This window comes from Microtus pennsylvanicus, chromosome X (assembly GCF_037038515.1).
Source record: "Microtus pennsylvanicus isolate mMicPen1 chromosome X, mMicPen1.hap1, whole genome shotgun sequence".
NCBI classification, from domain to species: domain Eukaryota; kingdom Metazoa; phylum Chordata; class Mammalia; order Rodentia; family Cricetidae; genus Microtus; species Microtus pennsylvanicus.
This window is the reverse complement of record NC_134601.1, coordinates 138146956-138637268: the sequence shown is the minus strand read 5'-3', so window position 1 is coordinate 138637268 and position 490313 is coordinate 138146956. Positions and strand designations below refer to the sequence as shown.

The 490313-nt window shown below is 40.4% G+C and overlaps 4 protein-coding genes, 1 long non-coding RNA gene and 1 other non-coding gene across 32 annotated transcripts; 3 read left to right on the top strand and 3 right to left on the bottom strand.

Moving 5' to 3' along the window:
- Positions 1-7691: 7691 nt before the first annotated feature.
- Trnaq-uug (transfer RNA glutamine (anticodon UUG)) lies at positions 7692-7763 on the top strand. The gene has a single exon. It is a non-coding gene; the product is annotated as a tRNA-Gln (tRNA).
- Positions 7764-24647: 16884 nt separating this feature from the next.
- Positions 24648-362372, top strand: Cask (calcium/calmodulin dependent serine protein kinase). 22 transcript variants are annotated; one of them, XM_075958454.1, is made up of 28 exons: positions 24726-24920; positions 91811-91923; positions 155600-155705; positions 195610-195687; positions 201181-201253; positions 252354-252456; positions 258263-258438; positions 263889-264011; positions 269822-269905; positions 276830-276929; positions 281202-281219; positions 290464-290585; positions 309461-309538; positions 311928-312008; positions 318594-318782; positions 326744-326822; positions 328655-328740; positions 331237-331305; positions 333796-333864; positions 335230-335265; positions 336793-336989; positions 340380-340495; positions 347467-347547; positions 347650-347730; positions 349701-349903; positions 351272-351391; positions 357195-357278; positions 361007-361322. In XM_075958454.1, exons 1-28 carry the CDS (start codon positions 24862-24864, stop codon positions 361181-361183), a joined length of 2901 nt encoding a protein of 966 aa, XP_075814569.1. In that variant the 5' UTR covers positions 24726-24861; the 3' UTR covers positions 361184-361322. The 22 variants fall into 22 exon arrangements, with proteins under 22 accessions (XP_075814573.1, XP_075814581.1, XP_075814586.1 ...); XM_075958453.1 differs by having other exon boundaries at positions 91811-91941; positions 347482-347547; XM_075958452.1 differs by having other exon boundaries at positions 91811-91941.
- On the bottom strand, positions 210343-216746 carry Gpr82 (G protein-coupled receptor 82). Its single transcript, XM_075957545.1, has 4 exons — positions 216659-216746; positions 215615-215743; positions 213092-213163; positions 210343-212956 (listed from the first exon to the last, which is right to left on the bottom strand). The coding sequence occupies exon 4, from the start codon at positions 212919-212921 to the stop codon at positions 211938-211940; it is 984 nt and encodes a 327-aa protein (XP_075813660.1). The 5' UTR covers positions 212922-212956; positions 213092-213163; positions 215615-215743; positions 216659-216746; the 3' UTR covers positions 210343-211937.
- On the bottom strand, positions 235226-278080 carry Gpr34 (G protein-coupled receptor 34). Of its 4 annotated transcripts, XR_012909082.1 has the most exons (5): positions 278034-278080; positions 255933-256073; positions 242794-242984; positions 242103-242171; positions 236815-236901 (listed from the first exon to the last, which is right to left on the bottom strand). XR_012909082.1 is itself a non-coding variant. In XM_075958475.1 (4 exons), exon 4 carries the CDS (start codon positions 236804-236806, stop codon positions 235688-235690), a length of 1119 nt encoding a protein of 372 aa, XP_075814590.1. In that variant the 5' UTR covers positions 236807-236901; positions 242103-242171; positions 242794-242984; positions 243448-243562; the 3' UTR covers positions 235226-235687. The 4 variants fall into 4 exon arrangements, 3 of the variants coding, with proteins under 3 accessions (XP_075814590.1, XP_075814591.1, XP_075814592.1); XM_075958475.1 differs by lacking the exons at positions 255933-256073; positions 278034-278080 and adding an exon at positions 243448-243562 and having other exon boundaries at positions 235226-236901; XM_075958477.1 differs by lacking the exon at positions 242103-242171 and having other exon boundaries at positions 236808-236901.
- A 38500-nt stretch (positions 362373-400872) lies between the features above and the next one.
- On the bottom strand, positions 400873-428383 carry Nyx (nyctalopin). 3 transcript variants are annotated; one of them, XM_075958187.1, is made up of 3 exons: positions 428098-428383; positions 425679-425756; positions 400873-402949 (listed from the first exon to the last, which is right to left on the bottom strand). In XM_075958187.1, the coding sequence occupies exons 2-3, from the start codon at positions 425698-425700 to the stop codon at positions 401547-401549; spliced, it is 1425 nt and encodes a 474-aa protein (XP_075814302.1). In that variant the 5' UTR covers positions 425701-425756; positions 428098-428383; the 3' UTR covers positions 400873-401546. The 3 variants fall into 3 exon arrangements, with proteins under 3 accessions (XP_075814302.1, XP_075814303.1, XP_075814301.1); XM_075958188.1 differs by lacking the exon at positions 428098-428383 and adding an exon at positions 426035-426334; XM_075958186.1 differs by lacking the exon at positions 428098-428383 and adding an exon at positions 404604-404699 and having other exon boundaries at positions 425679-425757.
- A 7262-nt stretch (positions 428384-435645) lies between these two features.
- On the top strand, positions 435646-439074 carry LOC142841095 (uncharacterized). The gene is made up of 3 exons (XR_012909015.1): positions 435646-435724; positions 436908-437004; positions 437796-439074. It is a non-coding gene; the product is annotated as an uncharacterized LOC142841095 (long non-coding RNA).
- Positions 439075-490313: the final 51239 nt, after the last annotated feature.

Below are 490313 nucleotides of genomic sequence, written 5' to 3'. Positions count from 1 at the left end.
TGTCCAATGATGTTTTAAATTATTTCTTCCAGAATATTTGGAGGATTTTAGATATTAATAACTTTTGATGTTTGTGGATTTCAAACTTGGGGATTATTATTGTCCAGGATTTGTCTTTTAGTATTATGGCCCTTTATATATGTTCTTTCTTTTTTGTGTGTGCTTCCCAACATCTAACCCAACCCTTGAGCTAACCCATACCACCTCTAGGGAAGCCTTATCTGGCTTCCCATTATCACATTTAAGTCTAGGTTAAGCCTGCATTTTCCTCAGGATGGGTGGTGTCATTCTGAGATATCTTAGTTGGGAATTCTGTGTCCACTGGATATGATCCTTTGATGAACTCAGTTCCTCGTACCTAGGCACCAAAATGATGAAAATAAAATCTTAACAAATTACTCGGAGCCGGGCGGTGGTGGCACACACCTTTAATCCCAGCATTTGGGAAGCAGAGGCAGGCGGATCTCTGTGAGTTCGAGACCAGCCTGGTCTACAAGAGCTAGCTAGTTCCAGGACAGGCTCCAAACCACAGAGAAACCCTGTCTCGAAAAACCAAAAAAAAAGAAAAAGAAAGAAACAAGTTACTCGGAGATTGAGCTTATTTCTCTTAATTAATTCAGGAGCTAAAGTGGATGTGGGAAAGAAAATTAGCTTTAAAACCAACTTCTATAGGAATCAGATAAAGAAAGCAATCTTTTCCTTGCAGAAACGTTGTAAATGTCTTCTTTCTGAGAACAGTGTTGCTTTCTATCATTCTCCTACAAACTCTTGCTCCAGCACGGCGTCAGTGCCAAATCTTTCAAAGGAGGACTTCCTTCAAGCTCCTCATAGGGGACACTAAGACTGTCTCGTGTTCTAGACACAAAAGGTGACTTAAGTGGGTGCCACTCCGTACTTGCTCCTGAACTTTTGTCCTGCCTCTTGGGTCAGGAAGGGCAGGATTCTGACTCAGACCATTTCAGCTTCTAGGCTAGCATTGCTTATTCCTCAGCCTTTGAAATCTGATCTCAGCCAGTGATGCTGGTGTACACCTATAACTCCAGTGTGGCACAGACTAAGGTAGGAAGATCACAAATTATATGAGGAGACCTTGTCTTTAAAATAAAAATGTCTGGATCTGGAGAGATGGCTCAGTGGTTAAGAGCACTGACTACTTTTCTGAAAGACCCAAGTTCAGTTCCCAGCACCCACATCAGATGACCTATAAATGCTTGTAACTTCAGCTCGAAAGGTTCTGAGATTCTCTTCTGGCACACTCACACATGACATTCACACACACACACACACACACACACACACACACACACAATTCTGAAACAGACAGTTATTAAAGAGATGTAGCAGCACTTAGGAGGTGGATCAAATCAGGAATCCAGTGACATCCTCCATTACATGAGACACTGTCTCAGAACACAAAAGCAAATAAGAGACCACAGTATTGAGTGATATTGTTATTTGTGTGAATGTATGATTTTGGTGGGTTCTGAAGTTTTATCTCAAAGGGTTGCTAGGGAACTTACCTGAGATCCTGATATGTATTAAATAGAAGTATAGCTAATGAGGCAAAGCCTAAGTCACAAGGGTTGCAGGGGAGATTAAGTTGTTTTTACTGTAGACAGAGTTTAGAGTATTATTTACGAGACTCACAGAAAATTTCAGATTTAAATGTAGTAAAGAAGAAATAAAAAAAAAGAAGAAATGCCACACTTAATCTCATGCATTTCAGGCCTTAAATATATATTTTTTTTATTTTTTGAGACAGGGTTTCCTCTGTAGCTTTGGGGCCTGTCCTAGAACTAGCTCTTGTAGACTAGGCTGGCCTTGAACTCATAGAGATCTGCCTGCCTCTGCCTCCTGAGTGCTGGGATTAAGAGTGCTCCACCACCTCCCGGCTAATATATTTCTGTTTTTTAAATTCATCTACTTATTTCGCATCCCAACCACAGCCTCCCCCTCATCCTACCCTCCCAGTCCCTCCCTCCCTCCCTCCCTTTCTCCCTCCCATTCCCACCTCCTCCAATCCCCTCCTCTTCTGTCTCCATCCAGGAAAGGGCCTGTCTCCCATGAATATCAACAAAACATGGCATATCAAATTGCAGTAAGACTAAACAGCTCCCCATGTGTTAAGGCTGGGCAAGCCCATCCAGTATGAGGAGTAGGGTCTCAAAAGCCTGTAAAAGAGTCAGTCAGAGACAGCCCCTGTTCGCACTGTTAGGAGTCCCACAAGAGGACCAAGCTACACAGCTGTAACATATATGCGGTCGCATGCAGGCTCCCTGGTTTTCGGTTCAGTCTCTGTGAGCCCCTAGAAGCCCACGTTAGTTGATTGTGTGAGCCTCACGTGGTGTCCTTGACCCCTCTGGCTTCTACTTTCCTTTCTCCCCCCCCCCAGAAGAAACAGTGGGATGGGTTTCTGCCGCACAGCCGCCTGGCTAGCTTATGCCCCGAAAGACCGTCTCACCTTTAGGCAAGTTCAGCAGTACTCTTTCTGCGGGTTCTTTGTGTCCAGTTTATGCAACAGTCCAGGCAAGAGCAGTTTCTTGCCCAAATGACTATCAAACTCCATAAGGATCCTCTTCGATGCCCATCTTCTTCCTGAAGTAGATTGGTGCTGCCAGGAGCAGACGTGTCATGAAAAGCCCTAAGTTATTAAAACATTTAAAAATGTCGTATTCTGTAGTCTTTGAAAGATATGAAGAATGCCTATTTAACTGAAATATATTTCTACATGTCTAGAAAATCTAACATGACTACAAGCTTGACTATTATAGATAATTATCCATTAGCAACCTATATTTCCTAATTATACCTTACATTTTTAAATGAACTACATAATCTGAATACCTTAATCAAGAGCAAAAACACATATACATATAACAAAATTGACCTTAAAATCCATGCCAATGCAAATTATTTATATCTATATCATATCCCCCTTTAAATGTAAAAGAACATTTATAAACAATATTTGGGAATATGGGTGGAGTTATTTCTCTCCAAACTGTTTCATGCTGAATGGGGGCACTGTTATTCAGGTCTTTCATGGTATAACTTGTCTCCTAGGTTCATCTCAGTCAGCAGTTGAGCAAAGTAATTTTTTGAGGGTGTTCACAGCAACCTTTCAGGAGGGTGTGGTCTATCATACCATAGGGTCTCATCCTCTGTGAAAACAAAAGGACTTTTCCAAAGCATCATAACCTTAGATCCAAATTTTGAAGTTTCAAAATATCTATCTTGGGTTAGTTCAGCAGCATTTATAAACAAATATCTTTTAGCAGCTGTTGCCCCTTCCTCAGCATTCAAACAATTCAAAGAGAGCATAATAGCATAGCATATAGTATCAAGATTCTCCGTGTATTTTCCATCTTTGTGTGGCTTTATTTTAACCTCTATTTCATTTATTTTTACTTTTTGAGACAGATTCTTTGTACATCTTTGTCCTGGAATAACTCTGTAGACTAGGCTGTCCTTGAACTCACAGAGGTCCCTGGTCTCTGCCTCCTCAGTGCTAGGATTAAAGGTGTGTCCTACCACACCTGAACTCACAGAGATCTGTCTGTCTCTGCCTCGCAGGCATTAAGATTAAAGGCGTGTGCTACCACACCTTGAAGTCACAGAAATCAATCTACCTCTGCCTCCCAAGTGTTGGGATTAAAGGTGTGTACCACCACATCCAAACTACTCTCTTTCTTTAAGAACTTTTTTTTCAAGCCTGCATATATTTTTAAACACACTGTAAACCATTTAGAGGTTTATTTTTCTCTTTGAATCTCTCTTTACTGTATATCTCTCTTTTCTAACTACATGAGTCTAAGGAGAGGATTAAAGCCATGGCTTTGATGGCTGGATCCAGCCCATTCCTTAGCTTTCCAGCCTCATGGCAGAGGTACCCGCAGGAGCCATGTTTATTGCCACAACTCTATGGCGTTTCAAGGTCCTTGCCAGCAAGCAAGCTGCAACATTTTGCTCATAGACCACACTCAGTCGGACTGCCTGCCTGAAAGAGTCAGAGTTTGCCCTGGCAGGACGGCCCAGAAAGCCGGCTTTTTAAAATGGTGCAACTTTTTTCCTGCTAAGGCTGAAACCGATAAGGATGCATTCAGCTTTTCATCAACACCATTTAAGTGTTTCGTGGCAGGACCTCTTAAAGGAGCTCCAAGGTTTTGCAGCTAAAACTGAGTCAGGAAGACTCTCTTAAATGAGAGTGTTTGCTTGCCTCTAGCAAGCAAAGCATACCCAATAAATCATTGCTACCAAGAAAACATGCTTTACTCTATTCTTTCCCAAGCTTTCTCAGGCTTTCTGTGGATTCAGTTATCCATGTCTGGGGGCCACCCTCCTCTGCAGGATTCCCGAACTCAGCCTAATGTTTAGCTGTGGGTCTGCATCTGTTTCCACTAAAAGCCCTGGATAAATCCAGGTCCCCCCCCCAGCAGGAAGAGAAGAATCAGGAATCTAGGATTAGCTGGTTCAGTGACTGTGTTTCAGGAACTAGCTGAAGATAAAGTTAGATTGTAATCTTGAGAAACAGGGAGTTTCCCCCTTGTGATTAACGTTCTACTGTGTTTTAGGAACTAGCTGATTATGACCTTGGGAGTGGTCCTGAGAGGCGGGGAGTTGCCCCCTTGTGACCATCACTGGATTTTCGGAATTTTCTATGACCCTTTTGGATTACTGGGCTGAGGTTTCTTCCCTTAAAAACTCCTTCTCCCAGTTACTCGGGGTCAAACTCTTCACCTGTGTGGGCTACGAGTCTCGGCCCCAGTGCACTGGTTCCCGACTCATCCATTAAAGCCTCATGTGATTGCAGCAAGGACGGTCTCTGGTGAGTTACTGGGGGGGGAGGGGGTGTCATGTTATCCCGAGACTTGAGTGAGAGTCTCCCCAGAACTTGGGGGTCTTTCACCACCAGTTACTGAATGATACCTCTCTGATGACTACTGGGCCAGGCACCAACCTGGTTACAGGAGATGGCCAGTTCTGGCTACTTCTTTGCTGTTGCTGGGAGTCTAAACTCAAGTCCTCCCCAAAGACTCCTGGGAGATTTCCCCGAGCCAGGCTTCTGCCCTTTGCCTAGCTGTCCCCTTCAGCACTCTCCCTCTCAGTGCCCTCCCCCTCCCTGATCACTCCGGTTCCCATCCTCACCTGCACTCAGTCCACTCACAAAATCTCTTCTATTTCCCCTTCCCAGGGAGATTGGGTATTCCCCAATGAACCGTCCTTGTTCCCTAGTCTCTCTGGGTCTGTGGATTGTAGCACAGTTATCCTTTATTTTACGGCTAATATTCACCTTAAGTATATTTCATTGCTCTTTTAACATTCTTATGTGACATGTTTCTCTGTGAAGGAATTTTGAGAGTTGGAGTTGTAGCTCAGTGGTAGAGTACTTGCCTGAGTTCAGTCATACCAGGTTCAGTCTCCGGTATGGAAAAGGGAAATATTGTCTCTAGAGAAGCAACTTTCCCAGCAAATATCAATTGTTCTGAAATTCTTTACTCACAGCTTAGATGAGACTTCAAGAAGACTCCTTTCTTATCCTGTACCTCTTTAATTTTCCTTGTCTTTCTATCCCTCCTCAATTCCAGAAAAAGGAATTATAGAGTTGGGCATTGTTGTACATAGCAGCGATACTAGTACTTGGGAAGATGAGGTAGAATGGTGAATTCAAGGCCTGTCTTGGCTGCAAAGTGGGGCTCTATTAAAAAGGAGAAAAGAGAGGCTGCCAGAGGTGACTTCGTAGTTAAAAGCACTGGCTGCTCATTCAGAGGATCCTAGCTCCATTTCCAGCACCGGCGTGATAGCTAACAACTGTGTGCTGCTCCACTTCCAGGGCATCCAATGTTCTCTTCTGGCTTCTGTGGACAGCAGACATGTACATGGTGCACAGAGAGAAATATAGACAAAATATACATGCACATAAAATAAAAATAAGGGGAAAGGGCAATTATAAGGAATATATTTTAGAGGATAAGGGGATAGATCATTTGCCTAGTCTTTGGTCTTTTGTTTTCTTTTGAGACAGGGTTTCTCTGTGTAACAGTCCTGGCTATCCTGGAACTCACTTTGTAGACCAGGTGAGCTTCTAACTTACAAAGATCTGTCTGCCTCCCAAGTACTGGGATTAAAGGCATGTGCCCCCATGCCTGGCTTAGTTTTTGATGTTATTTTTAAAACAATACATCAAGTTGGGCAGTGGTGGTGCACACCCTTAATTCCTGCACTTGGATGGCAGAGGCAGGTGAATCTCTGAGTTCAAGGTCAGTCTGATTTATAGGAATGAGTTCCACGACAGCCAGGGCTACAGAGAGAAACCCTGTCTCAAAAAAAAAAGAAGAAAAGAAAGAAAGAAAGAAAGAAAGAAAGAAAGAAGATAAAGAAGTTGTATTATCAAAATCTTGCTAACAAATACATTCACCATGCACATGCAATACTCAGAGGTCAAAGGAGAAGAGATCCCCCAGAACTGTTCTTACACACAATTATAAACTGCCCCATGTGTTTTGGGAACTGAATCAGGGTCCTCTGCGGCTACAACTACTCCTAACCACTGAACAATCTCTCTCAACTCCTCTAGCCACTTCTATATTCTCAAATTCGAGGCCCAGAAGAATTTCTATAGAACCAGACCACCTTCTGGTAATGAAAACATAATCTGCTTGTGCAACCCTAAGTTATATCTATCCCCTCAGAGCCAAGGTTGGATGACAGGGTTACATTCCTTCCAAGGTTCTATCAAGACTACCATTGCCCTGTCCTTGCCTATCTTTCTGAAATTCTCTTTTGTCCTTAAGTACAGTCCTTGTTGAGCCACTGCATGTACGTGGCTTTCTTTAGTGTCATAGTAGCTTTAGTAACTTCGTCACTCTGAAATATCTCAGCAAGCTCCAGCATGTTATAACACCACCAACATCCCCCATGTTGGTGCAGTCGGGCATATGCCTGTTTTCTTCCCTGAGAAAACTGCTTTCCAGCTCACATCCACCAGCTACCATATTTAGGAACCCAAATATGTTCCTCTGACAGGTTTCTAAGGCAGTTGCTCTACTAAAAAAAATTCTAGGCTCTACCTCCACTTTGGTTTAGGGTGTTATCGTCACTGCAGAAGGAAAAGAAAGCTTTAAGAGTTGAAATGAAAGAGAGTAAACTGCTATCCTAATTCCACATTTAGATGCATTTCTCCTTGTCTAGAATGGGGATGGATGTGAAGAGAAGCTGGAAAAATTACAGGAGACAGGCAACCTAGACAGCCACTGATATGCACACTTCATTCTAAATCTAGTGATTTGGGATTTCTCATACCGTGGTCACCAAACATCAAGAGGTGAGGTGGTTTTCCTCTTTCTTCCGTTTTTTTTTTTTTCTGGTTTTTCGAGACAGGGTTTCTCTGTGGCTTTGTAGCCTGTCCCGGAACTAGCTCTGTAGACCAGGCTGGCCTCAAACTCCCAGACACCCGCCTGCCTCTGCCTCCCGAGTGCTGGGATTAAAGGCGTGCGCCACCACCGCCTGGCCTTCCGTTTTATTTTAATTTTTAGATCTGGCTATTTGAGCTGAGTGACAGTGTAAACTATAAACCTAAAGGTCAGGAAATGTAATCAAATTCCATCCACACCCATGAATTAGGCATGTAAATTGGCCTTTCAGAAGCTAGACATGTCCATAAAAGCACGATAATAGACAGTGCTCAGTGTGGCGGTCTCGTGGTGTAATGGTTAGCACTCTGGACTTTGAATCCAGCGACCCGAGTTCGACTCTCGGTGGGACCAGCTGTAATGTTTTGGCTAGGAATGCCTCAATTTTTATGTAAAATGACTGATGAAAACCTTTTTTAAAGGTTTATTTGGTTTTTATATTTTATATATGTGTATGTCCGTGTGTCTGTGTGCATTTGTCCGTGAAAGAGGGTGCATGTGCTTATGGCGGCCAGCAGGAGCACTTGATCTTCTGAAGCTGGAGTTAACCGGCAGTTGAGAGTTACTATACTTGGTGCCGAGAACTGAATCCGGTCCTATGAAAGAGCTGAACCATCTCCCCAACGCCAAGAGCTTTGTATGTGGTACGTGTGAGAGGGTATGTGTACCAGTGAATTTTGCTTGTAGAAGTGTGGGGTGTGGGATTCCCCGGAGCTGGAGTTACGGGAGACCTTGAGAAACTTGATGTGGATGCTGGAAATCAAACTTGGGTCATCTGGAAGAGCAATACAGGCTCTTCATTATTGAGCTCCAGGCCCCTTTTTGAACATTTTAAATTGACCTGTTTTGTGGTTGGGTTGATTTATAAATATTTTCTCCCCTTCCATAAGTTACCTTTTTATGGGACTTGCTACAACGTAGCCCAAAGTGGCTTAAAATTGGGAGTCCTCAGTCTCTGGAATTACAGGTCTAAGCCTTCGCAGCCTTTTACCTTTCAGTTCCAAGAGTGTTTCATTTCGTTTCTAATCATTCACTTAACCCCCACCCACCACAAAGTTTCTAATAGCAAATTGAGAACGAAGGAGAGGAACAGCTATCACGAGACGTTCTGACTCGCCACAGAAAGAGATGTTAGCAGAGACTGCTCGCAATCAGGGAGCATGTAAAACCGAAAAAGAGGTTCAAGTACGGGTTAGCATGGCAGATCCGGGACAAAGAACGCAGGCAGAGAGGCCTTACTGATTCCGAGGAACCTGAAGGCAGCATGCACTGGGGCTAACCCGTGTTAAATGAACATAACAACCATGTCAGTAAGAAAAGGTGGGGTTTTTTTTCCTTTTTTTCCCCTGAAACAGGGTTTCTCTGTGTATCTCAGGCTGTCCTGTCTGTGTGACTCCCTCTGTAAGTCAGGCCGACCTGGAACTCACAGAGATCCGCCTGCCTCTGCCTCTGAGTGCTGGGACTAAAGGCGTGCGCCACCACCGAGCAGCTAAGAAAAATTTGTTTATGAAAGGAAAACAACATATTTTAGCCAGGATAGCTTAGGACAAACAAGTGGGATTGCTTAGAATAACTAAGCCGTGATTATCCATTAGAGGCCCGCCCTGACCCCCACCCCCGGGGTCATTTCCTCTTGTGTAGTAAGAACACCAAGGGGCACTCCAGACAGACTGTTCTCCTAGTTCTTCCTTCCCCTCTCTTCGCTTGTGCTGTGCCCAGGGAAATCTTAAACCTTTTGCATCCTTGGAATTTTTTTTGTTCTTTCATTTTTTTTTCATCATCACACCCAACATTTGATTGTACTTTTTCTTCATTTTTTTTTTTTTTTTTTAGTTTTTCAAGACAGGGTTTCTCTGTAGCATTGGTGTTTTTTCTTCATTTTTAAAACAACCTTTTCTCAGGGTTATTGTATGTTCAGTGCACAAAAATTTAAAGTCTTGATATGGCCTAATTTACCTATTTTTACTTTTGTTGTTTTTGTATTTAATATCATATGTAAGAAATTATTGCCATATCCAATGTCATAAAGCTTTTACTATTTGTTCTACTCCAGAATTTTGTGGTTTTAGGTCATACACTAGGTGATTGATTCCTTTTCAGTTATGTTTCAATATGGTAATAGAAAGAATCCATTATAGATATCCAATTTCCCCATCATCATTAATTGAAATGATTCTTTCCCTATTGAGTTGTCTTTGCACTCTTCTTCTTTTAAGATTTATTTTTATTTATGTGTTTGTGTGAATGTATGCCAACTTGTGCACAGATACCCTTGAAGCCAGAAGTGGGCATTGGATCCCCTGGAACTGGAGCTCCCGGTCCATCTCCTACATGCTGGAATTACAGGCACGCAGCACCATGCCCGCTCATCCCCTGCTAGAGATCAAACCAGGGCCTGTACTTACCAGGCAAGCACTCTGCCCACTAAGCTACACTCCCAGGCCTGATCCTTGCACTACTATCGAAATAATCATAAATTTATTACTGTGACGGATTACATCGCTTCCCTCAGTAACTAATAAGCTACGAGAAGGCAAGAATCAGGTTGAGGCAGTTGTCTGCCTACTTCTCTGAATTCTAACTTAAAAATATAATTTTTGAGGACTAGCAAGATGGTGAGCAGGTAAAGGAGCTTTCTGAAGAATCCTGATACCCTGATTTCAATCCCAGGGCCCCACGTGGTGGATGAAGAGAATTCATTCACACAGTTTTCCTGTGACTTACACATGAGGCCAGAGTACACAGGCATATGCACACACGCACACATACAAACACCACACAAATAAATGAACAACCAGCCAGGTGTGATGACACACAAATACAATAAATAAATGTATGCTTTTGAATGCTTAAAAATGTAAATGTCAAGTAAATAAATTAGATCATTTAAACTCTTACCATTTCCTTTTCCCCTTTCTATCTCTTCTTTGGATACCAACCGAGATCCTAAGCTTGCTTGAGCCTCACTCGGAGCTCTCATTGTGTCTATGAATTCCCGCTTCCTGCTCTCTTCACACAGCTGCTTGCAAACCTCTGTGGCTGACCTTGATTCAAAAGGCACGCTTTCTCTTTTCTGCTTCTCCAGCTCCCTCCTCTTGGCAGCTGCTGAGATTTCCAGCTTGCCTGTTTTGTGGTTTTTCTCTCAAACTCTAATAATGGAGCAGTCCTCAAACTTGAGGTGTGTGGGGGAGAGGATCTGATTTAACTGACTAAAGTTTTATTCAATGAACAAATAAGTGTTTGGAAATAGACACTGCTGTTCTTGGCACTTTAAAAAAAGTCTTCAAGAAGCAGAAACTGCAGCCATTGTTATTCAACCCATTGTATCATTTGCTCAAGGCAAACCGCTTAACCTGAGAAGGCAGACCTACCGCTGCCTCAGAGAAAGCCAATGGCAGGGTGCAGAATGGTTCAGGCTTTGAGACTTGCAGAGCTGTTCCCCACATTGGTCCCATCTCTTTCTAGTCATATGGTCCTTGGCACATTACTAAACCTTTCTTCAAGACTCAGTTTCCTCATCTGTAAAAGGAAGGTGATGATACTTCCCTCATACGGTTGTGGCATAGATGAATGAAATATGTGTAATGTCTTCTCCAACTGCCTATTTATAATGAGCCCTCAACAACTGGTCCTTCAGTTATTTCTTTACACATCATTAGAATCTCTCTTTCCCCCTTAGTTCATTTACAAGGTTACTTTTCTAGTTATTGTCCCTATTTACAAGACAATTTAAAAGCCATAACCATGGTAAACGGGTTTGAGTGGGAGGTATTTTATTAATACCCAGAAAGGAAAATATCACTGGAAAAATTCCTGTCAGACGTGAGAACTATGGCACAGTCTGTGTTTTTCCCCCTCTTGACCAAAATGGAAAATACTGTGTGAATATAGAGCCGGCATTATAGATCATTTCTGTGAGAATAAGGATTTTTCGGAAGAGAGCTCATTTATTTTAGGAAAAAGTAAGATAAGAAGGAAATCCCTGCCTGAAAGGCCTGTAGAGTCTCAGTGCCACAAAAGACCCCCAGTGCCACAAAAAACCACAGTACCACAAAAGACCACAGTACCACAAAAGACCCCAGTGCCACAAAAGACCCCAGTGCCACAAAAGACCCCAGTGCCACAAAAAGACCCCAAAGATCCAAAAGACCCCAGTGCCACAAAAAACCACAGTACCACAAAAGACCACAGTACCACAAAAGACCCCCAGTGCCACAAAAGACCCCCAGTGCCACAAAAGACCCCCAGTGCCAGAAAAGACCCCCAGTGCCACAAAAGACCCCCAGTGCCACAAAAGACCACAGTACCACAAAAGACCCCCAGTGCCACAAAAGACCCCCAGTGCCACAAAAGACCCCCAGTGCCACAAAAAACCACAGTACCACAAAAGACCCCCAGTGCCACAAAAGACCCCCAGTGCCACAAAAGACCCCCAGTGCCACAAAAGACCCCCCAGCGCCACAAAAGACCCCCAGTGCCACAAAAGACCCCCCAGTGCCACAAAAGACCCCAGTGCCACAAAAAGACCCCAATGCTCCAAAAGACCCCAGTACCACAAAAGACCCCCCAGTGCCACAAAAGACCACAGTACCACAAAAGACCCCAGTGCCACAAAAGACCCCCAGTGCCACAAAAGACCCCCAGTGCCACAAAAGACCACAGTACCACAAAAGACCCCAGTGCCACAAAAGACCCCCAGTGCCACAAAAGACCCCCAGTGCCACAAAAGACCACAGTACCACAAAAAGACCCCCAGTGCCACAAAAGACCCCCAGTGCCACAAAAGACCACAGTACCACAAAAGACCACAGTACCACAAAAGACCCCAGTGCCACAAAAGACCCCCAGTGCCACAAAAGACCCCAGTACCACAAAAGACCCCCAGTGCCACAAAAGACCCCCAGTGCCACAAAAGACCACAGTACCACAAAAGACCCCCAGTGCCACAAAAGACCCCCAGTGCCACAAAAGACCCCCAATGCCACAAAAGACCCCCCAGTGCCACAAAAGACCCCCCAGTGCCACAAAAGACCCCCAGTGCCACAAAAGACCCCCAGTGCCACAAAAGACCCCCAGTGCCACAAAAGACCACAGTACCACAAAAGACCCCAGTGCCACAAAAGACCCCAGTGCCACAAAAGACCCCAGTGCCACAAAAGACCCCAGTGCCACAAAAGACCCCCAGTGCCACAAAAGACCCCCAGTGCCACAAAAGACCACAGTACCACAAAAGACCCCAGTGCCACAAAAGACCCCCAGTGCCACAAAAGACCACAGTACCACAAAAAGACCCCCAGTGCCACAAAAGACCCCCAGTGCCACAAAAGACCACAGTACCACAAAAGACCACAGTACCACAAAAGACCCCAGTGCCACAAAAGACCCCCAGTGCCACAAAAGACCCCAGTACCACAAAAGACCCCCAGTGCCACAAAAGACCCCCAGTGCCACAAAAGACCACAGTACCACAAAAGACCCCCAGTGCCACAAAAGACCCCCAGTGCCACAAAAGACCCCCAATGCCACAAAAGACCCCCCAGTGCCACAAAAGACCCCCCAGTGCCACAAAAGACCCCCAGTGCCACAAAAGACCCCCAGTGCCACGAAAGACCCCCAGTGCCACAAAAACCACAGTACCACAAAAGACCCCAGTGCCACAAAAGACCCCCAGTGCCACAAAAGACCCCCAGTGCCACAAAAGACCACAGTACCACAAAAGACCCCAGTGCCACAAAAGACCCCCAGTGCCACAAAAGACCCCCAGTGCCACAAAAGACCACAGTACCACAAAAAGACCCCCAGTGCCACAAAAGACCCCCAGTGCCACAAAAGACCACAGTACCACAAAAGACCACAGTACCACAAAAGACCCCAGTGCCACAAAAGACCCCCAGTGCCACAAAAGACCCCAGTACCACAAAAGACCCCCAGTGCCACAAAAGACCCCCAGTGCCACAAAAGACCACAGTACCACAAAAGACCCCCAGTGCCACAAAAGACCCCCAGTGCCACAAAAGACCCCCAATGCCACAAAAGACCCCCCAGTGCCACAAAAGACCCCCCAGTGCCACAAAAGACCCCCAGTGCCACAAAAGACCCCCAGTGCCACAAAAGACCCCCAGTGCCACAAAAGACCACAGTACCACAAAAGACCCCCAGTGCCACAAAAGACCCCCAGTGCCACAAAAGACCCCAGTACCACAAAAGACCCCCAGTGCCACAAAAGACCCCCAATGCCACAAAAGACCCCCCAGTGCCACAAAAGACCACAGTACCACAAAAAGACCCCCAGTGCCACAAAAGACCCCAGTGCCACAAAAGACCCCCAGTGCCACAAAAGACCCCCAGTGCCACAAAAGACCCCCAATGCCACAAAAGACCCCCCAGTGCCACAAAAGACCCCCCAGTGCCACAAAAGACCCCCAGTGCCACAAAAGACCCCCAGTGCCACAAAAGACCCCCAGTGCCACAAAAGACCACAGTACCACAAAAGACCCCAGTGCCACAAAAGACCCCAGTGCCACAAAAGACCCCAGTGCCACAAAAGACCCCAGTGCCACAAAAGACCCCCAGTGCCACAAAAGACCCCCAGTGCCACAAAAGACCACAGTACCACAAAAGACCCCAGTGCCACAAAAGACCCCCAGTGCCACAAAAGACCACAGTACCACAAAAAGACCCCCAGTGCCACAAAAGACCCCCAGTGCCACAAAAGACCACAGTACCACAAAAGACCACAGTACCACAAAAGACCCCAGTGCCACAAAAGACCCCCAGTGCCACAAAAGACCCCAGTACCACAAAAGACCCCCAGTGCCACAAAAGACCCCCAGTGCCACAAAAGACCACAGTACCACAAAAGACCCCCAGTGCCACAAAAGACCCCCAGTGCCACAAAAGACCCCCAATGCCACAAAAGACCCCCCAGTGCCACAAAAGACCCCCCAGTGCCACAAAAGACCCCCAGTGCCACAAAAGACCCCCAGTGCCACGAAAGACCCCCAGTGCCACAAAAACCACAGTACCACAAAAGACCCCAGTGCCACAAAAGACCCCCAGTGCCACAAAAGACCCCCAGTGCCACAAAAGACCACAGTACCACAAAAGACCCCAGTGCCACAAAAGACCCCCAGTGCCACAAAAGACCCCCAGTGCCACAAAAGACCACAGTACCACAAAAAGACCCCCAGTGCCACAAAAGACCCCCAGTGCCACAAAAGACCACAGTACCACAAAAGACCACAGTACCACAAAAGACCCCAGTGCCACAAAAGACCCCCAGTGCCACAAAAGACCCCAGTACCACAAAAGACCCCCAGTGCCACAAAAGACCCCCAGTGCCACAAAAGACCACAGTACCACAAAAGACCCCCAGTGCCACAAAAGACCCCCAGTGCCACAAAAGACCCCCAATGCCACAAAAGACCCCCCAGTGCCACAAAAGACCCCCCAGTGCCACAAAAGACCCCCAGTGCCACAAAAGACCCCCAGTGCCACAAAAGACCCCCAGTGCCACAAAAGACCACAGTACCACAAAAGACCCCCAGTGCCACAAAAGACCCCCAGTGCCACAAAAGACCCCAGTACCACAAAAGACCCCCAGTGCCACAAAAGACCCCCAATGCCACAAAAGACCCCCCAGTGCCACAAAAGACCACAGTACCACAAAAAGACCCCCAGTGCCACAAAAGACCCCAGTGCCACAAAAGACCCCCAGTGCCACAAAAGACCCCCAATGCCACAAAAGACCCCCCAGTGCCACAAAAGACCCCCCAGTGCCACAAAAGACCCCCAGTGCCACAAAAGACCCCCAGTGCCACAAAAGACCCCCAGTGCCACAAAAGACCACAGTACCACAAAAGACCCCCAGTGCCACAAAAGACCCCCAGTGCCACAAAAGACCCCCAGTGCCACAAAAGGCCCCCAGTGCCACAAAAGACCCCCAATGCCACAAAAGACCCCCCAGTGCCACAAAAGACCCCCAATGCCACAAAAGACCACAGTACCACAAAAGACCCCCAGTGCCACAAAAGACCACAGTACCACAAAAGACCCCCAGTGCCACAAAAGACCCCAGTGCCACAAAAGACCCCCAATGCCACAAAAGACCCCCAGCAAGAATCTGCTTCCCCCGAGCCCACAGAGGGTAAATGATTAAACTTCCCACTGTTGATAGGCTTGTATTTCATATCGGTGACTTATTAATCACTTGACCTTTTCTACAGTGCACTTAGCATAGTAAATTATACTCCTTTCTAGAGAAGCCTGGGTGACTTAACATGACTCTTTGTAATGTAGCCAGGCCCAGGCTCAATATAAGTCATGCATTGAACATATTGTAGCTCATCTCATGTTTTTCCGTGTGTGACATTTTAATGCCAGCCTGGAAAGAATGAACTAGGAAATCCAGACAAAAGAAATTAAGGAGGGGATTTAATTCCCCATGTTTACCTTTGAAAGCTCTTACAGTTAAGCAGGAGGAAAAACTCCAATGCCGTATGAGATTTTAATTTGCTTCCCCAGACAAAAGGTGACTAATAAAACTTTTTCAATTAGTAGAAATAAATTCAATGGCCTTTATGTCTGCCACTGTTCCTCTTGACAGCCTTTCAGTTAGGTTGGTGCTGACCATCTCCTCCACAGAAATCTTGATCTTTCCGTGACACATATTTCCATGTTTAAGAATTCAATCATTTTATTTCATTAGGTTTCAAACTCTAGTTCTAAGTATAAAATGAGTCTATAACTTGGTTGAAGAAACACACGAAATAGTCCTTCATAGTGTCACATCCCTGTAATCTCAGCTCTCTGGAGGTAGCCTGGGCTATATATAGTGAGACTTAACACTGTCTCAAAGACAGAAGTGAAGAACTGAGCTGAGAGTGTTGTTAAGTGGTAGACAACTTACCTACAATTCTCTCTCTTTCTCTCTCTCTCTCTCTCTCTCTCTCTCTCTCTCTCTCTCTCTCTCACACACACACACACACACACACACGATTTTCTTCTTATGATGAGATGATGTGCCTATAAACCCATCATAATCTTAAAATACCCTAGATATAAATGCATTTAATATACTATGTCCCACTCATCCCATCTTAGTCACGCAACACACTGGGGAGCATTGCTGATTTCCTTTATGATCATGAGGCTGACTGGGAGCTGCCATTGCTGCTGCTGCTGCTGCTATGATCACTAGAGAATATAAGCCCTCATACAGCTATCCTGGATAACTATCCAAGTTCAAAACCCAATGTATGGTTTCTACTGAATGCATGTCGCTTTTTGACAAAAGCAAAGTTAGATAATCATAAGGTGAACCATTATAAATCAGGGACTGTCTGCAGTCCTTCACTTATTTAACAAATGCACATGGAAGACCTAGTATGCTCCATACATTTTCGAGGTGGAAGGCATGAAGAAACAAGACTATAAGCAAAAGTCAATAAAAGAGACTCTCAGCAATTAATGAGAACTGTAAAGCTATTCACTCATTCAACATTTGGCAAAACACCTTCAGAATGTTCACCACACACCAGAAACAATTCTTAATGTTGAGATTTCTCTTTCTTGAACACAAACTGGATATCCCAGACCCTGTCCAGTGAACAGGGACAGGACAAGTGTCAGGAGCTATTTTCCCAAAGATTATAGCAGGGCAGGAGCCATTTTCCCAAAGATTATAGCAGGGACTATCGTCCTAAGGATGTTTGTGGGGAGCCCCACACCCAACTATCTTGAGAACTATTTGTTAGCGGAACCTGCCCCACATTCCAACTATCTAGAGAATTGTTTGTGGTTGGAATCACAAAAGGAACGATTCCCTTTGCACTGAGAACTCTAGGTGTGTCAACTTGTGACCATTGCTGCCCCGGCAAGGTCCCTTCTTGCCCTTGCCATGCCCCTGCCCCCATCCCAAGCCAAGTTCCTCATTCAAGGGCTGTGTAAGCCACAACCATTTCACTAATAAAGTGAGACCTTGACAACAGAACTTTGCTTGGTCTCCCTTCCCCCTCCCGCCCAGGTTTTTTTCAGATAGCACCTCTTCGGGACCTTGAAATAACTGACACGCAGGTCGGGGTACAGACAAGTAGTTGGGGGTAGTAGTCCAATGAGAAGACTGGGGAACAGGTAAGTGTAAGCTGATAGGACAGTAGATTTGGAGCAGAGACTGGAAAAATGGAGAAGGGGGGAATTTAGATGAAATTTTGAAAGAAAAGTTGACAGGATGCAGTAACTAGGTGAACTGGAGAACAAGGCAGATCGCTAAGGCACAGCCAAGGCCAGCATTGGTGACTAGAACTGGGGTTTTGGGGCCAACATTGCGCAAAGACACAGCCAATGCTAGCTTTTGGTGACTAGAACTGGGGGGCTTCTGGTTTTTTCATGATTTTCCTTTGTATAAGGGTGGGCCCTGATTGATGAAATGAGTTCAAGACTCTTGTCTCCTGCCTACAGTGATTGGTCCCAGCATAGTTAGGAGCCTCACTGTCAGGCCAATGAGAAAGAAGGAATCTTTGAGCAGGGATAGGATCTCATAGACAAGACCCTTTTTCTCTTGTGTATAAGTTGAAGTCAGAAACTCTGAAAAACATTTTGATAGTTCAAGGCAAGCACCTAGAGACCCAGTAACTGTCTTATGGCATCGAAAGATAAAGCCAATACAGAGGCAGAGGCAGGCAAATCTCTGTTAGTTCCAGGCCAGTTTGGTCTACATAGTGAGTTCTAGGCCAGCCAAGGCTACCAGAGCCTGGCTCAAAAAAAAAAAAATCAACCAACCAACCAACCAGTCAAACAAACAAAGATAAAGCCACTATCACATAGTAAAATAAATAATAAAAATTTATAGCATAATAAAAATTGGGGAAAGAGGCTCATCAATGACTTTTCTTGAGTCCTGAGTCAAATCTCACTGGATGTTAATTTAAGCCCCAATTTTTCAGTTCTGTGAGTCAATGGATTCTCAGGATTTTTAAGGATGATTTGGATTGTGTGCTACTTTCTGTCTACTGCAGTCTCACCAGCATGCAGTACACTGGAGGTTCTGGAAGTCCGATGAACTTGTGATCATAAGTGGCTAAAAGAACTGATGTATTTTGGCTAATTCTTAAATGATAATATTCAGTATATGCTGATGTTGTGCTGTTTCCAAAGGCAATATTGTTTTTATTGTTAAAAAAAGCTGCCAGTGACTTGTTCAGGGCTATTAAAGGAAGAAAGGCAAAATGGATCTTTAGAGGGAAGTTTACAGGACTGGAACTTGAAGAAACTGGGTAGCAAACACATTTCTATTCAGGCCCTTTCCTGCTCCCTAGAGCACTCTGGTACATTTTCAATGGATTTCCCATAGTAGTGGAGTCCTATGGATTCTGTAGTAGTGATGTCAACCTTTTTTTTCCTCAAGATCGTTCTCCAGGCAAGTGTTAGAGCAGGTATTATTCAATTTTAGGTGTATAGGATTCACATGGTGGGAGCATATAAAAATATAGATTGCTGGGGCTGGAGGATGGCTCTTCCATTATGAGTATGTACTTCTCTTGCAGGGGACTCTAATTCAAGTTCAGTTCCCAGCACCAACATTGGGTAGCACACAGCTGCCTGTAACTCCAGATCCAAGGGGCTCTGGAGCCTCTAGTCCCTTGGGTGCTGGCTTTATGGATACACACACACACACACACACACACACACACACACACACACACAGAGAGAGAGAGAGAGAGAGAGAGAGAGAGAGAGAGAGAGAGAGAGAGACATTCACACATAAAATTAAAACTTTTAAAATCTCTTTTAAAAAGATTCTAATATACATTCCAGAGACATCTCCAATGGAGTCAGATTTGTTAGGTTTGGGGTAAGGCTTGGGAACCTACATTAAGAAACAAAACAAAAACGTTTTAGAAACTCCCAGATGATTTTGGTGAAATAGCTACTTTAAGAAACACCACTGGTTTAGATAGGGTTCCCCAAAAGTTAATCTTGATAACAGAACCATAAACAAGTGAGTCATTAAGGTAATAATACTCCAAGACAAAACAGGAAAAGAGAGAAGTGGGGAACCGAAGGGAAAGGAGCCAAGCCGGGGTCTGATTTTAGGTAACGGCCTGCAAAGCGTATATACCTGGAGTTCAGTTCTACAGGGAAGCTATGTAATGGAATGCTCCCTCTTTCCCAGCCGAGGGAATTGGACCTCCACATTCTTGCGCAATCAGTGATTGGCTAATAGCTAACAGTCAGATGCAGGAGATCTAAGCTTCCTCATTGCAAAACAGTTCCAGCAGCTTGTGGGAAATCCTGTAAGTCACAAGAATAGTCTTTGTGTGCAAAACTACCCCGAAGCTGGATTGGGGCACTCAGAAATACTAAATGGGATCAGAGAGGATTGAAATAATGTATTAGAGGAGTTTCTACATTTTAAAAAGTATTGGTGGGAGAAGAGAGTGTGCATCAAGTACAAAAGAAAGAACTACTTAAAAGCATAATTCCGGGTTGGAGAGATGGCTCAACAGTTAAGAGCATTTGTTGTTCTTCCAGAGGCCTTGAGATAAGTTCCCAGCACACACACACACATGCACACACAGCAACAGACACAAATACATTAATACAAAATCATTGAAATGTAGCACTCCATTCATACACAGGGCCAGGGGACCAAAGCTGACATAGAAGAGTCAGTATCACTGAAATCAAGCATTTTAGTAGGTACACTTTTAAACTTGGCATTTAATATCTTCTACTATCTGGCCCCTGTTTATTTCTTAACATATTATGGCCACTTTCTTCCTACACTGTATGATCCAGAATTCCAAAAGAACATTGTCTTTTTTTCAGAGAGTATATTCTTGCTTGCCTCCATGAATCCATAAATGTTATTCTCTCTGCTGATTCCCAACAGGCCCCAATCCTTCAAGTGGCTAATTTCTATATTTTTTCAGTCTTGGTGTAAACATTTCTTCAGTTTAGTCTTCTTCAACCAACATATATGTTCACATTAATAACATATATATATATATAATATTGATATATATATATATAATATTGATAGATAATTGTGGGATGAATGGATCGATGGATGGATGTGGTATGTGTGAGTGTGTGTGCAGGTGTGTTCTATCATCTTGCACATGGGTAGGTCAGAGGCTGAAATCCGGTGTCTTCCTCTAACCGTCTAACTTATCTCTTGAGATAGGGTCTTTAGCTAAGTTCAAATCTCACTGCTTCAACTAGATTGGCTTCTGGGATCTGAATCTAGGTCCTCATGCCTGCACAGCAAACATTTCATCCATAAAGTTATCTCTCCAGTACCATAGGCCTTCTTCAGATTTGCTCCCTCAAACTTCCTAAACTCTAATGACCATTACTTCTCATTGTAATTATTTGTCTGATCCTTTTTTAGGGTACAGCTGTCTTATTTGTTACAAGCCCTGGTAGCTTGTTTAAACATTCTCAATGCCTAACCAACAGAGAACCACAAAGTATTGAAGAATAAGTGTAATCTATATGTTTTTTACTAGAACTATGGGTAGTGTCTTCCATTTGAGCTTAGAAACTCTGCTTATGCCACGAGGCAATAAATTTATTCCAGTTGAGAACAGTGTCCATCTTAGTTTTATTCACTAATTCAGTGATAATTTATACGATTAAACAATCATACTGCAGAATGAGACTGATTTCTAAATTGTAAAAATTAGGCTTACGCTGCACTGCCCTTTATGTGGCCCTCATCCTAATATTTCCTTGGGGTGTGTTTCCCCCTTCTATATCTGTATAATCTTAAAATTACATGGGAGCTGGGCAACCTGCAAATGTGTATCCCAATTCTGAGAAATTCAAACAAACACTCAAAATCATTTGAGATTTGTAATGATGTCTAAGAATCAAATTTATGTAGCATCTATAACATCCATGGGGCTTTCAGAGAGTTCCAAAAATTCAGGCCTATCAGTTATATATTGGTGGTATATCCACATTATGATGATAATAAATGGTTATTTTCCCATGCTAGACAGATTGCTGATCGATAACTGGAGTCTGTTCCCTACCTGCTTTTTTCCCCATCCATCTCCAAAGAGAAGGCAAAAACAACTATGACCTTAGCATCCTTTGCAAGTGAGGTTGCCTGCTAGGTGACTCTGGTATGGACAAATGAGATGAGAACATGTATTTTATTTCTTTAATAGAGACGAGACAGGGAGTAAAAAGACCTCCCCTGCCCTTCCTGCCTTCCTGCTCCACATTGCTAATGTTTGAAACAGTGGCATTCATCTTGAGATGACAAAAACGGCTAAAGGAAAAGAGGCGAACTATCATGGATGGCAGAGTGGGAAGAACAAACTAGGTCACTGATGGAACTGTGGAGTAGTGGATCCAATGTCAGCAACCACACAGCTCCAGATGCCATATTAACCAGAACGTCACCACCCTCATTTGTTTAAATGACTGTTATTTGAAGATTCAGTTATTAGCAAAATCAAATGTAGTTTTAACTTATGCAACTAGTTACTTGAACATTCCCTTTAATTAGCTAAAAGAGAATTAAATTATTAACACCTCACCACTTACATTTGGGGGAAAGTATTGGATTTTTGGAAGAAAACTTGGGAAAAAAAAGTTCATTTGGAAGGTTTGGTTATTTTCATCCTGGAAGCAGAGAGGAGCTTTTGCTTGCTGTCAGCCGTGCTACAAACTCTTGGAGCTGTGGACTACTGGACCCTGTGGGTGACTAAATCCTCCCTAGGAGCTCGGAAGTAGACATTCTAGTTGGAGGAAAACTTTTGAACTTTGTGCTGATTGGGAGATGTGGAACCATTCAAGCAAGGACTGACCAGGAAGTGTCAAGTGTAGATAAGATTAGGCCACCCACTGTGTGTGTGGAGTGCTGCGTTGATTAACTTAATGAATCTACCTCTACTTCTCCAACAAAGATTGAGTATAATTGCACATCAAACCTAGAACTGCTATTGAATAGTGGAGGCATGGGGTAGTTCTTGGTCGAGCAACCGACCTATAAACCCTCCACTCCTGGAGATAAGGGAGTCGGAGTTGGACCCCTTAGCCGGAAACTCTTTTCAGATCTAAACCAGCTGTCTTCGAGCAGAGAGCCTGCCTATGCGCGCAGTCCTTTTTATTTTTCTACCCGCACTTCCTTTTCTGCTTTGTAGTTGTCCATTTCTACTTCTGAGAGGAATTCTCCGTGAAAGATAAACTCCAAAGTAAAGCGGGCAAGCCTTAGCATAGCTCTTATTTGTGCTGGAGAAAGGAAGCTAAGGCGGCAAGTTGACTTGTGAGGATTTCTGTGTGCTTCAGAGCAGAATGAAGGGTGCCTTTCTCATTAGGTGGCAGGTAGCATGATAGGTTGGGGTAAGTGACTTGTAACTGTCGGACCTCCACAGAAGACAGTTTCTTGGACTCTGAAACTCATTCTTTAGAGAAAACACAACATCTCGGGGATAGGAGAAAAACCTCATCTAATTATATTTTCCCATGATTTGCTTTTTAAAAAGAAAGACAGAAAAGAAAAAGAAAGGGGTTTAGCGCCCAAATATTTAACACGCAAATCTCCCAGTCTCTTGAGGGGGCAATCAAGGGTTTGTGCAGATCGTTTCTGGAAGGAAAATAAGCCCAGTCTTCACCCTGTTCCCTGCACTTTGGTAAGTACTATTTTAAAAATACCGCGCTGAGAATTTTAACAGATGATTTCTGGAAAGCCGACTTATAAACTAATTGGACACTTCTGCTGTGTGGAGGAACAAAGACTTCCTTTTTATTGGTCTTCAACTAAGGCATATACCTGTCTCACGGCGTTGGCTCATTCTGCACATGCTCAGTTGAACAGAAATCTTCATATGCCATACAACCCGGCACAGTGGCAACACCCACAGTCTTACTCCGTACCTGACCCTGTGCCTCCGTTCGTTCTAGTTGCATTTTTATGCTGAGAGCTCCAACATCTGTAGGAAGTACACTAAACAAAGTAGATGCTGGGGCTGGCGAGCAATATACAATGGTTTTAAAGTCTCCTTATGTCACTATCTTCCTGACCCGTCTCTGTATTTTGTCTAGCAGGAACAGATACTGCATAGATATTTGGGGAGTTTGGGGCAGGCGGCAGGAGAAGCTGTTTCTCTAGTTCACTGTTCGTTGTTGCACACCTTTCTCTGCAGTAGTTTTTGTTTGATCCTTTCCCTGGACAATTCTCCCCCTCCCCCCCAGTCCTCATTTTCATTAAGGAACGACAGAGCGGCACTAAAAGCGTCCGCCGCCAAGTGCGGTCTTGAGTGACAATCTCCACCTCCTCTCTGGCTTTTCCATTCATTAGAACCCTTTCCCTGCGTTTTTCCCAGCCAAAAACTGGGACCGGCTTCCTGAGGTTACGAAAGAAGGGGAAAGCTGCCAGAGTACTGAGCACGCCGTCCCTCCCAAAAAAAAAACGTGCAAACTGCTGTGAACCTTTTGTCCCCAGCCCCTTTTCTCCACTTGGTCGCAGCTTGGGAATAGAAGCGACGACCTCCACCAGCCCCACCTCAGCAGCTGCAACCCGCGAAGCTCCGCCAGCCGACCCCCAGCGCCCTCTAGATTCCCCGCGCCCGCCGGTTCTCCGTGACGTTGCGAGCTTTGCGCGCAGGCGCCACTGGGAGCGCTCGCCTCTCCCCCGCCCCCCCTCCCAAGTCCCCCGCCTTCTTCCGCGGTCCCCGCCTCCCAAAGGGCTGGAGTGGGCGGGGCCTTCGGGTCTAGCAGCCGGCGGGCTGAAAGGGAGGAGGGTTAGCGTGCGCGAGGCGGGAGCTCCAGGCTTGGGAGCCGGGCGGCAGCTGAAGCTAAGGGGTGGAGTTGAAGGCAGCGGTCGCGGCTCCCGCCCGCACTGAACACTCATCCCGTGAAGCCCCCTCCCACACTCGGGCGGGCGGCGGCGGCGGCGGGAGGAGGAGAAGGAGGAGGGAACGTCTCTGCCGCCGCCTCCTGGTCCCCAGCGCCGAGCAGCCGCCACCACCTCCCTTCGCGACGATCCTCCCTCCGTGGTGCTGTCGCGGCCCCCCCTGTAGCCCGAGCTGCCCCGCGCCGCGCCGGAGCCGGTCTCGGGCAGAGGGAGCGGTCGCGGTCTCGCGGCCCGCGCGGGCTGACGAGCGGAGAGTGCAGCGGTGCCTCGCGGATCCCCGAGGGTCCGCACGCTCGGCAGCGCTAGCGACAGCGCCAAGAGCAGCGGGCGGGCGGGCGGCGCCGGGCCCGGGCCGCCCTCGCTCCCACGCCCCGGCCCCGCCGCCCGCGCCGGGACGGCAGCCGGCAGAGGAGAGGCGCTGCAGTCTCCGGGCCTCGCGGCCCCAGTTGAGCTTCCTCGGCACTCAGGGCTTGAGAGTCCTGTGGAGAGGACGCGATCCCGGAGCCCGGGCACTGAGCTCTTGGGCGCCCCCAACCCAGGTTTCAGAACCCTCCACGCTGCGGCCACTGTCCCCTCCGGACCATGGCCGACGACGACGTGCTGTTCGAGGATGTGTACGAGCTGTGCGAGGTGATCGGCAAGTGAGTCTCCACGCGAGGGAGCGGGAGTGTGGAAAAATGCATTTCAGCGATGCCCGGGGCCTCCCGCACCCGCTCCGGGCCTGCCCCCTGCCCTCTCTCCCTCTCCTTTGCCTTCCTTGTCCTCTTCACCCTGTAGTATTTATAGACGTGTACCTGGATCTCCTGCCAAGAGAGGGTCTGAGGGCTCTCAGCGACCCGTAGAGACCAGCGAGCCCGGGTCCGCCACCCCATAAGGCGTGGGGCGGGCTCCCTGCATTTTATCTGACGGTTACACAGGGACGTGGCAGGACCGATTTTATAGTTGCTTACTGGGAACAGTTGGGGTTATTGTTACCTTTCCTGTACCTTAGACCTTTTACAAAAAGAGCAGCCTGCATTTCGTGTGCTTGTGTGGAGAGAGCGAGTCAGTGCGTCCAGGGTTTTTAATTGTGGGGTGTGTGTCTATTGTGCCAGGATATTAGACAGATGCCTTTGTGTTCACCCCGTGCCCGGATTTAAGAGGGTCATTGAAGACGGGTGCGTCCAGTTTCAGCAATTTCTTCACCTGCCTTAGACGAACGTAGAAAGAGTTAGGGGCACCCAAATTTTTAATGCCTCGTTATGCAATGACTGTACAATCAGTGCTCGAGGCTCCCTTCCACTGTTGTTGGGATGGTGGTTAGCGTGGTAGAGCCGTCTGCTTTGAGTCACCGGGCTGGTCTAGAATATAGAACTGACAGTCCAAATGCTCATCCTTTCATCTGGGTTGTATAATTACACCAGGGAAAAGCAGGGAATCAGATTAATCACAGTACTGATTGAGAATTAAATCTGCAGTTCCTCATCTAATTGTCCAGTCCTGAAATCTGTTTTGAATTGTTTCCTTTTCATTCTTGTCAAACAGTATTCCAAGTGCACAATCCTGCTAATTTGCTTGTGAGGGAAATGCTGGCAATCTGAAGTTGATTTCCCAGCTCAGCGTGTATTCTGTGGCTTTGGAAGTTGAGATAAGATTTAAGAGCAATTTTTGCTTATTTAATAGTGCTCGTTAGATAGCTAGTATCGGAATATTTTACCTCTTTTTGGAAGCGGTGCTTTATTGTCTATTTTAAGGTCCACAGTTAGGAAATGAAACCAAGACAGAGCAGTTGGCTCTACCTCTTTTAAGTTGTCTGCAGTATACTCAGTTTCAATTTTTTGAGTGCTGATAACTCATTTTTTCCTCTATATTGAGGTATTACATTGCTACTCACACGGTGAAATTGTGGATGGAGCTTGCTACCCTCTTTCCTTAGATCCATATGCTTCGAGGACGCATTCCTCCTTGCCCCATTGTTCAGTGACCAGCCTGTCTGTCAGGAGGAAGAAGTCCAAATGTGTCTGTCTGCTAGAGCCGTGGATGTGCCCGAGAGCAGCAGCGCTGCCCAAAGCTATTTAATGAGAGCCACGTGTCATTTATAATTTTCAAGTAACCGCATTAGAAAGATTTCAAACAAAAAGGTGCAATTAATTTTAGCAATGCTTATTTAATACATTACCTCTAAATTAGTGATTTCAGCATGAATTTTTTTTGCAATACTGTGCATCTTTTCATACTAAGTCTTTGAAATCCAATGTGTGTTTTATACTAACAGCACATCTCAATTTTGACGCTAAGCTAAATTTTTCACCAGAAGTACTTGATCTGTATTTAGGTCTCATAAAATTTGCATGTACAAAAGTAGATTCACATACTTAAATTGTTCCAAACATACATAAAAGTTTTCCAGTAACTGAATTAACTATTTCTAAATTTTAATCAATTAAGCAGAATGCAAAAATTTATTGCCTCGGTTGGATTAGCCACATTTCAAGTGCTTAATAGCCACATCAACTACCGCATCTCTAGAGAAAAAATATCAGAAATCGCCTTCATTTCTTCAGTGTTAGAGCACACAAAGAAGCTAAATGAGATGTTTCTCAAAAACACCCAGATGACCATGTGTGAGTGAGTGATATTGATTGTATCTTAGTTATGGCTGTTGTGAGTCTGCAGTTGATCACTGGAAAATGTGGAATTAAGATGCTTACATATATTATGATCTTGGAAAATAGCCGTCATTAAATCAATTTTGGTGACTGGTTTTCATTCCTTCAGGTCTGAAAGGATGACAGTGTGATCCCTTTGGATTTTGAAAAGTGGTCACCTTCATGTTAGCTGAAGTGAAATTGATCACAATATTTTAGAAGACGCCCTGGCAGAATTCTGTTTTGAGATGCTAGGTAGTCAGTGGCTGCCTGCATGTCTGTGAACTGTGAAATTTTATTCCTATTCTACAAAATCTGACTTGGTTGGTGTCATTTATAAAATGTCATTTCTTGAAATAATGAATCCTAGGCAGCCTCAGTGGTAAAGAATGTAATGATGGTGGTCCTCACCCTGGCAAAGGTTGAAGGTTTCTCCAGTAAATTTGTGTCACTATATATTGATCCTGAATTTGAAATTCATTTCAGATTTTTTTTTTGGCCGGGGCCTTGACAGCATACATTTAAACTAAGAATTTGTTCAATTATGAGCTTAAACAGAAAGGCCTTGCAGATCATCATTCATCCTGAAAATTCTTTTAATTTCTACCCAGACTCCACTGAATTTTGATTCTCTTTCATAGCAAATTAGTACCACAAATTGTGTTTACACCACAATGTCTTAATAGTTTTTAAATTTCACTGAGGCTATTTAAAATAGATTTGGTTTTCAAGACATATTGGCCACCCACTCACTCCTCTGCTTACCCATCCACCCACTCATCCATCCTTTATGAGCTAGGCATTATTGGTGCTGTGAAGGAAGTTTCCAGTTTATTTATTTGTTTGTTTGTTTGTTTATTGAGATAGCTCTGGCTGGCTTGGAGCTTGTTACGTAGTTCGAACTGATCTTAAACTCACAGAGAGATCTTCGGAGTGCTGGGATTAAAGGTGTGGGTTGCCACTCCTGGCATTAATTCCGATGTAATTTAGACCCCCTTAGGTGTCTTTTTCTTGGTTAAGGAGGTTTGAAAGGAGATGCTATTTGAAATAAATTTTCTTTGTAGTTGTTGCAACCTTTACTCTTGCTAAAGCTATCTTTGAAAGAATCTTATCATCAAGGTGCCATTTCTTTTTAAAAAATTAAAAACCCCTCCTTTTTGAAAATTGCAGAAACTCTTCAGTGCCTCTTATTTCCATAACATTTTTCATATAGCATCTTTGAAGTTATTGAAGTAAATTCAGTTATAGTCCCAAACTTCCTTTTTTTGTTTGGTTTGTTTTTGAGACAGGGTCTTACAGTGTCTAGCCCAGGCTGGCTTGGAACTTGATTTGTAGATCAGGCTGGTCTCAAACTCATAGGTATCTACCTGCCTCTGCGTCCTACATGCTGGGATTAATTGTCCAGTACCACCACACCCATCTAGACCCCAAACCTCTTGTCCTAACAAATGTAGCAATTACTGGAAAGAAAAGGTATTATGCAAATACAAGTTAATGACTAATTTATGTCATAACTACTAACTGTCCCTTTTGTAGATTTATAGTTTTATAGGTAAATGTAAAATCAGTATTAGTATGTGAAAGAAGTTTTAAAACAGTTCATTTAAATTAAAACATAAAAAACACACCATCTTTCTGTCACAAGTAGTATCTTTGAAAGAGGATCACACAGTGTACAATTTTTAGCTTGTGTAGGATGAATATTTGTCCTGAATTTTAGGATTTGGGTAACCTGTAACTTGTGACTCTCCTGCTCTGCTAAGACATAGACTAAAATTGGAATGATGCAGCATGACCCTTGCTCGAGGATGACATGCCAGTTTGCCAGGCATGCTGTATTTGCTTTCACCCCAAGAGCACTTATCATATTTAATTACAGTTACTTATTTATGGTCTCTCTACCTAGCTAATAGGTAGCTTCTTGAAGGCAGGGAAATATATAACATGCATCTTTCTCCATTGCTAAACACACTGCCTGCAATGTAATAGTCACTCATTAGCTGTGGAATAAATCGAGTAGTTTTAATAAAATCTCATTAAAAGACAAAAAGTGTATTTATCAGCCTTGGAGAAATTGCCCCAAAAGGCTGAATTAGATTAAAGTGTACTATCAGGGGAGCTGTGAAAACGGTCATTGCCAGGTCCTGTGACAGAGCCGTGCAAGGCGCAATCTCGGGGACATCTTAGGTATTTTTTAAACTACGTAAATCTTGTGTGAAGAGTCACTGTTTTAAAAATTAGCTGACAAATGTAGTTTTCTGGGACTAACTTTTCAGAGAATTAAAACTTTTACAAAGAAGAGTAAATATGTTTTGTAATGCATTTCAGCTATCAGGCCAAAACATGGATTTTTATGTTCTATGCATTCATGTCTCTGAGGCTGTTGTGGAAGAATTTAGTTTCAGCCTGTGTTTGGCTTTGGTTTCATGGGCCTTTTAAGATTCACATTGATTTATGACACTCATCTAACACTAACATGGTGATTGTCTGATGTTTAGAACAACACAGAACAAGGATTGCTTCAATAACCATAGATGATAGTTTTCTACTACAATGGCTTAATTTAATAAGAAATTCATTAGGTTCGTATGGATTGTTTGCACACACATTTGGTTAAAAGAGAATGGTTAAGTTACATACATACTTTAAGTTCTGTACCTGTGACTACAATAATGTAATTTGCCAGAGAATTGAGTTAAATGCAGTCTTATGTAAATAGTGGTATATATATATATATATATATATATATATATATATATATACACACACACACACACACACACACACATACACATACATACAGGGAAAAATCACCTTTACTGATTTGTCCTAATCACTCTGGATTCTCATTTATTGATTTTTCTCAGTGTTTTGGAATTCTAGTACCTCAGAGGGAATTTTACATCATGCAGAAGAATCTTCCTGAAAATTTAAGTGGACACTGTACATAAACTAGTTTTAAATGTTAGGAAAAGGTCACGTGTAAGTCTGAATGATTTTAAAAACTTTCCAAAGCAAGCAGTGTTACATGAAAAAAGAACATGATCACAGCAATACCCTTGTAGTAAGGCAAATGAAACCCACAGTCAATCACCAGCTACATTTCTAAGAATCTAGATAATTCCCACACTTGGGATTCAGCCGCCCTCCTGCAGAAGACAGCTTACAGAATTTTGGAACAAGGTCTGTTCCTGAGCAGTGGGTTCTGGGGCCTTCTGGGAAGAAGTGAGCTCTTTAGTTACTTGTCTGTGTACATATCTCTTTAGTAGGTTTTTACCAATTGCTTTTGGAGTTGTTATTTGTTTCATGTGGACTCCCTTAACTTCCATGATGGTGACGATACTTGGTGTACAGTTTGACATGTGCAGTTCACCTTCCATTTTCCTCTTGTATATATAAGCTTTATTCAATGGGCTGTATTTCTAAATTCCCTTAAATTGTGTTCTTAGATATTTCCTTTATATTGAAAGTTTCCGCATCTCTATTTATAGCTATGATCAATAAACTATAAAATAGGTATACCAACATTGCTTTGAGATGGTGCTTGAATGGGTGTCTTTTTGTAAATGTTTCATGCTTTAACTGTGTTTAAAGGAACCTTGACACAGTAAGTTTTAAAAAAAAAAAAATGTTTTATAACCTAATGGCTACTTGGCAAAGGACATTGACTCACCTTTCTAATAGTAGGCTTTTTATATGTATCATCTCATTTAATTTTAACCCTTCTACAGAGAAGATTGAGCACGAGGTGGTGTGGAGTGATCTGGCCAAGATCACATGGGATTCTCTCTGCTTCTAAAGATTGTTCCTTTTGACCACATTCTACTGGTGATTCTGGTTGTGATTAAGACGCATTGGACTTCTTTCAAATAAGGCTAATTTTCATTTTTAAAATTTACTACTATAAAAGATGATCTCTTTCTTTCCAGTTACGTTTCTCATCTCTTTGGTGACATATACTACTCCTTTCTTGCTTCTTTTTTCTCTTGCTCTGTGACAGTGCTTCTCAACCCATGGTCATGACCCCTTTGGGGGGTTGAATGACCTTTCATAGGGGTTGCATATTAGCTATCCTGCATTCAGATACTTGCATTATGATTCATACAGTAGCAAAATTATAATTATGAAGTATCAATGAAAATAATTTATGGTTAGGGGTCACCATAACATGAGGAACTGTATTAAAGGGTTACAGCATTAGGAAGTTTGAGAACCACTGCTCTATGATGAAATAATATCATTTACCAAACTAACTGATAAATCTATGTATTACTTTGTAGTAATAAGGAGCGGCAGGGCTGCATCCCCAACACCCCAGCCGCCTGCTCGGCTCGCTTATGCCCCGAAATAATTACACAGACACTGTATTCTTTTAATCACTGCTTGGCCAATTAGCTCTAGCCCTTACTGGCTAATTCTGATATCCTGATCAACCCATTTCTAATAAACTGTAGCACCGGTCTTACTGGGAAGATTCTAGCCTAAGTCCATCCTGGGTCGGAGCTGGGGCATGGCGTCTCTCTGAGGCATCTCCTCCGGAGAGGAGAGCTGTGGAGTCTGACCTCACTTCCTCTTCCTCCCAGCGTTCTGTTCTGTTTACTCCTCCCACCTATCTCCTAACCAATGAGAGCCAAGCAGTTTCTTTTATTTTAACCAATGACCTTCCTCCATCTTTACTTAGCAGAGGAAGTAAGGAATCTTGACCATCTTTCTTAAAATATAATTGGTTTTGAAGTGTTTTACATCCCTTTTACTTAACTTCAAGTGCTTTTCTTCCAGACTAATTACTCTACATTTCTTTTTTTAAGATTTATTTATTTATTTTTAATTTATTTATTTATTAAAGATTTCTGCTTCCTCCCCGCCACCGCCTCCCATTTCCCTCCCCCTCCCCCGATCAAGTCCCCCTCCCTCATCAGCCGGAAGAGCAATCAGGGTTCCCTGACCTGTGGGAAGTCCAAGGACCACCACCTCCATCCAGGTCTAGTAAGGTGAGCATCCAAACTGCCTAGGCTCCCCCAAAGCCAGTACGTGCAGTAGTATCAAAAACCCATTGCCAGCTGGGCGGTGGTGGCGCACGTCTGTAATCCCAGCACTTGGGAGGCAGAGACTGGCGGATCTCTGTGAGTTCGAGGCCAGCCTGGTCTACCAAGGGAGTTCCAGGACAGGCTCCAAAGCTACAGAGAAACCCTGTCTCGAAAAACCAAAAAAAAAAAAAAAACCCATTGCCATTGTTCTTGAGTTCTCAGTAGTCCTCATTGTCCGCTATGTTCAGCAAGTCCGGTTTTATCCCATGCTTTTTCAGACCCAGGCCAGCTGGCCTTGGTGAGTTCCCGATAGAACATCCCCATTGTCTCAGTGTGTGGGTGCACCCCTCGAGGTCCTGAGTTCCTTGCTTGTGCTCTCTCACCTTCTGCTCCTGATTTGGACCTTGAGATTTCTGTCCGGTGCTCCAATGTGGGTCTCTGTCTCTGTCTCCTTTCATCGCCTGATGAAGGTTAATATTCAGGAGGATGCTTATATGTTTTTCTTTGGGTTCACCTTCTTATTTAGCTTCTCTAGGATGGCGAATTATAGGCTCAATGTCCTTTATTTATGGCTAGAAATCAAATATGAGTGAGTACATCCCATGTTCCTCTTTTTGGGTCTGGCTTGCCTCACTCAGGATAGTGTTTTCTATTTCCATTCATTTGTATGCAAAATTCAAGAAGTTCTTGATTTTTACTGCTGAGTAGTACTCTAATATGTATATATTCCATACTTTATTCATCCATTCTTCCATTGAAGGGCATCTAGGTTGTTTCCAGGTTCTGGCTATTACAAACAATGCTGCTATGAACATAGTTGAGCATATACTTTTGTTGTATGATAGGGCCTCTCTTGGGTATATTCCCAAGAGTGGTATTGCTGGGTCCAGGGGTAGGTTGATCCCGAATTTCCTGATTACTCTACATTTCTAAGTTAGAAGTAGTGAGGTTTGTGGAGAGAGGTATTTATTGGAGGGTAGGGTGGGGTGAATTCTTATGTCCTGTGATAAAAACTGAATTGTATTTTCATTTTGAAAACCATGTCCTAAACTGTAGCTTCTCAGCTGGTTACCAACATTGTTCAATTAAGTAGTCAAAAGGCTAGTTTTGTCCAGGTACCACTGTAGAGAAAGTACCTGTTACCAGCTACCAAGCTGATAAGATGTTCTGCTTTCCCATTTGGGGACTTAAATTTTTAGTTGTAAATTTATAATACAGATTTCTTTTTCACCATATTTCTGTTTTACAGATTTTTGATTACTGGCTTTTAATTAAAATAATTTGATTTTCCAAAAATGATAATATTTCCATTCTCTTGCTTGTATATAACCATGAATTATAATGAAATCTTTCATTGCGTGACAGAATAAATATTTGATCCTTTAAATTTTATCTTAATTTCTTGGTATTTATCACACCAATGTTGCTTTCTTAAATTATTCCACTATAGAGATCTTAATTCTTTCTAGTGTCAAGGGTTCTTGACCGTGGATAGTGCTAGTGTACTGTTCCTCCTCTCCTGTTGTCATCCTCTTTCCCTCACCTTTCAAATTTGTTCATTAGCTCTTTTAATTGTCCATTTATTCACAATAGAAAATGGTTATTTAATTGTACTTAAATCAATATATGTTTTTTTTATCTAAGGATACATTTAATTTCAGCTTCTTGTGTTCTGTTATTGGTTTCCTGTACATCTTTTTAAAAACCAAATTTTAAATTTCTTTTAGTGTATTTTTTGGCTTTATATCATTATTGTGACTATTTTAATTATGTACAGTGAATAATTTATATCTATCCTCCTTCCCTCCATTCTTTTTCTCTCTCCCCTGTGGTTTATTCTCCAAAAAACTATATTGCTAGGCATGGGGAGGCACACCTATAATTCTAGCACTTGAGAAATAGAGAGAGGAAGAATAGGAGTTCAAGGCTACATAATGAATTTGAGGTCAACCTGGACTACATGTTTCAAAATAAGCAATAATCGCTCTCACACACACAATGATGAATATGTATTTTGGTGTATGTCAGCCTAAGATGGGATTGTTGTCATTTATGCTGGTTAGTTTTTGTCACCATGACACCAACTAGAGTTATCTGGAAAGAGGGAACATCAACTAATGAATGCCTTCATTAGAGTGGCCTGTAGGACTCTTTAGGGTACTTTCTTGATTAATGATTGATGTAGGAAGGCTTTGTCCAAGTGGGTGGTGCTCTTCCTAGCAGGTGGCCTTGGGTTGTATAAGAAACCAGGCTGAGCAAGCCAGTAAGCAGCTAGAAGACACTAAATGCTCTTGAATATACTCTTTAAAACTTTCTAAGTTATTTGAGTTCCTCTACTCCTAGGAAGGGTACTCTTTGCGTCTACAGATTTTCATAATTAATTTGTAAATCTGTCTAGGCTGTAGTTTTACACTGCTGTTAAAAGCTCCAAAGATGGGGGAGGGGGAGGGAAATGGGAGGCGGTGGCGGGGAGGAGGCAGAAATCCTTAATAAATAAATAAATTAAAAAAAAAAGCTCCAAAGATTTTTATTAAAAGGGAGTTTTGTATCACACTTTTGCATTTGGATATTTGGTAAAATTAATTAATTAACTGTTCATAATGTGAGATTTCATGCTGAAGAAAAGGAACATCTAGGACCCATGGTGAGATGACTCAGAGGGTAAAGGGACTTGCTACTAAGCCTGACTTTGTGACTTTGCTTCCTGTTGGGACTCACGTGGTAGAAGGAGAGAACCAATTCCTGCAAGTTGTTCTCTGGTGTGTGTACACATATACATACAATACAAATTATGGTACATTTTTAAAATAAAAGAAAATCCTAGAATAAATATTTTAAAAATAGTTGTATACAACAAGATTTGTTAAACTTATAATGTAATAGTTTCCCAAATTTTGTTTTGGCAGCAATTTCCATATCTTAACTGAGGACAAATGAGACAGAAAGACCTGAAAATTGTAGTCTGTGAAAGATTGGGCAATGACTGTAGATTACCTAAATGCATACACTGTGAGAATGATCTTCATGCTGGAAGAGGGTGGTCTACTTAGATCATGACTATGGACATAGGCTGGCTTCAGAGGTCACTTAAAGGTATCTTTTCCATGATCTTGCTTGGACCAGTGTTATTTTTATTGCATCGTTTAGGTTAGAAGTTTTTCTGACTTTCCCTTTCTCCTTTAACTCATTAGTTTAAAAGGAGAATTGTCTGACTTTATTTGTATATGAATAACTTCCTGTATTCTACTTAGGCTTAATATCATCTTAATTAGGCCTTAGTTCTATCAGTATGACATTAAATTTGAGATTTTTTTTTTTTGAAACAGGATCTCAACTACGTAGACCAGACTGACCTCACTCACCAATATCTATATACCTCTGCTTCCTTACTTTTATGAGTAGCCAGGTGAGTGCTGGGAACCGAACCAGGGTCCTCTGGAGGATTAGCATGCATCATTAACTACCTGGCCATCACACCGGCATGATTATCTTTTAATATTTTCTTTTAAGTTAAATTAGGTGTTTGTAAAACAAGCAAAAACTTTTTTTCACTGAGAACATTCTTAAGTATATTTCACATGAATTTGAAAAAAATAATACTATTCAGATAACAGGTCAGATTGAGAATATATTTAGCTCACATTCTAATCAGTGTATTTTAAAGGCATGCTAAGATGTTGGGAAAAAACTTTATTAATCATACATGTTGTAAGCTGTACTTTCTTTTTCTTAAAAAGATTTCTCACAATGGCTTCATCTACAAAACACAAACCTGAGACTGAGGGAACATTGAAGAAGGGGTGAAAAGATTCTAAGAGCCAGAGATAAGTGAAATTGTGTCTCCTAGTAATATCAGAAGCCATACTCATAAGTCTCACCAAAATGACTGCCCAAATGTTAGTTAACAAGGATGACACCAGTAAGCATGCCAGACTGGATGGAGAGAGGCCCAAGAGGCCTCAACCCTACACAAAGAGCTACAGACAGTTGAGAAAAGCTAGGAGTGAGAGAGGTAGACCTCCCCAGGGAAGATCACACCAATTGGTTGTCCTATGCCAAACAGCCCCCAAAACACACATACTGATAGCATTATACAAACTGAACAGGTTACATTTAGAAATATGTCTATGTATATGTTTTATATATATATGTATATACATATGCTTTATGTATATACATATATAGAAATGTATGGTATATAAATAATACACACACACATATATATATATATATACATGCATACAATAATAATTAGTGAAAAAAGAGGCCATGAATTTGAAGGAGAGTGGGGAGAAGTATATGGGAGGTTTTAAAGGGAGGAAATAGAATGGAGAAATGTCGTAATTATAGTCTCAAACATTTTTTAAGGAGATTTCTCTCATGGCAATTAAACTGATCTGTGTAAACATCTATTCATGTGAAAATGCTTTGTTATCATCATTGCAGAAAAAGCCTGGAAATCTGAAGAGGGAGCATTCAAGGCTTGCTGCTACACCTTTTAGATTCTTAACAATATTTCTTCCATGGTTGAGTGTTCCCATTATACTGCTGGATCATGCTTCATATTCTGTGACGTGTAAGCAAGCTCAGTGGGCTTTAGTTGACATCTGGAATCTCAGGCTTCTTGGTTAGACTTACCCTAGTAGCTTTAGTATGAGGTTTACAAATATGAATGTGGACTTGATGGTCTCATTAGCACATCCCCTTCATTTCCAGATTCATTTCTAGACATAGAGAACTGTAAGTTGGATTTTTAAGAAGTGCAGTTTAGTAATTTTCAGTCCAGGCGTGATGACTCATTCCTGCAATTCCAGCATTTGGGAGGCTGAGACAAGAGGATTATTGTAAATTCAAGGCCAGACTGGGTTACAGAGTGAGAACTCTTTTAAAATACACCCTCCAAAAGAGACCAAGAGAAGTAAGTATTCTAAACAAACTTTATTTCTAGAATTGTTTGTTTGTTTGTTTGGCAGAGTCTCCATGACTGGCCTGGAGCTCATATGTAGACCAGGCAGGCCTCAGGCTCACAGAGATTCTTCTCCCTCAGCTTCCTGTGCACTGAAAAGGCATAAGCCACCCTGCCTGTTGGAAAATTATTAAAAAATAGTTCAGAGAGACATCAGTATTTGAATTATTTTCTATTTCTTCATCTCATAAAAGAAGAATGGGGAGCTGGAGTGATGACTCAGCAGTGAAGAGAGCTTGCTGCTCTTGCAGAGAGAGGACCCAGATTCTGTTCCCAGCACCCATGTTGGGTGTCTCACAAGTGCCTCTAACTCCAGCTCCAGGGGATCCAGTGCTATCGTTTGGTGTCTGTGAATAACTGCATGCACATGGCATACATGTGTACACACACACACACAAACACACACACACATGCTCATAAAATAAAACAAAAGCAAATCCACCCTTTTAAAAAGGGGTGGTAATGTCTGGCATTGCTTGTTTTATGAGATTTGGGGGGGCAGGGGTGAGATAAGGTTTCTCTGTAGCTTTGGAGCCTGTCCTGGAACTCACTCTGTAGACCAGGCTGGCAGAGGACAACTTGAATGATTTTGTTTTTTCCATCCATCTTGTTGGTGTCAGAGATCCAACCCAAATTGTAAGGCTTGTGTAGTGAGTGCCTTTCCAACATCTTGCTGGGCCCTGCCTTCGCCTTTAAACTGGTTTAGTGTTATTTTTATGAGTCTTACTTAATATGCTTTGCCTCTTAGGTAGGACTTAGAACACATTAGGTCAAAATGTTGACTGTCTGAAGGTGAAGTATATTTATTTTACTGATGGAGCAATAATAAGTTTACACTGAAGTCAAAGGAAAGAAAAATAATCTGAATTAGCATGTTGCCCCCCTTTCCCTTAAATTGTAAAATTTTAGTTGAACTTTCAAATTTGGAAGTTCACATAAGAAACATTTGTGTCCAATCAGATATGAACTTAGACTCTTCAACATCTGGTTAGCCTGTAAGGAACAATTTAAGCATTCTAGGAATATGTTGGAAATGCAGATTTAGGGCCTCCCCTTGACCCTTTGATCAGAAGTTAGGGGAATAGAATACCACTATCCCTGTTTTAACAAACCCTCCAAGAATTCTGATTCACACCAAATTTTGAGAACTATCCCCTTAGAATTCTGGATTAGTAAGTGATGGCCTATATCCTAAATTGGTTCACTACCTATTTAATGTCTACAGATGCTTTTTGTGCTCTAGGCATAGTTGAGTAGTTATGCAGAACCAGTTGTGTGGAACCTCAACTATTTGTTACTTGGCCCTATAAATAAAAAAGCTCATTGATCCCTGCTTGAGGTGAAGTCTTATAATTGTTTTCTTGTAAGTAGTTATTATTAGGTAAATATCCATTTCTGCCTTTACACATGACCTTCATTTTTCTACAGGCCCATTCCTCTCTCTAATATCAACTTATTAACTCAGTTACTAATGTTCTACATTGCCCTTTTTGTGCTCAGTAATAGTACTAACTGTTTAATAATACTATGACCCTTTCTCACTGATTCCATGCTCGTGTGTCCTCAGTATATTCTAGTGTAATCTAACTTAATCATCTATTGTAATCTTCATTTCTCTCTATTCTTATTGCCTTATTTATTTGCTCAGGACAAATGCTACTTTGTGACCACTATGTTTAGGAATATGTGTGAACGGATCGCTGTGCCTGGAGTACTGTTACCCTTGTCCTGCAGTGCTGTAATTGCTTGCGCTTTACCAGAACAATTTGAACATAGAGTTATCAGGTGTCTGGGTAATCTTTGAGTATTTCCTGGGAGAGTTATGGTTAGCATTTACACCTCCAACCAAGGATAGCTGCTCATGTTCATTGTTGGGGTGCCATTCAAAACTCCTGATGTTTCTTTTGTACTTGCTCTAAGTTGTTAAGGTGAGTGGTGGTCAGCCTTACATAAAATGCACTACTGTTTGGACTGGGCTACTTGTGGCTCCTCACATCACTGAAGGAAAACCAATGGTTTTCTTTTGGAAAAAAAAAAGAGGCCATTCCATAGTCTCCTGCTTTCTAGTATCAAAAAACAGAAAAAGTGGTTTTGTTGCAGATGTGATTCCATGCTTGTATTTCTTTTGCTTCTGTGACTGATGTTTTAAGTTGGAAAATAGATCTTAACTAAGTGATTCTGAACTACCTTACTTGTGAGTTTGTTTTGGTTCATGATTTATCCCAGACATGGAAAGAAGTCAATGAATTTCAGACTGCACATGCCTGAATTAGCCTTTTCCAACCAACTTAATTCATATCCTTTGCCCTGCTTACTCATCCCAGTGGTGAGATACAAAGACACAGACAAAGGCAAGTACACAAAATGTGGTCATTCCGGTCTATTGCCCAGGGCAGCCTGACTGTCAGATAATTTGAGTTTTGCAGTTTCCTCAAAATAGTGTTGGAAATGAAGAATTTTTAAAGTTATTTATGGTGATGACTAAAATGTGAACTCTTTAAAAGAAGATAGTGTTATATTCCCAGACAGTATAATCCACCCACAGGAGTCATCTCAACAACCCCATCCTTTCTGTTTTAGCTGCGTGAAATAGAGGTCAGGAGTGGGCGATGATGGAAGTTTCGTAAATCACACAATAGTTTAGGTAAGAGGAATGATCTGGTGGTTTGTGCTCTGTTGTCTTGTCCTTGCGTGCAGAGGTGTTTGGGACAGCCCCACAGATTTGGAGGTAAGCTTCAATAATTTTCCTCACTTCCTTGGCAGCCAGTTAGGCTTGGGAGCTGAGTGTTCCATTCGGAGAAGCAACTGCTGTAGATAAATTCTGCCGAATGTGGAGTTTGAACCATTTTCAAGGCTATAATGATCAGGTTCAAAATTTCTTAGTAAGCAGAAAATGTTATTTAAGAATGATTATGCTTCAGTATCAGATTCAGCTTCTTCTGAATAGACAGTGCACCCAAGTCTCCAGGTAACAAGGCTGTTTGCTTTTAGTACTAATTTAGTACTAATGCTTTCTTGTTTCAAAAGCAGAAATTTGAAGTCTCACAGTGCCTCTTTGAACACATTAGTAAGCGTAGAATTATATTGGAGATATTGAACATAATGGTATAATCTTATTTAGTACTAATAGCTAATTAGTTTCCCTAGTCTTTTTAAAGCATCAAACTTTATACTAGGCACAACCTTTTTCAAGATTTTGCATTGATTCACCTTCTCTCCTTGCTGGATTATTAATTGTTCCACTAGTAGCAGCATGTACAGTGCTTCTCAACCTTCCTAATGCTGCGACCCTTTAATATAGTTACTGCATGTTGTGGTGACCCCACCATAAAATTATTTTCATTGCTACTTCATAACTGTAATTTTGCTACTTTTATGTATTATATTGTAAATATCTGTGTTTTCCGTTGGTCTTAGGCGACCCCTGTGAAAGGGCCCTTTGGCCCCCAAAGGGGTTGCAATCCACAGATTGAGAACCGCTGACCTAGTGCACTCCATGAGGATAGAACTGACTTTCAGTCAACTAGCTAACCCGACCTGATCTTGAGCAAAGGTAGGTAATATGGTAGCTGCTAGGATGCAGCTATTTCAGGTTAGTCATTATTAAATAACACTCACTAACCCGCACTTCCTCCAGAACAGTTTTCTAAATTGTCAGTGAACTTATGAAAAAGTGTACAACATTAATTAATTTCAGAGCATTGAAAAATGCAAATAAGAAACAAGAGTGACAAACACTTTACACTTAGAACTAAAAGGGTGGGTGACTGTGCTTCCACAGGTGGCCCTAGTTAAACTAAATGGTTCAGAAAACCAAAAGTCGTGAATCTGGGAAAAGGGCTTAGAGGAAACGAGACAGGTTCACATGAATGGGAGGAAGGTAAAAGAGAGTGGGAGGAAAAAGTAACCAGAATGCCTTATATACATATGAAATTACCAAAGACCTTGCTTAATTGCTTGCAAAAGATGAATGATAGCAAGATTGTAGATTAGTGAGAATATAAAATAGTACAGCCACTGTGGAAAATATGCTGTTAGTTCTTTAAAAAGTTACAGTTGCATGTGACCCTGCAAATCCACTACTAGGTATCTAGCCAAGAGAATTAAAAACTTATATTTACATGAAACTCATAAATAAATTATAAATATAAAATATTAATACTGCCGGGCGATGGTGGCGCATGCCTTTAATCCCAGCACTCAGGAGGCAGAGGCAGGCGGATCTCTGTGAGTTCAAGACCAGCCTGGTCTACAGAGCTAGTCAGGACAGGCTCCAAAGCCACAGAGAAACCCTGTCCCGAAAAACAAAAACAAAACAAAACAAAAAAATATTAATACTGACATTATTCAAAATGGTCAAGTTGTACAAACAATCTGAGTGTTCATTGGTGAGTGAACAGTTAAGAAAATGGGGTAATTGCACACTGAAATATTATTTGACCATAAAAGGAGTGAAGCATGTGTATAATTTTCAACATAGATTCCCTCTAAAACTTATGCTAAGTGAAAGAAACCAGGGATAAAATATCACATGATATAATTTTCATTTCTGTGAAATGTCCAGGATAAATAAGACTTTTGAGAGAGACTTTAAATTAGTGGTTGTCAGGAGTTGTGGGGAGGGCAGGATGAAGAATAACTATAACGGCATGGGATCTCTTCTGTGATCTCTAGAATAGTACTTGCTCATCAGGGCACAACTGAATATACTAAAGCCCATCAAATTGTATACTTTAGAAGAGTAAATTTTAGGATTTATGAATATCTCAATAAAATATGTTTCTTAAAAAATTTAGCTCCTTAGTCACATCAGCCACATTTCACATGCTCACTGACTTTATGTTGCTAGTGGCTACATGTTAGCACAGATTTAGAACATTTTTGTTGTCACCCAAAGTTTTGTTAGCTAGCACTGATCTAGAGGAACTGAGATTCATAATTTGGAACCACACACACACACACACACACACACACACACACACAAACACACACAAAAGCAAAAGAAAAGACACTGTGTGTAAATCACCAAGAACCTTGGAGAGATTTGAGAAATGTTGTTGTAGGATACGTTTAATTGGGGCTTGCTTACAGCTTCAGACGTTTAGTCCATGATGATATGTTGGTGGAGAAGTACCTGAGAGTTACATCTAGCTGGAAGAAAGAATGATACTGGGCCTGGCTTGGGCTTCTGAACCTCAAAGCCCACCACCAGTGACAGACTCACTCCAGCAAGGCCACATTTCCTCTAACCCTTCCCTAGTACTGCCGCTCCTTGATAACTAAGTATTCAAATCTATGAACCTATGGGGGCCATTCTTATTCAAATCCCACTGATGAACTTGGTGCTTGTCTAAGTCAACAGCTCTACTCTCTCCACTTACTAGGTTATCATAGATGAGGGTGGTCTTAGGACACCACTTGTAAAGCAGTATAGTACTAATGTCTATTGCACCTCTTAGTAGCAGTATCTTCCTTGAGCATAGTGGTGAGTTACAAATGAAGCCTAATCTTGAGTGCGTTCAAGCCAGCCACTTCTCTGGGTAATTTGGAGGTAACAGGGAAAGGGCACAAAGATAATTTCTGGCATCACAATTTCTGTATGATTCTATCTCCTTATTATTTTCTATCTGATGAGTCATGATCCTTTGTTTTATGTTTTTAGATAAAGTTTCTTTTAATTATATGAGCATATTTACAATACCTAATTTAAAATCTCCTAAACCCTGGCTGGTGAGATGGTTGAGTGGATAAAGTACATGCTGGCAAGCTTGATGACTTACAGATTCAATCCCTGGGACCCACATGGTGGAAGGAGATAACTAACTTCCTGGCGGACAAGAGGGCTCAGTGGGTAAAGGTGCTTGCTATCAAGTATAATGACCTGATTTGAAGAACACACTCTCACAAGTCGTCTTCTGCATATGCGCATGTGCATGCACACACACAAATATAAAAATATTAAAAAGAGAACCGAGTCCTCCAGTTGTTGTCTCACCTCCACATACCTACTGTGGTATGTTCTTATGTACTTATATGCACATACTTGTAAAAAAATTTAGTGAAAATTAAAACATAAATTCTACTAAATTCAACAGTTGGGTCCCTTCGGGACCGATTTCTGTTGGCTACTATTTTCCTTCAGCACTTTTTCTCAATATGTTGCTACTTTGAATAATATATTGTAACAATTCTGTTATAAGCTTCCAAAGGTAGTAGTTATTCTTGTTTTCATTTGGTTCAGTGATTGCCTGGACTAGTTATATAGTCTTCCTCTTTAGTAGTATGTAGTTACTGAAGTCTATGCTACAGATTTTTTTTGTTGTTGTTGTGTTAATTGGTTGAGTTCTGTTTTCTTAGAAAGTTTTGGCTTTATTTTAGACAGGATCTCTGTGGTCTGAGTTATCTTTACTGTGTAGCTGAGACTGAGCTCAAACTCAAAGTAGCACTCCTGTCTTAGCCTCCTGAATGCTAGGATTAAAGGCATATGGCATCCTGCCTAGATGAGTATTTTCTTTTGTTTTCTTTAAATCCTTTGTTTGTTTTTAAAATCTGTATTTCTAAGATTTTCCATTGGGTCAGGATAACTTAATGGGTAGTCAATTATTGGCCAGGTTTCCTTAAACATTTTGAGCCAGTAAGCCTCACATCTTTTCTTAGGGAGAAATTGTATGTGGAGTGGAGCATACATTTCACGTTCAGATAGTTTGAAAGTCTTTTTAGGGCCCGAAGAGATGAATCAGCTGTCAGGAGCTTGTACTTCTCTTACAGAGAACCTAAATTCAGTTCTCAGTATCCATGTCTGGCAGTGGTAGCACACAACCACCTGAAACTCCAGCTCCACAGTATCCAAACCCTATTCTGGACTCCTTAGGTGCTTGCACTAGTTTGCACATAAACACACATATACATGAATTAAATGAAATCTTTAAACATCTCTTTGACTTGTAAACCAATGAGCCTAGTAGAATGCCCAGAGACAAAGCATACAACACCAGACGCCGTAGTTTTTACAAAGGCATCAAACATGAATTGGAAAAAAGCCTATACAATAAATGGTGCTGGCGGAAGAGTGAAATTAGATTCATATCTCTCTTGCATAGAAATCCAGTCAAACTGAATCAGAGATACTAATTTAAAACAGGAAACACTGTAGCTGCTGAAGGAAAACAAAGGGGGAACACTTCAGAATGTAGGTACAGCAACGGATTTCTAAGTCTAACATCAATAACACAGGAAACAACTGTGTAATTACCAAATGGAATTTCATGAAAATTAAGCTGCTGTGCAGTAAAAGAAACTAACAACAGCTTTAACCATTAGAGAAATACAAAGTGAAACTACTGTCAGCTTCCATTCCACCTCATTGAGAATGGCAACCCTCAAGCAAATGAATGAAAACAAAGTCAGGTTAGGGTGTAGGAAAGGAACCCTTCTATGTGATGGGAAGTGTAGGCTAATGCACCACTATAGAAATCAAGTAACCCAGCTATACCACTCCTGGGTAGATACCCCAAACATGCCAAATCCTACTACAGAGATACTTGCATATCCTTGTTTAGTAGTTCCTTTCACAATAGCAAAGAAATCAAATCAGCCTGGATATCCATCAACAGAAGATGGCATTATGAGCGAGAGAGAGAGAGAGAGAGAGAGAGAGAGAGAGAGAGAAATGGAGTTTTTATTCCATGGTAAAGAAAAATATACTTGGGAGGAACTGGAAGATACTAAGTGAGGTAATGAAAGCTCAGAAAAACAAATGTGAATGTCCTCTGCCATATACAGATTCTAGTCTCTAACTGTAAAATATGCATATCTAGGTGGGAGGGAGCATGGGCAAAGGCCAGGAAACTAGAAATGGGCATATGACTGGAAAGAAAGAGGCTCTCCCAGTGAGCACTAGTGGACACAATTGAAGTGGAAGGGACAAATACCGGGAGAAAGTATGGTGAGAAAGGCAGACTGACAAGGGATGGTGGATGAGCCAGCCAAAACCAAACATGCATGAAAACCCATTACTTTGTCAACTAATTAAAAAAAGAAAAGGAAAATTACACACACTCACACACACACACACACACACACACACGCCTACCTTTACTTCACTCAGAGTTTGTGCAGAGCCTCACAACCAGACAGCAGACATAGGTATTTGGGACCCTCTCCAGTGCCTCTTGGACATGCACATAGCTCTGCACATATGCAGTCTTCCTGGACCTCTAGAATCCATCAGTGTTTAATAAACCCTCTATTGTGTCATTGTGAAGATCTTCCATTTCCATGCTTGGCTGTGTATCATTTGCCTCAAAGAAATAGTGCAGGGTTGAGCAGCTGTGGTTTTTGATTTTCACTAATGATTACTATTCTTTTCAGCAGTGTCCCAACAATGGTGTTCTAAATTAGGTCAACTTCCTTCAGTGGCAGTGTCCACAAAGCTAGGAGACTGGTATGGGATGGAAACAGCCCCATGTCTAATGCCACAGACCTGCTGATCTTACCTATCATCAGCAGGCAGAAGTCTCGTGCCATTTTTTATCTCGCCCTTCCCCATAGGTTTACTCTGTATTTGTAATTTGATAGCTTTTCATTTAATACAAGTATTTTCTCATGTTCTTGATAATTCATTATAAATAATTTCTGATGACTGTGTCATCTCATCATTTATTTGAATGCCTCACAATTTACTTGGTGATTCCCCTATTATTGTACTTTAGATAATTACTTGTTTAATTTGATTGACTTTCCCAATAGGCTCTAACCTCGGAAAGCCTGGAATTGTTTTACTATTTCACCCTCAGCGTCTAACATAGTAATTTTTGTTTCCCCACTTTTTAAAATGTTACAGTTACTACTTTTAGAAAGTATGTCTTGCTGCCAAAACTTTATCGTGTGTGTGTGTGTTCGTGTGTGTATTACCAAGAATGGAGCTGAAATGGAACTGCCTAGTCAAATGACAGAGACATTAAATTATTATTGGCTTGTGTGTTAGATGACAACTTGGTGGAGTCGATTATCTCCTTTCACTTTCATACAGATTCCAGGGATTGAACTCAGGTTGCTGGGCTTGCAAAGCAAATAGCTCTGCCCACTGATCTATTTTACCAGTCTTGACATTTCTAAAGCTCCAGGTTTAGAAGGATTATCAGTGTAAATTTTAGGAAACTTACAACAAAATGTTTGATTTTAGTGGTAAATTTATTGTATTGTGCATTTGGCAATGTCGATTGTGCTTATTGCTTGAAAACGTTTGTTTTGCTTTGTTTTGAGACAGGGTCTCACTATGCAGCCCTGGCTGGCCTGGAATTCACTGTATATACAAGCCTGGCCTCAGACTCACAGAGATCTGCCTGCCTCTGCCTCCCAAGTGCTATAACTAGAGTTGTGTACCACCATGCCTTACTTATTGCTTACATTTTATTGATCTAATAGGCAAAAAGTGGTAACACATAGAACTATATCTTATCTTTCTGTTAAGCAATGAAAGTCTTAATTTTCATGTTCAATTTTTAAAATATTTCTTTTACAAATTGCCAGTTTGTTTTATCTGTTTTCCCCTCATTGCCCAGTACTTTTCTTTTAGAAGTCGATTTTTATAGAATATATTTGATTATTGTTTTCCCTCCCCCAACACCCCCAGATCCTTCCCACTTCTCTACCCATCCAAATCCACACCCTTTCTTTCCCTCTCTCTCATTTATATAAATTCCGTATAACAAAGATACTAATCTGCTATTACCTTTTAAATATATTTCAAATTTAATTTAAAATTTTTTCTAATGAGTTTGGATGTTGAAAAACTAAAAATCATTTAGAAAGAGCCTCTATTTGATGTGATTGAATCTCATTGCTGGTTTATTAAAGAGAGAAGGGATTATTTCCAATTTTAAACATGGCTATAGCCTTCGCAGCTTCTAGCTTAATGTGAGCAGATCTTTTAAAATATGTATTACAAATTTTAATTGACAGAATTGTACATATTTATTAGTAATCATGATATTTCAATAATATATACTATGTGTAACAATTACATCAGCGTGAGTGATATGGTCATCATTTCAAACATTGGTCATTTCTTTGTGTTGAGAAAATTCAAGGTTTTGTTTTTGTTTGTTTGTTTGGTTTGGTTTGAGTTTTTGAGACAAGGTCTCACTACGTAGCTCTGACTGGCCTGGAACTCACTATATGGACCAGGCTGGCCTCAAACTCTCAGAGATCTGCCTGCCTCTGCCTTCTAAGTGCCAGGAAAGGCATGCACTACCGTGCCCAGCCCAAGATCCTCTTTGTTCTATTTTGTTATAGATAGTTTTTGTCAACCATGTTAACTATGCTTTCTCCATCTACCCACGTTCTTCCCTTCTGCTATCCTTACCAGCCTCTGGGTACTACAGTGTTTTTAGCTTCCACATGTAAGTGAGAACATGTAGTATTTGCCTTTCTGTGGATGACTGATTTCACTAATGTCTTCTAGTTCTGAGTTTATACATCTTTAAAGTGGAGTAATAATAAGGTGTAATCTGACTATTGGACCCTTTCGTGTCTCTTACAGTCCCCCCAAATGTTTTGCAGATCCAGATAGGATCACCTTTATCTGGTTTTGGCAGCAACCTATAATTAAGAATTCCAGAAACACCTACAAAACTAGCATAAAGAGAAACACATTTGCGAACAAACAAATGACCCTTGGTTCGTAGACATTTTAGTTTGTGGAACTCTTGAGCAGGTGCACTTGCCAGTAGCCAATCTGCATTGAGCAGTCAGTATGCTGTGGGCATTCATTAGATTTCATCCTGGGAAGTTTGTTAAGTGGAGGTTGGCTAAAAACACCTCTCCCATAGTTATAATCTAGCAGTCTCTTTATTTCTTTAGTTGTTCTGATGTTTCCTGAGCACCATGTGGAAATTCACCTACATTTCTTCCTTTGTTTTGATTTCTTACTGTCTTTGGTTAATCTGACATTTATTTAGTTTTTGAATGGATAATAAAGATATTAGGCCTAGTGAAGTAGATTTTTTTCTACTCTCATTCTGTGGCAGGAACCCTCCTCCCTACCCCCACCCCCATATAGCAAATGCTTTCTTCAAAGAGAGAGATCAAAGACATCATTTCTATTTTCTCATAATTAGAACAGTGGTCAACAGAAGAGAATAAGGCTTATCCTTGGAGTGCAAAGTCACTTTTACTCCTTTGGGGTTAGGGCAGGTGGGGCATGGAGTTAAGAGCAGAGAAAGAGGGAGGAATAAGGGTAGAGGAAAGCACAATGTTATGAATACACTGTGAGAAACATAGATGGACATATTTATGGTTTTCCACAATGCCAGAATTTATTAAATAATAATAAATGTGCTGGCTATATTAGTTTCCTTGACTGCAACTTGTCAAGTAGTCCCGACTCCGTTGATAGCTGGTAAACTCGGTTCTTTTATTCTAATCTTAATTATTAAAATTTAAACTCTTAGATCTCCCTCACGTGCATGCCTGTGCATTATATATCTCACAGTAATTTTATCTCTATTATTTACCTAATTACTTAGGTTACAAAATGACCATAAAAGCTAGGCAGAGGCAGAGAACTTAGGGAAATGTAGAGTCATTTCAGTGTTTAGATATAATACACTGAATTGGAAAGCTGTTGAAGATACAAAGCTGAGCTGTAGGTGTTTCAGGTCCACAGGGTTGAGCTGGTGGGCCTTAGAGTTGAGTATAGCTGCAGAGACTAGTTATAGGACTGTAGAGTCTGTAAGAGGTGAGGTTCAGGACCGCTGCACCATGGGGGTGAAATGTAGGGTCAAGTCCTGGTTGGAAAAAAGAGGATAGACTGTTGGGTGGCCATTCACTGTGCCAGCAGTGAAAACGGAACTGAATCCTGTCAATTCCTTTTTGCTCTGGACTTGGGTCAGATTATAGGGCAGTCAGGGCCAGCACCTTTACTTTGTTAGGTGTTCTCCTCTTTATGGGGTCCAGTTGAGGGCATTGCACCATTCTTGGATCTGCTATGTTTGATGAGTTCTTGGGCCTGGTTTTTCTGATATGGTTTTAATATACTTACGTGTCGATACATACCAGTCTATTTTGCTCATTCTTATAGGGTGGTACCTTTTTTAGGACTAATCAGTCTCATAAGTCTCATAAGCAATGATGAATATAGATAGTGATATTCATGTGTACAGTAAAGTACAGAGTCATCCTGCTTGAGCATTGCATGAAGCCAAATGCTGTTTATAGAATGGAGTCACCCAGAGCACAGTACCACCTCAAAACCACTGTTTTACACAATTTGGAGTAGCTTAGAGCAGGGCACACATAGCAGTTTCATCCCAGTAGAGAGGAACTGGGACAGAGAAAGAAAAACAAGGACTGAAAACTTGGGCAGGAACAGCGCTATTTAGAAGTAGGTATTTCTCAAGGTGCCCTTTATAGTACCTGGACTCTTCCACAAATGGACATTTGAAGGGGTAGCTAATCTCTGTTTAGATAATAGTGGATAAAGTAGTTTGTTTCCTAAGCATTTTAATAAGCATAGTTATAGTGTAGTTCATTAATAAAGACTGTACTAACATAGAAGTAATTAAAGAATGTTCTATAAAACTGTCCAACTTGAAACCATGATTTGCTCTCTGAGTTTTGTGAGTTTCTTCTGGAAAATACTTCATCTTTTAAATATGATATTTTTCATTTAAGTTTCCCTTTGGTGCAACTATTTTGTCCTGGGTCATGTCTTTAGATCAGCTAGTAAACATTGACTGTATGCTGTTTAAGACTATGAATGACCTCTTAGTATTATGTGGAAACAATACTAAGGAACTGCTGGGAGGCAAAAGTTCTTAGTAGAAAATGTTATTACATTATAGTCCTAGCTTTTTAAATGCTTTAAATGACTAGTTTTTCATTTTAACTTCAAAATGTTTGGTGTTGATAGATTCTGTTTAGTCTTCCTACCATATATTGACATCATAAGTAGTTTTAGAGTGATTCATCAGCTTTGCATTAAAGCACACAGATAAGAACCAACCAACAGCGAGATTGGTGTCTACTGCAGAGTGTCAGTGTCTTAAAGTAGTTTCCTTTCCTTCCCCTGGAATGCACTCATTTCAAGACCTATATTTTTCCTCTCCCAGGTTTAAGTCATGGATGTTCTTGCTCGAAAGTACAACCAAAGCACATGGAGCCAGTGCCCCAAGTTTTTCATACCATCTGGAACTACCTGTGGCTGCTTTATAGTCTAAAACTTCAGATGGTTTTATGATCTGTTGACAGATGGCTAAATTAGGAGATCCTTGTGTCAGGCTTTTCATTTATCTTTTTTTTTGTTCTAAAATAGAAGTGGAAATGAAATGGAGAAAGGATATATTGAAAGTTGTGCTTTGTTGACGCCCATGGGAGGCCTGCCCTTTTCTGAATGGAGATAGAGAAGTGGATAGGGGGCTAGAGGAGAGGCAGGGGGGACGGGAAGAGAAGAGGGAGGGAAAATTTTGATGGGATGTAAAATAAATGAAAGTAATTAATAAAGAAAAGAAAGTTGTGATATTTTCTGTGAACTGATAAATACTGATACTTCTCAAAATATGTAGATAGGTGATAGCATCGCTGCTTTGGATTGGCTATCATTTTTGTTTTTTCTTCTTTCAGATCCACTTTTTTTTTTACCTTGAATTAGCTAAGGCAAATTGGCATTTATAAGAGTTTATGGTATAATATATATCCATCCCTTCCTCCTTTCCTCCCTCTCTTCCTCTATCCCTCCCTCCCTTCCTTCTTTCCTCCTTCTTTTTATAGTCCTGGCTGGTCTAGAACTTGCTATATAGACCAGGCTGGGTTCATACAGAGATCACATCCTTTTGCCTCCCTAACTAGTGCTGGGAAAGGCATGAACCATCATATCCAGCTTCCATAGATATGATTTATTGCCAGTGTCTTCATCAATGAAGCTTAAACTAATTAGAAAAGTGTCATTACTTTGTAAAGGTTTCAAAAAGAGTGTTTGTATTTGTTTACCTGATGTGTCTGACACATTAAAATAAAAATAAAATAAAAGGCTAAAATAGCTTTAAACAAACACTGTATTCTGACTGCCCCATTTAATTGAATTCAAGGTGATTTCCTCAATTTAATGTGTTAAGTTTTAATGTTTCACTCTATGTATGTATAAAACTTAATGTGTTAAGTTTTAATGTTTTACTTATCTGGCCTCAAACTCACAGAGAACCACCAGCCTCTCTGCCTCGCTGAGTGCTGGGATTACAGGCATGCTCCACAACTGCCTGGTTCATGTTTACATCTTGATGCATCTTTTAAATTTTGATCATATTCCTCAGAAGTTTTTACTTCTATTTTTCAAAATCTAATACCACTTAAGTAATTATATATAAATAAATTTGTATAGGTGAATATGAAACATATTTAAACCTTTTGGGTTTTTTTTTTACTTGTATTACTCTCTAAGTCAGCCCAGATGGTGGCTATTATGGATAGTAATAGCAAGGAAGAAAGCCTTTAATACCATAGGTCTAGCATATGTCTCCTAATTATGAGTTTGTGAACTAGTGTCTCAAAGGTGTGCTGCAGCATGTATATTATGTGAAGTAGCTTTTAGAAAGTTTCTGAAGCTTTTCATCTACATCAGCCAAGTACATAGATTAGCTATCAGATTTATCTTTTGTTTTTATCTCTAGCAGGTGACTGTATTTTTTTTTTGTTTTGTTTTGTTTTTTGAGACAGGGTTTCTCTGTGGTTTTGGAGCCTGTCCTGGAACTAGCTCTTGTAGACCAGGCTGGTCTCGAACTCACAGAGATCCGCCTGCCTCTGCCTCCCGAGTGCTGGGATTAAAGGCGTGCGCCACCACCGCCCGGCCTGGTAACTGTATTTTTGAAGGAAACCTGTGACCTTCTTATTTAGCCAGATTTTCACTTGGAACTTTCTTACTTGCTTGATCTTAATTGTTACTTTTTAAAAACTTAGGTCCTGGGGCTACATGTATAGTTTCAGTGGTAGACAGCTTGATTAACATATATAGGGCCCTGGGTTAAATAAAGCTCAAACACCACCAAAAAGCCCCCAGAAACAAATGCTAAGGTTCTTTTAGCATTTAGATACATTAACTTATAACTTCCAGTAGAGCAGGCAATTCATTTGTGCTCTCTGCATATATGCCCTTTCCCCCTGTAGTTGGGATTTGTGCTATATTTTTTTTTTTGCTTTATTCAAGACAGGGTTTCTCTGTGGTTTTGGAGCCTGTCCTGGAACTAGCTCGTGTAGACCAGGTTGGTCTCGAACTCACAGAGATCCGCCTGCCTCTGCCTCCCAAGTGCTGGGATTAAAGGCGTGCGCCACCACCGCCCGGCTGTGCTATATTTTTTATATTCAATGTATAAGGTATTCCAAAAGTGATCTAAACAACCTAACCTTAATGATGTCTTTGTAACTTGTTCTACATTGCTGTTGTTTCCTTTATAGTCTTTTAAAGGTAACATTTCTAGACTTTTCAAGTGTTTTCCTGTGTGCTGACAAGGACATTGAAAAATGTTAATGGGGGCTAGGACTGACTAAGTGGTTAGAGCACTTGTGTAGCCTGCACAGAGCCCTAGTTTCCACCATCAGCATGGGAGAAAAAGTTCATGGACTTCAGAGGGAAATGCGGAATAGCACCTGTTTTAAAGACATGGGGAATGGCTTTTAATATTACTGACATTTCAGGTATATTTTTATCTTGGGCTGCTTCATTGTTCTGCTTGAGATCAGAGGGAACTATGATATTATCATAACAACAGATGATTATGTTTAGTCAGCAGTCAACTGTGTGCTGTCTGGTGAGACCAAAGCAATAGAGACAATTGGAATATGCCCTTTGATCGTTTTATGCACTCTCTATTTTTTCTTTGGTATTAACCCAGAACAGTGAATATAGTTCTATGTGGGACAGTATAGCTGTGCCCTTTAAATGAACTGAAAACCTAAAAAAGGTGTTGGATGCAGCTAAGGGGTAGTAAATTATTATATTAGAGGTGGAGAATAGAGTACATATTATAGATTCAATTAATAATTTGTGTAATCACAGTATATTAGGGTTTGGGGTTTTATTTTTTTATTGTATGTATGCTTATGATATGTTCGTGCAGGAATTCATGTCATGGTTTGTGTGTGGAGGTCAGAGGACAGCTTTTGGGCCTTGGTTATCTTCTTCCACTTTTGTGTCGTTTCTGAGGATTGAACTCAGTTTGTCATGCCTCATTGGCAATCCCTCTACCTTCTGAGCCACTGCATGAGCTCTCCATGTTCAGAGTCTTTTTTTAACACTTATTTTGTATATGTCCTTCATGCCAGTTATGTGAGATAAATCAGTTTTTCTAATTTTCTTATCTCTGGGTGAATAAAGAAATGTGATCCGAAGTTGAAGAGTTAGATGATTTAATTAGATCACAGTTATTTAATAAGTAGAGAAATCTTAACACATCTTCTTCATTCTTAGGTCTAGAATTTGTCTTTGAATCTCTGAGATCTAGAGTTGAGAAGAAACTGAAGTTTATACAGATAGAAAATAAGTTCTAAAATATTTAGTGATAAGTCAATAGCAACTGTAGCTTTGGAGACCTTTGAGGGGAATATTCCCATTTTATTGACAGAGAATGTCATGGTCAGTTGCCCATGCCTGAAGTGAAGATATGTTAAGATGAGAATGATAAATTTGTAGTAATCTGACCAAACCCCTTACAACTTTTAAAAAGTACTTCATAGAGCTTTTCTTACAGATTCTGTTTCATCAGGTATGTTAGGAAAAAGTATAGCCAATATCATAGTAAGTTACAAGATTTTGTATACATCATTAGGAGTTAAATTTTCCTGTCTAGTACAGAAAATCTAAACAATAGTCTAAGTAAATTTGTCCATTTTTTTTCTCACAAAATGAGAATTCCAAAGTATATTCCATGGCTAGCATGGTGTGTCTAAGGTGTTATTTGGGACCTGGCACCTTCTAGACTTCCTCTCAACTATTTTTATTATGTATATATCATTACAAAATAGTTCCTGAGTCTCTAGTCATTGTGTTTATGTTCCAGCCATGTTGGAAGGCAGGACAAGATGGTGCCTGCCAGCTGAATGAACCCTCTTGAATGAGCTTCCACATAATCCTGAAAATCAAGTGAAATATGCTTTTATCTTACTAACTGAATTATATCATGTAACTATCTCATCTGCTACAAAACTGGGCAATGTATTTTACTTGAACATTAGAGCCCAACAGCATTGGACTTCTGATAAAAGGGGAAGAATAAATATTGAACAGATGATTAATAATCTTTGCTACAGAATAACTTTCTAGCTATCTATCTGATCCTTATATTACTATCTTTTTGTACAGATAACTGGCCACATTTTCCTTGGTAGAAACATCTGCACTTTAAGCCCTCAATATTTTGATAATGTCCAGCTTTCTCCATTAGGGTGAGGAAAAGAGTTTTGGCTCAGATTCAGAGGCTTCAGCCTACAGTCCTTGGCTTTACTGCTTCTGGCTCTGTGGTGGTGGAAGCCTGTGGCAGAGGTGACTTTCTTCATAGAATATCAGGAAACAGGGGCAGGGCAGAAGAAAATACAGCTCTCAAGGACCAGCTGGCAGTAAGCCTACTTCCTCTAATTACATTCTACATCTCGAAGTTTCTGGAACCACTCTTATGTAACATTGCCAGTTAGGGACCAAACTTTTTATGGGAAGGCTTCATACTTAAACCAAACCTACCAGCAGAAGAACATGGCAGAGGTAGATTTTCATCACAGCAACCTGGAAACAGAGCCCACCATCTGGAACCAGGGATGAGCATAACCTTCAAGGCCTTTACTAGCCTTTCTCCAGATAGACCTTGTGCCCTAAGGAGATCCACAGTCCAAAAGAGTGCCACAACGAAACTTCTGATCCAAGTTGAGAGCAACACTAGTTTATGGGTATAAATATAAATCCTTAGAAGGCCATTAGACTATCTTTCAATAGCAAAACATCAGCAGTAGATTCTTCCCCTCAGCCACAGTGAAAGAAGAAAATGGATGCCTGAAAGTTGTCTTGTGGACTCCACACATGTGATGGAGTACACATTCTCTCTTATTCTCTCATCTTTAAGCGCACATACACATACACTAATAAGTACGAATAAAATTGTCAAAGGAAAAAATAGTGCTGCAAACTGGGGACTAAGCATTCAAAACATGAGCTGGTGAAGGAAACTTTAAATGACAAAATAGGAACTATTATATAATCACTTCCTTCTTGAAATGAAAACAATTCTTTTGCTCTGCTTTCTATAGTACTTACCTTGCATACTCTTTTAAAATGTTTTTATTTATTCTCTGATAATTTCATACATTTATACAGTGTATATTGATCATATTTACCCCTCCAGGTTTCCCCTCCCACTCCCTTTGAACCCCCTCAACACACACCCCTCTACCACTTACGTGTACCTTTTTCGTGTGTAACTCAGTTTATTTAATGCTGCCTGAATGGGGCCATTCATGGGCAACCTACCAGCAGCTATATACTCCTAGCAAAACTTGACTCTCCTTTCCTAATAGCCATCAATTGTCAATAACTTGTCAGCTAGGGATGAGGTCTTGTGAGTCCCTCCTTTATCCATGCTGGAATGTTGACTGGCTCGATGTTTTGTGGATCTTAAGTGGGTACCCATAGCTGCCGTGAATTCATGATTGCAATATCCATGTTCTGTCTAGAAGACAGCATCTCACAGCACACACACCTATCCTACTTTCTTTCTGCTCCGTCTAATACGATGTTCCATGAGCCTTGGGTTAGAAGGAGGTTGTTGATACAGATGTTCCATTGATATAGATGCCTATTACCTTACATATTTTTAGGTTTACATTTATGAAAATATGCCCAGTTTTAGGAAACCTTAAAAACACTTCTTTTTAATAGTGTGTTAGACTAAGCTAACCTGAAAGACAAGTTTTAGCTTTCATGCTATTTAACTTGAAATATTTTAGTTTTATAATTTTCTACTTTGCTAGTTTTCCTTAACCATATCTCTCAAAAATGGTGGTTAAAGAGGAGACTAAATAGCATATGGTCTTTACTAGAATCTCATTTTCTAAAACAGCCAAATACTTTGACACTTTTTAAGACATTAAGAGAAGAATTATCAAAAAGTATATTTGTGCACCAGTTGTCAGGTGTTTTAAACATATTTTACTAACATATATTAATTGTATAAAATAATGAGTTTAATTTGCTTAAATGCAGAATGTATTTAGATTATCCACAATAATGTGTTCAGATCATACACACACACACACACACACACACACACACACACACACACACACCCTATTACCTTCTTTTGTCCCTCTCCCAGTTTCTCTGATTCTTTGATTTTCTTCTTTGCCACTTTCATGTCTTTCTTGGTGGTCCATTAAGTGTCATTAGAGTTGATTACAGGACAATTTTTTCAGGATCACGTGTACCTTTCAAGTGGCTATACCTCTGAGGAAAAATGTCTCTCCCCCGTTAACCATTAAATGTGTCTCAGTCCTCAGGGAGGACTTGGAGCCCCACAAATCCCTGCCCTCTCCACAACACGTTGTTTATGGACGCAGTGTTGTGCAGGTGCCCACAGCTGGTGTTTGTTAAAGAGTGTGATATACACTGTATGTTTAGAAGTCAGTGTTTATACAAGTACTCCTCTCTTCACTTTCCTCCAGCTCTTACATTTTTCCTTCCCCTTCTGTGATTTTCTCTTAGCCTAATAAGGGTTCCACTTGTAGCTGAGCATTCAAAAGGCACCTACTTTGAACAGTTATAAGTCTCTACAGTTACCACTGACCCCCATAAAAAGAAGCTTCCCAACCAAAGCAGTTGTTAGTTATTATATTAGACGTCAGGGCTTAATAATGCTAAATAATAGTTGTTTTGTTGGGTATTTCTTAAATACCAGGCATAATAGTAAATATTACTATTTATAATAGTAGAATAATATAGAATAAAGAAAAATAAAGAATATAGAATAATCCCTAAAGATAGATAATATCCTGTATTAGTTGTCTGGCATAATAACACATACTTGAGATAAGAGGCTTGTAATGAGAAACAATATATTTGCCTCATAGATTTTGGAGCATGATCAATTGTACCTATTGTTTTGTATGTGTGACAAGGCAGCACATCATGACTGTGGAGGTAAACTGCTTACCTCATGACTGGGTAACAAGAGAAAGATGTTTGGGGCCCTACTGGGACACACCTGCATTGATCTTAAGATTGGCCATTATGCCCAGTTCTTAAAGGTTACACAGCCTCCCAAAGTGCAGTGCTAAGGAAGAAGATTTATCCCATGGATCTTCCCGCACCCTGTGTGTGTAAGCCAGAGGTTGACACCATTTATCATCATTAATCACACTCCACCTTATGTTGTGAGACAGAGTTTCCCACTGAACCCATAGCTCTCATGCATTTAACTAGACTATATGTCCAGAAACCTCCGACCTTCTCGTTGCCTCCTTCTCAGCACTAGGTTTACAGGAACATGCCTCCTGGTTCTTTTATGTGGGTGTTGGGCATCTAAACTCAGGTCATCTAAACATGGCAAGTACTTTATCAACTGAGCCATTTCCCTAGCCCAGCACATGAGGGAGATTTAAGATCTAAAGCATTTCCTTTCTTTCTAGAGATTTGTAAACTGAGGCTCGGAGAGATGTAAGCCATAAAGTTGAAAGCCTAAGTTAATTCGAGTCTAAAGTCTGAACTTTTCAGTGACAATTATGTGGGGGAAGTAAACAGAGCAAATTGAATTATTTCATGTTCTTAGTTTAGATGTAGTTGTTATGTTCCTTTGCAGTGTCTAAAAACTATATACGCAAAAGATCTTTGGAATGCTTAGTGAAGTAAAATGATATATCAACCCCAAATAGGATGAAACTTTTGGGAAATATTCAGCAAAACTGGTTGAGAAGTTATGTTCTGGGATCTTTTTGACCTTGAGGATACAGTGCTGAGTATTGCATAGGATTCTGTTTCTGTAATAGACATTGCAATTCAGAGAGAGATAACTCCATAAACTATTGTTTAAATTCCATTGATGCTGATTACTATGAAGGAAAGTCACAGAATTTCTATGATGGAAATTAAAAATGCAATCAAACCTACTTCAAAAGTGACAATTAATGGGATAGTCCATTTCTGAGTAGAGGTCTCTCAGTTTCCATAACCTAATATTTTATCACTGAGTTTTGTGACTCTTAATTCATTTTTCTTTCTGCAAGTATACTGCAGACCTGCACTTTGTGTCACTGGAGAAGACTGAGCTTTACTTGATCTGAAGGAAATGAAAGGCAGTTCTTAGCTACTTGAGCTAAGTCTCGATGGATTGTAGGTAGGTGTTCTAAAAGAGGGGTATTTTGTTTTATTTATGTTTTTAGTTTATTTATTTTTAAAAATTTTCACCTCCTCCCATCCTCCCATTTCCCTCCCCCTCCCTTTTCAGTCCTAAGAGAAGTCAGGGTGTCCTGCCCTGTGGGAAGTCCAAGGCCCTCCGCCTTCCATCCAGGTCTAGGAAGGTGAGCATCCAAACAGCCTAGGCTCCCACAAAGCCAGTACATGCAGTAGGATCAAAACCCAGTGCCATTGTCCTTGGCTTCTCAGTCAGTACTCATTGTCCGCCACGTTCAGAGAGTCTGGTTTGATCGCATGCTCCATCAGTCCCAGTCCAGCTGGCCTTGGTGAGCTCCCAATAGATCAGCCCCACTGTCTCAGTGGGTGAGTGCACCACTCGTGGTCCTGACTTCCTTGCTCATGTTCTCCCTCCTTCTCCTCTTCATCTGGACCTTGGGAGCAAAGAAGGGTATTTTAGACTGAGGAAAAGTTTATGTAAAGTTTACCCAAAAGCACTGGGAAAAAGAAGCTAACCATAGGAAGATGATTGTGACTGGTGTAGTTAAATGTGATACAGGCCTAGATTGTGTTGAGAAATGAGTCAGGAAAGGTAGACAGAAGATAGAAATATTTATGTAATCAAATATGAAAATCAAATTTTTAGAATATAATTTGATTAACCTTTCTCCCATCACCTCAGTGAATCTAAGAAATGTTAAATTTTATTTTTTCTATTTTCTAATTGCTAACATTTTAAAAAGCAAACTATATGAGCCAGATAGTGGTGGCACCACACCCTTAATTCCAGCACTTGTGAGGCAGAGGCAGGTGAAAGGTGAATCTATGTGAGATCAAGGCCAACCTGGTCTACAGAGTGAATTCCATGACAGGCTCCAGAGCTACACAGAGAAACCCTGCCTTGAAAGCCAAAAAAAAAAAGAGTATATCAATATTGACTAAAGTAGTTTGGATAATGAGATGTCTTATAGTTCTAAAAACATACATGATGCAGTAATAATGGTTAAAGTAACATTGCCAAAGTGTAGTGATTTGAATGAGAATATCTCCCAAGGCTCAGATACTTGAACATTTACTGTCCAGTCGTTGGAGCTGTTTGGGGAAAGTTTAGAAGGTAGAGTCTATCTGGAGTAAATAGATCACTGGGGGCCAACTGTGGTAGTTCAAGATGTAAGCTCTCAGCCTCCTCCTGCCACTACTGTATCTGCCTGTTGCCATGCTTGCCTGCCGTGGTGAACTTTTATCTCTCTCGAACTGTAAGATAAGATAAACTTTTTTTTCTATAAGTTGCTTTGATCATGCTTTGTTGTCACAGCAGCAAAAAAGTAACTAATGCAAAAAGCCAAGGGTATTAATTAGTAAAATGCACGAGGGGCTGAGGCTTAGATAGTAAAACATTATGGAGTTAGCTTTCCATGTCTGAGTCCCACATCTGTGGGTGTAAGCAAACACATTAAAATATTGAATCTCTACTCACACTGTGCGTGTTTTCCTATATATATAATCCAGTATGGAAGCTACTTATAGCATTTACATTATATTTGGTATTTTGAGTAATAGAGAATTTAAAGAATGTAGGTGGATCTGCCTTAGTTCTGTGTAAAAATATCCCATTTAATATAGGGAGCTAGAGTAGGAACCATTACACATAGATAAGGGGACTGTATTATCATTTGTGTAAGATCAAGTCAGATTGAAACGAAAGGTGGTGTTCATCTCTCACCCTCTTCATCTTCCTTTTCCCTCTCTCCCCATCCCCCGTCTCGTGTGTGTGTGTGTGTGTGTGTGTGTGTGTGTGTGTGTGTGTGTAATGGGGATGGGGCTCAGACACTTGCCCATGCTGAGCAAGTGCTCTCTACCACTGAGCTACAAACCCAGTCCCAAGAATCCGCATTGTTTTATTTTGTAAGTACTAGGGTGTGAACTTAAGGCCTTATGCATGCCAGGACAAGTACTCTACCACAGACTTTGAATCATAGCCCCTGAAAAGGAAGTTGGAATTATATATTATGTATTTGATTTTATGTATGTCTATGCTTGAGTGTATGTGTATTTACCATGTACATGCAGGCATCATGGGGGCCGAAAGAGGGTATCAGATCCCTGGAACTGGATTTTACAGACAAGGTTGTGAGCTTAGTGAGGTGGGTACTGGGAACTGAACCTGATCAACAAGTGCTTTTTTTAAAAAAAAATTATTATGTATACAATATTCTGTTGATGTGTATGCCTGCAGGCCAGAACAGGGCACCAGACCCCATTACTGATGGTTGTGAGCCACCACGTGGTTGCTGAGAATTGAACTCAGGACCTTTGGAAGAGCAAGCAGCACTCTTAACCACTGAGCCATCTCTCCAGCCCCCTCAACAAGTGCTTTTAACCACTGGACTATCTCTCCACATTTGCAAAGATTTTTTTTTAACCATGGTGTTCCAGATATTTTCTGTTGATGGAGCAGAGTGTTTTATTAGTGATCATAGGACAAAATAAGAGATTAACTAAGAGGAAATAAACAGTGAACGCAGCACAGGGTTTGCTAGAGAGTATTGAGAACTACCTGTGAATGGTGTGCATTGAAGCTGGAAACTACTAATCTTTAGCCCTGACTATTGAGCGTTCCGGAGTGTGAATCAGTATTTTACTTTTCAAAGCTTCCTCTTGGTATATACCGTGACATATAGTACAGCAGAAAATCAAAAGTTCCTGTAAACTAGCACCCAAGTAAAGAAATTAGAACATCAACAAAAGCCCTGTTTTTTATTACCTTTAGTTCTATCATTTTATCTGAAAATGGGGAAAATGGTCTTTTTCACTTTTTAGGAGTATCAAGAGGCAACAGAAACAAAGTAAAAAGAAAGCAAACAAACACCCCCCCCCCCAAGATTATGAAGACATTGGATCAGGTTACCCAAAAGAGCTAATTTGCAGCATTACGAATAAACGTCTTAAATTTGAAGTGATTGAGGGAATAACTTGGAAAACTGCAAAACTAAGGATGGAATAGTTATTTGTCTAAAAGTAAGCATATGAGGATGAGCAACATGGTTCAGTGGATAGCCACTTGCCGGGAAGTCTGATGGCCACCTGAATGCTCCTAGGGACCCTACACAATGGACAAGAGCTGATTCCCTTAAGTATTCCCTGGCCTCCATGTACATACCTCCCTTCATACACACCCAGGAAAACACGTAAATGTGGTAGGTTTTTAAATCATATTTCTGTGGGCACAGTATGTGCCTTACATGGTTTCTATTACCCCTTTTTTCTAAATAGAACATGTGTGGTTTTACACAGCCAACAAATGTGTAATCGTTCTTACTGTCTGATACTGTCTAAGAAATTGTGTAGCTCCCTGAAATGAAAGTGTGTTGAAAATGGACACAAGTCTTGAATTCATTGGATACTTTTGGATTTCAAGAGGTTTGATGTTGAGTCATTACAGAGAAACAAGTTAGAAGACAGAATGCAGGTTAGTGGTTAGAGAAAGTGTCTTAAATATGAACACAACATAAGGTAATTTAAATTCAAGCCCATTTCGGAAGACACTTGTAATTGTCTCATGTATTTGAATTTCTTCCAGCTGTTTAGGCAGAAGGGAGTGGTTGCCCCATTCACCTGTACATAAAGGTAAAGCCCTCCTCACTGGAAAATTACTTTCCCAATACTATATTGGAGTGTTTTTCAGGGAACAAAAGCTTATTACTAAAACAAATCTTATTGAGTAAAGGGGAAGAACTTGTTCCTGCCATCTATTAGGCAATTGATAAAAGTTTAAAAACATTTATAACTTATATCCGATAGTTTGCTGTTTTTGTTGATACAACTAGAAGAAACATTTCAAGTTACATGGGATGTATGTAATTATATTTTATATAAAATTTCAGTAGACAAAGACTGCTCTTTTGTTTCCCAACTGCTCAGAACTGAATAATTACACAGAAACTATATTAATTATAATACTATTTGGCCAGTGGCTTAGGTATATTCCTATCTATCTCTTATAACTTAAATTCATTTCTATTAATCTGTGTATTGCCACTAGGTTGTAGTCTACCGGTAAGGTTCTAGGTGGGTGTCGTTTTCCTTTCGCAGCTACATGGCATCTCCTTGACTCCACCTACTCTCTCTATCCCCGTTAGGATTTCCCTCCTGGCTATACTCTGCTAAACCATTGGCCAAAACAGTTTCTTTATTAACCAATGGTAATAAAACATATTCATAGCATGCAGACGGGAATTCCACATCAAATTTCCAAAATTCAATGCTCATAGAATTTAACTAAATGCTGTTCTGATTGTTTAGAATAGTCTCAACCATCTCTCCTACCTTCAGGTTAGCAGGAAATACTCAAAGTCTCTTCACGTTGCCATCAAATCTTAATAATCACTTCAAAAGAAAGAATACTCCCCAAGCCATGAGCAAGAATATCAATTTTCAAAATACTTGTTTTTTGGAGTAGAAGTAGCATGTATTTTGTCTGCATCTAATGTGTCAAATCTTGTCCTTAGAAAAAAGTTTGTGTCCATGTAATAAAGACATTCAACATCAGAATGTATTTTGATTTTTATAGTAAATGATCAAAGAAAAATAATTGATCAGAAATTAGGCTTTTATTTTGGAGTATCTATATATTGTGATACATTTTTTTCTTCCCTAAGAATTAGATATGTAGTTAGTTGATAGCAATTCTTTTTACTAGTATTTATTTGATCTGTTTTTAATGAGCTAAAAATAAAAATGTTTAAAATATTAACTATTTTAAAACAGCATATGGATCATAAATATGCACAACTTTATGTCAGTAAAATGAAATAAAATTTAAAAACATTACATGTAGCAGAATTCTCAGGACACTTCCTACTCAAATCTCCAATGGAAAATAATATTGGTAAATGTTCTTGGGGTTGCCAAGGTGTTAAAGATTACATTTAAAATCACAATTTCTTAATTTATGTTTTTATAGAAAAAAATACAGTACATCCCAACCACAGTTCCCCTCCCTCTGCTTCTCTCAGTCCCTCTCCACCAGATCAATTCTTCCTCTGTTGCCCTAAAAGGACAATTTAAATAATATAAAAATCACACAAAAATTGTGCTGGTGAGATGGCTCAGCAGTTAAAGGCACTTGTGTCCAAGGCCTGACGACCTGAGTTTGCTCCCCAGGACACACGAAATGTAAAGAGAGAACTAATTCTTACAAGTTTTCTTCTGACCTCCATATGCTGTGGTATACACTCACATACATGTGCACACACATACATACAGCTAAGTGTAATAACTTTTCATTACATAAAAAGTTAAACTTGAATTTTAATGTTTGTTTACCAATATGCCAACAAGACAGAGTCATGCTGCATTTTAATAATTATATTGCAAGGGTGAAAATAGTGGCGTTAATATTTTGGCAGTAACCAATAGCTTTCTAATTGAACTTAAGGGCTACTCAGCAGAAGGGAATTCATGCCTAGCCAATTACCCATGGCAAGTGAGGCTTTCCCTCTTTTCCTAAAGTCATGGTGTTTCACATGAATCTTCACTCTTGAGTCAGTGTGGACATTTAGAAGGAAAAGAAGTAGAGAATAGTATGATGTAAATAAAAATGTTAATCCTTTTAGCTCTATCTCTGTCCCTAGTGCCTGTGTGTCCATGCATGGGTTCATTTGAGCTGTGTGAAAGCTAGTGATCATCTCTTGTGTTTTACAGGCATAGAGTCGTCAACAAAACAAGGGGCTAGGTCTACTGATGCCTTGGAATCAACTCTATGCCTGACTTTATCTTATTCGAAATATAGCTCTTGTTATATGCAGCTCTCATTCTTAGGTATCCCAGACCCCAGAATCATGGCCAAATAAATGTTTGTTATAAATTACCCAGTCTGTGATAATGTTATCCTAGCACAAAATGGTATAAGATATTGTAATTAATTAGATATTAAATACCTACTACATGCCAGTCACTCACTTAATTCTTACAAAAATTCTGAACCAATTATAGTCAGTAGTGGTTTCTTTAGCCCCATTTTACAGATGAGCAGACTGAGGTAAGAGAGGTTAAATAACTTGACAACAGCCCCCAAATTTGTAACTAGTTCAATCAGATTTCACATTTTAAAATTCTGTATGTAATGTCAATAATTTTCTTAATCACTATGCTATTCTTGTTTTGTAGCTATATTAGGCTCTCACTGAAATTATATAATCTTTATCTCCTTTATTAGAGGTAAACTCATCTGTTACATGTATCAGAGAATTCTGGCCACCAGAGTATATCCCTAGCAGTGGCCTGAGGTGCTATATCATCAATGTTCGACAGCAGCCAGCAGGTGCACAGCAGAAAGCCAATATAACCTTTGAAAAGAAGCATTATTATGCCTTTATGGTTGTCATGCTTCATTTAAAATAATTCTTGTTTCCCTTCCAGTCATTTCTATCAACCTCCTTCCACTGTGATATTGTTAATACCCTATCTTCTAACATCCCATTGACTTTAGAGTCTGAGAGCTTCGGCAGGTGCAGATGTTAGCACAGAGGATGAGGGTCAGGTGTCCCTGTAGCAATGCTTCCGATGGTTAGAAGAGTAGCATGCATGTCTTAGCTAAGCTGTTCTGTATCAGAATTCAGAGGTGGAAAAAGGCCATAGGCCTTACAATTACAATAAAGAAACGAAGTCACAGGACCTTCAGCTGAGAAAGAAGGCCACAATGTTTAATTTGGCAGTAAAGAAAACTTTACAGAAGCTTGAATGGGACCAACCTAGGCTTTCTGTATGTGTGTGACAATCATGTAGCGTAATTAATCTCTTAGTAAGGCTTCTGACAGTGAGAGCAGAACCTCTCCCTGGCACTTAGCTGGCTTTTGGTAACATGTCTGTCCCCCCGCTACCCCCTGTACTAGATTGCCTGGCCCCTCCTTGACATAAGGGGAGGAACTCAGTCCTGCCTCAACTTGATGGGCCATGCTTTGCTCAAGCCCATGCGTGGGAGGCCTGCTCCTTTCTGAATGGAGATGGAGGAGGAGTGGATGGGGGAGGGGATGTCAAGACAGGAGTGAGGGGAAACTGAGATGTAAAATAAAAAAAATGTTATTTAAATAAAAGAAGACTCACAGAAACTTAAAGTAGTATGGTGCTTTTCAGATCAGTTCCACTCCCATCAAAGATACAAACAGAATCTCACTTTATAAAGAACACATTATTGAGACTACTCTTTTGTAAAATAATGACTTTGATTCAGGATAGAGCTCTCTCCCAAGATTTTAGATAAAGCAATGAAGACAGATTTTCTCTAATGGCTTTAGCATTATGTGCTGTTGTTAATAGTTTATTTAATTTTTAGATCATTGTACATTCAAATCAAGTAGTAATTAGTAAGCATCTGTTACTATTCTGTCTTGTCGTGTTCTGTGGCAAACAGTATTATGGCAAGGCTTAAGAGTATAGAGAGGTGCACCTCTCGCAGTCCTGACTTCCTTGCTCATGTTCTCCCTCCTTCTGTTCCTCATTTGGACCATGGAAGCGCATTCCGGTGCTCCAATGTGGGTCTCTGTCTCTATCTCCTTCGATCCCCAGATGAAGGTTCTATGATGATATGCAAGATATTCGTCAGTATGACTATAGGGTAGGGCCATTTCATGCTCCCTCTCCTCAACTGTCCAAGAAACTAGCCAGGGACATCTCCCTGGACACCTGGGAACCCCTCTAGGGTCAAGTCTCTTGCCAACTCTAAAGTTGGCTCCCTTAATTAAGATATATACGTCCCTGCTCCCCTATCTACCCTTCCTTTATCCCAACCATCCCATTCCCCCAAGTTCTTCCCATCCTCCCTTTCTCACTTTTCTCTCCCCATCTCCCCTTTCCCCCACCCCACCCCACCCCCAGTTCCCAGTTCTTGCCTGGCAATCTTGTCTACTTACAATATCCAGGAGGATAACTAAATGTTTTTCTTTGGAACTCACCAAGGCCAGCTGGACTGGGTCTAAAAAAGCATGGGATAAAACTGGACTCTCTGAATATGGTGGACAATGAGAGCTGCTGAGAAGCCAAGAACAGTGGCACTGGGTTTTGATCCTACTGCACGTACTGGCTTTGTGGGAGCCTAGTCTGTTTGGATGCTCACCGTCCTAGACCTGGATGGAGGTGGGAGGACCTTGGACTTCCTATAGGGCAGGGAACCCTGACTGCTCTTCGGGCTGGAAAGAGAGGGGGAGAGGAGCGGGGGAGGGAGAGGGAAATGGGAGGCGGCGGGGAGGAGGCAGAAATTTTTAATAATAATAATAAAAAGAAATAAGTGGGGGAGGGGAGAGGAGTGGGGGGAGGGGGAGGGAATTGGGAGGCGGGGAGGAGGCGGAAATATTTTCAATAAAATAAATTTTTTAAAGTATAGACAGCTGTGTTCGAAATAGCCTTTGCTAATGCAGCATGCTGATCACAATCATAGTTTCTGTTTACCATGAGAAATTTTATTATGACAGTTAAGGTTTAAACTGAATGATGTCTTGAAAATGACTAAGTTTTATCAATAGTATATTACCCGTATATGAGATTTTTACTATAATTTGATTTGCTTACCTAGTATCAAAATCCATTTTATCTGTATAATAAATGGAAGCAGCAGATGCGTAGTACTTTGGCTTATTTGTGGAAAACCAGAGGCATAAAAGAAGCTTTCAAAATGCACTCTGTTATATGGAAGTTACAAACTACATTCTCATTAAGGATAGTAACTCTGAATTTGTGCACTGTGCAAGTACAAGGATTTTTGTAAGTGAAACGGTAATGGCTTTTTTGATGTGTTCCCCGGAAAGAATTCATGTCATAATTTTGCCAATTGATAAATTCTGTGTTATTTAGTGCTTCTGATATTTTTCCTAATAATATTACAACCAAAATAGAGTAAGTCTGTGCAGTAGAGTTCATTTCTTCTGTTATAGCTGGCGTTCTGAAAAAGATTTGAGTAAACCCTAATTGTTTACAGCCTGCAGTGAATTACACAGCAGATGCACTTGTAAAGTTTTGGTTCTCGGCTTGCGTTTTTTACGTTTTGCTTCCGCATTTGCCTTTTGTTTGGAGCACTTAATGTTAAGTGGTATAAATGTGTCCTAGAAGACATAATTGGATTCTCAAATTTTTCCCCAAAGTAGGAAAGCAAGATCAGCATTGACTTTGCCTCTCCTTCTCAGGGTGTTCTTTGAATGCAATTGAGGTTGGTTAGGTCAAATCAAAAGTACTCATTTCTTTTTGGCCCAAATTTAATATTAATAATATAATCACTAAATATTTTGGATAAAAAGCCTTTGTGAAAATATGTCTTTCAGGTAGTATTCAAGTGATCTTTTCCATCTTCTTAATTATTGTGCCAAAAAACACTTTTCTGTAAGCTTTTCATTTATTGTACTTTTTAATCACGAAGTAGGTGGTCATAATGTGGACACTGAAAAAAATTGGGAACAACTGCATGGTTCTCAACCATCCTAATACTGCGACTCTTTAACACAGTGCCTCATTGTGGAGACCCCAACCATAACATTATTTTTGTTGCTACTTCATAGCTATAATTTTGCTACTGTTGTGAATCGTACTGTAAATATCTGTTTTCCAATGTCTTAGGTGATGCCTGTAAAAGGGTTGTTTGATCCCCAAAGGGTCACAGCCCACAAGTTGAGAAATGGTGCTTTTAGAGTATCTTCACTCTTGCCAGGATAGTTACATTCTTACTGGTCGTTGCGCTACTAGAGATTATGCCCTTCTCCCCAGAGACACCCCCCCCCAAAAAAAAAGACAGATTGAAGAAATTTGGGGAAAGTAGTCTATTCAGTACTTATCTCCTTATAGGTCTTGTTGGTACTTCTGATATGGTGACAGGAAGATCTCTGATTGTAGTGTGGCCGGCTTAACAGAATAAAATATTAGATAGGAATTTCTTTAAAACACCTGAAAATGTTAATTTAGTTTTTCTTTCTTTTTTTTTGGATTTGAAGTTTTCCTTATTTGGGAGAAATCACCCAACATGTAATTTAAGAAGCAGGATCATAACATTTCAGGCTAGACAAAGGTAATAGGACAGGGAAACACGGTGTTGTCTAGAGATTAAGAGCAGCTAAGAATTTGTGAACATTTTGATGATAAAATCAAAGAGAACCATTCGAAGTCAAAGCAAGTAAGGATGACTAGCAATGAGGTATGGCATGGAGCTATTGAAAATAGCTCATTGGTTGGTTTCTACTCTAGTCTGAAAACTCAGTTCTTTGTGCATTATTTAAAATAATACATAGTTTTCTTCTTTGTATTTTCCATCCAGCCAATTGCTCAATGAGCATCCTTAATGACCAAAAGCATCTATGAACCTTTCTTTTTTGGGGTGGGTAGCAGAGAAATACTCATCCTAAATTTACTTTTCCTTTTTTTTTTGCCATAGTGGTTGGCACCAGATGTAGTACAGATCGTGAAAATCTCTAAGATCTTATAGCTATGTAGAGTTTATGTTAAAACTCTAGCTTTGCAGTGCGGAGCATTGTGCAACATTTTAAAATTAACAAAGTCTTCATGGTTTTTTCTTTTGTAAGTATTGAGAACACTGCATAAGACCTTTTGCAACACACTTACTAGATCACCTAGCAGTCAGCAAATATCCAAAAATGGTAGCAATATTTCTATTGTCATCCTCTGGACACGTCCAAGCTAGTTATGAAACTTTGGAGCACCAACAAAATGGAGGGATTCACAAATATGGGAAGGATAAAATATATTAAAAACATTGGCCACAGACATCTACCTGCCACTCGTGTGCTGAGATGAAAAGTATGTGCCCAGTGCTGATCTACGCCGCTTTCTTAAAGAGACTTCCCCCTGGCTGTCCCATGAAATGCTAAAATCTATCCCAACACCACTTTAGAACTTCAACTCCCTTACCATATTCTGCTTTTTCCCCTGTAGACTCTCTCATTCCCCTTATTGCACTTTATATTTTGTTTTGTTTATTGTTTGTATATTTCTTCCTGTTTGCATAATGGCAGTAATAAATTTAAGTCTCTGCATATCCTGTTTTATTCTTTATTTTCATTTTATTTTATGTTATTTTTCTGAAATCACTCCCCAATCTATCACCTTTAAAAAATCTTCTCCCCTCCCTAGTTTGAAAGATAGACACCTCTTTTAACCTTTTTAGTGATTAGCCTTAACACATACTGTCCAGTTGTCCAAGTAATACTAACCAGTCTCATTTTCTTTATCTCAAACACAATGCAAGGATATTCAGACATTTAATTCAATCCTCCTTAACATATAATATCTATCATATTTTAATCTTTTCTATATTTGAAAATCCCACAAGAATTGGTTGTTTTTTACAGATGATTTTTGTTTAGATTTACCCATGTGTGTACATCTTGTTTTCCCCTCCATTTTTACTGCATCTCTGAAGTATCTTTGAGAAGTTTGTTGAGTTTTCAGAAATTTGTTGAGAAATTTGTCTGCTGTGACAAACTCTATCAGTCTCTGTTTATCTTTAGTTTGCTTCCATCACCAAGTAATTTTTCTTGGTACAGAAATGGTTGAATGACACTTCATTTCAACACATAAAATGCATCATTATTTAATTGTCTTCTGATTTCTATTATTGGCTCTCATACTATCTTTAAAAATAATTTTTTTTAAACTCAGAGTAATATTTTTTTCCATTTCATTATTTTTTTACTCTGTGCCTAGGTACAGTTGTTTTTATTTTTATTGAAAAAAAATTTATTTTAAATACCAACCACAGTTCCCCCTTTCTCCTTTCCTCCCGCTCCCCCACCATCCCCCCCATCCATTCCTCAAAAGGTAAGGAATCAACAAAGTCTGGCATATCATTTGAGGCAGGACCAAGGCCCTCCCCCTTGTATCACAGCTGAACAAGGTATCCCTCCATAGGAAATGGGCTCCTAAAAGCCACTTCATGCACTGGGAATAAATCCTGGTCCCACTACCAGTGGGTCCACAGACTGCCCAAGCCACAGAACAATCACCCACATTCTGAGGGCCTGGTTCTATCCTATGCAGGTTCCCCAACTATCAGTCCAGCTGATAGTGAGCTCCCACTAGCTTGGGTCAGCTGTCTCTGTGGGTTTCCCCATCATTGTCTTGACCCCTTTGCTCATATGATCTCTACTCCCTCTCTTTGACTGGACTCCAGGAGCTCACCCCAGTGCTTAGATGTGGATCTCTGCATCTGTTTATATCAGTTGCTAGATAAAGGTTCTATGATGACATTTAAGATAGTCATCGATTTGACTACAGGGTAAGGCCAATTCAGGCACCCTCTCTACTATTGCTTAGGGTTTTAGTTGGGGTCATCCTGTGGATCCCTGGGAGTTTCTCTAGTACCAAATTTCTCCCAAACCCCATAATGACTTCATCTATCAAGATATCTTTTTCCTTGCTCTCGCTCTCTCTGTTACTTGCCCAACTCAACCACCCCATTCCTTCATATTCTCCCCCTCCCTGTACTCCCAATTTACTCAGGAGATCTATTTCCCACAGGGGCATCCATGAATGCCTCTCTTAGGGTCTTCCTTGTTACCTAGTTCTCAGGTGTTGTGGCCTGGTTATCCTTTTCTTTATGTCTAATATCCACTCGTGAGTGAATGCATACTGTTTGTCTTTCTGTGTTTGGGTTACCTCACTCAGGATGGTTTTTTCTAGTTACATCCATTTGCCTGCAAATTTGGAGATGCCAATTTTTTGTTGTTTGTTTATTTATTTATTTTACCACCGAGTAATGCTCCACTGTGTAAATGCACCACATTTTCTTCATTCATTCATTCTTCTTCTTCTTCTTCTTCTTCTTCTTCTTCTTCTTCTTCTTCTTCTTCTTCTTCTTCTTCTTCTTCTTCTTCTTCTTCTTCTTCTTCTTCTTCTCCTCCTCCTTTTTTTTTTTTTGGATTTTCAAGACAGGGTTTCTCCGTAGCTTTTTGGTTCCTGTCCTGGCACTAGCTCTTGTAGACCAGGCTGGCCTCAAACTCACAGAGATTCGCCTGCCTCTGCCTCCCAAGTTCTGGGATTAAAGGCGTGTGCCACCACCGCCCGGCTAGCCATTCTTCTGATGAGGGGCATCTAGGTTGTTTCTAGGTTCTGGCTATTAAAAATAATGCTGCTGTGAACATATTTGAGCAAGTGTCCTTGTGGTATGAAAGTGCAGCATTTGAGTATATGCCCAAGAGTGGTATTGCTGTGTCTTGAAGTAGATTGATTCCTAATTTTCTGAGAAACCACTATATTGATTTCCAAAGTGGCTATACAAGTTTGCACTTGCAACATCAGTGGAATAGTGTTCCCCTTACTCCACATCCTCTCCAGCATAAGCTATCATTAGTGTTTTTGATCTTAGTTATTTTGACAGGTGTGAGATGGTATCTCAGAGTTATTTTGATTTGTGTTTCTCTGATGGCTTAAGGAATTGCTGAACTTAATGAGTTTCTTCCTGTTGAGAATTATCTGTACCCTATTTTAAAAATTTTGGTGTCTAGTTTCTTGAGCTCTTTATATATTTTGGAGATCAGTCCTCTGTCTGTGGAGTTGGTGAAGATCTTTTCAGTAGGCTGCCTTTTTGTCTTATGACTGTGTCCTTTGCTTCACAGAAGCTTCTCAGTTTCAGGAGGTCCCATTTATTAATTGTTGCTCTCAGTGTCTGTGCTGCTGGGGTTATATTTAGGACATGGTCTCCTGTGCCCATGCATTCAAGGCTACTTCCTACTTTCTCTTCTGTCAGGTTCAGTGTAGCTGAATTTATGTTGAGGTCTTTGATCCATTTGGACTGAGTTTTGTGCATGGGGACAGCTAGGAATCTATTTTCATTCTTCTGCTTGTTGACATCCAGCACCATTTATTTGTTCAAGATGTTTTCTTTTTTCATTGTACAATTTTGGCTTATTTGTCAAAAAAAAAAAAAACAGGTGTTCTTTGGTATGTGGATTAATGTCAGGGTCTTCAGTTGATTCTCTTGATCATCCTGTCTGTTTTTATGCCAGTAGAAAGTTGTTTTTATTACTATAGCTCTATAGTAGAGTTTGAAGTCAGGGATTGTGATGCCTCCGGAAGTTCCTTTATTGTACAATAGTTCTTGTCATATAGGTCTTTCATTTGTTTGATTAAAGTTACCCTTAGGGTACTTTATTTCTGGCTATTATAAAGGGTGATTCTTCTCTGATTTCTTTCTCAACCCTGTTATCATTTGTATACAGGAGGGCTACTGATTTTCTTGAGTTGATCTTGTATCCTGCCATATTACTAAAGGTGTTATCAACTGTAGGAGTTCCCTGGTAGTATTTTTGGGGTCATTTATGTATACTATCATTATCATCTGCAAATAGTGAAAGTTTGACTTTTTCCCTTCCAATTTGCATCCACTTGATCTCCCTTTGTTGTCTTATTACTTTAGCTAGAACTTTAAATACAATATTGAATAAATATGGAGAGAGTGTACAGCTTTGTCTTGTTCCTGATTTTGGTGGAATCACTTTGAGTTTCTCTCCCTTTAGTTTGATGTTGGCTATTGGCTTGCTGTATATTGCCTTTATTATGTTTAGGTATGTTCCTTGCATCCCTGCTCTCTCCAAGACCTTTATCATGAAGGGGTGTTGGATTTTGTCAAAGGCTTTTTCAGCATCGAATGAAATGATCATTTTTTTTTATTCTTTCACCTTATTTATATGGTAGATTACATTGACAGATTTTCCTGTGTTGAATCATCCCTGCACCTCCGAGATGAAGCGTACTTGATCATGGTGGGTGATTTTTTTAAATGTGTTCTTGGATTCGGTTTGCTGTTATTTTATTGAGTATTTTTGCAATGTTCATATAGAAGATTGGTTTGTAATTCTCTTTCTTTGTTGTGTCTTTGTGTGGTTTGGGTATCAGGGTAATTGGCCTTGTAAAAAGGGTTTGGCAATGTTTTTTTTTTCTATTTCTATTATGTGGAACAATTTGAGGAGTATGAGTATTAGCTCTTCTTTGAAATTCTGGTACAATTCTGCACTGGAACCATCTTGCCCTAGGTTTGTTTGTTTGCTTGTTTGTTTATTTATTTATTTATTTTGGTTGTGAGACTTTTTATGGCTGCTTCTGTTTCTTTGGGGGTTATAGGTCTATTTAAATTGTATCTCTGTTCTTGATTTAATTTTGGTATTGGTACCTATCCAAAACTGTTCATTTATTTTACATTTTCTAATTTTGTGGAGTATAGGTTTTCAAAATATGACCTAGTGATTCTCTGGATTTCCTCAGTGTCTGTTGTTATGTTCCCCTTTTCATTTCTGATTTTGATAATCTGAATGTTATCTCTCAGACTTTTGGTTAGTTTGGATAAGGGTTTGTCTATCTGGTTGATTTTCTTGAAAAACCAACTTTGTTTCATTGATTCTTTGTATTTTCTTTGTTTCTATTTATTGATTTCAGCCCTCAATACGATTACCTACTGTTGTATACTCCTCCTGGATGAGTTTTCTTCTTTTTGTTATAGACCCTTCAGGTGTGCTGTTAACTCGCTAGTGTGACCTTTCTCCATGATCTTTGTGTGGGCACTTAGTGCTATGAAATTTCCTCTTAGCAAGGCTTTCATAATGTCCCATAAGTTTGGGTATGTTGTGCATTCATTTTCATTGAATTCTAGGAAGTTTTTAATTACTGTATTTTTTCCTTGACCCAGTGATGATTTAATTGAGGATTGTTCAATTTCCATGAGTTTGTGTGCTTTTTGTAATTAATTTTGTTGTTGAATTCTAGCTTTAAGACAGATGGTGATCCGATAAGATAGAGGGGGTTAATTCCAGATTTTTTGTATCTGTTGAGATTTGCTTAGTTAAGGAGTATGTGGTCAGTTTTAGAGAAGGTTCTGTGAGGTGCTGAGAAGAAGGTATATTCTTTCGTGTTTGGGTAGAATGTTCTCTAGATGTCTGTTAAGTCCATTTGGGTCATAGCATCTGTTAGTTCCCTTATTTCTCTGCTAAGTTTCTGTTTGGCAGACCTGCCTAGCGGTGAGAGTGGGGTGCTGAAGTCTCCCACTCTTAGTGTGTGGGGCTTTAACAAATGTCCGTGATGTTGTATTTGGAGCATAAATTTTCAGAATTGAGACTTCATCTTGATGGATTTTTCTTGTGACTAATATGAAATGTCCTTCATCTCTTTCGATTAATTTTAGTTTGAACTCTATTTTATTAGATATTATGATAGCTATACCTGCTTGTTTCTTAGGTCCATTTGATTTGAAAATCTTTTCCCAACCCTTTACTCTGAGGTAATGTCTGTTTTTGAGGTTGAGGTGTGTTCCTTGTATGCAGCTGAAGGATGGGTCCTGTTTATATATCCATTTTGTTAGCCAGTGTCTTTTTATAGGCAAATTGAGTCTATTAATATTAAGAGATATTAATGATGAGTGGTTGTTAATTCCTGTTACATTTGGTTTTGGTGGTGGTAGTGTTTGTGTGTTTCCCTTCTTTGAGGTTTGCTGTTGTGAATTTGTCTGTTGCCTGTGTTTTTTGTGGGTATAGCCAACTTCCTTGAGTTGAAGTTTTCCTTCTGGTACTTTCTATAGGGCTGTATTTGTGTCTAGGTATTGTTTAAATATGATTTTGTTAATGGAATATCTTGTTTTTTCCCTCTATGGTGATTGAAAGGTTTGTTGGGCATAGTAGTCTTGTTTGGCATTCATGGTCTCTTAGTGTCTATCCAGGATCTTCTGGCTTTCAGATTTTCCATTTAGAAGTCTGGTTTAATTCTGGCCGTTATATGTTACTTGGCCTTTTTCCTTTGCAGCTCTTAATATTCTTTCTTTATTCTGTATGCTTAGTGTTTTGATTATTATATGGTAAGGGGACTTTTTTTGGTCCAGTCTATTTGGGTTCTGTAAGCTTCTTGTACCTTCATAGGAACATCCTTTTTTAGGTTGGGAAAGTTTTCTTCTGGAATTCTGTCCCTGTTATTCTTAGATTTGGTCTTTTCATGGTGTCTCAGATTTCCTGAGTGTTTTTTGTTAAGAATTTGTTGGATTTAACATTTTCTTTGACCAATGACTCTATTCCTCTATTCTATCTTCAGCACCTGAGATTCTCTCTTCTCTCTCTTGCATTCTGTTGGTTATGCTTGCATCTGTAGTTCCTGTTCATTTACCCAGATTTTTCATTTCTAGAGTTCTTTTGGTTTGTGGTTTTTTTCTTTTTTGACTCTATTTCAATTTTCAAATCTTGGACTGTTCCCCTCACTTGTTTGATTGTTTTTTCGTAGTCGTCTTGGCTTTCTTTAAGGGATTTATTCATTTCTTCCAATTTTTTTGTTTTTCCTTTCCTCCATTTCTTTAACGGAATTTTTCAGTTCCTCTTTGAGGGTCTAACCTCAGTGCTATTGGGGAGAGACATGAGAGAATCATTGGTACTTGCTGACTTCCAATCTAGTCAAAATGGTAAGCTCTAGATTTAGTGAGAGATCATGCCTCCAGTAAGTAAGGTGCAGCATGATAAAGCCAGACACCTGATTCCATATGTATCCACATAACACACATGCACACACACACTCATGCATATATCACATCCAAAAGAAACCTTACATTTAAAACATATTCTTTGCTATGATTAATCAATTTGTTTTGTGTCTATACTAGATATCTGTCATGTATTATTCTATATTTTTTCCTATTAGTTGATAGGAAAGAAAAGATTTGGCTCAAGGCTAATGCATGATAATTGTATATGTGTTAGTTTTAAAATGAACTGATGAATTGTTATTGGCTAAACTGTGTTGGAGATTTTGTGTGGGGGTTGTTTGGTTTTGTTTGCCTGTCCCATGTCTGTCTACCAATTTAAACTTATGCTCAGCATTAATTTGGAACCATGACTTTTTAAAGTCTTTGTCTACCTGAAAAAAAAATAGTGATTATATGGATAAAGAGTTTCTTCCCACTTAGGATATCTTGTTGTAGATAAGCTGTTAGAATTGCTGATACTCATTTAATCAAACAAACTGAACTGTTTTTAATGAACTATAGAGTCATGTAACACATTGCTGTCATAAATCTTTTATAAAACTTAAGGATGGAAAACTTTCTAAGCTTTAGAAGAGCTATGTTTGGTTCTCTGCCATTATAAAGCACTATTTTAGCAAACATCTGAAGTTTACAAGGCATGTTTTCAGTCATTAGAATAATAAAGTATTTAATCACAGACTGCCCCAAGTGACCTTCCTCAAATGAGGTTCCTTTTCATAAACTGAGATTTCCACAACTTCCCAAAGTATCACTAGCATCTGAAGAACAACTGTTCAAAACATGAACCAATAGGGAACATTTCAGATCTAAGCCACAGCATTTCTTCCTTATAAATACAGCTCACTGTCCTCAAAATGAGGTCATGGAAAAACAGAAAAAAAGCTTCCTGGGGGCTGGAGAGATGGCTCAGAGGTTAAGAGCACTGACTGCTCTTCCAGAGGTCCCGAGTTCAATTCCCAGCAACCACATGGTGGCTTACAGCCATCTATAATGAGACCTGGCGCCCCCTTCTGGCTTGCAGGCACACGTGGAAGGAATGCTATACACATAATATAATAAATAAATAAATATTAAAAAAAAGCTCCCTGAAGTTTGGTATTAAAAAATAGAGAGAGCTGTTAGGAACCTTAGAATTTTAATAAAAATAGCAAGCATTAATTAGCTCACTAGATTTTCTTTTTACCTTCTATTTGCTCCTAGACTGAACACAAGAGAGATCTATAATACATATTATCAATGGACACAGAAGACAAAAATCCCCAAAGCTTACTTTCTCTGACAAAAGGACCAGGAAGTAGGAAGCCCAACAGAGACCTAATCAGATGTACTCATCCCTGCTGCTCCACACTGGACCCCTCTGGGCAGCCATTGGAGCTGAAATATGCAGTCTTTCTAAGCCATTGTGATCTGTTGATCTGACAACAACTACAATACCTGGTCATTTCATCCTCTGTGCCATAACGCTGGTCCTTGTGGTCTGAAATGACAGCTGCAAAATTTACGTTATACCTATTTCTACTCCTTCTGCCCCCGACAAGGGGTGTGTTTCCTAGGTTGCACTCATGTGTGCACCTATCCTTTAGCATGTGTCTCAAGGACATCAAAACCCAATAGCTTCTGAGCTCTCTCCCTCAGAACTGGCCAATGATAAATAACATGTGGCCCTGGGAATTACCTTTTATCCCTACAGATGATATATCCGTAGAGGTTGAATTGGGGCCTGTCTTAGTTTCTTTTCCTGTTGCTTTGACAAAATTTGCTGACACAAGTAACATCAGAGAGGAAGGATTTGTTCTGGCTTGGAGTGTAAGGGTATTATAGTGAGGGGTTCAAGGTAGCAGAAGCTAGAAGGAGCTGGTCACATCACGTATAGTCGGAGGTCAGAGAACAAGCTGGGCTTGCTATTGTTCAGCTCCCTTTCTCCACCTACAAAGTCCAGGATCTGAGCCAGCAAATGCTACCATTCACAGAAGGTAGGCCTTCCAACCTGAAATAGTTCAAGACAGTTTCTGTAGACCTGTCCAGATTCTCATCTTTAAGGTGAGTCTAGACTCTGTCAAATTGACAATGAATACTAGCTATCATAGAACCCCAGAAGAATAAGCCAGAATAGCCTTGTGATTACTGAGAAAATTAAACTTCCATTGGAACTAAAGCCTATGAAAGTACTCTATGATCTATACACTCAACCTGAACATGATAGCTGCCTGCCAAAATAAAACATTCCATAATCCCCAGTCCCTGAATAATATACACACTATACCATATACTATCAGCACAAGTACCAGGTAAAAACAGTTTAAATGAGAATAAGTATTCAACTGACTTAAAGACTGAGTCTTTAATGATCTGGAATGATTTGGAATGATCTGATGAAGAAGATTGTTCAAGTTCTAAAGTTGCCCCAACAATCAGCTGAATGAAAAGATTTGCCAAGTGCACGCAGGGCATTACCCAATTCATTAAAATTAGAATGTGGAAGAAAGTGGTTAAGAATGGTACCATAGTTTTTGGCTAAGCTATTAGGAGTCCATTGCAAAAGGGGGAGGAAAGAAGAAGACACTCAAGAAAGAGTTCACTTTCACTTTTCCTGTTCTCCATGTTCTGCTGTGTGTCTTATTTACTAATAGGAAGTCATTTAAGTACTGAGAAGTTGTTCTGTTCTTTGGACTGGTTACAATTGATCATTACTAACCAGCATATTCTATTGTTACATTGAGGGACTCTGGTTTCTTACCTAACTTAATTTTTTTCCCTAAATGTTTTGATATTTTACTATCTTGCTTAAACAATTACATTCACTGTATTCTTATTTTTAGTTTTCTTTCCCCAAAGCAATTATTTTCCAGATCATCTACATACTTCTCTAGACCTAGAAACTGATTACTACAATTATAATTCAAAACCCATTTTCTGCTGCCCTGCACTGGGCTGGGTAATTGAGTGTAAATGGTTATTTCCTTTGCATGCTTTGCCATTGTGTTAAGTGTATTTTGGTTAAAAGACTAGAGGTTGACTGCTGAATGTGCTTATATTAACAATTGTAAAAGAAAGTAAATTACTTTGGGGAGTATTAATGAATAGACATTTAAATTACATAGCTAAATCTTTTCCATCCTTTATTAAGCAAACAATTGGATTAACAGCCTCCAAGTTATTTAATCAACAGTTTACATGCCATATTTGGGTGTTACAGAAAAAAATGATATTTGAATGGCTCCTAAGATATTACAACATCATAATTCATGTTGTTATTCTAAACATTAAGCTTTATATATACACACACATATATATATATTATTTTGTAAAAGAACAAATTTAATTTTTAAGAGAAAGATTCATATCACTGTAACATCAGTTTTTTCCAGAGAACACCAATGACTAGTAGTTTCTACATGGTGGTAGGGGTACAGCACAGCAAGGGAAGGATGCTTGCTCCCAACCACAAGACTGGGTCTTTAACATGTCACAGGAAATATGAGGGAGACATAAGGTAGGTCTTCCTGTGATATTTTCCAACCTCACTTTACATAGAAGATTTTATTCTTTAAAGAACTGCATGTATAGGCAGGCGGTGGTGCCACACACCTTTTATCCCAGCACCTGGGAGGCAGAGGCAGGCAGATCTCTGAGTTCAAGGACATCCTGGTCTACAGAGTGAGTTCCAGGACAGCCAGGGCTACACAGAGAAACTTTGTCTCAAAAAACAAATGACAAACAAAACAACAACAACAAAAAAGAACTCCACAGTATACCAATTCAGAAAACCTCAGTTCCAACTGTTAGCAAATTAAATTTTGTTTCTTTTATTATAATGTCAATATTGTATAATGTTAAGCAACTAAATGAGTATTAGAGGAAAGAAGGAATATTGCTGGCCTCAAGGTTTTTTTTTACTAACTTAAATTAGATACATTAATTTTATGTAATTTACTAGTATGTTTAACTAGTGCTTTTTAAAGCATGGTTCTGAACAAGAAGAGATTAATAATATTCCACATAGATATCACTGAAAAGCCGACAGTTAAAGGTAGCTTCTAAGCCTAAGCATTAATTCCACCTCACTCTTGGTTGCAGTTATAATAATGGCTTCCAACAATACTATTATATGATAATGTGCTGTCTTGAAAACAATCTGTGTTAGTGACATACCAACAAAACACATCACTTTGATGATGTGATGCGGTTTACAATGTAATTTCACACTCTCAGACTTCAATAATTGTTAGTTTCAATTTATAAGAATTGGATTATACACAGATAATTTGACAATTGTGATAATGCTGGCACTAATTATAAGTAATTTTGTTTATGAGCACTAGTAGAAAATTAGTAAAAAGGAGAAAAAGTGAAGACTTGATTTCAAAAATGTTGTCTCTCCGGTGGGCCAGTTCCCCTGTGATACTGTGTAGGTCAGACTTCGTTAGGGCCTTGGTGTTTCATTTCTGCAAGATGCTGAGATCTAAGAGCTTGTCTTTTGGCATGGTGACACTCACCTTTAATCCCAGCATTCAGAGGCAGGTGGGTCTCTGAATTCAAGACTAACCTGGTCTACAAAGTCAGTTCCAGAACAATCATGGCTATATAGAGATCCTCTGTGTCAGAAAAGTTTTTTATACAATGTATTTTGATCATGTTCCTTCTCCATTCCCAACTCCTCTCAGGTCCGGGTCCCTCTACCTCCCCAACTTTATATTCTCTTTCCCTCTTATAAAAACCAAAACCAAATAAAACCCACAAAAACAAAAATCAAAATAAACAAGCAACAAGACAAGAATGCTAACACACACATACACACAAACATACAAATACAAATAAAAACTATGGAAAGTATGGGATTTGTTTTGTGGTGACCAACTACTCCCAGGTATGGGACTTGCCCTGCAGTGTGGTTGATATACCCAGTGACACTCCATTGTAGAAACTGACTTTCTCCTTGCCAGGGCCTATCAATTGCAAATAGCTTTTTGCTTAGGGATGGGAGCTCAGGTCCACTTAACTTTCTCAGTGCTGGGACACTATCTGGCTTGAACCTGTGCAGGTTTTATATGTGCTGCCACAATCTCTTTGAGTTCATCTGTGCATCAGTCCTGCTATATCTGGAAGCTAGTTTCCTTGGAGTCATCCATCACCTCTGGCTCTTAACATTCTTTCTTTCTTCTCTTCCACATAGATCCCTGAGCTTCAAGGGGAGAGCTTTGATGAAGACATCCCATTTAGGGCTGAGTGCTCCACAGTCTCTTACTCTCTGCACACTGTCTAGTTGTGGGTCTCTGTTAATTCCCATCTGCTGTAGGTGAAAGCTTCTATGATGTGGTCGAGGGATACACTGATCTATATGGGTATAGCAATATGTCATTAGGAGTCATTTTAATGCTATGTACCTTTAGCAAGATACTACTAGTATTAGGTTTTCTCCTAGACCCATGAGCTGTTGAGTCTCAGGTTCTTAGCAGTATTTGTTGTAGGTTCCATCTCATGGAGTGGACTTTAAACCAAAAGTAGTTGGCTACTCACTTGCAAGCCTGTCATTGTTGTAGGCGGCAGGGTTTATAGTTGTGTGATATTGATGATTACCTTTCTCTTCTAGTAGTGTATAGAGTACCTACCTCCCTCATTATGAAAGCTAGTCAGTAGGAGTGGAACTTTTAGTAAGGTAACAGCTCAACTTCTCTGTATTTGATGACATATGTAGTGTTGTCTTCCGCATAAAGTTTTATCATTAGTAGTGGAGAACAACCAGTAGTCTTGGCATTTGGCTGTCATGTTTGGGCATGGGGATGCGGCTTCATGGGACTCCTTTGATCAACGACTCAACAAGGTATAACCCTTAACTGATACTGGAGGTTTTACTTGGTAGCATAATATATTTAGTTGGTGCATTGCCTCCCCTATTATTTAGATTACTTTCACAATAGTATAAATAGTATAAAATAGGAGCAAGTATTGTATTATGGGTGATGATAAATAATAAGAGAATCTTTGAAAAGTCCTAGCAGCATGGCACTCTGGTATGTTATAAATAGTAGTTTTTAATGTCCTAATTTCCATATCCATGCTGACCCTTATTCCTCCTTTTTGTATGTGTATGAGCTCATGTGGAGTAGGTACATATGCATGTGTGCATATCCTGTGTGGAAACCAGCAATCTATGTTGTATTTTCCTCAGCTGATCTTCATCTTAGTTTTTGACTCAGGGACTCTCACTGAACATGGAGATCACAGATTTGGCTAGACTGGCTATCCAGCAAACTCCAGTAATCCTTGTCTGTGCCTCCCTGGCATAGATTATAGATGTATACCACCCTGGTCTTTTGCTTGGGTATAGGAGATCCAAATTCAAGACCACATACTTGTATAGCATGCATTTTGCCAACTGAACCATCTACCCAGCCTCCTTACTTCTTCCTTAAAATCTCAGACTTTTACCTTTCTGCTCTAAGTCTGTACCTGGGTGTCCTATGGAAATAACTCTTACTAAATAAACTAAACTTCTAAATATGTTCTCTTATTTTCTGAGTAGTATCCCAGTTCTTTTTCCTATGATGCCTCTCTCATTTAGCTATACCATTATTTACTCAATAATTATTGCCAGAAATCTATCAGTATTCTCTCAGTTCACTCTCACTGTCCCTCAAGGTTGTTTGTCAATTTATATACTAAAATGTCTCTCATTTGTCCCAAATGAGTTAGTTCAGGTCTTTACCTCTTTCTTGGGCTAATGTAATAACTTCTATCCTGGCTCCCACATACTACATTCTCCCTTTCCAGCCACTTTATACCCTCCAACTTTTCCTGCCACCATTATTAAATAGTTTAGAGTACCTAGCACACATTGTGTATTTTATGTCACTCTAGGCTCCTGCACATGTTTTTGTCTACCCTTTGAATTTTCTATCTCCTCTTGTTTTGTAAATCTGTTGACCATTACTTGGCCCTTGCAAACTTCCCTGTCTCATAGAAGACTTCTCTGGGCACTTTCCTCTACATAGATAATAAGCTTATAGCATCGTGTTGTTTCAGTACTGAGTTCTTAGACTTATACTGACATTGTTTATATATACCAATAGCAGTGTCATCTAGTGGGAGTTCTTTAGAAATAGGAATTACTTTCTTTTTTTTTGTATTTTTCCATTGTAGACAATGATGTGAATAAACAAAATGTGAAAATGTCAATTGAATTCTTAAAATGTCAGTTCTTCAATATCTATTTCTGAACGTTCTTTACATATTAAGCTAAGAGGATCTATATACATGTATAATGAAGTCAAAGTAATTTGTGCTATTTCTCTTAGAAACTTTCAGTTTTTTTTTTACATATTTCTTTTTGCCGATGTATAATCTCTTTTCTGTTTCTTACATTTATAAAAATTTTTCCTCTCTTAGTGGTTTTTCTTGAGCTTCTTTTTCTTGAGTTTTTCTTCATCCTGCATGAGTTGACGAAGTCCTTTACATTAGTTCTAACCCAAGCCCAACTCTTCAGACATACTTCACCACTACCACATATTCTAGATTACTTGATTTGAGCAGAATTAGCTATGTATCTCCTCTAGTCCTCATAAAAGAAAAGACAAGTATACCAGTTTATGTAGTGCTAGGCTGGATGATAGCATGGCACATGAGAACTAAAGTAAGGCCTGCTAAAATTTTCATTGTACTCTTAAGATTTGACAGTGGTACTGATTATATCAGTTTAAGTACTGAGTTAGTAAATGTTACCTGTTAACTCCCTGAAGATACAGGTGGACCTAGTTTGTGCTGTAGGTTATTGGAGATCTATTGCCAATTTTTCAAAGTAAGCTTTTATTTTGTGTTTTCAAAGTATTTTGTCAATCTCTAGCTGTTAACATTTAGCAGCAGTTCCTGAGACTTCCTCTCTTAGCAGCTAACAGTTGCCAATAGCTTCTTGGCTAGGATGGATCTTTGTGCCCACCTCCCCTCTTCATGCTGGGATTTGGTCTGGATTGGGTGTGCACCGGTCTTGTACATGCTGTCACACCTGCTGTGAGTTCATATGTGCAACTTCCCTGCTGTGTGTAGAAGACACTGCTTCCTTGTGTTCATTCACTACTTGTGGCTCTTACTCTTCCACCCCCTCTACTGCAATGATCTCTGAGCCTTTAGAGGAGGGGTACAGCATATATGTTTCATTTAAGGCTGAACATTTTGCATTCTTGTATTCTCTGCACCTTAGCTAGTTGTGGTTTGCTGTGTTGATCATGTACAGCAATAAGAAGGTTCTCTTAATAAGGACTGGGGGGGGGTAGTATTGGGTATCCTGATAAGTCATGAAGAGTTTATTTAATAGTTGTGTCCATTTAGCAGAATATAGTAGTAGCTGCTCTCCTCGGGTCTATGATCTGTCTAACCATGGGTTCTTGACTTGATGCCAGGGATGAGCTTCATCTTGTGGAGGGATCTTCCTGACAAATCTGTTCAGGAAGTGGTTGGTTAATTCCACATTTGTGCCGCTATTGTACCACTACTGAGCATGTTTGGGCAGCCACTCATTATTGTAGCTCCCCAGGTTATTAACTGCTGCGTAAGACTGATGCGTACTTTTAGTCTCTGGTCGTTCATGCAGCTTCCATGAAAGCTAGCCAGTACGGATGAAGTTTCCAGTCCAGTACTAGCTCCATGTTCTGTGACTCAAGTGGATGGCATCTTCAGCGATAAGGTCTTACTGTCAAGTTCTGGAGGGTAGCAAAGAACATTATTAATGACTTACAATATTTGGGGATCTTTGGGACTTCATCAGTAACCAATTCCTGAGACTATGCCTTTTATTTGTTAGCCTCAGGTGTCTGGTAGGGGCATTTTAGCTCCATTTTAACTTTTTATGTTTATGTATAGATGTATTTTAGGAAGCTTCTACAGTAGTACATTTCCATATGACTTTTTTTTTTTTGAAACTCTTTAGTATGATTTATCTCTTTCAGCTCCCCTCTTTTACCCTGTCTGCCCCTACCCCAACCCAGTTTATCCCTTCCTTATCAGAAGTCCCCTATAACCTTTTATAACAGTGCATTCTAACTCCTCTACCTCAAAAACCCCTCCATTTAGTTTGATGTTGGTTGTTGGCTTGCCGTATATTGCCTTTATTATGTTTAGGTATGTTCTTGTATCCCTGTTCTCTCCAAGACCTTTATCGGGGATGTTGTATTTTGTTGAAAGCTTTTTGGTCATCTAATGAGTTGATTGTGTGGTTTTTATTTTTCAGTTTGATTATACACTCTTGTGAACAAATACACTCTATAATAAGTTTTCTATAATGTATGCATATTAAGTAAGTTATTGGTTTTCTAGTATCTAAGAATACTTTAATAGTTTTTGATGCTCTGACTGGATACAGAATAAAAGGTTAAAAGTCATTTTCCTTCATTCCGAAGGTTTTCCTCTACTGTGTTCTTGTTCTAGTTTGCCATTGAGTAATCTGCCTGGAGCACTATGAAGTGTGGTCATCTTTTGCTTTCTGTGAACTCTTACCTCCATATCTGGAAATATGAAAATTTTACTTTACAGTAGTGTGTGTATAGACTTGAGTTATTTATTTTCTTGAATGTTTATTATTTTTGCTTGTCTTATGGGAGATTTTCTCAGTACTGCCTGGCAACCTTTATGTGAATTTTAGGGTTATTTGTCGTTTATTATTTAAGAGTCTTTTGTTTTCTAAAATGTCTGGTTTGTTTCATAGTTATTAAATCTTACTAAGAATATTAATGCTAATTTTAGTGCTTCTCTTGTTTGGACTGTTTCCTCTAAATTATTCTTTATGTTTGTGTTTGCTCCTGTTTTCTTAATTAGACTCTTCTTTAGAAGTCTTAAGAGCCATGGTTGTCTGGACATGATTATAAATCAAGCATTGCTTTCAACTGGAGGCTGGCTGTAGTGCTACCTCCACTCAGGCAACACTTGGAGACATTTTGGGTTATTAAACTCTAGGGGTTTACTACTAATATTCAATGTATTTATATTTATATTCCTGACAAGAAAACAAAACAAAAAATTTAGCTCAAAATGGCAATAGTGTTAACTTAAGAAATCCCACAGCTGATTCAGAAGTTTCTCTGGAAGGTGTTCTAATTAATTCAGGGCATCTTAAACTTTTTCTAATTATGACTCCTTTTCACCTGAGAAATCTTTATGCAGCTTCGGGTAAAATATGTATACAGATCAAATACTTACTATATAAGTCATAAAGAAATTTATATTAAAACAGTTCCTTTGTGTGTGTATAGTTTTACCATTTGTTAAGGATGAAAGCAAATTTGCACACTAATTAAATGGATGTGCTTATTTTTACATGAATTAAATTTTGCCTGAATGTTTGAAATCAAAGAGCTTAGAGCATATTAAATATTTTTCAGAGTTGATTGATACTGATTTTACGATTGTCAATGCTGAGATCATTGTTTACATAAATACAACGATAGAAATCTTTTAGGGCCATTTTAGAAATTGTTAAAAATTCTGTTCTGATATCAAACAAAATGCATTGAACTTTTTTTAAAAATGAAACTAAAGTCAGAAGCTCAAATAGCAATTTTGAAAGTCAGTCATTGTAACCCAATCCAATCCAAAGGCATACTAATTTATTACATGCTCAGGAATCATAGCGGTAAAATATTAAAAGTTTGTTTTTCATAGTCAAAATGTTATGTTTCTGTAATAACAGAAAACATTCTATGTCCGTTAAACACACTGTAGTTCCTGACATCAGTCTCAAATCTGAGCTAAGGTGTTTTAGGAAGCATGCATTGGTGGTTAGTGGGGTGGTGACGTGTGCAGTGCAAAATGAGCATGCTGTGTTTGCAAAGCCAAAGCTGTGCCACAAGACCAGTGACTGCTGCCAAAAACACCTCACATTCATTACACATTTGGTTTTGAATTAATCTTTTGGAGGGTTTTTGGGCGCAAGAAACCTTTCACCATAATTTTTTTGTGTGTCTGCTGTGTCTGTGACACATTCCGCTTTGTGGTTTCATAGGGTCACATCCCACATTGTAAGAAGCAGAGATATAGTTCAGTGATGTTGGGAACTTCATGTTATCTTTTCATCTTTTCCACTGGACTTGTCAGATATTCAATAGGAAGAAATTTTAATCTCTTAGGGTAAAGATCCAACTTTCAATATTCTCTTTGTTAGGGAAAAGGACTGCGACGGTCCATAAATATATGGTGTATTGACAGTTGAGACCTAACAGCTTCTCTGACATATTTCTTCTAGTTCCAGCTTCATGAGATTCTTGATTATTCTGTAATGTGAAGGGGTTTGTTTTCAAATAGCCTTCCTTGTTTTCTCCAAATCAGCTCTCCCAAGTGTTTTGCATCCGTTAGCATCACTTCATCATTGTGTATTCTTTTTTTTTAATTTTTTTTATTGATAAAAGGAGAATAAAGAAAAGAAAGAAAAAGAAAAAAAAACAAATTTCCACCTCCTCCCAGCCTCCCATTTCCCTCTCCCTCCTCCCATTCTTCTCCCCCTCCTCCCACCCCTCTCCCTTTCCCCCCACTTTTCTCCCCCTGCCTCTCCAGTCCAAAGAGCAGTCAGGGTTCCCTGCCCTGTGGTAAGTCCTAGGTCCTTCCCACTCCGTCCATATCTAGGAAGGTGAACATCCAAACTGGCTAGGCTCCCACCAAGCCAGTACATTGCGTTGGATCACCTGGACTGTTATCATTGTGTATTCTTATCCCTCAAATTTATTTATTACTATTTCACCTCTCTTGTCCTCCCAATCCTTCCAGTAGATTTGGGAAATAAATTAGATTCACTGTACTCAGTTTATCTTGGTATTCTGGGAAGCAACATACTATCATAATTTGTAGCATAGTTTCATGTAACTCTAGTCTCTTTTTTCAAATATATTTAGCTTTTTATTAGAATTATTTATTGCTTACATTTAACATTTCTTATAAATGAAAAGGGAAGATAATTCAGTGTCTACATAGGGCAGTTATAATCTTTCCAGAACTCCATCAGACATACACTATATTCTAGTTTAATTAATCTTTTACCTAACAGGTTTTGTTTTGTTTTTTTTTGGATCTGGCTTTGGTATCAGGGTAATACAGGATTCATAAAAAAATTGGAAATGCTCCTTTTCTTATTTTGCATAATAATCTATGTATTATCAAGTAAGAATTGTTCTTTGAAGATCTAGTAGAATTCTGCAGTGACTCTACCTGCTTCTGAGATGGCTTTAGTAGGGAGACTTTTTATAGTAATAAATTCTTGTGTGTGTGTACACACACTTAAATTTTCATTTCATCTTGGTTTAATTATGGTAGGTCATATGATCTGAAAATTCATCTGCTTCTTTTAGATTTTCCAAGTTAGTAAAATATAGATTTAAGGTATGTCCTCAGTATACTCTGTATTTCTTTGGTATCTGTTGTAACATCTCACTTTTTATATCTAAGTTTATTGATTTTGGTCTTCATTGTCTTTTCTTTTGGTGAAATTGGCAAAGAGTTTAGCAGTCTTGCTCATCTTTCCAGAAAAAAAACTCCTTGTTTTATTGATTCTTTGTGTTATATTTGTTTCTCTGTTTGTGTTTAGTTCATTAATTTCTGCTCTATAATTTTTTTGAGACAAGGTCTCACTGTGTAAACTTAGTTGGCCTGGAACTTTCTATATAGAGAGAGCATTTTGGCCTCAAACTCACAGAAACCTGACTACTCTGTGCCCAGCCCTGATCTTATTTCTTACTGTCTAGTGTTTCCGGCTTGATTTGTTGTTGCTTTTCCGAGACTTGAGATGCATCATTCAGTTATTTATTTGGGATCTTTCAAATGGAAGTGAACCTGTGTGACTAGATAATGATATTCCTAGAAGCAAAATTTCCAGTCCCAGGTATGAGATATCTCCATAGGAGTTCACCAGGGAAGCCCCAGACATCTGCAACACAACCTAGGTTCTGTCAGTACTTTTAGTTATCTACCATTAGAGTCTACGACCTTTTTGCTAAAGACACTGCATATACTGGTTGCAAGATAGAGAGAAAGCAAGCTGAAACTGAGTCAGAAATTTCCTCCTTGCTGGCTGCTCTCACAGTCCTAGAAGGTGCTACTCTGCAGGTTTCTGGGAGAGAAAAGGTATCATTGGTCTTACCCATCTGTGTACCCTACAAAGAGAAAAAACCCTGCCCAGCAAGATGTGCCTACCTGAACAATAGTGGCATAACTTTGGGGATAACCAACTTCCATCTCATAAGATTTGAGGCCTGTTACAAGAGGGGAACTCACAGCTAGTACAGTAAGCCCACTTAACAGCCTATGCCTGAGGAGGTTGTAGGCCCAACTGGGGTAACGAAATTGATCCAACATCAAACTGCCTTCTAAATATGTGTGCTTATATTTATTGGCAAAGGTTACTCTCCACTGTAGTGAGAAAAGCCTCTCTTTACAATGAATAGCAGTGAATGTAGAAACTAATCTCATAGATCTCTAATCTTCTGAGTATTCTCAGAATAGGTGATGGTTGAAGGCTCAGTCCTAAACAAGACATTTACACTCCTCCCTCTAAGACTCAGAAGACTGTGGAAGAGGGGTGTAAGAAGTATGGAAAAGCCAGAAGATATGGTGAAAGCCTGTGAGAGGCAATGTTCTGGACTCTACAACTGTCACAACCAACGAACTCAGCAACTGCAGTTACCCTCCCTGGGCCACATGAGACAGATCATGTTAATAGTCATGGAAATGGAAGGGACTCATGCATCTTACTGTTCTACTATTGGCTATTGAGTTTCTGGGAATGGGGAAATAATTGTCTCTAGTTGTCTATCCACTGCTGACCCACCAGGTTCCAACTGATAGCTCCAAACCCACAGTCACTTGCACAGCCCCGGTTAAACACAGTGGGTCAAAGAAAAACAAATATACATGAATGTGAGAAAGTTGTGGGAAAGAGGGGTGTATGTATATAGGAGTAATAGAGAGATGCGTGAGGATATGATTAAGAGTGGTTAGTATGCATTATTTACATATATTAAGTTGTCAAATAGTAAATTTAATTTTAAAAATTAAAAACTCAGAATTATGTGAGTAGCTATCTGCCTCAGTAAGAACTTTGTCAATTTCAGCCAATATTTGTTATTTATAAAGAGTTGAATGGAAAGCGTGTGTGTGTGTGTGTACAGATATTTGTTTTGTCTTAGTATGTTTTTCTTTATTTTTGAGAATCTAATATATGTACATAATGAAATATGATCCTATTTACTCATAACTTCCCTCTGTGGTCCCCTGAATATCTCTAACACAGCCCCTTCCAACTTCATGCCATTTTTATTTAATGACTCATTAAGTTCTGTTAATATTGCCCGTATGTGCATGGGTACAAGGCTGTCACTGGAGTACGGGAAACCCACCAGTCACTGGAGCATGGGGAACCCACCAGTGGCTACATCATCCAAGATAGATAGATAGATAGGTAGATGGATAGATAGATAGATAGATAGATAGATAGATAGATAGATAGATAGATAGATAGATAGATGACTCTCCCCCAGCAATATTTAATCAAATCGGAAATAGCATCAGTTACCATTCTGTTTTGACCAATATCCTAGTAGAAAAAGATAATGACTTATTTTCTTCCATATCAATACTCAAGAATTGACTATGCAGTACATTTTTTTAAATTTATTTATTTAACATTTCCTGCAGTACATTTTTAAAAACTAAGGTAAAAATGTCAAGTGTCAAGAAAGGGTACAAGCCAAGCTGTTCTTCTTGAAATTTTGTTGTTCCCTAAACTGTCAACCAAATATAAATATAATATGGTTATATCTTAGCACTGTTTTTTACCCTTTTCATTTTCATAAAAAAGCAACTCTAATTATATCTTTTATTGGTATCTGCTGCATTTCAAGTTGTGAATGAAATCACAAGCAATCTCAGAGTACGGTTTGATGTCCTTTAAGGTTATTAAATTTGACTCAGCTCACCTTTGTTAGCTTCCTGCATGTCATTAAGGAAGAACCTTTAGCATGCTTTACTTATGACTTGAAAAATTCATAAATACAGTCATTATTCAATCTCATTAAATTAGCTTAGTGAATTAGTGAATTTAATTTGACTTTTATTCAGATTTTTAAAAATATTTTGAGATTATAATTACATGGTTTCTCCCTTCCCGTTCTTCCCTCTAAGTCCTCCTTTATGTACTACCCTCTTTTTTCTTTAATTGTTGTTGTTTTGTGAGTATGTGCGTGTTCCTAATTTGAAGATGTGGTTTGTTGTCTCATTGTCTTTTCTCTCCTTTTTCCTTACCTATGTTAATTTTATATTTTACAAAAGGGTAGCAGGAGAAGCTCAAGCTTTCTTCCTTACCTTTATTCAAACAGAAAAAGGGTTTTAAAAATTGACTCTATTGGCCACAGACAATTCTCCAAACAGAATCAGAAATTTCCCAGAATGATGCATTGAGTTGAATCACACTACACAGATGCATATATAACCCAGAGAGGTTTTGTTTGGACAAGACCTGGAATATTTCCTGAAATTGCATGCTATTGTCAGACCAAATACTCACAAGAAAGATGTCCTGGTTAAAAATGGAAACATCTGTTGTGTTGTGCTTTGTTGTGCTGTCACAGAGGATTATTTTCTAATGGTTGTGAGTGATTAGTTAGAGTTGGGATCTGAAAGTTAACATTATTAACCCTTCCTTCCCTTCTGTGTGAGCTTTGCTTCTACAAACTTCCCTATGTATAAGATGTTGGTAATTATATGTAATTACTACAGTTATTGTTTGCCTTGAATATAAGGATACTATTTAGATTTTTTTAAATTATCTTGAATTAAAAACCTAATTATTTGGCTGCCTTTTGTTTTAACTAGTGAATTAGATAATAATGTTTTAAATTACATTAGTTAAGTTTTATTGTGAAGCTCTATATGAAGATTAAAATATGGTAGGTCACTGGTTATATAGTTTGACTGTGGTAAATAAGAAAATGCAGTAAATTGTTGATCGAAAAGAGGGACATAATGTCAGTGAAGTTAAACTGACTTTTTGTTTTCTAGGGGTCCCTTCAGTGTTGTACGACGATGTATCAACAGAGAAACTGGGCAACAATTTGCTGTAAAAATTGTTGATGTAGCCAAGTTCACATCAAGTCCCGGGTTAAGTACAGAAGGTAAGAGATGGATTTCAAGTAAGTTATTTGATGTCTGGCTTTATTTCATCTCCAAAATCCATTTATCAACCTATCCTCATCTGGGGGTGGGGAAGCAGAGGGTGTGATATAGTGGGTAGTGGGTGGAGACAGTTTGAACTCCAGTTGAAACAGTTGCTCAGAAATCTAAAAGATAGCTTTGGAATATGGAAGGGTTGTAGTCATCTGGGATCTTTATGAGCTGTTTTTTTAACTAGAGAATGAAATATTTACATAAGTTTTTTAGGGTCTAATTTGAGTTCTATTGTGTGAGATACAGTATAGAAAGGGAAGTAATTGCATGGATGATAACTGAAGATTTAGAAGCAGCCAAGATCCTTCTAAATGTAATTTGCTGCTTTTAGGATTATTATCTAGTATAACTAGAAGATCGATGTTTGATTCACATTTGGCTTAATCACAGTATGTGTGAAAGTTGAAAGGTCAGTAGTATTAGAATTTGTAGAACTTAGAATTATGTTTTAAGATATTGTTACATATATGTGCATTTGAAGTTACTTATTTTTTAAATAGGTGCCATGATTCACACTAAAGGTAACAAAACTGATTATTCTATTGACTTTTCTAATTAGTCTATCTACTAACTTTAGATTTCCACAGCCTAGTAAATGATGTATCCTTCTTTAGTCTTTTGTTTTTTAATATTAAGGCAGTGCAATTGAGAACTTAGGTTAGAAAATTCAAGGTAAAGTATCCCATTTGTGTTTCACCCAATTATCTTCTTTTGGAAAGTAGAATCTCACACACTGAGCACCAACTTAATCTATTTCTATAGATTTTTAGTCAGGTTGATTACTTTTAAATATTTTGTGACTCTTTAAATTATTATTATCAATATAATGTTTTAGAAGATTCTTAAAAAGGCTAGAGAAGTAGCTCAGTGATTAAGAGCACTAACTGCTCTTCCAGAGGACTTGGGCTTGATTCCCAGCACTCACATGAGGTCTCACAAACCATCTGACACTCCAGTCCCAGGGGATCCAATGCCCTTTTTGGCCCCCGTCAATACTAGCCATGCACTTGGTACACAGACATGCAAGCAGGTAAAACCCCCATACAAATAAAATAAAAATAAACAAATCTTTAAAAAAAACCTGTTTTCGTTAAGTCACTACTACTAAAGAATCCTGTAATGATTTGTTTACAGGTCAAAGGGTATGCATACATTCATTGAATAAACATGAACACTCTTTTTTGGGAAAACTTGTAGTAAAATTTAAATGTTTCATAGTTCATAACTTCATTATCAGAATTAGTCATTAACGTTTTAAATACAGGTTATTTTATATGCTTAATGATATTAAAAATTGCCTTTCAATGAAATTTACAGTTAATTTTTTTTCTTTGAACTATTTTGTTTTATGTTTGGTTGTGTTGTTTGCAAACCCAGGGCCTCAGGCAAGCTAAGCAAGTACTGTTTCTCTTAACTTAATTTGTTTTGAGTTTAAAGTTCCTACGCCTCAGTATAGGAACTGAGCACTGAGATAATTTTGTACAAACATGATTATTAAACAAGTAGGTGTTTTTAAAGCTTTAAAAATGTTCTGATATTGTCTATAAATTCAGTAAGGTTCTAATTTAAAATTATTAATGTTAAATAATTTCCTTAATTACCTATATTAAGTTACAGTAACAGAGGTGAGATCCTCTTATATAATATTATAAATGATTAAATACTCGTAACTTATTTCTTAGCCCCGAATTTTTAATATCAAACATTTTGTTTGTCTTATCAGTATACCTCATTCACTGTCTTTCCAGTCTAAAGACATTTTTAAAGGAGACAGCCTCTTGCTCATTTGTTTATGGTGGATTATTGACATATTTCTTTAGCCAGGTCTCTGGAACTCTGGAGCCAGGATATGAGGGTAAATCTCTATTACCACTTAGTTAGAACGGGGCATGGTAATTTATAGCTTTAATCCTAGAATTTAGGAGGCAGAGACAGATGATTACAAGGACATCCAGATTTCCATAAAGAATTCCAGGCCAGCCAAGACTATATCTTAACCCTATCTTTAAAAAAAGCCCCAAACAAACAAACACCAAACTGTAAAAAAGGAAGGCAAGTAGTACATATAATTTATTTATATCCCTGGTTTGAAGTTGTCTCTACTTAATATGAAATTATCAGTGAAGTTGTAACTCACACCTTCATCGCTTTGGTGATTTAAAAAAAAAAAATAGTCAAGTTTTGTCCTGAAAGCAAGACCAAGCAATTCAATTGATCCTTTATGTCTCTTCGAACCAATTGGAATTTTGTTCTGTTTTTATATCAGTATTATCTACCTACAGATTTTAAATAATACCCATTTGAATTTTTCCTATTACGATGACTTTATCTGGTTTGGGTCAGAATTTAGTGGTATTCTAGTGAAACTACTATTGTCGTATTCATGGTATTACTATTTCATTTTTCCTGTCTTTTTCAGCACAGTAAGTTAACCAAGAAAAGAATCAAATTTCATGTCTAGTACTCTCTCACTTCTTGTAATGGAATTCCCATACTCTCTATTGCTCTTATTCACACTAGCTTACTTTATTATAACTTAGCCACATTTAATAAGATGTATAATAGAAGAAGTAAATAGTAAGTTGGTGTATAAAATTTTTGAATAATGATCCCTTCATGACCTTTCTGCCTAACTTCTTTTTATCCCTTTTATAGTCACTATAAGCAACAATGTCTGATTCTTTCTTTTCTGTTACATTTATAAATTGTTAGGGTTCAAAAATAGCCTGTTGCATGGCAAAGCATGTAAGAATACTGTATGAAGAAGAAACAATTTTTGAAGTGAAGTGTAGCACAGTAAAGCAGAATCCATAAGTGCAAGTAAGACTATCTAGAAATATCTTTGATTTTCAGATTTCATCAGCAACAAATCATTTGCAACTCCATCCTATCACTTAATGCTTGCCTTACTCATAGTTTTCCTCCATTTGGCTTGTGGTTTATTTGATCCTTGTCATTGCCCATTTTTTTCTTGCTACCATATCTGTTTTCAAAATATATTATGAACTAAATGTGGTTGAGCAGGACTATAATCCAAAAATTAGGTGGAGTCTGGAAGATCAGAAGTTGAAGGTCATCCTTAGCTACTTAGTAAGTCTGAAGTCAGCCTGTGCTACATGAAACCCTGTCTCCAGAAAGAAACTGATAACAAATATGAGTACATATGTCTCCTGAGGCCCACCTGGGAGTTTTGTTTATCATATGATTTTATTAGAAAAACACAAAGTAAATTATATATAAATAACATACAAATTTAGTTTTGAAATAAAATATTTATTAATTGAAGATCATTATATAATTTTAAATTTGTATTGCTGTACTGAAGAGTCCATATTATAATTTGAACATTTATTCTTTATTTTTTTTGCCATCAATATTCTAATGTTTTATTCAATGAGATTTTTCATATTGCACAAATTTTAGTAGTCCCTTGAAAATAAAAACAGATTGTTATGTATGTGTTCATTTTTCTGTATATATATATATATATATATATATATATAAAATTTCCACCTTCTCCCATCCTTCCATTTCCCTCCTCCTCCCCCCACTTCCCTTCGCCCTTCCTCTCCAGCCCTAAGAGAAGTCAGGGTGCCCTGCCCTGTGGGAAGTCCAAGGCCCTTCCCCCTCCATCCACGTCTAGGAAGGTATGCATCCAAACAGACTGGGCTTCCAAAAAGCCAGTACATGCAGTAGAATCAAAACCTGGTGTCATTATCATTGGCTTCTCAGTCAGCCCTCATTATCAGCCACATTCAGAGGGTCTGGTTTGATCACATGCTCGTTCAGCCCCAGACCAGCTGGCCTTGGTGAGCTCCCACTAGATCAGTCCCACCGTCTCAGTGGGTGGAAGCACCCCTCGCGGTCATGACTTACTTGCTCATGTTCTCCTTCCTTTTGCTCTTCATCTGGGCCTTGGGAGCTCAGTCCAGTGCTCCAATGTGGGTCTCTGTCTCTATCTCCATCCATCGCCAGATAAAGGTTCTATGGTGATATGCAAGATATTCATCAGTGTGGCTATGGGGTAAGGCCAGTTCAGGCACCCTCTCCTCAACTGCCCAAGGAACAAGCTGGGGACATCCCTTTGGATACCTGGGAACCCCTCTAGAGCCAAGTCTCTTGCCAACCCTAAGATGGCTCCCTTAGTTAAGATATCTTCTTCCCTGCTCCCATATCCACCCTTCCTCCATCTCAACCATCCCATTCCCCCAAGCTCTCCCCAATCCTCCCCTTCTCCCTTCTCTTTCCCCATCTCCTCTTCCCCCCACCCCACCCCCACCCCCGTGCTCCCAACTTTTGCCCGGCGATCTTGTCTAGACTTCGATATAAATCTGACCACACTGTAAGTTTTTAGGAGATTCTGAGACCTATCACTCCTAAATGGTTTAGCATTTCTTCCTTTATATGTATAAAGATGTAAAATTGCTTAATGAAAGCTAAGTGAATTTATATTAAGGTATTTCTGTTTGGGGACCAGTGAGATAGCTAAGCAGGTAAAGACACTTGCCTCTAAGCATGACAACTTGGGGTTGACCTAGGAACCAACATGGTAAGTGTACTTCAATCTAACCCTGTATGAAATTTATACAAAGTGGCTCACAGATTTAAGTGTAAAATTTAAAGCTATATCACTTATACAGTACACCAGAAAATCATTGTGTCTATAAAACCTGATGAAGAATTGTTAGACAGGATAGCAAAGTGCACGATTCGGACATTAAAAAACCAACGTACAAAAATCTATCGATGTAATCCACCATATAAACGAACTGAAAGAAAAAAAAACACATGATCATTGACCCTTTAACAAACACCCATTCATGATAAAAGTCGTGGAGAGAGAAGGGATACAAGGAATATGCCTAAGCATAATAAAGGCAGTATACAGCAAGCCAACAACCAACATCAAACTAAATGGAGAGAAACTCCCAGCTATCATCCCACTGAAATCAGGAACAAGACAAGGTTGTCCACTCTCTCCTTATCTGCTCAATATAGTTCTTAAGGTTCTGGCTAGAGCAATAAGGCAACAAAAGGAGATCAAGGAAATACAAATCAGAAAAGAAGAAGTCAAATTCTCACTATTGGCCGATGATATGATAGTTTACATAAGTGACCCCAAAAATTCTACCAAGGAACTCCTACAGCTCATAAACACTTTCAGTAATGTAGCAGGATACAAGATTAACTAAAAAAAAAAAAATCAGGAGCCCTCCTTTACACAGATGATAAATGGGCTGAGAAAGAAATCAGAGAAACACCACCTTTCAAAATAGCCACAAATAGCATAAAATAGCTCAGAGTAACTCTAACCAAACAAGACCTGTATGACAAGAACTTTAAATCTTTGAAGAAAAACATTGAAGACACCAGAAAGTGGAAAGATCTCCCATGCTCTTGGGTAGGTAGAATTAACATAGTAAAAATGGCAGTCTTACCAAAAGCAATCTACAGATTCAACGCAATGCCTATCAAAATCCCAGAAAAATTCTTCACAGACCTCAAAAGAATAGTACTCAACTTTATATGGAAAAGCAAAAAAAAAAAAAAATCAGGATAGCCTGTACAATAAAAGAATTTCTGGAGGTATCACAATCCCTAACTTCAAACTCTGCTACAGAGCTACAGTACTGACAACAGCCTGGTATTGGCATAAGAACAGATAGGAGGACACATGGAACCAAATCGAAGACACACACACCTTTGAACACTTGATTTCTGACAAAGAAGCCAAAAATATCAAATGGAAAAAAGAAAGCATAGTTAACAAATGGTGCTAGCTAGCATAGCTAGATATCAACATGCAGAAGAATGAAAATAGACCCATATCTATCACCATGTACAAAACTCAAATCCAAATATATCAAAGACTTCAACATAAAGCCAGCCACTCTGAACCTTATAGAAGAGAAAGTGGGAAGCACACTTGAACGCTTGGCACAGGAGACCACTTCCTAATTATAACCCCAGCAGCACAGACACTGAGAGAAAGAATTAATAAATGGGACCTCCTGAAACTGAAAAGCTTCTGTAAAGCAAAGGACACGGCCAACAAGACAAAACGGCAGCCTACAGAATGGGAAAAGATCTTCACCAACCCCACATCAGACAGGTCTGATCTCCAAAATATACAAAGAACTCAAGAAATTGGTCATCAAAAGAACAAAAAATCCAATAAAAAAATGGAGTACAGACCTAAACAGAGAACTCTGAACAGAGGAATCTAAAATGGCTAAAAGACACTGAAGGAGCTGCTCAGCATCCTTAGTCATCAGAGAAATGCAAATCAAAAGACCGCTGAGATTCTGTCTTACACCTGTAAGAATGGCCAAGATCAAAAACACTGATGACAACTTATGCTGGAGAGGTTGTGGGGTAAAGGGAACACCCCTGCATTGCTGGTGGGAATGCAAGCTGGTACAGTCCCTTTGGATATCAGTATGGCAATTTCTTGGTAAATTAGGAAACAGCCTTCCTCAAGACCCAGAAATAATACTTTTGGTTATATATCCAAAAGATGCTCAATTGTGCCACAAGGACATGTGCTCAACTATGTTCATAGCAGGACTGTTTGTCGTAGCCATAACCTGGAAACAACCTAAATGCCCCTCAACCGAAGAATGGATAAGGAAAATGTGGTACATTTACACAATGGAGTACTAAACAGCAGAAAAAATAATAACATCTTGAATTTTGCAGGCAAACGGATAGAGCTAGAAAACATCATATTGAGTGAGGTAACCCAGACCCAGAAAAATAATTATCATATGTACTCACTCATAAGTGATTTTTAAACAATCAGTATACAAATCACAATCCCAGAGAACCTAAACAACAATGAGAACCCTAAGAGAGACATATGTGGATCTAATCTACATGGGAAGTAGAAAAAGAGAAGATCTCCTGGGACTATGGGAGAGTGTTGAAGTGGAGGGGAGAAGAGAAAAATGTATATCTCGATAAAATCAATTTTAAAAAAAGAAAAGAATTCTATTGCAGGTTAAGAAAGAATATAGGTCCTACCAAGTGTACAGTATTATGTTTAATGTTCCCTAATTATTCGTTAGGGAAATCAAAGCCAAAATGACATACTACTAAATACTTTCTAGTAAGTATAGAATTAAAAATAATGATACTTTTTTCTGGCAACAATGTAGAGAAAATGGCTCTTTCATACATTGCTACTGGGACTATAAAGTGGTGTTGTAACTCTGGGAAATAAAAAGTTAAAAATTCCAAGCAAACCCTTTCTGTACAACCCAGTCATTATATTAAAAGAAAACATACATCCCAGAGAAATAATTTATGCTCATGGCAAGATCATAATCAAATTTTCATTGTGGTTCTGTTCGTACTAGGTCAAATTTGGAAAGTACTGAAATACTTTACAACGGGTTAATAGTTAAATAAAATGTGGTATATCTGTGTTGTGGAATACTACCCCATTAAAAAAAAGAAAGAAAAATAGTCATGCATTGAACAGTTTAATGGATCCCAAGGAATTGTGTTTCATTTAAAATCTACCTGTAAATAGCATTGTACTCTACAGACTTCTTTTTACAAGTTTCAAACTGATAAAAGTTTTGAACTTTAGGACAGAGTACTAATTTTCTCGTCTGTGGCACTGCAATATTAGGATAAAAATCATGAAATGTGATCAGTGTGCTTTTAAAGGAATAGATTCAATGTAATCCATCATATAAATAAACTGAAAGAAAAAACCATATGATCATTTCATTAGATGCTGAAAAAGCATTTGACAAAATTCAACAACCCTTTATGATAAAGGTCTTGGAGAGATTAGGGATACAAGGTTCATTTCTAAATAAAATAAAAGCTATTTACAGCAAGCCGACAGCTAACATTAAATTAAATGGAGAGAAACTCAAAGCCATCCCACTAAAATCAGGAACACGACAGGGTGTCCACTCTCTCCATACTTCTTCAATATAGTGCTTGAAGTTCTAGCAATAGCAATAAGACAACATAAGGAAATCAGGGGGATTCGAATTGGAAAGGAAGAAGTCAAACTTTCATTATTTGCAGATGATATGATAGTGTACATAAGCGACCCCAAAAACTCCACCAAAGAACTCCTACAGCTGATAAACACCTTTAGTAATGTGGCAGGATACAAGATCAACTCCAAAAAATCAGTTGCCCTCTTATACACAAAGAACAAAGAAGCAGAGAGGGAAATCAGAGAAGCTTCTCCATTCACGATAGCCACAAACAGCATAAAATATCTTGGGGTAACTCTAACCAAGGAAGTGAAAGATCTATTTGACAAGAACTTTAAGTCTTTGAAGAAAGAAATTGAAGAGGATACCAGAAAATGGAAGGATCTCCCATGCTCTTGGATTGGGAGGATCAACATAGTAAAAATGGGCTCTTTGTGGAACACAGCTGATTTTCATTTTGTTGGTGACAAGAATTTACACATAATGGTAAAATTGAATAATTCTACATATAATGCATTAATGTATGTAAACCTGTGAAAGCAAAATGTGGCCTATTGTTTGTATCAGTGTCAGTCTCCTGCATTTGATATTGTACTATGATTGTGTAAGCTGTTACCAAGGGAAGGAAGGACTAGGCTAATGATATACAAAGCTTCTTTGTATTATTTTTGCACATTTCTGTTAATGTATAATTATTCTAGAATAAAAGATGTTCTTTAAAACTTTCTTTGTGGTTTGTATAGTCTTCTACAAGAGTAATAATTATCTACCAAATATTCAAGAATATAGGAAAACTCATTTTAACTAAAGGTTGGGTTCTAATAATAAGGTTTGGGTTCATATTGGTACATACATGCATATCGTGATTGATATAACTGAGAACATCATCAAACATTGTTACTTGCTTTCCCTAGGACACATGAATATTCAATAATTCTAATTTATATATTGTACTTCCTCATTTTGTGGGATAATTCCTGGTTTAGCTCATTAATCTCTGTCCCTACTTCAGCATGCATAAAGCATGTGAAAACCTTTTGTATACAGTAGTATTCCTTAGTGTTAGCCTTTCTTCTCCTGTGGCATGTATAGAATCAACCCAGCAAATATGTATCAAGATATTAGCCTTTACACTTTAATTTTATCATGTTACATGCTAGAGAGTGCAGTTCCTCATCAGTTTCATCATGCATTCTGAAGTCCTGGTCACAGATTTAAGGAATCAAATTGTAATTTGTGAATTAGTACTCTAAATGAAAATACGCATTCTTTTAAAATGTTATTGAATTATCCTATATGTGCCTCATTCTATGTGTGTGAAGCATAAAATCATATTGTTGTGGAGTTATCACATAATCATCTTTAGCATTGATATTATTAAATATGGATTCCTGAGAATCACGAGATAATTAGCTGTGACTAATATTTTAATCACTTTATTTTTTATAGTAATCCTATGGAGAAAAGAGAAAGGAATTTGTATTAAATGAAATATTTGAGCAAAACTGGTTAAAGACCAGCTCACAGTTGTATAATTTTCTCCAGAATGTCTATTTTCACCATTTCTTATCATAGTTCCCATTTAATTACTGCATGGGTCACACTGACTAGTAGGATCTAAAAGAGGGTTTTCCCATACTGTTGAAGCATATATTAAAAAGAATTCACATATTTTTGTATTTCATGCATCCTAGGTAATAGAATTAGTGCTTTTAGCAAATTACATTGATGGTACGTCTTGGGGGGGAGAGAGAGAGAGAGAGAGAGAGAGAGAGAGAGAGAGAGAGAGAGAGAGAGAGAGAGAGAGAGAGAGAGAGAGAGAGGAAAGTGTGTGTATGTTTCTGTTTGCCTGCCTGCCTGTCTATATTGAACCCTGGTTTAGCTAAAAAGTCAACTTTGAAAGAAATGCATCCATTTCTTAATGATTACTTGTGGTGCTGTGGCAATTATTTCTGGATAACTACATTTCAAATAAGATGCACATTTTCCAGTTGTGAAGTTTCTGGTTGTCTTACTAACCATATCCTGCAACTAGTTCCGTCAGAAATTGCTAATGTGTCTTGGAAGTGGAACAATTTACAATGACTGTTCTTGAGACCAGCCATGGGGAAAAGAAAGCTCTGATTTGTTACATATTTTTTACTCTTTAAGAATGTGACGATAGTTTAGTCGAGATTAAGTGCTTCTACAGGTATATGGTTGTTTATTATCTAAAATGATTCGGACTCACTAGGTATAATTCTTGATGTAAACATTTAATTTGTTGATTATAATTCCTGATATCAATATTATAAATGTCTCTTAATCTGGATTTTCTATTTTATATACTAGATGTGTTGATCAAGAGGCTGTCATGTTTAAATGTTTATATACTAGTGCTCGCAAAGCCTTTTGGTTTTTATATTAAATTTCATCTTAATGTCACATTAAGGATATATAACAGTATGAAAAACTGTAAAATGAGCACTCTGTTCAATATTTATTCAGAAATAAAATAGTATTGTAGGTTATCTCACCTCTACCATATGTGGATTTTTTTTAACATTTCCTTGTTTCCCTTTTTATGCAAATAGCTACCTGTTCTCTCAAATCTTCATTTCATTATCCTTTATATTATGTGATTTAGAGAATTTCTCTGGAAGCCATAAAGATAGGCAATGATGACTAGTGGATGCATAAACCCTGCTAGGTGAAGATGGGAAAGATTCTATAAAATAAGTATGAGAATTTTGCAGTGTAGTTGATGATTATATTTAAGTCTAAAGTAGCTGAGGGGTAATTCTTATATGTTTGCGTTGGTGTTGTTATGGCTAAATGGATTGGCATTTGAAATAACCTAAGAAATCATCTTTTGTTATTAAGGTGGTTGTTCTACAGAGTTTTACATTATGTAATTGAATGTGTATTTGCAAAAAAACCAAATTATAACTTAGTAAGGAGCGCATCTATTCAAAAGGGTTATTGCACAAAAGAGAAAGGGACTATTGAAATATCTTATGGATGAGAGTTTTTATTAGTCCCACCCAGAATCTTATTATGGTCCACTGAAATATGTATAGACATCTTCAGGATGTTAAGCAAAGGGTGTGGGATCTGTTTTATAGCAGGGAAATCTGCGTTCAAGGAAGATCTACATACTTCTGAACGATCAGGCAAACAGCAATTTTTAATATTGTTTTTGTTGAGTAAGAGTTGAGCTCATCAATTATAAGGTAAAGAATGGTAGTTTAGAGTGTCTATGTTTGTTTGGCCTTATCATAGTTAAGTGAAGGAGCACCATGAATCTTATCTGAGTCATAAAGGAAAGGTCTCTTCATTGTAAGCTGTCCAAAACATAAAAGTTGGTAAATTTATTAACTTTTGCTATTTTTCAAGGGTTAAGGGGTTTAAATAAAATTTAACAAGTCTTCAACTGTAAAGACTTTGAAAGATTATTAATATTCATTACATTATTTTTATATTTTTAATTTATACAAGAATATATTATTAGTCCTATTTTTCTTTGGAAAGGACTAGACTTTATTGTCAACATTTTTTTATGTATACAGTCCTGCCTCATTATTCATAGGCTCCAGATCACTAGATTCATCCAAACACAGATTGAAAATATTTTGGGGAAAAATGAATCAGTACCAAATAATTACAGACTTTTATCTTGTCATGAATCTCTAAACAGTATAATTGAAAAATGACTTGGAGTTTGAAAATAACCTGGAGATGCTTTAAAATACTGGATACCGTTTAACATTGTGCTACTCTCAGAATTTGATGTCCATTCAAAGAAACATAAGCAGTCTGTCCCCTTGAAATTCGAAACATTTGTGGAGAGTATGGAAGTTACAAATTTTAAGTGGTAACATGCATTACTTGTCAATAAATAAAGAATTCAGTTTGATGGGGAAAAAAGAATTTAGAGAATTGATGCTTGAATTCTCACTCTGTAGCAGGCATTCTTCAGAATGGGGGTTACATCTAAGTGTTAATGAAGACTTCCACACAGCATCATAGACATAGGTACTTGGAAAGGAACACATTTCTGAATTCATCTTATTATTTTTATAAAGTTGATATGCTTAAGAAAATGCTTATGATAGATATACAGTTTTTTCTCTCCCATATTACCTTCTATAATATTTTATGTCTCACATTACATCAAGTCTTCTCTCCCAACTAAAATATTGTAGTGTGTTGGAATATCTGTAAAAAGCCTCTCGAGTGCCAGGAAAAGGGACATGTTGAAAATTGGCATCACGGTTGAAGAAAGGAATTAGTTAGTTTTATTCTCTGTTTACTTTCAGTAAAATTCATGGAACACAATCAGCTTCCTAGCTGGTGAATCACTAAAACTAATTATTTATTAAGTCATTATGGAATTCACGGTATATAAACCAGAAAGAGATTTCTCTTACAAAGCACCAGCCACTTACAGCTACTTATTTTTTTAAAAAAAAATAATAGAGTAGAATTAATAGAGAAGAAACAACATATAGAATAGAAGAAATATTTGCCAACTATATATCTGGGAAAGGATTAATGCCCAATTACATATGCAACCTAAAATACATACCCTCAATAAACCCAATTTTAAAAGTGGGCAAACAGCCATATAGGGGCCATACCTGGTTCAGCAGGTAAAGGTTCTTACCTGATGACCTGAGTTTGATACTGTGAACACATATTGTGGAGGAGAAGAATGCACTTTTGCCAGTTGCACACATGCATTGTGGCAAATGCATACTCACACACTTATGTGCAGGCATGTATGGGCACATTGTAGAGTTATAAAGAAGAATCAGATCTTGTCATCAGTAGCAAACTGGTTGGGATCAAGGAAATTTTGTTTAATGAAATAAGTTATCCAGAGAAACACAAAGACTGTATATCGTCTCTTTAAAACAAACAAGTATAACTGAAAACAGTAGTGTGACTGAAGTTAGGGAAGGATGACCTACAGGTTTCGGGGAGTGAAAAGCAGGGAGATAAAAGGAGGCTGTATTTGATCAGTTTGTGATATTGCATGTGTTGAAATACCATACTAGGCCTCATTAATAAGCACAATTAATACAGGTTAATAAATAATAAAATACTAAAATGTCTTATTCAGATGTAATTTATGCACAATAAAATACAGTTTGTATTTTTAGTGGTTTTCACTGGTGCAACTCTTATTTCTAGAACATTTCATCAAACTCCCAAAGAAACTTTTTGCCTTTTGTAGACCCATGATCCCTTTCCCACCACCCTCCACCACCTGGCAACCTTGAATATACTTTGTCTTTAATGGATTTATACATTTTGGACATTAATGAAGTCATACCTTAATAGGAGACCTTTGTTTTCAATGGGAGGCCTTTATGGCTGCTTTATTTCACTTAATATGTTTCAAAAATACATTTTACACATTACAGTAATCTGGTTGCTTTTTTGTCTATTGTATGGATATACCATATTTTATATATCAACTCATTAATTGAAGGTTAGTATTTGACCACTTTATTAGCTGTCATGTGTAATGCTGCTGTTAACATTAATATATATATATATATATATATATATATATATATATATATATATACACACATACACACTCTTGGTCTTCATTCATGGTTTTTGTACTTTATGTATTCATCTATTCAGCAATATTTCTTTGTAATTCTCAAACTAATAATACTTGTGGCACTTTTGTGGTCACCCACAGACCTACAAAGCAGTGAAATTTTTGAATTGCTCAACACTTGGGTTCCTAGTTGAGGTTAAACACTGCAGCTCTTTTCTTCTTGTTTTGGCTCTCATTCTGTAGGTGAGTGTCCTTTTCAAGGTCTATTTAGTTCCACACTTCACATTTTTGCGCTTTTTGTTGTTGACTTGGCTGCTTTAAAGTGACCACCAAGTATAGTGCCAACGTGTTGCCTAGCATTCCTTAAATGTAAGACTGCTATTATGTGCTTTTACAAAGAAAATGCTTTTGTCAGATATAACTTACAAAGCTGTTGGCCATGATTTCAGTTAACAAATCAGCAATATATATGACAGAAGTGTATCTTTACACAAACATATACAGGATATGGATTGATCAGTTCACCAAAAAATGTGTGACCAGAAATCCACAGGATCCTAGCCCTCCATTTCTTCTGAAAAACAATGGTTCAGTATTTATCCCATGCATGGGCTAACTTAGTAAACACAAGTAGTATGAATAATGAATGAAAACTCAGTTGTATGTGGTTTTTGTGACTATATATGTTGAAGTTCTCTTGAGTATATATTTGTGTGTGTGTGTGTGTGTGTGTTTAAGAGTAGCATTGTTGTAGTATGGGGATGTAACTCAGTTATAGATGTTTTAACTAGCATCTGTATGATTCTAGGTTCCATTCTCCCTACAACCAAAGTAGAAATAAAAGGGTAGCATTGCTAGGCTGTACAATAGCATCTTGTTTTAGTGAACAAGTTTCCACAACCTTTATACATATAAAGATGACAATAGGATTCAAATTTAATTTGAACATTGTAGTATTCTACCAGATACAAGGAAATAGTTTCATTGTTGGGCAGGTATGGGAATTGCCCTTAGATACACACCCGTAACACATATGGTGATTATCTTTTGTGATACTTAAATATGCATAGCTTTCGAGTTCCCCTAAAGAGAAATGCCCAATTTCAAGGAACATTTACAATTTTCCTGAAGTGGATTCTTTGCTTTGTTCTTTGTATCAACTTTTTGCCACCTGTCTCACTTCCATATTGTCCAGTTCCCTCATGGCCAGTTTATAGCATTGCATCTAGAGTGCTTAAGCCTTATGTATGAACTTGTTAAGCCTAGAAAGGGGTTAAGATGGCTTTTTTTTTTCAATTGACAATTTTACACAAACCCAACCCTTCTAGTAGCATGAAAAATTGATTATATAATGAAAACATTTAAATAACAAGTATCAAAAAGATTGTATCCATACTCAAATGAATAAGCATGTTCTACTTTTTAAAGAGCTGTCATGCACTGCCATTTGCTGTTTGAAACTCCGGGCATGTTGGTAGGTGCTGTTTATATATATTGTTGTATTTTATCTTCTGAAAAAATACATTTTACAGTTGTGGTTTAGAGAGATTTAAGAACGTTCTACTGATGCAGGGGAAATGATAGAGCCAGATGAATCTAAGTTGATCTATGTTTTGGACCCCAAGCATATATTTTAACTACATTTTAGACTGCCCAACTTAATTTACCCTTACTATCTAGAATTGCACATAGTAGACACTTGGTGAATATTTACTCAGTGAATAAAGAAATACCATAAATTTTCCTAATGTATTGAGTATTCTAGGGATACTACAGTAAAGCATTGGTGTGGTATTAATAGTGCATGAACATTTTTATTTGTTGGTAACCTGTAAAAGTTTAAATGGTTAAATGGTTATGGTCAGTCCTCCAAAGTTCAATTATAAAAATACATAATTCTAATACTGTTTATCTCCTTTAACCTGGCCAACTCTCTATCCAAACCATGTTGTTGTGTAAACTTATTCTGTAGCTGCCATATAATCATTATGGGAGTAGCTGATGACTCTTCTCATACTATAAGAAATCCAGCCTAGGTGTCCTAAAGGAAACCCTGCCAAGATCCCAGAGAAAGATCAAGAATGGTCAAAAACTTACAATATTTCTGGGTTAAAAAAAATTTACTCACATGATCAGTAAATGGTACCCAACTTAGTCATCAGAAAAACCGAGGTTAAATCACAAATTAATTTAACTAAATCAACCAAATTGATCACTACATTACTGACAGAATGGCTAACAGTGAAAACAATAATCCCAGTGTCAGTGAGGGTGCAAACTGATCAGAACTCTTCTAATGAAAGCATAAATTTTTAGATTGGAAGTATCTACCAAAGCTAACATACATACCTAGTGACTTTGTGATTAGTATTTCCGTTCCTTAGGTGTGCACCCAATAGAAATACTTTAACATAAATGTGTACAAATGTGGTTTTAGTTTAATTCCTTGTGATAGTCTAAATTAGAAGTACCCCATATTCCAAAAAGAATAACACAGTAAATTATAGTGTATTCATATAGTGAAGCTGTAAAAAGAAAATAGATGTATCTTTGTTACACAAAAAACATAGATGACTCCTACAAGCATGATATTTAAAAGAAGCCAGGCATCCACACCCAGGTGTTGGACTGAGCTCTGGGAATCTTGTTGAAGAGAGGGAAGAAGGATTGCACAAGTCAGGGGTAGTCAAGGTCATCACAAGGAAACCCACAGAAATAATTATCCTCATAGGAGTTCAATGACATCTAGGGAGCCTGCATGGGACTGACATAGTTAGTCCCTCTACATATGTGTAACAGTTATGTAGCTTGCTCTATTTGTGGGACTCCTAGCAGTGGGAGCAGGGCCTGTCCCTAATGCTTGAGCTGGCTTTTGGGAACCTAATCCTCCCTCATACTGGGTTGCCTTGCCCAGCCTTAATACAAAGGGAGGAGCTTAGTCCTACTTCAATTTGTTGATACAGGGTCTCCCTTGTTTCTGCTACTGTGCTGTATACACCAGGCTAGCTGGCACCTGAACTTCGAGGCACCTACCCTGCCTCAGCCTCCCATCCTATATATGGTAGTGCTTTGTTGACATGCAGGGGGAGCCTGCCCCTTTCTGAATGGAAACAGAGGAGGAGTAAATGTGGAGGAATGGAACAAGAGGAGAGAAGGGAAGTGAAACTGTGGTTGGGATGTAAAATAAATGAAAAATAATAATAAAAGAAAAAATAAGATAAAGCCAGGCATAAATAATTACTCACACTGGGCTGGGGAGATGGCTTAGCAGGCAAAAGTGACAGCTGTACAAGCGTGATGACCTGAGTCAATCACCTGAACTCATAAAAGCAGGTGTATCAAGCTTCTGTAATCCCAATATACTACTGTATGTAGGATGGGAGGCTGAGGCAGGGTAGGTGCCTGGAAGTTCAGGTGCCAGCTAGCCTGGAGTATACAGCACAGTAGCAAAAACAAGGGAGACCCTGTATCAACAAGATGTAAAGGCCCCCAAAAGTTCTCTGGCTTCCACATGCATGCTGTTGCATGTCCTGCCCTCAACATACACATTAATACATATAAAATAAAAGACTACCTACTATATGACACCATTTATTTAAAATACAAAAGTACTATAAGTAATCTTATATTTGAGTCCAAATTAGTAGTTACCTCTGGAAGAAGATAGTGGCTATTGGGGGACAGAAGGGCTACTAAGCTGCTGGTTTGATAGAGGAAGGTCATTGGCTAATAAAGGAACTGCCTTGGCCCATTTCATTGGTTAGAAGATAGGTGGGAGGAGTAGACAGAACAAAACGCTGGGAGGAAGAGGAAGTGAGCGCAGACTCGACAGCTCTCCTCTCCGGAGCAGACGCCTCAGGAGAGACGCCATGCCCCACTCCCGGGCAGACATACGCGATGAAGCTCCGACCTAGAATCTTCCCGGTAAGACCGGTGCTCACAGATTATTAGAGATGGGTTGATCGGGATATCAAAATTAGCCAGTAAGGGCTATAGCTAAAGGGCCAAGCAGTGATTAAAAGAATACAGTGTCCGTGTAATTATTTTGGGGCATAAGCTAGCCGAGCAGGCGGCTAGGGTGTTGGGGACGCAGCCCCGCCGCCGCGCCCATATTACTACACTGGTTGTACTTTTGCTTCTTGATTGTTATTTTTAAAGAGTTCATTGAACATTCAGCAAGCCACACACATAATTTAAAAACAATGAATAGGTATGTGTGATGGTTTGAAAGAAAATGCCCCCACAAAGGGAGCAACACTATTAGGAGGTATGGCTTTGACGGAAGTAGGTATGGCCTTGTTGGAGAAAGTGTATCATTGTGGGGGTGTGCTTTGAGGTCTCCTATGCTCAAGCTACTCCCAGTGACACAGTTCACTTCCTGTTGCCTGTGGATCAAAATGTATAACTCTCAGCTCCCTCTCCAGCAATATGTCTGCCTGCACACTGCCATGTCCCACCATGATGACAATGGACTAAACCTCTGAAACTGTAAGCCAGCCCCAATTAAATGTTTTCCTTCATAAGAGTTGCCATGGTCATGGTGTATCTTCACAGCATTAGAAAGACAGTTGCACTGTCCCAAGGACAAAATGCTGGAATAGTTTTAGTAAGTTATTTTATCCATTCATGTAGTAAAAATGAGCTAGTTAAATATTTACATTTTAAGTAAATGAGTTTTGTTTGTTCTCAAAAGCTTTATTTCAATTTTATGCTAGGGGAAAGCTTATTAGGCAGAATACTAATGACTTGGGTGTGTACAAATAGGTATACAGCATAGATAACTATAGGTCTGCTAGTCCAGGTAGAAGATTGTCATCTCAGTAGCAAATATTACAAAAAAAATACTCAGGACACTTGTAAATCTGATAATTCTGATTTGTAATCCTCATTGGATACATAGAAAATGAAGACAAGTCATCTGGCTCAAAATGATTTAAAAACTATCTAAAATTATGATGTAGTGCCATTTCTGAAATGTTTAGGAAAGAATTTTTCTAGTCTGTTTGACTTGGCCTTGTATTTTCTATGCTTTAACCTTTATCTTGGCTTGCCTAAATTTCTTTCCCATCAGTGTAGTAAATTGTATCTATTCTGTGTTATACTCCAGAAATAACTGCCAGCAGATTTAACACTACTATTTGAGGAATGATTGCCAAATTACTCATTATTGAGTGTAAAGTTAGTAAGCAGTGTTGGCTTTCTGAGAAGCTTGGCCAGTTTGTCTCTATAATGTGTGCATATTTTGAACACTTTCAATATGTGAATGAAAGCATTGCAGAGGATCTTTGCTATCTCTACTGTAATTTGTTTGCCTCTTCAGTTCTGTTGTTTAACTAAGCTTTAGAAACTAATTTTTAGCTCAACTTCCTTAGCGATCAGGGAGGGGGAGGGAAATGGGAGGCGGTGGCGGGGAGGAGGCAGAAATCCTTAAATAAATAAATAAATTTAATAAAAAAAAAGAAACTAATTTTTACTGTTTTTAAAAATATTTTTCAGCTTTTATTTATTTATTTCTTTTGTTTATTTTTTTTAGTTGATTTTATGCCTGAGTACTTGTGCTCACATCATTTTTACCCTACCTTCTCCCCCCTCTAACTCTAGTGTTCCCCCCACTTCTCAAGTTCATGATCTCTCTCTCTGTGTGTGTATGTGTGCACGCACACTCGCACATATACATCTTTATACATAAATAGAGCCTCCTACTGAGTTCATTTAGTTTTAATGTGATTATTTTGGCTCCTGATATTTAAAAATGTGTCTGTTATTTATGGAGATTAAGTAAATGACATTTCTATCCTGTTGAATTCTTATTAAATCCAAGGAAAGTTTAAGGTTGTTAAGTTCTAAGTGGATTATAGCTTAAAAAAAGGCTTTAGGTTTTTCTTCTAGATCTACCAAAGCAGGAAAAGCCTAGGAAGAGCTGAAGTCAGACATGCAAGACATTCCAAATTGTCTGTACATCATACCCTCTGCTTTCATGAGGACAATGATACTGTCCTCAAAGGGCTTGCAGTAGATTAAGCGTAAGGATGTTTGAAGTTCTTTAACTTACAGTGTACCATATTATAGGTAGTGTGTAATTTCCCTATCCTTTGTTGTGACAATGTATCTTCAATTAATTCTGGAGTTACCTTAATCTTAGCAATCTCATGCCTACAATTTCTTTTTGCTTATTTTAATTGTTCTATTTTATTTATTCCCAAATAAAACTACCAGAGGTAGCTTTTCTAAGATATGAGAAAAGAAAAATTGTTCTAATACTGTTAGAAAATATCCAAAAATATTTAAATAAAAAATTCAAACATGCTCATGGATATTACTGTTTGCTTTCAAATTCTCTGTCAACAGAGTGGCTAATAAAAATAATTTTCTACTTTACAAGACTGACATATTAAAGACTTAGGAGAAGTGGCTTGAATCTACTACCATGTGAATTCTTGTGTTTTTCCCCAAATTCATAGTTGAATCCTATTCTCCAAGGATTAGGAGATAGGGCTTTGGGAGGTGATTAAATTACAGAGACAAAATCCCCACGAACAGGTTTAGTATCCAGTATCCTTTTAAGGAGACCTCAAACTCAGTTTCTTCACTTGACAAGTTAAGATAATATAAGAATGTGATTGTATGGAATAATTAGGATATGACATATAGTTATATAAGATAATGACATTAGTAAGAAGGCATATTGCACACTAAATACCAAACACTTTACTAAGATATTGCTTTATCATTATCTCTTTAGTTCTCACAGCAACCCAGTTTGTTGTGCCCAACTGAGACAGAGGAAAATGGAGTTTCAAAATGAAAACAACTTACCTAGCTGGCATTATAACAAAGCCAGAGTTGGGACACAGTTTAATGTAAGATATCACTCTAAAAAATCTCTAGTTTTAAGTCATTATCATTAGAATACAAAATTAGGAGAGTAATGGCAAAAAAACCAAATATTCAAATAATTATAATAATGGACTTTCAGTTAGGCAATACAAATTTAAAATGCATTGAATCATATACCGATCTTAGTTAATAAGTAAAATTGCTTATGAGCATGAGATGAGTAAAAGGTTTCTACTAAATGAAAACTAAGTGAGTTAATATTAAGATATTTCTGATATGGGACCAGTGAAACAGTGAGTAAGGCATTCATTACCAACCACAGTGATTAATACTTTAAATTATTTAGTGATAATGCTACTATTATTTAGAAAAGTGTCAGTAATGTATTTTAACGTAAAGACTTATTTTGAGTGAATTTGGCAATTATTAGACTACCCATACAAAAAATGTGGGTATAGTTGAACATATTAAAATCTGTCAATGTAATTCACCATAGAAACAAACTGAAAGAAACATGCCACACATCTCATTAGATGCTGAAAAAAAGTTAACAAAATTCAACACCTGTGCATGATAAAGGTCTTGGAGATATCAGGGTTACAAGGAACATACCTAAACATAATAAAACATCAAATAGCCAACATCAAACTAAACAGAGAGAAACTCAAAGTGATCTCACTGAAATCAGGAACAAGACAAGGTTGTCCACTTTTTCCTTAACTATTCAATGTAGTACTGGAAGTTCTAGCTTGAGCAATAAGACAACAAAAGGAGATCAAGGGGATAAAAAGTTGAAGAAATCAAACTCTCTCTATTTGCTGATGATATGATAGTTTACATAAGTTACCCCAAAAATTCTAACAGGGAACTCCTAAAACTCGTAAACACCTTCAGTAATATAGCAGGATACAAGATTAACTAAAAAGAAAATCAGTAGCCTTCCTTTATACAGATGATAAACTTACTGAGGAAGAAATTAGAGAAGTATTGCCCTTCACAATAGCCAAAAATAAGAAAATATCTTGTGGAGTAACTCTGACCAAACAAGACCTGTATGACAAGAACTTTTAAATCTTTGAAGAAAAACATTGAAGAAGACACCAGAACATTGAGAGATGTCCCATGCTCTTGGGTAGGTAGAATTAACATAGTAAAAATGGCAATCTTACCAAAAGCAATCTACAGATTTAATGCAATGCCCATCAAACTCCCAGCAAAATTCTTCACAGACCTCGAAAGAACAAAATTCACCTTCATTTGGAAAGCAGAAAACCCAGGATAGCCAAAACAATCCTGTACAATAAAAGAACTTCTGGAGGTATCACAATCCCTGACTTCAAACTCTACTACAGAGCTACAGTACTGAAAACAGCCTGGTATTGGCATAAAAACAGACAGGAGGACCAATGGAACCGAATAGAAGACCCAGATATCAATCCACATACCTACAAACACCTGATTTCTGACAAAGAAGCCAAAAATTTAAAATGGAAAAAAGAAAGCATATTCAATAAATGGTGCTGGCATAACTGGATATCTGCATGTAGAAGAATGAAAATAGAACCATATCATTCGCCGTGCTGCAGGCTCCAGTGCACCCAGGCCAGAGGGAATTTCTGTGGTTCCGTGTGCTTTACTGTGACCTGCAGCCGTGAGCCATGGGAAGACCGGGGAGAGCTCAGAACCTGCCACGTCTGAGGATTCAGCAAGATGGTTTACAGAATGGTCTGGTTCAATGCATACAGCAGAGAAATGCCCTGATGACATATGAGTCACACTGATAACTCCATAGAAGAAGCAGAAAGAGGTTTATGATTCATGATCCCAACTTCCTTAACCACCATGCTGCAGAATGAGGATTGGGGTATCTGAACAAATGTTCCTGTCCCACAACATCATGCTGCACTCACTCTGAGAAGGGAAAGAAGATTGTGGTGACGACTGTTGATTCCTAGTTATTTTTTTTTCCCATAGACTTGCTGTGCAACCTTTCAGACCTAGTAAGTTCTGTTTACCTTGGAGCCAGATCAGAAATACTTGGAGCCAGATCAAAAATGACTGTTTTACTCTTTGGGACACAGAACTCAGATTGCCAGTGAGGTAGGTATTCAGTCTGCTGTTGAAATGTTTAGAGAACCTGAGAACTGAGACTTCAATTTTCCCCTCAGGGAAAAAAAAAAGATTTGTTACAAGGAGTGACTTGAAGCCCCTCTTCAGGTATGAGGAGGGTAGCTTAATTGTTCTTGCTGCTGCTCAGAGGCTGGGACAATTGCTTTAAAACAGCATTGCATTTAGAATCTCACCCATTACAAAAACCTTTTCTTGTCTTTTGGTTAGAATGGATTTAAGAGAATTATGATTTGACAAATTATGTTATGGTATTGCCCTACTAATGCTTTACTTCACTATAAATATGTTAATGATTAGAAAAAGATTAGAACTTGTCTAAGAAAAGTTTAACATTACCAATAAATTCTTCAATTGTCATGTTTGATAAGCAAATTTAGATTTTGATACAGCTAAAAATTGTTAAGAAACACTTTAGACCAATTCAAAGTGGGCATTCCCAACCCTGGTGATTATCCACTCCTTTAATTAGGCAATACTATAGCCATAGAAGTATGCGTAGTACAAAGTATTGCCTGCTTGATTACCATTAGCTAATTGCTGATGAACTCTCTTGATAGAAACTTGGCTCAGAGACATGGAGCACAGAGGTCCTTTCTCCCTTAACCCTTTGATTACAGAGGTTGGCAGTCAGTGACAGGTTTGATCCTTTCCCCCAGGTGCCTAAGACATAGACATGCATCGTTGGAATGCATGTATGGAAGATATAGGTAAATCTGGGAAACGGAAAAGTGTTCACCTAAGGCAGACTTTGTGTTGTTGCAGAAGCATGGGCTTTATTAAAGTTACTAAAAAGGGAGGGATTTTAGAGACCCAAAAATATAAGCGTATTTCCACATTGAGCAAAGGTCAGAGAGTTGGAACTTACCTCTATTCCTTCAAGATTAGTATCTGTTTTTACCTCAAAGGTCTCTCCTAGATTCAGACCACAGAGTTCTGCTCTCTCAAGATTATTGTCAACAGGTGTGGCTTATAGCCAGACCTTGTATTTCAGGAATAGAGAAGTAGACGTGTTTCTACCCCAAATAAAAGTCTAAGGATCCAACTAAATTCCAGTTGCTTTAACCACCCAGGGAGTGATTTGCCTCAGAATGTTTTGGTCTAGGGTGTGAGTGTGACTTGTTTTGTTCTAGCAACAGAATGTTTAACTATGGGCTTAGCCCACAACCTTCAATTGGTTTGTTCATTTTCTTGTGTCATGTTAATGAAGTTTTTTGTCTTCCTTCTATCTTTTGGAGTCAGGGGTATTTTAAGAAATTGGAAATTAAATGCAGGCAATTTTCAGTATTCACAGTAACTTCCTCCTGATACTATTCTACATTTTCTGTCTTATTATTTTCACGTCTTTGTATTCTTCTGTACTAATATTTCTAAATCCCATTGTCCCTAAAAAAACAAAGAAAAAAGAAAATAGATCCATATCTATCGCCATGTACAAAACTCAAGTTTTTTGGATCAAAGACCTCAACATAAAGCCAGCCACACTGAACCTCATAGAAGAGAAAGTGGGAAGTACACTTGAATGTATTGGCACAGGAGACCACTTCCTAAATATAACCCCAGTAGCACAGACATTGAGAGCAACAATTATTAAATGGGACCTCCCGAAACTGAAAAGCTTCTGTAAAGCAAAGGACATGGTCAACAAGACAAAACGACAGCCTACAGAATGAGAAAAGATCTTCATCAACCCCACATCAGACAGGTCTGATCTCCAAAATATACAAAGAACTCAAGAAATTGGTCATCAAAAGAACAAATAATCCAATAAAATAATGCAGTACAGGCCTAAACAGAGAACTCTCAACAGAGGAATCTAAAATGGCTGAAAGACACTTAAGGAAATGCTCAACATCCTTAGTCATCAGATAAATGCAAATCCAAACATTTCTGAGATTCCATCTTACACCTGTAAGAATGGCCAAGATCATAAAAACTGATGACAGTTTATGCTGGAGAGGTTGTGGGGTAAGGAGAATACTTCTCCATTGCTGGTGGGAGTGCAAACTTGTACAACCGCCTTGGAAAGCAGTATGGCTATTTCTAAGAAAATAAACAATCTGTCTACCTCAAGACCCAGCAATACCACTTTTGGATATGTGCCCAAAGAAGCTCATTCATACCACAAGGACATGTGTTCCACTATGTCCATAGCAGCATTATTTGTAATAGCTAGAACCTGGAAACAACCTAGATGCCCCTCAACTGAAGAATGGATAAAAAAAATGGTACATTTACAAAATGGAGTACTACTCAGCAGTAAAAAAAAATGGCATCTTGAAATTTGCAGGGAAATGAATGGAACTAGAAAAAACCATATTGAGTGAGGTAACTTGGACTCAGAAAGACAAATATAATATGTGGCTTTTAGACATAAAGCAAAGAAAAATCAGCCTATAGTCTACAATCCCAGAGAACCCTAAGAGAGACATACATGGTTCTAAATAAGAAGGAGAAAAAGACAAGATCTCCTTAGTAAATTGGCGATACGGGGGTCACAGGAAAGGGTACAAGGAGAGAGGGGAGGAAGGGAAGGGCGGGGAGAAAAATGTATAGCACAATAAAAAATTGAAAAAAATGAAAAAAAATCTCACACAAATTCAAGTGGTATGGTGACTGGGCTACCTAGATAATAAGGAAAATGGTCAACAGGCAATTTCTTTCCTACTCTTCTTTATTGGTTTGAAAAGTCACAACTTTTTGGTGTTGAAAAAGCAAGGATATAGATCCTATCTCTAGATGGAAAAGGAAGAAATCTCTGGCTGTCTTTACTCTGCTATACCAAATACATTTTAAAACTCAGACTGATACCTTAAATGTTTGAGTGATGATATAGTTGGTTTTGTTCCTTAATCCAGTCTAAACCAGTACGCAGATGTCTTCAATTGAAGATAAAAATGACAACGGTGAATAATTTGTCTCTAAATCAAAGACTAAAATAAGGCTATATTGTTTTCTACAATTACATACTAAAATTTATTCTAGTGCTATTCATTAAAACTGAATTTTTAATAGTTTTATGATCAAAGGATAAATTATTTTAGGCAGATTGTTTTTATATTCTTTCTCGCATGGTTCTCAAGAATATAAGGAAATGGATAACAATTGCCTTTTGAACTGTAAAATAGTTCTTATTTTACTAAATGCTTTAGGTCTACAAAAACAAAGCAAAACCAAAAAATTTGTAAGGACATACCATCAGTGGTAGAATATCCTGGAAAACAGCATGAAATTCTTTTGTATGAAACTGCTTAGATATGAGCAGAAAATTAGTTTGGTGTGCTCATACTAGACAGATACAGGTGGTTTAATTGGAAACAAAATCATGAAAGAAGTGTACTTGCTGTTGTTGCTTTTATGGTGTATTTTTAAATGTTTGATCCTGAAATAAGGAAAAAAAATCCAAGGCTGTTGTCTTTGATTCTGTTCATAACCAGTTTAAATTCTATAGTTTTGAGAATTCAAAGGGTTTGTTGAATAGTTTTATCATTTTACATACTCTGGTTGTACCTAAGGTGTGTCATTCACAGTTCCTTCCAGAAATGGAAGCCAAACAGCAATTATTTGAACAAGCAAAGCTTAGTATAGTGAATTATTGCCACCTGGGGTATGGGCTAGTAAGAATTATAGACTCTTATAAATAATTATAGAACTAGCAGGCATAAGGAATTGCCACTTCTCCAAGGCCTGAAGTGAAACACTTGGGCAGGATTTTGGACACTCTCCAAAAGATTGAAGCCTTGTTGAAGAGAGCATGTAGTCATTAATTGGACCACAGGTTTGCTGAGACATCATGCTTGTGGGAAACAATGGAATCTGCCTTCTAGGGTCCACTGGAAGCCATTCCTACGTATAGGCTTTACCTCTGCATGTGGAGAAAGCTGACTAAAGATGTGCCTGAGGACGCTGGGCACAGAGAGTACTCTCCCAGCAGCACTCAGCTGAAAAGCCACCTGACAGGATTCTGAGAGAAGCTGCCCAAGGACAGGTGCCACATGCTGAGCATACACTTCCAAGCCTTATGCTGGCACCAGAGAGCAAAATACTCCTCTGGTGTCCACTCAGTGCCCTTAATGTTGTGCTAGCCGGAAAAAAACATCGAATCCTACTTCAGTAGTACAAAGCAGTCAATGAAAGTAGGAAATGCTGAGACTGTAAATTAATAAGTAATGTAGGGGCATGGAGCTTTTTTATTTAACAATTATATAATGTAGACTTTTTGTATTTTTTTTTGAGACAGTTTCATCAATCTACAGTTCAGGCTAGCCTTAAACTTCCACCTTGCCCTCCAGAGTGCTGGGATTACAAGCATATGCCACCATACTTAACTGAATATAGTGTAGTTTGTTGTTTTAGCTTTTAAGTTAGTTTAGCTTTTAAGTTAAATTACTGAGTTTCATTATGATATTTTCATGTATACTTTGTTATTCATTTCCCTCCTTGCTGCCCTTCCCTGTACACTTGTCGTCCTCTTGATGGTCCCCTCTCCCAGTAGACCTCTTCTCTTCTTTTGTGTCAATTTTATGCCATTACCTCCCTTTTTCTGTTTTTACTTCCCTCTTAAGATTTTTTTCCCTTGTAAGACTCCCTTTATAGTTTTATGACCAGTACCCACACAAATGGGATAACGTGATGCCATATTGTATCTAGCTACTCCATCTTGTAATACTTCATAGTGTTTTCAATTTATTTTGCTTTCTTTTCCTTATTTCTCTTAAATGGTCAATGGCTAAATACCATAGCATATCCACAGCAGAATTGTTAGTATTGATTCTGGAAGAATTCCGTTTTTAAAATCATACATCTGTACACATTCATCTCTTTGAGCTATATACATTCCATCTTTTCCCAATACATACGTCCCCTCTGGCCGGAGACAACCCTTTTCATTTGTAATGGTTAGCACTCTGGACTCTGAATCCAGCGATCCGAGTTCATATCTCAGTGAGACCTCCAATTGCTGCGCACCGCGCCCCCGTGTCTGCGCTCTGTGTGCTGGCACCCAGTTCGCTAGCTTCGGGCAAGGGGGCTGGAGGTTAAAATACACAGACACACACAGACAGACAGCGACACGGGTCATCCTTGTATTCCCCAAGAATACCCCCTTTATTGTGTCCAGGGGCAGATTATATAGAGATAGCCACGCCCCAGCCAAACCCACCAGAAACCACTCTCCAGAACTCCTGAAGGTCTCGTGCTCAGAGCAGCTGTAGGCACTCAGATCAGGGGATTACAAAAAAGTCAGGATCTGGGGTCTCACTGCTCCCAGCATCAGAATATCTGTCCAAAGTGATTCCAAAGTTTTATACCTAATTTGTTCTCTATCATAACTAAGAAAAACAATAACTCTGTTTAGTCTTTAACTCCATCAAAGACCCCAGAAGGATGTAATATTAACTAATAACAGAAATGTCTGGCTGCCTGAACCCAAAGTTTCTCTGCAATGTTGGCGTGTCCATCTTCAGCCTATAGCCCTAGAATATCTGGCAGACTGATGTGGGATGTCCTTCTGTATATGTGTTGCTTTTAGTTGTTAATGAATGAAGCTGTTTCAGCCAATGGCTTAGCAGAGTAAAGCCAGGCCAGAAATCTAAACAGCAATATAGAAAGAGAGTAGGAGGAGTCAAGGATATGCCATGTAGTTGCTGAAGGAGAGAGACACCCAGAACCTTTACCAGTAGGCCACAGTCTTATGGCAATACACAGACTAATAAAAATGGGTTAATTCAAGGTGTAAGAGCTAGCTAGAAATACACTTGAAGATAGCGTGAACTTTTTTTTTTCCACATACTCTTCTTACGACAGAATTTCTTTTTGTTTCTTAGTTTGTTTTTCCAGACAGGATTTCTCCTTGTAACATCTTGGCTGTCCCGGAACTCTCTCTGTAGACCAGGCTGGCCTCAAACTTACAGAGATCCACCTGCCTTTTCCTCCCCAGTGCTGGGATTCAAGACCAATTGATAGAATAACTGTGATGTCAGTGGAATTTGTCAGTATGGAAATCAGTGGGAGCTTTGGCCAGAGCTTCTTCAGTACTGTTCTAAAGCCAGAAGCCAGGTTGCGGTAGGCTGAGGGAGGAATTTGAGAAAGGAAGTAAATACAGGATACTTTTTGAGTGAAAAAACTGCTGTGGAGAAATTCCAGACATTTTCTAGAGTGGGAAGGAAAGAGACATGTATAACACAGGTGTTCCACTAGATCCTGGCTTCTTAAACTGTGGGTGGTAACCCCATATGACATCATATAACAGAATATGGGGACTGTGAAAATTTGGCAACAGAAAACAGTTTCTGAACATGGAACAACGAAAACTTGATTCAGAAGCGAATGCATACTGAATTTGAAATATTTCCAGCAGCAATCACCCATGTTACATTATATGACTTCCCTGAAGCCTTGCTTCTGAACACACAGTGCACATACTTTACACCTTACATCCAGTCACATCATGTAATACCAACAAACGCCTCAGCTCAGAATCGAGACTATTATGTGTTACAACTTAGTGTTTTTCTTGTACATAAAAAATTTTGGGTTTTATAGAAACATAATAATAGTTTAATTATAGAAAGAAGGCAGTATTACCCTAAATAAGTTGAATTGTGTTTAAATATTTGATTTTTTAAATTACTGTTTGAGTTACTGGCTTTCATTTCATTTTTTAAAAATCATTAAATAAATTTGGCTTTCAATTAGGAAAGAATTTCCAGCAATTTCTGAAATAGTCCTAATTATATTTCTGCCATTTTATACTACAGATTTATGCAAAGAGGCAATCTCAGCATTGACAATCATAAAATCAAAATATTGATCAACTCTGATAAACAAAGCTGCTCTCTGTCCTGCAGTATCCAATATCCAGCCAAAATTTAATTATTTGCAAATAAATAAAGCACATCTATCTCATTAGTATGCAAATTTGCTTTCATCTTTAATCAATAGTAAAATTATATATATGTCAAATAATTGTTTTAAAGCTTCTTCATGATTTGTTATCAGTAAATTGTTACAAGGAGAGGGGCCCTTTGTTTGTCCCGGCTGCCCTGCTAGCATACACCCGAAATAACCACACAGAAACTGTATTCATTAAATCACTGCTTGGCCATTAGCTCTAACTTCTTATTGCCTAACTCTTACATCTTAGTTTAACCCATTTCTATTCATCTGTGTATCATGACACGACTGTGACTTACCAGCAAGATTCTAACCAGCGTTTGTCTCAGGCAGAAGATCCATGGCGTCTCTCACTCTGCCCTTCTTCCCAGTTCCGCCTACCTAAGTTCTGCCCTATCAGGCCCAAAGCAGTTTCTTTATTCATTACCCAAAGAGAGCAACACATGAACAGAAGAACCTCCTACACCAGTAAATGTTTGATTTTTATATACCCGAGGTCAGGTACAATTTTTTTTTTTTTGAGGAAAAAGGGATTGCAAGTAGAAAAGATTTGGAAGCCCTAGAAACAGGAATAGGGGTGGAGATTAAGGGGGGCAGGGAGGTTCAGCATCAGTGTTGCTGGAAAGTAAAAGCTAGTAGGAAAGAAAAAGGAAGCATGACTGATGGAAGGGATTTTTGATAGGAAACAGCTGGGGGAGGCATTCCTTGACATAAACGAGAAGCTGTCCTTGTTAGTCTGAATTGTCAGTTTGATATAGCCTAGATAAATGGTTCTTAACCATAATTTTATGCTCTCTCTGACTCTTTAATACAGTTCCTCATATTATGGTGACTCCAAACCATAAAATTATTTTCACTGCTACTTCATAACTGTAAGTTTGCTACTGTTATGAATGGTAATGCAAATATCGGATATGTGGGATATCTGATAATGCGACCCCCAAAGGGGTCATAACCCACAGGTTGAGAACTGCTCCCCTAGAGTAACCTGAGAAGGGCACTTCAGTTGAGAGATTATCTGATCAGATTGTCTCATCAGATTGCTAATTGATGTAAAAGGGACCATCCATTGATTCCATTGTCTTGGTAGGTAGTCCTGGGTTTTATAAGAAAGCTACCTGTTGCTCGTTGTGGTGGCACATGCCGGTAGGATTTGCTGAAGGAGGCAGAGGCAGGAGGATCACGAGTTCGAGGCTAGCTTGCGCTACACATTAAAAGAAGAAGAGGAAGAGGAAGAAAGAAAGAAAGAAAGAAAGAAAGAAAGAAAGAAAGAAAGAAAGAAAGAAAGAAAGAAAGAAAGAAAACCAGCTGCACATGCACCTGAGGAAGTCAGAAAGCAGCTTTCCTCTGTGGCTTCTGCTTTAAGTCTCTGCGTAGTTCCTGCCTTCGCTTCCATCAATGGTGGGCTATAACCTATAAACTGAATAAACCTCCTCTTAGCTGCTATTGGTCATGGTGTTTATCACAGTAACAGAAAAGAAACTAGAAGAGAAGCCGAACGCAGGAGGAGCCAAGTGATTTTGTTGGTAAAGTGGGAAGCATAGTGGCAGTAGAAATTGAAAGGTTCATAATAGCACCTTAGGAAAATGGAAGGGAAGTAAGAGGTGAGATTGCTGGGTCTCCTCACAGGGAGAAATACTACAGACCTATTGCATTTTGGTTATTAAGAAACTACCAGATTATTTCCCATGATTGTTGTACTGTTTTTACTTTGCTACCAGTGATAATACCAATAACATGTTAGAGTTACAGCTACATCATTGCCAGTGCTTGGGATTATCATCTTTTTCATTTTAGCCATTCTAGAGGATGTGTTATAGTAGTTCATGTAGCTTGAATATGTATTAACTTAATGACTACATACGTTTGTGCTTAAGGGCCATTGTGTGCCATTAACAACAGCAATAGTAGTAGAAGAAGAATAGTAGTACTAGTAGTGTGTGTGTAAGAGAGAGACAGAGACAGAGTGGGGATAGAGAGAGGAGTATATCTTCATTATATTAAGTTGCACTGACATATATCTATATCTATATAGACTACTTGTTCTTTATCAAGTATATTTATTGCAACTTTTTTCTCACAATTTGTGACATTTCATTTTATATACTTAATGAAATCTTTAAAAACTGAATATTTCTAATTTGGGGAAAATTCAGTTTGATTTATTTTATGGTTTCTATATTTTAAGAAAACTTTGTCAGCATCAGGTTTGTGAATTTTTTTATTGCATATTCTAGTGTAATTGTACTTTTAGCCATTCCTCTAGATTTATGAAACCCTTTGATAGTTCTTTATTTTTCAGTGGGAGATTAGAGTTGAAACTCATGAAAAACTACTTGTTCTGTTAATATTTATTGGAAAAACTACCTTTGGCTCTCAGAGTAATTTGGCACTTTTATCAAAAATAATATATTGTTCTGTCTCTGTAATTTCTATTCTGACCTATTAATGTCAAACCCATGCAGTCGGGTTTACTCTGTAATTAACTCTTAAGTTATAGTAACTTAAATTCTGTCATTACTCCTAAAATGTTTGGTCTATTCTAAGTTCTTTATATTATTGTTAAAAAGTTTTAGAGATAATTCTTTTTTAAAAAAAAAAGCATCAGGTTTTCATTGTGATTGATTTTTTAATCTACGTACAAATTGGAGAAGAATAAGTTATCTTAAATTAACTGTGTTAAGTCCTTCAAGACATGAACACTCTTTCTATTTATGTATGTCAACTTTTTGTGAGTAAATATTTTTGTATTCTGAAGAGCAGAGAGCACATACATATTTAATTCATTTTTAGGATTTTCTGTGATTTCTCAAGTTTAGACAAATTTTGTCTTTCTAAAGTAAATTTTCTTGTGTTCCATTTTTTTCCAACATCCTGCCAATGTTTGTTGGAATTTTTTGTTTCTTTCTTAATGATAGCCATTCTAAGTGGATTGAGAAATAATCTCAATATAGTTTTTGCATTTTCCAGCATTTTCGTTATTACTAAAGATGCTGAAATAATTTTTAATGTATTATTGGCTATTCTTGTTTCTTTTTGAAAATTGTCTTTTCTGTTCATTTATTGATGTGATTATTTGATATTTTGATGTTTAATTCTTTGAGCTTATATATATTCTGGAGAAACACTGCTTCCTCTAATTCTGTAAGCTATCTTTTCTCTGTGCTGATTGTGTAATTTCATGCAATCCCATTTGTTAGTTTTTGCTATTATTTAATAAGCCATCAGAGTTCTATTTAGAAAGTCATTGGCTATGCCTGAATTTTTTCACTTTTTATTTATTCTTTGTGTCTTTCACATCATGTACCTTAATCCCATTCCTTTCCCTATCCCTTCATATCTGCCCTATGCTCTTGCAAACCCCCCCCCCACACAAATAAAATAAAATTTTAAGAGGAAAAAGCAAAGGAAAAGGAAAAATCTCATCATAGATGCTGTAGTGTGACACAGTGAGTCATGCAGTAAACCCTTTTGTCCATATAATATATCTTCACTTGCAAATGCTTGTTGCAAAGAGTAATTGATCTGGTTCAAGGCCTCTGGTTTCTGCTATACTATCAGTGCTGGGCTCTCATTTAGACTCCTTGGTTATCCTGTTGTTGCCCTGTGTTGTGGAGATCCTGCAGCTTTCGGTTTACAGGACTGGTCCCTTCTACATGCTTCCACAGATCACAGGTGGGGTGGATATTGGTGCAGGCCAACTCATAACTCTGGTTCTGGGGGTGGGTAGTTGCAGCCTTGGTCAACCTGCCAGCTCTTCCTTGTCCTCCCCACCAGGTGAGCTCTCCAACATTGCCCCATTGCCACAGCTAGTTCATCTCTTGCATCAATGATCAAGGGGCAGGACCAGCTCTCCTGCTTTCATGCCCTCAGCACCAGCTCTCCTATACCTTGACCATCAGGGCCAGCTCTGTGCTGCCCAGGTGAGGTGCAGGGTCCACTCTCGCAAGTGCCACAACTGATAAGGGAAAGGTCAGCTACCTCACCCACCACAGGTGGCATGGGCAATGCCTGGATCTTTTTTATAAAGTTTTTTTTTTATTTTTGAGATTATAATATAATTACATCATTTCTCCCTTCCCTTTCCTCCATCAAGTAAGTGCTCCCATGTACACCTCCTTGTTCTCTTTCCAGTTTGTGACCTCTTTTCATTTATTGGTGTTACACACATATATGTATGTGTATAGATACGTATATTCCTAAATATAAACTACTCAGTCTGTATAATGTTGCTTGTATCCATGTTTTCAGGGTTATTTGGTATTTGACAACCAATTGCTGTGCTCCTCCCTAGTGAAGACTACTTCGCCCACCACCAGCATTTCTTAGTTGCCTGCAGTTCTTGTGTAGAAGGTTGAGGCCTTGTGCTCCTTCCCCCATATACTTTGGCATGTCTTTTGGTAGCATCCTTGTTCAGCTCATGTTTAGGCAGTCATGTTGGTGAGTCTGTGGGTATAGATAGCTTCTGACATCACTGGAAGACACAACCTCACAGCAAACATATTGATCTTCTGCCTCTTATAATCTTTTCGTCCCTCTTATGCAATGTTCCCTGAGCCTTAGGTCCAGGAACATTTTATAGGTATCCATTAGTTCTGCATTTTAATTGGCTGCAGTTTTCTGTAGTGGTCTCTGTGTTTTGCAAAGAGAAGTTTCCTTGATGAGAGATGAGAGCTACACTTATCTGTAGGCATAAGGACAAATATTTAGAGTGTAGTTATGCTGGTTTAGTAAATCAGCAGTTGTAGGTTCTCCTCCAAGATCCAACATTTCACTAGCCCTGTTGAAGAGGCTCTTTTTCTACAGAATATGCTTTTGTTACCTTTGCTAAAAATCAGAACTGTAGCTACATGGACTTGTTTGTGAATCTTCCACCCTATTCCATTGCTCTTCATGTTGTGTGTGTGTGTGTGTGTGTGTGTGTGTGTGTGTGTGTGTGTGTGTGTGTGTGTATTACTTTAATAGGGTCATATTGTGGGGGTTTTGCGTGTTGCTTGTTTGTATGTATGTAGTATAGTTTGAAGTAAGATATTGTAATACTTTTAGCATTTTTCTTTTGACTACAGATTGCTTTGGCTATTTAGGGTCTTTTATGTTTCCACATGGAATTTGTTTAGAGACAGGGTCTCTCTATGTAGCTCTCGCTATGCCTTTCTAGTGCTGGGATCAAAATCCCACACCTGACTTCCGTGTGGGATTTTAAGATAGCCCTTTTAAGTTCTCTGTAGGTCTCTTATGAGGATTTCATTGCATCTTAACAGTATTAATCAAATCCATAAACATGTCTTCAATTTCTTTAGTGTTTTAAAGTTTTTATTTTAGAAGTTATTAATAATCTTTGGTTAAATTTTTGAATAAGCAGTTTTAAGTTATTGTGAATGATGTCTCCTTGAGTTCTTTTTCAGTGAGCTCATTGCTGTTGTGTAGATAATCTACTGAATTTTGTATCTTGCTACTTTTGAAAAGATTATTCTAAGATCTACTAGTCTTATAGTGTAGTCTTTTGGGTCTTTGAAATTTAGGGCTTTATTGTCTGCAAAGAGGGATAATTTTACTTCTTTTTGTGTTTGTATTCTTTTTTGTTAGTCTCCTGCTTTATTGCTTTGACTAAGATTTCAAGGATTGTGAATAAGAATGGAAATACCGGACATCTTTGTCATGCTAATTTTAGAGGAAATGATTTTAGTTTTTCTCTGTACCTAATATATTTAATGGTAATAAGTGATTTCTTATTGATGATTGTTGAAAGTTTATAGAAAGTCTTCTAACTCATCAGCTCAAACTCTCTTTTAGTTGTTTTAATAGGTCTAAACAGTATTTTAAATTATTGCAAATCTTTTCATACCATTTTTAAACTTTCTTAAATTTGATTCTATTATATTTTTAGTCTTAGTATCCAGTTTTTTTATATTAGGATACATGCATACAACTGATTTTTGATTTGTTAGTTTTTTGTATTATGCAGTCTTGCTAAATTCAGTACTTTTGGAATTTTGTCATAGATTTCCTTTGATTTTTCTCCATGGGAGATTGCTTATGTGTTCACTGTGCATCTCAAATACACATCTTCTTTTCTAATATGATTTTCTTGCTGTACTGCACCAGCTAGAACTCTTCTCCAGTATAAAATTATAACTGGTGCTGAGAACAAATGTGTCATCTTTCTGATATAAAGCATTTGGCCTTTTATCATTATGCATGATGTCAGCTGCAGGGATTTTTTTGTAAATGACATTTTTCAGATCAAAGGAATTCCTTTCTATTCCTACCTTACTCAGTTTTGTTGTTGTTGTTTTTAGGAATAAATTGTATTTTGTCAAATGCTATTTTTTCATTTATTAAAATAATTTTGTATTTTACTTTTAAGTTATTATCAATCAGCTATGTTGATTTCTGTAGTGATAAACCACTTCTGAAAAATTCAGATCAGTCTGTAGTTTTTTTCTGTAATGTCCCCAGCTGGTTTTAATAACAAGGTTATGCTGGTCTTATATACCAAGTTGAGACATATTCCTTTTCGTTTTGAGGATGAAGATTTGTGTAGAATTGACATTATTATATGTTTAATAGAATTAATCACTGGTGCCATGTAGTTCTGCAGTTTTCGTTGAGGGATGGTTTTAATTTCTTTTTTTAAAAAATGGTACTTTTGTAGGATTTTTATTAGTCCAGAGCACTTTTCCTCCAGCACCTGCTCTCCACACTTAGCTTTATGATGTTTCAAGCTGTGCCTACCCAAATTACTACTAAGGTGTGGTACCACAGTGTTCCTTGTGCAGATTTTTGAAGCTTTTTCTGCGTCTTGCTCTTTCTTCTAGTACTGCACCCAGAATATTCCCTCTCCTTCATACTTCTCAAACAGTAATCTGTCTTCTCAACCCAAAGACGCTATTGTGCTCTGCTTTGTCTCCTCTCCCAATGTTGGAAGTGGGCACCGCTTCTGGAAAGAATGAGTTCAGTATCTGAAAAATATTTATTCTGTACATTTGTTTAGCTTTCTAGTTCAGTGGAAAAAGAAAGTTCTCATCCAATTAAACTTTTGTGCCTCAAAAAAGTCTTCATCATTATTTTTTATGTGATTTCAAAGAATCTTAATTCTAATGACTTACTGAAAGGGAGATACTGTTATTGAATTCTGTCAAATATGATCCAGCTTATTTTATTTCCACTGATGCTGTAGTTGGAAAATTATCACCATACTTCCAATGTGGATAAAAATAGAAATCTGTTAGAATGAAATAGGATGAATATGATCTTACAGAGATGAGAATTAAAATTACAAAAATATGCCAGCAACAGGTAACATTTACTTAGCATTTTAGTTGTGTAAAATGCCTTGCTAAAAGGTGTCTCATTTTCCTCATTACAGTTCTATTATATGGTTTCAAAATTATGCCAACTTTGCAGGCGAAAGAACTGAAGCTTGACAGAGGTTAAGTGGTTTGTTCAGACTCAGAAAACAATCAAGTAAGTGGCCTAGATTCTAACTCAATATTGTCAAAGTCTAGGTCAGCATTGTCAGTCTCCAGGGTCTTGTTCATAATCACAACATTGTACTGTCTTTAAGTGGATAGGCTGCTCTGACAGCTAACAAATCACCTTGGGGGGCAGCATTTCCAGGTTTCCTACAGCAGTCTTCTTCAGTCACCTTTTCAGTACCTTTTCTACTTTAACAGATCAAATTATCCATATTTTAAGCACAACTTACATGAAGATTTTGATGACATCTTCCTTTTATCTACATATAATTGGAAACCTTGTTATTGGCTATCATTTTTATTGTAATTGTGTGAGGACAATTGTTTTAGTAATAAGAAAATGACATGGAAACAGAGGACACTACTGGAAACAGGGTAACTGTATTCTAGTAATTTTCTACAGCTGAAATTATTTCAAAGTAAAAAGGGTTTTAGATACAAAGTTTACTTGAAATAACTATTCCCTTTTGTTGTTGTTGTTTGTTTTGTTTTTCGAGACAAGTTTTCTCTGTAGCTTTGGAGCCTGTCCTGGAACTAGCTCTTGTAGACCAGGCTGGCCTTGAACTCACAGAAGTCTGTCCGCCTCTGCCTCCCTAAGGCTGGGATTAAAGGCGTGCACCACCACCGCCCACCTTAAAATAACTATTCTTTGGTTTAGCCACTGACTGTCTATATTATTAACTGGTTTCACTCTAGCTTTATTTCAAACTATTTTTAATTTCTATTTAATATTTTTAAATTATAAAAAACAATTTGGTTCTAAATGTGAACTGTGAAATAAGATGCACTGACATAAATGTTTTCTAGTCATGTTCCCTTCGTATTTAATCATTTTCAGTAGCTTTAATTCTTTGTGTTTCAGATTATATAGTTTTGTTTCAGTAGTGTAAATATTGTATTGTAAGCACACACAAATATATCCCTCTTTCTTGATTGAAAAGAGACATGTTTCATGTACTACTTTGTATCTTCCTTTTTGAAGAAAAAAATAGTTATTCTGTGATTTGTTCCATAGCAGGATATATAGACTGGCCTTAATCCATTTGTAACTCTAGTTGGACATTCCTCAAAATCTCATTTGGTAATCATGTACTATCTGCTATGTGTACCATTTATCTGATAGGTTCTATCAGATGTAGTGTGTGGTCTTAGTATATTCTCACCTGCATTCAACTTACAGAGTTGAAAAATATTTTTAAACATTTTTCTTTTTCCAATATACAGTAGCTGGCTCCTTAGTGTTTATTTTTACCAGTCTCATTTTTACTGAAGACTTCCTAGAACAGTTTATGGCACTTGTTTCTGCTATGTTTAATGTTGCTCACATATTATTTGTAAACCTAATAATTTAGAGTATATCCCAATCTTTAGAATATTTAAATAGTTGTTTATAAAATATAAGCAAGAACTATGACAACAGGGCCAGCAAATTGCCTGACAGGTTAAATCGCCTGTCATGTAATCCTGAGAGCTTGAGTTTGAAACCCAGAATCTACATAAAGGTGAAAAGAAAGAATCAGCTCCACAAAGTTGTCCTCGGATACAACCTGCACACACACACACACACACACACACACACACACACACACACACAGAGAGAGAGAGAGAGAGAGAGAGAGAGAGAGAGAGACTGTTTTAAAGATGCTTGCCAATGAATGTATGCTATTTCAAAATACTTTTCTATCCATGTAAATTCAGAACGTTTCATATAGTCTGACTTTCGTATGTACACTGTCTTTTTGAGAGTTCAGCATCCATTTATTGACTGTATTCCTCCTATTATTTTCTAGTTGCTTATTTGGTCTTTGAATTTTGAGACACGGTCTCACTGTATCTTGGGCTGGCCTTGGAACTCATGATCCTTCAGCTTTAGCCTCCCAGGATTAAAAGTGTTTGCTACCATACCAGACAATCTTTTTTATATATGGTTATCTTTTTTCTTTTTTATTGATTTTTATTGAGTTCTACATTTTTCTTTGCTACCCTCCCTGTCTCTCCCCTCCTCTTCAACCTTCTCCTATGGTCCCCATGATCTCAATTTACTCAGAAGATCTTGTCTTTTTCTACTTTCCATGCAGATTAGGTCCATGTATGTCTCTCTTAGTGTCCTCTTTGTTGTCTAAGTTCTCTGGGATCGTGAATTGTAGGTTGGTTTTCTTTGCTTTATGTCTAAAAGCCACTTATGACTGAGACATATCATATCTGTCTTTCTGGGTCTGGGTTACCCCACTCAATACGATTTTTTTTCTAGTTCCGTCCATTTGTCTTCAAATTTCAAGATGTCAATATTTTTTTCTGCTGTCTAGTACTCCATTGTGTAAATGTACCACATCCACATTTTCTTTATCCATTCTACAGTCGAGGGGTATTTAGGTTGTTTCCAGGTTCTGGCTATGACAGAAGCAATCTACAGGTTCAATGCAATGCCCGTCAAAATTCCAGAAAAATTCTTCATAGAACTTGAAAGAACAGTACTCAACTTCATATGGAAAAGCAAAAAACCCAGGATAGCCATACTTAACAATCTTATAATTGTCTTTGTATTTGTTTGTTTTCTATTCTGAATATTACCTCTTTATTATTTCTTTGTTATGTCTTTTTTTTAATAAAAACACAAACTTTCCCTCAAAGCCATAGGCAATAGATCTGTGGGAATATAGTACAGAATGATGAATAACTATAACCCTTTGTCAGACAACTGGACAAATGCGATAGACATTGTCCTTCAGTTTCTATGTTAGGTGTGAGGACAGCATCTTCACACTACTTCTGGATACTAACTCTGATTTTTCATCCTTAAGTTTGGTGCCTCTCCTTTATCTTGCTGAAACCTTGGTTTTCCTTTTCTTTGTTCTCCAGTTTTGGCTCTAAAGCCTATCTGAGGCCTTATTTGCGCATTCTGGCTCTCCTGTCCATTACCTGCTATACTAATCACTCTTGAACTCTGCATATGATTCCCTCTTTCCCTTCTGCCTCTACCTTTCTTCATATGCCTTCTTGGTTTCATGCTCTCTTTTCATTCAAGAGTAACCTTGGCCACAAAATTCCAAAATATAAAGCTAGAGAGTATACAGTCTTCCTAGAGACAGACATTTAATAAGGTCTGTTTATACTGCTTCATACGTCATAATTTACAACGTAGCTAGAAACAAAAAGAGGAACACAATTCAAGACTATGTACATTGCAGAAATGAGATTTGGCAACCCAGCACCTATCACACTACTCAAAGCATTTCCTACAGAGAAAGCTTCTAAGAAAATAAATACTATACAATAAGTAGCTTCACAAAGCTCTTTTTTTTATTTCAGGAAATTGATTCCATGTGCATGAAGTCAGCGTTTTCTCTCAGCAGGCACTGCAACTAATGACATTAATGAGACCCGTGCCATATTAAAAAGAGAGAAAGAGAATAAAACAGGCAAAACTGATAATTTTAAAAGGAAATTATTTCCAGTGGTCTGTTTGAACATTGTAATTAACCAAGAAATAAAATGAGAAAAGGACCTTTTTAATTGTGGTTTTTAGCACTCCATTAAGAGTGGATCAAACTCTATGTGAATTAGGACAGTATAAAATGAGTACTTAGGTTTAAGTGGGAGAGCCATCCATATTTAGTACAGAGATATGGATTTATTTCAGAATATCTTATACTTAAGTGAGTATTGCTATCATTTTGATTATAATGCTTTTCAAATTTCTACTATTTTAACAGGAGGTTTTTAAAAATGTTATATAGGAGAACAAACACTAAAATTGGCTAATAAGTTTTATACAATAAATGAAATAGCTAAAAAAATACCTTTTTGTTGGTATTGTTGTTATACTCTTGTAGCCCCAGTATAGTATATCAAACCGGATTCTCTGAATGTGGCTGACAATGAGGGCTGACTGAGAAGCCAATGATAATGGCACTGGGTTTTGATTCTACTGCATGTACTGGCTTTGTGGGAGCCTAGTCTGTTTGGATGCTCACCTTCCTAGACATGGATGGAGGGAGGAGGACCTTGGACTTCCCACAGGGCAGGGAACCCTGACTGCTCTTAGGACTGGAGAGGGAGGGGGAGGGAAATGGGAGGAGGGGAGGACGTGAAAATATTTAATAAATTAAAAGAAAAGACCATAATAGAAAATACCCGTGGCTGTTGGTATGTTAAACAAATGAATATATTCAATTAATTAAAATTTAAAAGAAAATTTCCATAGCAATTTTGGCATCTAATGAAATGATGATGTATTATTATTTTCTTTGTTTGTATATATGGTGAATTATACTGACTCATTTTTTTCACATATTGAATCATCCCTTCATCTTCAGAAAGAATTCTAGTTGTTCATATGGTCAGATATTTTTTTTATGTGTTCTTGGATTTGGTTTTCAAGTATTTCATTGAGTATTTTTGGAATCATGTTCAAAAGGGGAATTGGTATCAATTCTTTGTTGAATCTATGTATGGTTTGTGTAAAAGCATAAATAAGGCATCATAAAATGAATTTGGCAGTTTAAAAAAAGAACAATGTCTGGCCCTGTTTCTCTCTTTTGAATTTGTTTCAGTAACCCCTGAAACTTCTCGGTGATAGGCTTTACTGTGGGCTCTTATAAAAACCATTATGCTTAGGAATCTTTATATCTAGAAACTCATTGTTTTTTGGTTCAGAGGGAAAAAAATTCTTAGTTAACTAGATCCCTCCGTTTTCTCAGTTCTTCCTTTCAATAGTTGCTGTTATTTAAATAACATGGCATATAGCCACCATCGCTAACCTTTTCTTTCCTTCTTCTGTCTCTTGTTTCTTTGTCCTAGCTTTAGTTTTTCAACTTGATCTTCTAATCCACCTATTTGAATCTCCTATCTTTGCTCTAGTTTATTATTTCCAATGACATTATTGACTATTTCACTTTTAAATTGTCGGTATTGTACACTTTCATATAATTCTTACCTACTCTGTTAGTTTTTTTTCACTGCTCCAACAAAGTATCTGAGCAAAAAAAAAAAAATCTTTAAGGCAGGAAGATTTATTTGGGCACACTGTGCCAGAGGTTTTAGCTCATCGTGGCAGGGAGGGCATAAGCAACTTACATTATGGTTGCCAGGAAACAAACACAGAAGAGTGCTTATACTAGAGGGCTTTCTTCCCCTTCACCTTTGTTTAACCTAGGAGTCTAGCCTATGGGAAAAAGATCGTTTTCCATAGTTAATTTCTAGAAATACCTTCAGAGGAACAACCAGAAACATGCTTTATTAATCTAAATGTTTCTCAGTCTAGTCAAGCTAACAAACAAGATCAGCAATCACAAGTCCACTCTTGTCAACTTGACACTCAAATATGTCACCTTAAATTGTAATATTTTACCCATTCCCCTCCCTCCTAAAAATCACATATCTAGTCATATCTAGCTCATATTGAAAAGCATATTCATTCTGTCTTCAAGAGTTTTCTTAGTCTTAACAGAAAAAGAAGTTTTTAAAAGCCCAATTTCAAAATCTGAGACTCAATGTAAACTCTTAGCTGTGAGCCTCTATACAGTCAAGAAGACTTCAGATATTTCCAAACTACAGTGGCACAGAGTATATATTTGCACTACAAAGGGCAAACCAGAGAGTAGCAAAAAAGAATGGGACAGAGATACTGCTGAAAACCCCCAGGGTAAGCAATAAACCTTGTAAAGCCTTAGGTAGCTTCCAGAATAAAAGGTGGTATCATAGGAGCCCCAGGGGGCTTGGGCAGCCCTGCCCCAATAACATTAGCAGTTGCAGCCTGCTTATCCACTGTCGTGGCCTGGCTCTGTTCATTGCTTGTAGCTTTCCTCAGCAGATATTCTGTGTTCCAGATATCTAACTTCTAAGGTCTCCATTGCATCTTCGGCTTTACTCTTACAGCTTCCTACGTTTCCATCTCAAGAGCTGCCTACAGAAACCTAACTCTGTCACACATTGCCTGGCTGTTGAATGCCATTGCATTCAATTTGATGCCTTCACATTTGATGCCTCCAGGACCCCAACCCTCATATTCTGCATGTCTGCAAAACCAGAATCCCATGGACTGTGCCAAAGTCTACAACAGTTCTAATAAGAGCTAGGACCCTTTGGGCCATGGCTGCAGTGGTCTGTGAGTGTTTGAATTGCTGAGTAGTGGGAAATGAATTCTTAGGCCACTCTGTGTAAGCAGAGAGGTCTGGCTTTTTAAAATTACTTGTTATTTCAAAAAAGAAAAAAAGAAACTTAATACTCTTGAGGCTCCAATGGTGGGGTCTGAGTAATTCTTGAGATTCTTTCAAGGTATCTTTCCTGGTGTCCCAAGGCAAAGTATTTGGCTTCCTTTTAATGACTTTCATCTTTTCAGCACTCACACATTCCTTGGCCCCAACTTCACACATTTCTTTTCTGAGAAAATTGCAAATTTTTCAGACATTGTTTCTCTTTTTCCTCATTATTTCATTATGAATTTGGCTAAAAGCCATCAGCAATACCCACTCTTGAGCTTGAATGCTGGGCTGCCCTGAGACTTCTTCCCTCGCATTAGTTTCCCACTTTTTGGTTTTTCTACACAACATTTCTCTGTAGCTTTGGAGCCCTCCTGGAACTCTCTTTGTAGACCAGGCTGGCCTCGAATTCACAGAGATCCGCCTGTCTCTGCCTCCCGAGTGATGGGATAAAAGGCGTGCAGCACTGCCCAGCTTACTTTCTTCTTGATAATGGCTCCCTTCACTGCAAACAGGAGCTAAGACTCTACGTAAATTGCATTACCTGGTTTAAATAGCTCAACAGGATCCCATAAAGACTTCTCTGTCCATTTTTTCTTGACCATTTACATCTTCCCAAATGATTAATTCCCTTCATAGCAATTATGCACACGTGTTTTCATTCTCATACAGTTTGTCTTTTCTAAATGTTGCTGTCCTTAAGAATTCATTTCCCTAGTCCGAATTTCTGTTTTTGAGTGTAAGAAGTAAACGTACATTAAACTGCCTATTACCATCTAGAATGCACCTATATCAAAGAAAATGAAAGACTTAAAAGAAAACCAGTCTAAAAACTGATTCGAGGGGCTAGAAAAAAATAGCTTAGTGGGTAAAAGAGCTTACAGAGATTGAATTTACAGAGACTCGCCTGCCTACCTGCTGAGTGCTGGGATTAAAGGTGTGGGCCGCTGCTGCCCGGCAGGTTTCAAAGGTTGTATCCATTGTGGTGAGGAGACTGTGACATAGTTCACATTATGGCAGCCAAAAAACAATGTATGTGGTCAATGGCCACTTTGATTTTCATCCTTAATTCCATCTAGGTCCCCAACCTATAGGATTGTGTGGGTGGTATTCAGAAACAGTCTCCCTTTCCTAGTTAATCCTGTTTGGAAACACCACACAGACACGTTCACAGACAAACTCAGAAGTGTACTTTATTAATCCTCTAGAGAAGTGGTTCTTAACCTTCCTAGTGCTGAGACCCTTTAATACAGTTTCTTGTGTTGTGGTGACCCCCAAACATAAAATTATTTTCATTGCTATTTTATAACTGTCATTTTGCTACCGTTATGAGTAGTAATGTAAGTATCTGATATACAGGATATCTGATATGCAACCCCTGTGAAGGGGTCGTTTGACAAATTCCAGGGGATCAGGACCCACAGGTTGAGAACCACTGCTCTAGATGCTTCTCAGTCCAATCAAGCTAGTCAAGCTAACCATTATATTTGTCATATTGTATTTGATGTTCCCTTTGTTTTGCTTTTGTGAGAAATGACTTCCTCAGAAAGAATTTTTTTTTAGACTTTTGTTTTAGAGACTTTTCTCTTTTATTTGATGACCCTTAGCCTTTTTCTCTCTCTTTCTCTCTCCCTCCCTCCCTCTCTCCCTCCCTCCCTCCTTCCCTCCTTCCTTCCTTCCCTCCCTCCCTCCCCCCCTTCTCTCTCCCCTTCAGTAGTTTTATAAGCATAGCCAGCTTGTTTCTCACAGGCTTCCCTTGTTACAACCTCTATATGTCAGTTCAGGTTCTATAAAGAAGCAGTTGTCAGGAAATACTTAGACACTTCAGACATTTGTTTATCAGGAAGTGACCAGTGAGTGCAGCTGAGAAGGCTAAGAGAGCACTTACAGGTTTGTATGTCTGACTCTTTGGATACATGAAAGAAGAAATAAAGGAAGAACAGAATGGGAAATTTCCAGTCAGTTTCAAGGGTGCTTTGAACCCTGTAGCATACTACTTGGAGTCCTTATGCCAAAGTTGGCCATTGCAGTCCCATATCTCAGAAGGATAAACTTGCTTTTGTGTTCTCTTGTCCCTTTGTCAGTAGCTGTTTGTAGCATTGTAAGCATAGTCTTAGTGAGAATGCAATGATGGATTCTGTTGCATGACTTTTACTGGGGAAACAAACAAACCACCCACTATTCCTTCTCTCTAGGGCACTGACAATAGGTCACAGAAACCATTCCACTCAAGTCTAGCTTAAGGAGCAATGAGTCTATAGGAATGTGGATGAAGTGCTACTTAGAGGAGCATGAGTCACTTAAAGGCATCACTGAATAGCCACCCACAGCATCGGTGGGAACTAGTGGAAGCTGTCCCTGGAGCCCTTGCAGGTAGCAGGGCTGATCAAACAGTGCCCTCTTCCAAGAGTTGTTACTGCTCCTTGCAAAGGAGCTTATAAATCTTAGGGCTTTCAGAAGCTTCTTAGCTTTTTAAGTTTTAGTTTACTTCCTGGGTTGTATGTTTCCTTTACTTCTTGATCTTATATGAGCCTCCCTCCTCTCCAGAACAGAGTGTTTCTGTTGAGAAGTAGTGTATAATAAATTCACTGTGCTATACCTTGCCAGCCCTTTACACTCCCTACTGTCATAGATTGAGGGGCACATCATAATGGTAACCACATTTGAAGTTCAGCTTTCTTTGATCCGCTAACTGACCACTTACTTTCTCCTACCTGAAATTTGTTTTACTTATCCAGTATACTACTGCCTCCTAACTTGTTCTATTAAGCTATTAACTTGTAATTCATTTATTGAAATATTAGCTTGCTTTCAAGGAGTAGTAGAGATTGGCAGGAACTGAGGGGTAGGTTTTATCAGAATATCTTAAATGCATATCTGAAATTCTCATACAATAAAGCAAGTCTATAAAGAATTTTCAGAAAGAAGTACTAGAGAAATATGTGTTTGAACCAGTTTAAATGGAAATACTAGTTCACTTATTCATAAAGTTAAAATATAAGTTATTGAACAATATACATTCTATTTTGTTGTGTTATATGGCTCTCTATTTACCTTTTCCTATAAAGCAATCCTTTGTGGGCTTGCTGATGACTAACCTTAGTTATTTTGAATCATGGCAAGGTATAGGGAACTTACACCTCATTGGCCATTCCATGCAGAATCTTATTGCTAGGAGCAGGGGCTTTGTTTTGTAAGGGAGTGTATGGAATACCTTGATGCTCTCCTGGCTCTATGTGAAGTGGTAGAGATATCCTGGCCTAAAGCCAGGGAGCATGAAATCTGCCAGCATTCACCAGATACTGAATGTACTTGAATAGACCTTTTACCCCAAGAAACTGAAGAAGATGGGAGTTGTAAGTCAGCTACCAAGCCCATCTCTGCAGCTCTCTCACAACTCAGAGCTTATCCTAAATCCTCTGAGTTTAGCTGCAGGTGAAGGGAGAGAAAACAGTTTAGCTGTTTTGACCTGTGCACTATAGGCTTCCCACACTATGATAGCTACTGGTCACCTACTCCACCCTGAATAGCACCTTTACCTTGAGGTAATCTGAACTCCAGCTGCTGAGCCCCCTAACAGTTCTTTTTGCAAGACACACTGGGGAAGTAAGTGTGCTCCCTGTGCATTCTCTCCATGGTGGAGGCCTCCCATTGTTCTTAGCCAGTTTCTGTAGATTGTATTGAATAATGCCTCTCAATTTGTTGTTAGCCTTTTGATCTGTCTCCAGAGATTTTAAGTGATTGTATTTGTTGGTTCCAACCAGCTAAATGCAGTAAGACCCCTGTACCTGCAGGGTATGCATCCAGGGACTCGGCCAACCTTGAACTGAAAATATTTGGGCAGAATTGTGTGTTTACTGAGCAAGTATAGACTTTTATTCTTTGCCATTATTCCCTAATAATACATTATAACAACTACATACACAGCATTTCCATTGCATTAGTATCATAAGCAATCTAGAGAGGACTTAAGTATAAATTACATGCAAATACTACATTGTTTTACATATTGTACTTGAACAGCCCCAGATTCTGGTGTGGGTGTAGGGTCCTCGAATCCATCGACAGCTGCCCAAGAATCCCACCTCGTCATTGTGCTTTAATGATTCTGAATCTTAATTAAAGGTAATTTTCTAAATTCTAATCAGGTGATGAACTGAGAAAACAGATTTTTCAAAAGATATTGGAATTTAATTATTAAACTTTGAACAAGCTTAGTTTTAGTGAAGTCTGGGGTTTGGCTTTTAAAATAATACAAAGAAATAGTTGACCTGTAAGTTTCCTATTCAGAGTTGATCAGTTCTAGATTTGAGAAGCATAATGTCAGGGAATTAAGAACATAGATCCAGGAGTGGGAAGAGAGCTCAGTAGGTAAAGTGCTTGTTGTGTAAACATGAGGACCTGAGTTTGGATCCCCAAGCCCCACTTAAAAGTCAGCTTATGGAATACATTGGTAACCAAAGCACTTACAGGGAAGGGGCAGAGCACTGGGTCTCCCTGCCTAGCCAGTCTAGCAGAACAGTGAGCTCTAGGCGCACTGAGAGACCCTCTCAAAAACTAAGATGGAAAGGCAATTGAGGAAGACTTTCCAAGGTCATTTTCTCAACTCCACATGTCCTTACATATGTGGTGCACCTGTGCATAATGTGCATGGAACATACACCCTACACGCACAGAGAGAGAGAGACAGAGACAGATTCCCTGGGTTCAAATGTTTCTCTACTGAATTGTTCTTTGCCTTTGTCTTATATAAGTATTGTCTTAAAGTTGTGAGGATTAAGTGGGTCAACTCATTTAAAATAGAGCCTGACTCATAGTAACATATCCAGTAAAAGTTAGCTGGTGTTTATTGTTGTAACAGACAAGTTAAAGGCAAATCATCATCTCATTTGTGTATTATATCATCAAGACCAATAATGATAGGAATAAGAGGGGGTCCCCATGCTCAACCCTGAGGGCAATGAATTACTGGTAGTAGACTGCCAATTGACAGCCCCTTGTTGTCACCATCCAAACTGTCAGTGAAGCAGCAGGAGGGAACACAGCAGAGAACCTTGGCTGAAGGAAAGATGACAGGAAGAGCCCCTGAGAGGATCAAAGTGAGAAATAGACTGCAGTCCTAACACTGTTCTCCCGACAGCAATGAGATGGACTTGGAAGAGAGCACAGGCATAGCCCTGGGCGTGAAGGTGATGTGTCAAAATACAACTTTTGATAGCTGAGTGTACTTATCTCTGTAGTGGTGGGAAGCAGAGTTGGCAACCTGATTGGCTACTATTGGTGCATCAGTGTTTCCCTCCCACGCCAGGCTGGACAGCTGTTCTCTAATTGGTGCCATTTTTCACCTTATTTTTATACACACACATTCAGCTAGTCAGGGCCCAAGTGGTTCAGTGTAACTGAGTGGGATGAACATTAAAGAAACAGTCTTGTTGAAGGACTCTTCTGAGGAAAGAGAAAATGAAGACTACCTTCAAGACTTACCAGAAGCAGACTGAAAACAGAGAGAACTCAGTGAGGCAACCTACAGAACTGAATCCACACCTTCAGCGGGGCTCATTTATGCCTCAGTTTTCAATACTTTGGCAGCTGACAGGAACTCATTTCTTTGGCTGTTTCTAGCTTTCAAGACTCACTGCTTCAGAGACCCATGACCCCAGACTTTGAGATCTATTGCTCCAAGACCTGCAAGAGTCATAATACTTTTCATAGCTATAACACTCTTCGCTAATATCCCAAGCTACCAAGAGTTCAGATCTATTCTGTTCTTATCAGCTTCACAGAAACCTGTTTTTCCAGTTTAAAGTTGTTCAAATTAATCCTGTGATTTAGAAAAAGTACATCTCCTTTGTACACTTTTTGTTGTGTTTGTCAGACTACCTCATTCTTGGAAAGGACAAGATAAGAACCCAGTCAGTGACAAGAAAGTTTCCACTGACCACCTCAAAACTGTCTGAATACATAGATCTTAGTGATATTTTCCTTCCTTGCTAAGTGTAGATGATTTTTAGTTCCCTCTAGTGGAGGAAAATCAGATATACTCTCTTTTAAAACCCGTTTCTTTCAGAATTGTGATCTTAATCTAATTGCTCCTGAATGGTTAACCAGTAGTGGACAGATACACATATACAAATGCCTTAATTGTTTAATTTTTCATGAAACATTTGATCCTTATAAGAAAAGCCTTACAGCCATATGATAATATTAAATAATGTAGTACATAACTACACAGTGGCATAGAAATGCAGGTATACACTACTTCGCCTAAAGTTGGTGCTGTCTGTGATGGTAGTGCCTGTAAGTTTTCTATTTGCAGTCATGGTAACAAATTTTCAGGGTAATATTCATACCCTTTTGTTTCATATAAATTGTATGTCTTAACTATTCTCTGAAAAGTCTAATCAATGTGACTATGACACTGAGAAGAGATTGCCTCAAAATTTGGATGGTTTTTAGCATTATCTTCCTTAGAAAGTATGGAATAACAAGAGTGCTGGATTGGGAATCAAAACCTGTACTCATCCTTCACTTGGGTTATAAATTAGCCATGTGAATTTGAGCATGGCACCTGCCTATCAGAGCCTCATTTTCTTTCTGAGTAAAATATGAACATAAAAAGGAGTGTTATGATGATGGCTTACCGTTACATTCATTTTTAACATTCTGTATACTTTGATGACGTGTACACTTCTGTGTGATAAAGATATGTAAGAGACATATGTTGAATGGGTTCCCTGTGCTTGGTGCTATCTTCCAGCAAGATCAGTAGAAAATAAATGAGCAGCAGCAGGCTACGTGGGTAATGCTGAGATTTTGAGGCATGGGCATGCAGCGAGGAGGGGTGACTGCGTGTCATCACAGCAGCATATGCCTACCTCTGCTGAAGACTGTTAAGGACAACTGTCAGGCAAAGTGGGTATGGTATTTTGGTGAACGAGTGGCTTTCACCAAGCTAAGAAGCATGTGAAGTATTAAATGGGGAAGGAACACTTATTGCAATGCATTTCATAAAGATATTTTTATCCAAGTGCACCATGCACTTTGATCATATTCACCCTCCTCTACCTTTCAGCTTCCCCACAAGTCCTTCCCACTAGTCCCCTTCCTTTTCTATGGGAATCAGTGTGGAAGTTCAAAAAAAGTGCATTTTAAAACACGTAAGCATAGCTCAGAGAAGCTGGAGGGAAAGCAGCTGAAATAGAATGTTGTATGTGGAAATTTTTTAGAGAGAAGAAGAAAGCCTTTAGATTCCAATTTTATTGCTAAATGGGTTTGTGGACTCTAGTTAAGACGTTGGAGGTAAAATCAAAGCCACCCTGAAGCATTATGATATTTTAATGCATGGAACAGAACACAATGAGGGGTTTGGAGTAATATGATAATATCTGCTTTAAACTCTGATAACACTTCAGTGAGTAGAATAAAATAAGAAACTGAAGGCAAAGGAGCCCATTAGATGATCCTTGCTGTGACCCAGACAAGAGCTGGTGAATACTGCAACTGAGTAACTAGCAGTTTTGACAAGTGATGAAGAAATAAAATGGACAGGTTTTGGCAGCTGTGACTACAAAGTAGAAGAGAAGCAGTGGTTTGTGTAAGGATGACTCCAAGAAGGGCCTAGATGAACGACTGCACAAAAAGTCGTAGATAAAAAATACAGTGTCAAGCTATATAACAGCGTGGCTTAGTAATGGGTCATCTTTTTGTCTTCAGGCTTGGTTCAAATGATTTTGGCAAAGTTGAGAAGGAATTGATTTCCACCAAAATGGTCAAAGAAAAAGAAACACATTCCATGTCATGTGTTGTGCAAAATGCTTTCCCATGCTTTATGGGCTATCTGGGCCTCTCCCTTATCCTGGGGGAAGTTGTCTTACTCTTCCCATTCTACAGATGAGGAAAGTGAGGCTTTAAGGGCGAGCAGCTACCAGGTGTTGGAGACAGGATTTGAAAATGGACCTTTTGACTTTAAGTCTGTTATCCTATCATAGCATAACCACCTTCCTGCAAAGGGTTAGTGCTTGAAAGGACACGTGCCAGATCTGTGGAATAGGGTGACCAGCCTGGTTTGCTGTAACTATGGGTAACTTCTCAAGACACGGGCCTTTCAGTTCTATAGCCAGGAAAGTCCTAAGCAGATCAAAGAGGCTGGTATGAAATTTTATAAGAAATGAAATCATTATCTAGAATGGCCTAAACAATGTGTTCATTGTAATTGTTTACCATAATACTACATCATGTGTTAGGCCTTTTGTTACAATGGAGTGACCACTGACTCTTAAAATGAAGAGGCATTGAGGTCAGCCTGTCTGCCTTCCATTTGTCTGTTCTCACTAGCACAGAGCATACTGCCTTGCTGTGCTTCCACTCAGCTACATGTGAATCAGATGTAAGAAGCCTCGCTCTGCCCCCAGACTCGATTGTTAAGGAAACTGGCTTTATTCATTCCCAGTTAGATGAACTGGCAAAAGAGCTATTCAAAGGGGGGAAAAAAACAAAGATTAAAGATTGATTATAAATGTACGTTTTTTACAGAGTAAGAAAATGCACATTCTGGCATTCTGCCTACAAAAAACCATAGAGAAGAGCTTTAGTGTCATTATTTGGCAGACACTCTAAAATATATTTATTTCATTTTTGTAAACATTTATATGCTAATTAGTACATAATTTATATTATTTTGATGTGAAGAATGGAAACAGCAAGTTGGACTGCATAGGATGTCCCCAAGGGAACTTCTTACAATTTTTCAAAGAACGAGAAATACAGTTAATCTTAGTTTTTTGCATCTCACGTAGCACAGTGCTGGGTTTGGCATCAAACAGCTGAAATGATATGAGTTGTGCTTTTTAAATCCTAAAGACTTCTTCTCAGAACTGATCATTGCTGGAGTACAAAACAGCCTGAGTTTCCAGGTTCACATATTGCTCACAGAACAGCCAGGAGGTGGTTAAACGATTACCTTCCTGACCTTGACCTGACTCATTGTAGCTTCTGTGCTTCCCTTAAATGTCACTGCAGACTGTTTGGGGACAGAGCTTTGGGGGCAGAACACCTACTACTTCACCAGACTTTCTAAATGATTTTTCACTCCAAATAAATTTTAAATTATGTATCTAATTTGCTACTGCATTTTGAGTACTAAACAAGATACTTCCTTATTTTTAGAAAAGATAAAATGAAAGATTCGTTACAAGATCAGGACAGTATAATACATACCTAAAATTTATCAAAACACTGGGAAAATAGAGAACTTTCAGAAGGCTCTTTCCTTACACCAGAGTTTCACTATGTATAAAACATCTTTTTGCCACTTTCTGGCAACTGTTGGGTGATTCTACTTTGAACTAAAAATTTTCTAATGTTTTTCAAAGCTTTGTGACTGTTTTAAAAAGTTGAAACTAAATGGTTAGTGGTGTGGGATGCCCTACTATATATGTGTTGCTTTTATTGGTTGATAAATAAAGCTGTTTTGGCCAATGGCTTAGCAGAGTAAAGCCAGGTGGGAAGTCCAAACAGATATGAGTCTCTTTTTCTGTCTCTCTCTGTCAAAGAAGCAGCTTTCGGGGAGAGAGAGAGAGAGAGAGAGAGAGAGAGAGAGAGAGAGAGAGAGAGAGAGAGAGAGAGAGAGAGAGAGAGGGCAGAGTTGAAGAGACACTATGTAGCTGCTGAAGGAGAAAGATGCCAGAACATTACTGGTAAGCCACATCCTCGTAGTGATACACAGATGAATAAAAATGGGTTAATTTAAGATGTACGAGCTAGCCAGGAATATGCCTAAGACATTGGCCAGTGTTGTAATCAATATAGTTTGTGTGATTATTTGGGTCTGGGTGGACAGGAAACAAAAGCACAGTTTCTGTTTACAGGTTAGATAATTTCCTACACATACTTGTTAGCAATCTTCTATTGATAATATACTTTGTGTTTTGTCAGTAGACTAACAAAATGAAACATCTAAATAATTTGATGGCTGTATGTATAAATCTATAAGTATTATCTCTGTCCCTGATTTTAAAGTATTTATTAAAACAACTATTTTATTCTTTTCATTGGTTAGACTTTGGGTATGTTTGATATAAATTTATTTCATACTTCTTTTATTAATTTATTAGATTTAAAAAAAATACTAATCCAAGTTTCCACTCCCTCCCCTCCTCCTAATTCCCTCCACATACCCTCCCACCCCACCCTCGTCCAGTCCTCAGAGAGGGTAAGGCACATTGCTTTGTGGAAGGTCCAAGGCCCTCCCTACTATATCTAGGCTGAGCAAGGTATTCATCCAAAGATAATAGGATCCCAAAAAGCCAGTACATGCAGTAGGAATAAATCCTGATGCCACTGCAATAGGAATAAATCCTGATACCACTGTAAGTGGCCCCTCAACCTGCCCCAGCAATTCAACTATCAACCTCATTCAGAGGGACTAGTTTCGTCCTATCCTTGTTCCTTCCCAGTCTGGCTGGAGTTGGTGAGCTCATATTAGCTCAGGTAAACTGTTTCAGTGGGTGAACCCATCATGGTCTTGACCTCTTTGCTCATATTCTCATTCCTCTCACTCTTCAACTGAATTTTGGGAGCTCAGTCCAGTGTTCCGATGTAGGTCCCTGCCTCTGTTTCCACCAGTTGCTGGATGAAGGTTCTATGATGATATTTAAGATATTCATCAGTCTCACTACAGGGCAAGTCAAGATCAGGCCCCCTCTCCTCTATTGCTTAGGTCTTAGCCGAGGTCTTCCTTGTGGATTCCTGGGAATTTCTCTAGAGCCAGGTTTCTGCTAACCCTATAATGGCTTCCTCAATCCTGATATCTCTTTCCTTGCTCTCATCTTTGTCCTTCCTCCATCTCTACTATCCCATTCGTTCAAGTTCTTCTCAACCCTCCCCTTCTCCCCTCCTCTTTCCCTTCTACCCTTCCTTCTTTCCCCACCCCCATGCTCTCAGTTTTATCAGGCGATCTTGTCTGTTTCCAATTTCCAGGTGGATCTATATATGTTTTTCTTTGGGCTCACTATATTTCTTACCTCCACTGTGGGACAAATTCCCCGGCCCCTCCCCCAACTCCCTAGACTCTTCTAGCCAGCCAGCAGGGAGGTTCCTGTGGGCAGGCTTCCCCAAAACCCAAACCCATCCACTGGACCCCCAAGCTACTAGCTACACCCCACTTAAGAGCTGAGAGCTTGCTATAATACTGAGAGGACCAAGAGTTTGCTACAACACTGAGGGGATTAAGAGAGAGCACCAAGAGAGCAAACCAGCAGAAAAGATCAAGAGAGCAGGCATATAGAGACCTCAGAGGCTTTCTGAGACAGACATTGACAGTACAGAGCAGACCAAGAAAAACTGCCAAACACACAGCCACTGCAAGGATTGGACCAAGACGCAAAGACACTGCTGGCCTCATTTGAAGGAAGAGATGGGTAGGCGCCAATGCAAGAATTCCTCCAACAACCTAAAAAGCAAAACAAAAGATACAGAATAAAATAAGAATATTAGGAGCTGCAAAGGAAAAAGGTCAAGTAACATATAAAGGAAAACCTATCAGAATTACACCCGACTTCTCAGTGGAAATCATGAAAGCCAGAAGGTCCTGGATAGATGTTTTGCAGACACTAAGAAACCGTGGATGCAAGCCCAGACTACTGTACCCAGCAAAGCTTTTAAACACCATCAATGGAAAATACAAGATATTCCATGACAAAAAAAATAGATTTAAACAATACGTATCCACAAACCCAGCCCCACAGAAAGTACTAGAAGGAAAACCCCAACCCACGGAAGCTAACTACACCCACAAAAACACAGGCATCTGATAACCCTCCCCCCACCAGCATAACCCAAAGAAGGGAAACACACAAATGCTACTACCAAAAAAATAACTGGAATTGGAATTAACAACCACTGGTCATTAATATTGCTTAATATCAGTGGATTCAATTCACCTATAGAAAGACACAGGCTAAAATAATGGATATGAAAACAGGTTCCAGCCTTCTGGTGTATACAAGAAACACACCTCAACCTCAAATACAGACACTACCTCAGAGTAAATGGTTGTGGAAAGATTTTCCCGTCAAATGGACCTAAGAAACAAGTGGGTGTGTCTATCCTAATATCTAACAAAATTGATTTCAAACTAAAATCAGTCAGAAGAGATGGAGAGGGACACTTTATACTCTTAACTGGAACAATTCATCAAGATAAAGTCTCAATCCTGAACATCTATGCCCCTAATACAAGAGCACCCACGTATGTAAAAGAAACATTATTAAAACTTAAATCGCACTTTAAACTCCACACACTAATAGGAGATTTCATACTTCTTTCTGAGACAGTCTCATTCTGTAGCACATGCCTAGCAGTCCTTCTGCCTCACACTCAAAACTGCTGGGATTCCAGGTGCAAACAGATTCTGTACAACTCTTATTCTATGAGAATTTTTATGACTAGATGTAGAAACCTATGTAATTAAAAGCCTCGGTAATTATTTCACTGTACCATAGAGATTTCTGATCTTAGTTATTTGCTTATTTAAATACTAAAATCAGTTACAACTTGTTTTCTGTGGAAATTGTTGCCCTTACTGACAGTATTTCTTGCAGTGGCTCCATGAGGAAGAAAGGCTTGGTAGAGAGAAGTCACAATGAAATCTGTCTTGGTATGTGTTCTTTGGAAGATCCCCAGCGATAGCTAAATAAATAAAATAAATATATGAGGTAAATCTGCATAACATAATCAGGAAATAGTGTGCACTAGGTATGTACATAATGTTTATTACTTTGACAATTTAGTTGAACTATTTTATTGTAATGTTTTTTCCTTTGCTGTTTAAACTTTATCGGAGATTTTATATACAATATAATAAACCCTAGTAATAAGTTTGTAGATCACTGAACTTTAACAAATGCATATATTTTATCATTTTACAAAGCACCCTCATTCCCCAATATGTATGATACTTTTTAAGACTTGAATATTGAAAACTAATTGAAGCATAACTAGGGTTTCTCCAGTTTCCTTTTACAAAGTAAAGAATGCCATGTTGAAATAGGTGCCTGGTTTAGAAATGTCCTGATCTTTCCCTCTTTGGTTTTTACCTCCGAAAAGAAAAGCAAGCAAAAAACTGTATCTATTAAAGACATTAGGAACATTGTATTTACTTATTATACATAAAATATACTCTTCAATAGTTGTTCATATATTTGAGAAAATAAAACACTGAAACTTGATTTGCTTTGGATTTCCATTCCCTTTGCCTTCCCTTGTTAGCTGTCTGGTTAACATTTGTTTTCTTCATTGCATCTCCAAACAGACTTCCACCATATTCATGCTTGAGTAACTCCTTACATAAAAGATGGAGAACTATATTTTCTGAGACAAATAATTTGGCTTCTTTTTAATCTAGTTTTGATTCTTAACCACAGATGACTTTTTAAGCAAATGCTTCTCTTTAAAGACACTTTAATATCTCTAGAAATTAATATTAATAAGGAACTTTTTGTGGTTTTTCGAGACAGGGTTTCTCTGTAGTTTTAGAGCCTGTCCTGGAACTCACTCTGTAGACAAGGCTGGGCTCGAACTCACAGAGATCATCCTGCCTCTGCCACCGGAGTGCTGGGATTAAAGGCGTGTGCCACCACTGCCCTGCTAATAAGGAACTTTTCATTTGTCACCTGGAACAATTTTTAATATCTAGCTAGTAAGATCAATGATTTTTAATACTTAAATATGGATTAGGAATGACCCGACATTTTTATAACTTAAATCCAAAGTAAATAAGTGATATTTTAGGCAGTTATTTATCAACTCATCCTAATGAAGAAGAGAAGTAGTTGTCACAGTAATTGGCTTTATAGCTGATTGGTATTTGTGCATATATTATGGACTTTAGTTTAAATTTAATATTAAACAGGGCCTGTTTTAATGTGTTAGTTTAATGTACCAGAACCAAAACTTGAAATATATTACCAAAGTCTCATTAATTTTGAAACATCCACTGCAGTTAATATTAATTTCTGATTAATGCACATTTGTCAAGTTAAGAAATAAAACAAACCCTGTTAGTCCAGCATTTCCAATTCTCTTTCTTCATTCAAAGAACAAAAAATTTAACTTCTGAGATTAAAAGGTTGACAAGAACACAAAAAAATTAGAAAATGCACAGAACTCTACAAGTGTGTGAAAATCATAAAATTTCTAGAGAAAATAATAAAAATGAGTAAAAGATCAGAGAAATGATGAGTTTGCAGTTAACCAAAATGTTTGTGCAAATCTGTCTGAGCCTCTGGTCATCACTGTTTGAGAGGGTCTTTCTTAGACGGGCGTTGGTGGTGCACACCTTTAATCCCAGCACTCGGAGGGCAGGGACAGGTGGATTTCTGTGAGTATGAGGCCAGCCTGGTTTACAGAGCAAGTTCCAGGACAGCCAGGGCTACAGAGAAACCTTGCCTCGAAATAACAAAAGCAAATATGAAAAAGAATGAAAGAAAAAGGTCTTTTTTGGTTTACAGAAAAATAGCCTTATTAAAACAAACCTGACCTGTACATTAGCCTTCAAAAATGGTTATTATATAAAGGTGGAACTCAGCAGCAGAAAATGACTTTATTACTATAACTTCTCCAAGGTTTTGCTTATATTCCTTTCTTCAAATATATGGTGATTAGTTTTATGATAGCAAGGAGATATGTTATCAATACTGATTTTCATTTACTATTTGTTTTAACATTTGTTCAAATAAACACACTACTACTGACCTCAATTATTTCTAGGACAACATCAGGATATTCTGTTTGAGTTTGGAGCTTGAATTAGTGAATTTTGATTGTTGAGTTTATGATGCAACCTAGAAGTGCATCATATTATGTAGAAGTGGATGAGGACAATTCTGTGTTCTGTCAGGAAGTCTGGATCTGACTTCTGACCATCTGTGGCGACGCTGCAGCAGGAAGAAGCTGGATGTGTAACAGCCTTGCTAGCTGCCCAACCAAGCCTGTGCCACCATACTAGCACTGGTTTTCAGTTGGGTCTTGGTTCATATGTAAACTACACAGTCCTGGGAGCCATTATGATGTAATATCAAGAACACTGGGCTTTTGTCATTATTCTTGTCCTCTATATACTAGTTATATGATTTTTCAGGACCTCATTGAACTCAGGACCTCCATTTTTCCTCTGTAAAATGAGGACACACACACGAGTGGTCACAATTATTCACTAAGTACTTGAAGAGGGAGTGCTTGAAAATCACAAATGATACTTAGTAAATCCTCAGATGTTTTATTGCATAGTCTAGTTTTAGGATCTATAAAGCCATTCTATACAAACTATGTACAGTGATGTAACTATTCTTGTTTGGTAAATTAAGCAAAATAAAAATAATTCTAAATGACAGAACAAATAAAAGATTAGATTAACAATAGTGGGAAAACCAGATTTAGTTATTCATTGGTAAAATGTGGTTATTAAGATGAGTTATAGAGTTTCCTTTTATAGATGTAGTCTTGAGTTACACAATTGAATTTAGGTTCTTTTTTAATGACTGGCTACAAATGTATGTGTGAGAATTGCAAAAAGGAGGTTGGGGAATGTAGCTTATGGGTAGAATGCTCACCTGGCAGTGCGTAGTCATTAGTTTGATGGGGGAAAGGATCACTGAAAAGGGTAAGAATTCAAGCAAATCAAGCTGGTGAGATGAAGATTCAGCGGGTCAAGTCACTTGCCATCAAATCTGATGACCGAAGAACATTTCTGGAACCCACAGCAGAGGAAGAGAACTGACTTCTACACATTATGCTCTGACCTCCACATGTGACTTTGTCACACATGTGCACATGAACACACAGATAAATAAATAAATGGAATAAAGAAGAAAGCAAATGAATTTATCTAGAGCTGTTCCATTCTAATTTGTAGCCGCTAATCATATGTTGCTGTTAAATAATTAAACTATAGCAAAATTTTATATAGACTGTAAGCCTAAGATTCATAGCGGATCTCAAAGAACACAAACCTATCATTTTATTAATTTTAAGTATGTGTTAAAATAATACTTTTCACTGGGTGGTGGTGGTGCATGCCTTTAATCCCAGCACTTGGGAGGCAGAGGCAGGTGGATCTCCGTGAGTTGGAGCCCAGCCTGGTCTACAGTAAGAGCTAGTTCCAGGACAGGCACCAAAAACTACAGAGAAACCCTGTCTCAAAAATCCAAAAAGAAAAAGAAAAGAAATAATACTTTTTATATACTGGATTGAATATGATATTATTAAAATAGCTGATCTAATCTTCACTGAATGTTCCTGGGCAAACTGACTTTTAAATGTAGAATTTTTTAGTTCATAAACTGAGATTCAGATTGCTTTTTCAAGGTTAAACGTTTTTGAAATTGCTCTTTCTTCAACCATGTTTATAAATACCAAACCTATTTTTTACCCATTGTCAAATGAGCTTGCTGCAGAATTGTAGCACTAAGTGGTACCCAATTTTTATGAAAGAACTCTACTAAGTGGAAGTAAAATGAATAATAAGGATATTTTCAGGAAAATTGTTTTTAAACTTATTACTGAAACAGCTTCCCTAGCTACTCCTTATTTAAGAGATTGATAAGGCAGTCCTAGTTCCATTGACAGCCCAAACTTCTGAGGAAATTAATAGTAGTTTTAAGCTTGTACAGCATGTTGATTTAATTTAAATATGTTACTTATTTGAGGCATAAAATTCAATATCATTAGTGCCTCTTTTAAAGGGAAGATTAAGTGAATGGGATGGAGATGCATGATGTGAAAGACACAAGGAATAATTAAAAAGGAGGGAAAAGGGAAATGAATTGGTTAAGTATAGTTACATAGTTAAATGTCAGGGCACTAAATATAGAAATAGAGGATTGAAAGTATCTTTCAAATTTTTCCTAAGAAATCATAAACTAGAGTATGATGGGAAGAGAACGGGAAGGGAGGTTGACAGTCACTAGTCAGTAGACAAGCAGTCACTCCAGGCAGAGGTGGCACCGCTAAGCCATGTTCCTCACAGGTATGTTTCATGCTAGTATCTGTGAGCAGTCAGACAGTCATACATCAAAGTATTACTATCTGCTTTCCAATCCTTCCTTCCTCTGCCTCATGAAACAATATGTAGGCAGCAATAGTTTTTATCCACTATGATGTCATAGACTTAACAGCAGTCAACAGGTATATGTTTTCTTAGGTCATATTCACATTTTAAAATGACCATTTTGAGCTTCCTATTTTGGGAGTCTATAGTTAAAATGTACATAGAATGTATCTGTGTTTTTTTGAGTTATTTAATTTAAATTTTTATTTTTATATTTGTTCTTTAAAGTATGCTTTTCTACTTGTATTATTTACTTGATATTTGAATTATGGAAAATAATTGTGTATCTGGCTGTCCCTATCATTGCAAATTTATTTTTATATTGTCATTCTTGTGCTATCCTATCAGCATTCTGATTTTAGGCTCCAAAATGTCAGATCCAGTAACATTCATACCACTTTGTTACTGGAAATCAGGGGCCCCAGAAATTCTGTCTTTGGTTTGAGTGGAATTAAGACTGGACCAAGAGCTTGTTCAGCCGTTCGCCATGCCAAGCCCAGGGTCTTCAGCAGATTTGTTTCTACTGAAAGCTCTCAGTGTAGCAAAGGTGTCATGGAGTAGAGGGTGAGTGGGAATTGGAGTGTGTTGTAGTTACATGAAAGGGGCAAAGTAGAAAATGACCCGAGGAACAGGAGCAAGAACAGTCTTTACTATGGCAGACACTAAGCATGTTTGCTTTATGACTCCAGTGTGAGCACGGAGTTAAAATTGCCTTTCATCATAACAAACTGATAGGAAGCAGTCACTAATGTGGAAAACAGGTCTGAAGGGTGACTTCTGATACAGTGAGGAGCTAGGGAAAACATAAAAAGAAGTCGTAAAACTCTCAAGCTTTCCCTGGAGTTTGAAAGCAGAACATTCTTGAGAGGAGGGAGCCATGCAAACATCTGAATTGATGTTGTGGGGCTCATTTTGGCCCTCCAACACCCGTAAGGACCCCTTATGGTGAGCACCTCCCTGTGCAAGCCCTGCAGCTGCTTCATTCTTGCCTCTGATGGGGCCTTCCCAACTGCTTTAAAGCACAAAGGCCTTTTTTTCTGGGCCTCCAGTCTTTATTTTGTGGTGAGCACTGCACACACACACACACACACACACACACACACACACACACACACACACACACCCTTTAATGCCTTCCCCCACATGCTGTGCTCTACATGATCCTTTCCCATGTGGCTTCTTGAAGCAATCTTAGCACTGCCCTTTGAAGCCAATTAGTAGCTTCTGAAGGTACAGCATCACCTGTCACCATTCTCATTTTGGAAGCTGTTTATAGAAGTTGGTACTTGATATGCAGGTGGCAGGGACAAAGGCCATCACACCCAGTTTCTGACTCCCGATTCTGTGGACTTTTTATCAGTGCAGTGGCAAAACCTGCTTTGTCCCAGCCATTTCTTCTTCTTCTTTTTTTTTCCCCAAAATTCTTCTAAACTGTGGTCACAGTCACACCCATAACACAGCTTAATGGAAAGATTGCTGACTTTGGAATCAGGGTTCAAGGCTCACTAAGCTGTATAGCTGTGTGATCATGAACATGTTTCCAAGCCTGAGTGAGCTTACTCATCAGTAATGTACCTACCTCACAGAATTGTTGGAGTGCTCAGCTCAGTGAGAGAAATAATTTTAATCTAACATTAAGTAATCGTCTCTCGTATACTAAGTTCAGCCCTGACCTGCCACATCCTTCCATAGTTTGGGTTTCAGGACCCTGCCTAGGGGATGGATACAAGGGAATGAATGGTAGACACAAGGAAAGATGAGATAGGTGGATATGTCTTGGGTGGAGAAGCTGCAATACTCCCCCACCCCCAAGCTTGGCATGATTATTAAATATAGATAAATCAAAGAGGCAGGGCTTATGGTATACAGCTGAATCAAGGAGGCACATTTAGTAAATCATAGCAGAAGCTGTCTCTGAACAGTCACCAAGCTGTAGGGAAAGAAAGCTACATTTTCTGCATACACTGTCACATTCACACTTTGACCAGAAGGGAAAGCTTTGCCGTTTCCCTATGCCTAAGCCAGGATGAGTGGTGCCATTTCCCATGGGTCTTAAGACATTGGGATCCTTGACATGCTGTGCCGTGTCAGTAGCGTACATTCACTTGAAGACTTCACTAGTTCCATATACTAAATGACCTCTCTTTGGAATTTTACCAGCTCAGAATGTTCATGGCCTTTTCTCAGATTCCAACCTCCTTCTCCTATATGGACTCTTATTTCCTCTATACCGCTGACTTTCTTAATGTTTTATTGATCCCTCCTTTTCTGATGGTGTCTATTCTGTACTGCCTTTCATTTATTTTGCCTGTAAATGAGTAGGTTTTATAAAATTCTACCTGCAACCATTACTCTAGTTGATAGGACTAAGTTGAATTAAATAACCAGAAACGAGATCATGTTATCTATCGCATTGTACAATCTGTCTTTGGTTCTTACTTTCTTGTCTCCCTTCTACATTCAATTATAAAAATACCACATTGTATTTTATACATCAGCAAACAGGTATAGCACTATTAGTAGTGGAATGCCCCTGCCCAAACTTAGTGTGAGGATGTTGAAATTAATTTTGTTTTCCAAATAGGGCCTGTTTGTTGTTGTTATTGTTGTTGCTATGAAATATTGTCTCATGTAGCCCAGACTGACCTCAAACTCACCATCTAACAGTGGATAGCCTTGAACTCTTGATTCTGCTACCTCCACTTCCCAAGTGATAGAATTACAGGCATATGCCACCATGCCTAGCAGTTACTACCTGCGTTATCTGTTTGTTCTTCAGAATAACATTGCAAAGTACTTAAAAGATCCTGTATTATTCAGCATATTTTATAGATGGTATTAAAAAAGTTTCCCAGGCTAGGGGTATAATTCAGCATCAGAGTACCTACTTATAGAAGACTCTGAATTCCAATCCCATCATTGCAAACACTAATTAATTCTAACTTTGGCTCTGGGAATCGTGCCTTTTCTGTGTAAACCATACTATTTCTTTTTGTATTTCACAAAACTTCTATGATATGTCTATAAATATTGCATTTTATTCTTATCTGAGTTAAGGAAAACTAAGACAAAGGTAAAATTCAAAACAGTAAATTTGAGTTACTTAGCAGATCAAGGAAAAGTTCTAAATTTGTAGGTAGAAAAGTGACTTATAAGAGTTTGTGGGAAATATACATGTACTTATTTTACTTTGGTACAGGTATTTCTTTGAACTAAGAAATGAAAACGCCTGTTAGTAAGAGCTTCCTCACATATATAGATGGAAGCTGAGAAAAAGTATAAAAGGTTGTATTGGTGCAGTCTTGAAAGGGTAAGAAGCCAGGATTAATTTAAAAAGGGGAATTTCATCTCCTTAGTCAGAGAAGTCTTCACGTTACCATAGATCACATCCATCCATTCATTCATCCTTCACTCTAATTGTCTTTTGTTCCTACCTAATGAAGTATGTTGTATGTTTATTTTGCAGATCTAAAGCGGGAAGCCAGTATCTGTCATATGCTGAAGCATCCACACATTGTAGAGTTGTTGGAGACATATAGTTCAGATGGAATGCTTTACATGGTTTTTGAATTGTGAGTGTATATTTTCTTGCTTGAGTAACGTTTTAAGTGATGCTGATTGTAACAAAGCTAACCTTTCTCTTCAAGTTTAGCAATAATCGTGGACTCGTCTGTTTCAAGAGACCTAAAGTCACAGGTGAAAAATGACTTTCTTGTTTAAGGTTTCAGTGGCAAAGGAAACAAAGGCTAGGCACATCAGCTAGTCATTTTTCAGCACATTTCAGAGAAGAGGCTCCGAAATGAAGAATTTAAAGGGATAACACACCCAAAGTGTTCAGTTTGCATCTTAGTGAAGAAGAGGGAGGATGAGAATGGAGAATTCCATGTAGGAGTCTCCCTGGCAATTCAAAATGTGTAATAACATACTTAAGTTTCTTTTGATGTAATCATATTCCTATATAAAAGGAAACTTCACAAGTAACAGTTTCTTGATTTTAATATACTAACTGCCTCACTTGTTTCTCACATAATTTTACTTAAAATGGAGCAGTGTGAGCCAAGTACAACTAAATAGTCTGTAGATGCCTAAATAAATGCTCAAAGAGATTATAGAAAGCTTTAAGGGATGGCATTATACAATATTTTGTCTTTAACCTTACTCTGTTCAAAATTAACCCATGACTTTGATTAGGAAAATAGAAAAAGGACGATATACTAGCTTCAATTGTCAAGACACCAAAATCAGATTATGCATTGCTTCATAACACATTACTCCAAAATTTAGTGGCTCTTAAGCAACACCCTTGAATTAACCTCACTCTGTGCATCAGGAATGAGGCCAAACTTAGCCAAATCCTCTGGCTCTAGATCTCTCACAAGATGGCTCTGGACCTTGCCGATACCCTGGATGTTAGCAATCATGTACTGAGGGACTCATTTCCTAAGAGCTATTGGCCTGAGGCATCCCTTGGTCCCATGTCACATGGACCTCTTCGTAGACTAGCATGGCTACTGACTTTGACAGAGCAAGCAACAAGGGTAGAGATCGGTCTTACAACTTGATCTCAAATGTTGTGCATCATCTCTTCTGCCATAATTTATAAGCTAGAAATGATTCATTAGATCCAGCTCACATACCAGGACCTACATAGCAAGAAATAGGAGTTTCTGGGAGTCATTTCACAAGTTGCCCCCCACAGAAAGCTAACTAATTCATTGCCTATCTAGATAGAAATTTGTATCCAAAGAACTAAACAAAGAAAGTAAAATTGAAGACAAGTTCAGCTACATAAGTGCAAGATCGGTGTGAATTTAATTGTGACTATTTACTTGGAAAAGATATAAATGTTTTGATTAATTGTTTGCAACAGCTTAGAAATCCTAAGTGGAATCTTAGGCTACGTTAATTAGAAAGTATATAGAATTCAAACAAAGCCATACTCCTACCTTACACACTCTTCTTTCTTCCTAGAGTGTCCATAGTAAAGACACTGGCTGGGAGATGTGCTGGAATTGAGAGCTAGGCCTGCTATAAGTTGATATATAAAAACAAGCAAGAGACGTGGCTCAGAGGTTAAGAGCACTGACTGCTTTTGGAGAGAACCTGGGTTAGATTCCCAGCACCCACATGATAGCTCACAATCATGCAACTCCAGTTGCAGAAGATCCATTGCCCTTTTCTGACCTCTGTATGCACCAGACATGTACATGGTATACAGACATACATGCAAGCAAAGCACCATACACATAAAAATGAAATTTTAAAGTATTTTATTTTAAGAATATTACTTTCAGCACCTCTAATATTCTTTTAAATATATTTCCTTCACAACAGTATAGCTACACTTTAGGAAATGTCTACTCTATGACCTACGCAGCAAAATAGATCCTTTCTGTCAAATTACAGAGCCCAGTCAGACTTGCTTTCTGACAAAGAAAAAAATCTGACTTATTTTTTTTTATAAAAGTAAAATAAGCATCCTGATGAGATTCATGTAACTATTGATTTCAAATTCTAAATTGATGAAGCTGTCCCGTGAACTCATTTTCTAGATAAAAGGTGGCGCCTCCTTTCCTTCTCTGAGGCCTCAGAGGAGGTGCACCTTCATCTGCAGGAGCATTGCATTTCCCAACTACCTTTGAAGGTAGACAGGCTTTTGGGGCTAGGGGATCAGTTGCTCTTTTGAGATGGCTGATTGTAGATCCCAAGATATGAAAGGGAAACTAACAGATCATAGCATTTGTTTTCAAGCAGACCGGGTGATAGTAAATGAGGAGATGGAAACTGATAGCTTTAAAACATCCCATGTCTGGAGCCCAGCAGTATGGCTCCAACAGATAACAGCTCTTGCTGGATTGCGTAGGCCTGATCAGCTGAGTTAAATTCCCCAAACAGAATAGGCCGGAGTACACAGTGCAGCAGAAACAAGGGAAAGCCTGCCCTCACATAGTGGAAGGTGAGAAGCAGCTCTTGAAAGCTGGCCTCTGACTTCTGCATGCACACTGTAGTGCTCACGAATGATAATAAGTCTATTTCACGTGTTCCTTGGAAAGATTTTGAGCATTTCTAGACATATGTGAATCCAACATGAAGTGCCCTGGAATGAAAGAGCTCTTAAAGACATTGGAGTCATAGCTATCCAAGAATATATTGATTTTCTTATTCTAAGAGTCCACCATAGGGAGAACACGATCAGTCTCTTCAGTTCTTTGAGAGTATGTGCTTCTTCACTGTGGCCCTACAGGCCACCACTAGAATCTACAAATGACAGATTTGACGTTAAGTAAGGAAGAGTCTCTAATGATAAGATTTAGTCCAGGAATAAAGCTGCTGTCTTACAGGGCACACTTACCTCCTCATACTCAAGGAGCTGGATCCATCCAAGAAGCCTGAAGGTAGGGTTTTACTTTGAGACTACAGAGGGCCTCTGACATCCCATTCAATTTTTAAGATTATAATTCTTTTTAAATCACTTTTCTGGTTCAATTTTGTTCTTCACTCAAGAACTCTGTCTCTGCCCATATTTTATTTTGAGAAAACTAAAAGCAGTTTTAATCGTGTACTATAATGTAACAAGCACAGAAAGCAAAATATTAAAAAAAGATCTAACTTTTGGCAGTCATGCTGCTTGTCTGAAGGGGTCCTGACATAATGGTGTAGTCGAGAGAAGATGCTTTTTGTTGCTGGAAAATCTGGATTTTGGCATCTTAGTGTTGAGGTGATCCTTATGAGATTTCTGTTCTGATTAAAATAATTCAGTGGCAGTGACTGAAAATTAACATTCGCCACTGGCCGAATCCTGATGTTAGCCTAAATTAACATTCGCCACTGGCCGAATCCTGATGTTAGCCTAAATTAACATTCGCCACTGGCCTAATCCTGATGTTAGCCTAAATTAACATTCGCCACTGGCCTAATCCTGATGTTAGCCTAAATTCATAGAGCATGGTTATTTTCTTTTTTCACCTTTTATTTTGGAAAATTCCAAATAAAAAGGGAGAGTAATATTGTGAAGGGCGTCACTGAGCTTCAACCATTTGTTGCTCCCTAGACAGGCTATCCTTTCCTGTTATCATTGGCCCCTGGAGATTGCTAAAGCAGTGCCATTTCCCCTAGAAAAACTCCTGTTTTAAATGATAATACAATTATCATGCCTGACAAAATCACCAATAATTACTTAATATCATATCATATTCACTTGACTTTCAGTTGTTTCTAATTGAACATGAATCTTAAATGACAGCTATCTAAATTTAGAACTTTTTTATGAGCTCTAGGGATCTGAAAGTAGATTATAAATTCATAGCTAAAATAACAGTGATTCCTTTAAAAGGCCAGAGCCAAAATGGAAATATAAAACTCTTCTTTTCTATCATTATTTTATAAATGAACCTTCACAGCGATCTCTGCCCGAGTTTTGTACCTCTTGATCTCTTGGTTTCAAACCAAAAAAACAGAAACAGATTGTGGTCCTATGTCTCAAAGACTAATGCCAGTACATTTGTGTGTGCCGCCACCTACTGGCAAAAAGAGAGAATGCATCTCCAGCTGCAGTGTGGATTAAGCTACTCTAGAATTTGTTCCATATTCCCGGCAATAAATGTAATTTCCCCTGGTATTCAAAGGCTCATTGCTTAAGTTATGAGGGATCTGGATCATTTTCACAGTTTTATAATGTTACGTCTAGACAGGGAAGGGGGAAACAAATGAAATTAGGCCAATTGGTTTTCTTGTTTCATGGCTTCTTGGAAGCTCTTATGAGGGAGGTAAGGCTGGACTGAACAACATATTTGGATTACCAGCACATTTTTAAATTGGGTATCCGTATCTGCCTTTGGTGCAGTCTGTGTGTCACCAATACTCTTTTTCTTAATTGCTCTTATGAAATCATATGGCATAACTATGTTGCCCGAGTATTAGAAAATCCTAGGAAATAGGTATACACATAATTACAAATAGTTTCTAAATATAAAGCATACTTAAATACAGATTCACAGAACCAGAGTTGAATTGGCAAAGATTTAAAGCATTAGATTTCAAAACATAGAAAATCCTTTGCATCCCACCTTTAATCCCAGCACTCAAGAGGTCGAGAGGCAGAGGCAGAGGCAGGCCAATCTATGAGTTGGTATCCAGCCTGGAATACAGAGTGAGTTCCAGGGCACCCAAGGATACACAGAATAACCCTGTCTTGTTGATGGAGACTGCTCATTTGTTTCTAGCCCCCCACACCCAAAATAATCACACAGAAACTATATTATTTGCAGTGCTCTTTGGCCAATAGTTTAAGCATAGTTTTAGCTAGCTCTTACATCTTAAATTAACCCATTTCTATTTTATATTTTACCACAAGGCTCATGGTTTACTGGCAAAGTTCTGGCATGTCAGTCTTCTGTGGCAGCTACATGGCATCTCTCTGATGCCTCTTCTTTTCTCCCAGCATTTACTCTAGCTTTCCCACCTACCACTATTCTGCCCTATCACAGGCCAAAGCAGCTTTTTTACTCATTAACCAATAAAAGCAATACATATACAAAAGGACTTCCCACACCATTTCCCCTTTTCTGTTCAAATAAAAAGGAAGGTTTTAACTTTAACACAGTAAAATTATATATAACAAAACGTGTGACAAGCAAGAATTGCATTTACAATATTTATGTCTACTTTATCTTTTATCATAACTAAGGAAAACTATAGTTATAACTATCTTTTCTTTAAGTCCATCAAAGACCCCAGAAGGATATAATATTGCCTGAGTTAACAGGAAGTACATTGTAAGCAACTTTCAAAACTCTAGAATTTGACAGAGACATCTCACTGCCTAGACAGCCACCCAAAGTTCTTCTTTAACACTGGAGCATCCAATTTTTAGCCTACAGGTCTATAGTATCTGGCAGACTTTTCCATGAATCACTGTCTATCTAAAATATATCTCTGTACATCTAAAAAAACCTAACATGACTACACTTGATTGTTATAGATGACTATCTATTAGCCTGTATTTTTAATTATACATTACAATTTTAAATGAGCTGCACAAGCACAGTACCTTAATCAAGAGCAGAAATGTGTGTGTGTATAACAAAATTGACCTTAAAATTTGTATCAATAAACAAAGATTCATATCAATGCAAAGTAAACAATATTTGGGAATTTGGACATAGTTTTCTCCAAACTGCTTCTTGCTTTTTGTTGGACAAAGTAATTTTAGAGGTTTATGGAGACCTTTGAGGGGGTGGTCTTGTTCCATTGAACTACATTAGTCTTGAAGGAATCTACAGGTTCTCATCCTCTGTGGAAACAAGAGCAGAACCTCTTTTCTAAAGCAAGGAAGGGCAGGAGGGGAGAGAGATAGAGAATTAGAATAGATAAATCCTGAAAGAGGAGAGGAAGAGAGAGAGAGAGAGAGAGAGAATTCTCCACTGTGAATATGTTTTATTACCATTGGTTAATCAGGGCATAATATAGTCAGGCAAGAAATCCATACAGAGATATAGAGAGAAAGAAGGCAGAGCCCAGGAGATGCCTTGTAGCCACCAAGAAGCAAGAGGTAACAAACCACAAGCCTTGTGGTAAAATATGAAATATTAAACTAAAGCCAGAGTTTACAAGAGAAAATCCTATTCAGAATATCTTAGTGAAGCACATATCCAGGTCCATCCTTGGAGTCAGTTTGAACAGATGCAGATCTTTATGGAACCAGGTGAGCAGAGTGGCCTTTAAAGCAAGCCTAATGCTTAGTGATTATATTATCATCTTGCCACCACCAGCAGTCAGACTGTTAGACAAGTGTATAGTGCCATTGCTTTGGGATTATTCTTCAATTTGAACCTGGCTGCAGTAATTTGCCAAACCTGTTTTAAAATATAGATTTAGTTTTGAAGATAAGGCTGAGTTGTGTTTCCCCTCCAAAAAAATTAAATATTTGTTTCTCAGTAGTACATTCAAGATTGTTTTTAGTAGTGTCTGGTACTTGAGTTAAGCTGTAAATCCTAAATTGGCTGGCTAAGGAATTTTAATTACCTTATTATAGAATGATTACATATACCACAGGGAGAATTTCACAGTAATTAAATATGGATTTAAAACACATCTGACATGAAAACAATAGTTTTTTATCTTTTAAAATAACATTCTCAGTTTGTATTTTTGAAGCTTATAAAGGAGATAATAGGTTGGAACTGCTTTTTTTACTTTAATTTTTGTCTGATATGGATGCATGGGGAAGGGAGTATTTGTGAAATTCGTTAAACTAAGTGGAACTAATTATTACTTGCCAGCAAAGTTGTGACAAGCATTTTAAGCTCAAAATGCCTCTGTCTCCTATCTCACAACAAAAATCTGGCCTGTAGTGTCTTAATTTATTTCAAAAATCTATTTGTATTTTAAATAGCCTTCTCTACTATATCAGACTTTTATTCTTATGTATGAGGATACAAATTACTATCCGTGCAACACACTAACGTTTTTCAAGCTCACTACATCAAAATGTTCAGTCGATCTTAGTTCTAAATACTAGCTCATGGTCCCCAAGACTATTCTCAAGTTGATGGTTTACTTAAAAGACTCAAAGGGTACAGTGTGTGATGACATCCACAGCTATGAGTTGTTGCAGCAGGAGGAAATGGTGCATAGGGCCCAGCTTCCAATGGTCTTCTCCAGCAATCTATTATGAAATGCTGCAAGCTAGTGAATCTCATTAGAGACTTAGTGCCCAGAGGTTTTATTGAGGGCTGGCTGCATAGCTGTCTTATGCCTGGCACTGCTAGCTTCCAGGCCCCAGAACTGAAGGAGATTTTCAGCATTAACTGATGTTTGCACAGTTTAGATGCAGGGAGCCGCTCTTTTCAGTTAATGGGATAAGGACTTACTGGGGTTCAAGACCTTGGATGCCTGCCATCAGAGCCAACACTGGAAACAGGCCTGTCAGACCTTTCTCAGGATCTGCCGTGCTAATCCTGAGCAAACTAAAACAGAGAGAACTAGATGGTAGATTTCTGAGTTGATTAACTCGCTCCACAAACCAAATGTAATTGCTTATGAAGATAATTATAAGCTTTAGGTTTGAGATTGTTTTTAACTTTTAAGTGTAATTATGGTATCATTTTAATATGTGGCAGAAAAAATTTTAGGTGGCTAAATTTTTGAAACAAATTGTTGATTGAGATTTTATGGTGTAGTATAAATTTTAAGCTTTGAAGTTGTACTTGAAAGTAAATTATATTCTGATAACAGAGAAACATATCTGAAGTTGTCACTCTAGTAATTTTTACACAGCATATTAAATCTGATCTTCAATTCCAATAAAATAATTTTAATTAATTATATGCCTATACAATAAATCAATTCAATTTTTCTGGTATTTAAAAGTACAATAAATTTTTTTAATTATAAATAACTTAACATATAATATATTTATAATATACCTACTCTGTTGCAATTGACAAATGATTGGAAATTATAATGCCACAAATAGTGCTACTCACAAAACTTAATCAGCAGAGATTTTGGAACATTTCCTTTTATATACCTAATTGTGTTTCCTGGGGGTTTTTTTCTAGTTAATGGTCTTAAGCATTTCTTTTTGACATTGTTTTTTTTTAAAATAGTGTCTTAGGACTGCAATAAGGTACCTAGATGAGTGCATGTGCATAATCTAATTTGATAATGCCCATATCTATTAGAACTAATGCTGTATCTAATATACCTTTTAGTATAATATTTTATTATTATTTTATTGTTGTATATGCATCAGTGTTTGCCCTGAGTGAGTGTCTGGTGCCTGTGGAGGCCATCAGATAGATCCCCTGGAACTGGAGTTCCAGATAGTTGTGAGCTGCCTTGTCAGTTCTGGGACTCAAACCCCAGTCCTCCAGAATTGCTCTTAACTGCTGAGCCATTTCCAGTTTCTAAGAAATATGTTTATTAAATCCTTGAGCACTTCAGTAACCCATTGAGTCCAGATTGTGCTGTCTATATATTCAGAATGTGAGGCAATCCACTGCAGCACGGTCAACCTATCAGGGGCCCTACTCTTAAAGAAAATTGAGTGTCCCCCTCTCAGCAGCCTTCAACTGTCAGTAACTGTTCCTCAGCTAGGAATAGGTGCTTATAAGTTCCTTCCGCCTCCTTGCCGAATGTTGACTGACTTGATCCTAAACAAATCGTATGCAGGCAGCCACAGCTGCTGTAAGTTCATGAGTCTTACCATGTCCAGAAGACACTGTTTAGCCCCAGTCCTCCCTGACCTTTGGCTCTTACAATCTTTTTGTCCCCTTTTCCACTATGGTTTTTAAGTCTTGCAGGTGGATGTATGATATAGATGTTCCATTTATGGCTAAGCACACCACAGGCACTTAACAATAAATATTCTTGTATACAATTACCTAAACGGAATTACTATATAAACAGTATATGAGTTTTAACAAAATAATATCCATAGATTTAAGTTAATGCATGCATAATATTTAGAATAATGCATATGCGTAAACACACACTCTAAGGTTACTGTAAAGGAACATTCACAAAAATACAACACAAGTTGAGAAATAAAAATAGTTACTAGCACTTTCATAGCCTTTAATATGTTTGTAATTTTGTGCTCCTATAGCTATATCTCCAAATAAGTGTCCTTGAATAATATAACTCAGTATGAATTATTTTTATGAGTCACATATATTTTAGATCTATAAGACCCATCCCGGTTGCTTTGTGCATCTATTCCTTTTTATCACTATGTAGTATTGTAATGAACAAATTTTCACTATTCATTTTAAAGTTAATGAGTATTTGGGGCTTTCTAGATTTATTTATTTTGAAGAGTGTTTTCTAAACAGTCTTATACATGCACTATGATGCACTTAAGTACACATTACTGAAGGTGTTTGTTTATGAGTTGTAGAAGTTCCTTGGTAGAATTTTTGGAGTCATTTATGTAATCTATCATATCATCAGCAAGTAGTGAGAGTTTGACTTCTTCTTTTCCAATTTGTATCTCCTTGATCTCCTTCTGGTGTCTTATTGCTCTAGCTAGGACCTCAAGAACTATTTCGAGTAGATATGGAGAGAGTGGACAACCTTGTTCATATATACATTTTTTAGAGTAGCATTGTTCAACTTCAGTTTTTCTAGAAAATAGCAATCCATTTTCTAAAGTGTATGTATAAACTCATCGCCCATCAGTGGATCCGGGGTCTCTAGGGTGATCTTTCCTGGAACTGCCTTCATTTCAGCCTGTTGTCGGTCCTTACTAAGCAGCGCTCCCTTTTTATCCTCAGTTATCTATTCCTGTCTGTATATTCCTTCTGATACTTAGTGCTGCCAGAATTTTTTTTGTCAATTGGTATGTATTAGGATTCCATAGTAGTTTTTCTTCATTGTTCTTTATAATTGCCACTTGGAGTCCTCTCCCTTTTTTAATGTTCTTTTTAATGAAAAGGAAGTTAGTAGTTTTTTTTTCAGGTTTTTCTAAAAAGTAGTTTAATTTATGGATTATATTTTGCTTTCTCCCTCATTATTTTATTTTATTTTCTAATTAATTTATTTATTTGTTAAAGATTTCTGCCTCCTCCCCGCCAAAAAATACATATAGTCATCCTCCTGAATATTAACCTTCATCAGGCGATGAAAGGAGACAGAGACAGAGACCCATATTGGAGCACTGGACAGAAATCTCAAGGTCCAAATCAGGAGCAGAAGGAGAGAGAGCACGAGCAAGGAACTCAGGACCACGAGGGGTGCATCCACACACTGAGACAATGGGGATGTTCTATCGGGAACTCACCAAGGCCAGCTGGCCTGGGTCTGAAAAAGCATGGGATAAAACCGGACTCTCTGAACATAGCAGACAATGAGGACTACTGAGAACTCAAGAACAATAGCACTGGGTTCTGATCCTACTGCACGTACTGGCTTTGTGGGAGCCTAGGCAGTCTGGAAGTTAGTAGTTTTAATATAATGTAATATTAGCATTTTGTGCCTTAAGTTTAAGAACCATTTACCAATCCTGAGAAAATATTTTCTCCTATATTTTATCATCAATCTGGAATTGGTTTGAGATATGAAGTAAAATAGCAGCCCAATTTCATGTCTTTCAATATGGAGATTCAGTTGTCGCAGCACAGTTATTAAAGAGCCAGCTATGCAGTACAGCCTTTACTATAAATCAAGCATCTGCATATGAGTGATTTTTTTTCCGGGCTCAGTTTATATCCCTTGGCTTGCTTGCCTGACATTGTGCCAGGAGTGTGTTCTGGAAACTTGTGGAGCAGGTCCTTCTACCTGTGTTCCTCTTCAGGCATGTTTGGAAGACACAATTGTCTATGCATTTTCCAAAAACATTTTAGAATGCAGCTATCATTGTGCACCAGGAAAAAACGTAGAAGGAGTTTTGACATTAATGTTTATATTCGATCTTTATAACAATTTGAGAATAATTCACCTGATAACAATATTAATATTTAATCTTCTAATTCATTAATATCGTATGTAGCTTCCCACTTAGCTCTTTGAAAGTTTCAGTGAACTTTGATGCTTTTCTAGGGAGACCATATGCATCTGTGTTAGATGTATTATTTTAAATCTAACACATGTTAGATTACATCTGTATAATTAATTATAATTAATATAGATGTTATCTATATTAATTAATTTTTGTTGGATTTGTTCATATCTATTTGCTTTTAAGGGTGGGTGAGCCTTTCTCATTGTCCCCTCTTTCCCTTCTTCCTCATACTAACTATCTCCATTTCCATTCAGCAGACTTTCATTGCAGTCATTAATTAATAGAATCATTTGGACTTTCTTAATATATGATTTGTTTTATTCCATTCTAATTCTGTTTTTAAAATTACACTTATTTGTTTGTTTACTGGGGGCACACATGAAGGTCAGTGGACAACTTTTTGCAGTTGGTTCTCTTCACTGTATGGGTTTCAGGGATCAAACTCAATTTGTCAGGCTCTTTGACAGGTGTGTTTACTCACTGAGCCATCTTGCCAGCCAATAATTATTTTTTTGCCTTTATTGTGATAGAAAAACACTGACTATAATAAGTTTAAATGGAAAATGAATTTCATCAAATGATTTTGTCTTAGTTAGGGTTTTTATTGCTATGAAGAGACACCATGACCACAGCAACTCTTTTTTTATTAAATATTTATTTATTTATTATGTATACAATATTCTGTCTGTGCGTATGCCTGCAGGCCAGAAGAGGGCATCAGACCTCATTCCAGATGGTTGTGAGCCACCATGTGGTTGCCGGGAATTGAACTCAGGACCTTTGGAAGAGCAGGCAATGCTCTTAACCACTGAGCCATCTCTCCAGCCCCCCACAGCAACTCTTATAAAAATACATTTAATTAGGGTGGCTCGCCTACAGTTTCAGAAGTTCAGTCCATTATCATCATGATGGGGAGCTTGGCAGAGTGCAGGCAGAGGTAATGCTAGAGTAGTTGTGAATCCTACATCTTGCAGGCAACAGGAAGTCAACTGAGACTAGGAAACTGACCATAGGAAACCTCAAAGCCCACCCCCGCAGTGACACACTTCCTCCAACAAGGCCACATGCACTCCAACAAAGCCATACCTCCTAATAGTGCCACTCTTTATGAGATTATGGAGCCAAATTACATTCAAACTAACACATTCTGCTCACTGACCCCCTTAGCTTATAACAATATCATAATAAACAATGTATTTAATCCAACTTTAAAAGTCTCCATAGTCTGTCAATCTTGACAATGTTTAAGTCGCCGGGCGATGGTGGTGCATGCCTTTAATCCCAGCACTCGGGAGGCAGAGGCAGGCGGATCTCTGTGAGTTCGAGACCAGCCTGGTCTACAGAGCTAGTTCCAGGACAGGCTCCAAAGCCACAGAGAAACCCTGTCTCGAAAAACCAAAATAAATAAATAATAAATAAATAAAAGTCCAAAATCTCTCCCGAGATTCATGCAATCTCTTAGATGTAGTCCCCTATAAAAAAAAAAAACAAAAAACAGAAAAACAGAACACATACTTCCAACATATAATGGCACTAGATATACATTACTATTCCAAAATGTAGGGAAGGTTGAATAGTGTGGAAATACTGGACCAAAGCAAGACCTGAAACCAGCTAGGCAAACTCCAAACTGCATCTCCATGTGTGCTATCAAAACACTATTCAGGTCTCCAACTCCCTTCAGCCTTGTTGACTGCAATATACTTATTTCTTTTGGGCTGGTTCCACTACCTGTTAGCAGCTTTCCTTGGCAGTTATCTCATGTCTCTGGCATCTCTATCATCTTAGGTTCTCCAAGGCAATCCAGTCTTCAGTTTCACAGCTTCACACAATGGCCTCGCTATACTTCTAGGCAGGGACACTCCTGACACACGCCTGACCTCAGTGACTTTCTTTAGGTATGGAGGCAAATTCCATAACCCATTTCTTCTATCCCTAAGTGTAAAGCCAGAACCTCATGGCAGAAGCTGCCAATTTCTGCTACTTACTAGGGCTAGAACATGACCCCCTCATTCAATTCCATCTTCGCCAGCTTTCTGTCCTTCACTGCCTAAGCTTGGCTGTCCTGAAACTTGCTCTATAAACCAGGCTGACCTCAAGCTCAAGAGATTCACCAGCCTCTGCCTTCCCAGTGCTGGCATAAAAGTTGTGCCCCACGACAGCTGACTTTAATTCCTTTTCACAAATTGGAAGCTTAGCTGGGTAGGATCTTGCCCTGAGGTCAGCACTCCTATATTCCATTTCTTAATCCGTTTATCTCTTTGAACACAGGACTTAGCTCCATTTCACTTCCTGTTGCTCTTTTTTTCCCTCAAAATTTATGTTTTGTAATTTACTCTGTCAGCTTACTCCTTTTCATTATAAATCTTCATTAGAACTACCACTAATAACCACAGGACAGAGTCTATACTAGGCTGTTTTGAGATTTCTTGCTGCCAACAGAATTAATCTAAAACTCTTCACTTTAATCTCAGGCAGACTCTTTAGACAAGGGCAAAAGCCAGCCACCTTCTTCACCAAAATATCATAAGAACTATCTGTAGGCAACATACTAAAATTTTTCTCCTCTGAAACCTTTTGATCCCCACAGTTCATCAAATCACATTCAGCACCACTGTCTTCCATGTTCCTACTAGCATGGCCCATTAAAACAGTACTTAAAGCATTTTACTTCTTTCCTAACCCAAGCTCCCAAAGTCCATATTACTCCAAACAAAACCTTGGTCAATTAATCACAATACCCCAGTCCCTGGTACCATCTTCTGTCTTAGGGTTTTATTGCTGTGAAGAGATACCACAACCATGGCAACTCTTATAAAGAAAACATTTAATTGGGGTGACTGGCTTAGATTTTTCAGAGGTTCAGTCCATTATCATCATGGTGTGACATGGTGGCATATAGGCAGACATGGTGCTGGAATAGTAGCTGAGAGTCCTACATCTAGCAGGCAACAGGAAGTCTACTGAAACAGTGGGAAGTATCCTGAGCACAGGAAAGCTCAAAGCCTGCCCCCATGGTGACACACTTCCTCCAACAAGGCCATACACATTTCAACAAATCCACACCTTCTAATAGTGTTACTCCCTATATGAGGTTATGGGGGCGAATTGCATTCAAACGACCACAGCTTTGTTCCTAGTATTTTGAAACAGTCACTTACTATCAGCCTTTAGTCTGTTTATGTACTCAATTGCATTGATTCTTGGGTTGATGCAGCATAATTGTGATGTATAAATAATCTTTATAATCATTTTATGTTGCTTGATTTTGTTTAAACTTTCTATCTTTATGGGACAATTTTCTTGTAATTTTCTTGTACTATCTACACCAGGTTTTTATGTCTATATTACAGCAGTTTTATAAAATAATTGAAGGCTCCTCTCTTTATCTGGCTTTTCTCTTCTATATATGATTCATAAAACTCATCTGAACAAGTTTCTTATGAGAAGAGTTTCTGTTTCTGGTTCAATTCTTTAAATAGTTTCTGGAATATTCAGAAGTTCTGGATATCAGTATGACATGTTTAGCAATGGATCCTAAACAAGTTTTGGCATGAAGCTTTTTATGGTATTTCTTTGGGCTCTGTAGCCATATCTTTTTCATTTTCAAACCCAGGTCATCAGGGTTGGCAGCAAGTGCCTTAGACATCTTGCCTTCCTATTTCATACCTTTTGATTTACATGTGTGGCCTTCTTGTGTGCTTTCTTTTGTTGCTGTTTGGTTTTTTTCTTTTAATTTATTTCTTTTAATTTATTTTTATTATATCTTTTCTTTTTGAGGTTATAGTCTACTCTACTCTTGCTATTTGTTGACATGTTTTTTCTCCTTTTTATTTATTTAGATCATTTTAATATCTTTCATCTTTACATTTTCTTTCTATTAATTACGGAGTTTGAACACTCTCCTGTTACTTTATTGTGTAACCTAGAAATTACAATATATATATTCCCTAACCCATCACATTCAAACATTTGTAAGCAATTAGAGTTCTGAAAAGTACAAGTTCCGTAGAATCCATTAATTTTATTTAATATCTCCTTTGACTTATGTTCCATATTTCATTTATCTATTTACATAGATAAAATATGAGTTATATACATTCACATCATTCCTAGCTTATTTTTGTCATTTAGGTTTACCCCTACACTTGCCTATCTTTGTTCTTTATTCTTTGAGCACAGCTATGTTTTTATTTGGGGTTGTTCTCCTCGTGTCAGCCTCCTAAGTACAAACTTCTATTTTTATTAGTTTCAGAATTTTCTTATATTCCCTTTAGTCTTGTGGCTGTTTGCTGTGTAGAGAATTCTGGGCTGGCATTTTCTGTCTGTTATACATCATTCACTCTTTTTCAGCTTCCACTGATGCTGACGTTCCTCTAAAGGTAGTAGTAGTTGTTTCTCAGGCTATTAAATTTCCCCTCATCTTTTGCTTTCTTGTGATATATGTTAAGAATTGTGTCTCTGTGTTTTAACCTTGCCTTGAGTTCTGTGTCTTAAATCATTGTGTTGATATTCATGACTATGAAAACATCTCTGCAATTATATCTTCAAGTACTGTCTCTGTCCCTTTCACTCATCACTTTTACAACCCAGTTAAGTATACTTAGAGATAAATCTTATGATAGTCTGTATGTATCCTGAATTCGTTCTTATATTTTATATTATTCTTTGTTTTATAAATTTATTTATTTATTTTATATCCCTCCCAGTCCCTCCCTCCCCCTCTGGTCCCACTATCTAATCCACTCCTCCTCCATTTCTGTTTAGAAAAGGACAAGTCTCCCATGAGTATCAACAAAACATGGCATACCAAATTGCATAAGACTAAGTACCTTTTTATCTATTAAGGTTGGGCAAGGTCGCCCAGTATGAAGAGTAAGGTTCCAAAAGCCAATAAAAGAATCAGAGACTCTGTTCCCATAGTTGGGAGTCCCACAAGAAAACTAAGCTACACAACTGTCACATATATGCCAAGGGCGTAGCTCAGTCCCATGCTGGCTCCCTGGTTGTTAGTTCAGTCTCTGTGAGCCCCTATGAGCTCAGCTTAGTTGATTCTGTGGGTTTTCTTGTGGTGTCCTTGACCCCTCTAGCTCCTAAATCCTTTCTCCCCCTCTTCTGCAGGATTCCCTAAGCTTCATTTAATGTTTTACCTGTGGGTCTACATTTGTTTCCATCAGTTGGTAGGTGAAGCCTCTTTTGGGAGAGTCCCTTATGCCATGTTTTTACCTGATCCCAAATTGTGCCCCCACTTTAGTTCTTCAGTGTGCTCCCCCTCCGTCCCATCCTTTGTTTTTTTCGGAACTCTCTTCCAGATCTGTTTCTTTCTTCAGTACTGCTGAATTGCTGTCAATCTACCGTCTAGATTTTTAATTACACTTTTAGTTTTGAGTTTTATAGTTTTTCTATCTTTTTAAGTATCTACTATATTGCTTTTTATTGTTTTACATTTTTGCAAAAAATTCAAGATGGATTTTTGTATTCTAGAAACATAGTAAGCTTCCTTACTTAATAATCTGTGTTCAAGGACTCCATGGTTTTGTTTTTGTCTGTTCTCTTTCCTGCTCTTTGTCAAATATCTGATTCATTTTTATTTTCTGCTGTAAATTATATTGAAACTTATTAGCCTAAAATGATGCTTTTCTTCCTCAAAAGAGAATTTTTCCCCTTCTTCTAGATACCTTCAGGCTCTATCAGTTTGAAACTGTCTTAAAGTTCAAGATTTAGATGTTTGGGGATACCTAGATATAAAGTCAGGGTTCGGATCTGTGGATTGGATAGTTACTTACAACACACAGCTAGATCTTTAAGTAGTTTCACATTACTTTCTGTAGATATTTATTTTTATATTCATACCATTGGGATATGAGCAGATTCATATTTATGTTGTGTGTTTATGTTCAAGTGTGTGTGAGTGTGTATGGAGGCCAGAGGTCAATGGTCACAGTTTCTCTACCTTATTTTTTGAGACTGAGCTTTCACTGTGCGTGGATCTTGCTGATTGACTAGACTGGCTGGCCTATAAACCCTAAGGATTTGCCTATCTCTGTCCTGCCAGTTCTAGGATTACAGACACACAGTACTGTGCCTGGGTTTTAAGTAGGTGCTAGAGAAACAAACTCAAGTTCTAATGCTTATGCAAGAAGTACTTTGTGAACAGAGCTATCTCAGCCCCGGATTTTACATTTTGATAGGTCAAAATGATGTTTTGGGTTAACTGGCATTTATTTTGTCATTAGTTCTATAAAATGCTTTAAAGCATGTTCAATAGTTTTTTCTCTTCCATTCACTTTTTTTGTTTTGAAATTTTGTATTAGATTTACTCATTTTATTTTATGTGTGAATGCTTTCCCTCTATGTGTGTATGGATGCCATGTACATGCTTGATGCCTTTGAAGATCAGAAGGTGGCACCTAGAGCTGGGGTTACTGTTGGTTGTGAGATAACATATGGATGCTGGGAATTGAACCCAGGTCCTCTGCAAGAACAATAGGTGCTCTTAACCACTAAGCAGTCTTTCTAACCCTAAAGAATTCTTTATTTGCTAAGCATTTTTGTTCTTTTCATGTGTCTCCAAATGCTTCTCCAAAAAATGCTTAATTTTATTGTAGTGTTTGATTATTTTGCTTGTTAATTTAAAAAGTCAGAAGGCTGAAATTCTGTCAAGGAAGAAGTTACAAACAAGCAAGAGGATGGGCTAGAGTGAACTCTATATTACTGTTTAGAGGTAATTTATTTATTATATATACATACCCTCCCAAGCCTTCATTTCTAAATATGCTTCTGTAATAGGAGCTAGGGCTTCTTGAAAAAATGTTTATTAATTCTACAGCTAAGTCAGATAAATGCAAACTAAGTCTAAAGCATCTTAGAATGTCTGAAGGTACTGACATGTTCCAAAAGATACATGCATGTCAAAGAGACACAGAAACCAACCTGAAAGCATCCCAAGTAGCCAAACCTAGAGCAATTGGAGCAGCAAACTAACGTAGTATTGTATACACCACAAAGTGTGTCAGAATGTGTGAGTACATAGAGCTTACAAAGAAGTAGACAAGAAAGGAAAAAGCAGCAGCAAAACTCTCAGGAATGCTGGGTACTCTGTGGGGACTGTCCTATTCTCTTGAGCACCTTCTAATATTTGGTAAGAAAGGTGTTTCACCTCTGATACTTTTCTCTCCACCCCTCAAGAAAAGCACAGTCCTAATCTAGGGAAGAAGAAATGATCAGACAGTACCCAGTTGAGGGACATTATAAAATCCTTGGCCAGTCTTTTTTTTATTGTCTAGGTCATTAAAAGCAAGGAAAAACTAAGAAACTGTAACCTAAGGTGTTAATCCTGAGAGAAATTGCTGATAGGTGAGCATGATTTCTCTGTATTTACAACTTACATGTAAATATAAAACAAAAAATGATTTTTTTTTATGGTGCTCCTTGAAGGAAGACTGTCGCTTAATTTGTATACATCCCCAGCCCTGAGTGCACAGCACTTTGTAGCATATTTTTTTAAAGTTATCTTTAATGGAAACCTAACATATAAAATAAACCATGAGTTTATACAATAATGTCCTGATTAAGTTAGCAATTAAGATTTTCATTCATTAGATAATATAGTTATTATATCACTTGTTTTTATGAGTCACATATATTTTAGATCTATATGAGCCATCCCGGTTGCTTTCTGCATCTATTCCTTTTTATCACTATGTAGTATTGTAATGAACAAACTTTCACTATTCTAAAGTTAATGAGTATTTGGGGCTTTCTAGATTTGGCTATTTTGAACAATGTTTTCTAAACAGTCTTATACATGCACTACGGTGCACTTAAGTACACATTCATATATACAGTTTTTATTGTTTTTATTGAGCTGTATATTTTTTTCTTCATTCCCCCCTCCTCCCCTCCCCTTCTACCCTCTCTCATGGTCCCATGCTTCCAATTTACTCAGGAGATCTTGTCTTTTTCTACTTCCCATGCAGATTAGATCCATGTATGTGTCTCTTAGGGTCCTCGTTGTTTAGGTTCTCTGGGATTGTGAATTGTAGGCTGATTTTTCTTTGCTTATTGTCTAAAAACCACTTATGAGTAAGTGAGTACATATTATATTTTCTTTCTGGGTCTGGGTTACCTCACTCAATATGATGTTTTCTAGATCTATCCATTTGCCCGCAAATTTCAAGATGTCCTTTTTTTCACTCTGTAGTACTCCATTGTGTAAATGTACCACATTTTCCTTATCCATTCTTCGGTCAAGGGGCATTTAGGTTGTTTCCAGGTTCTGGCTATGAGAAGTTTTATACCTATTGTTCCTGGGATCCAAAGTAACAGTAAGAAAGAAAGCCTCAAGAGACTCAAGCAGCAGGGAAAATAGAATTAGCTAGGTCAGTGACTGGATCCTCCTTCAAGACCTATGGGAATGTGGCTCCACTTAGGGCCCCAACACAAGATTATATGTAAAAGAAAATTAGCTCATGTGTTACATTTTACAGAAGTTTCATATTTTTAACATTTGAAATTTTCTATAGTTGTGGTTTTTAGTAAAAAAGAACAGATTTTTTTTTAACTTTTAAAACTATCTCTAAATCATATCTTAAAGAAATTTTCGTTTCTTACCATTTTAACACATTTACTTGCTTCATCCCACTAGTTTAAATATATAATATATGTATGTCTACTAAAAACAGGTTGGTATTTCATTGCACTTATTTTTTTTACTCTGGTTGTAGCCTTATACAGGCACACAAAATGTCAAGGTTTAAAGTGATTTGGAATATCTCCTTTTTGTGGTTATGCCACAAACTTGGTATGGATAAGATTAGATTTATTTGGATTTTTGTTTCTTGTGGGAAATGGTTTTTTTTTGAGACAAGGTCTCACTATGTAACTCTGGTTGACTTAGAACTCTATGTAGACCAGGCTGACCTTAAACTCACAGAGATCTGCCTGCCTCTGCCTCCCAAGTGCTGGGATTTAGGGCATGTGCCCCAATGCCCAGCCAGTTGTTTGATTAAATTTTTTATTGAGATAATTATAGATTCACACATAGGTGTAAGAAATAAAACAGATTCTGCCAGGTGTGGTGTTTACGCCTTTAATCCCATTACTGGGGAAGCAGAGGCAAGCGTGACTCTGAGTTCAAGGCCAGGCTGGTTTGCGTACAACAGAGTTTCAGGAAAGCTAGGGCTATTACACAGTAAACTCTGTTTCAGAAAAAAAGGAAGAAAGAAGACAGATCCTTGTAGATTGTCCTAGTTTCATCAAAACTTAGGATTCTACAAAATTAGTATAAGTCACAGTAAGACGACTGACATTGATGCAACCTAGCAGAATCTCTTGTTTGTATGCACATCTGTTGTCAACAACTTTGAAAGAACAAAAATAAGCTTAAACATCCGGTTAAAGTGGAACAGGCTCACATCTGTGGGCCCTCACAGAAACCCTATATTGAAAAACTAAAAAAAAAAAAAAAAGAAGAAGAAAGAAAAGAAAAAGAATCTCTTACTTTAAGGGTCTCTTGCTTCACATTCCAAATACAGAGGGAAAATACTAATAGCTTTATCTGATTGCCTCGCTTCCCACCTGCTTTTCTAGCATCTAGTGCCCTAAGTTATTTACCTGGTCCACTATAGATAGACTTCCTTTGAAACCAGGATAAATCAAAATTCACTCTTGTTTCCATGGCAGGCAGGTTGGATAAATTTACTAGACTGTCAGGAGCAGATTGACTACATTCATGTAAAAAGAAATAGGCATTACAGCCAGGAAAGCAAACATGTAGATTGACCAGAAATGGGATTCAGAGTGTGTGCTTGGGGCATTTCTAATAATGGTAGAGCTAACTTTGAATTAAAGTATAAAACAAGAACATGGCTGGAGATAAGTCTGAACATGTAATAATAAAATCATCACCAATGTGTACAACATCATACTGCACATTATATTTTTATTGTCTTTTAAGTCTTCTTGATAGCCAACTGGATTGAATTGCAATATCTGTTTTGCAGATAAGAAAATAAAACTTACAAAGTTATGGCTTGTTCAAGTTCACAAAACTATGTGCTGCAGCCAGGATTCTAACTTAGGCAGTTTGATTCTAGGGTTCCACTCATAATTACTATGCTACATCTATGTCTTTTGATTCCATGTTACCATGGTTTTTAATCCATATAATCAAATACTTATAGAATGCCTGCAGTGTGCCAGGTACTCTTCTAAGCACTACAGATTTAACAGTGAGCAACTCTAAGTCCATAAATACATGGACGTAATATTCTAATGGAAAAGATTAATGAGTATGTAATGCTAAAAGTGAATGGTGGATGTGTCATTAGGAGTGGAACCAGGTGAGAGGTAGAGAATGCTGAGCATTAAAGAGTACTACTTGCTTCAGATAGGATATTCATGAAAGCCCTGTCTCAGGAAGTGACCTTTAATCAAATGTAAAGCTTGACTGTATAGGCGATAGAGCACATTAGAATAATTTTCCAAAGTAGCAATATGATCAGATTTGTACATGAAAGAGACCTCTGAATTCAGTGTGAAAAACAGTAGCAGACAGTTGAAACAAAAGTCAGTGAAAATTCCATGCAAAATACTATTTGGGGTTCAACTTCTTTATTGTAAGTGGGATCAAAAGCTCCTTCGGGGAAGTTGGAATAGGAACCATGCCCATGAGTGAAGTCAAGAGATGAATGGAGATTCTGATCCTGCTGTAATGAGTGAAAAAGACTGTGACCAGTAGATATGAAGAAGGCTTCAGAAGAAAAAGAAATCTTCACTTAAGATTAGTATTCATGCTAAAAAAAAAAATACAAGGCAAAGCTAACATCACAAAACTCTCAAGATGGAAAATTTGTACTCAGGAAAATGTAGATAATAGAAAAAGGAATTTTGAAGTTTCCAATAATTTGAGCTCAAGAAAATGTAGATAATATAAAAGGGGACTCTGTTGGAGAGAGACTGCTTGTTTGTTCCCAGCTGCTCAGCCCCACAATAATCACACAGAAACTGTATTAATTAAATTACTGTGTGGTTCATTAGCTCTAATTTCTTATTGGCTAACTCTTACATATTAATTTAACCCATCTCTATTAATCTGTATATTGACACATGGCTGTGGCTTACCTGCTAAACTTCCAGGGCATCTGTCTCCAGCAGGGCTACATGGCTTCTCCCTGACTCTGCCTTCTTCCTCCTAGCATTCAGTTTAGTTTTCCCAACCTAGCTAAGTTCTGCCCTGCTATAGGTCCAAAGCAGTTTCTGTATTCATTAATGGTAATCACAGCACACAAAGGGAAATCCCACATCACCTCCCCTCTTCTGTTTAAACAAAAAGGAAGGCTTTAACTTCAACATAGTAAAATTACATATAACAAAACAGGTATCAAGAAAGAACTACAGTTACAATATTTATATTTATTTTATCTTTTATCATGACTAAGGAAAACTATAAGTTCTTCAACTCCATCAAAGACTCCAGAAGGATATAATATTACCTAAATAAACAGGAAGTGCATTGTAAGCAACTTTTAAAATTCTAGAATTGACAGGGACATCTCTCTGCCTGGACAGTCACCCAAAGTTCTTCTGTATCTTGAGGCATCCATCCATCTTCAACGTATAGGCCCATAGTATCCAACAGACTTTCCACAAAGCAGGAAATTTCAATGACAGTTCTGCCTATATTAGCAGTTTGTCAGTCACTTTTTTCTGTGTCCTGCAGAATGCTTTGCAGACTCTTTCATGAAGCAGTAATCCTGAAGGATCGTCTCACTTTTAGGCAAGTTCAGCAGTCACTTCTCTGTAGGTCCTACATGTCCAGTTCATCAAGTAGTCCAGGCAAGAGCAGTTTCTTGTCCAAATGGCTAACCAATGGCATAATGAGCCTCTTCGATGCCTATCTTCCTCTTGAAGTAATTGGTGCTGCCGGGAGCAGATTTGTCTGACTGTCATGAAAAAGTCCTAATTTCTTAAAACATTTAAATGCCATATTCTGAAGGTCTCTGAAAGATTTGAAGAATACCTAACTAAAATATATCTCTTTGTATTTAGAAAACCTAACTAACATGACTACAAGCTTGACTGTTATAGATAACTATCTATTAACCTATATATCTTAATTATACATTACATTTTTAAATGAACTACACAATCACAATACCTTAATCAAGAGCAGAAATATACATATGGCAAGATTGAGCTTAAATTTGCATCAGTAAACAAAAATTAATACCAATGCAAATTGCTATAGCATATGTCCCTTTAAATGTAAAGAAGGATTTATAAACAATATTTGGGAATATGGGTGTAGTTTCTCCAAACTGTTTCCTGCTGTTTATTGGGCAAAGTAATTTTTGAGGGGTGTCAAGGCGAACATTCAGGGGGTCTTTGTCCATCAAATCACGTTAGTCTGGGAGGATTCCACAGTTTCTCATCCTCTGTGGAAACAAAAGAAGAACCTCTTTTCCAAAGCAACATATCCTTAGACCCAAATTCTGAAGTCAAGATACCTTTATAATATACATGCTGGTTTAGCTTAGCAGGCCATACAATGAAATGATTCTTTGTAATCTATAACTGTCTGTACTGTCTCTTCAAAGACTTTATCATTTTTAATACCATTTACTTATTTTTATAACTGTCTATATTCTTTTTCCTCTCTCTCACAAGCCTATGTACATTTTAAAAACACACTGCATCTAATTTAGAGGTCTTTTTCATCTGAATTTGTCTTATTGTGTATTTGTAATTCTTTACTGTCCAGGAGCCCTTCTTAAAATGCTAAGTGCTTCTTTAAAACTTACGCTGTGCCATTACTAGGGTATATACAGTACTATCTGTTTGCTCCACACAGTCCAGCATGGCGGAGTTGTTTTCTGCCTCTGAGAACCATGCCCACAGCCCCATTCTCAGGCACACAGCCAGTCCATGCCACCATTAAGCAAGTTGCAGCAGTCTGCTCACAAACCCCTCTCAAATGCTCTGTACCTGGACCTCCTGCCTAAAAGAGTCAAGAGTTCCTGCTGGCAGCATGGCCCAAAAAGCTTCATTTCAAAACAGTGCAGTTTATTTTCTGCTATCACTGAATCAGGAAAACCTCTCTTAAAGGAGCTGCAACAAGCTGCCAGCTAAAAAAAATGCAGCTAAACTTTGTGGGGTTTTTGTGTGTGTAGAGTTCCTTCCCAAGTCCTCTCGGGTTTTACATGGATTTAGTTCACCACGTTGGCATGCCAATTTGTAGTAGGGAGGCTGCTTGTTTGTTCCCGGCTGCTCAGCTCTGAAATAATCACACAGAAACTATATTAATTAAATCACTGTGTGGCCCATTAGCTCTAGCTTCTTATTGGCTAACTCTTACATATTAATTTAACCCATCTCCATTAATCTGTATAGCCACATGGCTGTGGCTTACTGGCTAAAGTTCCAGCATTTGTCTCCCTCAGGGCTACATGGCATCTCTCTGACCCCGCCCTTCTTTCTCCCAGCATTCAGTTTAGTTCTTCCCACCTAGCTAAGTTCTGCCCTGCTATAGGTCCAAAGCAGTTTCTTTATTCATTAACGCCAATCACAGCATACAGAGGGAAATCCCACATCAGGACTCTTTGAAGGAATAGCAACCATATAAAAAAAAAGGCTGTTGTATTTGGTAAATGTTGAAAAAGCCGTAGGAGAGTGTATGTTATATGTGCGTGCAAAGTTTATATATCTTTGTCAGTGTGTTTCTGTCTTTGGAACTGATATGGGCCAGTTGAAAGGCAGCACTGAAGAAACAATAGAGAACAAAGAACAGTATAAAAGGGAAACTGAGAACCATGAAAGCCATTTAGAGAACTTCCAACATACCTTAGGAATAGGAATTCTACAAGTACAGTGTAGAGGGAATGATGAAAAAAATGGTCTTATGACTAAAGAAACAATTGCCAGCCAGGTGGTAGTGGCTCATGCCTTTAATACCAGCACTTGGGAGGCAGAGGCAGGAGGATCTCTGTAAGTTTGAGGCCAACCGGTCTACAAGAGCTAGTTGTAGGAGAACCAGGACTGTTACATAGAGAAATCTTGTCTCAAAGGAAGGGAGGAAGGAAGGAAGGAAGGAAGGAAGGAAGGAAGGAAGGAAGGAAGGAAGGAAGGAAGGAAGGAAGGAAGGAAACAAAATAACCAAAAGTGGTCCCAGGTTGAAGAAACACTAGCTTTTCAGAAGTGAGCTTTGGGAATAGGTAGGTATTGCTCATCAACTCAGGCTGTTTGCATTTATGCTGATTAAAAAAAATGCATACATAGGAGTCACTACCATTGACACATTGTACAAGGGTGTACAATACTAGATCAGACCTAAGAAACTTGAAAAGAAATGCGCTTAAACTAGATGAGCTGATACACACTAGGTGAAGAGTTGCATGTAAGGTATATTTCCATGATTATGTTTTAGAACTAATGATGGTTTTTTTTTTAAAAAAAAAAAAGCAGTTTAGGAAGAGAGGGTTGGGTAGAAAAGAAAGACCCGAGGACATTGGACTTTAGACTACCATGTGCGAGTGTAATCAAACCACTTAGTGTTGTAGTTGAAATCTATAGATAGCTGGAAATAATGGTCTCTTTGGACCATGACTTACCTAATGAGTTCCAGGCCATGCTGGGCTGAAGAGTGAGACCTTGTCTCAAAAAAAAAATTCTGTGATGTGACTATTGTTGGGGAGATAGGTTTTCAGCTGTGGGGATTCGTGAAAACACTGAGCACACAGTTGTGTTGCTATTTGATACAAGAACTATGGTTCCCATCTACCACCTTTTTTGACTAGGAAGTTCACAGAACTTTAGGGAGGTTTGGGACCATGAACAGCTAATACTCCAGAAGACTGTTGCTGCTACTATTTTAAGATGCTCTGTGGTCCCTTGAAGCAATTTTGATTTGGTTTTGGTTTTTTTTTTTCATCCACTAGGAGGCACCATTATCAAACATAGTTCTAGTGAGGATTTGTAAGGAACAAAAGAACTACAAGTACTTTTAAAAATCTGTTTGCAATTTGTCAAGGCACCTAAAACACGTTTAATGGCATTCTTTTTTTTTCTTTAAGACAGTGTTGCACTATGTGGCCCTGGCCAGGCTGATCTTAAACTCAGAGACCCATTTGTCTCCTGAGTTCTGGGATTAGACTTTTACACTACCACACTCAGCCTTGTAGAACATGTTTAGCAATTTGTAAGTTTGATGGACAAGTAAATATTCCTGATCCAAAAATCCAGAATACCTCCAAATCCTAAATTTTTTGAGTGGCAAAATAAAGGCATAAGTGGAAAATTCTGTAACTCACCTCATGTGACAGATGACAGTAAAAACATGGGAGTTTGAAAATTTTGATAGAATTACCTTCAGGATATATATATATATATATATATATATATATATATATATATATATATTTCCACTCAGGGGGGTCTTTTTAGGTTCTACCAAACATTCAGAACCATAAAGCTATGAGAGGCCACATTGGACAGTAGATGTACCAGAGCTCCAGGTGTGCAGTATTGGTGTTCCCTTTCTATAGTAGTCCATTGAACAGTACATGTGATAAAGTTCAGAAAATTGAAAGGAATTTGTAATAGTGCAGAGAAAACTATCAGTTTAGAAATCCCACCCTACCCCTAATCACAAATAGGAATACTACAGACAAAATTGAGTTTGTATAATGTTGGCTAATCAGGAAAAGCCAACAAAAAATAGAATATTGGTTACCAGATCTTTGGTTAGCTTTTAAAACTTCAAAGGATTAAGGTTCACAAAGGAAAACATCAATAGATTTTTTAAACTGAAAAAAATTAATTTGATTCAGTATTAATATGAAAGAGTTATATTCAATTGAGCATAGCATTCACGCCAATAAAACACACTGGGGAAAAAAACAACTTAAAGAAAGGGAAGATATAAAGCTTCACATACAAGTAAGTGAGGACAAAAATAGATGATTCTCACCAGAATAAATAGAACTGGGAAATAGACTCTTGGGGCTATATTCAAATTATTTTAATGTTCTTGACAGTATATCATAATTGCTTTATTAAGCCATTGAATTCCCATCCCAGTGAGTGAGTCCTTTCTCCAATGACATACATGATGATGGTGTTTTTTCATTGACAATCCTAAATACTTCACTGGTTCCTGCCTAGGTTCCCACTGAAAGAATATCATTATGGCCTCTTTGCAGTATCCATAGAAATGGAGAACTTATCTCAGATTATAGCCTCACACATTTCCTTATCAAACCACAAACCTACCGCACTTGCTGACTCACTTGCTGGGACTCCATCCAGGCTTGATTTTTGCTTGTTTAGCAGAAGAAATTCCTTGAGACACTGACCTTCCTCTAAACTATGTTCTTGCACTATTTTGGTTTTTTTTTCCATCTTTTTCCTACCTCTTTTCTTCAGAACCCATCTCAGAGGCTGCCTCCTTCATAGAAACTTTCAGAATTCTTCCAACATTGAGCATCTCCCTCCATCAGAACTTTTAAGATGCACTCATCTTTTGTTTTGTTTTGCTTTCATTTTTTCTTTATCTCCTTTTCTGTGATGTAGGCTCTTAAAAGATCAGCTATTCATGAAATAGCTGGTCTTTCTATTCTCGACTTGTAGTAAGTGCTCACTAATTGTACTTGAATAAGGCTAACTCCCCTTGCCAGTTGTAGAATATGGTATAGATGTAAGAAGAGTGACAAAGGCTTCTGTGTGTGTGTTTTCTGTCTTTCAGAAATGAACTCATTCCCCATAAAGGCTCATAAATAATCACCATTATATGTGGTTTTATATTGACGATCAAAGAGCTGCTTTGCCCTCAAAGTTGCCTACAGTCGAATTATATAGACCAGTCAGGCCTATAAAATAAATAGTAACTGTCAGTACAGGTCCAAATCGTCTTAGGCCCAGATTCTTAAAGCTCAAATGTTCAGTAGAGAGAAGAGTTGGGAGCTGTGATAGACAGGAAGGTTCATAGGAAGCTGGTGAAGAGTGTCAGTGCAGACACGTATAAATAGAGGATATTCTAGACAGAGGCATAGCAAGGGCCAAAGAATAAGGAAGAAATACCAGTTATGTAGCATTTGTGAAGATATCAAATCAATCCCACAAACAAAGCTGTAAATTTGAGGAAAGTTAAACAAAATTAAGATTCTTTTTAGTCAAAAAATTAGTTTGTATATGCAAGGATTACAGGACTTATCATCAAGAGTACTAGACAAGCATGGTGGCATATACCTGTGATCTTAGACAAGCATGGTGGTATATACCTGTGATCTTAGACAAGCATGGTGGCATATGCCTGTGATCTTAGACAAGCATGGTGGCATATACCTGTGATCTTAGACAAGCATGGTGCATATACCTGTGATCTTAGACAAGCATGGTGGCATATACCTGTGATCTTAGACAAGCATGGTGGTATATACCTGTGATCTTAGACAAGCATGGTGGCATATACCTGTGATCTTAGACAAGCATGGTGGCATATACCTGTGATCTTAGACAAGCATGGTGGTATATACCTGTGATCTTAGACAAGCATGGTGGTATATACCTGTGATCTTAGACAAGCATGGTGGCATATACCTGTGATCTTAGACAAGCATGGTGCATATACCTGTGATCTTAGACAAGCATGGTGGCATATACCTGTGATCTTAGACAAGCATGGTGCATATACCTGTGATCTTAGACAAGCATGGTGCATATACCTGTGATCTTAGACAAGCATGGTGGCATATACCTGTGATCTTAGACAAGCATGGTGGTATATACCTGTGATCTTAGACAAGCATGGTGCATATACCTGTGATCTTAGACAAGCATGGTGGCATATACCTGTGATCTTAGACAAGCATGGTGGTATATACCTGTGATCTTAGACAAGCATGGTGGTATATACCTGTGATCTTAGACAAGCATGGTGGCATATACCTGTGATCTTAGACAAGCATGGTGGTATATACCTGTGATCTTAGACAAGCATGGTGGTATATACCTGTGATCTTGGACAAGCATGGTGGCATATGCCTGTGATCTTAGCACCTTAAAAACTGAAGTCAGAGGGAGCCCTCTGAGTTCTAGGCCAGCCTGAACTACAGAGTAAGATCTTGGTCTTAAAAGATCAACTAGGTGGTTAGAGGACTCATTTAAACGACAGCAACAATAATAGCATCTACATATATTATTTAGAGTGAGGATGGGAAGCTCTGCATTCTGAAGACACACACTCTTGAGTACAGTGATCTAGACCATGGGACCCCCGTAGTTGGCATGAAAATGAATGATGCACAAAATTAGGATGTTTTACTCTTTGAAACCTAACCAGTTTCAGGGGTAGTACATGAACCTCAAAGTCAGACTTCCAGAGTTTGAATCCTGACCTTATCAGAGGTCAGAGCCAGCCAGGGCTATGTAGTAAGATATTGCCTTGAAAAGTTAAAGAGAAAAAAGCATCATGTGACCTTTCACTTATCCTGTGCTGTTTCTCAGTTTTCTGCTAAATAAAATGGGGAATCTTGTACTACCTTACCTAATAGACTTCTTTTTTTTTAATTTATTTATTTATTAAGGATTTCTGCCTCCTCCCCGCAACCGCCTCCCATTTCCCTCCCCCTCCCCCGATCAAGTCTCTCTCCCTCCTCAGCCCTAAGAGCAGTCAGGGTTCCCTGCCCTGTGGGAAGTCCAAGGACCACCCACCTCCATCCAGGTCTAGTAAGGTGAGCATCCAAACTGCCTAGGCTCCCCCAAAGGCAGTAAGTGCAGTAGGATCAAAAACCCACTGCGATTGTTCTAGAGTTCTCAGTAGTCCTCATTGTCCGCTATGTTCAGCAAGTCCGGATTTATCTCATGCTTTTTTCAGACCCAGGCCAGCTGACCTTGGTGAGTTCCCCACAGAACATGCCCATTGTCTCAGTGTGTGGGTGCACCCCTCGCGGTCCTGAGTTCCTTGCTCGTGCTCTCTCTCCTTCTGCTCCTGATTTGGACCTTGAGATTTCTGTCCAGTGCTCCAATGTGGGTATCTGTCTCTGTCTCCTTTCATCGTCTGATGAAGGTTAATATTCATGAGGATGCCTATGTGTTTGTCTTTGGATTCACCTTCGTATTTAGCTTCTCTAGGAACATGAATTATAAGCTCAATGTCCTTTATTTATGGCTAGAAACCAAATATGAGTGAGTAGATCCCATGTTCCTCCTTTTGGGTCTGGCTTACCTCACTCAGGATAGTGTTTTCTATTTCCATCCATTTGTATGCAAAATTCAAGAAGTCCTTGTTTTTTACTGCTGAGTAGTACTCTAATATGTATATATTCCATACTTTCTTCATCCATTCTTCCGTTGAAGGGCATCTAGGTTGTTTCCAGGTTCTGGCTATTACAAACAACGCTGCCGTGAACATAGTTGAGCATATACTTTTGTTGTATAATAGGGCCTCTCTTGGGTATATTCCCAAGAGTGGTATTGCTGGATCCAGGGGTAGGTTGATCCCGAATTTCCTGAGAAACCGAAACACTGATTTCCAAAGTGGTTGCACAAGTTTGCATTCCCACCAGCAATGGATGAGTGTACCCCTTTCTCCACAACCTCTCCAGCAAATGCTATCATTGGTGTTTTTTATTTTAGCCATTCTGACAGGTGTAAGATGGTATCTTAAAGTTGTCTTGATTTGCATTTCCCTGATCGCTAAGGAAGTTGAGCATGACCTTGAGTGTCTTTTGGCCATTTGAAGTTCTTCTGTTGAGAATTCTCTGTTCAGCTCAGTGCCCCATTTTATAATTGGGTTGATTAGCCTTTTACGGTCTAGTTTTTTGATTTCTTTATATATTTTGGAGATCAGACCTTTGTCAGTTGCGGGGTTGGTAAAAATCTTCTCCCAGTAAGTGGGTTGCCTTTTTGTCTTAGTGACAGTGTCCTTTGCTTTACAGAAGCTTCTCAGTCTCAGGAGGTCCCATTTATTCAATGATGCCCTTAGTGTCTGTGCTGCTGGGGTTATACGTAGGAAGTGGTCTCCTGTGCCCATGTGTTGTAGAGTACTTCCCACTTTCTCTTCTATCAGGTTCAGTGTGTTCGGACTGATATTGAGGTCTTTAATCCATTTGGACTTGAGTTTTGTGCATGGTGATAGATATGGATCTATTTTCATTTTTCTACAGATTGACATCCAGTTTTGCCAGCACAATTTGTTGAAGATGCTCTCTTTTTTCCATTGTATACTTTTAGCTTCTTTATCGAAAATCAGGTGTTCATAGGTTTGTGGGTTAAAGTCAGGGTCTTCTATTCGATTCCATTGGTCAACTTCTCTGTTTTTATGCCAATACCAAGCTGTTTCTAATACTGTAGCTCTGTAATAGAGTTTGAAGTCAGGGATGGTAATGCCTCCAGACAATCCTTTATTGTATAAGATTGTTTTGGCTATCCTGGGTTTTTTGTTTTTCCATATAAAGTTGATTATTGTCTTCTCCATATCTGTGAAGAATTTTGATGGGATTTTGATGGGGATTGCATTGAATCTATAGATTGCTTTTGGTAGAATTGCCATTTTTACTATGTTGATCCTCCCAATCCAAGAGCAAGGGAGGTCCTTCCATTTTCTGGTGTCTTCTTCCATTTCTTTCTTCAAAGACTTATAGTTCTTGTCAAATAGATCTTTCACTTCCTTGGTCAGAGTTACCCCAAGATATTTTATGCTATTTGTGGCTATCGTGAAAGGCGATGCTTCTCTGATTTCCCTCTCTGCTTCCTTATCCTTAGTGTATAGGAAGGCAACTGATTTTTTGGAGTTGATCTTGTATCCTGCCACATTACTAAAGGTGTTTATCAGCTGTAGGAGTTCTTTGGTAGAATTTTTGGGGTCACATGTATACTATCATATCATCTGCAAATAACGAAAGCTTAACTTCTTCCTTTCCAATACGAATCCCCTTGATCTCCTTATGTTGTCTTATTGCTATTGCTAGAACTTCAAGCACTATATTGAAGAGGTATGGAGAGAGTGGACATCCTTGTCCTGTTCCTGATTTTAGTGGGATGGCTTTGAGTTTTTCTCTGTTTAATTTAATGTTAGCTGTTGGCTTGCTGTAAATAGCTTTTATTATATTTAGGTAGGACCCTTGTATCCCTATTCTCTCCAAGACCTTTATCATAAAGGGTTGTTGAATTTTGTCGAATGCTTTTTCAGCATCTAATGAAATGATCATATGGTTTTTTTCTTTCAGTTTATTTATATGGTGGATTACATTGATAGATTTTCGTATGTTGAACCAGCCCTGCATCTCTGGGATGAAGCCTACTTGATCATAATGGATAATTTTTCTTATGTGTTCTTGGATTCGGTTTGCCAGTATTTTATTGAGAATTTTTGCGTCAATATTCATGAGTGAGATAGGTCTGTAATTCTCTTTCTTGGTTGGGTCTTTGTGTGGTTTTGGTATCAGGGTAACTGTAGCTTCATAAAAGGAATTTGGCAATGACTCTTCTGTTTCTATATTGTGAAATACATTAAGGAGTATAGGTATTAGTTCTTCTTGGAAGTTCTGGTAGAATTCTGCATTGAAACCATCTTGTCCTGGGCTTTTTTTCGAAGGGAGATTTTTGATAACCTCTTCTAATTCTTCACGAGTAACCGGTCTATTTAGATCATTCACCTGGTCTTGGTTTAGCTTTGGTATATGGTACTTATTTAAAAAAAATGTTCATTTCTTTTGTATTTTCCAGTTTTGTGGCATACAGGCTTTTGTAGTAAGATCTAATGATTCTCTGAATTTCCTCTGTGTCTGTGGTTATGTCCCCCTTTTCATTTCTGATCTTATTTATTTGCGTGTTCTCTCTCTGTCGTTTAATTAGTTTGGATAGGGGTTTGTCGATCTTGTTGATTTTCTCCAAGAACCAGCTTTTTGTTTCATTGGTTCTTTGAACTGTTTTCTGTGTTTCTATTTTGTTGATTTCAGCCCTCAGTTTTATTATTTCCAGTCTTCTACTTCTCCTGGGCGCGTCTGCTTCTTTTTTTTCTAGAGCTTTCAGGTGTGTTGTTAAGTCCCCAATATATGCATTCTCCGTTTTCTTTAAGTGGGCACTTAGTGCTATGAACTTTCCTCTTAGCACTGCTTTCATTGTGTCCCATAGGTTTGAGTATGTTGTCTCTTTATTTTCATTAAATTCAAGGAAGACTTTAATTTCTTTCTTAATTTCTTCCTTGACCCAGCTGTGGTCCAGTAGTTGACTGTTCGGTTTCCATGAGTTTGTCGGCTTTCTGTGGGTAGCATTGTTGTTCCCTTCTAACTTTAATCCGTGGTGATCAGATAGGACACAGGTGGACACTGATATTTTTTTGTATCTGTGGAGGTTTCCTTTGTTTCCAAGTATGTGGTCAATTTTTGAGAAGGTTCCATGACCTGCAGAGAAGAAGGTATATTCTTTCCTATTTGGGTGGAATGTTCTATAGATGTCTGTTAAGTCCATTTGCTTCATTACCTCCAATAATTCTCTTAATTCTCTCCTAATAGACTTCTTGTAGCCAGTGAATAAACTAGTGAATGTAAAACACCAAGAAAAAGCCAGGCGGTGGTGGCGCACGCCTTTAATCCCAGCACTTGGGAGGCAGAGGCAGGCGGATCTCTGTGAGTTCGAGACCAGCCTGGTCTACAAGAGCTAGTTCCATGACAGGCTCCAAAACCACAGAGAAACCCTGTCTCGAAAAACCAAAAAAAAAAAAACAAAAAACACCAAGAAAATGCCCATAACATAACTATGTACTAAATACAAACTAATTGTTTTATTACAGCAAGACAAAATCATTGTCACAAATTAATGGATTCAAACCATTTTGCAAGGCCTACTTTAGTGTTGTTCTGAAGGAACCTTTTCACATTTTAGAAAGGTTAGAAGTGATCTCATGTGAAAAATGCCTGTTTGCTTATAAAAAAGTAAAAGGAAGCAACGTGTTTAAAGTGTCATTCTAGCCACTCTCTAGTACTCCGTTACTATTCTACAGCTTAGACACCTGTACACACACACACACACACACACACACACACACACACACACATATATCTGCCTATGTGTCTTACTATGTTATGAACATCTTTATGTCAATAATATAGAACATCATTTAATGTGATGTGAGCTTGCAAGTTTATATAGACATTCTTCTAGTACTGCAATTTCAATTGTTTCCAATTTCCTCTTATTAATAACTATGATAAACCATTCTCATTAAAACTGGGAGATATCCCTAAGTCTTCCCTTTAGAATAAAATTAACTGAGTCAAGGAACACATGTATATTTTAAAGAATTTGACAAGCACTATAAAGTTCTTTCTCAGAAAGGTTAATATTGATTATTGATATATTTTCCATGAACAATAAATTTGCTGACTAAACAAAAGTTTCTCCAAGGCCAAGTTCTCTCTCTCTCTCTCTCTCTCTCTCTCTCTCTCTCTCTCTCTGTGTGTGTGTGTGTGTGTGTGTGTGTGTGTGTGTGTGTTACATGGATTGCTTTCTTACAGTGGAAGATTAGAACTATTCCCCAACTTACTAAATTGTAGTGCTGGAACTCAACTATATATACCACGTTGGCCTAGGACTAACAGTAATCCTGTCTGCCTCTGCTTCTAGAATATTGGGATTAACGGTGTACACTAACACACCTAGGCCAATACCTCAATCTTACATAAGTTTTGACCCCTACTATTTTTTATCAATGTTAGAATTTTTTCTAATTATCATTATGAGTTTTTCCTTGATTAATGAGTTACTGCACATACTTTCTTCAACTAACAAGTTTTTAGGGGAATTTTATTGTTGTTTTATCAATTTACTTCAGTCATAACTGCATTATTACCAGGAAACATACCCTGAATGCTTACTTTTGCTGAAATCTCTAAGCTTAACTTTTACCTACCTAGTAACTAATAATAAACATTTAGGGGTTTCTATGCTACCAGTATGTCACAGTAGAATGCACTCTATATCACAGTTTTCAAAACGCAGCTGTTTAGCCTATTGCAGACTCTTCAGACATCTGCCACACAAGAATTGACTCTCCCCACTTAGAGCATCCAGGTGCAGAAGCATCAGAACCCTATCACTTCATAGTTCCCCAAAAGTCTTCTCCTACATCTGCCTCCTTTGTATGACTCACTTTCTGCAAGCCACCACCACCACTGCCCAGAACACAAGCAGCTCTTCTTGCTCATGTCTTTGAGCTCTAATATTTCTCTGTTTTCAACTCGCTGTGCTCCTCTTTGAAGATGTAAATTTTTTTTCTAATTTCATCTAGGTTTTCTGGTTGTTTTGTCATCTTCAGGGAAAATGCTAGTCAGAGAAATTTGTCTGTCCTTTATAACAGTGTTCCTCAAAGAGTCATTTGCATACAAATGCCAATCTGTCATCTCTTACAAGTTGGTGTGCTTTGGAGACCAGTATAGAAACTGACTGGAAATGTGTACAAATTACTGTAACAATTTGGCATGACTCTGAAATCATAATGTATGATGCCATGCTTTCAGCTCAAAATCATCCTTAGACCACAGTGGCAGAATTGGGAGTAGCATATTCTCATCCTTTTCAATACACATGCAATCATACCTTGTGACCTATTTTGTTTGATACATTGACTTTGGATCATTTTCTTAATATATGAATAATTCTTGATTCATATAGACAGAAAGAATGAGCAGTTAAAGTCGTTTATTCATAATTCCACCACTTTTCATGATTTATAGCAAACTTCCCTAGTTTCTCTCCGTGTGCAGTACAGAAGCCCTCCCCATCCTTTTCCAAACAGAATTTCTTCTCCCTTTCATTTCACTCTCATAGGAGACACCTAGGAAAATGTAAAACATGCCCTTTGAAGATTCGTGAACTGCTGAATAAGTACGCCAAGAAGGGAAACCAAAGAGAAAAGCAGTAAAAGAAGCTTTCTCACTATTTTGGAAGTATTATACTTTCAAATAATGTATCAAAGGAAACAAATCATCAGTTTTGTCTAAAACGTTCAAGGTTATTATTATCAGGATTGTAAACTATGAATATGTATAGATTAAATTTATGGTGAATAAAATTTGCGTAAATAACAATATTTTTAGTTTTTACTTCTGTATCTCATGAAGCTTAAAATTAGCACATTGCTTTTACTTAATATCAGTTACTGTTATAAATAATCAGATATCTTTCCAAACAATCCTTCCTAAAACATGTTTGTATATTTAAAAGTTATGCCTGTGATTTTGTTCAGTGCTCCTGATTATGAATCTCTGAATAAAAAACAATATAATGTTAAAAAGATCTCATTTATTATTAACTAAAGTACCAGAGCTAGGGACATAGCTCAGTATTGGAGTGCTTGACTAGCTTGTGTGAGGCTTTGCATTCTATCCTCAGTACTACAGTAAAGAAGAAAAGGAGGGAGGAAAAAGCGAGAACTCGCTATATATAAATATAATACCTATAAATTTTTTTTTGATTTTTCGAGACAGGGTTTCTCTGTAGCTTTTGGTTCCTGTCCTGGAACTAGCTCTTGTAGACCAGGCTGGCCTCGAACTCACAGAGATCCGCCTGCCTCTGCCTCCCGAGTGCTGGGATTAAAGGCGTGTGCCACCACCGCCCGGCTTATAATACCTATAGAAGAAACTAATAATCACTATTTGGGATCAATATTTAAAAAGCTTAAAACTTTATTTATTTATTTATTTATTTATTTATTTATTTATTTATTTATTTATTTATTATGTTTACAATATTCTGTCTACATGTATGCCTGCAGGCCAGAAGAGGGCACCAGACTTCATTGTAGATGGTTGTGAGCCACCATGTGGTTGCTGGGAATTGAACTCAAGACCTTTGGAAGAGCAGGCAATATTCTTAACCGCTGAGCCATCTCTCCAGCCCCAAAACTTTAACTTAATGATATGAAAAAAAGTAGGCGATTCATCATTCAGAGCTAAAAATATTAGAAAATATTAAATTCTGGAAGTTAATATATAAATTCCATCTTAGCTAAAATATAAAGCTATGTTACAGTTTCAAAAAATGTTTTAATGTTTAACTGGGAGGAAAAGTTCATAAAGATAAAAATGCCTATGTGTGTATGTGCATGTATGAAGATTGCCATTGGAGGCAGTAGTATTTTAGATATGACCAGAAACAGGTTGATCAGTGCTGTTAGCCATAGCCCTGGTCAGTAAGTAACTCCTAGTTGTTTCTTTTAGATCTCAGGACAGGTTCAGTTGTTTAGTACTGTACTATGTCATCCATTTGGCTTTCTCCTTTACCTAACTTCTTGAATGGCACTTATCCTTGAATTTCCATGAAAAGGAAAAGTGCCTAAATAAGAGAAATTCTTCACTATGAGATTTCATTTTTTTTAGTTCTCATAGATCAACTAACCAACTTAAACTGCAGCCATTTTTCACCCCACAATGAAAAGAAATAAAGAAAATGCTCAGCTTTTCTGGTAATCAAGGAAATGTGAATTAAAGCAAGCATAAAGAGCTTGCTTCCTCCTCTCTGGCAAAGATGAGAAAGAGTAGTCATTGTGGCACAGGAAAGGGTATTCAGATTCTCCAGTACCTGTGTGAATTTTTAAAATGTGTCTGGCAATATGGATAGCCAAAGCATTGTCGCAAATACCTTGACGTAGCAACTCCCACCTAGGAATTCTCTCCTAGCACTTAATCAGAGTTGTTTTCAAGCCTTAAGTACATGGGGGAATTAAAAAAAACACAATTTTATTTTGTAATAAACTTTTTGAAGAATCTGACTTGACATTTAAGTATGACATGTAAACACCTTATATAAATATGGTAATGTTTCATTTGCATAAAACACCACTAAGATCCTAATGACAAAATCAAATGTTCATTAAAGTTCTGTGTGCTCAGTCATCTACCAAGTATTAGATTGAAATGTGTTGAAAGTATAAACTGGTTTTTAGGACTTTATACTCTTGGGGCTATGTAGGGTGTGATGGTGTACATTTGTTCTTTGCATACCCAATAGGTGTAGCTGTAGTCATTGGGGAAAGCAGTGGACACAACCAGACTGATTTGAGTCCTGTCCCCGTCACTCTATCCAATAACTAGATTTACTTGAGAACCAAAATACCAACTTAAAGTATGAAAGGAGATCTGATAGACTGCTTTCCATGAAATCTCATAATACTACTGTGTGGGTACCTTGACTTTGCATTCCAGGAATTTCTGTTTCTCAATATTTTACCTGCAATAATTGTATTAAAACTTGACCTAGAGAATTTTAAAATACTTTAGAAGCATTATGAAATTATTAGCTGTTAATATTTGAGTAATTTTCAGCAAGTCCAGTGTTTTATCCCATGCTTTTTCAGACCCAGGCCAGCTGGCCTTAGTGGGTTCCTGATAGAACATCCCCATTGTCTCAGTGTGTGGGTGCACCCCTCGCGGTCCTGAGTTCCTTGCTCGTGCTCTCTCTCCTTCTGCTCCTGATTTGGACCTTGAGATTTCTGTCCGGTGCTCCAATGTGGGTCTCTGTCTCTGTCTCCTTTCATCGTCTGATGAAGGTTAATATTCAGGAGGATGCCTATATGTTTGTCTTTGGATTCACCTTCTTATTTAGCTTCTCTAGGATGGCGAATTATAGGCTCAATGTCCTTTATTTATGGCTAGAAACCAAATATGAGTGAGTACATCCCATGTTCCTCTTTTTGGGTCTGACTTACCTCACTCAGGATAGTGTTTTCTATTTCCATCCATTTGTATGCAAAATTCAAGAAGTCCTTGTTTTTTACTGCTGAGTAATACTCTAATATGTATATAGTCCATACTTTCTTCATCCATTTGAGAACTCAAGAACAATGGCAATGGGTTTTTGATACTACTGCACGTACTGGCTTTGGGGGAGCCTAGGCAGTTTGGATGCTCACCTTACTAGACCTGGATTGAGGTGGGTGGTCCTTGGACTTCCCACACGTCAGGGAACCCTGATTGCTCTTCGAGCTGATGAGGGAGGGAGACTTGATCGGGGGAGGGGGAGGGAAATGGGAGGCGGTGGCGGGGAGGAGGCAGAAATCTTTAATAAATAAATTAATTAATTAAAAAATATTTGAGTAATTTTAATACAAGTAATCTTGCATGAGTTTCATATATGTATCTGTATGTTGGTATGTGCATAGGTTGCATAAAGCCTTAAATTTATGATGCAGACTGTAGTTTACTAGCAATTAAAAGCTGGCAGTCATGAGGGAGATTTCTTTGTAGAAGGGAATGGAATGGAAATTTGAATTAAGGTATGTTTTAGATATGAAAAACAGTATTACAAGAGTATATACCAGGAAGAGAAAATGGCATGTTAAGATCCGCCTATGTACAGTTTGATTTCCTTAAAATGTCAATGGGCAGATTAGATCAAAGTATTCTTACTTACAGGGTGAGAAATTGAGAATTATTAAGATGAGAAATTGAGAATTAATTTTAGGGCAAGGTAGTAACAGGATATTACCATCACATCAGTGTGTTAGAATGTGTCTGTAGTAATTGGTTTGGATAATGGAAGGTATAATAAATTTTGTACTGGCTTATTTTTTCCTTTCACAGAATGTAATTTAAATTTCCCATTATTGATGATAACTATTAAAAATATTGTTTAAAAAACCTTTGTATTCTTAAAACACTACATTACTTAACATAGAAAATTTGGTAATTTAATTCAAAAATTATACCCACCACCTCTAGAGTTGCTCTCTTCTGAGACTTATTACTACAATATTGTGTTGTTTGATATTTCTGTTAGCTTAATCTCCCTAAAAGTTCCTTTTTCTGTAGATTTTCAACAGGTGGTTATAATTGTGTGTGCTTTTCATGGAAAGAGTGGAAGATTTAAATAATTCACAATCATCAGTAGTCAGTCAACACCCAACAATGATGTGTTCACTTAGAATGCTGTCTTGGAAATTTATCTTTTCTAATTTTCTTTTTCACATTTCTCTGCAGTATGGATGGAGCAGATCTGTGTTTTGAAATCGTAAAGCGAGCTGATGCTGGTTTTGTGTACAGTGAAGCTGTAGCCAGGTATGTAATCTGCATATACTTCCCAGAAGTAAAGTGGAAGGAAGAGACAGAATTTATCATGAAATTATAAGAAGTAACCAGCTCTCCTGTCTGCAAGCACATTGCTGGGGCCTCTGCAGATAACTTAGCTGCTTCAGTATGTATGTATGGTAGAAGCTCACAGTATCTGGAAATATGAAATGAATGCCAAACCCTGTATCTGCTAGCATGGCTTTGCTTTTGCACACAAATGCTTTTTTTTATTTTACCCATTCCTGGTGTCTTTCTACAAAGAGTGGTTTGGTAGCCCAGGAACCACGTAGAATTATGCTTGAAGGTTTTTCAAATTGTACCTCTTTGGCTCTGCATTTTCCTTTTCCTTTTAAGTGATTTTCAGATTATTATGTGGCCAGTTAATATAAGGAGAGCACAGAAGAACAAGAGGAGCAAAAATAAAAGCACCATTTTTCTGCTGAATCTGTTGCTTCAGGTCTCTCAACCAAAGCAATGACTGTTACACTAAGTGGAGCAGTAGTCATAAAAACCTAATGACTCAAAAGAGAAGTAAATATGAAAAATGATAGTAGCTATGCATGCACTGCACCACTAGCTTATAGACTTAAAGCAATACAGCTTTCTGCTTTGGTTGCATTCAGTCCCAGCATATTATGCACTGGCAGGTTACTGATTTGATACATGACCTAGAGAATACCTCCTCAGTCGCTGGCCACATTATGGTGAAGGGTTAAGACTCACAAACCTACAAGGATTTAGTAAACTGTTTTATCATTTGAAAAACAGTTACATTGAGTGATTATAACTTTCCTATCATTCGTTTTCTAACTATAGCATCCTAGAAGGGCATAGTTAGAAACAGCTGTATAACTACCTTAATACAACTTGTAGCCCTGTATGGATTGGCTGAGGAGCAAGAGGCCCCAGTGTAGAGGATGAAGTGAATGTGAACAAGAATATGCGCAGTGTGGCATAGTTGCTGCTTTTGTGCTCCTGGAGCTGGGAAAAAGAAGCAAGAGAAGACTTACTATGTTAGCTATACTATTTGCTTGTATCACTGACATATGATAGAATGAAAACTAAATATCCTCCTGTGTATCATGCTCTCTAAAGCATGTTCTAGTTGTTTTCAAATCCCTCTCTTCTATTTTTGAGCTTATATTACAATTTTTAAATTGTCATCATTGGTTGTGCTTCCAAAAAGTGTAACTCCAGTGTTATCTTGATTTTTCTTGTGCCATTGTTGTCAAATACCTTATTAAGGTAAATGGAACTATCAGAGTTTTGTGTATACACACACACACACACACCTTTCTTTTTTTATTTATTTATTATGTATACAATATTCTGTCTGTGTGTATGTCTGCAGGCCAGAAGAGGGCACCAGACCCCATTACAGATGGTTGTGAGCCACCATGTGGTTGCTGGGAATTGAACTCAGGACCTTTGGAAGAGCAGGCAATGCTCTTAACCGCTGAGCCATCTCTCCAGCCCCCCCCCCCCACATTTCTTAAAGAATTCAAAGAAATTTTTATATTTTTTAATCACTCAGCATTGACCTGGACCTAGGACCTCTTGCATGCTGGTCAAGTGCTCTACCCATACCCTCTAGTGGCCTTTGTACAGTTATTAAAAACAACATAAAGTAAGAAAAATCAAAATTTTCATTCTTTGAACTCCCTCAGTAAAGATGATTTTTTTTTCCTTTTTGAAGTACAGTAACACTGGAGCACCCGGCATACATGGTGGCCACTACTTTTCCTCTCATCTCTAGATTTTGGTAACTCTTTGGTTTTCTTTTAACTTCAATCCTGGCTTTACAGTTGGTCTGTGTCTTGATATAGACATGTGGAGGTGATGTCATGCAATTAAGTGACTTCTGGGCTCTCTCAATCTTGAGACTTATAGAAAAAGTAGATGTTTGTGTATATGTCAAGATAAAAGCTTATTGATTTTTTTAAAACCCACTTATATTTGCTGTTAAATGGTGGTTTATGAAAGGATCTCTTCAGAATGGAGCAGAAAAGAACAGCAGTGGGACCAGTAAGTGACATCGCTCAGAAATGTTTGGGCACAACTTATTAAAGTCTCTTCTTCTCTAACAAGGAAAAGGGAAGCAGGGAGACTCAGGTGGCATCATTAGCTGTGTTCCCTCTTATGCCAGATGTAGAAAGTCTTCTCATGGTGTGTAGTGTTTTGCCAAGTGACTTTTCACTTTCCTTTCTTCTCTCTAGTTCTGTGATTTACTATTAGAAAATTCAGCTGTATGGGTATTCTAGTGAGTACCTGCAAGACTTAAAGACTCAAATAATCAAATGGCTAAAGCTATTTTTCTGTAACTGGCTGAATTTCAAGAAGAGTAGCACGATATGGCGCAGAGCACACATCTGTGTAGTGCTTATTTAGTACAGTATAACACAGCCCAGTTAGTGACTGTCTCTATCCTTTCGGTGCTAATGAGTTGTAGAATAGGCTAACATCGGGCTACCGACTCCAACTCTTAAAATCACAGCTATTTCTTTCCTAGTGCCAAGCTTTGCTAACTGATTTGAAGGATGAAGACAATCAAAACCCCATCTGAAGCAGGGAGAGACCTGGATTATCAAGGGCTCCCCACATCACTTCTTCCCACGTTAGCTAACAATGCACCTCTGGTCTAGAATAAATTCTCTTTTCAGGGCTAGTGGATTCCACACGCTTCAGAGAGCATTTCATTATGAAACATCTTTGTTTTATACCTGAGAATGTTAGTTGGCTTATATTACCTTGTCTGTGAAGCTGTCCACACCTCAAATATTCCTGGTTCTGTTTACCATAGATAATCTTTAGCTAGGAACATATCAGAGGTCAGATCTCTTCTGCCCGGCAGATATTTAGACTTTTAAACCCAATGTTGACCACAGGAGTAAGCTGAGTCATCTCTTGTTACCCGCCATCTTTACCCTCAGAATATCTCCTCCTAGATCAGTGGTTCTCAACCTTCAGAATGCTGCAACCCATTAATATAGCTCCCCCCAACCATAAAATTAATTTCATTGCTACTTCATAATTTTGCAGCTGTTATGAATCATATTGTAAATATTTTGTGAAGATAGAGGTTTACCAAAGGGGTCACAACCCACAGATTGAGAACCATTTTTTTTGTGGTTGTTTTTCGAGTCAGGGTTTCTCTGTGGCTTTGGAGCCTGTCCTGAAACTAGCTCTTGTAGACCAGGCTGGCCTCGAACTCACAGAGATCCGCCTGCCTCTGCCTCCCGAGTGCTGGGACTAAAAGCGTGCGCCACCACAGCCCAGCTGAGAACCATTGTTTTAGAGGAAGTAAATGAGCTGTTGGACAGTTCTTTTTTGTATAGAGTTATCATTTTTTCTCATTCTTCAGGAAGGTTAGGGAAAATATATGTATTTCTAAGGTTTTCTAAAAATATGGACTGTGGTAATGCATGAAGTAAAGGTTTTTTGGTTGAAACTTGGGTCAGCAACTCTCTGCCATGTGCAGCCTTAGATGACCCTGACTAAGAGGTTGAAGGTTATTAGTTTAGATGTGCAACCATTTGTAGAGGAAAAAAATCTTCCTCTCCCCTTATATGACCTAGAGATTCTGCTATATATACAGATTTGGATCAAATGATAAGTTATCCTCTTTTCTAGCAGCTGAGCATTAAATCCAGAACTCTGTACATGTTAAGCAAACCCTCTGCTACTGAGCTTCATCTAGCCAAATAATGAAGTGTGGTGACAATCACATTTTAAAATGCTCATTCGTTGAGTTTCCTTTGGCTTTTTAAAGCTAGAAGATAAGAATTTTATTTAGGCTGAAAATAATTTAGGTGGCTATCTTAGTACTATGTATCTAAAATAATCGGCTCTTGTGAGTACATGTCCACCCTGCCTAATTTAAATCCTCCACTTTGACATCTGGATTGGCATTTAAGACTGACTAAATAATAACTATAATAATAGTGACTTTGCTGCAAGTTTCAAGCCACTTTGACATTTGTTGTTAGGCACAGCTCCTCCAAGGTCTGCTTTGAATGAGTAAAAGTCCCCAGTGGTAGGTTAAGTCACCCTGACTTAAACCAAACTTAATTGTAGGCTACACTGGCCTGGACAAAGCCCTTTATGTCTCTTCTCACAGTAAGAACTGCTTAGGACCCAGGTATTGAGAGACGATCCGTACAGGACAGACGATCCGTACTGGTTTACTTTTAAGTTTGGATTGTTTTCTCCTCTACTCTTATTTTTTAAAGGGAAACTTGTAATCTATTATAATACATAAAATAACCCGTATGTTTACTAGAGGGATATTTGTATGAGCATGTTAGACCGTAGTGTATCAAAGGAAACTTGATAGAAATCTTTCAGTTATAAAGCAGGAAAACTTTTTGTTTTAATGTTACACATACCTGTAAGGTCTTTTGTGAGTACTCTAATTTAAATTGTTTAGTTTTATTTTATTTAGTTTATTTTGTGAAAACACAATCAAGTTTAATAAACACTGTATGATAAAGTGTTGAAATCGAGTACTTCTGTACAGTGCCTGCTTGAGATGCAAAGGGAGGGCATCTCTGTCTTGCCTTAGTTTGACTTCCCCATTCTGTACTTTATGGTGCTATAAAATGGATGTGTAGTCGGTAGAAACTACACTTCCGGTTTTCCTGGTTTAGTGATATGCAGTGTGATATAGCTAATGCTAATGTTTTGAGTATACTTAAGGCAAGCTAAGCTTAGATTCTAATGGTTGGTAATAAGTTAGGGTGCATTTTCAGCTTCAGATGATCTCATCCAGATATAAACCCATAACTACAGGAACTTGTCTTACTCTGTTACTAGTTGACCGTGTTAAAACTTTTTTAAAAACATTAATTCTTCCTCTGTTCTTCACCTGTACCCAGTGGAAGCCCCTGCAGACCCCAGCTGTTTAGAAATAGCTTTGCTTTGTTCAAGAGTACCCTCAGCTAAAGCCTGATTACGTTACAAAGAGAAATCCCATATAGAGCTTCTGTAGCGTCTCCTTATGGCTAAATAGACACAAGGCCAAGGCCGAGAGCTGCTTTGAGTGGCTGACTGAAGGCCATGACCCCTTTAGTCGGAATCATTCTGATAGCTACAAGCAGTTTTCTTCATAGCAATCCAGTTGGGCTAAAGAGAGTTAACCAAGATATTGGAGGGTTTATATATACGTGTGTGTGTGTGTGTGTGTGTGTGTGTGTGTGTGTGTGTGTGTGTGTGTGTGTGTATTATTTTAGGCTTGCCTCTTTAGTGTGTTTATTGCTGTTTATTGATTATGTGGCATTCTTTTGACTTAGCTCAGAAGAACATTCTGTTTCTTGAAGGACATAGTTTGTCAACTTTTTTATTAAGTCTCACTGTCTTATTCAGTCAAATGAAAGATGTTTGTGACTAGCTGATATAAAGATGGGGATTATAAAGTAGAGACATTATATATGAACTTTTACACTGCAAGATTTTACAGTTTGGGATTTCTCTTGTTTTTTCCAGCCATTACATGAGACAGATACTGGAAGCTCTGCGCTACTGTCATGATAATAACATAATTCACAGGGATGTGAAGGTAAGTCAGTAAGTAAGGGAAGAGAAAACCATTTTCGAAAAATTAACCATATGCTTAAACTTATCATTTATTTTTCTATAACTTTTCTACAACCATATTTCTGTCTTTCAAGTAAAGCTGAAGTATTGTAAACTGAGAAAACAATAATAGGAGACAAGAATAGTGCCAAAGTAGCAGATACCCCAAACCAAAAGCTATTTATTAGATTAGAGCCAAGGGAGAAAGTTGCTTGGAATCAGAATCATCTTCATGGTCTTTGCCAACTTCACCACCCTTACTTTGCAGCATCATTGTTATTTGTGAGGTAGTAAAAATCAATTTCAAAAAAGAAAGGAATGCTGAAATAAGCCAATTCATTGCCTTCTGACTTCTTAGAAGCATACCTATCAGCACAAAATAATTAAAAACAGTACCTAAGGCTAGAAGAGACTTAGGGTAGGTTATGAATCATATCAAAGAAGATAGAACTAGTGGGCTGAAAAAACCTCTCACTAGAAGTCTGTATTAACATGATAAAATATTAAAATAAAAATAGAATCAAAACTCCAATAGTATTATTAACTAGCCTGAGTATCTTGATGAACAGGGGGACTGGGTCAACTGTCACTGTGGATATCATTTTATTTTAACATTCCATGTTAAAGTGGCACATGGATGTAAGCTGAATAAAGGACAACTACTGGATTTTGATAGGACCCAAGTAGCTACCATATATCCTAAAAATAAAACATAGTTTACTTCGTAACTATTGGCATATGTGGGGACTCTGTAATCCAGCCCTGTGGTGGTTCGCATGGCATTTTCAAATGTCATGCTATAAAGCTTTGACCCTACAGTTTTCACAGCACTCTAATAGCCATCCAGTATGTACCTTATTCTTTGAGCACCAAGTTACTAGAGCACAAGGAGTCTAAGATACGTAAAATATCCTTGAATTACAATGATATCAAAATAGGCAGTGTTGTTCTGGTTAGGTCTTTGTTTGAAATGCGTTGTAAAGTCTAAATAGAGGGTTACCTCTAGTCAGAATGTTCCTATGCCCTTCGAAAATTCTCCCATTAATCATAATGCTGATGTCACAAGTATCTTTCTTTCTCTGTTCATCTAGTTGCAGAAGAAATTGGCAATAGTAAGAGTTCTCATTTGGCTTACTATTAAAAATCATAGAAGCCTTTTCTTGTTGTCATTTCTGACTCATGATATTTCTGATGTTGGTTTCATGGAGTCTGCTCAGTAGACACATAGTGCCTCAGGAGCAAAAGTTTCTTATAATTGCAGGTCCCTCATGAAAGCTCCCCATGTCCTATTTGGGGAAGATCATGCTTCTTTATCCTCAGATGTCTTAAATGCCAGCAGTAAAACAGAAGGCTGCAATACTACAGCCAAGGATAGTCTTTGAGCCAGGACTGAGAAGAACCCTGCAGCTTAGGGACTTGGGCCCAGGGAGCAAGGGAATGATCAAGGAAGTGCTGAACATGGCTGCAGCCCACTGCTCTTTCCTTTCCACCTCCTGCTGCTGCTCAGGCTCACCCCTTCTCTTCTGTTTGGTGCTGTCAGGCAGCTAGTTTTGAAACACAGCAGGAAGTCACAGTTCTAGATAGAATGCACTTTGTACTCTTAGAATATCAGTGAGGTTGTTATTTTTTCTTCCTGTTCCATCTTTGTATTGAGTTAATGAGAAGTCTCAGTCTCTGTCATCACTGTCACAAAACACAGAATCAGGCCATAAAGGAGCTTGGTGGGTTTTCTCACTCATTCCTGGTACCTTCTAACACTTTTAACTACCAGAAAGTCTCTGAGATCTCTCTAGCCCTAGGCTATGCTTTCATGCTTAGCTGTGTTGGCCCTGGCCTATCTAACCTTCAGCATGCACAGAGGTGATTCCTTCCTTCTGGGCATATTTTTAAACGCCTTAATCTTTGGTATATTTTAAATGGTTAAAGAAATTAGATAGAAGTTACTAGTGGAAATTCTTGTTGCTAAAAGTTGAGTACCCTCATGAGCAATTCCAAAACCATCTAATTCAATGTAAGAACAACAAATGAAAACCAATGTAAAATGTACAAAATACCCATTAGTGCAAATTAGTTGTGCAATATCTTTTTGTTCATTCTTTTCAAATGTGGAGATCTGACATCAATACTGTCATTATGAAAATTTGACACTAAACAACCCAATAGATACATACATAATACTTTTATTTTTTAGTCTTCAGTTATGCAAAGAGTAAGAATTGTAGAAAATTGTCTATTGCTGTGATAAAACACCATAACCAAGGCAACTCTTAAAGGAAGCATTTAATTAGGAGCTTGCTTACAGTTTCAGAGGGTCAGTCCATAATCATCATGGCAGGAAGTAGACAGGCATGGTGCTGGAACAGTAGCTAAGCTTTAGATCCTGATGCATAGGCAGCAAGCAGAGAGAGAAAAACTGGGCCTGGCATGGGCTTTAAAATCCTCAAAGCCCACCCCCAATGACACACCTCCTCCAACAAGGCCACACCACTTAATCTTTCTCAAATCATTCACCAACTAGGGACCAAGCATTCAAACGTGAGCCTGTTGGGGGCAGGGCAGGTTCTAATTCAAACCACCACAAAATTAAGCAGGAAAAATTGTCAATAGAGTGTTGCAGTATGCGGTTCTTTTACATTTAATGAATACAAAAAAGTGAATATATACAGAGTAAAATTTTTCTTGTTATATATACACATATAAGACAAATATTTTACTCTCTAAAATACATACAAGAAAAATAGTCTGGAAACTTAAAATTTGTAAAACACAGCGTTAGTTATGTAACAACATTGTGTGTGAAACTGTTTGCTCAACAATTTTATTTTGTGTGAATTCTGTCTTTGACAGAATAAATTTTTGTAAATATTATATTACAAGTTATGATTATGTGTAATACTTCTAATAATATAATCAGATTTTGATGGGTCATGGTAATTGATATAATGGGAACTAAACCAAACAAAGCATGAAAGTAGTTATATTTGACTTCATTTTCTAGTTTAGCATCTGTTTACATATTCCATAAATATCTGATTCACATGAAATGCAAGCCCTGAAAGTATGACGGTGTCAGAGAAGAGACTAAGGGACACATCTTATTACATACTGCTGGAGTCCGACCACATGTCAACACTAAGTGACTTTGAACAACAGCTGACATCATTTCTCCCTGTACAGTTTGGTTAGAGATAGACTGGAACTGCTCACCTCTGTCACCCAGACTTGGCCAAGGTCATGGGGCCAGCGCACAGAGGCCTCAGTCAGTCTGCTGACATCTCAGCTCAGGTAACCAGAACTAGAGAGCTGACTAGGTCTTCTTCCTTCTCTCATAGCCAACACTTCCTGCACTCTTTTCATGTGGCCCTATCTCCAGAAGGACAGTTCCTCGCTTCTTCAAAGGAATGGAAGTTGCCAGGCCTGTAGATGCCTAGATCCCAATTCCGTCTCCTGTGTTGCACCTTTAGCATTTGATTGAATTATAAAAAAAGTTCATGGAATTAGTATGAGTTCCAGGGAAAGAAATATAATTGTCTTTAGTGGGGTCTGTTTTGTTTGTTTGTCTTGGTTTCTTTGGTTTGGTTTGGTTAGGTTTTGGGTTTTAGAGACAGGGTCTAATAATTGCTCTAACTGGTCTTGAACTTGCTGTGTAGTTGAGGTTGGCTTCCTGACTACTACCTTAAGTGCTGATATTACAGAAATGTAATCCCATCATGTCTAGTTTAGCCACATCTTTTTTATTTTTTGAAGTATACAAGAGTAAAAGAAGTTTTGGTGTGTGATCTTTATAGACAGGCAAACCAATTTTTAGAGAGGTGATAAGTATCATTAAGAGACAGCATCAGATGGTTTCCTGAAGGCAGTCTTGAATGAAAGGGTAGTTGTATGAGGACAAGGGAATATTTCACAGAGAAGGAACAGTGTGTGCAAAGGCCTGAAAGTAGTTTTATACTGGGTTATATTAAATTAGTTTCTTTTTCTGAGGAACATGCCATGTAATTTTTAGGAAGCACTTAAAAACCTACTAAAGAAGGAAATAGAGAAGTAATTCTCAGACTGCAAATTAAGAAATCACTAGACGAAAGCCCCATATTTCAGATGTCAGGGAGACTCAGCAGAGGACTTGCAGTGTGTTGGCCTCTATACTCAGGTACCATTATGTTGATGGTGCCTGAAATATGGGCATTTTGTATGAGTGAATGAATAGTCAGTTTACTTCTTTGACATTGTTGAATTGGGTATATTTTCTTAAGATATTCATCCAAGGGATACTTTTCAAGCACCTACTGTCCTAGAACCTGGCGCTACACCAGTGTACAAGACAGTCAAAGCCCTCGTGGGACTGCTATTATAATACAGAGAGATAACAAGTCATTGTGCTGAAAGAAGTAAACTGGCAGTTCAGAAACTGAGAGGCACTCAGGAGACAGAAGCAGGCAGATCCCTTTGAGTTTGAAGCCAGCCAGATCTATAGAGTGAGTTCCAGGACAGCCAGGGCTATGCAGACAAACCCTGTCTCAGAGAAGGAGAGGGAAAGAGAGAGAGAGAGAGAGAGACAGAGACAGAGACAGACAGAGACAGACAGAGAGACAGAGACAGACAGAGAGACAGAGACAGAGAGAGACAGAGAGACAGAGAGGGAGGGGATAAGAGGAAGAGGGGGATGCAGGAGAAGGAGCTACAGGCTTAAATAAAGTTGTCAAAGCAGACACGTTGAGATGTCATGGCACCCAAGCAGAGACTTGAAGAAACTAGAGGAAGTATGCTGAGCCGATACCTAAGAGTAAAGACATGAACACAAGTGTCCTGCTTGGACAAGCAGCATGGAAGTCACTAAGGCTCAGGCAGAGTGATCAAAAATCAGAAGAGACTGGATTTGATTGTGCTCGGCTCAGAGCAGAGTAGGAGCATTGCAAGTGGCCAAAAAGAAAAGAAAATACAAAGAGCACTTAGATTGCAGCTGTGCTTTGAAGGTTGTATCAAGAGAATTTCCTAATACTTTAGTAACTTACCTAAACTTAGTGAGATTCAAGTGCTTGTTCTAGTGAGTGATCCTGGTTGCTTGTCTTTGTTAGATCTCAGGACATCCATATAGCCAGAAAGCCTTCAGCTGTGCCCTCTCGCATGCAATGCCAATATATTTCACACAACTAATGATTTCAATTTCCACTTGGTTTATTATGTTATTATTTTATTATTTTTACCACTAAAGGAGCCTATCCAGAATTTTTTTGCATCCAAGTCAGTGGTGTGTGTGTGTGTGTGTGTGTGTGTGTGTGTGTGTGTAGGTGTATATTTTGATTTCTACAGTTAAAATGTTTTGTTTGTTTACATCCTTTTTAGTTAATGAAGCCAATAAAGACCACGGCAATACTTTATTTACATGAGAGAACTTTAGACCCACTCTTTCTCCCTCCCTCCCTTCCTCCCTCCCTCCCTCCCTCTCTCCCTCCCCTCTCCTCCTCCCCTCCCTCCCCCTTTCCTTTCTCCTTCCTCATCCCTGCCTTATCTGATTATCTAAAAGTGGTAGATTTTATATTGATTAATCATACTTTTTCCTCTCCTTAGTGAGTGTTTCCTTTGGAAATCATAATTAAGTTGAAAAGAAGTGTTTTGGTTAGATTTGAGTATATAGTACCACATAACCGTAGTGGAAGCTGCTTGCTTTGGAGAAGCAGTTTCTCAAGAAGTTGTATTTTTAATTTTTTTTTATAAATTTAAGAAGCCATGTCATGATAATGAAGGATATCCCAGCAGTCATACTAGTAAGACTGGGAATTTCACACTTAGTGTGGGAAGCTGTCTAGGATATTGTAGTATGCTTAAGCAGTACTCTGGCCTTTGTTCATTAAAGACCAGTAACATCTCCAGCCCTCCAGGATGCGGCAACCAGAAATGTCTCCTGAGGAATAAAACTGCCCCCTGTTAAGACCCATTGTTGTAATATTACATTGCTTGTGGTTTGCCTCCTTGTGGGCACTGAAGCTTGCATGTTCTGTTTTTTTCTCTTGCCATCTTCTTCCCTTTAATTCTTTATCTTGTGAAAGGTCAGGGAAATTTCCATTGTGATTCAGTGATATTGCGCCCCCCCCCCTTAGTCTTCTTATCCCTAAATTCAAAATACTTTGGAGGAAAATCAGACCATTGTCAAGGTCAGTGCAGTTCCTGGCTCCTTGGTTGACTCTGGGAGAGCTGGCCCGCTTCTCTCAGCTCCCCTGAATCCCAAAGCATTGCCTGGGTTTGCAGAGACATGGCACTTTTCAGCCCTCTGTGTCTCTCACTCAGGTGCAGCTTTAGGAATTGAAGTCGAAGAAAAGCAGCTGTCGAGCATGCAGACTGCTTGCCAAGCACAACCACTCTCCATTCTGAGCAGGGCCTGGCCCAGGAGGTTTGGGAGCTCGGTTTTTAGTTCTCAAAACTGCTAGCCTCAGTTGCACATACACTCAGCCTAAGGCCTCCTGCCTCAGTCTTTCTGCCTGTGCTTCCTCGGTGGTTTCCTTTGCAGCCTGTGTCAGCACGTCTGACTGCTCTTTGGTCCCCTTCTGTTCTCAGTTCTCCTTTCACCTGCTGAGTGCCTGACTTTATTAGAAATGTACGTTCTTCACATTTACAATAACCAGGACTTGCCATAGCAGTGCTGACTTCTTGAAATATCCCTTCCTCTTGTGCTCACTCGCTAACATTTCCTTTACATCAGCTACCACAACTCCAAAAGCCCCCGTGTTGTATTCTCTTTTAAAGAATCGATTTTTATTCAAACCAGTTTACTTTTTTTAATTGAATATAGATTTTTTTCATACAATATAATCTGATTACAGTTTCCCCTCTCCCAACTCCTCCCAGTTCCTCCCCACCTCCCCTCCCATAACATCCACTCCCTTTCTGTCTTTATTGTAAGAAGCATACTGATAATTAGTACTTGAGCATTACTCTTTTTTCATTTTTTTATTGATTTTTAGTGAGCTCTACATTTTTCTCTGCTCTCCTTCCTGCCTCTTCCCTCCCCTTCAATCCCCCCCCCGCAAGGTCCCCGTGATGAGCATTAGTCTTATAAGGTCCTTGGGCATCTTGTACACATTTCATTGGATTATAAGCTCCTAATCATTGGGATTTGAAAAAAGTCCCACAGGTCTTTAAAGTATGAATATTTCTTTTGCTTATTAGAAGTAGCTTCTTCCATTACTCCTTACCTGAGCCCAGGGAGTCATGTGTCATATAGCCAGTCAGGTTTTAACACTAATTATAAAACTTTTCTATCTGCAGTAACTTTTTGAAATGGTATCAGTGGGGTAGGGGTATCACATGGCAATCCCAGCTTTAGGCTATATGACCGAAATGCTCAGCAAATTACCAGTGTTCCCTCTGTGGTTTGCCAGCAAACTTTCCTTTCACCCACTTATCCAGCTTAGCTCCCATCCTGACAGACTGTAAGATCAGGAAGTCCTCACCAAATCAGAACCATGTTCCATCTTCCTCTCCTACCCAGAAAGGACTGACTTGTTTCAGATTAAATAGTGCATCCTGAATTCTGTTTGTCCAGACTTAATGCTTTGAATTGCTGCTTTATAATTTCACAGTTGCCTTAAGGGAACTGTATGAGGAGGGAAGGAGAGGGAAATTGAGCCTGCTTTCTATAGTTAAAATATTGGTTAAGATTTCTAAAGTACAAATGTTAAAATTAGGGTAGATTTAGAAAGTGATACTTTATATAAAATATTTTTCTATGCTATTAAATAACCAATTCTTCAGTTTCTGAGAAAAAAATCAGCACAATAGTTACCTGTTTAGGAAATCATGTAAAGACTAATGTGTGGAGAATAAACTCAACATTTAATTTAATACAGCTTCCATTTTCTATCAAAATGAGCAATTTGACGAGAAACCACGTACCTCTTAGCATGTCAGTTTTAAATATAAGTAATTCTACTTTGGTAATATCATTTATTTTTAACATAGTGCATAGAGCTGTAAAGCGACTTTTTAAAAAAACAAGGTCTCACTATATAGCCGTAGATGGTCTGAAACTCACAGAGATCTGCCCTGTCTCTGCCTCCCAAGTGCTGGGATTAAAGCACCATCATACTTGGCCTATAAAGTGATTTTTTCAAATTATTTTATGCATTTGGGTGTCTTGCCTGCATTTATGTCTGTGTACCATGTAAATTTGGTGTCCTTGGAGGGCATTGGGTTTCCTGGAACTAGAGTTATAGTCATGAGCCACAGTGTGTGTGCTGGGAATCAAACTTGGGTCCTCTGGAAGAGTAGCCAGTACTCTTAACAGATGAGTCATTTCTCCAGCCCTGGGAAGTGATTTTTAAATAATGACTTTTTAAAGTTTTATATATGTTTTAAACTCTTACTGCAGTGAGTTAATAATGTGATATAGTTTCCATAAAAATTATGATCATTTCAGTTGCTCTTAGTCTAATGAGTTTGGGGTTTAAAACTCATGTAAGGATAATGTGTTGTGCCTGTGGAGACATCTGAGCATCTCAGGCAGTCTCCCAATGAATTTTGAGTTACTCTGTGATTTGCATATCTACTACATGAGATACCTCAGTTTTCAACCTGCACACACGGAAGTCACCAGGAATTTCCAATTCTTCTTTGTCTCTGCAAGTTACTGAACCAAAAATTCGATCAGTACTATGAAAGAATGGGTACACAGGCTGGGGAGATAAGTCAGTTGGTGAAGTGCTTGCCACACAAGCATAAGGCTTTGAGTTCAGTCCCCAGAACCCAAATAAAAAGATAGCTTTAATGACACATAATTCCAGTGTTGGGGAAACAGGCACATCCCTGGCACTTGCTGGCCAGCCAGCCTCAGGTAATCTGCAAGCCCCAGGTCCCAGCGAGAGACCCTCTCTCAAAATTAACATGGCTGACTACTTCTGAGGAATAAGACCTGAAGTTAACAGTTGCCACACCCAAGCACATGCCCCAAAGCACACACACAAACACATACACAGACTAGATATACACTGTTAATACCTGATGCCAGAATGTGTTAGAACTTTGGATATTTTCATCTCCCAGTTAAAGAATGAAATAAAAACAACAGGAACTTACTGGGTATATTTCTGTATTGGGTTTTGATAAAAATTACACAAAATGTCTAGTAATTTGAGCACATAGCTCTTAGAAAATCTGCCCTACACTTCTAGTTCAGGAACAAAACCTGCCTTGAAATTAAAGATTTGTAGTATCACATGAACTTAATGTAAACTTATGTTAACACCGAAGTGATTCCCATGTGGATGAGAGGAAAATGAGTCTTTAAGCAGTGTCTAACAGGGGTAAGATTTTACTCAACTCTTTTCTTTGGTTTCTTTGTGAGAAAAGAATGGAAGTAGAAAAAGAAGATAGATTATAGCTCCAGTGGAGCTTAGGATAATTTGGGGAACACAGTTTTTATTTTTGCTTTTTAATCATAATGTATATAATACAGAATATAATTACTATTTTTCTTACTGGCTGATTACATGGAAGAAATGGTCACTAAGAAATAATTACTTCTTAAATATACTTATATACTGGAGAAATTGAGATGACCTCTTAACTACGCATCTGGATTTTCTCATCAGTAGTACATTAACATGCTTATTATCGTAATTATTAAAATTCTACTCATGAAGCATATACACAGAGGACCTAACATACAGCAAGTACTGACTAGCTGCTAGCTCACAATAGTAACAATATCTAATTTAATAGTAATGATATGAATCAGATCATATTTTCTGTTCCACAATTAAAGAAATTAACATGTAAAGAGAGTAAGTCATTTGCCAAAGATTGTCCAGCTAAATAAGAGATGGGGCCAGTACTGAACCCAGATAATTTAAATCCTCAGGCTAATCTTTTATATGACAAGATTACACTTCTTTACCATTCATTCATTTAGTTTACAAAAATTAATTGAACATAACTATATGGCAGCTACTGTCATTAATAATAACATTATTTATATTGGAAATATATGAAAATAGCATGAAGATTGGCATATAATTATATATTATATTGCTTTTTATTTTGACAAGGTATAATTCAAATGCTTAAGCATATTTGTAAGTGAAATCTGTTTATTAAATATTGGAATCATTGAATGTTGGCTTTCACAGTAAAACAAGCCAGGTAATACTAAATTGACTTTGCAATGCACTATTCATACAGTTAGATAGAATGTAAATGAAGATATTTTTTACTGGTTGACTTTTTCAGTGCTTCCGTTTCTAATTCTCTTTTTAAAGTTATCAACAAAATAAAATTTAACCATAGATGGGTTAATGTGTTAGCTTAGAAAGGAGGCAAACCCATAAACCTTTTGCTTCTTTATCCTTCAAATCATAAAATATTGCGTATTGGACAGAAGATCCACAGTTGACTGAAAACAGGAAAAAGTTTGTTTGATTTCATATACAGTAGAATCTTTTTGATGTACTCAACTTGCTCTGAAAGTCTCTGCCATCTCAACTTTCAGTATAAGTAGAACTCTAAGTCCAATTTTATGCCTATATTTGTTTATAAAACTAAAAAAAAATTCCTTGGTGCCCATTGTCAGCCAAGCTGTGACATGTTCATCATTTAATTTAATGTCACTAAATAGAGTCACATAAATACTTTTCTCTTTTGTGGTGGTTTCCATGCAAAAGTCAACCATATGCGATGAATTAAGATTTTGTAAAAACGTTATATAGTGTCTTCTTGAATGTTTTATCTAATAAAAGAAATATAATGGGATCTGTACTACTTCTGGCTGATGCAAGACAAGTGAGGATATTTTTTGCTTCTATTAAATAATTCAGCTGCTGACAGTCTCCTCTCTTGTGCAGAACATAAAAAATGGGTTTAAAAATACTATATGGAAGAAAGCAAACAACTAAGAGGACTTGAATGATCAAAAGATGTTTTTTCACAGATCTGTAGGTCAAATCTCTCTCTGTAATGGAGGTACAGGTCCTTACTCTTCTCAGGTGGCTGACAAAAGAATAATATGATGTCACTACTACTAAAAATGAGAATCCAATAAATGTGGTTCCAATGAGACCCGCAGTCTGAGAGATGCTGGCTCCCAGTTCCATCTGCCGATTGTAGCACTGTCCTTCTCCTTCTTCTGTAGCCTCTACAACTGAGTAGTATAGGATAATGGGAATGATTATGACCAGCACAACTCCCCATATGTAAGTACACATTTTTCTGGCAAAGTTGGGCTGGCGAAATCTTTTTAGTAAGTGACCATAGAACATTCTCTCGTAGCATGAGGTGGCCTCTTGCAAGGATTCCTTTTTCATTAAGGTGGCATAGCGGCTTATGGCAATCCAGCTTAAAATTAAGAGGCTGACAAACATGCTTACATGCATAGATAGGGTTCCCAAAAAATTGACCAGTCTGCATTGTACAGATTGATATTTCCAATAGAAACCCTTCAAGAAATAGGTACCCATGAAAGGCATGGCTGTGCACACAAGTAAGTTTGCAGTCACAAGGTTTGTCAGGTAGACATGTGTTGATGTTTTCTTACCTATTTTTGTTAAAAATACCCATTGAGCAAGTGAGTTTCCAAAGAGACCAACAACACACAAAAACATGTAAGTGATGGGTAAAGCTGTGGTAGAAACCATGGAGGGCTGGATGCATGTCGAGTTGTTACTCATTTATACCAGATTGTCTTGAATTTTTGTCACAGGAGCTAGAACAGAATTACATATACTTAATATTAAAACTCTATATGGTATTTAAGTTATGTCTCTGTTTTTAAGCTTTTGGGTAAAAACAGCAAAATGTATTGGATGGAGCTAGAAAATGCAGATGGTTGGTATTTTACCTTTTCTAGTTGTCACAGTGGGCCAGTTGAAATAAAAGCAACAGTATTTAAAGTGATGGGTAATGCCTTCGTCTAAAAACAAAAAACAAATTTTGATACAAATAGTTAAAAATGCCTGAGATTTATCGTTTCTAGGTTAGAGGAATTTAGTCCTTAGATTATAAAGCAATATGTAAATCATGATAGGTTTTGCATAGAAATCGAAATGCACATATAATAATTGTTGATCAAAGGGCAGTGCTAGAAATGTAGTCACATTAGCAGACATGTAAAACTTATCACTTTATATGATAACTTAAAAATTAATAAGTAGTTTTTATGTTATAGCTTGTATTTTTCAAAGTAAATAAAAGCTAGTTTTTAATTACAACATTGATTATATGTAGTTTCCGAGTATATTTATGGCTAGATTAAAACACTTTTCTATAGTACTATTAGAAGGGTCATTTTCATAATTCAGAAGTAAACCCAAAATTCCAAATGAACAAAACTCAGACAAGGTCCTGAATTAAACAGCAAGAAAACATTAAGACCAAGGTCTCCAGAACCCGTGGTCATTACGAGGTCATCAGTAATCTCTCATGCCAAATAGTGCTAAATTCTTATATTTCAGTAAATTAAATTCTGTGTCAAAACTATACTTGGTATGCTTGGTAGCTAGATACCCTAATGTGTCCTCCTCTGTAATCTAGTATCTGTGTTTCGTAGAATTTGTTTGTTTATTTAGAGGATATAGTGTTTTTAATCCAGTGTAAATGCATCTGTGGTTTTTACTTTTTAAAAACGTTTATTTTATATGCATGGGTGTTTTACGTGCATGTATGTTCATGCACCAGGTGTATGCAATGCCTGCAGAGGCCCAAAAAGAATGTGGGCTCCCCTGGGGCTGGAGTTATAGTAAATATGGTTGTGAACTACTGTGGCTACTGAGACTCACTCGAACTTGGGTTCTCTGGAAGAGCAACTAGTGCTCTTGTTACTAAGTCATCTCTCCAGCCCTGGTTTTTACTTTTTTGTTTTGTTTTTCAAGGCAGAGTTTTTCTGTGTAACCTTGACTGTCTCAGAACAACTGTGGACCAGGTTGACCTTGAATTTATAAAGATCCACCTGCCTCTGCCTCCCTAGTTCTGGGATTAAAGGTGTGCACCACTACCACAGACCAGTTGGTTTTTACTTTTTTATATCTTATTTTTAAATCTTTCTTGCTGCAGAGGTATATGAGAGAAACTGAGGGATCATATATAAACTTATTTATTTTTTTCTTTAATTTTTTCAGGTGAGAGTAACAGAAAAGTTACTGGGTTCTAGTCAAATAAGAATCATGATTTCTGTCTCCTAAAGTTGCAATTATCAAAGCGGTTTTTCCTTTTAAGGAATGTGCTTTCTCTTTAGAATGAGCCATTTCTCTGTCTTCACCGTTAACTTGTGGTCGCCGTACTCTGCTCTTTAGAACATACAGCAAGATCTCTTTTTTTTAATCCCCTTCACTCTTTTGATGATAAACATGAAAAGATTTTCTCATCCTCTGACCTCTGCCTCTTGGTATTATTGTATTCTCTATCCCTCTTCAGAATCGTGGTCTTATTATTTTCTATATCTTAGATTACTTTAGAATTCTATGCCAGATTTTATAAAAATGAGGATTATTTCCTAATACATTATCATTCTTGAAAGACTTAAAGACTGTGCAGTTTGTCTGCATTCAAATTCTGAGACCCTGAATTAAGGTGTATCACTGTCTTCATTTTATTTTTTTACAGTTTTTACTTAGAAATTGCCTTTGCAGCTGTTGAACTGCAATGTGCCGCAGTTAGAGTCTTCAGATGCAACCCTAATCTGTAACATTGCTGATTTCAAAATCAGACAAATAGAGATTTAAGTGAACCAGTTCATTTAGTAAGTAAAATCCTTCTGTTCAAAGGATAATTTGATTGTTCAGAAGGCCCAAAGCTTCTTTTAAGGGATGAAGCGTCTTATATGAAAAGCAGTAGCTCCTCCTGCAGAGACAATGCACTGCATGCTAAAAAGCAGCAGAGGGAATGGCGCCATCATGAATATCCTTAGCAAATATTCCCTAACGAAAGGAGGGCAAGAGACTATCAAGAAGGATCAATGATGTTGAGTCTCTACAGAAACAAATAACACTTCTTCACTTTCCCAAATATGTGTCCCCTTGAATAATAGCCTTGGATTCTAAACCTACTGGAAAAAACAGTTTGTAAAATTTGTAAAATACCACTAAACTTGAGAAGTCAAATAAAAGTGAGCACTTACAGAATTGCTTCCAAGAAAATGTCTGCAAGTGTGCATCCCTCGACAGAGTGTCTGTCTACACGCTGGCTCTCTGCTAATGTGACAAGTAGATGATGTCTACATCTCTAGCAGGTATACTCATGGCTAGCTAGACACTTACTCTGCTGAATACCTCACTTAATGATAAGAGTTCACAGTTCAAACAGCTGACTCCTTTCAGACAGTTATAGTTAATCGTTAAGCTAAAACTGAACAGAGACCCGCCCTTACCTTATAAGAAGCTTATGCTGACTAATATTGTCCTGTTCGGGCTAGTGATCCAAATTTCAGACTCACAATTCTCCGATCTTCACTCTTCCAGTATCCTTAACCAGTATGAATAGTCTTGCATGACAGCAACTACAATGGGGAGAAAAAGGAAATTAGGGTATTGAAGAAATTCAATAGTTATGGAAAATGTAGCAACTACCTCTTCCCTCAAAAAAACAAAACAAAAAAAAACATTGCTTATTTCTCTATTTCTTTAGCGGGAGGAAGTTAGTGGGCAATCCACCTATAAACATATTTAGTGTACTTCCTTATGCTTATTTTCTGAAGTAGTTAGCTTTACTATTGTGATTGGCTAAACTTACATTCAAAGATTAATCCCACATAGCTAATTATTTTTCTGTGAGCATGACAGAAGGAACTGCTCTCCAGTAACTCAATAAAATACCGATATAAATTTGTCTTTAAGCTTAATTCCAAAATTGTCTGCGGATTGCTTCTTTACAATCCATCTTTTCCAAGAGTAGAGGAAAACAAAACGTCAAGTTTTCTTAGTTTTGACAGCTCAATCAAATCAAGCATCACTCTGCTGGATTAAAACCTCATGGTCATCAATGATCTTGAGGCCGTTTTGAGGTTGAAAAGGCTGATGCCCAGAGATGCTCACTGTGTACACAGACTATACCCAGGAACAGGAACCCAGTTTGGTTCTTAAAACCAACACTTTCTCCACTTCAAATTGGAATGTGCTACCTTCATTTGGAGTTGAAGTAGTAGTGAGTACATCAGTTAGAGCATTTGATGATGGATTTGGGGATCCTTGGAAGTAGCAAATGTGTTTCAGAACAAGTTAATAGTCATAACAAACTATGAAATTAAGCTTACACATATGGTTGTTTAGTCAATATGTGAGCGGCCCACTAAGTGAAGGGTAAATGCACATAGCAGAGCTATGTACATTCAGCACTGCACCACTGAGCTACCTACATCCCTAGCCCAGTTTTGCCGCTTCTTGTTTCCAGACCCAGTTCCACCCCATCTGCTTACCATTCATCCAGTATGCAGAAGTTGAAAAAATCAGGTTTATTCCAAGATTGATCTGAGAAGCTGGAGAGGGCTATCATTAGCAATGCTCTACATTAGAGAACTGAGTTACAAGAAAGGGCTTTTATAGGGAGGGAAAGTCTGGTTTGTGTAGTGGTACAATGGGCAGGAAGCTCTGTGCCCGTTTCCCTTCCCCTTCTGGCAAACTTAACCTTCTAGGGCTAGTTACAAACATACTAGTTTTCTACAAGTTAACCTTCACAGTGATTTGTATGCTTTATGTTGATTGATGCAGAGAATTAAAAGAACAAGGAGGGCTACACATTCTGATGTTATCTGAAAGTCACCAGAAGTTCAGGATCTATAAATCTATAAATTGCTTGGCAATTACCATCTTCATCATTTTGCTATACTTTGTTTCAGCATTTAGAGTAAGAAAAGGCAGAAGAGGCAAAGGTAACTGCCAGCAAGGGAAGGAGGGATGAGCACATAGCTTTCTCCTCATTGTCCCACTGCAAAGCCAGCCCCTCCCTGCCTTTATAAAAGCTGTTTCTCTTTTGGCAGTAATGGGGATGGAACTCAGGGACTTTTGCATACCCAGCAAAGCCCCTTGAATTCCCCAAGATGGAGAACACTTAAAAAGTGGCCATTGTTACATTCTTGACTGCTTTGTATTCTAGTGGTCTGTATTTTTCTTCAACAGTGCGGTTCACGCAGATATTTATTGGAGTTTCTGCCACGGTTCTAGTGACATGTGGAGGTCAAGGAAATAGAATGGCTAACCACAAACTGGAGATTCTTAAAATTCAGTGAAGATGTGCTGTGTTATACAGACTTCACATGCTCTGTGAAGTAGAAAATGGAAGAAACAGTAAATCAAAATGGTTCCAGAAAAACCTTGTGAAAGTAACTGAAAGGGGAGAACAGAGAGTATGAGGGGTAGTGGTGGGGACCAGGCTCAGAGGAGCAGCGGGCACCTAACGTGAGACTACTAGTAAAGGAGAGAAGAGAGAGTGTGTGAGGGGTAGTGGTGGGGACCAGGCTCAGAGGAGCAGCGGGCACCTAACGTGATACTACTAGTAAAGGAGAGAAGAGAGAGTGTGAGGGGTAGTGGTGGGGACCAGGCTCAGAGGAGCAGCGGGCACCTAACGTGATACTACTAGTAAAGGAGAGAAGAGAGAGTGTGTGAGGGGTAGTGGTGGGGACCAGGCTCAGAGGAGCAGCGGGCACCTAACGTGATACTACTAGTAAAGGAGAGAAGAGAGAGTGTGAGGGGTAGTGGTGGGGACCAGGCTCAGAGGAGCAGCGGGCACCTAACTTGATACTACTAGTAAAGGAGAGAAGAGAGAGTGTGTGAGGGGTAGTGGTGGGGACCAGGCTCAGAGGAGCAGCGGGCACCTAACGTGAGACTACTAGTAAAGGAGAGAAGAGAGAGTGTGAGGGGTAGTGGTGGGGACCAGGCTCAGAGGAGCAGCGGGCACCTAACTTGATACTACTAGTAAAGGAGAGAAGAGAGTGTGTGAGGGGTAGTGGTGGGGACCAGGCTCAGAGGAGCAGCGGGCACCTAACGTGAGACTACTAGTAAAGGAGAGAAGAGAGAGTGTGAGGGGTAGTGGTGGGGACCAGGCTCAGAGGAGCAGCGGGCACCTAACGTGAGACTACTAGTAAAGGAGAGAAGAGAGAGTGTGAGGGGTAGTGGTGGGGACCAGGCTCAGAGGAGCAGCGGGCACCTAACGTGAGACTACTAGTAAAGGAGAGAAGAGAGAGTGTGAGGGGTAGTGGTGGGGACCAGGCTCAGAGGAGCAGCGGGCACCTAACGTGACATACTAGTAAAGGAGAGAAGAGTTCTGCTTTATTTGTCCACATGTAAATGTTCTTATGTGATTACTGCTTCTAGCATCTGACCAAACAAAGTGTTCTGCTCTCATCCTTATGATCTGCCTCTTGGAAATGTTATCTTCCCCAAGTTTAAGTTCTACCTTGAGCTAAATTTTCTTGATGCATGTATCAGGTGCAGTTTTTAAATCTGGCTTCAGAATTCCTTTGGAGTACTTCAGTAAGAGTGGTCCAGAAAGTGGCCATGTTCTCATTCATTTTGCAACCCATGGTGAGCTGTGACTATATGATTGGGGAGCAGGAGGGTGCTCAAGGTCACACGTACCAGTATCCATCAAAGGCAAAAGCCAGAGGACGTGAGATAACTTAGTCATACTTGAACTTAGGTGTTTCAAATGGGAAGTTATTTTTGCCTCTTCTTGTTAGTATCTAATCTGGCTGTAACTGGCCTTTTAAATTGTCCATCTGACCAATCAGAAGCTCAGGGCATTAAGAGGGAAACTGATATACAAGACAAGAACACGTCTTATTTCATGCACATTTAGAACATTACATACTAAAGATCATGAGTTCTCTCAAAGAAGGCCGTGCTAGTAAGCATTGTTCTGTTCAGTGCTTACCCAAGGCAGTTAGCTCTAGAAGTGAAGTGCAATCCTGTTACTCAAAGATGTGGTTTGTTCAAGCTCACTCAACCTTCTGTTCTCTTCAGGATGTGGTGTCTGGCCACAGCCCTGTTTCCAGTTCTACTGCTCTCAGGCCTTCATGTCTATTACAAGAAGCAGTAATCATGGGAGACACGTCTGTACCTAGAGTTCAAGCCCCTTCTCCCATAGCTCTAACAGAGTAGACTACCCATCCTAATATGCCAATTCAAGAAACAAATGAAAAATTAATAAGAGCAGGAAAAGGAGAGTTAATCACATGCACACATCGAAAATAGAAACAGATAAGTGTCTAGTGGCCCCAGGGCCCTCTGCAGGTTATTTACATCAGCTATGGGTTTTATTTTATTTTTTTGGTTTTTTCAAGACAGGGTTTCTCTGTAGCTTTGGAGCCTGTCCTGGAACTAGCTCTGTAGACCAGGCTGTCTCAAACTCACAGAGATCCACCTTCCTCTGCCTCCCGAGTGCTGGGATTAAAGGCATGCGCCACCACCTCCGGGACAGCTATGGGTTTTAAATAGAGGACAAATTGAGGCAAGAAGTCAAGAGCTATGCATAATTGTCAGCTTTGTCAAGGTGTAGCCAGTACTTTGTGTGAATCACCTTGTGACCAACAAATTGTTGACTCAGTTCTGGTTCAGCAAGGTGGGCTGTAGAAGTTGGAGGGGACAGGGTGGTTCTCAGGAGATGGTTGCTCATACTGTAATCCTTGTTGTGGAGAATTGTCCTAATCTGGGGGGTAGACTCCAATGGACTGCTGGTTTAGGATAATGACTACAGAACTTTAGGCACCTTTTAGGTGTCTGGAGCAGGAAATGGTAAAAAAAAAAAAAAAAAAAAAAACAAACACGATACCAAGAGGCCTCCTTTAGTCTTGTCTTTGTGTCCTTGGCCTTGAAGGGCAATGGAATAAGTTAATTATTGTGGGTTTTTTCATAAGCATTCCTTGGGTGATTAAAACATAACAAGTAACGGAAGGCAGAAGGGATAGATGTAAAATGAAGGCAGAGGTGCCAGACTTATATGGAGGCCTAAATGAGAAGGTAATGATTTTTAGGAAGATCAGGACTTTTTTCTTTTTTCCATGTATAGGTGTATGCACATGTTCCAGTGTATGCACGTGCATGTATACATGTGAAAGGCAAAGGACATATGCAGATTCTAGCCTCAGAAACACCATCCACCTCCATTGAGGACAGGATCTCTCATTGACCAATGAGGCTAGACTGGCTGGCCACAAGGATCCTGACTCTGCCTTCCCAGCACAGGATTAAAAGCACTCCACCATACCCGGACTTTTTTTTTGGAGGAGGGGTTCTGGATATCAAACTCATGTCCTTATGTTTGCATCAAGCAATTTTAACCACCTGAGCCTTCTCCCCGGCCTTCTAGCAAAAGCAGTTTCTAAGTGTCTGTTAAACATTGTTTATTAGTGCCCCAAAAGGGTGCTCTTCTTACTTTTCAGAGCTGCTTTCTTACCAAGCAGCATGAGTATTTGTCTCAGTAACTACTAAAAAACAGTAGAAAATTCTAATCAAAATTTAGCCATTTCTAAATATCACAGATGCCCTTGGTTTCAATCCCAGCACCACAAGCAACAGCTAAACATTACCTTTCAGAAATGCACTGCACAGATACATTATAGCATCCTCCTTAGCACTCGCCACACAATTGGAGTCACCTCAGAGGTGGCAGCTGGGATGCAAACACGTAATTAGCAGGTTTAGGGGAGGGCAGAAATCTTAGTAATGGAATAAACTCTTGAGGGAAAGAGTTTGAACTTTTGGCTTCTTTAAATCAGCCAAATGTGAGTCATGTTTCAGAAGCAACCATTCTTTTCTGTGGGTTCTTGGACAGCCAAAGGTAAAGATGGAAATGGACCTGCAACTCTGTTACTGCCATGCCTGTGCTATCTTGTAGTGTTCACAGAAACTTGCTTTCCTGAGAAACAGGCATTTTTGAAAATGAAGCGTATGACAAGGTTCTAAAGGTAATGTGACCTATTGCATTGCCACACAGAAACACACGCACACATTACACCACAAAACAGCAGCTGGGAATGCAGAGAAATGAAGGTAATTAGTCATGTATCAGCGGCCAGAGTTCTCCACTGCTTCTTTCCAAGAATATGGTTTCTCGGCCATTTTATTACTCGCTACTTCTTTTGGATTTCTAGATAAAACTGTTTTGAGATCAAGGCTGTGTTCCATGTCACTTCCTGTCTTTTATTCAAGGAAAGCAGGGAGGGGCTTCAAGGGAAGATGAGGGAGAATTAGTTATGAGGTCTTCCTTCCTATACCTGTTAGTGTCTGTATTTAGTTTCTCACACTGAAAGCCCCAAATATTGAAGTAATATGTTTTACATAAACTGCTCTTAGAAAAATTGTTTATAGCCAGGCATGGTGGCACAGGTCTTTAATCCCAGCACTCAGGAGACAGAAGCAAGTGGATCTCTGTGACTTCGAGGCCAACTGGTTTTACATAGAAAGTTCCAGGTCAAACAATGGTATATAATGAGACACTGTCCTGGGAGTGAGGGTCAGAAAAGGAGAATTTGATAATAAATAACAATCCCTTAACTACATTTTTATAATTATGCATATACATACATAAAAGTTTTAGGATATTGTGGAGATGAATGCCATTATTTCTTCTACTTTCTATATGGTAGATACAGGCTCATAGAGGACAAACTTATTATCTATGGTAACCCAACTAATATAAGGTCTTAATTTGACCTCAAGTATTAAATGCTACTTTATCCTGACTCACATCAAATAGGATAGCACTCACAGAATCTGCATTGGTCTTATTTATTTATTTAAAAGACATTTCATACCATATATTTTTATCATATTTTCCCCTCCCCTAAATTCTTCCTATCCACCCAACTTTATGTTCTCCCTCTCTTTGTGTCTGTCTGTCTGTCTCTCTCTCTCTCTCTCTCTCTCTCTCTCTCTCTCTCTCTCTCTCTCTCAAAAAGTCAAAACCAAAACAATGGTGGGTATGTGTGCATATGTGAGAAATAACAAAACAAAAAGCACAGACGCACAACATGGAGTCTGCTTTGTGGTTATTGCTTTTGATAAGGTCGTCAACTAGGTATCTCCTTTGACCAAAACCAGTTCTTACTTATGTACCCATTGCCAACTTTCCATGTAATCTGAGGGTCGTGCTTTGAGATTCTGAATTTAATGCTACCCCTTTACCCAGTGGGTGTTAGCAATCATTGATGATTCCTGTTAAACTAGGGGTCTCTTCTGTTGGCACTTGCATTGTGGTAACTTTTGACATGTGGAAATAGGTTAGAGTTGAAATAATAATTTCAAGTCATCATTCCAAGCAAGTCTTTTTTTCTAAATCTTTTAAACAGCTCTATTCATGGCACTGTTTCTAATATTTTCTTCTTGCCTTTTCTTTCAGGGAAAAGCAACTTGAAATGTAATGCTTTCATAAAACTAAAGCATCGATGCTTGGAAATAATAAATGTTCTTCATTTCCGCATCTCCAGAAATAAATACCTAGTAGAAAACAATTGAAGAGAAAAACTGCATTAAATTTTAAACAGGGCAGCTCTCTAAGCTGCGTGCTTCTTTAAAGTTTGGCCGCCAGAGGGCAGTGTATCACCAGTGTCAAACCCTCCGCTAGCGCAAGCTGAACCTGCTTACATTGCAGTTATTTCCAGCTGGAAACTAAGCAAATAGAAAAATGTGGGGTTCGTCCTTTTAAGCCCTAACAAATCTTTAAATGTCATTATTCTAGTGGATTAAAACCACTTTAAATTTGATAAAATCAAAATAATTTTAAAACAATCCTTTCTGTCCTTATGATGAAAGCCATGAATAGGATTCATGAAAAGGATTCTTTGGTTTGCTTTTGTTTTTTCTTGCTCTAATGACTATCATAAGAGTTGCCTCTGTGAAATATTCAGACTCTAATTATCCTGGAGGCTAAAGTCTGACAGGGTGGTGTGATGGCACAAGCACCCAGGAGGCAGAGCTTGATGGATCTCTGTGAGTCCAGGCTGTCAGCTACAAATGAGACCTCCCTTCCCCAAAGGAAAGGAAAAGAAAATCTAACATTTATTATGGGACGGTTTTGTGGCCATCTTCTGGTATTTGACTTTTAAAATAAAATGATGGCAACTGATGGATATAGTTTGAAAAGTCAGATAATACTAAAATTCTTATAATGAAAATAATTAGTAAGTATATTTTAAAGTAGATTTTACTTTCTGAAGAAAGTATTAGAAGAGATGCCCTTTATCCTCAACTGGCCTCACTTCCTCCTCTAGCCTATCAGCTGGCCTGATCCTTCCTCACCATTCATTTCTCTGCATCAGGGGCACACATGTTGTTTTAGCCCTGAGAAAAAGTGATTTGCCACCAAATCTTCAGTTTTCCTGCCACTTCCCACCCTGCCTGGGGCTATCACATAACTACACTATTCCCTCCACCCACCTGACAGACTAAAGAACTGGCAAGTAAAATCACTCCAAGAACTCAGTTTTTCCTACAGAAATATACCCATTATCACCTTTTTAGAAATTGGTTTTGATACATTCTTTTCATTCTCATCTACCACATTCCTCTTAATATCTTTCAGATTTGATGTGCTCACTAGACTTTTATGTTTTTTCCTCTACGTAGAGTAAGCTAGCTCCTTCCTTAGGGATTAATAAGGTGTGTGTACCTTCGAGTCCACTGTTTCCTCGGCAACATTCCTCAGAGCGAAGAAGATTGTGCTTCATGAAGGACCTGCCATGTCCCAGGCAGGTCTTGGAGCTGTCGCACTGCTTTGGTTCTTCCTCATATTGAAAGCTACATTAAATGTGCCATGGATCTGGGCCATTTCCTTTGTAATTTTTATCCAGTATTAATAGCCTTCCCTTTCTTTTTCTTCCAGAACATTAATCTGGCTTTGCAGTAAAACTAGAAGAAAAGCCTATTCCTGCTAGCTTCTAGTAGTTTGTTCAACCCTGGGAGTGTGGGTAAATCGATGGAAAGACAATCATTCCAGAAGGGTGGAGGAGCTTCCACCGTACTAAGCTGTCCTTGTCACCGTCACTCAAGGTTTCACTGCTTTGAGGATTATAAATCTCAAATCATTGGACCAGGATACTCACATATGTTTTACTCAGTCTTTGCTCCCTAATTGCCACAGCTACTTGGAACCTTGTAATCGTTACCCACAAGAGCTGACCCCATGTGTCCTGTGTTTTTCAAGCCTCACTGGCCACAAAGGGGAACTGAATATGAGCATGCATGCAAACCTGTCAGTTCCCTTTGCAGCCAGCTGAATGTGTTTGTTTAAAGGATATAGAGGAAACGGTGTTTTTCTTCTGAGTACAGACTGAATTTCCCCATCCAGATGAGCATTTCTGCTTCTGGCAGATGGAGAGGGGGTGTGGAAAAGAAGAGGGCATGCAATTATGAGAAAAGAGGCTTAAAAGAGAAAGTAGAGACACAGAGACAAAACTGAACTGAGGAAGAGAAAGAGGTGCTCTCAGTACAGGAAAGGAAAACAGCAGAAGGGAGTGTCCCGCTGCTAAGAAAGTCTCCATTCATAGGGCACCAGAAAGGGCAGGAAGGAAACAGAGGAAGGAACTGGCGCAGAGGAACTGTCTGTAACACCTATGCCAACAGTATCAGCCAAAGGCCTAAAGAACTTTTGATCTAGAAATTTACTGTTGGGCAATGTTTGAAAATAGAGCACAGACTGGCCATGGTGATGTGTGCTTGTAGTCCCTGAACTTGGAAGACTCGGTCAGTAGAGTAGTGTGTTGGAGGCCAGTCTGGGCTACATGGAGAGACCCTGCCTCCAAAAGAATAAAACAAGTAACAGCAGGGGGATTAGGATTGCTACTCTCACTGGAGTTCCTGTCATTGAGGCAGAGTTTTAAAGAAGGTGCCTTGTCACCATTTTCCATTGCAGCGTGCTGACTAGTTCAGCCACCCAGATTCCACAGATATATACTAATGTGTCCTCTGGCACCTTTCCAGATGCCCTCACGTTCTTTGTCTGCTTGCTGAGTTTCAGAGTATGGTCTGGCTAGAATAACGCAGAATAGATCTGCTTTCCTATCCCAGTCACCGCTGTTAGGAATGTAAGCTACAATTCGGTTCCTTTTGTCGGTTTCTTCCAGAGTTGGCCCAGAGCAGCTTTCATTGTATACTTCTCTAGATCTCGTGTTTACCCTCAGCTCTTGGTCATTGCTCTTTGTGTATTTCTGCCTTTTCCCTAGCATTTGGCTATTTGGGTAACATACGTATTAGTTTCTGCTTCCTGGGTACACTTATTAACTCATTCAACCTTCTTAACAACTCTCTAAGTGAGGTACCACCATTACTCATGTTTTGTTTTTCTCTGGAGGAGGAAGAGCTTGTCCAAGGCAATTCGTGAATGGTGGAGCAAACATTTGAACTCAGGCACTCTTTAGCCTGTCTACTATGCAGCCTCTCTGTTCAATATTTACTGTAATGTTATTAAGCTCTAAGTTGGATTCCTCCTCCCCAAGATTCTCCCCATGGTCATATCAATGAGGTCATAGATCTGACTCCATATGCATTGGCCAACACTAATACCCTGGACTGTGGAAATAGGAAATAGGCACAACTGACTTTCCCCAGCACATCTTCCCCTTCATCTTCTTTCATTCCTTAGCGAAGTACTAATTCTTTTCTTTAATTAACGTGTGACATATTAATATATTTAATCAGAAGACCTGATCTAAGAGAGTATTTCTTAAATGTGTTCTTACATACGTGAGCATTTGGGTTTTGTAGTTTTAACACTCAGAAAACATTTCTATTTTTATGTCCTCAGGGTCCCCTCGTTTGACACCTCTGTACTATTTATAAGTAAACGACTTATATCAAAAATATGGTTTCACCTACAAAGTGTAGAACCCTTGAGACATGATATTAAAAGACTAGTGACTACCTAGATTTATTGATGAGTTGGCTTTTTCCTTGCTACAATTGCCTGACAGAAGAAGTAATTGACCTAAGTATAAGCACATGCATGTAGAAGTTATTTGTAACCATTTAAACAAGAAAAGATTAGTATTCAGAATATATAAAGAACTACTTCAACAATTTTTATTATCAATTAATCAGTTTATCCCAGCCCGATCACAGTTTCCCTTCCTCCTCTTTTCCCAGTTCTTCCCCACAATCTCACCTCCACTCTTTCTCCATTCTCTTCAGAAAAGGACAGGCCTCCTAGCCATGGCTTATCAAGTTGCAGTAAGGCTAGGCACCTCCTCTCCTATTAAGGCTGAAGTAGGCAACCCCGTAGGACGAAAGGGTCCTGAGAGCAGGTAACAGGTCAGAGACAGTCTCCCTCTGTGAGGAGTCCTGCAAGAAGACAGTTACACAACTGTAACATATGTGCAAGGAGCCTAGGTCAGTCCCATGCAAGTTCTCTGGTTGTTGGTTCAGTCTTGTGAGTCCCCATGAGCTCAAGTTAGTTGATTAGGTGGGTTTTCTTATGATGTCCTTGGCTCCTCTGACTCCCATAGTTCTTCCTCCCTATCTTCCACAGGATTTCCTAAGGTCTGCCTGATGTTTGTCTGTGGGTCTCAACATCTATTTCCATCAGTTGCTGGATGAAAGCTTCTCTGATAATAATTGAGCTAGGAAGTTAAGCAACTAGGGAGGAGGGGGAGGTACGACTATGAGCAGACCATTTACTCGAGAAAGCCTACATGTGGGAAGTGTTATGGAAGATGATGCTCCATTGCCCTAGTGATCAGGAAAGTGTGCACTGAAGCCACAAGGAGATACCATCTTATACCTATCTGATTGACAAACAGTAGGTGATGAAATCAAGTGTTAGCAAGGATGTGGGCATCTAGGAGCTCATTTCCTCCCACTTGTGAGATTTAGTGTACAAGTAGTAAAATTGCTTTGGAAAATTAATTATCAGAACTGGGACATGCTGAAGACCTGTATAGTCTTACAGCCAAGCGTTGCTGCTTGTAGATGTCAGCTCTAAGGAACCTCCATGCAAGGACCCTGGGTGAACAGAAAGCTCCTCTTCACTTCACCATGGCTCCTACTGACAGAAAAACTGGAAACCACCTAAGTGCCCATTGGTAGGGGAAATGTATCCTAAAACACTTCATCTGTGTTAAACTCATAGATAGTCATAACCATAGTGGGGGAAAGTTATAAAATGATAAAAAAGGGGGGGGGGCTAGAGAGATGGATCAGTAGTTAAGAACACTGGCTGCTCTTCCAGAGGACCCAGGTTCAATTGCCAGAGCCCACATGACAGCTCATACCTGTCTGTAACTCCAGTTCCAGAGAATCTGACACCCTCACGCAGACATACATGCAAGTAAAACACCAATGCACATAAAATAATAATAATAATAAAGAAACTATAGATTTTAAAATAATAAAATGGTAAAATAGTATTTATAACACATGTAAACTTTTAAAACAAAAAGTGTATCTTATGCATGTGTTATAAAAATATACATTGAAAAGATATATATTAACTTTAGAAAGACTTTGAGGGATGCTGTGAGGTAAGCTTTAATATATCTAACTTTGAATTTTGTGTATAGGCATTAGAGAATTATTATTATTATTATCACTACCTTCTATATTTAGACAAGGTCTCATTGCATCACCCCAGCTGGCCCTGAACTCACTGTAAAGCCTAAGCTGACCCTGAATTTGCAGTCTCTTGCCTCAATATGCTAAATGGCTGGGACTACAGGCATACACCAACATGCCCAGTGAGAATTTTAAGACCAAAACATTAGCATCTGTTAATTTTGAGTCATAAGTACTTAACTGTCTCTTGAAGTATGGATATCCCCCCTTTAAAATATGTTTCTGTTTTTTAAAAAATACTTAGTCAGGTATAACAATACATACCTGTAAAATTCTGACCTGACTAAACAGTAAGATTACAAGTTCAAGGCCAGCCTCTACTAAATATTGAAGCTGAATGCATAAAAGAGGGGTGACATGAGTCAAATATTCCCAAACTGACTCCAAAATGCTGTGTTCTAAGGATTTTCTTTATTAATGGGGAAAACTCACGGAACAGGAACGGGGGTCCAACCTCAAGGTGTAGAGCGTAGGAAGAAGAGAGAGAATTGGGCGGGCCAGCGGCTTTTTGGGAACCCAAAAGTCACGCCCCAACCTGGTCCAGCCTCCCAAAGGTCATTAGGTGAAGGAGATTCCCCATCATCTCCCACTTTTGTCTAAATAAGAGAATTCCAAACCCAATACAAAACTATATACAATAAGAACAGATATCAACTATAAAATTAGAATTACAGCCAGCATAAACAATTTTAAGCAAGGATTTTATGTAAAATGTTTTAATAATCATTCTATGCTAAAGAGTCTAAGTCTTGTGTTAGAAATGGTTTGGCTAGATCATAAGAGGAAGGTAACTATGACTATCTAATCTTCAACCCCATCGAAGGCCTGAAAAGGGAGATAATATTACTTGAGTAGGCAGGAAGTGCAATCAAGCAGTTTCCAAAATGTTCAGCAGTTGACAGAGACAACTGGCTACCTGGGCAATCACCCAAAGTCTCATTTGCAATGTTGAAGCAACCAACTTTGTCTAGGGCCTAGAGTAACTAACAGACCCTTTTTAGGGGCAGGAAAATTTTTTAAAACCATCTTACCCTGTCTTGGCAAGGTTTGGCAGTCTTTCTTCTTGTATCCTGCTTGCCCAGTCCAGACATCATGCACTTTGTCAGTGGTCAGGGCATGGGCAGTTCCTTGCCCAAAGGCCAGTTGTTCCAAGAAGAAAACAAGCTCCCGGTGGAATGTCTTTGGTGCTTAACATTCTCTCAGTAATAGATCGGTGCTGCCAGGAGCAATTGTGTCTCACATCAATAGAACCCTAAGTCATTTTAAAATGCCATGTTCTACAATTCTTTGAAGTGGTTGAAGATTACCTATCTATGCAGAATACAGTTTCTATGTATCTAAAGAACGTAATTAGTCTAACTATGAGAAGCATGAATGACTATTGGCCTATAATATTTAATATCTATATAACTTAATGACTAAGACTTTATATCAGAATATCAAACAGTCTTTAATGACCTCAAAGTGTAAACAGTGTATAAGTATCTTGATCAGAGGTAGAAATATATAATGCAATATGATGAATATATCCTAAAAGTATATCAACATACACAATGTCTTAAAGAGAGGTAGAGACATACATGCATACAATCTGACAAAATAACTTTGTATAGGTGTACAAATATTGTAAAAAGAAATAGGAGCATATTCAATATAACTAACTTGTATCAATATATAAGAATCTATACCAATGTAAATTGTAAATAATAGCTCACAAGTACTCACGCTATTAATATTATTATTATTAGTGTGAGTAAGTTCACAGGAATCTACCTATTATCCCATTCAATTTTCCCTCTTTTTTTTTGAAAGGAGATCTCTGGGCCTACATAATTTTGACCCCCCAATCCCTGCACACATGCAACACACAAATATATAAAGACTTGGCGATTACCATGGTACTTAGGTAGAGTGAAATGACAAGAAAAAACATTGTCTTAGCAAAGACAGTGTCTGGGGAATGAAAGCTGATGAGTTTGCATTCCCTCAGGTAAATATAGCTGCCACTTACACACCACAATACAGTGCTATGGTGCACGATGAAAGGCACAGGAACACAGTTTTATATGGAGTTCCATTCAGTTGCTTGTAAACATGAAGGAAATAAGAGACAAAGTGGGAATTTAGGACAAATCTCATATCTTGTTTCCGGATCTGTGCCTATTGTTCCCACCACCTAAGCAGCTCACCAAGTCTTCATCTGCAAACCCAGACAGAGCTCAGTGGCACTGCAGTGGCCACTCAGCCAGGCTATGACATGGACATTTCTCTATAGAGATTTCTTTTTTTTTCTATAGAGATTTCTATCATTATTAATTAATTAATCATCCACAGATGATCTAGTCATCTATGCTTTTTAATATTTAATCATCTCTTTATTTACAACTAACTTTGTATTCCACTTATAATTGCTTTAGCATGATACAAAGTAAGGCCATAAATTGGCTTTTTATTTTAAATTTGCACACACTATTTATTAAGCCATTTCTTCCTTCTAGAAGCTTTTTGTGTTGGGGGCTTTTATTCGCAGTGATCATCTCTCAGAAAGGGATGTGTGACAATCACCTTGGAAGCTTTTTAAAACATGACAGTCACCTTGGAAGCTTTTCAAAACCATGCACACCTTAGCTAACAAAGCTTTGGGTCTCCCTCAGATAAGTTCCTGCCCTATTCTGAGAACCATTCACACGTCATGAACTCCCCTCATATCATCAACGTTGCTTTCTGTGTCTCCTCCCTTGCTTTTCCTAGTGAGGAAAAGAACATATTCAGTATCAGCTAAGTAAGTTTCTGTTATCAGATTAGGTATCCCTTATCTGAAATGTTTAGGGCCATAAGTGTTTTAGAGCTTGGGGTTTTCTGATCTGGGAATATCTGCATAGACTTTACTAGTTGATCATCCCTACCCTACAATCCCAGTACCTGAAACTTGAAAACATTTCAGATTTTGGAGCATTTCAACTTTAAGAATTTTAAAATTACGTATGTTCAGTGTTTTTAGATACCTAAAAAATAATTGTGCAGCATCCGTATTGTCTGTTGAGGAAATTCTGTTTCATGTTTTATGAGTAATTTTTCAGTAGGCTTTGGTTGAAATTATTGTAATTTGATTAGTTCTATTTTTGTATGCACAGGTTTAATCTGTTTTTTAAGTTAAAAATCAAGGTTCGTGTATAATTGTCTTTTCCTAAGATTGTAGAAATAGATACCATCAAATAGCCTGGTTCTGTGCAGGACTTTCTCAAAACTAGCAGCAGTTGAGGTGTCACTCAAGGGCCAGGTAGTTCGTGTTGTCCTTATATGGCATTGCCCATGTGAGATATTATTTAGAAGCTTGTTCTGGTTGCAGATCTTTTGCAAGGTGAAGAAATGCATATACTTCTGAATTTCCTTTTTCTGTGTGTATTTAGAACTAACCCTTGTGTTGACAGATAAGACGGTATTTCCTACATACATACATACACCAATGCTCAGAAAGAAAAATAGATTATATATAATAAATAACCCTAAATTTAGCATATTTTTAAAAACTCTAGAACTATTCTCAAGATTCAGGTTATTTTAAGGAGTGTTTATAGATGAAATATCTATCAGTAAATAGCCCATTATGATATTGTAGGTGGATAGACTTTAATCAAATTTTACTTTATTGAAAATAACATAAGTTAATTCAGTAAACTTTTACAAATAGTTTAGAAAGATTGTGTCACTTAATATAAATAATGAGATAGTTTCCAGAACTCTGGGTATTTTATTTGAATGGTCCTTAGAGTAACAGGTAGTATAGTGTGTGTAGTATAATGTGTGTGCTGGCATGCATGTATGTGTGTATGACGGATATAGTTGTGCATGCATATGTGTTCTGGTATGTGCACTGCTCTGCAGAAGCCAGAAGAGGACATTAGATGTCTGCTTTATCTATCTTCAGGCCAGCTGGCCATCAAGCTCCCAGGATCTGCCTGCCTCTGCACCTATACCCCCCTAGGTACTCAGGTTACAGCTCTTACCCTCTGTCTTAATGTTGGTTATCATTGCTGTGATGACATACCATGACCAAAGCAACTTAGGGAGGAAAGGGTTTGTTTGGCTTATGCCCATATCACTGTTCATCATTAAAGGAAGTCAGGGCAGGAACTTAGAGGAGGGAGCCAAAATAGAGGCCATGGAGGGGTATCTGCCTATTGGCTTTTTCCTAATGGCTTACTCAGCCTGCTTTTTAATAGACCCCAGGACCACTTGCCCAAGAGTGGCACCACCCACAATGGGCTGGGTCCTCCCCCATCAATCACTATTTAAAAAAATGTTCTACAAGTTTGTCCACAGCCCCATTTTCTTAGACATTTTCTCAATTGAGGCTCCCTTCTCTCTGATGACTCTAACTTATATCAAGTTGACATAAACTAGCCAATATACCCATTGAGCCACATCTCCAACTCTTGATAGTGTTTAAACTGTGTTTGTTAATAGAACATTAGAAGGTATGGAATGCTTACTATTGATAGGATCCAATTTTTCATTATGTAAAATTATACAAACAAATAGTAAATTTCATTTAGATAGTATTTGATACCATTGTCAGGACAACAATTAAAATTGCGTTAACGCTTTTTCTAAGCCTCTAATTGTAGTGAAAACTTCAGTTTCTATCCTCAGATGTTACTTGTATTTTCAAATATACTTTTAATTAACCTGTTCTTTATTCAAGCTGTTAGTGCACTTTCTGAACTATCATGCTCACTAAAACTGAGTGCTAACTATATACAAGCAAATCTATTTAAAATAAAATTCAGCTCAATCAAAAATCCTCATGCTTTTTTCTCATTCAAGTAATTTTTATTTCTTGCGGTTTCTTAAAATGTTATCATTTCTCCTTTCCTCTAACCCTTCTCATATCTCTACTTCGCTCCCTTCTATTCATTTAATTATTTTTGTTACATATATGTATAAGTGTATAAATACAACATACTGTGTCTGTTTAGTGTTGTTTATATGTATATGAATTCAGGCTCAATCACTTGGTATTAGATAACCAATTAGAGGCACCTCCCTGAGGAAGACTAGTTAGCCACTCTTGGCAGTCATTAGCTGTCTGTACTTCATCTGGGGGTTTGGCCCCATGACATTTCCCTCATCCATGTTGTCAAGTCTACTGGTATTGTCATTATTCAAGTCTTGCTAAAGCAACCATATTGTTGAGCTTTCTTAGGTATAACATCTGTGTCCTATCTAGAAGATAATATTTTGCAGCAGATCCTGGTCCTGTGGTTCTTAAAATATTTCACTTCCCTCTTCCACAATGTTCCCTGAGCCTTAAGGTATGGGGATTGTACTTTAGATGTACTGGTTGGGGCTGGGTGGCCCATGATCAATTAATTGAGCTCTGCATTTTGACAAGATGATGCTTTTTGTAATGGTCTCTCTCTGCTGCAAAAAAAAAGCTTCTTATCTGTGGGTATAAGAGTTATTTAGAATCCCGCTGGATCTTACCTGGAAGCTTTCTCTATGAGGACTAGCTCTTAGAGTACTAGAAAGTACTTTACAAGCTGCCAAGAGAGGGATGTAACCAATATCTTACCCAGCTGATACCTATGAGCCACAATAATGACCGACATGGCAAGATACCTCTATGGGTGCAATAATAACACATATTTTGGTAGTAACTCTCTAATTTAACTTAAGGCCTGATCGACAGGAGGGAAATAATTTCTGGTACTGTAACCCTAGCCAATTCCCAAGGCTAGTGAGATCACATGTTTTAGAGGAGAGACTACAACTGCCACTTTACTTAAACCAGTGTAACTCCTAACTGCATTCTAATAAATGCTTTTTGACATTGATTTCCCAGCCAGTGGCCTAACTTGAGTCTTAAGAAGTATTCTAGGCTTACGATGTTGGCACACACCTTTAATACCAGCACTCAGGAGGCAGAGACAGGAGGATCTCTGTGAGTTCAGGGCCAGTTTTGTCTACAGAGCGAGTTCAGGACAGCCAGGGCTACATAGTAAATCTTTGTCTCAAGAAAGTAGCAGTGATAATACTAGTAGTCATTGTTGTCATCATCAAGGTGCCAAAATAGCTGTGTTGGGAATGTCTTAGACTGCAGAAGCATTCTGACTTTAAAAAAAAAATTCACATTCCGTGATATATGAATTCACATATCATAGATTCTTGGGCTTTGTCACGACAGCCTTGTACATTTTCAGACAATGGCATTTGGGTTCTGTGTATAGCAAAAAAAAAAATGTACACACACTAGCCAAATTTTTCAGTTTCCCTAAGGATACCTCCTCTCTAGATTGCAATATCCAATTATCCTTCTGCTCTATTCAGAATGACTGGGAAAAGGCTGATCATGCCCATTTTTAAAAGCAACTTTTCTTCCCCCATCTTATTTGACCATCTATCTTTATTTCCTTTGTTCATTCAACTACTTGGAAAATATTTATTGATTTCTAACTTGCCAAGCTACACTGACCTAGGAGTCAGTGTTAAGTCCCTTCTCCTTAGAGCTTACTATTTGTTCTTGAACATACATGAAGTTTTCAGTTTGCTCCTTCCAATTTTAACATGCAGATACACAAAGTATTTCACTCAGAAATTTTTCAAAGTGACACTTAGGCACCTAGGTTTAATACACTTTAAACTCTTACCATGTTTGTGTCAGACTCTTCACGTGTGACCATTAAGTTTAAATTGGTATGTATGTTGTACACTATCATGCGTGCTTTGAATTTTTATAGTGTGTACATAAAGAAAATGATAGTATTTTAGTATTTTACATAAGTGATTTACTCTTATGTGTGGTTTTCTTTCTCACTAAATACTATTTTTTCACTCGGTGCTATTTTTCTATGTGTGTGTCTGTTTTGCATGCATGTATGTCTTTGCACCACATTTGTACATTGTCCCAGGAGGCCAGGAGAGGGTGTTAGATCCCTGGAAACTGGAGTTCCAGGTGCTTGTGAGCTACCATGTGGGTACTGGGAATCAAGGCAAGGTCTTCTGGAAGAGGAGCCAGTATTCTTACATTTCTACAGCCCACTCAATACTAGTTTTGAAATGTTCCCATTTGATGCATGTGTGTGTACTTTATTGCATTGAAATGTTAAAGGTACTTCATGTGGTAAATAAACCACAGTTTACTTCTTCATGCTTTTCCTGATACATCCTTAATTGTTCCCAGGTATGACAACTGATTATCTTTGTACATATGTTTTATATATGTATTTGCATGCTTCTGTAAGAGCTGTACCTTGCAGTGGACTTGCTGGGCCATATCATCGCTTGAGCACCCTCTTCCGCTATCAGAATGTGAGGTGGATGAATCACCTATGAATCTGCTTTAAGTCAGTCCCTTTGGCAGGCTATCAAATTCTTAGCTTATATATTTAGTATTTAAATTCTTCCCATTTTTATAGAAGCACTGATAGTGATAGTGGGTAGTGTCACTTTTATTATAATTTTATTAATTCATTTGTTAGCAGAGTTTTAGGCATAAATGAATACAACAGCAAGTGATATACACTTTTGAAGTAACAAACATGTTTTCTGCTTTGTTTTTAAACATACTTAAAATTAGTATCAAGTGCCTAATTTTAGTAACTCTTTAGTGACTTGAAAAACAATGGTGCTTCATTCATTTTGTTGTTAAATCCATGAATTTCCCTTAACTTTATAACCATTGTTAAAGTGTTAGCTTAACAGTAAATTCTGAGAAGATTCTACATATATCTATAAGATCTAAGGATAAATGTAAGCTTTTGCCTTGAACTAGTTTATCATTAAGCAAGTAAAAGATCACTTCTAAAGATCAAGGTTCTGGACATGCTAGAGAGTTTTTCAACAATTTTACCAATCTCACGGATTGAAGAAGCTGTCTTATACCATTTCATTTTAGCACATTTGCCTCAGTTACCCTTAGTACTGTACTGCGTTTTGGCTGCCGCAGATAGATCGTGCAGGGAATATCCTGGCTTAAATTCGGAAGTGCTTTCACTTCTGCTTGCTTCACTTTGAAATCGTCTAAAAAGAAGTTGGCACATGATTTTGCGAATATTGCTGGACATCAGGAAATACATGACTGGGTCTAAGCAGCTGTTGAAAGATGAAAGCACCAGCATGATCTCATTGGTTTTGTGAACGATTTCCTTCCAGTAGCAAGAAGACACATGGAGCTGTGAAGAAATGTAGACAAATCGAAAGGCGTGATAAGGCACAAAGCATATGGTAAAAATGAGCAGTACAATGAAGGAGTTCCGGGCCGTTGTAGCATATTTGCCAGAATTCGGAAATTTTGACCTCCTTTTAGAAATTCTCAGTAGATTCTTGCCAATCTTAATATATGAGAGGATTATCAGTAGGAAAATAAGCCAGAACATTACCACAAGAACATAGTTAAAAATTGCTTCTCCCTTTGCATTGTGTCTGTCTCTGTAATGGAAACACATTGTGGAATTGTGCCCTCCCTTCTTCAGCGTCAAAATGATCATAGTTAAAAATCCGGCAAGAGCAACTGTCCATACTATACAGCAAACATAAATACTTTGCTTGGTGGTTATTGCCCTTCTTTGTTGTATAGACCGATTAATTTTTACATAGCGATCCAAACTGATAAACCCAAGCAAAATAATGCTAATGTACATGTTCATGTAAAATAGTGTCCCCACAACTTTGCAAAGGATCACACCTAGTGTCCACTTATTTTGGTTGATGTGGTACAGTATGCGGAAAGGGAGGCAGAAGATGAGTAGAAGGTCGGCAATGGCCACGTTAAGTAGATAAATTTGAATGGAATTTCTTTTGCGGTGGATGCCCAGAAATACATAGAGGGCAATGATGTTCCCAACCAGTCCCACGATGAAAATGACAGAGTAGAACGTTGTTAACACCGTAGATAGTAATTTTTCATCCATCGGACAGCTAGTAACATTTGGCACTCTTGAGAAATTTTGTGAGGCTTGGTCGCTGTAATTAGCTATAAAGTACATTCCATAGGAGGAGCAAGGCCAACTGTCAGTAGTCGTCATTGTTACAACGTGACTTCTCAGTGTCTTCTGTGGCTATCAAACCAGAGTACTAAGTGGCATGCTCTTTGTGTGTACTTCTTTATTTCTTCAGTTTCCTATAACAGAATGTCAAACATTGAGTCATTTGCTGTGATAATAGCCTCTACTGTAACACAAAGCATAAATAAGGGTTCCATTTCAGACCTTCTTTGGGACCATTGGCTATCTACATAATGTGTGTAGTAGCATTATTGTATCACAAAACAGCAGTAAATACGGTAGGATCTCTCTAACCTTTTCTGTTGCTACAGCACACAGAGAATTCATTTCATTTATTATATTAAAATAAAGAATTGAACCATATGAGCATCATTTCTTAGCCATATTGTTATGGGAATATAGACAGTAAAAAACAGCAGCTCATATTTTTCAAGGATGAATATCAATATCCCCTAAAGGTGTTTATTGCCGTGGGTGAGCTGGATCCCCTGCTGTCCCTGCCCAGCTTCAGAAATGCTTCCTGGCCTGCCCCTTCCCTCATAATTGGCATCCATTCATTTTGACATTCATTGCCATATGATGTATATTGAATATGCTGTAGTGATCTCTCTTTCCACAGTGAGAATAGAAAAAAAAGGACACAAAATTTCTTCCTTCACCTAAGACCAAGATAAGAGTATTAAAAATTACTTATCTATAGAAATGTGCAGTTACCAAAACAGACCAAGTCTGATACCTGCCTCCTTTCATAGACTGTTATAGTCTTTCACAGGACAATACAGTGGTCATATAAAACCAGATCAGATAGCATCAAGTAAACCACTCCCATTCTTGAAGCGTAGAGCAGTAATATAGATGGGAAGGAGTTCGTGGAATCCAAGATTATGAAAGGTTAACTAAAGTTTAATTATGCCTTGAATTATATCCTTTGAGATTGTCACCAGAACTTTCTAGGTATGTCAGTTCTACTTTGTCCCAGCGCTGCTTGCTATTGGACAATTCTCAGGCATGTAACTATTGGGAGCAATTATATATGTAAGGAAAAATCAAGCAGGTCTCCTCACATTCTTTTCTTATAGTAACTTCCCTGTTATTTTGTAAAATCCCTTTCATGGGCATAACATAAAGACTTTGGGGACAGATGAGATGGCTCAGTAGGGTAAAGGCATGTTCTGCCAAGCCTATTTACCTGAACCTGACCTATGGTACCTACATGGTAGAAGGAGAAAACTGATTCCACAACTGATTCTCTGACATCTAGATGTATGCAGTGGCACATTCATGTCACACATACATAAATACGTAATGCATGCATACACACAAATGAATAGATGTAGTGAAATTTTTGAAAAGCAGGGCTTTCAAACTCATATCTAACTTCATAATCAATGGCAAATGATCTTTTCTAAGCTTCTTTGCTCATTTGTAAAAATACAAAGCTTTTATGTGAAACTCTTAACCCTGCTACATAATCACTGTTGAAAATCGTTTGCTTTGAGCCTGGCTCGCCTACCTCAGTGATAGAACACTTGTCTAGTATGTGTGCATCCCTGGTCCAGTTCCCAGCACTGAAAAACAAGCGATCTTTAAAAAACTAGGTACCTTGCCAGATGATGATGGCGCACGCCTTTAATCCCAGCACTCAGGAAGCAGAGGCAGTCATAACTCTGTGAGTTTGAGACCAGCCTGGTCTACAAAGCTAGTTCCAGGACAACCATGGGCTACACAGACAAACCCTGTCTCAAAAAAAAAAATCAAAACAAAAAAACTAGGGACCTACTATGATCAGTCTAAACATCTCACATTCATGTAAAAGTACTGCTTGTATATTAAGACCAGTATTAGCATCTTGGATATTAACAATATTGAGACAGAGACTCTGCTCTCAGTAAGCATATTTGTAGGGGTGCATGTTCAAACCCTAAGTGCAGTAATAAAGAGTAGTTTGGTGGGTTTGTTTTGTTTTGTTGGTTTTTGTTGTGGTGGGTTTGTTTTGTTTTTTGAGACAAGATTTCTCTTTGTAACCCTGGCTGTCCTGGAACTCACTCTGTAGACCATGCTGGCCTTGAACTCAAAGATCTGCCTTCCTCTGCCTCTGCCTCTGCCTCCTGAGTGTTGGAATAAAACATATGTAGAACCACTGCCCGGCTAGAAAGAATAGATCTTAATTATGATAATTAATCTCTCCTTGTTGTCATTGTCTTATGATATTATGTATTAAACCTAGAACTTTTTACAAGTAGGCAAATATTCTACCACTGAGCCACATCACACCACAATCATTTTCTTCAGTTTTGCTTCTTTTTTAAATTAAGCATTTTAGTTAGTAAGTATACAAAATGTATTTCACTAAATATAACATTTTATATGCCATGTACTTTGCTCATATTCACCCCCACCGCTTTCCCTTCCCTTCCTTCCTTTCCCCCTGCTTCCCTCCCTTAATAGTACCCCTCTGCTTTAATGTCATATGGATTGATAATTGAATAGACAGACAGATATTTAACTCTGTAATCTACATGAAAGATAATATACAGTCCTGTTTTTCTTCACCTCATTATTCCTTGTTCCCCCTCCCTTAGACCCATTCTTCTCCCATATTATCCTCCTCCTGATTTTATGTCTTCTACATACTATATTTTTAAATCTAGATTCTTTATATTAGAATAAACATGCAACATTTGTCTTTGCATAATAAATTTCTTGATTTGATGTTATATATAGAGAGAAAAATATTTGGAAGAATGTAGCCTCTCTTAAAACTGTATTTGGTTAAGTACAGGCTTTTAATAGAAATTGGCATTCAGCTTTAAATTTTGACAGAGCAAAGGAGTTGGTTCCAAGGAAGAGGAAGTGGCTGGTGAGGAGGAAGTTCTGTTAAGCCATCTTGAGAACTGTCTCCACAATTTAGGACCATGGAGGGAGAACAAAGAAAAAAAGGAGTGGGAGGAAGGAGTGAAGGAAGAACTGGGGCTTGGCGGCTGTGCCTCAGATGCACAAGACAGATTTCACAATGTTTGTAGAAACATACAGGCCTGATCTGACATCTCAGAATGAAGGGACAATCTAGGAAGGGTAGCGGGCTTCTGATAGTGCAGTATGCCTTGCCAGTTAGAGAGCTGTTGTGTTGTGTGGTTATACAGGAAACTCTCAGAGGCTCAGGTGGAAACATCCTATCTGTACGCAAAAGGATGCTGAGACTCGGCTGGTATGACTGACAGCTCAGGAAGCTGAAGTGACTTGGAATAGCCATCATAAGTAGTTTTTCTTTCTGATGTATTTTGAGCCCCATTAGGATTAAGAACCAAGTCCGTTTTGTTTGCCTCTGTGTCCAGGTGCTTAGCACAATAAATATTCCTGAATGAAAGGAGGAATTTGGGAGAAGTAGATATAAAGTGTTCAAAGTACAAGTACTGAAGCTTGAACTGCATTCATGGAAACACAATTCCCTGTGCTATATCAGCAATATAATACAGCCTCCCCCAAAACTAACCCCATCTTTGAAACTCATACTTCTATAGGGTTTTACGTAAAAATTATTTACATATTTTTATTACATGGATTCTGTCCCAGGCTGAAAGTCTGTCCTGTAATAACCATTTTTAAATCAGCCTCAGTGGTATACTTAAGAAATAGAGAGAAGTGGGATTCAAATTATGTCATAGAGATAAGTTGATGGAAATAGGCACATTAACCTATAGATCAGAATGTTTTGCAAGGCAGTGGAGAAGAGGATCTTTTCTTATTCATGTCTGCAGAGAGCAAAGCAAGGACCAGCAATAGAAAGTTCAGAGGCAGATACTGCCTCCTTATGAGTAAATGCTTTTGTAGAATGAAGCAGTCTAGCCTGGAAGGTACTACCAATCTTAGCACTAGGAATTCAAAGCTTCAAGACTCTAAGGAGGGATTCTTAGTGGTACTGAAATATGTTGATGAACATCCCTGTGAAGGCTTTTTAAAGATACCCATGTCTTCTTCCTGGATACCCTGTATAGTTTATCTGAAATGGGCTTTGTACACTGGTTTCTTTTAAAAGTTCCTGGGAGGTATCCAAAGTGTAGAGTCAAAAATGATTGAGCTAAATGGTCAAATGATTAACTAATCATTATTTATCACTTGCCATGATCCAGATACTGTTTGAACGCATGATAAAATGTCTTTTATATAGTCTTTCTGATAGTACATGAGGTTAAAAAAAAAAGGAGTCATAGGTAGGCTCTTTACCCATGACCTCAAAGCTTTTAAGTGGAAATGCCCAAAGGACTCAGCTCTGACTCTGAAAACCCCTGAACCTCCTCAGGAAACTTCACTCCTATCATAGCTGATCACCATTTCCTTATTAATGCTGAATTCTATACGTTGGTAGTAGTTTGACATGATCAAACTTTGCCACCATCTACTTTGGTTGTTTTAGGAAGAGATTGTACCACCTTGCTGTGCTCCTTTGGAAGAGTTACTAATCTTTCCATTTGTTTGGTCTATAACAGTATGCAAATAAATCCAGGCTTCACAGAATAAAATCATTGATCTGAATTTTCAGATTTATTTCTAGGCCAAAGAACAATAATCAAGTTGTTTCTAGGAAGAGAGTAGCACAATGAACACATCCCTGAAATCGTCTCCTCAGCTCTAATATGCAAATATAATTAATTAATTAGTTAGTTAGTTGGTTAACTATTTAGTAATGGTTGGACAAAAACACTAATAAGTCTTTTGAACTGTGTTAGTGTCAAGTTGAAGAAGAATAAAGCAAAAGCAATGTGTTCAATAGCCACAGGAACATGTTATACCATACCAGATAGCAGGTAGCCCAGCAGTCAGTGATTATCAACCATTTCAAAAATTATATCCTGTCTCAAACTTGGTAACTAACTTCTGTTGCCTTTAAAGTTGAGAACTGGGCTTAATGGCTCATGCATGTCTGTAATCACAGCTCCTTGGGAGTATGAGGCAGGAGAATCACAAGTTCACAGTAATGCTCAAGGCATGAGCCACCACACCCAGAATTAGTTATAATTAATTAAGAATTAAAAATGTTTATTTATATTTCAAAGACTCCTTGTTTGATGTATTAAGAATTTGCCAGAGAAGACAAGAAAAAAAAATGAATGTGCTCTGTTCACATAGTGGACCTGACTTGTAACTCAATCAGTAGTCATTCATTTTTTCTGTTTGCAACCCTGTGTGAGCACTCGTACCCCCCACTACCTCCATGCCATCTCTCCCAGTTTTTCTTCGGTGGCTGCAACCAAGAAAATAGCTTTTAAAACATAATTTGGGCATTGTTTCTAACAATATCACATGTTGAAATACATACCTATCCGCTAATGGACTGATACAAATGACTGAATCTATTCAGGCCATGCTTCAGAAGTTGCAGTAGTTGCTGCATACAGAACAACAGTTGAAAGCATGTTATTTGGGAAATAATGATGTTAGTAACATATTTCATTTTGTTATAAACTTAACTGTCCACTTTTAATTTTAGTTGTTTGAATTAATTCTTTTTTAAAGTACATTGTGCTTTCTTTTTCTTTTCTTGAGTATTCCCTTTATTGAGTTCCCAAAACACAAAACTTAAATTTTAATTGGTCTGATAAGTTCCATAAAATAGTAATAATATAAAAAGTATTTAAGATGGGAAGACAATATAGCTTAGTGAAGTAAAGAGATTAGGTAGACAGTGCATAGTGCATTACAATTAAGATTACAATGTCTGAAAATGACTTACAGTTGATTCAAGTAGAGCTGCAAATCATTATGACACTATACAATGTCATATAAATTATGCAACTGCATTGTTATTAAATATCCTATCTAAAAAGACAGAACCTCGTTTGAAAACCAAGCAGAGGTGTTATCCAAGCAGTTTAATGTTGGAAAGTTTTGCAAATATCAAAATAACATTATCAGCATACATTGAGCTTCACTTTGAATGTTCAGATAATCAATATTTAACTGAAACAAAGGCTTATGTATGCAGTTTAAAAATATCAGAGAATACTTACAGTTGAGGCTTTCCTGGAGTAAACAGAGTAAACCCAAAGCTCCCTAGACAGGTTGTGACAGCTGGGCTCTTCCATCCGGTGATGGTGCAATTGGCTAGAGTTCTCTTCTTTTTTATATTCGCATGTGGTGCAGTTGTTTTTCCGCTTTTCTTTCTTTTTTCAGTGTAACAGCCCTCGGGCTTCTTTTGAATCTATGAAAAGACCCCACTCTAAGCAACAGCTTCAAGCTGAACTTTAGGAAATTACATCTTCTGTATACGTCCCTTCTAGCTTAAACTAGGGAGTGCTTCAGCCATCCTATAAAATGCCGACAAGCCATAAAATACAAGCAGATCCCCTTTCCAAAGAAATGATGAGGGATTTGCTATATGGATTTTAGAATACAACCCCTGAACTTCTGTTTCTTATGGATTCATTTTAGAAGTTGCATGTCATGAAATGGTCTTTCTGCCCTGAATTATACTAACATTGGTGAGAGATTTTTTTTTTTTACTCTTCAGTTTTGCTGAAGTTTTATTTGGTCTCTACATTATTTTAGTATACTTTTGTATCTTCTTTTAAGACCCTGGATTTATTTCCTAAAAAAAACTCAAAAACTGAGGACTAGGTGTGATTTGTAGTGCTATTCTCTCTTCATGACAGCAATAAACTTACCTAAGTAAACTGGAGCGGTCTCTCCTATTTCAAGGAAAATATGACAAGGCTCTGCAGCTTCCATTCTGGTCCCAGTCTACTATTTAACCACCACCAATTCATTTGTGTAACTGCTGCCCTGCACTTGAGTGTCATTTCCCCTTTTGGTTGTTGTTAAAGCATAATTGTCAGTCTGCAGCTTTGTTTAAATATTATTTAACTCATTGGGATTCGTCTAACATTTTAAGTATTTCTAGACATATTCTTCTGAATATCATAATCTCAAGAGATTGTTAAGAATCTAATACACAAGACAGTAATTTTACATTGCTAGTTTAAAAATATTTTATAACTCTTACTTCCCCTTGTGAATCTCTGAGAAAGCAGATGCTCACTGCTTTTGTCTGGCAGTATTTTTTTTTTCTTGCTGTGGTAAGCGAGACATACCACTGAATTTACCACGTAACCAGTTTTGAGTTTATCATTCAGTGGAGCTAAGTGTACTTATATCATCATGCAACAGATCACTGTAACATTTTCATGTTGCAAAATTAAAACTCTAAACCACTATACACTCATTTTCTCTACCCCTAGTCTCAACATTAGCAACCTTGATTCTGGGATGTTGAGTAGAATCATACGTAAACCTTTTGTGACTGGTTTATTTTAGTTAGCCTATTATCCTTGAGGTTCATCTGTGCTGTAGCATGTAACATAATACTTACGGCTGTATATTCCATTTTTAGCTATATTTTATTTTCTTTATTCATTTATCTTTCAGTGGGCATTAGGTTGTCTCCACTTATTGGCAATTCTGAATACTGCTGCAACAAATGTATATATGCAAATATCTCTTCAAAATTCCTGGCAGAATTTTTCATGACTAAATGAGTCATAAAGTGCTTTTTATCTCCTAAAATATAATATAAATACTATTTATGTATTGTACTATTTTCCACGCCTAAGCCTTCCCATTTCAAAATAGTGCTCTTAAACTTTCGTGTTCTCATACTGTAGCCACATTTTCTTCCCAATGTGAATCATCAGGGTTGTCATCAGATTTGACTGTTATCTTCTAGTTCTTTCTATGAGCCTGTCCTGTTCATTCTGAACTTTTTGTCACCATGCCCTCTTTATGTGAAACCCAACCCTAGTGAAGTTGAGCTCACTACCTCCTACAGTGAAGATGAAGACTGCTGGGTACAAGGACACAATCCTACACAGTGGCCTGGCTTCAGATTAGCTGTGAGAAACCTTAAGTGGCCCCCTGGGCTGCCAGCAGTCCTTAATGTGAATCCTAATGTCCTTAATCCAGGAATTCTCAAATTCACTCCCAGACCAGTGACATCAACAGTTCAGAGGCTTGTAACAGATGTACACTCTAAACCTCATCCAGACCCAAGTGCCAGGAAATCAGGGATGAAGTCCAACAACCTGTGTGATGCTGGTGCTAAAATTGGAGAGCCACTGCCCTAGTTCATCCTCCTTCAAAAATAGTGTTTCACACCTCCAACCTTCTCAAAGTGCCAGCAACCCTGTTTCCTTCCCCCACCCTCACCTGGTAGTTGCTTTTCATTGCCCAGAGAAAATAGAAGCAGCTCAAAAGGAACCTCCTCTATATATACAGGGTGCATTACAGGAAATGTATGTATTTTAATATGTATTTTATTCCTTATTTTTGTACTCTTCCAACGAGGAGGGAGATATTGAGGAGTAGTAAAAGAAGATAAAAAAACTAGACCTCTCTGGGTGTTATTTGTTTTGCAGTTATGAGTTTGGAAGTACAGGCATATTTGTGTAATTAAAACACCAGACTGTACAAATCTAATTAAACTAAATGAGCCTCGTTACATGACCAAATGAAAGTATAACCACATGGAGAAGTTATTGTAGGTGCATTTAAAATAGGATGGGTGGTTCAGCACATAATTTTAGACTTAACAAAAAAAAGCTTTATTTGTGCAGTACAGTAATCAAAATCAGGAAGTTTACATTAAAAGAATACCATTATGTATTTGACAGTCCTTCTTATAAATTTCATCAGTTGCCCTAATAGTAGTATTCTTTAGAGCAAAAATAAGAACAAAATCACATTTATTTGTGATATTTCTTTAGTTTCACTGAACCCTTGAATCCAGAGCCATTTTTGAAGAACATAAACCTGCTAATTTCTAGAATGTCTCTTGGGCTTTTCTCCATGGTTAGATTTAATTGCACTCTTTGCCAAGAATACCATAAAAGTGTCACTGGCTTCTCAATGCGTCATATCAGAGACCATGCATTATTGTCTAGTCCCAGTATTAGCAATGTTCTCTGTGCTAGTTTTCTTTTAATATAACTATTCCCCTTTTGTAATTAGTAAGTATGCTGTAGGGAGGTACTTTGAGAATATATAAATATCCTGTCACTCTTCAAACTTTGCCCAACTAGTTAGCATCCTTGGAGTTTCTAACCTGGATAAATTATGTTCATGAAAATCACAAATGGGGATTTTCTGATTCCAACATTATATTTTATTTACTTACTTACTTAAGAAAAGGCATTTCTGCCCGGCGTAGTGGTGCATGCTTTTAGTCCCAGGACTAGGGAGGCAGAAACAGGCGGATCTCTGAGTTCCATGCCATTGTAAAGTATCTCCTCTCCTTCCCATGTATTTGTTTCCTGATTTATTTGTATCAATACAGACTTACAGCTTCTTACTTTGTTCAGTAGTGACTGAACTTATCTAATATAATTTAATGATAAAAAGAATCACAAAGAAATCATACATAGTTATTAATCTTGCTGCTACTGCTATATAGGTATTATTATTTTAAAATCTGTATGTGTAGACCAGTGGTTCTCAACCTTCCTAATGCTGAAACACTTTAATACAGTTCCTCATTGTGGTGGCCCCAACAATAAAATTAGCTGTTGCTACTTCGTAACTGTAACTTTGCTACTGTTATGAATTGTGATGTAAATATCTGACGTGCAGGATACCTGATAGACTATCCCCCCATAGGAGTCATGAGCCACAGGTTGAGAATCTCTGGTACAGACAGAGCAAGTGAATAATTGTGTCACTGTCATTACGCTCCAAAATTACTTGCTAAATCAAAGAAGTCAAAACCTTACAGTCGAAAAAGAGTGAATTTGTAATTCTTCCCCTTTTATAAAGTACACATTTTAAACTTCATCTACTAGAAACAATAATAACTGTATACTTAGGAGCCTCATGTAAATTTAAAATACCTTTTCCCACTAAAAGGAAATGGGGCTCCTTAGAAAAATGACTGGTTTCTGATCTGGGGCTAGAGTAAGACAAGCTTAGGACGACCTCTTGTGCCTGAAAGCAATGAAATTCACAGACTCCTGTAATCATAGGGAAGGGTTTAAGAGGTGACTTAGAGGGGTTCCCACTAGCCAAAAGTGGGGCAAGTTAATCATCAAAATGAAAAAATACAGCAACTGGTTGAAACGTATCAAATGTAGTAAAGTCTATAAATCTATAATAAAAAATTCTTCCAAGTCACCTTCGGAAGTTGCCTAGATATCAACTGTATATTCTGGAAATGGTTCATACACCTTTATTCATAAGAAATGTCAACAAAACAAGAGGGGTGGAGAGATGGCTCCGTGGCTAAGAGCACTTGTTCAGATACCAGCACCCATAAAGGCTGGCCATGGCCTTCCAAGCCTGTAACTTCAGTGATAAGTGGCAGGGTGGAGTCAGGAGGATCCCTAGGCTTTGCTGGGGTCCATTGTAGCTCCAGGTTTAGTGAGCAACTTGGTCTCAAAGGTGTAAGGTGAAAAGTGATAGAGCATGACACCCGATACTTCCTCTGGCCTCCATGTCTACAGGCATGTGTACTTGCACACACATGTGCATGTACCATGCAAACACACATGCACAGAGAGAGACACACACACACGAAGAAAAACAGGAAGCAGTCAAAATGTCTATCCATAGGAGAGTGGAAAAATATGGAATATAGTAATAAAAAGAAAGGATTTCCTGATCACAAGAAAATGGCTCAATCTTGGAAATATGCTGAAAGGGACCTTGCACAAAATAGCGCGTTTTATGCTTTCATGTATACGAAGTCCTAACACTGGCAAAGCAAGCCCCTGCTGGAAAACTCACAGAACTGTGTGCAATGGCAGCAGAGAGTGAATGGGAAATGGATAAGGAAGTTTCTGGACTGGTGGGACTGCCCTGATAGGTCTCTGGGTTCCAAAGATGTCCTTCATCCAAACTCTCTGGGAGTATCTTTTGATGTGTACATTCTATGCTATGTAAATTTTCCTTTAGTATTTTTACAGACACTAAGTTTTTAGGACCTAAAAGTATGAATCTATGGAATGAGGCTGTTAACATCTGTAATTGGAGACACCTTTAAATGAACAGTTGATAGTAAATCTCATGATGGGTCAGGCAAATAACACCTGAACCTACAGCTGAATCCTGTAACTAAGGCAGGGCAACCAGACATGCTCTTACTGATGAGATATAGCAATCAAACCACATGAAGTATCCGTACATAAAACTGAAATTGAACCTGACTCTAATCCAGATTCTAGATCTAACTATGAATCTCCATGAAATGCAGCAAAGTACAAAGCATAATAGATTATAAACCCGTGGGCACAACTAGCCAAATCTAGACTGGAGGGGATTTTTGTGGTGGAAATTACTGAGTATCTTAAATAAATACCATGAAAATTGGAGAAGGGAGGAATATAATAGAAGGGGAAATTGGAGAAGGGGAAAGTATATAATAGAAGGTCATGTATCTCATTTAATTTGGGTGTTTGTTTTTTTTGAGATAGAATCTTCTGGAGCTGTTAATATACAGCTGGAGCCACCCTTGAACTCCTGATCTTCCTTTCTTTACCTCCAAAATACTAGCGTTTGGGTTTTATTTTAAACTAAAGCACAACTAAAAAGCATTGTTTTGATAGTCAAGAAAATTTGAATGTAATGCGACTGTTAGAGGGACTAAAGAAATGGCTCAGCAGTGAAGAGGACTTCCTGCTCTTCCGGAGGACCAGGCTTCACTTCCCAACACCCAAGTCAATGGCTCACAACTTCCTGCAACTCCAGCACCAGAGAGTCAGATGCCCTCTCAGCCTCTACAGACACTGCACTCATATGCACGCACGCATGCGCGCGCACACACACACACATACACACACATGTAAAAATAAAATCTTTTTTCAAAGAAAGATAATTGCAGTTGTCGCTTTTTTGATGTGGTAATGATTTATATAAAATGATTACATAAATTTTTTATATTTTAAATGCAATTATTTTTAGGTCTTCTTTTAGAAACACTGAACTTGGTAAATAGATGAAGTTATATGATTGGTCTTAAGGTTGAAGTGTGGGGGTGGGACTTCTTCAGTTCCATGTTTGTCTGTGTCCCGTCTCAAATCCTAGCATAGAAAACTTTGGAACCTATCTATACATACTGTATCCACATCATCTCTTCCCATTCTCTGCAGACCTAGTTCAATGGACATTTTAATCCCCATTGTACCACCAAAACCACTCTCATCATGGGTACCAGTGGCTTCCAAACTGCCAGATCTAATCATCTGTTCTCAGTTCTCAATTTAAAATGGCCTCAGTAGCATTAGTCACTGACTACTAAGCATTTCTTCTTGAAAAAAGGTTCCTTCCTCACTTGGCTTCTAAGATGCAAACTCTGATGTTCATCTTGTTTCACTGTCTGGCCATTCTGTTTTCTTTTGCCAGATTCGCCTCCTGTTTCTGCCTTCCATTTACCCACGAAGACCCAACTCTCCACCCTCTTCTCTAATAGTAGTCACTCCCTGAGAAACATCATTATCTTTGCTGTAAATACTATTAGCATGCTGTTGATCCCCAAATTTGCATATCTAATCCCAGCCCCTGCCCCACACTATTCTTCTTTCAAATTCTTCACCTAGAATTCCCCATTTCAGTATATGGTCTTTATCTTTCACTCCAAGAATCTGCTTGTCAAGCTTGACCCGCCTCTTTCTCTTACACATCTATCCATCAACAATTCCTCTCAGCTTTACCTTTAGAACATGAGCTATGTTTGATCGGGTCTTGTCATCTTCTGTCCATATCACCATCATTTCATGCCTGGTCATCTGTAGTCGCCTCTTTTCGCTCATTCTTGTATTCCTATAATCACTGGTCTTCAGAGCAGTCAGAGGGATCCTTTCTGAACCCCAAGGTGATTATAGTGTGCCACGTTCAGAATTCCCATGTAGTTTTTCCATCATTATCAGTGTAAAATCTAGTGTTGACCATGGTTTTAAGGATGTTGTAATCAAAGTTTCTAGCACTCTACCTTTGCTCATTCTTCCCAAATATCCTTCTTTTCACTATTCATACATAAAACCCTCCCCATATCGCTGGACCTTTGTGTTTATTGAATGTTTTCTCTGCCCATAGCTTGCTTCTATGTGGCTTGCTTTTTCTTTAACTTCACTCTAGTCTCTGTTCAGATTTTGCTCCAATAAAAAAAAACACCCAAATGAAATAACAGTTCCCAAATCCTCACCAGCTTAATTTTATATTATATGCTTTCTGCTTTATAATTATTGATTTGTATCTGTTGATTTATTGCATTCTTACCAGGAGTACAAATTTTATGACTCTTCACACATGATTGATTGAAAATGTCTGAATCCACAGTGATGAGAAGTACATAGATTACAATATAACATTAACTTCAGAATTAATATAGTCAACTGACTATGAGAAATGTACCATACATGGCTTCTGGCTGAGGCTTATACTCCTCCCTAAGAAAGTGATAAAATGCTTCCACAGGCATGACCAAGAGACCCTGTTTGAATCTAAGCTGTATCTTCTTCTCCTGTCCATCCTTTCTCAAACTTGCATGTGCTGGACAAGTGCTCTCCACTGAGCTATGTCCCCAGCTCCCATAGGCTCTTCTCACTGTTTTGTCATGCCAGTTTGTTCACTATTGATTTGTATACCTGCTTTCTCTTCCGCTCTCTTTCTTTCTGCTGTTCTCATATACTTATGTACACTTCTATTTGAGGATTCATCTTTCTTTATGATGCACTCAGTGTAAAGGCCTTTAAAATGTTCTAACAGTAAGAATAACTTCCAGAGTAGATGCGCTCTCTCTCTTTCTCTCTCTCTCTCTCTCTCTCTCTCTCTCTCTCTCTCTCTCTCTCTCTCTCTCTCCCTCCCTCCCTCTCCCTCTCCCTCTCCCTCTCCCTCTCCCTCTCCCTCTCCCTCTCCCTCTCCCTCTCCCTCTCCCTCTCTCTGCTTTTTGAGACAAGGTTTCCTTGTGTATCTCTAGCTGTCCTGGAATTCACTCCTTAGACCAGGCTAGCCTCGAACTCACAGAGCTCCACCTGCCTCTGCCTCCCGAGTGCTGGGATTAAAGGCATACACCATGACCACCCAGCATCCAGCATTTCTGATGCTCTTATTAGAAAGAAGGATCACTCCCATTTCTGCTTATCACTGTCAAACATCTGTATGGGTATACTAGCTCAGTTTTATTGTGCAGGGTGGTAGGGCCTTTTTTCAAGCCAACTATCTTGTGAGCTAAACATACTTAAAATGATATCAGTTCCTAGCACACACACATACACACACACACACACACACACACACACACACACACACACACACACACTAGGTGGCTTATAGCCATTTGTAAGTCCATCATATAAGAGAAAATAAAAAGTGCTTTAGCTCAAAAGGCTTGTCTTTTCATATTAGGCCATGTTTTAAGAATCATCTGAATGTATGGTAGGTATAACAGAGAATATAGTAATTGAGCAGAGTCATTACAATTACCTTCTTTTCTGATACCACCTCCAACCAACTTCCAAGAGCAAACAGAAGAAGATGAGATCCTACAAGGAAACCAGGAAAGAAGAATAGATTCACAGGCAAGACATGCCCAGGGAGAAATCCCTAGGAACACAGCTCAGTTCAAGTTATTAAAACCCAACATCCACACTTTTAATCCCAGCACTTGGGAGGAAAGGGAAGACAGATCTCTGTGAATTGGAGATCAGCCTGGTCTACAAAACAAATTCCAGGGCAGCCAAAGCTGTTACACAGAGGAACCCTGTCTCAAACAACAACAATAAAATAGTCATTTTTGATTCCTCTTACTCAGAGGTAAAAAAAAAATACATAGAAAGATGATGGGGAGGGTGAACAAAGAAAAGGCCATTAGCATCCCCTAAGGGTCAAACTATGGTGACTCTAAGCAAAATCACATTGTAACAGGAAGACATATACCATGTATTTTTGCTAAAAAAAAATATAAATTGTCAAATGTAGAGATTATTGCTCAGAAAAAGAAAATATATCTGCACTTCTTGAACATCCATGCTTTATGAATGATAACTTAATAAAGGAAACAATTCCTAAGTCTTTAGAGAAAGCATTCAGAAGTGAGAAGAGAATAAAGAATTCAAGCATATAAAATAATTCAGAAGCTTTTATTTATTTGTTTGTTTATTTGAGACAGGGTTTCTCTGTGGACGTATGGCTGTCCTGTAACTCACTCTAAAGACCAAGCTAGCCTCAAACTCAGAGATCCACCTGCCTGAGTGTTGGGATTAAAGGCATGTGCCACTACTGCCCAGCTTCAGAAGTTTGTTTTTTAAACTGAAATTTGTTTTTTAATAATAGGTTTTTAATTTTTAACACATGTGATTGTTATTGGGGGGAGGTAAGGGGCCCAGAAGACAATTTTTAGGAGTTGTTTCTTTCTACCTTGTGAGTCCCAAGTTGTCGACCGGGCAAGTACCTTTACCTTCCGAGTCATCCTGCAGATCCAATTCCAACATTCTTTTAAGTATGACTATATTGTATTATTTAGTTTTGTGTAATTTGAATTATTTTCAATTAATTCTTATCTTTAGGTTTGATTGTTGATTTTTCTTTTCAGCCCCACTGTGTTCTCCTCGCTTCAAAAGAAAACTCGGCACCTGTTAAGCTTGGGGGCTTTGGGGTAGCTATTCAGTTAGGAGAATCTGGACTTGTCGCTGGAGGTAAGACCATTTTAACATATTTGTTTTCCCCCTTCAAAACCTGATTACTTTTAAATTGGTGTAAAATTTAAAACTAGATAGTAGTCCAGCCTGTGTGTTTCACACCCCGTTCTACCCAGCACCATCAGATAGTGTTCATCTCAGGAACTCTGCTGTCATAACTGTTTTACTCCCTTAAAAACAGACTCTGGCTGGGAGGTGGTGGCGCACACCTTTAATCCTAGCACTCAAGAGGCAGAGGCAAGCAGATCTCCAAGTTCGTGGTCAGTCTGGTCTACAAAATGAGTTCCGGGATTGCTAGGGCTACACAGAGAAACCCTGTCTCAAAAAACAAACAAAAAGCAAAAACAAAAACCTCTGGGCTTGTAGGTGTAGTTTTGTGGCAGAGCACTCGTCTAGCATGTATGAGGCACTGGGTTCCATCTCCAGCACTGTCGAAAGTGCTGTGTAGCTTTCTGTATCGTGTCCCTAGCAGTTCACAGAGAAGAAGCCCCAAGGAAGCCCAATACAAGAACAGTGTACAAAGTGGTTAACGTTTGGAGCATAGAAGCTTTGGAAGGTGAACAGGACAAATAAAGTCACTTCGAGTATGTATAGGCTTACCTTCTAGTGTCACAGCAGTCTAAGTTTAATTTTGTACCATTTTCCTTTTTCTATATATCAAAGAATCCTGAAGTCACTAGCCTGTGTGTTCCTGAAGAGCAAATAGATAAGAATACAGGCTGATTGTCTTATTGACCAAATCAAAACATGATTTTAAAATTCCTATGCCATAATAGAAAACAAGAAAGTAAAAGTAGGAACTTTCTTCACTGCTGTATAGAAGTGGATGTTAATTAAGATCCCAGGATTGTGAGGTCTTTATTTATTCTTTTCAACAGAGACCAGCCCACAATGCTGCCCAGAGTTTACCTCTAGTTTTTACTTTTGCAAATTGTATAGTTCTCCATTCAATACTGCCAGTGTAGTCAGTGCTTTCTCTTTTCCACCTCCAAGTACTAAGAGCTTCACGAAGAATAACAACATGAAACGTATCCTTTAACACCAAGTCTTCCAGTCAACTGGCCACCCTTCAGAATACTTCTGTTAAGCAGGTGTGGTGATGGACACATGATATCCCAGCACTATAGAGGCTAAGGTTGCTTTGAGACCAGCCTAGGCAACACAGCAAGACACTCTTTTATTTAAAAAAAAAAAAGCAAATGCTTATGTTAAATGTAAATGCTTTCCAAACCATACCTGTCAAAATAGCTGTCTGTTACAGAAGATATTTCATTCGATTTGATTATGACTAGAGCATCAAGCAGTGACAATATGGACTATCTTCTGAAAAAATGAACATAAATTATAGTTGTAGTTTAAAAAATCACTCTCTGGGGACTGGAGAGATGGCTAAGAGCTCTGGCTACTCTTCCAGAAGTCCTAAGGCACATTCCCAGCACCCACATAGTGGCTCACAATCATTCATAGTGAGATCTGCTGTCCTCTTCTGGTGTGCAGGCATACGTGAAAACAGAACACTACATACATAATAAATAAATAAATATAAAAATTTAATAAATAACAATAACTCTCTAGCACACTGATTTCTGATATTAAACTCTGTTAAGTTCTTCTGACCTTGCATACTTTTCCAGCTAAACTCTTTCAATAACATGACAATGAGAGAGAATGAGCCAAATTCCTTTTCTGTGTTACATACTGAGTGACTTTGTGTCTGTTACTCTGCATTCTCTATTCATTGTGGCATGGACTCTATTTTATTTCACAAATCTTGATTGGGAAGAGTAGATTTATTAAGATTGTATCCATGTTCAGTCATTTTTGTAAAGTCCATGAACCCTTTTCCAAATTTTTATTTTTCAACTACTTTTGAGCTCACAGCAGATCCATTATTCAAAAATTACTATTTTTTATGCTGTAGAATTAGAATTCTTTTTTAAACTTTCTTTTCAGACAGGATTTCACGTGACCCAGGCTGGTCTTCAACTTGATAAGGAATTGAGGAAGACCTTAAACATGTGATCTTCCTGACTGCACCTCCTGAGCACTAGGATTGCAGATGTGCACCAGCCATCACACCGAATTTTAATATGGTGCTGGGGGTGGAGCTCAGGACTTGTACATGTTAGGCAGGCACCTGCTTAGCTACATCTCCAGTCCTAAAATGCTTTCTAATAGTCAAAATACTGTCATTCCTTAATAAACCATTCTATATATTCTTGAAGTAACTTTTTAAATATTGTGATGCCTTTAAAAACACAATGTGACTAGATAAAGGGATACATGATTTTCCTTAGAAAAAAGCTTTCCTGATGTTTATTTTTGAAATTTTGTTAATGTTTATCAGCTTTGGAACAGAAAGCTTTTTCCCTGTAGATTGGAATCTTTGATTAGCTGGGCCTCCAAATCGAAAGGATTATCTCTACATGTTCTACATACTAATAGCACTTAACTCCACTTACATTCCCCATCTATCACTCGACTCTTTAGAGACCCCACTTACCCTGAATACAACCTAGAAAATAATTGCAATGTAGTAAAACCATTTATCCTTTTTTTCTTATTTATAAATGTCCAGCCTTAGCTTGGCTTGATTCTTGCCTGCATTTCTTTCTTTTAAATATTTATTTTTTAAACAATCTTTTCTCATTTTACATATCAATCCTAGTTCCCACTCCCTCCCCTCTTTTTGTTCCCAACTTTCCCCTACCCACCCCCATCCACTCAGAGAGAGTAAGTCTTCCCAAAAGCCATCAGTAGTCCTCTCTGTTAAGAACTAAATGCACTGATTGCTTTTCGGGCTGGGGGGAGACTTAATTGGGGGAGGGGGAGGGAAATGGGAGGCGGTGGCAGGGAAGAGACAGAAATCTTTAATAAATAAATAAATTTAAAAAATAAAAAAAAGAACTAAATGCATATACAGTAGGAGGACCTCTTCCTGGTTTTCATCAAATTGTGTAGATTTGTGTCCCCTCATAATTTGCACTGCTAGTCCATCTGTTTAGAATGCCTTTTGTCATTTTATGTTAGGCTTAGCCTTTCACTTGAAGACTAAGCTAACAATTATTATCTTTTAAAAACAAGCATATTATAACTGTCATCCCTCCCCTTCATCTAAGCAGATGAACTAACTATCTAGGTTACCTACCTCCTTCCAAAATCTGCTCAAGGACATGTAATAAGAGCAGACAAGAGCTGTGTAAGGGCTTGAAGAGCCATGGCTCACCCTCTACACATGTGCACACCTACCACCATGGTGAGGACCTGACGAGCACTTTGGAAATGTTTGAATGAAAGACTCTGGTGGCTAGACATTTCCCAGTCAGGAGCAGATAATAAGCTGCAAGTTAAGAGTTGCCAACACTGCAGAAAGCATGGGGACGGGGAAGAAAATGAAAGGCTGATGACAGAAAATGTAGTAACGGTGACAGCAAGGCAAGGACAGCGTACTACAGAGATCCAGCCTTCCATACCTGTGAGGCTCCTGGGAGTGCAGTCTGTTCTGTAGTGAAGGCTCCTGTGTTGATAGCCAGGATGATAACTGCAAGTCGCCACAAAAAGGCTGAATAATGTGCAACATCGAATGCAAAACTCGGCAGGAAATTGTAAACCGCCTAGAAAAAGGATAAGGTAAAAAAGGCTATATGTATGAAGATTCAAATCCTAAAGTAGTAAAAGCATAACCACTCAGAACAAGTCCTTCCCTGAAGTTTGAGGGAGGGTTTTATAACGGCATTTAAGTTAGCATTTAAATATTTATGTAAATATCTGAGGTTCCATGTCTGGTTTGGTAATTGGTTTCCTGTTCTTAGAATTTTGTGATCAAAGTCATAGAAGTCAAGTGGTCGCAAAAAATAAAGTTGCAAAAAATTGGTAGCAAAAGCAAGGAGTTAGGTAAAGTTTTTCACATTACAGATGTACTTAACATTTTAAAGTATATCTGTCATCTCTGAGCAAATTCTTGAGCTGAGAGTATACATCCTCCCTAAGAAAGAGCACTCATTTCTTCAGTCCAGATAGATGGCTGGGCCTGGACTGTGGTGGTTTGGATTATTCCCACACACACACACACACAATGAGTCACTCATACCTGAGTAGGAAGTCGTAGGAGTTGAGTGTCAAAGTACCAAGTGAACTTTTCAGCAGGTATCCATGGGTCCTGGGAGCAGTGTTTCAAATGATGCCCTGAGCTCTTAGACCTACTTTTCCCGACTTCTGCCAGCTCCTGCCCTGTCCATTAGAACAATGGTTATTATCCTGGGACCTTGCCTTATGGAAGTTGCCAATGAACTGGAAGGTTCAGCTTCCAACACTGCAGCTCCTTTATGCTGCTTGAGGAAGCAAAATTAGGCAATCCAGAAATAAAAACTATTTCTCTCATCAGGTCCTTGTAGCCAGTACTGAGTTTTCATTGTACATTTTAAGTGAGGGTATTTTTCCTGTTGGAACCCTGAAGTTAATCTCTTCCATTCTGAGGAATGAAAAGGAAACGAGAAGAATCTGCAGCAGAGATCATTAGCCCTCTCCATCCCAGCTGAGTTTGATAACCAACAGGCCTTTGCAACATAGTCTCTGTAGATGGACTAAAAGATTTCTTAGGTTGTTTTTAAACTTTGAACCACAGTGAGATAAAGTATTTTGCAACCTTCAAAGTAAAGATGATCTTGGATTCAGCGTAAGAAGAGACAGGCAGATGAACAAACAGACAAAGGAAGGCAGGGCTGGGCCTACAAAATGTAAAAGAGCTGCCAAGTCTGGTAGTCAATGGCCCATCCCAAAGTCCTTTCCCTAGAGTTTAAGCCTTTTATTCCTCCATAGAGGAAAAGACTATCTTTTGGTACTCAGTTAAAACGGTTATGATGTACAAGCAGATAGTGCTAGAGAGAGAGAAAAGAAAATCCTTTATAGAAAATGAGAGTGAAAAAGTCAGATGATACTTGGGCACTCAACTCCTATGAGCCAGCTAGGCATGATGGTGCACGCCTTTAATCCCAGCACTACAGCACTTGGGAGGCAGAGGCAGGTGGATCTCTGTGGGTTTGAGGCCAGCCTGGTCTGCACAGTGAATTCAAGGAGAGCCAGGGCTGTTACACAGAGAAATCCTGTCTCAAAAAAAAGAGGGTGCATGGGAGGGAGTTCCTCATTTTGTTTACTCTCATTCTCTTCAAGTGTTAGCTCTAGGGGGGAGCTAATGGTTATCCCCAGTGGCCTTTGAGAATTGCTGCAACCAACCTAATAGGAACTTGGCAATTAAAAGTAATTGTTTTACCATCAAAATGTCGCTCACTTATGCCCTCTCCCTGCCCTTGCCCCACCTCTACCCAAAGCAGGCTTCCACCTCTTCCAGGCTCGGTCAACCCACTCTTCCCTGCCCCACTCTAAATTACAACATTTAAACTTCTTGAAGATACAAGAAATAAAAGCCTATTATAGAACATGCAGAATTCAGAGATAGATACCAGGTCCTGTTCTAGACCCAGTGTTTTTTAAAGGTGATCAGATAAACTATTTTTCCTTCCATGAACTCCTTTTATAAAGAGAAGTGTTTGAAGAACATTCAAACTGATAATGCTTTTTGGGGGGCGGTTTCGAGACAGGGTTTCTCTGTTCTGGAACTTGCTCTGTAGACCAAGCTGGCCTGGAACTCACAGAGATCTGCCTGCCTCTGCCTCCAGAGTGCTGGGATTAAAGGCCTGCGCCACCACCACCCAGCTGATATTGCTTTTTTTTATTTTCAGATTTCAAATAGGAAAAAAAAAGCATTTCATAAAACCAGTTTTCCTTACTGTTGTTTTAAATACAGGACGCGTTGGAACACCTCACTTTATGGCCCCAGAAGTAGTCAAGAGAGAGCCTTATGGAAAGCCTGTTGATGTCTGGGGCTGTGGTGTGATCCTTTTCATCCTGCTCAGCGGTTGCTTGCCTTTCTATGGAACCAAGGAAAGACTGTTTGAAGGCATTATTAAAGGAAAATATAAGGTAATGGATAATGACTTTTTCTTTTCCATTCAGATTAAAAGATCCCAAAAGATGTTTTAAAGTTACTCTGTCTTTGCCCACCAACTGACTGTCAGCTAGGTACTCGCCCCACCATAGCAAAGGTCCCAGTAGTCTTGTGAAGCACAGTGGAGTCCGGATAAAGTGTGAGTCACCATGAGCTCAACTCAATGAGAAGCAGACTTCTGTGGGTCTTTTTTAAATAGTAATGCAAAGGCCTTTATTTTTAAAGCTTTTTTTCCTAATTTATAACATTCCAATGGAAATTTCACTCAGGTACTTTAAGTTGTTTCTTATCCTAATTTTAAATTTCGACCAATACAGCAGAAAAATGTCTTTATATTACAGAGTAAACTGACATGTGAGCATCACAACCATGCTTCATGATAACAATTCAGAGGTATTGTCTCGAAAGAATTTGTTTTCTTATTTTAATTTTAAATACATTGTCTGCACGTGAATGTAGGTTCTTGCAGAGGCCAGAGGTGTTGGATCCCCTGGAAGTAGAGTTCCACCCAATGTGGATGCTAGGACCCAAACTTGGATCCTCCAGAGGGGCTAAGCCATCTCTTCAGCCCCAATTAATATGACTTAAAATTCATATTTTGTGCAATGAAAACCTCAACTATTATTATCTCCTTGTAATCGAAAGATTACTGCTTTCATTATTTAAAAAAAATATTTTAAAAAATAATGCTATTACTGACATTGTGGAGGGCTATATCAAAAAAGACCTAAAGAGGCTCAGAAATAAGTAAGCTGAAAGCCTGTTCACAGTCCCAATTATTCTTACATTTTTAACCATACTCTAACACATGTAGCTGGTAAGGTCTGAAACCATGAGAGTGTGTGTCTTTGTCTCTGGTCAAGGCACTTAATGTTGAGGATTTTTTTCCCATTATCACTGAAACTCATGTTTTCTATTCAACTGAATCATTGCTTCATTTTGCTGTGCCTGGTAACATAAGACCAAATACAAATACAAGTTTATGTAACACTAGACTCCCAAACTAAGACCACTAACATTTTCTTTTAGTTTTGTCAGTGATGTTATACTTTTGAAAGATTTGATTTTTAATTATGTATATGCATATGTTTGTGTGTGGATATGTGCACCAGAGAGCAAGTGCCAGTGGAGACCAGATCTCCCTGGAGCCTCCTGTGGGAACTGGGAGTTGAGCACATGCTCTGGGCAACAGCAATACTCACTCTTGTAGCTAAGCCATCTTTCTAGCCCGTAATGTGGGAAGGTAGTTTCAGAGTTGCAGCCTCATCCTTTCAAACTGTAATTAAAACACATGGGGGTGGAGATGGTCAATGATTTAGTATGTTTGCCTTGTGCACTGTCAGAAGTTATAAGTATAGCTTTTTCTGCTTCTCTTAGAGTCAGTTGACGACTAATAAATAAAAGTACTACTTTCAATGTAACTAAATACTATAGGAGGTTGCATCTTAAGTAGTCGTTGCCCTCCTGTCCTTGGAGATTGTGAGTGGTTATCAGAAATACATAGACTGGGCTTTCTAGTTGAATGTCACCAAATTGAATGAAATTACAGGTACTAATGTACTGAAGGAAACTCAGGTAAAAATGAGCCAAGGGCCAGGCATAGTGATGACACCTTTAACCCCAGCACTTGGGAGACTGAGGCAAGAGGATTTGTTTAAACTTGAGGCTAGCCTAGTCTACATAGAAAGATCCAGACTAGCCAAGGCTACATAGTGAAGCTGTCTCAAAAACACCAAAAAGAAAGAAAGAAACAAAGACAAGTACCAGGTTAATACAAATAAAGAATTCTAGCATCTGCGACAGAGCACTTCATATGCACCTGAAACTGCACTGAGCACTGCACGAGATCTCCTCAGCAGCTGATGGCGTAGTTACCATATAATAAAATCTCCCACCTGCCTTTTTGAGTTATAAGCATTTGCTAATAATAGAAGTCTTCCTTTGTGTTTGTTCAGTTGTTGCTAACTTCCTGGTTTCCAAGGCAATGTGCTTCATTCCAACAGCGTCTGGTATTTGATTTTGTCTATTTTTAAAGCATTGAATACTTATTTTTATGCCTTAGTAAGAAATTTGGACTATTTGTAATGTCCAAAATTATTTTAAAATTTCCTATTCCTAGCAAATGGTGGTAATATTATAGGAAGTGATAAGGTAGCAACTATACCGTAATTTCTGTACCAAGGCATAAAAATAAGTATTCAATGCTTTAAATACTTGAAACTTTGCGCCTTATAACTTATTTCCCATTTTATTTGGCTAATCTCACTTCTTGTTTGCCTTCAATGCCTCATTTACAAAAGGCCCAGGTTTTCATCAGCAGTTTAAAGTATAGGTCCACTTCTGTTACCTCTGTGAACTTCATGGGCCTTGTTTTTTTTAAAAAAAATACTGTGATGATTCTATCAATATGTGTTGCTGCTTCTTTATTATGGAAAGCATCAATAACACAAGAATAGGGCAGAGTCCTCAGCTTCAAGAGCTAGTATATTGCAATCTTATTCTGAATTTCACAGACTTTCAGGTTATTGCAAAACATCTCAAAAACAAAAAAAAATTGGACACCCTGATGGTACTTATCATTTGTAAGAAAAGCTCAGTGACACCTTCTAAGTGTACTATAGCTCAGTTGGAAGCTGCTCCTGCTCTTAAGTGGTTAGACATGATTCTTATTTGCTGACTTGCTTGGTCCTTTTTTTTTCATTTTCTTATTAAATTTTTGCCAGCATACAAAATAGTGGGTTTTCTTGTGGTATTTTGTATACACACACACACACACACACACACATTTGTTTACATTTGTTCCTCCATTACCCAGCCTTGTTCTTCCTCCTCCCTCCCTCTGGTTCCCTTCCTTCAAATAGACCCCCTTCTGCTTTCATTTGTGTAAATGTTTTAAATCTAGATTCTATGTAGGAAAGACAACACTTGCTATTGGTCCTTCTCCCTACATGTCATCACTCTTCCCATACTTGCTCTTTTAAGGTAGATGTCAGAAAATACTATTTAACTGGAATACATGCTAATATTTCAAATAAATGCTGTTCAAATGAGTAACTATTTTCTCACTCGGGTTTTTTTGCCCCTGATAACTCAATGTTATCTAGTTTTTCCAGCTGAAGGACTGCGTTGTGTCAGACATTCTCATAAAAAGAGCAGGGAATTACCATTCGAATCCTTTCTTCAAACTTCATAACCACCACTTACAGATCTTTTCATTTGCCAAGAAAAAGAAAATCGGATTTTGAAGATCACATGAGCCCAAGGATAGGGAAGAAGAGTGTCTTAGTTAGGTTTCTACTGCTGTGATGAAATACCATGACCAACAGCAAATTGTGGGGGTAAGGGTTTATTTGGGTACAGGTTACAGTCCATCAATGGGAGTGAAACCAACACAGGAACGTGGAGGCAAGAGAGTGAAGCAAAGACCATGGAGGAATGTTGCTTATGGTTTGTGGCCCTTTGCTTGCTTGGTCTGCTTTTTTATACCATTCAAAATCACTGCTTGTGGCCTGGGCCCTCCCCTCCCACATCAATCATTAATCAAGAAAATCCCCACAGACTTATCTACAGACCGATCTGATGGAGGCATTTTCGCAATTGAGCTTTTCCTTCCCATATAAGTCTAGCTGTGTCAAGTTGGCAAAGGAAGGAAGGAAGGAAGGAAGGAAGGAAGGAAGGAAGGAAGGAAGGAAGGAAGGAAGGAAGGAAAAAAATAAAGATAAGGGAGTATAGCTGTCTAGGCCCTGCCTAATTAGTCACTACTCTCAAACAGGTCCATCGACCACATTCCAATAGGAAATAGAATGCCAATATTGAAGTAGTCTCATACCGGTTATCTCACAAAATTCAACAAGCGAAAGTGGTTGCTTTTGTAATTTTACCTCTAAAAAAAGGAAGATAGAACATCCTCCAATTGTAAGAGCTCTCCCTAGCGTGGAGCTGCTTTTCCCTCCATATCTGCAAGTTCAAAGCCTCGCTTCAGCCAAAGCTCAGTATCTGTTGCTAGCCCTTGGTCAAGCTGGAATGATTCTTTTATGCTGTGATGCAATTACTGTGATTTCTTTTAGCTTTAAATTGCATTCATTCTCCATCATTTTCTCTTAAGAGGTAACAGATCCCTACTGGTTATGGCCAGCACACTGAGCCAGACATGTAGCTTCTTAGCAGAGCATTTGACCTTGCATATGTGACAACCAGGGTTTCGTCTCCAACACTAAAAAACAACAGCAACCGTTACAAAAGTTGTGATACTATATGAAGTTCCTAGCATCAGGCAGCTCACATATGGTCAGTTATTCAATCAATTCCTGGTGTTGAACAGGGAATGAGATTCACCTCCGTCACTACATCCAGTTCCCACTTCCCTTCCCAACTCCCAAACTCTGAGTACTTTTTTTTAATGTTTTTCTCATTTCTGGGCTTGGACATATCCCCTTCCAAGCGCCTTCCACTCTTTGCCTCAAAGATCCACAGCCATTATCAGAAGACTTTTGGAAAACTTGGAATTCATACTGTTTAGTTCTATTCAATTTTACCACATAAATTGGTTGTCTTGTCTCTAAAAGAAAGAAGTGACTTTACCGAGTACACTATACAAGTGGAACTGGCTATTGTATAGGCTTGTGATGATAGTATAGTTTTCCTCAGATTTTGAACGCTCTGATCAGAATATCCAGTTAATTAATTTTATAGCTTTACAATTAATGTTGCTCCCAATTTTATTTTTTGTTTTAGAGCTTGTGTGCATCTTTCTTTCTTCCTTCCTCCCTCCCTCCCCTCCCTTCCTTCCTCCTTTTCTTTCTTTCATTCTTTCAGAATTTCTATCCAACCTAGACTGAACTCAAACTCACAATTCCCTTGCCTTAGCATCCCAGTTGCTAAGATTATAGTGATGCACAGCACACTCAGCACATAATCCCAGTATTTGAAGGTATCACTTTTAAAACTTTATTTAGCCGGGTATAGTGGGACAAATCTATAATGCTAGCACTCAAGACGCTAAGGCAGAAGCAACTGGAAGCAGTCTGGCTATAGAGTGAGTACTAGTCCATCCTGGGAAACCTTGTCTCCAAAATAGAATCTTTAATTTTTTTCATCTCAAATTTATTCTAGTACTTTGTAGATCAATTTATTCTACCCTTTTTAGATGAGAATCCAAATCTAGAAACCAGAATTATGGGCATTCTACCTTTTAAGTATTGAAATAGTGCAATCTAATACCACCAATAGAATAACTGCTGGTACAATATGAGGAAAAAATCACAAAGCATTGCATGTGTTCTTTTCCTCAGGAAACAGGCCTTCCAATCTCTGTTATTTGCTCTGAGAATGTTGTGCTGAAATAGTATAGATTATAGAATGTTAAATAATTGTAGGTGTTGACTTCTTGAAGATAACCATGGAACTTTCCTTGTTGCCTCCTCAGATGAATCCAAGGCAGTGGAGCCATATCTCTGAAAGTGCCAAAGACCTAGTACGCCGCATGCTGATGCTGGATCCTGCTGAAAGGATCACCGTTTATGAAGCACTGAATCACCCATGGCTTAAGGTACCTGCGCTCATCTCTCACCATCCACACAGACTGAAAGGCTAGTGGCAGCAGTGCATCACCCTAGAAGATCAACCTTTCACTCTGTGCTTGTTTCTCACCCCTTCCATCGGTCTTGTCCATCGTGCTTGCTGTCTTGCACCTTGTCGGAGACATGTATGATAGTCGGCTGGTGGAAAGGCACAAAAGCAGATTACGACAGAATCTACAAGGGAAGACAAGCTGTTGTCTGGCAACACATGTACCAAAGATGAAAAGGAACAGCTGGCGTAGCCATGTTATCTTCATTATCTTTATTTTGGGGGTGACTCTATACTCTGTAGTACTTCACTGGTTTTCAATAGGCATGGTATAGATTTTCTGTTTTAGGGAAAAGACACATTTCAGAAGTTTTTGTATACCATTTTTCTAGATGAAGGGGAAATCATATCTTGAGACATCAGGAAATAATATTGTTTCATTAAAATGTTGTGCTATAATTACAGAAAATTCTTGCTTTATAAGGAAGAATACATCCTTGGAGATGTTCCTAAAATTTTGCCCCAAGTCACAGAAGTTATCACTGATAGAACCAAGATTTTAGATCATCCTCCCATGACTTATCATTTATGTCCTATATTCTGTCCCCTTCACTAGCTAGATGACATTGCTCCAGCCATTTCCTTCTTTGCCAAATTATCAGTTTTCTGGATCTTTTGGGTCTAATGTGTTGTGATTTGTTTTTTTTGCTTAAGTTCACATGCAAGCATGCACATCTGTCTTCTCTTGCTCCTACAAACTCTTCCAGCTTCTGCCCCCAATCCTTGCTTCCCTCAACTGCAAAACTGAACAGAATTTTATGTACCCATTTTCCCAATTTCTGCCATTCCTTTCTCTTGAACTCATACTAGTCAGGATCTCAATCCTACCAACCCCATTGGCTATGGGTATGCCTCAGTAGAGTACTTGCCTAGCATATGCAAAGCCCTTAGTTTCAACCCCAGAATCTCAAAAACTCGAAAGAAAAACAGCTCTTTTCTAGTCATTACTGACCTTCATGCTGCTAAGTCTAGTGGTCAAATCCCAGGGCCAGACATTCTTGGTCTGTTGACAAAGTTCCATGTCCTGCATCCCTGCCTCAACCCTCCCTTTGCCTAGAATATTCTTCCTCTAGGACACTGAGGTTTGTACCCTCACCGTCTTCATATCCTTATTTACATACATACCAGTTTCTTGGTAAAGTCTTCCCTGGCTACTGTTATACCATGTTGCTCCCTCCAAGGTTGTGCAAGACACTAAGATATGTGTAAAAGTATTGATTAATGATGTATTCCTGGTGGTAAAGACATGGAATAATATACAGAAATTTTGGCAGTTTGGTAAATCTTGATTCTCCTTGAAAATATTACTTCTTGGGTTGAGAGATATTATTCAATAATAGAACACTTTCCTAGTGTAGTAATAGGTGCGGCGGGGCTGTGTTCGCAGCACCCTGACTGCCTGGCTAGCTTATGCCCCAAAATAACAACACACAAATTGTATTCATTTAAGCACTGCTTGGCCCTTTAGCTCTAGCCCTTACTGGCTAATTCTGATATCCCGATCAACCCATCTCTAATAATGTGTGAGCACCGGTCTTACCGGGAAGATTCTAGCCTATGTCCATTCTGGGTCGGAGCTTCATCACGTGTGTCTGCCCGGGAGTGGGGCATGGTGTCTCTGCTCCAGCGAGCAGAGCTGTCGAGTCTGAGCTCACTTCATCTTCCTCCCAGCATTCTGTTCTGTTTACTCCTCCCACCTATGTTTTAACCTATGAGGGCCAGCCAAGCAGTTTCTTTATTTTTTTAACCAATGACCTTCCTCCATCATCCTAGCATGCATAAAAAACACAAGTATAGTCCCCCAGTAGCGTTAAAAAAGAATATTACTTTTTAAATATGCATTCAACCTTTTGATACTTTAATACTAATATTTCTGATTTTCCCAGCAAAGATTCTTCAACAGTTTTTACTTTATTGTTAGTATTTTTTCTTCCTGATATGAAATGAACAGCTTAGAAGATTCCTGTTCTTTCTTTGCTTCTCTGAGTTTTTTGCAATAAAGCTCTTTTGTCATTTAAAAGTTACTTTTACTGCCAAATAAGGACAATAGCAGCTGTTTAAGTCATTTTTAAGAACCTTTAAAAGATGTCTTAGGATTATACAGTTACAGGGGCTTTCATTATCAAAGCTTATCTTGGCTAATAGCATATTTCTTTCTGGAAATTCTTGTGTCTACCAATGATTATAGTTCTCGTCTTAAGTAGTCTGAGTTCCATACAGAATAGATTTCTGGCACCAAAATGTTTTTAAAATGTCAGTAGCATAAAAGGAAAGGTCTGAAAAGCTGAACTCAGAGTCACTTTCATGTGTGAATTACTGGTTATTCTTACTGCTTGCGTGTCATCTGGAGATAAGGAAGTCAGTGAGGAGCTTATCTAACTGGAAGGAGCAACTTTCTTACTTTTAGCTCTTGTTCATGTATATATGTATCTCATTACAGTGGATACAAGTTATGTTGATTTAGAATGGCTAAAATGTAAGCCAATGAAAATGTCCTCAATAACTACAAAGTAAAAAAATAGAATCATGAAAATTCTTGTAATAAAGGGTGTACAAAATCAAAAGTATCATTGTTTTGAGTCAAAAATAAGAGCAAACGAATTATTTCTTCAGTTAAATAAAATAGGTCTTTCTCATTTATTCTGTGTTGAAAATAATCTGAGTATTGAACTGAGTAATATATGAATGCCTTTATATAGTTGTTGACTGCATCTGTTTAACATCCTTTGTCTATCTGAATTAATCATACTTGCCAGGATAGGCATCCCAACAATAGCAGGATTAAGTACAGGCAGAGTCCAGGGTCACAGTTGTAGTAAACTTCCTAGTCTAAAAGACAGAGCCAGGCTGTGAAATGGCCACAAGGTTCTATCCTCATCGACATCCTCTTCTCCGTGGACTTTTCTCAGGGCTCATTTGGTCCTTTGACTTTCCGGGCTGCAGCCTTATACCTAAGCTAGGATATATCAGGAATCAAAACTAAAGTAAAATAGATAAAGGAAATAGCAGCAATGTCAGCCTAAGTGTTCTCCTGAAAGCCTGGGGTCCCTGAAATGTCTCCCTTCCTTTCTCCAGCTTTCAGTCTTCTAGCCATTCCATCAGGTAAGCTCCCTAGGATCTTATTGAGCAGAAGCATGTGATGAAATGTGCCTTCTCTGTCTCATCACTCAGCGCCAGGCAGTCACTTCAGTACTTCACTTCTCAACTGATTTCCTTATTGTCAGTACCTAACACTTTGGGGAATATATTTATGCTATTAGGTAGGAAGTGTTTTAAAAATCAACTGGAAACCCCATTTGTTGCCATGCATCTTCCAAACTGCTTGCCCTAGTCTTCCCAATACAGTTGGAATTAGACTTCAGTTACTCATACCCAAAATTCTTGAACTACCCATGTTCAATCTGTCAGAACATCCTGTTCTACCTGCAAAATACATGCAGAACTAAAAGCTTCTATTATTTGAGAGATACTTTTAAAAGAATGAAAAACAAACTGTAAATTGAGAATAAATCCTTGCAAATTATGTATCTGATAAAGGTCTAATCATCTAAAGAATGTAAAGAATTCCCAAAATTCCATAAGAAAACAAAATCTAATCTAAAATGTAAAAATGTTAAGCAGATTTCTTTCAAAGATACACAGGTAGCTGGTAAGCACAGGCAAAGCTGTTCAACATTATTAGTCACTAGGGAAATCCAAATAATGCCACAGTGAGCTCCCTGTATACTTGTGTTATTATGGCTAAAATAAAAATTACTGGGACTAGATAGATAGGTCAACAGTTAAGAGCACTGGCTGCTGTTCCAGAGGGCTCAGATTCGATTTCCAGCACTCACATGGTGGCTCACAATGATCTGTAACTCCAGTTCCAGAGAATCAGATGCCATCTTCTGGCCTCTGCAGACACTATGCACACATGATGCATATACATACATGTAGGCAAAACACTCATGTGTTAAATAAATGTAAACAAAAAATTAATAAATGACTGACCACACCTAGTGTTGACAAAGATATAGAACAACTGGAACTCATGCTTTTACTAGGAATGTAAAAGGATACATCCAATTTGTAAAACAGTTTGACCTCTTAAAAAGATAAACAGACCAGTCACATGACCCAGCCATTCTATCTTTTCCTTAGAGAAATTAAGTGTATATTCATATGAAGACTGAGTTTTATGTGAATGTTCATAAGAAGCTTTTTTACATTTGTTTACTTATTTGTTTAGGTGATATGCCATGACACACATTGGAGGGAGGGGTCAGAGGATAGCTTGTGGGGTTGCTTCTCTCTTTCATGTAGGTTCTGAGCATCAAACTCAAGTCATGAGGCTTGGCAGCAGGCACCTTTATCTCTGCCCTCTCATAATAAAGCCAGCCTAGCCTGCCCCATCCTTATCATCTCTCCCATCTGATCTGTCTTCACTGTCCCATCTCTGCATTCTCTCCACATGTATTAATCTACTATCTTTATCAGAATTTCCACACATTCTTGCTCCTTTAAACTTTGTGGTAGATACTTGCTTTATTTTGACCGTTCAGGAAATAGTACCCCAACATGTGCTAATTGTTTACTTAACAGTTGCCTTTCTGGCTAGTTCTGACTTGAATTTCTCAAATGGCTAGTGAAGTTGAGAACTTTTTCATATTATTTATTGACCATATTTATTTCTTCTTTGGGGATCTGTCTGTTCATTTCATTAGCTCATTTGTTGAGTTGGTTGTTTCTTAATTCTTATTAGTCCTTTATATAATTCAAATACTACTTCTCTGCCAAATGTCTGGCCAGCAAAGATTTTTCTCCGATTCTATAGGCTGCCTTTACGTTAATTGACAGTTTCGTTTGCCTTTTTAATACCATGAGGCCCTATTTGTTGATTGTTGATCTCATTTCCTAAGTGACCCGAGTCTTATTGAAAAAAACCTTTCCTATACCTCTATTTTCAAGTGTTTTCCCTATTTTTTCCTCAAATGGTTTCAGAATTTCAGGTCTTATGGTAAGGTCTTTGATCCATTTGGAGTTGACTTTTGTGCAGGGTGAAAGCTGGGAATCTAGTTTCATTTTTTAAAAATAAAATTCTAAGTTGCTCTTTTGGAATTCTAAAGGGCTGATACAGAGGGAACAGTTTCTTTCTGGACAAGGACTGAAGCAGACCCTGCATGGAGGAAGTAGCTGAATTAGATGCCCTTGAAAAGTCTGTCCTAGTTGGAAGACTTGCTAATTTTTATAGTCCAGTTATTCCTGACAGTGCAGAATGCTGAGTCAGTATAGACTTCATTTTTAAGTGCTCATTTTACCTGACAGCTCATGATGAAGACAACCTCAGTACAATTTATTTATATATATATAATATTTTATATATTACTTATATATCATGTTATTTATATATATGATATATGTATCATAATAAAATCTGTTATTTTGCATGCTAGCTAAAAAATTAAGTAGAAAAAGATAACTTCATATTTTCACAGCCATTGTAACTTTAGCCACATATCAAAAATTAGATAGCTTATTACTTTAGTTCTTTATTATTGCTAGAAATACTATTTAGCCATCAATTTTACTGTTTATATCCCTTGTCTCAGAATATGTATCAGTATATAAAATAACCAATTTCTTAAAATTAAATATAAACTTCACATTTAAGGACTTGACCTTCATAATTTATATTAAGCTTCTTCACTTTTTTCAGTGATTATGTATCATTATGATCTTCTTTTATAGGAGCGGGATCGTTATGCCTACAAAATTCACCTTCCAGAAACAGTAGAACAACTGAGGAAATTCAATGCCAGGAGGAAACTAAAGGTAAATTTTAGAAACCAGCAAAAAGCTGCTAGCTGGAGTAGGTGATCATGCTTTTATTCTGCTTCCATTCCTACGGACACATTCTATGTCAGCCATCATTTTTGCTACAACTAAGTAATTTTAAAAATTGTTGCCATTTCAGTAAACTTTTGATCTTTAAGATCATTTTAAGTTAATATTTCAGCAGGAATTAAAACAATTTAGCAACTGGAATACACATGTTTTCGATTTGTTTTGTCTTTAAAATTCATAGCAGAGATATGGTTACGTTATGATTCTAAGCTTTGTTTTCTCAAACATAATATTGACAGAAAAATATAGCATGATCTATAATCCCACCACTGAAGAAAACTGAGGGAGGAGATTTATTAGATTCAGGCCAGCTTGTGCTACAAAGACACTACTTCAAAATGTTAAACTAACAATGATAATAAGACTTTAATTTTTAAGTGTGCTTTTGGTTCACTGCAAACTGCTACTGGGTTAACATGGGATCTACAGTTAAACAGCCATCATAAAGTAATAAATGAAAGCCCCACTACCATAATCTGTAAGAAAATATTTGAAGATCGCCTGCCATCCTTTATTCTTCCAAGTTAATTTTCTTGCCTACTCTTCTTATCCTCTGCCTCAAAAAGTGAAAAGGCACTGTGATAATACCCTCACGGGAAGCCATTGTAGTTCAGAACTTTCTGAACACCGACCGCAGAGATGCAGAGGAAATGATTGATGCTTACTTGAGCTGTGGTGCTGAATGTGTTAAGTCTGTTCTGGAAGTGGCTGACTAGATAGATAATGGTCTCTAGTCACATGACTCCTACAAGCTCAAAACTTATTTTCAGATGTCCTAAATTACACTATTAATTTATTATTCTTTACCTCTTGAAGATTATGAATGATATTTATACAGCTGTAGATTTTATGTAAATGTTGGGGGAACCTCTCACATTTTAATAGTACCATGGAAAGCTGATAGCCACATGTACCTATGTGAATTTAAGTTACTTAAAATTTAAGAATCCAAGTGCCTGTTCCCCATTCATACCATCATGTTTCAAGTGCTCAGCAGACTCGTAGCTATGATATTGAACAGCATAGATACAAAACATCCCCACCCTTGGAGAAGATTCTATTGGATGTTGAATGCTGATGAACAGAAAAGGAACTTTTCACATATCATTATTAATGTTGAGCTTTCCTATTTAAGCTTTTCTCCTAATTTTTTTGTTGTCCGGAGTTCAAACTGGCTCTCCTCTGTCTGCTTTTATAAGATCCTTGGCAAAAAAATAGTTATTAATGACATGCCATCACTGACCTAGTACCCAAAGATACTAGGGTTTCTCTGCGTACGCCCTGGCTGTTCTGGACCTCACTATGTAGACCAGAATGACCTCAAACACAGAGATCCACTGGCCTCTGCCTCCTGCGTGTACCACCACCACCTGGCCAAAGGTGGTTTCTTAAGGTTTGACATCTTTACCTTGACATGTACCTAAACTGGTATAGACATCATGTGAGAAAAAAAATCAAATCATTCAGAGTAAAATTTGGTCAGCTCATTTGCAGTTGTTTCCTGTCCAACTGTTCAAAGAAACTATGGGCTTCTTTTTTAACTCTTCTCTAAAGGTTTTTAATCTTTCGTCCTCTTTTGTCTTCACATAACATATGCTATGTAAGGTTGAACCTTCCATTGCCCAAAACCAGATCTTTCACTCGGGCTTGGGCTCGCCCGTCACAGGAGACATGTTCTTCCCCTGGTGCCACAGAAGCAGACTTAGACCAAAAATAGCCAAACTGGTGACTAAGATTCATTTGAACAGGGCCAAACTATCACAACAAATAGGGGTCATGTGGATTTACCACATCCCTTTGCAGGCTATTTAAAGTCTCAAGACCAGCCAAGCAACATAGAATTAGGAACGTCAGCCTAATCATTACAGGCTTGTTTTTGGCTTCTGGCAAGGCTGCATTCCTGAGAATTGTCGGCCACCAGGTTAACACATGCCATGCCTGCCCTCCTCAAGAAATTCATACTCCTCCCTATGCCTCTGCAATGAACTTCTAGAACAAAGACTGTAACTTCTCTGCTTTACAACACCTACTACCCCACAGCTGATTTCCCCAAATGAACAGCTAGGTGCCCACTTATTTTTATCCCAGACAGTGATTTGAAGTTAGTTCCCCAAATGGGGCAGCATCCTAATTTTTAAGACTACCTTAGAAATGATTAAAAACAAATTTCACTGAGAGCCAGTTACTAATTTTTGATTATGGGTAGCAGAAGAAGTAAGAAGTACACAGCAATACATAGGAGCTACTCTTGAGCTAATAATGGGTGGCTGAACCCCAATTCTGACTCTCCCTCATTGGAAGCCTTGAGCAAATTATCTAAAGTCTCTGTGTCTTAGTGTAGTCAAGGGTGAGTTACCCATGTTCCAGTGGACAGTTCCATACCTGTATCCATGCAGGCAACTCTTGTTCCACCCAGTGAGGTCACAAAGTAAAAACAGACCCAAAACAAAAGGACGGAAAAGTAGGGTACAAGCAGTGGAGGATGTAGGGAGCTGGGTGTGACCAGAATATATTAAATACATGTAGAAATTGTCAAATAAGAAATTATTTTAAAAAGGAAAAGAACATAGCAAGGGAGATTTCTGACAACTCTCTATGGCTTTCCTTTATTGGTTTTGCAAATTGCAAAAGTATGCCTTGCCTGCTTCTCTGCCTGCCGATCAGTCTTCTCTAAGATGAGGCAGTTTAGGAATGGCCCTTTAGTACTTTAAAAGCAGAAATTTGCGATCTTATCATGATTTTTCTTAACAGATTCTGAATAGTCTTAACTTAAAATTATGTTTCATCCTTAAAACATGCTAAAGTATACCTAGTAAATTTGAAGAGCAAGCTTCTTTGTCAGGGTTGAATAAACCAGAAAATTGGAGAACTGCTTATATAAGATACCGTTTTTATTGCTGTGCCCAACAGGCTGTTCACTAGCCATAGTTTACTGGAGGAGTTGGCCAACAGTGGCCTGAGGGTCCAGTTCAGCCTTTGAGGGGTGTAAAGTTTTATTGAAAATCAGTGTTGTATATCATTTATATTTGTGTGCTTTGATGGCAGAGTTGAGTAGTATCAAAAGAAATCATGTAGCCTTCGAAGCCTAAAATATTTGTGATCTGTCCCTTTACAGGGTAAAAAAAATGTTAACTTCTGGGAGAGTAGAAACATTTAAATTAGGAAGAATGGTCAGTGGATCTCAGTTCTGACCACTGTTGATAACACCTTTAATCATAACAGGTTGCTAGGCCTATCTGGACCTCAATTTTCTCAACTATGAAATGAATCTTTTAGAATTGCCCATCACTGAGATTTACTCTCAATACATAATAAAATTCTGTGAGCCTGAGCTATTTTGAAACTGTTTTCCTATTTCACATAATTGACTTGCATTGCATAGTGGAACCGTGTATGGTCACTGAGCTGAGAAAACTAAATAGACCAAACTGCCAGCCATAGGCCAGAGAAATCAGGAACTAGCTGCTTCAGAGCAGTATTTTCTGACTCTGTTAAGTACTGGTATAAATGTTTAGAAGATCTTCAACTACAGAAGTAGTTGGAAAAAGCCTTAAAACCTAACACTAACATACAAAGAAACTCAGCTGAACTTAACTTGGAAATAAAACAAAACATCTCTAAATTTTGATTTGGGTATGTGGGAAATATGAGTTGACGCCTAAAAATTCCATTCTGCCCAGCTTTTAGGGAGCATGTATAATATGCAAGGTGAAGTGAGACTCTTGTGGCTGTGAGAGTGGGAGAGCTGGCCATACTCCCCTCGTCTACCATGTTGTGGCGAGGGTGAGGGAAAGATGGCTGACACCTGTGCTGGGCAGGGGAGATGACCCTCCCCCTTATCAGCTACAGAACTCAGAAAAGCGGACCCTGTACCTTACCTGGATGATACCGTAGTACCCTGTTGGCAGAGGTGTGGGAGAGCTGTCCCCATTATGCATATGTCGTGTGGTGGCATGGGAGGGGGAGAGAGGCCCACCGTAGCCATCCACACCTGAGGCACGTAGGAAAACTGGCCCTGAGGTCATAAGAACAGGAGCGCTGCCCTGCCGGTCATCTGCAGCACTCAGGAGAGTCGCCCCTGCACCTCCCCTGGGCAGCACAGTGGAACTGGCCCTGAAGGTGTAGTTGTGGGAGATCACACTGTAAGGATGAGAAAGCAGGAGAACAGGCCCTTACTCATCTCTGCTGCAAGGAGGTGAACTGGCCAGGGCAATGCTGTGGAACTCACCCTGGTGGCAAAGACAGGGGAAAGCTGGCAGGCCAAGCAACCCTGCAACTACCCAGGTCTAGAACCAGGGTTATGTGTTGTTGGCCTACCCCAACATCCACCCCATTTGTGATCTCCTGGACAGCAGGGGAGGGGGTCCTTTGGACAGAGAGCTGCAGGATCTCCAATAGGGAAGCAACAAGATGCCCAAGAAGAGTCCCAGGGAGGACCCAGTGTCAATGGTGTAGACTAGGGGCCTCAAACCGGACCAATGATTCTTTTCAGTGAACGCCTGCATGTAAACATATATGGAAAAGGGGTTTACTGCGTGACTCATTGTGTCACAGTACACCTTCCATAACAAGATTTTCCCTTTCTTCCCCTCCCCCCTTTGTCACTTAAATTTATTTTGTTTTCTTCTGGGGGGGGGTGGATAGGTAAGATTGGGAGACATAATGTAACAGACACAAAGACTAAATAAAAAGAAAAGAAAAAGATTCTTTTGTAGAAAGATCTCAACAGTCACTATTTTTCCAATATGGTTGGTATAATTCTACATTAGAAACCTTGTTTTAACCCCATACTATGGGAAATCTAGGCAGTCACCTCAAATGGCAGTATCAAAACCATTTGTGTTTTATTTTGTATGTGTTTCACTTTTTTTGTCTTTTTTTAGGGCGATAATTGTAGTGGTAGTAGTTGTTGTTTTAAGGTGATAATTTTAATGGTTGTGGTAGTGGTTGTTGTTGCTGCTGCTGTTTTAAGGCATGGTCTTACTATGTAGCCCAGGCTAGACTGGAACTCCCAATGTCCCTGCCTCACCCATAGTCATAAAATAGCATGCCTAGCATCAGTTCTTTACTTCCTGTAGTCTATTTTTCAATTAAAATTTAGAGGAAAAATCTTAACATGACCCCCCAAAAAAGTGGGCCTTGTGGAAATGCATTGCCACTGGCTTTTTATGTATTTACCAACAAGTTTCTACATACATGGCAGATTTATCTTTCCTTTCAGAAAAACTCATGAACTCAACATTTAAAATTTATATAGAAACTCTGATAGATTTAGACCACTTTGGCTATTTGATATTTAAACTACCTAAGTGAATAATTCTATATAGAGCATCAGAAGATTTGCACTTATGCCTGCCTCTATTTTAGTGGACTTAGTAATGATTTATACTTCCAGAATGTTCGACAGCGTTCAAAGCACTTTTGTGTACATTAAGACTTTTGGCAATGTTATATAGCAAAGTTAAGGTACATCCCCTTTGAGATTCTCAATTTGCAGATAAGAAAACCTAGAGAGGCGTTAGATAGATGGCTCTGTCACAAAAAGTGCTTCCTACACAAGCACAAGAACCTGAGTTCCATCCCTAGCACCTGCATAAGAACACATAATCCCAGCCCTGAGGCAGAGATGGGGGATGCCTAGAGCCTGGTGACTAGGCAGCCTAGTCTAATCAGCAAGCCCCTGTTCCCAGTGAGGGACTCTGTCTCAGAAAGCAAACTGAATGGCTTCTGAGGAATGACACCTAGGTTTGACCACCTGTGCACACGCATCCACATAAACACACACAAGCACAAGACAACCTAGAGAGCTTTAATGATCTACTCAAGCAATGATCCAGAGCTAGAACCAGGCAGAGCTAGAGAGCAAACATGGCTGTTTATGCTTTTTCCTATTAACTAAAACAATAACTCCCATTGCTTTCCCACACGGTACTCTTAAAAGATGCCAGGCACTCCGTATGCCAGTGCTTCTCTACTAGGGTTCAATGGGTCCTCTCCGTAGCTTCCAGGATCCACACATAACCAGGTGTGGTGTTCCATGTCTATAATCCCAGCACTTGGAAGTAGAGGCAATGGGATCAAGAGTTTGGGGCAGCCCCGATTACATAGCAAGTTCAAGGCCACTCTGTGCTACATAATACTCAATCTCAAAAACTGAAAAAAAGTTACATGTAGTTGATTCTAATGTATAGCCTGATTGAGAATTGATGTGCAAGAATAGTGTAGTCATTGTTACAAAAAGAGAAGAGAAAAAAGTTTGATAAAAGAAAACCTCATAGTCCTACTACTCAGTGATACTAGTGTTAATATTCTGATATATGTTTACTGTTTTATAATTACTATTTTTCCAAAGAAGAAATCAGACTATGCACTATATTTTAGAAGCTTCTTTTTCTTTTGTTTTTTTCACGACAGGGTTTCTCTGTGTAGCTTTAGCTATCCTGGAACTTCTATAAACCAGGCTGGCCTTGAGCTCAAAGGATCTGCTTTCCGAGTTCTGGAATTAAAGGTGTTCACCACCACCGCCTGTCTTGAAAGCTTTTTAAAATATAATTTATTGCAAACATCTTTCTGTTCTACTAAATATCCTTTCTGCCACATCATTTTATGGTGACAGAGTCTTGTACCATATGGTACATATGCAAGTCCAAGATGTAGTTAGTTTATGTACTTCATTCCGCATATGGAAGTGGTATAAAGTGATCCAAAGTTGTTTGAGAGCCACCTCTCTCCTAGCCAACATTCCTTACAAATTTACTTTCTGCATAATTCTTAAGGTAAATAACCATTTAGATAATGCCTTATGTTTCTGGGTATGTTTTAATTGTATGGTTTTTCATCTTTTTGCATTAGGGTGCAGTACTAGCTGCTGTGTCAAGTCATAAATTCAACTCCTTCTATGGGGACCCTCCTGAAGAGTTGCCAGATTTCTCTGAAGACCCTACCTCCTCAGGTAATTGGGAAATTCCCTCATTCACCTGTGTGAATCACTTGGCATACATCTTTTCTCATTCATTCTGAATAATCTTTGTGGGAATTTAGTCGAGACCTCCAAGAGATTCTAAAGAAGTTTGATAGCCACCAAATCCTACCTACAGGTGTCTGGTTCCTCTTTATTTGAATACCAAAGCTGTGTTCCCCGAATGCTCCCAAACCAACATTATGCCAGTTTCTCTTTACCTCAATACTTCTTCCCCTTTGTGCACTCCAAACTCTACGCTCCATTTCATCCACCCCAATGTCATAATCAGACTCGCTGGATCTCGACAATCATCTTCTCCCCCTGCAAAACCTTCTAGTAGAAGATTTTCCCATGTCAGCTACAGGGAATCAGAATTGGGGACAGCACTGCTTGAAATTTAGTCCTTCCATATAAAAGCTGTCTTGGGAGCTTTAAACAGTTACCAAGTTCTTCTTTCTGTAAAGTCTCTAACTCATGTGTGCAAGTATTCAAGGAAGAAGCTCATAGAAGAGTTACCTGTTTTGACGGATGACACGTAAGTACTCCTGGGGGAGAAAAAGGTGCTAGTGCTCATACAATCATTCTGCAAAATGCTCACATTTCCATCTGACCGGTGAGGTGTTCACCAGGACCATTTACTAAAACTCTAAATGACCAGTTTAGATGCAAAGTGCTCAGATTTCTTTTTTCCTTTTTATTTATTCTTCTTTCATACAATACATTCCTACCACAGCCTTTCCTCCGTCCTCTCCTCCCAGTCCTCCCTCACACTTCCTTCTTCCCCAGATCCACTGCTCCTCCATTTCCCTTCAGAAAAGAACAGGCCTCCCACTAATATCAGCTCAATAAGGCATAACAAAATGCAGTAAGACTAGGCACAAGCCCTCATATCGAGGAAGCCCAGCAGAAAGAAAAGGGTTCCATGAGCAGCAAATAGTCAGAGACACCACCCCACCCCCGACTCCCACTGTTAGGAATCCAACAAAAACCCCAAGCTAAACAACCACAGCATATATGCAGAGGACTTAGCCCAGACCCACGCAGGCTATGTGGTTGCCACTTCAGTCTCTCTGAGCCCCTATGAGCCCTGCTTACTTGGTTCTGTGGATCATTTTCGTGGTGGATCATTTTCTTGTGGTGTCCTTGACCCCACTGGCTACTACAATCCTTCCTCCAACTCTTATGAGGGGTTCCCCAAGCTCCGCCTAATGTTTGGCTGTGGGTCTCTGCATCTGCTCCCATCAGCTACTGGAGGAAGCCTCTCTGATAATGATTGGGCCAGACACTGATCTATGAGTATAGCAGAATATCGTTAGGAATAATTTCATTGACCTTTTGTCAGTCATGTTGGTTCTACCCTAGGTCTCTCAGCCATCCAGCTTCTGGATCCTGGCTGTCCAGTGTTGGACATGGGCTCCTTCTGGTTTATTTCCTTAGCTCCTGCGTTGTATGTCATTGAGCCTCATCTTTACTTCTGTTCAAGACAATTTTTATGTGGTTGGATTTTTCCTTCTAATTTGACTTTTATATACCTAAACTGGTTTCTTTAATATTTGTATATGAGCATTAGAATTCAGACTTGAGACCCTTCCTACAGCATGAGCAGTATTCCCAAAGTCAGCAATATAAGAGTGCTTTTTCCTTGGTGGGTCTAGAAATGTCAGTGTTTATGCTTCTGTTCTCTCTTCATGCACATATGTGCACACACAGACTCAATCTCTTACCAAGCAGTATGTATGTGTCTACACCATATACAAAATGACAGGACTGAGTTTCCCAATCCAGCAGGTGTGTACTTCCTCCTTTTGACTTTTACCAATCGGGATATGAATCTTCCTCTTTTGAGTGAAGGTGATTTCCAAACACATTCAGAATCTTAGAGAAGTGATGGGGGGAGAAAGCCCAGAGGCTTCCTCTTGTGCTGCCTCAGGACCTGCCTGAGCCCTTATGGTGCAGTGGCCTAGGGCATAGTTGTCATTATACACATGCTTGGATCAGTTCGTCTCTGCCCTCCCCCCCCCCCCCCCCGTTATATTTTGTTCCCATCCCCTGGACAATTTTTAGAGCTTGACCATTTCTCTTCTGGCTTTCAGCATAGATTACAGTTGACCCTATGTAGGGAGAGTGCATCCAGGCATGGATTTTATTTCATATTTGTGATGGCATACTAGATTCACAATTTGTACTATATTTAGAATAAATTATCTCTTTGAGATGTGTGCTCAATGTCTATACTGTCACTTTCTAGAAAACGTTGTACTCCTTGTAAATCACTTTGTAAACCTAATCTCCAGAATTTGCCTTTAATTAATATTTACCTCTCTACCCACTGAGAACATAATGAGGATGTAGGTGTTCTTTTTCTGAAAAAGTTGAAATTTTTCTTTACAGAAAGAAATTATATTCGTAGACATGCTTATTTATATTAAACATACTTTATCATCTAGATTTTCCCTTCTTTAGTACAATCTTTAAATGATTTGGTTGAAACAGTTTCTTAGTTTTTGTCGTTTTTAAGCAACAACAAAAAAGCTTCTTCCACCATCTTGTAGGCAAATTGCAAGATCTCACATTAATTGTTCACAGTTGAGCATTCCTTCTTGGCATCCCTTTCCTGCATTCTCACTGTTACGTTCTTTTTCTCTCTTCTCTTTTCTTTAAATCTGGAAATTTCATGATCTTCTAAGCAATGTATATTTCAAATGGCTACGGCAATTCCCTGTAAAGGATTTTTTTCAGTGATGCTATATGGGTACTACAAACAAAAAGTAGAAGAATTAAAATCTAGATGTAAGTCACTACCATAAATGAAGAGGAAATTTTTATGTAGTCAGAAGTCAAAAGCAAAGAAGGTTTTTAAAGAAAAGTGTAAATTTTCCTACATGCTTCACATAGCTAAGAGAAATTATTTATACATTTCTAAAATTAATTTTTAATACTAAGCCTTTTGTGGAAGGCATTCTGCCCTAATCAACATTACTGACCAAGCAGCCATCTGGCTACCGTGTCCTCTCTGCAGCCAACACTAATGCAGCCGCTGCCAAAAAAAAAAAAAAGCCATTTCTCTATTTTATCTAGACTCAAATAGAGCTTTGCAATTTTGTAAATGAAAATATCTGCATTTGTTTTCCATTACTTCCATCTTCTTTTTAGTATTTCCATTAATTTTCAAACCCAAAATCTTCTCTATTTATCCTTATACTTGTTCATTTTAAATTCCCAAAGTTAACCTTTCCTGTCTTTCTGTTTGAATTTGTATGGGTTTGTTTTATACTACAAAACGAGAAGCACATTTTGTGATTACCTGCAAATGCATCCAAGACAAAAAAGAGAGAAATAGCTGCAGAACCTATACTTGTAGGGTACTGCTCGGGGGTGGGCAGAAAAAGGGCTGGGAAGACAAAGCAGTGTATTTCACCACTGCTCATTCTTTACACTGACTGTCCTCCTGTTCTATCTTCCATAATACCTTTTCTGGTCTTTTTTTTTTTTTTTTTGGTTTTTGGTTTTTCGAGACAGGGTTTCTCTGTGGTTTTGGAGCCTGTCCTAGAACTAGCTCTTGTAGACCAGACTGGTCTCGAACTCACAGAGATCCACCTGCCTCTGCCTCCCAAGAAAAGGCATGCACCACCACCGCCTGGCTCACCTTTTCTGTTCTTACAGAGTGATAGATTGGTACTTTTTTTACATAAGCCTAACAAAAGTAATAATTGGCAATCCCAATTTTGTGTCCCAAATTTTCTTAAAATTCTCTCTACAACATTTTTTTGAGGACAGTGACTATTACTGCTTGCCCACAAAATGCAGCATGTTATATCCTTAAATTAAAGTTTAACATCATAATGTGTATGCATTTGAGAAAATGTGAGTATTTAAAAATTAATAAGCTCCCCAGCTTGTCATCCAAAGAAAAGTTTGACATGTTTAGGTTATGCTATTGTAATGCAACACATTTTTTTCTTAAAGATACTTTTCTATTTTGATTTTTATGACCTTCATTATGTATTTACTAGATTCCTTAAGGTTAATCTTATCGTAAACAGTTACTTTGCTACTTAATTCAAAGTGGAAATAGTCTGTTTTCATATTCTAAAGCAAAGAATTTAGAATTAGATCCCAGTGACTGATGTGTGAAATTTTTGGGGGAGGGTGTCCACTGGGGGACTGTGCTTGTGGCTTATCTAGTGGGCCCAACTATGGCTTGATGACCTGCTTGCTCTAAAATCATGTTTGTCCTTTGTCCATATGCTGCCTTCCTCCTAGGACTTCTAGCAGCAGAAAGTAGGTATCCCTTTGTTTTCCTCTAAGGTTTATCTTTATGCAAAAGTGTTTGGCTTTGCATGGTTCATAATTGGCTTGACTTTTCCACGACTGTTTGTGTTTAGATGTTTAAATGTGAATTTTACACTGTCTGACCATAAAATGAGAACTCGTATGTATTGATTTCCTGGGGCATTGCTATTCAACTTAATTTCTCACTTATTTCAAAAGTCAAAAGGAGGCAGAGTTAAATTTTCAACCACACTTAATATTATTTCACATGTGAATTTCAAGCACAAATATATTCATTCAGGGACAAGATAACATTTTATTTTGAAGTTTCAAGAAAACTTTTAGGGTAAGTGAGTTTCCTTTTGACAGTTTCATACATGAGTGGGGTTTGTTGCTGATACAGAGTCCTTTCTCAGTTTATTAATGTTGGGCTGTGAAATGAGCCCTGAAACCATGTCCTTTAACAACTTGACCATTAAATATAGTTATCAGAAGGCATAAAGGTACACAGGTGCAACCCCAGCACTCAGGAGGGTGAGGCAGGGAAGTCACACATGGAAGACCAGTCTGGACTATATAGTGAAGACCTGTCTCAAAAAAAATAAATAAATAATAGAGAATAGTAATGATGGGTTTACCTTAATTGCAAAAAGATGTAATCTGAATATGTGGGGAAATTAATCTGTAAGAAATATGCACACATATGTAAGTAAAACTGAGGCAGTCCAGATAAAGTGGGTAGTTTGCATTAACGTCAGTATTCAAAATGCAAAATAAAACTTTACTTCAAAGTGATGCTTACTAAAGGAAAGTAAATAAGAGACAAAGATAAATTAGAAAATCTGAGTGCTAACAATTAAATTCATTGCCACTTTTGTTCATTTAGTATTTATAGCTAAATTTGCAGCCAATACAAAAATCCCATCATCTACTGGTGGTCTATGGCTGAGTACTGGATTGCTTCATTCTCCGTGCAGTGCCTGTGGATCAGACGTAGGGGCATGGCTTTCCTAAGTGCCCCTGCCAAAAGATCTCTTGCAGTAGTGCTCCAGAGCTGCCATCCCCCTTTGAAGGCATGACTCACCCAGTAGTTAATAGAAAATTTCTGTTCCTCACTGGCTGTGACCTTGTCTATAAGACTGTTCACAACCTGGCAGCTTACTGCCCCAACACAAATGACTAAAGAGAAGCCAAGAGTTGTGCCCTTGTTTTTCCAAGACAGGGAACAATTTTTAACCTTGCCACAGAAGTGCCATTCTGTATGCTCAGTCCCCATGCCAGGAGAAGGAGTTGATCACAAACAGTATATAGCAGGGGACAGGATCTTAGGGACCCAGAAGCTACCTATATATCCATGCCAGTATATAAATATAAAAATATAAATCAATATTATATTTTAAAATATAAAATAGAAATATAAAATAGAAATAAATACAGAAATAGAAAACAATTAAGCAATCAATCTCTTCTCCCTTCTTTCCTCTTTCCTTATTCCTCTCTCACTATCCCTTTTAATAAACCATGCGCCTATCATCACAATTGAAGATGAGCATCCTATCCGTCATTCTTACTAGTCTGTGTAAAACGTTACACAAATGGCCATTTAAGGGATAGCCAAATATTGTTAAAGTACTTTGAAAAAATCGTGCTCAAAAAATGTTACTACTTATGCCTACTGTCACACACCTTTAAGTCCCAGGACTTGAGAAGCAGAGGCAAGGAGATCTCTATGAGTTCAAGGCCAGCACGGTCTATTTAGTGAGTTCCAAGACAGCCAGAGCTGCATAGTGACATCCTGTCTCAAAAAAAAACCCAAAGTAAAAATAAAGAAAGAAAGAATATTACTTCTTGGAAACCAACTATTTTAATAAACATGATGTCACTAGAATTATAGCCTATGTATACTGATGAAATATATATGTATATATGTGCAGTTGCTTAAGAAACTTAAGATAATACATTTTTGAGGTACCTATACCATAATCTACATATAAGGAATCTGAGACATTATTATCATGTGCAAATTTTCACAACTGGAACTGCATATAGTACACATGCCAGAATTTAAAGTACAGTTTCCATTGTGGGATTTACTATTAGATAATTATAGCTTGATTAAAATGCTGAATTTGCTTTAGACCCTGAAAATAAAAGCTGATGACTAGGGGATGGTGGTAAGAAGAGATGGGCTGCAGTTAGATGGGGCCATATTTTTGAGTGATGGCAGAGTATATTTAAATTGGTGAGTTAACTTAATAAAGTACACTTTTGATTAAGAAAAAATTTTGAGACCAGGTCTCACTATGTAGCCCTGGCTGGTCCTGAACTCACAGAGATCTGCCTTCCTCTATCTCCTGAGTGCTGACATTTAAAGACATGTGCCACCAAACCTGGCAAAACAAAATATATAAACATTATATTGCTTAGCTGGGGACAGGGTTAACATCTATAATCTCAGCACCCAAGAAGGATGAGACAGGATAATCATAACATCAAGGCTAGCCTGAGCTACGTAATGAAACCCTATCTTTAAATAAGGTATCATGTTGTCAAGGGAGAGGCTTTGAGTGGGTGATGAGAGTGCGTACAGTGGGACAGTGTTGTGTTAATGAGCCTCTCCCGAAGTGGGCAATAGACGGTATTGCTTACCCTTCAAAAGAAGTGGGTTGCCTTCACATGCTGCATTTGCCAGTGTTGCCATGTTGCTTAGCTGTACAAGAAATGTATGTACACAAGAAATGCACACAGATCTTTCTTGAAATAGCTACAGGTAAACATTGGAGCACCCAAGCCCATTGAATGGTAAACTTGAGATTCATATACTTTGCTGTATTTCAGTTTTATCTAGGGAAGAATTGAAATCTCTGCTGAACTGTTCAAGAGTGAAGTGACTGGTGTTAGCCACTCACCACTTACTTTGCCGTGAATGAGAAATAAAGCGATTTGCCAGTGGATAGCTGGCTATAAAGTGATAGATCCGTACAACAAGCTGTGAACGACTCTGTAGGCTGGGTGGTTCTCAGACTTTCTGCCTGTTTGGAGTTGTTCATAGTTTGCTAAGTGGGGTAAAGGTTTTGAGAGGGACTCAGACTACACTGACACTGAGAACCACATAGTTTAAACATTATTCTTTTGTCCTTTGGGGTTTATTTTCACTTGGTAATTTTTTTGTGAGACTTTACCACCCTTGAAATAAAACTGTTCTGGATCCAAAGCTTTTATTGACCTTAAAAACATAGTCCCCTTTAAATAAATAGGCCTAGAAAACACTTTTAAAGTAGTTGACATATTTATGCTGTTTTTACTATTGTTTCATAATAGCAACAGAAGACTTTTCAGAAAAACTTTCTGAGAAATGAGATTCTTTACAAAAATAGAAATATTTTCAACCTGAACTTTTAAAAACACACTTGATTACTGAATGAACTGTGTAAAATATTATCCTAAGCCAGGATATAATTGCTTTTAGTAAATTTATCAGTGTAAAAGTTTGAGCAAAATGCTAGAAAAGAATCTTATATGATAAATGCAAATGAGATTAAGAAGAGAATAGAAATTGGAAAGCACAGCATTACTGAACATGTGATGTGGGCGCATTGCCAAGGTAATATGTGGTATAAGGTTATAGAGAGAACAATGGAACAGGAGTCATAGTTGGGTCCTAGGATTCATTTCTCCGCTCCCCATCTAAGAGTAGCCCTCAGATAGGTTATTGAGCCCTGATAAGCTTCCAGTTTTTCAAATGTGAAAGCATTTGCCTGCTTAACAGTGTTGCTGTCAAATCACGTCAGATAGCAAGGATAAAACACAAATTACCATACATACATTTGTATGAAAATAATTTCCACTCTGATTTTTATCTGGGCATGCTATCTCGCACCTGTAATCCCATCTCTTGGGAGACTGACACAGGAATTTGAGGCCAGCCTGAGCTACATAGCAAGATTCTGTTTCCAAAAAATAAAAATGTTTTCTGTGGGTAAATCTTCTATTTTAATACTTAACTCTAAATTCTTCAAAATTTGTTTAGAAAAAATACTTTTAATCAAGAATCATTGATAAAGCATCCTTTTGAACCACACACTCTACAAGGTACAGTCCAGAATACAAAAGCAAATAGGATGCCTGTGGTTGTGCCACTAGATAGCTGTCTCCTAGGGAGAACTTGTGGACTACTTACTGGCTGATTGGTTTGGTTTTTTTAAGGCAGTTAAACATTTATTCCAGGGTTTTATAGGAAAGTATCATTTTCAATCTTTAAAAAAGTCATTTGTTCCTAGATGACAATATTGATCTACAAAATGAATACTAGTAACAGCTTAATCATCTGTGTCTACTGCCTGTATTTTAAATCTGAAGCAATAGCAGTGGGAAAACCTTACCAAAATCTTTATGTCAATGTATTTTTACCCAGGTTTGTTTTATTTTGTATGAATATTTTGCGTGTGTGTGTGTGTGTGTGTGTGTGTGTGTGTGTGTGTGTGTGTTTCTGGTGCCCTCAAAGATCAGAAGAAGCATTATATCCCCTCGAGTTGGAGTTACAGATGGTTGTGAGCCACTGTGTGGCTGCTGGGACTCAACCTGGGTCCTCTGAAAGTGCAATCACTGCTTTTAGTACTAAGCCATCTCTCCAGCCCCATGGTAATTTATTTTTTTCTTTCATTGAAGAACTATGGGCCTTTTAGATGGGTTTGGTACTTGATTAGAGATACTAATTGTACACATCCATCAGCCCCAAAATATGTTTTGTAGTTCTGCTGGTCAAACCCAGAGAAAGAAATAACAAGATTGCAGGCAATGGCACAGCAGAGGCTGGAGGATCTCTTATAAGTTCTAGGCCAATAAAGAAATAATAAGACTAGAATTGGTTCTTTCAAAAGAAGCTATGGAAATGGTCACAGTTTGGGATGGAGTATAGTTCAGTAGAAGAGCCTTGACTTCAATCTCCAGCTCTGAAAATAATAACAACAGCAGCCACAAGTAAAGGAAAGATTTTAAAATTAAAGCAAAACCATTTATTCAATTTGAGAAACGAAAGAAAAATTAAGTGAAACAATTCTACATAATTACAGAAACTTAGTGACTTTTTTTCAATGACTTAAGTACAACTGGGGAAGTGTTCCCTTTTATGAGGGAGAGTACATTAAATGAATCCCATTTGTGTATAAACTAGTAAGGGACTATAAGTCCCTCCAGAAGTGACAGATAGAAGTGTAGTAGACCATTGGAGACAATGGGAATGTAGGCTAACAGATGTCTTCCATGTTTTCAGAAAGACATCCATCCAGTGGCCCCATCAACAAATTTATCCCGTGGTTAAAGCGGGGACTTTCTGCTCATCCTCCTCTTCCTCCCCAACCCTGTCCCAGGATTACTCACTTCAGGGTGTAGTTTGCCTCCTGCATACACCAACCCCAGAGCTCCTTGAGGCTTGAGAGCATAGTTCTGTTTTCTGTGAAGCCGCTACCTAGCACCTGGCAAAAAGGAAAAACATTCAGTTCAATAAGGAACTTAGTTATGGGCTGATGCACTAGGGCCAAGTTCTTTTCCAACCTCTATATCTATGCATGAACCACGACTGTTACAGTTTCCTATGTGCTTCCTAGCCAGGCAATTAGTATAGTAAGTCAGGCAAAGCATAGACTTTTAAGCTAAGACCTAGTTCTACCACTTCCTACCTGGAACCTTTGAAAAGCAAATGTCTATCTAGAAAGATGGAATGATATCTGCCTTTATGTGTTGGCAAATAATAGAAACTAAAGAATTCAGAGCTGCTGTTCTTATTAATTCTCTTTTTAATTTATCTTTATTATTTTAACTGTATGTGTGTGGAGGGGGTATATGCCATGAGTACAGTTGACCACAGAGGAAAGAGGCATCAAATCCCCCTAGAGCTGGAGTTACAGGCAATTGAGAGCTAGGAATTGAGCCTGGGTCCTCTGCAAGAGCAGCAAGTGATCATAAGTACAAGCCATCTCTCCAGCCCCTATTAATCATTCTAAGGGACATTCCGGTTCACAGCTTGTAGACATTATAAAATATATAACATACAGACCAGCCTTGGGGATGTTATAACCCTTTAAAAAAGGGATAAACAGAAGTCCAGTGAGTGGCATGTGCAATGTGCTGACAGGACAAGAAAGACACACGTACTTGGGGAGTTCACAGATCCACTAGTGATATACACTGGTCAGGTACAAGCCGAGTGCTTTCCACTCACCAGCCTGGCCACCTTAGTAGTCACTTAATACATGATGGTTTTGTTTTAATCTTATTAGGAAGCTGCTATATAGTTATATATATGAGCACAAAAATTTCTAAAATGACTGAACGAAAATAACTAGGTTTTACGTTATCTGACTTTAAGTATACAAAAACCTATTTCCTTAATATTTTTGTTGCTTTAGTTTCACAAGTTTAAGACTTTAGAACTGATTTTAACAATTTGATAACCCCGGTATCATTTAATTCTGCTAGTGATGATGTGCTTTAAGGAATTCAAGATTCATAGGGACATTGAGAACTAATTTTTTTCCACATGTTCTCTTAACTTTGCAGATCTTTCAGTAAGGATGAACAAAGTTGGTTTTGTGTTACTTTACAGTGTGTTGTTGTTTTGTTGTTCTTTGAGGGTTTTGCTTGTTACTACATTGAACAAAATAAAAATCCTAAAAGCGGGTAAAAGGCAATAGATTGCATCCGTCCATACACCTTCAGGAATACCAGGGGCAGAGGACTGGTTGTACCTTTTTATCCCATTCAAAACCTACTTAATATTTCTGGTGAAAATCTCAATAGCCTGATAGGCATAAATTATCCAAAATTTAAAAGTACCACTTGTTACTTCTCAACAAATAAATGGTCAAACTAGCATATTCATGCCATGGACTACAACTCAGCAGTAAAGAGGAGCAAGCTGGATGACTGCAGAGAAGTATGCCAGGTTTAAAAAAAGAGCCAGTCTCCTGCCAGGTGGTAGTGGCACATACCTTTAATCCCAGCATTTGGGAGGTAAAAGCAGGTGGATCTCTATGAGTTTGAGGTCAGCCTGGTCTACAAGAACTAGTTCCAGGATAGGCTCCAAAATGACAGAGAAACCCTGTCTCAAAAAAACTTAAAAAAAAAAAAACAGCCAATCTCCAATGGTTATATGCTATGTGATTTCATTTATATAATATCACAAAAAGACAAAATTATAGAAGTGAAGAACACATGGGTAGTTGTCAGGGCTTAGGAAAGAGCAGAACAGGAGGAAAATGAGTGGCTTGGAGGCATGATGAAGATGCCTTGTGGGGACAGATGTTTGTAGCTTATTTTACCTATATCATCATCCTGACTGAGATGTCTACTAAGGTTTTGTCATATAGCAATATTGGAGGAAACTGGATGAACTTAGATCTTTGTGTCATTTTTTACAAGTGCATTGCATCTATAACTATCCCAAAATAAAGACAATTTTTAAATAGCCACAGTAATTTCCACGTGGATAGATTTGTGACTTAAACACCAAAACTTTAATGTAGCTAAATAGTACTATGAAAATCAGTAGCTTAGGTAGCAACTTGTTTTTGCTATTGTAGAAACCTTGGAACATATGAACAAGAACAGGATGAACTTAGTAGGGAAATAATAGTTACGCTTACACTTCTGGTAGATTTAGTCCTATTTTTTCCACTGTGTGTGTGTGTGTCTGTCTGTCTGTCTGGGTGTTTTTTTTACCATAATTAGGAAATATGTTACATGGGTTATTGTTCTACTTTTCTAAATTTTGTGTCATGAGAATTTTATTATATCTTTATTTTTTCAAAAAATTTTTATTCATCTATATATTTCATTATGTGAACATCCTGTAATTTACCTAATCATTATCTATTAGATTTATCTTCCATTTATATGATAAATATCCTTGTACAAAATCTTATTTTTCTCTTTAAGGTCAATTTTTGCAAATGAAATTAGCAAATTGAAACACATTAGCATTTAAGGTTTTTTGGCATATGTTGCCAGATTACCTTCTGGGGAATAACACTGATTTACATTCTTACCAATAAACGTATTGTAATGGGATCTAAGACAAGAAGAACTAGAAACAGTTCTTAAGAATATTTCACTTTTGTCTGAAACAGGATTTTTATAAACTCAGCACTGACATTTTGGATCAGGCAACTCTTTGTTGTGAAGTGCTGTCCTAGACCTTGGAGAATATTCAGTACCATACCTACCTTCTACTCCTACAGGCCAATAGCCACCCTCACTTCTGCTATTGTGACAATCCAAAATAAAATAGCCCCAGACACTAAGAAATGTCCCCTTGGAGAACAAAATCGAAATCTCCCACCCAGCTGAGAAGCACTGATCTGAAGACATAACTATGAATGGAGTACTTATTCTTAGACTTTCTTGGTATATACAAATGTGCTGAAGCCTCTAGGGATTCTTCTTATCAGATGTTTATTTGCATGTTGTCTGTAGAGTAAGACACATTCTTTAAGGCTGTGTATATGACTTTAATAATGTTCATGTGTATCTTTCACTAATGATACCTGCCTAGTGTGCTAAACATGAGGAAATGTAGGGAAACTGATAATGCTTCCATTCTCTGCCCTAAAAAGTGATTTTCTAAAACTTTCATGTGGTATTTGGATGTGTCCATTATGCATGCACTTGTTTGTCTACCAACCTTTGTCTTTGGGTCTGTATAATGTCCTGAGACAATGAGAGTAACTTTGGTTCTCTTGACTTCAGATGTAAAGTTTAAAGAGGAATAAACTGCCTGGGCTCTTTGCTAACTAAAACTATAAAAGAATTTGCAAGCTTATTTTAAGCAGCAAGATTTCTCAATTGAGGGTTTGTGCCTCTTATCCATAGTTGACTGTTGTTTCTTGATAGAATGCCCATGTGTAAAAGGCCCACCTATGTTGTTTCTATAATATTGCAATGCCTTGGGGTTCTCTACCCTTACTCTTTAGCTGATGTATAACTTGTTGCACCCAGATCTTCTGTCACAGTAGCCCAGTTATGTTTATAGAATGCTTTAATTTAAATATCCATGCTTAAGTTCACTTTTAAAAACAAAAGACACATTTTGTTGAGAACATAAATATTCAAAATATTGTGCCCATGTAAGCCTCTCCTTCATAAAAACGCGAGCCTTCTGAATCCTGAGCTCATTATTATTAAATACAAGCTTAAGGTTACAAGGTAGTGTAACAGTGATGATGTGCTAGCAGTTCTTTCCCATTGCACCCTCCAGGAGCTGTGTCGCAGGTGCTGGACAGCCTGGAAGAGATTCACGCACTTACGGACTGCAGTGAAAAGGACCTAGATTTTCTACACAGTGTTTTCCAGGATCAGCATCTTCACACACTGCTAGATGTAAGTCTCGTCTTTTTAGTTTTCTTGTTTGGAAAACATTTACTATTTAGCAGACCTTTTTACTTTATAGAGATTCACAGATTTCTATCTTTGCACTTCATTTTCAGTTTCTTTGAATCTATGAAAAATGGGACAAACTATATAGTACAACTTCCAAACCAAAATAAAGCAAATGTGTAGTACAAATGCAGTATATTTTATCTAACCACAATGTGGAAATTGTATATACTTATATTTATAAATAATGTGTGCATGCAAGTGATGAGTTTTTAAGGAGTGTAGTATAACCCTAATTTACCAATGTATATTTTATTTCTATTATAATAAACTATTAATCTTAACGGTGATTTCTTTCTATTGCTTTAAAACATTATTCCTCAAGCATGCATACAGAAGTGATAAAAACAAATGAGATACTGGGCAGTGGACTAGCTCTCTTCGCACACATAAACATTTAATATCACTGGTACACTGGGATTCATACAAATGATGTCTTCAAACATAAGAGTGTGTTCCATCATTAAATTTGGCAGGCTTCTTCACCAGCAGATTAGGGCACAAATAAACAAAAAAACAAAAACAGAAGCTAGACTAGGTGTGGTGACACACACCTTTAATCCCAGCACTTGGAAGGCTAGGGCAGGCAGATCTCTATGATTGTGAGGCCAGCCCAGTCTACAGAGATTTTCAGGCCAGCCAAGACTGCACAGTGAGACCCTATTCCCCCTCCCAAAAAGAATATAAACAGAAACTGACCATCCATGCCCACCTTCAGTGTAGTATCAGAAAGAATATAAACAGAAACTGACCACCCATGCCCACCTTCAGTGTAGTATCAGAAAGAATATAAACAGAAACTGACCATCCATGCCCACCTTCAGTGTAGTATCAGAAAGAATATAAACAGAAACTGACCACCCCTGCCCACCTTCAGTGTAGTATCAGAAAGAATATAAACAGAAACTGACCACCCCTGCCCACCTTCAGTGTAGTATCAGAAAGAATATAAACAGAAACTGACCACCCATGCCCACCTTCAGTGTAGTATCAGAAAGAATATAAACAGAAACTGACCATCCATGCCCACCTTCAGTGTAGTATCAGAAAGAATATAAACAGAAACTGACCACCCATGCCCACCTTCAGTGTAGTATCAGAAAGAATATAAACAGAAACTGACCACCCCTGCCCACCTTCAGTGTAGTATCAGAAAGAATATAAACAGAAACTGACCACCCATGCCCACCTTCAGTGTAGTATCAGAAAGAATATAAACAGAAACTGACCACCCATGCCCACCTTCAGTGTAGTATCAGAAAGAATATAAACAGAAACTGACCACCCATGCCCACCTTCAGTGTAGTATCAGAAAGAATATAAACAGAAACTGACCACCCATGCCCACCTTCAGTGTAGTATCAGAAAGAATATAAACAGAAACTGACCACCCCTGCCCACCTTCAGTGTAGTATCAGAAAGAATATAAACAGAAACTGACCACCCCTGCCCACCTTCAGTGTAGTATCAGAAAGAATATAAACAGAAACTGACCACCCATGCCCACCTTCAGTGTAGTATCAGAAAGAATATAAACAGAAACTGACCACCCCTGCCCACCTTCAGTGTAGTATCAGAAAGAATATAAACAGAAACTGACCACCCATGCCCACCTTCAGTGTAGTATCAGAAAGCTTGCACGATTTCTCCAGTGAAAATCTTGGATGGTTCTGTTGCTAAGAGTACATGTCAGTCATTTTTGTAGGAAGCTTTTTGCCACAATAAGAGAACAAAACTTGCTTTGGAAGACCTAGAAATATTTGGTACTACTTGATTCACACACCATGGGATACAGATTACATTAAAGCAAAACTTTACAGGATATTCTATAGATCATTCTTCTGCTATGGCAGTAAGAGAGAAAAGACTTTAATTGGTTATGTCATGACTAAATAAGTGTGGGATTCAAAATGGGCATTATTATATTAACAGTGCTAAGATGTCCTGAAAAAAGAAACCTTTTGAGATTTATTTAATAACATTTCTCAAACTAATTCGGGCACAAATCTTTTACTTTGAAATCCTGTAGAACCCTATTTTGATGAGTACTGCTATGGGGAAAGCTGAGCTAAGAATGTTGCATGATATTGCAGCTTCACACTGAATAATTATAGTTATTGAATGGTGGTTTTTCTCCATAAATTTGGTCAAAAATTGATTATCAGATTTCCTTAGTTTAGCTTTGGGGGGGTGACGTTTATGAGGCTATGTGGATACATGTGTATACATACATGTATCCGCATACATGTAGAGGCCAGAGGTTGACATGGAGTGTCTTCTTTACTCACTCTCTACCTTATTTTTTGAGACAAGTTGTCTCACTAAACCTGCAGCTTTTTTATTCATGTAGGCAGACTGGGCAGTGAACTATAGGGGTCCTCCAGCATTGAAGTTGCAGACACAATGCTGAGCCCAGCTTTTTATATAGATTCTGGGGACCTGAATTCAAGCCCTAATGCTTACACAGTACACATTTTACTCACTGAACCATCGACCCCTCCCCTGGTTTGGCTTTTTATATGATTCAGAGCTCATTAACTGCTATAACAAACAGTCTGAAATTCTGTGTGAAGAGGCTGGAGAAAGAGCACTTGCTGTTCTTCCAGAGAAGTCAAGTTCAGTTCTTACCACCCACAACAGACATCTCACAACTGCCTATAACTCTAGCTCCAAGAGATCCAACACCCTCTTCTAGCTTCTATAGGCAACTGTGTTTACAGACACATACTCACACATAGACACATGTATGTAAACATAATTTAAAATGAGTGTGGAGCTGGTAGATGGCTCAGCGGGTGAAGGTGCCTGCTGCCGAGCTTAATGACTCGAGTTCAATCCCTGGAACCACATAGTGGAAGGAGATGATCAACTCTTGCAAGGTGTCCTTTGACCTCTGACTTCAGAATGTAAGGGACCTAAAAAATACAGTTTAGACACGGGCATAGATTGGAGGTGTAACTCGGTGGTAGAACACTTGCTCAGCATGTTCAAGATCTTTGGTTTGATCCTCAGCATTCAGGAGACGGAGGCACAAGGATCACAAGTTAGAAGCCAACCTGGTCTACACAGGGAGACTACCTAAAAAGGAAAAGGGCCAATGAGGTGACTCAGCAAGCAAAGGCACTTGCTACCAAGTCTAATGTCCAAAGCCCACACAGTGGAAGAAGAAAACTGACTCCTCAAAGTTGCCTTTGACCTCCACACACGTGCCATAGCATGGAGCCCCCCCAAACACATACACATCATACATATACACACATACTCACTCACTCTAATAATAGTAAACAAATTAAAATTCTAAAGCAAGAGATAGTAGGGATGAACAGCTCTTGGGGAGAAACTTTTAAAACTTTGTCAATCCGTATTTCCTCCTTCCACTACTCCACACCCCATGCTTTGAATAAATTGTTTTGTTTTACAGGGTCCTTAATAGTGACAACCACTGGCATAGTTTTGAGGACTATGAATTCTTTCAGGTTGCTGAATCCCAGGGAACCATTTTATGTTATTCTTGTTGACGCAGTAACATTCTAAATATCTGAGTTGGAGACCAGAAGTTTTAAGCTGACAAAGCAAACGAGAGTAAGCGCCTAGGGATGACTGAAGAACTGGCTTTGTTTGCCCTAGTCAAAGCTTCAAATTTGAACAAGAAGTTTAGCATTCAGGAAGACATCATTAGAATTTGGAGGGAACAGAATTACCATAGTGTTGACGTGCCTGTCATTTGCAGCAACATGAGTGGCCCTGGGAAGCATTTGGATTAGTATAATCAGCCAGACACAGCGGGACAGCTGCAGCGTGGTGTCACTCATATGTGGGATCTAACACTGACCTCATAGAAACTGAGTAGGAAGAATAGTCATTATGAGTAGCTGGGGAAGTTGGTAGCGGAAGGATGGGGACAGGTTGGCCAGTAGTCCAGAGTTGCTAGGAAGAATGTGATCTGATAGTCTCCTGCACAGTAGGGTGACTTTGGTTAACAATATCTATTATATTGAATATTTCAAAGTAGCTATAAGGGAGGTTGTTAAGTATTCTTACCACAAATAAATGATAAATGTATGAGGTAACAGGTATACTAAATACCTTGATTTGATTGCCACCCAATGTCCTCTTCTTTTTTTTATTGATTTTTATTGAGCTCTACATTTTTCTCTGTTCCTCTCCCTGCCTCTCCCCTCTCTCTTAACACATCGCATCATTGTCTACAAATAATGTATAGTTATTATAAGAGGAGAGAAACCACTGGTTCCTCAGAGGAAGATATGTTCTGACTTGAATTCTAGTTAATCTAGAGTTAGAAATGAGTCCAAAAATCTCCAACTATTTGCTGCCTAACTATTCCCAGCACATGAACACTGTTCCTCATTTTGTAGGCAGAAATAGAGAAAGGCATGAGGGTGACCTGCTTACGTCAGCTTCTTTCAGCCTCTGCTTAAAACTCTAAGGCACCGTGTTAAGATGATCTACATATTAACTATTTAGGTCATTTTAGTGAGATATAATTTGACATAGATACTAATTCGCTAAGGCTGCCAAATCAAAGTATCACAAATCAAGTGGTTTAAAGCAGCCACTTCTAACCTTTACTGGCTGTCCCCAACCCCTTGACTTGTAGATAATTCCTTCCTCATATGGCTCTGTTCCTCATATGGCACTGTCGTCTATGTTTTTTTATATCTTTACATGGCCTCCTTGAAAGGACACCAGCATTGAGTTTAGAGTTGACCCTGATCCAGTAGACCTCATCTTAATTACATTTGAAAAACCTTCATTTCCAAATAAGTTACATTCTGGGTCTCTAGGTAGAGCTGAACTTTGGGAGACACAATTCAACGCAGTACAACATGAAAAACTGATTTTACCCTGAATAACCATTTCAATCAGGTATGAGTGCTAACTGCACAAATCCAGCATAAAATAATTCAATGTCATTCTGTCCGTTACTCCCTTTACATTCTAGGAAATAAGGGCTGAAGTATAGTCTTTGTCTTCTTGTGGTCTTTTCGAATCAGTGATGGTTTAAAATTTGTGTGATACTTTGGATGGTCAGTTGATGTATACGTTTTTGATGGGTTTATTTTTTAGATTAAAAAGCATTTTTTAAATGTTATTTTAGAACAATTCTCAGTCTTCTCATTCTTAGAGAAATTTCCTTATTACAGAATAAATGTTTACTTTGTAAGTATTATAAAATATTGTTAAATGACACATTTCATCATCTCTGCTACATTTTGACAACTAAGCTTCAAAAGTTCACTCACTGTCATACCTGACTGCTGGCATGTAGCGCCGTCATGGTAGCGACTGTGATGCCCCACCTAACTAATAGGATTTTGTAGGAAATCTCAAGTTTGTTCTCCAAAACTGTAACCAGTAAATGAATTGCCAAAACCACAAAGCCAACTCTAGGAGTGGCTTAATTTGGATGTTGATTTATAAGAAGACTAATAGATTAAGTAGTGTTTTAGTTTTAAATAATATGGTAAAATATTGTATTAGAAATAAACAAGTGCTGGAATCTCTCATATTGCGTATGACTGGCATCTTTATTATATTTCTTTATTGCTTAGAGACAAGAGTGTTTCCATCTAGTCTGGAAAGCTACAACTCTAGATTTACTATTTTGCATCTTTGAGATGACATTAATTTAGTAGACATGTTTGAAATAGAATATTTTTATAACTCAGAAGTTTCCTAAAGAAGAAAAGAAGTAGAACTTTTTAGCAACTTAGAGTCTGACAAATAAATTACGACAGTTGAATGTGTAATGGCATTGCCAGTCAGGAAATGCCAAAACTGTTTCTCATGAATTCTGGATTTAAATGTCTGGAATGAGAAGCCCTGAGGACCTTGGGAGACTCAGTTACTGGTCGTCCCCACCCCACCCAATCTGAAAGAATCATCAGCTTTGGCAGGTACCCAAGCCCCGTGGCCGTGGTCTTTGTGCTGTTGTGCACTTCCTAGAGCTGAAGATCAAAATGATTTTGCTTTGGAGCGTCACTTACTCTGCCATTTTCAACTGATTAGAAAAAAATTCCTTGTGTTTCCATCTCTGCAGTGGGAAAGTACTACAAGAAACAAGATACCTGAGAGCTAGCTCAGCGGGGGTCCTTTTAATGTAGATATTTCAGCATGCCATTGAGCTTGATATGGTCACATTTTTGTTTTATTTTTTAGAGACAGAATTTGTGTCTTTGCCGGGCGGTGGTGGCTCACGCCTTTAATTCCAGCACTCGGGAGGCAGAGGCAGGCGGATCTCTGTGAGTTCGAGACCAGCCTGGTCTACAGAGCAAGTCCCAGGACAGGCTCCAAAGCCACAGAGAAACCCTGTCTCGAAAAACCAAAAAATAAATAAATAAATAAATAAATAAATAAATAAATAAATAAATAAATAAATAAAAACTGAAATACTGTAAAAGGAAAGTAAATAAGAAGCAGATAAGTGGAGAGGTAGATTTATTTGTAACAACTCATTTGCATACTGATCTATACCATTCTTATCAACATTCCAGCAGTATTTCTTTATAGAAATTCATACAATGTGGCCTAGGGGAATGGTATCTCAAGGGGAGAGTGTTTTGCCTACCCTGCACAAGGCTTTGACATCCATCCCCAACATTGGGGAAGGGAGCAATAGAGAACTAGAGATTGACATGATGATCCTAAAATTTATTTTTGTTTTTGGGGGTTTTTGTTTGTTTTTTGAGACAGGGTTTCTCTGTAGCTTTGGAGCCTGTCCTGGAACTAGCTCTTGTAGACCCAGCTGGCCTCACACTCGCAGAGATTCACCTGCCTCTGCCTTCTGAGTGCTGGGATTAAAGGCTTGTGCTACCACCTCCCAGTGATTCTGAAATTTATATGGACATATCAAAAAGATGACAAAGAATAATATCATAAGAGAAATAATTTCAATTCTTACTATAAAGCTATTAAAAACAAAATAGATATATAGGCTGATGGAACAAAAAGGGATTTAGAAATAAATTCCCACATTTATAGTTAATTTCCATGAAAAATGTCAAGGCAATTATGTGGCACAAATAATAAAACCCCAGAGAGGGGTTAAAGCTGAAAATCAGAGAAACAGAGCAGTAAGCCTCTAAAAGAGACCTTTTACCCCTACCTATACTCAGACTAAAGGGATGATCCTCAGAGTGCCTACACTGCACTGTCTCCACCAAATATCAGACTCCACTCTCCAGTGGGTTCCTATCTCTTCCCCTTTATATGTCTCTCTCTGCCCAGCCATATCACTTCTGTCTCCATTTCCCTAGTGCTAGGATTAAAGGTGTGTGCCTCCCAAATACTGGGATTAAAGGTGTGAGCCACCACGCCCTGGATCTGTTTCTGGGTTGATCTTGTGTAGCCCAGGGTAGCCTTGAACTCACAGAGATACATTCACCTTTGTCTCCTGAATTCTGGGATTAAAGGTGTGTGCCAATACTCCCTGGCCTCTAGTAGCTTAGCTTCGCACTCTGATCTTCAGGCAAACTTTATTTATTAAAATACAAATAAAATATCAGTATATTTCCCTTTTTTGCCTAAAATTTTAAAAGACTATAAACAATATAAGAAAAACTATATACAATAAGTACAATAACTGTATACAATATACACAGGCAGTAAGTACATCAACAATGTCTAGTCCATTTGCATTTGACAAATTCCGAGAAAATACTCCATTATCTAGCCTAGCCTATCTTGGTGGGTCCAAAGTCTTGTACCTAATTTACTTTCTATCATAATTTGCATTACCATCCAAAACTTCTTTTGATATCTCTCAACCTTATACACTTTACACCTCTTTAGTGAGTTTCTTTTCTGTGTCTGGAAAACAAGGAAAACTATATAACTATCTAGTCTTCAACTCCCTCAGAAAACTAAGAAGGAAATAATATTAACTGAGTAAGCAGGAAGTGCAAGCAAATGACTTCCAAAAAATATTCGCGTAATGACAGAAACAGCTGGCTGCCTGGACAATCAGTCAAGGCTCCTCTGCAATGTTGGGGCATCCATCTTTGGTCTACAGACCTGTCATATCCGACAGACTTTTCTGTGAAGAAGGGTATTCTTCTGAAGGGCTGTCCCTCCTTGTCTTAACAATATTGCAGTCACATTTTTGTGTGTATTCTGCTTGTCCAATTAGGACAGCATACTGTCAGCAGTTGAGACAAGGGCACTTTCCTGCCCAGTGGCTTACTTTTTCCACCAAGAAAATAAACTCTTTGTGGAGTTTCTTCAATGACCATCATCTTCTTTGAAGTAGATTGGTGCTGCCAGGAGCACACGTGTCTCATTGTCATAAAAAAAAAAGAGCCTATGTTATTAAAACATCTTAAATGCCATAGTCTGTAGATCTCTGGAGTGTTTGAAGATGACCTCTCTATCTAAAATATATCTTTGTTTGACCTTGAAAACATACCTAATGTGACTACAAGTTCGATTGTAATCGGTGATTAACTACTAGCCTGCATTTCCTTATTATCCTAAACAGTTGGTAATAATAATTTTCAAGAACTAGAAATTTGAATTACATTGTTAAATGCGTTGTATAGGTACAATACCTTGAACAAGAGTAGAAATGTGTACACAGTATGTTCTAACAAAATTAATCTCAAATTTGTATCAATATACAGAATTTGTATACAAAATACAAAAGTCTAATCCAATGTAAAACACTTAAAACTAGCAGTTGCTTTTTAAAAGTAGATTCAATAATCTACCTTTTTATCTTATCATATCTATATCCTCCTTTTTCTTTTAAGAGTAGATTCAACAATCTACCCTTTTATCTATCATATCTACAATTAATTGACAGAGGAATAGTCTTTAATGGAGATACCACTATTGGACTCTATAAGCAAAAATATAAAAATGGACTCTTACACCATAAACAAAAATTTATCTCAAAATAGAGCCATTGTAAAAGTTTAAAACTATGATGGGGACACCCACTGAAGCAGTCTACTGAGCTAATGGGAGCTCGCCAACTCCAGTCAGACTGGGAAGGAACCAGCATAGGACCAAATTAGACCCTCTGAATGTGGGTGACAGTTGTATGACTGGGGCAGACTGAGGGGCCACTGGCAGTGGCACTGGGATTTATCCCTATTGCTTGTGCTGGCTTTTGGGGATCCTGTTCTCTTTGGATGGGTACATTGCTCAGCCTGGATATAGTAGGGAAGATGAAGGGAATGGGAGGAGGAGAGAGAGTGGAAACTAGTTTTGATATATAAAATAAAAAAAGATAGTTTTCTTTTTTAAAAAAAGAAAAAAATTATTTTGTTTTGTGGTGTTAGAGAGCATGTTGGGATTACATGCATGCCAGGCAAGTACTTTGCCACTAAGGCCCTAGTGGCATGGCCCCTATAACCTTTAAAAGAAAATATAGGGGCAATTCTTTATTGCCTTGGGATGGACAGAGATTTCTCCAAAAACTGAATTGAGACAATAATTATGTAACTGTTGGTTACGGTTCCCTGCAGTAAGAGAGCCAACAGGATGAATCCACACTACCAAGGGGCTGCACAGCGTAGGCAGATAGCCAGCAGGAAAGACTGAGTGCCCAGGAGCTGTTGATCCCATGAGCTTGCACACCTCAGCAATTCAAATATGGTACTCAAGGACTGCAGGATTTCTAGATAGCTGCTGCTCTTCTGTCCATGTTGGAAGAAGAAGCTGGATTCCACTGTCAGCAAAAAAATGGCCATAGCCCCATCAGCAACAAGATAAGATGTATTTACCAGCATGGAACTAAGGCAAGCAGGCCTAAAGCAGCACTGTTTTCCTCCTAGACTCTTTTTTTCCCCTAGACTGTGGAGTGCTACCCCCCTCTGAGACAGGGTCTTTCCTCTTGTTTGTTTGTATGTTTGTTTTTATTTTTAAACGGTGTCTTTTTACATAGGTAGCCCTGGCTCTCCTGGAACTTGCGCTGTAGACCAGGCTGGCACTGAGCTGACAAGAGATCTGCCTGCCTTTGCCTCAGATTAAAGGTGTGTGCTACCACTGCCTGGCTAGAGTTTTTCTTCACTTGCCTGCCCAGAAGTGTGGTTCTAACTTAACTCCAAATTCAATCAAGTTGCCAATCAAGATGAAACACCACAGCTATAGATTAACCAGTAGTCACCACTTAAAATAGGCAAACTATGTGTTTCAACAAAGGCCTTATAAGTGAGCACTCAGGAGATGGAGGCAGAAGGATCAGACACCTCACTTGTCCAGTATTTGTTTTTCTATGACTAGCCTATTTTATTTAGCATCATGGTCCTTAAAGTTCTTCCATGTCGTAGAGCATGTATCAAAACTTCCTCCCTTTGACGGATGAATAGTAGTCTGTTGTATATGTATATGTTGCATTTTGTTTACACACTTATCCACTATCCATGTTATATTGTAAATGTATAATAGGAAAAACCAGCTTCTCAAAATGCTAATGACAGAGATTTGTACTTTGGTTCCTTCTTCACATAATTGCTCTTTCTGGATCCTAAGTTAGTTCCTATAGTCTCTATTATTTTTTAAATGAATGCACTATCTTCTCTGAATTTGCTATGAATACAAGGTTTGTATTTGAATGGATTGCATAAACCAGGGTTTGAAATTGACTTTACACTACTAAAGTAGATACTACAATACTAAATCCCAGTGTCAGTATCCCCCACCCATTTACTGACTTTCAGGAACTCTTCAGCTAGCCCAGGTACTTATCTTTCAGTTATCTTCACTGCCCATAGCAAACTTCAGTCCTGGCTTTACTTTAGACTGTCGTATTACCAGGCAGCTGATCTGCTTCTTAGAACTTCAAGTACGGATGGATATATTCCCCACTAAAATGAGACTTGAGCTAGCATTTCACTGTTCTACTATTTAGCTAACGCTTTCCTGGCACATCTAACTCTAACACAGCCACTATGTACACTTAAAGTCTATTTCCAGCTCTAGCTATTCAGTATGAACTGAGCCCTACCCAAGGACAAGCTAATTCCAGACTAGGGCTCTCGCTACTTTACTCCCATCACTAGATTCTGAGGGTTTAGCATACTTTTGAGATGAAACACAAGTTTAATTTAAGATTTCTAAAAGGTGCTGAGACTACTTGTTTTCTGAATATTTAGAGGGAAAGTTAACTCAGAGTTAATTGTAACAATACTGTTCAAAGACAATGGAAGTACATCTTTCTAATGCATGCAGTGTACGGTCTCCCTGCAGTGGAGAATCATCTGCATGACTAATATTTGAATGCTTTCCTCAACTATTCAAAATAAACTGGGGACTGGAGAGTAGGTACAGTAGTTGTAAGTACTTGCTGTTCTTCCAGAGGACCAGAGTTCAGTCCACAGCAACCCGTGGCAAACAGCTCACAACCATCTGGAATGCCAGCTCCATGGGATTTAACACCCTCTTCTGGACTCTATGCGTACCTGAACATATATGGAATGCACTCAGAGGTACACACAGAGGGGGTATTTTTTAATTAAACAGATTTGAAAATTCCATAGTACGTAAGTGTTTAGGGGAAGGTGGTGCTGACAGGATAGACAAATATTTAGTCCATAAAAGCCAGGCAGTGGCACACACCTTTAATCCCAGAACTTGGGAGGCAGAAGCAGGTGGATCTCTGAGTTCAAGGCCAGCCTGATCCACATTGCCAAGACAGGCTCCAAGCTACAGAGAAACTCTGTCTCAAAAAAAAAAAGAGAGGGAGAAAGAGGGGGAGGGAAGGAGGGAGGGAGGTAGGAAGAAGGAAGACACACCCTGGTGGTATTGATTTTTTAAAATCATGGAATCACGATGATACATAATCATTCTTAAATGTTTAAGATATTTTTCTTGGAGTTTATAGATTTATAGCTCCTTAAATTTTTTGAAAATTTCGTTTCAGCTTTTGCAGTTTTGTTCAGACCTGTATGGACTATCTTGTCATTGTCTCATGTTAACGATGCTAAGGATGCTGCCTTGGCACTGTCTCATGTTTAATGGTGCCAGTGATCTTGGAAAGGCTCTTTCATTTTTGGTTTTGTTTATATTTAAGAGAGGGGGTTTTCTGGACCTCCTCCCTTCAAGCCTGCTGGGTAGGTGTTTATGTTGAAGATCTTAAGTTGGTATGTTAGCCTGAGCAGGAAAACAAGAGTTTAGATCTCAGAACTATTTCTTCAATTTACAACCTAAAAAATCATCTTCAAAGTGATAACTGCTTGCCAGTTCCCTGTCTTTTAGTAATAAATCACTACCTTTGCTAACATTTTTCTGGATTTCAAATGTATTGTACGTGAGAAAAACCCTTTTGCCTCTCACTTCTCAGTTCACTAAGGTGTGATATTGGAACTTGGTTCCTGTTCACCCAGCTTCTTCACAGATGATTCACAGAAACTATGAAGGAAGTTCCTAATAAGATAGTCTGTTTCTTATCTCACCACTGCCATTTCATGCAACTTTCCTCATACTCTTATTATCTGTCTTACTAGGATTGCAAGCATTTCATTATTTTGTGTCTATGTACGAACTTGAATTCTTTTTCAACAGGAAGTTGCTTCACTGTCTTTAAAGTAAGCAGTTGCTAATGAACTTCACTCTTCTCTGCAGCTCTCCAAGCCCATTCGTTGTTTGGTCCATGCTCACAGTCTTGTAAAAGTTATAATCATGATGGGTGGTGGCGGCGCACACCTTTAATCCCAGCACTCAAGAGGCAGAGGCAGGCGGACCTTTGTGAATTTGAGGTCAGCCTGATCTACAGAGATAGTTTCAGGATAGCCAAGGATACATAGAGAAACCCTGTCTTAAAAAAAAAAAAAAAAAAAAAAAAAGTTATAATCTTATCTTAAGTGGTTTATATCATTGTTCTTTGATATTGTTTTCTCTTGGGGGGGGCAAATGGCTTGTACAACCCAGGGAGAATTATTTCATAGCATCTTTTCACTAATTCTAGTTTAAATATTCAATGATAAATAAAACAATTTGCAATCACATCTGTTTGAGGACTACAAAATCAAAAGTAAGATGTAATAGAGTATGACATTTAAAAAAAAGAAGCTTCATTTAATGCTTTGTAAGTAAATTAAAAGTGACATATTAATTGATTTCATCTTTCTATTGCAAAGTACATGCTCAGGAGATAGGAACTGAACATTACCACTGAGTTTACTCTGCTTTGTTTGAAACATCTACAGCGAAGAACACAGCTTGCCTACTCTCCTTGAGACCGAGGTGAAGTGTGTCCATGTAGCTGTGTGTGGTCATATCTGACCCAGTGCCAAAGACTGGCAAGGAACAGAACTGTCTGGAAGTGACACAGTGTGAGACAGCCAGTTTCCCTTGCAGCTGTTCACATTTCCTTGTTTTTGCCTTAATGCTATGTGTGTGGTTTGAAGATATATAGCTGAACTTGGGTAGGTAACTTCTTTAGAAAAAGAATGCAAACAGTCATAGGATTCTACATCCTTGTTTTCCATCTAGAAATAATTTATTAACATCTTCTCATCCTCTAGGCCACCTGCTTCAGCATGCCAGTCTTATAAACATGCTTTATTATCTTTAGACTTAAGAAATGCACATCACAAAAAGAAATATATTTTGATGTTGCCAGACCACCTTGAATTTAAACTTCTAGAGCAGAGGTCACAAGTTCTCACTCTCAAGCCAAATCCAGCCAAGTCTTGGTTTGATAAATATTTTATTGAAACATAGCCATGTCTGTTCATTGTTAGCGGCTGTCTTTACACAACACAATGACTTTAATAGAGTGCCCGAGGCCAGAGAGCCCCTAAAGCCTAAAACATTTCTTTCGGCCAGGATAAGATTAAGATCTTAGCAATTGATTGGCTAATAACTTCCAAACCATAGTTACTTTATTTTTGTCATGGTCTATGAATAGTATTTTCTGCATTTTTACTAAGGCATCTCTCTAGCATGGGTTGTTATTACTAAATTCCAAAGATAGCTGGTGTGAGACAAAAGGCCACATAATCATTCTCCACTGCTCTGGTTATGTAACCCTAAGTGCAGCATTTAACCTCAGTAGACATTAGTTTTCACTTCTGCATTGGTTAGCTTTTAGTTGCTATGACAAAATACTTGAAATAATCACCTTCAAAGGAAGAAAAAGTATTTTGGCTCACAGTTTTAGAGGTTTTAGTTAGTTCTCCCTATTGCTTTTGGGCCTGTGGGAAGGCAATAAATAGATCATCGCAGAAGAGGCTGCCCACTTCGTGACATACAAGAAAGAAAGAGAAGGGAATGGAACACTAATAACTGCTTCTAAGGTACAGCCCCAGGGACCTAACTTCCACCTACTAGACCCACTTCTTAAAGGTTCTACCGCTTCCCACTAATGCCACAAGCTGGCAAACAAGACTTCTTGTCTTATTTGACATTTATCCAAACTATGGCATTCTCTTCGAAATGAAGAAATAGAACTGTATCAGTATCTAAGATCTTCTATCTTAAAAAAATCTTGTTAAATAAGGCAGACTTGAAAGATTCAAAAAAGAATTAAATATGACCAAAATGTGTTGAATATGGGAAATTTTTTTAGTGTGCAAGCAGGATCAAATAGAAATTGTATCTGGTTCCTAAAGAAACCAACTGAAATAGGTATTTCTGCTGTGTTCATTTTTGTGGTACTCTACAGTTTTTTACAAATATGTATTCATAACTTCTATGTACAAGTTCAAATTTTTAATTTTTGAGGAAACAGTTATGAAACATATGCTGTGTCCTCTTATCTTTTGTTGGAGAACTCAAGGGTCAAGGAGAAGAAAAAGAAGCCCTTACACAGCATGTTCTATAATCATGAACATCAGACAGCCACTTCCTTTTTGGTTGTTGATGCCCTTGATATGGCAGGCATCCCAGTGTTGGTGATGTCCTGAGTTGCAAATGTGCAGCTTTAGCATTGTTGGCACAGCCTGAGCTAGCCTCAGAAGCACACTCTCGTCTCCTGTCCTGTGGTATTACCTCTAACCTCTATTTCTGGATCTTCTTGCTCTGTGCAGGCAGTCCTCTTGGACAGCACTCGATCAGAATGACTTTGGGCAGGTTACCCTCTCAGGTGTTTATTTGACTCATAGAAAGCACACATTCTTACCTTAATATGTACTAGGAGTTACCCCAGGTCAGCATAAAAGAAGCAGACACTAGTCACCTTTTACTGAAGACCTAAAATATTATGTGTTGAGCCTCCCCAAGGAGTCTCTGAACAAAGCTGCCCATCCTAGTGTGTCAGTGTGGGCCAGTAAATTGCTGTAACTTGGCAAGCTCTAGCCAAAGACTAATGCCAGGAGTTCTCCTGTTTGCCACTTCCAGTTCCTGTGCAAGCTTGTCTGGAGGGTCCCCGTACCCTTCACTTTACATCATGGAAGAACAGTTCTCAAGGAGGAGGAGAAGGGAAAATCAAATGTGTTCTCTCCTCAAGCTTGTGACTCCTGCACGTCATGCTTCTGCCTCTGCAGGCAGAATAAGGCCTAGGCCGACTGTGGAAGGAGCGCTGACTGCTGTGCAACAAGCCCTCCACCAGCACTGGCAGCTTCCTAGGAGGCTTGGTGCCACAGACTTCTGTTGCCTTTAGTTTGGCGTTCTAGAGCGTGTGTGTGTGTGTGTGTGTGTGTGTGTGTGTGTGTGTGTATGCGTGCATGCATATAAGTATAAAAGAATGCCATTAGGAGTCATTTTATTGCTACTTTTTTTAGAAGAGTGTTATTTGTTCTCTAGGTCCCTGGACTATCTAGTCTCAGGTTCTCAGTCACCCAAGCAGTGTCAGGTATGGGTTCCATCTCGTGGAGGGGGCAATTAGAATGACTACTATTACTCAAAAGTTAGTACTAGCTGGGCAGTGGTGACGTATACCTTTAATCCCAGCACTTGGGAGGCAGAGGCAGGAGGATCTCTGTGAGTTCTAGGCTAGCCTGGTCTACAGAGCAAGTTCCAGGACAGGCTCCAAAGCTACACAGAGAAACCCTGTCTCAGGAAAAAACACCAAACTAACTAACTAAAAACCCAAAGAGCATATGAAAGCATCTCTAGTAAGTCCAGAGTGAGGCTCAAGAATGTCTTCTAGGGACCAGAGAAAAGTCTTCAAGACACGATACTAACGTGTAAATGTTAGATGTTAGCAGAGTCAAAGCTTGAGTGCTGTGCCTTAGCACCGTTTTTTTTCCTAAAAGAAAATGCACTGACATAAGAACTAAGGGACTCTACTTGGCTTAGTGAGACCAGGTTAAAAATCAAGTCTCCAGGTTCAGAAATTGGGAAGGGTGGGTGTTTGCTGCTCTGTGAGTAAAAGTTGGTATGCATTTATTAATTGTGTAAATAGAAAGCAATTCTAATCATATTTGAAAGTGTTGGAAGTTGTGTCAGCAATAGTCTTTGCGAAAACATTAAAGCTGTTTTAGGTAAAGAATTTGCAGCATGAACAGTGTAAAGTGACAGGGCAATCAACCTGCAAGGCTTTGAATTAAATTTGTTATTCTTTTAAATGGCCTTGAGGTTTTACTGTTGTTGTTATTATTATTATTATTCATTTAAGTTCTTTAAACTTTAGTTATTAATACTTTGCCATCAAGGCTAGCCAAGTATCTTTTTTAAGATTACACTTCTATTTGTGTGTGTGTGCGTGCACGCGTGTGGTGTACATGCACTTCTATTTGTGTGTGTACGTGCACGCGTGTGGTGTACATGCACTTCTATTTGTGTGTGTACGTGCACGCGTGTGGTGTACATGCACTTCTATTTGTATGTGTGTGCGTGTACGCGTGTGGTGTACATGCACTTCTATTTGTGTGTGTGCGTGCACGCGTGTGGTGTACATGCACTTCTATTTGTATGTGTGTGCGTGTACGCGTGTGGTGTACATGCACTTCTATTTGTATGTGTGTGCGTGCACGCGTGTGGTGTACATGCACTTCTATTTGTGTGTGTATGTGCACGCGTGTGGTGTACATGCAAGCATTCCTGCCGCAGTGCAAGTGTGGAAGTCAGAGAACAGCTGTTTGTTCTCTCCTTCCACCATGCAGGCTCCAGGAATCAAACTCATATCACAGGCTTGATGCTTAACACCTTTGCCACCTAAGCCATTTTGCTGGCCCACTAAATGTCTGTGTTGTGGTGCTTGTTGTTTTGGTTTTTGAAACAGTCTCTCATGTAGCTCTAACTTCCTGGAACTCAATATGTAGATAGACCTGGCTGGTCTAAAACTCAAAGACATATCTGCCTCTGCCTCATTAATGCTGAGATCAAAGGCATATACCACCAATCTCAGAACCACTCCATGTATTTTTTAATTATATTTTATTTGGGGAGTTATGAGAATGTGCTCATGTGGGTTTCAGAGGACATCCTGAGAGAGTTGGTTCTCTCCCTCTACCATATGAGTCCTGGGAATCGAGTTCCTGTTGACATACTTGGCATTGACAGGCTGGGACTGTGATACACGCCTTTAATCCTAATACTCAGGAGGCAGAGGCAGGCAGAACCCTCTGAGTTCAAAGACAATTGGATATCTACAAGTAAGAGGTCAGCCTGGTCTACATGGTGAGTTCCAGGCCAGCCAGGACTACATAATGAGACCCTGCGTGTGTGTGTGTGTGTGTGTGTGTGTGTGTGTGTGTGTGTGTGTGTATTTTAAAAGTACATTTTTTATTCCAAATTTTAGTTGGCAATCACTAGAGAAGTAAACCTTAAGAAGACAAGAGACCATCCACATATATTCTCCAAGGATTTGACCAAACAACATGCCCTAAAATGTTTTAAGTAGTGTAGCATTTTACTTTTCTGCTTAAACTATTTATTCAGTCTTCAATTCAGCAGTACTTTCTTAATTAATGGCATCACAAAATGGCCCCTCCTCTATTTTCACTTTCTCTTGGTCATTTTTTAATACCTTATTAGGAATTTTTAATGTATGGTATGGCCTAAATATTTACAAGTTATAAAAAAAAGATTTTTTTTCTGGCATCTAACTATAATATGAAGAATGTTTACAGTCAGTATTTCACCTCTAGACTAACATTGGTATGCAGAGAAAAGTTGGGGGAGGGACAAACCAATCCCCAAATGTCAGGCTGTTTTAGAGAAGTTAGGAAATAGAAGCCATCAGACTAGCCAAGGTCACTTTAACTTTTTACTTTTCAGAGCACACTGTTCACTCTGGGCCATTCTGTTCGGGGTAAAACTAGCATTTTAATTGTACTTCTAAACTGCAGAATATTTTCTCTGACAAATTAAATTAATGTTCTTTAGCAAGTTGGTGCTTGATTCTTTCATGTTTGTGCGAGGAAGTGTAAATTTATTTAGAACTGTTTCAGTCCTGTCACACTCTGATTTGCGAAGTCAAAGGAGACCAAGTTTCTGTCCCTGACTCCCTGCTGAAGGCTCCAGCACTGATTCTGATATTGACCATCCCTAGTAAGACAAGAATAACCTCTATGAGAATATTTCTTCCTAGAAGGAGTTGGTTTGCCCTTTCCCAAGATCTAGGTTTCTGTGAAAATTCTTTTAGACTCTTCTTGGCCAGAAACTGTTCTTCCATTTTTCTCCATAGTTACATTAGTGAATGTTGCTTCTGTCTGGAAGGAAATCTTGGGATTGCTGCTGTATTGACAAATGTTAATTGCTCTCTTTAAAAGTATTGACTTTAAAAAGATAAGCATGAAACTCATATTCTGACAAGTTCCCTTGAATGATGAACAATTGCAAAGAAGACCCAGTGACATCATCTCCCTGACTTTTTAAGAGGAAAACATTGTTGAAATAATAAGCAGAAAGCTGTAAACTGTAGCAAAACGTGATGGATATTGATTGGATTTTCTTCTTTGCTTTTTTAGCTGTATGACAAAATTAACACAAAGTCTTCACCACAAATCAGGAATCCTCCAAGCGATGCAGTACAGAGAGCCAAAGAGGTAAGTGACATCTTTTTCTCAAAGTATTTAGTGTTGTCACGTTTGCTGCCTTTAATGAAGAGGCGCACTCATTAGGATTGCAGTTTGACTCATACTCAGATTCTGATTGTTAAATTTATCATTAAACATCCATGTAGGGAAGAAAACAGTCTCTGCAACTGTAGTTCCCAATTTCTCCTGGTTTTGCTGTATAAATGACATCTTTTTTGATGTTATTTTACTGCACCTGGTAGGAATAGACATGCTTTAAAAATGTGAGTTGCTTCTTTAATGTGGTCCTATGTGGAGGTTAATTGACTTTTATATAACAATTAAATATACCAAATTCAAAGAAGTCATTTTTATGCATCATCAACCCATAAACGTATTTGCCACAAATTTTTTCATATTTGTTTATTATAGAAGCATGACTTTGCAGAAAGTTTGGAAAACAAAATTCACCCAGAGTCCCACCACCCTAAAACAGTTGCTTCTATTTTTGTATCTTTTTCATTTACATATAGACTTAGATCAAAATATGTTGGTTTGGATCTAATATGTAACAAGCAGTTTATGCCTCTGTTTGATCTTTATGAATATGATACAACGACTGTGTAATTTTTTTCTTATTACTAGAATGATGTAGAAATTACCCCATTAGGAAATACTTTCTTTTAACTGTCTGATCTTTTAAAGTTTTTGTGCAAATAAACGCTTCCTTTTAAAAATATTTCTTACAAGGTGTGATTACTAAATGAAAGCGTTTTGAAGACATAATCCCCTTTCAGCAGATTTTGTTCTGGGCTTTGTTTTGTTGAGACAGGATCTCCCCATATAGTCCAGTGTTGGGATGACAGGTGTGTACCAGCACAGCCAGCTTCCTAGCAGATGTGAAACATGACCTTTAATGTGTGTGTGTGTGTGTGTGTGTGTGTGTGTGTGTGTGCTTACATAGTCACTGAGAAATTAGACCACGGTGACTGCCAGACCTATTTGCTTGATGAGAATAGGGTAAGAGAAATCTGTCTTAATTGGCCCAGCAAGCGTTCTTTCATTCTTTGAAATGAATTAACACTATCAGTCAGGAATCATGAGTCACTGAGCAATTTTATCAATACCTAAATAGATAGAAGCTGAGACACTCTGGGGACAATCCTTTGTCCTAATTATACAGTTGAAGAATTTCCCCTAGCTTAGGAGATCACACCTCTGTAATTAAAATCATAAACCATGAAGGTGGCAAGGGAAAGAGAATTTGTGCTTTCCCCTTGTTCCTGGAAGAGGAGAATACACCAAAGAGAACTACTTTAATTTTAGTAAGCAATAGGAATTAGCTGCATAACCAGCAATCATTAGCAGGGCATTTGAATACGAAACAGCAGTAAGGGTGTGAGTGGTAGGGTGCTGAAATTTGAGACTCAGGCTATGTGACCCCCTTCCTGAAGTTCTGGCAGGTTGAGTGAGGCAGGAGAGTCATGCTAGTTGAAGGGCTATGTGCCCCTTACACCCAGTAGTGTTGAGGCAATCCTAGATTGGATCCATGCTTAGCATTCAGTTGAGTGCAATTTAGAGGCCAGCCATCTGCAAATAGAGCAGTAACAGGTACCTGCTCAGAAAACCAAGGCACTGCTGTAGGCTGCTAGACCTGGATTAAGGTGAACTGGTGAGCTCCCTTCCTGGGTGAAAGGGAGAGCCTTTTTAGAGCAGTTGATTTGCAATCAGCATTTTCACCAATGCAAACAAAATGCTATTGCCTGATTGGTGAGAAAAGTTTGAGTGCAGAACAAAAGCTGCTGAAGGTGTTTGAGTTGCTAAATTTGGTCTCAGGTTTGCTGGAATTTCGTCAAAGGGACCATTGGCAGGAGCATTGTTTTCTCCATGTTGGAAGATAAGCATGGAGAACAGCATTACTCCCACTAGGCTGCAAGGAAAATTACTTAAGTGTATTCATAATTAATTATTCTACTTAATTAGCATTCTTTTGTACATTGTTTTCATTGAACCTCTGGTCATCTTTTTAAGGAACTAGCAGCACTATTCAATTTTAAAGGCTGTTACTAACTTTCAGTACAAATTGATTTGGGGGCAAATTTGAATTTTCTCACTAAGCTACATAAGTTTCCTAAACCTGGAATAAGTACGTGTCATAAACTTCCCATTTTGTGTTTTACTTTTTGTTACCATTGGGTCACAGCCGAGTATTGAAGGCAAACTATTGTTGCTTTTGTTTCATTTTAATACTATCAATATCTTTCTCCTATTTTAATAACTTTTGAACTCAACAAATGTTTTCAAAGAAATTGTCTTTGCCACTACAAAAACCCACTCATGGTTTTTAATTTAAAGGAGTTCCATGCTTTGTAAATTTCATATCATTTTGCACTAGTATGTTTCTTACTTGTTTTTTTAGGTATTGGAAGAAATTTCATGTTACCCTGAGAATAATGACGCAAAGGAACTAAAGCGTATTTTAACACAACCTCATTTCATGGTAAGTAACACATCACTAGACCAAAACCATGCTTTCACAAGAAGTTTTTAAAACGTTCATAAAATATTGCTAGTGTCATCAAGTGTATTTTATCCTTATACAATCATGTCATCTGCTATTGAGATAAATTCTGAGGAATGTTACTAGGCAATTTTGTCATTGTAAGCATATCATAGAGTGTTCTTACAAGAGCTTAGGTGATATAGGCTACTAATGTACACCAGGCTACACGCTGTGTAGACATGTATATGCCATAGTTCTGGGAGGCTCTTAGAATCATAGTGAGAAAAGCAGCATGAGATTTAACAAGCATAAGAAAAATGATGAAATCAAGAGACACATTAAACACAAGCATGTGTGGCTAGTACCAGGACAGCACAGCGTGCATTTTTACAGTAAATGTGTTGTTTCTTCGTTTTAGGTTTTGGTCTTGATTTATGTTTGACCTAGGATCTCACAAAGTAGCCCAGACTAGCCTCAAATTGAGGATCCTCTTGCCTTGGCCTCCCAAATGCTTAGATTATAACCAATGGGCTACCATGATTAAACATTTTTTCTAAGTAGAAGGAACACACTGTAAAATAATGATAGAGAGTATAACCTAGTAAATAACTAAGCCAGTAACATTATGGCTCTCTAGTCTGATATTCCATGGATAACTATATATTATGCTTTCGTCTGACTGACTATGCAACAAGTTTGTTTACAGCAGCAACATGTAAGTAGGCATTGTGCCATGAAGTCACTAGGCCCTAGGAAATTTTGGCTTCAATATAATCTTGTGTATGTAGTATACCATTGACTGAAATATCATTTTGTAGTTCATGACTATAGTATCAGACTAAGTATAATCCCAGGTAATAACCAATATTTTGATTTTGTTGTTTTTGTTGACCTTGTATCATAGTTGTAAAAGTGGCTCTTCAAGGACTGTGCACTCCTCAGATAAGGATCTGCTTCCTTAAGGGTCTTCCATCACTGACTGAAACTCTATGCTGCCTAACCCACAAAAACCTATAATTGAGGACGATCTTTTTAATGAAAAACTGACTTTGGTTTTGTGTTATATTTATTTAGGGTGGCACATGTACATGGAGGTCAGAGAATAAGTTGAAGGAGTCTTCCTTCCACCCTGTGGTTCCAGGAATTAAACTCAGGGTGTCTTTGTTTTAGACAGCACAGAACTCCTGCACATTTTTCATTAGTTTCTACAAAAACATGGGAATAACACTTGCATCTAGCCAGTTATTAGAAATGTGGAATAGCTAAGAAGCCTTTTTTGTAGAGAAGAGATTCATAGCTATCTACTGCAGTTCAAAATCTGCAACAAAAAAAATCTGCAATTCAAGAGTAGAATTTCAGGGGCTTGCAAGAAGGTTCTGTGGTTGAGAGTGCTTGCTGCTCTTCTGAAGGACTCGAGTTCAGTTTTCAGCACCTACGTCAGGAAGCTCATAACTGCTGCCATAACTCCAGGTCCAGGGGATCTGACATCTTCTGACCTGCAAGGTCGTCTACACAAAGGTGTATACATACAGGCACAGCAAAAATAATACATATCTTTTTTTCTTAAAAAAAAACAATTACAGATCGTAATTCGTGTTGAAAATAACCTTGTTCTTACTGCAACTATTTATTTTAAATGCTTATTTTAAAGTCTTGAGAGCTTGTTTGGAAGTTCTAGCAGGGCACCAGTCCTCTATTCGGGGAAGATCATCCTCTTCGACTGAGCGCACAGCTTTGGGAGAGACACACATGGAGCAGTGAGGAAGGGGACACCCGCCTAGGCAGCCAGATCAGCTGAATCAACCCTGGCAATCAGTGGGGTGACAGATGTCGCAGCCAGATCGCCCTCACATCCTAAATGCTTATTTTAAAATAATAGTTACAATATAACATGTATCATGCCCATACCTGTGAGTTTTTAAATACATGCTATTTCATTTTATGTGTAATGTTTCTAAAACTTTGTCCTTCAAAGTAACTATCTTGAAAGAAGCAATTTCATATGTCCCCTACCTAATTTTTCTTTCTTTCTCTTCTCTCTCTCTCTCTCTCTCTCTCTCTCTCTCTCTCTCTCTCTCTCTTCTCTCCCTCCCTCTCTTGTTTTGTGCTTTGGTTTTTTTTGTTTTTGGCCCTACCTAATTTTTCTGAGCTTTAATGGCTAAATTCAAACACATCTCTGAGAGTGTTTAACTCCATTCTATTTGATTGTAGTGAATTAGAAATACAGTTCTATGTCTGGGTGAGCTTACTTTTATAGCTGAGATGTGTCATTATTGAACTCAGTTTGAATACCACCTTTGCTATCGAAGTCATTCCTAAATTACTCTAAATCCATGTTAACCTTCTCTGTTTTCCACTCTTTACTCCTGTGTGTGCATTCTAATACAGCTGACCTGCTGAAGCAGGCCCTTTCCCTGCAGAATGAGCCTGGACAGTTCTCCTACATCTGTCCTAGGCTCAGCTTAGCTTTGTGAGTGTGATCTCATTTAATCATTGTTGTCCTCGATATACCAAAGCAGGAAAATAAAAAGGGTTGGTGCCCTATTAGTGTCCTCACATTTGAATAATCACAACAGGAGTGAATTGCCTTGGATATTTATTATCTTGTTTCTCGATATTACATATGTGGGGACCAGATTACAATTCATTCCTCTCCAGACATCATGTCTTCTATGGGATAAGTATGATTTAAGCTCTAAATTCAGGCAGGACTGAGGCTAAATTCCTTCCTTCTGCTGTGAACTGGTTCTGTAAACTCAAGCTCAACCTTAGTTGGAGTAAGAACTACATTGATATGTTTACTGTACTTAGGCTGTTTTCTGCCTGACATGTGCTTAATACCTCATCAGTGTTAGCTAGTAAGAATTAACAGTTACCCACAGTTTCTGTCATCTGCCCGTGGACAGAGCTGACATTGTAAGCTCAGGAAAACACTGAGCACAATAGTAACTGGCCCATTTGCAAGTAGGTTCACCTCACCACTCACTGCTCTTTATGTGCAGTTTATTCTCCACAATTTTGAACAAATCTATCTGACTATAAATTCCTATATAACCTGAGCCCATTTCATAGAATTATTTAGGACCATTTCAGAGTAGTAAATCTTTTTGGAGGTGAAGGAGACTAAATAAATAAATTAGACCTTTTTACAGGATGAGGTTTTTTCCAGAAATCATTAAAGCTCACACAGACAAATTCCTCACAGCTTACCTACCTTTTAAGCCTTGATTTATTTTGCATTTCTGAACTTATAGAAAATGTGTGTGTTGTGTTTCCCTATCAGTAAATATTTTCAGAAATAATAATGCCTCAAAATCTTTGAATACCTAGCACAGTGCTTATAAAACATCTTTATTCATTTATCAAACATCTAAGTGCCTCCTGTGTTCCAGGTGTACTGTGCTAGCCACTAAGGATCTGGTAGTGAACAGGAAAAACATAGTTCCAACCCTCATGGAATTTCCCATTTCAGTGAGGCTGCAGGCTAGAGGTAGGAACAGACTGAACATACCAAATAGCATGGTAATTTTACACAGTGATAATAACTCTGAAGAAAAGATTGTAGATCAGTGACAGAAGTAAAGTGTCAGCTATTCTATATCCATGGGGGAAGCTCTTCTGAAGGGTTAGCTAAGCTGAGACTTGTTTCAGGAAGAGCTGGCCCCCAAACATTCAAACAGGAGGAAGAAGCAGAAGGAAGTTGTGTAGGTTCAAGGAGTACAACTAAGTCCATTAAAGACTGGATTTAGTAAAAGGGAAGAAAGTGATACAGAAATGCTTACAGAGCTTGGCAGAGGCCAGACCAAGCTCTTCCAGACCATAGTAAAGAGTCTAGGGTTTTCTCCTGATTAATTAGGGATTGTACTGAGTGATTGCAAGCAAGAAAATATGATGCGATCCATGCTTTCGAAGCCGTTCCTGGAGATAGTAGCACATTCCTGTCATCCGGCACTTGATAGGCTGAGGTGGGAGAAACACTGCCAGTCTGAGTCCAACCTGAGGTACATAGTATCAGGCCAGCCTGTCTCAAATGAAGGGGTGGAAAATTCTGGAGCTCACATGTTGTAAACAGACTGTAGGAGAGAGACCCATTAGAAGACATTGAAAGAAATGAGGGAGGCTCAGAGAAAGATGGGAGTGGTGACAGATTGCCCACCTGCGGCAGGTGGTAGAGAACAACACGGCTTGCTCATAATTGGAATGTAAAGTTGTGTGACTATCCTCATTAGTAGAAATTTCCCTGTGAGATAGACACTTATTTAAAGTCACCCACCTAGAAAATGGCCTCCCTAAGGTTCACATCTTGCTGACTCCAAAGCCCAGACTCTTAAACAGCAGACTATTTGTAATGCTGATGAGTTTCCCTGGAGGCTTAAATCAAGCTTATTGGTAAAATATCAAGTATGACCATATTTGGCGACATAATTTAAACTTTTTAAAAATTCAGTTTGGTACTGCTTTATGATTGAGGACTTATTCTCCCTTATAAGTAATACATTAAATGCAAGGGCCTGTTTATATAACGTTAAAGGATGAATAGAAAACATCTACAAGAAGAGCATAAACATTTTATCCAATTCATGAGACTTCGAGGCTGACCTATCCCCATGACAGTTTGCCTGTGTTTACCAGTCAAAGTATCATGAGTCGTAAAAGATATCTCTCTACTTGATATGATGAACCTGACCTTAACAGATGACTTTTTCTACTTGGCCCATTCTTGATTTGGCCTCTCTACTCTAAATCTTAGCTTCTTTGGTGTCTAGCTACAATTAGACCACAGAAAGAAGGATTTGCACAAATGGTCCAACCTACACTTGGTAGCTGTGGTTTGCAGGGCCCCTGCGGAGCTCTACTCTAAAACTGTGTGTTGGCAATGCCCTTTAGTAAGCCTCACCTAAGCCTGCAGTTGAGAACAGCAGCCTGGGATTGTGGCAGTACTGACCTTTTCCGTTAGAAATGGAATAACTGGATTACTCTGGACACCTACTGATGACAACTCAGCACCATCTCCTTTCTGGTTTTAACACATCATTACCTTGTTTTTGCCTTGTATGCATGACTTTAAAATAGCTAAGTCATGGCTCTGGTAAGCCTTTTAGGAAGTGATTTCAAATGCTGAAATACTATTTAATTGCATTTCATTATCTGTACATATCTCATTACCACACATATTACAGCTGGAAGTCAAACTAAATTTAGAATTAGCATACACACACTAATAGACGTATTAGTGTAACTGTAGAAAGTTTCAACCAGACTAAGATAGTTACTTGTAAATTCTCTTTGAGCTAAAATTTCTCATGCTTATTAAAAAGGGCTTATGATGGCACAAAGCAGGAAGATATCCTTTTGTAGAGAAACAGATGAGATTTATTATCAAAATTCACCAAGATGACATACAGATGTCAGTATAAAGAAATCATTTTTCTTTGTTAGTGAGTTTTGCAAAATAAATAAGTAATCATTTTCAACTTAGGGGAAGAGGTGTAGCTCAGTTGATAGAGTGCTTGTCTAGAATTCACAAAGCCCTAGGTTCCATCCCCAGCACCACATGCACCGAGTATGGTGATGCACCTGTGTAGTTCTCAACCTTGGGAGATAGAAAGAGAAGGCCAAGGTCATCCTTTCCTACATAGTGAGTTCAAGGCCAACCTGGAATACATGAGACCCTGTCTCCAAAAATAATAATAATAATAATAATTGTCAGATTTATCCAAGAGCTCCAAAACAGAAAAGGACTCCCACGGTGGAAGTAGAGAACTGCTCCCACAAGTTGTCCTCTGACCTCCACATGAACGCCATAGCACGTGTGTATTCACACATGTGTGCATACTCGTGCACACATAGATAGATGTAAAAACATTTCAACTTTCAATTTTGAGTTTTATATGTGTGATATTTTAGAAAATTGGTGTCTTAAATACGTCTGTACAGTTTATTTTTATTTCCTAAACCATGTTATAAATTATGTTCGTCCTCTGGGCTGTATGACGGTATCAAGGTAGACATCGTTGATATCACTGTATAATTGTCCATTCAGTTATGAACCTGAAGCTTATGGGTCCTTCTCGATCCTTGCTTCTTCCTCATTTCCATTAGCAACATACTATCATTCATATCCCAGAAGATATTTATTCAGTGCAGTAATTATTACACAATGTCTTTTAAATTTGATTATTTTAGTTTAAAGCCCCAGTGCTAATTTGCTGGTTATTTTTATAAATGTTCTTTCTGCTAAATTATTTAAAATTTTAGTATTTCAGTTTTTATTTGAACATGTGAGTTAGATACAGTTTTACAGCCTAACACCAGATGCTACCTCTAACCCTGATAATTGATAGGCCTATCCATTCATTGGTTTGCTCCCTTACTTGATCATTCTATTTTTTAAAAGAAATCCATCTATCATGATAATTTGCCACAAAGAAATTGAGGTAGTTTAGAGGTATGGTTTGTTCTGAGTAACTGTAAATGAAAAAATACTTTTTGAGAAGAAGTGATATTGCATATGTTTATATAGCACATTTCTGCTAGAATGATACTATAACTACTATTTTTCTTTTTTCATAAAAATGCCAGGCCTTACTTCAGACTCACGATGTAGTGGCACATGAAGTTTACAGTGATGAAGCGCTAAGGGTCACACCTCCCCCGACCTCTCCCTATTTAAATGGTGATTCTCCGGAAAGCGCTAATGGAGACATGGACATGGAGAATGTGACCAGAGTGCGGCTTGTACAGTTCCAGAAGAACACAGATGAACCAATGGTAAGTAGGAGAAACTTGAGTTACAATCAGCTAACTCAGCCTGTACAGACTGCTACTCAAGGAGGAAGGGAAGAAGGTGGAATGGATGGTTCTAAAAAAATCAGTTTCCTATAGAGGTTTGAAATAATATTAGAATTAAAATTAAATATTACATATTCAGTCTGAAAGTATACAATATGTGAAACCCGAAAAATGTTTCATATTAAAAATGAAGATACTATTAAAATATTGTTACACAGATCATAATGGTACCCTACACATATAGAAATTATGACTGTATTTAGAGTCTTTGCATATAATGCTTGAAGGAGGCTTTATACACCTACCTATGTTTCCTTTTAGCAAGCTGTTTTCTGTTTAATAGGAACGAGCAGATATTGCTTCATTTATTAGACATACTGGCCATCACACCTCTACTGTAACAATTACTTTTCAACTTTCCAGGAAGAGGTACATTACTCCAGAATGTAAAAACAAAAACAAAAAACTCATATAGCAAAGAAAGAGGCAATTTGAAGAATTAACATTGTAACAGGTTGAGACCCACAGGTTGAGAACCACTGCTTCAAACAGTAAACACACTAGAGAAAAACACTTACCCAGACAACACTACTGGCTTTGGAGAGAAAACTTATTTGTATCAGACACATTCACAATTTACAATTCATAAATATGTAGTCAACCTTCATTATCTGTAGATTCCCTATCTGCAAATCTGCCTGTTCACCATGACATCTGAAATCTCCAGAGTCAATGTGTGGCGCTTTTCTGTTGTTGTTCACTTGTGGACACAACAAGGTGACAGAATTTCAAGTTGCCCCCTGTGCACACGATCAGCAGAAGTTGAGCAGGGTGAGACTGTGCCTTCCTGTCTCATATTTTAATTAATTAATTAATTTAATAAAAATTCCAGTACTTTCCATATTTTTTTGCTTTCACCAAAATTTGAAGAAAAGTAATTCAGAAGACATTCAGAGACCTGAATGGTGTTGCTAAAAATAAGATTTCTTCCATTCACATCAACCTGTTTTTTCATTTCCTCCCATGCTGAGGCATGCAGTTGGCAGAGAACTGGTACTGTACCTCCACTCATTCTCAGGAGCATCATAGATGGAGATGATCAGAAAGGGCTCTGGGGTGGTCACTGAGCAGATGGAAAGAATGGGGAACTAAGGTGACGAGCAAACCAAAGAGCATGTGCAGAAGCCCGGTAGTAAAAAGGCTCTTTCATAGTTTCCAGGTGGAAACAAGGCATTGCAGCTGGGCAACAGACAAGATGGCAAGCGGTGAGAGTGGGACCACACGGTAGTGAAAGACATGCTATGGTGTCTGTTCTTTAGCCTAAAAACAACAGAAAGCTATTGAGGGTTTTAAGCATGAAACTGGATTAGGTTTTCATTTTAGATTTAGCGATCTAAAAACTGTATTATATAGATTCTAGAGAGACTAGATAACAAAGCAGATCCTGCCATGGTACAGGGGAGAGATAATGGTACTCAGAACTAGTGGGATGTCTATCAAGGCAGAAAGAAAGAGCCAGGCATGCTGATACATGCCTGTAATCCCAGCCCTGAGGGTATGAGAAAATCGATATAGCAAATTCAAAGCCAATTTGGGCTACTTGAGATACTATCTCAAAAAAAATGAATGAATGAAAGTAAATCCATGAGGCATGTAATAGGTTGCAATGAAAGAAGCAAGAATCAAGGATGACCCTGAAACTTCAGGGTTCATACAATTGAAAGCATAAGGAGATAATGACATTGTGAAGAAGAGCACTGGGCAACCTTCAAGTTTAGAGATGGGAGCATATTTCTAGTGATGAAGACATTCAAATATATGCATTTATGTTTTCTTCAAAGCTTAAAAAAACAAAATACCTACTTAAGAAAGAAGAACAGATCTGTGACCACAATTCCCAGAAAGCCCTCAGTTCTTTGTATTCTTGTTCATTGTTCTTTGTCAGTTGTCTACCATTGTCTGGCAGCATACAAGGAGGCATGCAAATCAGGTACCTGTTCTGGTGCTCTCTAGGCTTAGCACCCCTTGGTCTTAAGAGTATGTGGCAACAGTTTTTGAGGCCTTGCGCATCTCACTTGATATCCATCAGGTTATAAACTTCTAGAAGCACACTGACTAAATGATCCTGAGTTTCCTCCAAACTGTGAAAGTCAAAAATTTCATACTCTGATTTGCCCAATGAGCAAATGTTAAAAGTCCATGTGATACATTGCTGCTTTAGATCCCTGTGATATAGGGGCAGACAAGATATAGCCATATCCACATATCCACTTTCCACAAGGTGGTCCACGCTAAGGAAGTAAATTTGCAGTTTAGCACAGTTTGGCAAGACAAAACAAAACTAAACAAAACTAGAGGCAAGAAAAGGCTGTCTGGAAAGGAGAATAGGTAATGTCCAGCCAAGCAAAGCAGACAGAAAGGTGTAAGGGGCCATACGGAGGTCCCAGAATACCTTGTGATCATATAATCTGAAGCAAGATAATGGCAGTTGTCTTTTCAGTGCGACTGACTACACAGATTGAGGGAAAGTACACACATCTATCCCTGAGTTAGTTTTTTCAGAAAGCAAAAATGACCTTGAACCACTCTTTAAAGTCTACTTTAAAAGGGTGTTCTCATTTGTGATCTCAGTGATAGCATATTTTTCACTGGCTACCTTGAAAACAGGAATAGTTTTATGTAAAATATATATTAACAGTAATAGAATATAGCTATCACAATTACTATGGTCGTTTGCCTGTTTGCTTTTCTTCTTCATAACTCTGAATTACTCTGAAGATTATATCTACATAACCTCTTCTGCCTGGGGACCGTCTATAATGCATGCATTCCCTAAGGGTAATACACTTCCTCTATACCCTGTTTTCCCAGTTTGTAACACTGTACTCACAATTGTTTCCCTGTTGACTGGGAGTCCCATAGTTAGAAATGACAAATAACCTACTTGAACTAGCTTAACAAGAAGGGAAAGGCTTTTTTCTATAAGCAATAAAAGACAAGGAATGCATGCCACCACCGCCCCAATTCCTCAAGCTGAGCCAGTACTTTCCCTGGAATTTATGATCTTGGGAACAGGAAGAACATGAGTCAATTCTTCTCTGCAAAGAAATTTTGGGGCAGACAGAATAAAAAATATTGGCTATACTTGGTTTGAAGTAAATTTCCCTGTCAATGAAGATACTGTCTGACTCCTTTATTGCTGTGCCTAAAAGGGTGTCTATAACATAGTAGGTTCTCATCCATGTTAACTGAGTTAATATAGAAACCTATTAGCTTTAAGGGTGGAATCTCTGTTGTGCCATCATTTCCCTTATGAAACTCAGTTTGATGTATACATTTATTTATGGCATTTTCCAGAATACTACTCTAAGTAACCATATATGCTGAATAAATGTAACCAATTGGAAATGAAACCTGAACATTACAGTTGACTGTTAGTACCAAAATCGTTTTGATAAACTATACCTTTCACAGTACTTTCCTACTCCTTCTGAGAGCTTCAAAATAGAAACCATGCAAAAATATATCATGTGTAGGCCGGGCAGTGGTGGCGCACGCCTTTAATCCCAGCACTTGGGAAGCAGAGGCAGGCGGATCTCTGTGAGTTCGAGACCAGCCTGGTCTACAGAGCTAGTTCCAGGACAGGCTCCAAAGCCACAGAGAAACCCTGTCTCGAGAAAAAAAGAAAAAAAATATCATGTGGCATGGTTCAAATTAAGCTAGAATATAAATTCTCAGATAACTCCATGAAGCTTTCTGACAGAACACCATTTTCCAAAAAGTTATTCAGTCCAAAACTGAATGCCTACTACTAACCACTTCAAATTCAAGAACACCATCCTATAAAGTGACCTTGTTAAAACATGCACAATTCTGATCTCCATTCCCATCCACGAATATAAATCTAAACAGTACATAAGAGTCAGCATTGTTTAACAGCTTCCTGTGTGATTGTTAGGATCAACCAGGTCTATCTCAAAAGCATGTTTATGGAAGTTTGTCTTTTGATAGGGAATATTTGAAAAACAAAATGTAAATTGGCTTTAAATATAACCATGAAACTAAACTTGGGCTTCCGGTCCTCTCATCTGAAACAGATGAAATTAGGACAAATATTAAATTAACCGAGAATGGTTTTTGAGACGTTGGACATCAAACAGCAAAGGACAGAGATCTCTAAGAGAGCAGATGCAAAGCCAGTGACACCTGTAACTGTCTCACCTTCCTGCCATCAGAGTTTCTAGGCCACTGCAGGGGGAGGGAGTTCAGAAGCAAAGCAGGCAGAGTCCCTGAATTGAGGAAGCAGAGCTAAGAATCCTAGGGAGACCAACAAAGGTGTCTTCCAAAAATGGGCCAAATATAAACATCTGTAGACACACCAAAGTTAAAAGACTATAACTTTTTCCCATATCTCTTAAGTCTCATTAAAAATACTTTGCATGGGGATGCACAACAGATTACAAGGGTAACACAAAAGTCAAGTATATAGAAATGGCTATGTACTTTCAGAAAGTTCTCATAAATGAAGTAGTGTACTATCACTCAAGGACAAATAGGTAGGTTAAATACATATGCTATAGTAAAGCCAAATACAGCCACCGAAGCAGCAACATGAAGGGTTACAGCTAATTTGGATTGGGGGAGACTGAAGAGATGGCTCAGTGGGTAAGAGTTTGCTGAGTTGGGATCCCCAGCATTCATGTAAAAAGTCAGATGTGCTTGTAATTGCAGCACTGGAGATGAAGGACAGAGGAGAATCACTAGGACTTGTTAACTGTCAGCAGAGCCAAAATAATGCAAGGTACAACATAATGAGAATAATCCACAAGAATACAGAAAAAGAGGTTAAAAGGAAACATTAGGAGAAGTGGAACATAAAAAGAAGATATATTTATACCAAACTATGTAGCACAAGTAATAAAAACCCAGAGACAGATATTGGGATTCAACCTGAAGATCAGAGAAGCGAATCAGCCAAGCCACTAAAGAGCTCTTACCTGTATGAAATCTTCAGACTGCAAAGAAAGCTAGTTCCTGTCTCATCCTGCCTTATATTTCTCTCTAGTGCTGGGATTAAAGGTGTGTGCCACCACTGCCTGGCCTTTATGGCTGACTAGTGTGGCTGTTTTGTGTTCTGATCTTCAGGCAAGCTTTATTTATTAAAACACAAATGAAATATTACTATAAAACTATGTTAACAATCATACTAAATCTTAATAGTCTAAATTATCCTATTAAAAAGCAAAAGGTTCACAGGCCTTTAATACCAGCACTCTGGAGGCAAAGGCAAGTGATCTCTGTGAGTTCAAGACCATCCTGGTCTACAAAGCAAGTTCCCGTACAGGCAGGGATACACAGAGAAATTCTGTCTGGAAACCCACCCCTGCAAGAAAAAAGATGAGGTTGTCTGTCAAATTGGTTAAAAAAAAAAGTATTCATCACATTCTGCCTGCAAGAAATGTGCTTTATGCAACAAGAAGAATTGTTTCAAAATAAGTATAGAAAAGCTATACCACTATAACATTATTAGGATGAAGGCTGAAGTTTCTATATTAATATCAGAGTTTATTCTAGGACCACAATGAAGGTAACTTGAAAATTAATAACAGATGTTCTATCAGGAACCCACTAAGGCCAGCTGGCCTGGGTCTGAAAAAGCATGGGATAAAACCAGACTTGCTGAACATAGCGGACAATGAGGGCTACTGAGAACTCAAGAACAATGGCAATGGGTTTTTGATCCTACTGCACATACTGGCTTTGGGGGAGCCTAGGCAGTTTGGATGCTCACCTTACTAGACCTGGATGGAGGTGGGTGGTTCTTGGACTTCCCACAGGTGAGGGAACCCTGATTGTTCTTCGAGCTGATGAGGGAGGGGGACTTGATCGGGGGAGGGGGAGGGAAATGGGAGGCGGTGGCGGGGAAGAGGCAGAAATCTTTAATAAATAAATGAATGAATAAATAAATAAATAATAAAAAAGAAAATTAATAACAGAGAAGCCAGGTATATTGTTACACACCTGTAATTCCAGTGTTCAAGAGGCAGAGTCAGGAAGATTGTGGATTTGAAACCAGCCTGAGCTACACAGCAAGAATGTCTCAAAAATAAATAAAAAGAATAATAATGAAAAGAAAATTTAAAAGACAGTATCTCAAATACTTGGAAAACTAAGTAACACAATTTGAAGTAACCCATAGATAAAAGAAAAAAATCAGAAGGTAATAGCATTTTGCAATTAATGAAAATTAACTACACTGTTTCAAATTTTGTGTGATACAACTGAAATAGTACTTAATAAGGAGACATATGTAACATTAATATTTAATATTTCTAATATTTAAGTATATATTAAAGAACAAAAGTCTCTCAAATTACCAACCTTTTCTCAGACCTCCACCTTTAAAAAAAGACAAACAAGAATAAATTAAAGCCAAAATTAGTAGATGTAAGAATAATCAATAGAAATAAATGGGAATGATGATATATTGCAGTGGTAAAGTGCTGGCTTAGTATCTGAGACCCTACATTCAATCCTCGGTACTGAAAAAAAAAAGTAGAAATCAGTGGAATAGAAAACAGAAACTCAGCAAAATCAATCAAACAGTAGATCAGATTGTTCATGAAAATACTAATATATGTTCATTTCAACAGAGTATATATGAAAATATTAACACAAAAAACTATCCTGCTGTCTGTAGAAAAATGATATACAAATAAATGAAATGTCCCAAATCCTGTTTTAAAAAAATGTTATGAGTAAGTGGAGATTAAGTCTGAGATGCTGCTTCCTTTGTAACTGCCAGAACTGGAAAAGGTGCAGTGGAGGGAAGTATGAACAAGTTATTGCATGGAAATAATGCAATACCGTTCTACAAAGACAAAGATTAAGTTATTTGATAATATAACAAATGGTGGAATCTCAAAATAATTCTGATAAGTTAAAGAAATTATGATAAGTTAAATGAATGTGGCTCAATTTCTAGATAATACAAACTTACCTATAGCGGGAAAGGCCCATCAGTGGTTGTTTGGGCATGAGTGTAGAGCATAGAGCAATGGGAGTAGATTACTAACAAATAAGAGGAAACCTTTGGGGATAAGACACAATTACCATCTGATTGTAGTGAAAGATTCACACATGCTTATATATGTTAAACTTAGAAAATTTTAAAGTTTGAAATATTTTAAGTGGGTTATAAAATAAAATAGTTTCTTGTAGAATATAAAGGATATACTAATAGAATATACCCTTGGCAGGAGTAAAAAAAATTTTTAAATAGTTGGGAACATAAAAACAAAGGGATGTGAGAAATAAACATAATGAAAAGATTAAAAAGCACTATATAAAATGCATGCATGCCATTCTAGCAATAAAAACACCAGCAAGTAGCATTTCTGTCATAGAACAATTTTGTGTGTAAAGGAGTAGAGGATCTTCATCTTCTATATTTTCTCTAATGATTTCATAACTCTTCTAATTATAATTACCTACAGTAAAATCACAAATAGGAAATAGTGCTTTCTGAACCAGACTAGCCCCTCTGAATGTGGGTGATGGTTATGTGGCTTGGTCTGTTGGGGGGGACTGGCAGTGGGACCGGGTCTTATCCCAGGTGCAGAAACTGGCTTTTGGAGCCCATTCCCAATGGTGAGATACCTTGCTCAACCTTGATACAGAGGGAAGGGCTTGGTCCTGCCTCAACTTGGTATGCCAGACTTTGTTGACACCCCAAGGAAGGCCTTACCCCTTCTGAGAAATGGATGGGGCATAGGAAGCGGGGAGATGGGGGGTGAGAAAAGGTGAGGAAGGGGGAACTGGAGTTGGTATGTACAATGAAAAATATTTTTTAATTAGAAAAATATGAAAGGAAATAAAGTAGTGCTATTATTTAATTGTACCCTTACCAACTTTTTCTTTCTTTTATTTTTTTCTTACAGGGAATCACTTTGAAAATGAATGAGCTAAATCATTGTATCGTTGCGAGAATCATGCACGGGGGTATGATTCACAGGCAAGGTGCGTTCCATTTGTAATTTTCTTAACTTTCCTTAACTCTTCCTGCAGAGACTGAAGGAAATCATGGGGGGTCTTTTTGTTTTATGATTCAAATGAAGGAGCTGTTTGTTTTTGTGCTTCAGTCATTCTAGACCACATTCCTGAGTTCCATCCCCACCACTGCAAATGAAATAAAGTAAAATAAAAACTCCAAGTACTGTTTTATCTGTATCCCACAAATTTTTATATGCAGTCATTTGTTGTAATTCATTTGTCAGTGTTCTTACATTTCTATTATAAGTTTTCATTGGTCCATAAGTGATTTAGAAGTGTTTTTATTTATCATATTTGAAGAGATTTTCTAGACATCTTTCTGTAATTTACAACTGACTTAGTTGTGTTGTGGTCAGAGAGTGTGGTCTGTATGACATCATTTCTCAGAGGTTTGTTAAGACTTTCCTAGTGGCATAGCACTTTAATCATTTTTGGGAAACTGTTTATGAACAACCTTTATTTTTTTAACTGTTGCATACAGAGTTCCCTATATAATAATTGACTTGGTATTGTTAATGTTTTTGTTTAAATCTTCTATGTGTTGATTAATTTTTGTATGTTTGACTTACTAATATTTAAATATCCATTTATAGTAGTAGAGTATTCTAATGTCTACTTATAAACCTATCTTTGGACATATATATTTGACTATATGGATTAGGTATATTGACCTCAAATTCACTATGTAGCCAAGGGTAACTTTAAACTTGTAATCCTCCTGCCTCTACCTCTTGAGTGTTGGGATTAAGGTTGGGCACTACTGTGACCAGTTTTGATCACGGTTTTTGACAGAGTAGCTCATTAATGTTTGTTGTGATGATTCTACTATCTTGCCCTCCTTGTTCATTTGGGGGGGGGATTTTTGTTTGTTTCATTGCCCCATATTTACTAGTTTTAAATTTCAGCACCCTATTTCTGCGATATTAATGGGTACCTTGAAATTTTAAGCTTTCTACGTATTCAAATTAAGCAATACCTTTATTGTGTTTTATTTCTGTGTGCATGCTCACATGTGCACTCCTGCACACACACAAACATTCACACATACACATGCCACAGTGTGCATGTAGATGTCAGAGGACAATTTGCAGGAGCCAGTTCTCCTTCCACCACGTAGGATCCAGGTATTGAACTCAGATTGTCAGACTTGGTGGCAAGAGTCTTTTATTGAAGGCCCGGATTTCCTTTTATTTATCTTATTCTTCCTGTGTCTGTATAGTAACACTTTCACCAGTTCAAAAAAACATTCAGCTGTTCAAACATTTCCTCTTCTTCATGTTCTCTGCTCTTTCTGAATTTAAGTTACTCCTGTATTCTATAGTTTTTTAAATATATTCTTTATTTCTTGTTTCCTGTTTTCCTTATGTCTTTGTTTCTATGACCTATATTTTATGTAATCTTTTGTTTCACCTTAAAGATCACTGAACTGCTCCTCAGCCATGTCTGAATTCTTATTCAGTTTACCCATTTATTAGCTTATATCATCATTTATGTTTTTTGTTTTAGAAGTACTAGTCATTTGTGTTATTTTGAGTTCTGTCTGCTCATACCTAATAGTCTCTTATTGGGTTGTCAACAAATTTCTGTGGCCATCCATTAACACTGTGCTTTCTGAAAGTAGATCTGTCTGTTTGGATGGCTTTACTATGTAAAAGTTAAATAATTCTGCAGCCAAGTATGACTCTGTCTCTGAAACATTGACTTTTAGATATGGAACTTATTTTTCTATTACACCTTTGGCTTTTTGTTATTATGAGAACGTTTACTCATTTCATGTTTATAATTGTGTGATATTTTAGGTACACTTCATGTTGGTGATGAAATTCGAGAAATCAATGGCATCAGTGTTGCTAACCAAACAGTGGAACAACTACAAAAAATGCTTGTAAGTAATGAGAACTTCCCCTTTTTTAAGATTAGGTTTTAGTTCATTAGCTTAGATGCTGCCTTTTTATTACATTTACTGAATGTGTTTGTGTGTGAGTGTGCTTACACACATGTCTCTACACATGTGGAGTTCAGAGGACAGCTTGAAGGAACTGGTTCTCTGCTTCCTCCATGTGTGCCCCAGAGATCAAACTCGGGTCATCAAGCTCTATGGCAAGTGCCTTTACATGCCAAGCCATCTTTTTTACTTATTATGTTTTTAATTAATATATAATTGCATTTCCCTCCTTCGCTTTCTTCCCTCCATCCCCTTTTGTAGACCATTCCCTCAATCCCTCTCACTCATGGCCTCTTTCCCTTTGCTATTATACATGTACAAATGTTTCTGTATATAAATACAACTTGCTGATTGCATTAAATGTTAATTGTATGTACATGCTTTCAGAGCTAACCACTTAGAATTGAATGACCAAGTGGGAGGCTTGTCCCTGGGAATGAATAATTCTCCCCCTCAACAGTCTTAAATTACCTGTAGTTCTTTGTCTAGGCTAGCAGCACCATGTGTTGTTATAACTTCAGTGCAATGGCTGTGCCTTAATCTGCTGCTATTTCAGCCAGCAATTGTGACTCCACAGTTACCTACCTGCTTCTCTGGCTGCAACCTGGCTGGAATTCTGTTTCCATAGGCAAGGGCTATGGTTGCTGCCACTAAAGGTAGCTTTAACTAAATCTCTCTCATTCTGTTTATAAATAAGACTTGAGATTCAAAGGCTGGGGTAAAAGTAGAGAGAGGTAGAGTAGCAACTAGCTAACCTTCTGTCCTTGTGGGCCTCTCCCAAAGAGAGCATCCTTCTGCTCCATCAAACAAATAAAGCTCTATGGCACTCCAAATCCCTCCCCACTGCTTCTGGTGTGTCTCTCTATATCTTCCAGGTGCCCTCTGATACTCTCTGATTACTTTCTGTCATCTAGTTGCTAACTCAGCCTCCTCACCCAAGCTTAATTTTATTTCCCCCTTCCATGATAGCATGTCTGTCAATGTTCTCATTGTTTTGGTCTTGTTACTGAGCCATGTTGACAGCTCCATTAACTTATTTTGTTTAAAAAAATACCTAATATAGGGAAGGGAGAGATGGCTCTGTGGGTAAAAGCACTTGTGGGAGTACCTGAGCTTGGATGCCACACTAATGTAAAAAGCAGGGAGTGGTCTTACCTGCCTATAACCCCAATATAGTATTTGGTGGAGACATGAGGGGGTAGCTGGGGCTTGCTAGCCACCAGCCTAGCTCCAGGTTCAGTGAGAGGTCCTGTCTCAAAGAAACGAGGCAGAGAGTAATGGAGCAGACCACTCCACATGTTCTTCTGGCCCCCACAAGCATATGCACACGGATGCTGACACTTTCATACCCACATGCACATACACCGAGCACACACAGGAACCATATTCTCACTCATACTTAACACATACACTAAATAAATAGATATTTAAAAACAAACACTGTTCTTCAGTCATAATCAAAATGCTTCTTGTGCCATCATGCATGTGAAGTTAAACTTGTGCAATGTTCATTAAAAACTGACAACCAGGGAAACGTTTTAATTGCAGTGGAGTTTTGAACCATTTTTCCTGCCTTTAGCAGTGTGGGCTTTTACACTGTTCATCCTTCATCTGTTTCTTGCCAACCAGATATTTATTAAAAAAAAAAACTTCCCAATGTGAACTCATGTGAACTAGTTTCTCACTGACCTCAAAAGACTCCTGACATAAGCAATATCAGAAACCTCTTTCCTGTTTAGCTGAGTCATGGCCAGCTGTAGTGTATCTCTGCACAGCACAAATGAGAGGAAAGTCACTATAGGCCAGGTCATTATTGACTATACTCAAAAAAATCTCTGTACTGAAATTAGACCTTCAATAAAAAGCATTGACATCCGTTGACAGACCCCCATCTGTGTCTCTGTTGTAGCAAACAGAGGGAAACGTTTGTTTTCTGCTTTGGGTCCTTCTTTCTGCTTCCCATGTAATGAATGCCTATTAGGCATGAAGTAAGCAGCCAAGGCTTGCTGTCGCAAAGAAGTTTGCCAAAATTCATAAAGTATAAAAGCAATTTTATGGTGGTAGCATCAGAAAGTAGCATATTAAATAGAATTTTTATGTAAATAGTCTCTTGTTCAGTTCAGTGTATAGTTGTCATTCCTGTAAGGTGTGTCATTTCGACTCTTGCTTATTCATATCTACAGAAAGATAACCATCAGAGATCTCTATGACCACTTACTGCTAGGTATGAGACAGTCAGCCTTGGCTTCACTGGACCTTTCCCAGAAACTTCTACCAGTGACCTGAGTGGTTTTTGCCTTGTAGTGAGGTTTTATTTTAGGGCTGTGTGCTGTCAAGTGGTGTGTACTAACTGCACCCACGTGTTTTGAATGGTTTCTTGTGTTTTTGTGTGCAACATGTGTCTGCATGAGAACTCTCCTCTTTTCTTCCTCGCAGAGGGAAATGCGGGGGAGTATTACCTTCAAGATTGTACCAAGCTACCGCACTCAGTCTTCATCCTGTGAGGTAATAACTCAAACAAGCCTCCCCCTATCCTGAGTTCTTAACTAACTGTCTGCTGATGGCTGAATGTTTTTGCTTTCTGGAAAATTGTTTCTGCCTGTGCTGTTAGATCACTGCACACCAATTTTACAACGAAGATAACGGAACAGAGGAGGTCCCAACCACCTCCTCGGCCCCACTTCCATGCAGATATCTTCAGCCTTTCTGCAGCCAAATCTAAGCCAAATATAGAAAAACTCCAATAACAGAAAAAAATGAAATCCCTGAGGCAAAAAAAATATAGTAGTATTTTCAGGAAGTCCATTCACAAGTAGTTCTTCTTTCTAAGAATCTGAGACGAGATCAAATCCTGTTGAGACATTGCTGTTTGAATGACTGCAGGCCTTAAGATGAGCATTACGACCCTGGGGAATTGGTAACTGACTTCACTACAGGGGTATAGGCTTTTGCAACCTTTCAGAAAAGTCTGCACATGTGAAATGTTAAGCTACTCCTAAACAAATACCTTTTGTAGAATAACAGCCCCAAAGTTTCTTAAAACATATTTATCCTCTTGCAAATAGAGCTCTTTCAACTTACATTTTTTTCAGTTTTATGTTGTTCATTATAGTAAAAAAAATCTATTCTTTCTATATTTTGAGACACAAATTACCATAACATTTTTGGTTGTAGCTTATTCAGCACAAGTATTACTTATTGGAGCTTATTTTAAAATTTTTCCTGTGGATTTTCCAAATATGTTATTCTAAAGTACAAGAGCTGGGGATATAGCTCAGTGATAAAATGCTTGCCTGGCATGTGTGAGGCCCTAGGTTCAAATCCTATCACTGCAAATAAATAGATATAATGTATACATTTTATAAAGGTAATTTTTAAGGGCCAGTAGCTAACTTACTAGATTTGTGTTTAAGAAAATTTGAAATAGAAATTATACTTTTTTCAAGTCTCTAATGATGCTACAGATATCGCAAGAAAACAATTAGAGTGTTCATATTTTTCATCTAAGCTTATTCAACATATGTATAAGATCTGTGCTTTTGTCAAATATATTTTTAGTGAGGCAGTGACAAAGTGTCTATTTTGTTGAGACTTAAGCTCCTCTTGGTGGCTTCCTATGAAATATCAATTAATAATACATTTCAAAACTTTGCAAAACTTCTCCAGCTTCAAGATTTGGAGCATTGAATTTTGTTAGAGTATGATCCTTTCAGAGAAAGAGAATAGCATACATACATTTTTCTATAGATAATTTAAATACTCTAAAACCATAGGTGTTCCTCACACCATTTTTCATGTGTTAAAGAAACTGAATAAATAGATTGGATTGGGGGATGCTAACCAGAGATATTGTTAGTTATTAGTACAAGTTTCTCTCTCTTTTTTTTAAATAGTTGAACTAGTTAGAGGGAAACACAGGTATTATACATATAAATTCTATACCTTTGAATATTAGAAAAAAAGCAATGATTCCCTTCTTCATATTCTTTATATGTTCACCTCCAACATATAAACACACTGGTTTGTTTTTTTTTTTTTTACATGCCTGGCTATAGCAAGGCTTCTCAAATGAAGGCTCATACTTCCACCATACCCTACCCAACTGACTTAAATCCCAAAGACTGACAGATAGAGATCAAGCTACTCAGTAATGTTTTAGAATGTTTTCTGAGGGATCTCATTCTATTTCAGGGTAGCCAATTCCAGAAGTTTTCTTTCATTATTCTAGAAAAAACACCTATCTTTTGAACGGAAGTTCATAAAGAACTCTAAATTTAAATACTTAAAGCACTTATTTTCTTCTCCTCTTAGCTCTTTTCATTAAAGTTGACTTGGAATGGAACCTGCGAAGGATTCTGAGTGGGTTGGACAACAGAGCAGTCTGGGAATCTGGCTCTAGGGAGATGCTGTGACTCGTGAGAGTTTGTCCAGAAGCAGAAGATTGCTGCTTGGAGTTACTATTGTACTAAGTCTGCTAAAATGACACAACAGAAGAGAGTTGCCCTCTACTGCAGCTTTCTCTTTTATCCCCATTAGTAATTTTTATTCTAGAAATGTCTTGACAATGGAATACCTAAAAACCATTGACTACTTCTCAAAGCCATTCTTTAACCTATTCTTTAATATAAAACTAGGCAGTCGAGATCTTTAGCACAGTAGTATTATAATATTTAGCATCATTAGATATTTGATAGGGTCTTAATATCACTCTCCTGGGGTCCCAATAAAAAAAAATAAAGATTGTAGAATTTGGGATATAGGAGGAAAATAATCATTAATGAATGATAATACCATCCTCACTAATAATATGGGAATCTTCAAACTACAAAAAAGTTCTTTCATACTTCTGCAAAATCATGCAAGTAAGTCAGTATGGCACCTTTTATAGCACTAACCTCAAAGGAAATGGTTGTCAGACTGTGGTTGTAACTGTTGATGTAAACATCTGTTTCTGTGCTGGTGTTCTGTGTTAATGAACCTTGTGTCTTATTTCAGAGAGATTCCCCCTCCACTTCCAGACAGTCCCCTGCTAATGGTCATAGCAGCACTAACAATTCTGTTTCGGTAAGAACTCTAGCTCCACACAGCCAAGTGTGGCAATTGTGTTGGTGCTCACCTGCCATGAGTGTTTAGTTCCATGTGTTCAGTGGAAAGATTGTCTTCTGCAGACACACAAGGCTACTGCAGCGGCAGTGCACTTGACTCCGGAAAACCCTTCCTCAACATTTCTTTCTCCTTAAAAATCAGTTACATCTGAAGAAACGTAGTCCAAGACTGCTAGAGCTGTTCTAAAATTCACTCTCTGCCTCCCCACCAGTATGTATGACTGTTCAGAGGATATAAATAGAACTGGGTTGAAATTTCTTTTAGAATTTTTTAATTTAAAGAAATTGACAAAGAAATATAAGGGCTTTTGCAGAATAAGGATTTGGGTATTCTGAGGGATATCAGCAACATGTTTTAGTTTCCGCTATCTAAGTTTATGAATTGGTGTGCCCTCTTGTTATTGTGGTACGTGCACATATTTTTGTGAGTTATAAGCCTTGCCTGGATATGAAAAGCAAAAGGAACTGGCTTCAAACTGCACTTCAGCCACGCTGGTATCACATCTTTAACACAAAGTACATATTTGACTTGAACTTGGAAAGTTGCTGTTTTTCAGAACTCTCCATTTTGTCTTCTATAAAGAATCGTTTAGTCAAACAGAAGCATTTCCATGTGCAGGTTTGCCACTTTTCGGGATAGCCAAATCTCTAAGTTGTTGGTGGTGCTGCCTGTCAGTCAGCTGCAATTAGGAGCGCTCTAAGAATGCAGCACTGTTACCTTTTGTCCTGATTTCTAATTTGCCCTTTAAAAATATATCAACTTTTTTATCAAATAAAATCATAAATCATTCAAAGATTATCTCAAATGGAATGATATCCCAAGTATCTAAGTAAGAAAATTGTGCGAGAAAATTATTCATAACTGTGTTTCCAAATGTGAATCTAGGCTCCCAAAGAATTCCTTTTTACCGTTCACATGTAGCCCTTTTATGATGGAAAAAGGCCATAGAGCCATTAAACTTGTCCAAATCTGAGCGGTTGCAGTGATAGTTGAAAAAGACAACCGTTCTCTTGCTCAGGGGTTTTTGTAATAGGCTGTTTGAACCGCAGTGGCTTTTGTGTTGAAGATGCTGAGTTGTTTCTTAAGAACACATTATCTCTCTGCTTCAACTTACCTGCTTTCTTCAGCTTGCTGCTAAATGGCCTGGGTTTGATTTTTTTTTTAATAACTCAACACTTCTAAGAAATGTGATAATGTATATGATCTCTTTACAACTTAAAACTAGTTCACTTTTAACCATATTGTAACAGAAACACACAAATTTCTTTGTGCTCTTGACAAGTAAATGAAAATTCTTTCTCCTGGGTTGGCTTTATTCTGCAGGACTTGCCGTCAACCACCCAACCAAAAGGACGACAGGTGAATAGATACCTCTATAAAAACTTCTCTACACTGAGCTAATAGTCGCTCCTTTATTAACCCTTTCCATCCCATAATGTCTGCATTTTGGACCATAACATTTGAGCATTGAAAGCTTGTACCATTTCATTTTAACACATTATACATGACTAATTCTCTATAAAGATTTTTTTACTCACACCTCTATAGCTGTGATGGTTATTGTAATTTCAACCTGATCATTTTCACTGACAGTAAATAGTTTAGTCTTAGAGAGTCCTACTGCCTCTGGTGCATAAAGAGTTCATAGAATTCTAAATATAACCGAAAGTCATGCCCTAGCAAACATTTCAAGGGAATTTTCTGAAATTGAAAACTAAATTAAAATTAAATTTGTATTTGCCTGTCTATGTCTAAAAGGCGCATATGATGGAAACCAGCATCAGTAGCCTGGCCTTCATCTTGACATTCCTGAGCTAGTTTCCAATTGCTAAGTGCTGCGTAGCATCACCGGATACCTTTCCAACAGTCAGCACTTTTAAAGTGTGGATTTTAGGTACAAATGCAGAGATTTGTTCATTTTAAGAGCTAGATTACTATAATATTAATAGCACACAATGGCTCCAAAGCCTTCAGGTTGGTTTTACAGTGACTTAAATGTGAACATTCAAACTTAATATCAAGGGATGGAATCGTGGGACTTTTTTTCTTTAAATGTAATGCTAAAAAAAATCTGATTTTAAGTTAATAATTTTATAAATTGCAATTGGTAGAATATGCCCACAGTTTACTCTCAGAACTGCATAACTGAGGCAACATTGGATATAATACCTTATTTTAAAACTCTGGAATTCTAGTCATTCATAAAACGCTGCTGTGTTATAACTCCTGTCTGCTATTATGTCTCTTAAATTCATACACCATAAAGCTTAGAGCCTTGAATCATGCATGCTTTGATGCTATGTACTGATTTCAAGGGTTACACTGGCAAGGCAAGGGTTCAGATTCATCTTTATTTTCCCAGAATTGTAAAGCACAAATACAAAGCCAAAATTCCTCTAAAGAAATAAAGCTATATTTTTAACTTTTTAATATGTTTGAGTTACATGTAGCTTTGTCTGCCACTTGTCATGAAAGTATCCAACAGCAAGATACCAGCCCAGGGTTCTTGCTACTTTAAGATAAAAACCTACTCTGAGTGTTAAAGACTGCCTCATGGATGTAACAACTTATCCATACCATCATCATAGCCATAGCAAGCTTTAAAATTGGCGAGCATACTGCTCTATATACCTATACTATTACTAAAAGCAGAATTTATTCAACAAGTATTTTAAGTGTTCCTTCTAGATATAAACAGCAAAGTTGAAGCTGTAATCATTAGACATGGCACCCTGTTTCTGTGTCCTATCTCCATACATTGTTTCAGTTTCACTATCTGATGTCCTGTTTGTGTTGTAAATGTTGATGTGTGGTTAGTAGATTAGTTGGTCACTGTTTTCCTTCACATCACTGTGGCCTCCTTTCTTACAAACTCCTGTTTTATAGATCTATGTAAGAGCACAATTTGAATATGATCCAGCCAAGGATGACCTCATCCCCTGCAAAGAAGCTGGCATCCGATTCCGAGTTGGTGACATCATTCAGATTATTAGTAAGGATGATCACAACTGGTGGCAGGGTAAACTGGAAAACTCCAAAAATGGAACTGCAGGTCTCATTCCTTCTCCTGAACTTCAGGAATGGTATGTTTTTGTTGTTTTATGATGAAACAATGTCCTCCCTGCCAGTTATCAATTTCATATTTTATATTATAAAACTTCCTTGATAAATCTTTTGCATTGATAACTATACAAAACGCAGTTGTCTGAGATTAGAGATCAAATCCAAAAAAAAATTAGTTGTCCAAAAATTCTCAGTCTTCACCTTATAGTCAGATACTTGTTCCGGTTAGATCTGCACATGTAAAAAGAAAGGAGGGTCTGCAGACAAGCTGAGTGACTAGCCTCAACTCCTACAAACTGTTCTCATCTTGTTAGAATGGCATTTTCTTCCAGATATACCTTCCTCTTGTTCCTCTGTATTCTTTCATGACCATCCTTCAATACCAAGGGGGGAAATCTTCAAATACCATGACTCAGTGTCACTCAGGGTATATAACCTGTTACGTTGTTGGGAGAATTGTTCTTTGCCTTACCAGTCTTTAAGAATGATTTTTCCAGGTTTCAAGAATGGTTTCTTTAGCTCAAAAGTAGATGCTTGCCTGGCATGCTCTGGGTTCCATCCACAGAACAAGAGACAGGGGTAAAGATTACCTATTCTGTTAGAAGGCTTACATTGTGAAACAGGTTGAAGTCAGACAGGCATTTTAGACCCTATTGCTGAGAGGAGAGAGAATGTATATCATCTGTTAAGTATTTGGCCAATATCCACCAGAAATCTAGTACGAAAAAAGATAATCTAATGTCTTGGTTTTGTTTTGTGTAACAAAATGTAACCTGCCAAGAACTAAAATTCTACCACCCCCTAACCTGTAACCCCCCCCCAAAAAAATTATTTGAACTTTCTTAAAAGTCAAAAATACCAAGCCCATAAATATTTCTATTTTTTCACCAGTCCTTCTTTCGAGAGTTATTTAAGAGTTTTAAAACATTGGGTTTTTGGTTGGTTAATCTCTTTGTCTTGATTGTCTCTTTCAACTATCTCATGTTTTCCAAAAATATTCTTAAATTTAGAAAGTTGGAGTGGATGAGGAGTTCAGGCACCATCATTTACACACGGAGAAATATGGGCCCAAACAGAGAAGCAGCAGCCTGCCATCTGGCATTGTCTTTTAAGTCTGATCTGCAGACAGTTTAGCATAAGTAGGAAGAAAGCAATTTCTAAGTCTTTTTACTGTGGCTGCTGTGAATGATGCAGTTCATAAAATGTCTTCTAGAGAGCTGTCATCTATACGAGCATTTATTCAGAACAGTCATGTTTGGGCTGGGGATATAGTAGTCAAGTGGTGAGGCCCTGGGATTGAGACCCAGCATCGAGTAAACCAGGTGTGGTGGTACAGACCTTTAATCCAGCACTTGGGAGGCTTAGATGGGATGATCGGAAGCTCAGGGTCATCTTTACTTACATAGAGAGTTTGAGGCCATCCTGGGACACGGGAGACTGTATTGGAAACAAATTTTAAGGGAAGCAAAATAATAATTATTCAGATTCCAGGCTTCCTCCTACTTAGAGTAGCTATATAAATCACAAGCTGTTAGTCCTCTGCAGGAATCTGGAGAAGCCACAGTGGAAAAAGATGGTTCACTTCTTGGCTCTGCTGAGGTATAGGCTCTTCAGATCAGTCTTCCTGCTGCAAAGAAAAAATGCTGCAGAAAATGGAGGAGTTTGTTTTGTTTTATTTTAATGAGCTTGAAAGCACTGAATAGCTCAAAAGTGTACTGGGGATATGAGACCCTTCCACCAGAGCCATAAGCAAAATCTAAGAGCACCAAGTACCCTATCTTACCAAGAAGGCATTTGCTATTATGCCAGAGAACCAAGAATAGGATATAAGCTGAACAAAGACAGAGAATCTGTCAGGAACTGTTCCTCACAGTGTAAAAAACAATTCAGTCAGTCAAGTGTTGTAGTATTCATCTGAATCCCCATACATTGTAAGCTAAAGAGAAAAATCTCCAGGAGTTCAAGGCTAACCTAGTCTACATAGTGAGGTCCAGGCTAGCCTAGACTACAGAGACCTTTTTTTCAAAATGGCTAAAACAATTAGACTGTCCTGAACCTGCAGAATAAATAGCTGGTTTTAATGTATTAAACAAGGCTGAAGATGCAGCTTGGTGGTAGAATATTTGCCTACCATTATCAAGGCCTTAGGGGGAGTTATGAACAAGGAGTGGTACCCCATGCCTGTAATCCCAGAATTTGGGAAGTGGGAGGCAAGAGGATCAATTCAAAGCCAGCCTCATTTTCATAATGACTTTGAGGCCAGCCTGGACTACATGAAGCCTTGTTTTTAAGAATAAGAAAACGTGTCAGGCATGGTGGTGCACATTTTCAATCCCAGCACTTGGAGGTGCAGGCAAGAGCATCAAAAGTTCAAAGTTATACTTGGCTACATAAAGACTCTGAAGCCACCCTGAGATACAAGAGAACCTGTCTCAAACAAAATAAGAAATTTTACTAAGGCATTAAAGAAGACAGACAGACAGACAGACATTGCAGTAATGGACTATAAGACTCAATATTGTAAAGATGTCTATTCCTCCTACATTAATTGTACCAATGCAATCTCAGTCAAAATTACAAGTTTTGAAATTGACAAACTAACTTTAAAGTTTACATGGAGATGTTAGAGAAATGACTCCATGAGTAATTCATGCAGTCATGAATCCCAGAGTTCAGATTATTATTATTGTAATAATAATTCAGAGGTGTTCAGATAGACCAACTAAAGAGAAGAAAATCCTAAAGCACTCCCATACCAAAATAGGTACTTGCTATGTAACAAATAGCATTGCACAGCACTGAGGAATGGTCTTACTTTGTTCAGTACATCCTGCTAGGACAGTTGGGTATCCATAAAGGAGACAAAAAGAGACTGGAGTCCCACCCACTTCATATGATAAGCAAAGAACATTTCTAATAAAATATGAAAGACAAAACTATAAACTTTAAGAATTTCTATGCAATGTATGATTCATTATGTCAGGAAGATTATCTGAGCTGATACCTGGAAAAGGTTTAAAAACATGCCTAACACTAAGTACTAAGCACTCAAAATAGGCTAATGAGTAACAAATTCAAGATGCAAAACAGGCCTGCCTTGACTCATAATCCCATGATAATCATTCTGAATCTTATAATCACATGTTGAAACTTCTGACCCTTATTATCAGATAAGGTGGACTCAAGGAATACAAAGCAATTTTAACATAAGCCTGTGGCTTTAAACCATTTCTAGAAAGCAGTCCTGGAAGCTAAGAACAGCCTTATGTCGGTGATGTCAAGGACTTCCAGAGGATATTCTTGCTGTTATGTAGCTTTCAAATGACTTTTTCTCTTTTCTCGGGCATAAAACTATGTATTAACTTTGTTGGATTCTATTTTCTTTCTTTCTTCCCTTGTTTGTGTATTAGGCGAGTAGCTTGCATTGCCATGGAGAAGACCAAACAAGAGCAGCAGGCCAGCTGTACTTGGTTTGGCAAGAAAAAGAAGCAGTACAAAGATAAATATTTGGCAAAGCACAATGCAGGTAGGAAAAGCATGTCTTTCTGAGGCTAGGTCAAACAAATCCAAGACCTAAGCAAATACAGCATTTACATTTGGTCTTCAGAATTCTCTTTCCAGAACATTGTATTCTATGAGACCTTGACCAACTTGCAAATGCCTTAAGAACCTCTGCCTTCTACCAGTTATTTTGCAGAGCTCTACTTTCTAGGACAAAGGCACTGTTCAGAGGTAGTATCCTCTATGATGAAAGGAACAACATTGAGAAACAAGTGATTGGGGTGTGTTGAGTCCCTGGGGTTCTCTCTTCTCTGGCTGAATTTGGCCTTGAGAGGATGACCCTCCCTCCTAGTTCCTCTTGGCCCTTGGATATGGACCCATGACAGATATTAAGGACAAAGGTGCACAAAAGGGCTGTGCTACAGAGGATTCTGTAGCTGGTTTGAAAGTGCATGGCTGACATGGATACTATCTTGAGATGGTCACTTTCTAGGACTATTCGTCTACCCTCATTGTACTTTGAAGTTCTTAAAAAAACAAAAACACAAAGGACATTATCTAGGCCCTCATTATATATGCATTCCCTTCCCTTTGTATGGAAGCTGGGGTTCAACTGAATCACAGGGTTTACTGTTGTGTTAAAAACCAAAATGCCTACCAAGAAAGTGTTATCTGATATTGCACTTGAATTCCCAGAAGACTCACAGGGTATCATTTAAGCTGAAAGAAAATATGGGGAAGTATATTTAATTTAAATGACTTTTCAATGTGACTCTTTTTATAATGGACTTTTCCTGAGAAATTAAAAGTTGGCAATAGATTAGTTCCCAAGGTTTCAGAAATAACTCAGAAATATCAAACATGTGGCCAAAAAATCAAATGAGTCGAGTCATTCATACACAATTCAGTGTGCTTCTGAGAAATCTGGAATGCAGGTTTCTTTGTACGGTGTTCTAGCATGTATTAACATTCACTAGGAAAAGTTATTTATGACTTCTGAATTCTTATTTCTCCATGAGAAATTAAATGTAAGTATTTGTGAAATGCTGCATATTCAGAATGAATGTGATTGTCCACATAGGTTAAGTTGAAATGGCTCAATTAAATGAGGGCTTGTTCCCTTTCACCAGTTACACTGTGCACACTTATTCCCAATTAAAAGTATCATTTTTCTCATGTGCTACCACAGTGCAGTAGCCTCACAATGGCTTTTGTGTTGGTTTCATAAATGGAAGAAATATTTAAAGCAGAGTTTCTCATCAGACTTTTCCTGACATCAGCATTTATTGCTGTCTCCTTAGTTGCCTTCTCCTCTCTGCTTCCACCAGTCTAACACAATTGAGCCAGCTCACAAGGAGATTAGTTAAATCTAAATCGCATGAGTTAAATACAAAAAAAAAATTAATCAGCTGGGGTAGAAGCTCAGTAGTAAAGTACTTGCCTAGCATGTGAAAGGCCCTGGGTTCCATCCCCAACACTGAAAATGAAAGAAGACATTATCTAAGCTCAACTTGCCATTTCTATAGTGTTAAATGATGTATAAATACTGACAACACTCAAATTAATTTAAACGTAGAAAAGCAAAGAAATAGCTGAGTAAATCTGCTAATATGTCATTGGTTTTATACTCTACTAATTGGAAGGCATGTAGGTTTCAGTATTCAGTTTGCCAATATTCTATAAGGATAATTAAGTGAATTGATCAGAAAACTCCACTTCTCCAAGTGTTGACAAAGACTTAGTCAAATCATCATTGAAGAATTTTGCTAGAGAATCAGCATCAACTCTGACAGCTAGTGGTTCCCATTTTCTGTGGTTCACCTTTTCTGTTCTTGGAGCACCAGGGCATCGCTGTGCTTCTTCCATCATGGCCATTTGGATTCCCAGCAGGCAATGTCCACTCTTCCTGCAAATGTGACTATCGGCCAAATAGGCAGCCTGAGACAGAATCATTAGTCCACCCAGAGGAAGTGTATGACTTGGTCACTTAGCTTACTGATGCCCTCAAACCAGGCAATCAGGTTAGCCAATCAGGTGGTTCTTAATTCTAAACCTCAGTGGATCTAATGTTCTTTCGTCACTCAGCCTGAAACAGGTACCTTGCAGTGTTCCATGTCTCAGGCTGTAGCTCTCTGAAAACACTGCCTGTCCAGGTTGAAAGTATTTATCCTTGATTTAGACAATGGGGTACTGTTGTTTTTTTCTGCATCCTTTGGCGTGACATCCCCTATCCCAAATCATGTGCCAAAGTTCTCATAAATTCAAACTGTAGAAAAATAATCTTAGCTGCACAGGGGACAGAGGACCACCACTCTTTTTGCTGCCCTTAGTATTTTCTTAACCACTGACCTCTGCTAGGCATCTGAGCAGTTCATGTCACTCTTGAGGGGTTATCCTTCCAGTCCATGTATATCTGCCTGACTCGGAAGGAAGGCCCTTGTATAGCCACTGAAGTTTCTTTCTAAACCTTTGGGTTTCTGCTTCTCTGTGAGTCTCTAGTCAGAATACTGCTATCAGGGTCCTGCCCCTGCAGAGTCATGAGTTCTCCTTAATTTCTCTTTTAGGAGAAGGTGACCACCACTTTTACCCTGGCCTAACTAAACCTAGCATTCATTTGTGTCGCCATCTCTTCAGGATCCCTCAACTTTATCAATGAACGTTTCCATCTTGTTTAGTCTAACGTCCAGAAGCCTTTGCTTATCACTACAGGAGCTGAAGCTGTCAGACAACTGTCTGCTTTGGCTAGGATGAGGTTGCCTCATAGACTATTATATTGCCCATGTAAAGAATTGCTGTAAAATACCATTGGCCTCCATCTAGGTAAGGCAGATGCTGTGAAAACGAGAAAATAGTGTACTCTTTCATACCAACAACTAGCCAGATGCTCACAAATCAAACTACTTTTCTCAACTTCTTTCAGAAACCAACCATAAATACAGCACACTCTGTTCTTTCTATGTTGTGCAGTAATTCAAAATAAGGTGCTGGGTTTTATTACCTGTTCAAAGACTTTGAAAATTCATCATACATTGACGGCAAGCTCTAAATTTTATCATCAAAGTTGGAAATTACTTGTATCTTCAAGTAGAATAAAGGATAAAGACTGTCCACAGCACCAAGAATGGCAATAATAGCATCAAAATCTATTATTTCTGTCACCAGGAAAACCCACACATCTAGTTAAAGCAGAATTATGCTTAAACTGTGCGGTCTACATAATACAGTGGTATAAATTTCATTCGTACACAATATTTAAATAATATTATACCACATTTGAAAATCAGGTTATATAATATAAAACTTTGTATTTTAGACATCCCTTGTCAAAATAGTGACTGCAGCACCACTAAGTCACTTCCTTTTTTAGGGTCTGTGGGTTACTAATATCCCTCTTGGATGAGCATTTTATTCCCTAGTATCCCCCTCAATAACCAATACCCCTGTTCCTTTTTGCCTGGCTTGCTTCATTCAACCACATTATCTGTCTGGCCACTACAAACATACAATATCTTCCCTGGACCAGTGGTACTAGTTGGAATTCATTCTTAACTGGAGTTGGGTTTGGTGGGGTTGTTTGTTGTTTTTGTTTGTTTGTTTGTTTTTCAGTACTTGAAGCTACTTGTAGCCTTTCAGAGACAATGTTAACAGCTTGCTTTTTTTTTCAAATAGTTGCTTAAATACTTAAGTGCCTGAAATGTTAAGTAGTTTAGCAGGAAATCAAAGAAATATAAACAAAGTATGCCAGGAAATATTTCTAAATTCTTCGGAATGAATTGGATTATGGTATGTGTAGTATTTACATCAAACATGTTTCTGCAAACTCATGAGACCTTTTAGGCACATGCATCTGATGTGAACAGTATTGTCATCTTGCTAGAACTGTACTCTAGATGCACTGAGCTTCCTAAGCCCAAGACTTCAAGAAGGCACTTTTAGGGTGTTAGAGAGATGTCTCAGAGGTTAAGAGCACTGACTGCTCTTCCAGAGGACTCTGGTTCAATTTCTGGCACCTACATGGCACACCTGTCTGTAACTCCAAGATCTGACACTCACACAGACATACTTGTAGGCAGAACACCAATGTACATTAAAAATAAAGTAACTCTTAGTTCAAGTTAATGATTTAAGCTTTTTTACAAATGAAAGTCTGTATTTTTTTATTGTAAGACATCAAAACAGTGGTATTTAATGTCCTGAAAGTACTGTTTATGTGGGTACATATGAACTTAGAGGATTTCTGGAATAGCATTCATTCATAGTTGTGTTTAAATTATGCTTAATACTATAAACAAGTAATTAGCCTTTTAAAACTATCCTGAAGAAAAGTGGCCTATAACCTCATTGATACTTGTATTTTTTTTTTCATAATAAAACTAGGACTGAAGATGTAGCTTAGTGACAGGGCACTTTATTAGCATGTGCAAGGCAAGGCTCTGAGTTTGATCCCCAGAATCATAAAGTACAATAATAAGCTAATAAGCACACATAGCTAGAAATTGCCAATGGTACAGAAATGCACAAAGTGAAAAGTGAAAGGCCCCTACATTTATTCTCTCTGAAAGGGGTTTCTTATCATTTCCACATAAAATTTCTGTATACATGCTAGCATATAAAAATCCACTGGCTTTTATATAAGGGTATGATTGAATTTGTATTAAAATGAGTTTGTTTCTTAATGTGGTTTATTTACCTTGTGTTTAAAATATTGCATGATAAAGTTTATTTTGTGCCTATTATACTTTTATTTTACTAATATATGAAAAGTCATATTTCAATGACCCCTGTACATTTTTCATGCTGTCTCACTCCCAATGGCCTCTGTGCATGTAAGTAACCTGTTGAATGACTATGCCTCTGTGTTCTTGATGCTTTCATTTTATTAAGTCCTTTTTCTTTAATCAGCAAGCAATTTAAACCCTTTCAAAGTTCAGTCTTTAAGTGTTCTTCTAATATTCCTTGTATATCTTGTTTTCAAATATCCTGTTTTACTTTGTTTTGCAACCCTATGACTATGTGGCAATTTTATTTAGACCAGAGTAACCTCTTCATACTACCATTCATGGCTAAGATTCTAATGTTTAACCTATCTGTTCGTTTGTTTGTGGTATGTTGATTGTTAATCCCTAACTTGTGTACTTTTAGAAAATGACAAAGGCATAAATAAAACCAAGACTCAACTTAGGTCTCTAGAGGGAGAGGGATGTGTCTACCTTTCAGAAAACTTTGTGTCTTCATCACCTTGTTCTTTCATGAAACACTTGATGATTTGTATAGCTTAAAACACATCAATTTGCCGATGCACTTCTTCCCATGAGCACACTTTTCCTTGATGGAAATCTTCAAGGCAGTGGACACAGAAAGCAGTGCCATAAGCACCCCTGCTTTTCTTTCTGCAATTCTCTTCATTCCATTACCACTGTAGCACAGCAAACTAGCTCTACCACAGGGAGTCTCATCTCATTTTAATTTTGTAGCCATGCCATTCTGCAAACATTTCTCCAATATAAGCTATTGCTAGAGAATATGGTCTAAAGATTTTTTTATTCAACTTTTATAGAATCAAGTTATCAAAAGAAAACCAATGCACAAAGACCCATTAATATACACTAGCTTTTATTTTAATATATTGTATTCCTTTCTCTATATATTTTGAGAACTACGTTTTTCACTTATTTATTTGCTTGTGGTCTATTGAGCTCTGTGGTATCTTATTTTGCATCATAAGGTTCTTTGCTACTGTGCAGATCACAAATGTTAAGGGCTGAGCTGATTCTCAAAATCATTTGGCCATATTGCTTCAGGGAGCAGACGCTCTCTGCATGATTCAGCCTTGGGATCCAATTCACTGAATAATTCACCTCTCTGGAATTCTGGGAGAACTCAATCTTTTAAGAGGAAACTTCACTGTGTACTTGATAACAGTTGGGTATGACCATGGGTGGGCAGTTTACAGGAAACACAGATGTCTGATTTTAGCCTTCTGAGAACTTTCAAATGTGTCTGAGAATCAGATCCTTTCGATAGCCATGGCCATTCACTATGATAACTTCCCCGTATTGCTTGACATTGGTCTTGTCATAGTGTTGTTGAGAAGCACGTTTCTGAAACATTTTTAAAGTATTTCTCAGTCTATAATAATTCAAGAACTGCCCTTTCTCAAAGGTTTCTAAGCTCAGCCTCGCCATGATTATTTCCATCCTGCACACCCTGATTTCTTACAGAGCTTCCCATATAATTAATGGCTGACATAGTTTCCGGGCCAGGAATGCATGTTTCCCTGCTTAAAACCCATGCCTTCCCAAGACCTGAGTTACAGCAAATTTGTGAAATGTCCAACTAAAAGCTTATTAAAATTCTTTCATACCAGGTAGTGCTGGCACACACTTTTAATCCCAGCACTTAGGACGCAGAGGCAGGCAGATCTCTGTGAGTTCAAGGCCAGAACCTGGCTTTGACAGATTCTAACATGCCACCTTCATCAATTCTTAAGAAGTAATAAAGGCAATAGCATTAAATAAAAACTGGGTGACCATGCATTTCTCACCCATCTCTGGATGTGCTACAGCTGGCCCTCACTCGCTAATTTCACTTGCGCCCATGCTCTCTACTTGTGTTGGTTGCTACCCAAAGACTTTTTCTTTTGAATATTGCTACTTGCTTAGAATTGTGAAAAAATGAACAGCATGTGGTTCTGAGTGAATTCAAATGATTTGTTGGAATACTGCATGAAAAAATATGATGTATCGTTTAGAATCGGACTTTCATGCATGTACGCATCATTTCTTTGGTTGTTCCTGGTTCTCAAGTACATTTTCATGGGCTTAAAAATGAAACTTTCTCCCATAATGGCATTATGGTTTAAATCAATGTAAGCTACATATCATAAGCAGAATTCATGCTGTTACTATAACTTAGTTTTTCCAATAAAATTATAAATTACCTGCATGCGATATCCATCCTGTAAACTTACCTTTCTTCTAAATCTTTGCATTTTAGTGTTTGATCAATTAGATCTTGTCACATATGAAGAAGTAGTCAAACTGCCTGCATTCAAAAGGAAAACACTAGTCTTATTAGGTAAGTTTAGCTGTATCAGTGGCTTGCTTATTCTCACCTCCAAATAATTCTACAAACGTTTACTAGTTGTTAATTTTACCATTCTTTTCAAAAATTACCTAGGTGCACATGGTGTTGGGAGAAGACACATAAAAAACACCCTCATCACAAAGCACCCGGACCGGTTTGCCTACCCTATTCCACGTAAGCAATGCATCAGCCTGAATTCTTTTTATCCTATCATCTACTTGTCATTGTAATATGCATATTTTTCTAATTATGTAAATAATAATTGTGTACTATAGGAAAATTGTTAAATCCAAAACAAGAGCAATGAAGAATATATGATAATTTCAAAATCATTTTCCAAATAAGAAGTACCACAAATATTTGTTGTAAACTCCTTCTAGACTTCTCTTAATGTAAACATATGCACAGTGGCGAGTTACAGCATTAGTCTTATCCATGTTGTTTATAACCTAACTTTTCCAACAGTTTGTCATAAATATTATCTAGATGAATGATTCTTTTAAAAAATAAGCTTTAATTGTTTTATAATTTTCTCTGATACAACCATGTTTCCACCAATCATTACCTACATTATTGACTTTATCACTTTAAAACCCAGGCAATGAACTCTCTTTTGTTTAGTATAAGGAATTCAAATTTGTGATATTTCTCCATCACCCTTACTTGTCTGTTTCATATTGTCAGCCTCTTGCCCTCTTTCATTCCCTCAACTGTGAAATGAAGCAATCTTGACGGTTGTACAAAAAGTTCAAGAGTAGGTATAGGGAACAGATGGGGCCAAGTCCTAACTCTTAACCTCATGGCAGTCAGGAAACAAGCCAGCATTGGTTACAGATTTGAGTTCAGCCACAGTGACATACAAAGAACCAAGCTAGCCAGGGCTACAAAGTAAAACCTTGTCTCAAAACATTAAAAACAAGAAACATCTCTGAAGCACTATTTGGTCTGTAAACCAGTTCACCACTTCCTTGCCTCACCTTTTGGTTTAGTCCTTCTATGATAATCCTAGCCACACCTCTTTCAGCCCTTTGTGTTTTCAGTATGGTGTGCCTTTTGCTGTCCTCCAACAAACATCCTCATTTGGGAAGTGGTATAGGAGACGTTTCCATATGGGAACTGTCCAGGAGGGTAGTCCTTTGTGGCTCCCCAGCCATTGAAATGTGAAATAAGAAACTGAACTGTTTCATTCGTTTAAATGGAAATAGCCACACGTAGTTATTCATCCTCTCCTTCTTTCTTCCTTCTGCACGGGACCCAAGTAAGCTAAGGGATAGTGAGTTATGTTAATCTTGGGTCAGTTAGTTATTTTTCTGTCATTGTGATAAAATACTATTACCAGAGTAACTTAAAGAAAAAAAAGTTGGTTGACTTACAGTTCCAGGGGGTAAGAATTAATCATAACAAGGTAGACATAGCAGCAGGAGCAAGAAGCTGAGAGATCACATTTCCAGCCTCAGACACAAACCAGAGAGAGCAAACTGGAAATGGGGAAAGGCTATGAGTCTCAAATTCTGTTCCAAGTGACCTTTCCTCTAGAAAGACTCAAACTCCCGAAACAGTGCCACCAACAGGGGACAAGTATTCAAATACCTGACTCTATTTGGGCCGTTTTTCATTCAAAAAACATCTTAGTCACATTATGTCTTTCCTCCCAGGACAGTATGAAATAGCTCTCACAACACTGAAATATTCACCAAACAACAAACAATCCAAAAAAATCTGCTATGCTGCTGCACACAGATAAATATGGTTTTTAGCTTGCTTCTGCAATGTTACTGGAGATGGAAACAGAGGCTATGAGACACTCTAAAGAATCAACAGGTTTTTTTTTTTTCGTTTTGAGACAAGGTGTCTTGTATCCCAGGCTGGCCTTGGGCTTGTAATCCTCCCCTTGCCACCTCCCAAGTGACGGGGTTGCAGCTGTGTGCTATCATACCTGGTTTCATCAGCTTTTAAGAAACAACTGAGGAGCTAAGTTTACAGCTCAGTGGTAGAGTGCCTGTCTAATATGCACAGAGGCCTGTATCTCAACATGGAGTGTGCACATGCGTACACACACACACCGTGATTGAGTTGAGTAAGTTCATTGGGAGTGTGACTCATCAATCCAGCCATTTAAACCTCTCATGAATGGAACTTTGCAGATACAACCAGACCTCCAAAGAAAGATGAAGAAAATGGCAAGAATTATTACTTTGTATCTCATGACCAAATGATGCAAGACATCTCAAATAATGAGTACTTGGAGTATGGCAGCCACGAGGATGCAATGTACGGGACAAAACTGGAGACCATTCGGAAAATCCACGAGCAGGGGCTGATCGCAATACTGGACGTGGAACCTCAGGTAATGTCCAAGCCACCCTGAACCCACTCCGTCTTGCCTGCATGCTGATAAGCTCAGATTCTGAAATCCAAAATGCCATCAGAAAGTTTGGGGTCACGGCAATAATTTTCTAAGCCACAGGAAAATTTCAGTTCTCAAGACTGCCTGGGTCAACAGTCTAAGATGTAAACCAGTCACTGAACTCAGCGCACACAACATGCATTTAATAAGCACATTGTTCTCTTCTGCGGCTTATACTCAGAAGCTCGGTGAAGTGCCCATTTGGGTCTGTGCCTGCCAGAAATCCTCCACTTCCGCACCCTCAGGATGAGGCTCTGACATTTTTTATCACAGCAGCCCTCCTCTGATCTCCTGGTACAGCCCATGCTGGCCCAGTAGAGCATCTGCCGATATCTTAGGTCGATCCTGTGTGAGAAACTGATCCTGGGGTCTGGATGTGAAACAGCTGGAGCTTCATGACAGTGATTGTGAGTGCTTTTACCAGAGTTAGGTGAAGCAGGGATTAAGAGCCTAGGTGGCTCTCAGCCTCTGTGATTTCCTTTCCTGAGGAGAGAAGTGGAAAACTCAGGGAGGACTCAAAAAGGAGATAGGTACAAAGACGATTGCTTTAATAATTTGTAAACAAGTCTTATGTAGGAAACAATAGCAATGATGGAACTTGAGAAAGCTGAAGACTTCATATAGGGATTGACATCATTGCCTCTCAGCAGTAAGGTGGGCACATGCTTAGCATATACAAACAAAACAGAAATGCTGACAAGCTAATTTTTCAAGTCTGAGCATAAGCCAGGTAGAAGTGGGGCACAACGAAAAGGACTTGGGAGTGATAGACATCAGAGGAAGTTCCAAGACAGGCTGCTGGGAACTCTCAAGACTCAGATGTGCCATTTCTGTGATGGCTCTATACCCCCACGCCTTTCATCACTTAGACTAGAATGGGTAGACCACCTGCTGAGTTATGGAGATACCCCTAGTTGAGCAGTTTCTGCTTACGCAGGAGGAGGCGTAGGTACATATCCCAGGCAGGGAAAAGCCCCATTGAGGGGTCACTGCATGAGACTTGGTCTCATAGCCATCCCTAAATCGTTAGATTTACAATCTGTGTGACCTGGGCCCTGATGGCTCAGTTTCTGGGCTCCAGGAGTCTAACAGACTATGGCCAATAGTTTCATTCATTTCCATTATAGACCAAGTGGGGTTCTTGAACTCAGAACTTTGGAAACTACAATAGGATCTGGTTAGGGGCTAGGGAGGAGTACAATAAACACTGTAGTTTACTTAATGGTTAACTTGGACCTATATAGAACTAAATATGATGATGTGTAACACAGATTGATCTTTGTTTAACTACTAATCCCTCCTTACTAGGGATTGGAAAAATCTTCTGGCCAGGGGTGGCTAGAGGCAAAGTCTCAATCCTGGTCCTGGTCTTCGACATCCTCTCCTTGGGTTCCACACTGGTCTTCACCTGAACGTCGTTTTCTGCTGGTAGTAATGTCTCTAGCAGTATGCTGGCTGCAGGGCTCCTCAGATCCCTCTGCATTACCTCAGGCCACTTCCAAGGGCTTTCTGCCTTCCCTGCTGCTGCTGCTGCTGCCACCGCCGCCACCGCCACCACCACCACCACCACCACCACCACCACCGCTGCTGCCGCTGCTGCTCCACTCATAGCACCCAGCTCTCCCTGTCCCTTGCCCTTGCACAGCCATGCACTGCTCTGCACTGCTGAGCGGGAGACCCATCTCTCAGACTCATCAGGACGTCCACAGCAGATCCTTTCTCCATTGCACTTGGCCCAGCACCTCCTCCTGCCGGGCACACTGGCCCCTGCTGCCCTGACTGCTGGATGAGCTCACCTGCACTCCTCTCCTGCTTCCTGTTTCCCCTCCTCTCACAACTGTGATCTCTCAGTTCCACTGGCCCTTGAGGGCAGGCCCTAAGCATTCTGGCCTCTGCCCTAGGATGGGCCAGGGCCATCTGGCCCCTGTATGAACTGGTTGACCATTTTGGTCCCAGACTCTCCTACCCGGTCTAGACTCCTAGCTGGATGCTATATATGGCAGTATAATCTAGGTTATCTATGGAGTCTGTACTAGGAGGGTTCCCTGGGCCTCCCTGCACTCGGCCCACTCTCTCCAGGGCTGGGGAGCACCCTCACCCTACTTTCAGGATGCTTGTGGCTATGAATGAATTACTTTAAAACATTTTCCTCAGTGCCCCTTTCCTATCTCAGCCATTTAGATTAAGGCTTCCACTGTATCTGAGAAACTCTGATTCAACAAAGCACTAATATGTCATGCTATGTACATGCATAAGCTAAGAATGCAGTTAAGGAGATAAGCTGGTGAGGATGAAATTCCTCTCTGCATATACCTCAGAACTCCCCAAAAGAGGGAAAGTGCCGTGTGGCTTTTCTTGTTTTAATCTGCTCAACATCTATGACAGCTGAAGCCACTTGTCCTATAGGTGGCCCATTGTATGACACCTAGCACTGGTGCTCAGCTCGTTTAGGACATGCCTAATGCTTTGTGCAATCTTAATTTATTTCAAACAATTGAGGCTAAACTTAAGATAAGTTGTGGTGGTCCAATTTCAATCTAGAGGGCCATGGCAGTGATAACAAATTAGAAAAAAAAAACAGTATCCTGGCTGCTTTCAAAATAACAAGAGATTATAGTCCTATATTGCCAGTCCTGGTAAGCTCAATGAATTCTGTCAGTATGGACTGCCATAGGTGAAGAAAACAGATTTAATGTAATTGTGATAAAACAAGCTTTTCCAGCCAGAAGAAAATGAGCTTTGAACTGGGTTAGGTTTTTTTGTTTATTTTTTTTACTTTTTTATGATAAATCCCAACCTTTTGTGCCATTATAGGCAAGGAAACCTTGAACACCCTCTAGGTCTCCCACCTTATGCATAACACTACAGCTTAAACATTCATTTATTTTCTTTTAACATCTAGAAAAGTACATAGGGTGATTAAACCTGAAAAAAAATACAATAAAGCTCATTTCTCCTACAAATAGAACCTGAGGAACTAATCTAGACCAATAAAGCAGAACTGTAGAATAATAACTAGTAGGTAATTGGAACTTCTAATAGTTTTCAACTTGAACTCTCTACCAATCAGAAGCATTACAAAGTTAATATTAGTTGCTGGGAATAGCTATACATGCCTGTGATGTCAGCACTCAGGAGGGTGAGGCAGGAGGATCATAAATTCAAGGGCAACCTGGACTATATAGCCAGATTTTATGTCCAAAACAGTGAGTAGCAGATTATCTGTAGCTTTGCCTTTGCCCAAAGAGAGAAAAGTTGCCATCCAGAAAAATTTCAAACTTAGTAAAAACCTAAACTTTAAAGAGTCAGGGCCACTGCTTAGCATGCAGGAGATCCTAGGTTCCATCCTCAGTACCAAAGCGTAAACAGAACCAGAGGCCATTCCATTCTCTGGTTAGCACTGTGCTCTCCCGAAACCAGTGTTTGTGTCCCAGAATAAGTGAGCTGCTTGCCCTGTATACTTTGTAACTTTGCAAACTACATTAGTCTGATGAGACCTGCATCTTAGATCTTTGGGTCGAATGAGTTCTTTTTCCTTGGCAAGATAACCTGAGGTTAATTCTTGGCCATACATAGATGAGCTATAAAAATGAATTTATCTTCATAAATTACCTCTCATAAATGAATGACACTTTTTAAATCTAGTACGAATCAAATGATTATTTGAATCCAGTATGTTTTCAGTGGTTTTTCTAGAGTGTGTGTTTTCTCTGTCTGTCTCTGTGTGTGTGTCTCCTCTCCTTTCCTTTCTTCTCTCCCTCCATGCCCTCCTCCTCTTTCTTCTCTCCCTCCCTCTCTTTCTTCCCCTCCTCCCTTCCAGAAAGAGAGATTTGCTTGTGACTATTAACAAATTTGTAGCTCCCCTTAAATCAGAGGTTTAGAGTTCATCTTTAACTCCTATGTTAACCACCTGAGGGAGGGGATTCCTTATGAGTAGTTCCGTTTCCTGTCCCTGAAGTGACTCTGAACTTCAGCCAAGAGCCCGAACCTAAAATGGCTCCTGCTTGAAAACCGTACCTAGAGCAGAGTGTGAGGATAGAGCTTGTGAGAAGCAAACGAGGAGATGCGCGCTGACGCTGCTGAAGCCGAAGCCCATTGAGACAGGAAAATCGCACTTGGGACTTGAGTCACATTGGTATTTTGGAAAATGCAATAATATAGGATAGAAATAGAAAACCATGAAAAAGACGCAGCAACAAGTATGCTAACCACAGAAACTGCTGGAGTTCTTATGCTAAGCATTAAATTTGGTTCTAAACTTTCTGTCAGCTGCAGGGGCAGGAACCTAGAGCTGACTTTTAGGCACAAGAAACCTCTGGAAATGTGATAAACATGGCCTTCCTTGGGGCTTTCATGCAGTTAACAGTTGGGTGGCCCTCCTTATTTACAGCTGTAGACTTGGAGCAGCACACAGTACATGTTTGGCTAGTTCACTGGGAGCTCAACTGCTGCTTTTCAAGGAACGAGTTTGTGCAGTAGCATGATGGCAGGCTAGAATCGAAAGCACTCACAGGATTGGGCGGCGAGCGGGGTGGGCAACTAAGAAGAAGAAAGCTATCTCCAACCTGGGGTATTGTTGTCTTCTGTGAGTGCCATTCAGCATACAAGCTGTGTGCACTTCTATCTGGTACTCAGAGGTACCTCCGGGAGAAAAGCAAGGAGAATGTTTCCACGGCTTAGTTGACAGAGAGAGAAAGTGTGTGTGTGTGTGTGTGTGTGTGTGTGTGTGTGTGTGTGTGTGTGTGTGTGTTTATCCAGTGGAAATGATGAGAAAAACTTATATCCTGCCTGATGTTGTATTCCCTTGCTGCCAGAGCATAGGAAGGAAAAAACAAAGAGCCAAGATAATAGTGACAAAGTGACCATTTCTAAATAAGGACCCTGGTCAGGCTTACTTAAATCATGTGCTCAGTCACAGCAGGTGAACAAAGAAATGGGCAGCTGCCTCTATTAGGAATGAACATGGGCAGACTTGGAAAGCATTCTTAGTAGAATAAAGAGATTTGGGCAGATAAGACAGTGAGTCAGGTTCCCTCACCAAAGACAGTATGTGACTAGAGCTAGAACCCTAGTGCACGCCAGCCTTAGACTCAATATCAGATTGTATCTTAGAATCATGTGCTCAGAGATGCCAGGAGAGCAGAGGCTCTCCAGTTAGACCTGCTGCAAAGGCCAAGATCAGTAGTGTACATACTAGATTGACTGTTTCTGCATTTTTACTGAATCATAAAGGCAATTTATGGTGTACCATATTGAGTATAAGAGAAACAACTAAACAAGACACAGCCTTTGCCTTCAAGCCACTGCCAGGGACTGTATTTTGAGTGTGATTGATGGCTACTTCAGGAACACACAGCAAGGCCTCCGAGCCCAATGGCAAAGTTTCCAAAGAAACTGCCAGGTGTGCTATCAGCAGCACAAGAGGATCCAGAGCTCAAGCTCCAGCTCAGGTGCTAGAATGCATGTCTAGCATGCAGGAAGCTCTAGCTTCAACCCCCACCACCGCATAAAACTGGGCATATCTATAATCCCAGCACTCGAGAGATGAAGGCAGGAGAACTAGAAGTTTGAAGTCATTCTTGTCTGTATAAGATCATGTTCAAAATAAATCTTTCCAGAAACTAGGTTCTGAAGGATTATTCAGGCAAACAGAAAGAACAGCGAGAAAGGGTGGGAAGGGAGGGTAGGGTGTCCAAATAAAAGAAGCACCAAGCAAAAAGGCCAAGAAGCCAGAAAGAGTTGTGCCTTTTCAAGACTGAAAGTTGTTCAGTAAGGCCAGTGCACCCCGCAGATGGAGCAGTGCTAGGCAGAACAAGTTAAACATGGGACTCAGCCTTTATGCTAAAGGAGCATGTGTTTTCCCTGCACTGCAGAGGGGGCTGTTGAAAGGTTAGGAGCAGAAGATGGAGTTTGTGTTCCAGAAAGACCATCTAGCGGTGGGCTGTAATATGGATTTAATAGCCCCAAAACTAAAAGCAGGAAATCAGTCTCAGGGCTAGCACTATAAACCAGGCTAAGGATGGAGCATAAGAAGCAGGGGAAAGGGGGGCTGGAGAGATGGCTCAGAGGTTAAGAGCATTGCCTGCTCTTCCAAAGGTCCTGAGTTCAATTCCCAGCAACCACATGGTGGCTCACAACTATCTATAATGAGATCTGGTGCCCTCTTCTGGCATGCAGGCAGGCATGGAAGGAATGTTGTATACATAATAAATAAACAAATATTTTAAAAAAAAAGAAACAGGGGAAAGAAAACAAAAAGTAAAGATCACTTAGAAAGCAAAATAGGTAACAAAACAGGCATGTTGGATTCTTGCGCAAAGAGCCACAGTGGTGCACACATGAAGCCCCAGGCCAGTAGCAAGCCAATTTGAGAACAACCTGTGTATACTAAGACCCTATCTCCGGGGAAGGAGAACTAAAATTAAATAGAGAGCAGAAAGGCATTTACTCCTTATGTCTATGGGTCACTTCCATGTCGGTCCTGTGTGGATTAGGTACCTGGGTGTGGTCAACTTTGGACTGGGATGGTATTTATTATTTCTGAGAGTACCCTGGCTTCCCAAGGGAGGAATAGAAACAGATTTGCCACAATTTGGAAAAGTACTAGTAGTAACCTCAAAGGGCCTTCCACTTGAATGCCATGTCCTCAAATGGGTCAGGTTATTGACCATAACCACATAGTGTCTGTAGTGGAAGGACTTCGTGATTGCAGCCCTGGGCAAGGGTCTCCCCTTCTCCCATGAGTCCCATGGAGGGCCTCTCAACAGAAGACCCGTGTGAATGTGATTATAGCACACAGTGACGGCCACCAGGCTTTGCTCTCTTTGCTTAGCAGTTTGCAGTTTGGTATGTGACAAAGTGGATTTGCAATCTCTGAAAGCCAGCCTGCAGAGCTAAGTCACCTAGAATGCATTTGCCATCAACTAAAATCACCAGGTTTAAATGAACATTAACCGACATAGTCAGTGCTAACTATTACAAAGGAAAATAAATTCAGCAAAGTCAGGAGATTCCTAAGAAACATGTTCTACTTGTCAGCTCTTATCTGGGCTGTTAGCTACCCTTTACAAGAAAAGCAATGGACACTACTTATAAAGTTGGTACATTTAATTATAACTTGCCAAAATCTTGAGCCAAGGCCTTGACTTTTTCAGTTGTATCACATTTTGTAGACTCCTTTGCATGTTGTCTCTGTTATTTCTTCTTCTAAGAGTCTTCCTTTTCCACACAGGCACTGAAGGTCCTGAGAACTGCTGAGTTTGCTCCTTTTGTTGTCTTCATTGCGGCGCCAACTATCACTCCAGGTTTAAATGAGGTAAGAGTGAACTCCCCCTTCTCTGGACAAGCACACTCTATGGTAAGGAATGTGTAGTATGTCTTATACTGAAGACACCTGAGCAAAGATCTGCTTTGTCCTTTTGCAGGGCACTCTGATTTCCAGAGTACAAGGGCCTTGTTTGATATGTGGAGTTAGACTGCCTAAGCAGGGTGTTTCTTCTGGGATCAGAATATTAGACAAATTCCAGCCTCCTCCCTAAAACAGTCTGAAGTGTATCCGTCTCCATTTATAGCAGGAGGTCTGTTCCAGGAGATATGATGTGGACTAGACCAGTCAGTGGGACAACCTGCAGCCTTAATCAGTACATCTGCTTCTGAAGTACAAGCATAAACCCCCTCAATTCCCAAGGCTCAAGGTGTCCAAGCAGACCCTGCCCTCCGGAGCAGCTAGTCTGCTGCCTCCTTCGCAGGGAGCCAAGAGGGGCTATAAGGAATCTGTGATCTCGGTGGGGCTGCCCAAGATGCCCTGCCTATGAAGACCCCTGGAGACTACCCAACCTAGAAATGAGCTGCCCTGAGCAGGGAGCCTTCTTGCCTAGCATGAACATTGTCCTGGGTTCTATCCCCAGCACTACAAAAGGAATAAATTTTGGGTGCTTTCAAGCCAGTTCAAGTCAGCAGTTGCCAGGCTGGCCCAGGTCATACTGAGCCCTGGCAAAGGCTCTCCTTTCCTGGAAGGTAAGGGCAGCAGCACATGCTGACAGTTTAACTACTTCTGCTTCCTGTGGTCCTGAGCTGGGAAGACGCTCCTGTACAATTATCCTGAAGAACATGATTTTTCAGGTTCTAGAACCATCAGCAGACTTTTGACTATGTACAATGAATGCTGACCCATCTTGCAGTACAGTTAGATCAAGGCTTGGAAGTCATGTGTGTCTTTAATATTTAGAGTGACCTTTATTGCTCCTGTTTTCCTTCTTCTTTGTCATCTCATTGACAAAAGGCATATTCTTTCAGAAAGTTCTTTCCCATGTGTGTTTCAAACTCCTCATTGTGATTAACGTTTGTCCTTGGTTACTATGTATTTTTCTTGAATTATCATCCTTGTTTTGTTTTTGTTTTGTTTTTATTTTTTGCCTGTTCTGCCCTTTTACTAATTTTCCATAGCTGCCAAAATGGTGCAGAAAATTGCCTGTAAGTACCAGCTAGGAGGTGATGAAATATAGCCTGTGTCTTTTAATAGATGTAGAATGTAGACATTTCATTCCCATAAATCCTTGCTTTTGCTGATTGAATAAAGGCATTTTGTTTTCACTGAGTTGAGCCTGTTTGCATGTGAAGGGACAGCTTCTATGTGAAGGGACAAACTTATATGTGAAGGTGACCGAGCCTCACTTTAGAGGATGCAGATATAAGGGAGCTTTGTCGCTCAGTAAAGATAACTGTCTAGCCATAAATTTCCTTAAATGTCTGCATCTGCCCAACTTTCTGAACAAACCAGAATTTGCTAGCAGTGTCTCGGGCCCAGGAACATAGCACATAGAACCCTGTGGCACATAGAGTGACTTCTTAGGAACTGTGCCTCCAGGGACTGGTAGGAAGCCCTCCTGGCTCTGATGAAAATATGTATGCTGAAAGGCGGGGTTGTTTCTTATGAAACTGAGCCACAGTTAAAATACTGTGCTTTTCAGATACAAGTAGAATGTGTGTATTTAGGACCTCAGAAGGTGACTAGTGGCTGAGGTCACTAGTCATTGGGATTGTTAACCCTGATAATCAAAACATGCTGAGTCCTACTTTGAAATTCCTGTAGAGGGTGACTAAGCTAGTAGACTTTGATTGGTCAAAGTGCCCAGAATAGGAATATTGAATTCCTGGCTGCTGTGGTACCTATCTGTCCTGCAGAGGACTGGAATAGAATTTCCTCCCTGCTCATGTCCTTGCCAGAGAGCTGTACCCTATGAGAAGAAGAGTCCTGCTTAGCCAGGATGGGTTCCCAGCTCTCCTTAGTCCCTGAAGGTATCACAGTTTTGACATTCTCCAGAGATCAGATTCTCTTACCCTGAACCCCATTTACTAGCACAATCACCCAGTCTCTGGACAATAGACTTAATACTTACATAAATCCTAAAGGGACCAGTATCAGTCAAAAAACCACTTGTTCTTTCAATAGCATTTATTAAGCACGTACTGTGTGTGCCACTCTGCTTAGCTCTGGGACATAGCAGTGGCAGAGCATGCAATGTAAGTTTTTATGCCCTGGCTGAGGAGAGGTTTAATAATCAAATAAACATAAAACTATAGATATGTACAGATATGCAGATAGAGTAAGGCTTGCTTAGGCTACACAGAGACCCTGTCCCTGTCTACTCCTAAGGAGAGATTGTGTGTGTGTGTGTGTGTGTATGTGTGTGTGTGTGTGTGTGTGTGTGTAAGATGCCAACCAGTAGTTTACAACTCCCTAGTATTTGGCAGGTTGAGAAGAAAGCTTGTAGTTAATTTTACTCACAAAGGTCAAATTTGAATTTTACCTTGACCTTTGTGAATTCAACATAAAAAAAATTGACCTGCCAGGCAGTGGTGGTACAGCCCTTTAATCCCAGCACTCAGGAAGGAGAAGCAAGTGGATATCTGTGAGTTCAAAGCCAGCCTAAGAACTTACAGACTAAGTTCCAGAGACAGGGCTACACAGAGAAACCCTGTTTGAAAAATAAGGAGGGAGAAAGGGAGGGAGGGGGAGATAGAGAGTGAGTGAAAGAAAGGGTGAGGGAGGGGGAAAAGGAAGAGGGAGGGAGGGAAGGAGGGAGGGAGAGAGGGAAGAAAGAGAGAGAAAAGAAAGAAGAAGGAAGGAAGGAAGGAAGGAAGGAAGGAAGGAAGGAAGGAAGGAAGGAAGGAAGGAAGTAAGTAAGTTCTGGCCCATTAAACAGAGAAGCAGACCTTCTTTCCGGTGGCTCTTTAGGACACTAAAGGAGCATTAGAGGTGTGTACAGGGGTGTTACCCTTCAGCAAGCCTTCTTAGAGCTCAAGGTTTTGCAATTGTTTTCGAGACATGAGTACGTGCAAACATTTGCCTGGCCATTTCTAGTACAGACCAACTTGGGCACATTCCTCAGATGGCAGTTACTATTATATTTGGGAAATGGCTTTATTCCAGCCATGATTTGTAACATGGAGAAAGCTTTGCCTCTGCATGGACTGCTGTCCAATGAAGGCTATTGTGTGCCATTCCTGGAACACACTAAACCTTTCCAGTAGAAGGGGGAAAATACAACTTAATTTGTTACCCGAAGACAAGGCTTGTTAGCACAAACACACGAGACTCAAATAAGCTTTAAGATCCAAGGAAAGGCATACAAAAGTTCAACCCAGCCACACTGTACTCCCACCAAATAGGAGTTAGCTCTGGTCACCCTGGCTTAGAGGAATAGTGAAAGAACTGTAGCCACTGGAAACCCATGCTTTGTGTGGCCTCCCCCCACATGGCTCTGGGGATAGGCCCAGGTAGGCCTGCGTAGGGGCCATGTGTTTGCTGGAGTGTTGGTTTTGTCTGTTTTTCACAGTGGCCCCTGTTACATGTCAACCAGTCACAGTTGCCAGTGGGAGTTCTACAACCCTGTCCTCACAGGACAGGGACCACCATCTCCTCTGTCACACAGCCATTATTTAGTTTGGGCCTGGGGTTCTGACACTGGGGTGAACTGAGATGTACAGACAAAGGCTACAACTGACTTCTCCCATTCCTGCCCCTCTACCATGCCTATCCAGGATGAATCTCTCCAGCGCCTGCAGAAGGAGTCCGATGTCTTACAGAGAACATATGCACACTACTTCGATCTCACAATTATCAACAACGAAATTGATGAGACAATCAGACATCTGGAGGAAGCTGTCGAGCTCGTGTGCACAGCCCCACAGTGGGTCCCAGTCTCCTGGGTCTATTAGGCTTTTCCCTGGCTATCTGAGTTTAAAACTGGGAGCCACCTCCTACGTGGAAAAGCCTCTTTGTTATCGGCCTTGTGTCAGCAGGTCGTGGTCCCTAGAGACTACCTAGTTGTAGTGTGACCTACATTTATAATTATTGTCATGTCCGAATAGATAGGAGGAGAAAAACAATTACACACTAATTTAAAGAGACAGTATCTTTTTTAATCAGTTCTCCTAAACTTTAATAAAATGTATCTTTAAATGTATGTATTATTCAATCCTTTGGAATGTTATATTTTTGGAAATCATAGCTTTTTATTTCAAAGGCCCCTAAAAACTGCACAAAATAGATGCTGCTTTCTATAATCTATTTTAATAATAATAAACAATGATTCTGTTACCTTGACTGGGGGTGGAACACTACATTCTTTTTAGAGTCTGATTTTATGGATTGGAATATCTTTTTTCCTTTATTTATTTGAGATAATTAGTCTAGTGATTACAAAACAGTCATAAATTTTTAAAGGCCTTTTTTCCTCTCTCTTTTTTTTTAAGTCTTTATGTAACATCCAGATACTGTGATACTGTCTCTTTGAAGCACCCTGTAAACCTTTTAGAGATTTGAAGTTGGGTCTTGACTCTTAATGCATGTGGACAGTCGCGAGCGTTCATGCTGTCGGTGTGTCTGTGTTGGACAAAACAATCTGTAATTACAGCAAAGTACATTCCGTTCACGGGGCACACCCAGGGGAATAAGAATAAATTGCTATTATGACTAAGTTGTAAACCTATGCACATCCCTTGCATTTCGGGCAACTTTATAAAACAGAAAAAAAAAGAAACTGATTTTTATTAATTAATAATCATGTAGTGAAATGTGTTTGTAATTTTGTCTCAATTTAATTTGTTGTAAGGGGGAGGGGGTATTGCTGGTTTTGCCATTTCAGATCTGTGTTGTCTAAGAGTATTAACGTTTTAATTAAGCAAAGAAATGCGGATTTTTAATCTGTATGTAATTGTTTTAAGCACCCATTTAAAGAGAATATACTGTGCAATGAAGAAACCAGTTTAGGCATTCGCTATAAACTGAATTATTCCAAAAGAATAATCTATAACAGCTCTGGAAATTCCTTTAAAATGATAACTAACAGGACAGTCTGACCAATTTTTTAAAAATATACTTCATTGTATGTGTTCAATAATCAAATGCCTTTGGGTCCTTCATTTCATTACAGATTTGTTCAGGTCTCCAAGCTGGTAATCTTTTCTGTTTTAAAATTCGATAGCTGCTCACTGACCCATGGCAGGCCCAGGAATAAGTATCAGTTGGCAGGGCAACAGAGCAGCCTGCCAGAGTACAGCCTGGCTCACATCTGACGTGAAGAGCCACCTGTGGGCTCTCCTTCCTCTTGCTCTATCCCTTGGCACAGGGGAGTCACCTGTCCTTGTTGCTTTGGAAGCATTCACCATCTCATCCGCTGCCATGCTGTCAGAATCTAGAGGAGGTTCAGACTGGGATTCTCAGACTCTTGGCCAGAGGCCACTAGACTCTCTCCCCTTCTTCTTGTGTGCGAGAACAAGGCATTGGCATGACTTTGGTCCTTGGAAACACACCATCACTTTCATTGCTTGTGGGTTAGGTGGCTTCCGTCACTTTGTGCCTTGGCAGCATGTGCAAAACGAGTTCTGGACTGAACAGCTCCTCTTGGGCACTGAAGAGAGAAGGTACGTTCATGCCCACACGCCTCTTTATTCTCAAGCTCCCGCCCTCCCCAGCTATTACACCATACCATTCTTTGTCCGTGCCCAGATGGGTCACAACTTACCAACAAGACATTGTGAGAATAACTTGTGTTCGGTCCCACAGTGGGGTGACCAAATACCATACCAGAGACAGGCTCAACAGTGGTCTCTTGCTATGTAGAGGGGGGAAGTCCAGGAGTTGCATAGGGCTGTGTAGTGCTGACCCCCATCTAAGTGGCACCCAGGCCAGACACCATTTGTGCAGTAGTACTGACCGTAAGCCACTCTTGTCAGCGGCTTTGTACCTGCCCTGCCTCTTCCAGTAAAGCACAAAGAAGACTGCAACTAAGGCATGGGAAAGAGAACTAGCCCTCCCTCTGGTAGAATCCCTCCTGCTCCCACATGCTCTTAAGAACACATCTCAAGATGCTGGTAAGGCCTGTCTGTAGCCATCGACCGCATTCCTACAGGTAGAATGAGCCTTGCAAAGGAGACCAGCTTAAATGTCTGGGACTCCAGACTGAAAGAAGTGGCTGGCTCTTGGGGGTCTGGGGGGCTTCTCTTCTCACTGGCCTTCTAGGGACTCTGAGAGAAAAACACCCTTATGCAGGTGGTGAAAAGCCTGCACCTAGAGCCCAGTGACTTCTCCAACGGGTCGTCTGTCTTCTCCACTAGTGCACACTCTAAAGCAGTGTGTTTAGGACCTAGAGAAGAAAGCCCTTCTGAAGTCAGTAAGATGCGTACAATCCTGTCTGGAGCAATCAGGATATTGCTAAAAAGCTTCCTGACTGCCTCCATTTCATCAGCAGAACCAGACACACACGCATACCAGTTTATTCTTTGCAAAAGTTCAGTCAGTTAAATCAGTGGCCCGTTGAAGTGTGGGAAAGTCAGATTGCAGGTCCTCTCTGCCACCCCAGCCTACTCCACACACCAGGAGAGGGAATGTTTGCATCTCCTTAGTTCTTTGTTTACAAAGATGGAGCTGCCTGATTTTCTAATCAGAAGGCTGTAGTTACTTTGCAGGCGCATCGTCTTTCTATCTGAACACTGAAAAGGAAAGTGTCACTCAGTTTAACTCATCTGGAAGTTTCCCAGTGTCGAGAGGACATTGTAACCTTTTTAGATGCAGCCCCATCCGCTGAGATGTTTAAAATATCTGCTCAGGAAGGCAAAGAAACCAGTTGACCTACTTCTTGCTATTTGCATTCAGAAGACAGAGTTTCAGCAGGCCCTATTGGCGGCTGAATAAATAAGGCTGCAGGGTCCCCTACCATGTAAAGAAGGGGATCCCTTCCCAGTATCCAAGTCCTGGAGCAGGTGGGCAAGATGAGCTGTCCTTTAAAGCTTCTGCTGTCTTTTCAAGCTTTACAGCCCAGAGTTCTCTTGTTTTTCAGTCAGGTGTCTCTTCTTTAAGGCTACCAGTTTATTCTTTGCAAAAGTTCAGTCAGTTAAACCACCCTCCAGGAAGCAAGGGCTACCCAGAGTAGAAAGTGCCCCTTTAGGATGAGGCAGCCCAAAGCATTCTCTTGTCTCCCACTGATGGGATGTTCCTTTAGCATCCCAGATCAGTTTCTTATGCCGCCGAGCAGAATTAAGCTTCGCTTGCCATTAACATTATTGAGAGAACTGCTTGGTTAGTGAATTCGTAATAAAAATGTCTCCTTGGAAAGAAGAGAGGGCACACTGATTAGCATCCCAGGCCCTTGCAGCCCTCATCACTCCTTGTTTCAGGTCAGCAGCCTGGTGAGCAGCTTGTGCGGATGGTTTCTCAGAGTGGAGCACCACACTCAGCCTATTCTCTTAACGGGCTGTCTATGCCTAGGCACACTGAAGCCCCTGTGCGCATCTTCTTTGTTCTGCACCTCTGGTTAATTCCTTTAGGAAGATGCTTTGCTTCTCACTACGGCTTTCAGAAGGGCTGCATGCTCTTCTCATCGCTGCTTTTGTTTGGAGGCACTTGCCCTTTTCTGGCCCCTTTAGACATAGGGTCTCCCTCTTAATGTGGCACTTCTGTCTACAGGACCATACTTGTGAGGCCCAGTGTGTTTGGGCGCTGCACGGGTCCATTTGCCTTAAGCTTGTGGGACGTCTCGGATCTCCCAGTTTACAGAATGAACTTCGGCTATCACATCCATCCAGGAAGTAGGGGGGAAGAGGAAGAGTGTCCCAACCTTCACATTTACACTTCCTGGGCCACAGCAGCAGCTAGAGGGAGAGAGCAGCCCCATCCCTGGGTTAGGCATCCCCAAGTCTTAGCTGTTAGGGGGATGGGAGAGAACTGCCTGACTTCCTACTGCCTGTCACCAACCCTCCATTAACTCCCTTGAATGAACCTGTGCAAATGGACCAAGCAAAAGAAAATGGAAGGAGATGTTTGCAGCCACACGGGAGACCTCATTTCTAGCCCCCAAGCACAACTCCAGCTCTGTGTATGGGTAAAACTCAGCACTTTGCTACTTCTTGGAGTTAAATCCATTGTCTATAGCATGCGAAAGCATAGGGTCCGGGGCTGAGCCTTTCTGGACCCCGGAGAGCATCTCAGCAGAGGGACTTGTGCTTGAGAGTAGAAGTAGGCATTCCTCCACAGAAAGAGGCCTTGCTTTTATTTTTCATTTGGCAGAGACCAAGAATTGGGGGTAGGGGTTGATTTGCAGTCTTTGATGTCGCCTGGGATGTCCTCTGCAGGCAGGTGGTGCTGAGAGCACAGCATCGTGTTTCAGTGCAGTGTAGGTGCATTGCCATTCAGACTCAGTTCTGGGCTGGTTTTGCTTAAAGCTTTGCCAACGTGTTCTTTCTTTCTGTATGTATTATTGCCTTTTTATAAAAGGTTTTGAAGTATTGTCTCAGTGATAAAAAGAGAGAGATGTTAATGGTTGTTGTATATTTCACCGTATCCGATTGTAAGTATTCGCAGGGTACAGCAAAGCCTTAGCTTGCAAGAGGAGCTGAAGGGGTTGGAAAGGTTCGGATTCTTTGTAAATGTCCTGCTTTTCTTTCTCTCTGTGTGTATCTATTTACATGCCTTAGCACACGCCCTCCCATCCCAATTCCTTTGCCCTGTCGCCTGAACAACCACAATGCTGGTGTCACTGCCAGCACAGTACAAGTCGAAACCCTAATCAGTTATCTTGTGTGACAGGGGAAGAAGAGAAACTGCATAGTATTCTTTGTAGAATATACATATCTGTAGGATGCTGTGTAATGGGAAACCATAGACTTGGGCTTTCATCATTTCAGAGTTGGAGAAATGTATGAATAAAATGTATAAAACATGAAAGGCAGTTGTCTGCTCAGATTCCAGCCAAACCGCTTGGAAACAAACACCGTGACCGGTAGAAGAGGGATGGCCAGATCTGAACTCCTCTGCATGGCTAGGCTTGCAGACCTCCCCCACAAAGTCGGTCTCTGAGGGGGTGACTTCCTCCCTCTGGGAAGAGCATGTCCCAGGCTCCGGATGGCTATCCTGGAAACCTTCCTCTCCATCCATGGCTATCTCAGATTTGAACTTGCATTTGGACACACATTTCAAATAACTTCTGATCTTTAGAAAATCGGAGACAAATGCTGGAAATAGAAGTCTAAATTGATTTTAGTGATGTGGGTGCCACAGCTCTACGAATGTGCTTGTCTGACGTTTCCATTTAAAGCTGGAGCAGGAAGCACTCCAGGCTGGTTGCTTGACTTGATCCCTGGGATGCCCCTGCTCACCTAGTTGGCACACTCCCTACCCCAGCCTTAGGCTTTGCCCAAGAATGTCGTTGCAGAGACCCACACTTGCCTGTGTTGCATACACCCAGAAAGGAGGCAAGCCCCATTGCGTTCCACATGCTCACTTGGATAGTCGCAATGCTTTACTCAAACAAGAAGAGTAAGGCCTGATGGGGTAGCGGGAGAGGGGGCTGTGCTCAGCTGATCAACGAAGTGCCTGCCAGTAGGAGTAAAAATCTCGGTTTGATCCCCAGCACCCATGTAAAAAGCCAGGAATGGTGGCACAGCTTTGTAATCCTGGTGCTGGAGAGGCAGACATGAATCCTGAGGTTCAGCTGGCCTCAGTAAGAGACCTTATGTCAAAAGACAAAGCAAACGGATACTGAGGAAGGTGAGGTTGACCTTTGGTCTCCACACATATGTACACACACACACACATGTAGTGAGTGAATGTCCGAGCCATCTTGGGGAGTTGAGCTGTTCCATCTTGCGAAAGAATCACATTAGCTGGGCTCTGTTGACTGTTTATACCACACCTGAGGAAGCAGGGAGGGTCCCAAGACCTGCCTGAGCATCAGCCCCTCTACCACCTGTTGTATGCAACCCTGCCTCAGTTGCATATGGCCACAAGGAAGGGCTATCCAGGCTGGGAAGATCAGTGGAGGGGGCTCCAGGATGACCTCTGAACCCTCCTCACAGCTACTCACTGCCAGAGCATCTGGTCAGTTCTGGTGAGCTACTACTGGAGGGAAATTCAGAAGAAACAGCCTGCTGAGACTTCACCGGTGGCTTCTGATTGCAAGGCAGGAAACTGAGGCAGCAGTGGGAAAGCAGAGACTGCCCAAGGCAGGGTCACCATGAATTCTAGGAATCCCTAGAACATTGAGTGCCATGAATGTTCACTTTGACTTGTGGAGTGGTGCTTACAGAGATACATATGACCTTGAGAACACTTGGGACCCAACACCTGGGATCTGTGTGGGTTTTTTTTTAATATAACATAAATCTCACAGAACAAAACAAAAACTACCAACTGTGATCATTTTTGCAGCTGCCCAAAATAATCATTAAGCAAAATCTAATGCCAAGTCCTACTTTGAGAAGGATCGAGTCAAAACATAAAACAAACACGCTTCACAGCTAAAGAAGAGCTGCATCAGGGTCTACACAGGCCTGAGAAGCCAGGTCCTCAGCACCCATGTCATAAACCTGGAACAGCAGCACAACACAGGGCTGTCATCCCAGAACTGGAAGGGCGGGGACGAGAGGATCCCTGGAGCACACTGGCCCGCCAATCTAGCATAGTTCGGAGAAAACCAATGTCAAGCTCTGTCCTCCACTTGCATGCAAACGCACACACCTACACATGGGGTGGGGGGAGGAAAGACGGAAGCCTTCTCCTCCAAGGCCACTTGCCCCTTCCAAAAAAGGCTGCCAAAGCTGAGGTTGAAACACAAGGAAGGCAGCGCTGTCCTCATCTGCTCCAGTCCTGCCATCAACTGCGGACGATCCCAGACTGCCTGTGCCTTGTGCTGCCTCCCAGAAGAGGGTTTCATTCCTCTCAGAAGGAAAGCCACATCACTCTAGCCTTCAGAGAGTTTCTTCAAGTCATTTTGTTGGTACAGTTTCTGACAAAACCCAAAACTAAACTAGCTAGGGCCGGTAAGATGGCTCAGCAGGTAAAGGTGCTTGCTTTCAAGTCTGATGACGTGAGTTCGATCCCTGGAACTCACACGGTGAAAGGAAAGAACTTACTCCTGAAGGTTGTCCTCTGATATGTACTGTGGCATTCATCTACCCAAATACATACATACATACATACATACATACATACATACATACGATAACTATTTTTAAAACTAACTAGATTTGTGAAAAGAAAATAGCAAAGTAGATGACTACATCTGTACACCAAATATCAATATCTTGTTTGACTTAAATATACATACAGTTAAATACTTTATGAATGAAAGAAAATAAATAAAAATGTAAAGGAATATAGACATGACTGGTCTCAGGTTTTGTCACCAGGTGATTTAAAAAAGGAAATAAAAAGGAAAGGGCCTGACTGCTCCTAGGCATGTTGGAGGAAAAAGTTCATTGTAGATAAAAGGGAAACATAGCCAGAGGCATGGCCATCTGGGAGAGTGCAGAGTGAGCATGTCCAGACTGAGCCATGTGAGATGGGGAGGGGAGAGCAGCTGCCAAATAAGAGGGGCAGCCTGGGCCAAGAGACTGGCCAAGACAGTAGACGAAAGAGCCAGGTAGCCAAAATAGTTGGATTATATAGGGAAGGGCTAGAGAAGTTTATGGTAGGGGCTGGGTATGCCAGTCAGGAGGACCTTGTAACAAGTAGGGACTGAGGGATGCTGGGAGAACCTGGGGGCCAGGTCCACTTTGATTGTTAAATAGGTATTTCAGTCCTTTGTTCAGGTTGGAGACTTAACACCTTATAACTCTGACACAGAAGTTGGGAAGGAGATTGCTTTAACGTGTCTTAAGCTCTACATTGTCAAGGGTGGGGATGGGGGTAACAGATCTTTATAAGTCAAAGATGCTATCTTAGAGAGGGAGAAAGAGAGGGAGAAATTAATTTAGCCAGAATTGGGGAGACAGAATTTCTCCATCTGCCTCTGTTTTGCCCATATAGCAGTGTTACAGTTTATAGAAAAGATGAAGCAAAAAAAGCAGAAGATATGCGTATTTAGATATAGCTGTGTGCTTCAGTTCCCAGTCAGGGAGCTAGGCTTTTTCCAGACACCACAGATTTTAGGAGGGGCTGCTTTCACTCCAGTATGGTATTTCCTGTCGAAAGATGGAACCAAGAAAAGACATTCTTTTTTAAAATAGACCCTAATTCCTAGGGCCCCATTACATAATCACTAAAAGAAAAACAAGAGATATAACTTCCAAGTTATGTCAAACATACAGAAGCACAGAGCATAGAGAACAGTGTTAATGAACTCAGCTGTCAAATTAAGGATCTTTAGAATTAAGATAGAAGCCAGGCACGGTGGTGTAGCCTGTAATCCCAGCACTCTGGAGGCTGAGGCAGGAGGATCAAGAGTTCAAGGCATAGAGAACTCGAGGCCAGCTGGGCTACATGAGATCCTGTGCCAAAAGCAAATAAAGATTTAGGGTGGAGTTGTCAAAACCCAAAACCTATAGTTAATGTTCAGGCCCCTGCTTCAGTCCTCAGCAGCCGGGGAACCTGGCTGAAAAGACAAGCCCTAGACTCATATAAACACCTTCCAACATTGTAAGTAATCTTCCCAAAGTGGAAGCCATGAGCTCTGTTCCCAGCTTCCCTGGCAGAAAACAGCAGATGGGCCGTGATGCAGGCGCTTGCCCCTGAGGGACGCCTGGACTCAGAACGGAGAAGCAGTGAGCTTGATGCTCAAGGTGGCAGTAGAGGCATACAGCTGCAAGGCAGAGGCGCCTGAAGTTCTGGCTCCACCTGGCAGCAGTGTCCCTGGGGTTTGCTGGAGAAATCTGGCAAAAGAATTTGAGCTGTTCATTGTGTTTGCTTGTTTTTCTTTGCTGTGGAACAGTTGGTCTACCTTGGGTTCTTTAAGTCCCTCCTAATACTCCCCCCCCCCCAAAATGTTGGGGATGGAACCCAGGGCTTTGTGCATAGTAGGCACCCGGCACACTTAAATTTTCTCTTTGCAAAATACAGAGAACATTACATAAAACTACAACCAATCAAAATGAGTTGTGGAGCTCAGTTCAAATGGATACATCTCCAAAATAACTCCTGCACCTAAGGCTCAGGGGACATTGCGGGAGAGGGGGCAGAAAGACTGTAGGAGCCAGAGGAACAGGGAGTTTGCTGTGAGATTGTGTCTCCTGGGAATGTCAGAAGCTACCCTCATAAAGTCTCTCCATCATGACTGCCCAATTATGAGCTGAACGAGGAAGACACCAAATAGCATGCCAAACTGGATAAAGAAAAACCCATGAGGCCTCAGCCCCACACAAAGAACTACAGGTAATGAAGGGAAGCTCAAAGTGTAAGAAATAATCTTCCCCGGGGAAGAGCACACCAATCAGCCCTGAAAAACATATATACAAATAATATTATACAGACTGAGCAGATTATATTTCAGAATATATGCATATACATAGATGTGTGTACCAACAATTAATGAAAAAAGAGGCCATGAGTTTGAAAGACAAGAAGAAAAGGCTTATGGAAGGGTTTGGAAGGGGGAAAGGGAAGGGAGAAATGATGTCATTGTTATTGTACTAGAATCTCAAAAAAGGAGAGATAAATAAATAAATAAATAAACTTGAAATACTTTAAAACTTACCCAAAAAGTTTCAAGGGGTCCTAGGACACAACTCAATGGGTAAAACACTTTGCACACAAGCATGCTGACCAGAATTCGGACCCACAGCCCATATATGACGCCAGGTGTGGATGGTAACATGCTTCTGAAAGTCCACATCAGGAGGAGGCAGAAACAGAGAACTTGTAGGGGTGGGCACTCAGACACTCACCTGCCACTCTGAGGGCGGGCACTCACTTGCCAACCGTTCAGGCTAATTGGCAAGCTCCAGGTTCAGCGAAAGACTCTGTCTCCAAAATAAGTAAGGAAAGTGAGGGAGAGCAGTCCAGGCAGGTGCCAGACATCGATCCCTGGCAGGTGGCCACACACGAGCCCACGTAGTGACACACATGAACATGTGCCCACATATGCTCAGGCATACACAAAAGAAAATAGGTAAATTAATAACAATGAAACAAAAAGTTGCATTCACACTTAGAGCAAAGTTTCCTAACCTATGTTGCCAGGCATTTATTTTGAATACAGGTTGGAGATTCTCACAACAACAGAAGGGCTTAGTCACCTGCTGGCACTGTCAGCTCCAGCTCTTCCCGCTTTCTTGTATTCACTGCAGGGGTGGGGACGGGCATTTGTTGTAAAAGGGACAACAGAACAGGCTTGGGATAGAAGCAAGTGAGACATTTGGTTCTGAACTGTTTAATACAGCTATTTTTTTTTATTACTTAGACCAAATACTTGACAAGAAGCAATATAATGGTTTACAGCTTAAGACGACAGATAATCCATCATGGTGGGGAAGGCATGGGGGCAGGAGCGGCTTGCTGGTATCCAGGGGTATGAGACAGCTGGTCATACAATTATGGCAGTCAGAAAGCAGAGAGAAAGGAAGATAAAGCCTTATCTCAAAGCAGCCCTCTTCCTCCAGCCAGGCCCCAAGTCCTGTAAATTTTATAACCTTCCCAGAAAGCACCACCAGCAGGGGACCACCTGTTCAAACATGATGGGGGGGGATTCCCCCTTCTTAGCAAGAATGACTGCTTCCCCACTTCCCCAGCTCACTGAGCTTTAGGGGTGAAGCATCTGTGTGTCCTTCCTACTCGGGGAGATGCTTCAACTCACGCGGATGGAGCTCTACTCCCAACCTGAAATAGCAAAGGATGAGAATATTTCTCCTCCTCACTGACAGGTGGAGGTGTGAGTGAGGCTCCACCCACTGGCCACTCCCATTGGAGTCTTTGAGTCTTAAGAAAGGGAGAAAAGATGAGGCAGATATAATTCAAAGCAGAGATGCAAATAATCCCCCAAGAATTGTTCTGGGATACAGATAAGCCAAAGTGTGGGGATGAAGGAAGTGGCTCAGCAACCACACTGCTTATCCCGAGACCACCAACCTCAGTTCTAGCCTCCAAAACCTACACTGTGGAAGGAGAGAACTGATATCTATAAGCTGTTCTCTCTCTCTCTCTCTCTCTCTCTCTCTCTCTCTCTCTCTCTCTCTCTCTCTCTCTCACACACACACACACACACACACACACACACACACACACGGAGGAAACCAAAACTGGAAACAGGAGGGATGGCTCAGAAGTTAAGAGCACTTACGTACTTGGGGACCAGAGTTTAGCCCACAGCACCTATGTAACAAGCCAGGCAAGGTGCACAGATTTGCAACCCCATCTCCACTGGGGCCAGAGACAGGTGGAGCCCTGGGGCTTGGGGGCTTCCAGCCTAGCCAAGGAAACATGAGCCTCAGATTCAGGAGAGATCCAGCTTCAAAGGAATAGGCAAAGAGTGATAGAGAACACCCAATACCCCTTTCTTTACTTCACACACATGTTCTCACGTGCTTTGACATATGCATACATATGCATATATGACATACATACATATGGTCTTAGGGTTTCTTTTGCTGTGAAGAGACACTATGACCAAGGCAACTCTTTTTTTAAATGTATTTATTTATTATGTATACAGTGTTCTGCCTGCTTATATATATAGCCTGCGGGTCAGAAGAGGGCACCAGATCTTATTACAGATGGTTGTGAGTCACCATGTGGTTGCTGGGAATTGAACTCAGAGCCTCTGGAAGAGCCAGTGCTCTTAACCTCTGAGCCATCTCTCCAGCCCACAGCAATTCTTATAAAGGAAAACAGTTAATTGGGGCTGCCATACAGTTTCAGAGGTTTATCGTCATGGCAAGAAACAAGGCAGCATGCAGGCAGACATAGTGCTGGAGAGGTAGCTGAGAATTCTACCTCTTGATGCACAGGCAGCAGGAAGTGAACTGTGCTCCATACCCGGCATAGCTTGAGCATAGGAGATCTCAAAGTCCACCCCACAGTGACATACTTCCTTCAACAAGGCCATACCTTTGATTAGTGCCATTCTCACCCGGTGGTGGTGGTGCTCACCTTTAATCTCAGCACTCGGGGAGGCAGAGGCAGGCGTACCTCTGTGAGTTCAAGGCCAGTCTGGTTATGGAGCTAGTTCCAGGACAGGCTCCAAAGCTACAGAAAAACCCTGTTTTGAAAAAAAAAGTAGCATTCTCTGTAGACCATGCATTGAAACACATGAGTCTATGGGGACCATACTGATTCAAACCATCACACATACACAAATACATACATACATACATACATACATACATACACGAATCTTAGTATTTGCTTTTCAAGACAGGGTTTCTCTATGTAGCCCTGATTTTTCTAGTCATGTAAGTAACCCCTCATCTATGCCCCTGTAACTCCAATAAACTCACTGGTTCACTAAGCTAGGCTTGCATGGAATCATTTCTTTGGTCTGTAATCAATTCTCCATCTGGAATAAATAGATATTTCACAACTCCCCAAGAAAGGTCACATGACAAAGATAAATTACAAATATTTCCCCCAAATTCAGGCTTTCTAATGTCAGTGAAAATGGTGCCCAAAAAATGGTGCCAAAATACACTGAGATTTGACACTTGAGTAGCTGGGAGATGTTACCGACTACCAGCTGAAGAATGGGGTGCAGCAGCAGCGATCAGAACAGCACAGGACCGTGACTCTCAAACTCTGAGAGACCCTTAGGAAAACCAGGGAAGCCGCAGACCCTTTTTCTCTGCAAAAATCAAAAATAAAGGGGAAATGTTTAATAGAAATATTCTGTACCAAAACACACACAAAACCATTTTCATTCCATACTTCTGTGTGTTCCGGTGTGGTTGCCATTTGGTAATGGTTTTCATTGGTTGATTTCGACCTCTTTTTTTAACATTTTTTTTAAAGATTTATTTATTTATTGTGTGTACAGCATTCTTTCCATGTGTGCCTGAATGCCAGAAGGGGGAGCTGGGTCTCATTATAGATGGCTGTGAGCCACCATGTGGTTGTTGGGAATTGAACTCAGGACCTCTGGAAGAGCAGTCAGTGCTCTTCTTAACCACTGAGCCATTTCTCCAGCCCACCCCCCTTTTTAAACATTTTTTACATGAGTACATTGCGTCACATTTCTCTCTCCAGCTCTTCCCATGCCCCTCCACTCCCTCTCCAGTTCATTGTCTTCTTAGGTATTACTGACATATATATGTAATATGAATGCAACCTACTGACTTCATTTGTACTGCTCATATGTATATGTGTTTAGGAATGACCACTTGGGATAACCTAAAAGTACATCCGTGGAGAAGATTGTCTCTGTATTAGAAGTCATTAATTGCCTGTAGCAGTTCATCTAGGGTGGGGTCTTGTGAAATGTCCCCTATCCATGTTGGGATTGTCAACTGGTCTTGACATTGTACAGGTCACATTTAGGCAACCATATTGTTAAGATTTGATGGGCATAGTTTCCCTGTCATATATGGGAAGCACTGTCAAGGAGCAGACATACTTACTGATCCTCTGCTCTTACAATCTTTCCACTCTCTCTTTGGTGATGTTCGCTGAGCCATAGATGTAAGCTTTGTGCTGTAGATGCACTAATTGAGGAGAAACATCCCATGGGTTATTATTCTCTACATTTTGGTTTCAGTGATACTCTTTATCTGCTACAAAAAGAAGTTTCTCGAAAGTAAGATCCTGTTGCTAAATACACCACACACTTTAGAAACAGGGCTTGGAGGAATTGAGCTGGAAGTAACCTAGAAGCCTTCTCCCTAAGCACCAGCTCTCACAAGGGTGGAAGGTGCTATACAAGGTGCCAAGGGAGAAAAGCAATTAAAAGTCCTACCCAGCTGTAAAACCTATGAACCACAGCCATAACCAGCACAGCAAGATATACCCTAGAGTACAATGGTGGCAACTTACACCTTGAGGGTAACCAACAGCTGTTTAATTGGACTTGGGAGGGAATTCATGCCTGGTACTGGAAACCTGAACTGTGATTGATGAGGCAGTGGGCCCTAGAGAACATATTACTGCCGCTTTCCAAAACAGTGGAATCCCTGCTGCATTCTAAATACTTATGCCCACAGATAAGCATAGCTCTCACCCTCACCAAAGAAGCATTTTGTTACTGTTTCTTTGTTTGTTTGTTTTTGCAGGGTAGTGGTGGCACATGCCTTGAATCTCAGCATTAAAGCAAGCAATAGTCAATGCCAGAATTAATTGGGAGTCAGAGGCAAGTGGTTCTCTAAGTTCAAGGCCAGCTGATCTACAGAGTGAGTATCAGGACCTCCAGTATTACATGGAGAAACCCTGCGTTGAAAAAAAAAATCTTTTTTTAGCTTTTTTTTTTTTGGTTTGTATGTGTCCACAAATGTGCAAGGTGTTCATAGAAGCCAGAGGAGAATGTTGGATTGTCCGGAACAATAGTTACAAACTATCGTAAGGCACCCAACATGGGGGTGGGGAAACAGAGCAGATCCTCTGGAAGAGCAGCAAGTGCTTTTAACCAATGAGCCATGTCTCCAGTTCTTTCTATTTGAGAAAGGGTTTCACTCTGTGGCTCAGGCTGCCTTGGAACTCATTATTCAACCCTGGCTGACTTCGAACTAGCGATCCTCTTACTTCTGCCTCTCAAGTGCTGGGATTCCAGACATGCACCACTGCTCCGGGCCTGCGTCACAGTTTTGATAGGCATACATTCAAACATACTTATTTTCCCAATATGTAAGGTTTTTTCCTATGGCAGCATCAATCATATCTGTGTTGTTATTGTTTACCATGGTCTTGCTTCCCATTTTAAGGAGAGTAACTCAACCTTTTCTGGTTCTGATTAACGAGAGTATGAAGAACTTCAAAGACAATTAGGGCTTCTCCGAAAATACTACCTTATCAGAGAATCAGTGTCTCTATAAGGGGCCAATGACATTATCTGGTAATGTTTGAAGCCCATCCCTGACAAACATATGGAAGTTACTAAGTTCAAGGGTACTGTGGGAAAGGAAGAAGAGCATCAAATGTCCTGTGATACAGTAGCTAGGGTTCAGGAAAACCGATTAATAAAGATTATTGTGAGTATTCCCAGAACAATAACAACAACACAAAAATGACATTTATCTGGGTTATAGATACATCAGTTACACTGACTTCATCATTACATGTTTTATACATGTGTAGGGCCATATCATACAGGCCCATATTTCTACATTGTATGGCGGCCAGACTTTCAGACCACAGTTTGCACCAGGCCACACATATATACACCCTCTTTAAAGAGAAAAACGATTGTATACTACAAACATACCCTAATATGCCCTACTTTCTGCCTTTCCATTCTAGACCCATAGAGCTGGCCTTTGCAGACAAACTGACGTCATCCTAAACAAAGGGTCAGGAGATGCTAATGTTGCTCTGCTCCTTGTTTGTAATTCTGGAAGATCACCTGGGGAAGAGGTGTTAATTCAGTCTACATGACAGCACAGCCATAGTTGTGGGTGTGACCTAAGTCCACTACCCGGAAACAGAATGCTAATGAACTTTCCCCTCAGTTTACCTTTTGATATAAAAGCTGTTTGGATAATAAACGCGGGTGATCTCCAGGATTTGAATGAACCCTGAGACTCCCTCCTGATATTTCTGTGTGAACTGTGCCTCAATTATTCCCACGCCTCTACACTGGTCCGAGAGATAATTTATGTTTATCCCTGTGCTGAAATCTCATACTGTATTCCATAAATATGTACAATTATGCTTTTTTTAAGCAAAGCAAGGTTGACAAGATGGCTCAGCACGTAAAAACACTTGCCACCAAGCCTAAATTCAATTCCCAGGACCCACATGGTATGGTGAAAGGAGAAAACCTACTCCCAAAAGTTCTTCTCTGCCCTCCACATGGTACCATGCCATGTTCATGCGCACACATACACAAATAAATATATGAATATTATAAAACTTAAATTTGAAGAATAAAAGAAAAAGGTGAAGCAGATGTGGTAGCACATATATTTAATCCTAGCATTCAGGAAACTGAGGCAGGAGGATGACAAGCGCAAGGCAGCCTGGAATTTATAGAGTGAAACCCTGTCTTAAAAATAAACAGAGAAGGGCTGGAGAGATGGCTCGGTGGTTAAGAGCATTGCCTGTTCTTCCAAAGGTCCTGAGTTCAATTCCGAGCAACCACATGGTAGCTCACAACCATCTGTAATGAGGCTTGGTGCCCTCTTCTGGACTGCAGAAAGAATACTGTATACATAATAAACAAATAAATAAATATTTAAAAAATAAACAGAGAAGGAAATGGAAGGGAAGGAAGAAAAGACTATGAGGTCTATTGTACTCGTTACTCTGTTCATGACTGTGATAAAAACACCTGACAGAAAGCAACTTAAGGAAGGAAGTTTGGTTGTGGGTCACAGCTCAAAGGAATACAGTCCACAGCTGCTGGTCACCGCACGTCCACAGTCAGGAAGCAAAGACAGAGATGAATGCTGTTGTTCCGCTCACTTTTTCCTTTCCCTGGCCCTTAGGTCAGTGCCATCCGTATTCAGGGTGGATCTTCCCTCCTCAGTTAAATCTCATCTGTTCAGAGGTGTGTCTCCTACGTAGTTCCAAACCCCATAGAAGTGACAAGGTTGGGGGGCTGGAGAGATGGCTCAGTGGTTAAGGTACTGAGTTCAATTCCCAGCAACCACATGGTGGCTCACAACCGTCTATAATGAGGTCTGGTGCCCTCTTCTGGCCTGCAGGCATACAAGCAGACAGAATAATGTATATATAATAAACAAACAAATAAATATTAAAAAAAAAAGAAGTGACAAGGTTAACCATCACACTGGGTGTGGTGGCCTTTCACCTCAGAATTCCAAAGCTGGAACCCGGAAGATCAAATTCAAGAAAGTTTCAGTAACTTAGTTGAGTTTGAGGCCAGCTTGGGCTACACTGTCTCAAAAAAGCCAACAAAATGAAAGGTTTAATCATGTGTCTTTTCAACCATTTCCTTCCAGATAAAAGCATGCATCATGGAGTGAAGCGTGTCAAGACGTAGAATGTTCTAAGGGGAAATGTAGCATCCCATCCTGCAGGGAAGCTCATTAAACTCATGAAGCAAACTGCTCAAAGCTCAAAACAACTCAAGGGCTTCAGGAGGTTCCTGAAATGGGTCAGATGCACTAGGCTCCCCTCTCCCCAAGCACATATGAGCAGTAAAAACAAGCCGAGTTGCCTAGAAGAGGCTCAGATCAGCCAAGCGGTTTAAAAGAAGCAGAGAGCAACTGACTCCCCATCTCCCACAAAATAAGAAGAGCTCACAGAGGGGCCTGTAAGAGGCTCCAGCCGCTCCAGCTGCTTGGAAGGGGTTGGACTTTCTGCAAGAAGCGCAGACCAAGCCGGGTTTGGAGCTTTTGTGAGCTGTCACCTGTGCTGGGGAGGGCTTTGGTGATGCAGCTGTCTCAGTCACTTCTGTTCCAGTAATCTACCCCTCGCCCACATTCCTCTTAGTAACCCCAATAAAACTCACGGGTTCACCAACTTAGACTTTCGTGGTGTCTATACTTAGGTCTATTATCGGTTCCCTATCTGGAATGACTGGGCGGTTGTTCATATCTCCCAAGGGACAGTGTCACATGAGACAAGGTACTTACTAATTACAGAGAGAAAAGAACTTTGTACCAGGTACGGCCATGTCATTTACTTCTCAAAACAGTCCTAGAAGGTAGGTATCACCGTATCCACTTTGTAAGACACAGAAACTGAGATCATTTGCATTGATACAAATGATTCTAGAAGTGATGGCTCAGTCAGTAACCGGCTCGCTATGCTACCACAAGGACCTGAGTACAGTCACCAGAATCCATTTCAAAGCCAAACAAACAAAAGAACCCAAGATGGCTTGCATTTGTCATTGCAGCACTGCCAGGGGTGGGGCCAAGACAGGCAGATCACTGATACCCTCTGACCAGTCATACTAGCCCAAGTGGGGAGTTCCAGCAGCAAGAGATCCTTTCTAAACAAAACAAAAGTGCATGTCACCTGGCTAATAGCATTAAAGGTCAAGCTCTGGCACACACACACACACACACACACACGAGAGAGAGAGAGAGAGAGAGAGAGAGAGAGAGAGAGAGAGAGAGAGAGAAGAATGATCTGTTCATATTCCCTGTTAGGTGTCCCTCATGAGTTACTAGAAGTGGTCATGGGAACAGGGGAAGTAACCCTTCCTGTGAGACTTCTGGAGGAACTGCTACAGCTGGAGCGGGGAGGGGGTGGGGGGGAGTCGGTGGTGGTGGAGGGAGCTCATGCCTAGCAAACAGGAAGTAGCAGTGTGTTAGAGTAGGAAGTAGAGGCCCTGAAGGCTAGGCAAAGACAAGCCCTTACATTTGTCCATGCTGACGCCAAAGCCCAGGCAGAGCTCGTCAGGGTAAAGCTCCTCTCAAGGCAGATACGACCCCAGAGAAGATTTACTTCAAGTAGAAACATACTCACGCGTATGTGTGTGTCCACATATATGGAGTCCAGAGGTCAATGTCGGGCATCTTTCGTAATCATTCACCACTTTATTTTTAAATTTCCATTTTATTTATTAGTTCGAGGCGTGGGGGTAGGGTGAGTGTGACTGAGTGGACAACTTTTGGGACTCGACGCTCTCCTTCCACCACAGATTCCAGGTGCAAACTCAGTCAGTCTTACAAGCAGCAAGCTCTTTTACTAAATGAGTCATCTTGCTAGTCTGTCCACCTTTTTTTTTGAGACAGTCTGTGTCTGTCTCCCCAGAGCTGGGATTAGACACGCACGGCTGCTGCTATGCCCAGCGTTTGCACAGGTCCTGATGTTGGCAAGTGCTTTAGCAACTGAGCCATCTCGCCAGCTCTCACCCGTCCATATTGTTGTCACCCAGGCAGTGGAGTCTTCCGCTAGGTCCCTGGTGGAAGTTGCTGAGCAAGCCTCTCCCTTACCCAGCAGGGCGTATCCGTCTCCTTTCTTCTGTTGCCCTTTTCCTAGCTGGGACATCCATATTTCAGTGTCTCTTCGGCATAACTAGCTCTCTCTCCTTCCGCGGGAGATACAACCAAGTAGGATAAACAACACTTCTCACATCCAGTGTGTTTTGTTTAGCCAGAAGGGGGCTGAATGCAGGCATGTAGGCAACTGACAAAAAAATTGCATTCATTTCTTTATTCTTTCACAATTTCATACATTGTACTTTGATCATATTTACCCCCAATGCCGTCTCTTATACCCTTTCCCTTCCATCCAAAACAATCCTTCTTCCCAGGTCTCCCCTGCCTTTTGTCACGCCTGTGTGTGTGTCCCACGTATTTAATTAGCTTTGCTTCCATGGGCATGGGGGGAGGGGTATCTACTCGCACAAGGGCAACTTCTCATGGCTACACCGCTGAGGAACTGATCCCCCCCATAAGCATTTACAGTCTATAGCTCTCAAGGAGGACCAGAGCCGTATAAGCCTCTCTTCGGTCCATGATGAAATTCGTAAGTCCACACCCCCAGGGCTTATGGCCTCCCTAGCCATGGGTTGTTTTAACCAGGTTTACAGTAGCAGGCACAGATTCTTCCTGTGGAACAGGCCTAAAACTCAATCAGAAAGCTGTTGGTTAGCCCTCAGCATCTGTGCCAATATTGCACTAGTGGGCACATCTTATCTGTCAGGTTGGTAGCTTATAGGGTTCATAGCTGGGTGTCTTACTTAGGGTTTCTATTGCTGTGACAAAACACCATGACCAAAAAGCGAGTTGGGAAAAGGTTTATTTGTCTTACACGTCCATATTGCTGTTCATCACTGAAGAAAGTCAGGCCCAGAACTCAGACAGGGCAGGAACCTGGAGGCAGGAGCAGATGCAGAGACCATGGAGGGTGCTGCTTACTGGCTTCCTTCCCCTGACTTGCTCAGCCTGCTTTCTTGTAGACCCCAGGACCACCAGCCCAAGGATGTCACCACCCACAATGAGCTGGGCCCTCCCCATAAATCACTAATTAAGATACAGTTGAATCCCATGAAGGCATTTCCTGAACTAAGGCTCCATCTTCTCTGATGGCTCCAGCTTGTGTCAAATTGACAGAGAACCAGGCAGTCCACTGGGGAAGATGGCTAGTAACTTTTCTCCCTTGGCAGCCAGTGTAGCGCCTTCCTGCACCATGACAGCTAAGGAGCAAGGGAAAGCTTCCAGCGCAGTCCCGGCTTGATTTCCCTGCACCCAGAACTCCAAGTGTGTGCTATTCTCATCTAGTTCTAGTGGGCAACTAAGAGCTATGACAAAACCACCTGTCATTTTGGGGTCCCCTAGGCCTTCTTGACCAGTGTTTCGTAAGGACCCACAGCTGACACTGGGATTTTTCTTTAAGAATCTATGAGTTCTGGTAGCAGAAATATCCAGAAAATATCCCTTTTAGGGTTTGTTCGTGCTGTTTTGTTGGGGTTTTTTTTTTTTGGTTTGGTTTGGGGTTTGTTGTTTGTTTTGTTTTGTTGTGACAGGATCTCTCTATTATGTAGCTCTGGCTGCCCTGGAACTCACTGTGTAGACCAGGCTGGCCTTGAACTCACAGAAATCCACCCATCTCTCCCTTCCAAATGTTGGGATTAAAGGTGTATGCCATCACGCCTGGCCAGAAAATATTCTTTTTTTTTTAAATATTTATTTATTCATTATGGATACAATATTCTGTCTACAGGCCAGAAGAGGGCGCCAGACCTCTTACAGATGGTTGTGAACCACCATGTGGTTGCCGGGAATTGAACTCAGGACCTTTGGAAGAACAGGCAATGCTCTTAAACCACTGAGCCATCTCTCCAGCCCAGAAAATATTCTTGATAGAAAAAATAGTTGTATCTGTTCCCTGCAAGTCAGAAGGGATCCTTCTAGCTTGAATATGTATGCGACGGCTGGTGCTTTGGCAGCCCTCTTGGATTTTGAGGTGTCTATGAGAATGAGAACTGTACACAATGAAGTGTAACTTGAGAAACCTAGGTATTTTGAGCTTTGTGGCCCGGCTGCCACATAGGCTACAGGCTTCCTCCCACTGAACATTATGTGGTTGTTTTCATCTTGGTTTGATGCAGGATGGTAGGGACAGAATCTAGGACCTTGTGACTGCACCTGGGCTATACTCTCTGCCCTTCGTGACTTACAAATTGGCGAATAAAATTTGTATAGAGTTGTGGTGTATACTGTGATGTTTTGACCTGTGTATGCATTTGTAAAATGGCTAAATTCATTGCTTCACGGATGTATTCCTTTTTTAAAAAATATTTGCTGATTTTTATTTTATGTGTATGGGTGTTTTGCCTACATCTATGTCTGTGCACCAAGTGTATGTCTGGTGACCATAGGAGGCCAGAAGAGGGCTTCAGATCACCTGGAACTGGAGTTACGGACAGTTGTGAGCTGCCATGTGGGTGCTGGGAACCAAACCCAGGCCCTCTGCAAGAGCAGCCAGTGCTCTTAACTACTAAGCCATCTCTCCAGCTCCCTCATTTATTACATCTATAATGAGAATATTTTAAAACCTCCCAGCGAATTTCAATAAGTAGTATTGCTGAGTTACCATGCTGTCGAGAAGGCTTATTCATCCTGTGCTGTGGAATGACGCTTTTGTACACTGTGACTTATGTTGCTCTCATCAGTTTAATAAAGAGTTAACTGACCAACAGCTATGTGGGAGAGCCAGACTGAGAAAACATTGGGAAGAAGAAGGGCGGAGTCTCTAGCCAGATGCAGAGGAAACAGGATGTGTAGAAGATGGGGTAACAAGCCACGAGCCATGTAGCAACATGTAAATTAACAAATATGGGTTAATTGAAGTTGTAAGAGATAGTAACAAGCCTAAGCTATTAGTTGAGCATGTATAATTAATAATAAGTCTCCGTGTTATTTATTGGGGAGCCGGAAGTTCTGATGAAAACCCCTGCCTACAATACTGCTTATCTGAAACTTTGGACTGACACAGCCCCGTACTGCAGCATCTGCAGGCAGCCTCCCTTCTACTCTTTGCTCTATGGTTTCAGCTTGTTCCAGGTTCCGTGTAGGGGTGAGATCATGTGGTATTCGGCTTCCTGTTTCTGGCTTAATTGCCTTCAGGTTTACCCATGTTGTTACAGCTCTGGACTGAATTGTGCAAAAGAAAGAAACTTCTAGTTTATCTCCACCTCTGGCCCTGGTTTATGTTACCTCTGCCGAGCGCCATGCGGCCTCCAGCAGTGACTCACTTTTCCTTGGCTCCTAAAAAGGGCTCCATGGCCATTTCTCCCCTTCACTCCTCACATCAGCTCCTTGAGGTGAAAGGAATTTTCCTAATGAGGAAAATGGGAGCCACAGCACTGCAGGCGGTGGAGGAGAGACAAATGATACTACTGGCTTTGTCTTTCCAGAAGGCTGCACCCTCCCGGACTGCTGCTGCTGCTGCTGGCTTAGTCAGCGAAGTGCCAGGGGAGCCGCGCCTCTGCAGTCACAATCAGGAGTCCCGGAAGTGTGCTGATGAATGTGGTGTCAGAACAGGAGCTCCTAATGAACGGGTACTTTTACAAGGCCCCCAAACACGCACCTCTCAGTTTGAAAAGGAAATGTAGAGAAAGAAAGAACACACACACACACACACACACACACACACACACACACACACACACACACACAGGGAGGGTAGAGGCTAGGGCAAGAAAATTACAATCTAAACAGCTGCCTGGTCTGTATAGTGAGCCTTTGTATCAAAATTAATTCTGTTAGAAGAGGAAATATAAATGGCCAATAACTATTTGGAAAAGTATTCAACATCCTTAGCTATCAGGAAAATGCAGATTGAGGCTGCTTTGAAATTCCTTCTCACCTCAGAATGCTGTCACCAAGAAATGAGATGACAGCAAATGCTGGTGAGGACAGCACTCCCTGCTGACTGGACCGCAAACCGGTGCAGTCATCGGGAAATCTGTATGGCGGTTCCTCCAAAATCTCAAAATAGAACTTTTTTGACCATATGAACGGAGTGGTGGTGGCACACGCCTTTAACACCAGCACTTGGGAGGCACAGGCAAGCAGATCTCCGTGAGTTCTAAGCCAGTCTGGTCTACAGAGTGAGTTCCAGGACAGCTAGGGCTACACAGAGAAACCCTGTCTGGAAAAAGCAACAACAACAACAAAAAGGAACTATGATCCAGTATATGTGTATCTGGAGTGGGATAGACAGCCGCTGGAGATATTTGCCCATCCACGCTATTTCTTGTATCTAAAATAGCAATCTACCACCCAATGACAAACAGAGACACAATTCCCCCTAAGTTCACTCCGGAAAACCAATGATTTTCTTGAACTTCATTACCCCAACAACTAGCCACACTGGCCCTTTATCCAACAAGGATGGGGGCTTCTCTATAGCCAAATAGATAAAGTCCTCCTCCCTTAGTCCCCCCACCCTACCCTTATATACTCTAGCCCCTCCCTGAGGTTACCCGCAGTTAGAGGAGAATTGCCTATACCAGGTGGCGGAGAGCCGCTGGAAACTCGAGGGTCTTGTGACCTACATGAGAGGAATAGAAGTAAGTACAACTGGAAGAATCCTGTTGCAGGGGGCTGAGCGGAGCTCCACAGGCTTGCTTGGTTAGGAAACGGTCATACACGACATCGCTGCACTGCTCATGATATATTGATGGACAAAGGAAGTGGCTACCCACACACGGTGGGATTCTGTGCAGTTATGGAGAAATCGAATCTATTTCAGTATTGGCCTGAAATAGAACTGGAGATCACCATATTAAGCGAGCCTAACTCCTAAAGGAGGAGAAGGGAGAGAGTGCAATGGCTTCCGTACGACATAAAAGCTGAAAGGGGGACAGAAACCGGAAAGCAGAGGCAGGGGATGGTGAGGCAGTGAGAGCGAAGGGCAAAAGAGGGCAAAGGCGACGACATACATGCAGGGAAATGTGTAATGAAGCTCGTCACGCGTATTCTGACATAATAATTCTTTTTTAAAAGAGCTTATGTGCACGGGCAGAGAGTGCCCAGAGTCCACAGGAAGGAATCAGACCCCTGGGACTGGAGTCCCCGATGGATGTGAGATGTCATGTCGGTGCTGGTGAACCAACCTGGGTCTTCTGCAAAAGCAATGCGTGTTCTTAATCTCTGAAGCATCACCCTGGCCCCAATAATAATTCTTTTTTGAAGAATAAAACTGGTTAATCCCAGAACTAGGGAAGCAGAGGCAGATGAATCTGTGAATTTAAGGACAGACTGGTCTATGACATAGTGAGTTCCTGGCCAGTTAGAACTGCACCGTTAGACTGTAGCACGAAAATAGAAACCCAGAGATATTGGGGTTCAAGCTGAAGGTCAGAAAAGCAAAGCAACCAATCACTAGAGAGCTCGTACCTCTACCAAGACTGGACAATCCTGTCCTCAGAGTGACAGCCAGCTGACCACACACTGAGACCTTGAGTTCATGTCTCCACCCGTCTTATTCCTCTCTAATTATGGGATTAAGGGTGTGAACCACCAGCGTCTGGCACATATTGCTAACTACTGTGGCTGCTGGGATTAAAGGTGTGTGCCACCACTGCCTGGCCTGTATGACTAGTGTGGCTAACTTTGCACTCTGATCTTCAGACAAGCGTTATTTATTAAAACATAAATAATATACCACTATATTAGACCTTGTCTTAGAAAAAAAGATTAGACTGGATTGGAGGTGCAGCTCAGTGTGCTTCGCATGCACCAGGTCCTGAGTTCCATCCACAGGAGCATATGGACCTGTGCGCGCGCATACACACCCTGAGCATGGGTGAGGGCAGGGCTCACAGATTGACACTAGCAGCAGAGGGGTAATTGGCAGTAATCATCTGGTGGGGGAGTGTGGTGAACCTCTCGACCGGCGAGAAAGAACAAGCACCACACCAGGATTCCACTCAGATCACGCTTTACTGGAGTACCCTTGATTGATGGGGAGCAGGAAGCAAGAGGGGCAGGAAACGAGGGGCAGGAAGGGAAGAGCAGGAAGCGAAGGGGAGAGAGAGCATGAAGCGAAGGGGCGAAGGGCACTGAGGCAGCTGCTTAAATAGGGAATTGGCACACAGGTCGCCCTGTGATTGGCTGCCACCAACAGCTGACACCAGACCGCATCGGGATAGGCTCAAGGATCCTCATCCACCGCGCATGCGGGAAGCGGGACGCAGCTCTCAAAGGCATAGCCAAATATGGAGTTGTTTATTTCCAACAAGACAGGATGTCGGCGCCATCTTGTAATGGCGATCCTGTCCGGCTCACTACAGGGGAGGGAGAGTCAGTTTTCTTCAGGTATGGTCCTAGCCACTCTCATCAATAGCCCTAATTTTACTAAGGGGTTGTTTTTTTTAAAGGTCACTAAGGTGGAGGGCACTGTCAGTTTGATACAACATAGAGTCATCTGGGAAGAGGGACTCTCAATTGAGGAAATGCCTCCATCTGATTGCTCTGTGGGCAAATCAGTGTGGGAGGGCCCAGCCCACTGTGGCAGTGCCACCTAGACAGGTGGGCTTGGGTTGTACAAACTGCAAACTGAGGAACCATGAGGAACGCGGCTCTCCTCCATGGCCTCTTCAGTTCCTGCCTTCAGGGTCCTGCCTGGGTTCCCACCCGACTTTCCTCCATGATGTACTATAACCTGGCAGCTGAAATTAACCCTTTCCTCATCATGTTTACCTCAGCAATAGAAGGCAGACTAGGACAGGGACACAGGGAGAGGAGACTGGGGAAAGTGTGGAGAGGGGTAAGTGGGGATATTTGTGATAATTATAGTTTTCCTTAGTTATGATAAAAGATAAAGTAGACATAAATATTATAACTGTAATTCTTGCTTGATACCTCTCTTGTTATTTTACTATGTTAAAGTTCGAATCTTCCTTTTTATTTAAACAGAAAAGGGTAGGTGATGTGGAATTCCCCTCTGTGTGCTGTAATTACCATTAATGACTAAAGAAACTGCTTTAGACCTATAGCAGGGCAGAACTTAGCTAGGTGGGGAAAACTAAACTGAATGCTGGGAGGAAGAAGGCAGAGTCAGGGAGAAGCCATGTAGCCCCACCAGAGACAGACACCAGAACTTTAGCAAGTAAGCCATAGCTTTGTGGTGATACACAGAACACTAGAAATGGGTTAAACTAAGATATAAGAATTAGCCAATAAGAATGTAGAGCTAGGGCTGGAGAGATGACTCAGCAGTTAAGAGCATTGCCTGCTCTTCCAAAGGTCCTGAGTTCAATTCCCAGCAACCACATGGTGGCTCACAACCATCTGTAATGAGGTCTGGTGCCCTCTTCTGGCCTGCAGGCATACGCAGAAAGAATATTGTATACATAATAAATAAATAAATAAATAAATAAATAAATAAATATTTTTTTAAAAAAAGAATCTAAAGATAATGGGCCAAGCAGTAATTTAAATAATATAGTTTCTGTGTGATTATTTCAGGTCTGAGCTGCCGGGCAGTCAGGAAATGAATAAGCGGCCTCCTTACAACAGAGGATTAAATAATTCTGTATTGGCTTCTTATCTGGCACATAATAGAATGGTGCTAACTATCTCATTTGCAGAGGAACATGCATTTTGAAATAAAGGCAGAAAATTTTGGAGAAAATGCAGCTATATATAACATTAGGAGTAAAGTACAGTATATCTGTCCAAACATGATTTTAGCTAAGGGAAGCAATCCAGAGATGAATGTCAGTGAAGGGCTCAACTGTAGTCTTAAAGACCCCCATTTCTAGGAACATCAGAAGATTTCCAGGAGCTCAACAGTCAATGCCTCAGGTTCAGAGAAACAGTTAAGCTGACCAGAATGGGTTCCTCCTATTATTGACAATCTCTGTAGTTATTTCTTCCTGGGTAATTGGGGGTTTCCTTTTTTTCATATTAAGAGAATTAATAATAGGTATCACTGCAGGACACAGGGAGGGTCATTCAAGGACAGTCTCATTAATAGCTATTAACTTATTAAATGAAGCAGAGTCTCACTGCAGGAGCCCAGCACTCATTAGCAGCTGGGATGCCCATCCTTGTAATTGCCCGGGTGGTCTTCCAAATGCGCACTCTCACTATTTTGGATCTAACTATGTTAAATAGAGAACAGGGGAGGTAAGTGCACTGGCAGCATGAGAAAAGAGTGACTAAAAAGAACAATGGGATGGAGTCCTGCATCTCCTTCCAATGATCCATTCTTTGAAAACAAAGAAGGAATCAAAGAGATCTGTGACCCTGGTTTAATAGTCAAAATCAATCAGCTATAGTAGCCCATGTCAACACTCAGGAGGCAGAGGCAGGCGAATCTCTGTGAGTTCAAGGCCACCCTTGTTCACACAGTGAGTTCTGGGACAGCCAGAGCTACATGGTGAGATGCTGTCTTGAAAACAAACAAACAGAAATCATAGTGCACAAGGAAAGATAGAGTTTTGTATTAGAATCTTGTAAACAGACACACACACATGGATTACACATACATTTCAGAGAATCAAGAAGAGTATAGTGAAATAACACAGTTTTACTACTTCTAATACATGCTAAAATTCCCATTTACTTCGTTGTTTGGCGGGGTGGAAGAGATCATTAGTATTAATTGCCAACCAAATCTAGAATCACTTAGGAGATGGGCCTCTGCACAGGCGTGTGGAGCATTATCTTGATGGCATTAGTTGAGGCAGGAAGGACCTGCACACTGTGGGCAACATCGTTCCCTGGACAGAATCCTGAACTGAACAGCAGCATTTGTCTGCTTCTGGTCCAACTTCCTGCTGCCTTGACTTCCTTGTACTTTTAATTGTGAGTAAAATAAGCCCCTCTCCCTTAAGTTGCTTTTGTCAGAGGATTTTATCATAGGAACAGGAACCAAGACAAGGGACCAAAGGGCTGCTGAGGACTGAGCCCACGGCTTAGGAAGCACACACTCTACCACTGAGCTACACTGAGCAATTCAGGTTTTTTTTTTTTGTTGTTGTTGTTTAAGGCTTGTAGTATCTGCAAGTTCTATGACCACTAAGGTACCAAAAGATGAGTGACAAGAACCAGGCACCGTGATTCATGCCTGTCATCTCAGCACTCAGGGGACTGGGGCAGTGTGTTTGCCATGAATTTAGAGCCAGCCTGGGCTACACAGTAACATTCTCTCAAAAGAACAAAAGAGTGAGCAATGAGCAGTCCTCGGGCATGAGAACCTGTCTGCATGCTAACAAGGAATGCTGCCAGTAGCAACAGTGGAGAAAAAGCCTCCATGGGGCTCCCTGTGGCTTGGTCTCCTTGAGACTCAGTCTGGTTAAAAACAAGCTCTTTTTCTTTTCCTATGGTCACAGTTCTAAAAGTCAGCAAAATTTCAAAGGAACTCCCTTCAAAATTGTATATTTACATGAGAGCCTTTCAGTTTCGTCTGCCTGGAGCACAAACAGAAGGAATAAAGGTAGCATTCATTCAAGAACTGAAGTTGGCCAGGGGGGACTGGAGGCCAGGCCTCACTCTGGCCTATACCCCAGGCCACAGAGAAGCAGACACCAAACTGTGCTTCCCGACTGGGTAGGGAGGCTGACTGTGGTGTGTCAGGGAGGAGAGAATGAAATGAAAACCTCCTCAAATGAGCGGGGCGGGGGGGGGGGGTACCTCTCTCAAGGGACAGTGACCCAGTAGTTCCTGCTGCTTATGACACAAAAGCAGGGCTGTGGGTATGGTTCAGAGGCAGAGAGTTTGCCTAATATGTATGAGGCCCTGGATTTCATTCCCAGCATTGAAAAAAATCATCTCCATATGACCCGCAGACCCCTGTTCCCTGCCCCCATTCCCTTGAATACTGAATATGGTGCAGTGCCAGCCCCAGCACCCACTAGATCTGCAAGGTCAGGGACAGACAGGCTGACAGTCCAGCAGTCCCTGCCTCCTCAGATAAAAACATGGGCTGGCATCCACAAAGACATCCTTTGTGTTGTGAAGCCACTGGGCCTCGTGTGACTCTACACAGATAGAGCCCATCGGGGGAGCCTGTGAACAGTGTCAGAGAGGGCCAGTGAGAGTCTTGTGTGACACCAGAAAGGAGGAAAACATTGGTTGTATGTGGAACCCTTTAGAGAAGAGATTTCTCCTGACTCCCTAGAGGTTGGGACTGTTTCTAGAGCAACGTGTCAGACTATGTAACTTTAGGCTAACTGGAGTCACCGTTATCCATTTTTGCTCCTTGTAGGCTGAGCAGCAATTTTTTAAGCAGTGTAGAACTGGGATGGAGAAAAGACTAGAAGGTAAACTGTTGGGGACTGTGGACTCCTAGACCCTGAATTTCCTATAAACAACTTGTTTTCCTATGCTTGCAGCTGCTCTGAGCAAACAACTTGTTTTTTCCTGTGCTTGCAGCTGCGGGACAGGGGAGTGGTTTCTGGTGGGCTTGCAGCTGAGAGTTGGGGCGTGGCCATTGGTCAGGGAAGGCATTATATAAGCTGCCTTAGAACACAATAAAATTGGCATTCTTGGCATTCTTGTTTCAAGAGTGACCCCCCCCCCCCCGCGCGTGTTTCAATCTCCAGCCTCTTGCTCAGCTCAAGCATAGAGCAGGCACTGCATTACAGTCAACAGATGGGCTAACAGCCCGAACTCTCTTGTTCTGGTGGCCACACAGTAGGACTGTGTGATGATCCTGGGAAGTGCTACAGAGGAAAGGGCAGCAACTTTCCAGACACTGGAATTTCCTAGGTGGAGTTTCAGAGGCAGGCTTTAAAAAGATGCCTGCTGGGAGTTTGGTTTGGGAAACACAGAGACACCTTGGCAGTTCTGGGCATGTGGGTGAGGTCTGTAAGGAGACTGGGGCCCTGAGTGTTGCCAACAGCCCCTCCCAGGAACAGCTGGCTGGCCTACTTTCTTCTCTCCCACACTAACCACCCCTTTGGGAAAGTTTCATTCGTCTCCCAGACTGCAAGGGATTCAGACGTCAGGGACAACTTTGGCCAAGAACGAAAAAGAATAGGGTCCTCTCTCTTGAAGAAGGAGGGAGGGCATCAGTGAGGACCAAGAATAAGGACAGATGTGTGCAGCAGCCCTTCCTCTGAGGGGAGGATAGTGCTGACCTGACAAAGAAGAGCGTGAGCAATGATGGCTCTTGGCCATTCTTGGGAAGCCAGTATAAGGGACCTGTTTGCAAATCACCTTCAGACCTTGCCTCTGGGAACTTTTTACAAAGATCAGACTTTGGGAAGTTAAGTATTGTAAAGTGAGTGAGGGTATGGAAACCCTTTGTCAGAGCTGAGGGTGTGGCCCAGGCCTTGTGCCTGCTGGAAGACTGTTCTACTGAGCTGGGAAAACTTTTTTTTTTTTTGAAACAGGGTTTGTAGCTCTGGCTAACCTGGAATTTGGTATGTGGACCAGGCTGATCTAGAGCTCACAAAGATTCTCCTGTCTCTGCTTGGATTAAAAGTGTGTGTGTGTGTGTGTGTGTGTGTGTGTGTGTGTGTGTGTGTGTGTGTATGAGAGGGGGGGAAGGGAGGGCACATCCAGCTGGAAAACACCTACCTTCCTTTATTTTCTTTCTTTCTTTTTCTTTTCTTTCTTTCTTTCTTTCGTTCATTCGTTCTTTCTTTCGTTCATTCTTTCTCTTGTTTTTTTTACAGACAGGGTTTCTCTGTGTAGCTTTGGAGCCTGTCCTGGAACTGGCTCTGTAGACCAAGCTGGCCTCAAACTCACAGAGAGCCTCGAGCCTCCTGCCTCTGCCTCCTGAGTGTTGGAAATAAAAGCATGCACCACCACTGCCCAGCTGGGAAAACACTTTTTAAAAAGAAAAATATGAACTCTGTCTCTACCCTTTTTGTTGTCTTGTTTTTATTCTTTAAGAATCCCATACATGTATAAAATGTATTTTGATCATATCTCCCCCTAACTCCTCTCTCTAACTCCTCCAAGATCTACCCCACCCCCTTTTATGTTTTGGGATGTAGCTAGCCTGGCTGACTTTGAACTATCCTCCTGCCACAGCCTCTCAAGTGCTGAGTTAACAGGCATGTACCACCATGCCTGGCATCTCTCCCCTTTCTTGAAAGAACCAATAGAAAGAAACCATCATGATTGGCCAGAGCAAACACTGCATTCAGAAGCCTTCCTGGGGGCTTTTTCTCTGGAGTTCCTGCTTCTTCAAGTAGTTCTGAGGAGTGCTCTACCCAATGAGCTGACAAACTGGAGCCATTAGTGCAATGGTTTTGCTCTGCTCACATATAGTCCCATTTCTCCTCTCCCACTTGGCGGTTTGGTAAGTACAGTTTGTTTTATGTGAGCGTCCACTGTTTTTTAGCTTTCCTCCTTGACTGAAACATTCCATCCTTCAGGGAAGCTCCTTAAGAGACTAAGTAAACAACCCCAAATGGCTTCAGGAAGTCCCTGAAACTGACCAGATTCACTAGGCCCCTCCCGTCCAAGAGGAAACAATAAAGAACTGCGGAGAATTGCTCTTAAAGGAACCAAGATACAAAGAAGACTCAGAGCGGCTGAACTGCCTAGAAGGACCAGAGAGCAGCCCAACTGCCTGGAAGAGACGCATATGAACTGAGGCATTTGGAAAGGGCATCCTCCAACCTGATGAACTGCCTGCAGGCTGTGCAGTGTGCTGTGCAGTGTGCAGGTTTCCAACTTTTGTGAGCTGTCCCCCATGCTGGGGTGGGCACTGGTGATGCAGCGGTCTTTGAGTCATTTCTGCTCCTGTAAGTAACCCCTCACACATATTCCTATAATAATAAATATAAATAATAATAATAAAACTCATAGGTTCACCAACTTGCACTTTGGTGGTATCCGTACTTTGGTCAACAGAGTAGATATGTGTGTTGCGTCTCCTCAGGAAAAGTCTGTCACACAACATCAACATGTGTCAATTGGGTGGAAACACTTAAAAAGAATGATTGATTCTCCCAACCTCCCCTTCGCTGTGGCTAGAAATGCTAACGTTGTGTTTTGGTAACAATGCCTGAGGTGGTGAACTCATCAGCCTGAGTCCCTGAGTAGCTACAAGGAGAAAGCCCCATATTGACTCCCCTAATAAGCTATACCATAAGCAAGAAATAAACTCCAGTAAGACAGTGATGTTTGGGGGCTGTTTGTTACTGCAACAGAATATGGCACATTCTGACTGTTGCATACAGTTTTGCTTAGCAGAACCCTTGGTAGCTAACATTTCCCTAAGTGCTAACTAAGCAATGATGGGGTAAGTGATGCACCTTTGCCTGGTTCTAGGGATTAACCTGAATGGGGTGATGAAGGAATGGAGAAATGGCAAACACATGGACACATACACTATAGGTAAAAGGTCCAGGCTCACTTTTGAGTTTAGAATTCACCAATTCTGAGCTCAAAATCCCATCAATCTCTGAGCTCTCCTCAAGCTCAGTCAGGACTTGAAATCCCACCAATCCCTACCCTAGAAATCTCCACCCTGGAAAACTCCTCCCCAAGAAACCATATGTAAGCCTGCTCTCCTGCTCAGTTCTTGGCGGCTTCTCCCCTGAGCAGAGGCAGCAACCTCTTGTATCTTTCACAATAAGTGAGGTTTGCTGTGCACTGTGACTCTGTGGTATTCCTTGGCTCCTGACTGCCAGGACACCTTTCCCCTACGAGCTACAAGTCTTCCACTGGGAAGACCTTGCCCTTCAGAGCTGCACCACTCACACATACAGAGAAAGTCAGGTTGGGTGAACTGAGCTCTCTGATGGAGGAGCCTCAGCACCCCCAAACCCAGCATGTCTTATTATCCAGAGTTGGACAGAAAGGCAGGGTTTAGAGTATACAGACGGACCAAGGGGACAGGCTTAGCTAATCTCAGTAGGGAAGTCTCGGTAGGGGAGCGATCTTCCATTTATAAATATCGGGTGAAGAAGGAAGCTACGGTGGACATTTTCTGCACATGGTGTCATAATTCACACTTAGAGCCCTGGGAAAGGTTTTGCCATCCCTCCGAGTCTCACCTGAGGAAGGCTTTGTCACCCTCACGGGGCTGAGGCATTGGGATCCTTGACGTGGCTGCACAGGTGTCAAATATGTACATTCGCTCAGGACTTCATTCACTTGGGTTCTCCTCTGCTCCCCACAGGAGAGACTTCAATGCACTCATAATGAGAAGGGTTTACTCCGTGATCTCTTGAGAATTTATAAGAGCTACTATTCAGGCATCTCTGGATCCATTTGACAATGAGTAGCTCCCATTCCCAGAATGCTATTGGACTAGGTATACCTGCAAAACTCTGTCTCCCAGGAGGCTAGTTTAGTGTTGATATTTGTTCAAAAATTCATCCATGTAAATGATCATTTAAAAGCTGGTCACCCAACCCAGGCAGAACTAGAGCAAAGCCTTGAGGCCAACTCCTGAACCCATTCCAAATGAAAGGAAGGGCATTCCTCTCAAGGCGACACCTTGTTCCTCAGTAACGCAGGCTGTGTGCCCACGGTGGACTTCCATGGTTACCCAAACACAGAGATCTGCCCTCCAGGACTCTTGTGATCTTCACTCGGTCTCCATGGTCACAGCACCCAGTTGAGCAAACAGCACTTCTTCCTCATCAGAGTCTCACGTTTAGAAAGGAAGACATTCAGAGAAGCAGTTTGCTTCAAAACACTGAAGTCAATGAGCAGGTTTAGAGTCGTGAATATTGTGACCAAATGAAGGCAAGTCAAGATTTAGGAATCTAATTTTCTACCACTAGGAGAATGGCTACTCAGAACACTCCATTCAACAGTTGTTGATATTTCAACATAGTATTTTTTTAATTTTTTTTTTTTACTTTGTGTCTGGTTCTGGAGAAGAAACCCAGGACTTTATATATGCTAGGCAATTGTTCTACCACTAGGCCACACTCCCAGACGAGAGTGGTTTTCTTTGTATTTTGGGGGCAGGGTCACATGTAGCCCAGGCTGGCCGAGAACTGGCTGTACAGTTCAGAATTACATTGAACTTCTGCTCTTCCTGCCTCCACCTCCCTAGTCATATGCAACCAGGCCTGGCTTATGTAGTGCTGGGGAAGAAACAGAAGCCATTGCTTTGTGCATGCTAGGCATGTACTCTGTAAGCTGAATCATAGCTCCAATCCCCAAAGAATATATTGTAAATAATAGTATTTTATAAGTTATAGAGATCCTGGGTTTTTGATAATGGTAATGATAAAAGAATAGAGCCATTCTTAGGAAATACTAAGGTACTTAGGGGAAAGTCATAATATTTGCATTCCAAACTATTAGTAAGAAATACTGTGCCAGCACTACACAGAAAAAGGTTTTTTGTCTCAAAAAACTAAGAAAGGAAGGAAGAAAAGAAAGAAAGAAAGAAAGAAAGAAAGAAAGAAAGAAAGAGAAGGAAGGAAGGAAGGAAGGAAATATAATGGGAAGAGAGAGAGGGAGAAAATGTGGCCAAAGGCCTAACAGTTTGGAAAACTTAGGCAAATGGCAAAAATATTCATTTCACTATTGCAATTTTTCTGCAGATATAAAACCTTTCAAAGTAAAATCTTTAAAAACACTTATGTGTTGTGGATGGGGGAGCACTTATGTGTTGTGGCTGGGGGAGCACTTATGTGTTGTGGATGGGGAGCACTTATGTGTTGTGGATGGGGAGCACTTATGTGTTGTGGCTGGGGGAGCACTTATGTGTTGTGGATGGGGAGCACTTATGTGTTGTGGATGGGGAGCACTTATGTGTTGTGGATGGTGGGAGCACTTATGTGTTGTGGATGGGAAGCACTTATGTGTTATGGATGGGGGAGCACTTATGTGTTGTGGATGGTGGGAGCACTTATGTGTTGTGGATGGGGAGCACTTATGTGTTGTGGATGGTGGGAGCACTTATGTGTTATGGATGGGGGAGCACTTATGTGTTGTGGATGGGGAGCACTTATGTGTTGTGGATGGAGAGCACTTATGTGTTGTGGATGGGGAGCACTTATGTGTTGTGGATGGAGAGCACTTATGTGTTGTGGATGGAGAGCACTTATGTGTTGTGGATGGGGAGCACTTATGTGTTATGGATGGGGGAGCACTTATGTGTTGTGGATGGGAGAGCACTTATGTGTTGTGGATGGGGAGCACTTATGTGTTGTGGATGGGGAGCACTTATGTGTTATGGATGGGGGAGCACTTATGTGTTGTGGATGGGAGAGCACTTATGTGTTGTGGATGGGGAGCACTTATGTGTTGTGGATGGGGAGCACTTATGTGTTATGGATGGGGGAGCACTTATGTGTTGTGGATGGGAGAGCACTTATGTGTTGTGGATGGGGAGCACTTATGTGTTGTGGATGGGGAGCACTTATGTGTTATGGATGGGGGAGCACTTATGTGTTGTGGCTGGGGGAGCACTTATGTGTTGTGGATGGTGGGAGCACTTATGTGTTGTGGCTGGGGGAGCACTTATGTGTTGTGGATGGTGGGAGCACTTGCTCATCTGCATGCACCCATTCATGTGCGAGCCCAGAGCCAGAACACTGGGTCCTCTGCTCTAGCCTGCTCTGCCTTATTCCCTTGTGACAGGGTCTCTTCAGAACCTGGTTTTTGGCCAGGCTGGTGTCCAGCAATTTCTAGTAGCTCTCTTATCCCCACTCCACCACCGCACTCAGATTATAGACATGCTCAGGACCGTGACCAGCTTTGTACATGGGGTCTGAGGATTTGAACTTAGGTCCTCATACTTACACAGCAAACACTCTTACTGACTCAGCCATCTCTCCGGCCCCCAAAGTAAACTGTCTCTTTAAAATCATGCATGCTCAAGAGCCAGTGAGATGGCTCAGCAAGTAAAGACGCTCACCACCAAGCCTGACCATGAGCTCTCAATCCCCAGGACCTGCGTGGTTGCAGGAGAGAACTTCCACAGCCGTCTTCTGACCTCCACACATGCCGTGGCCTGAAGGTACCTCCCTGATGAATATGTGTAATTTTAAAAGTTAAAAAACAGCAACAAATGCCTGTGCCAGACCAGCAGCTTTGACATTTTAAAACTATAGCCCACCCTAAAATATAAATCACAGCAACCCAATATACACATATACACACAATATGAAAAAGAATATGCAAATTACAGGCTTCACAGCAGCATGCTTACTTTCTTTGTTTTTTGTTTGCTTTTTCAAGACAGGGTTTCTCTGTGTAACAGTCCTGGCTGTCCCTGAACTAGCTCTTGTAGACCAGGTTGGCCTCGAACTCACAGAGATCCATCTGCCTCTGCCTCCTGAGTGTGAGGATTAAAGGCATGCGCCACCTGGCTACAATGCTTATTCTTATCTCAAATGTGACACTTTGTGACTTTCCTAGTCTAACATGTTTTTGTTGTTAGATTTTGGGCTTTTTGTATGGTGCTGCCCTGGAGCTGCAACACATGCCCTTGCAATGCTACACACACACTCTGTTACTGAGCTACACCCCAAGCCCCTCATGCCTGTGTTTGCTTTTAAAGCTTTATCTTATTTCTAATCCTCTATGTGTGTGCTTACAATCCTGTATGTGTGCACTTACATGTGTGTGTGTGCGAGCATGTGTGTGTGTGTGAACGCAGTGCCTGTGGAGGCTAGAAGAGGATGTCAGATCCCTAGAGATGGAGTCATAGGTGGTTGTGAGCTGCTCAACATTGATGCTTGCAACTGAACTCCAATCTTCAAGAGCAGTGTGTGCTCTTAACCAATGAGCCATTTCTCCTACCTCTTATGTATTGTTTTTAATGCTGGTCATTACCCATTCAACTGAATTAATAGCCACTGAAGGGGATCCCTGCACAGCAGGTGCTTCCTCCTGGACCCCAGAGTAGGCACAAACTACATCCAAATACCTGTATTTTACAGAGAGATCTTTCATTAAGCAGGAAAGAAAAGCCAAGTGGCTGCTTTCTGATCCGGGCAGAAAACAGCAGCAAATGACCTTGCAGGTGTCCTCCCAGGTGGTGGTGGCATACGCCTTTAATCCCAGCACTCGGGAGGCAGAGGTAGGCGGATCTCTGTGAGTTCGAGGCCAGCCTGGTCTACAAGAGCTAGTTCCGGGACAGGCACAAAAAAAAAAAACACAGAGAAACCCTGTCTCAAAAATAAAAAATAAAAAGAGAGAGAGAGAGAGAGGGAGGGAGGGAGAGAGGGAGAGAAGGGGAGATCTGTGTTAGAATGGGCTAGGATGCTGTGGTAAAGGAGATAGGGATAAGGGAGAGGAGAAAGGGCCAAGGGGGAAGGGGAAGTGGTACTTGTCCTAGAGGAACAAAGGACTGCCTCTATATAGAGAGGAGACTGACATAGGCAAATGACAGTTTATAAAGGTAAAGGGGGAAACCTCGTGTTAAGGTAAGGTGTTTAATTTTAATTGGGCATGTTAATTAGGTAAGCCAAAGGGGGATTTTGATTGCTGGACTCTGGTAGTCAGCCCCAGGAGGAGGAAGTGGCCAAATAAGGGAAAAGACCTTTAGGCTAGCTTCAGGAATGTAATCTAACAGTTTTTAGCAAGGCAGAGGAAATGGGAAGCAGGGCCAAGCCTGCCAGAGCCACATGCTCAAGTCGGCTAGTGTCCCTTCAGCCAAGCAGTAGGCAAGCATATGTGAACACTGCAGTAGTTTTGACTTAGTACTACTACTTGGTATTAAAAAATACTATTGCTGGGCATGATAGCACATGCCTGTAATCCCAGCAACTGAGGGGGTCGACTTCAAGGCTAGCTATTTAGTGAGACCCTGTCACACACAAACACACACAAAGCATGCATGAAATTATCAAAGAATTAAAAAATCATATTTTTAAAAAAGAAAAAAATACTGTTGCCATTGACGGCTTGGCACCCTAATCTGTGTGGGTTTTGAAAACTCACTCTCTATATACAAAGAAAGGAACTCAGCACGTGAAGACTACATTTCCAGGACTTTGACAAATACAGCCCTCACTGTTCACAGTGTGGACACAAACTGGTGATATGGGAGTGCCCTCTGTGTGCTGTGATTACCATTAATGAATAAAGAGAATTGCCCTAGACCTATAGCAGGGCAAAACTTAGGTAGACAGGGAAAACTAAGTTGAATGCTGGGAGGAAGAAGAGTGGAGTCAGAGAGAAGTCAGGGAGCTGGCTGGAGATAGACGTGCTAAAACTTCGCTGGCAGGTCACGACCTCGTGGTGATGCACAGATTAATGGAGATGGGTTAAATTAAGATGTAAGAGTTACCCAATAAGAAGCTAGAGCTAATGGGCCAAGCGGTGTTTTAAATAATATAGTTTCTGTGTGATTATTTGGGTTCTGGGAGGCCAGGACAAACAAGCAACCTGCTCCTACAAACTGAAGCATCTGTTTAGGAGACACATGGCACATTTGCTGACCTGATCACCTTATGGCCCATTAGGAACCTGCACCTATTGTGGTAAGTTCAGAATGATTCTTCTGCAATTATGAACTAAGATGAGAGGTGATTGGGCAGTTTTTTGTGTTGTCTTCAGTGATGAATATAGAAGCCAGGTCCTTACCCATATTAGGCAAGCACTCTACCACTGATCCACAACCCCCAGCCCACGGGCCAACAGTTAGAGGGCAGTCTGCCAGTGCCCAAAGAGCTGCCAATTCCGGAGCTGACAAGACAATCAACTTCGGCTTTTCCACATCCACCCGAAGAAACGCCAGTGTGTCGGGGACCCTGGGTGGGATTTGGCATCTGTACCCTCATATACCCCACACTCAGAGTACCTGAACATTCATTACAGGTGCTGGTGACCTTTGCCCTTAGGCATGCACCTTGAGAAATCTGAGTTCCCCTTCCCAGGTCCTTGCTGCTTTCTTCCCTCTTGGCCATTAGTCAGTCTCCATGCGAGCAGCTCATAATAATTTCATATTAACAGCTGGAGATGCTCTATCCTGCATCTGGTGAGAAGAGATATGCTTCTTGTTAGGCATTTTCTCTGCTTTGAGTCTCTCCACCAACATAAATAATTCCAATTAGAGTGAATTAAACCGAATTAAAAGATGCCCATGTTTAATAGACGGCCTTACTCCCGAGTGCCCCCCCCCCCGGAAACATGGGGAGGGGAAGACTACGCAAAACCCAGAGGCCATGTGTTCATTCTCTGGCTAGCAGTTTAAATAGCCTGTGGGAGTGGTCTCAACCTTTCCTGGGGGGGTACCGTTTAACGGGCTTTCTTGACCCTCCCTAGGGAGGGGTCACAATTTGGCAGGCTTTCTTGGAGGTGGAGTTTGGACTGAGGCAACTCCTAGGGGAGGGAGCTTAGGCCAGGAGCTGGGGGGATGCCCCCAGGCAAACAATCCCAACTTTTTGTATAAAGGGGTGTTAGGGAGCTGAGGAGATGCTTTAAAGGGGTGCCAGCGAACTGAGGTGAAGCCCCTCAACCAAACATTTCCTTGGATAAAGGGGCACCAGCTCAAGTCTGGCTGCTTCCTGTGGGCATGGGACGACATGGGAAAGGGGAGAGCTGGGAGTTGGTGGGCTCATGCTCAGAGAGATGTGGCTGGAGAGGCATCCTGTTTATTGCCATCCTGGAGACCTCAGGCAGCTGTTTCTTGAGGAGATGAGAAGGCAGGTAGCTAGGAGAACCAGAAAAGAGGATTTGTTCTTCCTTGAACGTTCACAATACATTGAAAGTTCACAATAGCATTTGAAAGACTGAAAAGTCTTACATTAGAGAAACTGGTCTAACTTTAATTTTAGCATTTTATAAATGTGGTCCACAAACACACCTTACTATAGGTCTGACAGTGCCTATAGTAAGAGATCAATTGTGATATAAAAGGCGAGAGTCTGTTTTCCATTCCTCTTAATGGAACACCTCAGACCTCAGCAACCACCGCCTGCTTTGGATCTCAGTCTCTTTCCCAGGCCCCTTCTCTAATGGCCTTCCCGCCTTCCTGAACCTTGTTGTTCCTAAGCCCCTGGGAGCAGAAGGTAGAAAAAGATATGGATTGGGTTTAGTGGGCTACTGGAGCAGAAGAGGTGATGGGTTCTTAGTACTTAGCCGATCGAGTCCCGCTTTAATTTAGGGCTCGTGGATATTGTTGCCTGGAGGTGGAAGGATGGGAGTTCCGGGAGCTTCCATTCCTCATCTACCCACCCAAGAGAGCATTCTCATTCTTCTCTTCTTCAATGGATGCCCATGTGAGAAGAGCAGAAACGTATACCCACTTAGGTGCCATTTCCCAGAGTGCTCCTCTGCCTAGGGCTATCTTTGGAGCAAGAACTTTTGTCACCAACCCCAATCGTATTCCCTCTCTTCTCACTGCAGACACTCCAAATCACAGCCAAGTAAGCCTTTCCCTGTTGACCAAAGTGATTTGGGTCACTTCAGTGTGGCAAAGTCAATCCCTCTGTAGGCTGAACACTACAGACTGTGCTAGGGTTAGCGAGAGGCAAGACACAAACATGGCCTTGCAGCCTAAGACCTCCACTCCAAGGGAGGGAAGGCTGTCATACAGTGAGCCGTTGACCAGCTCCCAGGTGGTGTTGGCTACTTCCTCCACAGGGGCCCTTGGGGCCAGCAGCTTGGAGAGGAGACTACTGAACCTGCTCACAGTGGTGGCCACTGGCTCTGGACTGGGGCCTGGGCTGGATGTGGTGAAGTTCAGCTCCTCGGGGTCCATACACAAGCCATCAGAGGAGTGCTCAAAGACCACCTGGCTGAGGTCCAGGCCGGCCACAGAACCTGGGGAGGCACATGCCACATCAGCCACACGCCCCAAGCCCTCCATCCAATTGCGCAGCCACTCCAGATGGCAGTCACAATGCCAAGGGTTGCGGAAGAGGAAGAGGCGGCCCAGAAAGAAGCCTTGCTGGAAAGCGGTCCAGGAGAGCACGGTGAGGCGGTTGCCATTGAGATGCAGGGCCAGGAGGCCCGAAAGGTTCTGGAAGGCGCCTTCCTCCACAAAAGTGATGCTGTTGCGGTCCAGGTAAAGCAGCTCGAGCTCTGCCAGGTCGGAGAACCAGGCCCGCGCCACTCGGCCCAGCTCGTTGCCACCCAGATTGAGTGTGCGCAGGCGGCGCAGGCCTAGGAAGGCAGCGGCAGGCAGCGCGGCCAGCAGGTTGTCATTGAGCAGCAAGTGCTCTAGGGCTCCGCAGTCGCTAAAGGCCCCGGCGTGCACAGCCCGCACGCGGTTGGCCTGCAGGCTGAGAGAGCGCAGGCGCCTCAAGCCCCGCAACGAGCTGGAGGCCACGGCCTCGATGCGGCTGCGCTCCAAGTGCGCGTGCGTCAGGTTAGCCAGGCCGCGGAGCGCGCCGGGCACGCGACGGAACAGATTGTCGAAGGCCGTGAGCTCGCGCAGGGCGGGCAGCTCGGCCAGGAGACGCTCGGGCACGCTGAACAGGCGGCAGGCCGCCAGGTCCAGGCGGCGCAGGCGACCGAGCGCCGCGAAGGTTCGGGCATGCAGATAGCGCAGCTCACCATTGTGCGCCAGGCGCAGCTCGGCCAAGCGCGGTAGACCCTTGAAGGCGCCAGGCGTGATGAAGGACAGGTTGTTGTGGCGCAGCGACAGGCGGCGCAATGACGGTAGCGTGCCAAAGGCCCGCTCACCCAGCATGCGCAGGCCATTCCGGTCCAGATCAATGGAGACCGCCTCGCACGGAAACTCAGTGGGCACCCGCAGGAGACCAGCACGGTCGCAATGCACGGAGCAGCCACGCTCCATGCTGCGGCACGTGCAGGCCGCAGGACAGGCCTGCAAACAGGCCTCGGTGGCCCGGGTGCAGGGCAGGCCGAAGACCACCGCTGGACAAGAGAGGGGCCAGAAGAAGAAAAGACAAAGAACAGTAGTCAGAAGTCACCCCAGTAGCAAGTTGCAGACCCTCCACCAAGTCCTGCATCATCAAATGACCTCTCCCCATATGCTTACCAGCATACATTTCCCACCTCTAGTGCCCTCCCCTTTGCTTCCAATTGCCTTGATCAGCAAAAGCTATGCTATAGTCCCTGCGTCCCTTTTCTCTAAGCTTCCTCGCCTGTATCATCACAGTATGCTTTTAGAATGTCACTAGAAGCTTAGTCGCTTGTGTGGGGAGGGGAATCTCTGTGGATGTCACTATACCCTACTTTAAGCCCTGTGCTGCCCAGTGCAGTGGCCAATAGTCACATGGGCCCCTAACCATATGAAATGTGCCCAGCCCAAATTGAGCAATACAAGTATATAGAGGGTGCCAAAAAAGTAAAATATTACATCAACAATTAAGTATGGGTTACATATTGAAATGGTGTTTTTATATGATACATTGGGTTAAATATTAAAGTTAATGTCAAATGTTTTACCTTTTTAATGTGGCTATCTTTCTATTGGTGTCATTGGCCCCTTTCACCATAAAAATTCAATTTTTAAAAACTCCCAGTGAGTCCATTAAGCCTCATGAAAAAAAGGAAGAATTAAAGAGCAAGGGGGTTGCAAATGAAAGAAAAGCCTATTGTCTTCTTTTTCTCTTTCTTTAACAGTCACTTGAAAGTTAAAAATTAAGGATACCCTCAGATCCCAGTGATGGCAGGGGGAAAAAAAAACTGAAACAGAACGAACTCTCAGACAAGTTCAACTGGAAGGAAGTGGGGGGCGACACATTGTGGGGGATCCGGGTTAGGTGCAGGCATTTGACTGGGTTGTTTGGGCGGTATGGGGTCCAGTGGGTTTTGTTAGTCACCACCGGTCAGTGGCTGGTGAGTCACTCTGCTGGGTTTCTTGTTATCTTGTGATAAAGGACAAGTACATGCCATACGCTGTCTATAAGGGAAAAGAGACTCCTGCTGGGTTATCAGGTTATGAATTAAGGGCATGAGAACCTTTTATTTTCCTGTCCCCACGAGAATGCCTATTTTGCTTTTTTCTCCATCTTGCTTTACTTTATTTTGTGCCTGTCGGGGGTGTTTACATGCAGAGGTCAGGAGACAACTTACAGGAGTCAGTTTTCTCCTTTCTATCATGTGGGTCCCAGGGATCAAACTCAGGTCTCTAGCTTGGTGGCAGATGCTCTTACCTGCTAAGCCATCTCGCCAGCACTATATGGACCATTATTTCAAAGATAGCATATTAAATACACTATCAGTGACCTCCTACGTTGCCAAAGAATTGATTATGGACACTGCAGTTAAATTCCATTCATCAGCTTACTCTTTAGAAACTTGTTTACATTATACTGGGAAAGAAAAATGCTTATAAATTTTGTTCTGCAAATTCAAGTGGATGATCAAATAAAGTCATCAGAACCTGCCCTCTCCCAGTATGGTTGCCACTGACAACAAACAGGATATCATTATGTGCTTCCTCGTGCAAGACTGTGGTCCCAAGCCTAGTCTGAGGACCAATAGAAAAGACAGAGTACTTGGCTAACACACAAAGCCCTGGGTTCATCTATAGCCCTATACAAACTGAGTGTATGGTACATGCCTGTAATGCCAACACTCAGGAAGTAGGGGCAGGAGGATCTCAAATTCATCTTCAGCTACACAGCGAGTTCCAGGCCAGCCAAGGACACATAAGAACCTGTCGAAAAGAGAAGGAAGGGAAGAGAGAAAGCAGCACTGACAGATGGACCATTTGGTGTTCCAGACAAGTGGTTTCAGGCAGTATTCAATTTCACAGTTTATATAAGGAAAAGGAGTGTCCAGGTGTAAATGTGCCCAATTTCCAGCAAACACCCCTGTTCTGTCATGCCCCCCCCCCATCATGTTCACAGTACCTTGCCTCTCTAAGGCACTGTGGGAACCTGAAGGCAAAGACAGCACAGGGTATGTTCAAGGTGCTTGCTGCCACCTCTGTAGGCTTACTCAGCCCCACGGTTCATCTGTTGTGAGCACTCCATGGTTTCTCAGCTGTTCCAGGGGGGATTCGGCCATTCCAGATTTGTCTTTGAGCATTCAATTGAAAACAGGCTACTTCGATATTCTGCTGTTAAGGAAGCTTGATATAGCTTTCCCTTCTCCCTAAAAACTGTGAAATAGACATTAAGCTGCCAGCAAGATTCTTGGAACCTATACCATCAGAATGGCTGTGAATAAGATCTCTGTTGATTGGTATACCCTGCTAAGGAGGCAGGGCCAAGAACCTCAACTACAGTCCTCTGCAGAACAAAGGGGTAACCTGTTCTCATCAACCCTTCCAACTAGGTCAAGTTGAAGTCTCACATTTCCTTACTAACAGCCCTTCATTCTACTCGCTTCTCCTTTATAATTAAGAAAAGTATGCTCTCAATCCCATGACTCGCTTATCCCCGCTGAACAGCCAGCATTGTTCCAAGCACACAGTATGGTCAATAAATGTTTGCAGAAGTAAATGGAATTGATGCCTTCCTTTGTAAGATTCTTGCCAAAGAATGTCATTTGTTTTAAGTTGTAGACAACTCATAGGATTACAAGAAGGTGGCTCACAACTGCCTGTAACTTGAGCCATAGAGGACTATATTAACTATACTATATGTATAATGCAAAAGATCAAAAAGGTGGTTGCTAATGATTTTAAATGCTTTCAAGAGATCGAGAGATGTGGAATGAAGCTTTTCATTGTATATTGCCTTTTTGGGGGGTTATTTGCTTGTTTTTTGGGGGGGTTGATGCAGTGTTATTTTATTTGTATATTAATAAATAAAGCTTGCCTGAAGATTAGAGTGCAAATCTAAGCCACTAGAGGTCAGGGAGTGGTGACACACGCCTTTAATCCCAGGACTCAGGAGACAGAGGTAGATGAATCATCTCTGTGAATTCAAGGCTACCCTGGGCTACACAAGATCAATCCAGAAACAGATCCAGGTGGTGGTGGCTCAAACCTTTCATCCCAGTGTTTGGGAGGCACACACCTTTAATCCCAGCACTAGGGAGATGGGGACAGAAGCGATATGGCTGGGCAGAGAGAGGCATATAAAGGGGAATGATGTGGGAGTGTCATATATCAATCTGTTGATTTCATTGGTTAAGCAATAAAGAAACTGCTTGGCCCCCATAGGTTAAAACATAGGTGGGAGGAGTAAACAGAACAGAATGCTGGGAGAAAGAAGCTGAGTCAGGAGTCACCATGATTCTCCCACTCCAGGCAGATGCAGGTTAAGTTCATTCCTGGTAAGCCAGCTCGTGGGCTACACAGATTATAAGAAATGGGCTAGTCCAGGTGCGAGAGTTAGCCGAGAAAAGGCTAGATATAATGGGCCAAGCCGTGTTTAAAAGAATACAGTTTCCATGTAATTATTTCGGGTAAAGCTAGCCGTGCGGGCGGCCGGGTGCTGGAACGTAGCCCGCCGCTCCTACTACTACAGGGGAAGAGACAGGAACTCACTGGAGTGTGGAGTCTGATATTTGGTGGAAACACAGTGCAGTCTAGGCACTCGCCCCTTTGGTCTGAGCATTGGTAGAGGGAAAAGGTCTCTCTAGCGGCTTACTGCTCTGCCTCTCTGACCTTCAGCTTTAACCCCTATATCTGACTGTGGGTTTTTATTATTCATGCTACAAGTTGGTTGGCTTTTTGGTGTATTTGTTTCCTTTGGTTTTTCGAGACAGGGTTTCTTTGCATAGCCCTGGGTATCTTGGAACTTGCTACAGACCAGGCTGAGCTCGAACAGATCTGCTTGCTTCTACCTCCCAAGTGTTGGGATTAAAGGCGAGTGCCACCATGCCCATCTGCTCTATATTCTTTTTTATGAATAAAAATTTGAGCCATGTTGTTATAGTTTTAATCTAAAAATTATGCCTCAAAGCCTCATACAGGAAAAGCTCAGCTGCCAGCTGGTGGGCTTCAAGAGATGATTGGATCATAATTCAGTGGATTGTTGAGAGGCAGGAGGAAGAAGGTGGTGGCACACACCTTTAGTCCAAGCACTCAGAAGGCAGAGGCAGAGAGGCCAACCAGATGTACAGAATTTCAGGACATCCAAGGCTACACAGAGAAACCCTGTCTCGAAACACCAAGGAGCAAAGAGAGAGGAGGAGGTGGAGCGCCGTAAGGAGAGCTGTGAAGGGTCTGTCTCATCCCAGGACTCTCTGTCTCTCCTTACTTCTGATGGCCATGAGGCAGGCAGCTCTGCTCCTTCCCACTCAACATGTTGTACTGTTTCACTATGGGCCAAGAAACGTCAAAGTGACACGGACTGAAGCCATGAGCCACATTGTGCATGTGAAAAGTGCCCAAAGAGGACACAAGAGTGCTTCCGGTCCTCTGGAGCTGGAGTTCCTGGCTGGAAAAGCGGTACTTGCTTTTAATCACTGAGTCAGGCATTTTTTTTAATTTATTAAAAATTTCTACCTCCTCCCCTCCTCCTATTTCCCTCCCACTCCCCCTCCCTCTCCCTCTCCAGTCCTAAGAAAAGTCAGGGTACCCTGCCCTGTGGGAAGTCCAAGGCCCTCCCCCCTCCATCCAGGTCTAGGGAGGTGTGAGTCAGGCATTTTCTTTTTAACATGATGAGAAAAAAGATACCATGTGGATACTTAAGCTATTTCAAAAAATAGATTGTAGTTTACTTTAAATTTCTACAAAATGGTCTGTCAATATACCACCGTTAGAGACCTATTTTTGGTCTCTGAAACCTTGATAACCATTAGAAATAGTAACTAATTTACTGAATTAGTAAAAAAAAAATTAAGTTGAATCAAGTCAGTTCTCAAAACACACAACAAAACTCCAGTATTAGCTTACCCGGTATGAAGACCAGGTATGTGCTTAGTAAGCCAGAAAAGCGGGGCACCAAGAACTATTTAAAATCACTAATAATAGCATACTTTGGTGAGTTCTGCTTGCAATCATAGGACAGTATCTTCCATCAGATGACTTTCTGCTGGGCGCTACAATATGCCCATACTTGATGCTACAAGGAGGCTGCAAAGAAAGGTCTAGGTGGTGTGCTACCCAGGGCTTCACGTTGGAATTACATGGGCCTTTGTAATACTCTCAAACCCAAGCTAATACTATCAAGATCTTTAGGGGTGAGACCAGGCACTACTATTTGTAAAGCTCCAAGGGACTGATTCCAATATGCATTCAAAGTAAGAAACCAAGGACCTAAGCAGACCTACTTTATAAAAATGGGGCTCATCAGTAGGGGGTGGGGGAAAGTTACAAGATCTAACAGAGGGATCCAAGCCTAAGGATATAACAAAAGGAGTTAGTTGTAAGCAGGTGTTTACCAACACTGGGCCGGAAACACTCATAGCCCAGTCTTCCTGCCATCCAAGGGACACAGCAACCACATCAACAGATGAGTGGCTGAACGAATGTGGCATAGCCATACAAGTAAATCTACTTTGGGTATGCATGTGTGTTTGTACACTTGTGGATGCATGTGTGTTCATGGAGGACAAAGGTCAACAAAAAAGGGTCTCCCTCAGTGACCACCATATTGAGACAGTTTCCTGCTGAACCTGGAGGTCTCCCATTTAGTTAGACTAGAGAGCCCCGTGTCTCTGCCTCCTCAGCAATGGGCTTACAGGCTGTAATCTTGCAGCTCCTGCTTTTTTATGTGGGTGTGTAGTAATAAGGGCGGCGGGGCTGCGTCCCCAACACCCCAGCCGCCTGCTTGGCTAGCTTATGCCCGAAATAACAACACACAAACTGTATTCATTTAAACACTGCTTGGCTCATTTCTACCTAGCTTCTTCTAGGCTAACTCTCGCACCTGGACTAGCCCATTTCTTATCATCTGTATAGCACCGGTCTTACCAGGAAGATTCTAGCCTAAGTCCATCCTGGGTCGGAGCTTCATAGCGTGCGTCTGCCTGGGAGCTGGGAGCATGGCATCTCTCTCTGAGGCGTCTGCTCCCGAGAGGAGAGCTGTCGAGTCTGAGCTCACTTCCTCTTCCTCCCGGCATTCTGTTCTGTTTACTCCACCTACCTATGTCCTAACCAATAAAATGGGTCAAGGCAGTTCCTTTATTAGCCAATGACCTTCCTCCATCATGGGTGCTAGGAATTGATTGTGTTTCCTCACTAAGCCATCTCTTCAGCCCTCATTTTTAGTTCCTGTCTCTCTTTTGAAAGTCATGTTCCCTATGCTTTCCCTGTGAATTCTTTTAGCATGTTTATAATAAGCCTTTCCTTGGTAATCCTAATGTAAGTTGTCTATGGGCCTGCTTGAAGGCAAAGGAAGGTAGACAAAAGCTATAAGAAGACAATGGAGAACAATGGAAATGGTAGATGGTCTCTAAACATACAAAACCTCTCTCTTCTCACCTTAATTGCTTACAACCAAGTGATTGTTTACAACAAAAATAGCAATGTATTATGAGTTTATAACAAATATGAGGGAAAATATGACAAAGTAATATAAAAGAAGCATGAATTACTTTTATAAAGATCTTCCATTTGCCAGGCGGTGGTGGCACACACCTTTAATCCCAGCACTTGGGAAGCAGAGGCAGGCAGATCTCTGGGCTACAAGAGCAAGTTCCAGGACAGGCTCCAAAGACTGTTGACAATAGCTTTGATCTGTGAAGAAGTCAGTTTAAGAGAGCTATTTCTCCCACCTGGATAGAGACCTAACATTTCAAGCTGCCAAAACTTCAAAGAGAATCCAGTTGAGCTGTCCAATCACCTAGCCAAGGGAACACCTCTAAAGAAGAAAGGTTCACCTTAAGCCACACTAAAAAGCTAGGGGTATAATGAATCCCTTTTAGAGAGCTAGTGTAGTCTTCCTTCCCACAACTCCCACCCTGAAGGCCAGTAGTTTCCAGAAGGTTAGTCTGCCTTCCTGAATCACTCAGACAAGTATCACGCCCTTTTCTTCTGTGTCCATTCAAAGCAGGCTCCTTTGAGCTCCTTTGCACCTTGCCTGCTTTGGTGGGTTTTTTGTGGTTGTTATTGTTGTTTTTCTCAAAATCTAATAAAATTGTTCTCAAGATTTTTTTCACTCTATTCTCATTTTATTTTTTGAGACAAAGTCTCACTACATAGCCCTAGCTGTCCTGGAACTCCCTGTGTAGACCATGCTGGCCATTAATGTACAGAGATCCACCTGCCTCTCCAGTGCTGGGATTAAAGGCACATGCCACCATGCCTGGCCAAATTCTTTTATTAACAAAATTCAGACTAAGACTTCTGAAAGGGTCTCCAAGCTCGCTGGTAACATTTAACAACTCAACCCAGACTCTCCAAATTTATGGTAACAAGATTTGGTGTGGGAGAATTGTCTGTATTCTGTCAATCATGTTCTAAATAAATGCTGATTGGCCAGGCAGGAAGTATAGGCACGTCAACCAGACATGAAGCAGAGGCGGGGCAATGAGAACAGGAGAATTCTAGGAAGGAGGAAGCCCATTCCTCCGAGTCCTGCCCAGACACCAAAGAAGCAGGATGTGACCTGCCCCGCTGAAAAAGGTACTGAGCCATGTGGCTGACATAGATAAGGATAATGGGTTAATATAAGCTACCAGAGCTGATAAGAAGCCTGAGCTAATGGGCCAATCAGTTTATCATTAATATAGAATCTCTGTGTGAATTTCTTTGGGGCTTATCAGCTATGGGAACTGGGCAGGACAGAAACCACAACAAGCCTGCCCCTCATGTTACAAAGATTAGTTAAAGATCCACCAGGACAAATTAGACCTGCAGATTGTAATCCCTAGAAGATCAAAAGAATCTCAACCCCTACCTCACACCATGCACAATGAGCAAACTCCCATAAACCGTGAATGTAGGAAATAGTTCAGGAACTGTGGCAACATATGTCATATGGGTGACACAAACATGTATAATGCCACTCAGATTTTACAGATTTCTTTTTCTCACATAATAACCAAGTTTTTAAAATTTGAAACAGTGTTTCACTTGTAGTCCAGTCTGGCCTTGAACTTACAATCCCCTTGCTTCAGCCTCTCAAATTCTGAAATGAAAACTGTATGCCATCATGCCCAGCTGTAAAACTCAAGTTTAATAAGTGTTTGTTCATAGATACAGGACATTATTTCATCGATTCTTACAGCCTTACATCTAAGCATTATTCTCCTGATCTCAGAAAGGAAAGTGAAATGGGTGGAGATAAATGGCATTAATTTTTGTTTCTCTTTCCACTGAGCCTTACTGTCTCCCAGCCCACACACCTAATGTGAGCTGCTGTGACCGGCTTTGATATGAAAGAACAGCACGTTCTGACCTTTGAGGAGCCTTCCGGCACTCATTGTCCGTGCTTCTACAGCAATTGTTACCAAGCACCGTTTCTAAGAAAACATGCCCCACTCAAAGTCCCGTGGGTCTCTGCTGCCTCCTCCCAGGCACAGCTGTTTGCACCATTCCACTTTGATGTAAGCACATCTAATTGGATCCATTCCTTCTGTATGAAAATGGAACAAGTGTTAAGCCGCTGGCCAGCAAGCCCCTGTGAGTGCAAGCCCGTCGATTACGAGGGCTGGGGTTTGTATGGAAGCCACATGTGATATGTGTGTAGCGATACAGGCCTGTAATCCCAGCACTTGGAGGATGAAGGCAGGAGAATCTGGAGTTCAAGACCATCATTGGCTACATAACGAGTCTGAGGTCAGCTTGAGCTAGAGTATGTTCTGTCTAATCAACAAATCCCCAAATGAACAAAACACAGCACAGCAACACATGACTCGAAGCAATGCAGAGGCAGAAGCCAAGGGCAGTGTGAGGAGTGCAGTGCACGCATAGTGCCTCCACTCAGAGTGCCGTAGCCGAGTGTCCTAAACCGGGGTAACTTGCTAGTAAACAAACATTTCCCATGGTTCTGCGGGCTGGGGAGGTCCAAATCAAAGCAGATTCAGTGGCTGGTGGGGACTGGCTTCTTCTTGCTTTGTCTTCATGGCAGAAGGAGTGGAGGAGCTCTCCAACATCTTCCTTATAAACATACCAATGCTGGGCCAGGCGTGGTGCGCACACCTTTAATCTCAGCACTAGGGAGGCAGAAACAGGCAAATCTCTCTGAGCTCCAGGCCAGCTATGGATACATAGTAAGACCCTGTTCCCCCCACCCCCACCTCCAAAACATTCCAGTTTTGAGAGTTTCTTATCACCTCCCAAAAGACCCTGCCTCCCTCCTCATTGTAGCCCACTAGGAATTTTATTTCAGTTGTGCCTTAGGAATGCAATCCAGATGTTCAGTACACTCGTGCAGAAAGAGCAATAGATTTGAGTCCCAACAGGGCCTTGCTAGAACTTTCTGTGTTACTGCCCTGTTCCTGTTTCAGAAATCCATTGAAGCCATCTGCAAGTGAATTCTGTTCCTTACAGCCAAATGATCACTGGTTATAGTAGTCATGCGACAGCAGAAAGGATGCTGCCTTTTCGGTACTCTTTCCACATTCACCTAGAAGCCAGGAACTCTCCTTCCTCACTTTGTCTAGCATTTAGGGCCCAGAGGAAGTGACCTAGATTGGTCAAGCCAGCCAGCAAGATTTAGAAACAGAAGGAGACCTCAGGCAGAAACCGTCTTCTGGCCAGAATGGCAGGAGAGTCACTTGCTTTCAGATTTACACAGTGGTGAAGAAAAAGAAAAAAATAAATAAAATAAAAGATCTGCATGCTGGGGCTGGAGAGATGGTTCAGAGGTTAAAAGCACTGGCTACTCTTTCAGAGGTCCTGAGTTCAATTCCCAGCAACCATATGGTGGCTCACAACCATCTGTAATGAGATCTGGTGCCTTCTTTTGGCCTACAGGCATACAAGCAGGCAGAACACTATGCACATAATAAATAAATAAATCTAAATAAAATTTTAAAAAAGATCTGCATGCTGGAATTGCTGGCACCTGACTCCTCACATGTTTCCCATGTGCAGGTGACCCATGAAAGGGCAATGGCTGGGGTCTGTGCTAGACTTGCCCACTTCCTGATATAGGCATTTCTCCTGTCAGTGAAGCTTCTGTTGAAGAATGCTAAGAATACCTAATGTCAGCAAATAAGCTCCCATTAGCCTCTGCAGCCTCTAAGTAGGTCCTAGAGTTTGCAGCCAGATTTTTTCTATTCATTTGTGTGTTTGTGCATGCACACGTGTGCATATACACACACGTGTGTGCCACAACATGCATATGGAGGTCAGAGGACAGCTTGTGGGAGTCATTTCTCCCCTTGTACCATGTGGGTTCTAAGGCTCGAACTTGGGTCATCAGTCTTGGTAGCAAACACCTTTACTTGCTTAGCCATCTTGCTGGTAAAAATCCTTAGGCAACAGCCCAACGCAGGTGTTATAGTTTGGCTTTGAAATATCTTTCCAAAGGCCCACATGCTAAAACTAGGCCCACAACCCCTGAAACTACTAGGAGAAACCTTTAAGAAACGGGGCTGACTAGAATAGGTCTTTGGGGGGAGAGGTGTCCTTGAAGAGACTATTAGGATCCCAGCCCCGGGCCTTTTTCTCCCTTTGATTACCGAATTTAGTTGAGTGGTCTTCTTCTGCCACCTGCCAGCCACCGTGATATACTGTGCCATCTCAGGCCTAAAGCAGCAGAGCCAAGTGGCCAGGGATGGAGGCCTCGGAAGTGCTAAGTTCAATAAGCCCTCCCTCCTTGTAAGCTGTCTATTTGAGTATTTGGTCCAGAAATGGAAAGCTAACACAACCAGACCCCTTCATTTTGTAGTATGGCCTCCCTCCTCCTTGCCTCTGAGGAACTGTGAACAATTCACCTTGCCCAAGAAAATAACCTGAATTCAGAACCAAAAGGAAATTCCTCCCCTTTCCTTGCCCAGAAAGTTTGTAAGAGGGGATTGAAAAGGGTCAGGGCGGTCCTGGCTTTTCCACCTCCAGATGGGAGGTAGTGTCTCTCAGAATCAGCAGTGATGATTCCAGAAACAAGTCTCCTTGGCTGTCCTGAGCTGAGTTCCGTGGAAAACCCTTGGCCAGAAAAGCCCATTTGCCCAATTAAAACAAAGATCACAGTCTGTGAGAACAGAAAGTCAACTCATTTGTTAGTTGCTTAGCAATGTCTCCTCTCACAGCGGTATTCTGGGGACAGATCCATCTGGAAACCAGAAGAGGTTTCAGAGCTTTCCTCTTTGGTCTAAGGAAATATTCGAGATGGGCCTGGCATCGCATCGTCGGCCATGAGGCTTTCCAAACATTCCTTCTTCAAACCCTTCCCCGAGGACATGTCCTGCTGCCCTACTTTTCTAGTATGCTTTGGGTCTTTGGGTGCTCTCACCCCCACTTTCTCATTCTGCTCCCTTCTTTTTGTTTGTTTTTGGTTTGGTTTGGTTTGGTTTGGTTTGGTTTTTTGATAGAGTTTCTCTTTGTAGCCCTACCTGTCCTGGAACTTGCTCTGTAGACCAGGCTGGCCTCGAACTCACAGAGATCCGCCTGCCTCTGCCTTCTGAGTGCTGGGATTAAAGGCTTGCGCCACCACTGCCCAGCTTTCTTTTTTAATTTTTATTTGCTCTTATCTCATATGATGTGGGAGTGTCTTTATCTATCTGTTGCTTTCATTTGTTAATTAATAAAAAATACTGCTTGGCCTGATAGGGCAGAATTTAGATAGGCAGAGTAGACAGAACAGAAGACTGGGAAGAAGGGAAGTGAGGCAGACGCTATAGCTCTCCTCTCCAAGATGGATGCAGGTTAAGATCCTTCCTGATAAGCCACCACCTCGTGGTGCTACACAGATTAATAGAAATGGGTTAATCAAGATGTGAGAGTTAGCCAGTAAGAGGCTAGAGCTAATGGGCCAGGCAGTGTTTAAAAGAATACAGTTTCCGTGTAATTATTTTGGGTAAAGCTAGCCAGTGGCCAGGAGCCGGGTGGCGGGAAGTGGCCCGCAGCTCCATACTACATTCATAAAATACATCCCCACCACAATTTCCCCTCCCTCTCCTCCTCCCAGTTGCCCCACCAACACCTCCCTCTCCCCCAGATCCATTTCCCACCATCTCTCCCCGCCACCAAGAAAAGAGTAAGCTTCCCAGGGACATCAACTAAAGACAGCATAATGAGATACAGCGAGACCAGGCACAGACCTTCTCATCAAGGCTGGAGAGTATAACCCAGTAGGAGGAAGAGGGTCCTAAAAACAGGCAAAAGAACCACAGACATCACCACTCACAATGTCAGGGGTCCCCCAGAAACACCAAGCCAACTGTAACATATATCCAGAGGACCTCGAGAAAATCGTGAAGGCTCCATGATTGCCACTTCAGTCTCTGCGAGCGCCCCCCCCATGTTGCTCCCTTCTTTGTAGGCCTCAGACAGGCTATCTCATCCCATCACTCCGTTCCCTCATCTTATTGTGCGCAGCTATGAGGAACAGAACACTGTACTGCTTGGGACAGCCATGAGAGCACTGGGCCAAGCCAGAAGTGGACTCCACAAGCCACTTGTCACAGGATTAAAGCTCATCAAGGGACAAATCCCTCAAAACCAAGTGGAAATATGTCCCAGAATAGGAAGCAAAACACCAGGTGTTCTGTTTAGGTTAAATATCCCCTAAAAGCTCATGTGCTGAAGGTTTGGCCCCCAGCCTGTGGCACTGCTGGGAGGCGACGAAACCTTTCAGAGGCAGTCAAGGTGGCTGGGTATGTGCCATTGTGAAGGGATACTAGGTCTTCAGCATACACACACGCCCTCCTAGCTACCATGAAGTAAGAAGCTTGGCTCCACCATGTGTTCCCCACCATCATATTCTGCTTCACCACAGCCCCAAAGCAATCCAGTCACAGACTGAAGCCTCTGAAGGCAGGCGACGAATCCTCTCCTCCTCAGCAATCTCTCTATTCCAAACTGGTGTGGGATTGTGACTTAGGCCTTTCTCTCTCTCTCTCTCTCTCTCTCTCTCTCTCTCTCTCTCTCTCTCTCTCTCTCTCTCTCTCCCTTGTTTTTTTTGAGACAGGGTTTCGCTGTAGTTTTGGAGCCTGTCCTTGTAGACCAGGCTGGCCTCAAACTCACAGAGGTCAGCCTGCCTCTGCCTCCCGAGTGCTGGGATTAAAGGTGTGCGCCACCACCGCCCGGCTCTCCTCAGCAATTTCTTAGCACAGGTATTTTTACCATGGCCATGGAAAGTTGACTGGCACATCAGGTATCAGAATATTGAAGCTGTTACTATGGAGAAACTGCAAAGGACATAGGATGGTCCAGCCAGGGCTACACATTAGAATCCCATGGGGAGTTTTAAAAAAAATTCATAATGCCTAAGCCAGTTATAACAAAGATAAACCCCTGCGTTGGTGTGTTTTTCTGTTGTTTTGTTTGTCTGTTTAGTTGTCAATGCTGATCATGAAACCCAAGGGCTTGTGCATACTAGGAAAGCACTCTGCCTCTTAGACGTCACATCCTCAGCCCTTGTTTTGTTGTTGTTGTTGTTGTTGTTGTTTGGTTTTTGGTTTTGAGGCAAGGTCTTGTTATATAGCTCAGATTGGTCTGGAGCTCACAATGTAGGCCAGGCTAGCTTCAAATGTGTGACCCTCCCATCTCTACCTACCAAGTGCTGGGATTTCAGGAACACACCATTGTGCCTTGCCAGAACCTTGGTATCTTTAAGGTTCCACAGGTGGGGCTGCGGTAGCAGTGCAGTCTGTAAAGCGCTATAAAAGACCTGACTTCCATCCCCAGAAAGCACATGAAGAGGACGGGCAGAGTCGTGCACACACTGCTAATCCCAGAACTGGGGAGGCTCATCTGTGGGGCTCACTAATCAGTCAGACTGTCTTACTTGGCGAGTTCCAGGCCAGTCTCAAAAAGAATCATCCTGAGGATGGCCTTGGAGATTGTCTCATCATGCACATACATACATACATACATACATACATACATACACACAAACACACACCATCCAAGCAAATACAGCTCCACGGGTGATTCCAATGTGAAACTAAAGCAAGAATCTTTGTGGCCTTTGTAAAAATGGGATTCATTTGTGTTGTGCAAAACGTTGTGGTAAGCTAGATGTTGGAGCACACACCTGGAATCCTAGCACTCTGGATGAATTGATGAATTTCAAAAACGTGAAAGCTGGGATTCACAACACGGATCAGTATTCCACTTACTCAGGCAGAGAGAGCACAAGTTCAACAAGTTCAAGGCCATCCTAGACAAGATAGTGAGACCCTGTTTCAAAAAAAAGCACCTGGCATGACAGCGCAGGCCTTTAATCCCAGCACTCAGGAGGTAGAGGCAGGTGGATCTCTGTGAGCTCAAAGCCAGCCTGGTCTACTTAGTGAGTTCCAAGACAGCCCGGACCCTGTCTCAAAACACTAAAAAGAAAAAAATAAAAAGAGGTCTGGGCTATAGCTCAGTGATAGAGGGCTTACAGATCATGGGTGAGGCCCTAGGTACAATCCCCAGAACTGCAAAACAAATTCTGTTTGGTGAAATAAGCTAGTCACACAAGGCCATATATCATGTTACTTCCATTTACAGGAAACATCCGGAAGAGGTAAATTCATAAAGACAGAAAGCAGATTAGTGGTTGCCAGGAGCCGAGAAGAAGGGCTAACTGTGAATAACTGCTTGATAATAGCACAAAATTTCAAAACTTCTGGACAGTGCAAAGCTTGTAGAGACTAGATAAAAGTGATAGTTGCGTAATGTTGTGCTAATGTCACAGTTTAAAGGAGTGGTACATTCTGTGTCAATTTTACATCAATTTGTAACAAAAGTTACAAGGTGTCCTTAAATCGGAGCAAACACCAGAGATGAGCTCTGGGTTTGTGGCCTGGCGAGATGGACGGACCAGCTCCAAGCTGCAGGGAAGCGTTGCTGGCGAGGCCCAAGCGCCCCACAGAATGCTGTCTTAATAAGGAGCAGCTGGGGAACTTCTCCCTGGCGGCACCAGGCTCGGCAAATGTGTTTTTCTCCCCCGAGGTTTGCTGAGGGAATGGTTACTCATGGAGTTTCCAACCACAGGCTGAGCTTGGAATATTTTTTTTTTTATTCTCATTGTTTGAAAAAGACTTGCGCCTCCAAAAACTAAAATAGTATGGGAAAATACGGTCTGGTTTCTGGTTTCAGCAGAATGTATTTAGCCATTTTGGCTCGAGAAATCATTCTCTTCCCACTCCTGGCAAATACTTCCCCAACTGCTCCTCCAGCCAAGCCCAGTGCTAGGTTTTCAAAACAAAACTAACTGGGGGAAACAGAAATGTACCGGGGGCACCACGCCATGGCCTCTGGCCTCAGGCGCCCCCAGAAGCTGCTTCTTACACCATGCAGGCACCTTCTGTAACAAGAAGGCAAAGAAGAAGCTGAAGAGAGGCTCAGCGTGTGACATAAATAAATCCATGCAGCTTTTCCAGAAAAGAGTTGGAGAACCTTGTAACCTAGCAAATCCACGCAAAACATATGAAACTGACCAGGTACCACAAGACTTGTAAGAAAAGAAATAGCAAGCCGGGCGATGGTGGTGCACGCCTTTAATCCCAGCACTCGGGAGGCAGAGGCAGGCGGATCTCTGTGAGTTCGAGACCAGCCTGGTCTACAGAGCTAGTTCCAGGACAGGCTCCAAAGCCACAGAGAAACCCTGTCTCGAAAAACCAAAAAAAAAAAAAGAAAAGAAAAGAAAAGAAATAGCAAAGGAAGAAAAAAAAATCAATGTGGTGATGGCAGGTGTGGGACTTTTTCTCTCATATTTATTATTTTTGTTACATGTCTATGGGTGTTTTGCCTGCATGTACGTCTGTGCATGGAGTTTGTGTGGTGCCTGTGGAGGCCAGAAGAGGGTGTCAGGTCTCCTGGAACTGGAGTTACAGACAGTTGTGAACCACCATGTGGGTGCTGGGAATCGAACCAAAGGTTTCTGGAAGAGTAGCCAGTGCTTTAACCACTGAGCCATCTGTCCAGAACCTCCATTTTTTTCCTTTTTAGTTACTTTTGAGACTGAGTCTCCTGTAGCCCATGCTGACCTTGACTTATCCATTGAGGTCGAGGATGGCCTTTGACTCCCGATCCTGCTGCTCCTGCCTCCATCTCTTGAGTGCTGCGCTTAGGTTCATGTGTCATCATGCCCAGCTCAGGTGGTAGGCCCTTCAACAACCGGAACTTAGTTGTCTTACTTAGGGTTTTCTATTGCTGTAAAGAAACACCATGACCATGGAACCAAATAGAAGACCCGGATATCAATCCACACACCTTTGAACACCTGATCTTTGATAAAGAAGCAAAAATATCAAATGGAAAAAAGAAAGCATATTTAACAAGTGGTACTGGCATAACTGGATATCAACATGTAGAAAAATGAAAATAGACTCATATCTATCACCATGCACAAAACTCAAGTCCAAATGGATCAAAGACCTCAACATAAAGCCAGCCACACTGAACCTCATAGAAGAGAAAGTGGGAGGTACACTTGAATGCATTGGCACAGGAGACCACTTCCTAAATAGAACCCCAGCAGCACAGACACTGAGAGAAACAATTAATAAATGGGACCTCCTGAAACTGAAAAGCTTCTGGAAAGCAAAGAACATGGTAAACAAGACAAAACAACAGCCTACTGAATGGGAATAGAGCTTCACTAACCCCACATCAGACAGAGATTTGATCTCCAAAATACACTAAGAACTCAAGAAATTGGACACCAAAAGGTCACATAATTCAATAAAAAATGGAGTACAGACCTAAACAGAGAACTCTCAACAGAAGAATATAAAATGGCTGAAAGACACTTAAGGAAATGTTCAACATCCTTAGTCATCAGAGAAATGTGAATCAAAACAACTCTGAGATTCCATCTTACACCTGTAAGAATGGCCAAGATCAAAAACACTGATGCCAGCTTATGCTGGAAAGGTTGTGGGGTAAAGAGAACACTTCTGCATTGTTGGTGGGAATGCAAGCTGATACAGTCCCTTTGGATATCACTGTGGTGATTTCTCAGAAAATTAGGAAACAACCTTCCTCAAGACCCAATAATACCACTTTTGGGTATATATCCAAAGGATGCTCAATTGTGCCACAAGGACATGTGCTCAGCTATGTTCATAGCAGCTTTGTTTGTCATAGCCAGAACCTGGAAACAACCTAAATGCCCCTCTATTGAAGAATGGATAAGGAAAATGTGGTACATTTACACAATGGAGTACTACACAGCAGAAAGAAATAACAGCATCTTGAATTTTGCAGACAAATGGATGGAGCTAGAAAACATTATTTTGAGTGAAGTAACCCAGACCCAGAAAGACAATTATCACATGTACTCACTCATAGGTGGTTTTTAAACATAAAGCAAAGAAAGCCAGCCTACAAACCACAATCCCAGAGAACTTAGACAATAATGCGGACACTAAGAGAGACTTACATAGATCTAATCTACATGGAAAGTAGAAAGTATAAAAAGACAAGATCTCCTGAGTAAATTGGGAGCATGGGGACCTTGGGGGAGGATTGAAGGGAGAGGGGAGAGGCAGGGAGGGGAGCAGAGAAAAATGTAGAGCTCAATAAATATCAATAAAAAAATAATCAGAAAAAAAGAAAACACCATGACCATGGCAACTCTTATAAAGAACACATTCAATTAGGTAGGCTCAATTACAGTTTCAGAGATTGAGCCCATTGTCATCATGGCAGGGAGCATGGCAGCTGTAGGCAAATGTGCTGGAGTTGAGCATCCTACATCTTGACTCAGAGACAACAGGAAGTTGACTGACTGTCACACTGAGTAAAGCTTGAAAAATGAGACCTCAAAGCCTGCCCCCAAAATGAGGCACTTTCTCCAACAAGACCACACCTACCAACAAGGCCACGCCTTCTGATAGTGTCACTCCCTTTGGGGGCCATTTTCTTTCAAACCACCCTATTTGTGCAAGTCACTTGGTCACTGAGGGTGCAGTTTAGAGGAGATTAATGTATTTCTTCTTCTCTCAGGAAGTCCCACAAGGGTAGATTGTCATTAACAAGCCTGCTCCCTCCCCCAGAATCTTTCTTGCTTTCTGTGTCACCGTGTAAGCTCTGCCTATTGCATATTCATCTACTATGAGACCCTCACCAAGGCTGAATACATGCTGGTGCCATGTTCTTTGACCTCCAAAACATGAACCTGACGTCACCTCTTTTCTTTATAAAGTACCTAGCCTTGGACATTTTGGTCTAACAACCAAAAATATGGCCCTAACAGGAAGCACTTTAAATCCCTAACAATAAGGAAATACATAAACAAACAATATATCATACAAAATGAAGAGCCACTGGTCCATGCAATAGCATCAATGAATCTTCTACATATATTGCTCAACATGACATAGTATCTAAGTCTACCATGAGAGAATTCCCCTTGGAGTACAGCTGGTCTCTCCCTCCACCCCTGCTTTCTTCTCGTAAATTCAGTTGCTTGAGGTACAGTTAAGATCGTCTTCAAAAAATGTACTCATTTTGGCTACTACATCACTGACTGGCTTTACTGGTAGAATGTAGCATGCATGGAGGCCCAGCTGGAGAACCATGTCTCGCAGGTGTGGTGGAACTCAAAAAAGTGCCCTATTAAAGTGCAGTTCGGTAAGTACAGCAAGTGTTCACACCCATACCAATCAAGACTGAGAGCATTGCTAATGGAATTTCCAGAAAGCTTCTTCGAGTCTCTTTGACACACATCCTCTCTGCAGACGACAACAAAACTGCTTTCTGGATGAGCTCTGCCTTTGGAGGATTCTATAGAAATGGTAGAAAATGGCTCTTTCCATCACCAGTGTGTTTATGGGGCTCTTCCGTATTGTGACAGGTCAGCTGACAGGGACTTGTTAGTTCTGAGTTGACGAGACTGTGACAGATAATGGGGGTACCTTGACTAACTTATTCCCTTACCTGTTGAGCCATGCTATGATCTGAATACAGATGGCCTCTGGAAAATGCGGATATTGAGTGCTTGGTCCCAGATGCTAGATTTATTTTGAGTGTAAATTGAGGAAGTGAGGCCTAGTTGGAAGAACTAGGTGTTGTGGACCAATCTTTGGGTGTATCTCGCCTCGCCCCCTTTCTGTATTCCCATTTTCCAGCCAGGCGGTGGTGGCACACACCTTTAATCCCAGCACTCGGGAGGCAGAGACAGGCGGATCTCTGTGAGTTCAAGGCCAGCCTGGTCTACAAGAGCTAGTTCCAGGACAGGCTCCAAAGCTACAGAGAAACCCTGTCTCGAAAAATGAAAAAAATAAAAATAAAATAAAATAAAAAGAATGTATTTCCATTTTCCTTCTTCCTGGCTGCCGTGATGATACCTGTTCTATTCCACTGTTCCCTCCTTGCCATGAAGGACAACCAAAACTGTGAGCCACAAGAGAAATAAAAAGTAACTAACAGTTGGCATTTGTATTGTTTCCAGTTTTAGTCTGTTGTAACAAAAGCTGACACAAGGAGTGTGTGTGTGTTTGTGTGTGTGTGTGTTCATGGACATGTATTTTCATTTCTCACTTATCTAGGAGCAGGATTGCTTGAGCCATAGAAATATGTTTACCATGCCATGAAACTGACTGATGGTTCTCCCAGATGATCGCACCATTTGATATTCCTGCCAGAGAGTCTAGCATTCCACCCAGTCTCATCAAGGCTTGAGATTTCACAGTCTTTCACATTCGGGCTATTGTGGGTCTTAAAATAGCATCTTGTGACTTTACTTTTCTACAGACTTCTTTTAAAATGCAATTCTTATCCTTCTAGAAGGAGACCTAATACCTAGTAGGAATGAATGCATCCAACCGAGCAAGAGTCTGCACTGGGCTGATTCATGCATTCAATCAACAACCACGTACCACCTCTTAGATTCTAAGAGGGAGAAGTGGACAAACACGAACTCCGATGACTCTAAAGACTCGGTGGAGAGCAAGCAAGGTGTGAAAGACCCTAGAAAGCAAGTCTGGAACTCAAATATGATGCTATGAACGCCAGGGAGCTAGGGGATTGGTAACGCTGAAGGAGGCTGTGGGAGTGTGTGTCCTTCCCCACCTATGAGGAGAAGCATGCCCCCAGGAAGACTGTGACTGTCTCATGTCTCCCCTGCTCTGAGCCACTTCTGATTCTCAAGTCCAAGTTTGGGGAAGCTCAATCTGCCTTCCCCACCCCCCACCCCCTGCCAAGGAGGCAGATCGCTATCCCTGCCTGCTTTTTCAGAACATGTTGTTCCCACGGCTTGTGACTCGTCATCAGAGAAATAGTCTCTGTGCTGATGGAGTCTTTTAAATGAAAGCACTAGGGATGTGAAGCTGGTCATTAATTTTAAGTGTGTCTATTGTTAGTAAATGATGTCACCACTGAGCTTGCCAAACTGTCACAAGTAGTCTGGATGTCTTTCAGGGTTCTGTAGGGAAGACAGCTCTATTCTGCAGCATCAGGCTCGAATACTGTCTGGATTGTGTGAGTGGCAGCAGAGCTTTGGGTACTCCTTGAAAATAATCCTGGCTCTTGGAAGCAAACATTCTGTCCCCATGACTCAGTCAAATCTCCTTTCTAAGGAGGAGAAATGGCAAGTCGCTGGCTATTGGTGATTATATAAATGTCAACCTCTGTCCTTTGGAGGCTCCTCCTGTAGGAAGTCATATCCTACATATCGTGATGTGCCCTGTGCCCCACTGATGATTTTTATTTTCTGGGTTTGATTGATTGATTGATTCTCCGTTAAGGAATGTAGGTTTCTCAAAGACATAGGCCATGTGGCTGTACCCCTTATAGCATCCCTTGCACACACTAAAGGTGCCTTGTCTATTGTTTGATGGAACAGAGCATGTCCCACTTTTTTTTTAAAAAAATGGACTATAGAGTGTTTTAGTTAGCTCTCACTGTCAACTCGACACAATCTAGAGTCATCTGAGAAGGGATCCTTGATTGAGAAAATCCCCAGATCAGATTAGACTGTGGTCATGTCTGTGAGGGATTGTCTTGATTGTTAATTGATTATAGGAAGACACAGCCAACTACAGGCAGCACAATTCCTAGGTAAGTGGCTCTGGACTAATAAGAAACCTAGCTAATGGCTCTTTGGAGCCCATTCTTTATGGTGGGATGCTTCACCCAGCCTTGATGCAGGGGGGAGGGACTTGGTCCTGCCTCAACTTGATGTGCCAGGCTTTGTTGACTTTCATAGGATGCCTTACTCTTTCTGAGGAGTGGATGAGGCTGGGTAGAAAGGAGGTGAGGGAGAGGAAAGGGTGGTTGGTATGTAAAATAAATTTAAAAATATAATAAAGAAAAAAGAAATCTAGCTAAGTATAAGCCAACCAGCAGGCCAGCAACTGTACTTCTTTGGCTGTGAAGTGAGCTCCTATTCCTGTGCTGAATAGAAAGCAGCCTCCCCACAACTTCCGGCATTGAGCTTGCCTTGACTTTCCTCAATGTATACTCTGACCTGAAACTGTGAATTGAATAAATCCTTTCTTCCCCTTGGTTGCTTTTGGTTGGAGTGTTTTCTCACAGTGACATAAAGAAAGCTAGAACACAAAATAAGAGAATTCCATTACTAGTATTTTAGAACCATCTGGTAAAGTGTTCTGTACTATGTGCAATATAGACAAAGGTCATTACATAGATTGCCATAACATTAAGTAATTCATTCTCCACAGGGGTCAGAGAAACAGATTCTCTGTGTAGAATCATTTACTAAAGAACTGAAAAGGAGATGACTGATTGGTTGATTGATTGATTTTTTTTTTTTTACCATTAGGCTCGCTGAGATTTGAACCACTGGATAAAGTATTTTGTGACAAGTATTTCTAGGTTTTTGGGACAGAGGTGTTTGTGGTTTTTACCATGCTGAGATGGTTCCCTGTACCCTATTCATGCTAAGCACTCATTCTACCACAGAGCCACAGGCTCAGCCCCATCTTGATATGCTGGAGTGAGGGAGGTTTGGTGGCACAGATTTGTAATCCCAGTACTTGGGAAGTGAAGTTTAAGGCTAACCTGCATATATGAGACCCTGTTTCAATACACACACACACACACACACGGCGGGGGCGCAAAGTTTGAAAAAATAAAAATATTATTTAAACATCTGTTATGCCACAGTTCCATTGCACCCTCCCCTTAGGAAGATTTTTTCCTAAGAGATTTTTGTTTTTCACTAAGTGAGTTTAAAATATGAAACTTTTTAAAAAAGACTTAGACTCACTATGTAGCCCTAGAATGCATTCTGTAGACTCAGTTGGCCTCAGATTCACAGTGATCCACCTGCCTCTGCCTCCTAAGTGCTGAAACTAAAGGTTTGAGCCACAGCATCCACCTTGACTTTAAAATAGTATGTCTAGAAAAATCACTGGTTTGGGGTTATAACACTAATAAACTCACATACAAAATATAAAGATATATAAGTGCTATTTTAAAAAAAAAGGTGAGTTCCAGGACAGCCAAGGCTACACTGAGAAACCCTGTCTCGAAAGCCCAAAAAAATAGAAATAATAAAATAAAAAAGAACGCTATTTCATATTTAGATCAGGAGTTTTGTATATTAACAAATTAAGGAAAAACAATCTACTGCCTACTGTTTTCTCATTCTCTAGCTCTTCGCCACAGTCACATAGCAGGGAAATCCGCTAAGAAAGAGCAGCCAGATAGAGCTGTGACTGAAGCCGCTTGGAGCCCTAATTCTTTAGGCAGAAGCCTTGTCCCATCCCCGGCCACAGCAGCACGACTCACCATGAAGAAGCAGGATCAGCATCCCTTAGCCTTCCTCGCACCAGGTGGCTCAGAGCCATTGAGCTGTAGGATCCCTACCTGGAAGGAGAAAGGACAAGTCACCAACCAGGTCATAGGCTACCCAAGACACATCCTGTCCGCACCTCCACGCTTGGCTATGCCCAGCCACTTTCCCTTCTAGTGTTAGACTAAGTGAGAAAAGCCGGTCAGAAGCTCGCTCCAATTTCTCTGTATCCATCAGTTTGGAAACCCTTCATCAAGCGAAGGCCAGACAGCAACTCAGGATCCAGCAAGAAAATAGACGGTGAAAAGCATCTGTGGAGACCCCTTAAAGGTCCCTCTGAAATGCTGCTTACCATCCTGGGGGTCTGGCCCCAGCGCCCCCAGACCCTCCATAGCACAGGAAATGTTGCAATAGGAAATAAAGGCCGGAGCAGGGGGCACACAGACGACAAGCGAGGGCTGTGCGTGCAGGTTTAACTGCTTGTTTTGTTTTTTTCTGGAGATATAGTGGCTGGAAAATCCGCTGTATCAGATGAGGATTAGCAGAGATGAGAGAACGTGTCTGCCTTTTGAATCGCCAAAGCCAATGACAGATTTTGCTGACACACCAATCAATTTTATCCCCAAGCCGTGGCCACCCCAGGCTTCCTGCCCTCTCCATCTGCCAAGCCCCTTTCGTTTCTTAAAACCTTCCCACCCACATTCAGCCGCGTACCCTGACCCCAGCCCTAGCCCCACCCACCAGCCATAAGCAGTCAAAAATCTGCTTCCTGCTCCCAAATGGTATTAGCAGTCTTTTCAACAAGGTCACATTATGTAATTTAGAGGGCTGGAGCAGGGACCCGGGAGTTTGATCTAACAGTTGAACAATTTGCCCAACTTCATCTGTTTGGAGAGGTGGATGATCCCCAAGCAGAAGGTGGCAGAGGCCCTTCAAAGCAGGCAAGAGGTTTTGATGTTAGGCTTACAGCCATACTTGGCCTAAGGCCATTAAGTCCAGAATCTAGCTGAGGTTGTACAACCCGGTAGCCCTAGGCATAAGCTCTTTTCGCTCTGTTGGGTTTGTGGATGCAGCAGAGCACAGTTGCAGCGCCTGGGAGCTGGTTAACTCAGGCGCCCCGCCCCGACCCCAGACCTGATGGCAACATTTTCACAAGTCTGCCTGTAAGGTTTGCTGAGACTGATGTCGTGTCGAGGCAACAGGAGCAGGTTTCTCTGGCCACTCGGCCACAGTTCAGCGATCCTCCACGCTCCTGGTCCCAGTAGCTCCTCCAAGGCCTAAGGGGGGTGGGGGGGGAGGTGCAGGGTGCTTCTTTGTGAGACATCAGCCCCAGGAATCCATAAAAACATGCTAAATTCTGGCTCTTCTGGCAGGAAGCTTGACATTCCCTTCCCATAATAAGAGCTCTAGCTGTGAATCCAGCCATCCTAGGTCATTGTACCCTGGGAAATAATTGTTTCCTTACACTTGGAAAGCCAAAATATGACTGAATTGGTCTAATCTCTGATACGAAGGAACTAATGGGAATGGGACAGGTGGAAGAAATGCAGGGAAGGAAACATCTTCCCTATCCCAGATAAAGTCTTTATTCCTATCTTAAGTGAGAGTGGTAGACATAGTCTTTGTAAGCCCCATTGTTAGGGGGGCCCTCGTGGAGCAGTGAGGTCCAAAGGCCTAACATAAATGATGCAAAATTAGGATTACAGGAAAACGCATTGATAAACAAAGTGTCGAACCCCGGAACCACCCTGCTCCCCACCCCCCAACCACATACCTATATGTGCTCCCCCCTCCCCCAGCCAAGAGCCGTGCTAGAACTGCCTGGATCCAGAGGAGCAGGCACAGAGTGTCAGAGATGCTAATGAGACGGGTGGTCCCTTAGGTTGTGTGTGGAAGCACATGCAAAAGAGCATGGGCAACGAAGCCTGTGCTGTACAAAGAAGCTCCAGAGCCCACACTATGAACCATAAATGCCTTGTCCTCATCCTAGTACAGAGCTTGCCATTTGTGCTGCTCAACTTTCCCCTGTTCTAACTTCCTCCCTCGAAAGTGTCTTTTTCTTTTAAAGAAAAAAGATTTACTTTTTCAACTCCTTTTTAGTTACACGTAGGTGGATGTGTCTGCATATGGGTACGTGCACGTGGCTATGAGGAGGCCGGGGGCATCTGTTCCCCTGGAGCTGGGTTACAGGTGGTTATGAGACGCCTGCCATGGGCGCCAAGAATCCAACTCCAGTCTCTGGAAGAGCAGCAGGTGCTCCTAACCTTAACTGCCGAGGCATCTCACCAGCTCCCAAGTGTACCTTTTCTAACTACCCATTCCTGTTTCTACCACTATGTGTCTCTGCTATAGCTCTTTTCTGCAGCACAAAGCCTGGAACCCCTCGGGAAGAACCCGCCAAACCCTAATACCCACCAAAATCACGTGAACCTGAACCTTCACTTCAGGCGTCCCTGGGAAGTATCCGTGCCTCTTCTCTCCCCACTTCAGCCCGCCAGAGTCTGAAACACAGCTATAAAATGTGTCTGGTCACACTTCCCCTGCTGGCAGTTTATCAAGTCCTGTTTGCCTTCATCATCAAACCTACAGGCCAACAGCTCTAGCAGAAGCGTCTTCCTGAGGAAAGTGCGTCTCTTCGGTGGAAAGAGAAGGGAACATTGAGGAACAAGTAGCCTTTCTCCGTCATCTGTGCCCTACTGATGGACCAGCCTAACTCTACTTTAAGATTAGAGGCCATCTTCTTACAAGGTCAAAATACGTTCATTCCTGTTTTCCTTCAAACTTAAATTGGACCATGTCTTAACCCATTTGCTGGAATTTGACATGTTCCGTACTCTATGCCCTGACATTCACACTGATAAGCTAAGATGTTCTGCCAAATAATTTTGAAATGTTTGGCCAAATTCCCACATAACCAAAATATCCCCTGGCCCTTGAAAACCTCCTAGTTTTGCAGGTTTTTTAAAGCTATACAAACCCCATTGTCTTCTGTGTTCATGGCTGTGTCTCAAACCCTGCTTTAGAGGGAGAGCCCTGTCTGAGAGAAAATAAAGCTTGCTTAGTTCAACTACAAGAATTGGGACAATGGTCTTTACTGTCCTGCGGTGGTAGTAACACTATCTGTAGAATTGGGACAATGGTCTTTACTCTCCTGCGGTGGTAGTAACACTATCTGTAGCGAACAGGTCTGTGTGCGCACATGCACCCAGGGAAGTCTCACAACACTTTGTCTCAATTAAACAAATGTAGAAGGCCCTTCTTTGGGTAGCTTTCTGGCTTGTGGCATGATCCATTTGACAGTGGGAGGGAGGAAAATGCGAAAGAGAGGTGAGTTGGAGCCATTTCACCTCTGCCAGTCTTCCAAAGGAAGCGTCCTCAGAGGAGACAGGCTAGTGTTTCTGTGTTTTCTGCCCACTGGTTTAGAATCGGCCACAGTTGACAGGAAATATAAAACTCTGCCTTTTCAGAGACTTTGAGTGTGACAGGACCTTTCACAGCACAGTTGTGCGTGATCCGTGGACCTAAAATGCCAAGCACTTACAGTCATCAGAGCCTGACCTGGGACAGTAGCTTTAAGTGCATTGTCACATGCTGAAGAATACTAATGGCGCAGACTCTTGTGAGAACCTGCAAAGCAGAGGCAGGCTTTAGTCTGAATTATTACAGAAGAGTGAGAAATGGAGGAAAAGGAAAAAGTTAAGGAAAGTGGGAGAAACACCTGAGAATCAGGGAGAGGCTTAGAGGATGGGGTGGAAATCTTTTGAGTTCCCCTTTTGTAGAGTTTCTATGGGGCAATGGCAGAAACTGGACAAAGACTAAGGAAATCTCTTCTGAGGCTGGTTATTTTTCCAGAAGGGCCCACATGCTCTAAGCCTGCTGCCCTGGCCCAATGGGGAGTTGGTCACGTGCTATTTATGCACTACCCACCTACTTAGGGGTAGGTGAAGCTCCTCTCTAGCTGTCTCTGACTCCAACTTTGACCTTGACTGTCTACTAGCTGTTGTTATGGGAATTCTGCTTAGGTCCTAGCCCTTCTACTAGCTGTTGTTACTGGAATTCTGCTTAGGTCCTGGCCCATCTACTAGCTGTTGTTATAGGAATCCTGGTCCGCTGTCCAATTGAATAGAGCGTTTGGTTTGAGAGGTAGAGTTCACACCCAGCTGGTCGGAATGGATCAATAAGTCCTGGATAGACCCAGGATGAGAGAAAGAATGCTCCAGGGAGAATAGGCGGGCCAGAAGGTTGTACTGTCTTTTGGGGGGGGGGGGTGCCAGAAGGCAAATGGTAGCCGGGTGCATCGTGGTCGTAGTGACTGTATCAGGTTCTTATCTTATATTTGTCCCTAGGTTTTATAAAATGATAAATGGTGAAATCTTATCATCTTAGTCACTTGGTCAATGTTCTAGTTTCATTCTGTTGCTGTGACAAACACCATGACCGAAAGCAACTTGGGGGAGGAAAGAATTGACTTGGTTTATACTTCTGAGACACCGTTCATCACTGAGAGAGGTGAGGGCATTGACTCAAGCAGAAATTTGAAGCAGAAACTATGGAGGAGCGCTGCTTGCTGGCTTATTCACAGGCTCATGTTTAGCTAACATTCTTATACAGCCCAGAACCACTTGCCCGGAGAGTGGTGCTGATGTGGGAGGGCCCAGCCCACTATGGACAGCATCATTCCCTGGGCAATGGTCCTGGTCTGTATACAGAAACTAGCTGCACGTGAGTCTGGGACCATGATCAACCTGTAGCTTCACCATGGCAGAGCGTGAGCTCTACCAGGTACCAAGATTCAGCTGCAGTCTTTCTTAGTTATCTCAGATTTAGCTCCTTGTCTAGGCAGTGCTGTGAGGTGGTCTCCCAGCTAGAAGCTTCTTATTAGAAGCCATCTTTGCTAACAATTAAGCCTGTTCATTCGAAGCAAGTCTCTGCGAAAGGCCAATAGTGTTTTCCGTGTGTTGCTGAAGGGCTTTGGCGGGAGCAGGGCACCCTGAGGTCACTGAGTCAAAGTCCTGTCTTTCCTCTTGTCAGTCCAGCGTCATTATCTCATATCCAACTAGAAGCATTCTTCCTCTTCCTCAGTATCTTAGGTGCTTACATTTTAACCCTTAATCTTCCTTGTAATCCCACTCTCTTTTCTTGATGCAACATATGTGGGCAAGTTCCAGCTCCCCACAGGGTCCTTTTCCCTCACCCCTTTCAGAATGTTATGGCCTATCTTAGGTTCCTGGCTTCAGGTGTTCAGAGAGACTTGAGTGCTCTCAGGGACTAAGCCACATGAGAGTCCTTTACCTACAGCCTCACTTCGCATGCCTGCACACATCCCATAGAGACTAGACCATTGTGAAGAGCTAACATGTGTGCACCGGGCATGTTTAGCCTGACACCAAATGAAACTAAGAAGCAAGGAGTCCTGTTTCCCTTGTTGAGAGGCAGAGACCTGGAAGGGAAAGAAGTCTTGGCCATAATTCAGCCCTTTATTTATGGATGCCAAGACTGCAGCATGAAGTGTTCTCTGTCTTTCATTCCTTCAGAAGCAGATCCTGAGACAAGGACACAGACGAAATTACTTTCTTTGGGAGGTGATTGACAGACGCTCCATGGGGCAGCACAGGGGGTGTGTGGAAATACGGCACTATAGTCAGGCACCAAGAGCCGCTGCTGCATACCCTGCCCAGCACACACCTGAGTTCTCTCAGCTACAGGCTGGGAAGCTTGGGCATTCATCTACCAACTCCTTCATGGATGATCGCTCCCAGGGGACATGAGGTACTATTTCTTTGCTAGTCACCTTGAGCTATGTGTCAACATGATGTAGACACTCTGTTTCCTAAAGGCAGCTTCTGTTGGGCATGCACTCAAGAGCCTGAGGCAGGAGGATTGCAAGCTGGGATTTAGTCTGGACTCTGGGCTACATAGCAAGTCCAGGATAGCCTCAGCTATGTAGTGGGAGTTTGTTTGATGAAACAAACATGCAAAAGAAGAGAGCTGCTTCTAGTGCCATCTTGGTGGGGTGAGAATTTTGTGCAGATTCTTTCTGGAAGCTTTGATGGCTCTCTCGTCTTGAAACTTAGTAAAGTCTGGCATGGCAGTGATCACGTACATTCCTAGCATTCAGAAATTCAAGGCCATCCTTGACTACCTAGGGAGTTGGAGGGCAGCCTGGGCTACATGAGATCATCTCAGAGAAAGAGAGAGAGAAGGGAAGAGAGAGAGAGAAAGAGAGAGAGAGAGAGAGAGAGAGAGAGAGAGAGAGAACCCAGCACTGGTAGCTGGGTGTGGTGGTGCCATCCTTTTTAATCCCAGCTCTCAGGAGGCTGAGGCAGGTGGATCTCTATATGGCAAACTCCAGGCTAGCCAAGGACACATGTTGAGACATCGTCTCAAAAAAATAAAATAAACGAGGGCTTCCTGCTTTTCCAAGGACAGACTTTGGTTCCCAGCACCCAAGTTGGACAGCTCCTAACTGCCCGTAACTCCACTCTGAAGGCTCCTTGGCCTCTGCTAGCACACATCCCTTTAATCCCAGTGGCAGAGGCAGGTGGATCTCTGTAATCTCTCAGGAAAGCTTCATCTATGTATTGAGATTCAGCCCGGACTGGGCTACATAGTGATACACCATCTCAAAACAAAAGTAAATCTTTAGAAAGAAAAGATATTGGTAAAGAAGCGTTGGTTACCAAGGAGGCATGGCACAGGGAATAGTGTCCGGTTTCTGCCTAATCCAAAGCTGCACAAGGATGGGCTCAGTGTTTTACCTTGTTCTGGTAGAGGAGGCTGGCCCTTGAGAGCTACATAAGCTGCAACAAATTGGGGCTCTTAGCATTTGGAAGACAAGTGTTCAACCTCCTATACTCCACTGACAATTCAGAGACCCTGGCCCTAGGATAGCTAGTCTTTTCTTTCCTCACTTCTCCATCTGCATCCACTTCTCAACCTTTCTGCCAGCCTTAGCAAACTTGGTACCCAGTACCCTCAACCCTGCACCCATCTGCCTCATAGTTCACAGTGTTTGGATGTCTAGCCTCCATGAAGGGGCTGTGCTGTGTCCAAGGCTGCAGCCACACAGCACCTGACCAGTACCACAGTCAGACTAGACAAGAGGAAGGGAGACATAGGCAAGGAGCCGCTGGAGACCCGGGCCCTCAGAATGCTCCGCCCACCAGGTTCTGAACCCACTGCTCTTGGTCTAGTTTCTTAAAGATCGGCTTGAGTCTTAACGGTCACCAGTGCACACGTTCGAGAAGAGCAGCAGTTTGAAGACACAGACAGTGACTGAACATGTGGGAAGACCCGCCTCGCCCTGTGGTGCAGATGGAGGTCTGGTCTGGGAGGAAGAGGAAGCCGCGCCATGACCTTAAGCTGGTGTTACTCTCTGTACCCGCATATTTCAGCCACAATAGCTGAGGAATAGAAGAATTCCAAATGAAGTTGGCCTTCCAGAATGCTAGGACTACATCCGTTAAGATAGGAAGATGAGAGTTGGGGCAATAGCTTAGTGGGTAAAGTGCTAGTTTTGCAATTGTAAAGATCTGAGTTTAGATCCCTGGCATCCATGTAAAAGCCAGGCATGGCAGTGTGTATCTGTAACTCCAGCCCGGGGCTGTGGAGACAGGCAAATCCCTGGCACTTCCTGCCCAGCAAGCCTGCCCCAACTGACAGCAACAGACTCTGTCTCAAAACCATAAGGTAGAGACCAATTGACGAAGGCACTGCTATCAGTTAGGGGTCTTGATAGAGTTCGATTTTTCTGACAGTAAGAGAATCAAAAGGCAGGAAAAATCTCTCCCTCGACAGGTAGCACTAGGGAAGGTCTTGATCAATTGCAAACAGAATCAACCATGGAGAATCATGGCCAAAGGAGAAAGGCTTTTATTAGGGGTGAGGAAATGCACAAACAGCAAGCAGACAGAGAAAGGCCCTTGGCAAAGCAGAGGGGAATGCTCAAAGGCCTGGAAAAAAATTCCAGCCTTTTCTCGCGAGCTGAAGGATCTTCTTCTCCTGATTTAGGGTTGGCTAGCTTGAACAAAGACAGGATGGCTAATTGGCCCATGACTACTGTGTAAATACGTGTTGATCTGGCCTTCAACTCATCAGCAAGGACAGTCCTACTGATGGGAGAGACAAAGGCTACCAGGCCTTTGTTTTAAGCTGGCAGTTATGTATCTCAGTTCAGGAGAGTGAGGAAGACGCCAGCCATCTTGGAAGTTTGCCCTTCTCGTGTTCTAGCCATGGCCCTTCTCCCCATCTGTCTGCCTATCAGGGAATGTGCCTAGCCCGTAGTTCCTCAGCACTTGTTCCTTCCTCCAGCCCCACCAGCGCGGGCACACATAGACACACAAATGGAGGATAGGATATATTTTATTTCGTGGTTCGTCAGTTCGATTTATAACTTTCAAATATTTAGCCACATGGCCTTCCCTGTGCACTCTAACCCCAGATCCCACCGCATTAGAGGTAAGCCTATGTTTGTCATATAGGTGGAGGTGCCCACTGTTAGAAGAAGAGAACTCAAGTTCTGTGAGGATCTAGAACAAAAAAATTTGGGTGACAGGCTGGCCTTTGTCCTGCCTTTTTCTGTCTCTTGCTGTCTCAGACAGGTACCCCAAGTGCCTGTGCCACATTATCTAAACCAGACCCTTAAAGAAGGAAACAGGGCCCAGACAGGGCAGGAGACCGGCTCCATAGGTGGCAAGTGTTGACATAAAGTGACTCTGCCTTACAGGAAGTAAGAAAATAGCTCCTTGTGAGTCATAGATGAGTAGCCTTGAATCTGAGGAACCGTGAATGCCACGTTCCACTGTGGAAGAGACAACCCAAACTGTATAGTCACAGAACAAAGCTAAGTTGTAAATCAATAAATTCAATTATGCAGACTGACTACAGCAAAGCCGCAGAACTGCTCCATAGATATTAGATGTTATCTCCCAGCATTCTTTGTTTTAGGGTAGGTGGAGGCCAAAGGTATGCTAAGCTCCCTGATATATTGTGAGACCGTCTGTAATCATTACTAGAACTCTAAGCCTGCATTAAGGGTGCTTGCCACCAAGCCTGATACCCTGAGTTCAATCCCCCAAAGCCACATGGTGGAGGGCAAGAATGGACTCCTGTAAGCTGGCCTTCGGTTTCCACTCACGTGCTGGGGCATGCACACCTACACACATAAACACATGCACAGTTTTTTTAATTTTAAAAAATTTAGGTCAGGGCTGGGAAAACAGCTTAGTCAGTAAATCTGAGTTGGATCCCCAGAACCCACATTTAAAAAAAAAATGCCAAGCATGGTGGCAAAACCAGACAGAACCCTGGCGCTCATTAGCCAACTAGCCCAGCCTATTTAGCAAGCTTCAAACCCTATCTTAAAATAAATAAAGTCGATGTATTCTGAGGAAGGGCACCCAAGGTTGTCTTCTAGATTTCATGTACTCCACGTGTGCAGGTGTAGAGACACACACACATTAGGTCAGATAGAAAAATTAAGGCAAATGGCTATTAAAGTTTCTAAAATAAGACAATTTTTGACTCTCTTTTCACAAAATTCTATCTCTCCACCACCAAGTTGTTGTAATCAACAGCCTGATCAAGCTGTTGAAGACATCTAACAGACGCGGTTTCTTCAGATGCTGTTCATGATGCTGTTGGTGGAACAAGCACTTAATCACCTCGGTCCTGCCCCACGCTCCCCCGCGGGGGAGGGGAAACTCCAGTAAGAAGATAAAAAACCACTGCCTATGTGAGATCAGGATGAGGCAGCCCATCCACTCTAATTTTTGAGAGGAATCCTTAAACTGCCTTGGCTAAAACCATCCTTTTGATGAAAACCCTAGCTCCCTGTGGGGCTGGACGATTCCACCTGAACAAAGAGCTCGCGGAGTGAAAGAGGGGAGGCAACTGTTGGCTCAGTCTGCTGACGCTCAGTGGAGTGACGTCATCCCAAGGGCAGGCTCGGACAAAGTCGGGAAGCAGACACGTACCCACTTCCGGCCCCGGGCACAAAGCACGCCCCGGCGGTGATGGAGGGGCTGTTCGCCACGAATCCCCGGTATGAACGTTTAGGTCCTTGTCCCTCCCTCCCTCCCTCTCTGGGCTTCGAAACTAGTTCAGCTCGCTAGCCCGGATTAGCAACCCGTGTGACACATTAGGGGATTTTTTTCCCCTCAAGGTCACGTCCTTGCGAAATCTGGGCTGCCTCTGCCCGGAACCGGCGCAGCAGCCCCGCCCACTGCCAAGGTCTGAAGGGGCGGTGCATCTGTGCATAGGCCCCGCCCTCCCAGGCGCGCCCGTCAGAGGGCGCTGAGGCTCCGGCTCTGGAACGCGGCCACCGCAGTCGTTTTCGCCCCTGCTGGGACGCAGGCTCCAACACAGCGGCTCGGGGGCGGTAGCCAGGCCCGGAAAGGCCCGGGGCACGCCTGAGCCGGAAATCTTAGTCACGCACCTGAAGCCACAGGAGGGCTGACTGCACTGGCCGAAACCCAATCTGCAAAATGTCCCTCGCGGGAGGGTCTCCCAGAGTCCTACTAACCTGATCTGACCCAGGAGTCAGGAGGGTGGATAAGAACCAAGTTTGATACAGCCGGTGAAGGGTTGGCCCAGTGTTCCTTCTGCCATCCTACTCAAACTCGCTCTCCCACTACCCCAAAATGCTCTTTCCAGGAGCTACTTCTGAAACCGCCACTCTGTGACCTCCAAAATCGAACAGTAGAGCCATACGTCTTGCCCAGGAAAAAGACCCAGAACTCCTTGTAGCAAGACTGCTACCAGAATCAAATCAATGTTCCAAACTCAAAGAGGCCTCTGAATCAATGCTAGGAGGTAAAAACTGGACCTGGGATACATTTCCTAAGCCACCAGCAGCTGGAATCGCTAGTTATGAACCTAAGGAACCCGTATGCTTTAGAATGAAATGTTGGGGGAAAGAAATAAATTGTTTACACCTATGATCATAAAGGCCAGGACAAAGCAAATGGGGCAGAGTCTCGGGATTGGGTTAGTCCGTAAGCAAATTCGAGGCTTTTTAGTTAGTGTTTTCTGAAAGCCGAAATTGAAGTGACCTTCATGGGCAGTCTGCAGCACACAGACAAATAATGTAGTCCAGCCGTTTTGTCTTTTTCTTTGTCGATTTAGTTGGAAGCTGTCAGTTAAAATAATCCCCTCTGATCTCTTCTCTTCCTCCATTCTCTGGCCTGTAACTTAACTTACATCATTTCAAAATTCCCTTATCACAGGTATGTGGGGCAGGAAAACGATCCTGGAACATCTGATTTCAGAAGATAAGCCGTCAAAGATACTTGGATCTGTGGACTGTTGAGCCACCATATAAACGTGAGTCTCTGCTCAAGTCCTCAGAAGAACAAATGCTGGGAGAGGCTGGGAGCTTTCCCTGCTGCTCTCAGACTGTCACCACATAGGAAATTAGTGTTTAACAGGCATACAGGAGTCTAGAGCGTGAGGCTGCCCTCCAGAGAAAAGGAACAAAGGTTTCCACTCCTCCTCCAGGAGTCTAGAGCGTGAGGCTGCCCTCCAGAGAAAAGGAACAAAGGTTTCCACTCCTCCTCCAGGAGTCTAGAGCGTGAGGCTGCCCTCCAGAGAAAAGGAACAAAGGTTTCCACTCCTCCTACAGGAGTCTAGAGCGTGAGGCTGCCCTCCAGAGAAAAGGAACAAAGGTTTCCACTCCTACAGGAGTCTAGAGCGTGAGGCTGCCCTCCAGAGAAAAGGAACAAAGGTTTCCACTCCTCCTACAGGAGTCTAGAGCGTGAGGCTGCCCTCCAGAGAAAAGGAACAAAGGTTTCCACTCCTACAGGAGTCTAGAGCGTGAGGCTGCCCTCCAGAGAAAAGGAACAAAGGTTTCCACTCCTCCTCCAGGAGTCTAGAGCGTGAGGCTGCCCTCCAGAGAAAAGGAACAAAGGTTTCCACTCCTACAGGAGTCTAGAGCGTGAGGCTGCCCTCCAGAGAAAAGGAATAAAGGTTTCCACTCTCTACCTGCCAAAAGATGGATCTAGGAACAAAGAAGTCTCTTTGGCCTAGAATGGGACAGGATCTTCTACCCCACAAGATCCCTGAGACTCTTTTCTATTTCAAAAATGGGAGAGCTTTAAAACCCTTATTTTCCTCAGCCCCAACTTGAAAACTTCGTTACTTTGGAGAGCCGCCTTTCCAGGATAAACACAACTACCACCCTTCATCAAAGAAGCCTCTCTTTAAAGCAAATGGTGACCATCACAGACAACCACAACTGGATACAATGTAGACATCAACAGATGATGGGCAGCCCTGCCCCAGTCGCTACATCTCCATCATAGCACCTGCGTCTATGGCTCAGAGAACATCCAGGAAGAGGGGCAGAAAGATTGTTTTAGCTAGAATACCAGGAAGTCTGCTGTGAAACAGTCACCCGATGTGGGATGCCCTTCTGTATGCTGTGAATGTGTCTTGTTACCATTGGTTAATAAAGAGGCTAATTTGGCCAATAGTCAGGCAGAATAGAGTCAGGCGGGAAATCAAAGCAAAGATACAGGGGAAAAGAAGGTGGAGTCTGGGAGATGCCAGCAGATGCTGAAGGAGTAAGATGCCAGAACATTACCAGGAGCCACAGGGCACGTGTCGATATACAGATTAATAGAAATGGGTTAATTTAAGTTATAATAATATGTGTTAATAATAAGCCTAAGTTGATAGGACAAACAGTTTGTGATTAATATTTAGCCTTAGAGTGGTTATTCAGGAACTGGTGGGTGAAAGAGAAACTACCAGTTGCAGACACTCCTAGAAATGGCTGTATAAACAAAACAGAACAATGACAATATCAGTGGACAAATTAACATGGAATGGGGAAAATTCATGGGGCCCCACCCCTAGACAAAGAGCTATAGGCAACCAATGGCTTCTGAAAGAAGGAGAATTAGCCACCTTATTGGTTGTCCAATGCAGAGTGGTCAGCCTTGAAGCTATATACACACCACCAACAAAAACAGACTCAGCAGGTTGTGTGTATGTGTGTGTGCATACATACACACACACAAACACATATATATAAAACAATAAAGAAAAAAGGCTATCTACTTGAGAGTACAAGAGGACATGGGAGGGATTCACGGGAGGAGAACTGGGAAAGGTTGGAGGGAAGAAAGGGAGAGGGAAATCAATATAATTCTATTTCAATTATAAACATATTCAAAAGCAAAATGAAAATATATTAAGATTATAGAGAGTACATCATTGGTAGTAGGCATGGCAATGCACACCTAAAACCCCGCACTCAAGAGGCCCAGATCTGCCTTTTCTTAGGAAAGAACCAATTAGCATGCCTCATTTACATATTTTCTAGGGGTTGTCTTATGACTTTCTAGAAATTGTAAAATGAACAAAGGCACAATGGGGAAGAAATTACACTTCTCCACCTCCCCACTTGGCCAAACTTAATAAATCAACTTTCCTTTACAATGTCTGTGTCCTGCTTTATTTAAAATCCAGGGAAACTAGCCAGTAATACAACTCAGCAGGTAAAGGCTTTCGCCACCAGGCCTGGCAGTCTGAGTTCTGTCCCCTGGACCTTCACGATGGAAGAAGATAACTCCTGCAGTTGTCTTCTGATCTCCATACTGTACACACACACATAAATAATCAAATAAAAACGTTGCTTTTTTTTTTTTGTTTTTTGTTTTTCGAGACAGGGTTTCCCAGTAGCTATGGAGCCAGTCCTGGAACTCCCTCTGTAGGCCAGGCTGGTTTTGTTGTTTTTTTTTATATTTCTTTTTTTAATTTATTTATTTATTAAGGATTTCTGCCTCCTCCCCGCCACCGCCTCCAATTTCCCTCCCCCTCCCCCGTCAAGTCCCCCTCTCTCATCTGCTCGAAGAGCAATCAGGGTTCCCTGACCTGTGGGAAGCCCAAGGACCGCCCACCTCCATCCAGGTCTCCTAAGGTGAGCATCCAAACTGCCTAGGCTCCCACAAAGCCAGTACGTGCAGTAGGATCAAAAACCCACTGCGATTGTTCTTGAGTTCTCAGTATTCCTCATTGTCCGCTATGTTCAGCTAGTCCGGATTTATCCCATGCTTTTTCAGACCCGGGCCATCTGGCCTTGGTGAGTTCCTGAACTTATAGAGATCCACCTGCCTCTGCCTCCAGAGTTCTGGGATTAAAGGTGTGTGCCACCACCATTAAAAATTTTTAAATAAAGGAAATACAGAGAAACAAAGGCACCAGGTTCATGGACGAAAGTGTCTGCTATCAAGAAGAGTGACTTTGCCAGGTCACTCTTCCAGAGGTTGAGAAGAAAGGAAGTCTGCGATACTCCAGAGCGTACTCCATCAGCATTAGTCAGGTAAGGAATAAAGAGTAGCTTGTCTCCTCCAGGTACACAAGTGAAGCCATCTTCCTGCTTCCAAGGGTTCTATTTGTGGCCAGTCTGGATCAACTAGACAGGGTCCTCCTCCACTCTGCTATCAGTGATTTCCATTTACAGGGTGGAGGAGAAGCCAGAATATTGACTGGTAAAACTGCCCCATCCCGGGCCGGGTGGTGGACTTTAATCCCAGCACTTGAGAGGCAGAGGCAGGTGAACCTCTGAATTCAAGGCCAGCCTGGTCTACAGAGAGTTCCAGTACAACTAGGGCTACACAGAGAAACCCTGTCTCGATAAAAGGAAACAAAGATTGACCCATCCCAGAATGCTTCAGGGGCTAGGTTCACAGGGATGTCTCTTCAGGGTTGGATGTCCTGTCATAGAAAGATCTAGTAATCAGAAAGATGAGTGAGTCATGCTGACTAAGAGCCAATAACCACAGAACAGGTAAAAGAGAAGTCCTTTCCTCTCATGGTTAGAGCGGCCAAAGGGTAAGGAAGCCACAGATTAGGACAGCCAGGGAAGGAAAGCCTCTGGTGTAACCTAGTTTGAGCAAGTATGCACCTCATCTCTTCTCCTTTGATGTCCTCTACCGTGGGTGACTGCCACCTGTTTGGGTTGAAATATGACAGAAAGCAGACTGTTTCTTGATGACATTAAATAAGGGATCATCCCGCTGTAAGGAAGTTTCTCTTCTTCCACATTGTGGCATGGGCATGGGAGACTAAAATGGCATCTTTACAGTCGGTGTAGAGAGGGACTCTCTTGTTTTGACATAATTCTTGAGTTCTGGTTAGCGCTATGAAATCAGCTACCTTACTGCTGGTTGGCAGGGTTGGGTATCACAAAGTGTTACTATAGCATACGTGGCTCAGTGGATCCTGTGCTCAATGAAGGCATTGGCACCCATAAAGAAGATATCATCAGAGTTTGCCGGGAACTTTCCTAGTCTTCCATACCAATAGAAGTTTGTAAGACTATTTGTTCAGTCGGCTTGCAGACTGTCTTCCCTGTGGTCTTCCTGCAGGAGGAAAGTGACAGCATTGAAGGTGCAGCATGTTTGTATTTGAACAGCTGGGCCCTCCAGGAGTGAAGCCTGATCTTTTAAGAGTCTGTATTTGGTTAACCAGACTCCCTTTGGATTCCAATTGTCCTGTCATCTTATTGGAGATGTACAGTCCAATCATGTCCCAAGGTCAATTTAGATGTGTCTGGAGCAGGGACTGGCTTAGAAGGTCTGGGGCATGCAAGCCAGCCTTTCGATTTGAGATCCAGTTCTTAGCCAAGGTAGCCTATAGGTCATTGAATGAGCCCTAAAACTGGGTAAGCACCCCAAAGCCATTCTTTTCCTTTCAGTTATTTAGAGGCTGAAGTCTTTACTAGTGGAAGGACTCAAAGCAGGGCCCTAGGAGTACCTGCGTAAGGCCTTAGCTTCCTGGCCCTGAAGTCAGGGTTTGTGTTTTCATTTTACATGGGTCTCTCAGTAGCTGATAGAGAAGTCAGACAATTTCTTCCATATGGTCAATCCAGAACCTGGAGAGTCCTTAATTCCTCAAACTCCTAAAAGTCTTCAAACGTTTTCAGTAGAGGGAAGGAAGGAATAAGTTGCACCTGGTTCTCAAGTCTTTCTCCTTTAGGCATGACCTCTCTGAAGTACCTGACTGGCTGTTGGTGACCTTCTAGCCCCTTTCAGTTAAGAAATTCAAAATGCTTTCCTTCCTTCTTGGGGATCTTCTATCTGTGGGGACACAGGAAGGAGGTCATCCATATCTTGGCTTGAGAGCTCAAGAAGTCAAGCTAAAGTCCTTAGCTAAAGCCCACCCAAAGAGTGGGGCCTGAGCCTGCACCCCCGGGGCAGGACCAACCGGGTGAATTGGCTAGCCAGGGGAGTTGGGTCTTGGAAAAAAAATAGGTATTGAGGCTCCAAATGTGTTTTAGTTAGTGTTTCTATTGCTGCAATGAAACACCATGACCAAAAAGCAAGCAAAGAGGAAGGGTTTGTTTGGTTACACCTCCACAACATCATAGTCCATCACTGAGGGAAGCCAGTACAGGAACTCAAGCAGGGCTGGAACCTGGAGGCAAGAGCTGATGCAGAGGCCATGGAGGGGCGCTGCTTACTGGCTTGCTCCTCTCACTTGCTCAGCCTGCTTTCTTATAGAACCCAGGACCTCCACCTACAATGGGCAGGACCCTCCCCATCAATCGCTAATTAGGCAAATGCCCTACAGACTTGCCTACCTCCCAACCTTATGGAGGCATTGTCTAAATTGAGGCTCCCTCCTCTCATATGACTCCAGCTGACATAAAAGTTAACATAAAGCTATCCAACACAAGATGTAAAGGGATACAAAAAAGACTTCCATTAAGTCTAGGACAATAAACCATTTGGAGTCCTCTGCGATCTAAGTGAGAAGAGTAGAATAGTCTCCACTCACTACTACATTTTGAGAACCCAGAATAGGGGTGCTACAGGGAATCACTAAGTTAAACCCTACTATTTCAGATTAGCTATGATGTTTTGTAAGCTTTCTCATGCTTCAAGTTTTAAAAGTTCCTACGGGTGATGGGGAAATAGAGAAAAGTCTTCAGGATGGATTTTAGTGAGGTGCAGGTGGTCTTGGAGTCTGCCTCCTAAGTAGCTCACACTCTTGAACTGATTTCAGTCTCTACTAAAGGGAGAATGATGTCCTGTCCCGGACCATAAATGTCCCCAACAGGGACATGAGATCTTTTCCCAGAAGAATAAGGCTCTCTGGAACTATCAGGGACATGGGAAGAGGAACTCTTCTCAGTTTCCATTGGGGAGAAAGAGTTGGTAAACCAGCAGCAAGCCATATGCTTTCTAGAGACTTCTATCATGGTGGTACTATCAGGAGGAGAACTGGGATTAGACTGAAGGGCTGACCAAGAAGCACTTGTATCTAATAGGAAGTTTATTTCTTGTCCCTCTGCCATCAGGGCTACCCAAGATTCACATAGACATATTGCATGTCAGGTAGAGGTATAGGACAACCCCAAGCTCCTTCAGGCCTATTCTTGTTGGACCAAGATGGGGTTACTTTCTGTGCACCCGAGCCTTTGCCACCGGAAAAGTGGTTCATCTGCTCTCCAATGCCTTGCTGACAATTAGGACAAGGTTTGGGTGGTGACCCTTGCTTTCTGCTTGGCCACTCCCTCCTGAAACACCCGTCCTTCCACACTTACACCACCATCTAGTAAGAGACACTAAGAGTCCCAGCAGCTCTTTAGTAATGGAGGGCACCACTAACTAACAAGGTGGCCTTCCTTTTCTTGGCATTTTCTTTCCCTCGTTTCCTCCTGGTCTGGATTACAGAACACCTTAGTTGCTTTCTTGAGGAAATTATCAGGTATTATCAGGCCCCAGGGGAATTGTCTATAATTTCTGCTTGATGTCCAGGATCAGAGCAGACAAAATTACGCTCATGGTTGCAGATACAGACAATTAAAGCAGTCTCTGAAGACCGGGAGTCCTCTGTTGACTTGGGATCTAAGTTGGCACGTTTGATCAGGGCTTCCCTGAGTCACTCTAGGAAGGCTGTAGGGTTGCCTATGCTCCCTGAATTACTTTAGAAAGTCTGGAATCATTCAAGAGTTTAGGCAGATTCTTTTTAAGCCTTCTGAGATACACAACAAGAAATGCTGCAGACTAGGCATGGTGGCCCCCAACACCTGAGAGGCAGAGAAGAAAAAAAAAGTATCAAGGTTTTCTGAGCACCAAGAACATCAAAACCAAGTCCTTGTGGGTTATGGAAAATGTGATGCTTGAAGGACGGTTGAGGAAACTAAAGACCAAAAGCCCAAATAAAGTAGACACAGCAAAAAAAAAAGGCATGACTAAATGAATTATTATAAGCTGACTGTTCCCATAACCACCATGAATATCAACACACCACTCTCGGGCCAGCAGGGTGACTCAGTGGCCAAAGGCATTTGTCACCAAGCCCAATGACCTGGGTTCCAACCCTGTGGCTATGTGGTGGCGGGAGAGAACTGATTTCTCCCGCAGGTTTTCCTCTGAATTCTGCATGGGTGCTGTGGCATGCGCTTGTGTCCGCAGAAGGAAGAAAGTGTAGCTTTTTTTAAAGATAGGAATCTTTGGGCTGGAGACTTGGCTCCCTGTTAAGGTCACTGCTTTTGCAGAGGACCTGGTTTGTTTCCCAGGGCCATGTCAAGCAGTTCCCAACCTCTTGTCAGATCAGGACATTCTGTGCCCTCTCTGGGTGTTCATGGACACCTGGACACATGAGGCACTCTCTCGTGCATTCACACACATAAAAATAATAAAACTAAATCTTCAAAGACGGTCTTAATCTCTGTTCCCCTGCTAAGGAACGCCTTGGTGCTTGCATTTTAATCAGTGGCCTCTGTCCTCCATAGAGATCCCGGTGCCAACTTTGACAGTAATCCCAGAGCTCTGGGTTGTCATCAGTCAGCTACGTGTCCTCACACACTCAAGGTTAGCTTGCCTTTCAAAGGTTTCTGTTGTTGTTTGAGGGGCGGGAAAGATGGCTTAGTGGTTAAGGGACCTCTTTGCTCTTGTAGAGGACCCTGATGAGATTCCCAGCACCCACATGGCTGCTATGGCCATCTCTTAACTCAGGTTTCAAGGGGGAAAACAAAAAGGAAAAGAAAGAAGGAGGGAGGGAGGGAGGAGGGAGGATGGGAGGGAGGAAGGAAGGAAGGAAAGAAGGAAGGAAGGAAGGAAGGAAAGAAGGAAGGAAGGAAGGAAGGAAGGAAGTCATCTGTCTCCAGCTCCCCTGACTATACTGCCATTCAGAGTCACTCGTGGGGACTGCGCCTACTAGGTAACAGTCTTCTCTTTGTCCTGTCCAAGTAAATATATCTTCACTCAATTACCTTCTCTATTTCATCCCCATATGATTTTTCTTCGTGGGTGTTAGACTGGAGATATGGCTTGGCAGTTAAGAGGCCTGGCTACTCTTCCAGAGGACCCAGGTTCAATTCCCAACAACAGCATTGTGGCTTCCAAATGTCTCTAACTCCAGAACTGGAAATTTGACACCCTCTTCTGGCCTCTGTGGACACCAGGCACATGTGTGGTGCATAAACATACACGCAGGCAAAACACCTAAACATTAAAAAGAAAAACCCAGCTTGCTATCTTTCCACGTCAAATCATGGGATTGGGCTAATCCCTGGAAAGCACTGGGGTCCTCTGAGAGTTTGCCTATGTTGGTTTTAGGTCTGGAGGAGTGTGGGATTTGGGCTCCCCTAGACAGGGTGAGCATCAAGGAGACATTGTAAGTATCTCCTTCCTAGATGGAGGCTCTTGGACAATTTCTTTCCCTCAGAAGTACATGTAAGGGCTTTAGGGGCTGAACTTCAGTCAGGTCCTAAGATTCAGGAATCTATGTAGCATTTCTCTGTAGATGGGATTTCCCTCTCAAAGCAAAGAAAGTTTTCATATAAAGAATCCCAGACCATGTCTCTGCCCCCTGGTCACATAAGTCTAGTTGTCCTATCATGGGACCATGAATGCTTCCATCCCCAGCTGGTGTTCTAGCAAAGTCTAACAGCACATAAACACCACCCAATTTTTTTTCTTCAAGCTCTAAGGGTCAAATCAGTTCCAGTTATTAAGGATATACCCCAAAGAAGAAACAGGTGTGATCTTTGGCTCCAAGTTGACCATCTGTAAAACAGCAAAGGGAAAAGGGTTTCCTTTTCTATTAGTCAGAGTTGGGCTCCTCAACTTACCCTCTGCATGAACCATGAGAAGGAATCTCTTGCTCTGTGTAACGGGTTGGCCACTCAAGGTGGCTCGGTCATTCTAATTCCATCCAGATAAAGTGATCTTTCAATGTTTCCCAAATAGAAAAGAAAAATCTCTATTGGAGGCTCCTCGGAGTTTCCCCCAGGAGGGAGGGGCATTTGACCCAAGAGATAAACCGCACATCCTCTAGAGAAAGGAGACCTGAAGATAAGCATCGGGGATAAAAGTGAAGAGCCAGACGCAGAAATCTGAGTTTAGCAAGACGTCTAGACCAGTCCAAATTGTCTTACTATATAGTGTGGCAGGGGAACAGGGGACTCAGGGTTAGACTTGTGTTCCTCATTGACAGTGGTCTAAGTGACTAGGTGAATAAATCATCTTCTGCCTTAAGTCTGATGATGGGCCTTTCTCCCCTCACAGCTTGTACAGTCTGTGATTACATAGCCCAGGACGTTTCTACAGGTGGGGGCCCCCAGACATCCTGTTTTTCATTACCCTCAAAGCACCAGAAACAGTTAGGGTGTGCCGGTCCAAGACTGTTTTAAGAATTGAACTCCTTGAATACCTTTCTATTGACAGACAGGGGAAGGGAGAGAAGTCTGCCCCTGCCAAGAGTCCACTGTTTCACCATAGATAGAGTAAGCACTGCGCATTCAGACCAACTGGGCAGGACTTCACAGGGAAATTCTACTAAAGCCTGTCCAGGCCTCTGAGGAGAGGGACTGCCGGGGGACTCTCAGGACATTTGTTCCCTGTGCCAGGGACTTGTACTTCAGGGAAAAGGAAGACCTCCCAGGTACCAGTACTGAAGGTCAGGGACTGAGTACTGCTGAAGAGCGGCCTTGGTTATGAACTTTCAACAACCTCGGGGCTACCTTTAGTCCCTGCAATCCAGAAATTGGTCGAAAGGGAAACTGTCCTGGCAGCTGGCCAACATTCAGACTCCTCCAAAAGAGGATATCTGGGAGTTAGTTGATCAGAGCTGGTCCCATAGAGTCTTACACTGAAGTCTTAAGAATAGCTGCCATTCTAAGGACCCTTAGAAGACAGACAAGAGTGCCCATGATGCAAAAATGTGCCATTTTGTCTCACGGGGTAGAAGAAAAAGAGACTGGGGAGCAATTTGTTTTGATGGTTTTTTAAGAAATCTCAGATAAACCAGGTGGTGTGGTGCATGCCTTTAATCCCAGCACTCAGGAGGCAGAAGCAGGCAAATCTCTGTGAGTTGGAGGCTAGCGTAGTCAACAGAGTGAGTTCCAGAATAGACAGAGATACACAGAGAAAGCCTATCTTGAAAAACAAAAACTAAACTAAACAAAAGTCCCAGATAAAACCTCTAAGCTACAATAGTCATGTTCTGTGACCTCAGGGTCATGTCATGTGAACAAGGAGGAATGAAGACCATAGACTCAAGAGACAGAGTGTTCCAACCAGCTTGTTTATTAGAAAGAAAACAAAATATTTGCCTAGAAGATATGGGTTTTTAAATTATAATCTCAGTACCAGGCATGGGATATTTTCCTATGAGTTATTGGTCAGGGAGGCCCCGAGGGCCCCCAAAATAACACAGGCTATTGCCATTGCCCTTGGTTGCTCGCTGGAGCTAGATGGTGTAAAACTTTAAGACAATTCTGAAGCCATTTCTGAACCCTCTCAGCCTCCGTGCCTTAGTGCTCCCAACCCCTTGGGAACCAAGGACCTAACAGCTACACATGCATGTACTGAAATGTTGGGAACTTTCCGTTTCCCTGAGTCTTTGTGAATGTTCTCCAGAAATTGGGGCAAGATAACCTTTACGATGTTGACTCAGTTCCTGATGTATGTGCCAGATAGGAGGCCTCCTGGAGACTTGATTTGACTCAGCCCCTGGGAAAGGGGTCAGAGTGACCCTCAGATGTTTCCTCTTACCTGGCAATAGCTCTCCAGTCAATTATTGGTAATAGGCCTTTTGAATAAGCCAATCATAATAGTCAAAGAACAACCCCCAGATACCCCTTCCTTCTGTGGTTTTTTTTCCTTTGAAAGTAGCCTGTGCCAGCTATTCAGGGTCTTTCTGGCCTCTAATGCTGAAAGACCCTGTCATGACGGAACTAATAAAATCCTCATACTTTTACATCAGCTGTGGTGTGAGAGATGGTCTCCTGGGGCAGCTCTTCCTCGGTGATTGGACTCTGGGGTCCAACAATGATAAAACCTTATTTCTGAAGATACAACACACTTTGGTTGCAGAACTTAGAGAAATGCAACTGGAACTGACTTGCAAACTTCCTCCCTGCTGGCCAGCTTTCGCTGTGCCCACAAGGTGCTCCAAAGACTGCTTGGGTTGAAAAGTCATCAACGGTATTGCCCCACTGTTGCGAGATATTTGATTACGCTGTATAAAGATATGCCACTCTGATTGATTCAATAAACAGCTGAATGGACAGTAGTTAGACAGGATTTCAGGCACAGAGGAAAGGGCGGCATGAGAAGAGACACAGAGGAAGCAGGAAAGCAGAGTGGACAGGTACATAGATGAGGTAAACAAGCCTTGGGGCAGCACATAGATTAGCAGAAATGGGTTAAAGTTGTAAGAACTAGCTAAAAAACAAGCCTAAGCTATTGGCTGAGCTTTTGTAATTAATAATAAGTTGCCATATCATGATTTGGGAGTTGGCTGGTGGGACAGAGAAAGATTCAGAACACCCCATGGTTGGCCCTGAATGCTACAGCACAGACTAGGCAGGGAAGATGTGCCCATTGGTGCAAGAGTGGCATGAAGGTTATGGAGACTACCAATCACTTTGGGGTTGGAGTTGAGGACTATTCCTCAGTAGGGAATTCGTGCCTGGTACTTACTGTAAACATAGTCAAAGCTCAGGGCATCAAAGTACTAGCAAGGACCCTACTTCTGTCGTGTTGCTATATGGACACATGTTACCAAAGTATCTTCTAAATATTTATGTTTACACACATAAATAAGTGCTGCCCTCAACCTTGGTCAGAGAAGTTTAACTCTGCAATGTTCAAAAGTTAATTCAGATGCTCATAACTCGTCAAAATGTTGAGAACAAGTAACTGGTGTTCAGCCCTAAATAGGGCATCTATATCGATCTCCCTAAAGGTTCAGAGAATGTCAAAGAGAGGGGAAGAGCCACCAATGGATAGGGAAAAGTGCTGTGGAATGCTGTCTTCTTGCCATGACATGGTCATTGCATTTATGAGTTCACCATAGCTATAGTCAACTGTTGTAGAATAATTTTTTTGAACACTGTGAAGAAGTGTCTTTGCAAAGGTGCCTCTGATTGGTTTAATAAAGAGCTGACTGGCTAATAACTAGGCAGGAAGTTGGTAGGCAGGACTTCCAAGTAGAGAGATGAAAAGGAGATGAATCTGAGCATGGGGGAGATGCCAGAGGCCATGGAGACAAAGCAGGAAGTACAAGATGGAAGAGAAGTAAAAAGCCATGAGGTAAAACATAGATTCATATAAATGGGTTAATTTAAGTTATAAGAGCTAGTGGAATAAGCCTAAGCTATAGGCCAAGGTTTCATAATTAATAAGTCTCCGTGTCATTTTTTGTGAGCTGCTGGCTCAAAGAAAAGTTCATCTACAGTCACCTGCACAAGTTCAGCCAACATTTGAACTCAGTGGGTTACAAAAAAGGAGGGGAGCATGAAGGGGAGAGGGAGCATGTTAGGACTTCAGGGGGTAGGAGGAAGTTGGAGTGGATATGATCGATGTACAATGTACAGTCAATGAATAGGTAAAAGGTATTCTATTTAAAAATTGAATAGAAAGGAAGAAAGAAACTCTCAAAGCAGGAGCCCCAAGAAAGGTGGGGCTCAAGCACATGAACTGCCACTGTGTGCTTTTAAATGGTTACAAAACCAAGAGCACAACAATCAGCTAAGGGATAAAGGGTAACCTTGTCCCCTCATCCTAACAAGCTCCCACCACAAACCAACAGTACCTAAAAGTCTCGAGCAGAGGGACGTTGACCCATGAAACCTCTGCAACTAACATCGCAAGTGTCCAGGCAGCGAGGGTCTACAGACAATCAGGGTCTCGCTGGAGCCAGTTCCTAGTGCCTAAAGTCCCTTCTTATCTCCTGCTTCGGGATCATATTGAGTACCAGGCCAGCCTGAGCTACAGTGGGAGACCCTGTCTCAGATAAAAACAACAATGAAGTGTAATCAAGTGGTCCACATCCAATACAAAAAGAATTTTCAATCTATGAGTTAAGAAAACATGCACCTCAGTAGTCGGTAGCGGTTACTAGGGCCTACAGCTGAAAAGGACTGAATAATGGGAGAAATTCCCACATTTTTCTTGTCTCTCCTGGGTGTTGGGGTAACCAAAGAAATGTACTTTGGAAGAGAATCCCAGTGGACTTGGAGCATGGCTCCATGGTAGATCCCGTGCCCAGCTAATAAAGACAGAAACAACGAAAAATGAAAAAAGGCATTATACTGCAATAACATCATAAATTCTACTATTCCATCTAAGCATGTCCTCAAATGTCGGGACCAGAACATTCTGCACCTCCTCCTATGGGATGCAGTGCATCCCATAGAAAGGACAGCTTCAGGGTCTGGTGACACAGGCCTAGAACCCCAGCTACCCAGAAAGGTGAGGCCCAAATATTACAAAAATCTGAGCCTGCCTGGGCTACTGGGTAAATGAGTTTAAACTCAGCCTGAGTGTAAACTACTGGGTAAATGAGTTTAAACTCAGCCTGACTCACTTAAGCAAGACTTTGTCAAAGGTCTAAAAACCGAGTAAAATGACAGAGTTAGAGTCCACCATGGGCAAGGCCCCAGGTTTAACCCCCAACACCAAGAAAGAAAGAAAGAAAGAAAGAAAGAAAGAAAGAAAGAAAGAAAGAAAGAAAGAAAGAAAGAAAGAAAGAAAGAAAGAAAGAAAACAGAGAAAGACCAGTTTGGGTACCGAATAACACCAAACCAAAACCAAAACAGAAAGCTCTAACCACCATTTGAAGAAATGCAACAGCAGACAAAAGCACAGTTGCCTAAATATAGACTGGAAAGTTCTATGAGGCATATGATCACTTTTTTCCACCAAATTCACAGAGTGGGGGAAAGTGAAAGGAAAGAAGACTTCTAAGGAAAGAAAGAAAAAAACAAAAGTAAAAGAACGTAAGAAATATCAAGTAATGCAACTTGGGGAAAATCTTGAACCAAAGTAGATGGAATGTCAGCGAGCACTCAAAAACTGCTTTCCTGTTGGGGGTGATAGTGGTCTGGTGCTTCTCTTTTCAAAATTCTTACTTACTAGAGGAAAAAAAACAAACAGAAAGGTCTAAGACGAACGCATATTGCATTGGGATTTGACTTTAGACGGTCAAACTAAACAAGTGAAGGGGGACTAGCAGAAAGCTGGCCTCCGTAGGAAGGCACTGATGAACACGAGGCTTTCCTCTGCCTTGTGTGTGCTGGCAATGTAGCTTCTCAGGTACATGACCCTCACTTGGACCTTTTCAGAGAAAGCTGCTGCAAAGACTGGTTTCTGTTTTTCTCTGCGTTTCCCTTCAGGCATCCCTTTCAGCTTCCTTCGTCTGAAAATGGAAATGATCGAGAACAGGTAGGAAAGTAAGTGATTGGATTTTCCGTGTTGAGCCACAACGGTGCCGTACATAAGCCACGACTGCAAGTGGCTAAAGAGAAAACTGGGGCTCAGGGTGGTTGAGTTCTGTGGCCCATGTGAATCCTCCGGCTTTCCTTTCTTGGCTATTTTTTGTTGTTGTTCATTCATTTGTTTTGATACTAGTAAAATGAAATGTAACATAAGCTTTATTTTTCTTTGGCATGGTCAGGATAGAAACCCGAGGCCTGCCGGGGTGCTTGGCAAGTGTTCTACCACTGAGTAACGCCCCCAGGCTCGATTAATCAACAGTTTCATCCGCATCCTCCAATGTATTGGGGGTTTGTCTCGGATGTCTCGAGTGTCAAGCGTAAACAAATTTGTATTCTTCATGTAAAGCCTGAGAACATCAGCTCTTGGTGGAAGGGAAAAGGGAAAGTTTCCAGGCCTTTGCTGGGTGGAGAGGAGGCAGCTCTAGTCGGCCAAACTCCACCCCTCCCCTCCAGAGCCTTCTCCCGGCAGTTCAGTGTCCTCTTCTGTAGAATGGGCTACCTTACTTCTTCCTAATCAAAGCCTGTGGAAGCACTTTTAGAGAAGGTCGTAAGATGCATGGTGCTAGAGAAGAGAAAATTATCGTTAATATATTTTAATCATCATGTTAAATAGCCTTATAGAGACACCCCCCTCTCCTCCATTCAGGCAGATTTGTGCTAAGGGGTTATTAGCAGTGATGATGTCATAATCACAGATTGCTACTTTCATCCTGGGAACAGCACAGTTTCCAAACACTAAGCCCTGGTTGGACTCTAAAGGCACATTTTCTTTACAAATGCGCCATAGCAGAGTAGAAGAGAAGCCCTTTGCTCTTCACTTCGTACGTGAACATCGTCTTCACCCTCTGTTGGTAATGCCTGATCAAAATCCAAAAACAGGAGCAAGATAAAAGACTGAGAGCGCCAGCATGGGAAGTCAGAGGGGCCACCTCTGTGAAGCTCTGCCTTTTGTATCTTCACCAGGAAGTGAGCTGCTGTGGCTTCCTGTCTCCTCTCACTGGACAGGGGTGACAGCAAGTCCCTAGCTGTTAAATGGCAAGCCCTCCATGGGAAACAGCAGTCCAGTTCCTTGATAACCAAGACCGCAGCTACAGACATGAGTTGCTTTGAAAATTCAGTGCACTGAATTAAATCCTCTCATGGAGAGAAACACCACGGTCTTTTCCAGAATCTGCAGGGATTTGCCCGGAATGGTGGGGCTGTAATGGAGGTGTTCGTAATTAGGATCCTAAAAGAATTATCATGCTGACAGGCTCCAATACTACCCCACGAACCCTGCCATCTGTGAGGGCCTCCTCTCCTCTCCGTCTCCTGGTTCAGGAAGCTGAAGCCACAGCTTTATCTCCATAGACAAATCTCCTGTCTTTTATCTCACGCAGGCAAGACAGAGAAACTAAGAAATTTTTCTTTCACAAGTTCTGGCCGAACTGTAAATAAACTCATAAACTCATCCATCCACCTTTTTTTGTTGTTGTTGTTGTTTGTGTCTTTGTTTGTTTGTCTGGAAACAGAATCTCACTGTGTAACCCTCACTGGCCTGAAACTCAATGTGTAGATGAGACTGGTCTCAAACTCACAGAGATTCATCTGCCTCTGCCTCCCAAGGGCTGAGACTAAAGGTGTGTGCCACTGTATCCAGCTAAAATATCCAGTGGTTTCATTTTTTCGGGAATGTGGCATGTGTCTCTGGCTCTGTAGACCAGATCTGCACTGCAGCTCACAGAAATCTACCCATCTCCAGCTCCCACGTGCTGGGATTAAAAGCATATGCCACCTTAGATGTGTGTTTACGTAGTATGTCTTTTTCTTTTCATGTGGGAAACCATTCTTACCTGCATCCCAGAAGCAGCATAGGATAGGATAGCCTTCTGTTTACCCATTGACCTCCTGTTCTGATTTTCAGCTTCCTCAGAAACCCGTCTTCCTCATTTTACCTCTTTTCTCTCCGTTCCAGTCATCAGCTCTGACATACAACAAAGTTCCTCTTCTTCAGTTCCCCAGACATTACTGACCAAAGGTAATGTTTCATTGTAACAACAGGTATGTACATGGATTTGGAGTGGTCATGGGCTTAAGACCCCTACGCTACAAAGAGGTCTTAAGAAATAAGGGTGATCAGGGACTTAGAAAGAACATGACTGGAAAATTTAGGTGAGAAAAATCTGGGGAAGTATGTGAATAGATCTCTGCAAATGGGTGAAGGATGTGAAGATACTTATCCCCCCATGCAAATGCCCATCTGTTGTACAAATAATAAAACCAGAGACAGACATTAGGGCTCAAGATGAAGATCAGAAAAGCAAATCAACAAACCACTGGAAAGACCTTTTATCTCGACCAAATCTTCAGACCGAAAGGGTAAGATCCTGACTCTGAATCCTCAGACTCCACACTGAGTTCCTGTCTCTTCCCCTTTATATTCCTCTCTCTACCCAGCAATATTGCTCCTGTATATACCTCCCTGGTGCTGGGATCAAAGGTGTTAACCACCACCACCTGGATCTGTTTCTGGATCAATTTTATACAGCCCGGGGTGGCCTTGAACTCACAGAGATCCATCTGCCTCTGTCTCCCAAGTGCTGGGATTAAAGGTGTGTGTCAGCACCCCCTGACCTGTATGTCTGACTAGGGTGGCTGCTTTGCCCTCTGATCCTCGGGCAAGCTTTATTTATTAAAACACAAATAATATACCACTATACTCCTCAAAAGATGACTTCAGCTGAGGAGGAGTTCAATAATCAAATAGAAAGGCAGTCAGCCTCTTCCCCCAGCCATCCTCTCATTGTCCAATGAGTGCATGAACTAAGTGGCCATGGTGGCAGAGATGGGGCTTATACATGGACTCAGCAATATGGACTTCCACTCCCCAAGGCTGACCTGGCTGTGACTGCCCCTGAGTGCCAGATCTGCCAATAGCCGAGACCACTACTGAGCCCCAAATATGGCACCATTCCCCCAGGGTGACCAGTCAGCAATCTGGGGGCAGTTTGGTTACTGTGATTGCTATTCTTGAGTGTCAACTTGACAACATGTGGAATTAACTAAAACCCAAAAATAAAAAATCCCTAGGCAGGATTTTGAAGTGAGAAGATAGACTTCTAATCCTGATTTTTGAGGTGAGAAGACCCACTTTTAATCCAGATATTCTGAGGTGGAAAGACCCACCCCTAATCTGGGTCACACGCTCTGCTAGAAACCTATGTAAGAAAATGAAAGAAGGAAGCTTTTGCTCTTTGCCTGCTTTCCTTTAACCTCTCTGGCAGGTCCTTTCCTTCACTGGCATTAGAGCCTACTTCTTCAGGTTTCTGGTGTACACTGAAGACCAGCTGAGACCTCCAGCCTCATGTACTGAACAGCTACTGGATTCTTGGACCTTCCATCCGTATAGGCAGCCCATTGTTGGATTAGCTGGACCACAAACTGTAAATCATTTTAATAAATTTCTTTTATCTATAAATAGAGAGTAATTCTATAAGTTCTGTTACCCTTGAGAAACCTGAGTAATACAACTACATTGAACCACTTCCTCTGTGAAAAGCACAATCCTTTGTCCTTACTGGAGTAGACACTTATTTTGCTTATGGATTTGCCTCTCCTGCACCTAATGTTTCTTCCAGAACCACCATCCATGAACTTACAGAACGCCTTATCCATCATCATGGTACTCCACACAGTACTGCTTCTGACCACGGAACTCACTTCACAGCCAGAGAAGTGTGGCAGTGGGCCCAGCATTGTAGAATCCACTGGTCTTAGCACGTTCCCCGCTAAAATGAACAAAATGACCTGATAGAAAGATGGAACAGCCTTTTGATTTTACAAGCTACAGTGCCAGTTAGGTGTCAGCAGCCTGGAGGACTGGGCAGGGTTCTCCAGAAAGTGCTCTATTCTTTGAGACAGTATCAGGTATATGGTATGGTTTCTCCCACAACCAGGATCCATGGGTCCAGTGATCAAGGGATGAAAAAGGAAACAGTTCCACTCACTGTCACGTCTAGTGACCCACTAGGAAAGATTTTGTTTCATGTTCCCCCAACCTTAAGTTCTATTGGCCTAATTGTTTTGGTTCCAAAAGAGGGGAACGAAATGCCCCAGTCAGCAGCCACACAAACATTCCTTTGAACTGGAAGCTCAGATTTCCCCTGGCCACTTTGGGCTTCTGATGCCCTTAAATCAACAGGCTAAGAAAGGAATAACAGTGTTAGGAGAGGTGATTGATGTAGATTATCATGGGGAAATTGGACTGCTTCTCCACAATGGAGGTAAGAAAGATTTTGTCTGGAAGGCAGGAGATCCTTTAGGGCGTCTCTTGGTGCTACCGTGTCCTGTGATTAAAGTCAAGGAGAAACTGCAACAGCCTAATCAAAGCAGGATGATAAAGGACACAGACCCATCAGGAACGAAGGTGTGGGTCACTCCTTCACAGCCAAGACCTGTTGAGGTGCTTACTGAGGGTGGAGGGAATACAGAATGTGTAGTCAAAAAAGGTAGTTCTAAATACCAGCTGAGGTCACATGACCAGTTGCAGACATGAGGATTATAATTGACATGAGCATTTCTGTCATATTTTGTGAAGAATGTGTTTGTACAGATGTTTGTGTTTTCTTTCCTCAATTTCTTCATCATATGATGTAACATAAACCAAGAGAATGTAGAGTAGTTATCGCATTTAAATTTGGGATACTAAAAGATATCCCTCAAGGGACATTGCTACCTATTCTAAACTTAAAATGTTTTTACAGTTGCATGAGGGATAGCTGTATCATGTTAGGCATAATTACAACCTGGTTAAATATATAATGCATTTGCGATTGTACACGGGATAGTTATAACCTGGTTATTATTTTCATTTGGAAATTAAACATGACATAAGGAGATTGAGGGTGTATCAAGTTGATAGGGGTGAAGTGGAGACGGCTGTTCTTGCTTGTCAACTTGACTACATCTTGAATTAACTAAAACCCAAGTAGATGGGTACACCTGTGAGAGCTTTTTTTTTTCTTAATTAAATTATTTGAAGAGAGAAGACCCACTTTTAATCCAAATATTTTGAGGTGGGAAGATCCACCTTTAACCTGGGCCGTGCCTGTTGGCAGCCTATATAGAGGACATGGAAGAAGGAAGCTGCTCTCACACCTGCTTGTCCTCCCTTCTCGCTGGCAAGTCCCTGCTTTCACGAGCATTGGAGCCTACTTCTTGGGATTTTGGTCTAGACTGAAGAGCAGCCCTGGGACATCCAGCCTTGTGGACTGAACAATAACTGAATTCTTGAACCTTTTGTGAGTAGACAGCCATTGTTGGACCACAAACTGTAAACAATTCTAATAAATTCCTAGATAGACAGATTCTATAAATTCTGTTCCTTTAGAGAACCCTGACTAATATAAACTAGGTCTTTAATCCCAGCACTGAGGATGCAAAAGCATGTGGATTCCTCTGACAAGCAGAGCTCTGTGAATTCAAGGCCAGCCCAGTCTACATAGCAAGTTCCAGCACTACACAGACATCCCTGTCTTTTAAAATAAATAAACAAACAAACAAAAATTTGTCTTTATTTTATCATCATTGGAGATCAAACCCAGAACCATATATGCTAAGCAAGCTGTCTAGCACTGAGCCACAGTCTTAGCCTCTAAAGGGTACATTTTTAATGTTCTCCAGTTGAAGGCTGGGACCATAGCTCACTGTAGAACACTTACTTAACTTACATGAGTCTAGAGTCCCTGAAGTACAAAAAAGAGAAAAACAGAGAGAATTAATTCAAAGTATTCAGGTTAATAATAGAAGTAAATATGAGTGCTAGCAATTTTGTATAAGCATAACTGAAAATCTTCAGAAGGTGGATTTATTCAGATCATCTGCTGATATGATTTAAAAGGAAACAAGGTTTAAAGTCCCCTGCGTAAGTACCACAAACTGAAAATGAGGTGCTACAGAAAAATTAAAAAGAAGCATGGCATGGTAAAAATGCTAAAAATTCAGGCATTAAATGACAACAAGCTGAATTCATTTGTCAGACAGTGGCTTCCTGGCTAGAAAAGCAATCTAAAAATTTGTTGCTTTTAAGAAACACAAACCAAGAGCATTTTCACAGGAAGTCATGTAAGAGGATAGTCCTACGTGAACAGGGGACAAGCTGGGATTACTATTTTGGCGGCAGATGTCAGCAAAAAACAGCACAAGGAATAAATAATGTCATTACATAATGGCAAATACACGCAAATTATGAAAATTACAAGAACACCTATGAATGCACTACCCAGGCTATTCGTACCCAGGTGTAGTGCCGCACGCTTGTAATCTCAGCGCTCAGAAGACTGAGGTAGAAGGAAAGGCAAGACCAGCCTGGGCTACATAATAAGACCCTGCCTCAAAACAAAATTGCAAGAAAACCCACAAAATGAAACAAACCCAAAGTAAGATTTTTAGGCATGTGCCACCCCATCTGGCTGAGATCACTTTTTGGTTTTGTTTTTTTGTTATTTTGTTTCTTTTTTGTTTCGTTGTTGCTATTATTTGAGACAGACTCTCTCTGTGTGGCTTAAACTGGATTACCACTCATCATGACAAATTTCCTGCCTCAGCCTCTTGGATGCTGAGATTAGATATGAACCACCAAGCCCAGCTGTTTTTGTTTTATTTTGTTTTGTTCATTTAACAATCATCTTGGAATCATCTAGACAAGTCATGATATGCTGAAGTAATGAAAATCATCCACAATATTAGTGCTTTCAAACTAGAAACAACAAATACCTAAGCTGAGGAAGGATTACCACAAGTTCAAGGCCATTCTGGGCTACGTAGTGAGAGAACCAAAGTTAAATGCTGGGAGTTATTTCTGTTTTCACTCCCCATCTGCACCCGCACCAGATGTGCTTGATCACGCGTGGGGGGCAAGGAGTATGGAGGCAGGGAATTTGTCAGGATGTACACTGTTTCTGATTGGACATAGGCAGGGGGTGTATCAGCAGGAAATACATCACGATATATGCTTGCTTACCCATGTTTGGATCTGATGGGAAATATGGTGGCCTTGTGGGGTTGCCTTTTTAAATCACTGCAAGGCATGACCTGTGCATATTTTCTAGAAACCTGAAGATGGACCTGGCCAGAGAGTTCATCAACCTAACCAGTAACTAATTAAAACTTGTTTCAAAAAAAAAACTTGTTTCAAATTTGGCTTTAAACTGTGGCATTGGTCTTATTCTTGACTGGTGAAAGTAACAACAGGAATACCATTTCAAAATAATAATAATAGACAGATAGATAATTTGAATCAAATACACCTCACACCGGATGTGATGACATGTACTTAGAACCTTAGAACTCAAGATTCGTTTTTTATTTAAATTTTTTAAATATTTTACATCTTAATGTAAAAAGTTTAAGTCCACTCTCTGGCCCAGTTCCCCTTCCTTCCCTTCTTCTGACCCCTCCCCCATCACATCTTCTATCCACTCCTCAGAGTTGCTAAGACCCCCCTTGGGGAGTCAACAAAGTCTGAGTACCAAATATAGGCAGGACCAAGCCCCTCCCCACTGCATCAAGGCTGAGCAAGGTATCCCACCATAGGGAATGGGCTACAAAAAGCCAAGAACTCAGTATTCTGAAGCAGGACAATTATCATGAATCTGAAGCCAACCTGAATCTGAAGACACCCTGTCTCAAAACAAAACAGCAACAATAATAAAATAAATAAAAATAAATTTACAATAACACAAATATAGCACTCTATAGCGGCACACATCTGTACTCGTGGTTCTCGGGTGACTAAAAGCAAGAGGATTGCTGTGAGTTTGAGAGCAACTGAATTATACAGCAAGTTACAAGACAGCCTGGACTACATAGCAAGATGATCAACAGAGGGAGGGGTGGGCCGGGCCTCTTTCCCAGCCAGCACTCACAGAGGGAGCAGTAAAGTCTCTTGTGACATTGTATAAGCCGTGCTGTGCAAAGTGCTGCACAGAAAGCAAGGCAAGCATAGGAACTTTCTGGAAATACTGGATCTACAGGTCGGCCTGAAGAATGATGACCCTCAGGAGGACAAGCACTTCTCAGGTACCAGCAAGCTTAAGTCCACTCTCTGGCCCAAGCTCTCCAGCAGTCCTGTGATGGGGCCACAGCTGTGGATGCTGCAGGCATGGACATCTAGGTACACGAGGGCAACAACATGAAGTTGGGAGTTGGAAAGATAATTTGATGGGTAAAAGTGCTTGCCACAACAGCCTGAGGATCCAAGTTTAATCCCTGAAACCCAGATGTCATCCCAACTCCTGTTATGATATGATAGGCAGAGGCAGCATTAGCCAAACACCTGCATGCAAGCTAGCCTAAAGTGCACAGCAAAATGACAGAAACGAAAGAGACCTTGCCTCAAAACTACAGTTAACCGTCAAGAGGCTCACGGCCGCCTGTAACTCAAGCTCCAGAGAAGCCAGTGTGCTCTTCTGGCCTCTGCTGGCACCAGCATTTGTGGCACACACACACACACTTAAAAAAATAATAAAATTTAGTCGGGACCACGAGGGGTGCACCCACCCACTGAGACAGTGGGGCTGATCTACTGGGTGCTCACTAAGGCCAGCTGGACTGTGACTGAAAAAGCATGGGATAAAACCGGACTCTCTGAACATAGCGGACAATGAGGGCTGATGAGACGCCAAGGACAATGGCACAGGGTTTTGATCCTATGCAATGTGCTGGCTTTGTGGGAGCCTAGCCAGTTTGGATGTTCACCTTCCTAGATATGGACAGAGGGGGGAGGACCTAGGACTTACCACAGGGCAGAGAGCCCTGACTGCTCTTTGGACTGGAGAGGGAGGGGGAGAGGAGTGGGAGGAGGGGGAGAAGGGTGGGAGGTGGGGGAGGGAAATGGGAGGCTGGGAGGAGGTGGAAACTTGTTTTTTTTTTCTTCTTCCTTTTCTCAATAAAAAAAAAATAAATAAATAAATAAAATTTTTAAAAACTCAGTGAAAGAAAAAAACCAACTCCTGCAAAATTCTCCACTGATGGCCACATGCATGCCATAATATATGTGCATCCCATATTCTAGCTCTTCCTCCCCCTCATCCCCCACACACAACACACACACAATAAGTAAATGATTTTTTAAGAAAAATAGTATGAAATTGGCCAAGATGTAAAATAGGTTTTTTGACCCCTGAACCTCTGATCCTGCCATCCATAGTCAAGTTCCAGATAAAAAAGGCTCTGCCTCTGGCTCTGCCTGGGCTTAGTCATGTGACAATGACAGCGTGTGAGCTGGTCTACAGCAACTGCCTGGTCATCAGTTTCTTGATGGCATTGCTCACAGATTGGCAGTGTGTCCACGCTTTATTCATCAAGATTACTAGGGCCAAGCCTCACTGTCTGTAATAGGACTCGCCTTACTAAATCTTAGTGCTAACAAACCAAATCAAATATTCTGGGGAGATTGGGAACACAGCTCAGTTGGTAGAGGGCCTGCCTAGCATATATGATGTCCTAGGTTCAATCTCCAGCTCCATATAAACTGGGGAGGGGGCAACATGCCTTTAATTCCAGCACCCAGGACGGAGGAAGGTTAAAAGGTAAAATTCATCCTTGGCTACATAGGGGATTTGAAGCCAGCCTAGGTGTCTTAGTTAGGGTTTTTCTTGCTGTGAAGAGACATCGTGACCATGGCAACGCTTATAAAGAAAACATCAAATTAAGGAGTCTTTGCTTATAGTTTCAGAGGTTTAGTCCATTATCATCATCATGGGGACATGGAGGCTACAGGCGAAAGTGATGCTAGCAACGTCTTGCCGTGGTCAACATGGATTTAGGCTACCCAAAGGTTCACAGTGAAACCCTGCCTTAAAACAAACAAACAAACAAACAAACAAAAAGATGGAGTTGGGGGCGGGGGAGGAGAGAAATAAAACAGGCAAAGTCTTGTTTTGTAGTCCAGACTTCCCCTCCTCCGAGGTCAACATCCTCCTGTCTCATCCTCTCAGGTGCTAGGGTTACAGGCCAATGCCACTACGCCCAGCTTAAAAATGTAATTCCAAATTTAAGTACTTATTCAGATAACACCCAAAAAACATCTAAAAATTATTCCATTTGGGGGCTAGGATGTAGCTTAGTGGTGGGCTCCTGTTTTGCTACTAACATGGAGAGACCCTGGGTTCCATCCTCAGTAACACACACAAATCTATTTCACTGTAATTATTATCATTTAAAATATGGCTTGTTGTATAAGTTTATATACAAAATGTTAAAAGCATTTCATGGGGAATAAGACTTAGATTCCAAATCAACTCAGATTTCAATCCATCTCCTAGTTAGACCTCACTTCATTCTCTCTCCTCAACCATCTGCCTTCATCTTATAGTACTCTATAAATTATATTTCACTTGGTGCTGAGGATGGGACCCAGGGCCGCGAAGACGCTAGGGAAATGCTCTAACCTTGGGCTGCATCTCTACTGTGTTACATTTGTTTACTTTTTTTTCCAGATTTTACATTTATGTTTAATTGCGATAAGTGCCATGCCTGTGGAAGACAGAACAGGGTATCAGGCCTGCGGTAGCTAGAGTTACAGGTAGTTGTGAACTGCCTCGTGTTGCTCTTAGGAGCTGAGCCATCTCCCCAGCCCCCATCTCTACTGTTTGTGGTTCTCTTTCATAGAATGGATGTATTTCTGTGGGATTCCCATCTCCTGGAGTCCTGCCAGGTGCCTAGCAGGCACTCAGTAAATAGCCAATGAGTGAAACAGTTCTCTTAAAATCCATATGACTCAGACTCCTGGTCAAGAAAAGCTTCATTCTGCCCAACAACAGAAACTTGTCTTTATACTCAGGACACACAAAAAGGAAAATCAGGACAGGGAGAAAGTAGAGGATTTGAAAACAATGGAAAATATGAAGAAAAGGAAATAGAGGAGAAAGATCCAAGTGTGATATAATCAAGATATGAGTCTGTAATCCCAGCACTTAGGAAGTGGAGGCAGGAGTACCAAGAATTCAAGGTTATCCTGTGCTACATGGCAATAATCTCATGCCATTCTGCAAATAGAATGGTCACTCCAAGTCTTGAATTTTAAAAAGAGCAGTCTTGAACTAGTAAGTATTGCTGAGCTATTAGTCTATGTTGCCTTCTGCCTTGGAGCACAAGATCAAGGTCCATCCCAGGCCCCACTGTAATACTGTGAATAATATATAGTTACCTTGGAATTATCTGAATTCGTGCTGTGCTGGTTGTGAGCTTCCTCATGTTTGTTCTCCATCTCCGCACCCCCTACACACTAAGGTTGTCTGAGAAGATAGTGTAAAAGGGCCGCAGACCTTAGCACAATGGTTGTCAACCTGTGGGTCCCTTTGGGGTAAATGGCCCTTTTGCAAGCTAGAGGGGAAAAGCCAGTAGTCACCATTCTTCTGTGATCTCTTATAAATGAAGCTTTTATTGTCAACCAATGAGGGCAACATATACTCACAGTGTACAGAAGGGTTATCCCATAGAATTTCCCCTTTTTATATCAAAAAGGAATGTTTCAACTTTAACATAGTAAAATTATAGACAAAACCAGTTATCAAGTAAGAATTACAGTTACAATCTAACTTACCTTCTTATCATAACTAAGAAAAACTATAAGTATCTGGTCTTCAATTCCATCAAAGACCTGAGAAGGATATAATATTGCCTGAGTAACCAGGAAGTACAAGCAAGCAACTTTCAAAAGACATGAGAAATTACGTCTTTCTCAGAAACAGCTGGCTGCCTAGAGAGTCACCCAAGGTTCCTCTGTAACATTGGGACATCTATCTTTGGCCTACAGGCTTAGCATATCTGACAGAATCTTCTGAGAAGCAGGGAATTTTGAGAACTGTCCTACCTTGTCTTAGCAAAGCTTGGCAGTCACCTTTCTTGTGTCCTACTGTTCCATTTTGGATAGTAACTGTCCGCAATTGAAACACAGGAAGTTTCTTTGCCCACATGGCTAGCTTTTGCCATAAGGAAAACTAAAGTCCATACAGAGTGTTTTTTGATGCCCACCATCTTTTCTGAAGAACATTGATGCTGCCATGTCTCACAGTCATGAAAATCTGTTAATAAAACATTTTAAATGCCATATTCTGTAGATCTTTAAAAGGGTTGAAGAACACCTATCTAAATATCATTGTATATCTAGAAAATCTGACTAACCTAACAATAAGTTTGACTATTATAGATAACTAACTGTATTTTTGTAAATCTGTATTTCTTAATTACACATACATTTTAATTGAGCTATATAAACACAGTATCTTAAACAAGAATAGACATATACATACAATATAATAAAATTAACCTTAAACCTATATCAATAAACTAAAATCCATACCAATGTAAAATATTTTGAGATTAATAGTTGTTTTTTGGATTAAAGTAGATTTAATAACCTATCCTTTTTCCCATCATCTCCATATCATATTCCTCTTTCTTCTTTTATGAAGAGATTAACTATGACCAATAACAATTTATAACTAACCCCCCTTAAATGAAAAAAATTACAAATTATATGTTGGAAATTTGGGTGTAGTTCTCTAGACTACTTCCTCTTGGTTGGTGGGTGCTGGTTATCTTTGAAAGAACTTGAGAAAATTTAGAATTATGGTCAAGTCCTGACTGAGAGACAGGGTTATCTCAGTCAGCAGCTTTGAAGCTGTTCTGGATGTAGAACACAGAGGAAACTGCAACAGATGTGCTCTGAAACATTGGATCATCAGGGTCATCACTCCCATCAGAGTTCTCTCAGGGGTCTTGTTCCATCAAACCATATTCATCTGGAATATTCTCTAGAAACAGAAGCTGAACCTCTTTTCCAAAGCAACATATCCTTAGACCCAAATTTTGAAGTCAAAACACGTTTAAAATATATAGATTTGTTTAACTTAGCAGCCCCTACAATCAAATGTCTCTCAGCAGTTAGTTCACTAACAATAAAAAAATCCAAAGAAAACACAATAATATACATAATCCAGACATCTCTGGATATTTTCCATCCTTCTACGGCTTTTTTCTTTTCTATTATTTTTCTTCTATCTTTAAAGATTTTATTTAATATTTTTAAACTATTTCTTTCTATGACTGTCTATAGCTTTTTCTTTCCCTCTTAAGCCTATACACATTGTAAAACACACGGGAACCTATTTAAAGGTTTTCCATTTGGCCCTGTTTTACTGTGTATCTTCTAGTCTTTTTTGACCCTGTGAGCAAAAACCCTAAATGCACCATGTGCTTAAGCCTGCAGCTGTGCTCTCAAACTCACATGCAGCAGTTGGGAGGGGCCTCTTTGTACTACAGTCCATGCTGCAGCTCAAGCCCACCCCAACCAGGGGATGCAGTTTTGTACCATGGCCCACAATGAGAGATATGAACCATGAAGCTGCTCTTGGCTCTATTTTTGTGAGAACCTTTTAAAAGCTTTTTTAGGTCTTGTGTAAATCCATGCCCAATGGTAGGCACCATATGTAACCGGAGGTTTCTCTGTCCCTCCCCATCCCACAGCCACTTCTAAATCATCACTAGGAGACTTAATATTAATTATAGAATGTTTGACCTACAGTTCAGGCTCTTACATTAAAATTAACTCATTTTTATTAACCTAAGTATTGCCATGTGGCCATGGGTTTTACCAGTCTTCTGGCATCTTGTTTCTTGGGTGGCGGGCTTGTGTCTCTCCAACTCTGCCCTTCTTTCTCCCTGTATTCAGTTTGGCTTTCCTGCCTAGTTATATTCTGCCTTGCTATAGGCCAAACCAGCTTTTATTATCAACCAATGAGAACAACACATATTCACAGTATACAGAAGGGTTATCCCACAGCATTCTCTACTTCAGTTTCTTCCTTCAGGTTCCTGCCTTGAGTTCATCCCTGACTTTCTCCAATGATGGACTACCCTGTGAACGTGTAAACCAAATAAACCCTTTCCTCCCCAAGTTCCTTTGGTCATGGTCTTTTGTTTCTTTGTTTTGTTTTTCTGAGACAGGATCTCTTTGTATAACAGCACTGGCTATCCTGAAGCTCACTTCATATCCCAGGCTCGTCTTGAACTCACAGACATCCACCTGTCTCTGCTTCCCAAGTGCTGGGATTAAAGACAGTGGGCCACCCAGCCTGGTCACAGTGTTTATCATTGATGGAGGAAGGTCATTGGTAAAATAAAAAGAAACTGCTTGGCCCTCATTGGTTAGAAGATAGGTAGGAGGAATAAACAGAACAGAACGCTGGGAGGAAGAGGAAGTGAGCTCAGACTCCACAGCTCTCCTCTCGGGAGCAGACGCCTCAGAGAGACGCCATGCTCCCCGCTCCCGGGAAGATGCACGCAATGAAGCTCCAACCCAGGATGGACTTAGGCTAGAATCTTCCCGGTAAGCGCACCTAGCTGTGCTACATAGAATATTAGAAATGGGCTAGTCCAGGTGCGAGAATTAGCCTAGAAGAGGCTAGATAGAAATGGGCCAAGCAGTGATTAAAAGAATACAGTGTCTGTGTAATTATTTCGGGGCATAAGCTAGCCGAGCAGGCAGCTGGGGTGCTGGGGACGCAGCCCCGCCGCTCATATTACTACAAATGGCGCCCACGTGGACAACTAAATCCACAGAAAGCCTGAAAAAGCTTGGGAAAGAGTAAAGCATGTTTTCTTGGTAGTGACAATTTCTCGGGTCTACTCTGCTTGCTAGAGGCAAGCAAGCGCTCTCATCTAAGAGAGGCTTCCTGACTCAGCTTTAGCTGCAAAACCCTGCAGCTCATTAAGAGGTCCTGCCACAAAACACTTAAACGGTGTTGAGGAAAAGCTGAATGCATGCTTTTCGGTTTTCAGCTGTAGCAGGAAAAAAGCTGCGCCGTTTAAAAATGCTGGCTTTCTGGGCTGTCCTGCCAGGGCAAACTCTGACTCTTTTATGCAGGCGGTTTGTGCGGTTTGCAAGGACAGGCTGCTGAAGCTCGCTTGCTGGCAGGGACCTTGAAATGCCATAGATGTGTGGCAGTAAACATGGCTACGGCCAGTACCTCAGCCATGAGGCTGGAAAGCTAAGGAATAGACTGGATCTAGCTGGCAAAGCCACGGCTTTAGTCCTACTGAGATTGCTTGGTAAATTAAAGACTCATGTGGTCAGAAAAAGAGAGAGAGATACAGTAAAAAGAGAGATTCAAAGACAAAGAAAATTTTTAAATGATTTACAGCGTGTTAAAAATATATGCAGACTAAAAATTGAAGTTCTTAAAGTAAAAAAAAAAACAAAAAAAAAGGAAGAGAGTTGTTGTGTGTGGTAGTACACACCTTTAATCTCAACACTTGGAAGGCAGAGGGAAATTGACCTCTGTGACTTCAAGGTGTGGTAGTACACGCCTTTAATCCCAGTGCCTAGAAGGCAGAGACAGGTGGATTCTGAGAGTTCAAGGACAGCCTGGTCTACAGAGTTACTTCAGGTCAAAGATATAGAGAACCTGTCTCAAAAAGCAAAAAGTTAAAAGTAAAAATAAACGAAATAGAGGTTAAAACAAAGCTGTACAAAGATGGAAAATAGACAAAGAATTTTGATACTGTATGCTATTATACTCTCTTTGAATTGTTTGAATGCTGAGGAAGGAGCAACAGATGCCAAAAGATGTTTATTTATAAATGCTGCTGAACTAATCCAACATAAATATTTTGATGCCTTGACTTTGAAATTTGGATCTAAGGACATGATGCTTTGGAAAGGAGTTTCTTATTTTGTTTTCACAGAGAATGAGACCCTGTTCATTTCTTCTATTCCAATTTGGTATGATGGACCACGTCCTCCTGAAGGGTTGTTGTGAACACCTTCAGAAAATTGCTTTGCTCAACTGCCAACTGAGATGAAACTAGCACACAGGATATACCGTGAAAGACCTAATTAACGACGCCCCCATTCAGCAGGAAGCAGTTTGGAGAGAAAAAACTGCGCCCATGTTCCCAAATATGGTTTATAAACGTTCTTTTACATTTAAAAGGGGATATGATATAGATATGAATAATTTGTATTAGTATAGATTTTGCTTTATTGATAGAGATTTAAGGCCAACTTTGTATATGTACAAGTGTTTCTGATTTTGATTAAGGTATTGTGATTGTGTAGTTCATTTAAATATGTACTGTATAATTAAGAAATATAGGTTGTTAATGGATAATCATCGATAATAGTAAAGCTTGCAGTCATGTTAGTTAGATTTTCTAGATATATAGAGATATATTTTAGATAGACATTCTTCATGTCTTTCAAAGATTACAGAATAGGACATTTAATGTTTGAATAACTGAGGACTTTTCATGACAATGAGACACTCTGCTTCTGGCAGCACCAATCTACTTCAAGAGGAAGATGGGCATCGAAGAGGCTCGTTATGGAGTTTGATAGCCATTTGAGCAAGAAACTGCTCTTGCCTGGACTATTGCATAAACTGGACACAGAGAACCCACAGAGAGAGGACTACTGAACTTGCCTAAAGTGAGATGATCTTTTGGGGTTCCTGATTCATGAAAGAGTCTGCGATACAATTCTGCAGGACACAACAGATAGTGACTGAACTGACTTTGAATTTTCCTGCTTTATGGAAATGTCTGCTGCATACCATGGGCCTGAAGGCTGAAGATGGATGCCCCAACGGTACAGAGGAACTTTGGGTGACTGTCCAGGCAGCGAGATATCTCTGTCATTTCTAGAGTTTTAAAAGTTGCTTTTTTCTTGTGTGCTTAGGTAGTATTGTATCTTTCTGGAGTCTTTGATGGAGTTAAGAATAGTTAGTTATAGTTATAGTTTTCCTTAGTTATGATAAAGATTATTGTAACTTTTACTTGATAACTGTTTCGTTATATGTAATTTTGCTATGTTAAAGTTAAAGCCTTTTTTTGTTTAAACTGAAAAAGGGGAAATGATGGAGGAAGGTCATTGGTTAAATAAAAAGAAACTGCTTGGCCCTCATTGGTTAGAAGATAGGTAGGAGGAGTAAACAGAACAGAACGCTGGGAGGAAGAGGAAGTGAGCTCAGACTCCACAGCTCTCCTCTCGGGAGCAGACGCCTCAGAGAGACGCCATGCTCCCCGCTCCCGGGAAGATGCACGCAATGAAGCTCCAACCCAGGATGGACTTAGGCTAGAATCTTCCCGGTAAGCGCACCTAGCTGTGCTACATAGAATATTAGAAATGGGCTAGTCCAGGTGCGAGAATTAGCCTAGAAGAGGCTAGATAGAAATGGGCCAAGCAGTGATTAAAAGAATACAGTGTCCGTGTAATTATTTCGGGGCATAAGCTAGCCGAGCAGGCAGCTGGGGTGCTGGGGACGCAGCCCAGCCCCTCATATTACTACATATCATCATAATAGAAACCCTAAGACACTTACTATCTGAAAAGAAGAGTTTGATGAGTTCATTTTTCCCTTTCACCAAAGCTCCCATCTTCCCAGCACTTCAAAGGATTAGTTACCTCCAAGATCTGCAGAGCACAGCAACCACACCTTCACAGAATCAATAAAGAGAGCCACCTTTTCCTTATAAAACATTAGAAAAACACTATACAAAAAACATTTTCCTGGAACCTGTTTGTTTCTTGGGAAAGAAACATTGGAGACCAGGGTGCTCCAGAACTCTCAGTAGTCCTCTTTGCCTGAGCCTCCTGAGTACTAGGATTATAGGCCTGGGCCACTACACCTGACATTTCCCTGGAGTCTGAATATCAGTCACAAGAGTGACTATCTCAAGAAAATCATAGTTTGGAGCTATGTCAGCAATGATCTGTCCACTGGATCCTAAGACATGCCCATGCAATTTTCTATATTCTTGTGACATGTGGCAGCCTCTAAAGTGTGGAGCCTAGGACAGGGCCCTTTCCCGTGGGGCCACCTGGAATAGCCCTACCTACATGTCTTACTTTTCTATTTCTGTGAAGAAACTAAGGCAAATTATACCAGAAAGGGTTTCATTGTGGGGCTTGCTTACAGTTTCAGAAGGTGTCCATGACTGATGTGGGATTTCTCTCTGTATGCTGTGGTTTCCATTAATGAATAAAGAAACTGCTTTGGACCTATAGCAGGGCAGAACTTAGCTAGGTGGGGGAACTAAGATGAATGCTGGGAGGAATAAGGGCAGAGTCAGAGAGAGGCCATGGAGCCCCGCCAGAGCCAGACAGAACTTTAGCCTGTAAGCCACAGCCATGTGGTGATACACATACTAATAGAAATGGGTTGAATTAATATGTTAGCCAACAAGAAGCTAGAAGTAATGGGCCAAGCAGTGATTTAATTAATATGGTTTCTGTGTGATTATTTTGGGTCTGGGCGGCTGGGACAAACAAGTGGCCTTCTTCCCACACATGACCACCATGACAGGAGCATAGCAGCAGGCAGGCATTTTGCTGGAGCACTGAGAGCTCACATCTGATCCGGAAGTTGGCATCAGAGAGAGAGAAACTGAACCTGTTGTGAGCATTTGAAACCTCAAAGCCCACCCCTAGTGACACACATCCTCCACCAAGGCCATGCCTCCTATGCTTCCTAAAAGCAGTTGCCAGCTATGCAACAAGCTATGCATTAACCTATGGGACCATTCTCATTCAAACCACCAAACTGTGTTCTGGAATTATCCATGGCAGCGAAAGAAATATCTTCCACAAAGAACCTTCTGGTCAACTAACGATCTGCCTTGTTTATTTGTTTTGTTTTAGCTTTATTTATTTATTTTTGAGACAGGCTTGAATGGGCGTCCTTTCTTAGCCTAAGTAGCTGGTACCAGTTGGAGGAATTTCCCAGCAGTAGCGGCAGTGCAGGCAGAAACAGGTCTTTTGTAGAGAGACAAGTCCCATCCGAGGCAGGCTCTGGCTGCTCTTTGATGAAGGCCTGGCTTATTTCACAACCTTGGGGAAGCCTGCCAGAACTGAGAGAATGAAGGCAGCGGAGCTCCCTGGTCCATGGTCCCTGGCTCTGCCTGGTATGGGATGGGAGCACTGGGAAGAAGTTTGAGGAAGGAAACTGGCCATGATAGGAGCCCAGTGACCAGATGATGAGCAGATGCCACCACAGTGATTGACAACAAAATATGCACCAGCCCTATCTGAAAGCCCTGGGTAGGTTGGTGAAGAGGCCAGCTGTCGTAGAATTTTATTACTGTGAAGAGACATCATGACCACAGCAGCTCTTGTAAAGGAAAACATTTAATTGGGGCTGGTTTACACTTCAGAGGTTTAGTCCATTATCCTCATGTTGGGAGGCATGGCAGCATGCACGCAGACATGGTACTAGAGAAAGAGATGAGTGTTCTACATCCAGATTGGCAGGCAGCAGGAAGAGACTACTACACTGGCCTGACTTGACCATCTGAAACCTCCAAGTCCACCCCCAATGACATACCTCCTCCAACAAGGCCACAGCTACTCCAACAAGGCCACACCTCCTAATAGTGCCAGTCCCTATGAGCCTATGGGGGCTGATTACATTCAAGCCACCAACTTTGCCATTCTTCATTTTTGTAGAAAAAAATCACTTCTGCTAGAAGACAGAACATAGGGAAATTCTTATGAAGTGCCTGAAATTTACTATATATTTAAGCTGGCCTCAAACTCAGAGATCCAACATCCTCTGCCTCTGTAGTGCTGGTATTAATGGTGTATGCTACCACATCTGGCCAGAAAACATTTTTATACATTTATCCAGATCTTTTATTTCATTCACAATTCTGGATATAATCTTATATGTATTTTATTATGTATATATACACACATATATATTTCATTATTTATGCTAATATAAATGGCATTAGTTTTAATTTTAACTTTCACTTGCTTTGGACTGGCGTATTAAAATGCAACTGACTTTTAAAAAATATTTTTATGTATTCCTTGAATATTTCATACATGTATAAAATGTATTTTGATCTTATCCACCCCAACTATCTTCTTTCAACTTACTCCAGGACACAGCAACCCATCTCTCTCCCAACTTCATATCCTCTTTTTTGTATTATTTTTATCAATATGTCCTTGAGTTCAACTAGGTCTGACCATGGATAAATGGGTATGGGCTCATCACTGGGACATGGGCGACCTACTTGTAGCCACATCTCCAACAAAAAGTGATTCTTTCTCCCTGGCAGCCATCAATTGGCCAAAGCTTCTCAAGTAAGGCTGAGGCCTCTGGAGCCCATCTCCCCTTGCCTATGCTGGAATGTTCGCTAGTTTTGTTTTATGCCAATCTTGTGCAGGTGACCACCGCAGTTGTGAGTTCACACGTGCATCAGCTTTATCATATCCAAAAGACAGCATTCCCAATTCCCTACCCTCCCCATCCTCCAGCTCTTTCATTCCCCACATCAGCAAAAAGGCCTACCACAGAACAGAACTGTAAATTTGACCTGTCACAGAGAAGCTAATGCTTTATAACAAACTGGGATGCATGATCTATTTGTTTAAATAAAACTTAGATACAAGGCTGGTCCTTAGATATAAGCATCTGGACTCTGAGTCTACCCCTGGGCCTGTGGACCTGAAGTAATGCCATGAGGTTCCCCATGGGACCAGGGTAGTTCAACACAATTCACAATGAGTCCGACTTGAGCCCCTCCCCAGACATGATCTGGGAAAGACAGAGGAAGTCAATGGGCCTTCACCATGAGAATTCTAGGGATTCTCATGGCAGTACGTATCCAGAGGGGAGCTTAGATAACTTTTTTGAATTCAGGATTGATGATCAGCACAAAAGCCCCACCCATGCCGTGCAGGATGTTGGATCACAGGCCCTTGAGGAAGACCCTTCCATATTCATTCTTAAAGGCCTTTCTCTAGCACCCCACAGTGCCTATGTATGATGTCTGCTCCTCTCTAGCCAGAGTACATCATCAGATGTCTATTAGCAACTGTGCTATCATCCAGCCATACCACAACATGCATATTCTTGGGGTCCTGGAGCATACCCTTGTCAGTGTGCTTCACCCTAAAGTTAACAGCATGGTGGATAATGATACCCCAAACCAAGAAGCTGAAGCCTGCTACAGACTGCAGACTGTCCGATGTGCTGATCTTCAGCAATTGCCCATAGCCCTTGAACTCACACTCAGCTGGACTCGCTCCAATTGACCAGGCTCTGGGTCAAATCCAGCAGGTAGATAAGGCACTGGGATATGGCACCAGTAGGTCCTCTGGAGGCCAGGCTGCTGGAGAAATACCTCCAGAACCGGGAGTGGTTTTTTTCATGCTGCCCGGGAACACCTGCTTATACTGATCCTTGAAGGCGAACTGAGAGCTTGAATAGGAAGTAGTGGATGACATTACCAGGTTGCATGACAGAAAAACAGCACACCCTCCTCTTTAGGGCTTCAAACTATGCAGTCTGCAATGCCCCTGTACTGCTTGTCTGCAAGGGTCTGCTCCCCAGCCAGGAAGTGCTGGCCAGAGTACCGCACCTGCAGGAGCAGCGGGACTGGCTTGATCCAGCCCAGCTGTTGTGGAGGTAGCAACAGCAGTTCCCCTGACAACTGGACAGCCTCAGGAGTTGGCTAAGGTCTGCTCACCGCTGCTAAACTGATAAAGCTAGGACCATCAATGCCATCAATGCCATCAATGCCGTCACAGAGATCTGAGAAGGACAAAACGGAGCAGTGTAAACCAAGTAGCCTCTGTATCAATTAAAACGGCAAAGACGTACCTTGTACCTGAACAGCTTGCCTGGGATCCTCCATGGTGATCTCACTGGCTTTGTTGGGGGTAGAGAGTCGTCATTGTCACGAAGCACAGCGTTAAGTCTTCAGCTGTCACACGAGGCAGCATTAGCCAGACCCAGAAGGTCTAAAAGATTTTACTGTGGTGGAGGAAAAGTTGGGGGATACTGATTTGCCTTAGTGAGGCAGAGTAGAGAGCCATCAACCCAACAGTATCCACAGTTTGGGCAGGATCCTGCCAGGGGCGAGGTAGGGGGCAGTTCTTTGTCCAGCGGTTAGCATGGCCACACCTGAAGCAAGCTGCAGGTAGAGTCGAGTCTGTTGCTGCCCATTGTTTTTAGAGATAGCCTCAGCTGCTGCTACCAGAAGCTGGTATTCTGTCTATCAGGGGAAGCCTTTTGTTCATTAAAGACCTTCAGTGCCATATTCACAGATCTCTCTGAGGGCTTTGAGGGCCATCATCTAATCGATTAATCATACCCGATTTTAAACGAACTTCACATGGGTTTTTTTTTTTGATACTTTGTTCAGGCTTAACCTTGACAACATATACAGAAGGCTAAATGAACTGCATTTGTGCTAAAGACTACAAGCATAGGTCTGAGTACATGAAAGAATTTCATCATTTGTAAGGTGACTGACCATTAACTTGTATCTTAATTATCTTTAACAGTTTACAAATTAGTAGCTGTGCTAGTTACTGTTCTACTGCTGTGGAGAGACACCATGATCACAGCAACTCTTAGAAAGGAGAACATTTAACTAGGGTGGCTTATAGTTCAGAGGTTCAGTCCGTTATCTTCATGGCGGGAAGCATGGTGGCATGCGGGCAGACATGGTGCTGAAGAAGTAGCTGAGAATTTTATATCCAGATCTGCAGACAACAAGAAGAGGTAATACTAAGTCTGACTTGGACTTTTGAAACCCCAAAGCCCACCCCCCAGTGACACACTTCCTCCAGCAAAGCCATGCCTATTCCAACGTGGCCAAATTTTCTATTCCTTCTCAAGTATTGCCACTCCCTGCTGACTGAACATTCAAATATATCAACGTATGGGAGTTGTCTTAGTCAAAGTCCTATTGCTGTGTTGAGATACCATGGCCACAGCAACTCTTATAAAGAAAAACACTTAATTAGGGCTGACTTAAAGGTTCAGAGGTTTAGTCCATTATCATCATGGCAGGAAGCATGGCAGTGTACAGGCAGACATGGAGCTAGAGAAGGTGCCAAGAGTTCTACATCTGGATCCACAGGCAACAGAAAGGAGTAACTCTGGGCGTGACTTGAGCATTTGAAAACTCAAAGCCCACCTCCACAGTGACACACTTCCTCCAACAAGGTCACACCTCCTAATAGTGCCACTTCCTATGAGCCTATGGGGGCCATTCCTATTCAAACCACCACAGGGTCATTCTTAATCAAACCACAGCTGCTTTTATAAGATTAGTATGTTACAGTTTTATCCCTGTGAAGTTTTAACCTTAGAATTTTGAGTTTAAGATTTAATTGAAGATTTTTAACATCAAAACAAAACTTTAAACTATAAATACAATCCCCAGAGAGACTGGAAGCCTTATTTTCCTGATCTTTTCATAGTGGACCCAACTCCAGAGCCAGCATTTTGAAATTATTATTAATTAAATTTACTTATCTATTTTATGTCCTGACCGCAGTTTCTACTCCCTCCTCTCCTACTATTCCCTCCCTTCCCCCATCCACTCCTCCTCTGCCTTTGTTCAGAAAGGGAAAGGCTTCCCATGGATGTCTACAAAGCAAGGCATAGCAAGTATAGGACTCAGTTCCTCCCCTGGTATTAAAGCTGGGCAGGACAATCCAGCATGAGAAACAGGCTTCCAAGCGCCTGCCCCAGTTTAGGACAGGCTCTGCTCCCACCACTAGGAGTCCCACAAGTAGATCAAGGTACAGAATGGTCACACATATGTAAACGGCCTAGGGCAGTCCCATGCAGGGTCCCTAATGGTTGGTCCAGAGTCTGTGAGTTCCTATGAGGCCAGGTCAGCTGTCCCTATGGGTTCCCTTGTGATGACCTTGACACCCCTGGCTCATACAATCCCTTCTCCCTCTCTTCAACAGGACTCCTTGAGCTTGGCCAGTATTTGCCTGAGGATCTCTGCATCTGTTTCCATCCATCACTGGATGAAGCAGAGCCAGATTCTTTTTAAATAAAATATAACAGCATGAGACAATATTTGAATATTATCCATAACCAAAAGGCATTTGAATCTCTGTAAAACTGAATTTAGCTATCAGAGGGAAAGACGAGTGTGAGCAGAGTCAAGAGGCTCAGAAATAAGAGATTTTTGAGAGTAGATCTCAGATCTAATTTTAAAAAAAAAAGTGGTTGGTGAGCCAGGTCTGGTGGTGTACACCTTTAATCCCAGCACTTAGGAGTCAGAGGCAGGATGATCTCTATGAATCCAAGGCCACCCTGGTCTACTTAGTGAGTTCCAGGACAGTCAGGGTTATATAATAAGACTGCCTCAAAATAAATTAATTTGGCCTACACTTCCTGATCAACCTACAGGGCTACACTGCCCGGTACCTCCTCTCTCTTCCTATCCCATCCAGCTTACATCCAGATCCCCCCACCCTCTGTTTCTCTCCCCCCTCCCGTCCCTGGTGGCAGAGAGCCTCCCTGCTCTGCCTGCTTGGGCTCTGGGTCCTAACCCCAAGCGTAGGGTAAAGGGGAGCTCGGGGGCTTCTTTGTCCCCATAGCCCGCCTGCAGCAAGCAGGGTGGGCCCTTTGTCTGCGAGCGAACCAGGCAGCACGGAGTTTCGATCAGGGCACCTAGTGAGACATCATTGTGGTGAGTGAGTGCTGCGGCACCCGGGAACAGCCTGCCTACACTTCCTGATCAACCTACAGGGCTACACTGCCCGGTACCTCCTCTCTCTTCCTATCCCATCCAGCTTACATCCAGATCCCCCCACCCTCTGTTTCTCTCCCCCCTCCCGTCCCTGGTGGCAGAGAGCCTCCCTGCTCTGCCTGCTTGGGCTCTGGGTCCTAACCCCAAGCGTAGGGTAAAGGGGAGCTCGGGGGCTTCTTTGTCCCCATAGCCCGCCTGCAGCAAGCAGGGTGGGCCCTTTGTCTGCGAGCGAACCAGGCAGCACGGAGTTTCGATCAGGGCACCTAGTGAGACATCATTGTGGTGAGTGAGTGCTGCGGCACCCGGGAACAGCCTGCCTACACTTCCTGATCAACCTACAGGGCTACACTGCCCGGTACCTCCTCTCTCTTCCTATCCCATCCAGCTTACATCCAGATCCCCCCACCCTCTGTTTCTCTCCCCCCTCCCGTCCCTGGTGGCAGAGAGCCTCCCTGCTCTGCCTGCTTGGGCGCTGGGTCCTAACCCCAAGCGTAGGGTAAAGGGGAGCTCGGGGGCTTCTTTGTCCCCATAGCCCGCCTGCAGCAAGCAGGGTGGGCCCTTTGTCTGCGAGCGAACCAAGCAGCACGGAGTTTCGATCAGGGCACCTAGTGAGACATCATTGTGGTGAGTGAGTGCTGCGGCACCCGGGAACAGCCCGCCTACACTTCCTGATCAACCTACAGGGCTACACTGCCCGGTACCTCCTCTCTCTTCCTATCCCATCCAGCTTACATCCAGATCCCCCTACCCCCTGTCTCTCTCCATCCCTCCCTTCTTGGAGCAGAGTGCCTCCCTGTTCAGCCTGCCTGGGCGCTGGGACTGAACCCGAAGGTGAGTGCAAAGGGGAAGGTGGTAGCTCCTTTGTCTCCATAACCTGCCTGCAGCAAGCAGGGTGGGCCTTTGTTTGCAAGCTAACCAAGCAGCAAGGAGATCGGAACTGGACTCCAGGAGAAACATCACGGGGGAGTGACATCACTTGGAAGGTACATCAGTTGGCAAGAAGACCTGATCCTGTAAAAGAAGATCCATAGGAGAATATTGGAAGGAAGAGATGGGGAGACGCCAATGCAAGAATTCACCCAACAATCTGAAGAACAACACGAAACCACCAGAAGCCAGCGACCTCACAACAGGAGGACATGAACACCTTAATCATGAAGAAGGAGAAAAAACTGACTTCATGACAGTGATTGACACCCTTAAACAGCATATAAAAAACGCCCTTATAGAAATGGATGAGAAGTATAACAGAAAGTTCGAGGAATTGAGTAAATCAGTGAATGATACCCTAGGAAAGCAAGGAAAAACAATCAAGCAGATAATGGAAACAGTTCATGATTTGAAAAATGAAATGGAGGCAAAGAAGAAAACACAAACAGAGGGCCGGCTGGACATGGAAAATCTAGGTAAACGAATAGAGACTACAGAAACAAGCATAACCAGCAGAATACAAGAGATAGAAGAAAGAATCTCAGAGTCTGAGGATAACATAGAGAAAATAAACGCACTGATCAAAGAAAACAGCAAGTCCAACAAACTCTCATCACAAAACATTCAGGAAATATGGGACACAATAAAAAGACCAAACCTAAGAATAATTGGAGTAGAAGAAGGAGAAGAAGTGCAGCTCAACGGTCCAGAAAATATACTTAACAAAATTATAGAAGAAAACTTTCCCAACCTGAAGAAGGATGTACCTATGAAGGTTCAAGAGGCATACAGAACCCCAAATAGGCTGGATCAAAAAAAAACATCCCCTCGCCATATAATAATCAAAACACAAAATATACAGAATAAAGAAAGAATATTAAGAGCCGCAAAGGAAAAAGGCCAACTTACTTATAAAGGTAAACCTATCAGACTTACACCTGACTTCTCTATGGAAACCATGAAAGCCAGAAGATCCTGGATAGATGTACTGCAAAAACTAAGAGACCATGGATGCAAGCCCAGACTACTATATCCAGCCAAGCTTTCGTTCACCATAAATGGAGAAAACAAAATTTTCCAGGATAAAAACAAATTTAAGCAATACGTAGCCACAAATCCAGCCTTACAGAAAATAATAGAAGGAAAATCACTAACCAAGGAGTCCAACAAAGACCTCAATAACTCAGACATCTAGAGACCCTTCACCAGCGCAACTCAAAGAAGGGAAACACACAAACCCTACTACTTAAAAAGTGACCGGAGTTAACAACCACTGGTCATTAATATCACTTAATGTCAATGGACTCAACTCACCTATAAAAAGGCACAGGCTAAGAGACTGGATACGAAAACAGGATCCAACATTCTGCTGTCTACAAGAAACACACCTCAACCACAAAGACAGGCACCTACTTAGAGTAAAGGGCTGGGAAAAGGCTTATCAAGCAAATGGACCTAAGAAACAAGCAGGTGTGGCCATACTAATTTCTAACAAAGTTGACTTCAAACTTAAATCAATCAAAAGAGATGGAGAGGGACATTTTATACTCATAACAGGAAAAATTCATCAGGAAGAAATCTCAATCCTGAATATCTATGCCCCTAATATAAAAGCACCCACGTATGTAAAAGAAACATTGCTAAAATTCAAGGCAGCCATCAAACCGCACACACTAATAGTAGGAGACTTCAACACTCCTCTTTCACCAATGGACAGGTCAATCAGACAGAAACCTAACAGAGAAATTAGAGAATTAATGGAGGTAATGAAGCAAATGGACTTAACAGACATCTATAGAATATTTCACCCAAATAGGAAAGAATATACCTTTTTCTCTGCAGCTCATGGAACCTTCTCGAAAATTGACCACATACTTGGTAACAAAGCTAACTTACACAGCTACAAAAAAATATTACTAACCAACTGTCTCTTATCAGACCACCATGGATTAAAGTTAGAATTCAACAACAATGCTACCCCCAGAAAGCCTACAAACTCATGGAAACTGAACAGTCAACTACTGAACCATACCTGGATTAAGGAGGAAATAAAGAAAGAAATTAAAGTCTTCCTTGAATTCAATGAAAATATAGAAACAACATACTCGAACTTATGGGACACTATGAAAGCAGTCCTGAGAGGAAAGTTCATAGCACTAAGTGCCCACTTAAAGAAAACAGAGAAAGCACATATTGGAGACTTAACAGCCCACCTGAAAGCTCTAGAAAAAAAAGAAGCAGACTCACCTAGGAGGAGTAGAAGACTGGAAATAATCAAACTGAGGGCTGAAATCAACAAAATAGAAACACAAAAAACAATCCAAAGAATCAATGAATCAAGAAGCTGGTTCCTGGAAAAAATCAACAAGATTGACAAACCCCTATCCAAACTAATCAAACGGCAGAGAGAAAATTTGCAAATTAATAAGATCAGAAATGAAAAGGGGGACATAACCACAAACACAGAGGAAATTCAGAGAGTCATTAGATCTTACTACAAAAGCTTGTATGCCACTAAACTGGAAAATGTAAAAGAAATGGACACTTTCTTAGATAAATACGATTTACCAAAATTAAATCAGGACCAGGTGAACAAGCTAAACAGACCTGTCAGTCGCGAAGAACTAGAAGCTGTTATCAAAAACCTCCCTACCAAAAAAAGCCCAGGGCCAGATGGTTTCAATGCGGAATTCTACCAGAACTTCCAAGAAGACCTAATACCTATACTCCTCAATGTATTCCACAATATAGAAACAGAAGGGTCATTACCAAATTCCTTTTATGAAGCTACAGTTACTCTGATACCAAAACCACACAAAGACTCAACCAGGAAAGAGAATTACAGGCCGATCTCACTCATGAATATCGACGCAAAAATCCTCAACAAAATACTGGCAAACCGAATCCAAGAACACATCCGAAAAATTATCCATTATGATCAAGTAGGCTTCATTCCTGAGATGCAGGGCTGGTTCAACATACGAAAATCTATCAATGTAATCCATCATATAAATAAACTGAAAGAAAAAAACCATATGATCATTTCATTAGATGCTGAAAAAGCATTTGACAAAATTCAACATCCATTTATGTTAAAAGTCTTGGAGAGATTAGGGATACAAGGGTCATACCTAAATATAATAAAAGCTATATACAGCAAGCCGACAGCCAACATCAAATTAAATGGAGAGAAACTCAAAGCCATCCCGCTTAACTCAGGAACACGACAAGGCTGCCCACTTTCGCCATACCTCTTCAATATAGTGCTGGAAGTTCTAGCAATAGCAATAAGACAGCATAATGGGATCAAGGGGATTCGAATTGGAAATGAAGAAGTTAAACTTTCGTTATTCGCAGATGATATGATAGTGTACATAAGCGACCCCCAAAATTCCACCAAAGAACTTTTACAGCTGATAAACAGCTTTAGTAATGTGGCAGGATACAAGATCAACGCCAAAAAATCAGTCGCCCTCCTATACTCAAAGGATATGGAAGCAGAGAGGGAAATCAGAGAAGCTTCTCCATTCACGATAGCCACAAACAGTATAAAATATCTTGGGGTAAATCTAACCAAGGAAGTGAAAGATCTATTTGACAAGAACTTTAAGGTATTGAAGAAAGAAATTGAAGAGGATACCAAAAAATGGATGGACATCCCTTGCTCTTGGATTGGGAGGATCAACATAGTAAAAATGGCAATTCTACCAAAGGCAATTTATAGATTCAATGCAATCCCCATCAAGATCCCATCAAAATTCTTCACAGATCTGGAGAGGACAATAATCAACTTTATATGGAAAAACAAAAAACCCAGGATAGCCAAAACAATCCTATACAATAAAGGATTGTCTGGAGGCATTACCATCCCTGACTTCAAACTCTATTACAGAGCTACAGTAATGAAAACAGGGTGGTACTGGCATAAAAACAGAGAAGTCGACCAATGGAATCGTATAGAAGACCCGGACTTTATCCCACAAACCTATGAACACCTCATTTTCGATAAAGGAGCTAAAAGTTTACATTGGAAGAAAGAAAGCATCTTCAACAAATGGTGCTGGCACAACTGGATGTCAACCTGTAGAAGAATGAAAATAGACCCATATCTCTCACCGTGCACAAAACTCAAGTCCAAATGGATTAAAGACCTCAATATCAGCCCGAAAACACTGAATCTGATAGAAGAGAAAGTGGGCAATACCCTACAACAGATGGGCACAGGCGATCGCTTCTTAGGTATAACCCCAGAAGCACAGACATTAAGGGCAACATTGAATAAATGGGACCTACTAAAACTGAGAAGCTTCTGTAAAGCAAAGGACACTGTCACTAAGACACAAAGGCAACCTACTGACTGGGAGAAGATCTTCACCAACCCCGCAACAGACAAAGGTCTGATCTCCAAAATATATAGAGAACTCAAGAAACTAGACTTTAAAATGCTAATTAACCCAATTAAAAAATGGGGCGCTGAACTGAACAGAGAATTCTCAACAGAAGAAGTTCAAATGACCAAAAGACACTTAAGGTCATGCTCAACCTCCTTAGCGATCAGGGAAATGCAAATCAAAACAACTTTGAGATATCATCTTACACCTGTAAGATTGGCTAAAGTCAAAAACACCAAGGATAGCCTTTGCTGGAGAGGCTGTGGAGGAAGGGGTACCCTCATCCATTGCTGGTGGGAATGCAATCTTGTGCAACCACTGTGGAAGTCAGTGTTTCGGTTTCTCCGGAAATTCGGGATCAACCTACCCCTGGACCCAGCAATACCACTCTTGGGAATTTACCCAAGAGATGCTCTATCACATGTCAAAAGCATTTGTTCAACTATGTTCATAGCAGTATTATTTGTAATAGCCAGAACCTGGAAACAACCTAGATGCCCTTCAATGGAAGAATGGATGAAGAAAGTATGGAATATATACACACTAGAGTACTACGCTGCGGTAAAAAACAATGACTTCTCGAATTTTGCATGCAAATGGATGGAAATAGAAAACACTATCCTGAGTGAGGTATCCCAGGCCCAAAAAGACGAACATGGGATGTACTCACTCATAATTGGATTCTAGCCATAAATAGGGTTCACGGAGTCTACAATAGGCGAATCTAAAGAAGCTAAGTAAGAAGGTGAACCCAAGGAAAAACATATAGTTATCCTCTTGGATAAGGGAAGTAGACAAAATTGCCGGGGGGAAAAGTGGGATCTTGGGGGTGGGGTGGGATGGGGATTAGGGGAGATGGGGAGAGAAAAGGTAGAAGGGAAGGAGGGTGGACTTGGGGAAACAGGAGGATCGGGACAAAGGAAGGTTGGATAGGGGAGCACGGAACCACAATTCTTAGTTAAGGGACCCACTTTAGGGTGGGCAGGAGACTTGACCCTAGAGGGGCTCCCAGGTGCCCAAGCTGAGGTCCCCAGTTAGTTCCCTGGGCAGCTGAGGGTAGGGAACCTGAAATGACCCTACCCTAGAGCAATACTGACGAATATATTGCATATCATCCTAGAACTTGCATCTGGCGATGGATGGAGATAGAGACAGAGACCCACACTGGAGCACTGGACTGAGCTCCCAAGGTCCCAATGAGGAGCAGAAGGAGTGAGAACATGAGCAAAGATGTCGGGACCACGAGGAGTGCACCCACCCACTGAGACAGTGGAGACGATCTACTGGGAGCTCACCAAGGCCAGCTGGACTGTTATCAGAAAAAGCATGGGATAAAACTGGACTCTCGGAACATGGCGAACAATGAGGGCTGATGAGACGCCAAGGACAATGGCACGCGGTTTTGATCCTATGCAATGTGCTGGCTTGGTGGGAGTCTAGCCAGTCTGGATGTTCACCTTCCTAGATATGGATGGAGGGGGGAGGACCTAGGACGTGCCACAGGGCAGGGAACCCTGACAGCTCTTTGGACTGGAAAGGGAGGGGGAGAGGAGTGGGGGGAAGGGGAGAGGGGTGGGAAGAGGGGGAGAAGAGTGGGAGGAGGGGGAGAAGAGTGGGAGGAGGGGGAGGGAAATGGGAGGCTGGTGGGAGGAGGTGGAAATTTGTTTTTTTTTTCTTTTCTTTATCCTCCTTTTATCAATAAAAAAATTAAAAAAAAAAATAAAAAAATAAAAAAAAATAAATTAATTTTAAGAATGTATTAAATAAAACTCTTGTAATCTAAAAAAAAAAAAAGTTGGCTATTCCCATAACTGTCATGCCATTCCTGCCGCAGTGGTACAAGTCTTCTGCTAGTCAGCATTCTATATGCCAGCCCCTTTCTTTTGGGCTACCAACCAGCTCCCAAACCATGACAAGAGGCTTCTTTCTTTTTTAAAAAAATATTTATTTGTTTGTTTGTTATGTATACAGTATTCTATCTGTGTGTATGCCTGCAGGTCAGAAGAGGGCACCAGACCTTATTACAAACGGCTGTGACCCACCATGTGGTTGCTGGAAATTGAACTCAGGACCCTTGGAAGAGCAGGTGATACTCCCAACCGCTGAGTCATCTCTCCAGCCCCAAGAGGCTTCTTATAATTGTTGAATGCCTGGTTTTAGCTTAACTCTTTTCTTTCTAGCTCTTCTTTCTTTTTCTTTTCTTTTCTTTTTTTTAATGGTACCTGGAGAGACAGCTGTGGGTGTTGGGAACCGAACTCGTATTTTTGGTTGTGAGCTTAGCCTTTAATGGCTGAGTCATCCCTCTAGGCCCTTTCCAGCTCTTCTAACTTAACCTGTTTCTCTTCATCTAAATTTTGCCTCAGGGTTTTTTTTTAACCTTTTTTCTTTCTTTAATATCTTACTGCATCTATTGTCTGGCTGCCTGGCGCCTGCTTGTCTTCTTACCCTGGGCATCTCCCTCCTTTTCTCTTCCTTCTCTCATTCCTCTTTTTCCCTCAAGCCTAGATTTCTCCTCCTATTTATCCTCTCTGCCCACCAGCCCCACCTATCCTTTCTCCTGCCTACCTATTGGCTGTTCAACTCTTTATTAGACCAATCAGGTGCCTTAGGCAGGCAATGTGAAACAAATGCAGCACATCGTTACATAATTAAACAAACGTAGCATTAACAAAAGTAACACAGCTTTGCCCAGTCAAACTGCTATTCCACAGCAGTACTGGGAGAGATGAATGCTGGCTTTTGTCTTCCCCGCAGCCTGCCCAGCCCCTCCCAGTGAGCTGAGAGATAGCCATCAGGGAGAACTTCGAACAAGCAAAAGTTTCTTTTCTAAAAGATCTATTTTTCTTTGTGTATATGGTGTTTTACTTGCATATATGTCTGTACACCACCTGTATACCATACCTGATGCTTCCGTTGCTCAGATGAGAATATCAGATCCCTCCAAACCAGTTAAGAGATGGCCATAGCAGCCATGCGGGTGCTGGGAATCTCATCAGGGTCCTCTACAAGAACAAAGAGGTCCCTTAACCACTAAGCCATCTTTCCCGTCCCTCAAACAACAACAGAAACCTTTGAAAGGCAAGCTAAACTTGAGTGTGTGAGGACACGTAGCTGACTGATGACAACCCAGAGCTCTGGGATTACTGTCAAAGTTGGCACCGGGATCTCTATGGAGGACAGAGGCCACTGATTAAAATGCAAGCACCAAGGCGTTCCTTAGCAGGGGAACAGAGATTAGGACCGTCTTTGAAGATTTAGTTTTATTATTTTTATGTGTGTGAATGCACGAGAGAGTGCCTCATGTGTCCAGGTGTCCATGAACACCCAGAGAGGGCACAGAATGTCCTGATCTGACAAGAGGTTGGGAACTGCTTGACATGGCCCTGGGAAACAAACCAGGTCCTCTGCAAAAGCAGTGACCTTAACAGGGAGCCAAGTCTCCAGCCCAAAGATTCCTATCTTTAAAAAAGCTACACTTTCTTCCTTCTGCGGACACAAGCGCATGCCACAGCACCCATGCAGAATTCAGAGGAAAACCTGCGGGAGAAATCAGTTCTCTCCCGCCACCACATAGCCACAGGGTTGGAACCCAGGTCATCGGGCTTGGTGACAAATGCCTTTGGCCACTGAGTCACCCTGCTGGCCCGAGAGTGGTGTGTTGATATTCATGGTGGTTATGGGAACAGTCAGCTTATAATAATTCATTTAGTCATGCCTTTTTTTTTTTGCTGTGTCTACTTTATTTGGGCTTTTGGTCTTTAGTTTCCTCAACCGTCCTTCAAGCATCACATTTTCCATAACCCACAAGGACTTGGTTTTGATGTTCTTGGTGCTCAGAAAACCTTGATATGGTTCTTTTTGTTTTGTTTTGTTGTCTATTTTTCAAGGCAGGGTTTCTCTGTGTAGTCTTGGCTCTCCTGGAACTCTAAATAAACCAAGCAGGACTTGAACTCAGAAAAGCACCTGTGGAGGCCCAAAGCTGTGAGCCTGTTTCCACGTTGACCAAAGGTCAGAGAGTTGGAACTTACCTCTATTCCTTCAAGGCTATTGTCCTACCACCTCAAACAAAGGTCAGATGTAGGTCAGAGAGTTCTGCTCTCCCAAGGTGTGGCCAATAGCCAGACCAAGTACTCCAGGAATAGAGAAGTGTTCCTACCTCAAACAAAACTCTAAGGATCCAACTAATGGCCAGTTTCCTTAAGGAGATACCACTGGATGCCACCCAGGGAGTGGTTTGCCTATAGAATGTTTGGGTCTGGGATGTGAAAGTGACTTGTTTTGTTCTAGCAACAGAATGTTTAACTATGGGTGTAGCCGCGACCTTCAATTGGTATGTTCATTTCCTTGTATCCTGTTAATGTAGTTTTTTGTCTGACTCCTACCTTGGGGTCAGGGGTTAGCAACTGCTTAGCAGTTGGAAATTAAACACGTGCAAATTTCAGTACTCACTGGAATTCCCTCCCAATACTATTCTATGTTTCTCTGTTTTATTATTTTCATTTGCATCTTCATATTCTTTACTGTAGTTCTAATTCCCCACACCCTTACCCTGGCAAGAGGTGTTTTTGTCTGTCATGGCTGATCTCCGACACCCACCTGCCTCTTCCTCCTAAATGTTCAGATTAAAGGCGAACCACCACTGCAGTTCTTAAAATGTCCAGTTATCTTGCCTCTGCTGCGGCTACACAGCTCATGTAGATGTTTCTCTGACACCCAGATGTCTATTGTTTGTACTGGTTATTCTAGGAAAGTTCTGATTTCAAAGGCTGGTTTGTTCGCTGCAAGTCATTTTTTTCCCCATAGACACCAAGATCTTTAGGGATTTGTTGGTGAGGGCGATTTGAATGTTTTGTGTGTAAGGAATATTGAGTCTCTAGTTTATACTATGAAGCCTTGGCTCACCTGGAACTCACTCTAGCCCAATGAGCCTCAAACTCTAGGCCTTCTTTCTGCTTCAGCCTCCCAAGTGCTGAGACTATAGGCACATGCCACTATGTCCAGCTAAACTCCAAGGTCCTGGGCTGGGAATATAATCAGCAGCTGATGCCAGTCTAGCATTCACAAGGCCCTGGGTTCAATCACCAGCAAGGTACCATGCCACATACCTATAATCCCAGCAGTTGGAAAGTAGAGGCACAAGGATCAGAAGTTCAAAGCCAGTCTTGGCTATATAGCCTGTTTGAGGCTAGCCTAGAATATATGAGAGCATATCTTAAGTAAATAGATAAATGCAAATAAAGCACAATCTTTTTCTTAATTTTTAAAAATGTGTTTTGTTTTTATTTCATATATTTTTAATTAAAACATAAATACATCACTTTCCCCCTCTCAGTTCCTCCCTCGCACCCTTCCTCCAATTCCTTCTATGTCCAACTCCCAATTTGATAGCCTTTTCTTCCCAATTATTCTGTTCAATATAGTTGTTATGGATTCATTAAAAATGCTGCAGGATCCCCAGTGGCAGTAGGCAGCAGAAATGCTGTAGGTCCCCATGCGGTGGTAGTGGGTCATGTGGCAGCAGGCAGTGGGCCCTGAGAGCAGCCAGTCCCAGGCAGAGATGGCTGCCAGTCCCTGAGCGATGGCTGGTTCTAGGCAAGGAGACACATGGGGGGGGGGCAAGAGACAGAGACATAGATAGACATGCCATGCGGAGTGAGGTTAGATATTTATTTGGGGGTTTATGGAGGGGGAAGGGAGAAGGGGAGAAGAACTGAGAGAGAGAGAGAGAGAGAGAGAGAGAGAGAGAGAGAGAGAGAGAAGCAGGGGAAGGGAAGAAGAGGGGAGAGAGGCAAAAGCAAAGCTGCCTCTCTGGGAGGAAGACAGAAAAGAGAATGAACTCGGGCTGGAAGCTGAAGATCAGCCTGTCCTCAGCTGATGGGGGAGGGAGTGGGCGTGGCTTGTCTCTTAAAGAGATGGAACAATCATTACAATAGTATGTATATATGTACAAATACAGCCTATAAATACAGTTTTCTGAGTCTGTTTTTGTTGTATGTGTATATGATTTCAGAACTAACCACTTTGTACTAGACAATCAGATAAGGGACTCATTCCTGGGAGAGACTAATTCTTCCTCTCTCTCGGTATTCATCAGTTACTCAGAAGTATGAGCCCATGACATTTCACCACTTCAATGTTAGCATGTCTACTGATATCACCATTGTTCAGATCTTGTTTATGCAGCCATTTCTAGGAGAGCACATCTCACAGCACACCTTCTAGTATTCTGGCTCTAACAACCTCTTCAATGTTCCCTAAGCCACAGATGTGGAAACTGTCTTGTAAATATATCCATTAGGGCTGAGCCCCCATGATCCATTTATCTCTACATTGTGTCCAGTTGTAGTTTTCTGTGATGGTCTCCATTTGCTGTAAAGAGAGGTTTCTTTGATGAGGGGTTGTGGACACACTGGTCTGTGTGTATGAGGATAAGATTTAAAATGTGAAGCCGGGCGGTGGTGGTGCACACCTTTAATCCCAGCACTTTAATCCCAGGAGGCAGACGCAAGTGAATCCCTGTGAGTTCGAGGCCAGTCTGATCTACAAGAGCAAGTTCCAGGACAACTAGTGACCCGTCCAGCAGGTCCAGTTATTCAGGGTCTGAAGAGGCTCTACCTGTAAGAATCATGGGTGAGAGAAAAGAAGGAGACCAAGCAGAATTCAATTGTCAAGGTCTCACTTTATTAGGGTAATGGTTACAGTTTATATAGCCCTTGAATGAGGAACTTGGCTTGGGGTGGGGGGTAGGGGTAAGAAGGAACTTGGCAGGGTAGCAAAGGTCACCAGTTAGCACACCTGGTGTTTTTTGTGTAAGCAGAAACATTCTTTTTGTGGTTCCGTTAACAAAGAGTTCTCAAGATTGTTGGGATGTGGGGCTCTCTGCAAACATCCTTAGGACAATGGTCACTGATATATCTGTTATCATTTTTAGGACAATGGTCCCTGACAAACTAGGACTGTTATACAGGGAAACCCTGTCTCGGGGGGGCGGGGGAAGGGGAGATTTAAAATGTAATTAGGAATTATGTTGCTCTAGCAAAGTGTCGGTAGTAGATGCTCTTCTAAGACTCATAGCCCCACTAGACCCAGGAAGTTGGCTAAGTCCCCACTACTAGGCATGATTTCCCTCCTGTTGAATGGGCCTTCAGTCCAATCAGACAGCTGTTGGTTACCACTAACATGAGAGTCATTCTTTGCACCTTTACAGATATCCTGCCATGCTGGTAATTGTAGTTCATAGGTGTCACTGCTGGGTAGGACTATTGATTGCCTCCCGTTGGCAACTTTCATGGTATTTTCTTGTACTGTGCAAGACAGACCACAGGAAGGAGGCTTTCGGGTCAGATCCAGCTTAAACCATCCAAGTCCAGTGTCCCAAGTGTGCAATGTCTTCAACAATAGCTTCAGCCTCTGAGAAGCAACAAGCCTAACAGTCTCTATCATTTTGGAAGTCACTTGGCCTGTCCTGACAAACCATTGTAAGGGGGTTTCTCATGCCTAGGGGTTTTGTTGTCTCTAGTTCTTGTGGGGAGGATTGTTAGCATTCATAGTATAACATCCTTTAAGATATATATCCATATACTTGTATGTAGTATGTATGATTTTAGGTAAATATAAAGTAAGATTCCTTGAGATTTATCAAACAAACTTGGTGTCCATTTCCCCATCCCTCTTTCTCCTGTATTGACCTTCTTCCCTCCTCCCCAGTTCAGGTCTCCCTCCCAGTTTTTCCATTTCCTATTTCATATCATCTGGTCCTGCTATTCTCTCAAGCCCCCTTCCTCCAAGGTCCCTTTAGTCTTTCCTAGTTTGTGTGGTTACTCCAGGTTACGTATTCACATCTAAAAATATGGAACTAAGAACCACAGGTGAGAGAGAACATACAGCCTTTGTTTTTCAGGCTCTGGGTTACCCCACTGGATCGAATCTTTTCTAATTTCTTTCATTTAAGTGCAAATTTCACTGTTTCACTTTTCTTTATAGCTGAATAATATTCCCTAATATATGTGTGTGTTTGGTTGGAACCTCCAGCACGCTCTCTCTCTCTGTCTCTCTGTCTCTGTCTCTCTCTGTCTCTCTGTCTTTGTCTCTCTCTCTCTCTCTCTCTCTCTCTCTCTCTCTCTCTCTCTCTCTCTCTCTCTCTCTCTCCCCAAACCCTACCCTCTCAGAGAATCTCCAATTTTAAAAAAGGTGCCAAAGCTCCCAGCTCCCAGTTCCACATTCTTGGCTGCTACTGCAGCTTCCCTGAAGTTGCTAGCAGTTCAAGTCCCTGTTAAAGTATTCAGTTTTGACCATACTTGGGCACAAAACCAGCCTATAGGCTATATAAGCTCCCTTCTTTAGTTTGGGTGCATGACTTCTCAATCTCTGGGTCCTGGGAGTTGCTTTGCTAAAATAAACCTGTTCTTTTACTTTTTCAGTTCAGCTTGGTCTTGCTTACTGCATTGGCAGAGAAACCTATTATGGTGATACAGAAAACCTATTACTAGGTACCCTAGTTGAAGTATATTTTGGTTGTTTCCATTTCATGGTTATTGTGAATAGGGCAGACATGAGCAAAGCTGAGTGAATATTGTGGAGAAGGGTGTCAGGTTCTTTGGGCATTTGGCAAGGAGTGGAATAGGTGGGTCACATTTTTTTTTTGGAAGCAGGGTTTCTCTGTGTAGTCCTGACTGTTCTGGAACTCACTCTATAGACTAGGCTGGCCTCAAACTCAGAGATCCAACTGCCTCTAATTCTGGAGTCCTGGGATGAAATGCATGAACCCCTGCCTGGCATACCTGTGTTATATGGTAGACCCATTTTCAGTTTTGTTTTTTAAAGGATTCCCCACACTGAATTCCAGAGAGGTTGTGCTAATTTGCACTACTACCAAGAGAGAATGAGGGCTCCTATTTTCTTCAAATCTCCTCCAGCATTTGTTGCTAGTTGTTTTGTTGATCTTTGCCATTCTGACTAGGATAAAGTCTTTTTGTTGGGTTTTTGTTTGTTTGTTTTTTGTTTTTTTAAGACAGGGT

Bases quoted from the DNA above. Each gene is read 5' to 3' on its own strand.
- Cask (XM_075958452.1), top strand. From the start codon at position 24,862: ATGGCCGACGACGACGTGCTGTTCGAGGATGTGTACGAGCTGTGCGAG. The intron at 258,439-263,888 runs GTAATGGATAAT...TTGCCTCCTCAG, and splicing joins TTATTAAAGGAAAATATAAG to ATGAATCCAAGGCAGTGGAG. The intron at 347,731-349,700 runs GTAAGCAATGCA...GGAACTTTGCAG, and splicing joins GTTTGCCTACCCTATTCCAC to ATACAACCAGACCTCCAAAG.
- Gpr82 (XM_075957545.1), bottom strand. From the start codon at position 212,921: ATGAGTAACAACTCGACATGCATCCAGCCCTCCATGGTTTCTACCACA.
- Gpr34 (XM_075958475.1), bottom strand. From the start codon at position 236,806: ATGACGACTACTGACAGTTGGCCTTGCTCCTCCTATGGAATGTACTTT.
- Nyx (XM_075958186.1), bottom strand. From the start codon at position 404,652: ATGAATTTGAGATCCTCCTGCCCCTACTTCCTGAGTGTTGGCATTACA. The intron at 402,950-404,603 runs GCATGTACCATA...TCTCTTGTCCAG, and splicing joins CCTGAGTGTTGGCATTACAG to CGGTGGTCTTCGGCCTGCCC.